We start from the raw sequence: 503,409 nt of genomic DNA, 5'->3' as shown, positions 1-503,409 counted from the left end.
ATCCAACACTGTCATGAAAACCCGTTGCTATCTATTACCTGTGACTTATCAAACTCAAAAAATTTTTGAGGAAATAATCAAGCCAAAATACTTTTTTAATTATAAAAGTGACTACCTATTAATGGTTGGAAATGAACCAGACTTGGTTTCACTGTGATCCAAAAAGTTAGACATTCCTCCCATTTCTCAAGACTTGGTAATACATTATTTTTTAAGCCAATATGCCATATAATCCATATAATTAAAACTTATCATGGCCAACATTAACCTGCTCTCCCCCTCCCCTAACATGTTCTGGGGGTAGAAGTACTTATCTTCAATGATAGTCCAGTAGATTAATCTCCATAATCTCGTTTTTCCCCTTGATATAATATCCTGACCAAATTTTCTAAAATCAGAGCAGTGCTTATGGTTAACTTGAACTTCCCTCCACAGAGATGACCTTTGTCCCCTCCCTATCCATTTCCTGTCACCCACGTTGCAAATAGTCTTCATAACAGAGCCCTAATGGCAACTTCAAAGGGCCCATTTGTTAACTCGATGTTTCACACACAAGAACACTTGCAAAGATTTCTTCATAATGTGAATTTTTTATTTTTCAGTTACAGAAGCATTTCCTACAGTTTGGATGTTACTTTTCCTCACCGATTTTCAACTTGAAGCTTTAATTTGCACTGAATTATCTAACCTGGTTAAAATTTTAATTTCTTCTCTTAAGCTGACAGATTTGGAAGCAAATTACAGTATGTTTTCAACAATACAGGTACTGCCTGTTGACCTGGAATTGTAGTGCTTCTAGGAAAAGTTTCCAGAAAAAGACAGCAATAGAGTGAAGGGTTTTCTTCCCGATTACTATTTTATTTTTTTAAAGGCCTTTTTTAAACTTGTCTAATGTGGCAAAATAGTTACGTGTTCAATTAATTTATATTTTATTCACCCTTTTTCAATTCTGGTTATGTAAACTCAAGTACTTTATCTGTTCTTTTAAGGTATTTTATAAAATGAATGTTAAAATGCAGAGTTGGTATTTTGTTTTTCAAATGAACACAAACGTTTCTTTCAGAGTGTTTCTATGTGGTAATTTTTCTTCTTCATTTTAAGCAAAAGACATCTAATTTAAAAGCTAACTGGACAAAGTGGTACAAAGATCCCATCACAGATGATTTCATTATTAAATACCTAAACCATATCGTTTTAAGATACCTGCATAGATAAGCTGCTCCTCCTGTCTTAGAACTGAAAGTCAAAGTTACATTATGTTTCCAAGTGAGAAGTACCTGATCCGGGAAAGCGTGAAGGTCCTCAGATGACATACCATGTAGTTCATCATTCCTAATCTCCAGGAACATCTGTTCTCTAAATTCTTGATTTTTCTAATCATTTGTTACTGGCCAGTATATAGTGGGGAGAGAACAATGGAGATAAAAACAATGTTAATAATCGCTTTTATTTATCAAGAACCATACCGGAATGTTGTGAGAGTACTTGGTACATCCAAAATCCCATTCATAGTAGTAATAATTATACCCTCAAAGCACATACAATTAGATGGGAGATACATAAGCAAATAATTCCAATACAGTAAATGCTGTACATAAGTAATCACCTTGTACTGGAATTATGTGCTTAGGGTAAGTGCTTAAGAACTTTTATTGGACCCTTACTATATGCAAGGAACGTAGTATTAAAACATTTAATCCTTTCAACAACCATCATGCCTCTTCTAGGACTGTGGAAGGAAAATTGGGTGTGATACTTGCCTTCTGGAAAAGTGGACAAGTGACAAGGCTGAATAGCATTTTGTCAGCCTAAAAGGGGAGCAAGGTTTTTGTTGTTGTTCAGAAAGAACTCCAGAGGTAAAGCTTTTCAACTAGGATCAGCACACATGATAAACACTGTTATCCAGGCAGAGGCGAGAAGTAGCGAGACCTGAGGAACAGAAGAGACTGGGGAGCATCTGCTGGTGCCTGGAGGACGATGCAAGCCACTCCAAGACCCAGGTCCACAGGGTTAGGAGTCACTGGCTGGGGTCAGAGATGACAGGAACCACGAACACACCCAGAGGGAAGGGTGTGCCTAACGGGAATGCCACACCAAATGACAATCAGGCAACAGGCTAAGGGAAATTTAATTTTCATGCCTCTTCTCATGTCCCTCTTTGGTTTGATTTTCGAAGGAAACGTGGGCAGTATTCTTATCTGTTTTTGCTTCTTTTTCATCCCCACTGCCACTGTGCTCTTTTGGGTCTGAATTATGACTCCCCTAGAATTTTAAATAGCCTCTAATTGACCTCCATGGCTCTAGTGCAAGACGAAAATGAAGTTTCTGAAATTCAAATCCAATGTTACTTCTTGATGTAAAACCCTTTCTGGCTTTCCATGATAGGGATTCCTTGTCTGCGTTCCTCTTCATATTTACCTCCCACCCCAGCCGCTCTTCACTCCTCAGCTTGCAATTGCTCAAATGTGCTCCATGCTCCATGGACATGCCAGTCCTTCTGAATAGTCCTTGCCCTTTTTCCAGCTGGCCAACCCTTAGTCTTCAAAATCCAGCTCAAGCATGGCCTCTGTGAAGCATTTCCTAGGGTATCCCACAGGTTGAGCTGAGCGTGCCACATTTTATGTCTCACATGGCACCAATATTATAATACTTACCATCTGGTTTTGCAATGACTTCATTCCATAGGTGGTCCCAACTAGACGGAACTCCTTTAGTAGAAGCAGCGTGTCTAATTCATGTCTGTGTCCCCAGATCCTAATATAGAGCCCAGCACAGTACACAACAAAATGCTTCAAATAACTAAAAATTGTGCCCTTAAGTAGCCAATAGTGGGAACAGTCCTGAGTTCAGGTCTCAGCTCTGCCACTAGCTACCTGTGTGGAATGACATCTCTTTTTGTTGATCCTGCTTACTTCACCTGTGGACTAGAAGATATATAAGTCTACTCACTAATGTGATTGCAGTAGATGCCTTGGCTTTTGTTCACTGTCTGGATGGGCAGCAAAAATGATTTAATAACAAAAAAATCAGATTCACAAAGTAAAAGCTAGGAGATTTAAAAATTTATTTTGGTAAAGCTCAAACCTTTTTATTTAGTAACTTGAGAAGCTAAGAGAATTCTTAATTAAAGAAGTTATGACAAACGTGTCTATTCAAGAGATTACTACTCTCAACTTCCCATGGCAATGTAAAAGTGTAAAGAGTGCAGGCTCCAGAGCCATACTGCCTAGGATCAATTCCTACCTCTGCCACTCCAAGCTCTGTGGCCTAAGGCAAGTGTCCTAACCTCTCTGTGCATTAGCCTCATCTGTGAAATGGGAATAGCAACCACATTTACAGTAAAGGATGGCTAGGGAGAGTCAATGAATGAATACAGATAGACCTTAGTACGTGCCTAGTACCATAGAAAGTTCAATAAAGGGCGGCTCTCATTACCATGTACCCTACCCAGGGGACTTCAGCCACATTTCATCTCCCAGAATCCCCAGAGTAGACAGCAGAGAGAAACATGTCTGATTTGTCCTAATACTTCACATAGCAAGGGTAGACAATAGTGGAAGAAGATTGGTCTGGCTAAACTTGGGAAATTTGAAACTTTAAAGGGTAATGAGCTACACACTCTGCCAACAAATTTCAGTGTTGAGTTTTTAACATAAAACCTTTACTACTGTCATGCGCTTTTCCGATGCTTGGTACTCAAAGCTCAGCGCAATGAGAGTAGAGATTAGAGATGGTGGGCTGGACCGCCAAGGCCAGTCTGGGCTCCTCAGGAGCTGCTTTCTTCCTTATTGACCATCGCCTAGACAAAATATTCAGAAGCTCTCTATTAATAGATGAAAGGATATTTTTTTTTAGTTTAAAATCTAGTTCAGGCACAAAAAGTTTTTATCTTTGGAGTATAGAGAAAAGTAATATAACTCGTGGTGGGTTCCTTTAGTTCCTCATACCAAATGTAACTAGATGTTGAAGAGGACTTTTCCTTTCTTCCTAGAATGAGGCTGAAGTCCCAAAGCTGAAAACAACAGACGCTAACTAAGGGCCTCCGTATTCTAAAAACCCACCTAGCAAACCTCTGCAGGACCCATTAAGAGGGTGGTGGCAGAACTCTCTTCCACAGCCCCAAAGTACATAAGCAGAAGAAGATGAGGGATTTGAGGGTTGATCTGGGAGAAATGAGTGATAGGTGAGAATGTTGTGGACTGAATCCACCTGTTCCAATCCAAGTAATTATATCTCCAGAAGAGAGCCAATGATGGAGATTAGGGAACTGTTGTTTTATTTTATTGGAGGTCTACTTACACAGTGGACCTATTCATCTGCCATCTGTAAGTATTTGAACAGAGTGAAAACTAGACAATTGAGAGGAGTCTGCAGTGAATCACCTGACAAGCAGCCCCACCATTGGGAGGGCAAAGGTACGTCACATTCCCACAGGACAAGCAGACCCTTGTCATGCTTGAACCATCTTGACAGGACCCAAGAAGGCTGCCTGCCAGGCACAATAACCCAGGCAGCAAAGGACTTGAGGTGTTTGCCAGCAGACAAGGTATGGGGACATCCAGCCAGTGGAGAGCTTGTGTGTCAAACAATAAGTCAGTGAGTGACTCCTGAAGAGGTTGCACCTGAACTCCATGACAGAGCCCACCTTTAGGGACTCATCACACAGATGAAATTACAAGTCAAGACGCACTACAATAGCACCTGTGATGTGAAGAGAATTTTGCTCCCTTTCTTTAATTCTTCCTCCCCTGTCCCAATCCTGAAGAAGCAGAAACATCAGAGTGAAGAGGAATGCAGAAAAGAGCACCTCTTGCTGTTTCTCTGTTCCTAGCCCCTGAGGTTGAAGCCTGGCCAGGGCTGGGAGACAGTGGACACGCTAGACTGGATTAGAATGTTGGTGACCAAACAAGAAAAGAGAGACTCAGTAATCAAAAGGAATGATCAGTGAAAAAAAAAATCACATGCTACAATACATTGGGTTCAAAGTATTTAATAAATTGGTTACTAAGAATAAAGGAAAACAAAAATCACTTCATTTCTAATGGACTTCGGTGGTTTTCTGAGCTTAAAAAAAAAATTCGGGGGCTGGCCTGATGGCATAGTGGTTAAGCTCATGCATTCCATGTCGGTGACCCAGGGTTCAGTGGTTCGGATCCTGGGCGTGGACCTATGCACCACTCATCAAACCATGCTGAGGTGGCATCCCACATAGAAGAACTTAGAAGGACCTACCACCAGGATATACAAGTAGGTCCTGGGGCTTTGGGGAGGAAGAAGGAAAAAAAGAGGAAGATTGGCAATAGACGTTAGCTCAGGGCCAATCTTGGTCAAAAAAAAAAAAATCAAAGTGAGATGGCCGTCACCAGAGGGTCCCTCTCTAGGAAGATGCTGTGAGCTGGGCTGATCTATTCTGTTTCTCTGGAAAAACTTCCTGCCTGGCAGGCTCATTTCTGTCCAGCCCTCAAGCTGCCAACTCTGGCTAACCCTCCCAAGTCTCTTCAGCAGAGGCCCTCTCCTCTTTGCCTTCCACGGTGCAGGGTCCAGGCTCATCCCCAACTCTCCCCTCGCTGCACACACTCCTTCTCCCCCAGTAAACTATTCAAACCTCATTTGTTAGCTTGTTTATGAAGTAAAGACGTGGGGCATGAAATAAAACATCTGGCAGCAACTTACCTAGAATATCAGTGACTGTGCTGCAATTACTCTCAAAAGGAACTACACGTTTCCCTGAAGAAATGTTCCAATGTAAGATGCAAAGTATCTTTGCAGAAAATTAAACTTAACCACAAGTACCTAGGCCCTAGGCTATTCAGACATGAATCAAAAACAGCAGTACCAAGACACTTGTTTGTATAAATGTTTAATCAAGAGCGATGCGCAATGTTATTTATCTGGAATTTCTTGCAAAATAAGGGAGAATAGATGGTCAAAGCAAGACTAATGTATCTCTGTCGGGCTTTTTAATCAGTGTTAACGTAATTAAACATTTATATAGCTCTTGGGGTTTGGGAAAGTTTTATACTTTGTTTTCAAAGTTATATTTCTCAAATCTCTTTTGAAATAGGTACATTACACTTGGTATCTTCTCTTTGCACATAAAGAGAATTTATAAGCCAGAGAACAAAAATAACTTCCCTGGGTCACTCAACAATTCACAAGAAGAACTAGAATTATAATTCATCAATTAGTCCCACTCTACACATTAGGTATTAAAAATAGATGTAAAAACAATCAGGCAAGATCTAAGCAACCCTTTTGTGGGCAAGAAAGAGCATTGAAAATGAGCCAGTGACCTTCACCTATGACCATTATTGCAAATTACAGCAGATATGGGCCAGAAAGATAAACATGTTTACTTATTGACCAGTTGCATTTTATTAAGAATAGTTTGGTAACTGGTCAACACTATCCCGCAAAGTAAACAGAATCATGTAGCCGAAGCTGAACTACACACTGCAAATTCTGCAGAGTGATTAGCATCTCAAAAAGGTGCAGGAGTTAATCAGTCTGCATTCCAAAGTGGCTTAGCGCTATGGGTCATTCCAGCTAGCCATTTTCAATGTGTGTAAACACCTATCTTCTTATGAATTTACTGTGTATGTTAAAAAGAGGAAAAGAAAAAATTACATTACAGCGTGGCTTTTCTCAGCTAATTGCTTGATTCAGTGAAAAGCCAGTAAATAGGGAAAGGGAACAAATAAATATTCTCACAGGTTAAATCGAAAAGCATCTGTCTCATTTGTGAAGCTCCGATGTGTAACACAGGAGCACTTTTGGCCGCCACGCTATTAATCTCTGAGAGGCTATAAACTTGTCATATTAAGGACACTGCAAATTCAGCTTGAATATACTTTGCTTTTCACATTAATGGCATGTAAGGACACTTATGCCTCTCATCATCACTTCAGCGCCTTGAGAAGACCAATGTTCTTGCTCTCCTCTCAAAGGACCACCACCACTTCAGCGCGTGACTTGTCAATTCTTTGTGACATTAACTCCTCAAATTAAACTCCCTTGGAGTTCTGGATGGGACCAAGAGCGCTTGCTTCCCCTTAGAGAGCACACACTATCATTCCACCTGGAAAATTCACAAGTATTCAAACTCTCCACTGTTGATTAAAATCTGTTCTGATATCAAGTCAAGCTTCACTTTCCTCAGGAGAATGGTGAGGGATTTGATAAAACATTACAGATAAAATGCTAAATCACAGCATAGACTTAGCAATGCTCCTGCTTTATTGAATTTTGTGTTCTTTAGCTACGTTAAACTCCAGCATCCTCAGATTTTACTTCCTTCTCAAATTTCTTCACCTGGAAAGAAGAGTTAATGTGTGCCACAAGATATTGTGAAAATCCACAGGCAAGTTTAAGGACTTTAAATGGCTTTGGTGATGCCCTCTACATTTTTTAGAGAATGTATTCTTAGATTTCTTACATTTTTTACAAAGATCAGGAACCAGAACTCTCTTTCACTGATTGTTTACAGACTAATGTTTCTCACCTGCCCTGATACACTGCGTCCACATATACTTCCATCCCTCCTAAGTTCTTAGAAGGAGACTCTAGAAAATTGGAAATCTGGAAAGCCCCCAGAAAGAGTTCTGGGCTCTAAGAGTGCTCACGCATAACTTCAGAAGTCATTAGTCCATGATCTCATTCTATTATTAACTTTCTCGTCAATACAGACACAGGAGAAGTGTTATGCACTCACTGAAACCAGATCATTGACTGCCATTTTTGTTTTTGAACCACATAAGCAAGTCATGTCATCTATGTATGCCTATTTCCTCATCTACAACATATCAAGTTTGGACGAACTCTTTTCTATAGATTCTTTTCTATAGATTCTTTCATAGTATGGGGAAGACATCACCAAGACGGGGACATATGAGGCTCCTGAACTTCCCTCCTCCCACAGATGTACTGAATATAGAGCTACACATGGATCAATTCTTCCTGAGATTAATCCAGAAACTCGTCAAGTGACTTTCACACATCGGGCAACTGAGAAAATACCCAATCGAAACAGGTAGGAAAGGCTAAGACGCACACTTGCCATCAACTCCACGCCGGCACAGCACTGTTCAATCTGGAGGGAAGCCCAACTCCCAGCTTCTCCCTGAGGAGTGAAGGGGTTAGTGAAAGGGTACAAACTTTCAGTTATAAGATGAATAAGGTCAGAAGATCTAATGGATGACAAGGTAACTGTGGTTGATAACACTGTATTGTATAATTGAAATTTGCTAACAGAGTAGAACTTAAGTGTTCTCACCAAAAAAAAAAAAAAAAAAACCGATAAATATGTGAGGTATGGATGTGTTAATTAACTCAATTGTGGGAACTCTTTCACAATGTCTATGTATATCAAATAATCGTGTGGTACCCTTTAAATACATTATAATTTTATTTGCCGATTATACCTCAATAAAACATAAAAAATAGATAGGAAAAAGTAAATCTACCTTGGAAAAAATATCATATATAAACAGCTTAACCTTTTGAGAGGACTGTGAAGACAGTCAAACCTTACATTTCTTTGAGGTTAAAGACTTGTATTTCCTTTCCATTAAAGGACAGGCGGAGGGGCCTCGTGGCGTAGCAGTTAAGTCTGTGCGCTCCGCTGCTGGCAGCCGGGTTTGGATCCCGGGTGCGCACCGATGCACCGCTTGTCAGACCATGCTGCGGCGGCGTCCCACATAAAGTGGAGGAAGATGGGCATGGATGTTAGCCCAGGGCCAGTCTACCTGAGGAAAAAGAGGAGGATTGGCACTGGATGTTGTTAGCTCAGGGCTGATCTTCCTCACAAAAAAAAAAAAGCTAGCTTAATGACATGTGAGACGCATATGCCTAAATCTGATTGTTGGTACCCATGAATAAAATTCCAGAAGCAATATGTGGGAAGACTTTTTGACAAGGATATACCTTCAGTTGAACTTCAGCAATGCAGGAATTTGGAAGCCGACACAATTCAAGGCAGAATTCCTGGGAGACTCCCTCACAAGCTTTCAGCTCACTCCACTGCTGTGTCTGGTACGTTATTAGGGGCATTAACTTTAAGCACTTACTGGTTTAGTTCAGAGTAAGATGAGTGACCTTCTGCTTCCAGAGGGCAGTGGGTTTGCTATAAATCCCTAAGTGTTAAATTCTGGGAACCTAGAGATAAGCAGCTGCTGAGGGCTTTGCATTCTCCCCTGTTAGCCTAAGACACCCGCAGCGCACACCACAAAACCTACCGCCTTGAGGAAACCTGTAAAGCCCATGTGCTAAATTTGAACTTATTTGGGGTATTACTGATGAGCGGTTTTCATAGATGGATAGACCTGGAAGGGCCATCAAGAGCTCATCCTGTTCAACTTCCCGATCTCATCGCTTTGTCCTTGTTATCTTAAGAGATATGCATACCACGCGCAATCCGGACTCCAGCTTGCCTGGGTTTCTGACTAAGAGCTGTTTGCTGTTCTTAGTCATTTCATAACATACTTTCCACCGCTACAGGGGAGTTCAAAGCACTCACAATATTTTTCCAGTCATGTAAATTGAAAGCAAAGACATATTCTTGACATACTGCAAGACTATCTAACATTCTGGTTGTGTGCAAATTTTTAATGTGTATTTAGACACGATTAAGTTTCCCTTAGGTTAAAATATATATTCTGGCTGACTATAATTCAAATATTATCAGTGAATGTTGCTCAAACTTTAGCTCAAGCTATGAGTACAACACAGTACTAGTTACAATCCCACGCTTCATTTTTGCGAATGTAACTTCTACTGTTGAAGGTCCCAAAGGGAATTGCTTCACCCAAAAATATCCACTTTAGGGATGCTCTAATGGAACGGAATGTGTGCCTTAGGCCAAAAAATTTTCCACACTAAGGATCTTTATTGACAAACTTTAATATTATTATTAGAGACAAATCATTATAAATTATCTGTATCTCTATTAATTTTTACATCAATTAACTCTTTATGTGTGTATGTGTGTGGGTTGAGGGGGGATGTATAGTCTGAGATTAATTTAATGGAAAGATATCCTGCAATTCTAGCTGTGTTATCATTAATAATTCTTCACATGACAGTGAGAAAGATAATTGGACTATTTATGACCTACTTTCCTTTTCTATAAGGAAAAATGGTAGTACAGCCTCTCATTTAAAAGAACTCGGGAAAAATTAAATAAGCATTATCTTGAAAAGTTCTGAAAAGATTATTCAAAAGCAATTAATAATATATTGAAAGATACATTGCGTTGACCACTGCAAATGAGTGTGCTAGTGTATGGTTAGTGATTCTGTCTTTCAAGTGAGGAAAGGAGGCATTTTTTGAGACGTAGTTGCATCCTCATTTGAGGCACTCCCTGCCCACCCTCAAATTAATCAGCACACAGCAAATCTGCTCTTTAGTCAGTGTTCAAATTGTGGCAGCCTGCTGCGCCTGCCGTCTTGACAAAGCAATTACAGTGCAGGAACAAGACATTATTATCCATCTCTAGAACCAGTGACAGTCCCCGAAAAAGGGAGTAAATCAGAGGAAATTGAAGAAACAGACAAGGAGACAACTGCATAGAGAGGAAGGGAGCAGGGAAATGCAAGAAACAGAGATAAAGCAAAGCTCCAGAGGAGAATAAAGATAGTAAAAGGACAGAGACAATACGGCACCAAAAAGTCACTGCTGGATCACATTTTATTTTCAACAGGCGCATTTGGCAGATTTAGCATATTTGATTAGCATCAACAAATAAAACTTAACAGAACTTGGGAAGTAGGATGTGAGCCTGCAATTTATTTTCCACCATTAGAGATTTGAGATGAGAGTAGTTTCAAGGAAAAAATGTAATATAGGGAAAGGTCATTCGGGAAGATCTGTCGGTCCTTTCCATTTACTTCAGCACACATTTGTTGAGTGTCTACTCAGTGACCCATACGATATAAGATAATAGAAATGAGACACAGTCCTTACCTCAAGGAGTTCGGAGTCTGCAGGTTTGGTGGGAAACGTTCATAACTAGTGGGAAGGGAATGAACCAGAAATCTACTCACAAGTGTGAACAGCCTCTTCAGCAGTGCTGACGCTTAACCCGGAGCGGGTGTTCTCAGGTACCTAACCTCACACGCACTCTCAGAAGAGGTCATTTTAAACCTACTCTTTTTGACAATGTCCCATGCCCTGCAATTGTCTCTTTCTCAGTGCCCATGTCCAAGAATATTCCCAGAAATTTCTGCAGAACCATTGCTGTCTGCCAACTAACTACATAAAAGAAACTGTGAATTATAGTCTAGGGATTAAACACATGGACTTTGGAGTCAGGAACATATAGTCCAAACACTGGGCTGTATCTTACTACCTTCCTGATCTTTGATGAGTTACTCATCCTCTCAAAGTATTATCTGTAAAGTAAAGATAATAATGGTATTTACTTCATAGTATTGTTGAAAGGATTAAATGATCATAGAGTAAATGTTTAAAATGTTAGCTGTTATTTTCTGTTTGGGGGGTTATACTGGTTTTCCAGGGCTGAGATAACAAAATACCACAGACTGGGTGGCTTAAACAACAGAAATTTATTTTCTCCCAGTTCTGGAGGCTGGAAGTCCAAGATCAAGATGGCATCAGGGTTGGTTTCTCCTAAGGCCTGTCTCCTTGGCTTACAAATGGCCATCCTTTTGCTGCCTCTTCACAGGGTCTTCCTTCTGTGCACGGATGACCCTGGGGTCTGTATGTCCAAATTTCCTCTTCTGACAAGGATATCAGTCAGATTGGATCACAGCCCACCTATGCGACCTCATTTAACCATAATTACCTCTTTAAAGGCCCTATCTCCAAATACAGTCATATTCTGAGGTACAGGAACTTATGACTTCAACACATGAATTTTGGGAGGGACAGAATTCAGTCCATAGCAGGGGGTATAACATGCTTACAGTAAAGTAAATTTATACACACATAAACACAGACTCACACTTGTGTGACTACCTTCTAGAAGATGCTGTAGAAATTTTTCCTTCACCCCAAATGCTCCAGAATGTGCCGTCCCAATCAATAGATTCTTCCCTTCCAGAAATAACCGCTATTTTGACTTCTATCTTGACAAATTCTGCCTGTCCTTGAACTTCATATAAATGAAATAATACAATGTGTATTGTATTATACCTATAATATAATATAGGTATATATATATATACCTATATATAGATATATATACCTATACACTCCATCCTTGTGGTTCCATGTAGCAGTTTCTTCTTTTTTATTGCTATGTATGAATACACCATAATTTGTTTGCTCATCACCCAGTGAAGGGCATTTGGGTTATTTTCTGTTTGGGGGTATTATGAATAAAGCTGCTATGAACACTCATACATATCTCTTAGTGAACACAGGCATTCATTTCTCTGGATTGGAATTGGTTATTTAGAGGTGTATTGCTTAATTGACAAACAAAATTTTCTGGGGATCTTTTTCTTATTTATTTTTAGATTAATCCATGTGTAGCTAGAAAACAAACTTTAAATAATTTCAATACTTTCGATTTATTGATATTTGCTTTGATGCCAGTGTATGGACTATTTTTATAAATAGTCCATGTGCCCTTGAAAATAATGTCTATTCTACAATTGCATAGTACAATGTTCTATAAATGTAATTGGTACCAATTAAGTCAATTTGGTTAGTCACGTTTTTTCATATCTTATATTTACCCATTTTTTAATTGTTAAAGTTTCCAGCTAATTATGTCTTTTTCTATTTCCTTTTTTGTTTTATTAACCTTATTTATATATTTTGAAAACTATGGTATTAGATGCATGTAAATTTGGGCTGTTACATATTCCTATTGAATTGATTTTTATCATTATGAAATGTCTCTTGCTATCTCTAGTAATATTTTCTCTTAAAACCTACATTTCTTGTATTATTAAAGCCACACTCACTTTCTTCTAGTTAATGTGTTTATGGTACATTTTTCAATACTTTTACTTTCAACTTTTCTTTCTCCACATATTTAAAGAATATTTCATCTAAATACATATAGTTATCATGTTAGCTAGAATGATCATCTTTGTGTTTTAATTGGAGCGTTTAGTCCAGGTGAATTTCAATCACTCACTCATATACTTGGGTTTCAGTCTACTGTCTTGCTATTTGTTTTCGTATGTTTTTGTTTATGTGGTTCTTGTTTTCCTGCCTTCCTTGGCGTAAGTCAAGCTTTTAAAAGTTATTCCATTTTTTCTTCCATTATCAGCTTTTTAATGATATAATCTTTCATTATATTCTTGGAAGTTAACAAAAATAACTTAGAGATTACAATACATATCTTTTACAACTATTGAATACTTAAGATTCATGTTTTTCTGTTTTAAAACTGAATTTCTCTTTGACTTGCTTTTATAAATTCCAGGTATCTTCTGAACTACAAATATATTTCTCTATTTTCTTGAACATATTAGTTGCATTCATGTTAAAATTCTTTCCTGAAAATATAAATATCTGAATCATCTACATGTCTCTTCCTATTATCTGTTGTTTTTCTTGATATCCAGTCACTTAGTATTTTTTTTTGGCTTACAGTATAATTCTGATTGGAAACCAGACATTGTGGATGAGGAATTGTAGAGCCTCTTGATGATATTCTCTTTCTCCAAAAAGCATTAAAATGTTTTTTAAAGGTATTTCAAGTTCAGGTGGATCACTTACTCTTTTGAAGAATAGTCTGTGATAGGTCTGGTCTATTTGGGCTTTGCTCTTAGTCTTAGGATATGATCTTTCAGGGCCTCAAGTGAATGAATGCCTCAGTATTTACCAGGCACCTCCTAATTAGACAGGATTTGAACATCCGTCTGCATGACCCCCCACATCGCACTGCAATCTCTACTCAGCTCGTCGACTCTAGCTGCTGATAGCTTCTTGGTTTTGTGGAATCTTTCTCTATGTTTGTGCAGTTTAGGAGTCAATAACTTAAGGGGAAATTGTACCTGGATTTTCATCCTCTCTCCTCTGTGGCTCTATTCTCTCTGGATTTTACCCTCTGGCAGCCCCAGTGTCTGTATCCTCAGCCCACTTAAATCAATGCTTTGGTTTGTGCTCTATTCTCCTGCTTAGTTGCTCTCCAGCATTATCAAACACACACACACACACACACACACACACACACACACACCCCTTCCATTTCTCATTTGTTGTATATTGGCCAGTGGGTTGATACAATACCAGCTGCTTCTTCATGAACAGAACAGGTACTTACTTCTGGGCTACTGATTTTAATATAGTAGTGTGATTCCCCCTAGATTTGATTTGAAGTTTAACAGCAGGTTCACTTGATTGCCTTGGTCAAATAGTGTTAATGAGTGTGGATTTCTGGTACTATGACAATCCTCAGAGAAATTCTTGGTGTTTCTGGGAATGTTATAGATGGATATGACCCCAGAGATAGTGAGACATGCATGAAATAGCCTCTTGATAATCACATAGCTAGGATTTTGAGAAAGTGTACAGTGAGAAAAAGGATGAGTAAATGAAGTGGGCAGGGAGTAGGGAGTTGCTAATTATGTGGAAAATGCATGTCAAATAAAGACCATGATATCAATTAAACATTTAAAAATTACCTGTGTATTAAGTGCTATACTAGACACAGCAGTAGAACTGAAAGCTAGTTATTTTGGGGTATTTGACCCCAAGAAGTTAACAGTATTCTTGAGAAAAAAAAGAGTAAGTGGAAAATTGTAAATAAAAATTCAAGTGCTATATAGCAGTTTAGAATGGCAATAGTAAGATTTCTGAAAGAAGTGCAAAGTAGATCTCAGCATGCTGAGCTTAAACCTATCTCCGTTTGAAATAGGCTGAAGTGAGTAACAAAGCAGGATAGTTAGTTCCAATCATCAGCAGGATAAAATTTTTAAATTCCTGCACCTTCTAAAAACTAAATAGCACCAACTTGCACTTTACCACACAGGGCGGCAGGACAGAACACACTAGTCTGCATGCCCTAAATAAAAATGTTATGGTTCAAATGAGAGTTTTCTGTTTTTCTTTCTTCCTGTTGTCAAATTCTAGGGCTAGTCGGATGCTGGTTAGCAATATTTTAGACTGGGCGGGGCACAAGATTTTTGAGGCCGTGAGGGTTTCAGGATATGTTATTTGAAGTAGGATTAAGACTGAAGTCTATCTACACATGGCTGCACCCCAGATCTACTGAATCTCATCCTCAAATTATTTTCACCAAGCTCTAAAAACATTTCTAACATGGAGCCAGGTTTACAAACCACTGTTTTAAACCAGCAATTATATTTTATCACTCCTTAATTCGCACCGTGACATTCAAAAACTGCACACAGAAAACATGCACAGGTTCAACTTCTGTAAGATATTTTACTAATCAAAAAGTGTGGTGAATATATTTCTCCCAAAATAAAATTAAATAGATAACTCTAAAGATGAAGAAGAGTTAGGAAATCTTTCTTGACCATTATGACTCTCATATTTATATGTGATTCTTATAAGAAACAATTTTCATTTTTGATGCTTTAGAAAATAATATGAATTTCCTGTCAGGCAACGTGATTGTTTATGGAACTGAAACATTTCCTCCCAAAAGTAAGTAGAGATGCTGAACACGATAAAATAAAAATAATTTTGAATTCATAACAGAGCTTGCAAGAAAGGAAAGAAAATCTCAAGGTACAAGAAACAAATAGTAAAATGAAAACTAAGATGATAAACATGTGAGTTTATGTTGTCACTTCCCAAGGGGCTGTTGTTCTGAGCCATGGAAGGGCTTGTTTTATAAAGCTCGTGCAAAGAAAGTTGATAGGACTGGGGGCCCAAATAAAGTAAGAGCTAAAACTGAGACTCCTACGTAAAGCTAGGATCTCAAAGGGCTAAAAACTCAGCAAAGGCAGATTATAAAAGTCGGCATATAAACACAGGGAATTGAAAAGGAAGCTTACCTGTCCTGACTTAAACTCTAGATAGAAAACAAGTACCCCTTGAAAATTTGAAGAGCTGAGTTTTGAAAATCCTGCATATTTAGATCTTGAAATGACAATACCTTTAACTTGATAGGATATAATCTGAAAAACAGCACAAAATAAATATGGATAATATTTATTGAAGTAAAGAAAAAATAAAAACCATAAAGGTGAAAAAAGAACAATAAAAAATTTGAATAAAGACCAGTTAGAACATCTAGAAATAGAGACTGAATAACTGGATGATGGATCTGATACATTATAGTGAAATTCCTAAAGCCTATGGAAGAGAGTTTAAAAGCAAATAGAGCAGAAAGATGGATCACATGCAAATGGATAAGTAGAATGATAGAAAATGTTTGACTTCTGCTTCCAGTAATGAAGATATAAGAAGAACAAGAATTAACCTCCTGACATAAATAACCAGAGAACTAAGCCTGCATGTTTGAACAATGTTTGAAAAACAACTGTTTTCAGACATTGGACAGCAGGCAGTTTCCAGACCAGGGGCAGAGAGAGGTGGAAACTAAACAGTATGTGGTGGGCTTACAGAGTTGAGAAGGTGGAGATCAGTGTTGAGGGAAACCAATGCAGGTAAATTTGCGAGCAGAGTTCCAGAAAAAGAGAGCTTTTTGCAGAAAACGTGCTGCCGACATCTGCATTGGCTTCTCCTTGAGTCTTTGATAAGGACTACAGCTCACGTGCATGAGTAAAACTCCACAAACCAGAACAACGAATGACCAGGGAATTGTAAGGAGAAACAATTCCCAGAGTTCATGTGGGTGGGGGGTTATTTGAGTTCCAGCCAGAGTGGAAAGTCCTCAGTGGTCATCAGGTCATTCAGGGGACACCCAGCCACATCATGCCTTAGCAGTAGGGCTGAATTATCTCTAGCATGTAGGCTACTCTAGAAACACCTTAATAAAGCTTAAAAGCAGGACTCAAAGGGATCAAATGGATTTGTAAATAACTTAATTACTTGTTAAAAAAAAGCCCAGCATTCTTTCAAGTTAGACAACAAAATCCAGACCTTCAACAAAGTAATCAGCATAATGTCCAACATCCAGTCAAAATCACTAGATAGGCCAAGAAGCAAGAAAATGTAACTCATAATCAGGAGAAAATTCAGTCAGTGGAAGCAGCTACAGAAATGCCAGAGATGACAGAATAAGCGTAAAAGCATATTACAATAGCTGTCATAACTTTATAGATGATATTATTTATGTATTTGAAGGAAAATATGGATAAAATTAGAGAAATGTTAAACATTAAAAAAATAAAAGAAACAAATGGAACTTCTAAAGATGAGAATGACAATGTCTGAAGTGAAAACTTCACTCGACTGGCTTAACAGCAAATTAAACATAGTATTTTAAGATGCATCAACACCATACGTCTAAATTAAGCATAGAGATAGAGACTGAAAAAGAAGGAGCATCAGTTGACCTGTGGGCTAATTCCAAATATTCTAACATGTGTATAATTGGACACCCAGGGGGGCATAGAAAAAATATGTGGAGCGGGGCCGTCCCGGTGGCATAGTGGTTAAATGCACACACTGTTCTTCAGCAGCACAGGGTTCGCAGGTTCTGATCCCAGGTGTGCGCCGAAGCACTACTTGTCAAGCTGTGCTGTGGCGGCGTCCCATATAAACTAGAAGAAGATGGGCACGGACGTTAGCCCAGGGCCAATCTTCCTCGGCAAAAAGAGGAGGATTGACATTGAATGTTAGCTCAGAGCTGATCTTCCTCACAAAAAAAAGAAAAAAAATATGTGGAGAAATATTGTTTGAAAAATTTGAAATTTGGTAAAAACTATAGAAGTAGATTCAAGAGGCTCAACAAATCCTAAGCAAGATAAATACCTGGAAAACTGTACCAAGTCACACAACTTTCAATTCTGTAAAACAAATATTCAGAGAAAATTCTTACAAGTAGCTTCCCTCCCTGTACACACACAAAAAATTACGTACAGAGAAATGACATTTTTAAAGTGGTAAAAGAAATAAACTCTCAATCTAGCATCTATATACCTCCAAAATAGAAAAAAGAAAACCAAATACAATTTTTTTTTCAGACAAACAAAAGCTGAGATCATTGAATTTAAGCCCAGGATGACTAGAAGAACATAAGCTTCCACAAGAATATCCAGGGAGTAGAAGGAATTCTAGGTTTCCAATTCAAGACCATTTCATTTGATGCCCAAAAGACAAGATGACCTTTTCTGATATCTGGCCTATATTAGTTATAATTTCAAATCAGTAGGGAAAATCTAGACTGTTCAATAAATGTGTCTGGGATAACTTAGAATCTTAAAAATGTAAATTTAAATTGTTATTTCATATAATAAATTTGAGCTGGAGTAGAGACTTAAACATAAAAGATGAAACCATAAATGTGCTAGAATACAACGTGGGAAAATATCTTGTTTGGGGGAAGACTTTTTGAAACAAGACATTAAAGCCAGAAAATATAAGGGATAAAGTATGTGTGTGCATAATGGATGGACAAATGCATAACTCCCCTATTTTTCCTTCCTTCTTACAGAACTGTATGAGGAATAAGGCTCATGAGATGGAGGTCAAAATATCAGTTTTATTACTGATAGAGTTGGCTGGGGAACATGACTTTGTTCCCCAGCCAGTTTGCTCTCCACCATGTGAGAAATTGGTCTGAATAGTCTCTGCCTCTGTGGGGGAAACTTAAGGGCAAAGGGAATGGAAGTTCTCCCCAACAGACAAAATTCACAAATCTGATTACGTAGAATAATATAAACACTCACAGACAGTGAAAGGCGTCTTCAATGCATATAACTAGGGGCATTGCTTCCAAATTCCCACAATCTATGTGCTCTAAATGGTTTCAGATTATAATTCTTGTGCCTCGGGGTAAGAAAGAGGCTGGACTTTTCTGGAGGTTCCATGCTTAACTCCTTGAGGGAGACGGTGGCCTATGCCTTCTCCCCAGTTCTTCTTCCATCTCCTCACTCCACAGCTGTTTTCCTTAGATCACTAGCAGGTGCCTTGATTTGTCCAGTGAGGTAGAGAGGACAGCAGACACACAGATCTTATTTGTTACTGACTCCACCACTCTTTCCATTCAGTATGGGCAAATATCTTAAAAAATCTGAAAAACACGTTCTAAAATACTATCATCTCTGGGTGGTAAGATTAGATTTTATTCTTAATTTTTCCCCAGATCTCTTTATTTCCATCAGCAGAGGTCAAGAAGGACCCTCATATCCTGCTAACTCTGAACCTCATGGAATCATATTAAATCAATGACCTCCCCTTATTGTGGCAGTCCTTCACTAACTCCTGGGTCATTCCCCTTCATTTCTCAAAATGTTAAGTCCTGGATGAATAAAATTCTCTCTCACACTATTACTGTTGTAAACCTTTGTGATTTTAATATATAAGTCAATGATCCTTCCAACACAGTGGCCTCCTAGCACTTTGATTCTCTCTACTCCAATTATCTCATCTTCAACCCTACCTCAGCCACCCACTCCTAGGGTCACATCCTAAACCTCATCATTGCCATAACTGCAGCCCTCCATAATCTCAATTTCATGCAGCAAGTTCTATCACCATTGTAACCCTCTAGTATCCTGACTTCTGGGCCCTCAACCCTACTGGTACCTCCTCTAGTCTATGGATCCCACCACCCATCATTCTCCCTCGTACCCTTGGGGCCAACCATTATAATCCCTTCATTGCACACACTCTCCATTTTCCAACCCCTCTCTTGTCATCATATTTTCTTGGCCATACTAAATCCTGATTAAATTAAATTTAAACCCTGGTTAGATCGAATTCTCTGCCTACTCCACGCTTGCAGCCATGCAGCTGAACATGGCAAAAGAAACACACAAACATGCTGACTGGTCTCACTTTAAAATCATGACCACAAACCTCAAGAGGGTCTTCAACGCTGACTAGGAATCCTACCATCTCTACCCATTATTCTTACTGCCGTCCAGACGATTCTATATCCCTCTCTTTCTCCTCAAACATCCAAACCTCCTACTCTACCCTCACGGAGCCAATGACTTTGCTTCCACGTCACTTGAAGAAATGAGAAAACCGAAGCAATCACTAAAATCTCCCTGAGATTGCCACTACCACGTCAACCTACCAAGGAGCATCTGTCCACGTATGAGCATCCGCCCACCTATGAGCGTCTGCCCATCTCTGAGCTTGTGTCCACCTATGAGCACCTGCACTCTTAGACTCAGCCTCGGCACCTGACAACATAGGAGAGCTCCCTTAGCTCCTATATGAAGTCAATCCCTCTACATGTGGCTAGATTTCACTCTCTTTCCAGGCCTTCCTCTAACAATGGTGGGGTGCAGGGCAAGAGGACAAATGAAAGCCCAGCCCATGCACATTTCAGTGCAGTAAATATATATGTACACACTCATATATATATATGAGTTCATATATAGTAAAATAATATTATACTGATATACATATATCGTACATTATATAGTGTGTGTGTATCTAAAATGGTGGTGAGGAAGACACCAACACAAAGAAGAAAGCAAATATGTAATAATATTTAAAAAGAAAAGATAATTTCTCTAACCAGTGAGCAAAAGAAGAAAACAGAGATTTATCGAACACCTGCTGCGTCCCAATCACCAGGCTATGATCTTACATCATCTCATTGACTACAAAAAGCAACACACATAAGGAAACTGAGACTTTGAGCAATTAGATAACCTGCCCAAGACCACACAGCTAGTAAATAGTCAGACTGAGTTTTGCCCCCAGGAAAGTCTGACTCCAAAGCCCACGCTCTATTCACTATGTTAGGAAAGAGAAACACCATAATTTCCCGATGGCTGATCCTAATGTCATTTCCTAGACATTCCTTTGTATACACAGCTCCATGGCACTGAATCAGGAGCTGAAGTGTGGTTTGGTGAGGACTGGGCCCTCCGTGCCCCTGTCTAAGTGTGGCACGGCTGTCTTTTGCTAAAGAGCTGCCGGGACGGGGCCCAGGGCAGCAATATTTCAGCTGTAGGTGCCCTGATTCCTAGATGTGTGGTTTCTAATCAGGTTATAAAGAGCTTTGGGATTCTTCCGGATGAAATGTATCCTATAAATGTAATTTGTAGTTTCATTTGCCCTATAGTTTGGAGCTGCCTGGTGATTTAATTCTCAGTGCACTGTATTTTTAAAAGTGTGTTTAAAGAGCATCTTTTATCTTGTGGCAAACTTCCTAAACTGCTCTTGCAAAAGTTTCTAAAACAAAGGGGAGGTTCTACAGCAATTTCACAAATAACCATTTTTTATCTCTGAATTTATTTGTCTTGTACTTTATCCTCTCTTGCTAGCCCCATCCTCCAAATTGCTGTGCAGTGAAACAGAGTTTCAGCATACAGGAAGATACTCTGAGGTTAGGCATTTAGAGGAGTGTTTGTCTCATTCAAAATTCCTAACTCTACAATTTAAAAACACTAATGTTCTTTGCAGCAGCAGGAGTGGCAAACATATTTTGAGCATATTTATTTTCTGAAAGCATGGAAAGTTAAATAAATGTGGTCTCTTTTCCTTAAGGAGCCATAACTTAAAATGTAAGGGATAGTAGTATAAAAATTGCATTTCTTATGTTGGAATCAGGAGATCTGGTCTGTATCTACCACTGTCATTGTGTACAGTTCTATAGCACTGAGACTCTATCAAGGAGGTGGTATGAAGTTGGAGTAAGCACAGTGTCCTCATCTGGAAAATAAGAGGGCTGGACATTCCATGACTCCGCAAAGCTTATCAATTGACATCAAGATATGTAGACAGGTAACTTGGTGCACTTGGGTGGATACTATTATACAGTTCACTGACTGAAACATTCATCATTTCTTTTTTTGTGGAGATAGAATTTTAGGGTAGAACAGTGCTCTATAAATCATTTAGATCAACTTCTCATCTAATACTTAAATATTTTCCCCCATATTCCCATCTGGTGGAGATCCAGCTTCAGTTTAACTGGGCTTCCATTGTAGGTCAACCCTTATTGTAAGATTTTTACCTGTTTTGACAGTTTTTCTACAACTGGAAAGTTTCTTAATTACTGTTGTCTCTGTTAGGGGACATGCATAGGAAAGAGACTGTTGAGCCCACAGACTGAGTTGCTTGGATTTAGTTTGTAAGGTTAAATTTCTTTTCCAAAAGTGTGTTGAATTTTTCTTAGAATCTTTAAATTGTGATGAACTGATGAGCCTGACAATCAAAAAGGTATTGTCACCCACTGTTCCAGTGTTCTTTATTACTTTTGGCTCTTTGTACTAAATGTTTTTGAGATTAATTTTCAGTTATCTTTTGGTTAGGTTTCTTTTCTGTCTCCCTTGAAGAAATCCATAGCCCTCTACACATCAAGGCAATTTAAAGGTGGACAAAGAGGACTTCAGAGACTGTAGTCATGGGACACATTTTGAATAAATGAATGATCTCATTTGAAGATATGAAACTGATAGTTTGATTTAGAAATAGGGGCAGCAAGTCATTGAAGTAGAAGATTTCATCTCCTCAAGTTCATTGTCTCCCTAGGAGGCATCTCTGAACCTTTCCACAATTGAAGAACTACCCCAAATTCTTCTCATTTATCTTAATAATAATAAACCCCGTATGATTCATCTGTCCCATTCTTTTGGGATTTCACTGTGCTCTTAGATGTGAATAATATGAAAGTATTTAGCATAAATTAGAGAAAGAAATATTGCTTTATTGAGACGCAGGATAGATTTCTTTGCATTCAATATTTGGTTGCACAGTATCTGACAGAGAGTCATGTAGAGGCACCTGACTTATAAAGAAGATTTAAAAGGCACACATTTGCCTATTTAGCAAAGCAAATAGGAAGCATTTCTATATTTGAATATTGCTCACAAGGAATCAAGGAAGATAATATAGTTATTTTATTGTAATATAATCCAGAACCTTCTGGGGACAGTTCATGGGCATATAGGTGAATCAACAAATTAGTAGATTATCTTTAAGACAGAACTGAACTTCTCTGGGCACGCTATACCTCTCAAAGGCCAAACATCATTTCATTCATATTTAAAATATGCACAGTTTTACTTTTTCACTCATTAATTCAACAAATATTTATTTTAAAATTCCCATTGTGTGCCATTCTGGGTACCATTACTAGATATTGGGAATACGATAATCAGCGAAAGCATACAGTCTACAAACTTTCATGGGAAGACACTACACAGACAGTCATGCTAATGAATATAACAAACTGACGCAAGTTCTGAGAAGGAAAGAAACATAGTGCTAGATTTAAGGATCATCAGGTGTGCGCTCAGCAGCTTTCCAAAGGTGGTCTAATTAGCCAGATTGGGAATCCCAGACTGACACATCCTTTATCCCTTTCCAGACAGAAGTCGCAGGGATTGGATCAAGCACCTTGAATCAAGCACACTACCTAGCCTTCTAACCCTTTCCCTTCACTTCAGAACAACACTGAGCTTCAGAACTACGTGGTAGCAGTAACAGCGTCGGAACTACACTGAGCAGGTATACTGGCATGCCTCAGCCTGCCTCCAGGGTGAGCCAAAGCTGTACCAAAGTGACTACTTCCTCAACTCTGCTAGGAAGCCAGAGGTCCAGTGGGGTGCTGGAGCCCACTCTTGAAGGTTCTCAAGAGTTGATTACGCACATTGCTTCCCATGTTCAGTGGCATCGGGTTAGTAGCTTGACATCGACCATGACGTCAGAGGGAGAATTTACACTCTGAAAGCAATACACACTACAAATCAGGGCTCCTCCTCTCCCTGAGTTGTTTGACATTCCACCGCTGTAGATAGAGGTCCCCAGAATTTTGCTAAGTCTTAGAGTCCTGCCATAAGGAATGTCATATATGTGGTGTAGTAGGATTAATGTGCAAGGTCTGGGGTCAATATTCCTACTTACAAAATAGGGAAGCCTGCCTAGGCTAATCATTCTGGGCAGAATACCAATACAGGTCCTGATAATGAGCTCAGTGCCCTTCTGAGCAGTCCTTTCTCTAGTCTACAGGCCTTGTACTTCCTGGGCACAGATAGAATTGAGGTCACTATCGAAATGAAGACCAGACATCCTGTAACCTATAACAGAAATTGTAGGATTTTAACAGCAGGAGACTCCACATATGACTCAAGGCTGCAGGACAGGTCCTTAGCAAAACAATTTCGTAGGACAGGTCTCCACTCCTTAAATTTCTACTTCTTCTTCTTCTTTTTCTTTTTTTCCCATAGGGCAGGTCTCTACTCCATAAATTTCTACTTTGTTTTTTTTTTGGTGAGAACACTTAAGTTCTACTCTCTTAGCAAACTTCAATTATGCAATACAGTGTTATCAACTATAGTCAGCATTTTATACATTAGATCCTCAGACTTTATTCATCTCATAACTGAAAGTTTGTAGCCTTTTGCTAACATCTCCCTATTTCTCCCACCCCCCACTCCCAGGTCCCACAACCACCATTCTATTCTCTGTTTCTCTGAGTGCGACCTTTTTTTTTAGATTCCACATATAAGTGATACAATGTAGTACTTGTCTTTCTCTGTATGGCTTATTTCACTTAGCATAAAACCCTCCAGGTTCATTCATGTGGCAAGTAGCAGGATTTCCTTATTTTTTAAAAGGCTGAATAATATTCCATTGTGTATGTGTATATATATATATGTATCACATCTTCTTTATCCCTGCATCTGTTGACAAACACTTAGGTTGTTTGCATACTTTTGTAATTGTAAATAATGCTGCAATGAACGAGAAAGTATAGAGATCTCTTTGAGATAGTGATTCTGTTTCCTTTGGATATATACCCAGAAGTGAGATTGCTGGATCATATGGTAGTTCTATTTTTAATTTCTTGAGGAACCTGCACACTGTTTTTCATAGAGGCTGTCCCAGTTTGCATTCCCACCAATCATGCACAAGTGTTCCCTCTTCTCCACATCCTCACTAACACTTGTTACCTCTTATCTTTTTGATAATAGCCATCATAACAGGTTTGAGATGATATCTCATTGTCATTTTGATTTGCATTTCCCTGATGATTAGTGATGTCGAGCACCTTTTCATGTACCTTTTGGCCATTTGTATGTCTCTTTTGGAAAAATATCTATTCAGGTCCTTTGCCCATTTTTAAATTGGGTTATTTGTTTTTATGCTATTGAGTTGTATGAGTTCCTTGTTTATTTTCCATATTAACTCCTTATTGGATATATGGTTTGCAAATACTTTGTCCCATTTAGTAGGCTGGCTTTTCATTTTGTTGATGATTTCCTTTGCTGTGCAGAAGCTTTTTATGTTGATGTTTGCTTTTGTTGCCTTTGCTTTTGGTATCAAACCCAAAAAGTTATTGCTAGGACGAATGACAAGGATCGTACCCTCTATGTTTTCTTTTAGGAGTTTTACAGTTTCAGGTCTTATGTTCAAGTCTTTAATCCTTTTTGGGTAGATTTTTGTGTATGGTGTAAGATAGTGGTCCAGTTTTATTCTTTTGCATGTGGATGTCCAGTTTTCCCAACGCTATTTATTGAAGAGATTATCCCTTTCCCCATTGTATATTCTTGCTGGCTTTGCCAATAATTAATTAACCATATATGCGTGGGTTTATTTCTGGGATGTTCTGTTCCACTGACCTATCTGTCTGTTTTTATGCCAATACCATACTGTTTCCATTACTAGGGCTTTGTAGTATAGTTTGAAATCAAGAATACCTTCAGCTTTATTCTTTCTCAAGATTGCTTTGGCTATAAGGGGTCTCTTGTGGTTTGGTTCAAATTTTAGGAATGTTTTTTCTACTTTTGTAAAAAATGCCATTGGAATTTTGATAGGTATGGCACTGAATCTATAGATCATGTTAGGTAGAATGGACATTTAAACAATATTAATTCTTCCAATCCATGAACACAGAATAACTTTCCATTTATTTTTGTTTTCTTCATTTTACTTTCATCAATGTTTTATAGTTTTCTGTGTATAGATCTTTCACCTCCTTCATTAAATTTATTCCTAAATATTTTATTCTTTTGGATGCTATTGTAAATGGGATTGTTTGCTTAATTTCTCTTTCTGATAGTTCATTGCTGATGCATAGAAACACAACTGATTTTGTGTATTGATTTTGTATCCTGTAATTTTACTGAATTTTTTTATTAGTTCTAACAGGTTTTTTTGGTGGAGTCTTTAGTGTTTCCTATGTATAAATAATATCATGTCATTTGCAAACAGAGACAATTTTACTTCTTCCATTCCAATTTGGATATCTTTTGTTTCTTTTTCTAGCCTAAATGCTCTGCTAGGACTTCCAGTACTATGTTGAATAAACATGGTGAGAGTGGGCATCCTTGTCTTGTTCCTGATCTTAGAGGAAAAGCTTTTAGTTTTTTCCCTTTGATGATGTTAGCTGTGGGCTTGTCATATATGGCCTTTATTATGTTGAAGTGTATTTCATTTCTATCTAATCTGTTGGGAGTTTTTATCATGAAAGGGTGTTGAATTTTGTCAAATGCTTTTTCTGTATCTGTTGAGATGATCATATGATTTTTAACCTTCATTTTGTTTATGTGGAATATTACATTTATTGATTTGCATGTGTTGTACCATCCTTGCATCCCAGGAATAAATCTCTCTTGATCATGATGTATAATCCTTTTAATGTACTGTTGAATTTTGTTTGCTAATATTTGTTGAGAATTTTTTCATCTATGTTCATCAGGGATATTGGCTTATAATTTTCTTTTCTTGTAGTGTCTTTGGCTTTGGTATCATGGTAATGCTGGCCTTAGAATGAGTTTGGAAGTGTTCCCTCTTCTTATATTTTTGGGAAGAGTTTGAGAAGGATTGGTATTAATTCTTGAAATGTTTGGTAGAATTCACCAGTGAAGCTGTCTGGTCCTGGACTTTTGTTTGTTGGGAAGTTTTTGATTATCGATTCAATCTCCTTACTAGTAATCTGTTCAGATTTTCTATTTCTTCATGATTCAGTTTTGGTAGCTTGTGTGTTTCTAGGAATTTATCTATTTCTTCTAGGTCATCTAATTTGTTGGAATATAATTATTCATAGTAGTTTCTTATGATCCTTAGTATTTCTTGTTATCAGTTGTAACGTCTCCTCTTTCACTTCTGGTTTTATTTGTCTTCTCTCTTTTTTTCTTAGTTTGTCGAGCTAAACATTTGTCAACTTTGTTTATCTTCTCAAAAAACAGCTATTGCTTTCATTGATCTTTTCTTTTGTCTTTCTAGTCTCTTTTTCATTTATTTCCACTCTGATCATTGTTGTTTCCTTCCGTCTACTAACTTGGGGCTTAGTTTGTTATTTTTCTAGCTCCTTGAGGTTTAAAGTTAGCTTGTTTATTTGAGATCTTTCTTTTACCTTAATGTAGGCATTTATTACTATAAACTTCCCTCCTGGAAGTGCTATTGCTGCATCCCATAGGTTTGGTATGTTATGTTTCCATTTTCATTTGCCTCAAGATATTTTTTGATTTCCCTTTTGATTTCTTCTTTGACTGGTTGTTCAGGAGTATGTTGTTTCATCTCCATATATCTGTGAATTTTCCAGTTTTCCTCTTGTAATTGATTTCTAGTTTCATAACATTGTGGTAGGGGAAGATGCTTAATATGATTTCAATCTTAAATTTGTTAAGTCTTGTTTTGTGTCTTAACACATGATCCTGAGTTCTCTGATCCTTTCTTTTGCTTGAGCTAGTTTACTGTTGAACCCTTCTACTGGATTTTTCGTTCAGTTATTTTATTCTTCAGTTCTGTGATTTCTGTTTGACACTTTTTTATATTTTTTCCTTATTTAAATTCTCACTTTTTTCACACATTGATCTCCTCACTTCGGTAAGCATTTTTATGACTATTATTTTGAACTCTTTATTGGGTAAATCACTTATTTCTGTTTCATTAAGGTTGGTTTCTGGAGATTTATCTTATTCTTTTGTTTGGAACATATTCCGTTCTTTCTTCATTTTCCTTAACTTGCTGTGTTGGTTTCTGCACGTTGGATAAAACAGGTACTTCCTCTCTATTTTGACAGACTGGCCTCATGTAGATGACCCTTGTCAATCAGCCTGGCCTGAGCTCATGATTGCCTCTCAAGCCTTTGTGATTGTGCAAGCTGCTGTCTTTGTTATTAGCGGCTCCCAGAAGTTGGGGATGTGCCAAGACCCATCAGTTTCCCAAAGGCGTGGGAAATGCCCATATGCCTGTTCAGGCTCCAGAATGACTACTAATTGCTTGCTCTTTCAGCTCCCTGATGCAGGCTAATTAGAAGCTCGACTTTCAGGCAGCAGATGGGAAAGCCAGGATGTTAGATACACAGTCTAGCCCCTATCAGGGAGCAACTGGGAGCCGGGTGTTTTTGCCTATGCACTCTGTGTTGAGCCAGAGGGAATAGTCTCCGAAATTGCTTATGTGCCCAAATAGAACCATCTCTTTATTTTGTGTGGTCCCTGGGGACTCATGAATGCCAATTCCTGTCAGCTCCAAGTCCTAGATGATTTGGGAGCCAGTAACTGTTGGGTGACAGCCCTAACAGTTGGGGTGCTAGCTCCTTCCAGGGAAAAACTAGACACTTGAGTTTATTGTTGGAGCAAGCTGGGAGAAAACAGCAAGGGATATGCCCACCGGCTCTATCAGGCTCCTGGGAGGATCCCAGTCAGCACGTGTGTGATTAGAAGCCTGAACCTCAGGCAGCAGATGGGAAAGCATGTAGTCAAATCACTTCCATGTAGAAACTGAGATGGAGTATTTGCCTGCTCCTGCTGTGTTCTGCGCTGGGTGGATAGCTGCAGGAAGTGTTTGCACATTTGAAACTGCTTTTTCTTGGTACTGTAGGACTTGTAAAGGCTGAGCCCTGTTGTCTATCAGAGCTAGGTGATTTGACAGCCTGTCCCTCGGGGGGCTGCTCAAAAGTTGGAGCCGCTGGATGTGTGAACAAGCTCCTTCTAGAGAGAAGGTGGAGTCTAGGTTTTATTGTTGGAGTGAGTCAGAAGGGGAAAGCAGGGGAAGTGCACACTGGCTCCTTTGGGCTCCCAGGAGGATCACAGTTAGCATCTGGATGTAGTCTGATTACAGCTGGACCCTCAGGCAGCAGCTTGTAAAGTACGCAGTCAAATCCCTTCCAGGAGATGGGCGCTTTTGCCTGCTCCCTCTGCACTGAGCCCTATGCCGATAGGCATGGCCAGTGCTCATGGGCCCATTAACAACTGCTTCTCTGTTTGTTGTGGTCCTGTGGGACTCGTGAATGCAAGCCTCATTGGCTTTCGGAGCTAGGTGATTTAGGGACCCATCTCTTGAGGGGCAGCCTTAAAATTTGGGGCCTTAGGTATATAGAGAAGGCTTTCGATACAAGGAGAAGCTGGCAGTGGGAGATTCCCTCCTGATTTTCTGGGACTGTGGCAAGGATGGGGTTTTTGCTGAGAGTGAGTCTCTACATTTCCTGCCTGTTTTGATGTGGGTTTTTCTCAGTTGCCTGATGAGTAAGAGTTACTTAGCTATTTTCTGGATTTCTCTCTGAGGGAACTGTATGTAGCTGCATATTTGGTGTGTCCATGGGAGAAGGGAGATTCAGGAGCTTCTTATGTCATGGTCTTGGTGATGTCCAGATTTCCACTTCTGATAAAAATGGAGGAAGGGCTCACTCAAGCTCCAATGCACCATCCTATTAGTGAGATTAGGAAGGTGAAAACTATTTTCTAGACTCCCTTGCAACTTAGATTCTTTATCTGAATTAGATTCTACCTGTTAGATGGACTGGTTTAAGATTTGGAAGGCTTAAGAGAGGCAGTGTTAAGAAGCAATGTTTAAATGTCTATTCTCTTTCTTCCTCCAGGTAAAGACACAGCTTCCATGACAGCTTCTTATTTCCAATATTATGAAGCCTGAATCAGAGCCCTGGGGCATTCTTGAACTCATAGCTCTAGTATTGGCCTCCAGTGAAATAATGCTCTTGTGAGTCATTGTTGTGTATATCTGCAAATCATTTCTATAGACGAGACCCAGAACATTCTCTTGAGCCCTTCAAATGATGTTCTAACCACCTAATTTTCTGTATTAAACTTTTTCTTCTGAATATAAGTGGTTTCTGTTTCCCCCACTGATAAAATATTTGGAGCAAGAAGTTAACACTTCAGGATGAACATCTGAGATTCTCTTACCTGGTTTAGATTAAAGGCAGTAACGGTGTCATACCATTGGAAAATGGAATACACAAAAGAGATTGCATGAAATGGCTAAAAAATTTACTTAAATTTTCATCCAGTATCATCTTGAATGAAGGCTAGGCTTTGTTAGAACAATAGGTTTCTAAAATGGGCCTTGAGAGAGACAAAGGGGAATATAGAGACCGTAAACTGAGTGAAGCTAGCATCTATAATCAGTTGACGTTAAGCGTAGAAGATACCGTTGATAATCTGTGGGAGCGCCGTGAGAGCAAAACTGGAAGAGAGTGAATTACCAAGGTGGCCACATAGGTCATTCCTGACTCCCCTTCCCCTCATGGGAACAACGACTAATAACTATTTAGGAACAAGACACCACTCAGAGAATCCTAGAACACGAGGGTGAGGATGAAGCAGCCCCTGCGTCACAGAGACCCAGACAGACTGCAATAGAAGGGCGAGAGAAGCAACTACACGTTGACCGCACTGCCCTCTCTCAGGCCGGGGCAGCACCACGCAGAGAGGTTTCCCCTGAGCTTCTGCTTCTTCCAATGGGAAAAGAGAACCTGGGGGGACAACTAGCCCAACCCCAGCATTTGTGGGTCACTGTGTGGGAGCCCCCACTCTGATCTCGCCCCATGGGAATCGCAGGGACTCTGCAGGGCTCAACCACTGGGCATCTGACTGTGACAGAGATAGGGGAGGGGCTTGCAACAACCAGCATGTGGATCTCGGCAGACTGAGTTCACACCTGCAGTGTCCAGGAGGTACTCCCACCCAGAAGCTTTGCTCATCTACAGAACAAGTCGGTGGCACACACTGACCAGGGAACTCAGCGGAGTACAGATCTGCTTGCTTCAGATCCTCAAAGGAGGAGTTTTGCTGGCTGTTGAGCCTGGTTTGCATATGCCCAGGCAAGCAGCAGAGTCACAGCCCACTCATTGTGGAGAGTATCTTTGGCCACATCTGACTAGAGGGGCTGGTAGGAAGACCTGGACACAGTATAGCCCAGCAATGCTCGTGCCAAGAGACGAGCAGGCAGAGCCGGTTGCCCCCAGAGCAAAGCCAGCACCAGGTGTGGAGAGTTCCCCTACTATGCACAGCCAAGGGGATTATTCACAGCCAAGGCTGAGGGTCTTGCCCAGCCCCTCCCACCTGGAGAGCTTGTTTGCAAAAAATTGAGAGTTGCCTGGAGCAGCCGCTACCCTTCCCACTGAGGCAAGGAAACTGAGACAGAGCCTACCCACTGTGGCTCCCAGTCCCTTTGGACCAGGAGGATTGTTGAGAACCCCTGAAAGGTGTGTAGCCCAGGAGTGCTGGAGCCAAGAGAAGAGAAGGTAGAGCCGATAGTTTGCAGAGCAAAGCCGGTGGCCTGTTCGGCCAGGGAACTTGGAATGTGGGTCGGCTCAAGACAACAAAAAGCTTTACTAGCTTTAGAGCTGCTTCTCCCTCTCTGCCCAGGCAGGGAATCTAATTTATAGCCCTGCTCGTTGCTGAGTAATACAGCCTCCAGCCTTCCCAACCAGAGGAACCTAATCAGAGCACACAGGAAGCTGTGTAGCCCATCCAACAGCCCTTGTCACAGTGGTACTAGAACACGGCGCACAGCCTGTGGTTTTCCCACCTGCAGGGCAAAACTGGTGGCCTCACCTCACCAGGGAATTTAGTGCACACTCTTGCCTGATTTGGGCCCCAAAACAAGGAGCAGTACCAGTCCTAGGCCCTGTCGTACTGCCTTGCTAGGGCAAGGAAGCTAATTAGTAGTCCGATCTACTACTGAATATATTACTCAGTCCCAACCATCTAGTAAGCCTGACCGGAGAACTAAAGCAACCATGAAGCCCATCCTACAGCCTCACTTGGCTAGTGAACCAAGCCAGCAATCCTATCCAACTGTTCTCAGCCAGAGGCAGACCCCCATCCCTGACCTCAGAGCTCGAACAGTTGCCTCACCTCCAAAATAGACCATAATAGCAAGCCCTACCTGTCCAAGAATATTATCAGCAGACACGCCCAGAAACCCAAACTGAGTTGACTGGTGAAGATCTGTCTCTGCCAAAGCAAACCCGTAAACTCTGGAAGAGGAACCTAATTACTCAAATGCACAGATACCAATGTCAGGAATCAAGGATCACAAAAAATTAGGTAAATATGACACCATCAAAGGAAACTAATAAAGCTCTATAACTGGTCTCAAAGAAATGGAGATCAATTAACTGTCAGGTAAAGAATTCAGAATAATCTTCTTAAAGAAGTTTAGTAAGTGTCTGCCTCAGCATCAGCAAGATCCCAAGACCTCTGGAGGGCATCATGCCTGCCCCATGCAGCCCACTACGTACAGCGCTCATGGAGCACTCAGCTGTCTCCCAACTCGAGGTGACTTGGCTGTGTTTTAATAGCAGCTTATGTAGTTTATCAAAGCAGAAGCTTCCTGAATTATTGATGTGCAAATTTTCTTAAATTATTCTAGTTTTAATCAGCACATTGAAAACAAAATGAAAAAAGGAAAATTTTATTATTGTTCCATTCATGTGGTAGCAAGGAAATAACTCAACATCACTCAAATGTTAGTTTAGCCAAATATTTTGGTGGCAATGAAAGGGAGTTTGGGGAAATTAGCCTTTAAAGAATTTAATGATTTGTGCCTGCATATTTTGTATCATTCACTGTTACTTCAGTCTGCTGAGTGTTTACTATGTATTTCTGATCATTAAAATGTCCTCATTGATCCTGGTTGCAGCCCCGGCTCTAGTTCTTCAGATGTTACCACCAGGAAAACTGGGTAGAGGGCATGTGGGGTCTGCATTGCCTCTCACAACTGCCTGTGTGTCTAGTTATTTCAAAATAAAAAGTTTCATTAAAAAAAAGTTTAGTGGGGTCAGGTTAAGTTCACACACTCCGCTTCGGCAGCCTGGGGTTTGCAAGTTCGGATCCCTGTTGCAGACCTACATACTGCTCGTCAAGCCATGCTGTGGCAGCATCCCATATACAAAATGGAGGGAGATAGGCAGAGATGTTAGCTCAGGGCCAATCCTCATCATCAAAAAAAAAAAGAAATGTTTAGTGAACTACAAGAACACACAGACAAACAGGTAAACAAAATTAGGAAGACAATGACATGAACAAAATGAGAAGTTTGACAAAGCAATAGAAACCCTTGGGAGAAAAAAACAGAAATTCTAGAGTTGAAAAATACAATAACAGAACTGAAGAATTCAGTAGAAAGTTTCAAAAGCAGACACAACCATGCAGAAGAAAGAATCAGTGATCTGGAGGATAGGACATTAGAAATTATCCAGTCAGAGGAGGAAACAGAAAAAAAGAATGAACAAGAGTGAAGGAAGCCTACAAGACTTATGGGACATACAAAAAGAAACAATATTAGCGTTATAGGAATTCCAGAAGGAGAAGAGAAAGGAACAGAAAGTTCCTTGAAAATTTTCTGAACCTGGAGAGAGAAATGGACATCCATATCCATGAGGCCAAAGGACTCCAAATAAGTTGAACTTGAATAACGTTACACTAAGACACATTATAATTAATTTGTCAAAAGCCAAAGACAAAGAAAGAATTTCAAAAGCAGCAAGAGAAAAGAGAGAAAGTATGTACAAGGGAACCCACTAAGACTATCAGCAGATCTCTCAAGGAAACACTTCAAGCCAGGAGAGAATAGGATGACATATTCAAAATACTGAAAGAAAAAAACTGTCAACCAAGAATACTATATCTGGTGAAGCTGTCCTTCAGATATAAAGGAGGAATAGAGACTTTCTCGAACAAACAAAAGCAGAGAGAGTTCATTGTCATTAGACCTGCCTTACAAGAAATACTAAAAGGAATTCTTTGAGTGGAAGTAAAAGGATGCTAACTAACATCATAAAAACAGAAAACACCATAAAACTCACTGGTAATGGTAAATATATAGGCAAAGTTAGATTCTGTAATGTGGTAATGGTCAGCATAATTCACCTACAACACTAGTTTAAAAGCTTAAGAAATGAGCATAGTAAAAATAACCATAACTACAACAATCTGTTATTAGTTACACAATATAAAAACATGTAAATTCTAACAGCAATAACCTAAAATGTGAGGTGGAGGAGAAGTAAAAGTGTAAAGTTTAGGAATTCTATTGAAGTTAAGTTGTTATCAGCTTAAAATAGGGTGCTATGATTTTAAGATATTTTATGTAAGCCTCATGGTAACCACAAAGGAAAACTTGTAGCAATTACATAAAAGAACATGATAAGAATTCAAAGAATTCTGATACCAAAAGTCATCAAAATACACACAAAAAATCCAGCAAGATAAGAAACAAGGAACAATGGATCTACAAAACAGCCAGAAATCAATTTACAAAATGGGAATGGTAAGTCCTCACCTATCAATAATTACTTTAAACATAAACGAATTAAATTCTCCAATCAAAAGACAGAATAAAATTCTGGATCCACTTTATCCAGAATGGCTGAATGGATAAAAAATAATATCCAACAATATGCTGCCTACAAGAGATTCACTTTAGCCTTAAAGACACACATGACTGAGAGTGAAGAGATGGAAAAAGTCATTTCAAGCAAATAGTAACCAAAAAAAGAAAAAAAAAGCAAGGGTAGCTATATTTGTATCAGACAAAATAGACTTTAAACTAAAAATGGTAAAAAGAGACAAGGTCATTACACAATGATAAAGGGGCCAATCCATCAAGACATAACAATTGTAAATATTTATGTGCCCAATATTGGAGCTCCTAAATATATAAAGCAAAAACTAACAGAGCTAAAAGGAGAAATCAACAGTAATACAATAATAGTTGGGGATTTTGGTACCCTATTCTCAACAATGGATAGATCATCCAAATAGAGAATCAATAAAGAAACAGTGGATTTGAACACTATAAACCAAATAGACTTAACAGACATATACAGAACATTCTATCCAACAGCAACAGAATACAAATTCTTCTCAAGTGCACATGGAACATTTGCTAGGACAGACCATATGTTAGGCCACAAAACATGTCTTAGCAAATTCAAGAGATTGAAATCATACCAAGTATTCTTCCCTGACCATGGTGACATGAAAATAGAAATGAATAACAAAGGAAAACTGGAAAATTCGTGGACACATGGAAATTAAACAGCACTCTCCGGAACAAGCAATGGATCAAAGAAGAAATTAAAGGGGAAATAAAAGTTTTTTGAGACAAATGAAAATGGAAATATAATATACCAGAACATATGGGATGCAGCAAAAGCAGTTCTAAGAAGGAAGTTCATAGAAACAAATGCTTACATTAAGAAGCAAGAACGATCCCAAATTAACAACCTAACTCTACACCTTAAGGTACTAAAAAAAAAGAACAAACTGAGCCCAAGTTAGATGAAAGGAAATAATAAAGATTAGAGCAGAAATAAATGAACTACAGAACAGAAATCAACAGAAAAGATTAACCAAACTAAGAGCTGGTTCTTTAAAAAGATAAACAAAATTGACAGACCTTTAGCTAGACTATCCAAGGAGAAAAGAGTATACAAAGAATCATAAAAGAAATACAGAAAATCATAAAAGAAATACAGAAACACAAAGAATCATAAAAGCCTACTATGAACAACCATACGCCACCAAACTGGACAACCTAGAAGAAATGGGAAAATTCTTAGCAATATACAAGTTACCAGGACTGAATCAGGAAGAACTAGAAAATCCGAATAATCAATTACTGGTAAGGAGATTGAATCAGTAATCAAAAATCTCTCAGTGAAGAAAAGCCCAGTACCAGATGGCTCCACTGGTGAACTTTACCAAACATTTAAAGAGTTAACATCAATCCTTCTCAAACTCTTCCAAAAAATTGAAGAGTAGGAAACATTCCCAAACTCATTTTATAAAGCCAGCATTATCCTGATATCAAAACCAGATAAGGACACTAGTAGAAAAGAAAACTACAGGCCAATATCCTTGATGAATATAGATGTAAAAATTCTCAATAAAATACTAGCAAACCAGAATCAGCAGCACATTATAAGGACTATTCACCATGATCACGTGGGATTTAGCCTGTGGATGCAAGGTTGGTTCAATGTATGCAAATCAATGAATGCAATACATCACTTAATAGAATGAAAGAAAAGAATCATATGATCATCTCAATAGAAATAGAAAAAGCATTTGACAAAATTAATCACCCATTCATGATAAAAACTCTTAAATTAGCATAGAAGGAACATATCGCCACATAGTAAAGGCCATGTGTGACAAGCCCACAGCTAACATCACACTCAATGGTGACTGATTGAAAGCTTTTCCTCTAAGGTCAGGAATGAGACAAAAGTGTCCACTGTCACCACTCCTATTTACCATAGTACTGGAAGTCCCAGCTAGAGCAATCAGGCAAGAAAAAAAAAAAATAAAAGGTATTAGAATTGGATAGGAAGAAGTAAAATTGTCTCTATTTGCAGATGACATGATTTTATATATAGAAAATCCTAAAGACGCAACCAAAAACCTGTTAGAAGTAGTCAACGAATTCAGTAAATTTGCAGGATACAAAATTAACCTACAAAAATCAGTAACATTTCTATAAACTAACAATGAATTTTCTGAAAAAGAAATTGATTTCATTTATAATAGCATCAAAAACAATAAAATGCCTAGGAATAAATTTAACCAAGGAGGTGTAAGATCTCTACTCTGAAAACTACAAGACACTGATGAAAGAAATCACAAATAAATGGAAAGGTATCCCATATTCATGGATTGGAAGAATTAATATTGTTAAAATGTCAATACTACCAAAATCCGTCTATGGATTCAATGCAATCCCTATCAAAATTCCAATGGCATTTTTTTTACGGAAGTAGAAAAAACACTCCTAAAATTTATATGGAACTACAGAAGACTCCAAATAGCCAAAGAAATCCTGAGAAAAAATAACAAAGCAGGAGGCATTACACTTCTTGATTTCAAGCTATACTATAAAGCTATACTAATCAAAACAGTATGGTACTGGCATAAAAACAGACAAATAGACCAATGGAACAGAATAGAGAGCCCAGAAATAATTCCAAGCATGTATGGTCAACTAATATTTGACAAGGGAGCCAAGAATACTCAACTGAGACAAGACAGTCTCTTCAATAAATGGTGCTGAGATCATGGGATATTCACATGTAAAAGAATGAAACTGGACCCCTGTCTTATACTACTCACAAAAATTAACTCAAAATGGATTAAAGACTTAAATGAAAGACCTGAAACCATGAAACGTCTAGAAGAAAACATAGGAATAAAGCTCCTTGACATGTGTGTTGTAATAATTTTTTGGATATGACACATAAAGCACAAGCAACAAAACAAAAAATAAACAGTAGGACTATATCAAACTAAAAAGCTTCTGTACAGCAAAAGAAACAATCAGCAAAGTGAAAAGACAATCCACCGAATGAGAAAAAATACTTGCAAACCATATATCTGATAAGCAGTTAATATCCAAAATATATAAGGAACTCATACAACTCAATAGCAAAAAAACCAAATAACTCAATTAAAAAATGGGCAAAGGACCTGAGCAGACATTTCTTTAAAGAAGATATATGAGAAGCCAACAGGTACATGAAAAGATGCTCTTCATCGCTAGTCATTAGCGAAATGCAAATTAAAACCACAATGAGATATCACCTCATGCCTGTTAGAATGGCCATCATCAAAAAGACAAGAAGTGACAAATGTTGGCAAGATGTGGAGTAAAATGAACCCTTCTGCACTGTTGGTGGGATTGTAAATTGGTACAGCCACTATGGAAAACAGTATGGAGGATCCTCAAAAATAAAAATAGAACTACCATATCATCCCGCAATCCCACTTCTGGGTATTTATCTGAAGAAAAGGAAAACACTAACGTGAAAAGATATATGCACCCCCGTGTTCACTGCAACATTATTTACAATAGCCAAGACATGGAAACAACCTAAGTGTCCATCAATGGATGAATGGATAAAGAAATCGAAGTCTATATATACAATGGAATATTATTCAGACATGGAAAACAAGGAAATCCTACCATTTGTGACAACATGGATGGACCTTGAAGGTATTATGCTAAGTGAAATAAGTCAGGAAGACAAATACTGTATGATGTCACTTACACGTGGAATCTAAAAATACCCCCCGAAAAATAAAAAGCCAAACTCATAGAAAAAGAGATCAGTCTTGTGGCTACCAGAGGCAGGAGGTGGAGAATGAGGGAATTGGATGAGGTGGTCAAAAGGTACAAACTTCCAATCATAAGACAAATAAGTACCGGGGATGTAATGTACAACATGACTATTGTTAACACTGCTGTATGATATACAGGAAAGTTAAGCGAGTTAATCCTAGGAGTTCTCATCAAAAGGAGAAAATGTTTGTTTCTGTTCTACTTTCTTTTCTTGTATGTATCTGAGATAGTGGATGCTAGCTGAATATACTGTAGTAACCATTTCCTAATATGTATAAATCAAAGCATCATACTATATGCCTTAAAGTTATACAGTGATGTATGTCAATTATTTCTCAAAACTGGAAAAAAAAAAGAGCAAAACCGAGTTGTCTCACCCGTGGACTGCAGTTAGCTCTTGCCTTGAGAGGTGCCCACCTGCGCTGCAGATTTCAGACTCTCCTGCCCCCACAATCATGGAAGCCAATTCCTTAAAATCTCTCTCTGCTACTGCTCCTGGCAGAAAGAGGACTAATGAGAGTAGCAGAATCCATCAGCATGGCTGCTGTAATGGAAATCAAGTCCAGATTGTTAATCAAAATGCTTTGATTCACTGACAGTAACTTAAAATATTTGGGCACAAGACTGTTGCCACACAGGTTTTTGTTAAAAAACAAAGCAAAACAAAAAAAAAGAACTATCAAACTATACGTCTGGCCTGTGTATACCTACCTTGAATGGCTGTCACTATGATGAAGTGTCATTGCCTCTCACCCACTTACCAGACCTGTTTTATCTAGACTGGTTTATCTAGAGACCTTTGAATCAAGAGACAGAATGTCCCTTTGAAATTGTCACAAGTATGTAACATGAAGTTTCTTTATGGCCTTCCACCTAAGGCCCTACATCTCTTTACTAGAGTTGCCATCAACTAGGAGAGGGTGATACGCAGGTGCTGGCTCTGGCATTCGGAATGCCACCAGGAGACAAGTCAGATTGTGGGCTGAGGGTGTGGGGTCGGGAGATAAGTGGAATTTCAGCCTGAGTCCATATCAGAATAGGCCTAGTGTGTTTTAAATACACTCTGAGGTTATTTTCCTTGTTTCTGAATGCATAGTTGGTACATACATAAAATGCAACTAGCAGAATCCCAGTATTGGCTCCCTGACCAATGGAGTGAAGACTATTAAAATAGAAGGGGCTTATTTGAAGCCTCTGAAGTAATCATTATCCACAAAACACAATATTGAATCTTTAGGGAAATTTTAGAAATGAGTACCAACATCAAAGTCTTGAGAAGTTATAGGAGTGGTTTTGTGTGTTAAATTGTGTCCCCCAAAAGATATGGTGATGTCCTAATCCCCAGTACCTCAAAATGTGACCTTATTTGGAAATAAGGTTGTTGCAGATATAATTAGTTAGGTTAAGATGAAGTCATACTGGTGTAGGGTGGGCCCTTAATCCACTATGATTGGTGTCCCTATAAGAAGTGGAGAGAGACGCAGAGAAGAGAATGACATATTAAGACACAGACACTCACAGAGGGAGAATGTCATGTGACAATGTGGGCAGAGACTGGAGTGATGCAGCTGCAAGCTAAGGAATGTCAAGGATTGATGGCCACCACCAGAAGCTAGGAAGAAACAAAGAAGATTCTCCTCTGCTGATTTCAGGGGAAGCATGGCCCTACCAACACCTTGATATTGGACTCCTAGCCTCCAAGATTGTGAGAAGATAAATTTCCCTTGTTTTACCTAATGCAAGTGGTATTCCTTTCACATTTTCACTTAACTTTCCTCTTTCATCAATGAAAAGTGTAGATGGGTCTTGGAGAATAACACTGGAATATCTTAACAGATCAGGTGGTAACTTCAATTGCAGCTGATTTACCAGATATGGCCACTTGATTGGAGAAAATCGTCAAAGCCTCTAGTAACTGGTATGAAGTTATTGAGATGGCAAATGATTTTTTTTTCCTGAGGAAGATTTGCCCTGAGCTAACATCTGTCCCAATCTTCCTCTATTCTGTATGTGGGTCACCGCCACAGCACGACCGCCGACGAGTAGTGTAGGTCTGTGCCAGGAAACTGAACCTGGGCCGCCAAAGCAGAAAGCACTAACTTAACCACTATGCCGTGGGGCCAGCCCCCAAATGATTTTTTTTTAAATAATAATAAACCAAGACTATCAGAATCAATTTTCTTTCACCTGGTAGAGCCAACAGTATTTTTTACAATCTTAATTCATCTCTATGTTAACTTTCTGGTTCTCTATCATAACTAAGTCCATGAGGATTTTGATCATCTCACATTTTCACAAAGCATTACACTGTTCACTACATTAAAGACACCGGGCATATTGGACCTGGTGAGCGTAGTACACATAATATCATGGGAAGAAAAACGCATGCAGGAAATTGGGAGATAAACCCTGAGAAAAGACATGCCAGTTCAGTGAAATTTCTGGATGTCTGGTTTTCAGGCGTGTTATATCCTTCAAAGGAATGACAATTGCTGCACTTTGTTATACCAACCACAGAGAAGAAGTTAAACATTTAGTGGGCCTCTTTGATTTTGGATGCAACATAAATCACATTTGGATGCACTGCTCTGACCATTTACCAAGTAACCTGTACAACTTTAAATATGGCCTAGAGAAGGCTCCCAGTGGTCCCAGGCTGCATTACAAGCGCTCTGTCACTTCACCCTTAACACCAAGCTGATCTAACGATGTTTAAATTTCCTGTGGGCTATTGGACCACTAAATGGAGCCTGCCACAAACCTCCATTTGAGTTTCGGAGTTTTGAGCAATAAAACGCCCTCTTCAGCAACTCGTCTCCATTTGACATAGAGCTCTGGATTGTTGCAGGTCCTAGTAGAGACAGAAGAAGTCAGTCACCATGGGACAAGTGACCGGGAACTTGAACTACCCATCTTACAGTGAGTGTCGTCTATTGCACTAAGCTGTACCTGGACACGCGCAGCAGCAGTCCGTTATCCAATGGAAGTGGTTTATATGGGATTGGGCTTGAGCAGCTGCTCATGGCACAAGAAATTGTCATAAGCAAGTGATTGACACTCACAGCACAGTTAAACCTGATGCACTGATTTCTCTCTCTCAACCCACACTTTGGTTCCATGAGCAAGTTCCCGATGACAGGTTGACTGAAGAATAAATATTGGCAGCCTGCTTTACTGATGCCCACTTGGAAGATTTGGAAGATTTGTCCTTTTATTGCTGTTTCTCCTGGCAGAATCTTCCTGGCATGGGAATTGGTTGTATTTTAAATACAGCAGAATCCCTTCTCAGAGCTCTAATTTGAGCCACAAAGCACATGTATAAACTGACTGGTAATTAATTTCTGCTTTAAAGATAATATTTCGATTTTGTTTGTTTCTATAATAGAATATGGGGTAGCTGAAATCATGGTGCTTGATTTTGACAAATTCACAGACCACTCACAAGGCTGAAGGGGTCAGAGACACGTGGGAGAACACCAAGCTTGGAATAAAAGTCTAAAATCAAAATGTGAAGTGAAAATCATTAGTAGAAAATAGAGAGGGATGCGGAAGTCAGGATAAATGCCAAGATGTTCTAAGCACACAGGTCAGCGTGGCAGGTTTGCAGTTGTCTTGAGGGTGCAATAAAGGGAGCTCCATGACAAGCAATGTAGAGTCTATTAGGGTGAAAAGTATGGAAAGAACTGGCAGGGAGATTTCTCAGAAGAGACCAGGCAGACGAGCATTTGAAATTTGGGGTTAGGTTGGATATTATTGAACAGGTTTTATCTAATAAAGGGAATACACAGAGAAGTATTCCAACCTTCCCCAAAGAACTAAACCTCTTTTAAAGCTTTTCTTTAAAAAACTGTGAATTCTTATCTGGAATTCTAATATTTAAAATAAATAAAAGCAAAGACACTCTGATTGAATGGGAGGGATGGTGGAGGCTGAGAGCTCCCTTGTCTTGGCTTCCCGCTCCCCTCACCTTAAGCTGCCACTGGTTTGAAAACAATCAGTGTTTGCCCAAGTGTTTTTTTTTTTTCCGCTGAGGAAGATACTCTCTGAGCCAACATCTGTTGCCAATCTTCCTCTACTTTGTTTGTAGGTCACCGCCACCGCAAGGCCACGAGTTGTGTAGGTCTGCTCCCCTGGGAATCAAACCCGGGCCACCGAAGTGGAGTGCGCCAAACTTAACTGCTACACCGCCAGGCCCTTTGCCCAAGTTTTTATTGATAGCAAGATCACTGATGCATTTTTAAAAAATAATATTGACTTAAAATGGAAGACAACCCAAGTTTTCCCAAAAAATGTACTTGAGAACCATAAAAATGGCAGTGGTTATAAATTCTTCTCCTATAGTTTTGACAACTTTTGTAGTTATAAGTCTCTTGACTCATTTTTTGCCGTCTCAAAAAAGCCTCAGTGTGATTCTAGAAGCACAGAGTAATATGAATGCTTGAAACAGGGATGAAATGTTTGTTTACCAATTATGTCTGAGTTCCGTGGGGGCTTACTCGTCCTATCCTAGGCCTACCTTGAAGCAAGAATCAACATTTCTGTCAACCCCATAATAGCTACTATGGCTTTGTGAAATGACATTTGCTTCAGGGATTCACCAAAGATTTTGTAGGAGAAAGGAGGAGAGGGTGGTATTTGCATGCCACACAAAAATAGTTACTCTATTTCCCCATCAGACATCTCAGTTCTGCCTCCAAAGTTCTAATTCCTCTACAGTCAATCATATCTCTCCCACCCTTCCAGAACTCAACTTTCCCAGCTCTCTTGGCTTCGGTTTTCTCACCACTCCTACCCTCAGATCCGGCTGTAATTCTTCCTTTTCTTTTTTCCCTAGAGAGCCATTTAGCAGTCATGCTCAGCCTCACCATTTGCTCAGCAAAGAATACAACCTCCCTACACTCCATTCCTCTGAGAAGTCAGTAAATAGCTGATTATTTTTCCATCATAATTTTTTCTATCATGTTTTTAACTTACTTAGCGTCACATAACCAGTGGAGCAAACCTCTATCGACAACCAGTCATATATTTTTTCTGTCTCCTTTGTTAATTATATAGTTGATAGCCGTACCTCTATCTACGGCCTCTCCGTGACATATTATGGAAATCTTTCTAATATTGTATGGATTAGTCAGGAAAGGCTAGATTATGTTGCCGTAACAGAGAAGTCCAAAATCTCAGTGACAGAAAAAAAATCTAAATGTATGTCTTGCTCATTCTATACCTCTGCTGTGGGTCAGCTGGGGTTTCCTGCCTTTTTACCACACTCCAGAACCCAGTCTGATGAAGCAACCGTCATCTCAAACACTGGTGGTGGCACTGGAGAGGGACAGAGAGCTCCAGGGGGTCTGGCCACTATAATTGGAGGCTTAGGCTCAGAAGTGATGTATATCTTCTTCTCATGCCTCATCACTCATCCATAAATGGGCCCAAAGCACATTGTTCTATGTGCCTCGAAGGTGGGAAGCCAGAAATACTTGTAATCATCACTAGTGATCACCACGTTGTGTTAGTAACTTCTCAACCACCTCTAATTTTTCACCCCCACAGATGTGGCAGAGTAGTTCTCGGGTGGTGGCATTATCTGTCCCTTGTCTCCTTATTTTATTTCTTACAGGGATGCATTGCAAAAACAGCTCTTTCTACTCTGCCATCCATATTCCCTCCTCTTTCTCTCCTTAACCTCCAGTTTCCTTTTTCTAAGGATTATCAACAAAATATTTTATCCACGCTCTAGAGCAGCCTGAGGTTGAAATGTGGAATTTTGCCAAATTCATTTTAAAATGTGATTTGAAATCTTTCCTGCATGAGAATTGTCTGAAAATAATCAGCAGATTCTCAGTCTCTTCTAGTTGGTTATTCCAAGGAATGGTGAGAGCTAGCCAGCTATAGACTTGTGGTGGATAGGAACAAAGTTGCCTTTTGTCACTTGTCTCATTTAGTCTGTTTGTGAGGGGAGCAGTAGTAATTCACCACTGGGTTACAGTTGATTAAAAAGATTTCTCCTTTCTTTTTATGTTGGAGGTGACTGGTGGCTTGTATCATAATTTCTTTCTTTTTACCAGAGTGTCCAATACTGATTTGCATATAGTTGGGGTTCCTAATTGTCAATTACACTGTATGATGAAACACTGATTGGTTGCTTCTTGGGAATGCAATATAAGGCAGCAGAAGCCAGGCCTTTTTTTTTTTTTTTTGCAAAGACCTCTTATTAATTTATAATTACTATCAATACTCTAAAGTATATAATGCACTTTCATAAATAGTTTTACACTTAATTCTCACAACAACTTTACAAGTATGTATTATTTTCCCCAGATTCTCAGAAAGATTCAATTGGAGCAACAGATTCTCAGAAAGATTAAATTACTTTCCTAGTTGTAAGTGACAACAGTTGTCAGGGAAACCCACCACAGGACCCCATGTTTTCTGAATACAAATCCAGTCTTTTTTCCACTAGTAACCTACCTGTGATAATTCTTGAAGCCAGGTATATTAGTTAAGGGCACATCAGCTGCATATAGCAGCAGCAGCAGCAGCAACAGGAATGAAGTTCTCTTTTCCTTAGGCCTCCGTCTGGAGGTGGGCAGTCTTGAGCTGCTCTGGTGACTCTATGGAATTATTAAGGACCAGCTCCTATCTCTCTTCCTCATCACCCTAGCCAATGGGTGCCATCCTCGCCATCAGTTTATGTTCCAAGAGGATGGCTGGATTTCCAGGGTTTCCAACCGTCACCTCCTGGTTGAGGGTTACATGGAGAATTGCAGAATACTGATAAAAATGAGTACTTCCCAACTGAGGCTGCTCTTTATAAGCAACGTTCCCTGAAGTCCCCCACAACATTTCCAGCTATGTTTCATTGGTTAGAACTTAGCATATGACCACATCTCACTATAAGGGTGGTGGGGAAATCTGGAGAATATAGTCTTTAATTCTGAGAGGCAAAGAGCTCAAGGTAAAACTCAGTCATTTTTCTCTAAGGAGGACAGGAAGAATGGATATTGTATAAGACAACAGCAGTCTCCACCACAGTTGGGTACCTCACCTCAATATGAATTCTCTCACCATCTCCAGCCTCCAGTTAATAATAATTAATTAAGAGATTCATTATAAAATTGATAGTACTGCATTTTATCAATTCCAAGGTGTACCCCTCCACTCACATCTTTTCACATGATGTGTCTTATATCAATAGAATCAACAAAATTGGTGAGTAAAACTTTGATTATCATTACTTGTTGACTGTCATAACAGCCCTTGCTTCTCTTTGCCTCGGTTAATCACAGATGATCCATAGACGCTGCCTACATGTGGGCTTGCAGGAACCCCGGGACCCGAGCCACTCCTGACAAGCAGGACAGAGCTCCAGGCCCTGCCAGTCTTGGACTCACCTCGCTTATTCACTAACTTATTATTCTTTCATTTGATCAATAATTCAAAACTATTTCTTTTTCTTTCTTTTTTTTTTTTGAGGAAGATCAGCCCTGAGCTAACATCCATGCCAATCTTCCTCTTTTTGCTGAGGAAGACAGGCTCTGAGCTAACATCTGTGCCCATCTTCCTCCTTTTTTTTTTCCCCCAAAGCCCCAGTAGATAGTTGTATGTCAGAGTTGCACATCAAAACTATTTCTTAAGTGCCTAAGGCCAGGTACTGTACTGGGCCCTGAAAATACACCAGCGAGCCATGCCCCTGCTATCGTGGATCTTGCATTCTTGTGGGACAAATGTGACAGAGAAAATAAACTAATTACATTAAAAAAATACCAGAAGTGATAAGTGTGAAGGAAAACAGAGTAGGGTATGAGACAAGGGTGTGTCTGTGGGGAGTGGGGAACATTTTAGAATCTATAGTCAAAGGAGGTCTCTGTGATAGGTGACTTTTGAGTGGCTATTTAATCGAAGCAGAGTGCCCATGTGCACACCCAGAGGAAGGGCACCCCAGGCAGTGTGGGATTTAGGACTAAGCTACTCTCTCAGACCCAATATCTGGCCCAGAGACCCATGGAGTGGGCTTTCATTAACTATGTCACCTTATTCCCAACTCAATTCTATTCATCTGCCTGTTAAATGTCTGCAAGGTTCTCTGTGGCCAGGCTTGGTCCACTTGCCAGGATACCACATTTGCCCTCATTGGATTCCCTTGACATTTCCAAAGCCACCTTTCTAGAACACCAGTGGTCAATTGCCGCCTTTCACTATGCTATGGTGCTACCATGCTCCATCGCCTTATTGGTCTCCCTCATCCCGTGGCTGAGTCGGCCCCCAAAGTGCCCATTAATTTTCTGATTATAAGTCTCTCGATGCTACTTTTCAAACTCTGATCTGATTTTGCCCTAAGGTTGGCCTCTGGGATAAGGCATAGCAGGCATTTCCAGCTTTCTTGTGTCTGTGCTTTCTTAGACAACACCTTGTACTTGCCTTGAAATGCTTAATTCCGTAATAGGCAGGGCTCCTCTGACACAAGGAGCTATACGCGTGTAAAAAAATGGGTTAGTATGATTAAAGAAGTCCCATGGAAATGTTCTTATCATAGTTCAGTGTTTCTTCTGGAATAAAATGAGATTGATCTTTATAGGGTACACTGATATTTGCAGATTTTCCTACTTATGAATGAGGCATTATTTTAAACTCCAAGAAGAAATGGATTAATGTTCTTTTCCATAGTTTGCTCTCCTACAGTTTTTTTTTTTTTAATTTTTTGTTTATTGCAGTAACATTGGTTTATAACATTGTAAAAATTTCAGGTGTACATCATTGTACTTCTATTTCTGCATAGATTACATCATGGTCACCACCAAAATACTAATTACAACCCATCACCACACATATGTACCGAATTATCCCTTTCACCCTCCTCCCTCCCCCCTTCCCCTCTTGTAACCACCAATCCAATCTCTGTCCCTATGTGTTTGTTTATTGTTGTTATTATCTACTACTTAATGAAGGAAATCATACGGTATTTGACCTTCTCTCTCTGACTTATTTCACTTTGCATCATACCCTCAATGTCCATCCATGATGTCACAAATGGCTGGATTTCATCGTTTCTTACGGCTCAGTAGTATTCCATTGTGTATATATACCACAGCTTCTTTATCCATTCGTCCCTTGATGGGCACTTAGGTTGCTTCCAAGTCTTGGCTATTGTGAATAACGATGCAATGAACACATGGGTGCATGTACCTTTACAAATTGGTGTTTTCAAGTTCTTTGGATAAATACCCAGCAGTGGAATAGCTGGATCATATGGTAGTTCTATCCTTGATTTTTTGAGGAATCTCCATACTGTTTTCCATAGTGGTTGCACCAGTTTGCACTCCCACCAGCAGTGTATGAGAGTTCCTTTCTCTCCACATCCTCTCCAACACATGTTGTTTCCTGTCTTGTTAATTATAGCCATTCTGACGGGCGTGAGGTGATATCTCATTGTAGTTTTGATTTGCATTTCCCTGATAGTTAGTGATTTTGAACATCTTTTCATGTGTCTGTTGGCCGTCTGTATAACTTCTTTGAAGAAATGTCTGTTCAGGTCTTTTGCCCATTTTTTAATTGGGTTGGTAGTTTTTTTGTTGGTAAGATGCATGAGTTCTTTATATATTTTGGAGATTAAGCCCTTATCAGATGTATGGTTTGCAAATATCTTCTCCCAATTGTTAGGTTGTCTTTTCGTTTTGTTGATGGTTTCCTTTGCTGTGCAGAAGCTTTTTAGTTTGATGTAGTCCCATTTGTTTATTTTTTCTATTGTTTCTCTTGCCCGGTCAGATGTGGTGTTTGAAAAGATGTTGCTAAGACCGATGTCGAAGAGCGTACTGCCTATGTTTTCTTCTAGAAGTTTCATAGTTTCAGGTCTTACATTCAAGTCTTTAATCCATTTGGAGTTAATTTTTGTGTATGGTGTAAGGTAAGGGTCTACTTTCATTTTTTTGCAGGTGGCTATCCAGTTTTCCCAACACCATTTGTTGAAGAGACTTTCTTTTCCCCATTGTATGTTCTTGGCTCTTTTGTCAAAGATTAGCTGTCCATAGATGTGTGGGTTTATTTCTGGGCTTTCGATTCTATTCCATTGATCTGTGTGTCTGTTTTTGTGCCAGTACCATGCTCTTTTGGTTACTATAGCTTTGTAGTATATTTTGAAATCAGGGAGTGTGATACCTCCAGCTTTGTTCTTTTTTCTCAGGATTCCTTTAGCTATTTGGGGTCTTTTGTTGTTCCATATAAATTTTAGGATTCTTTGTTCTATTTCTGTGAAAAATGTTGTTGGAACTTTGATAGGGATTGCATTGAATCTATAGATGGCTTTAGGAAGTATGGACATCTTAACTATGTTAATTCTTCCAATCCAAGAGCACGGAATATCTTTCCATTTCTTTGTGTCTTCTTCAATTTCTTTCAGAAATGTTTTATAGTTTTCCGTGTACAGATCTTTCACTTCTTTGGTTAAGTTTATTCCTAGGTATTTTATTCTTTTTGTTGCAATTGTAAATGGGATGGTATTCTTAATTTCTCTTTCTTCTACTTCGTTGTTAGTGTACAGAAATGCAACTGATTTTTGTATGTTGATTTTGTATCCTGCAACTTTACCATATTCGTTTATTACTTCTAAAAGTTTTCTGGTGGATTCTTTAGGGTTTTCTACATATAAAATCATGTCATCTACAAATAGTGACAGTTTCACTTCTTCCTTTCCAATTTGGATCCCTTTTATTTCTTTCTCTTGCCTGATTGCTCTGGCTAGGACTTCCAATACTATGTTAAATAGGAGTGGTGACAGTGGGCATCCTTGTCTGGTTCCTGTTCTTAGAGGGATAGCTTTCAGTTTTTCACCATTGAGGATGATATTAGCTGTGGGTTTCTCATATATGGTCTTTATTATGTTGAGGTACTTTCCTTCTATACCCATTTTATTTAGAGTTTTTATCATAAATGGATGCTGTATCTTGTCAAATGCTTTCTCTGCATCTATTGAGATGATCATGTGATTTTTGTTCTTCATTTTATTAATGTGGTGTATTACGTTGATTGATTTGCGAATGTTAAACCATCCCTGCATACCTGGAATAAATCCCACTTGATCATGGTGTATAATCTTTTTAAGGTATTGTTGTATGCGATTTGCTAGTATTTTGTTGAGGATTTTTGCATCGATGTTCATCAGTGATATTGGCCTGTAATTTTCTTTTTTTGTGTTGTCCTTGTCTGGTTTTGGTATCAGGGTAATGTCGGCTTCGTACAATGAGTTAGGGAGCTTCCCCCCTCCTCAATTTTTTGGAAGAGTTTGAGAAGGATAGGTATTAAGTCTTCTTTGAATGTTTGGTAGAATTCACCAGGGAAGCCGTCTGGTCCTGGACTTTTATTTTGGGGGAGGTTTTTGATTACTGTTTCGATCTCCTTACTGGTGATTGGTCTATTCAAATTCTCTACTTCTTCTTGATCCAGTTTTGGAAGGTTGTATGATTCTAAGAATTTATCCATTTCTTCCAGATTGTCGAATTGGTTGGCATATAGCTTTTCATAGTATTCTCTTATAATCTTTTGTATTTCTGAGGTGTCTGTTGTAACCTCTCCTCTTTCATTTCTGATTTTACTTATTTGTGCCTTCTCTCTTTTTTTCTTGGTGAGTCTAGCTAAAGGTTTGTCAATTTTGTTGATCTTTTCAAAGAACCAGCTCTTGGTTTTATTAATTTTTTCTATTGTTTTTTTGGTCTCTATTTCATTAATTTCTGCTCTGATTTTTATTATTTCCCTTCTTCTACTGATTTTGGGCTTTGTTTGTTCTTCTTTTTCCAGTTCCTTTAGGTGCATTGTTAGATTGTTTATTTGAGATTTTTCTTGTTTGTTGAGATAGGCCTGTATCGCTATAAACTTCCCTCTTAGAACCGCTTTTGCTGTATCCCATAAATTCTGGCATGTCGTATTTTCATTTTCATTTGTCTCCAGGTATTTTTTGATTTCTTCTTTGATTTCTTCGTTAACCCAGTCGTTGTTCAGTAGCATTTTGTTTAATCTCCATGTATTTGTGGCTTTTCTGATTTTCTTCCTATAGTTGATTTCTAGTTTCATACCGTTGTGGTCAGAAAAGATGCTTGGTATTGTTTCAATCTTCTTAAATTTATGGAGACTTGTTTTGTGGCCTAATATGTGATCAATCCTGGAGAATGTTCCATGTGCATTTGAAAAGAACGTGTATTCTTCGGTTTTTGGATGGAATGCTCTGTATCTATCTACTAGGTCCATCTGTTGTAGCGTGTCGTTTAAGGCCAATGTTTGCTTATTGATCTTCTGTTTGGATGATCTATCCGTTGGTGTAAGTGGAGTGTTAAAGTCCCCTACTATTATTGTGTTACTGTCTATTTCTGTTTTTATGTCTGTTAATAATTGCTTTATATATTTAGGTGCACCTACATTGGGTGCGTAGATATTTACAAGTGTTATATCCTCTTGTTGGATTGTTCCCTTGATCATTATGTAATGCCCTTCTTTGTCTCTTTTTACAGTTTTTGTTTTAAAGTCTATTTTGTCTGATATGAGTACTGCTACCCCAGCTTTCTTTTCATTGCCATTTGCGTGGAGTATCTTTTTCCATCCCTTCACTTTCAGTTTGTGAGTGTCTTTAGGTCTGAAGTGTGTCTCTTGTATGCAGCATATATATGGGTCTTGTTTTTTTATCCAGTCAGCCACCCTATGTCTTTTAATTGGAGCATTTAGTCCATTGATGTTTAAAGTAGCTATTGATAGGTATGTACTTACTGCCATTTTTTAACTTTTTTTTTTTTTTCCCTCAGTGTTGTAGTAGTCCTTCTCTGTTCCTTACTTCTTCTATACAGAATTGATGGTCACTTTAGTTTGACCTCTGTCTGAAAGCTGTACTCTTTAACTCCCCTCCTCCCTCCTTTTATGTTTTTGATATCATATCTAACCTCTTTTTTGTGCATTTGTATCCATTATGTTCTAATCATGGAAATAGATAATTTTTCCTATTTGTGGTCTTCTCTTTTCCCCTTAAATCAGTCCCTTTAACATTTCTTGTAGCACTGGTTTCTTGGTGACAAACTCCTTTAATTTTTGCTTATCTGGGAAAATTTTGATCTCTCCTTCCATTTTGAATGATAACCTTGCTGGGTAGAGTATTCTTGGCTGTAAGTTTTTTTCTTTTAGCACTTTAAATATATCGTGCCATTCTCTTCTAGCCTGTAAGGTTTCTGCTGAGAAGTCAGCTGATAGCCTTATGGGGTTTCCTTTGTATGTAACTTGACATTCTCTTGCGGCTTTTAGGATTCTCTCTTTATCTTTAATTCTTGACATTTTGATTATGATGTGTCTTGGTGTGGGCCTCTTTGGGTTTATCTTGTTTGGGGCTCTCTGTGCTTCCTGTACCTGGATGTCTGTTTCCTTCCTTAGGTTAGGGAAGTTTTCATCTATTATTTCTTGAAATAGATTCTCTGCCCCCTTGTCTCGCTCTTCTCCTTCCGGGACACCTATAACACGGATGTTAGTGTGCTTGATGTTGTCCCAGAGGTCCCTTAGACCGTCCTTACTCTTTTTAATTCTTTTCTCTTTTACCTGTTCACCTCGGGTAATTTCTTCTAGTCTTTCGTCCAGCTCACAGATCCGTTCTCTTGTCTTCTCTACTCTGCTTTTGAGTCCCTCTAATGAATTTTTCATTTCCAGTATTGTATTCTTCATTTCTGATTGGTTCTTTTTTATATCTTCCATTTCTTTGTTGACATTCTCACTGAGTTCATCTATTCTTCTCCCCAGATCAGTGAGCATCCTTAACACTCTTAGTTTGAACTCTCTGTCGGGTAGGTTGCTCATTTCTGTTTCACTTGGTTCCTTTTCTGGGGTTTTGTCCTGTTCCCTTACTTGGAATATATTCTTTTGCCTCCTCATTTTGCCTCTTTCCCTGTGCTTGTGTCTACGTATTAGGTAGGTCAGCTACGTCTCCTGCTCTTGGATAGGTGACCTTATGTAAGTGATACCTTAGGAGGTTTCCAGTGTGCTTCCCTCAGTTCTCAATGTTCCAGGGGTGACCCCTATGTGGGCTACGTGTGTCCTTCTATTGTGGCCTGTTAGCTCTCCCTATAGGCGCCCAGGGAGGCTGAGTTATGCTCCTGGCCAGCTGTTGTAATGCTCAGCTGTTTGTAGTTGTTGTGGGCCCTTCAGTCTCTTTATCAGGTGTGGGGAGCCCCAGCACAGTTGGCTGTAAGTTTTAATACCACATTTGTGTTGCAGTATTTCTTTTAACTGAGTAGGCCCCCAGCGTGGCAGGTTGTTAAGCTCAGGGCCTTACAATTGCTGTAAGCCTCTAGCCTATTAGGTCTCTTGTCAGCTCTCTGAGGATTGCAGCTGGGTGGGGCTGGCCTCAGGCACAGGAGCACCCAATTGTTTCAGGCTTTGGAAGGTGGGGCAAACCTCCTATGTGGGTCTTTGAGAAGCACAAGTCTTCTGCAGCTGACAAACCCTGCCACCCACAGGTCCACACACACAGTCAACACAGTCCTGCCCCGTGTGAGCGCCCTGACCCCCAAGCGGACCCAGTCTCTCCTCGGCGGGAGCCCCACACACTCCGCCACCACCCCACACTCTCCACCCGCTCCTTGTGCACACCCTGCCCCGCTCAAGTCAGCTCAGTTGCCAGGCTGCAGAGAATCCAGTCACCAATCTATGCAGGCCCACAAGTTGCCTGAGGGCTTGTTGTTGGGTGGGGCCAGTCTCTAGGGTGGGCTGCCTGCCCTGGCTGAGCTGGATTAAATCGGTGCTCTAGCGGGTGGGGCAGACCCTGGGCTAGCAGGCCTCAGGGAGAACTCCAATGGCGTCTGTGTCAGCACGCCCACACCAGGCCACAACAATGGCTGCCGCCAATGTCCCAGTCCCTGGAGAGGTCTCACCCCTCACCGAGATGCACTCAGGGCCTATTAGGTGAGTCTCTTTTCACCACAGCACTGTGCACCTTTCTTGTGATTTTAGGATGCTTTCTGGAACGGGTGAGTTTGTGCGCGGGCCCTTTAAGAGCCAGTTTTAGTTTCTTTGGGAACCGGGTTTTCTGGGGGTGCTCCCCAGTGTTTTAGTAGCAGGCAAAGTCAGATATTATGCCGCTGGTCTCGATTGTGCTGGGTCCACAAAATGCCCCCAGCGGGGGCGCTCCCGGCTCAGGGCCCCGCGTCTCCAGGGAGGCTGCGTACCTGTGAGCTGCTCCCGGCGGCCGTGAAGCTGGCGGCTCGTGAAGGCGGCGTTTTTCCTCTCCGGAAGGGAGCCTCTGCCTCTTCCACCTCAGTTAGGATTGTCCGTTGTTGCAGGAGTTCCTCTCATCCAGTTTTCAGTTCTGTCTCAGGGGTAATTTTTCCACGAGTAGTTGTAAATTGGCTGTGTCCGCGGGAGGAGGTGAGTTCAGAGTCTGTTTACGCCGCCATCTGGACTCCGCCTCTCCCCCTACAGTTGTTTAATGCCATTTTTCTGATGATCATCCAAAAGTTTTGATCCTCATAATCTCTTCTGAAGACTAATGGCAATAGCTTCTGAAATAATCTTATTGTTTCTAGGGTCTAACTTTGCTTATTCATCATATCACACAGACTTGTTTATATTTAGCATATGGTGTGGCATTAGTATGTTAACTTTCACTGGATGACAGACCACCCCAAAACTTAGTGATTTAACATACAACCATTTATTTAGTCGAAAGATTCTTGGGTCAGCCGAGTGACTCCTCCGATCTGAGCCAGGTTGGCTGATCTCTGCTGGTCTGTCACGTATATGAAGTCAGCTGACAGATCAGCTTGTGGCTGAATGGCTTGGGATGACCTCCCTGGCCATCAGCCATGACTGACAGGGACAATTTAGCCTCACGTCTCATCAAGCAGTTTAGCTCAGCTTCCTCACGTGGCAGTTGCAGGCTTCCAAGATCAGCAAGTAGGCAGGTCCCAGGGTGTTTTTGTCATATTTCCTAATGGCTGTAGGCCACAACTCATCAATGGTCAAGCTTGGTTTCAAGGGTAGAGAAACAGACAGCATGTCTCGCTGGGAGGAGCTGCAAAGTCACATTTAAAAGTGGTGTGCGTGAATGTTTATAGCAGCTTTATCATAATTGCCAGAAATTGGAGGGGAAGAAGGTGTCCTTCAATAGCTGAATGGATAAATGAACTGTGGTACATCCATACAGTGGAGTCATATTCAGTGATAAAAAGAAATGAACTATCAAACCATAAAAATACATGGAGGAAACTTAAATGCATATAGCTAAGTGAGAGAAGCCAGTCTGAAAAGGCTACATACTGTGTGATTTTAATATAAGACATTTTGAAAGGCAAAACTATAGAGACAGTAAAAGATCAATGGATACCAGGGGTATGTGAGGAAGGAGGGATGAATGCATGGAACACGGGGGATTTTTAGGGCAGTGAAACCATCCTGTATGATACTGAAATGGTGGACATGGACATGCGTTTATCAAAACCCAGAGAATGCACAACACAAAGTGAACCCTAATGTGAACTACGGCCTCCAGGTGATAATAATGTGTCAATATTGGTTCATCAATTGTAACAAATGTACCACTAATGCGATATGTTAATAATAGGAGAAACCAAGTGCAGGAGTAGGGGGAGAGTATGTGGGAAATCTGTTTTTCTGCACAATTTTTCTGTAAACCTAAAATGCTCTAAAAACCAGTCTATTTATAAAAAGGGGGAGGGGTGTGCGTAAAGGGGTGAGAAGAATTTGTGACTGCTTTTGTAATCTACCACAGCATCTAAGATCATTCGACAGCTTCCAAACCTTGCTTTCCAGATTCATCTCCTAATTCATCTCCCCAGGCCACCTGGTCCAATGACCTAGCAACCAACCATTCCCTAAATACAACTGCATTTCTACAGCCTGGCACATTTTCTGATGTTCTTCCCTTAGCTGGGGAGCTCCAAACCTCCCCTTCTTTGCGTATTAAAGTTATTTTCATTTCTTTACCAGACTTGATTACTCCCTTCATGAATCCTGTCAGCATCCTTTAGTCAAAAAGACTCCTTCTTCCCCTGCTTTCCAACATCGCCCTGCGAGGACCTTATTGATCCCGGTCGACCTTTCATTATGCTCAGTCTTCCCATCTGTTTCTGTCTGTTCTCCATGAGAGCCAGTCCCTTGTCTTATCTTTCTTTGATTCAACCACAACACTAAGCACAGTGTAAGGCACGTAACTGGAATCGAGTGAATGTTGATTGGAAACAGTAATTAAACACAAAAGAGATGTGATAATTCAGTCAGGGAAGCCTTGTTTTCTTGCCTTTTTTCCTAACTAGTTTGAATTTCCTGGTCTTATTTCACTGCTAATGACCCAAATGCTATTTCATTTGTAAAATATAAAGAACAGTTTGGGGAGAAAGTTATTAAATTACACAAATGATAACAATAGCAAATGGTTTCATGTAAAGTATGCGGTAGAAAGTGGAATCAGATCTAAGGTGCATAAGGAATATCACGTTTAACTTATGGACTGTGGTGAAGGAAAATACATATAAATTATTATCTATTACAGCCAGCAGGTTTCTGCTGTAACTGATAATGCTAATATTATAAACATTGCCTTAGACACAGTTTCATAAGAATATATTTGGTAGCCAATCCTGTACCATTTGGGGGTACATCTTTCTTTATCACCACGACAATTGGAAACAGTGGGATTTGAGTTTCTAATTTTCACTGATAAGCAGATTGTTTCTTGCCAAGTTTTGAGCTCCAGTGGCCTAAGGTCTGCTCACTTTTTCAAGATCATTTCTGTGCAATTGAAATAAAATGATCCATTAGTCTTTTAAGCACAGCATCTGTGTTTCGAGGGCAAGTTGAGAACAGAAGTCAAAATCGATTTTGTGGATGAGTCTCAGAGGGGTACTGGCTCTTCCCCTGCAGGAAAGTTCCCATCCGAGCAGAAGGCAGCGATAATTACGACAGAGTGACAGATATGCGTAAGGTTAGTACACGACCTATGGTGGAGTTTTAAACTGGTAACAACTGACATAACTGAGTGCGAATCTAATGCTACAGTAGCTGAGAAAAACCAAAGAGAGCGATACCGTCTCAGTGTCGCACATCTGGAAGGGAAAGAAAGCCAGGACCCTAACTATACACAGGATCTAACGCTGCCTCTATGAGGGACGAGCTGGGCTGTGACAGGGGCTGAGGAGGGAGACTTTCCACTGCCGGGAATCTCTAGCCTCTCCAAAACTAGGTAATGATGTCACATAATCCCCTGGGGTGTGTAATGTATACTTGCCAATACAGATGCTTGTGGGGATGTGCCTGGGGAGTACTGTTTATTTAGAAAATGGCCCTCAGAAATATATATATTTTAAAGTGTGTACATAAGACCAACATAACACCAGAAGAAATAACCCGTAGTAAGTAAGAATCTTAGGTTAACGCACGTAGCCCAGAATGTAGGAAAAAATGGGCAAGATCATGATATGTATAGACCCAACTGGGTATCAATGTCTTACCCTATAAGCAAGACATGCTAAGTTGGAAAAGCTCCACAGATTCATTGACACCCAAAGTTCTGGTTAAAAAGATACCCTCCTGTTGTTTAGTTCTCAGTGATGGAGCCTAGAGCTGATCAGATCCATTCCATTGCCATCAACACCAGCCCAAGAAGTCATTTATACCCCTCCCCCCTCCAAAACACACACACACTCATACACAAACACACACACACACACATACTCCTCCAGCCTCAAGGGGAGGAAAGACAAAGTTCTTCGTGTCTTGAATCACAATAAAAAATATTTACCCCATTTGGTTGTTTTGATTATCAAATGAGCCAATATTTATAAAATGCTTAGCACATAGAATTCTCACAAAAATTGCTGCTGCTGCTGCTGCTGCCTGGCTCCAAGGTGATATTTAATCTTTGTTGTTGTTAGTGGCATGGAGTAGATTCTGACTCCTAGAGACCCTGCGGACAGCAGAGCAGAATCCTGCCCCATCTTTTTGTGCCATCCTCTCCCCTTCCGGCACTGTATCAGACAATGCTCCACTGCCATTCATAGGGTTTTCATGGCCAACTTTTCCGAAGTGGGTGGCCAGGTTCTTCTTCCTAGTCTGTCTGAGTCTGGAAGCTCTGCTGAAACCTGTCCACCATGGGTGACCTTGTTGGGATTTGAAATCCTGGTGGCCTAGCTTTCAGCATCACAGCAACACGCAGTCCTTACAGTATAACAACTGACGGATGGGTGGTGGGGTTCCCTGACCAGGAAACGAACCCAGGCCACGGTGGTGGGAGTGCGGGATCTTAACCACTAGACCACCAGGCCTGGCTAATATATAATTTAGGTATTAACAATTATGCATGATGAGTCAGTTGTGGTACAATGCAAAGAGCTGGTCTTAGAATCACATCAGCCTGGGTTTGAAACCACTTACTGACCACCGAGAAAGTTTGGCTAACTTAACCTCCCTGAATCTCCACTTCTTCTTCTGTAAAATGGGGCAGTAACATTTGCCTCAGGATTGTTGTAAGGAATTAATGTAAAGTAACCAGGAAGTAGGAGGTGATTGATAAATGTCAATGCCTTTCACCATTTCCTCCAAACCTTTCCTGTGAAAACCTCCACTCCAGTGGAGTGGCCACACATAATAAGTGGGTTATAGTCCCATGTACTCCTTCCTACTGTGAGTGATTGATGGAAGCCCATTATCGCTCTCGGAGCAGCAGCTGCTGTTGACTGCCACACAAGTATTCCCCGGAATGTGCTGTGAGCAGATAGGGATGTTTTATTGCCTACAGTCAGCTGACCATTTCTCTGGAGGAGTGAGAAACCCAAATAAAGTGTGTGAACCAATGCTGCCAACTGAATCAGAATATGGCCCTGGATGGATACAAGAGTGATCACATCCTTACCTACCCCATTTCTAGCAACTCCACATGCTTACATAGTACTGAAAAACCCGTTCTTCATAATTGCACATCTAAAAATTGCCCCAGTTTTTATGTTCATCTCTAAAGCCAATTATATCCCTAAATTTGTTTTGTAAGTTTTCTTCCAGGAAATTTCCAGCCACTCTCTGGATTTCAGCTATTGTATGCCTTTTTATCTCCTTCCACAATCTTCTCCCACTCTATTTTCTACCCAGATGTTAGCTATTAGATTTGAGGTGAATACTAAATGTGAGTCCTGGACTAACCGTTCTTCAAAGAGGCCAAGTAATTTTGGAGGCAAGGGCCTGGGTTTTACAGTATGATGTAGTCCTTATTGTCTATCTGTATGGGATGTACATCAGTTAAATCTCAACTCTCTCAAATGTCACATGAAGATAATAATGCTTTCTGGTAAAGAATTATTGACACTTAAGTGAATGCATGAATGGAAAATGCTGCACATGGAGTTGATGATCAACTTTTTAATCTCCTTTTTGTACATACAGACTTGCTCAGTCTATCTTCTTGATCCACCTTCTGCTAAAAACTCTTACTCTGAACCTATTTCCCATTCCAGCTAGCGGTGTCACGACTTCAGAGAAGCAGCTGCTAAGCGGCTATAGAAACGCCTCCAGCTTCTAACTCCAAAGCTTTAGTGCTTGGTGGCAGGGATGGGAATGAGGGCTTCCTGGGAAGGAGAGGTGACACTATGGTCCCACCTTCTGTGAGACCTCAGGTGGCCTGACAGACAAGAACATTTCCTGGGCACGCACTGGGCTCAAAGCACCTGATTAGGCTCCATGAGGGATGACAAAGGAAGGCGGGGATGGGCCTCCCGCCTGGCTGCTCTGTCTGCCAACTGCTTAGAAGCCCGAGAGGGCAGGGGAGTCAGGTTAGCTGGAAAGATGTCACAGCACCATGCATGCTACTCAAGAGGAGCTAATCTTAAGCTGGCAATACTCTATGTGTTAGCACAGAAAATGTTCATTCCTGGAGTAAGGGAATTGGCAGTTAACCAGATCCAGGGCACCCAGGGGCCTTGTAATCACAGAGCTACTGAGCAACTTGAAAACTCCTCTGAGACAGCGAAATGATGTGTGCCAGTCACAAAGGAGTACAGAAGCCTCTGTAAACCGAGAGGAGGTGGGTGCGACCCCTTCACAGAGAGGCCAGAATCTAGGACAGCAGCAACAATAAAGCCACAGCGAAGCCAAGGTCCTCCTGTTGTCTTTATTTACTCAGTCCTTTTTAAATGCTCCGATTTGTCGTTTGTTGATATTGCCCGATCAGGAAAATCTCGTTTCCCCAGAGAAGGGCTGGGGTGGTGGGGCGGGGGAGGTGAGCAGAGGCCGAGGGCGGGCTGGTGGCGTTCTGCCGTGGATCCAGCCCCCTGCCTGGCCAGAGTGCGCTCTGAAGAGCGGGTTGTTCCACCACGAGATAAGGTGGGGTGATTTCCCCTGCTGTCTCAATTATTTCTGAAATGCAAACTTGCAAGCGCTGATTCATGGGCTTGCATTTTGGAAAAAACCCAAGCCCTCCCACGCAGTCACGGGCTGTGTTCTCACGGTTTTTTTCTGTGGGGCTCACTCTCCCCAGGATACTTGGATTCTTGTAGAAGCTAAATTGAAGCAGGAAGATTAATCCGGGTGGGTTCCATGTTAGTCATTTTATACAGACCTTCGAAGGTGGATGGGTGACAGGCATTTCTCATTACTTATAATAACACTTTTATTAAGATGGCTCTTTTCTCCTAAGGATCCTCCGATTTCAGTGTGCCTTAGAAGACTATTGCTATTCATCACAGCTTATTTATTTAAAAATTGGTGTGAGGTGATATGCAAATAAGCAATCTAAAACTTTCCTTTAAAATTACATTTATACATGTTTCCATTATTACATTTTTATATTGCCAACAGTGCATACTTTCCTGTTTCAATTAAATTATATTTTTTAAAAGGCAAGTTTCGGAGTTGTAGCTTAAAACAGTAATTAAAAACAACCAACAGTCAATAATGCTTAGAAGCAAAGAGAAAGAACTCCAGATTTGTGACAAAAATACTAGGTTTAGTTTAGCTGTACCACTTTAGAAAGTATTAACCTTTCCAGCTTCAGTGTCTTTAGGTCTAAAACAAGGATAAAGATGTCAATTCGACTGAATTGTGGTTATAAGAATTGAATGCGATCAAGGACACAAAAGCTACCAGGTGAAAGAGTTTATGATAATTAGTGTTTCCCTGGATAAAGAGCATATAGGGAATAATTTTCACAGAATTGAAGGATAGCTTTGAACAGAGGTTCGTATCTGAGGATTATGGCTAAGGATCCAAAGATGGCCTCTTCAGGAAGCCCATGAATGGCCCGAAAGAATGTGCAAAACTTCTGGTCACCTATGTATGTTGGGACTCGCAAGTGAACAGAAACTGAACCCACACTAGCTTATCCAAAAATGAGCTTAAATAAGTCAAGTACAGGTGGAAGCCTGGGTACCTTGGGAACAGTTGGAACCAGGGCTTAGAATACAGCCAAAGTGCTCACTCCACCTAGGGGTTCTTTTTCTTCCTTAGGTGGGCGTTATTCACTTTCACACAGCCATCCAGAATCTTGGAAACACATTGAGGGGCATGGATTCAGACGATTACATCACCCATACTAGAGAGGAACTGAAACTTGTTTTCTCTCTTCCCAAGAAGTCCCAGAACAGGACACCGATCATCCTGTCTTGATCAGAACCAATCACTGTGGCCAAGAGGCAGGATATTTGAGATGCTAGTGGGGACTGCTTGCATGGCATAGAGCAGGGGAAAAAAGATTTCCCAGGGAAAAAAGATGCTTGAGTGTGGTGCTGGGGAGACAAAATTCACATATACGGACTATTTTGTGGGAATTCTCTGTCAGATTTTCAAATGTTTTCATTCACCATAGAAGAACCACGTATCTGTAGATCTGAGAATGAAAAGGATGTTTCCTCTTGTAGAAATATCTTGTGACAGACATTTCTTAAAGAAATCCAATGTTTCTGTGAATATCTAAAAAGTTTTCATTTCACTTCAGTCCTATAATTAAAAAATTAATGAAAAGTATTATTTATTAATAACCTTTACATAAACAAATTATTAATATTCCAGTTGAAGTGCACAGAAGACTAAGATTTAATGATTCTCAATGGGCATCTTAAGATCTATAAAAATGGCTATCTGTAATTAGATGTCAATTTCAGTCAACAAATATTCGAAGACTTATAATGCATAAGATTTGAGCTAGATGATGTCAAAAGATAGTTGACAACTTGGGAAAAACATCCTTAATATTTGTGATGGTTCATTTTATGTGTCGATTTGCCTAGGCCGTGGTGTCCAGTGGTTTGTCAAACACCAGTCTCACTGTTGCTGTGAAGGTCTTTTTTAGATGCGATTAACATTTAAATCAGTGGACTAAGTAAAGCAGACTAAGGCCAAAGGGCCTTAGTCTGGACCTGAGGACTAAGTAAGGCCTCATCCAATTAGTTGAAAGCCTTAAGAGCAAAGACAGATTCTGCCTCAAGACAGCGGCATAGTAACCCCGCCTAAATTTCCAGCCTGTTCGACAGACTTCAGAATGCAAGTGCCCACAATATGTGAACCAGTTCCTTAAAAGGTCTCTCCCTCTCTGTATATATATCCTATTGGTTTTGTTTCTCTGGAGAATCTTGACTAATACAGTATTCCTAAAATATAAAGAGCATCTAAAATTGAGAAGAAAAAGCCAACAACCCAAGAATAAAATGAGCAGCGGCAGTGCAGCAGCAGAAGCAGCGGGCCCCCCCGAAGCCCCCTCCCCGTGGCGTGGAGCCGGACCAGCTGCTGGCGTGTCCTAGGGCAGCCGATGGCCCTGTCCCGCGCCCGCAGGGTGGCGGTGCTGCCTGCTGGGCCAGCGGCGCAGGGCCGAGAAGGAGGCACCCGCCGTGGAGCAGCCCAGATAGTAAAGATGCACCTGCGGGTCCTGATCATCCTGCCCGAGACGGGGGGCAGCATGGTGGGCGTCTACAACAGCAAGACCTTCACCCGGGGGCAATCAGGCTCGAGACGAGGGGCCGCTGCCTGGGCGAGTTCCGCATCACCCGCAAGCCTGTGACGCCCGGTCTCCTGGCATCTGGGCCGCGTCTTCTCCCGCTTCTTCCTCTTCCAGACCCCTGCGCGCCCAATAGAGTCACAGACCTCAAAAAAAAGTGACTGGCCTGTGACTTCACATAAAAAGAAATACAAAGGATATTTAATGTTGCTCAAAATAAGAGAATTCACATGAAAACTAGATTAAGATATATTTCTTACATATCAGAATGACAAAAAATGAAACTTGGTCGCACTCCTTGGTTGTGGGAAAACAGGACGCACACACGTTGCTGGCAGGACTTAAAAAATAACAACTTTGTAATGAGCACTCGGTAATATCCAGCAAAACCGCATCCACGTTTACCCTTTGACTCAGTAATCCAAGTTCTAGGAATACGTTCCAAACATACACTGGTAAAAAATATGAAGTAAAGTGTGCACAAGACTATTCATTGAAGCTTTATTAGTAATATCAAAAAATTGTGAACAACCGAAATATTGAGCAATAGAGGGTTGACTGAATCCGTCATGGTGCAGTCACAGAGTGGAGCAGTGTGCAGCCAGAAAAGGGGGCGAAAGTGGCCTCTCCATGCTTATATGGAGTGACGGCAAGGGCGTATTATCAGGCGAAAAATGACAAGGGGCAGAATGGTATTGATAGTACACTTTTGTGTAAAGTTGGAGGAAATATGGAAATATGAACGTATATATATGTGTATGTATGTATCTGTCTGTATATATATGTACATACATATTTACTTATATTTTCAAAAAGAAACAATGGAAGGATAACTAAAAAATTCCAATAGTAATGATTAACTGTCAGGAAGGAAGCATACAGGGTAGAGGAGGAGATAAGATTGAAGTATGAACTTGTGTTAGGATTTTGACATTGAAATCACCTAAATATTTTATATAATTGAGAAAAAATATATTAAATAGGAAAAACAATTTTAAATTAAAAACAAAATGAAACAAATGAACTCAGTTGTTGATTATATAACAACACAGAGACAAAAAGTAACTTCAGATTAAAAAAAACTTTGTGGCTATTTTAGTAGTATATTGTTATTTTAAAACTACAATGGGTATATTTAAGATAAAAATAGGTAATTACATTAACGTATTTAAGGAAGGAGATTTTTAGCATGAGAAAACAGCAAAGAGATTCCTATGTGAAGTAAAAGAAATTAAAAACCTGCAAAATCTTAAATTTAAGTTGGAAACTCATTTTTTTCTCTTAAAAAAGTCACATTTATTTCCTGACTTTGTCCACAGAAAAGGCCTAGTAGCAATGAGAACCCGTGTGGTTTGTAAGTATGATTCTCTACTAAAATATTCTAGGACTCTTGGTGAAATAGCTGATTTCAGCCAGACCTGGGGCAGTTCCTCAAAAACTTAAAAATAGATTTCCCATAAGATCCAGCAATTCCACTTCTGGGTACCTACCCAAAAGGATTGAAATCAGAGTCTTGAAGAGATATTTGTACACCCACGTTCATAGCTGCATTATTCAGAATAGCTAAAATGTGGAAGCAACCCAAGTGTCCATTGAAGGATGAATGGATAAGCAAAATGTGGTATATGCATACAATGGAATACTATTCAGCCTTAAGAAGGAAGGATATTCTGCAAAATGCTGCATGGGTGAACCTTGAGAAGATTATGCTAAGTGAAATAAGCCAATCACAAAAAGAAAAAATACTGTATGATTCTTCTTATGTAAGATATTTAGAATAGTCAAAGGCATAAAGACAGAAAGTATAATGGTAGTTGCCAGAGGCTGGAGGGAGGGGAGAATGGGATTTGTTTGTTAACAGGTGTAGAGTTTTAGTTTTACAAGATGAAAAGAGTTGTGAGGCTAGATAGTGGTGACGGTTGCATAACAATGTGAAGGTAATTAATGCCACAGAACTGTACACTTAAAAATGGCTAAAATGGTAAATTTTATGTTATTTATATTTACCACAACTAAAAAAAGAAAGTGAGACTACCACACGTGTGCCTTCTGATGTGATATGAAAGGAACTGCTTATTACAACCTATAAGAGAGGTTTGCCTAAAGAATTGCACCTAAATCTACGCAACCATCCTCATTTACCAGTTGACGGGGAGTACAGGGTGACGAATGAGTTGAATCTGGAATGATACGTAGGATTTTGAAGTTTGACAGGAGGAGGGAGGGGTGAGAAGAAATCATGAGAAGCAGGGTCCAACCTCAGGAACACGGGAAGAACAAGTAGATCCTGAGGGAAATAATAGGTATTGAACTGTCTTCTGGAAGACCTTGAATGTCTGGCTGAGAAGGGTGTAGACACAAACAAATAATAATAATGGCAATCGCTTCTGAATGCTTTCTGAGAGACCAGGCACTGAGTCTCCTGTACTCCTTTACTTCTCACAACGATCTTTTGCGGGAGGCGTTATTTTTGTTGTTTTACAGATGAAGAAGCTGGGAGTTAGGAAAGGTTTGAATAACTTCCCCAAGGACACTCAACACTTACAAACAGAAAACGTTTCAAAGGTTCAATGTGGTTACTGTCTTGACTGTACAATAGCAAATTCACTGAAGAGAGGATTGCTTAGACCTTTCCAGCTAATGCAAATCGTTCTTTGTGATTTGTCCTTGTCTTATTTATTTATCATGTACTACATTTCATCAATTCAAAATGTCATCCGTTGCAAGACTTACAATTATTTCAGGTACTAAGAAAGAAAAATGCTGTCAATTAAACTATCACACAATGTTTTATCATTTAGAACTCTTTATTGTTACCTATGGAAGGAATTCTTATAGTATTAATTAGGCATTTATTTTGATTCATATACGACTCTTACCATACATAAAATCAACAACATTGGGCCGGCCCCATGGCTTAGCGGTTAAGTGCGTGCGCTCCGCTACTGGTGGCCCGGGTTCGGATCCCAGGCGCACACCGAGGCACCGCTTCTCCGGCCATGCTGAGGTTGCGTCCCACATACAGCAACTAGAAGGATGTGCAACTACGACATACAACTATCTACTGGGGCTTTGGGGAGAAAAAAAAAAGGAGGAGGATTGGTAATAGATGTTAGATCAGAGCCGGTCTTCCTCAGCAAAAAGAGGAGGATTAGCATGGATGTCAGCTCAGGGCTGATCTTCCTCACAAAAAAAAAAAAAAAATCAACAATATTACCAAGCTATGTTGGCTAAGAATTCCTAAAATTTCTTACCATTCAGAGTATGATTTTTCCACATTGCTTTTCAATTCAGTCATCAAGTCTATTTTTTTCCACACATTTTCTTTTGTGCCATCAAGAGCCAAAATATAACTAAAGGCTGTTGGTGCTGGGCTCTTAAGTCAGTTTGCAATGATATGGAGGTAGCCTACCTCTGAGTTCCATTAGGAGCCTACTCAACCTGTTTGATCCTTCTTCCTCCTTCAATTGTTTATCTCCTACAGGTTAAAATAATGTTTCTGATTTTCCTCCAATGCACTGAAATTTAATTTTGCAAGTTTCAATGCTGGAGTTTTTCATATTTTCTTATAAAGTGACAATACGTCATGATTGCTGCCAGGCAAAGTTAGGCATCGTTGGGCATAACTTGTATCTTGATTACAGAGTATGTGAGAAATGTGAGAAAGAAAAATGCAGGACTTTGATTGCTGAATATGATAGTTAAAAAAAAATTTGGCTTAAACACGAGCATATGGAGACAGAATCTAACTAGAGTAGCCAGGTAGCGGACTGCCTGGGTTTAAGTCCTCTCTTCACTTAGTACTAACTGTGTGTCCAGTGGCAATCTCTCCCTCTGTCCCTTCCATCTCCCGTCCCCTCTTCCTCCTTTCCCATACATATTTATTGAGTGTCTGTCATGAACTAGACATTGTTATAGGTGCTTGGAAGTCATTAGAAAATAAAATAAGAATCAAACCTTTATGCAGCTTGATTTCAGTCTTAAAGAAAGAGAAGCATTTGATAATTGTAGGGAAAAAGACATTTTAGATGAGTGGACTATCACAAGTAAGTGAACAAGGTTGAGATAAAAATGTACTTTTTCCCTAGTATCAATGTAGACTCTTCCATAATTACTTTTCTGAACTTCAAATTCTTTATTTGCATATTAGATGAATAAATTGTGTGTATGTGTGCATATTTGCATTACAGTTTAAAATCAAAATACAGATGGAGCTATCTTCTACAAAACATCATGTATTCTTCAAAGTGAAGAAGAAAAACTTCTGTCTAAGATGATGATCAGTGAAATGCAAAAAGGGCAACAGCATGGAAAATGGAACATAAATGAGGTTTATGAAATTATCTTAGTTATATTTCTCTAAGGTGTTGTTTGCAGCCCAGATGACCCTCTCATTTAGCACATGACTTCTTGGTTAACTAGTTTGCCTTTGGAGTTACTTTGCTGTCATTCATGTGTGTTATGGATTTTATTTTTCCTCCCTTCAATCCACTGAGAATATATATCATCACAGAATGCACACAGTCATTTTGAATTTGAAATATTTCCCTGGATTCCTCATATGGGAACAAATCTATTATTTTGTACAGGAAATATTTTTTTCCTTTGCTTGATATGACAGGCTAAAGAGCATATCATTTTCTGGAATTTAAATTTAAATGAATCAATGCACTACCTTTGATTTGCCTCTGTTCCTTCTCAGCCACACACAGTAATTTGCATTAATCAAATTAATAATAAAGGGATTAAAATTGCCAGTTTCTAAGGGAGGGACATGTCAGTGGTATTAAATGTTGCATTTGGAATGATTGTCCTTGCATGTTAATTATAAGCTGCCTGGGATGCAGAGGAAGTTCAAGGAAATGTTGCTTGAACCCTGTGTTATCTTAATTTTGGAAAAGATCCTTTAAAGTATGAATTGCATTACAATGGGCTTTCTAATCAGACCATGTGTTAATTTAGATCGACGACCTCCAATCCTTTAAGTCCACTGGCACTGGCAGTGAATTGCGAGGATTCTATAGGCTGTTTACAAAGTTACCTTTCAGGACACGACAGAAGATGTATTTGTTTACAAAATCAAATTTGTGATTGTGTACAATAGAAAGATCATATCATTAGTTGTAACGGTGATCAGATAATTTGTTCATCTTGTGTTTGGTGTATGTGTAAGACTTGCAAATTAGGAGAAAAGTAGAAGGGATGGTAAGAAAGAAATCACCACTAACACGGTTCTTATCTACAATCACCTAATTTCTTTCAGCAGCCTAACTGATGTCAGTTACAGACTCCATAGCACAGATGATCATTTTTCCTTTGCCTAGGCATACCAGTAATAATGAGGCAAAATTAGCAGTTGTTTGGTTGCTGTATTGTCCATTCAATGACTTTCAGTCTAAAGAACCAGACACATAAGCAGAAAAGAGCCTTAGTTTTAAGTTCCCTGTCCCTGGATGGGAACTTGGGCAGGGCTCATGAATTTTTGGTTCACTGAGAGATAATAGACAGTTCTACAGTCCCTTGAAATCACAAACATAGTCTCAATTCAGTAAGTAAGAGTGTCCAGTCCAAGATGATCACAACTCAGTCTTCATTGTGAGGTAAGGCTTTTCTTTTTCCATTTTGCCCTAAGTAAATAAGGTTTGGGCACAGAGTGAGATGTGACTGCTTTTTTCTCCATTGCCACCACATTCTTACTTTGTTTCTGCAGTTTCGACTCTCTAGACTTGAAGCATGGAGAAGGAGGAGGGAAAACGATAGGGAGGTAGAAGTTGCTTATTTGCTGACGACTTCAAGGTCTCTGGCCTTAGAGGATTTTTAATTATTTAATTATTATTATTATTTTTCTCCAACATAGCATACCAAGTCACGTAGTTGCAATAGAGTAAGATATAAAGGAGGCAAGAACTAAACATTGAATTGGAAGAGGTGATGTCACCCCAGACATCACTCCATCAATCTTAGCTGTACCAGGTCACCTATGTCCATATTGCTGCTAAGTGCAGCAGACCAAGACAAAGCAAGATGAACTCACATACAGAGTGCCTACCATATACAGGTACTCTGTTCCTTTTGTCACGTCAAACTTTGACATTGCCATCTACTCTGCTGACAGCAGCACAGAACTGACTTCAGCTAAAGTGAGAATCATTTCATATACATGCAGAAGACCATTTCCAGGAATCACCACAAACAGCTAGTCCAGCATTTGCCCGAGGACTAATCTGTTAGACCAGATACACCAGCAAGTCAGCAGTTCCCAGAGACTTGCTTTCCCAATGTGGGAAAAGATACTGTTTGTAGTTTTCATATTTAAAAAACATACCTATTTCTTGGCTTACTGCCTCCATCTTTGTAATCTACACTCTGTTGAACTGGGTTTTCCTGCCCTGTGGTAATCTCCAGTCTGCACTCAATAGCGGATCCCAGTCATTTTCTCTTTAACATGAGCGTTTTATTCTTTAAAGGACAACAAGCTCTGATGTAATTAGTATTACTGCTATTTTACAGATGAGGTAACTGAGGCTCAGAGGTTTGGCATAATGCTCAAGGCTTCACTGCTAATAAATTACAGATCCCCATTCATTTACACATCCATTCAAAGTCTGCTTGTTTCTAAGGACTATACTTTTCCCATTAAACCAATAAGTACATCTATCTCTCAAGAATGCCCTGTGCCATTTAGGGGACACAAAAAACTACTCATCTCTCCCCTCCCACCATCACCACCATTACTTCATCCAGGATGTGGTAGACAGTCACGATCTGTGCGGCTTGCAGGAAAATTTGGTGATGGTGTGTGCATGTGTAGGTATATTTAACAACTCCTTCCCGATTATTTGTTATTTAAATAGTCCTATCCATATTTTCATCGCCTTACACTGAACCTTCCTGCTGAGCAGTTTTATAAGTCTAGAGAACTTGTGCCTGAAATGTGAACACATAAGGAAAAGGTTAATGAAAGCAGTGAGAAAACTTTTTTGATTTCTTCTAAGATGTTACCTGTGATCTTTTCCATGTTCCGATTTAGTGCCTGGACACCTGAGTGCTTGCTGATTTGTATGATTGTCCTAATGACCAATGACATGAATTACTGAAAACCTAATTAGACCTTTTGAGCTGACAATATTTTTTAAGAGACTCTGACATATGATGAGGAATGTGGTGTCAGCGGAATATCTAGCCTGAATATAATTTCTAATTTTGGGAAAGGTATTAGCATGTAATTATGTGGGCACACAGAGAGAGAAATTATATGAACCTGCCTTGAAAGCTAAATTTTTGAACAATGAGAAAGGACAGATGCAGGCCAGAGCCAGACGGAACACATAATGTGCCCAGTCTGCCAAGAGACTCGTATATGATTTATATACTTAAGAAAGATCTCTAAATATCTACCTGGCATTACTACAAATAATTCTTATATGTTGATGCCAAAGTGTATTTAATACCATACAGAGGGGTTGGAGGCCCTGGGGAGTGAATGTTGGTTCCAGAAAGGTCAGAGAAGAGGGAAGCATTTCAGAAGCACAAAAGTCTAATCATTGGGGTTTTAATAAAATGGCTTGATTTTTTGTGGAAGGAATGTTCTTGATATTATCCTGACCTAATAAATCAACCTGAGGAAGTGTACCAGTTAGCTATTGTTGCATAAAAACAACCGCAAAAATCAGTGGCTTAAACCAACACTCATTTATTATTGTAGCCCATGTGTCTGTGGATCATCTGATTGACAGCTGGTGTAGACTGGACTCCAGATGATCTTGGCTGGGCTTGCTCGTGTGGCTGTGGGTTAGCTAGGAGCTCTGCTGTAGCCTGGGCTTGTCTGAGGCACTTTACCTGGTGCTGATCTGCTCCATGTGTTCTCAACCTCCTCCTGGCATTAAATAGCTTGCCTTGGCTTGTCCTTCCCATGGTGATGACAGAAGTACAAGAGGGCAAGAATAAACATGGTAGGCCACTTGAGGCCCAGACCCAGAACTAGAAAACTGTCACTTCCACACAATTTTATTGGCCAAAGCAAATCATATGGCTGAGCCTAGTGTCAAGGGGTGAGAAAATATGCTCTGACCCTTTCATGGGAAGAAATGCAAAGTCACTGCAAAGGGTATGGAGACAAGGAAGGTAAAGAACTAGGGCAACTAATGCAAGAAATGGACCATAAAGGAAACAGGAACAGCATGCTTTTTGCAAAAGCATTTAATTTTAGGAAGCATCTTCTGAAACATACAAAGAGGGGAATGGAGGGAAATGACCTATAGCCTGGTGTAGCTGTAGTAGCTTCTTCTAGAAAGAAAACATGAGCCGAGGACAAAATCAAAGGTTGTGAGAACTGTTGCTGACATGCTTCATCACACAACGTCATCTTTTAGCAAAAGCTCAGCTAATGCAATTATAGTATATATGCTTTAAAGCTGGAAACTCGAACTGATTTGGAGAAGCAGATCATAGCTGAACAGCTCCCTGTGCTCATCCAAGTTTCCGAAACTTTGCTGCTTCACTCTGGTTTTTCGTTTCTAAATTGGAATGGAGACTATTTTGGTAAAGCTCACTTGACTTTGCTCCCAACCGCATGATTTCCCCATTGGATCAAAAGCTTGGAAAAACCATTTTGAAGGAGAAATTGAGAAGCAGATTTCCCACTCCCTACCCATACACACATACATACCCCACTCCGAGGAGTATGAGTGGGGAATAATGGAGCTGACCCAACACGAACGGCCTCACTGCCAGTTTCTCTTCAGTGCAATGCAAGAGTCACTTGGCAGTGATGCTGAGGGGATCAATGTAAATTTCACTCCATCTATGTTGCGGAAATCCCATAAAAACAACAGGATTAATATTTATAAATCTGCACAACACTCGAATTCAACACTGAATCCACACATTGCCGTTATCATCAGGACAACAACAAATATAGCGAGTTCTGTAGTGATAACTATGAAGTACATATTTAGTATTTTAATGACTTCATTTTATTACATTCAAGAAAACTTAAACTCAAAAGAATGAAAGAATAACAAAGTCACTACAGGCAACTTTTTAATCTTATTTCTCTGAAAACAGATTATCAGTTAGGAATATGGGGGAAGGTCTGTCTGTTGTTTTTGTGGTGTTGCCAGTGTGACCAAAAACCCATCAGCTTTTCAATAGCTTTTGCACTACTGTGTGAAAACTGAAACTCTCAAAATTAATAAAAGTCACAGAAGATTACTCCTGTAAATGAACCTGCAAATGTTTAAAAAAATAATCTTTCCTCTTGAATCAGACTCAACAATAGGTAATGTCTATTTGTCTCTCAATACAAAGACTATACGAAAGATTTTGGTGGGCAATTCTAACCAAGCTGAAAAAAGGAGCTTAGTTGTTATTACCAACAATGTAGAAAGCCCCCAAATTTCCAAGTAAATTGGGTTTTAGTAACTGTTTAGCATCCAAGGAATGACTCTAATGCTTAGACATAAACTTTTTCTTAACAGAAATATTCCATTTCCTTAATAAGCCATTCCAGGGAAAGTGCTGTGAATCAATCTTCAAGCAGTAACTACATCTTGTTTCACTAATAATGTGGTTTTCTTACGGATGAGAATTCAAAGAATTGTATAGGGCTTCCCAAAGTTCAACTATCATTTCTGTGGAAGTGAGCATCTCAGATGGTATATGAATCAAGCCATAAATTTAAATTGCTAATTGAATCTCAATTTATCCTGGCCTACTTGGGAAAATAGAATCAGAAAGAAAATATTTATAGAAAAAGTTGAGATTTTATTTTGATTATTTATCTCACAAATAGCCCAAATTGAGTGGATGTCAGCTTCCAAAGGCACGTTTTATCAAATATTTTACCTTCTGGAGTCCATAGCCCCTGTTTTTTGATAATAAAAGTGTTCTCAAAGAATCTAATAATTTATTTTGAGCCTCTATGATTTTGAGGCTTTCATTTATTTCTTGATAGTATAAAGTTTATACAATTAGGTTTACTCATACAAATTTCATTGCAACTATTGGGTCTAGTATGTGCTATTGTATCTGCCTGTTACACTTACAAATCCTTCCCATCACAGTATCAGGAATATTTTCACCCCGTAGCTGCTTCCTATTTGACAAATGTTTTGTAGTTCTTCAGACAAATTCCTTTTCTGATAAGCAAATTCTATGTCCTCCTCTCTAGGAAAATGGGATAAAATAGCCCACACTGTGTTTATGTGTGCGTGTGTGTGTGTGTGTGTGTGTGTACACACGCACACACCTTTATATGTAGTTGAAAATCTTTTCTCTCATTCAGCTGCTTGGCCATCACAAGGTAAAACCTTTCCAGAGCTAGCTAATAGAAAGGAACAAGACAGACAACTTGAGAATTGTATTTGCTTTTGAAATTGTATGCCTGTGTGTTCATTTTCCAATGAATATTTGTGCATTTGAGAAGCATTTAGAAGGAAAAATGAGAGAAATTGCATTTGGGGGGAAAAAAAGAAATTGAATTAGAATGAGGATGATGAAGGTGAAGACAGTGTGCTGGGAAAAGAATGAGCTCCAGTTTTCTGACTTCATGTTTCCCAAATACAGTGCATCTTAACTATATATATATATATGTATATGTATATGTATATGTATATGTGTGCGTGTGTGTGAGGAAGATTAGCCCCGAGCTAACATCTATTGCCAAGCCTCCTCTTTTTGCTGAGGAAGATTGGCCCTGAGCTAACATGTGTGCCCATATTCCTCTACTTTGTATGTGGGAGGCCACCAAAGCATGGCTTGATAAGTGGTGTGTAGATCCGTGCCCAGGATCTGAACCTGCAAACCCCGGGCCACCGAAGTGGAGCGCACAAACTTAACCACTACACCACTGGGCCAGCCCAACAATATTTTTTATTAAGAAGCTTAGATGAGAAATATACATTCTGTGTTTAACTGAAGTATTTTTTATTGTTACAGTATGATATTTGTAAAGCCAAATCTACCGCATTGATTTTTCTAATAGTAGAGTTAGTTCTATTTGAAACCTTAGACATACAATAAAGACTAATATTTATATAATTTATCATTTTCAAAGCAGTTTTCACATATTTCTTATCATATTACTTTGAGTATGAAAGACATTAGTTACTAAGGGGATCAAGCAGTTTATTCATTGCAAATCTATTTTTGGCATCCTGCCCAAGCACAGACAGATATATATATATATTCTTAAGGCAGGGATGATAAACAATACGGTGAATAGAACTTGGACTTCAGCATCTTGAACACGGGTCCTGGCTCAACCACCTCCCGTGTCTGTGACTGTAGACAGTTATTTCCATTGTCTCCGTCTGTAAAATGGAGACAGCTCCTCTTGTAGCAGGAGGTTGAGCAGATTCACATAAAACAGTGTAAATAAGACATCAATACAGGGCCTGTCTCATGATAGGCACTTAGCATATGATGGCAATATATGTGTTTAAAAATGTGATGTGACATAGATTTATCACATAAATATAAGCGATATATATATATATATCACATAAATACATGTGTTTTAAACACATATAGAATGTCTAATAAAATATCTAATCATCCAAATACAGTTGAATATTATAATATTGGCCCATCATATGATTTGAACACCTTAAAATAATCATTTATAGACGGTATGAGCAGTTCATATGTCAATTAATGTTTCCCAATTTTACATATTATGAAAAGGAGGATTCTTTATTAAAGAAATTTGGGAACTATAGTGGACGGGGGCAAGCATAGCCTTTAGAATCAAATCTGTTTGATACCCAACTTATCTACTTAGAAGCTAAATGCACTTGGGAGTTATGGAACCTCCCTAAACCTTAATTTTCAGCTGTTAAATGGGGGGATTTTTAATGCTATCTACTAAGGATTAAATAAGATAAGGATTAAATAAGATAACGTATGGATAGCTCTAATATATAGTATGGATCAATAAATGTTTCTTTCTTTCTCTGATGTACACAGCTAGCTTTACCTTATTTTGAAGAGAAAACATTTCTTATTTTTTTAATTGAGGTAACATTGGTTTATAGCATTATATCAATTTCGGGTGTACATCATTATATTCCGATTCCTGTGTAGACTACAACATACTCACCATCCAAAGACTAATTACCATCCGTCACCACACACATGTGTCCTTTTACTCCTTTTGGTCCTCCCTCTGGTAACCACCAAGCTAATCTCTATATCCATTTCTAAGAGAGTTCATGCCCAAGTAATTCCAAATGGTAAGCTGAATGGTGTGTTAATGGTAGATGTGAAGAAATAGGAGAATATCCTCTTAATTAAGTTCCTAGGACAGCTGCATGGGACATTTACAGTAAGTATGATCCTATCATTGAGGACAGAGACACACACATTACAGAACCAATGACTGGTGAAATCTAGGACTAGCTAAAGTGGCCCACCTGACATAATAGGAAGGCATGGACGATTTGATTTTGCTGCATTCCCTCTCCAGAGAGATGGCGAGTCACAATGAGGTTTCCACTCCTTAATAAAGACAACTATGTTCTATACATGACATCCTAGCTTAGAAAGAGAAGACAGCTGGAGAGATATGTGAAGACATATTTCAGTTTTATTATCTTTTAGGCATAGACGGGTATGTTAATCCATTTCCACAAACAATTCCTGTAATCACAGATAGGGAATAAACCTTGACCTGCCAAAACCTGTTGCCAAAGAGTTAAATCAAAGAGACGAATCCTTAAAAGTTGAGGATTGTGCATTATCTTCCTTCCCAGCATCGCTGTGCATATGGCTGCTATTACACAAACAAGCTTTCCTTCTTATCCAGGCATTGATTCAATAGTAATAGTGTTGTCCTCTTTTTCCCGACACACTTTCTGCCTTCTGTCCAGAGCTCGGCATTTGCTGTGTTCCACTCTCCAGGTTCTGACCGCTGCTTTTGGACTTAGCTCACCACAGCAAGAGGAAGCCAAGAAATCATAGTAGTATGAGCCTCTCTTTCTATTGTCACATTGCTTCTTTCTGCAAATATATCTTAGGAGTTAGACTTTGAACCTTTGATCTCCCACACCAAAAGAGAAAAAGAAAAAATATCTATATGGAAATAATTTCATTTTAGTGTTCATGGTTTACTGTGGAAAGCAGGTGTTTAAAAATTTTAGAATTTTTTTAACAAAATTCTAAAGAGAAAAGAAAAAAGAGATCACAGTATTTACAGAGATAACAGAATGGCTTAGCCATGCAAAACAAATAACTTTGGTTTTTCCCCTTTCACTTTGGTTTAAATATTGACCAAGATTCAATTTCTTTTCCTGCCAAATAAAACTTCAATAAATCAAAGTTTAGAGGCAAAATAACATATTTACTTTTTCCCCATAATATTTTATACAGCTTCGAGTCTAATAGGATATTTTATGTATTTAATCCATACCAATGCACTACAGGAAGCTTTTATTAAACTGAGTCACTATTGCCCAGCCAGTGAACGGTCGACAAATGTACAATAACATGTGTTTCTAAATAATGCAGAAGTGGCAAAATATTATTCCTAACATCCATCTGACTTTAATCTTCCATTTATTTCTCATTGCCTTCATTTTTTATTCCATCAGTCTAAAAAACAAACACCAGTTTTCCTTTTTCCTCCCAAAGAACACAGTTCTATACCTGGAAATCTGATGTTCATTTTTTTTCCTATAAAGTTATGTAAATCCTGGGACAAAAATGGGTGTGCAGTGTTCTCCCAGAAACCAGGCTTCTGCTTGAAAGAGCAAAGTTTAAAAGTCTAGTCACAAGCAGCTATTGGCCCATATCCAGTCTGCTTCAAAAAGTTTCCATTTATACTACCAGCCTAAAAAGTTCCTCAGGCATAAAACATGTTTATAAAGTTACAAATTTGAATGTAACTAAAGATACATAGACATTTTATTATTACACTTTCATGTACTGCTTGATAAATTATGTACCAGTTAAAAACACTAAATTATCTCAAGGTGCATTCAATATCTGTAGCGTAGTTAACAAAAACACACACGAAAAAAATATATATTCTATATTCTGTGGAAAATAACACAGCTTTGATCATGACCACTGTTAAAAATCTCCAATTCTGACTGATATCTTTTTAAAAAGGATATAGGTATAATTTTAAGGCAGTGGATAACCCAAAGGATTTAACACCAATTTTTAATTACAGTGATTTCCATTATGATGTATGAAAATGGGATCCGTGATTTTTCCAAACTGTCTCTCACACATTGGTTTGTTTTTGTTTCTTTTGACAGAAAATAATTTACTAGCAAGTGTCTCTAAAGGTAAGTGTTACCCAAATTCTGTGTTAAGTTTTTTTCAGAATAGGCAAAATTGTCAGTTTGGGAGTACCATTGTCATGTACGTGTGTCCGTATGCATGCGCGATTTCCTTCGGAGAGTCAGCCCGCGGTGCAAATGCAGAATCAGCTCATCTGGTGCTTATCAATCTGACTCTCTGCCTCCCGCTTCCTTGTGATCAAAATCACAGTTTTTGAATAGGGCAATGTGTGTGTCCCCAATCTTCACAAGCTGCCACCTTTGGGATTTAGGTGCTTGTGAGAAAGTTTGGGGGCATTACCGATAGCAATCAGAATCAGAAATGTACCTGCTCAGATTATCCATATAAACAATTGAAATAAAAACATTACATTATACATCAGATTAACAGCAACTCCCAGAACAAAGCTTACAGTGTATAAAAATAGCTACGTAAAAAATTTACATAAAAGGCAAACCAAAAAGAAATTATCAGTGCAGACATTTACAGAAAAAAAAAAAAATCAAACTAAACACAACATATGACCTATTATCATGGCTGCCAAAACTTGTTGTTATTGTTTGTAATTTCATTTCATTGTTTTACTTGAGATAATTCTCTAGAATCCTGTGACAGCTTGGTAGAATGAACTGCTTAATACTTGAACCATGAATTGCTGTCAATGTCTTTGTATATGTCTTAAATACAATCCACGTTCATGCTTCAATTGGTCTATATAGTTATTTTTTTCTGAAATAATGAAAAAAACATAATTTAGTAAGTTACCACAGCAATCATTTTTCACCATCAACAGATGCTTTGTACTAAAAGTGATGGGAATTACTTTATAGGAGCCTTTCATAAAACTTCATTGTCCCTGAACCCATCTGTAATCCCAGGCATTGCTGAGTCTTCTACAAAGAATTTTTTGGAATTGTTGAGAGTCTTTATTTTTATGAAAATTGCTTAATTCATATGAAGATTATAAGGTTTTTCATGAAAATATTTCATTCCGTTTCTCTTCAGGTTAAAAAATTCACTTATCCCTTCAAATCAAACTATTTTGTGAGCTTTGTCTCAAGCTCAACTTTCCTTTGAGAATTTACTCTGTCCCATTTTGAAGAAAACAGAAGGTAATATCTATGTTTACAAAGGACCGAGGAATGAGCCTTGGAGAAGCAGAAGAAAACAATCAGGTGCTGATGCTGTGTCCTCGGCCTCCAATGGAAGGCAGAAGAGGGGAAGGAATCCAGTTCTCACTTCTTTGACCCAATGTGAGATACCAGTTTTCAGATTTAAAAAATGTCTTATTTCAAATATTCCATTTTTCTTTCCTGTGTGCATCCTTTCAATTACAATTCTTTCTTATGCCCCCCATCTTCTCTATGGAATTAACACAGTGACCCACTCAAACTGTGACTTGCCGTTTATTTATAGTGAACCAAAGTTTTACTGTGGTTTTGGAGAATTTTTACATCAGATGAGTGAGCTACAGTAACAGTTATTCTTAAGGACACACAAAATTATTTGTCCAAATGGCTTCTCTGTTTGGGTGGCTCAAAGGAACATAATCAAAAATGAAAAGCTCAAATTGCAAGTGGCAATACCATGGAAACATACCTCTTTGGGAGATTGTCTTAAAAATCACACTCATTTAGTTATTAGATATAAATCTAATCAAAATACCAATTTATAAAATTAAGCTTCTTTGCACTCAGCAAAATTTTTGGCATTAGACTACAAAATGCTAACAGAATGTTAAAATCTCAAAATTTTAAAAAATTATTCAGAGGATAATGATTATTTTTTGGAGCATGGGGAGACTGTTGAGATTCTATTCCTCTGAGAATACCTTCCAGTTACCAAAGTTTCCTTTTGAGAAACTCTCCTCCTGTTTTTGAAAGCTGAAATTATGAAGCATCTTAATGTCCAGGCTTTCCCTTTCGTCTCCCAGGATGTTTCCTACTTTCCTAGGAAGTATTTCTGGAAAGCTCACATGGCCCACTCACCTCGACAAGTATAACAGTTTCTCTCTTAGGCTTCTGTTTTGTGATTGTTTTCTTCTAACTTTTTGTTTTCCTCCAGATTACCCAGGTCCTTATTTACGTGTTTTGATGCAGTCCTATAAAAGAATGAAATAAACATTATCACGTTGACACACACACATTTAACTTCTCTTTTTTAAGTTTAGGGTTCACATTAATGTATCCTTGAAAAGCATATGTTTTACATTAAATACAGACAAACCACTAGGGCGAACAATTCCATATCTGTGAGCCTTCACTGGTAACAGAACACATTCCAATGAAATTACCTAGGTAGTGGGGTTGCATTATATATATGCTAAGAGAAAAAGAAATCAATTATTTTGAACACAGACTATACATACTTAGTTGCACCACATTTTTGGCTGGGTTGTTTTTCTCTCCACTTTCTGGGAAGTAATTATTATCATTTGATAGCCACAATTTTCATTCTGGGCAAATACTTTGTGTAAAAATCTTCCAGGGGAGTTTCTTTGGGGCCCTTCCCTTTTGGCATTCCCTATGACATATCCAGCCTGAGCCAGAGCCCTGTCTCTTTGCTTATGGATTCTGTTGTATTGAATAAATCAAAAGCAAGATTAGAAAGAGAACCACATTTACGACAGAACATTGGCAGCCCAAGCTAAAGCAGCTGTAACGTGGGGGTTCTCAAGTTGTGGCCCCAGACCAGCCATATCAGCCCCACTGGGAACTTGACGGAAGTGCAAATTCTGAGGCTCCACAACAGAACTGTGGAGACAGAGACTCTTGGATGGGGCCTGCCAGCTATGACCAACAAGACCTCTGCTGGCTCTGCTGCAGCGAACTGTTGGAGAATCACTGCCCCAGCGGCTGCGAGGCTTACACGTGACTGGGTTCTATCCCTCAAGAGCCGAAATCAGGTCTTAAACGCACAATTAAATTCCTTGGTTTTACCACTCAGGAGAAATCATAACTGTATTTCCAAGAGTGTACCATTTCCTCCCTCCCTCCCTCCCTTCCTTCCTTTCTTCCTTCCCTCCCTCCCTCTCTCCCTCCCTCTCCCCCTGTTCATAGCATATCAGGGAAACCACAATGCTATGGTACTCCAAATTATTACTACCACATAATTCCTAATAATAATTCTACTTTTAAGAATTTGTATAATACCAAGTGTGTCTCTTGGTTAAGGAAGCTGGGGTAGAAAACTCCATTTTTCCCTAAAAGTTGTTCTATTGCTTTAAATAGAATTACTTAACTCATTTGCTAAGAATCACAACTTTACGAGAAAAAGGGTTGTAATGGTGTATGATATATGTCCAAGTGAGATAAAGACATACGGCTCATTCAAACTGGGACATCATCATATTTAGCATGCATTTAATTTAATTTGTGATTTAAAAATTCTTAATTTACCTTAAACTACAGCCTTCTAAATCCATTTATAAGGCAGGAGCAACCTCAAACTCTGCCAACCTAGCTAAGTCCTATAATATGTGGTAGCATTTTACAAGACTGACATTAATAATGCAAATGAGGGGGCCGCCCCAGTGGGGCAAGCGGTTAAGTGCGCGTGCTCCGCTGCGGTGGCCCAGGGTTCACCCGTTCGGATCCCAGGCGCGCACTGACACACTGCTTGTCAAGCCATGTTGTGGCGGCGTCCCATATAAAGTGGAGGAAGATGGGCATGGATGTTAGCCCACGGCCAGTCTTCCTCAGCAAAAAGAGGAGGATTGGCAGATGTTAGCTCAGGGCTGGTCTTCCTCACACACACACAACAAAATGCAAATGAGAACATGTTGTAAATGTGAGTTTATGTCTTGAATTATATCACATCCATATTTTCTATATTGTACTAAAATGATACATCATAGTGAACAACAACTTCTTCATCATATATATTTTCCAGACAAATGGAAGAATAATGTAGATGGGCTCTCTTCTATACATATATATGTTATAAATTATATATTTATAATATATATATAAAATATAGACATATATGCATCTACATTATATATATCACATTATATATATGATTTGAGATCAAGTCTTGCCAATAAGTTACTTAACTAATAACTAATAAAGTCTTAGTAACCTCCACAGTAAAACGTGAGAGGTGGTGGATTAGGATGCTCTCTAAGGACTTTTCTTAAAGCTTGAATTTTCTATAAATCTAAGAATCCTTTCAAATATTGTTTTGCTGAAGAATAATATCCATACAAGATAATGCACCTACCACAAGAGTACAATTCTATGAATTTTCAACAACTAAATGCATGAATTGAATCAGTACCCAGCTCAAGAAACAGAACAGTTGTAGACACAGAAGTCCCCCATTATACTTCCTTCCATCACTAGCAAAGGTTAACACAATCCTGAACTCTCACAGAAGAGTTTTACTTGTTCTTGTAATTTATATATAAATGGAATCATACCACATGTATTCATTTCTGTCTGCCTTTTATTTAAACTCAATGTTGTATTTGTGAGCTTCATATATAATATTGCATGTAGTTGTAAGTTGTTTATTCCCGTTGCTGTATAGCTTGTCATTGGGTGAATAAGTCATGATTTATTTATCTGTTTTACTGGTGATGGGCATTCTTGCTCTTTGTTCTTTCTGGGATTTCAATTATACATAAGTTAGATCTTTTGTGTGGGTCTGACATGTCTCATACTCTCTTATACGTCTCATCTATTCTTTTTCCTCTCTGTGCTTCAGTCTGGTTATTTTCTATTCATCTGTGTTCCAGTTTACTTCTCTTGTGTTTTTCTGTGGCCACTCTGCTTTTAAATTCATCCACCAAAGACTTATTTTTTAATATTATATTTTTCAGTTCTAAAATGTCAATTTGATTTAAAAATATTTTTAATGGTTTCAATTTTCTATTCCATTCATCTCCTTTGACCATCTTTTCTTCAATTTTCAGTATATTATTTATAGTTATTTTAATGTCCTTGGCTGTTAACCACAATATCCAAATCATGTATGGATCTGCTTGTCTCCTTTTTCTCTTGATTATTGATTGTATTTTCTTGACTCTTTGCATCTAGTCCTTCTCATTTTGCATGACACCACGTATAAAAGAACTGTAGAGACTCCACACAACGTAATTTTCCATCAGATGAGGTCCTCCTCTTTCCTCTGTTAAGTAGATAGGGTAAGCAGCTGATGACTCCACTTCAATCAGGGTTTGAGCTGGGTCGAGGCTCAGTTGCAGTTTTAGTAAGACTCAGTCTACCTCTGGTTTGCCCCTATTCCTAAAGTCATGGCCCTCTCGGGCTTCAGATGGAGATTGTGGCACGTCTCACATTCTTCAGCACTTAAATACAGAGAGATCTAGCTCTGCCCTTTGGAGACTCTCCACCCAGATCTCCAGCTGTCTGTCCCATGATGCTTCAAGATGTGGCCAATCTCTTCAGCTTCCTTGGTTTGAGTATAAGCTCCTTGAGAATAAGGACCATGTTTTATTTATATTTTACCCACAGCACATAATACACTGACTGAACTGCCCTTTGGAGACTCTCCACCCAGATCTCCAGCTGTCTGTCCCATGATGCTTCAAGATGTGGCCAATCTCTTCAGCTTCCTTGGCTTGAGTATAAGCTCCTTGAGAATAAGGACCATGTTTTATTTATATTTTACCCACAGCACATAATACACTGACTGAACATGGTAGGCATCGAAAAGACATTTCTTCTATTGTATTGAACTGACTTTATTGCAGTTCATATCTATTTCCTTTTACTGTTCCCTATAATACTAGTGTTCACCAATATCAAGTCCATACACACCCAGCTGCTGTTTTACACATAGGTGAAATAGAGAGAATACTACGGTGAAATGACAGAACTTGAGTGATGTCTTACACCAATCTTTTCAGATAAAACTGCACAAAATTATATGCATAAACACGTACCTTGATTATTCTAATAGCTTCTAACTATATATTCTAATATACACTAATAACTATAATTTCTATAAACCAGTAAGATATTGTGGCAATCAAGGAAAGCCACATGATTCTCAAAGCCTCTCCTTTCCTCTCTTTTATTCTCCTTGCCTTCTCTCACCCCTCTGATTTTTCCTCCATTCCTTTTCTCTCTACTTCTACTTTCACTGTCTCTGTCTCATTCTCTTTCTTCTTTCAAACTCACTTCATTAACTACTATTCTTTGCCTCTAAAGTGAAAATTCCAACTTGTGTGGAACCAGTAGAGAGAGTGACAGATAAGAGTCAATGTTCTGTAGGCATATTCTAAAAAAATAAAATTAAAAATCTAGCAATGTAATAAATCAATTTTGCAATTTTGATTTTTTTCAACCTGCTTTGACCTGTATGGGAAGAAGGAAGTTATATTAAGGCTGAAGACGTAATGATTTCACAACTTTGAAAAAAAGCATGGACCATAAGAAGTTCTGCTACTAGTAATGATTTAAAAAAACTTGTGTTTAGTTAATCCTTACATTTATAACAATTATAAAATCTCAGAAAAATACAGAATAAACTATTTGACCTGTTCAAATAGGGAGATGGTGGTTTTAAATGCAATATATCAAAAATTATGTCAAATGTAAGTTGGCTAAATCCTCCAATTAAAAGGTAGAGATTGTCAGACTATACTAAGCAAGCAAGCAAGAAAACTAAGTGCTCTATACCAGCGGTTAAATTTTTTCTGAAAGGTCCACATAGTAAATTTTTTAGGCTTGCAGGCCACATGGTTTTGTTCCAACTCGTCAGCTCTGGCACTGTAGTGTGAAACAGCACAGATAATACGTAAAGAAACGGGCATGGCTGTGCCACCATAAAACTTTATTTACAAAAATAGGCAGCAGCCCGGGAGTCACAGTTTTGTCAGCCTTACTGTATATGAGATGCACTTTAAATATAAAGAGATAGATAACTGAAAATAAAAGGATAGAGAAAGATGTACACATCAACAGTAAGCATATGAAAGCAGTGTGGCTATATTAATATCAGGTGATGTAAAATTCAACACAAGGAATAGGACAGTGATAATGAGAGACATTTCATAATTCTAACAGGTTCAATACATAAGGAAGTCACAAGAACTGTAAGTGTGTGTATCTAATGAAAGCATAAAGCAAAAACCGACAGAACTAAAGGGAGAAATAGACAAATACACATATTTATTTAGGGAATTTAACACCCTTTTCTCGGTAGCTGATAGGATAAATGTACCAAAATTCAGAATGCATGATCATGATGAAGTAACCAGTACCTGTACTCTAGTACTGGAAGTGCATGTTTATAACCGTCTTACATTTTATGTGAAGTGATTGCATAGAATTTGAAAAAAAATCTGTAAGGATAAGAAGATTTCAACAAATTATTATCTACCTTAACCTAACATAGAGCTATAGAATACTGTACCCATCAACCACCAAATAATTTTTCTTTCAAGTGCTCATGTAGCATTCACCATGAAATACTGCATGCCTGTATGTTAGGCCCAAAATAAATCTCAATGCATCTCAAAAGACTAAAAGCTTACGGAGTAGATTGTCTTAAAACAGAATTAAATGATAAATGTTTGGAACTTAATACAGTTCTAACTACATGGCTCCAAAGAAAAAACACTGAGAATTTAACAATATTTTGAACTGAATGAATATGAAAATACAACATACTGAAATTTGTGGAATGCAGCTAACACAGCACTGAGAGTGAAATTCATAGTTTAAATGCTTATGTTATAAAAGAAGAAAGGCTAACATCAATGATCTAAATTTTTAATTTACTTTATAAAGTCAAAGAAAGAAGAGCAAGTTAAAGACTAACTAGAAGAAAAAAAACGGTAATGATTAAAGCAAAAATAACTAAAATTAAAAAAAGTGATAGAAATAAAACAAAAAGTTATTTATTTGAGGAAATAGAACAAAGAATACTAAAATTCATGTGGGGCAACAAAAGACTCCAAATAGCTGAAGCAATCCTAAGAAAAAAGAACAAAGCTGGAGGCATCACAATCCTTGACTTCAAAACATACTACAAAGCAATAGTAATCAAAACAGCATGGTACTAGTACAAAAACAGACACACAGATCAATGGAACAGAATTGAAAGCCCAGAAACAAAACCACACATCTACAGGCAGCTAATCTTTGACAAAGGAGCTAAGAACATACAATGGAAAAAGGAAAGTCTCTTCAATAAAAGGGAAAACTGGACAGCCACATGCGAAAGAATGAAAGTAGACCACCTGCTTCCACCATTCACAAAAATTAACTCAAAATGGATCAAAGACCTGAAGGTGAGACCTGAAACTATAAAACTCCTAGAAGAAAATACAGGCAATACACTATTTGACATTGGTCATAAAGGAATCTTTTCGGCTACCATGTCTACTCTGACAAGGGAAACTAAAGAAAAAATAAACAAGTGGGACTTCATCAGATTAAAGAGCTTCTACAAGGCAAATGAAACCAGGATCAAAATGAATAGACAACCCACCAGCTGGGAGAAAATATTTGCAAATCATATATCTGACAAGGGGTTAATCTCCATAATATATAAAGCACTCCCACAACTGAACAACAAAAAAGCAAACAACCCAATAAAAAATGGGCAAAGGATATGAACAGGTACTTTCCCAAGGAAGATATACAGATGGCCAATAGGCATATGAAAAGGTGTTCAACATCACTAATCATGAGGGAAATGCAAATCAAAACTATACTAAGATATCACCTTACACTGGTTAGAAAGGCTATAATCAACAAGACAAAAAACAACAAATGTTGGAGAGGTTGTGGAGAAATGGGAACACTCATTCACTGCTGGTAGGAATGCAAACTGGTGCAGCCTCTATGGAAAACAGTATGAAGATTCCTCAAAAAATTAAAAATAGAAATGCCCTATGATCCAGCTATCCCACTACTGGGTATCTAACCAACGAACCTGAAATCAACAATCCAAAGAGGCTTATGCACCCCTATGTTCATTGCAGCATTATTCACTATAGCCAAGAAGTGGAAGCAACCCAAGTGTCCCCTGACCGATGATTGGACAAAGAAGATATGGTGTGTATATATATATATATATATATATATATATATATATATATATATATACACACACACACACAATGGAATACTACTCAGCCATAAAAAAAGACAAAATCGTCCCATTTGCAATAACATGGATGGAACAGGAGGGTATTATGTTAAGTGAAATAAGCCAGAAAGAGAAAGACAAACACCATGTGATTTCACTCATATGTGGAATATAAACCAACACATGGACGGAGAGAACTGTATGGTGGTTACCAGGGGCAAGGGGGTTGGGGGGTGGGCACAAGGGGTGAAGGGAGGCATTTACATGGTGACTGACAAACAATAATGTACAACCAAAATTTCACAATGTTATAAACTATTAAGATGTCAATTAAAAAAAAAGTTACTTATTTGAAATCATTAAGAAATTGATAACTCTCTAAAAAGACTGAGTGAGATAAAGGAACAAAATACAAGTTAATGATATTAGAAAACAAAGACGTGTTATTATTACAGAAACCACAGGCGAAAAAGATAAGGGAATCTTAGGAATAACTTTTTCTTTTTGCAAAAATGTCAACAACTTAAATAAAATTGACATTTTCCCTGAAAAACTTACCTAAATTTACTCAAGAAGAAGCAAGTTTATATCTATTAAAGAAATTAAAATTATAATTTTTGTTTTAAAGCAAATTCTCATAAAAAGATCTCCAGGCCAAGGAGGTTTCATCATTGAATTATATCAAACATTTAAGGAAGTAACAAACTCTTTCAGTAAAAGAAGAGGATGGGACTCTTTCCAACTCATTTTATTAAGCCCACATTACCCCAGTACCAAAATTTGACAGAGATATTACAAGAAAAGAAAATTATGGATCAATATTCCTCATGAATGTAGACAAAAAAATTCTTAATCAAATTTTGGTAAATAGTATCCATCAATATACAAAAATTATGATACATCATAATAGAGTGGGATGCATTCCAGGAATGCAAGACTGGTTTAACATTCAATAATCAATCAATGTAAACTACCATTTTATCAGAATAAATACTATAGGGGCTGGCCCCGTGGCTTAGCGGTTAAGTGCGTGCGCTCTGCTACTGGTGGCCCGGGGTTCGGATCCCGGGCGCTCACTGACACGCCGCTTGTCCGGCCATGCTGAGGCGGCGTCCCACATACAGCAACTAGCAGGATGTGCAACTATGACATACAACTATCTACTGGGGCTTTGGGGAGAAAAGTGGAAAAAAAGGAGGAGGATTGGCAATAGATGTTAGCTCAGGGCTGGTCTTCCTCAGCAAAAAGAGGAGGACTGGCATGGATGTTAGCTCAGGGCTGATCTCCCTCACACACAAAAAAATAAATAAATAAAATAAAATAAAAACCTTTAAAAAAAAAAGAATAAATACTATGAGGAAACAATATGACTATTTGTAGAAATAATACAGAGGTAGATGTAATGTAGAGGTGCAAAGAGCATTTGAGAAAATTCAACAATGATTTGTAATAAAAACTCTTAGTAATATTAAAAAATTTCTTCAACCTGTTAAAGGACATGCTGTAGCAAGGAATTTGGCCTTCCCAAAGAGAGGTCTGGCCTTTGTCCTCAGTTCCTGGGAGATAACCTCTAAATTGTTAGAATTCAACCTCTACATAGTTAGAATTCTGAGTGATAGAAGTGGCTTTCTTATCCATGGTGTGCCTCTTGGACCACACCTGATCGTTTATGCTGAGGAGATGTCTCAGGGTAGGGCCATCAATACCCATTTGTCTTAGGGTGGGGGCTGGCCACACCTGAAAGAACAAGCATATGGTGTAGGGTGGGGGCTTTGGGCCATGTGATATCAGCCTGACCTGTGGGGAGGGGAGGGGCTGGAGATTGAGTTCAACCACACAGACAATTAGTCAATCAATCATGCCTACAAATGAAGCCCGAATAAAAACTCTGGACACCAAAGCTCAGGTGAGCTTCTTCGATTGGCAATACTCCATGCTTGTGCCACACATCGATGCCAGTAGAGTAACATGTTCCTGAGGACAAAGGAAATGTCACATTTGGAACCCTCCCAGACTCTGCCCTATACTTCTCTTCCCTTGGCCAATTTTAATGTGTCTTTTACTTGTAATGAACATAACCATGAGTATAATAGGTTTCAGTGAGTTCTGTGAGTATTTCTAGCAAATTATCAAACCTGAGGGTGGTTTTGGGAAACCTCCAAATGAAGTTGGTATCAGAAGTGAGGGTGGTCTTATATGGACTCTTCCCTCTAACTTTGTATTTGGACCCTAACTCCTTGCAGCTGAGGTCAGAAGTCTTGAGCAGACTTGGCATCTGGAAGACTGTAGCCATAACCTTGAAGTTTGGCTAACTCTGGATGAAAAATGTACAGCTAACATCATACATAATGGCGAATATTGAATAATTCCCTCTCTAATATTGGGAATGTGTAAAAATGTCTGTTCTCAACGTTTTTATTCAATATTATATTGGAGGTCTCTATGAGTGCAATAAAGCAAGGAAAAGAAATAAAAGGCACACAGAATGGAAAGGAAGAAGCAAATTTCTCATTTTGCAGATGAAATGATTGTGAATGTAAAATCTTAAGGAATCCACAAAACAACTAATAGAACTAACAAGTGAATTTAGGAAGATGGTTGTACACATTTCAACAACAACAAAAGTTAATTATATTTTCATATACTACTGTAAAAACTGGAAAATAAAAATTACAAGATAATTGCATTTATAACAGCTGCAAAATACATAAAACATAACTTACACATAAATTTATAAGATGTAGTAAATGTCTACATTAAAAGTTATGAAATATTACTAAGAAAAATGGAAAATATTTAAGTAAATGGAGAGCTATATGATATTCATGGATTGGAAGACTAAATATTTTTCAGATGTCAAATCTACCCAAATTTATCTATAAATTCACAGCAACTGTAATCTCACAAAGCTTTAAAAAATTTTTTTGGTAGAAATTAACAAGTTGCTAAAATTTATATGGAAATATAAAGAAATAAGACTGCTAATACAAGCAGAACATCAAAGTTGAAGGACTCATTATTATTATTATTGTCATTATTATTATTATGACAAATGTGCCAAGGCCAAAAGAAAGTCTTTTTAACGAATGGTGCTGGAATGACTTCATAAATATATAAATAACAAAAGCAAAAACCACACAAATAAACCACATTTATCTTTCACCACACACAAAATCTCATACTAAGATTATATATATAATCTTATATATATAAATCTTATATATATCCTTACATCATATCCTTAAATGTTAAAGTTAAAACTAGAAGGTTTCTAGAAAAAGACAGAAAAATATCTTTGCCACTTTGGGATAAGCAAAGATTTTGTAAAGTGGACACAAAAAGCACTAAACATAAAGAAAAAAATTGATGTTGTTCTTCATCAAAATTAAAAACTTCTGCTTATCAAAAGACAGCATTAAGGAAAGAAAAAATCCAGCCACAGACTAGGACAAAATATTTACAATGTATCTATAGTAAAGGGCTTTTATACAGAATATGTAAAGAACTCTTGTAAATCAATCACAAAAAGACAAATAATAAAATCATAGGCAAAAGATTTGAATAGTCATTGCACAGAAGAAGATGACCAATAAGTTCACGGAGCTTAAAATCACTAGATCTCAGAGAAATGCAAGTTAAAACCAAAATTAGATATCATTTCACATCACCCAAAATGGCTTAAACTAAACAGAATGACAACACTAAATTTAGGCAAGGATGCGGAAGAACTGAAACTCTCATACTCTGCTGGTGGCAGCTGCAAATAGGACATCTGCTTTTGAAAACTGTTTGGCAATTTCTCCTGATCAAATTTACCTTATGATGTAGCAATTCCATTTCTAGGTATTTACCCAAGAGAATGAGAACATATGCTCACAAAAATGCTCGTATGAGAATGCAGATTTTAGCCATATTGTTCATAATAGCCCAAACTGGAAACTATCCAAATGTCCATAAACAAGAGAACAGATTAAAATAATGTGATATATTCTAACAATGGAACACTACTCAGCAATTTAAAAAAATGAAATCATTAATACATGTATCTCAGAAACATTACGTTAAATGAAAGAAGCCAGACACAAAAGAGTACATTCTGTATAATTCCACTTATATGAGGTTGAGGATTAGACAAACGTAATCTCTGGTGATAATCAGCACAGTGGTTAACTAAGGTAGCAGGGATGGTGGGGCTGGACAGGAGGGGAGTCCAAGTGAACTTTCTGGAGTGATGGGATGCTCTATATAATGATTGGAGTAATGGTTACAAAGGCGTATGCATTTATCAAAACAGATTTAATTGCACATTTAATGTAAGCAAATTTTACCTTAATATAAAAATGTTATACAGAGAGAAGCTAAAGCATGAAGCTTGTGGCCAGGGATAGAAAGAACCAAGCAAAAGGTGCAATGAGACACTGGATGCCGTTTGCATTTCCCATTCCATTTACTTTCTAGGTGGCTTTATTTGTCCATGCATGGAGAGTAGTCTCTGTGATTTCGTCAAGTTGTATCAAATAGAAGAAGGAAGTATCTACTGAGAGGAAGGGAGTGACTAGATTTCTCTCCAGGGAAGTTGTGGTACTCAGGGCAAACCACAGCATCTTTCAGAATATCTGTACAGGTAAATCAGGCTACAGATCACTGCTCGCGGTGTGGAGTTACAAAAAAGGGCAATATGAAACATGTTTGTAGAATATGTTTGTAGAATAAGAGTTGGGTAACTTCAAATTGATTATTTTTCTTATTTTAAAGTTTACAAAACCAAAGAAAAAAACAATAAGAAATAGTAACTGAAAAGCAAAAATCTCCCTTCTTTTCTTAATCTCACTCTCCAAAATAGTAACAGCTAACACTCTCATAACCTTAATGTGCCTTCATGTGCCAGGGACTGTTCTAAGTGTTGGGTAGATAAATTATTTTAGCCTTAGGATATCTCCATTTTACACTGAGACTAATAAACTCGCTTGCAGTCACACAGTAAGTAGCAAAGCCAGGATTTGACCTCGAGCAGCCTGGCTCCAGCATCCCTGCACCAAGTTACACAGTTATACAAATATGCTAAGTGTTAACCACGGTGAAATGTACTAAATTGAAATAAAAATAGTGTTACTGGTGGGGGAGGGGGTGTTCATTGAGTATATGTATATATAAGATATGCAGATGGTCCCCAACTTAACGACGGTTTGATTTAGGATTTTTCGACTTCATGATGGTACAAAAGCAATAAGCATTCAGTACAAACCGTACATTGAATTTTGAATTTTGATCTTTTTTTGGAATTTTTTTTTGTATAAAGAAAAGTTCTAGTTAGCTACTTGCAAGATGCACTCAGAACAGACTTCTTTCCATTTACCTAAGTTATACCCACTGTGTAAAGCATGTAGGGGCATGTTTCAAGACATTGCTTAAGAGATTTTCCTAACAAGCTACTTGCTAGCTTCTCTCAGCACAGACTTTTCCAGGGCTAGCAATATGCCGTACAATCCTCTCCTGATGCTGGGCACTGGCAGCAAGTGCAGCTCCCAGGCAGCCGTGCAATCACAAGGGTAGACAACCAATACACTTACAACCATTCGGTACCCATCCAACCATTTTGTTTTTCACTTTCAGTCCAGTTTCCAATAAATTACATGAGATATTTAACATTTTATTATAAAATTGGCTTTGTAGCAGATAACTTTGCCCAAGTGTAGGTTAATATAAGTGTTCTGAGCATGTTGAAGGTAGGCTAGACTAAGCTATGATGTTTGGTAGGTTAGGTGTATTAAATGCATTTTCAACTTATGATATTTTCAATTTAAGATGGGTTTATTGGGATGTAACCCCATTTTAAGTTGAGGAAGATCTGTAGATGAATTTTATTATGATTTTCTCCATTTTTGTTACTGAAAGTCCACTCTCCCTAGCAGGAAGAAGCCTTTAAAAATTATTCTGATTACTTCTGGCTTGGTTTTGAGATTGGTGTGGTAAAAATAAACATAATTTAAGGGGCCAGCCCGGTGGCGCAAGTGGTTAAGTGCGTGCGCTCCACTGTGGTGGCCCCGGGGTTCGCTGGTTTGGATCCCGGGCGCACACCAACGCACCGCTTGGCAAGCCATGCTGTGGCGGCGTTCCATATAAAGTGGAGGAAGATGGGCACGGATGTTAGCCCAGGGCCAGTCTTCCTCAGCAAAAAAAAAAAAGAGGAGGATTGGAAGATGTTAGCACAGGGCTGATCTCCTCACTAAATAAATAAATAAATAAATATAATTTTATGGATGCATCTTGTTTAGCTTTGGAAAATTTCAGAGATTTGAAAGAATTACAGAGGTTAGAAATCCACATACTATTGGGAGAGAACAAAAATTTATCTAAGTAATGCTCTTTAGCAAAATATTTTTCAGTCAATTGATTTGAGGGACAAGGTTAGGCATTTATAAAGAATGAGTGCTTGGGTTAAAATACAAATTATTATGGTTATTTGTTTTAAACTTTCTTCATCGTTCAACTTTTTTGAAACTTTAAATATGGGAGAAAATTGAAATCATGGAATCACAATAAATTAATGTTGGAAGAAGCCCTGAAGGTTAGACCCCCTAGTCTAATCTGTGAGGCAGAAAGGAGTTTTGGCATGGGGTCAGTGGGCCTGGGTTCTCATCCTCGTGTGTCAAGTCTGACCTGCAAGTCCTTGGACAAGTCCCTCCTGTTAAGCACGCTTGAACAACAGGATCTACGCCCAGGCTGGTGTGAGGAAAAACGCAATAGTATACGTGAAAGCCCCCAGCAGGTGACAGAACTCACCAAACTGAAGGTGAGTCAGGGAGTTGTGGCCTGAGGCCATACAGCTACTGAACACAGACGGGAAAGCCCCCAGCAGGTGACAGAACTCACCAAACTGAAGGTGAGTCAGGGAGTTGTGGCCTGAGGCCATACAGCTACTGAACACAGATGGGAGTTCAAACCTAGGTCTCAACTCCTCGTTCTGTGTTATTTCCATAAGTGCAGTACCTATTTAGGGTTCAAGTTGCTTTTAAATAACTTTTTAGAAGATTCTTCAACTTTTTTTGTGAGATTTTCCCCAATATTTTAAACTTGTTTCGAGATCTCCTTCAAAGGAGGTAGGGACTAACCTGGTGATGTCTCCTAAATGTGCCTTTACGCTAACACTTCAAAGCTGCTAAGAGACCAGATCTTAAATGTTCTCACCACAAAACGAAATGATAATTATGTGACGTGATGGAGGTGTTAGCTAATGCTATGATGGTAATCATATCGCAACATGTAAATGTATCAAATCAACACGTTGTGCACCTTAAACTTACACAATATTATATGTCAGTTATATCTCAATTAAAAAATAATTTGGGGCCGGCCCCGTGGAGGTGTAGTTAAGTGCTCGTGCTCCGCTGCTGGCGGCCTGGGTTTGGATCCGGGGCACGCACCGATGCACCGCTTGTCAGGCCATGCTGTGGCGGCGTCCCAAATAAAGTGGAGGAAGATGGGCACAGATGTTAGCTCAGGGCCAGTCTTCCTCAGCATAAAGGAGGAGGATTGGCATGGATGTTAGCTCAGGGCTGATCTTCCTCACAAACACACACACAAAAATAATTTAATGGGTGATGCAGGAGGTTGGAAAAGTGAAGGAGGATGCGCGTGGCAGGCATAACCAATACATCACAATCTTGGGGGGTGGTATCATTTGAAAAGATGGATAAAATATAATAGAATTGTATATTTGGAAAACAAAAACAATACCCACTTAAAATAATTCACACACGAAAGAGTTCATAAGACTTTAGGTTTTTCAAAAGCAGGCAGATGTATAACAAATTTGAAAACGCTCTTAGAGGCGGCATGAGGAATCTTTAACACTTCCTAATTAGAGGGGCATCTTCTATGATTTCTAATTTATGGTATGCCTGGGACACACCACAGAAGGGCACCAGGACTACTGCTATTTAAGACTGGGACCCAGGCAATGTGGAATTGCCACTTTCACCTAACTGGTCATTGAAACCTGGGCAGATAATTAAGGTCATGTCCAACAGACTAGTTATTTTTCCCTCTTCCCTGGTCATAGTTCTCAGCAGGGTGAGTCTTCTCTTGGGCCAAACTTAATACAGAAGTAGAGGGAGAGAGAAGGGCTCCAGTCCCTGCATCTCAGGAGGACAGTGGTCAGCAATTTCTGAGTTTGAAGAAGGAAACAAAGAAGAATAAATAGTCTTATTACAACTTTCATTTTTATATCCTTAGAGTTTTTGAGACTTTCCAAAGAAACTCTCTACTAAAATAGAGAATCCTTGTGTCCTCAGTAAATAGAAAATGGCCTTTCCATTTGGGCCAATAGTAAATACGGGGACCATCCATTATGTAAAAGATTAGGAGATCAAAATAAATGTAATAATACTGAATATGTATGAAAACACAGTGCCACCTGAATGCATTCAGCATCATGGTTCAAAGCATATCCTTAGGGTGGGTAATGTGGGGATGGCACACACCCTGGCTCACGGCAGGTGCTCAGGGAACAAGACTTCCCTTCACCTTTGAAAAGATCATTAAAACAAATATTTGAAGTTAAAAAAAAAAGGCATATATACAGATAGCTAGAAGAGATTAAAAAAATTGAAACATTGTGTTTTGATGCAAGCCGTTTCCTCAGGAAATGTTTCAGCTCATATGTCGTAGGAGAAGGGAGGGCCACAGGAGGTTCTGTCGTTTGAATGGCCAAGGACCTCGTGACTGACTGGATGGGGACTCCAGCATTTCCACATTAGCTTATTTCCCCTCTAGTCTACTCTGCTATTTATAGTTTGATAGAATAATAGGGCAGTTTCTTTTCTTCCTTCTTCTGGCTGCCTGCATACTATGAGTAGGGAAAGAGAAAGAAATCAAAACTTGGATTAGCCTGACCTCTAATACAAGAGCAGAGGCCATGTCAGCCCTGCCCTTTAGAGCATACCATCCCATCCCTAGACTATGTGAAATCAGCAGGTAACCAAAGTCACAGATGAAATTGTAATTTCAAAGAAGTCCTGATGAGGTATCAAAATATATTTGAAAGTACGTGGGGTATGGAAGAAGATAGTACTACATGTGTCATCTAGATTGATTTCACTGAGCCTTAGATATTATGAAATAGAGTTAATTGCATTTACCTCATTAAATTGTTGAGGATTTCAGTAAAAGAACAAAAAAAAGAAAAATAAAAAAGAGTAGTAGGTGTTTACGTAGTATTAAATGAGGAAAGTCATTAAAAACGTGCTATAAATGGTCCTCCAGCACTATCTTTTCAGTTTATTCAGTGAGGAGCCAATCTGCCCTCATGGGAATGTACATTTGATTTTAGAGGGAGTACTAATTGTAAATAGAATTCAGGTAAAATCAACTTTCTTGCAAGATCCTGTTCCCATATATCAAGAGATATTAATGAGAAAGGTTTTTGAAAGGCTTAATATTACATTATTTCTTGAGGTTTTAGGGTTATAGGCAAGTCCTCTTTAGTCTTTCCCCCAATTTGTGACTGTCCCTGTTTTTTCTCTGAGACAGTAGTGGAATAATATAGCATTAAAGCAGGCAGAACTGACAGAGGATGTTTGTGACTTTTAGACTTCCATATTGTCTACATATTACACAATAACTTTACGAACATAGTCATGAGATCCACAGTTGCAGAAGATAAATCTCTTGGTAAGTTTCCAAGATTCACACAATGTGTATTTTGAGATTACAAATGTCTGGTTAATGCTTCCTCCCATTTAGTGATAAGAAGTGTGGTGGTCAGGGATCTCTTAAATGCAACCAACCTGGAAATTATGGTTTTAATAAACTTCTGAATAAGTTTGTGGCTACATCATTCTGCCTTTACATTTTTCCTTTATCTTTGACTCTTAATTTTTTGTTTGTCTTTGTACTCTAAGATACACAGGAGAGGATCTGGAACTCAAATAGTAACATTTAACTTCCTGCAGAGCTAAAGACAATGTTTAGATGACAGGATGGAGAGAAATGGAGTAAATAATAAAAAATAATCATTAGATTATCTCTGGTTCTTTAATGTTCTCCAACCTGTTAAACAACTAGACATGGAGTGGGCTTAGTCAATTAATACCTTTTGCCTAGATGTCAGTTAATACTCTACATACATGGGAAATGATCGGAATCATCCATTTTCACTATTGAAAAATCTCCAATTTTAAAAAATCTTTCAGTGAGAAGTTATATGAATCAAAGCAGCAGAGGAATTATGAGTCCTTACTCTGCAACAAATATGCCCTATCACAATGCCAAACATAATTGCTAAGCATTGCTTGCTGCAGTTCTCCATATTTGAAATAAATAGATATAAAAATATGTAGCCCCTATTAACGGAATGGGGAGTGCATGTTAGCTGAGGAGCCACTACGTATGTTAACAAATGTACTCTTAAATTCTACTTGGGCGTAAGAGATTGTTTCTCTCATTTCTCTCCAACGACTTTTTATATTGCCAATGCAAAGAATTTCCCCTAAATGTTGCTCAAACTTTACTGCTTTGCTAGCTATATCACTGAGGCCCTTAAATAAAATGTTTGACTTGTAATTTAATTGTTGCCCAAAGTTGTTTGCAACAATGGGCGACTCACTAAGATTGTTGATGGTATTATTTTGCAGGATGGTAAACACAGGGCTATATTTCTTTAGGTATCTGGAGAAAAGTCTGGACCATATCTTCATTAAAAATCTCTCATATCCATATTAAATGGTGCCAAATTAGCTAAAGATAAAAATGAAACCCTCATATTGATTTGTAAAGTTGAAGGAATTATCGAGAAGGAGAGTATAGTATACCCTCTAGTACACCCAAAAATGCCCTTAGCAATTCATAACTTGAAAGCTCTTATTATGAATCTGCACATACTCTGGACGAAGGGATTAACAATATTTCACATTGCAAAAATCCTGGCTTATCTCAGAGGGCACTAGCAAGAAATAACTAATCAGGAATACAAAGCACTTACTATAAATCTGAAGAGTTCCATAAATTTGTAATAAAAACACTTTGATGTTTGGGATGAGAATTCCAACTTACTGCTTTGATTACCAATAATATTAACTCTAGCACAGTTGGTGCACTTTCAATTAAATAACAGTTATTTAGCCTAATGATCAAGTCAGATGGTAAAAGTTGCACTTAATTTAATGAAGTACTTTAAAGGAAATGCATGAATTCTTAACCTTTAGCCTAAAGACACTATGAACCCAAGTGTCTAGCATTTATTTATCCATGATTTTAATTTTGGGTCACCATATGGTAATAACCTTGAAGTAATAAAAAAACCCACTCACACACATATAAATTCCTTCTATTCAAAGAAGGACAAATGGTGTCTGATGAGATACTGGCATTAGAATAGGCTGATTAAGGACATTGGGGGTGCTCCAAAAAGAATTTAACATTCATTTGATCATAATGCAGAGAACTGCAGGTTATTTTTCAGCTCAAGTCCAGGATACAGGGAAATTTTATTTTCGTTCTTTGAAGAAATGAAATTACTTTGGAGTACATCAGAAATCCTAAGTAACTAAAACGGAAATACCCTCAAACCCAAGCTGTTGGATTTGTGAGTACCTTCTTGCAGGTTCTAAAGGGAGGATAAGATTGTGATCATCAGGAAACTTACATGCGTAGAAGAACTTCTATATGACAGATATCGCCTCTGGGCAAATGTCTGCATGTCTTTTCACTTTCACGGCACAGGCAGTCTCCTGTATTTTCCTTGGAAACCATGGACACAAACCCACACGCAGTGTTTGTATGTCAAATATTCTTTGGGAAAAGGAACACGTTTGTTACCAGTGCGAGTGGGGACTGGTCTGGATTGAGGAGGGAGGTGCAAGATCAGAAGTGACTGTGCCCCAGTGTGAGCACGGACATGTACTTGAACCACAGCACACAACAGGAAATTATCAAAAAAGAGAGAAAGTAAGGCCTTAGTGATTAAGCACCAAGACTCTAAAACATCATTACCTTAAATCATATACAGTTCTGTCCTTTACAAGCTGTGTAACCTTCAGCAAGTCATTTAACCATTCTCTGCCTTAGTTTTTGTAATGTAAAGTATGAATAATAATAGTATCTACTTCATAGATGGATTGTGAGAACAAAACAGAGCTCAGGACATGCTCATATTATGTGACTTTACAGCTTCTGATCTGTTGACTTCCTTTGACTGCAGCTCGATTCAAATATTGCTTCACTGAAATTTCCATCTTTACAGGGTACGATCACGATGGATCCTGAGTGAGTCTGCTTTTTCTTTGGTTTTCTTTTATGTTAACTAAACTGAGCTGCTGAAAGGGGTTATATCAGACATCAGGAAAATATAAAATTAAGTTCAAAGTTGTTATTAGCTATACATATTCCTTTGCAAAAATCAATTTTCTCATTTAACAGACAAAGGGGTTAAAAACCCATGCTTGAAACCAGAGGTATACCACAGAATCACCAATGGAATTTTTTAAAAATGCAAAAGCTGGAACCCCATCTCTGTCCAATTGCGTCTGAATTTAGGGTCTGGGCTAGGGTGATGGGAAGTACTAGGCATGTGTGCATCTTAAGATTCTTCATTGGTTAATTGGATTTTCATTATAAACCACTGTTAGATAATTTGTAAGGTTGATACTACCCGTATTATTTTATGACTCTAATAATTTTTAATCTAAACACCATCTAAATCATTTTAAAGTAGTCTTGGTACTTTGTTTAATCAATTTTTTTAATTCAAGCCAAAATAATGATGATTTTTTTCTCTGAATTAGATCCTTTTATGGAGCAAAGTGACCAAATAGAATAGAGGAGTAGTGACAACAAAATAATTCTACCTCCCCAGCAGTTTCACTGCTGGCCAGACCTGTGACTGCAAAGACACCTGACACTCCATGCAGGCTGTCCTCGCCATTTTCCATTAATCTCCACCAATCTCAGCCAAACAGGTTAGAATGGTTGATCTTTAGGCAGTATATGCTCTTAAAAAATCCACTTTGGCATTGAAAAAAATCAAATAATTTAATTCAGACTATTAACAGAGAAAAATAGGGACACATATGAAATCACACCCCAAGCCATGTCCTCAATGTTGGCAATGTAGTCACTGTGAGTGGAAAGCAAAACATGATCAGCCTGATTTGGCGCATAGATCTTTGCTGTTATAGAGATGACATGCCCAGCTGCAGTGGGCATAATTGACACATTGTATTTCCTCTCAGTGAAAGTCAAGGAACAAGGGAGATCTTTTTCCCACAACTTACTTTGATTTCTTCATGTACAGCCAGTAGACGACACCAGCAACCAGGGCAGCGAGGAGGAGACCAACAACGATTCCCACAATGAGTTTCGCCTGGTCATTCACCTTTTCTCTGTTTTCATCTACAACAAAGAAGAAAATTCCATGCAACTACAGACAATGCCAAGGATTTTTTTTTTTGCAGGGGAAGAGTTGCCTAAGCTAACATTTGTTGCCAATCTTCCTCCTTTTTTCTTCCTTTTATTCCCCCCAAAGCCCCAGTACATGGTTGTGTATGGTTGTTAAGTTCTTCTGGTTCTTCTATGTGAGCTGCCGCCACAGCATGGCTGCTAACAGACAAGTGGTGCAGTTCCACACCCGGGAACTGAACCCAGGCCACTGAAGTGGAGCGTGCCGAACTTTAACCACTAGGCCATCAGGGCTGGCTCTAAGGATTTTTGAAAGAAGTCAATCGAGTTATTATTTCTTATTAAAAATGACTAAGGCTCACTACTATGAGTAACATGCAAACTTGTGATTTTAAAGGATAAAATTTTAGCATTCTTACTATCTTGTCTCATCCACTATTTTAATTCAAGTTAAAATTGTGGCAGCTAAGAAAATTACTTATACAATGACACTTGATAAATCTTGAGCTGATAGTCAAGGAAGAAGAGTTGGCAGCATAGTACCTACCACTTATCTCGTCTGCCTCATCGTGTTCTGGAATACTTACTGAAATGAAAAATGTTAATATGAAATTAAAAACAAAATTTGTTGATATATGAAAGTCACCTTTACCATTACAGTATGATGTAATAATACTCAAAGATAAAATATCTATTCTACAGCTAAGGGTAGAAAAAATTTACATTTAATAGAGCGTGAACTTCCCTATAAAGAACTTAATCTTGTATTAAGGAAAGGAGAGTAGTTAAAACTGCAAAGTATTAAGCTACCACAGAAAATTTCACAAATGACAAGCTATGGTATTAATCTGAAATCCATATTAATTTTCCCACTATCTACCACCTTTTAACAGGACTTTCTTTTTTTAAGAGAAACAAGTTGCCACATGTGAAATCTCCCAAGCAGTCTCTCTCAACTTTTCTCAAACTTTTCCTGCCTCCAGCAAGGAAAATTCATTTTTATTCTTAGGGTCAGGTCTCAAAGTGGTGGGGGTGGAGGTTAAAACTGGGGGTGTCTCAGAAGCGACAAGGCAACATATGTGATGTTTGCAAAAGCCCTCCAAAGGACTCTGTTAGCGCCACGCTCCTGGCCCATTTTAAGAACCGCCACTGTGGTGGACTATCATCTCATATCAAACTACATAAATATTCTTCTCCATGCATGGGCCTGAATCAGAACGTCCAGGGATGTTTGTTAAAATGCAGAGTCCCAGACCCCTCCTCATATACGGTCAACTGGAATCTCAGGAGGTGCTCGCTGAATTGGAAAATGAGTATATTAAATGTTGATCAAGCCACTGTAGCGTCTGGAAAACCACTATTCAACGGGTAAGAATAAAGAGAGACTTGTGTTCAGGAAGAAAGGATCAGTTCTCTTTCTAGTTGGGACAAATCAATACTCACTGAATTGAATTCTGAGAAGTCAATGCTCCTATTTTAGAGTTAAAGTTGTTTGGTTCTTTTCTCTTGTCAATCCATCATGCTTTTTTATTCCAGTCACAATCTGTTAAGGACTATTATCTTTGGACAATTATTTTCTGCTAGCTCTAGCTAATTCCTAGCCAGTGTATCCCTATCCTGCTAACGCCACAGAGAGAATTCCAACTGACAGAAGAATAAAAGTTTAGAGGGTCAGCTAGCATCCTTTCCAGAATTGAGCCTCATTCTAGGCCAGTCCTGATTTAAAGTTGACAGAGCAATAGGAACAATGACAGAATTGAAGATGATGGATAATTTCAAATTAAATGACAATTGCTTTCAGAAGAAGATGCTACTGGTATGTATATATTACCTTGACTTTAGTATTGACAGATTTTTTCATTTTTTCTGAGATAATCTCATTTGTCTGATTTTAGCTATGGCTTGAACATAATATTCAAAGCCATCAATTTTTAAAACTAGATTTCATGGATTCTAATACCAATTTTACTACCAATTTGCAGAATGACTTTAAGCATGTGGCATGTCTGTACAAAAGAAGGGTAGGATAAATACCACAAATAATTGGAATGCAAAATAATAGATTAAAGGGAATTAAAAATTTACCAAAATTAAAACTGTTACAGAAACGTTTTAAGATAATCTTTGAATTGTCTGTACTCTGAACACAAAACATGGATTAAATAAGAGCAACTCAGTTCTTATCATCTGTTGCTCTTGGGAACTATTCCTATATGAGATAAGGACCCATAAAACATGAAATGATTTACCTGTCAAGACAAGGATTGTACAAGAATGGACACCAGGAGGAACAAAAAGAACCTTATGACGATGATACCAAATGCAAAATAAATAAATAAAACTTACCATAATGTAGTACAGGAAGATGGAATTGAAGATTTTAAACTAATGAAGAATAACTTCAAATTTTCTTATTTTTTTTTAATGCCAGAAATGAAATACTCACTAGCAGAGACATTCAAGGAGTTTACTGTTCTCTCCAGCTGGTTTTCTGCTGTGCAAGTTAACGTAACATTCTCTTCAGGGGAAATGATAATTTTACTATAATACCTGCCATTGACATAAGGAGATTCCTCTGTCTGGAAAAGAAGAAGGAATACGGATTTAGAAATGGAAATGGATTAAAAACATGGGGAAGAGTAGTATGAGTGAAATAGGGTTGGTGGGCGCTCTGCAGAGCTATCTGGTGTTCAAGGGTACGTGTAAGGTCACATATCAAGACCATTCAGGTTTATATCCACAGTAGGGAGGAAAAAGAGTAGGGAATCCATAATAGGATTTCTGTTTATGTTTCTCTTGTAAATTCTAATAATTAAATTAAACTCTTCGTTTTCAATTGTTAAAATTTGGGATGACAGTACTTGTCTCAAAATATTTAATTAGCCGTTAATCATTAATTTTCCCTTCATAAACTTACGAATTTAATTCTTATTTGTAAATTATGACATTGTTTTTCATTACAGGGGTTAATTCCTTTATCTTAAACCATTATATCTAAGTGCATATGTATATATGGGAAAATCAAACTATTTTTTCTCAATTTTCCTGAGCTAAACACAGAGGATGGGTTCTTTTTCAGTGACTTTCAGTAAGTTCACTTGGTTTTTGTGAGGTGTCGATGAGGACAATCACTGCATTTAATTCCTCCAAACATAAGAGACAATTCACTTTAATCTCTTTCCCAGGACTTGACTCCAAAGTCCAGTTCGGCTAAAGCGAACACGTATGTGTGCTCTTTTCTCAGTCCTATTATACACACCGAGTCTTCCAGGATTGTTCTCTATTTGCTTTCTCCTGACTGCATTGTGACAGCCTTGAGGACCAGAGCTAGTCTCATGCTTAGGAGTATCGTCCAGTCCCTGGGGCAGGGGCCGGGCAGAGGTATCAGTAGTTGTAAAATAATATATTCACCATGTGATTGAGGAGGGAACAAATAAAAGATTATGGATGGATCAGCACAAAATTAGAACAAGAAAAATAACATATCACCTAGAAGGCCAGAATCAATCCTTCTCGCTGACAATGAAGAATGGCATTATTATATCTATCCTCATAGTAACTTCACCTGCTATTTTTCCACTTCCCACTAGTATTTTTCATATGACTTTCTCACTGACTCTTTGTTTTTGTTACTTTTATCTCTACAAAATATATTTGCTCAGTTCTAGGATGGCCTTTTAAATCTTTGTATCTTTTCATTCATCAAATACTTATTGTGTGCTTATTGTTCTATTTTCTATGCTTACATTATCAATACCTAAAGGTTCTTTTTTTGCTGTAATTAATTGAACTAGAGAGCAAAAAAGAATAGAGGAGAAAAGAAACAGTCATTTTTGATGCTAAAACATAGACCTGTACATTGTCAGCAATTCAGGTGGTTCAGGTCTTTACCCTGAATCAAGAAAACTCCATTTCCTTATAGTTAAGAGGCCCAGAGCCTCTTTGTCCCCCTCGTGCATGCTTTCCTACTTGTGTGTTCCCATCACACCTAACCAAATCAGAAGTCATTTGCTTCAAGTGCACCCACTCCTTTGGGGACCTTCCATACTTGAAGCTTGGCAAATATATATGCATCACCCATAGGAGAAAGAGCTGAAATTCACTTTGCTCTGCAAAGCGACATTTCCTAAGCTGGACCAGCAGCTCAACTTCCTTAGACAGAGAAAGAGTGGAAATTTTAATTTAAAACTAAATTGCGACTCTGCTTTATGCATGCCTTCTCAGATTTCAGCTGGGTCCAAAGTGGGGCAGAAGGCAGCACAGAAGATTCAAATAATCAAATGGCACCTCTGGGTTCCTGAAAAGTCCACTCAGTGGTTACACTGAGACAAGGGACATGAAGACTACTGTAGAGAAAATGGAATTAACGAGTATGTCAGTAGCCCAAGCAGATTGGTAATTTAGTGGGATTACAAATCTGAACCCCTGGTAACAAGCCAGATTCTCATTTTATTTTTTTTTGTTTCTCTGTTATAGAGAAAATTACTGGTAGTATTCATAAGTTCTTAGCCCTTTACTAAAATGTCCTGACAAAGGTACAAATACTAAGGTTCGGTTTATGTCTACTTTTGTTCAGAAGGAAACATCCTAGACACTATATATTAGCTAGCCTTATTCTGGCCCTAGCCCTAGTGTAGGCAAATCAGACCATATGTTTACAAATAGTGACTGTGTACTTCACCACCTCCTAGGGCCCAGTTTTAAGAAGGAATATCCCTTCACGTGCATAAGTAAGCAAGGTAATGGAGGCCACTTATACTCAGATGCTTAAGTTTATGATGCAGAAAAGTGTGTACCTTAATGTTTTAATCACCCAAGTTTCCGGAATTAACAATCATGGACCAACATTCAATTTACATCCAATTTTAAAAACAGTTACTGACCACAACATAATGATTCTTTCATTCTCCATGGCCCTGGGATTTAAAATTTCTCTTGAGCCATGTTCTTGCTTTGGGAAAATTAAGAAGTTAGCAAAAACTTCCTCTGAGAATATACTGCAAATTTCATGTTGCTAGTAAGCCAGCCTACAGTTTAGGTACCTAAATAAAAGCCCATGTTAGACCAAGGGCAGCATATAACAAGAAGACAAATACTTGCTTGGTTTATGACGCTTCCGCTGCCAGTAATTGTCCACTGTATAGCTGGCTTCGGAAAACCTTCCACGTGGCAGATTATGGTTTTAGACAGTCCACTGGGATCAGTTTTCTTTGTCATTTTGATTTGAGGTTTTCCTAAAATATCATTACGATTAAAATAAGATGTTGAATTGAGATCATGAAAGAAACCAGATATCAAATTCTCAAAGGAAAATGGGAATTGCAGCTCAAGTATTTTATTACCTTCTACAACAAGAGTCAATGACTCTCTTTTCTTTAGTCCTTCAACTTCCTGCAGAGCAGTTTCGCAGACATAGTTTCCAGCATCCTGATAACGGAGACTAGAAAATGATGGGCTAGATCGAAGCCTGATGTTATCCTGATTAAATAAAAAGTTAATTACTTCACATGGCACAATTATAACTCTCAATGTATTTATTATATAATAATTAAGCCTAAAATTATTCTTCTGGGTCTAATGAAAATGTAAGCCTCTTTTTCTTAACTCAGATGCTTTAGAAAATAGAGATTTCCTTTTTCCTTTGTAGTTTTAGAGTTAGACATATCAAAGTTTTATTTCAGACTCTTCCATTTACTGAATTTATAATTTGGAACAAGTTCATAAACTTCTGAGACTTGATTCCTTATTTGTGGAAATGGGGTGATAATCTTACCACACTGAATTGTTATGAGGACTTAATTATATAAATAATATAATGTGTCTACATTAAGGAAAGTTCTCAATTGATAGTAACTACTCCTTGTAACAAATGTAGATGAACTAGGATTGACGGACATTGGAGACCTGTGCTACGTAATCAACAATGGGTATAAATGCCTGAAAGTCATTTTATAGAATACAGTTATCAAGACAGGGTATCAATTACACAGTCATGGAAATTATGACAAAAATGCTTTCTTAAGAAACTCTTAATAACAGATTGCTATCCTAAATTCTATGAACAAAGGAAATGCAACATTTAATTTTTAAAATCCCTTGATATACAGAAAATAACACTATTTTACCAGGAATAGAATGCTCCTAAGCAGAAAATTAACGCAGCCCTAAGATCACGTGGTCTTTGTCCACTATAAATTTTTCCACTCCCTATCAACTAACCGATGGCCAGGCAATACTGGTCCGCGCTACTGACATTAGGTATTCAATTAACAACAGTGACTGCAGTTGACATAGACACTGGTTTAGCTATAGTAAACTTAGTTTCTCTAGTCCTGTAGTAAAACACTATGAGTGTTCAAATGATGATTGAGTACTCTAGTTGCCTAAAACTTGTCTAGCCCTTTGACCATCAACCACTACAAATATATCAAGTTAAATATGCAGGCTACGGAGGCACATTTTAATTACCAAGTGAGCAAAAAGTTGCGATGAGGCTGTTGTTAAAAGAGTGAAATAAGAAACTGAGCTTTAAGAGTAAGAGGGCAAATAGCAGAACATCTAGCATTAAAAGTGATCATAAACACACAAATAATTTATATTTTCATCAAGAAGAAATTCTAGTAATAAATTTCTCCACAATTTTTTATAAAGATAATTCTTGTCCACGCCTAAGTTAAATGCTTTGTATGAGCTGTCAACACATCACCGGTTAAGTGTTCTGTTATACGCCATGCACTGGGTGTTTAGAAAGACTAGCCAAGGATGTGAGTGGGGAGTCACAGTTACAACTTTTCCTTTGGTGATAATCTTGTCTCAAATCACCAATCACCAATCCTACTTTCTCACCCTAAAATGATAGCAATGATTGGGTCCCCAGGTAACGGCCCACATTCCAGACAATTACAGAACAGAAACACTCACTCAGGAAATACTGACTAAGCTCCTCGTCTGTTCCAGGTGTTCTGCTATGGCCCAGGGGTGACAAGGGATCACCACCTTCAAGGAGCTAGTAATTCAGTGGAGCCCGCATTCAGAAACTTCAGACCCGTTTCAGCAGAGACGCAGAAAGTTATGCGACTAGAGCATAGCATTTACATGCAGTAAGCCTGAGCTTGAGTCTCTGTCAGTGACAAGCCTTCTCTGGGCTCAACTTCTTTATGAATAATGTGGGGAAATAATAAATGTCCTGCATATTTCACAGGGTTCTTGTGTCATGTGAGAATAATGTGGGTTAAAACATACTGTGAATTGTTAATCCTTGAAGTACACAACTGTATATATGTGTGTCCATGCACATGTGTGTAGGTGTCTAATTACTTAATATACACACATAATTAAATTAATGCTCCAAACTAAGTTTCAGAGCATCAATTATGGATGCCATTCTGTTCTTGAGTACCTCTAAGATCTTATTGTGACATGATTTGTACTATTATATATATAGAGAGTGTGAGTGCAGATGTATAAACATATTACCCATGAGCACATATATTTGGATATAATACAAACTGCAAAAGAAGCTTAATAAGGAATCAGTTCAGACAGTGGGATACTACCAAGGATATTACTTACTTTCATCCAGACCACAGTGGCGTTCCTACTAGCAGATATTGTGCATGACACAGGCAGGGCATCGCCAATCTGCTTGGTCACTTCCCCACTTGGGTTTAAGGACAAATCCAAATCTGTGAAGCAGAAAATCTGCTTAAAACGTAAACTCCAGGAAAGTAAGATAGTCAAAATATTTTGGAGAAGAAAGGCTGACAGAAAAAAAATCTTTTTAACTGCACTTGAAAATGCAGATCTTATTTCCGTGGCTGAAATAACCGAATTGCAGCATAATCAGTCTAGCATTTCAAGCCAGCTTTGAGACCAGTTTGGACGAGTGAGTGGCCAATCTAATTGATTATGCATTTATTTGCGGTTAGCGTGATTTATATTTTGATTGCGTGTAATTATTCCCCCTGGGGTCTGTCACCTTAAGAAAAAAATTCTTAAATCACTTCTGGAAGAAAATAAAGATGATGACTAGGTAAATATTACAAAAAGAGTTGGTAAGGCATAACGTGGGAAAATCAAGTCTATTTGGCAGCAGGTAATAAACTAAAGAACCAAGAGACAGTCTGTGTGTCTCTTCAGAAAGAGTTGACTATAGTATTTACATATTGTTTTAAAATGTTACTCTATGTCTCATGCAGTTGAAATTTTAAATAAGATCTACTGTTGGGGACACCGTCAGCAGATACCATTTTTTAAAAACAGAGTATAAACACATCTAAGGATGGAAAGTAATGTCTATAAAAATCTAGTATCATGGTATGATCTGTGTGAGGAAAATCTAATTCAACTGGACATTTATTGTACAGCTACTGTATTCCAAGCACCGATGAGAGATGCAGAGATGAATAATGAAGTTACAATGGACACTTTTTGAGGTAGAGGTAATACGCACTCAACTGACTACAATACACAGCAGCATGAAATCAGCATCTGGGAGCAAACATGCTATAGATTAGGAGCTCAATAAATATTTGCTGAAAGAGTAAAGCAAGGACCATGGACAGAAGTACAAGCAGAGACTTCTGGGAGTGTGGAGAACAGAGCCAAACTGGGCTTCAAAGCAGTAAGGAAGGTTTTGTGTAGGAGACATATCTGTCTGCAGCCCCTAAGGGTTGAGAAGGGCTTAGAGAAGTGCAGACACAGGGAAGAACTCAGCCACATGAGCAAAGGCAGAGAGTTGAGAGCTTGGCAGAGTTCACAGGAGTGAGTAATCTGGTGTGAATGATGATAACACACAGAAGATAAACCTGTAGAATTAACTGAGGCCAGACTCTAAAGGACTGTCCTTGCCAACCTGGGAGCTTGGACTTGATTCTATGGCAGTGGGGATTTGCTACTGCACCTTGTGCTTCTCCCTGGTTTTACGCGGTATAATCACAATTTGTTGATGGTTTGCAACATCATTTTTCATACTTGTTTCTCCTGCTAGGCTGTACGTGCCGTGAGGGTAGGGACCATAACATGAGTTGTCACTGTGCATTCACAGTGCCTGCCACGTGGTAGGCTCTCAAAAACTATTGTTGACTGAATGAAGGGAAGAAGCATGCTCTCTGAGTTTCTCATTAATATTAAAATATGCATTATCATACAGAAAAGTGGAGTTTCCTCAGAATATTTGGGTGAATAATATTTAGATAAAAATTCTATTCAGGGAAAGTTAGAAGCTTTTATTAGCAGGACAGTTAACTTGCCAGTGATAAGATAAAAGAAGTGATTTTAAAGGATGATGATGGACTTTGGAAGTTCTGGTGAAGAATCTATAGGTGCATGAGTTGGCGGAGGAACAGCAGCCATTTCATCAGCACTATGGATGTGTGGGCTGAAAGCAAGGCATCTGTTCTGCAAATATGTGCAAGGATGGTGAGGTACTTCTCTAGTCATCCTCCCTTTACTCATCTGTGGAAAGGAAATAAATCTTGTTTTTGGAAAACAAACAAGCAATCAAGGATAAATGGGCAAAAATAGAATTTTTATGTTTTCATTTTCATATAATTTAGAGTAAAATCTTGGTTTATGTGCAATACTTTTTTCAGCTTTTAAAGAACAATATAGGCCTCAAAGCCCAGTGTTACAGTCTACCTGTCAAAACCCACATGCATTTAAATCCAGTTAAATGCACTGAAATCCAATTAAACTGTTACATGCTTTTGTTTAAATTTTTCTTTTTCTTTTCACAGAGATCATCAAGGTACCATGTGGCTGCAGCCAAGTCTTTGGCCTTATCAGCTTGCTCTCTATCCCTCCCTGTCTGATCTGCAGTGATACACATAAGAGCCCTCTCCATTTAGAATCCTGAGTAGCTAGCATCTCTCAAACATAAGCACATCTCTAAGCACAGGATTATTGGTTATTGGCCCAAAGATCTCATAAGCAATGATATTAGAGAGTTATTCCACAGGCAATTCTATCTGCTGGTTATCTTCCCTCACTTCACTATTTTTCTTTTTCACGGAAGAAGATGGATAAATGGTCCCATGACTGGCTGGTCCTCAGAGAAAAAGCAGCACTGTTGTTATCCCGAGAGCTCACTGCTTTCTCTCTAACTAGCCCCTGATGGCAGGCACACTCAGATCCGTGCAATATGAACATGGAGCAAACAGAGAAATGGCCTGGCTGTGAACATTTCTTAACAGTCCACTGTTTCTACAGGTTCCCCAGGGCATGCTCCTAACATCAGACACTTAAAAGCAACCATCTTCTTACTCTGTTCCCCAGTGTACCTCCTGGTATCTCCCTCAAAGTTTTAGCTCATATCCTACACGTTTCCAAACATTATGGGTAGAGCGAAAGATTTAGAACCATTTCCTCAGAATAACTTCTAAAGTCTTTCAATTTTGAAACAAAGAAACCCCTCACACTCAATGAGGTTGTAGTGGATTGCGTCTAGAGGAAACTTATTGTAGTGGATCATGTCTAGAGGTACAAAGGACTTATTAGAAAGTTTGGCGTATACCTCCAAGCAAGGTTGAGATTTGTTTCGCCCAAAGCACTCTGAATTCTAGTATCACCAGGGAGCAGTTCAAATTAGTTGCCCGTTTCCATGATGTATCATGTATATCAATAATATAGACTGTCAGGAATTACAAAATAAAGAACTCAAGTAAAGTGTCTATTTTCTATGCATATCTTTTTCTATTACACTGGAGTAAATATAACTTTTGGGGTATATGGAGATCAAAAGCAGGTTAAAAGTGAATAAAAAGGTATGTGTAGGGTAATTTTGAAGAGGTTCTGTTTCCAGAAATTTTCTATCCTTCTCTGTAGAAGCCAATAAATGGCTTTTAGTGGTCTCTACCTCCTCTTCCAAAAGTTGAGTCTACAATGACTTTGTGTTGCTTAGGTTTGAGTGTTAATAGCATTCTGTAATAAAACAAACAAAAAAAAGATACTTAATCTACACTTTTCTGGGCCAAATGCAAACCTTGTGAACTTAAGAATATCTAAATATTTTCTTAAAATATAAAATGAGTTATCTCTTTAAGATTCACGTGAAGATTTTGTTGACACCACAAAATGAAGACACTGAGAAAGAAGATGGAGGTTTACCACTGCCAAAAGTTGCAATTATTAGATTCAGGCAAGATTTCAATATTGCAGTGCAAATCTGAACCCAAGCTGAGCTTGGTCTGACGTTCTTCAGGGAGTCTATTGAAACCAGGTTATTTAAGAAAAATATAGCTGCAATTTATTTGAAAAGATAGCCAAGTTAGACTATCAGAGGCCTTTGAAGTGACGAGGCCTTTGATAATGAAGAATAAGGTGACTCACAGTGAACAGTGACGGCTGTTGAAGCAATCATGCTTCTTTTGTCTATCAGGGAGCATTTGTAGTCTCCTGTCGCATTGCGCCTCACATCTGTCAACGTGTAAGTATTTGAGCTTCTTATTCCTTCGGGCTGTCCCTTTTGATAGAGGCAAAATGTCAGATGATTACACTTGGTAGCTATAATGAGAACAGTTGTATTTCTTGATGAAAATGACGTTTTCTCAGATAAGAAAAAAAGGGAATGAGTTTTTTTGATTGGACAAATAAGAGTACAGTTTGTATTATCTGATACCTGGAAAAATAATTAATATTTTGGTTCCAAAGAAATTGAAGAGCTAATTTACATTGTATCAATGACATCTATTTTATTGAGAGCATGGCTTGTGTTTGAGGTTTAAAGCAGCTTTTTAAAAAATTTCCAATATTTTATTTTTATATTTATGCCTTGCCTAATTTGACAAAAAGATTTGAGGAAGCTTGAAAGAAAACATGCCAGATATACAAATGAAAAGGAGAGAAAGGAAGGAAGGAAGGAAAAGAGAAAAGAAAAAGAAAAGAAAACAATTAATAACAAACTAAATAAAGAAAAAATGTAGATGAACTAGGAGTATATATTAACAAAAAAAGATAATCACCAGGTATTGCTGCTAAAACTATGACACAAATCTGGCTCTGGTCTGTGATAGCCAAGGTGGAAACATAATTAGTTTCAAAATCTCATTTGCACATGAGATACAAACAGTGTGTCAATTTATTAGGAGAAACAAAGTTTTTTGTCAACATTTCAATCTAAAAGAAATACCTTATCCTAGTCTTCTGAGGACTGCAGTGGCTGATATCCTTACACACCACTGAGGACTGCAGTGGGTGACAGTTGTAAGCAGAGCCTTGCAGTAAATGCAGTGTTGAGCTGTCTATGGCTTCTCTCAATGGAAGGTTATACCAAACACAAACTGGGGAAGAGCTCTGGGAGAGCAAACAAGCATTCTTAGACGAGCTCTCTCCTAGTCAGGCTCCATGTCACTATAACATCCAGAGCACACTCTAGAGGAATTTTCCAAATTATCCTCTATACATATCATTTCTTTCAGCTATGATACTGACAAACGTTGAGGAACTGACCATTCAACACTATATACAATGGCAAGATACAGCCCATAGCTTATTCTATCAAACTCAATACAATGTGCAACAGCACCATCCCCACTTCTGGCTCAGAGATGTGTTCGTGAAGGCATTGTGGGTAGATTTAGAATCCACAGACCATTTGCTGTCATCATTCTTCACTTTTTAGTTACCTGCTTCTGAAGAGCAGATTCTTATAGTTTATTGGATAACGAACCTTGAGTTTTTGCAATTATGGTTTCCTGTGATCAGATTTTTTCTCTTTTGTCCCTGAAATCTCTTAACATTGAGAAAAAAGGCAGGAGTGCTGGCAGATGCCGAAATAGCTTTCAAAGGACATCCTACAGGTCCCTTGTCCCCAGGAAGAACATCTTTTCTTACTTAAGCTGCCCAAGTACATACAATTCTTAATGTCAGCCAGCTGCCCAGCAACATGGCAAAATGATAGTAGTCTAGCTCAAGTAATAATGCTTAAGTACTTACTGGTAAGTAAAACAAAAACTCCGCAGGAGGAGGGTTACCATTTCCTCGGCATTCAAGAGTGATGTTGTCCCCTTCTTTGATGGCATTTTTTGGTGGCAGCACCTCTATTGTCACCTGCTCTGTAGGATCTGAGAGAGCCACAGACACAAGTTAACCATTTTCGTCAAGCACCAAATTACTCTGCACATACAATGTAAATGACTAAATTATACACAATTTTCTCAAGAAGCTAGTAACGGTAATTACTTAAATGTATCTTTTTATAGAAGGATTGAAGTTAATAGCTACTTGCTATAGCAAGTACTAATCTTAGTTAGACCAAACTACAAAGAGACCCTGTTACATAAAAATCAATTTCTCCTTAGCAAAATGTCTTTAACTGAGGCAGGAATGACCATAATTATTTTATGGTAAAAGACCAGTAGGAACATTCTCACTGTATGATTTCATTATAAGGACACTTAACTATATTATATGAATCTTACAGTTTGGAAAGATTGGATCAGCGGGCAAAGTAGCTAAAGCTATTAGGTACCCTGCACTCCTATTACATAATAATACCTTTTACTAAATAAAGAGTCATGAACTAAACAACGCCAGCAAGATATTTGGCATGCAGGAGAGCAGGTCTGCTTTCAAAAAGATGAATCCCATAAACTGAGTGAGACGCTTAACACAATCAACAGGACTGTAAGTGTACTGTAATTCCATTCTGTTCATTGGAACCAAGATGCAACTTTCATTCCATTTTGGTCATTTTTATGGAGAAAATAAGGCTAAAGAGTATCCTTTATTAGAGGCTATGGCTCAACAGTAAGATGCTGAAGAAATTAAAGGCTGGATACAGTGGACCTAGCTCAGGTGAGAATCTCACATCTCACTACTCCCTACATATCCCTACATAGTAACCAAAAGAATCTACTCAAATTTTCTTCCACCCATCTCTCCACTTATCTTTCTGTCCAGTCATTTATTCATTTGTTTAGCTAATATTTATTTTGTGCAGGCACTAAGTGCTGGAGTTATAAATTTGGAAACAGCTTATTCCTTGCCTTCAATGAACTTTCAGTCTATTTATGACACTAAACAATTAAGACCATACGAACATATAAACTGCACATGATGTAAGCATAGCGAGCACTCATAGCTTATAGATGCATGAGTCTGGGAAGCTTCCAGTTGGAATTGACCCTAGAGCTGAGTTTTGAAGAATAAATAAGTGTTTGCTAGATGATAAAGGTAAATTGGTGACAGTATATGGATTGCCGTGTAAGTAGTATTCTACAGGAGGAATCTGGAAAATAGGACAGACTATAGAAGTAAGTGATGAAGATGAGACATAGTGCAGGATCACAGGACTCAGGCATATTGAAATCAGGAGTGTGAAGATTAATGTGAGAGATCTGGGAGAGTCACTGAAGAATTTTAATCACGGCAATTAACATGGTCACATTTGTGTTTTAGACAGGTATTTCTGGCAGCAGCGAGGAGGGCAGTTTGGGGTGAACAGACAGGAATAGTTTCTCGAAAATCGTGCAGAAATACAGGCAGTGAGTTATGGTAGCATAATCTTAGGCAGCGTCAGTTGGCAGAGTCAAATAAACACAAAGATTAGAGAGCTAGATTCTATAAAACTTCATTCCAGACTGAATAGGGTGAGGTGGGAGTGGACTAGTGCATCTTTCTCAAGATGAATTGATCCATTTTCTTTTGCTTGAATGTACTCTTCTGTTCTTTCCACCTAGCTCCCTCCTTCTCTTCTCTGAAGTCATCCTAGAGCAGTGGTTCTCCAAGTGTGGTCCTCAAATAAGCAGCATTAGCACCACCAGGGAGTTTGTTATAAACGCAAAGTGTTGGGCCCCTCCCCACATGTACTGGATGAGAAACTTTAGAACAGGGTCCAGTGATCTGTGTTCTAACAAGTCCTCCAGGTGATTCTGATGCACTAAAGTTGGAGCATCGCGGTCCTTGGGCATGTGAGCTTTTAGGACTGTTCACTGGGTTCCTGTGTCACTCACCACTTGCTACCTTGCACTGACAATTTCCTTCTGATGGAGGAGTCTTATTTCCCTATCGGAGTAGTAAATTCCTTGAAGGTCAGGACTATGTCTTAAAGGCTTTTGTGTCTTCTCCATGAAGCCCAGCACTGTATACATTGAGCCCTCTCAAAAGCCGTGCCAAATATGCTGCACACAGCCAGCCACAGTAAAATCATTTCCTTCATATTCATCCAAGGACTTTTTTGCCCACCCAGCTCCTCATGCCTGACACACGTACACTCCTGTTCTTTCTGAAGCCCAATCCTTATTACTCATCTCTGTGTTTTTTCCTGTCTTGTACACCTGCACTTATACCAAGATAGTTCATTTCCAATTGAATATTTTTGAATAGACAGAATTCTGCCTTAACTTACAGAAATAACAGCTTGATTTTAGATAAGCTGTACATGATGAAATTCTCTCAATCCTCACTTTTAAATCAAGTTGAAACGTATTTACAAAGTTTAAGGCAAAACAACCCTTTATTGTTAGGACAAGTTGAATTTCTGTTTTGTTTTTATATAAAGTTCTGCACACTCTATGGAACCCAAACAAAAATGTAGATGAGATAAAATTCTCCTAAGGCTCAACTGGCATTTCTGCTCTTTCTCCAGAATAGACATAGAAGTATTAGGTTATTCTACAACATATGGCAGTATTACAAGAATTTCTGATTCACTTAAAAAATAATAATAAAATTTTCTTGTATTTTTCCCCCAAAATGCAAAAAAGATATCTGTAGCTCTCTGCTTATGTAGTAATAATGATTGTATAGTAATAATGGCAATAGTACTTAACAACGAGCATTTAATGTGCCATATAGTGTGCTATTTTAGATTTGTAATTTCACTTAATCTCCATAATGACACTATGAGTTAAGTATTATATTTTTCCCATTTCAAGATAAGAAAACTAGACCTAGGCTGGTTAAGCTACTCTTCTGGAAACACACAGTAATTGACAGCACTGGGACTGGATAGCCAGCATGTTTGCTCTTAATTATTAGATTTCTTGACACCGGTCTTATAGGAAAGAGCACACAGCATTGGAGACGAGGATTCTAACCCAGTCCCTACAGCTAATTTAGGGCCAGTCTCTGGGTTTCACTTTACTGCTAAGCAAAATAATGGAGTTAGACTAGATGATCATGAAGGTTCCTTTGCAGTCTAATCTTCTAGGTTTCAAATCTATGAAATAAAGTTAACCAAAACATCTGGGAATACAACACCCTATTTAACTTATGCAATTAATCTCATTATTAAAATAAATCTCTTCACTAAAATGGAAATCCTTTATCTGGAAGATCAACCAGTCATAAGCCTCTATTCATCTGTCATTCATTCAGAAAACCATCAGATGGCATTTTGAACTCCTATAAAATTCATGGGTATGTGCCAGGGCTGAGGACTACCAGAAGAGATCAGACTAAATTAGAGATCTTGTCTTTAAGGAACTTAGCATCTAGCAGAATACAGAAGAAGTGCTCATAAATAAATAAAACAAAGTAGAGAGTGAAGGATATCATAAGATGGGTAAGCATTTATTCTTAGGTCTTCCAAGCAGGAAGAGATTATTTGGGTGCCATGAAGTAGAGGCGGGGGGTTGGAATTAAAATCCAAAGAGCATTTGGATTGGGACTTAAATGATCAGTAAGTATTTGAATATTCTTTCTAATACATTAAAATTGCATAATTATATATTGAGTTACTTACAGTAAATATCAAAGACTGCTTGTTCAGAATCAACTGTTTTCTGGCCTGATGGTCCATAGTATGTCACAGAGCAAGTGAATGGAATACGTAAGTCAGCCTTGGTTGCCTTGTACTCCAGGGATGAAGTCATAGTATAGAGCTGAGTTACTGGATCCATTTGGTTTTTAAAAATTATGACCACCGCTGGAGAAAATAAAGAACACAAATAATAGGATTTTTCATCAAAAAAATCACAATTTTTAATTAAATGTCACAACACCTTTGAGAAGTGGTTTGGTCCTTCTAACTGTATTTAACAGGAGGGAAAACTGACAGGTAGTGAGGTAGGGTGTCTTTTCAAAACCGTGAATCAGAGACATAGACAGAAATAGCATCCTGGAATCTTATCTCCCACTCACTACAATTAACTTCTAGAACATGCCATATACAGAAATAATTTTCTCTGCTCTTGATTCTTCTGCACAAGGGCTAAAACGGTATTTTAAAAATCACGTAATGATTTAATGGATACTTAAAGCAACAAAGCACAGAGTCATAGATCAAAAGAGGGCAACACATTTAGATGCAGGATAGTCTAAGCAATGCCTAGACAAGAGAAAGTCAAAACAGGGCGTCTGAATGTATTGCCCACTTCATTTACACCCACCTCCTTCCAAAGGCTGCAGCACTCTCCCATTCCTGTACCACGTGATGTTGCCATCTGGATAGCTGTCTTTTGAAATGCAGTCACCCAACTGCAAAATAACGAGGAAATGTTATTACCTTGGTTCCATCAGTGGTTGTCAATTTGGAAACCCAGAATCCTCAGGGAATTTTAGAGTTATTCCAAAGGTCCCTGACCCATTCATTTTCCAAATACCAACTAAGGACTGAAAAAATGCTGTCTTGTATAAAAACAATGTCTTAAAATTATGGTCGTGCTCGGTTAAAAATATGCAATAGATGCTGTCATTATTAATAAAATCACATTCATTTAAAACCACTACCAAATTCACTTGACATTATTCATTTTTAACATTAACTTAATAACATAACTACACGAACATTGGCTATTACCATGGTTCATAGATCTGCGCATGCAAGAATCATTAACAGTGCTAAAGTGGGGCTGCCTTTCCAGTTTCATACCTCACATATTTCAGACTACATATACTTACCATGATCTATAATCCTCACCACTTTTCTTCAAATGTGTTTTAACTTTAATACTTAGTGTTTATCAAATACTATTATGCAGTAAAATTTAATCTGATTCAAAAAACTCTGGACTTGTTTTTTTCTCCCACAAAGGAAAATTTAGGTATTTTTAGCTAGTGAAAATGAGATTACTAGTCAATTGATGTCCCCAACTACGCAACTCCAGTTTTGCCCCTAGTTCAACACAGCCTCCCTTCAGACCTCTACTAATGTGATCATTCAAATCTGAGCTTCTCCTACCTTTACTTCAACTTTCCTGTAGTTTAATTTGTCAATAGAATGAAGTCCAAATTCCCTACATGACATACAAGGGTTGTCACCAGCCAGCCTCTCTTTGCCTCTCCAGATTTATTTCCTGCTGCCCTCTCTCGGCCACTGTCTTAGCAACCAAAGTTCCAGCAGTGCAACTAACTTGATGTTTCCCGAAACGTCATTCTCTTTCATGTCGTGTTACTTCATGTTGTTGGAAAGCCCTTTCTACCTTTGGCCTGGAGAAAACCTACTCATCCTTCATGACTCCATTAAACATTCAGGTCACTCAAACAGGAAACATTTATGCCTTTTTTACTCGTCTCCCTCTTCTCCCTTCAGAAATGGCCACACCTTCCTCCGTGTCCTCACTCTACCTCGCGCAGACTTTCTGACTGTTGCACCTGCAACACTGTCAACTCCACAAGAGGCAAAGTTTGTCTTATTTGTCCTGGCATCTGAGGCCAGGAGAAGGCACTTAATCCTAGGTTAAGTAAAGGCAATTAATCACAAACAAGTTCTTACCTTTTTTAGCTGCTCAGTTTCGAGAAATGGTGCTTTGCTTACAATTTCAGGTTTAGATGGTTGCTCTAAAGTTAAGTAGAGAAAGGTTTTAAGTACACATCGAAGAATAAAACGACATTTGTAATTTTACTTATACAAAAATAATTCATTTACTCAAAGTAGAAAAACAAGTGACAAAATAAAGAATAATTTCCCATATAATCTGTAACCAAGAAATCTGGTTAGTCCATCCCCTCCAAATATTGCTTTATTATCTTAAATGCTTACAACTCCTTTGAATAAAATAAGATTTACGTTTTCTGGATTCTTTACAAACAGTGAATATGGATTTGATAGTGAAACAGAGGTTAATGTACTAAATAGGCTATATTCTCTCCAATTGATTACCACATCCACTTTCTACTTATCAGTAGCTTCCAACTCCTTAGGTGAAGACCTGAATCCACATGAATCAGAATCACAGGGGTACTTGTTTAAAATGCAGATTTCTGAGCCCTACCTGGCCTACTGAATCAGAATCTCTGGGGGAAAATCCTATAAATCTACATTTGCAACAAGTTCTATAGGCGATTCTTGGGTGCAATGAAGTTTAAGAATCATTGTTCTAAAATCATGAGAAATACAAAGCTAGGTAAGGGATGTAGAAGCCTAAGTTTCCAATGGATCTCAAACTTTATCTTTTAAATTAAGTCACGTTATAAAACTATAAATGTGAGGAAATCTTTCAAATTTGAAACCTGAGATAAAGGACAGAAGTATTTTAAACACAGGAAATTCTGTAAGCATAAATTCTAACAGAGGCCTCAGGAAGAACTGATTAAAAATTGCAGTAACAAGGTGTTACTTAAACTTATTTTAAGTTATTTTATTCTGACCTGCTAGGTTTCTATCATTGATGGATTTTTTTACTTTTTAATTAGCTCTAACAATTAGTCTAAAGAAAATAAATATTGCCTTATTGTCATTGATTTTGATCTCATGGAGCAGAATTATTCTACTCTCATATAAACAGACACATAAAAACAACTAGCTATTCTTTCTTTCTTAGTCTTATTGTTTACCACCTCCAATACTTATGATTTTGATTACCAAACTACAGTAAATTGGCTTTTGTATAATTATTACTCAATTTAGACTTTAGTTATCAGACATGTTACCTACCCAGACAATTACAGAAAACAAGGATGAAGACAAAAAGTCTTTGAAGCAGCAAAATGGATATCAGCAAGTCTATATGTGAAAAAAATGTAGCCTTCAGGTTAATCCCCTTTGCGATTATGTTTTATATTAGAAATTAGAATAATGAATAATAATAGTAAATCTGCCTATGTGTTGAACTCATGCACTTAATTATAGGAGGGTCTATTTACTACTAGTTCTAAATATATAATTCTCCTAATACAATTTTCACAAGAGTGATTGTCTATTTTCTAAATTTGCAGATTGGAAACAAATCATAATAAAGATAGAAAAATAAGAAAAAGAAATATAGAAGAAGACAAAGGTATAACAGAGACAATTACATTAACACAAGAAAGAAGTGACACCTGATTGTTAGGCATGTGACCAAAAAATTACAGAAAACTCAAAATATACAGCCATTTTTGGGAAACATATGGTGGGGGATTAAAGCCTTCCCCATATCAGTAAGCCTTGATGTTATCACTATTTTAATGTAATATCATTAATGTTCATAATTACAACTCTGAGTTACCGATAAAATATTAAATGCTGCTTGGAATTTAGGTTTTAAGGCAAATGTCTAATCCACCTGAGAGAGAGCTGCATCCAAAATACCTAAACAGAATGAAAATTCTTGGGGCTTAAGTAAATCAGCCGAAGTTCTCTGGGAACTAAAATCAGTTATTTAGTGACATCTCTCTGAGAGCTCAAGAGAGGTAAGATACTGTATTAATTTATGTGGTCAATCAAGAGTCAAAACTAACAAGAAAAAAGAACAAATAGTTTTGTGTCTCTTCTTCAGTAGTACCTACGCCTGGAAGATGTGGAGAGATTTGAAAAATCTTCTTCAAAAACTGAAGCTCTTAATACAAAACGTGGGTTGGCGGTTTTGCCAAGTTGTACTACTTTCTATTTCACCAAAATTACATACCAAAACAGCTGGGCACATATTTCATCTTATGCAAAATATATGTCTCTACTTTGCTTTCTAAACCCTGTGATGTGTTATCAATGTACATAAGATGATAAACACTTGGTGTGTTACAATGGTTGGTCCTTCACACATGGCCATGTGTACTTTGCCTTCATAAATATTTTCTAAATCTATTATTTCAGTAAAATGAAACTGTAGCAAACCCAGGGAAACTTGATGAAAAGATGCTTAAAGTTTAGTCCTCTTTACACGGTTATTCACCCTTCTATTTGGAAGAGAGAGTCACAGTGGGTATTGTGGAGGTAATAGTAATACCTACTGCATTTCTTAGAGTTATTTTCTCCTTAAACTTTTTTTTCAAGCCCTAGATATTAACTACATATTTTGTATGTAATTTTCTCTTATATTAGCCTATAACAATCGATGAATGTTAGTTGGAGGACCATAAAAGAGGACACGTACTATTTTAGCAAAATTGCATATTGATTCCAAAGTGTTTAAAGAAGTACTTTACATGAATTATGTCTCAATATGATTCAAGGATTCATAACCAAGTATAGAACTGAAAGGAAAAGTCATGCCACAAATTTATTTGCATTATTAAAATAATTATGTCAAGAGTCTCACAGCCAGGTGAGGATGGAATGATGAATATAAAACTGCTCTGTATCACCCACAGTGTACAGTGTTATTAGCAAAAACCACACACGGGAGAGCTCAATTTGATATGGCAGAAGAGCGAGAAAAGGCAGGTGCACTGGTTACATTGATTCAAGAGTGTTTCTCTCAGTACTTTGCCAGTAATCACCCCTCATAAATCCTGATGTACTTAAGTAAACCATTGTGTGCATGGAATCATAGTTTATTTTTCTCAGGAGAAGGGAAAGATATTTTTTATATTTAAAGAATCAAAATGAAATATATGGTGTAGGTCTCATTTGTTAAATAGGTCATTTTCTGCTTTCTTCATCCCCCCCCCCCAAATTACTTGCACTTTGATTAATGTTCACAGGGAGGGTAGGAGGAGGAATGCTCAATTCTGATAAAACATTGAGAACGTTATCTAAATGGAAGCTCTAAAATAACAGTATGAGGCCAACCAGCACTGCCCATCGCTAAGAGAAGAGCTGGTCCAGATGTACACAGACTGTATGTCATGGGAACAGTCTTCCTTGTAACATTACAGACACCAGAGTACAAGAGGGCTGACAGATTAGCCTGGATTGTGGTCTTCAATTGCTTTTTTAGAGCTGGAGTCCTTCTCCCATTTTTTTCCTGTGAACGAATTATCATTAAAAAAATCTTTGAAATACTGAGTAGGTGGAATTCTAGCTAATCTAGTAGAAGCAGCTCCTCACTATCCTCAGCACTCTTTATTAGCTCCTCAAGAGGATCGTAGGAAAACCACCAGCTAATCAAAGGCACACATTTTACTGAAGAGGAAGGAATCGTAGCCCCGGACAGGGGAAGTGACTCGCTCAAGGTCAGAAATTAGCAGCAGATCTAACGAAGCTAAGTCTCCGGATGGCCAGTTCAGTGATTTTTCCATTATACCACTGACAGCCAACTGGCAATCTGGGCACCCATTCGACCTCTAAGACTTTTGCATAATGATTGGAATGAATCTTTGGGAACATTTATAGGTCTACTCTTGCTTCTGAATGGTTTTATTAACTTCAAATGTGCATTAAATGCAAATACAGTTTGATTTTGACGACATTCAACTAGGAAAAAAAAAGCTGTGTCAGTGGTGACAAAGCACATGATTTATTTGGATCAGGGTTGCTTTACGGGCATGATTTCTTGCATCTGAGGTACAGTTTAAAACTAAACAAACAAATCCACACCAGAGGTAACAAAGTCATCAGTCAGCACCTCCAGTTTGAATACAAACAGTTTGACTTTGCCCATGAGGGTGGCACTCTGCAGCAAGCTGATCTGGATTAGCTCACGTTAACCACACTCAGTTTGGTGGTACACAGTGCATGCTGCTAGGTGATTTGGTAAGAGACAGAGGACTGATGGACAAGCCTAGTAACTCTTAAGTGACTGCAATATACACATCAGAGAATGGAAGCCTCCCTGTCACAGCTGCTGTTTGTTTCACAAAGAGTGACCCAAAGTAAATTCATTATTTTCAAAAAAGCAAAGCCCCTATACGCTCTTGCAAACACTTTCTTTATCATGAGCTGTGTTGTTCATTTTATTGCACATGGAGTGTCCCACGGTTTCTGGTATAAAACGCCATTTTCAAGAGTGTGTAACTTGTCTATTTAAATTCTCCCTGGCCCAGAGCCTGGAATGCAAATTCTGTTTCTGAGAATCACTTTGTTTTCAACAACATTCAAAAGAGAAGGAGTAGGGGGTGCTATCGGCATGCGGGGTGTGAGTTTGTTTTCACAATCATAGAAATCCTCTGTGTTCCAAAACAGCTTACACATTTTATCGAATTAGACCAACTGAATTTTTTTCAGATTGCTGTATGGCATTTTTTTAACGAAAGAATATTCTGAAAACTGTCACAAATGATTCTTCTAAATGGAACAACTTGGATTTTCTCAACTTCCTTATATAGTATCTTGATATTTGGTAATTTTAACACAGTGAAAAAGAAACCTGACAATGACAAATCAATACACATAACCTTTAGAGTGCTGTGAATTAATCTCTGTAGCCACTGTGGTACATTCCTGATATGAGCTTATATTTATGACCTCATGGCCTAATAATCAAAAAATTTTGGTTGCTCTATTTAGAAAAAGTGTCCTCAGCAGTGCACCACCCATCTTTCTAATAACATCAAAGTGAAAGAAAAGAAAATACATGGGACATTGACAAATACAGGATGCAGATTATTTGGGTGTTTAATGGAAAGGGGCATGGTGGGCAAACACTTGGTACTTGGTTTGATTCATAAAATGATTGAGAAAGGTGGATGGTTTCTGGAAAGTGCCTTCTCAGCTGAAAGATAATCAACTGAAACATGTAATATGCTTTTACAAGGTTCTTCTGGAGAGCAAAGGTTTCCTTTGATAGTATAAGCACTCTTTGAATCCGTGTCATGAGCCCATAGGAGCTTTGAAGTTCATATAAATACTTAAGGGAGAGTCCTACTTAGTTGCATAGGCTATTACAAGAGAAACAGGAAAAATCCATGGCTACTTGCTGTAAGCAGAAAGGCCCTCTGGGTTTCTTTCTTCTCCATTTATTTTAATAATTTCTAGATGCTATCAAGTTATCAGAAAGCAGAGGGAAACAGTTGAAAAGTGAGACCTTCTTCCCTAATTAAAAAAGACTGGCATTCTGAAACTTTTGAGACCTATTTTTCTCCCTGTAATTTCTAAAATATTATGATGTAACAGAGGTGGGACTTTTTATTTGAATATTAAAAGATAAATGCTTTAATTAGAACTTCTCAAGTCATTCATTTGCATAGCTATTTGCACAGTAACATTAACTATATATTATCATTAGGCAAAGTAACTTTGCCTTAATGACTACAGGAATTACTCCAAGTTTCTTCTACAAACTTCTCTTCTGCCAACCCTACTACACTTTTTCCCCTTGGCGTATTCCACATACACATTCAGTGCTGGTGAACTTCTTTATTGTAGGGCAATTTTCTAAACCAACTGAATACTTTAAAGAGGTAAATCAACAAGCATTAAAGATCAGGATATATGTGTGTGTGTGTGTGTGTGTGTGTGTGTGTGTGTGTGTGTAGGATACACACACACATATATAGAGAAAGCTTAGAACTCTAAGTCATAAGATAGTTTGGGTTTACCTGTATTTTATTGTTTTTATCTATCAAAATGTCAATTTTACATGGTTCAGCCTAATACATATATATGTATGCATGATATGCATGATTGTGTATGTATCACGTATCTATGTATATATCACAAAACATTTATTTGTACATTTGTACAGTGAAAGTTAAAGATCACATGCCAGTTTTCACTTAGCAGTACTTCATATCACAGGAAATTTTACCCAAGAAAACAACAGAGAACATTCTTTTAGCTTCTCACTGCAATGCTCCTATTTGAATTTCAGGTGTTTTGTTTTCCTCGCTGACAGCATCCATGGGCAGAATGAAGATCACTAGAGGTCCTCTTATATAGATGCCTGCTCTGGAGACACTCCAGAAAGTTCAGTCTTATTTCTAAAGAACATTTTCTTGTCCGAGCCACCAGTCCCACTTAGGAGTTATACTACAGATACTTACTGAACACCTTGACTATCGTAGGTGCCTCAAACACGTTGTCCTCAGTGACTAGCATGCACACAAATCTCTTCTCGTCACTGATCCTTGCATTGCTAATAGACAAAGTGTAGTTTTCTGAGAGGTTCAGTCTGTCTTTGTATTCTGGAACATCGTCGTACTGCACACTTTTCTTTGTAGAGGACCTGAAGGCAATAAATACTGGGGAGCCATCGGGCTTTTCCTAAAAATTAAAATAACAATAGATTTTAAAAACCAGCATATTCATATGTTTCAAGATTCCATCCAGAGTAACAAAATTTCCTTGGCTATACTCTTTCACCAATATTTATAGTTCTGTCTAAGAAGAATAATTTTGAATATGAGCCTCACATAAATCTTTGGTTTGGAAAATGACTTTTCATAAGAGGAGAAGCTGTAAGTTCTTTCACAGGTATCAGTTTAAATACGGGAAAATGAAAGGACAAAGCTCCAGGAATCTGAGCTTTTCTTGCATCTGGAGGACAGAATTAGTGACTGTTTTGAAACTGACAAGGGCTGGCCTTATGTCCAATATAAAAGAAAAAATAGATGGAAACAAACATACAAATGTACAAAATCATATTCAGCTAATCATCACAGCAAGTGCACACTTGGGCTGCAAACACTCGTTTAGAAATCCTGGGCAATTATCTTTTGCATATTCATTACTTTAATTCGCATACTTTAAATGTCCACACCTTTCAATTTCTGCCAAAACTGTCACAGCTGACCTTTACACATAACCTGGTTTAATGAGTCTTCATGGACGAACAGTATTTGCCCTTGTGAAGCAATCATGGCCATTAAGCAACAGAATCAGATTAATTACTAAAATCCAGAGTTTTGCTATCTCAGTTATAAAACTTAGCTCAAAGAGCTTTCATATAGAAGCTTATTATGAAAATAAAATATAATCTGGCATATACAATTACATCAAGAGCACTGAGACATATAATTCAGTTCTTCCTCTGCTCCCACAAAAATTCTCTTACCTAATAACCAATTTAATCTAAAATAGAGGCCAATCCCTCTTCTATTTACCCCACAAGGCCTTTGAGAAAATAAAATATGATAAAACATTTTAAAGTGCATGGCAAATTTCAAGGTGCAATGGGGAGTTACCTTTTAAAAATTATTAATATTTCTTACTGTTATGGACTAAATGTTTGTGTCCCTACCCAATTCATATGTCGAATGAATACCCTAACACCCAGTGTGTTGGTATTTAGAGATGCAACTTTGAGAAGTAATTAGGTTTACATGAGGTCATGAGGATGGTGCCCTCATGATGGGATTAGTGCCCTTATAAGAAGAAGAAGAGACATGAGAGCTCTCTCTCTCTCCATGAGAGCACAGAGAAGAGGTCATGTGAGCAGAAAGCAAAATGGCAGCTGTCCGCAAATCAGGAGCAGGACCCTCACCAAGCATCTGCTGGCATCTTGATCTGGACTTTCCAGACTCCAGAACTGTGAGAAACAAGTATCTGTTGTTTCAGCCCCAGTCTATGGTATTTTGTTATAGCAGCCCAAGCTAAGACAATTAAGAAGCTAATCTTGGAGTCCAAAAGTTTTAGTTGGTTGAATATCTGAATACATCGATAATATTCTCCTTAAATCTTTTAACTTTGTCACAGGTTTATAAAACAAATTCTTGCCCTAAATATTTCCTTCATTAAGAGAAATATGTTAGACCAGTACCTTAAATTTCTGTATTCATTCACCTGTGAAAATAAATAATAGTTACTAAATTTTGAGCACTTAACTAAATGCCATGTACTTTCTTTGGATTTTCCATGCATTAATTGACTCAATACTCATAACAACCCTGTAAGTTAGAGTTATATTATTAGCTCCATTTACAAATTAGACAATGCAGGTAGAGGCTGGTTAAATAACTTATCCAAGTGCCCAGCTAGTGTTGAATTACTTCAAGTAACCCTCACACACTATAGGGAAGATCATTTTAATGATCTCATTTTATAGATGAGAAAATGGGGATTAATTCACTTTTCCAGAATCCCACAGCAATTATATGGTAGAACAGGACGGTCTCACTTCAGAACCCACATTTTAAAAGACTGTGTCTGACTACCCGCTGAGTAAAACCTTAAATGCATTTCCCAAAGTGTGTTCTGCAGAATGTTTGTTCTTAGAGATATTTGAGGGGAAAAGCGTGTGGTTAAATATGTCTAAGAAACGAACCAAACTCAGACAATCCATATCGCATTTTACTATATGAAAGGCTCTGAGAAGTGTGGCAATAAAGAAATTTTTAGAAAATTATTTGACCGTCAAATCCTTTTCCTATTCAAATACCTTTTAACATTTCAAGGAGCTAGCGAAAATCTGCCATTGTGTTCAAAGGAACATATGTTTACTTTAAGCTAAGAAACCACCATGAGTCTCATGTGATCCAGCACTGGGAAACTGTGCCACCCAGGAACCTTTTGTTGATTTTGGTAATTAAATAGTGATATTTCATCAGTTGAAGTTACCTAGCCACTCCTCATCCACCTACCAGGATATCTACCCTCCGTTTCCAGACCCATCTGTACTCAATACCTGAGAAAATATCAATTTGCTATCTGCAAGAAATGGATAAAATCAACAATGTTAACTATAAAAAGGACCTACCGCATCCACACAGTTCTAAGATAAAATACTAGAAACAAGGTTCTAATGCTGATGACTAACTCCCAATGATTATTTGGGTACTCTGCGTACTGGTGTCTCTCAGCTTTGCAATAGCCACACCAAAAAGAACATGAGTATGTGGAGAAGGGCTGCCATGTCCCTCCAAGCTCTGCTCTGTACTCCCTTGAGTTTATTCTGGAAATAATAAGAATAAATTATAAATAAATTAAATAATTTTCCCTTTGCCCCTAACACTTAGGGTTGAATCTTTCAGACTAATACGATCTAACAATTACGTTTATTGGCTTTATTTTAAAAAAGCATTTGTTAGGTGAGACTTAGGAATTATTCTTTTGAAATAGTCAACACATTAATTCTACCTTCCTCCATTTGTACCTACAGTTGAATATTGTCATTATGTTAATTTGAAATTCACATTTACTCACAAAAGGAATTTTATTTCAAAAACTAGAGGCAATTAACCAAGTCGAAGGTAGGTCACACTTACATATTTCCATTTGCCAAACATGAGATTCTGAGGCACCTTGAGTCGGCAAGGCATGACAATGGTCTCTCCATATGCTGAATTTACAGTATCCCATCCAAGGCCTTTAGGAAAAAGGAAAAAGAGAGAGAGAAGATTTTAAGTGTTCTCTTGAAGTAACAAAGTAAATAACTTCAGTTCAAGGTGCATGTCTTAATGAAGGTTATCCGTTATAATTTTATCTTAAATGACATAGAAAAAGTACTAAGCCAGAATATACTTCCTATTTAAACATCAACAGTTCTTATTTAGCTACTAAGCCTTTGAATGTCACACAATTCAGATTTACAGACCCCCGGTTTTACCAGAGAATAGCTAAGTAGTGTATTCCAAAGGAGCAAGTGGAATCTCAGCATGTTCACAGGAAAAAATTTCACTATAGTTCATAGACATGTGGGACAAAGATTAACATGCTTAAAATTCTCAAAACTGTGTTAAACATTTTTGTTTCATTTGAAACATTCATTTGAAAATATTGTCAAATTTATCTTCTGGAAAATTTAAAAAACTACTAAAACCTAAGAACTAATAAATGTAAGACCACAACTCAAGTTTAATTATAAGGGAGAAAATGGGCATGCAAATGGATTAATGTTTAAAATATTAATTTTAATTTTACATAAATTATTAACATGGTAAGAATTTATACCATGAAAATTCTTCATAAAGTGTTGCTTACAAAGTGATTACTCTGCATTTTTTGTAGACAATCTAACAAAAACCATAGTTTGCTACTAATGTACAGAAAATTCCTGGTCTTATTTAATTCTTTATTGAGAAAAAAATGTAAATGATACATAATTAAATTGTCAAAAAACCCCACGATTTTTGCATATGTATTAACATACTATTCAAATCTATATATATTCATGAAGTTTAAAAACTCAGACATTTAACTTGGCAATAGTATTTAGGAAACATCTCAGGGTTTTTTAAATCTTATTTTTATCATTATCTTACAAAGATCTTTAAGATTAAGTACTTTTACAATGAAATATCTATTAACATATGTCATAATTGGATATAGAATGTGAAGGAGTAACTTTATTTTAAAACGTAGGAAAAAATAAACAAATGATATTTTGTCCACCAGGTGGTGCTACAGTGCAAAACTAAAGCAAGCCACAACACATAAATAACACCATCTCTGGACTTTCTGTAGAAACAGCACTGGGTGGAGACCATCTTTCACTGCTACCCATCGATCATGGCGCATACAAAAATTTCATAAAGGGATGAAAAGCCATTAACCTTAGTGAAGAAAAATAAGGTAATAAAATTTCCATTTTAAAATTCTGTCAATTGAGGAGACTACTTCCCCTTAAAGCAATTTTGCCCCAGTGAACAAAAAACATTACACAAAGAACAAAGAACACAAATATCATGTAAATATGCCACACTACCACCAGTTTCTAGCTTTTTAACATTGTTAAAATAAAGAATGCAAAATACAAGCCATGAGAATGTGTTATTCACTTGCCATTCAGACAAGAAGTTTACTAAAATTTTTTATTATACATTCAATTTTATAATAAAAAATTACCTCAATTTGTTTAGTGTTCCCCACACTAACTTTAATTTCTTTTTACTTCAAACCATTGAAAAGCTTAAGACTTTAAAGACTTTAAACTTTGTTAAAATAAAAATTATGAACGTTTTGATATGTGGTTACGGACATACAAACTAATGACAGTTAAGAAATTGCTTTATTTCACAATACAGTACTTGTTTCTGCAATACTTTGGCTCCTAAATGCAGAACGTCTACTGTGTATTTTAAGATCTGTTTATGCCCTACACGGGGCAGGAGTGCTAAGCCATGGAAACCATTTTGTGATTTAATATTTTGCTTTTTCATCAGTATATAACAAGGCACTTGAATATGTAATAACTCTAAGATGATGTGGATCTCTACCTTAAATCATGGCAGGACGTGCACCTCTAATTATCTCCTATCACTATAAAGCACACCTTCTTTTGACAACTCACAGTGCTCCCATGGTTGGTCAAGGAGTGGAAACAGTTTACAGAGCTTAGGCACAAATGGGGTGAATCCTTTGCCAGCTACAGGAAAATATGAAAACTCATTTTCCAAAAAATTTAATGCTTTGTCCTCTCTTAGAGACCATTTTTCTTTTCTCTTCCCTACATAACTTTAATGTGCCCAATTTTATAACAGATTTTAAAGCTGTATGGATTTACAGTACACAGTGTATTACTGTGATGAAAGTGCATTACAACAGGGAAGGGACCATCTCTTTTTAATCTTTGTGTCCCCAGGAACAATGCCTGGCATTGAATGGGCATCTAACAAGACAATTTCTCATTTGAATGTTGTGGAGTCCTTTCCATTTTGGTTATCAAATTAACGTCTTTGAAATCAGGGAGGAGCTGATAACAGTGGAACTTTGAGAATTCTTATTCCTAGCACATACTGTAAAGGCTCTCATATATTGTCTTCATTGTACAGGGGACATGGATTTGTGGATAGATGGCACTCTCTGTTTTGAAGAGAATCAAACACAAAGCAAACATTTTTATAAGACTTCATGGATGAGACTATAGGAGAAAACATTCTTCCCCTTCCCTTTCAAGAGAAATTAAGGATTATTTGTGCTCTGTGATTTGTGAATGATAATATGTAATGCTTTTTTCCTTACTCGTGATGACCACAAAGCAAAGAGCTGTTTTTAAAAGTACTTGAAAGTTCATGGGTTGGGACTTCTAATGACAGCTTGATATCCAAAATTAGCCAGGACAGGACGCTTTAGAGAATAACAACATAAGAGGAAGAAGGCATGTGACAAGGAAGGCAGGAGGGAAAAGGCCAACAGTTACAGACAGAGCACTGGTCCACAGACTGTGGGCAGCAGGAATGATAGTAAGTTGGATGGCACCAAAAGCCACGATAGTGATGATTTTAGGAATAATTTTCAAGTTAGCTGCAATCATCAATTTTCCTCTTCCAGTGAGAGTATACTGACTCCCAGCTTCATCTGATGGAAAGACTCAAAGCTGCACCTGTGAGGGATCTACTGTCTCTCACCCCCTAGGGATGAGGGGCTGCAAAGACGACTGTGATTTGATGATGAATTAGCATCCTGATTTCTAGAGATGTCTCAGTCTTTGAGATGAAGTGCCAGTGAGACGCAAAGTACCTGTCCACACAAATGATTCTGTTTATACTTTTCATAGAAGCAAGAGATTTTATCCTTGAATTGCCAAGTCTGAATGGAATTTAGCTTACTAGAATTCCCCTGAAACTTTCTCCCTGTAATATTAGTTGGTTAAATTATTCATGGTTTTGTAGCCTAGAGATTATTGGACACTATTGTAAATATAGAATGTCTATGATGTCCTTCCTCAGAGATGCTAAATACAAAATATAGAAGGAATGTGTGTGTGCATTTCTGTGTGCTCCATGTTATATCTATGCGTATATGTATATGTTATAGAGACTTTAAACTGCAGTAGAAAGCTTCTATATTAAAGGTGTTCTATAAATATGAGATATTATTATGAATTAATATTACTGCGGTTACCAAAATGTCAACATAAAATATAAAAATGTGTTATATTTGAGGGGCAGTGTGTAACTATTTAAGCATTTTTTATGAAGAGTTATTAACTAAAGATAAAGAGCAACAGAACTAGCAAGGCTACATAGGAGAATTTAGTGAAAATACAACGGGAAAAGCACAGCAAAAGAAAAATCGCTTGACTAAATAATTCCAACATATATAATCTCAGGGTAGTGATCATAAAATATAAGACAGCTATACTTATGCACTTTGTATAGCAAACAATTTAAGGAAGCACTGAAACAGACTCTGGTAAAATTCTGAAGTTAGGTGAACACTTTTCATTTCTAATTGAACTAATAAAAATGTAATAATTGTGGCCATACTGGTGAGATATACTTTTTCCATATAAACATTCTTCAGGACTATCAAGTTCAGAGTAATCATTCTCTTTGCATTGCTGACACATAGCCATTTGAGTTGAGGTAGCTTAAAATTCAGAATCTGCCACCACATTTCAAGCAGAAGAACTGCAAGGAATATAGAGAATAGGATGAGAATCAAACAGAGTCTATCTTTTACCTGCTGTAATTTAGCATGGTTAATTAATTTTTATGGCACTGATACTTTAACGGCATCATCATCCTTAAAAGCATTTTTGACTCTGCAGCTCTGTTAGGTGCCCTAGAAGGGTTAATCACAATTACATTTGGCTCAGAGAACCAAATTCCAGTTCTGCAGAAATTTTAGAGAAATTTATTTGTGCAGATGAACTGTTGGGGAGGAAGTAGGTAGAAATGAGAAAGATATCCTTAGAAACTTTCATAATTATTTGACTAATTTTGACAGATAAACATGCTAGTGTCCCTATGTGTTATATTAATGAATTAGGATATGCACAACTGTAATTAAACATGTCAATATTCTGTAACATAATTTTATAGCAGTGTTTCTCAACCTCATTACTATTGACATTTTGGGTTGAATAAATCTTCATCATGGGGACTGTCCTGTGTAGTGTAGGATGTTTAGCAGTATCCCTGCCTCTGCCCAATAGATGCCAGTAGCACCCTCCTCCCAGTTATGACAAAAAGAAATCTCCAGTCATGACAAATGTTCCCTGGGAGGCAAAACTGCCCCCTAAACTCCCATCTAGTAGAGAACCGCTAGTTTAGACCTTCAACTATTGGCTTCTTTCATTCAATAAGACTATGGTTTAGAATAACGGGATCACTGTTGTAAAATAGCATCTTAGTGTAACTCTGAATAATCACTGAATAGGAATGGAGGGATGGAGGCAGAGAGGGCACATGACAACACTTAGTTATGCTCAAATTTGTTTTCCTCACAGAAACATCTTACATGATATTAAACTATCATAGGGAGATTGACCCCTGACTCTGGGAATTTGAGATCCAATCTCTTTACAGAAATTATAAAAAGTACTCTGTTTTAGCAAATCTCCTCCATGTACCACAAGCACAAATTATACATACTATATATTCTTTCTAAACTATACATATCACATATATTTTATTTAATATGATAAAATATCATAGTTCTATTGAGAGAGGTTGAAGTAGGTGCCTTTAAGTGTCTTCCAAACCTGTGATTTAATGATTCAGTGATACAAAGTTATCTTGTAATTCCTCCCATACTTTATTGCATTAAACAAGAGTTTAAGATTTTTGTCAAGGTTATGTCATATACAACAAGTAAGGTGTGTGTGCGTGTGCGCGCGCGCGCGCGTGTGTGTTTGTGTGAGATACAAGGTCCTGTAATCCCAAGTAATTTGGAATGAATGGCGGATGGGAGAAGACATCTGAGGCAATCTAATGTTATTTTGAGAAATAGAGAAAAGGGTTTCTTTACCCTCTTTTTCTTTTTCAATTTTCCTTCAACAAACTTGTGTACTTGGGGGCCAAGCTGGGTCTTTGCTAAATCTGAAGCAGAGATACATTTGTTCAAAATTCACTTTCTGCACTGCCTTTCACAAGTGTCATATATTGTAACGTAGGTATAATTGTGTAATGCCTATAAATAAGAAAAATAGTGATTCTTCTTTTCTCTTTCTCCCACCAGTTCCTACAATTCTATAAATGCATTGCATTATATCTTTTAGATAAATGGTTAGGCCACTGTGAAATAACAGTTAGAGGGAAGAGGACCATCTTACTAAATTTTGAAGCACTACTAGTACCCAAGAATATGTTTTAAGATATGGGCTCTTTACTTCAAAGTTTAGTGTATTATAACACTCAAAATACTTATCGGTTTAGTAAACTATAGGTCAATATAATAATCCATATTATATCTTAGAAAGGAGATCTACAAAAACAATACAACTTTAAAAATACAGTATCAGTACTTGCATTACTGTGCTGAAAAATATCTTATCAATTTACTATTGCCTGAAAGTTCATTGTACTATAAGCATGGAATGATCTATGAGGCTGGACAACACAGTTCTTCCCAATTAATCTAGGCTTTGCCCCATCTCTGCTTTATTTTTATCATTGTTCCTCAGGCTCATCTGCCCTGGCTGAATTCCTACATAAACTTCAAGGCTTATCTCACAAATCATTTATTCATATATTCAATCACGCATCAAGTATTTATTGAAAACCTACTACAGGCAAAGTGCGAGATGTTCTTTGTTGGAGAAATACACTCCTCAAGGAACATGATGGAATTCATGTGAGCGGCTTAATAGGTAAATCAAGTGCTGTGGGAATGCAGAGAAAGGAATTCCAGCAGCGAGCTTGAGGATATTGGTAAAGACTTCTTGGAGGAAATTTCATTGACCTGAGCACTGAATAAATGTTCCTATAGATGGGAAGATCAGAACTACTTCACCAGCATGTCACAGCCAGGGAATGTGCAGAGGCACTGGGTGTCACTTGGTTTTCTCTTTTAGGCAAATTCCATTTTTTATTATAGCAGTTTTCACAGAGTAGATCTTTGGTCTTCACAAGGAACATCTCCTAAGACTGGCAGTTTTCCCAAATTCTTAAACGCACATAAAATTTCCCTAATAAAATGCAATAAACTGTTAGATCTCTTTACTTTCATCATCAACACTAGAATTTGGATTCCTTTTGGGGCCACTTTTAAATTATAAGCAAATATTTTATTTAGAAATGCTTTAAAAGCAACAGAATTGCTTTAAGTCCTGGATCTTTATTTTTGTTTTCTGAGAGATGCCTCATGAATTTTAAATCAGCTAATGTACAGATTCGATGCTTGTTAGAATTTCTTACCTTGGGATCCATGAATGAAATTTAGGGCATCAATGAATCCTCTAAAGCTATTTTAAAAACCCCAAAACCGTGGTATACTAAAACATTTGTTTTTATAGAAAGAGAATTCAAAGCTTTCATCAGATTGTCAAAGGTAACCTTGAATAAAAAATAAAATGTTTCAGGTATCTATTAAATTTTAAAATGCTAATACCCTTTGATCCAGTAATTCTGGGAATCTATTCTACAAAAGTTTGTATATAAAGATATATACAATTGTATATAAGAATAATACAGCATTATTTTGAACACTAAAAACGTGGAGGAACCTAAATGTTCGCTAATACAGGAGTAATAAAGTGTATATCCACACAATGTTCTGCATGAACCCATTGAAAAGAAGTGCGAGTCAAATATGCTGTTTTTCTTTTTTTCTCTCTATATTTGAGTATTTGTAATTTTTTATCATTCATTCATTCATTGACTACTGAGTATCTACTCTGTCCCAAGCTCTATTCTAGGGTGGGTGATGCATCAAAGATCAAATAAAAAAAACAAAACAAAACAAAAAAATGTTCTCATGGAGTTCAAATTCTAGTCATATACATTTACCCATATATTTAAAAGTTTCATTTCTTTTCCAAAAAGAGAAAAATTATAGGTTTAATTCCTCCAATATGCTGCAAGCTATTTGAAGGAAAGCCTACATTTTGAAGACCGTTGCCGCACCGCGAAGGTAGCAGGAGCCCAATAATAACGGTAACACGGACCCCGCGACACCGTATTCAAACGCACGCTCTAACTCCATGTCCTTACAGCCCATATCCTTCTCTCTGCATTTCACACTCCAGAAAACCATATACTGTTCTTTGAAATTCTAGGGAATCCAGCAAGCTGAGGACGAGGGGCAGTGTGGTGACCAGAAATCAACATCTTGACATTTTTCCCAAAAAAGCTATTTTTGCTTTAAAAAACTTTTTAATGGAATATAACATACATGGAAAACAGCACAGAGATCTAGACTTACATTTGAAATGTCATTAAAAGCGCCAGACTTTAAGGTTTCTCTGGCAACCCCCCTCACATTCTTTTTTCTCTTGATGCGACTGGGATTCCCGTGCATCTGTCCCACAACCGGCCTCTGTTACCAAGGCATCATTCCTCAGTGATGAGAGTCTGACCAGGCTATGGGGTCTATGCCAACATGCCAGAATACTGCATGATCCTTTGTGGGGACAAACTTATATAAAAACACTTCCTGCTCTACGTGGGGGGAGGGGACAGGGAGAACACATTGTACCCCAAATTTTAAACTTTGCATATGGAAAGAACGATATTCTATATTTTATTTTAAAACAGATTTCCATAGTGAAGGAGACTAAACAGGAGAATGCTTAAGCCTATTTTCCTTTATACTATATAGTTTGCTGATTATAAAAATTAAAAACGTGTATGTAATTAATAATTTGTTAGTTGACGTTCGTAAAGGTGACTATTCCTATTATCACACTTCTAATTATTTAGAACTTGACACTGTGTCTTTAAGATGCTCATATAAAGAGAGTCTTCCAATCAGACAGTTAGTCAATACAATGAAAATAACCAGCAAATATTATTTTCCTTCTGCTCCCCTCCCCCAGTTCAGTCCCCTGCATTAGTTCTTACATCGTCTGTATCCAGATCCTGAGGACTTCGTTTGGGAACCAGCTCAACTAAGGAGGGAGGTGAAAGAAAGCAACATCTGAACACTCCCCCAGGTTAAAATAATGCAAAGGAAAGGTGAATACATTTATGCTCCATTGCTTTAACCATTTTCTCAGCATGAAGGTCCAGGCTTAACTATTTAAGAGTATCAGTTCTATTTGAATGGCCAAAAGTTACATTTTCCTCTGCGTTTTGCCATATAAGTTGTATTGAAATTGTGAATACAATTCAATTATTTTAGCAAGAACAATAACTGTTCTGTATTCATGAAAACACTATCAACAGGAAAGCAGACACAACGCTTCACAAAAGACCTTAATTGCATCATCTGAAGTAATGGAAACTTCTGGAGTTGAGACTACAGTCTGTCTTCAGAAAGAGTTCATAGTTATTGTGGCATTATTAAATTTGTTTTCTGCAAATAATTTAATGCCATGACAACAAAAAGACCTCTTGATTTGAGAAAATCAAAGCTGTCCTTCATAACACTCTCAAAGTTCCAAACAACAAATTCCTAATAGCTTTAATATTCCTCAAACGCCTTAGAAAAAATACATCACAAAGACTTTTAGCCAATAAGATCATTGTTCTCAGAGAGAGCTTCTGTTAATAACAGCTTGTGCTAATTGTATTGCTTTAGCATTTAAAGTAATATTCAGCAGCAGTAGACAATTTTATTTTACTGAGGTAGTGAATTACCAAGGATACCAAATGAATTGTTAGGGCTACTGAATGAGCAGAGTAGTAAACTTTTGCTTCTGCATTGGCTGAGTGATCTTGTCTAGTCTGCTCGCTACTGATGTATTCCACATTAAGTATCTAACTAGATACCAAAAAATGTTTGCATAGGTTGAAATAGGTTTTTGCTCTTTTCTTCATATGAATCCCAATTAGCATTGCCTGTGTTTCCTGAAGATATAGATTTGTACAATCAAACATGGTAAGTAATAAAGGTTAAAAAGCTGTTTAATAGGTTGTCCCACATATTCGGTGCAGATTACTTGCTGATTTCCGAGACATAGATTTGTGTAAATTCCATGCTTTTAATTGACAACTCCCCAGAGATGTTGTAATATAAGTTAAAGTCATAGGAAGAAAATGATGGCTTTCTGTGGCATTTTCCTTTTCTTTGAGAACTAAACTCAGCTTGCTATAAAATCTAGTTTTCTAGTTTTGAGGAGGAAGAAGAAACATTTGTCCAGGATAATTTTTTTGAAAGAGATTAAAAACATAGGAAAGATAAAATTTAAAAATAAAACAAAGAGTTTCATACACTTAGAAAATCAGCATAATCTGTCATATGAAACTGAAATCATCTTCCAGAGTTAAGAGATCTTATGTCACCTCAAGGACCAAGTAAGCATGGAGAACCATACCCATTGTAGCTTGTCCACAGTGGGCGCTCAACAAAGCTACCCTGGAATGCATGAATTTAGAGAGGCAATACTGTCATCTATTAATATTAGCAATAACTTTTCATATATGCCATTTTCCTTGACAGTCATTATTCTTAATTGATGAGTGGGAGGAGAAGCGGGAAAGAGAACAAGATAATTTAGGAAGGCAATGAGTAGAGATGAGAAATAGAAGAAGCTACACTGAAAGGCAGTTTGATCATTTCTAAGGGTGTCAGAATGGAGGAATGTTTTAAAGATCTTGTGAAATCTGGACTTGAACTTGCCACCAGCTTTGAAACTTACCCTTACTGCCAAAGATTTTAACTCTGAAAGCTTCATCTTATAGCCCCAGATGACAACTGTGACTTTAAAATGTGCTATATTTATGTTGCAATTTAGGAAATGGTTTAATGCACCACAGAAGAATTTTTGGAAGACTAGCTGTCATGGACAAGGTGGGCAAAAAACCCCCAAACAACTAGATAAGGAAAACAAGTTCTTAGAGCAGGAAAATGGCTCTTCTGTAGACTGCAATCACAGAGGAACACAGGCACGTGGATAAGGCTCACGAACACCCGCCCTGAGAAAGTACCTGCATTCAGTTGGTTTTCCATGCTTGCTACAGTTTGCACCATATCTCACCTGCTCTGCTTCACACCTTCACATCCTTATTCAAGCATCGACGAAATAAATACCTCCTCTTATTTATTATTCAAGGGAAAAATGTGAGGTGTGATGGACATGAAAATGTACCTCATAGACCCCCAACTGCAGGAAATATAACTTTCCAGGGACCCCAACTGCTGCGCTCTAATATCCACCATTAACTTTGTGCTAAGGCCACACTTTCCAGGAGCTGTTCCCACTCATGCCTGAGAGCGGCAGGGAAGGGAAGGCAGGCAAGGTTATGGGAACCAAGGGGCTCCTCTGAGGGCTGACTATGGTTAAGGACTCCCTGATTTCCTGACGAATCCTCCTTAGACTGCATGACAGTCTAGGATGCGTCCACCCAACCTCCTTTCCCTTGGGGTCAGATTGACATTGCAGTCTGACGATTCTCCCAGCCCACCAGCTCCCTGCGCATTTCTTTCTCACAGAGGTGTCCCCCTAATACAATCCTGGCATGTTTAATCCACTTGGCATCTGCTTCTCAGAGGCTCCTGACTAACACATGGGGGAAATTAGGCAAAACTTAACTGTATTGACCCTTTGACCTTAGTAGACTACCAGATTCCAGAAAATTAGGATTCCAATATGGATGTGGTGAAAAAAACTACACTTTGATTTAGTAAAAGGTTAGCTAAATTAAAAATAAATAATACATTAGAGCAATAATAGTAATAATAATGGACATTTTTAAGGTGCTTTATAGTTTGCAATATTCTTCTATAAGCATTGTACATTTTTGCATTTGGGCCTCGCAAAATCCCTGTATGATGAGCAAATAAACTTGTATGGTGAACAAATATTATGATACTTCATTTTACTGATATGACAGTGTTTGCCCTGCAAAGCCAAGAGACTATTCCAATGTCACCAAGGCAGTAGGTGGTGGAACCAGAGCTCAAAATTATTCTCAACTCAAGTCCAATTCTCACCACTATTAGATATACAGAAAATGATTACATGTTCTTATTTCATTTTATATGGTGGCTAATTTAGGAATATTGTTTGAAAAGTATTAAAATGCTTTTCAAATTTAGACTGAAAAGTTAAAAAAAAATAACCCTACAGACTGGAGGGTCTAGAAAGAAAATAAACTAATATATTTGATTACCCCTCTCTCCATGGAACATTATATAGCAATTGAGCATTTATTGCCAGGAAATATACTAAGACCTGTCAATGATGCTCACCTAATTTTCAAAATAACACAGAAAACTGCAAATAACTGAGGAGGTAGGCATCTTTCAGACAAGGATCCCAGAGGTATAACAAGGCCCTTTAATGTAGACAAGGCATTCAGTTAACAGGCAGAGTAGCACTTTATCTATGCATTTCAAACACCCAGCACAGATAATAGACTACCAAGAAAAATTTATTGGATGAATAAAATGGAAAGGCTGGGATTCAAATCAAGTTTTCCTAACATCAAAACCTGTGTCTTTCCTCGCCATCAAAAATACTTTCCACAATTACAACTTTTAAATGAGTTGAAAATTGAAGTTCACACAAAAACCTGTATGTAAATGTTATAGCATTTTTATTCATAATTGCCAAAATTGGAAGCAACTAAGATGTCCTTAAGTAGGTAAATGGATAAACCAACTGTGGTACATCCAAACAATGGAATATATTCAGCAATAAAAAGAAATGAACAATCAAGCCATGAAAAGACACGGAGGAACCTTAAATGCATATTGCTAAGTCAAAGAAGTCAATCTGAAAAGGCTACATACTACATGATTTCAACTATACAACATTATAGAAAAGGTAAAACTATGGAGATAGTAACAAGATCAGTAGTTGCCAGGGGGTTGAGGGGAGGGAGGGAGGGGTGGATAGATGGAGCATGGGGAATTTTTAGGGTAGCGAAATTATTCTGATACTATAGTGGTGGATACAAGTCATTATACACTTGTCAAAATCCATACAATGTACAAAACAAAGAGGGAAACAATGTAAATTATAGACTTTAGTTAATAATAATAATGTATTAATATTGACTCATCAATTGTAACAAATGAACCACACAAATGCAAGATGTTAATAATAGGGAAACTAAGGGATGGGGACTGTTGAAGGAGTATATGTATTTCTCTACTTTCCATTCAATTTTCTTTTAAACTTAAAACAGATAAAAAATACTCTACTAATTAAAAAAAAAAATTGATGCACATAGTTTCTTCAGCCTCCGGAATGCATTCTATATTTAGAAAATCTCATCTAAATTCTCTTGGTTACAGTGGAGGGAAGGACATAAAAATCTTCAAGGGCAAAGCATCACATCTACCAGCAAAGGTGATCTACCAGGCAGCTGAATCCCCAGGCAGATCTCAGCAGCTGCTGACAACACCAAGACCTCTGCTGAACAGAGGGTCCTGGGTGGCCGTGCTGCAGCCCAGCGATTGCTGTTTTATAATTATGTTTCCTACATATTCCCAATCCTATTGAGGTGCTAATACATTTGATTCATCTTTCCATTTAAAAGAGACAATGTCTTTGATAATTTGTTCATGGTTACTGCTCAGGTAGATAATGACACTCAAAATTCCCCTAAACTGAATATTATAATGTTATCTCTTTGGCTCTGCTATTTTTAACAGCTTTTAAAGACAATAGTGTCATTAAGGTTTAAAAAAGTTCACTGTTCCTACACATTGACAGGACACCAGGTTATAGAGACGAGCTGTAAGAATCTCAGCAAGGTTTCAGATTGTATCATGTCTCTGTTTATGAATCTTATTTGGGTTCTGTAACTGAAAGTACTCCTAAAGCTCTCCCCCCAGGAAGTAATTAATTAGAAAACAAACAAACAAAACAAATAGAAAAGACTGACATGCTTAGACTGTGTCACTGTCTGAAATCCAAGGGTAATTTTCAAGTTAGTTCCCTCTTAAGAGTCCTACGGAAATATGCTATAGGTATGTGTTCTTCAGCCATGATTCTATCTCTCTGTGTATATAGAACAGATGATAAAGAACGTCTCTAGAATCAACTTTAAAATGTTTTCTTCTTCATCATTTTTGAATTGCAGGCAGCCTCAATATACACATATGATTATTGGTACATGTTCAATCAGTAAGTATATATTAAATACCTTCTAGGCAATCAGTATGACTTTAGAGACTGTTAGTCAGAAGTCCATTAGTTCTTACCCTTAATTTTAAAAACCGGAAGCTATTCTACAAAGGAAATTTCCAACACAACATCTTACCTAATAGTCACCTGAGGTAAACATACATGGTCAATGAAAATAACTGATACACATGTACTTCAGAAAGACATCATCATGGAAAGGTGCTATTCATTCTAAAACCTTTGTAGCTCTAAGACAATTTATGATGCCGTACATAGGAAAGCTAGTGCAATCTATTGAAAATGGAAAATTGCATGTACCTGAAGAATAGACTATAGTAAACATGGGTTACACATATATCCAATATTGTTGATATAATTGAAAAACTATAAAAGATATATGCAAAACATCAACAGCCATAGGGTGCATCTCATTAGTATCAAATAAGACATTTATTATTGACCCATGCCAAACATTCCTCAATTTTTTCTAAGAATTTTTTCTATAAACTTTTGAAAATCAAATTTTCCTTAATCCAAAAGATTCTATTTCATATTAATTCAAATACACTGGACAGACAGCTATTGATTGGCTATCATTGGTCAGATGCTATATTCCTGCTGGGCATGCAAACATAAATAAGTTACCTATTCCAAGAAGATTAAAACCTAGAAGAGGCAAATGAAACACAACTAGCAGCACAGCAGAGCAGTTAAGACATGGTCTCCGGACTCAGACTGCAAGGCTGTGATTCCAGCCCTGCTACAAATAAGGTAGGTGACATCCAGAGAGTTGCTTCACCTGTATGTGCTCGTGTTTCCCAACTGTGAAGCGGAAGACAGTCATAGCAGCAAGCTCAGCGGGTTACTGTGAATATTAAATACATTAACATGGGTAAGTTGCTTAAAAAGTGCTTTTCATACAATAAATGCTCAATAAACGTTAGCTATTGTGAAAAGATGTTCAACATCACTAAATTAGGGAAATACACATCAAAACCACCAGATATCACCTTACACCTGTTAGGATAGCTATTATTAAAAAAGTCAAAAGATAAGCGTTGATGAGGATGTGGAGAAAAGGGAATGCTTGTGCACTGTTGGTGGGAATGTAAACTGGTGCAGCCACCATGGAAAACAGTACAGAGATTCTCAAAAAATTAAAAATAGAACTGCCATATGGTCCAGCAATCCCGCTTCTGGGTATATTTCCAAAAGAAATAAAATCACTGTATCGAAGAAATATTTTCACTCTCATGGTCATTGTAACACTTATTCACAGTAGCCAATATATGCAAACAACCTAAGTGTCCATCAAGTATGAATGGATAAAGAAAATGTGGTATATATATGCACAATGGAATGTTATTCAATCTTTAAAAGAAGAAAATCCTGCCATTTGTGACAACATGGTTGAACCTAGACATTATGCTGAGTGAAATGAGCCAGACAGAGAAAAACAAATAGTGCATGATCTCACTTATATGTGGAATCTAAAAAAAAAAAAAAAAAATGAACTCATAGAAACAGAGGGTAGAATGGTGGTTGCCAGGGGTTGGGGGGTGGGGGAAAAGCAGAGCTATTGGTCAAAGGGTACAAACTTTCAGTTATAAGATGAGTAAGTTCTGGAGACCTAATGTACAGTATGGTGACTATAATTAATAATAATGTATTGTAGACTTGAAATTTGCTGAGAGTAGATTTCAAGGTGCTCACCCCTACACACACACACAAAGGATACCTATGTGAGGAGATGGATATGTTAATTAGCTTGAATGTGGTAACCATTTCACAATGTATGCGTAGATCAAAACACCACAATGTAGGGCCGGCCCCATGGCTTAGCGGTTAAGCGCTCGGACTCTGCTTCTGGCCGCCCAGGTTCGGATCCTGGGTGCGCACCAATGCATCGCTTCTCCGGCCATGCTGAGGCCGCATCCCACATACAGCAACTAGAAGGATGTGTAACTATGACATACAGCTATCTACTGGGGCTTTGGGGAATAAAAAAAAAGGAGGAGGATTGGCAATAGATGTTAGCTTAGAGCAGGTCTTCCTCAGCAAAAAGAGGAGGATTAGCACAGATGGTAGCTCAGGGCTGATCTTCCTCACAAAAACAAAAACAAAAAACAAAAAACACCACAATGTAGACCTTAAATACATGCAGTTTTTATCTGTCAATAGTACCTCAATAAAGCTCAAAAACCTGTTACCTATTATGTCTCTCTGACTTTTATTTAGTGGAGTAAAAGAGATTATGTGCCAAATGTTGTGGGAGTAGAGGAGAGATTGATGAATAGACTGGAGAAGGCTTTACCCAAAAAGGACATTCATATTGACCTTCACAGATGAAGATTTCTTCAAGTAAAAAGGAGAATGAGGGAGACTGCATGCAGAAGAAAGGCTGTGGGCCAAAGGCACGATTGACCGTGTTCAGCCAGCGTGGCCGAGGGTTAGGGCGTGTGAAAGGCAATGAAGGAAAACACAGCTGGGAAGGGAGCTTTTGGGGTGATACTTAATAGCTTCAAGACTTTAGACTTTCTCCTATAAGGAATTTGGAGGCAATAAAAGTGTTTTTGGTGTATTTTTAAGGATGACAGCGAAGTGCTCAGATTTCTGCTGTTGAAAGTTATCGTTAGCAGTAGCATGGAGGATAGCCAGCCGGAGAAGGGACTAGGGGAAGGTGACCCTGCTGGAAAGTTAAAATGTTTAGAAGGCCATGTAGTCATAGTGAAATAGGGCTGGGGAGTGAAGAAGAGGAAGCAGGGTGAAGAGGAGACGTTTCCAAAGCGGAATCCCATGAGCTTCAGTGAGGTCGCTGCATCGGGCAGCTACCAAGTTCACATTTCCCAACGTCGCTAAGTACGCTGCTCACGTGAAGAACAGCTAAGACTCGTCTCTGTAGCAGCACATCACACACCATGTGTGCAATCACACACTCACTAGGCAAATAGGAGAGCTGCCTCTTTGTGTTAGCTCTTTGGACAAGCTTGAGACTAAACAAGCAGAACAGTCCAAAGCAAATATTAACTCCGGTGGTGTTAGGTGCCTGGATTTCTAAACGCAAATTGTTAACGTAACATGCATTTTGGCTTTAACACATGCGAGCCCTTTTCGGTAAACACTACGAACTACAGGAAGAGAAAAGCCCAAAGCTGGAACTGAAATAGTCCAAAAGAAATATTGCCTTTTAAAAAATGTTTTCTTTTAGGCTTTGTGCTTACCATTAGAGCTTTGATAAAGAAAGCACAAAAATAAAATGTAAAAGAAAAAGACCTACCATATTGTGCTTTTCAGTCACCACTAATTTCCTTTTTAGAGCAGTTTCTGAATTCATCTGGAACTCCAAAAGTGTTTCTGAAAGCACTGAGGAGTGGATCAAGGACCTCAGGCAAAGCTCTGATATAAAGTACAAAGCCATCATGCTATTATTGTGCAAACATTCCAATCCAAGTGACAGTGTGACCAAGGGTTGTTGCCAAAGACTGTTGTTGCTGACTTCAGTTACCAGTGAATTTCAGTTTTGACCCGATACAGAATGCCTCCCTCTCCTATACAGGCAGAGAGTGGAAAATACTGCTCATCTATCTTCCTATTAAAATATCTCTTTCCAAAGTTGCTAGTAGCCAGGAGCTAGCAGCCTCTGGTGTCCTTGTCTTTCTTTCCCTGCTGTACAAAAGGGTAATTGAGCAATCTGTGCTCTGGTCTGCCAGGAAGTCAGTCCGTGCCACTAACCTGCACCTGCCTGGTAACGGCCTTGCTCCTATTCACCAGTCAGTTGTTTTTGTGAGCTCTCCTTAAATGCCCCCACTCTGGGAAATAATTTCCAAAATTATGGCCTCAAGACCCCAGGATCACGGACTGTCATGTCCACCCAGCTCTTCATTCTTAAAATGTCTGCCATTGATGTTACGTAGCAAGACGTTAAGATATCTTTATTAAAAATTCATTATAATATCAGTTCTGTGATTCACAGGTAAAAGAACACTGGCGTAGGAGTCTAGAGACCTGAGTTCTTGCGTCCTCTTTACCTCTCAATCGTCGTGACCTTGCTTTCCTGGGCCTCAGTTTATTCACGTATAATATGATATGAAACAAGGCTTAAATATGCTAGGATTCACATTCCCCAATGTGAGAAAAGCATACAGCTAATTTTCAGCTGGAACTTGAAGCCATATTACTTTTGTGTCTAAACTGGCAAAAGCTTAAAAAAAGAGAATATGTCATATTTCTTATTTTCATTTTATAACTTAATTTGCTGTTGGAGTCTCCATTGAATGTTTTAGTAACTTGACACTGAACAAACTTTGCTTTTGGTTTCTAATTCTGTATCAACTGATGAGTGTTTTTAGATGGAACTTGAGTTTGCTTTAGATTGGTTATGACCATCACTTAAGAATTATTAGAAATTTTTATTACATTGCTTCAGCATGTAATATGCTTTGAGTATTGGCATGTACCATGTTTTATGTCTCTCCAATAGTACTCTCATAATAAGCTCAGGGGTTTAGAAACAGTGCTGCAGCAAATTCTAAACCAAGTATAGAATCATTTTGCTTAAATACGGAACAAAATGAATTAATACTGTTTTATCTTAATTACTTTCATTATGGATAATAAAAAATTAACTGCGTTTCAAAGTTAGAGTAATATTTCATGTATTCACGATTATTCAGATATAATTTTCTAGGTAACTGAAATCTAACCACTTATGTACCATATAGATTTCAAATTTATAATTCTTTTAGATGGAAAACACTTGTACCACGTTACATACTCTCCTGCTTTCCAATCAAATTATATGATAATAATTAACACATATTGTGATTAAAAATGCACTTTCCAAGTCATCTTCTCTTAATCCAAATATTATTCAGAATATAAATGAACTTTTCTGTGATAAGTCAGTTACTTCTATAAGCATACACTACGCTATAGTTCAGTGAGGATTTTGGGAACTACTGAAGTGATTAAACCTATTTGTTGGTATACTAACCAGCCCCACCCCAACAGGATAATGAAATGGCTGTTTTGTTTGAAATGATTTCCCTTTTCTTTCACTATTGTTGTCAGTTGTCACTCTTGCTAATGACGACAGCTCGCATTTGCATAGGACTTCAGAGCCTGCAGAGAGAGACCTTGCCAACACACTGCTCCATCCTGTGATTGCCTCGAAGTCCCTTTCCAATTTGCCACTTAACTGCAAGGCCTTTGAAAACAAGATAAACAAACTGAAAAAGAGAGTCTATGTAAAGAGTAAACAGTCTCTGAGTGAGGCCCCTAGGAGTCTTCTTGAGAATAAGGTTTGGTTCATGGACATCAGCATTTACTTTGGCTGTTCAGAACCTTTGTGTTTCCCAGGGATCCCTGGCTGGGCTCTGAATGGTTGAGGCTGGCACATAAGAAGCCTCTGGCTCTATGAAATATGTCTGTTACTGTGCTTTTATAAGGAAATGTCTAGTGATTTAGAGACATTGTACATCAGAGTGAGAAATAACCTTAGAGATTATTTACTGCAGGTCACTCATCATTTAACTAAGGACGCTGAGGATCAGAGAATTTTTAGTGTTAAAGGCAGAACTGACTTAAGGAAACAACTCTTCTGATTCTTGATCCAACATTCTCTTTATCAACCCCAAACTTTGCATTTGTTCTAAATCACCTTGGTATTTTTAAGACACTGAGTTTTTGGAAGTTTGGCAGAAATGATATGATAAAGATAATATATTTTCAAATGTAGGTACTATGACATGCAGTGAAGCATGTAATCGAATGATTGTCTTTCTTGCTATTAAATTGTAACTATTGTATCAGTATTTTCTCCATAGTTTCTAAAGATAGAGAAGACGCTTTTTTCTTTCTTTCTTTTTTGCTGAGGAAGATTTGCCCTGAGCTAATATCTGCTGCCAATCTTTCTCTTTTTGTATGTGAGTTGCCAGCACAGCATGGCCACTGACAGACGAGTGGTGGAGGTCTGTGCCCAGGAACTGAACCTGGGCTGCTGAAGCGGAGCATTCTAAACGTAACCACTAGGCCACTGGGGCTGGCCCGAGAGGGCACGTTTTAAAAGAGATATTGATTTTTTTTAAATGTCATCTGACAACCCACCACACACACAACCTATATCTTGAAAATACAGAATCCTAAAATAAAAGGAAAGAAGGGAGGGAGGGAAGGAAGGAGGAAATGAAGGGAAGGAAGAAAGGAGGAAGGGAGAGGAAGGAAGAAAGGAAAGAAGGAAGGAAGGAAGGAAGGAAGGAAGGGGGAACTGGGAGAAAATTGAGTCACTCTTTGCATATTAACATTAAAGAAATATGGCAATTGTTGTGTTTCAATAGTTTTCTCCCATCCTAATATAAACTAGAATTAGTTTGTGGTTAAGTGGCGTAGATATTTCAATTTCAGCTTTCTGGTAGCAGGGCAAGCGTGGCTAAATTGATCACTTCTATTCTAAGTGGTGGTGTGACTGAAAAACATTACTATTCCCCTAAATACTTCACTGTCAACTAACCAACACAATTAATACCAAACATGTTGGTGTTCAAGCGAGTGACAGCTTTGACTTCATATTTAATTCTTCTTAGGTATTGAGGGTAGGAAGAAAATGATTACCTATTACAATCTTTAGTTCATTCTCTTGTTTGTCAAACAACGACTGGAATAGAAGGAAAATGGAGCAAGGGCCTTGAGATTACAATTTTTCATTTTAATAGAACATACATAATGAAATAAAAGTGGTCTATACATATCTCACTTTAGAAAAGCCAGATTTTTAGCTCTTTATTACCTAACAACTTTGCACCATGTTTATACTTAACAGAAAAAGTGAAGTACACTTTTTCCCTTGGTTAGGAGAAATTGGCTTGAATACTTGCAGATTTATTCTCATGACATATTCTTGGTGATTCACATATTTAGCCTTGGGAGTAGCATTCTGGAGAAGAAATTCTACTGTCAATTAATGTGGAAACTGTGCTGGTAAACCAAGTATAACATCTAAGAAATAAATGGGGGGATTTTAATTGATATGAGTCCTAAACAACACCTGTAATGCGTGAGAGCAGACCCTGAGTGGACTGCGTGAGAGAAGCCAATCAACCCGCAGCTCACCGACCTTCTACAAAGACGCTCGGAAAACCAAGTGGTTGTTAGGTCAAGTAATTTGAAACAAGAAAAGATAGCAGCTATTATATTAATTTAAAGGGCCAGTATTCATTAGTATAACAATTCTAAAAATCTAGTTTTAAAAAGTCGTTCTCCCTGGGGATTCCTAGTGTTCAGTGGAGCTGGAGTCCTGAAGAATGCAGAAGAGAGAGCTAATCATGTTTGAACCTGCTGTTCTCTGTAGAAACCACATCAGCTTTCCACCAGAGGATCGTGAGGAAATGTGTTTGTTCTGCTTGCCATCCCTGCTAAGGTTTACCCTACTTAATCATTTTGTTTAAACTTGATAGGCCAATTACATCAAACCACCACCTCTCCACCCCGCAGATTTTAATCAATGAACAGAAATTAATTGGTATGGAGAAGGATGGACATGAACTAATTTATAGAATACATTTTTAAGGCAAAAAATATTTCTTTTCTCTAGCAATATAGGATTAAAAGACTGTTCTATGCATGGTTGGAAATCAAAGCCATGTTCAAGTTATGCTAGATTTTTGGTTGGGAATTTGGAAAGAATTAATAAAACATATTTTATCACTGGGCCCATTTACTACACTGACAATATTATAGTATGAAGAAAAACCCACATAATTTCTACATTCTTTGTTAGCTATAATTTACATTCTAGTCTGATCTTGTGTCTTAATTGGTAATTCATTTATCAATTTTGGGCCTCCTCTTACCTAAAGTCATTTACTCAGTATGAAATACGTGCACATTTTAAATTATTTTCTAGGTCTTAGATATTGAAGATATGGGATCTCCACTCTACATGGCTTTGAAAATTCTACTTTGCTTGGATTTTTACAGTGATTTAAACATCATTTCTATTCAGCTGGTACATTTTAACCACTTTCATGAACTCAGAAGTAATGTCGTGACATTATACTATTGAAGTTGATTGCCATTCATTTCCCTAAAGAAAGGTGAGACAAGTTGTGTCCTTCCTTTTGTTGAACATATACATCATTCTGAACACATATCAACACAATTAACAAACTCTGAAAGACATCAGTATGTATATAACATATTGGAGAAACTGTCTCACTCCATTTTAGAGCAGTTTGTGATGGAACTAAAGCTATGGGGAAAAATACTAAAGGCATTGTACCATATGCCATATTGTATTCTTGTTTACAGGAATAATACAATAGGGATTTAGCAAGAGGTCATTTTAATTATTAAACTAAAATGTTTCTATTTGAACTTTTGTATCATTACTAGATCATTCTGCGTCTCTGAAAGTTTTTATACTGGAGAACTTTACTAGATTCCTTCAAAGCCAGCTGCCTCTTGCAAGGTGCGGGGGCTCCAGGCACAACACTTACAGGTATTATAAACAGTGGAATACTCCTAGAATCTTCACTAATGGAACAAAGCTAATATCTTATGTCATATTGACCGGATGACAGCAAGACAGATAAATGGATACTATGCTAATAAATAGATAGATAATTAAAACACACACATGCACACCACACACAAACACACAAACACAGCAGGCTGACAAACAGAACATGCTGGTAACAAGGTTATCTAACTTAAGACAAATTGCATTGTGATTCTTCTTCTCTATTAGTATTGAGACCTAAGTCCTGAATTTCTTAGCACAGTACTCACACATTCAATTTTTAAAAACTTCTGTTATGCTGATGTTTCACATTTTAGTTTGTCTGACTGGAAAGTACTGAATAGTGAGGCAGAACATTGTAGAGAGTGGGGAAAAAACCCAAAGGTTTGGTATTCAACTCTTCTGGTCTGAACCCTAGCACCATGACTTCCCAGCTGTATAATCCTGAATACATTTTTCAACCTCTATGCCTCTCTCTTCCCCAAACTGTAAAATGGGAACAATTGTACCTTTCTTTCAGCATTTAGTGGATAACGAATGTAGGACATCAGTCACTCTGGCACATAGTAGGTGCCAAAGGATAGACCAATCTCTGCTTTCAAACAGTAAGAGCCAAGGAAATTCTGTTTGGCAACATGTGAGTTCAGTGACCACATCCTCCAAATGAAAAATTGGGACATAGTTTGCCAAGTATAAATGCATTTATGGTGACAGCAGGACAGAATATTTGAAAGTGGAAATGTCACTGTGAAACCTTGATGGGTGTTTATCACACCATGAGGAATGTAGACGTCAGGAGAGGGTCCAAGCACATTGATTTTAAAGGAATTTTATTTTAAAACCTTTGGTGTTTTCATTTAAAAAAAAAAAGAGAGACTAACTAGAGCACAACACATATCCATAAAGTCATTTTCTCTAAAAAGATACCTGCATTATACTGCATTATTGTAAATTGTAGTGGTGACCAATTCTGATAAATTATATACAGATTCAAATTTAAAGACAGAGAACTTAAAGGAAGCTCCTTATCATCCTGAATGGCTGAGGAATACTTTTCTTCCTTCTCTATCTCCTCTTTCTATTTAGTCCAGAGAGAAATCGTTTCTTATCTTCAATATATTCCGTGACCTTTTAAAATTTCCCCTTTCCTAGGAAGAAAGGTTCATTGTTGTTTAAAGAAAATAAAGAGAAAACATCCTCATGGTTTTCTGGGTTTAGGTGGCAAGTACACTTTATTTGAATTCTATTCCTTAACGGATACAATAAAACTTTCTTTTCTTCATTGATTCAATTCAAAAATAGAGTAGAAGACTTTTTCATAGCTACTAAGAATAGTTAGAACAAGGTAATGGGATGAAAGAGGAGATGGAAAAAGCCTATTCAGTTCATTTCACATTGAGAGCTAATCTTTACTACACATCTTCATTGCTCCTTCTTGGATCTTCCTTATACTTCTGCCATACAAACACACACACACACACACACACACGCACATTTTTTTTAATTGGACAACCAGAATATCTAACCTCACTGAGCCGGGTGAGAAGTAATCTCTTCAGAATGGACCTCTTGTATTAATAACAAATTACCTCACAACTTTACTTTAAGATAGTCTTATCTACGTCAGTCACTTTGTTCTGTTAATGTGCCTAACACCCAGCATGTCAAAAGACCTTATAGAGAACGGCGAAAGAGAGGGGGCATGCAGAGTGAGGTCTGTGGTTTCTGGTACACCCAGTCCAGCAAAACTGAAGACAATGAGGGAGATATAAAACATATATTTCCTCTTCGGTGACTGAAGAGGACATAAAGCTTTTAAAAAATCTGTTTAGGTGATAGTGTTTTAAGTGTTAATTTTCCTTCTCCTTTCCCTCCATCCTTATCTCATATTTCTCCCTGTCCCTGCACACAAAATAAGAAGTAAAGCTCTTTGTAAATTCTTGAAAGAGAATTGACTTTTTTTTTGAAAGACTATCAATCCACTTTGAATGGCATTAAAACAATAATATAAAATACTGTTATGTAATAAAGATATACCAGCAGCATTACACTTCTATATGAACTAAAATTATTGGCTATGAAATCATTCACCTGATTTGCAAAATTTAGATATATTCCTCTATGTGACAAACATTATTTAATGTTAAGAAACTGTAATGCATTGTTGGGCTTTGTTATTATGTTGTGCAATGTTTCACACATAGAAAACCTTTTGGATCATATCTATCTTTCCATAGTTCCCTTAAGTTTTTCTGACAGAAAAAATATTGGGTATTTTCAAATTCTACATATTTCAAAAAAGAGTTAAAAGTGAAGCTATCAGCATTTCTGCTAAGCATTTTAAGCTTATCATGAATAGACGTATTTAGGCTTTGAGAACAGTCAATTGTTACAAGTTAAGAAAAAGCTAGAGAGAGAAAGCAGAAAGAGTTTAGTTTTCATTTGTAAAAAGTTTACATGCATTGTTTAACTTAAGACATCCCAGGGCCGGCCCCGTGGCTTAGCGGTTAAGTGCGTGCGCTCTGCTACTGGCGGCCTGGGTTCAGATCCCGGACGCGCATCCACGCACCGCTTCTCCGGCCATGCTGAGGCCATGTCCCACATACAGCAACTAGAAGGATGTGCAGCTATGACATACAACTATCTACTGGGGCTTTGGGGGAAAAAAATAAATAAATAAAAAAAGACATCTCATCATTCTATGATTTTCAATGCCCTTAAATTTTCCCCTACTTGTAGGTAGAACCGTCAACCTATTCTCAGTTAATCATTTATTTGCAGCCAAAGGCAGTCAATGGCACTTTGATCTTGTTTGCTAATTTTAGACATGAACTGATTCTGAGCGCTTTCTGTATAAAATGGATTCCACTCTGTATACTCAAATATAACCTCAGGTTCTTCAGACAAAAATAAATTCTTATTCATGTTGCTTTTTTCTTTTTTAAAAGTTTGATGTCTCACTCTTCCATTGCTTGAGTTGAGTCTGTCATCTTTTTTGGAACCAGGACTCTATCTTTCACTGATTCTCTTTCTCTCTATACCTATCTTCATGTTTTTTTCTCCCTCTGTAGAAACAAAACAAATGTCACCCTGTTCATTCTCCTCCTCTTCACACCAAAATGTCCTCCTTGTACTGTAGTTCATATCAAAGAGGAGCCTTCTCACTGAGACTCTGAGAGACCACCAGCCCCTAAGTGGCTTCAAGGGCTTGCAGCACGAAAGAAGAATAATCTAAAGAGCTGAGTCACTTTCTGGTGGATCCAGCTTTCTGACGTGGAATGCGCTGTCAGGTGCAGTGGCAGAGACCTCATAGCGCTCACGAGCTCGTCACCTCAGACACCATTCAGACATGGAAAAAATAGTGTTATTTTGCTGAAGAGATTATAAAATGTTCAAAGCTCCCAGGCAAAAAAAATCCCAATCTGAATGAGTAAAGAGGGAGTTAGGAAAGTTTTTGAAGAATGGAAAAAGAGCATTAATGCACCAAAGAGAATAGAGGCATCTGGGAGTAGCAATAGAAAAAGGAGAATAAGATAAATAGATGGGGACATCCTAAGTGTAAAAAGAAAGCATTGTTGCCCGGCAAATTGGCACTGAACATGTCTTTTTTAAGAGGGACCAAACCTTTTTTCCTTCTTCTGAGGTAAATGAGTTGCTGCTTCGGCAGAAAAAAGAAAAAGAAAGAGGGAAGAAAGGGAAGGAAGGAGGAAGGGAGGGAGGGAGGGAGGGAGGAAGGAAGGAAGGAAACTCCATCATCACACATTTGCTACATTCTAGGATATGTCTGACTAGTGATGTCATGCTTATTCTTCCCTTATAAAATACTACCAAATCATGCTGATTACAAGAAATGTGAAAGTTAATGGCTTCGGAAAGAGCAATGAAACTAATTTTACACAAAGTATACAATAACCTTTTTCTAAAAGGCCCAAAATCCTCACAGAGATATCCGCACTGGCCCTTCTTTCCAGCAAGCAATTGGTAAAGAAAAATTGGTTTCATTCTACAGTAAAGGAAATGAAACAGGGAAGCTCTTAAATGGTTTTGATATATAGGAGGATTTTAAACACATCATCTTTAGTCAGACAAAACAGTCCTGGGATCAAATGTCGGCTTTATCATTTATAAGCTGTGAGCTTGAGAAGTTACTTAAACACCTAAACCTCAATTTCCTCCTGTGTAAACTGGGGATAATGATGGTCTTTATTTCTTAGAGTTGTTGTGAGGCCAAAATGAGTGAATTTAAATTACCATAGTAGAAAGTTTGATACATCAGAATTTTTTATTGCTGCTATAAAAGATTACCACAAGCATAGCGGCTAAAAAATAAGAATTTATTATCTGATAGTTCCTGGAGGTCAGAAGTCTGACATGTGTCTCACTGGGCTCAAATCAAGGTGTTGGCAGGGTTATGATCCTTTTGGGAGGCTCTTTGGGAGAATCCATTTCCTTGCCTTTTCCAGCTTCTGGAAGCTGTGTGCAGTACATTCCTTGTCTTGTACCCCCTTCCTCCATCTTCAAAGTCAGCAACGTTGCATCTTTCTTTTTCTCACTGCAGCAGGAAAGCTTTCCTGCTTTTAAGGACTCATGTAATTAGGTTGGCCCCACCTGGATAATCCAGGATAATCTCCCCAGCTCAAAGTTTTATCACATCTGCAAAGTCCCTTTTGTCATGTAAAGTAACATATTCATGGGTTTTGGGGAATAGAATGTGGACATCTTTCAGGGGGAAGTGGTCATTATTCTGCTTATCACAGCCTGGTACATCAGAATGTGCATCATAAATCTTATTACTTTATTATTGCTATCATCATCATCATTACTATTTTATTGGTATTAGCATGGTCATACACCTATAGACTCCTATAATTTAGGTATTATTTAGTGACCCTGCCCTCCAGCACACATTCACACTGCTCATTTCTCAGGTGAGCAATTAGAGACCAAGAGACGGAAAGTGATTTGCACCAGGCCATCCAGCCAGTTGATGCTGATTTTGTACAGTTCACAGTTCCTGCCTCCACACAGTGCTTCCCCCATATTACAAGGCTGAGAACAGTAATTTAAAAAGTGTACCTAATATTTATACCTAATTTGAAGTTTATTTTATATAGAACCTCAAAAATATCAAACTAAATTGCTTAATTTGCATAATCAAGAACATAAAAAAATCAAAACAATTTTTCTACTTTACATAGAAATGCTTTAAAATGTGTTAGGGAGAATGCTTATAATTGCTAAACTTCACTGAAGTCAGGTTAGAATTTAGATTTGGAAAAAGTGAGTTTTTAGAGCACAAATATTATATTTCTATGCCCATCTTTTCGCTTGCTTGCTTTGTCTTGCATTTTTATTTCCTTTCTCTTTTTTCTTCCCTAGTTCTGAATGAATACGCTTCTTCAGAAGGAAAAATTAACACCTTGAGAACAACTTATTTCATTTCTAATTTGTGACAGCATTATATCACTAACCTATTATTTCATTTTTCTTCTAAAAGTTTCCATGTTGATTCGAATAGGCTACCCACCAAAATTGTTTGAAATATGCTGGGTTACAGTTTGAAAATGTCTACCCATTCACCCTGCTAGAGAGAAATAAGCATAGACAAATGATATCTAACAAATCTAATAAGCCAATAGTTCTATTTTGGTTAGATAAACACCATATATAGACAAACCTATGCAAAACTATGTTTCTATTCTCTAGCACATTTAAGTCAAATTATGATAAGGTGTTTGATGGGTATTATCTCTTATTCCTCCAACAAACTTATGAATATCTCCACTTTTTAGTTGTTCCTCCCAGGCACACTTTTCAAATTTCTGTTCATCAGATGTATGGCAATATTAAACTTACTTGAATAATGAGAAACAGTGATAGAAAGGTTCTATCAATATTTAAATAAATCACCCCTAATCATTACTCCTTTTTGTAAACTCTGCATTATTTTTTTTCATTAGGACCCCATGGGAAGAGGTTACTTTATTAACAGAATAACCGGTATTGTCTGACCAAAAGCCTATTTAGTAATAAATTTAGCTACTTGAAATATGCATAGGTGATGGAATTTCTGGTTTATATGTAACTTATAAACTGATAAGTAAAATTTTCCACAATATCCCAGCCATGTTCAATATATCTTCTCATGGTAGTGTTATATCCCTTAACATACAAATGTCCTAAGTATAAACACAAGTATACATGATGCTCAAAGTGTATATTATTCTGTTACAAGCTGGTTTTTCTTTGGAGAATTCTTCCCTATTATTTTGTATTCAAATTACAGGTTAATGTTAGGTAGAAACTACAGATATTGGAAATTCATCTTTCATTTATGGGAGCTCATACAGGGTCAAAGATAATGGCTATTCAGAAAGCTTAGTGCTAAGAACATCCAAAATTTATTGAGTCCAGTTCAATAAATGATGAAAGAACAACACTTTTACTCCTGTTTTCAAAAGTACTACAGGCTAAGAGGATTGAGTGTCACAAAACAAATCTGAACAGATACAGGCTTCCTCCGCTATCTGAACGCTCACTTTATGCCACTTTGCTTTTACTAAAAACTTAGATTAGCACCTGTTTTGCTAACAGAAAGAAATCCAAAGGAGATTTTTCCTTTTACGCAAAAAGGCAAAGAGGGAAAATAGCGTTCAGCGTTTGTTTTGCAGCGAGCCTATAGAGCCTAAGCAGACAAGCACATTGTTTTATCTCAAGCCTTTCATATCAGCCACATCAGCCACAGCAGACGACCAACCTCGACCTTCCACGTCCAGGTAGGCAGACATAGAAGAAGATGCAGATGGTAGTGACTGCCTGTGCTGATGGATTCAGACGATGAGATGTTAATAGATGACCATCTTTCTCTCCCAGACCCCAGTCTCCTGTACCTCCCACCACCCCAGCCTCTGATGATTCAGCCTAACACACCATCATCACCACCACCACCACTTCTAGCCTTCCAGTGTTCCCATTGTCTTCCTAATACTAGTAAGTGAAACTGCACTGCACATACATTATTTCTACTTTATACAGGCTCTGTATTTATCATATCATTCTTGCTTTTATCATATGTTAGTGTTATTTTAGAGTTTGTGTGTTATTTGGTATGATTTGGTAGGTTATTTTTGGGGTCTGGGAATGCTCAAAAATGTTTCCCATATAAATTAATGGTAATTGCTTCTTTGCTTTACGCCATTTTGGCTTACAAAAGGTTACATAGGAACACTCTACTTTTGGATAGCGGGGAAACCCATATCTTTATTTCCCAGACATCTTTCGTTAAGTGTTTACATAATTTTATCCAGCACAGTCACTTGATATCACTCTTCTAGTACTAAAGCATCAACTGAATGTTTGTGAAAGGGTAGGGGCAGAAGAGGCTCAAACGTTTGGTATTTAGAAAACGTGAGATAATAAAAACTTGACTCTAATGCCTAAACGAGGAAGACACTTGCAACCTAGAAACTCTCAAAAAAGAAAACCTTTAGGAGAGAAGCCACTTGCAGATATATTTTTGAGCCTCACTTCTCCAAACTCTTTAGTTACTTTGCTAGGGAAACAAAATATCTTAAAATGTATGTTGGAATCAGAACTGAGTGATAGGAACTGATAGCAGCAGCGCTAATTCTGCTTCTGAAGTGTTATTGGCAGACGAGTGGAATGTGAAAAATAACACAGGTGAAAATCATTAAGTGGTGACCCAGCTGAGTGCGTTCAAGTGATGTGGGAGAAAAAATACCCAGATACATTTTTTTTACAGTAATAAGTCTTTTCTCTATGCCAACACAGTCTTCAGAGAAGGTAGTTTATATTCAGTCCAATAAAATAGATTGGATTATGCCTAAAGGCAGATAAATGTGTATATTTACACTGACACCTCTTTTATATATTTTTCCCTGGGGATTGAAATGTTCTTGATGAGATTTTCAAGGTAACTAACATATACCCATTTAATTATAAAATTATATTAACAAAACATGTTTTGACATTTTGGGTGGCAATTTTTCTAAAATGTATTGAACACTCCACTGATTTAGCCATTAAATGGATAAATCATAATCTATCCTCTCTGGGGGCCTAATCTATCCTGTTTTTGATGATATGAGGCTCATAACTATTGTGCTGTATTTAAGAGAATGAATCCCCTGAGGTACCATCATGTTGTTTCAGTGTGCTGGACATGCATTCTAGATTGCTGTATTTTTCTAGATTCTAATTCTTCAATCTCATTCATCACTGTCAACCATCATTTCTTTAGTGTGTCTCCTTTAATGCTTTTCCCTTCCTTTCCTTGCTACTTCTAAACTGTCTTCCACTAAAATGAACTAAATCATAGGAGAGAATCACACAACTGAGATTTAAAATCCAGCAGTCTTAATTTTTCACATAAGAAACCAAATCAGTAGGCTCTTAATTTTTTTCATTACCTAAGCACTTTCTCCTCTTTGCTTAAGGATAGATACAGAGCTAGTTCTGCAGGAATACTATTGTCAAAATTGCCAAAAATCTGACTTGTGAATGAATATGGTATACATGGATTTGCTTTTTTTCACCTTAAATGATCAGACTATAATATGCAGTTGGATATGAAAATAAAGTGGTACTTACGACATGAGAGCTTGTTGGAAATAAGCTCGGCACCACTCCCATCCCCAAGACCTACTGAATCAGAATTTGACAATATCCGTACATGATCTTTATGCATCTTAAATTTGAGAAGCACTGATTTATAACATAATGCTCTGCAACAAACAGCTCTCCAATGATGAATTTTAACTACTACCACACGAGAAATCAGTATTTTCTGTTCTTGGATCTCAATTTTTCCCTTGAATTCTCTTCAGTCCATCTTCCTGGAGTGTCTTTGTTATATGACATACACTAAGCAAAAATTTTATCTTCATGATAAAATTTCAGAGTTTAAATAAAATTGTTGCAGATAAATAGATACATTTTTCAAATCTATTTAGAGCCATGAATCACAGGTTTTTAAATACTTAGGGAACATTATAAATCATCAGGTTCAATCTAACCCCCTCATTTTACAGAAAACTGAAATCCGGAGAGGTGAAGTGACTGGTTTACCACATTAATCAACATCAACATGCTTTACTTTTACTTTATCTTAATCACAGGTCCACACATTCATTTATGGCTACTCAATTCTTTCTTTCTCTTTCCTTTTCTTTTCTTTTTTTTTTTCTTTGTTTTCCGTTGAAATTCATGCACTTTTTTCCCATACATCAGTGTCCAAGCTGTTCAATGTGTTTTGTTCTTCCTTAGCTTCTTCTCTGCATATCTTTATTACGACTTGTAGTAGGGTTCCCATTTATTCACGCCTCACTCTTAGTTCCAGCTTTGCTGCTGGCCCTGTGTCTAAACTAAAGCTTTATCCATTTTCTGCTGGAGTTCTTTAGTCTTCATCTCTGCCTGAATTGACCTTTTCATTCAGGTTGACGGTACTCTGTGCAAGCCCCTTCAACTTTGCTGGCTCAATCTAAGAACTTTTCTTAAACTAGCAACTTAATCTTTTCCTACTACATCACTAGCTATCCTGAGCTGTTCTTGCTCTCTATCTGTAAGTCTTGACAGTGTCATCTCTGGGATTAGGATAAAAAACTCATCTCCACCTCCCTCTCTAACTCCACATTTAACTCTTAAGAATAAGTACTAATGTTAGTCATAGCAAAGGTATGATTGTAGGAGAGTATAATTTCTGGTGAAAGAAACACAAAATTAAGAGCTCTCCCCTTCTTGGGATCTGCTATGGCTCTTGGATCTCTTGTCTTCTCTGCATTGTTTTTCTCTTACTCCTCCTGCAGCTAATAGAGAACACGAGGCAGGAACACTTCATTTCCTTTTCACAAGCCTATGACATAAACCAGGAAAAGGGGAACAGGAGTTGACTCCACAAATTAGATTTTAGTCTAGGCTTTATGTTAGATATAACTCCATTAAAGGGAAGTTCAGCCCAGCTGGCCAAGGGCAGAGATTACATAGAGATTTAAGTTTAAACCCTAATTAGTAATAAAAAGTATTAATTTACCCGGAATCTCTCTTGGGCATTACTCTCTTTCAGGATCTGGGAGATGGATGCGACTGGAACGAAAGGAGGCTTTCTTATTGAAAATGTCAGTGGGTCCCAGACAATTTTTTATGGTTAGATTTTTAAAAAATAGTTATTCTACCTTAAAGTTTTTGACTCTTGAATCTTAGCTGGTTTCCCCAAATGGAAGCTTTCCTTTTTATGGGGCTTATAGATAAAACTCTCGCAAAACTAGGCAAAAATCCTCTTCCTTCACTGGTAACCTATTTTGAATCTTAGCTTAGCACAGCAACTAAACAAATAAATAAACGTCTTGTACTCTGCTCACAGAGATAGCACAAGAATAATTCACTGTTAAAAATAACCTAACGTTCAATGCACGTGTTTACTTTCAACATATAATTCATTCATTTTAAAGTTAGACCTTATGCTAACCAATTTGAAAATTAATGTTGAAAGATAAATAGAAGCTATTTCTTGAAGCAAGTTTTCCATCTATATTTTTAGGAATGCCTTTGGATTGGTTAACTGTCAGAAGCTGACCTTCCTAAACACCCCATATCTAGTGAATTAATTTAACTGTATATGCAGCCTGTTCTGTGGTAAATTACACAGTAAACAACCAGTGCAATTATAACAGATGCACGCTCCCTAAGATGCATAAGATGAGAGTTCAAAATGATGTCGAACACATTCTGCCCTTATTAAAAACAAAAGCTAATTCCCCCTAATATGGACTTTGTCATGCAATTTGCTCTCCTTCCCCTCCCCTCCCCCTTAAAGAAGAATTACTGAGATACAGTTAAGCGTAATATAAAGACACAATTGAAGTTTGCTGAATGCCCATTTGGAATGTAGGAAATATATCAGGCTTTATAAACTGGCATAATAGTCTTAGAGAACAACAATTTATGTGAAAATTTAGTTAAAGGCCACAACATCTCAAATAGCTGAGTACAGTAAGCATCCACTATGCATGAAAGCATTTTTAAAAAGTCAAGCTGAGCTTTAGAAGTATCTATCACAATATTAAGATCTTCATTCAATAAATTGGACTGGTGTCTCTCCCAGTAGGACTGTCATTGTAACGACACTGCCCAGCAGGGTGCTGTTTTGTGAAGCATGGGAGGATCAATGCTTTCATCTAAAACTATTAATTTAGAAAGTTTCAAAGTTACTACAAATAGATGAACTCTTCTAATGCTTTAGTTAGAAGTTATTGAAACAACTGTTTAATCAAAAAAGTTTTGTAAGCAAGAACTTTCCAGTAAGAAATCTGACCTTGTTACTTTGGCAGCTGGTAAACCATCAAGAGGAGCAAGTCCTTGCTTGACTCAGATGTTAAGAATTATTCTTTTTGGTAAATTGATATAATTTGTGCTAATCTGTATAGCAGAGTCAAAGCTTAAATTTGCATGCCATTATTTTGATTCATATAAGTTTGCGCTTTTCTTAAATTGTCTTTACAAGCTGGTAATTTATATTTATCATTAGAGTACTCAGTAACAAATCAAATACTAGGTTCAAAAATATGGAATAGCCTTTTTTGAGGTAAAAAATGATCACATCTTGGCAATTTCACATTGTTTAACCTAAAACTAAGGTTGGTAGATATATAATTTCATTAATACATGATTATCACTCAACCCAGATGGTTGGTCTGCACTATATATTTATTGAATGAATGGATAAATGGTGGATAGTTGACATAACTCTTTCATCTATCAGTCTTCTTATGGACCTAATGCTTAAATTGAACTTTCTGAGTTAAACCATATTGATTTAATGTGTCTTTTGCATTCTAGGAAGCATAGAAGCAGATGAGTTTCTTCTGTAGTTTTTGGTTACATGCAGTGGTCTTACCCTCTATTGCTTCTCTTTTTTCTCTCTTTATCTTCCTCGCTGCGCTCGCGCACGCGCGCGCGCGCGCGCGCACACACACACACACACACATAATGTGGTCCTGTCTGGAGTCTCAACAAGAAGATTATCTAATAGGGTTCCTTTCAGAACTGTAATCACACGATTTCTTCCAAACATTTATCAATGGAGTGCTCAAGGCAAAACACAAGGGCATTTTTTGACCAGGAGCAGTCTGTGTGTGAGTGTTGATGACAGCAATTTGGACGCACCATCCACAGCCTTCTTTGTATGCCGCTTTGGAGATGCAAGATTTGGCTTTGCCATAATGTCTACTTTTATTTTTATCTCCATATGTAAAGTAGAGTTTATTTTCATAACTCAATATTTGATAGCTAAAAATTGGACAATGAAGAAAAAGTTATTATATTCTAATTTTTGAGCAAGTATTTATGGGACACTCAGTGAATATCGAGAATGTTTTGAGATTTCTACTATTTTCCAAAGAAATCCTTCCCGACTTTAATTTCGTTTATGGGCTCAGTGAAAAGTTATTTGCTTTCCTAAGGTATGGGCATGTACCGGTTCACTAGCTTCCCGATCATTTCTCTGGCTGAGCAAAGCCTTCATTTTGGTGGCACACATCCATGACAGGTGTTTATTCCACATGTTTCCATTGAAAGTGTATTAACCTGAGCACCTGGGGATAATTATCATCATGTACAAATGCCTTTGGATGTTAATGATTTCTGTTCTCCACTCTCTTTTGATTGTCTTGACCCTGCTATTACAATGTGCTAATATCTTTGGGTGTTCATGGTACCCTGAAAGTCATCCACATTGACTTTGGTTAAGAAAGTTTGAGTTTTGGTAAATATTTTTCATTATTTTATAATGTGCATACTCAATAAATAGATCTTTCTTTTTTTCTCATGAGGATATGTATTAATATTGACTAGTAATATTAATGTGATTCATTGATCTTTGTTTATCTGGAATCACTCAGATTTAACATTTTTTTCTTGAGACGTGGGTGTGGCCATCGTATAAGATGCCATTTGGATTAAGCTTGTGAAGGAAAACACATCACCAATATCCTAATTATAGTTATTCTTGATTTGGTTTCCCAGTTGTTATATAATAAAAGTAATTCATCCAGTAGAACAAAAATGACAATAGTTGCTCTTTAACTTTCATATTCATTCAATTTCAACATTTTCTTACATAGTTGATTTGCTGATATATAACATGAACTTGACCTAGATGGCTATATTTGTCTACTTTCATTCCTCAGGAAATTGCTTCTCACCAAGAGCGCTGTCCTGCTTATTTCCAATACTGTATGTAAAATATTAGAGCTAGAAGGATCATTGTATTGAAACTTTAAATTTTACAAATAAAGAAAAAAAAGATAGAGAAACATTGAGACTTGTTTAGGAACACCAGCTTGTAAAAAAGTACTTGTAACTTAATTGGGTTTTGTAAAACAGAGAGACAGCCTAAGCTCTGGCATTCAGAATATAGCAAACTATAAATCTGATAAAAATTGTTCATTACGTGCAGTTCATGTTACCCCCTTTGACCCCAGAGTAACTTGTGCTCACGTGTGTTCTATGATACACATTCCTTGCTGACCTTCGTGGTATCTTGCTCTCTTGCCACTCTTCTGTCCTCTCTGAGTGAGCCTTCTCTTCCCTGCCTGCCTGGCTGTTTAGGTTACATCAACTGCATCCAGTTGTGGGGCTCTCTCTGTCTCTATATCCAGCCCTGACTGTGCTCCTGTGGTCCAGAACCACATCTCCAATTGCTCACAAGTCCTCTTCACCTGAATGTTTCACAGACATCTTAAACTCAATATAGCCCAACCTGAACCAATTATTTTCCTATTCTCCTCACTCTATCATCCATAGGCTTCTTTTCTTCTTATATTTTCTACTTGGTTACAATTCAACAATCCATACAGGCAACCAAATTGGGCATTTGGGTGTCACTCTAGATTTCTCTATCACCCTCAGTTCCCACATCTCATCGATCACAAAGACCCCTTAACATCTTATATGGATATCTGCCATCTGTCCCCTCCTCACCTTCCCCACTCTACCACAGCTCACTGTAATACTTAACACATAGTAGGTGCTCCATGAATATTTATTGATGAATGAACAGAATAAGATCAAGCAAATGAATGAAGACTAAGACATAGTTTCTACCCTTATTTAACTCATTGTCTAACAAATGGAGTGAGACAAAGAGATATTTACATGGATAAATGTGCATGCCATGTTCCAGGAGAGGTCACATATGAGAGGTACTTTACCTGAGCTGGGGATCAAAGAAGTCTTTCTGAAGAATGAAAACCTAGGTAATGAATAAACACATTTACTCCTTTATAATCTACTTAGTTTTCTACAAATCTCTTTAGATTGAGTAGCAGGAGAAAATTCAATGATGACAAAGGGAAATTCAGTGGTTTCCACAAACACTAGTTTGGCTTTTCTATTCTCCAGGTAGCCATGACTGCTGAGACGTTCTTGGGCACAATCTTTCGTAAAGGATCTCAGGTCTCTGTCTTACAAAATTAATGACTCACACAGAAAGACTTGACCCCAAATTTTAGTCACAAATCATGAAACATGAGGCTTCAATTAACTAGCAGATCACATTGTTCTAAAACTTTTATATGAATTCAAATGAATCCTATGTTTTAATATAAAGTATAGGCTGTACAAACATACTGATAAAGCTATAGGATCAGATTCAGTGTCATCCTTCTTGTGAGGTATGCTCCAATTCTGGGCTGATCTCAGCTATGTGGTGACACTCAAAATGAATGGGCTTTTCTAACAGTCTTTACTAGATTTATTTGTTCTGAAATGGACAAACCATGCACTAATAATAATAGTAATAATAATAATGATTCAACTTTTCCTAATACAAAGTCTGTAAAAAATTCTACTTGAGAATTCAGAAATTTTTTCCTTTATAATGTAAATTAATATTAGTAGGAAATTATCAAGTTTCAAGCAATATTTCTTGGCTCTTTTCTTTATTTGTTTTCCATTAAACTCTCTTTTCAGGATTAATTAGTCTGCAGTTATGAAACCTATCAAATAATAACCCTGTTTACTCTCTAATTACTAGATATGATTCATTAAATAGTGAAGATACCAATAGATTTAATTCTCATTTTGAAGTTAAACATACAAACTACCTCTAATGAATTAGTCAAACAGCTCAAATAACACCTGCGTGATTTTATAAAGAATAGACTAGGAAATACCTAAACAACAGAGGGAAAACATAGCTTTATATTTTTTCTATTGAATTTTTTTTGTACCAAGAAAGCCTACTATCACTAACTTTGTACCGCTCTATGTCTTAATTCCCATTATAAAATATGTAGGGAAATTCAATAAACAAAAATACTCCCCTATTTGGTCCTTTTTGGTAAAAGCAACATCTAAAATCAGTGTTTAGTCTGCACTACTTGCAGAATTAGTCTTTTTGAAAAAGATAAGAAAAACTTACTAATTCAGAATTACGCACCACCTTTTATCATCATTTCACTTATTTTTAAGTCCTGTTAAGACCTAACATTACATTTTTAACTTGGCAACCTATAACCTGTGCTATGAATGTTCTGTCCTTCAGAAAGGAAAGCAAAGCCATCACTTCCATCAGTGAAAAATGGAATTCCAGTTGTTTCCCAGTACGGGAAGATGAATCACATCAAGCAATGCATAATTAAGTCTTCTTGGTTCCCCTTGCAATCAGTGAGTAACATTGAAAAGGTGATTATGGGCTGCAGTTATGTGCTCAGTTTTTGGTTTGGGAAAACAAAATATTTTTATATGTCTTATATAAGTGCCAAATCTGATGGCATTTGCTTTATTAGCCCCATTAAGCAACCTGAGCTCACCAATTTTCTCCTAGCTTTCTGGCTAAAAAATACATTCCACTTTCCACTATCATGGCTGCTGATGGTTCTGGTTCTTGTAAACAGTGTTAGGAAAAAAAAATTCACAACTTCTTCTGTCCTAATGTTGTGCTACTCTCAGCTTCTCTGGGGGTCAGCAGATAGGGCAATGAGATGAGTTATGCGCTGTCACAGCCTGAACAAAATCCCATCAGTCAGACAACAGGATTTCACTCTCTGGTGCCTTCTTCCACTAGAGTGGAAACAAAGGAAAGAATCCCCAAACAAGTAATTCTGTTGAATTACTGTGTAAGACCAGGGGAACAAATGACAGTGCTTGTATCTCTAGTAAGCACTTTCCAACATGAATGAATTGTTTTCAGAAAATACATTTTATGTGAAATTTTATTTCATAAACACAAGAGGTTCAAAGTAACAGCACATAAAACTTTCAAAAAATCTAAAGTCAAGCTTTATTTTATGTATGGAGAAAAGTTCTCAACCTGACAAGATCTTTTTTGCTGCGTATTAGCCCAGCATGCCCTTCAACAATCTCAGAGGACTGCCATGCTGAAGCCATGCTTTGAGGGGACTTGGATCTGAGCTCTATGATTTTCTGTTAAGTCAATGGCTCAGAATTCTGCTCCATTCTCAAACCACCTCTTAGGAACTATTTCAAAGACTTCACAGTACATACATACACATACACACAGACACACTCCAGCAACATGAGCTTTAAAAAACACTGACTGGACCAGAAATTTGAGGCCAATGAATGAATAAACTTTAAGTTATTCTTCCTTCCACTGTGTTTTTTCCAGATATATTTATTTTTGTTAACAGATTATGCCAAAATATGTATATTTGTGTTGTTAGGATGGGTAGTAAGGAATGCAGAGATGCTATGAATAAAGGCTGACCTTCTATTTCAGATTGTACCTGATATGGGGGAGGAGTAGATTAGCCATAACTGAGTGGAATCCCCATAGTATATGATCTGGTTAAAGCTTTGCGATATAGACATTAGGTGGGATTGGATTTTGGGGGACTGATATACACCGTTAAGTTCATAAGGAATGGCTATTTAATCCAAATACAAAGAAACAAATATTGCAAAACAGATGTATGGAAAAACGATTCACGATGCTAATAGTAAACATAAAAAACCTGCAGTGGCTATTTTATATCATATAAAATAGACCCAAACAAAGAGTATTACTAAATATAAAAGAGGCATTTCATAATAATAAAAAAATTAATTAATAAGAAGACATAGTAATCATAAGTGTAAATGAACCTAATAACAGAGCCTTCAAAGTACATGAAGCAAAAATGGATGGAATTAAAGGAAAAAAATAAACAATTCTACAGTCATAATTGGAAATTTCAAAAATCCTCTCAGCAACTGATACAACAACTAGACACAAAAAACATAAAGATGTAGATAATCTAAACAACACTAACAATCACCTTCACCTAACTGATATTTATATAATACTAAAGCAAATGCAAAATACACAATCTTTTCAAGTACACATAGTACATACACCAAGATAGGCATATGTTGAGCCATAAAACAAGTCTCAAATGTAAAAGGATTAAAATCATAAGAAATGTGTTCTCTGACTACTATGGAATTAAATTAGAATCAATAACAATAAAATCTAGAAAACAATATTTGTTACTTAAAGTACTAAGCTTTAGTTACTTATGAAATATATTTATGAAGAAAATAACCTTTCCAAACAATAGATATGATGTATTACTCTAGTATCCTCAAGTGTTCATAGTACTTAAGAGCTGAAAAAGAACTCAGACGTAAGCAAAAGGCAGTGGTCTTACTTCTAAGCATCTTTAAAATATTTAAATATATGTGGTCAATGAGCTAGTTAGTGAAATTTCTTCAGAATCTGTGTTTTCATTTTAAGACCTTAAAAGAAAGGGATATGAATGGAAATAATAATTAGGAAATTGGGTATCTATTTTTGCTACAATTCAAATCTCATAAAACTCATTAATCAATCTTTGGTATTCAGTATTTTTCACTGATTGTACCTATTTGTAAATCTATTTGTTAATATACAATCAATCTTGAAAAGAAATCTCTGTTAAATATGTACAATATGTTGTACAATAAAAGGAGAAGATTTTTGTAAAATGTTGACTCCATAATTTAAAATACAGTTGCTGAACAATTTGCAACCTGATCAACAACAAAAATTTTAATTCAGTTCTTTAAATGTGACTGGCAGTAACCTTTAAAAAAAATTTTTAATAGTTAAAGCACTAAACATTTATTTTATTAGACTTATTTAATCAAACACTAATCTTGTATTCTGTTTTAATTTTTGAAACTTTTATCTTTTTAAATCTAATTAGAGAAGAAAAATTCCACTGATTATGTATTTATTAATTTGATAATTATTTTTAAAATACTTTCTATGTACATGTGAAGCATTACGCCAAGTTAGGGATATAATCATATCCTCTGCTCTAATAATGTTTATATCCTAGTGGGGAGGAAAGAAAGCAAATAAGAATACAAAAATAGCTATTTAATTATAACAGTGCTAAGAAGGTGAAGTAAATAATGACATCAAAACATGTAGTAGATGTCCTCAAGTGACAGAAAATGGAGCTGAGCTTTGAAGAATGAATAAAAGTTAACTAACCAATGGAGAGCGGTTTGGATAGAGGGAGGAATAAGTGAGGCTGTGAATCAGAAGAGAGAAAATGTGTTTGAAGGACCCGAGAAAAAGCCTGTCAGTGGAGCACAGAGAGAAAGGAAGTATGGTCTCCAGGTAAGGCTGACAAGGTTAACTGAGCCTGGGAGACCAAACAGAGGAATTTTTTTCCTAGGTGCAATGGATGGCCATTTGAAGCGTTTTAGACAGGGGATTTAAAATGGAAAGAAATAGGAGATATTCTGGATTTGGAGAGTGAAAGAAGACAAAGCGAACGATGGTTCCCAGGTTTCCAGCTTAAGTAACTAAATGGATGTTGATGCCACTTGCTAAGATGGCAAAGACGGAAAAGGCAGAAAGCTATGGAAGAATTATAGAGTACTTGTTGGGACATATCGAATTTTTGTGGAGGTGATGTGAGACTTGCAGAGGAAGAATTTAGGCATACAGCTCACTATAGAAGTGGACATCAGACAAGTGTTTTGGTTAGGTGTAAATTTGAGGACCATTAGCACACAGATGACAATGGGAGCCATGGTTGTGAATGTGCACATTTAGAGAAAGAAGAGAATTGGTACAGAAACATGCCACCTGAGACTCAAGGAACTCCAAGATTTGAAAGTCAGGTAGATGCGAGTGAGGCAGCAAAGGAAACCCAGTGCTGGGAAAGGAAGGAGTGTTCTGCGGTGTGGTGGAGGACAAGAAAATAGTTTCTGGAGGGAGGAATCATCAATAGCTGGTAACGCACCAGAGAAGTCATGGAAAATGAAGACGCAAAAAATCCCACTGCTTTAGTAATATAGGCCACTGTTGACCTCCGGAGGAATCATCTTTTGTGGAGGGCTGAAGCTTGAAGGAAAATTAGACTCTGAAGAGAAAGGCATGTGTAGAAAATGAAGAAATGGAAACAGCAGTTGTAAGTAGCTCTTTACAAGAAGTTTGGCTGTTAAAGAGGAGGAAGGAGAAAGAAGATGGCAGTTGGTAGAATGGAGGAAAGTAGGGTTATGGAAATATATTTAAGATGGGAGAATTCTGAGCATGGCAATGACAGCAGGGATTCAGTTCAGAGGAAGAGAGTATAGAGCGAGAGAGTGCAAAGTTCCTGAGAAACTGGGAGAAGCTATGACAGGTCTGAGTTATTGAAGTTTTTAGAGTCAGTCCGATAATCAGAGACAACATTTTAAAAGAGTTTTCTCTCAAACTTATTCAAATAATCTGATATTTTGCTGAGCATGAAATTTATAAAACCTTATTTGATGCTGGAAAAAACTTTACTGCCAAATTTTGTGTGCGTGTGTGTGATTAAGTCTCCTGTATTTAAAACTTATGCCCCAGTTAATGAAAAGTTATAGATATGTTTTATCTACTCAGCAAAGACCATTTTAAAGGGAAATGCTAACTTAACCAGCAAATTATTTTCAAGCAAGTATACAACTGAAACAGATGAACAGAACACATATTGCAATTTAGTGTTTTATTTCTGTAGCTACACCTGAGTGATTTCTCCTCAGAGCCACCTGAGTGTTTTTTAAATCTCATTTTAAATTTTGCTACCTTACAAGCCAACCTCACATGAAGGATATTATATAGAGTTATCTGTACCATTTTAAAATGTATTCATTGAGGAAACTATAAACTTAAAACTTTGTGCATTAATAGACTTTGCTTGATGGTTTCAATTCAAAAGCCAGGCTTCAAAATATACCCCTTTTGCCTGCTGACAATGTAACCAAACACTCTCAAGGATAAAAGTAGGTTAGAAAGTGCCTTGCTGGGTTCTTAGCCACAGCAGCGGGCTAGGTAGGTGACTCCGGCTATAGCTATAAGAATGAGGCAGAATCTAAGATTCTAAGATTAGATGACTCCACCAGCCACAGTTCAGCCACACAGCTGTTAGATAATCAGATATTATTTGCTCTAACTGAGCTGCTATGGGAATGATCTTCAACTGGCCAGTTGAATCAATGGACTGGCTGGAACCTATACAGCATTTTATCTGTGACACAAATAAAAAGAACTGGGAAGCCAAAAGAGACTTAAAAACAATAATTCTTACAAATAAATTATACTAATAAGTGAAATATTAGATTTAGAATTATAGTATGTCTACTGTCAATGAGCTCCACATTCTTCATTATCAAGGTAGCAGAGAGCTATACCTTACTCCCAAATATGAAAAGAGAAAGTGATTGACTTTTGAATGTAAAATGATAATAAAGCTTCCTTTCTTCCTTTTTTTTTTTCCAATAAGAAAAGGCTTAAGCCTGAACATTTTTATTTGTCTTTAGAATCAGAGCTACCTAGCAAATGAGATCAATTATGAATGAAGTTATGCATCGTTGCTGTAACTCCTAGGTGTTAACCTCATGTTCTGGGGACAATTTAACAAACTGAATATCCTCTCATAGAACAAGAGAAAATACATTCTCATAACATTTTCCATGTAACCCCTCCATCTAGTCTAGGAGTTGCAGTATGGAACAAGCTGGGGAGAGATAAATTATATCTCTCCGATACGTAAACACACGAAGCTGCTTCATGAACACCACAGAGAGGGGCTGACATGCAGAGTGCATACCAACAGTTCTTTTCAGTGTCTAATTACATCTTTAATTCAAAATTATGAGAGGGCAAGTAACAGAACAGCATCAAAATTCTTGTAACAAAGTCTACATAATCTATTTGATCTTGTTGGAAAAACAGCATATGTTTTGGGTAATTGCTAAAACCTCAAAGGATACTTTCCCAATTACTGAGAGTAAAACCAAATGCTACAATACCTAACCACTACCTGTGGACCTGATAGAACCAGAGGTACATATCCACAGTGATGGAGTTGAGAATTAAGTAGTCATTGACCCTTAAAAGCAAGGTTTCAACCTTGAGTGTAACCTTTTGAATAACTGGGTATAACAGACATTTGAAGACAGCCACCTTAACTTTTTAAAGAAAAACTGTCTTGTTCCCCTTTATTATCAGCAGCCCACATCAGCTAGTGGCTTAATTGACCTAAATACCTTTCCAGGACTTCAGTGGGGGAGGATGGTGTAGGAGATGAAATGTGCTGTGCAATTCTGTGGACGGGAATCTTATACACATATTCCTTAGTCATAATGCGCTTTGGTGAGAAATTGTAAGCATATGACAAAGGAACTTACTAGGGCTATATTGTAGGATTCCTGAGCAGAGGTGAGTGTTCATTTGAGATTTGTGGTTATACACTTTATATGAGATTAGTTATAACAGTTGTGTAATTTTTCTCCAGTAATGCTCACCAGGTTGTATGTAAGTCTAGAGTAGGTGGATAGCTGAATTTATAGAGTTTTGGGGTTTGCTAAGTAAGAAAAATGGAAGATGAAAGGGACAAGAGAATTATAATTTGTAAGGATCTAATTACAATGAAAGATTATGGGATCTAGGTTGGAAAAGGAGGAAGAGCAAGATAGGGGAAGGCTGATGGATCTTGAAAAGAAAGTGTCTTGTCACGTCAAGACTTTTTTGGAGTAAGGTAGAGAAAGTAAGCTAGAAGGATACGTGACTGTGGTCAGAAAATGGGATGTTTGAACCTAAGATTTTGAATGTGCAGCCATTAATGATAATGACACAGTACAAGGGTCTACCTGTGTAGCAGGGTCTATGCTAACTGCTGGAGATACAAGGATAAGCAGGACAAACGTGGTACCTGCCCACATGGATTTTGCTTAGTCCACTTGGACCTCAGTTTCAGACATATGTATGTTACAGTGTAGATTGATATTAATATTTAGCCTACCAGAAAGCCCAGTTTTAAGAATAAAAGTGCCGAGATAAAATTCTACAAAAATTGAGGACGTACTACTTTTGCTTGATTGCTTAGAGAAGAAAATAGATATAAAATCTATCAATCTAATGGTATTTTGCAGTCTTTCCTAACATTCCTATAAATATTAATCGAAACTATCACACTATAACAAAAACTCTGTTACGAATGCTCTTATAACTTGAGATTATGGAGATATCTTAGCAAAATTGACCTTTAACACACAGACCACAGACCCAGGAAACTCAGAGAATACCGAGCTTGATAAAGGTCAAAAAAACTACACCTAGGTATATCATATTCAAACTTCAGAAAATCAATTTTAAAAAAATCTTGAAAGAAGCCACAGAGAAAAAAAGACCTTACTGATACAGGAGCAATCATAAGAATTATCTGGTTTCAAAGAAGTTGTTTATTTATTTTTTATTATTATAGAAGTACGGTGCTTTAAATTTCAGCTGATCAACTCCAGCGCCAATTTTCCAAGTTATTTTACCATAACAGCCTTCTCCCCAGAAGATAACTAGTGTAAAATTAAGTAGCATTTACGTAGAAGTTCTCCACACCACCAAATTTGTCTTGATAAAGATGACTCCTTTTATTTAGACCCATTTTCTATTCGCTGACCTTTTTATAGGATAATAATCAGGATTTTTACAGCCAAGATGGTCTTAGAAAATGACATTGTTCTTTCTCATAAATTTCTTTTTGTATGATTTTTTTTTTCTTTTCTCAACAGTTTGGCCAGATTAGATTTAAATTCTGACTTCCAAAAGAGAGTGATTTTAATTATTGAACAGTAAAGAATCTTATTCCCCACATTATCAAATTTTATCTGTTCCACACATAAAATCTTCTAAGCAATAGTCAAATTAAATGTCTATAAACCAATAAATTGATCTACATGTATAAGAATAAACAGCTCTCATTTCTCTTATTTTGTTTCTTCTCCTTTCCCTGGTCTCATTCTTTTTTGGGAGTTGAGGTTGAGAGGAAGGACAGGAAATTAGTATAAAAGTAAATGTAACATTTCACAGAGCAGCTTGGAGATTTAAAAAACTCTTTATATACTAACAGTAAAATGCTTGGAAAATGGGATGTTCTGACTAAACTTTCTCATGTACTTTAAGGAGGAAAAACATTTTTTTAAATTTCAATCCTTAAAAACCTTTGAAACTGATTTAATCCCCTTCTTAGCATATTAAGTATTATCTATGGAGGAGAATGAACATATTTGATGAGTTAGATTGTGTGACTCAGAATCATCATTATGAATAACAATTCTCATTGTACATTTCTGGAATGGTGTAGGAGTTTGGACTGATTATATATAATCTTCAATAAATGCCATAGAAGGTTCTCTTCTGAATAAATCCTGCTTATCACTTGCTGTTTTTTTCTCACTTCTCTTTCTTTCAAATCAGAGTGTTATACAATTCTGATAAACTGAGAACTATAGTTAATCATATCTATAATAACTTTAACTTTATATGTACAATTTTCAATTATCAAAATATGAATTATTTTAATCATAGTTTAAACTCTAAACACTCACTTCTTCACTTCCACTGACATGGCTGCGTATCCTATTAATTAACTCATTTCTTGACACAAGTACATTCATTATTTACTGTGGCATTGAAGAATGTGAAATAAGGGTTCTTTTGAGTTATAAATTAATTGTGTAAATTCTTTCTTATCCTGGTGAAGATATGAAGAACTTTTAGGATGAGAGAGATTATAAACCTTCTTAATCTGGAGTGCATGGAAGATGCGATGTTTATCCAAAGGAGAGGACAGGAAACTGCATAGTAACCCAGGTTTTTCTTAGAATGATTTTCAGTTTATCTACCATGTACAAAGCACCTTTGAATCTTGACACCTGGTTCCAGCCTTCTAAGACTATAGAGAGCAATTGAAAAATGCGTGACTCAATTTAGGTAAAAATTGTAGGCAGAAATTAAACCTATCATGTGCTGAGTACTTGCCCAGTGTCAACCACATAAAATATTTTATATATATATATATATACACACACACACACACCATACACACAAATACACACACACATATATATATGTATATGGTATTATTAATATTCATGGTATCCCTAGGAGGTAAGAATTATTATTTTTGTATTTATATTATATGAAAACTGAGGCTTAGTGAAGTTAAGTAACCCAGAGAGTTTATGTTCCAATATGAGATGGAGATCACATTGTCAGCTGAAATGGTAAGAAAAAGATGAGAATTGGGTCCTAAATGGTTGATAAGTGGAAGAATATGAAATAAACTTGAGGGATATTAAAAGGAGGCATTCTAGAAAGATATAAGAGCACTTAAAAGCGTGGAGTAGAGTTCTGCTTCTAGAGCTCCTAACAGACCAACTTTCCTTCATGTAAAAAACTAAAATCTACATACTGTGGAATGAATATATATTTAGTATATATTTTGTGCACACACCTTATTTCTCTCTTTGGCCCTCAAGGCAAAATTCTGTAAAACCAGAAAACCTACTCAAATTCACCCATGCCATTCTCTTTTTCTAAGTTCAACTGTCAACTCCTCTCTATTTTCTGCTTGCTTTTGGTTTCTTTCTAGAGCTTTCAAGTTATATAAATAACAGTAAAACCCATAGCCAGCCCTGGTGGTCTAGTGGATAAGATTCAGCACTTTCACTGTCACAGCCCAGGTCTGTTTCCCCGTCAAGGAACCACACCACCCATCCATCGCTTGTCAGACTGAGGCAGCTGAGTGTTGCCGTGATGCCGAAAGCTTTGCCACCAGTATTTCAAATACCAACAGGGTCACCCATGCTGGACAGGTTTCAGCGGAGCTTCCAGACTAAGACAGACTAGGAAGAAAGACCTAGCCACCTATTTCCGAAAATTTGGCCATGAAAATCCTATGAATAACAGCAGAGCATTGTCTGATAGAGAACCGGAACGTGAGAGGATGGCGCAAAAGGACCAGGAAGGTGTACACAGGTTTGCTAGAAGTCGGAATTTACTCGATAGCACTAACAACAAAAGACTCATGGTCTTAGTGGCTTAAGGAACAGAGTTTGGGGCTACCACATCTGGAGAGCAAGGGGAAAATCTAGGAAAATAGAGGTAGGGGGTAGGAGGGGGACATGCTATACATAAACTCTGCCTAGAGACTCTAAGAAACCTAATTAAGGCTTAACGATCTGAACAGAAATTTCAGCTGCTGCCCGCAGCAGCAGGGATGAAGTCTGGAATTAACTGCCTCATAATAATCACTCTTTGGGAGAATATAACAGAATCCAGAGTCTGTACAATGTATTATTCACATGTCCTGTATACAATGCAGAATTCCTACACACATGAAGAAACAGGATAATGTGACTCACACGTGATGAAAAGACAATCAAAGGAAACTGGCCCTTGTGAGATCCAGATGCTCAAATTAGCAGGCAAGAATTTTAAAGCAGCTATTATAACTATGCTCAAAGATATAAACATCTATGCTAAAAATCAATAAACAAATAGGAAATAACATCAAGAAATAAAAAGGAACCAAATAAAATTCTAGTCAGTCATGGGCCACATAATGTTGTAGTCAACGATGAACCGCATATATGATGGTGGTCGCACAAGATTGGGACCATATAGCTCAGGTGTGTAGTAGGCTATACCATCTAGGTTTGTGTAGGTACAGTCTATGATGTTCACACAGTGATGAAATCACCTAATGACACATTTCTCAGAATGTATTCCCATTGTTAAGCGACACATGTCTATATTGAAAAATACGATATCTGAAATAAGAGGTTACAGTGAACATATAGCATTTTTTTAGATAACCATCAATGTTTTCAGGCATGCCAGCTTCACATTTTATGTACAAACACACTGCAAAACTGAACTGAATATCATTTTTATGTGCTCTTGGTCATTGTTTATGGTCCTGTTCAGCTCTGTTAGTAAGGAATTCTTTTCAGAAAAGGGTAGAGAAAGCAAAGTAAATTATTTTGACAACCTTTCACATACACTGCCCACCACAGGCATGGAACCACAGCCTTCTTCCAATGGACATGCCTGTTCATGGGTTGATTCGCCTGCAATGCTGACAGGATGCAAATATCATTCATATTTTTTATTCCTTTATGAAAAATTGATATAAAACAATGGATGCTGGTCAAGTTTATAGATACAGTCTGACTGTGGAAAAAAAAAAAGACTTCACTATATGCTATTACTTGGGAATGGTATGGAGTAGTCAAAACTATGCCATTGGATCTCTTGGCATTACTATCTAACCAACCAACAGTTGAACAATCAAACTTCTTACTAACTTGTCTTTACTAAGTGGCAACTAACAAGGTGGTTTTATTACATATTTTATAGTTATCCTGGTCTGTAGCCATGCCAGAGAAAGAAAGTGGTAAAGCCAAAAGTTTGGTAATAGGTTGTCTCATTATTTCTTGGCTAAACTTCAGGTATGTTTCAGTCTGAATCAGACACTCTCCTTCTCCTAAACCTGCAATTTATTCTCCTACCACACCATATACATAACTCAATGATGAAATTAGCACATTCTGCTGTAATTGTCATTTTATTGCCTGCATCCCACATCATATTCACTTCTTGAGGTTGGACATAAATTACTACTACTTTTTCATGGGGCTACAGGCAACTGCATGGAAAGAATCCTCAAAACTTGATTCCTATTTCCAGACCTTGACAAAACTGAAAGATTGAAAATGAAAGGTGAAAAACGAGGAAAGAAGTTTTACAAGCTATCTGAGGCAGGGGTGGTCAGATGATTACCATTACAAGAGCCACAGTGCTGTTTTGCAAAATGAGGTCCCTCATTCGGATTGTTCAGAAGTGTAAATTCTACTGGATACACTGCAGGCACCAAATAAGTTTTCTCACTTCAGAATCACTTTGAAAATCATTTGAAACTGCAGTTAATAAGAACCAATATAACTCTGTAGAAACCACACCCTAATCACTCCTGATAAATTTAAGGCATCTCCAAACCTCACTGAAGATCCTAAAATATTCTCCTAATCAAAAATGTGTCACAAAAGATTAGGAGTCAAATTAGCTAAGAATGTCATCTAGGAAAGATTATAATATGAGAAGTGGGCAACTAATAAGGAATATTGAAAAAGGAGAGCTATGTAGTAAAAACGTTTCCCGTGTGTCTCTCATAATCTCCACGGGAGAAGCTTTTTAAGGCTAATGTCCAATGTTAGTTACCTACCCAGAAGTATTCCTAGGTTGAGGAAGATCAATTCAGTAAGCTAGTACTAGATGAAACTATCACCCTTTATGTAATTCTGTGTTCACAAAATAACTATTTAATCTATAGGCTGACTTTCTGAAGGAATCTACCCACCAGTGCACCAAACTTTCATTAGAAGAACATTTCTGTTCTCAACAGGAGAGAAGAAAAAGAAAGCAATATTTACTTAGCATGTAATGTATTCCAGAGAGGTTCCTATGCACTTTCATATACAGCTATGTAATTCTCAGCAGAGTCCTGAATAAGTATTACACTCATTCTACAAATAGGAAAATTAAATTCAGAGGGATTAAATTATATCTCCAAAGTTACGCAGCTGTTAAATGGTGAGACTAAGAGTTAAACCTCATTCGTTGTGGTTCCAAAGTCCATGCTGTTTCTATTCCACTGCAAATTGATAAAATGGCATTTTGCTCTATAAATCAGTTTCTGATGAGCTTTCTTAGTGTAAATCACTTCTGCAGAGCCTACTCACACACTCTACATGGGGCTGATAAACTCAAAAGTCTAACTCATTCAAGCTGTTGAGACTAGACGCTGGGTCTCCTGGTGGAAAAATCCAACAGCCATGCTTCTAGCGTCAGAGGCTAGAAGTCACATATCTGCTTGCTCATTTGACCTGGATCTAGACAGAATCAATTCAGGTCATTTGTCACTAATTAATATGTGCTAAAACAATGTCCTAAACATTCAGGGTTTATAACCTTTTCATTCTGCTTGTCTCAGGGATACCAGAGTACTGTCACCTCTTGATTAAGCTGGATGGACAAGTTAACCTTTGAGCTACATCCTGGCACATGAAAAAGAATGGCTGTGATAACTAATGAAGCTGGGAAGAGAAAGATTTTTTTTAATATAAAAAGAACGAAATGGATATAAGAAAAGCACTTAAACACTTCTTCTAGAGGGAGCAGAATCTTCAGAACATATGCAGCCTTAATAAATGAGTAATCATTAAATGAAAATGTGAAGATGGCACGGTTTTAAAGAATGCTTTTGCCTGATCTCTGGCCTCTGATTGCTGAAATGGCTGTGATTTGCACTGAACAGCATAGTCATCCTGGCTTATTCATCCATGCTTTCTTGGAAAACATTCAAGATGACCAGAAAGTCACTTATTTAGGTGTAGAGAGCTCTGAAAATTAGGGGCATCTGGACCTATAAGGGCAGGAGCTCTCCCAAAATGTTAAACAGTCAAGAAAGTGCAATCAAAGAGCAGGAATAAAAAGGCAGCTATTGTCACATTCTGTGAATTAGACATTAAGGACCAGAAATACGTGCTTGAAGAAATTTTAAAAAATTAGATACTAGAAGACTGTGTATAAGGACTGCTTTCAATAAAAGATGAATGCAAAATTAGCATTGTATGGAGTAGATGGCAATTTAAAAACTGGCATCACTTTGTTAGTGAAACCTTCGTAGATCTGAGTTTGGAAGGACAACACTGCCTTCTTCCTGCTGTAATTTTCCTGGTGTTTAAAGTCAGAACCTATTTACCTGTGTCGTAATATGCAGTGGTCTAGATCCCTGGTCAGGTTTAATCTGAGATATAGATATTTTCAGGATTAAAAGCTGCAAAAATTCCATATTTTTTTAGAAGGATTTCATTAACAAATGTATTTTAATGCTTATCTACAATAACACTCGGAGTAGAAACCAAAATGAAAAATTTCCCAAACTTGCCGAAGGATTATCAATCATGTTGTGCTTAGATAAACAAGTTGTCTTCTTAAAGCTAGAATGTGAAAGTAGGTATAAACTGGAGACAGCTGCTCACAGACATTATGCTAAAAGTGGTCACAAGCTCCTCAAATCACAAATAACCAGTTGGTGTAAATGTCTTACTCATAATAACTTCCATTCCTTTGATCCTTACCAACTCTTTCTTTTTCTCTCTTTATTTTTGACTATGCTCTAATCATCATTATACTTTTGGTCATCTGCTGAATCTCTCTTGCCCATAACCAATCTTGGCTAAATCATGTCTTCTGATTCGTCCGAACCTGCTCCTTAGCAGCTCAGAATGTTCTGGAAAAAGTCATGTAACAGTGTTGACTGACACCACCATAAATTTATGTTTACACATCTTCTTGTCATCTCCAGTTCAGAAAAGACATCTTTTCAAACTATCTTTCCAACTCACATCTTTACTTATGCCCTCTCTTGAATCTTCTAGCTCTTTTTCTCCAAGGTTCTTTTTCCTGAGCCCATGAATAACATAAACAAGTATCTTCTATCTTGACAAAACCTTTTTTGCCTCTTCTAACTACTAGGTGTTACTATCTTTCTCATTATCAAAGTTGCTAAGTATATACCATATTATTTCATTTATAAGAAACTCAAGATCAGACAAAATTCATCTATGATGATAGAAGTTGTAACACTGGTTGACTCTGGGCGAGGGGTAGAGGAGATTGACTGGAAAGGGAATGGGCTGGGGTGATGGAGAAGTTCTATATATTGATTACATTGTTGGTTACACTACTGAATGAGTTGTCAAAACTCACCGAACTATAGAATTAAGATCTAAATGCAAACTATATCTCAAAAAATGTATTTGGAAAGTGTAGCATGCCTTCTGATATTTCCTCCACCAAACTACTCTCTTACACTTTCACCTCTTGTTAACTATTTCCATCACAATATTACAATGTAGCTACTTTTCCAAAGACAACCAGAGTCCTCATACTAAAATCCTATTAATCAGCAAATGTAGTCACCATTTCTGGGAAGGATTATTGCCTGATAAGTCTTTGTTTTCTTTCTTTTGATGATAAAATATAGTTTCCTATAAAATAGAAAACACAATACATTATTCCAAGGGCATGCAATGCAATAAAATTTATTACTTGTCCTAGTGTGCTTACAGTTATGAAGGAGAAAATGTGAAGAAAAAACTAGGGCCCTCAATCAAAGACAGTTGTAATCTCTTCGCGGATTGAGATTTGCCTCGCTTGAGTAATCTAAAAGTCACCTATACATGTTTGCTGAATAAAAAATTTCCTTTATAAAATACTATTATTTTTACTAACTGAAATCTCTGTATACAGAAATTTTATGTTTGGAAACCAGGAATATGCACGATATCAACAATGCTAACTTACGAAATGTTTTCAATTATTGTTCCATTATATTGCATTTCATAGAGTCGAATAGTCCTCTAAATAGAAGCTTTCAGTGAAAATTTTGGTGAAAAAAATCAGAATTTACCAATACTTTATAGTACTATGCTTGAACAAGAAAAAAATGTATTTAACTATCTAAGACATGACTGTCCTGTTCTGTGCACTACCTTGCACTGATATGGAGGTTGACAGATTGGCTTTTTGAGAGCAGAAGATATTTCACAGGCACTAAATGAGACAAAATAAACTGCATATTTTGTTAGCTTACTTTAATCTTGCTTGTGGTGAACAACTATCTGTGCATTATAAAAACTTTCCTTATGAAGAATGCAAATTTTATAAATTGCCAGTCATCCAGATAAAGTAATTTGCAGTCCCTGGGAAATTGCTATACCTTCTGTTGACTAAGTGACTTTAAGGAAAATACATCAGTAACAAAACAAAATCTCCCAAATCTCTAAATAGCTTTATTGCATCTCTGAATCCATGGCCTCAATATCCCACAGTTACATATTATAACACATTCACTATGAAAAATGTAGTAGACATCTGTGTTATCTCTAAAAGTCAACAAAGGATATTTTTGGAGTAATTGCAAATTTTAAACTTTTCAAGAGAATTAGTCTAGTCTTGTGATGCAGGTGGTACCCATTGAATAATCCTCTTTTTCTCAAAACCCTCCAAACTCTCAATTCTTGTAAATTGCCAATCAAAAAACTTAACAAGAAAGCTTTATTTTTTTTTATTTATTTATTTTTTTTTTGTGAGGAGATCAGCCCTGAGCTAACATCCGCCAATCCTCCTCTTTTGTTTTTTGCTGAGGAAGACGGCCCTGGGCTAACATCGGTGCCCATCTTCCTCCACTTTATATGGGACGCCTCCACAGCATGGCTTACCAAGCAGTGCGTCGGTGCGCGCCCGGGATCCGAACCAGCGAACCCCGGGCCGCCGCAGCGGAGCGCGCGCACTTAACCGCTTGCGCCACCGGGCCGGCCCCAAGAAAGCTTTATTTTTTATCAAAATGCTTTAAGAAAGTGTGTCAAGTTGTTCACTGTTGGAAAATTGTGTTTTTAAAGTTATGTAACTTAAAGTTTGCTGCACCTTTACCTTCTTAGCATGTAGACTTCCTGGACACAGAAATAGTCAAATTAGGAAGTACGTTTGTGAAGATAAAAATTCCATCAGAGCAGGCAGTAAAATGCATGCAAGAGAGCCAACATTAGAGAGACAACCACCCTAATGGCTGCTGCGTGAGATAATGTTGTGCTGACAAAGTAGAAATAGGACTGAGGGAGGTGAAACATTACTGAAATTCAAATACTGGGATGTTCCTTTTGGGCATATAATTTTTAATCAAAATTATTAAGTGATATTGATTTGTATCCCTTTTCACGATTGAAATATGGTTTTGTGAAAGGTACGCAACAAAATAAGATTAAATTGCATTACATTTGTTACACAGTGTGTCAGCTATGAAGGAGTAGCTTTTTAAAATAATATCCAAGATACAGATTTAAGATGGTCATGCAGACACTATTTTTCTTGTACATATGGATCTTATCTCTCTCAATTTTCAAGTTAAGTTTAGAGAGTGCACAGCTAATATTCTGTGTGTCTTGGAAAAGTGCCTGGATTAGAAGACTGTGAGAAACAGATGGAAAGGTTAGGCCAGAAATATAGCATTTTTAAACTGAACTTCACTATGCAATACAAGCTTTGTAAGTAGAGAATTTATATTAAACTACCTAGACTTTAACCAATGCTTTTGGAATGGCTTTCAATTGTTTGATCATGTTATAAGTTAATACTGAGTTTGAAACGTCCACATAGACTTTCGTCAGCTTTATGTTCCGCCACTTACTTGGCTACGGGCAATGCACACTTGAATAAAGTTTTTTTCTCCCAGTACTTACTCATATTGTTGATTACCAATGTAATTATTTTTTAAACACATTACATTTTACACTGTTAAATATGGGTCCTTTGATAAAGAATATACTTCAACTGTAAAAACACATTGTCATATTTTAGAGAGTATGAAGGCATTTCCTGAAGGTAGAAAGCCAAATAAGTTTTATATTTATACATTTATATTATTTTTTCATAAAATGAAATATATATAATCAGAAATTTGGGGGGGACATAGCAGTATCGCCTTCCCCAGAATAGTTTTTTTCTCTCTCTTTTATTCTCTCTACCAATCTCTCTGCAAATCTATGTTCCACCTGCTCAAAGGGCATGAGAGGCAAGGAAACAAAGTACAAAAATACTACTTATACTGATTTTAATATTTGTCCTGATGATAAGCATTCATTCGATGGCTGTTGAATGGAATGTATTCATTGACTGACCAAACTGTTATTTTAGTTTGGTTACCCACTTCTAATTTTTGTAAACTTTTGATGAACATGAGATTATTTTATACTCATTTGCTTCTAGAAATATTTGACATGAGTATTTGAAATTTGATATAGAATTTCATATTCAAAATATTATTTTTTGACTATATTTTCCCAGGATTATGGAAATTCTCAAGTAACTCTACTTCTTTCTAGAGCAATGAAAACATACCTAGTGTGACTTCTCACGTAATCGATCTGTAATGAGGTTGGCTTTGCCCCGTACCCACATGCGTGGGAGAGCACATAGATAGCATTAACAGACACTGTCATCCAGAGCCTGGAGTAGTGCGTAGCAAATAGTAGGTGTTTCCTTGCTTAATTAATGAATATCTCTGTTTTATCCTAGGTCAAGATAGGAGGTGGATGAGAAAACAATGGACTAGGAGTGAGAAGAAATGGTTCTAGTCCTTTCTTTGTTTGTACTTAGTGTAAACTATTCACTCCCTTTCCAAATTATTGTCTCTAGGCTCCATACTACTTGTCTTGCTAGGAATGTTTTCTCCCTTGCTTACTGCCTCTGATAGCCACCCATTCTTCACGTTTCAGACAACATCCCACTTCTTCACATAATTCTGGTTTAACTTCAGCCATTGATCTCTCCCTTTCTACACTTACAAGTTGCCAACGACACCTCATTTTATTTAATTTAACATCTAATTGTGTAATGGCTTATCCTACTCTTGAATTGCTTGCCATGTTATAAGTCTTTTTTCCCCAATAAGGCCCTAATCCAGCGGTCTCGAACTTGTAACTGAATTTCTCTCATTATATGTGTTTTATTTGACCATCACAAAATTTCAATATTTAGCCAGTTGCAGATATTCATGTGAGATTGCATAACGAAAAAAATATATATACAGTTTTCTCGTTTCTCTTGGAAAAATACAAGAACTGGTCACACTGGGCCTGCATTCTTGTTTGGCAGTGATCAACCAGAGCTGAATAGCTACTGCCCCCTTAGTCTAGGAACATATTTCTATCAATCCCCACCTAGTTTACTTACGTTCTCTGCCTGGAACCTGTGGGATACGTAAGATTTTAACCCCTGTCTGATACTCCATGCTAATATAACACCTCCTGACACACACACACACACACACACACACACACACACACACTTCAACATTACCTGAAGTCTCTAGAAAGACCTGAGGTCTCCGTCTATATATTGCTTAGGCATTTCATATTCAAGATGTTTAAATTTTTAAAAATTATTTAAATTGTCAAGTTATCTTCCTGTTTTCTATGTATAAGGAGAGTGGGATTCAGTGAAAAGTGATGTTAAACCTACTCTTTCTTTAATTCCTATCTTCACTAATGGCATGTTGGGAGATTAGAAATTGAAAAGCCATTTTGACTTCTCCTTTACATCTCTGTTTCCAATGATTCCCCAAGTTCCATCAAATGTACTGGCAGAGAGAACAGTCAGGATGGTCGAGGGGGATTCATTTCTTCTCTCCATTCCCACTGCCTCTGCGCTCAGAGTCTGCAGTTGGTGAAATGGTGCTCCTCTCTGTGTGAGGGTACCTGTCCTTAAAATTAACAAAGTTCTACTAAGAGAGTCCATTTAGCTTTGACTTCAAATTCCAGACACCAGAGTCAATTTATAGTCAACAGTAAATGAGTTGTTTTTAGCGCCCAAACTCACTTTCATGGAGCTTGCAAAATGGCACCTCAAAACATTTACAATGATCTAAGAGGCGATTGGTGAAATGTTTTGGCACCAGCAAGTCTGGCAGGCAGCCCTCAAGACAAGCAGCATTTCAAGCTATATCCCACTTGACTTTCTCTATTAGAAGCCCTGTGTGTGAGAGAAACAGGAAATCTGCGCAGCACTTTTAAAGCAATGTGGTGAATTATAAATTAATGAGGCTTTAGTATGGGAAGGGAATAACATCTGCAGAAGAGCGGATTTCATAAAGACAAAAGGGAAAAAGGTTTCCCTTAATAAAACATAACCTTTCTGCATGCACAATCAATTCTCAATTAGTCATACCAGAGAGAATATCCACCACAGACTGTCAAACGGCCTCACTCTAACGGCTTCCTTCCCCCCACACTGTTCTCTGATTCTGCCTCCTCCCACCCCCCAATATGCTCCTTGAATTAATATTTCCAACAATTTTCTTTAGTCTCTTTCTGCCATCAAAAAAATCCAATTTACTTTTTATTTCTATAGAGCCTCTACTGCATGGTACAGCTTTTCCTCCCACAGTTTCCTGCCCCTTCTCTGCCCAAGCCTAATGCTTAGTCAATCAGAGTGGGTAGGAAGCCAGAGGAGAACAGGAACTAAGAGGAGAAATGATTTTCCTAGGAGGTTCTCCAGTTCCTTCTTTATACCTCTTTAATGAGCAGACAGCAGTGAAGTCATCATTTTGGAAGTTCAAAGAGACTACAGGGAAATTTGCTGCAGTGATTTTAAAATTCAATGCAATAGTCATGGATTGAGTACTTACTATGTGCAAAGTCTTCTACCAGGTACCACAAAAGAGAGAACCCTAAAGGGGCTTACAATCTAATTGGAAGAAAAGTAGAAGACAGTTTTACAAGTAACCATGACATACGTCATGGATCCTGGTATCATCACCAATTTATTGTCCATCTAAAGCAGGCAGGTGGCCATTCAGTAATTTCTTCAGAAGACATTCACTGAACATTCTCTATTTGTCAGATGCTGTGTAAAGCTCTGGGGATATCAAGATGAACAAGATAATCCCTCATCTTCACAGTCTATTAGGGAAGTAATGTGAAGAAACAAACAGTTACAAACATCACGATTAAAATGATCATTTACATATAGAACACATGGCTATATGGGCACCAAAGAGAAAGTTTCTATCTCTGCCCAGAAATGGGCAGCAGTGCCAAAAAAGTCCTCACAGAGAAGGAGAAGCATCTTGAAGGGAGAGGAGAGAAGGGAATTTCACACTGAAGCAGCAGGAAGTGTGAGAGAACCTTCTGCATTCTGGACGAGTTCATAGTTCTGAATGATGAGTGGACTCACAGGATTTGACAAGGATGGGGGGAGATGATAAGAGATAAAACAGGGAAGAAATATAACCTTGGAAAGCTTTTGTTATGTGTTAAGCACCCAGCAGAGTGCCTGGTACACTACAGGTGATAACTTTTGTATGAATAAACGAGTGAATAAGGGGTTTGGCTTTTATCCTAAGGGTGTTGCATATTTACAGAAGGATTTGCATTTGGGAAAAGTCTACAAGAGGTGAGTGGGATGGCTGGATTGGAGGGAATGAGATTGACGGTAGAGACCAGACAGGAAATTCCTGCAATTGTCCATGCAGGAAGACATGAGCCCCAAATAAAGGGACAGTTGAAAAACTGGAGCAGAGCTATTTTAGAAGTGAAATGACATAGCTTTTTGAATAACTGGATGCAAAGAGGTACGAGAGAGCTCAAACATGAAGATGTTTTTCAGGTTTGTGGTTTGGATAATTGAGTAGCTAGGGGTGCCCTTCATCTAGATAGAAAATCCAGGAAGAAAAGCTGGTTGAATACCCACCTTAGTCACCACATGCTCAGCAGAGAGGCCTGAGGTATCTATTTGAGACACATTTTATTTTTATTTAGGTAATTTTAAAATAAGCTTAAACATCTAGTTTACCAATCCAACTTAAACAAGAAATTGAAATAATTGAGTAGGTAGGTGTTCACAGAGCAGTAAGAAGTGATAGCCAATAGCTTATTCAAAGAAAGAGACAAAAACAAACAAAAATTAAAAAAAAAAACCAACTAGGACACTCTTTATTTTTGCCATGCTTAATGACATTTAACATTTCTCTACATGTTGGAGTGGAATCCTGCCTTGGCCCACATATGTCTGGCTTTCTTACAAAAGTCAATGGAACACCCAGTTTCACTGACAGGTAAAGAACATGGTCCTCATTTAAAGAAGCAACATAAAACCACTGCATTCACAGTTCTTTCCAGACACAGTAACCTTGAACTCGTTATTGCTTAATATACATCAAGCATACAGTCGAAATAACATCTTAAGATTGTACAATGCTTTGCAATTCCACCATTCCTCCAAAATTTATCTCTGAGTTGAGTCCCTAGTGGCAGATGTTGGTCTGCACTGGGTTAATTCAAGTATAAAGTTCTCTTTTTCTGAACTGCATGTATAGTAAAGAAGGCTATAATAAATAGCTCTAAGAAACGAGCTTTTTATCTTTATAACGAGCACGTTGTTTAGGAGGTTTTTTAGCACAATACCAGTATCCTTTCATTCATTCAAAATGTATTTATTGATTATCTAAAATTTTCCAGTCTCTGTGCAAGGTTTTGGAGATTAAAAGATGAATAACACATAGCCACTACCATTAAGGAGCTTTCAAAACCATGGAGGGGGAAGATGACTAAACAAATACTTATAGTACAACGTTGTAAGTGCAATGACAGCAATGAGTCTCAATTGACAGCACTGCAGAGGAGGGGCACCTAACAATGCCGTTCTGGGACCGCATGAGGGATTTCTGAGCAGTGTTTCAAGTCAGCCATGTGAGGAGTGGCACAACATTCCTGGTAGAACAGAGGGTATGTGGGAAGACATGGAGACTCTAGAAAGTTTTTCTCAAACTCTAGAAAGTTATTCTGATTCTTCCACACAGCTGAACACGGGAACTTGCAGCACATCTGATATCTCCCTGTTTTTTGTGGACTGCTAGTCACTTGTGCTTTCCCCCAGCAGATGGACAGAGCCTCGTAAGACACACTTTGTACTAATATCATCCCCAGCCTCATCTTACTGGTTTTACTTATCTGTGTCCTGATTTCCTTACTTTCTTAACATTATTTTAAGAAATCTTTAAAAATGTATTTTGTAAGGAACATTAAGTCCTTTGGCATTAGGCAGAGTATAGATAAATAAATAACTCTAATGGAGAGTAGGGGGTGGCTCACGGTAGCAGTAACAGCATTTACAACAAGGCAAATAATCCCAAATGCCTGGAACGGCCCCTGAGAGCATAAGTGTGTAACTGACATTCATGATGATCACCCGTAAGTCATTAAGACAGGTTCAAACTTCGTATGTTCTATATAATAAAGCACATTATTTTTGAATACTCAGATCATTTTTAAATTGTTAATTTTGTAAATATGTGTGTGTAAACATACAAACCTTTAGACAAAGAGAAAATCTGCCTCACTGGAATTGTTACTCCCTGAAGGTCACAATAAGCAGAAGCCTTCGTGTGTTTGACTCAGAAATAGTTTTATTTTAATATAATATCGCTAAAAATCTACCTATGGACCCTGCTGTATTCAGATTAAGAAGAACTGTATCACCATTCTGTACTTGAATGGGTTTGGGCTGAATGCATATCTACGTCTAAAATACAAACAGGAATCCAGGGAAACCCAGGTACTTGCGTGATGAGTCTTATTCAAGCTTGAACAAACAATTACTACACAAGCTATGAATATGCTTTTGCTGAAAATGCATAGAAAAACAGCAGGAAAGGATATTTTGTACCTTATATAACATTGAAATCATTTGTAAGGGCTCAATTTAGAGAAGAATGTACCAGCATCTATTTGCATTTTGTCATTGGCAATTTGTAACTGTTTAAGTCATTCAATTTATACTTTTATGTTTGTCGTCCATGTATACCATTTCTACATTGCCTTTCCTAGATTTTGAACTTATCATCTCTAATAAATATTTTTTACGAAAATCAGAACTTGGGTAAATATTATCATACACATAACCAAGCTTATAAATAAAATTTTAGTTTAAATAGCGTAAAAGACAAGAGTTTGCCTTAACTTCTTCAAGTAATTGAACAAGAGTTTGTTGTTACAAGATAAGTCATTCATTAAACACATTTTAATGAGCATCTACTGTGTGCCAACACCATGCTAGGTGCTGTCTAGCAGTAAGCAATGAGAAAGAGCTATTCAGAACTTCTCTTTCTAATGGGATATCACTGAGAATTACCAGTTGATAAATGAAGGAGCCAGGACTGGAGCACAGGCTAATTGACTCTGGGTCCATTTTCTAAGCCTTTGAGATACTCAGCTTCCCATATTGAAAGATGAAGTTACTGCAGAGGAAAGCAGGAGAGACAACACCCTGATGACATACTTGAGCACCTGGATCCAGCCATGCCTGGTACCCTACCCTTCTACTTCCTAGTACTCTAAGCCAATAAAGTCTCCTTTTTCTTAAAATAGTTTGTCTACTGTTAGTTGCTACTAAATGAGACCTATCTAACAGATAATCTCTTGGATAATCTGGTGCAATTAGTCTCTATGGGTATGAATAAGTTAAGGGAAGTATTATTTGATAATAGTATTAGTTGATAACAAAAGCAAAGTGCTTGTCATAAATCTGCTAGAATTTTCAGAATTACATTTTTTTAAAAATTATGAATATAATGTTATCTCCCTTTTAACAGGTCAGAGTGTGCTCTTGAGCAAATTATTTACTCTCCCAGTTCCTCAGTTTTCTCATGTGCATAATGTGGAAAACAATAGCACATAGGGATGATTTGGCAATAAGATTAAATGAAATAATAAATACATATTTTTATACAAAAATTAAAATGTAGCTGGCAAATTAAAAGTACTCAAGCATAACACAAATATGATTATTATAACTATTAGTTTTCTCAAAGGGGCTTATGGTACCCACACAATTACAGAAACACTCCCCTATGCTTTCAGGCGTATTTTCTCTTAGAAGTTATATGGGACAACAAATGATTGGTTCCAAGTATTTTAAATCCTTCTTAGAACGCTAAGTGGGTCTACGTGAGGTGAGATTGGGAGATCACAATTGGCCTACGGTGTTGGGAAGATGAGGAAGATGGTATGACATCTGCATACCAATTTTGGTAGAATTTCTACCAAAATACCTCTGCTTCCACAGAGCATAGGGGAGCAACGTCGAGGAATAATATGGGGTCTCAGTCCCTCCTAGCGGGAAAGGAAGGAAAGAGAAGAGAGATTCCAAGCATGAGGAGCAGATAAGGAGAGAAAAATCCCATGACGGTGTGATTTAATCGGTGGAGTATCTCAACCATTACCTGGAGTGGCTACTCTATTATACCCGGAGCCCCTTCAAATTGATAAATCGGTGGTAAATACTCATGGAACTATTGTTAATAGTTTTGGGGAAGCAATAAATAGCGCCCAGAATGCAGTAAACATGTAGAACACTTTAGGCTTCAAAGACACAGGGACCTATCACACTTTGTTAATGAGAGATGTGATAGTGTAGCATGACAGACTAGTTTAGGTTCAATTGGCAGAATTTTTAAAATTCATCGTTTGGAAAAAGACAAGAAAATAATCCTTTGATGAAAGTAGTAGGCTGCCATTGAGGTTTACAAACACTGCCACTGTTCTCTTGATTTTCCTCCTGTTTCTCATTACTTTCAACCCATTAAAATTTTTTGACAAATGTAAATCCTATAAGGCTGATCGGTTTGATTAACCTAATAAAGAAAAAAGTCAGTCACTTATCACCCTTCACCTGACATTGACATAAAGTCTTTACGTGGCACAGTTCCTGGGTTTTGTCATTTGAAACAGGGCAAGGGATTGCTGGTAGAATGAATAGGCTTGCAGTGCAACAGATTAATTAAGCAGCTCTCAGGAATGATATTGAAAGGTAACTGATTAATTGAACATTGAAGCCATCTAATCAAATAGCAGACACAATAAATATGTTTCTTCAGAGACAAATTATGCTCTGATTAGCATATTCATTTATACCGTTGAATTAACTCTTTATGTGCTTTTTAAGCTTTGCTTAGCTGGTAATAGCCACCTGCTACAGATTCTCTTTCATGTCATTCTAAAAACGCCTGGTGAACATGCCTGTATTCCTTCAAGATTTGAGCAGTTTATTCATTAAATATGCAAACTTTCTGTTCACAAACAAGGTGAAAAATCCACTGAATATTATTATTATTCCACGTAACCTGCAGTCAGGCAAAGCATACAATAGTATTGAAGATGAATCAACAAGAATCTATTTTTGCTGAACTCAGGGTTTAATAAGAAAAAGAGGCTATACAGTTGGGAAAATATTAATGGCAAAGATCCACCAAGTGATTCATATATGAAAATATGTCTTTTGAGCTGTGAAAACACGATTATTATTTTTTTTTTCATATGAGCCTGTGGAAAAGATGGTCAATTTACAACCAAGAAGTTTCACTAAAACAAAGGGTGCCCTTAAATCAGGGTAACCGGGGGAAGACAAATTCAGAGAGCCTAAAGCAGTTCATTTGTCCTTACACTGGCTTTCCTTTTGCTTGCACTGAAACCCTGCCCCCATTTTTGACAGCCAGGCAGGACCCAGTCACCACAGCTGTGCAGCTCAATGAATAGCAAGTCTGCTCCCTGTGCCTGTGGATGCTTGTCATCAAAGGGGGTCTGTCACCCTCTAGTCCAGAGGCGAGTCCCCTGCCAGCCTAGAGGAACAGAGCTTCACGGGGGAAGGGCAGGAAACCCCAGAGATAAGAAACATGGCCTTGTCAGCAGCTGAGCACGGGCAGCTTGAGTCCTCGTGCAGAGTCCTGATTGGATTCCTGTGTCAATGACTTTCTCACAGAAGTTCAGCCTGCACCTCAGGGAGAGCTCTCCAGGAGAGAGGTCCTGGGAAGGCCTCTGCCGCCACAGATGTCATGTGGAAAACTGGATGGCGCCATGGTTACTCATCTCTCTAAGCTGAAATTGGCCTGAAAGGCGGTATCACGTGTAGAGGCAAGATGTCACAGAGCTCTTGGCTGAAACGGCATTCAGAAGATGACTGGAATTGTTTTTTTTAACAGGGACTAAAGAACTGCAAGGGACATTTTTCTTTTCGCTTAAAGGAATTAGACCAGATCAGTCACTAACTGACCGATAATCTTATACTACATAACATTTTACATACTACTTCTTTCTGTTTATAAAACTTTCCACTTTAGGATTTTATAGAAGGTGGAAATGTAGTAAATATATATACACATGAATATATATGGTAAATATAAATACATGAAAATTGGTTTAAATCGATCAGAAAAAGTAGGTCTCTAAATTCCAACTAAAATGCTTTCAGGATTTTTCTGAAACACTTACAGTTCAGCTTCAGAAGACACTTAAATAACTAACCTCGTCTCTCAAAAAAAGAGTCTCCCATACCATTAGAACTTCATAATCCCAACTGCTTTTTGTTGTTGTTGGTGGTGTCTGTATATCAAAGGTTTACGTTAAACACATCCAGTTGCAGAAATCTAGAGATCTATATGAAACAATATAATCAGAATTATCAAACATCTTCCTCCTCATATTTTTGGTCTACTCTTTAGAACATTATAAAGAGAAAAATAAATACATCCTTTCATTCTATTCATACGTTTATTGGTAACAGTGTTATGAAAGAAGATTGAACTCCATTCCACTGCCAAACACCAGCATTACTTGATAACAAAAGCAAAGCAGTTGTCAAAAACATGCTAGAATTTTCAGAATTATATATTTTTAAAATTATAAACATAAACATCTCTCCCTCTTATAAGACACGTGGTGATTTACCTTTAAAAATATACTCGTTCTCTTTAAAATTCTGAAATCCACTCCTGCACTAAAATTACAAGCTTTTTACATCCTTTCCTCTTAGCTAACCCTTCTAAATTTCAAAGATAAAAATTACCTGTTCATTACTTAACCAACAGTTACTGTATCTGAATATGCAGAAATTATGTGATAGAGTAGTTTGATTTATTTTATGTCTTCACTGTTAATTTCTCTAATTTTTGTTGTTGTTGTTGCTCTTTGGGCTCATTATAAAAACTATTATTGTCTTATAGACTAAGATGAATGAAGGTCACATAAATAATTTATTTCATATATCATACATCAAATAAATTGTTAGTTGTCTCCTGGATATACTTGGAATGTATGAGCCATTAAAAAAAATATATATATATATAATTTCTTTCTAGAGATACTTTGAATATTCTCAAAGGAAAGGTCATTGTTCATATTTATGAAGACAAAACAGGTTGGTGTCATGATTTATTATGATATAAAACTGCATCAGTGATTGCTTACCAGACTGCTTATCTGTAAAGAAGAGGGAAAGACAAAAAAGCAGGAAAATAAAGAGCATGAATACATTTGAGAGGTATATATAAACTAAAACTATATTATTAAGCATTTTGGTTATCATTGTGACAATAAACACTTTGTGCACGGAGGGTCCTGATTTAGATAGTTACGGCATTTTTAATTACTTTTTAATCTTCAGAACAAATTTTAAGATGTATTTTGGGGCCTTTTTGAATTGATTTTACATTAGACTTGGTCAATATTTTTGTTTACTTATAGAAAACAAAATTACAATACCCTTGTAAAAGTAAGCATAACCACCTCTATTTTGGATGCATTATAACAAGCAGCATTTCTTGCTCTCTGATGGACAAATCACATGGTTCTTATAGTCAATTTTTTAAAAGACCCGTTAAGAAACTAGTGGTAGTTTAGTTTTATATGAAAGTTATAAAATTACTTCAGCCCTTACACTCTGCTATCCAATTACCCTAGATTCTCTTTATCATATCAGGAATGCTGTTAAAAGTTCAGTCTATGTTTTTGGTACTGTGATAGCAGTCCTCCAAAATTGGGTATGGATTGAATGAAAGTAGGCATTAAAGAAATGTTTGATTTATCTTTCTAATACTGTGAAAGCAGGAGAGTTTTGAATGTAGTTCAAAGAATGAAAGCTATAACTGGCAGGATTTGAAATTACATATGTCAGCAAGTTTATATGCAGAACTATTTGAAACTTGTCTACGCCTATTTTAAATAGCAAAGACATTTCATTCTACATTTGCCCAGTGTTTAAGATCCAAGCCTCCAGATATGTTTTATTTTAATTTTAAGAGAAATTATTTTAAGTTAGATATATTTTTATGTATTTCCTGGTTTAAAAAGTCTATTATTTTAGAAAAACCCCAGCTACAATTTCAAATAATGAATTATTAAATTCTGTTGTACACCTTTTATTATTATTCAATGTCTTTTAGATAGTCGTGGTTTAATTCCTTGGTTCTCAATATTTTTTCAGCTTTTAGAAAGATCATTTGCACAACATACTTGGCTCAGAAACACTGCACATGCACAGTAGGATTTTCAACAGAAGTGGAGGGAACGGGGAGGAGGCATATCCGATCTGGAGCAAGCTGGGGAGGAAGGAAGGCAGCTTGAAAAAAATACCTCTAAGGATCATGATTTAACCCCAGGAATATATGCTTGTCCTGATGTGAAAATCAGTGATTAGATGGATAATGTTTCGACTTTGTTCTCCAAATAATACATATAATATTTTAATAGTGTACTTCGTATCTTAGAATGAGTGCACTCAAAATAAGAATAAGAAAAAAAATCTTTAAGTTGAAAGAACTATTTTTATTAAACAGTGTGACTTCTACCCCTTTTAATAATGTTTTGATCTGTTAAATGCCTCTTCCAATCTGAGAACTTGGAATGTACTCATTTTCACAAAATCTTTTTTCCCTTCAATTATTTGATATTTTTCTCACTTATTCTAAGGAACACAGCAAAAAAAAATATTTTCATTACTCCTTTTCAGCAGAAGAAATAAGTTTTAAAAATTACTTGGCAAACATCCTGCAATGCTTTAATACAGTTTGAAAATAATAATGTTCGTTCTACTTAAGCCCATGGTGTCTCTAAGAGCTGGGATGGATCTAAAGTGTGTCCTGATAACTCAAACCTAAGAGCCAAAAGAAGGGTATAAAGGCACAAGATGGATGGGTTCTAGTCACATTCTAATTCTATTCAACAATACAAAGTCACCCAATCTCAAACCTAGTATCTACCCACCTCTAATCTTTCACTCTTCCCAATAAAGTCACAAATATATACAGAGAAAAGGAAAATATATTGGTATGTGTTAAACACCCTTAGTTATTTTTTAAAAGCTGATGACAAAGATGCTTCACTTGTAGTAAATAATGAAAATTAAGGCCTAACTATAAAGTTTTGAAGCTTGAAAATAGGTTCTAAATGTCATTCCAAAGGAACAACTGAAATCACCTACATGCAATGGCAACACCCTGGGAACAAATATATTGCCACTCAGGGTGACTGCTTAGATGGATGCAGCATTCATTTAGATATTTAAGTAGAGCTGGATCTGCTTAAATACTAATCTTGTTAACTCACTATTTTATAATCATATCTCAATATTGAGGAGAAATGCTAAGCCCTTCTTTTATGAACCTTACACTATAAGGAGGATTGGAGCCTGGTACAGGCAAAAAAAGTTTTACAGATGCTTAGATGATGCGGGAAAAGATGTTTGAAGGTGAATTTTGAAGGGGATGGAATACTATTTAATTTATTGATCACAGGATTTACAAGAGGCAGCTTGGGAAGGATGCATTGTCAAGGTCAGCTGCACCTTTAAATGCAAGTTCACACATTACTGACGAGGTACAGCTCCATATGCTTCCTCCTGAAAATCTGTGAAGCCTTTTCCTTTCAACTGATTAAAGGAAAGGAAAGTTGACAAGGGAAGTAATGAGCTATACATAATGAATAAGGCGGCAATGTTCTCTGCTAGTCAATCTTCCCTTTTATAAAAATGGGAGCAGAAATCTGATTCAATGCATTGCCATAGACACTAATCTATGAACTTTGGCCATTGTTATCAACTACACTGTTGAGGCTATTTAGTTACTTAGTTAAATAATATGTGTAAACATGGAAGACAGAACCAATTATCTGGTTCTGGGCTAAAAATATGGTAAGCTCACAAGAAAAGTCAGATATTTCAAACTTACATAAGTCCTTTTGGTCTTGTTTGGTCACAAAGTGACATGAGCCTTTGGCAAATGCTCAAATGATATTTGGGCTTCTGTTCATAACCCGGTGATTATGGTTGAGGCATAGAACCAAGTCATAAATTCAGGTCTTATTAGTTTATATTAGCTCAGGCACCAGCAGCTGACAACAAATGTTCTTGAAAGGATTCTCTAACTCATACAAAGACCATAGGTAAAAAGAAAAAATAGAGAAAGTTTCTTTTCAGTGTTTTCTCTCTGTTTTACCTTCAACTTTCTCTCTTGTTTCCATGCCCTCATTCCATTCCTCCAAGCAGATTCACCAAGACCCAAACGGCCAGAACTCCCAGAGAAACTCATACCTCTCCTCTACCACCTGAAAAAAATATCCTGGGGCAGAAGATCTTGATAGCACAAAAAGAAAAGCAATTTGTTTGGTTATCTCATGGAGGTGATTTATGTGGAAGTGTGAATTGACTTAAATTTCCTGCCTGACTTGCTTTTAAAAAAGGGATTATTAACATAAACGAATCTTGATTAGGGACAGGAGGTGGCAGGCCTAGTGCTCCTTGCTAACTTCTTCCCTAGGGCATGTTGGAGATAAGAGGTCAGTAACTTGGCAACAGTTTAAAGACTGTCAAGTGCTATGCCAACTTTTTTTTAATTGAAAGTTTCTTGTTTGCTGGCCCCTGAGCTTAGTAGCACTGCAGGCAGGAACATAAGGAGACACTCTCCAGTCCGTGACCTGGAGAAGTCATAACTTATGGACGTTTTTCCCCGCCCATCCCCCAGCCTCCCACTCCATGACAACCACAAAAAATTGAGTAAAACAACACAAAATCAAACCAATCTGAAAAGATCCTGTGCTACTCCAGAATGGGCAATAGGTAATCAATAAATATTTTGCTTTTTACCTTTAGAATTGCTCAACAAATGGTTTATTTATTTTTCCTATCACAAGTGCTACCTCCTAAAAGGAGTTTTCCTTTCCTGTTTCATGTTCTCTTGACTTTCCTGCCCCCAAGTTGACTTAGCTGCTATTCCTCATGCGTCCACAGCTAACCTAATCCTAAGTGTTGTCTCTAATTTAGAGGTTGTTTTCTCCCGATCCTCTCAAGACATTTATCCTCATCACTTTAATCTTCAGTGATAAGTAGAGTTCCTCGCAAATACAAAGTGGCCTTTACATATTGTTGAGTGAATGATGTATAACTGATATTTTTCCCATAGGAAAGACATACTACTGTGTATCTAAATAATCTCTACAAAGAAAAAGTTTACCCTATGTGTGACCGTAACTTCATATTCTTTGGAATGCAAGATAATAAGTCAAATGCTGCAATCTAACAAAAAAATTGTGTCAATTCTTATTAAGATGGGAGTAAGGAGAAAAGGATTTAAAATAATCATTAGTGAAAGAAAATTATTCAAGTTTTACTAAACCTTTGACTCAGCAAATTGAGGAAAATTGGCTCTGAGGCATTAACATTTGATACTGTTTATCTTTACGAAGGCACTAATGGAAAAGTACATCTTCTAAATTTTGTGATTTTTATCTGTTTTTTTAAAACAATATTTACAAATCAGGCTAAGGGACAGGACTTCAATCAACCACGACAGTGTTTTCTGACAGAATTCATTAAAAAATTTCTCCCATTAATACTAAATATTGCTAGAATGATTTTTAAAAAATTGTTTACAGTGCCAATGACCAATTATTAGGAAATGATTTGTAAATATTTTATTTGATTTATTTTATAATCATAAATCATAAGGGAAAAGAACATAATAGTTTGTTCACTTGGTATTTTGACTTTTAAAGCTAAATGGGGTAACTGCCATCTTTATGATTATCAGAGCTATAGGTTGAGAATTTTTATTCAAAATATTGATTTATGCCCTGAACTAAATAAGGAAGTGAGAAGAGAAATAGCACGCACATTCAGAAATTACTGAATATAATGTAAGAATCTGAAAATAAAACTGCAAAGATGCAGAAATAAAATATTTTCCTCTTTTAGAATATAGAATAGTGTCATAAAATCTTATTTTTGGAAATTCTCAGGAAAATACTTGAATGTTAATGTTAAAAATTTTAAATGTTAAAAAGTAAAATGTAATTTTTGTTCACTTATTTCTTTCCATCTTTTTTTTTAATAAATGAGAAGAACTGATATTATCTATGTAACAATATAGTTTTCCTTTTATTTGTATTACTTCCATTAGCATCTAATCATGGACACTTTAGCTTACATTTCTTATTTTACTTTTTAAACAGAAATTATTGATATGCATTTCTCTTATGATGATGTAGCAGAGCAAGGAAAAGTAAAGAAGAAAACTAACGAAAAGAGAATGGACTATGTTCTACAAATTCTGCTAGGAACTTTCACATACCTAATTTTATTTAAAGACGAACTCAAAATCAAGAAGGAGAATTACTGTCATACACAAAAATAGTACATATGATTTAAGATAAAATAACTAAATTGTAATATTAGAATAGTAATTTATTTATTAACATTTATTAACTTTATTTCTTGATGATATTCACAGACTAGGAACGAACTGTAAATATATCCCTATAACCACACTTTTCCTCCAAATATCAACAATAACAACAACAAAACAACAAAAAAATAGCAAGTTCTGCAGCCACAGGGATTCTGCTCCCTATGAAGCAACTATACCTTTGACCTGACCTTCAACCTGGAAGACTCCTTCAGGAAATATAAAATAGGCCACAGAAGTTAGTCACTCTGTCTTGGGATCAGATTCATTCTGTGCTCTGAACACTGGTGTCCTGATCTTAGTGCACCTGACCTTTCAGATTTTAGATCAACACTTGCTCCAACTTTCCATTTTAGAATACGAGAAGCTCAGAATTCCACACTGAGCCCAGTTCTTCACAGCCCCAATTTCCATTCATTTGCATTATTTATATTATGACTTTCTTCTCAACAGAATCATAAGCTCATTTTAGAAAGAAATCATTTCTTTATCCAGATCATAGTAAGTATAATTTGTTGAGTGCCTACCACGTGGACAATGAATTCCATTTGATTTTCTATATATGCAGAAAAAAACCAAAAACCCAAACATATAAGGTATTTTTGTTTTGTTTTGTTTTGCCATTTTTATTGATCATGAAACTGAGGCATATGTCAATTGCACATGCCACTCAAATGATCTAAGTCACTGATCTGGGATTCCATTCCAGTTTGCATCATCACCATTACAGGACTCTGCACTCAATATACATTTATAATTTAAATAATCAAATAAAACCTCTGAGACCTATTGACTGTGAGTTAATGATTGTAAAATTCTTTGGTTCCTGACTACTGAGAAGTACAAATCCTCTGCCATTTATCCTAATCCCCTCACTCATTAATCCTAGGTACCAGCAACCACAGAGCCATAGTCTCTGCTTTCAACCTCTGGCTACTCCAACTGTCTCATCCTGGCATGAAGAACAAACACTGCACCTAATTTGCACTTGTCATATAACATCCCAATTCCACATACTTTGGTCGGTAGAATAACATTATTTCTATATGTTTTCTATACAGTATCTTTAGCAACATGAATGGTTCATCGTAGGGAGAGCAGTTTGATATTTTTCTCATTAATCTACACTTGCCAGATAGTTAAAGATTGATGTAACATCCAAGTACTGAGAATTTCAAGAAAATAATAAAGCCTATTATATTTAATTAAATGTTTATACAATAAACAAATTCATTGTCACACAATTTTGATATCTATTCCATGATGAATCATTTTCTTTTAACATTTATAGATTAAACTCTTCCTAGTAGATACTAAATAAATGTTACTGAATTATAGATATTTTTCATGTTTTTCTGAGCAGTTTTAAAATTTTGATTAACATTTAAAAAATTATTTGTGTCCATCAAGTATAAGACAGATAAATAAAATGCCATGGAGTCATAATGTTGAATAAACAGATTATGTCAACAACATGGGAGAGTTATGTAAAAAGCAAGCATGTTAAATTAATCCTAAACCAGTATATAGTCTCTGGAAAATTAAGGATTCTCCATCAGGCACAATAGCAGAAGATTATTCATGGGAATATCAAGTTTCATATTATAAGGAGGATCAAGTTCTTTATAAAGAATACAACAGATACTAGTAAATATTTAGAAAACAAATGCTAAGAATGGGCAGCAGAGGGCAAATTCATGCCTGAAAGATGATTTTACATTATGTAAGGAGTTGTTTTACAGATTCATTTATTTACAAATAGGTTTTGAGTTTAGGCTACACCTTTTCTTTCAAAATTTAAATGTGGCCTAAATTAAAGATTGATAAAAAGATATATTTTCCTGCTACGAAATGTGAGAGTTTAGGAATCTCTTCATATGCATAGCTGTAAAAATAGGTTGCCTCTAATTTGGATACAACGGTTTAAGTGTGGTATTTTGTATTCATTTGTAATTTGAAAAGGAGTTCATACTATTGTAACGAATTTTGGGGTAGATCTTTTAGAAGAAAAATTTTTCATGTTAATTTACATCCTTTTTCCTCTTTTGGAGGAAAAAAATGTTAAGTCAGATTCAGGAAGAAGTTATTATCCTGGAAAGATGATATACTAGTAGGACAGCAGTCCCTTTCATATTATAGCTAACTAGAGTTTCCCACCAGCTACGTACCAAAGGCTCATGTAATATAGTTGAATTAATCAGAATGTCCTTATGCATTAAACTGTTCATATTAACTGTTGTGGATGAAGTGTTCTAATGTTTTAACATATGAGAACCAGGCAGCACTCTTTCACAAAGCACCTGGGATTTTTAAAAAATCATTTTGTTTTTATTCCTTTAGAAAAGAAGAAAAAGAATTCTTTCAAGTAATATCAAGAATGCTAAGAAATAATCTTTTAAAAATTTCCTTGCCTCAAGATGTACTCTGGGGAGATTGAGGGGTAGAAAGGATAGGAAAATTAAAACTAATTGTATCTTTTCCAGCAAGTCATATTATTATCATGGAAATAGTAGTCCAGAAATTGGGAAAAGCTTTAAAAAATAGGCTCCCCAAAAGGTATATGAAAAATAATCTTTTTACTAATAGAAAATAAACATACCATATGACATATTTTAGGTTTAAAAATTCTGTTAAGTCTTTAGAGGCTTATAACTATCATAGGCAACAATCAATTGAAAGGAAAATAAAACAAAATCGTTAGTGTTCGTCCTCAAAATTATAGTGGGTGGAAGCATGAAATAAATTAATCAAGCAAATCAGTCTTAAACCAAACTTGAATCCAAATAGTTCTTATATCATATATTATATTACACTAATTATTATGTTTGTGTCCTCCCAAAATTCATATGTTGAAATCCTAACCCCCAATGTGATGGTATTAGGAGGTGGGGCCTTTGGGAGGTGATTATGTCATGAGGGTGGAGCCCTCATGAATGAGATTAGTGTCCTTATAAAAGAGATCCAGAGGGCTCCCTTGTACTTTCCGCAATATGAGGACCCAACAAGAAGATGACCATCTGTGAACCAGGAAGCAGGCTCTCATGAGACACCTAATCTGTTGGCACCTTGATCTTGGATTTCCCAGCTTCTATAATTATGAGTAAACAAATTCTCTTGCTTATAAGCTACCCAGTCTGTGGTATTCTGTTATAGCAGCCTGAACAGACCAAGACACCAATATTTTGCCAGAGGTCAGCACATAACTTTATCTTTCCCACCATAGTAAGCAACACAAGGATAAGGAGTTTTGTCTGTTTTGTTCCCTTTCTGTGCCCTCAGTGTATAGGACACACAGTAACACAAAAAATATAGTTATTGAAAGAATGGTACTTTCCTTTCTGACTTCCCCTTTCCGTCTCTTGACTGGAGTGGATATTTATTGCTTGAGGCAGCCCAGCAGTCATTCAGTCTTCTGGGAACAGGGTCTTGATTGTCATCGCATCGCCACTCCTCCCCATTCCTCAGCCTGTGCAATTCAGGGAGGTTGACGTTGTTTCCATTCCCAACTCTGACAGGCTCCAAAGATGAGCACACAGTTAATTTTTCCAATAGAAAGAGTCCATTCAATTGAGCCATATGATTGGCTCAGATGGGCATGTGACCCACACCAGGCCAAGGAGACTCAGCTGAAGAACTTTTACTGAACTACCAGGAAAGAGACGCTTTTTAGACTGAAGTTGCTGAGTGGATGGACTGTAATCCTGGCCAATGAAGTTGTCCAAATGAAGTCAAAACAAAAGAAAACCAAGCCAAGTGATGGTAGGATGTATATTTTGGCATCATCTAAGCTCTGGATTCTAGGCCTGAAGCCAGTTCTATCCCATTATTTTGAAGTTATGTGACCCAATAAATTTCATTTTCATAAATCTAGTGTGAGATAGAGTCCTGTTACTTGCTACTGAGCCATAGCAAATGCATCTTCTAATACCACTGTATTAATTACTTAAAGACTTTATTTGTAGAAGAAATGAATAGCACCATGCTGATATTGAGTCATATAACAACCATGGGAGGAAAAAAATGATAGTCATACTGTACTCTCAGAAAGTCCAGCAGTGTTTGTGTCCTCCTTTTGATTTACTCGGATTAAATTTCAGAAGGAGAAAGAGCAGTGTTTATTTCTCTGTTAACAGCCCTAGATGGTCTGTTTTTCCTTGTGTGACTTGCCACTGGTTGTTTCAGCACTGTGGACTACAGAACTAAAGTAAGTTATTATTAAACATTACTTTTTCTGCAAATAGTAAACAACAATGGGCATGGTTTAGAAACAGAGAAAGAACAACCCATATTTTAGAAAGAGTTACAATTTATTAAATAATATATAAGCCTAAAATGGCTTCAGGAATCATCAACATATATGCTCTCATTTTACAGTTGAAGCAAGATAAGGGACTTTCTCAGTGTCCTATCACTAACTAGTAGCAGAGGCAAAGATTATAATATAGCAAACCATACTAGGATTTTACTTATTTTTATAATTTCTTTCCAGAGACTTGTTTTTAAATCACATACATACGAGTTTAAAATATTCATTTAAGCTTAGAATTCTATTCACATTCAGGAAACTGGTTCAGCTTCTGCATACACGTTATTATCACTGGAAGGAATGGCAAGGAATTTCATAATGTGATCTACTAAATAAGGGCTCATTAAACAATGATTTCATTAACACCCTCAAAATTCCAATATAAACTTAGACAAGAGTTAAGATATAAACTGCTTCATGTCTAGAGAATTAGCTATCTTTTAGGTCAGTGGAATATAATTTGTCTAATGCTACTTTAGTGTCCTGACAAATTTAATTTATCCCTACTTACCAGTAAGAACAGGTCTATGAATTACTTTGGTAATTGCCCAGAGGATAAAAAGGCCAATGTAGAATACATTTACATATATTAAGGTATGAAATTTTTAGTGAAGGAAATTCAAAACCTGAGACAAAATATTCAACATATTATATTGTTGAAATACTGACAAACCATTTTAAATTAAAATCTAATTTAAAAGAAACAGATCTTAGCAAAGCTAACTTTTAAGTGGAAGCACATTTCAGTCTAACTTACCATGGTCCATAGAAAACTAAAACAGTTAAGCTGAAATCTTATGTATTTGAAAGTTTTCCCAAAATTATACTTTGTTTTTCCTAATGTTATCTCATTTTCAATATCAATCATAAAAACAATTTATAGTAAAATAAAATAACCATATTATGTGACAAATAAAAAGTGCTTTGGGGTTCCTGGATGAAAGGCTTTATGTTAATACAACACGTTATTAATTCTATAAATACCAAATAGTTTAAAAGAGAAAGTCATTTCATGGGGAGAATAGATTTTTAAGTTGATATGAATCATAAGGAATTCTTAGTATCAAGGGCACTTTAGTCTTATAGCTAAGACCAGTCAGTCTTATAATTAAGACCCTCCCAGATATCCCCGTTGGCGGGACAATGAAGTAGGTGACATCGGGGGAGGGAAATATGAGTACAAAGAGATGCCTCCATTGCTCTTAACTAATCACTCAGTCTTCTTCCTGGCAACAGACCCAGGAGCAATTTTTGCAGTGGGATAAAGACTAATTGGTAGATTCACTCTGACCAGCTCATCATATGTCCACACGAAATGTAAATACACTGTCCATTATCCAGTTTTCAGGACGTCAGAATGTCTGAGAGTGTGCATCCATTTTTATACTGTGATGGAGTAATGTCAGGCTCTGTTTAGAAGCCTAAGCCTTCTTCTCAGCACCATCCAAAGGAGGTAAAGGAGGAATTTGGTGGCTTAGACATAACTCTTATTCATGGATTCTATGCAATGTAATATCCAGAGTCTTGTAGGGAAAAACTCCTTGGCTGGAATACCAGGATGTCTCACTCAACCAGGGGAAGCTCTGATTCGAAAAACGCAAACTGAACATCTATTTATCGACTGAGCCTGTTTGTCCCTTACTGACTTTGGCATCGAGGACCTGGCATCATCTGGGTTATCCTGTGACAAGCATCTGGCAATAGCAGAAGAATTAAGCTCAGAACAGTTCTTAGAGATGTATCTCACATTGTAGCCTGATTATTACAGCTATAAGCAAGAGCTGTCATTGTCTCTGGAAAAAGGAAACAGTGATATTTAAAGTGATAATATTTGTGACCATGTTTCCTTTCCTATGCAGTCATTTCCCAAAGCTCAAAGAGTTCTGAACAAAGTTCTCCAGCTTCATCTGTATATAAAAATATACACACACATATATATATGAAAATATTTTTAATGCTGATATTAGCGGGGCAAATTGGTTATGAAACTGGTTAACGTATGCTCCTAAGTTTCAGAACATATGATTAGAACAAGAGTGTGTATAATGTACACACTGGCTTGTGCCAGTCATTGGTTTTGCTCAGACTCTGCAGGATGATTTTCCTTCTAGGATGCATTTTTCCATGCGTACATTGGAGTCAAAGGGTTGGTATATGGCAGATTATCTAAAAGTGAGGATAGTAGCCGTATGTACCCTAGCATATGACAGAAAGATTTTTTTAAAGGTAGCTATTGGGAAATAAGGTATGAAATAAATGTAAAAGTGTGTGTCTTGCAAGTCAATGATATCAAAATATCACTGTAATAAGGCGCTTGTTATATGTGAAGCACTGTGCTAAGTTTGACATTTTATATTTCACTAAATTCTCATTAAAAACCATATGAGATAGACACCATACCTCCTTTTTACAGATAAGGAAACTGAGGCTCTCAAAGGTTAAAACCTCCGCTAAACCAATTTTAGAAAAGAGGGAATCAGGATTTCAACCCAGATCTCCCTGGATCTGAGGTTCTTGTCTTTTTCACCACAAAGTGCTGCCTCAAACATCAGTAGCTTTCTAAGGGCAGTGTAACAGAAAGCGATTCTTGCAGGATTGTATTTAGCACACGAGATGTAAACATAAAAATTTATGTTTAATTACATCTCACACATTATTTTCAAATGTTTTGAGAAAAAAAGAGATTTATTTCAGTTTGTTTTATTTCAATTTTTCTACAGAAAAAAATTAGGATCTGATATGCATGAATTCTTAAAGCCTTTATTTTATTTTAAACAAACCTTAAAACAACAAATTTGTAAGTTGTATATTTTGCCATTGTCAATAACTCTATTTGAAAGAGCATTTCCATGGAGACCTCCTTATAAGTAGGAGTTTATCCTTTCCTGACTATTCACTGAGAATAGATTATTTATACATCTAATTCTGGCATAAATGTATATGGAGGAGATTTACAGGCTTAGCCAATCCTTCCATTTGACAGACCTGTTCATTTTTACACTTCAAGTTCTGCTGCAAGAAATTCTCATTCATGTTGGAAACACACCCCTATTAAAAAGCATTTGTTCAATAAGATTTCATTATAATCCAAGAAATGTGCAGAATTGAAAAGTAAATTACTACCTTATTTTTAAATGATTTGGTCGTCAGTTTGGAAAGAACAGCTTTTGAAATATGACAGTTAATGACAATGCTTCACTTCTACTTGCTGTCAGAATTCATAACCAAAACACGGTGGAAACTTATTTCAAAAACAATAAACACACACCCATGAGAGCGTAGACACTTTCCCCTGCATAACTGTGCATGTGTGATAGACTGACTGCTTTAAGGCCCTATTCTTTACCCCTTCCTGTACCCCTTCCTCCACATTTGCCATGTGACTTTGCAGTTCCTCTCGCTAAGGAGGCACAATCTCTTTCCCCATTTCTTAAATTTGGGCTGACATTGTACCTTGCTTTGGCCACTGTAGTGAGAGCAAGTGTGACGGAAGCAGAGGCTTGAGAAAAGCACTTACATCACCATGAGAACAGGCCGGGCCATCCTCCTTCATGATGAGAGGCAAGCATAGACCAGAGCCGAGTTGCCCAGTTATGCACCTGAGGCATAACTAGTGTCAGCTGACTCCCCTAAGCACTCTGCAACCCCTCCCACCTCTGCCACATACACAGGAGTAAACCCAGCCAAACTCAGCCCAGACCAGCTGAATCCCACAGACTCACGAGCTAAACAAATGTTTACTGTTGTTTGCTGCTAAGTTTTGGTGGTTGATTATAATGCCACATTACTGTGGCAATATCTAAATTATATACTATGTCTTTTCTCCTTTTGTTTCTTTCAAAGGGTATAAGTGGGAATCTGCAATTAAAGATTAAGTTCATCTTAATAAAGTACATTTTCTATTTCTTAATTAGGAACTAGCCCATGAGCACATTTCCACATTTAGGTTTGCATTAAATTACCATTTGTTGAGCATCTACTGTGTTTTTGTCATTGTGCTAGGAACTTCCCAATATAAACATATAGTTCAAAAGATAATATCTGGAACCATTTGAGCAACAAAATAAAGTGGTAATAGACTATAATCCAAAGCACAAAATAGATATCCATGAGCCCATACTGATATAAATGACTAAATAAATAAGTAAATAAATGGGGGAGAATAGGTAAAGCTGCCATGCAGAATAATTCCAGATAATTTAGGTAGATACTCCACCCTCAAGGAGGTGGAGCATAGATACCCACTCCTAAGTGTGGGCTGTGCATAGCGACTTCCTTCCAAAGGGTACAGTATGGAAAGAGGAAAAAAGAGTAACTTCACCGTGGAGAAACCTGACAAACACTGACTCAGCCAGGTGATCAAGGTTAACATCAACCATGTTAACAATAAGCCATGTTGATAGTATGTACCTTTGATATGATGCGAAGGGAATGGCATTTTGGTTTTCCTCCCCCAAATCTATAACTCCAATGCAATATTATCATTAAAAAAACCCAGGCAAATCCAAATAAAGGAATATTCTACTAAATACCTGACCAGTACTCCTCAAAACTGTCAAGATCATTAAAAAAAAGTGGGGGGAAAGTCTGAGCAACTGTCACAGTGAAGAGGAGCTTAAAGAGAAATGATGACTGAATGTAATGTGCTATCCCAATGTTCCAGAAAAATGACATTAGGTAAAAACTAAGAAAATGTGTATAAAGTATGAACTTTAGCTAATAATTATGTAATTATTGGCTCATTAATTGCAACAATGTACCGTACTGATGCAAGATGTTAATAATAAGAGAAATTGGTTATGGAGTCTATGAGAACTCTGTATTATTTTCACAACTTTTCTATAAATCCAAAAATATTCTAAAATTAAATTTTATTTAAAAATGTAGTGTCCATGAAAATATGTGTCAATCAAGTATGCATTAAAAAAAATTATCATTCACTGCTCTATGGCTCTTTCCTTCATCTGGTCTACAGATTGAAGGTTTTGATTGGTTATACACACCTTTTTTGTTTAAGCATTGTTGATCTGTTTGCCTTATCTTTCATTACCTACTTAGGTTCTCTTGGTCTTTCAGGCAGCGTTCTAAAAAAAAATCTGAAAATTTGTAATTTCCCAAACAGTGCTATAGAGAAATAAATTCTAACTGATTGCCAACTTATTGTAGATCATTAATAAATGAATAGTATCTCATTCTGAAAGATAAAATAAATTTTGTAGGTTAAAATAATTAATTTTAATTCAAGAATAGATTTAAATGTCAATTGCACACTATTCTAACATAATTTTGAAAATAAAATGCAAATTGCATAATCAATTAGTTCTCACTATCATTTTCTAAAATTGTCAAATTTTATTTCTTGTCACATTCTTTCTGGAGAAGATTAATGGTGGGATCAGAGATACCAGCTGTTTAAATATTCTTTTTATTTACAATGCTAGCTTAATAAATAACCAATCTGCTTAGCAACTATAACCTTTTTTCAGCTGAAAAGCTTTCATGGAGATCCCCTACATATGGAACATTATTATTTTTTAATACTAGGCCGTTATCCTTAATAATTTAATATTATGAGACAAACGTTCAGTGCAGTGACAAAAATAACCACTAGCTCGTATGCTCTGTGGCTTTAAGAAAATGAAGGCCATCCAATGGGCTTTGATAAACAGGTCTAAGAGATGAAGGAAGCAGGTGTAGAAGACATTTAATAAAACATGCTTCTCATTTTTATTCCTTTTCTGTTTGGTTTCTTGGGAATCTCTGTTTGACAGTGAACTGAAATACAGTGAACTGTATTTGCTTCAGGCAGATGCTTTGATTTCTCTTCATCTACTGATGTGGCAACCAAAAGAAGGATGGTAGAAGGTATGGTTGAAACCTAACATTAAGTTTTAAAAATAAACATAGACTTTTGCAGATAGAGCTATAGTGTTAAACAATTTAAAATGTTGGTTTAATGCTTATTATCTGAAGTTGGGCAATGTATGGAAGCACAGATTACAGATTCTAACCACCAGTTATAATGGAATCATATTACATTTGATTTGTCTTGCTGCAAATAAGAATATCAACATGAACGCACTGATAGTGTTTGTGTCCAGTGTGAAGGTTATATTGAGAATAAATGGAGAAATGTAAGTTAGTAAGTCATAAAGATTAAAGATTCCTTTCTTCCTTTCTTAAGGGCCTGTTTATGCCAGTTCCAATCTGGGGACCAACACCAGCATATTGTCGCATCACCTTGTTTTCTTGCATGTCCTCACAACCACACTTTCTAGTTTTAATAAATTTTTTTGGTTAACAATTTCAGACATCAGTAGTATTAATCTACCTTTGCTTTGCATAATGGTCCATACCTCAACTTCCACGTGTCCATAGGAGAGACAAATAGCGGAATTATTAAGAGATATATAAATGCAGTGTTTCATGAAATACCTTTTAAAAGTACCACTTCTTGAAATACTTATTAGAAGTCTGGACTGTAATGTCTACTCCTTGCACTTTGTTCAACATCTAATTCCCCTATTAATGAGATTAGCAGAAAATTAAATAACGGTGTTTGCATATACATTCCTAGCATTTATCTATAATGCACGTATTATATGTGGTACATTAAAAATATGTATAGAGGACTCAGTCTCTTCCAGTGCCAAAAAATGTGAACATCACAATATTTTCGCAAGACGAACTTTTAGAAAAGCATTTTGTTTTCAAATAAGAAAAGAAAGTGGTTCAAGGATATAAGATGAAAATGTAAGTTCAGAGATAGAGAACTCTTGATGTGCATGGTTTTCTTTTTAGACTTTATTGTTTCCGGGTTTATTAAACCTTGAGAGGAACATTCTGTCAAAGGGGGCTTTCAACTCTGGAAAATCTTTTGGTCAAGAAACCTAAGCTTCTAATTCTAAGTTTGTCTGATAATATTTACTCAGTCAGGGGGAATTTACAAGGGATGTGAGTGGTGTGATCCCAGGAGCACATAGCAACTTCAGGCCTTTCCAGGCATTCAAATATTTAGTTTAGATGCTTTGGGATTTCAAATGAAGGATTTAAAAATATTTTTCCTTCTTTTTCAAAATTCTTGTGTGAGGGGAGTGGATAAAATATATATTATCTCAACATAGCATTTGATTTCCCTACTATTTTATTTGAACGAACATTATAGGTTGTCTCTAATCCTGAAATGCTTTGTCTGGAAACTTCCTTTGTATGTCCTTTGTAGACATTTCCCAATGGAAACAACTTTGTGCACATGCTAGTTAGGTTTTCAGGAGAGCCCACAGAAGCAAGGTAAGAGTTGATGAAGAGCTGGAGAAGAGAAGCCAAGGAAGAGAGGTAAAAAGCACAGGTGGGTTAGGTCATGTGGAGCAAAGTGACGTTCAGGATATATCTAAGAATCTGATAAACTCTACGGACTCTCCTCCTCCAAACCCTCAAAGCTACCCAAACTTTGCCTTCATTTTCATGGAGTAAAGAACACTGTGAAGCTCATTTAAGGAACCTCAGAAGCTCAGGGAAGGCGTCAGACAAGGCAGGCAAACAGACGAAGAAGGGTGGCTACCGAGGGGAGTAGAGTTTTCCAGTCTCCAGGTTCCCTTTCTTTCCTCCACCACTTCAGGGCAATCTTCAGCCTACAGTGACAAAGCAGTGGGGACAGAGGGTGGAGTGGCAGCACTGAAGTTTTAAGGCAATCTAAATTCCAATTTGCCTTTCTCCCTCACCTCCTTTTTTCCCCTCTGCCTCCCAGCTGTTCCTGGCCCCTTCTCCTCTATCTCTTTACTCTTTACTATAGATGAAAGAAAGACAGTAGCAGCAAGGGCAGCTGAAGCTTGTCAGGAAGAGGTGCACCGCCAATGGGAGTCCTTTGCTAAGAGTGGTAAGGATTTCCTTTGCCGGCCATTCTGCTCTCCTTGCCACCCTGGCTTCCCTCTCTGCACATATTCTAGTCCCCCTGTGTCTCCTTTCCCTCCACTTCCCCACTGTGCGAGGAATCACTAAGAACTGGAGAAGGTTCTCTGGAAAGTATGGGCAGTATTAATGATAAGAAACAGATTTCCTTTTTTCCTCTTCCTTCACCACTCCTTAAGGATCTCTTCTAGAACAGGACCATCCCACCTCTTATTGAGGAAGGTAGCAGAACTTCCAGGTCTCCCTATAAGGAATGACTGGTCAAATGTGAGAGAAATATCCCCATCATTGTATATAAGTACAAGACTATATTTTGCTGAATTGTGCTTTTATTTAATCAATTATAGAAACATTTTAAAAATAAGTTTAAAAAAGTCTTTCTAATGATTCTTTTTTTTGTTGTTAATCCTAGCCATATTTATAATGTCCAGGAAAAAATACATTTATAAGCTAATATTCATATCGCATTGAAGTGAGTGGTACTTCTATACTGGGCAGACCTCCTTCAACATAGCCAAGGCCAACTATGCCCCTGAGGAAAAAGTCCTTTTCGAAAACATACACTGACATACACTCTTGAACTTCGCCGGCTGTTATATTCTTTCCTCCATTTTCTGTTAATCCTAAAAGTAACCAAAAAGATATAAACCATCATCGCTGTCCCAGGAGAGATGTCTAGGGATTAGATCTACATCTTACTGAATTCTGGGTAAGCTAAAGAATTTTATGGTATTTTGCCCAATGAGATCCAAAGTCTAATTCAGAGAATCCTGATTGCTTAAGCAGTTACAATCCAATCTGTATAACTGGAAAGCATTGAAGCTTTTTCTTCACGTCAGAATATTGAGGGGTTTTCTTTTTAAAAAACACTTCTAAGTATTTTTGATTTCTGAGATAATATTGAAAGAACTTAGGTGTCAAGAACCTTTAAAAATAGAACAGATATGGAAATATGATTCTTTTGATTTGCTGCTAACCATAAAGATCATTTAACTTAACCTTCTAATGCTACCAATTGTGAAACCAAGGCCCAGAGAGCTTAAATGACTTGCCCGAGGTCACTCAGCAAGTTAAAGTCGCTAAATATAGATTGAAAAATACCCTGACTCTCACTCAAATTAAGTTTCCAGTTCAGAACCAGTTTAAAATGAGGAACATAGACAAGACGGGTCCTACAAAAACTGCAAAATCGAACTCGGTTTTGCTATGACCTTAAGGCACGCATTCTCTTCAAATGGAGGAATAGGTCTCCTATGAAAAGAAAGAGCATAAGTGAAATCTTCCAAGGATCTCAGTTTTGAAAGAGAGACTCCTCATTTTCTAAGAGATGAACAAATCACCAACCACACAGCAACTAGGGCAAGACTATTCCCCGCATTCTGAAAGGATATTTGCCATTCCAATAATCACATGATGGGTACTACAACTCTACAGAATCACCCCCCTTACAGTAAAAGTATCAAAACTTAAGGCAAGCAAAAAGGCCTAGTAGCTGTAGTATTAATCTTTTTACCACGTATATATTAGCGGCTATTTAATTTATGCCTACTTATTATAAGGCACTGCATGGTACATTTAAAACATAAGCTTACAGCTAATCAGAAGCTAATTAAAAACTTTACACTATAATTTTCTGTGCTTGCTTTCATCTGTATTTTTACAGGAGTAATTATATGATTTTTACAGTGTAATCTATTTAATTTTTATGATAAATTATACTTTAAATCAGTGCTGGAGAACAAAAATCAGTTCTCTAGAATCACAGGCGTTCAGCAGAGGCACTAAGAGCACAAGATTCCTCTAATGGGGGCTTCTCCTCTGGCAGATTGGGACGATCCACTCGGGAAGAGGAGGGAATTCTGGCTTCCTGGCCCTGCTCAAGCCTAGCTGGATACCATACAACAAAAAAAGAAAAAAATAAATAAAAGCAAATAGAACCAATGTGTTGTGAAACATATAGCACAGCCTGAACTCAAGTAAGAAAATAACTTTTTCAGAGATCAACACTGAAAGAATTGTAGAAGTATTTAACATTCATGAAGCACAGAACAAGACTGGAAAGGTTCTGAATTTTCACACTGATTCCTCTGTTGTTAAGGTAACTTGAGGCATCTTGGAGCCTCATTCTCCCTATCTCGAGACGAGAGTCAAAATAGCTGAGCATGCTGCCCCCCACAGGCTGGAGGCACTCTAGTGAAATTACGAGTAAAGACCGTGTAACACACCCTAGAGTTCAAGTCCTGGTTCTACCCCTTACTCCATGGTACTTAACACAATGGCAGACACATGGCGGGTGCTTGGTTTTGATGTGTTCATTCTAAGTGAATGAGGCCAGTCTCCCAGGTTGGAAGCTAAGTTACTCTTTCCTCTTGTTCTCCTACCACAGTCATTCCACGAACAAAGCATTTGTTTCTTTGAAATGTCTATGGTGTTCTGAACATGGTTTCATTGTCTGAGGCCGTCTTAGTCTGGCTGTGACTTCACATCAAGATTCCTGTCAAGTCATCCTCACTTCTCTTGCTAGTCTTGTCCTTTTCCAAAGAAATCTGCCTTTTCCTGTCACCTTTAGACATACCCAAACCTTACCAATGCCTTCAAATACTAACCTTAACAAATCCCAAATTATGATGCCTGTCTTTTAAGATATTCTCTAAACCAGCCTCCCAACCACTCAATATTATGTTCCCACAACTTTAAAATCAAGCGAAGTTAATTCTTCAGTATAGTACCATAAAAATTCTCATTTCCATACCAATATGCTTTTGCTCTGAAATGCCCTCTCTTCTTCAATGTAGTAAAAAGAACATGATTTTTGGATTCAAAAAATTCTAAGTGTCAATCTGAATTCTGATACTTGTAATTTAGGATAGCCTGGCTCCTTGTAAAATGGGAATAACTACCCAACCGGCTTTTTGTGAGGATTAAATGAGATAATAATAGCTAATAATATATATAATTTATTGAGAGCATACTGTGGATCAGGCCCCCTTCTATACCTTTGGCATGTATTTATCATTTGATGCTCACAATAACCCTATGAAGTAGGTAAGATACTGTTTCTCATACACGAGGGAATTGTGGCATGGAAAGCTAAAGCAATTTCCTAGGAAATAATATGTGGCTTCTCAGCTGGCACTCTTAACTACTAAAAAACATGTTATCTAGACTAGTGTACCTGGTATATGCACCAAAAATGGTAGTAAATGAATAAGTAATTCAAAATTTTAATTAAAATACATTTCTTTTAAAAAAATACTAGTTGTATTTTCCCCAAACTATTCAAATAAGGGTAGCTTATTTGACTCAAGATAAAATAGTTGCCATGAATCAAAGTTACTGACTATATAATTAGATCCTTACAAGCTCTATTTTCCCTCTGTGAAAAGTCCATGAACTCTTAACTACAGGCTCAAGGTTTATTAAAGCGGTGATTGCTTTGGACTTTAAATACTAAGGGATTTTTTTTCTTTATGTTATAGAATTAGAACAGCATTAATATATAGAATAAAATCACACATGTGTATATAATTTTCTAGTTAAATGTGTGAAAATACTGTTACCAACTAAAGTAATTTGACTAATACTGAACTAACACAAATCTTAGTCATTAGAGACAAACATAGTCCTGGCAGAGAATTAGATAGAAGCATAGTGTACAGAATTTAAGAAGACCTGATTATACGCTGTTTCTTTTCTGAAAGAACAGATCCAAAAAAAAATGTGCAGTAAAATATGATTAAATATTACTTGCAGTTTAAAAAATTATTTAATACTGAAATCCTAGGATAACTGATTCAGGCTAATGTCTTTATTAAATCAGTGCCCCAGCTCATCCTCCACTGAAGGACTCTGTACACAACGAGACTCCATTGATGATGCAGACAGTCAGTGGTCACCATATTTATTTTTTCATAGGCCCTGAAAAAAGTGCATCACATATTTTTATTGAATAGAGGGTGGGAGGACTTAGCAAAGAACCAAAGATATTACAGTAAAGAACTGAGGATATTATACAGTAATACAATGTTTGTAATAAATTATTGCAATAAAGTTGTTACTCTAGAGACTTCTTGATTCACCACCTATAATATAGGAATGAAGATCTCGTACAAAATTTCTATTTCTTCCAGCTTTTTCAAAAAGGCACTAGTGGCCAGTTGTTGCTTTCATTGCTAACACTAGGAACTCACATTAGAAGATTACAGTAAACTATATCACTTACCTATATACTGTGTTGTAAAATGAGATGGCTACTATATTTTCAAACAGAACTAGTACATAACTGTTAGTTATGAGTCTAATAATTTCTGAAAAGTGTGTTCAGTTGTTGAACTATGTCATTCCCTCGAGTAATGCCTACTCTTGCTCTCTCTGGCCATTAGTGCTTTCTCCCTCTTTCTATCTCACTGACTCTTTCGGAAGTGGCTAGAGAAAAAGACAAGTTCATCTGGCATAATTTCATAATTATCAGTGACTAAAACACCAGTTGTTTGAAAAGCTGTTCTATCTTATTATTGTTCAATATTCTGCTCCATAATACACCAAAGAAATCCAATATTGTACCATAATCATAACATCCAGCATGTAGCCCACATTAAATGATTGCTACATTCCCCATAAGGGGCATAAAAGCACTATTTTCTATTTATCCCTTGTGGTCTGGAAGAGCATATATTTTGCCCAAGGCTATAAAATATCTCAGAGGCAAAGCAAAAATTCAGAAGCATTAATTCATTAATCAGTCTCCACAAAGTGCATTGATTCAAGCAAAAAGAGGAAAGTCAACAAATTTTCTGCTTAAGTGCATTACTAGTACCACTAGAAATAATGTAGAAATTACTAGTTGTTTTAAAGTATTGTCACCTCAGAGGGCCAAAATTGTTCAAACCTGAGGTCCCAGAGTGGAGTCAAATGTTTTTAACCTCATCAAGGTTTTGACTCAAGAATGAACAAAAATCTCCCAGGAATTTTTTTCAACTAGAGCACTTCTTTGGAGCTCCACTTTAAATGCCATGGATTGGGCAAGGTTGTGGAACCTAGGATTTCTACGGGTGACAACTCTTAATCCACTTTTCAGAGTGGCGCTTTTCTATCAGAAACCACCTCCTTCTGGATCCTTCATTAGGGTAGAGGAGGCTGAGGAAAAGAATAGATACTATTAAAAAGTGATCTATTTGTTTTTCTATTTTAAAAATAGTGAGGAAGTAATTCGTCAAGTTACCAATTTTATTGGCATCTTATGATAAAAATTTATTATAAATAGAACATGCAGTCATTGAGATCTGGTATTTTCAATGTTACGTTCAACACAAAGACTTAATTTTTTATGGACCTCAAAAGAAGCATAGCACAGATACTATTCTTTTTTTGTCTATCAATTTTGTAATTTGTCTCCTCATTTTTATAGGTTCCTCTCATACATTTAATTCACTCAGCTAGAAAGTTGGTGATAATTAACTGTGCAACCAGAACCATTTACTCATTCTCCACAAAGCTATTTCATCCCCTCAAAATAAAGCTAACACTCTTACCTCAGAAGATTACTGCTAATGTTGAGGGAGATAATATACATAAAACACCTAACATCTAAAAATATGTTTTAAATAGAGTCTGAGGAACATAAACAAATGTTTACTAAATCATTTGCTCACAGGTTGCCAATCCTGAAAAAATTGTTTCAGATTAAAGTTACGACTAATCTATCATTGACTTCCTAACTTAAAATACAACCAAATTGTGTCTAAAACCCCTGAATCTTTTCCCCATACTTCCACAGAGGTGATAAATCTCCCTCCTTTTACCTTCCTCTCTTCAGCACACACACCTTCCACACCTCCATCAGAATATATTGGGCCCTCATCTATGTTCCCATAGCAATATCTCCATGCTAGTCCTCATTCCCAGTGCATTATGGTTAGTTGTGAATATGTGTGTCATTTCGGCTGCACTGTGAGTGCATCGAGAGAAAGAACATGGTACCTGCTGGAACATGCTAGGCTTTTTCTAAATGATTGCTGAACTGAATGGCCCAGGAGTGGCGTTAGGAAATAGATGTTCTATGAGCGAAGAAAGATAGTATTAGAACAAAAATTATTATTTGATGCGACACATAATTTCCAAAATTCAAATACATAATTCCAAATACTCTCATCCAGCAAATCAATTCACCGAGCTCCCTGAGAGTTCAGTCTGGAGTTAGTTCATTTGGGCTGATGTTTAGATGCAATATTTCTTCAGAGCAAACATTCTTCAAGCCAAATCTGGGTGCTTTTACAGAGGATACCAGTGTGTAGACTCTGTCCTTGAATTTCTCTAAGTTAGAATGGTCTTCTCGGTATTTTGCAATACAGAACTCTGAGAATATAATAAAGAACTTTACATTACGTATCTTGGCACTGAACACTTTTGGAACACTTTTTTTATTTAGAAAAATCATAAGTTTTGTCCCAGGTGCTGCAAGTGTTCTATACCTGGCAAACTGGAAAGGAGAAAGCTGCTCCTTCTGGAGTGAAAAGAAAAGGCCACTTCTCATTTTCCACATGTGGGTCCTGAGTATCTTTACTCCTTGTAATTATTTCTAGGCTGTGTGCTATTTGTGGAATGAAGGAACTTCAGGGACTCTTAGTGAGCACAATCCTGAATCGACTCCTATCCAGTTCTTCCCAAAGTACAATACAGATGTCCAGTATTTGTGAGAGGCAGCCACAGAGATGCGTACATGGTCCCTTCCTCGTGGCTCTTTAAGCTCTCTCTGTTATATTGGCTTTCATCTTCACAAGTAAAGGCCTCTTTGAGAAACCAAGAAGAACAATGAAAATTCTCCTCAGAAAAATGCAAGTGAGCAGATACCACAAAATTTTTCAAAGACTTAACAGACACTGCTGCCTGTTCCACATCAAGAACCCCTGTACTTATATTAAGTCAGATCACCAAAAACAACGTGCATGCATCACATCACATCAAATCAGTTTAGGTATCCATAAGCATGACTTAAATTGAGGTACATGTCGATGAACTGTCCTAAACATTTTTTGAGAGCCGATATAAAAAATAGTCACTTAAAGAATATATATATAGATACATATACACACTTTATATATATAAATACATACATAACTATAGCTAAAATCTTTTGTTCGTTGTGTTCCTCAAAGTCTTCTAAATAAAAGTAAGAAGGATTTTTTACTTTTTCCTTAAAAGTAGAACTAAATATACTCTCTTTACATGAATCTTTTTTCATTTATTTTTAAAAGCGGAATCTACACAATCATCTTATTTCTTTCCACTGGATTTAAGAAATTAGAAGAAAAACTAGTGTGAATTTCATGAATGCCTTCTATGTGTAGGGCACTGGATAAGGTGCAACACCTACTTAATTTTAGTTGATTACTATAATAGTGCAAAAAAGCAGGTTTTGTCAACCCTACTTGAGCAATGAGAAAACTGCGATGCAGAGAGGTTAAGCAGTTTCCCCAAAGTTACCTGCTTGGCATGTGGCAGAGCATTACAACACTCTCTGTGACATCAACATCAAGAGTCCTTCAAGTACACAGTGTTGCCCAATGAGACACTTAGTGAACAAAGACAATCACTACCTCATGCGTATCCCTGGTGCTATGGACTGAATTCTGTGCCCTGCCCCCCAAATCCATATGTTGAAGCCCTAACCCCCAGTGTGACTGCATTTGGAGATAGGGCTTATTAGGAGGCAATTAAGGTTAAATGAAGTCATTAGGGTGGGGCCCTGATCTGATAGTCTTAGTGTCCTTATAAGAAGTGACATCATAACCATAGAGTTCTCTCTCTCTCTCACCCCCTCCCCTCTGCCACCAAAATGTGAGGACACAGTGAGAAGGTGGCCATCTGCAAGCCAGAAAGAGAGCTCTTACCAGGAACCGAACTGGCTGACACCTTGATCATGAACTTCCCAGCCTCCAGACCTGTGAGAAAATCAATTTCTGTTGCTTATGCCTCCAGTCTATAGTATTTTGTTATGGCAGCCCGAGCTGACTAATGCACCTGGTATAATAATATCTACTTTCCTTTCAAATCACTTTCGATCTCTCTTTTACCTTATATTCAAAATGTCCCCAATGTATGCTTTAATTTTGTAAGCAACTTAAATTCATTGTTATAAGAGATGGAAAAATAATTAGAAAAAAAGAGAAGAAATGAAGGTAAGAAAGAGAAAAGGGGAGGAAGAGAGGAAGGAGAACATCCAACAGTGGCTCTTTCTAAGACATTAGATAAGTCAACCATCTGTGATAAAATTGGAGCACTTACATTTTAGGGAATTTTTAAAAGTATTTAATATTTGCTAATCTTTCTGAATTTAAAATATGAAGTAATATTTGTGATTCTTCAAAAATTTCAAAAAAGCTTTTGTATTTGTGCTTATACATATAAAAAGGCTTTATCTCTCTCTCTGCCCACTCATCTTCCATATACAAGTCCAGATGGTTAGAGCAGTGAACCCATCACTGTGCCAGGCACACAGTAGACACGCAACAAGTGTTCACGTGGGGGATGACACTGAATTCTACCTTCACTATGACCTTCTTCACAATGTAAACTATGAAACTATACTTACTTGCATGTCTTTATTATTTATTTGTTCTCTAGAGAAATTTAATTTTTCATAACCACCTGTTTATTTTGACCACAACATACTGTTAAGTCTTATATTAGTAGCAGCTACTTCAACTGCAAAATTAGAACTCCTTTGGGACCAATTATAATTTCTAGTACTCTACATTTTTTTTAAATTCCTTATAGGAAATTTTACTACCCCCTACTTTAAGGCCTAACAAAATTTGGCACTTTATATTCATTTTCCTTCTTTACCTCTGAACTCTCCCTGTCAAAATGACCCTTGAAACATTGCAGAGTTAGTGCGTTCTCTGTGACATAGTTTGGGGCATCACTGTTACCAATTCTCAAGGTGAATGTAAAATAGCTCTCTCTTGATTCATTATCTCACTTTTCCATTAGTGCTCTAGAAACATTAGCCTTTCCTGGACCCCTGTTTTTTATTTTCATTTTTATTAGTTATGTTTTACATAGTCCAAAGTTAACTTTTTGACACTATTTTCTCAAATATAGCAATGAAAAGAAGTGGCACCCATCTGAATGTAACTCAGAAATCAAGTTGTCTATTGAACTTAAACACTTTCCAGACTTTTCCCTAAATTCAGTTTCTTTGGCCTCACTGTAGCCTTTAAGGAAGTAAATAATAATTCAAACTGTAATACCACATTTTTTTTTACATTTTTGAGAAAAACGAGGGGAAATTTAGTATTTTGTATACCTATACAAAATATATGATACCTATCATATAGGTATATACATACCTATATGATAATTTTTATCTTACAGCATCCTCCTTTTAGTGAACCATAAAAATTGCAGGTCCTGTACATGTACTGGAATTTGGGGGAAAAGGGAAATGATCTTAAAAGAAAGCAGAATGTGCCAACTGTTCAAGGAAACACAGAAATGGAAATTAATAAGGAAGGTTTATTTGTAAGAAGGGAAGAAGATGGCAGGTGGGTGATAATATATAAGAAATACAAGGAAAAGTTTTAGAGTTTGGTGCAAAAAAAATAAAACTCAGAAAAAATTCCATTTGTGACAAGTTGCATTTTTTTTCTTGAGTGAATATTTAGGAGACTCAAGAAACTAAAGATGCAATTGAATACCAAAAAGATTAAGCACTAACTTTTGTCCTAAACATATTTTTTACAACGTGGTGCCCCACATTTGTATTTTGGTCATGGCAGCCTTCTGAAGCTAAAATCCTCTAAATTCTGAGGCAGATGAGCCTTAATGCATCAAATTAACTTAGTAGCAGATCTAAAGCAAACCAAACAAACAAACAAAAGACCCACATATCAGGAAAAAAAAATTCAATTCCTCAACCATCACAATCCTTGGTTTTAGAAAAGTTTGCTCTATGAGGTGAATTTGAAGTGTCATTAATTTTTTTTAATCTCACGGTTGTGCAGACTGATTTAAAGAAGCACACTTGCTTGACTGCAGATTCAAGAGAAATGGTGTCATACTCAACCTCTCAGCTGTTTCTTAATGGAGAATTAACTTCAAAGCTTTTTGAGCGTTTAAATTCTTACTCTAAAGCTAGCCAGCACACGCAGTGTCCCACATGAGAAACAGAAATCTAATTTTTAAATGGACGGTGGGTGAAGATTGTATTTTAATATTATTAAAACCAAGAGTCACCTCTTCAACCCCTTTATTCTCTGTTTTACCTTTAAAAAAGTCGAGCAACAGACATTTTCAAAACACACCAGATTTGCGTTAAAGCTTATACTCAATGAATTTAAAGACCCCTGTAAGAAAGACTGAGCAGAACCATACATCACAGGAGGAAATGAGAACGAAATACATTTCTTCACTCAGGGTGAGCTGGCACCACTGCACCACATAATCAGACCCCTCGAATTAATCAGCAAAAGGACAATTATTTTCCTGGCACTTTTAAACATTAGATCACCTCTTCTCCTCAAGTTATAGAGGAAAAAAACCCTCATTCCTGGAAAGAAAAAGAGGGGGGGGTGAGGTAGTGAGGTAATAATGCCTCCATTCCCAGAGATACTAAGATGGTTCATCATCAATCATCCAAAGCATATTGACGACGAGGGAGCACATTCTGTTCCGAATGTCCTAGGAGAACACACAACGAAAGGGCATGACTGCTCCACACGAATCAAAGTCACTGCTACTGCTGCAAAAAAACCCCTTCTAAATATAAATGGAAAAAAGAAGAAGTAATGTTTATAGAAAATACAATAAGTGATTTACATATTTTTTAACTTTCATAAGCATCATGAGGAGAGTATAATTATCTCCCAATTTCCTGATTAAAAAAAAAAAAAAAACCTGAGAGTAAACAATTTGTTCAAGGTAACAGAGTCAGCAAGTGGTCAGGCTGGGATTTGAGCTCAGGTCTGAATCGTTAACAAGTCTATTATCTTCTCACTATCGTTCATTCATTCCACTCAACAACTATTTACTAAATATCTATTGCTCATGGATGTTACGTATTTGGGCCAAAATGGTGAAAAAATGGAATTGTCACTGTCCTCAAGGAACTTAAGAATCAGTTGGAGAACAGCAGATCTGGAATAAGCAAATAGAACACAGTGAATGTAGTGTAAAAATTCTAGAGGATTTAATAAGGTCAGCAGGGAGTAGAGTGGGAGGGAGGAAGATAACAGGAGAGCTTCTGGGAACTCAATAGACCTGAAGGGTGGGAGTTAGCCAGGTGACAAAGGAGCCTTAGAGACACAGGAAATGGTGTGTGTAAAGGCCTTGGGTGGGGTGGGGCAGGGGGACTTGCGGGGAAATAAAGGAAGTTCAGTAAAGCTGAAGCTTGGGTAGAGAGGAGATGAATGACACTAGGAATCAGACAAAGAGCAGATTGTGAGGGGCTTTTCTTGTAGCTCATATGGAGGATTTTCAATCTTCTATGAAAGGTTATGAGATGCTATGGAAATAACTTAAGCAAGCGGTAACATGATCAGATTTGAATTTTCTAAAAATCTCTCCAGCTATAATATGAGAACAAATTGTAGAGTCTGTAAGAGAAATGTGGGGAAATGAGTTAGGAAGCTATTGCAGCAGCTCAAGGAAGAAATGATGGTGGCTTGAACTAAGCGTATAGCTATGTATAGAAATGGAGAAAATGTGCTGGGATGTGCAGATATCTAGGAAGTAGAATCAACAGAATTTGTTGATTGATTGTTTGTGAGATATGAGGATGGAGATGTGTCAAGGATAACTCAGGTTACTGGTCTAAAAATTGTTGGATAGTGGTGCCACTTATCAAGATTAGGAACACAGAAGGAAGAGTAATATGGGGCAATTTGATAATAATAGCATCATTACTATTATCAATAATAATGATGATAACCAATTGTTGACCTCTTAACTGTGTGGCAGAAACTGTGCTAAAAGCTTTATGTATACTATCTCATGACAGATATGTATGTATCTATGAAAATTAGAAACACCACATATCTGGTGGTGTTACCAGATATTTTAAATCATATGATAATTATAAAACATAATCTCCATACATAGTATCTATCAAAATTATGTATGATATGATATGAAGAATATCAGTAGGAAAATATACCAAAAAATATATATATATATACACTTACTTTAGGCCCAAAAATATCTGAATTGTTCTGACTATATTTTAACTATACCACCTACAGAATGACAGTAAAACCTACAGGATGAATGTTTTCTGTGAAGTCTACTGATGTTCATTTATGGTTACTTCAAAGAAAAGCCATTGGTAAAAGTATAATGAAGACATATCTTTTCACATAAATTTGTAGGAATGACTGAAAAAAGAGAGGGCACAAAGACAAAAATCATGGTAGAAAAAATACAACATATAATTCTATCAGTAATAACTAAAAGGTTATACATTCAAATAAAACTAATTTATATACAGCTACTTTGATTCAACATACTCATTCATATGGCTTCCAGAAGAGAACCAATAGTTTCCAGGGCTGGCATTCCTGTGGCTGTGGGGCTGATCAGCAGGTTGTTTTCTTAAGGGCATATCAGTCAACTGTTGTCAGTGGACAGAAACTTTCATTTCCTATGCAAAAGCTGGTCCCGGAGGGCCTATTATTTGGTGATCCCTGCTTATCTCTGCTTACTTTACACAATTTCTGCCTTTTTAAAATTTACTTCTAAAACATAGACCTAGAGACATCTGTAAGATTTATTTGTTCCAGGAAAACCATATGTTTCATAGTTCTTCTTTCTAAAGAACTTTATCTCAACTAATTAATCCTTAAAACCTCTCTGAGACCAAAGTGATGAAGGCAAGTAATTCATGTTTAGTGAGAAAGAGCCAATTTAGGCACTTTGCCCAGAGTCTCTCAGTAAATAAGGATGGAAAAATGGGCATCCGTCAACTATTTCGCCATGCTCTCTAAAGAGGCCTTTGCAACCTTTTCAGACTACTAGGTTGACAGGGCATGCAAAACAGTGCTTTCCGGAGAAGCCAAAACTACAGAAGCAGCCATGGATATTGTTAGTGCTCTATCTAAAATATCTCTTGGGTCGTCTCTACTCTCGCTGCAATGGATCAGATCAGGTCTGCCTCTTGCTCTTACATTCTCCAAAGCTTCCTAAATGCTCCCCCTCCTTCCAAATGCTCTCTCTGCAAACATATCTTAAATACTAGCATCAGCCTTCCCTTTTTCAAACACAATTTAGGTCTTGTCATTTCCCTAGTCAAAAAAGCCTTAGATGTGTTCTCAAATCCCTTAACCTGGAATTCAAATCCTTCTTCAATTTGATCACAACTTACTTTTTGAACTTTATCTCCCATTACACTCTGACTCTCAGCCCATTTATTACAAATAAACATACACACGCCCTGTATTCTAGTTTCCCTGAACATGCTCTGAGCTTTCTCAAATCTGAGTCTTTCTTTGTTCAAGCTGTTTTCCAGAGCGCCCTTAAACTTCACAGCAGCCTTCCCGTCCTTCACAGGTCAACTACATAAGGAAGCTACCCAATTCATCCCCATTCAAACAAATCTATATTTCTCTTCCAATCTTATAGTACTTTGAATATGCATCTCTTCAAACACTTTCACTGTTATCTTGAACTGAGTTTTTGTCCATCACTGGATTTTGCCACTCAATAGCAGAACTGTGTCTAATTTGTTTACATTTATCCCCCCATCAGCATTGGCCATGATGTTTTGCATATAGTAGGCACTGCATTTGCTAAATTGAACTGAATAATGTTTGATAAATAACATCATAGCGTGTGTTCACTTTAGGCCTAAGTAAAGATAATTATGTACTATGCCATTTTCTTCCATTCAGTGAATGCAAAATTTCAAAAATATTACACATTCTATTTTCCCATTACTTTTCTTTTCTGTTTCTTCAATAACAAGAGATTGTAATTAAAAGAAAGCCTACAAAGATCAAACACATGTTGCAATAAGGAGGAGCTGCAGACACATTACCCATTCAGTATTAAGCCTGCTCTGTGTCAACGATAGAGATTCTTGACATTGTTATATCTATAAGTCCAAACAGCTTTTGAGTTAAATGCCAATCCTCTCATTTTACAAGTGACCATTGGAGGTCAGAGATGGGATAGGTGACTTACACTGTAGCCAGCTATTAAGTGCCAGAGCAGGAACTAGAAGTAAGGTACGTTTGACTATAGAGTCAAGACATGTTCTAGGCTATAGCATGAATCCCCAGGTGTGCAAGATTGAAATGATGTGCAAATGTGTATTGAGGAAGTGGAGAAACTATTTTGTATCCTGATTTATACAGAAATTTAACACCAGAAAGAACTACCATACAAATATAGCTTTTCTATAACTGTCTAACCTATAATACTTAACCTAAAATATATGGTGTTACCAGATATATTTTAAATCATATGATAATTATAAAATATAATCTTCAGTGACATATTAAACATCAGTTACTGTGCAAGCATTTAATTCACTAATTAATTTAATCCTCACAAGAACATTAAGGTAAATACTATCATTATACACATTTTACAGATGAAAAAACAGAAACTCAAAGATGTTATGTTATTAACCTATCCAAGGTCACAATGCTACTCATGGTAGAACTTTGATTTAGAACCAGGCGTGCAGAAATGGCAAGATATATTTTCTAACTATATGCACAAATTCATATAATCCAGGCAAAACTTAAGCATCTGAAAATACTAAATTTAAATAAACCTTTTTATTATTGTTTATCATATGATGAGGAGCACATATACATGAGATTTATAATCATTTATTTTTAAATGTTTCCTTGGAGAAATTCTAGCTATATCTCCATTAATATATCCATCAGTTCTTATTGAATATTTAATATAAAATATTAAACATACTGGATGAACATTAATATTTATTTCATATTTTATTCACATTTTCTCCTAGTATTTTCCAAAATTAGGGGGCTGCAGAAAATTTCTCTTAAACTAAACAAAACCATAATTTGTTTTCTGCTGGTGTTGACTTCTGGCGCTGTAGCTAAGCCATTTTTCTTCTGAAGAACGTAGCACTTAAAATTGTAAATCATCTTATGTGTAAAAGAAACAATATGGCACTTAAAAAATATATGATTCCGAATTAAAATTCAGGCATTTCCCAAACACAAAGTACAATACGAGATCAATAACTTGCATGAAAACAAGTGTGTATGGATCACTAATTTTACTAGTTTTAGGTACAAAATCACTCTACCTTGTTGTACCTCTAACAGTGTTACTGTGAGAGGGATATATTTGTTTACATTTTGAGTACCACATTGCAAATTTAATTATATTTATACAATTTAAACATTATCTACTGTATCAGTTCACAGCGAGAATAAAGCACATTTGTGTCTAATGCTTTTTGACGTCCAGGTTCATTTCTTTTACCATAGTCCTAAGAGTGTGAAGGCGGAACGTTGAAGGAAACTGATGTCCGAAATATTTGACACATGGATCTCCTTCTCCCCTTATGGGTACTGTTCTGAGATATTAAAAATTTAAGAATTATTTTATAAAATCATAGATCTGAGAAGGACTCGAAATTTATCCCCGTTTCTCCAGGTTTCACTCATATCATCCTCTAGTGGTGCTATTAGCCCTGGCATTCAACGTCTCCAGGGGAAAGATTCCATTTCCTCCTTCAGCAACCTATTTCAGTTCATAAAATGCCCTTACCACTCTGAGACGTTTTTCCCTTTGTTCCTGTTTACAATATAAATTTTTATATGTGATTAAATCATTTTTATACTTTCATCTTTAGGGTAAATATATTCTACTCCTTCATTTTAGGTTATATTTCTCTCAAGTTATGAGACCCCAAACAGAGGGCTGTAGAGATTTCTATATGTTCTGCTCTTTAGCATGGAAGCGGTTTAGGCCAGCAGGTACTCAGAGTCACCCGAGGACTTCTGTTGCTTTAAAGACAGCATTGGTAGAAGACCCTGTTCAGCTCTGAGCAGATGATCAACCTGCATCTCTAAACTTCGAACACTGCACACCAATTGCCCTTTGGCCCTTTGCTGATTTTGGTGAATGACGTCCTCATAGACAATATCCTGTAAAATGGGACTAGCCCATGTTATAAGGGTTATTGTGAGAATTAAATGAATTAAAATGTGTAGAGCTTAGACCAGTGTCTGGCACATAGTAAATAGTCAATAAATGTTAGCTATTGCTCCTGATGCCACTGATGCTATTTTTATTACTTCTATTGCTGTTGCTGCTGCTGCTACTACTACTGCTACTATTTTTACTACTACTTCTACTAGTACTGCTACTACTATTACTACTGCAACTGCTACTGCTACTATTACTACTACTGCTGCTATCGCTGCTATTGCTACTACTGCTCTTTTACTACTACTATTATTGCTACTACTATTACTTCTTTGATACTTGTTCTACTGCTGTTATACCCAACAGATACACTTTCTTCCACCAAGTGGGGCATCTAGAGTGAACTGGAATGCCTTGGGAGGTTGGGGATCACCTGTTCCCAACTCCCAGTTCCTCTTATTTGTACAGTTAAGCTGGGTTGTCCCTGCTCACATGGCCTCTAACACAATTATTATCCACGGTTGACAAAGACACTGAGGCAAATTTACACAGACCGGGACCTCTAGATTTTCTGGCTCTTCATCCTTCCTAAGATCTTTTTTGATAGTCTGTCATTTTGTAAGATCTGCAATATTCTTCCATTAACATGAATAATTGAAAGTTTGCCTAATAGAAATATCTTTCAATATTATATGATGTTTACCAACTCCATTAATGGGTTAGGAGAAGTACTGTATGCAAGTATGTAGAAAATTCTAAGGATAAACCAAATATTAAATTTCTCAAAAAAGTCTATGATAGGAAATCCTACTTTTTCCCTGTAAGTGGATGTCAAAGGAAATTTTGAAAACAATTAACTTTTTCATAGCAATTTGTATTTTCAAAGTGCCCTACAACCATTTTTAATATTTATTCCTCAAACAAATCCCCACAGGGGAGGACGGCATCATCAAACATTTTCTCACAGATGCAGAATCTAAAGTGTGGATATGAAGCAATTTAAGGATGGTTCAAAATGCGATTAGATTTCATACGCTCTGAGTTGCTAGCGTGCTGTTAAGTCAATTGAAGCCTGCCTGCCTCAGAAAGGTAAACAGAATAAATGAGTTAGCATTTAGATTTACAAATAAACCAACAGTGGATCATAAACCAAGTTAGTAAAGCCTATTTCCATGGAGGTACAAGCAATAATGGGGTACACAAACACATACACACCACATAAACACACACACAAGAGAAATGGACATTAACTCTTCTGCCCTGATTTGCATGGAACCACCACTAATTCTCTGATGGATTTTATGGTAAACATCACAGCAGAAACTACCTTCTTTCCTCCAACTTAAGACAACTTGCCTTTGTAATTTCTAACGCAGCCTGTCCAACCTGCCTTTCCCATTGTGCTAATTCTGGGTGACCCAGATTGGTGATCTTGGAGACTCAAACTGCAAATGGTACAGCTGTTCAGATGTCCCTGTTATAATATCAAAGGTGACTATGAGGATGAATAAAGACAGTTGTTTAAAGTTACAAGTGCCAAATTCAAACTGATGTAGGTGTTATTATTTTAAACATATAGATCAGTCGGGCCTAAATTCATGGTAATCATATAACCCCTGTTGGTAAAGCTTGGTACAATAATCCATTTATTGTTAGCACAGGAAATTCCTAACATATGCCAAAGTATCTAGAACTGGCACATTTCTTGACAGAAATTTCCATTGAGTAGAAATGAAATCACTAGATTATCTAAGAGTAAGTCGTTTTACTTGCTTTCTGTATAAGCCACATAGTTGAAGCATATGAGGGGGAAATTTGGTAAAGTTCCAGAAGTATTATTTTTATCATCCTCTTTGGTGTTTATCATTGTTCAATATCCAAGAATAATATAGTCATTGCTGTTTCTCCTCTCTGTTTTTCTCTCTCAAGCAGTGGTTCTTAATCATGGCTACCCATTAGAATCAACTCCAAAATCTTAAAAAAATGCTGATGCCCAGGCCCCAGGCCCCAGAATTTTTATTTAATTGTTTGTGGTGAGACTCAATTATTAGTATTTTTTAAAACTCCCAAGATGATCCTAAATTGCAGTCAGGGTTGAATACCTGACCTAGAGGCATTTACTTTGCTTCAGTGCATCTAAGTCACCTGGTCATACCTAATAAGAAGAAAGTCAGTGGTCATTGAAAGGATTATAGTATAGGAGTGGCAACTTTACATAATTTCTTCTACCTGCTATGGAGAATACCCTCTGAAAGAGTCAGAATGATTTTTAAAAGAATTTTTAGACACACTATAACTTCTGTGAAAGCAGGGACTATACCTGTCTTAGTTACCATTGTATTTCCAGGTGTAGTTCCTTATTAATAACATAATAAACACAATAAAAATTTACTGGGCAAATGAATGAACAAACAACCATACTGATAGCAATTATGAATTTATTGGGAAGGAAAACATATTTCTTATGACAAAGTTATCTGAGTACTATCTTCTCCCTAAAAATTCTGTCCTGCTCCTCCCCTGTGTTGCTCCTGCGGCATAGTCCCCAACGAAGCTTCCCAGGTAGTTGTATGTAGAAGTCAGCAAGGTTCATAAGTCTCGGTGGTGTTCCATCAAGTACAAGATAGAAATTCCAGAGAGACAGCTCATATCTCAATTTGTCATTTAGTATCTAGTTATAGTCATCTCTATTCAACACAAAAGGGGATCACCAATGACCAAGATGTGGGTCTTCCTTGTGAAATCAGTAGACAATTTCTATGAAACTATCAACGCTTGCAGCACTTCCTTATTACACTCTGACCAAGGCTCAACTTCCACGTTTGAGGGAAACGTCTCATATCCGCTGTACAATTCTGAGAGTTCAGCGGTTGTTCCTTTTTCTGTAATAATAGTTTGTTCTCTTCTTTACTAAGAGTTTCTAATAACAGCTCTCATTAATGAGTGCCTACTTTGTGTATAAAATGCTTTAACATACATTCTTAAAATTTAATGATCCCATGACTTTATTAAAAAGGTATTACCTTCCCCATTTTACAGATGGGAATCAAAGGATCAAAGGTTGAACTAATTTTGTCAAGGGTGCATGCTAGCTGGTGATTGAGCAGGAGTTTAATCCCTGGTCTATCTGACCCCAGTCTCTGAACAATGGACTAGTTACTATTCTCTTCTCTTCCCTCACCCAACAAATCCCACCACCAGCTTCACAACCACCACCACCCCATCTTCAGAAAACCTTGCACTTGAATATTTCTTCAATTCTGTCTAGGAAGAGTTCTTTCTCTCTATCATATGATCCAGCAATCCCACCTCTGGGTATAGATCTAAAGGAAATGAAAACAGAATATCGAAAAGATATCTGCACTCTTACATTTATTGCAGCATCATTCACAACAGCCAAGATACGGAAACAACCTGAGGGTCTGTCAACAGATGAATGGATAAAGATGTGGTATATATATGTAATATTGTTCAGCCATGATAAAGAAGGAAATCTTGACATTTGCAACAACATGGGTGGACCTTGAGGGCATCATATTGACTGAAATGAGCCAGACTGAGAAAGACCAATACTGTATGATAGCACTTATGTGGGGAATCTAAAACAGACAAACTTAGAAAAACAGAGAGTAGAGTGGTGGTTTCGAGGAGCTGGGGGATGGGGGAAATGGGAAGATGTTGCCCAAAGAGTACAAACTTCCAGTTATATAATTAACAAGTTTGGGGATCTGATGTACAGCATGGTGATTATAGCTAATAATATTGTATCATACACTTGAATGTTGCTAAGAGAGTAGATCTCAAATGTTCTCACCATAAAAAAAGGAATGGTTGGTAATTATGTGACAAGATAGAGGTGATAACTAAATCATTTTGCAATTTATAAATGTATCAAATCAACACATTGTACACCTTAAATTTATACAATGTTATGTGTCAATTATATCTCAATAAAGCTGGGGGGCAAAAAAGGAAAAACAAAAGCACACATTATGCTTGATCAGTCTATTACTAAAAGTTTTCCTTTAACACTAGTAACAAATAAAATGAAAATTTCTTATTTAGAAATTCTTTTAAAATATTTTGTACATGTATAAATGATAACACTTTATGTTTGTTATTTATAAATTAAATGACATTTAGTGCAGATGGCAAAAATTAGTATTCAAAACCTAATAATAAAATATCTCTTTGCCAATTTCAATGGCAAATTAGAAGCTTTCAAATGTCTAGAAACATTCTATAAGAAAAATACTTCATCATCTTATGATCCAAAAGAGAGATATTTACTTTTTTCATTCTTCCTTGTTTAAATTCACTTAAATTAACTTTATCAGCCTTCATAGGACAATATAGTTACTCCTTTCAGCTATTATGCTTTTAACTTATTTGAAATTAAGTTATTTGAAACAATTTATTTAAATTAATTGGAAACAAGAGTAGTGACAATGTATAAAAATCTGTATAGAAGAATAAATGTATTAACAAGTCAGTTACAGAAAGAGGGTGATGGTAGTGGAGGATGGGGTCAGGAGATTTAGGACACTGTTTCCTACTTTTTAAGAATGGTTTTTATATAAAGGGGTGCAGGCTGTCTGCTACGTAAGTTAATTTTAGCCAGTGGATAGAAAATTACCCTGGATTCTCAGGCCAATGGCAAATCTGCTGAAAGACAGCCAAAGTTTTCCAAACAGAGTGACCCTTGTTCCTTTGTGTGAACTGACTGGCTCGTTTGGATTTTCCAGGGAGGGCGAGTTTTCACGGTTTGGGTGGTTAGAAAAGCCTAACCTGCAAGATTGGACCGAAAGCATAAAATTATCGAGATAATAGCATTAAATCATTATGAAATAGAGAAATTAACATTAGTGGCAATAACTGGGTATAGTTTCTTGCTCATCTCGTTCACTGTTTTTCTTTATATTGAAATTTGATAAGGAAATTTAAAGAGTTGCAGACAATAAATCTACTTAGGTCTAATATGTGTATACATGTGCAATAATATATATTTATCATGACTATACGTTTCTTGTTAGCTACTCTGAATTATTTTAACTAGTTATCTGGCATATGGATAATAAGTAAATTACTATTCTGACATAATGTTACATTTTTATTTATCTTTTCAGATTTATTTATTTTTTGCTGAGTAAGATTCACTCTGAGCTAACATCTGCTGTCAATCTTCCTCTTCTTTTTGTATGTGAGCTGTCGCCATAGCATGGCCACTGACAGATGAGTGGTGTAGGTACGCACCCAGGAACTGGGCCCAGGCCACTGAAGTGGAGCACACCAAACTTAACCACTGGGCCACCAGAACTGGCCCTCTTTTCAGATTTATAAAGTTTAAAGGGAAGATGAGTATTGTAAACATAGCAACAATGACTACCTTAAGCCTCAGAAAGATAACAGACATGCAATTTCCTTTAAAGTTAAAATGTCTAGAACAAAAATATTTACTGAAATGTGTTAGATACTATGATGGATACAGAAATAAGGCTACCAGTGTCCAAACTTTATTTGAATAATTTCTGTTAAGTCTGAGGTGCATTTATTTTTGAAATGGAAAAGATTATCAAACTCAAGTAGCATTTTTTTAAAAATGATAAAAAGTTTATCACTATCTGTGTTTTAAGTGAATTTTAAATACACCTTATAAGAAATTTGCGTTTGGGGCTGTGTTTCTAATGTACTTCGGGTAAACTGCCCAAAGTCACTTTAAGATTCACAAGGAAAAGGGCTGAGAATTCAACAAACTAAAGAAAGTGTAAAAGTAGTTAAAAAAGAAAAAAGGCTCACGAGGGCCTGAAGGCCCTTTTCCTGCTCTTGGCAGAAGGAACAAAGTGAAAGGCAATCTCCAGTGCTAAGAAAAATGCAGACATGAATTAATAGTGATTAAAATTGGTAAATATTACCAGCTTCTTTATAAATATCTCTCCTCAACATGCTATATTTAATAGTTTAGGGTACAAAAGATATGACCAAAGCAAAAGCCATAAAAGAGGCTTTCATACAAGGGAAATAATTTATAGAACAAACACAAGTGTAGTCATTCCAGCTGGCATGCTGCTATCCATCTTAATTATTGCAGTAAATGAACCGCTGGCTATCACTTTTAAAAGACTATGGAAAACTGGAGGGTTACCAAAAGATCAGAAAGAAATGCTTTATGTTAAAATAAAATGATGATTAAATTGGAAATCTGGCCATAATGCTGATGATACATTTTTATGGGGATAAACAGAGTAGCTTTCTCTTTGAAAATTATATCTGACCTTGTAAATTTCTTGGTAATTTGATAAGCAGCTATACAATTTGTGCACTATCCGCACACCAGACTGCATCTATACAAAGCATTTTTACTACTGGAAATAAGTGCAAAGGGGGTCCTGCAGTGGATGTGGGTCAGCAGAGGGTCGGCTTAATGGACACAGGGTGGATAGACATTGCCTTCCTCTGGAACAACTGTTCTTAAAGTGTGGTCCCAGGGTTAGCAGCATCAACAACATATGGGGACTTGCTAGAAATGCAAATTCTGGACCCCACATCAGAAGTACTGACTTGGAAACTCTAGGGGACCCAAAAATCTATGTTTTAGCGAGCTCTCCTGGTCATTCCGATGCATGTCCGAGTTTGAGAACCACCATTCCCCTGAAACGAAAGCTCCCTGGGACCACATTGTTTCTGCTGCTCTCTCCCGAGCGCCCAACCTAACACAGTAGTAACCCGTAGTAGGCATTCAATAAATACTCGTTGAATAAATTAATTAAAAAGAAACCTTTTTCTAAAAGGAAGTAGATTTAAAAAGATATCCTTAACCATCATTTTAGGTATTTTTAGTGCTTGCAAATAATTTCATTTATAGAAGTTAAACTTTTTTAAAAGCTTCATTAAAATGGAGCTTCATTAAAAACTTCGTTAAATTCGAATTCTTATGCAAATTTAGAGTCAGTAGTATTTGAAAAACACAATGTTCTTTAAAAAGATATTATGGCGCGGGCTGGCCGCTTGGCATAGCAGGTAAGTTGGTGCATTCTGTTTTGGCGGCCTGGGGTTCACCGGTTTGGATCCTGGGCGGGGACCTACTCACCACTCATCAAGCCATGCTGAGGCGGCGTCCCACATAGAAGAGGTCCAAACCTACACCTATGATACACAACTATGTACTGGGGCTTTGGGGAGGGAAAAAAAAAGAGGAAGATTGGCAACAGATGTTAGTGCAGGGCCAATCTCCCTCAAAAAAAAAAAAGTGGCTTTTGGTTGGAAAAAAAAGATATTATGGCAAACATAACATAAACGATTTTGAATTTGTGGATGGATAGTTAGTTTCTTATTTTTTTTGTTGTTTGTGGGAGGATTACTTGAGGAGGAATTGGTTTTGAAAACTCGACTCTAGTACTTATCATTCTCTATAAATGGCAGAAGTATTTTTTTAATTTAGTCATCCATTTAAACTTTTAGCTACCACTTTTTGCTACTCAACATAACATAATATATTCATGTAATTTTGTATCACAAAACAACTGTAGCGTCTTGTATAGGATCAATTCATATACATATGCATACAACCTGCAACAGATATGCTGTATTTTTTCAAATCATTATTTGCAGAGAATGAACAAAAATCAAAAGTTGAAAAAATAGTCAGATTTGTATCTGTAAACTCTAAACTTATATTGCCAGTTAAATAAGGGGACAAATGCCAAGAGGAAAATTTATGAACCTCAAGGGACAGAGTAATGGCCATCATCATTTCCACAAAGTACAATTTTAGGAGACAGGCTTTTACTGTATTTTTTTTTTTTGAATTATAAACTTTAATAGAAAATAGGAAATTGGGCAAAGTAATACATTTGAACTCTAGCATACAATTTGATTTAGCCTCACAAAAAAAATGTTACTTTAAAAAATTAGTTCAATTCATCTGCAATAGGAAACCTGTCACCATGAGCTAAAAATTGGCTGAAAGCCAATAAACAGAAAGTTAACAAACACTTTAATGCCACCTAATGACAAACACATCCTTTTTATAAAAAGTACTATTTCACATGCTAACATATAACAAAAGAACTGTAAAACTGCTAAGAAATAAATCCAGAGGCCATACTCTTTGGAAAGGAATGATAACCCCTAAGAGGTTATCAAAGGATAATCTCTTTTCCGGGACACTATCTGTGGGCTTAACCACGCCAGTAATTGTGGACACCACGAGCATCAAGGACAGGGGAAGAGAACCAGGGAAAGAGAGGACCAGGCAGTGGGGACGTTATGGTTTCATCATTTTTTAACTCCTAGGTAGTAGATATTGCTGAAGAATGTCCAAAACTTTATTAAATCCACTACAGTTCTACTTAACTCAACTGATACTAATGCCATTATCAATCTTTTGGTTTTGTCTTTGAGGAATAAGCCCAACAAGTTCCTAAGCACTCTTCTCCCATTTATGGGCTCCTCCTCTTCCTCCAACTTTTATACCTTGCTCAATCAATCCCCATTTGCTTCCAAGTTTAGTTCAGCCCCTTTGGCTTGCTCCTTCTATTCTGTTGGCCCACACACATATTTAGATCTCTTCTATTCCAAGCAATCTCAAAGGATCAAACCTCTCATCTCCTTAACATCCTATTTCTTTCCTTATGATCATCACCAAACTCCATTCTCTGTCTGCATTGTACTCCAATGATTTGTGCAGCTGCTGCGTCCTCTTACACTTTTTGAATGCAGAAACTGTATCTTACTCATCTTTATCCAGCACAATAGCTATATGCAATGGCTTGCTCATAATGGATGTCCAATAAATTTTAGGTTAATTAAATCAAATAAAAAGTGCAGTAGTAAGCAAGTATTACTATGCTCACCCAGTCCCTTGTGTTACTACATCCCCAGTTTTCATGAAACTGCACAGAAATCTGTCAACTTCCCCTCCTCCAATCATGGTTGATTGCTACTAAGTCAGTACCTGATCCAAGCTGAGCCAAACAGAATCCTTTCCGTGCAAATTTGGAAGTGGAACTAGGCAAACCACACTGGCTAGTTTACTGAATGGAGAACTAAATCCAGGAGCTACAGACTACCATATGGCATTAGAATCAAAATATGGTAGTCTGCAGGCAGAGAAAAGAAGGCACATGAAGAAAAAGAACAACTGAGAAACGGAGACAGAACTGACAGTGTTCATGCCCTTGATTCTAATTAGTTCCCAAGTCCTCAGTCCTAGCTGTATCATCTCCCTTGGTTATAGAGATTTCTTGTACCTTCATTATATTTCCCCCGTTTTTGCTTAAGCTAGATCTCGTAGACTCCTGTCACTGCAATAAAATATCCTAAATAACACAGGTGCCAGAATCATGGGTCATATTTAGTTAATTGCTTTTAACTTATTAAGACAAAGGCACATATTCAGGGGAAATAATCTAAAATATAAAGCTGATATGAAAAGTCACTTGAAATCAGATAGAAGAAATATATCACATGAGTATACACAGAATAAGAAAGTAAGAAAAGCCATCTGCCTGTGGGGAGTGGGAACCCATTTATTTCTTTGGATTTCTATATTTCCATCTATTATCCAAGGACAACAAGTCCTAGACATCTATCATACTTATAGGATTAGAGTGACCATATATAGAACATCACCCTGAAAAAGTTCCATTGAATATTGTTCAACTTAAAACATAAAAGCATACTCGATTCCGTTGAGGTCACTAAATATATTTTTTAATGGAGAGGTATAAAAAGGATCCAAAGTAACTGTTAAAATTTTTTTTTTTTTTGGTGAGGAAGATCAGCCCTGAGCTAACATCCATGCCAATCCTCTTTTTTTTTTTTTTGGTGAGGAAGACCGGCCCTGATCTAACATCTATTGCTGATCCTCCTCCTTTTTTTTTTTCCTTTTTCTCCCCAAAATCCCAGTAGATAGTTGCATATCGTAGTTGCACATCCTTCTAGTTGCTGTATGTGGGACGCCGCCTCAGCATGGCCGGACAAGCTGTGCGTTGGTGCGCGCCTGGGATCTGAACCCAGGCCGCCAGTAGCAGAGCGCGCGCACTTAACCACTAAGCCATGGGGCCAGCCCCCATGTTAAAAATTTTTAATCGCACAAATCCTTCATCAATAAGTTGGCAGGAAAGTCATCTAATTGAAATTTAAATCACACATGCTGATTGTTAACTTGTGATAAGCTTTAGGCATAATTTTGTGGCATGAGGTACATGCTTTATTTACTATGCTTCTAGTTATAACACTATGAAAACCTCTCTCTGACCCATGGTCATTATTACCTACCCTGCATTCGTTTCACTGAGTATAAAACTATTTCTACTTTCCACACTAATGGAAAGGATAACTACATGGAGCAAAACCTTCTAAGGCCAGTATGATGGATTCAGGAAAAGTGAAGGCAATCTCTGTAAGCCACTGAATTATTAAATAATTTTCCAAAATATAGTCATTGGCTTGCCACACTTTCTGTATGGCTGCAGTTAATCTTAAAATGGAAAAAAAAAAAAAATCACTTCCCAGACTAAATAACTTTGCTCATGACAATAAATGCATGAGTTCCAGAAGAAGGCCATAGAGCTGTATAGTTCTAAGTCCACACAATGTAACTCAGAAATAAGGAAAATAATTTTCAGGAGTATTTTGTGGAATGTTTCATGTCTTGTATTTTATTAAAAACAGTGATAATATTAAAAATGCTCTGGGACAAAGGTCTGTTTTACAAAGTCAGCCCAGGCTGAAGGAGTCAAAGGACATCCCTGAGGTCTTAGTAAATGGAAATGGTAGCAAAGAAGCAGAGAAATGTCTCCACGGGCCTCTTGAAGATGGAAAAGCCTAGACTACAGGGAGTGAGGGTTCCTGAGTCCCGGCTTCCTGAGCATGGCTGTGTGTGTCTGTAACAGGAAACTAGAAGTGTCTCAAGATGTCTGTGCTTCCCTCCCCCTCCCGTGTCTCGTTTAGTTACTGACATCTCAGACATACGGAGTGAGTCATGGGTTAGGGACACACACGGAGAAGTAAAAGTGGAACTAACCACAATCAACCTGCAGCTCCAAACTATTCTGTACTTTCTTAGTGGCCTCAATTATCTAAGAATTAATTTTAATTCTTTCAGTTTTAGGTGTTTTACATGCTGTTACCATAATTAGTGAAAGTGCTACAGTACTCTGGCTACTGATGTGGCATTCTTGAGGAAATGGACCAGAAGTGTACTGTGAAACACACAAAGCCTTTTTGTTTGCTCCTGTAGCTGTTGCATTACTGCGGCAATTTGAGGGATTCACAGTGCCTTTCATATACTATTCATCCCAGCTCATAAAGGGAAAACGCTTTTCCATAAGTCAGCCTGGCTTCAATACTTCACAAGCGAGGTCAGTTATAATACTCTAGAATTGTTGACTACCCACAGGCAGGTGTTCGCTATATTTTTAAATAAATAAAAAAACCCTTTTACTCCATCTTAATCTTAGTATTTTATTCTTGCAGTTGTTTCTTTTAAAACATGTTTACATATGTTTTAAAGTCTAATCTCTTTTGAATTAGGTTGCGACTAGCTGTGAACTAAATGTCAGATACAAAGGAGGGCCTAGAAATCAGAACGATTTGGATTTCTAAATGCCAGAATACACTCTAAAAGACATCATTCCCTGCACTGCCAGGATCCAAAAGAATCATTTTATGAGTGATCTTTCTGAAAAATGCCAGAGAGAATAGTTACAGGGAGATTGTGGCCAAGTGGTGTCTCTTTGAATCGGGGAAGTTATAAATATGTTTTGTACAAACCTATACTCAAAAAAGAACCAACCTTTTTTTTTTTTTTTGTGAGGAAGATCAGCCCTGAGCTAACATCCATGTCAATCCTTCTCTTTTTGCTGAGGAAGACCGGTTCTGAGCTAACATCTATTGCCAATCCTCCTCCTTTTTTTTCTCCCCAAAGCCCCAGTAGATAGTTGTATGTCATAGCTGCACATCCTTCTAGTGGCTGTATGTGGGACACGGCCTCAGCATGGCCGGACAAGCGGTGCTTTGGTGCGTGCCCGGGATCCGAACCCGGGCCTCCAGTAGCAGAGCGAGCACTTAACCTCTAAGCTACGGGGCTGGCCCCCAAAAGAATCAATCTTGATGTTGCAAAGATTTCTAGGAGGGTGAAAACTCTGTCTAAAACTGTAATGGGATAATTTAGCCCTGCTAACTTCCTCCAGTGAACTCCCAATGAAGAGATTTATATTCTTCCACTTCTCTAAACAGTCCTTAAATTAGAATAACAAACATCTTTTACTTATAGATATGTATCTTTTGAAATTTTCTACAATTGATAAAAATAATTTGGTAATACAGTTCTTCTATATTCTGTGTAGTAAGGTTATATCCTTGAAAATCCCTGAGGCCTCTAGCTTCCATTTACGAGGTGCTAAATATTCAACATATCAGCCAAACTATAACAATGATACAATTATTATTGACTACTTCCCCAAATTGAAAATTACCCATATTTAGGTGAGCTTAAAGTTAAAATTTGGATTATATAAATTCCAAATCATGCAGAAATCTTACACGCAGATTCATAGAAATGAACAGATTTCTTTTATTTTGTTCTTCTATTGTTATATTCTTATTTATAATGCAGAAAAATAGTCTAGAAGATACCAGAAATCAAATAATCCCAAATCTGAATAATATGTTTCATTTGTATAATATATTTATATAATGTATTTTATTTGTAAATATGACTAGAGTAACATTTCCTAAACATTGGTTCTCCAAGTGTCTCAAGTCAGAAACCAGATTATAAAAAATGTTAAGCAAATTTTTTTACATCAGTAATTAGCAAAGCTTATTTGTATCATGAATTCTAAGAGTGAGTATATGTATGCCCCATTTCACAAGTGAATTTGATCATGGCCTAATTATTGGGATCCCAAGAATTTGGGAAACATTTCTCCAAGGCTACTATGCCACAAGCTTCTAAAATAATCCATTCCATTAAACGTGGTTCAACAACCTTTGGTGTCGGAAAATTATTACTGATACAGAATTTAAATTCCTCTTATTGTATGTTTTCTTCTCATACTCGCTTGCCTGTGATCACAGGTGTGAATTTGTTAACTATACGTTTGAGCAATCTTGAGCAGTCATCACATTGGCTTACAATTTTATGTTTGTAAATCACTTCAAAACACCTATCAACAAGCAAACTCTGCAATCTCATTTTAAACATGATTTAAAGTTCAGTGTGGACTAGTATTTTTTTAAAATGCCAGTAAAAATGAAGGATCATCTTAATTCGGATATGTTTGTAGGTTTACTGTAATAAATCAGAAAACTTTCATGTACCTAAGGAAGAGAAAGAGAAGCAAGAAATATATAAAAATGAGTATAATTGTTATTCTAAAATTTCATAATTGTGGAAAACACTATATCTAATTTAATGTCCTAATTTCTCAATTCAAAATAAGTAAATTACTACTCGAGAAGTGTCTCTTCTACAGTTTTGGTAGTAGCATCATTGTTACAGTAATCTTCGCACTAGTAGTTTATTTAAAAATAATACACACACATTATAAATATTCAAATCATATGAAAAAGTATGCAGTTAAAAAAAAAAAAAAAAAGCTTCCCTCCTCTCTCATACCCCATGTCTTCCTTTTAAAAGATAGCCATGATTAAAGGTTCTTGTATTTTTTTTTCCGGAAAAAATTCTATATATATACAAGCAAGTTAAGTAATTGCATCTGTTTAAATACATATCCACTTTTATGCACACGAGCATAGCATACACATTGTTCGCTACCTTTTTTTTCTTACTACTGATCTTTATATTTTTAATAAATAAGGATAAAGAAAACTGTCGTGGGATAATTTTCGACTTCACGTGGAAATTTTTTCCTCTTTTCTGTTATATTTGAATATGTGTCATATTTGAACTTTTTCTTGGAAGGTACGGTATATTAAAACATTCGGTTTAGGATGTTGACAATAATGGCAGTGTTAATAATAATAGCTAACATTTCTGAAGCCTGTGCTACTGCCATTCGCTTTGCTAATCACTTTCCAAGGATTATCTCACTTAGCTGTTTCAACAAACTTCTGATGTAATTACTGTTCTTCTTTTCATTTTACAGATAACAAAATTGACCTAGAGACATTACATAAGGAACAAGTTGCTTAAGTGGGCAACTTTTCCTCTTTTCTTTCACAAAATCCTTAATATTTAGTCTCTAAATCTTGACTGTAAAGCTTCAGGGCTTTGAGCTCTCGAGAGCTAAAGATCCACAGGGTGTGGGTAGAACTATTTGGAATCTAATTATTAAGTTCTAAAGACAACCCATTTTACATTTTAAAAGAAAAAGAAAGAAAGTCTGGTTTCTTAACCTAAAATAAGTTTTCCTAGAAGGATGTTTCTATAATCAAATATTAAGCTAAGGTTCAGGAACAACATCCCAACAATCAAAAATCATTGACAATTTGAACCAGGAGGAATCTTAAGTTACAGTTTCTTCCTATCACTTTACAGATAAGAAAAATGAAGCATTTATCACCAAATTTATTATCATTTCATACTGATCTCCAAGTTGAAAGACACATCAGAAAATCTCCACCTGAGGTACGGAGTACATATAAAACACACCAGACAGACAAGTGGCTATAACGTTTTGTAACACTATCCGGGATAGTGGTGTCCGAGTCTTCCCCAACATTAGCAAATTCAAAGTCAAGGACTGGCTTTTTCTTTCAGCAGTTGAATCCTGTTTCATTATTATTGTTGTGGGACAGCTGTCTGTGGAGACAGGGAATCGCGGATCAGTGTTCTTATCATGGCTATTAATTCACCCTTTACCCCTTCCTTCTCCAGACCTTAGCCCTTCCTCACAGGACCTCTATTCTATAATGTTTAATCAATTTTATTGTCTTTCTCTGAACCAAATCCAACTTCTCTATATCTTTATTTAAAATATAGAAACTGAAATGAAATATAACACTGTACTCCCATGAAGTTTGTTCAATGTTGAGTAGGGGAGAAGTTGTATCCCTCCTTGTCAATCACAGTTTCATACTGTTCATGCTTGCCTATATTGTGTTTTTTATTTCTATGGCTCAGTTATTTTATCTATGGTCCACCGTGACTGGACATGTCAATCTGTGAAATGTTACATGGCTAGCTCTTAGTTGGCATACTGATGAGGACAAAAGAAGAACAAATAATACGAAAAAAGACAACGCAAGATCATTCTTATTTGGCAGTGGAATAAAATGATACAACACTCACAATCACGTGGAAGGAAGCCCCCCTCAGTTTCAGCCTAATATCGTCATTGAACAAGCAAAGGAAGAACAGAAATACGAAGTGATGAACCAAAATCCCAGGGCTGCTGACAAAGGCAGAACTGAAACCTGGGGCTCACGTTCCCTCTCCAGGCTTCCACATCACTCTGCCATTGAGCACTAGCAGTCAGGCCTCACCAAGGAGGAAAGTTCCTCGTCACTGTTATTAACCCAACAATGATTCTGGTTATTGTTATTGATTCGACAATGATAAACAAACACTCACAATTCAATGTTTTCTATTTTAATCACTAAGTAATGAAGTGGGGGGAGTGTATGCCCTGTTTGTATGGGGCCCGTTTTCTTAACTTATTTTTCATTTTATTTTATTATGTGTGAAGCAATTATATTTAACAACATAGTTATGTGGTTAACAAGTACACACTGGTTCTGGTGTGAGAATCAATGCCATTTTTTAAAAGTTAGTAGTACATTCTGTATGCTGCAAACATCTAAAGAGAAAAAGCTAATAGATTGTGGAATATTTCCAGAAGGCAAAGTAAATAACCAACAAACAAGTAAAGTAAAAGATGATCTTATGTTTGAAGTGTTTCTGGGCTTTGTTTGATGGTTTCTTGGTTTTTTTGTGGGTGGAGAGGACTGTTTACTTTATTTTTATTTCCGCCTGCCATTCCTGTAGCAAACTCAGCCTGTTTTGCTGTGTCATACTGCTGTGGAAAACATCACTACTCTTCAGTTATTCCATTTCTCCTATGGAGAAATCTCTAAATTTCTATTTAGAAAATGACCTGGGGTAAAAAGAGGGGATATAACTCAAAACCTGTGAATTAGAAATATTATAAACACTTAATATGATATTAACCAGAGTTAGACTGAAACTACTGAAAAAATAATGTTTATTGGGTAATTTGCTCATACTACTTATGATGTTTGTTTTCACGATGAAGAATTAAGTTCAGAAGGATAGCATTCCAAACGTTGGAGACGGTACTTGGAATACAAAAAAGGAATATAATGATGCTAGTTATTTGGTAGTTCCTGATTTAGGGCTTTGTGTCCAAATAGGCATGCTTCTCATAGATGTGCTTAACTTGATAAGAAAAAATATAATATACCTTTCCACCCAATTTTAATTTTTTAAAGAAAAAACATCACAACTCACTAAGAAAGCAACTGAATATGTATATTGACTTTAATATGGTGATGGGCCAAGTCTAAGCTGTCAGGAAGCAGGGTCTAACGTCTAGGGGTAGGGGCCACGGGGAACAACGTGCCTAGCCAATGAAAATGGATTTAATTAGGCTCTATTTATGAACAAATGAAGGGAGGACCCATAACTAGAACCAAATCTGCAGTTTATGCTGGCCTTGCATATTCCTATTTAGTTGGCCCATGCATGAACCATTGTGTGGTTGATGCCAAACAGATGTAGACGCACCTGTTCTGACCAAAGATATTTCACTGGTTGATTTTTGTCTTCCTAATTCTGCTTTTCTAGTATCCATTTCTTCCCCCTTCAGACTTGTTCACCTATCAGATTTCCTTTTTCAGAATTTGAGTAATCCCACTCATCACACTGTTGTACTCTTGTCTCTTATTTTAACTTCCTCTTTAAACTTGGGAGGTCAACTCTCTTCCAGCCCCAGCCCCGCTCTTCCGGGGGAGGGAAGCAGAAGCTCAATGCTCCAGTCTTATCTCGGGCCCACTGACCCCTGGGTTTAGAGCAGGTCATTCAGTAGTATATCAACAGCATACGTTCCATCCATCTGTGGGGGGGTTGTTTTAAAAACACTGTCTTGCTAGATTCTCGTTGATTCAGGTATGAAACTGAACCCGTAACGACAGGCCTCCAGCACTCACCACAGATCTGAGTATACACAGATATGCTCAGTTGGAAACCAACAGGTACCTTGTATATTTATGTAATTTTACTATTAAATGATATTTCCTAGCATTGCTTAACTTCAGTTTATCCATAGAATTAAGCAACCGAATACCATTCAGATTCCTAAACTCTAATAAAGAACCATGAATACACATTCTGCTATTGTAGAAGTTGACAGGCACTGCTAAATTTGGTCAATAATTCTCTGGATTTCAAGAAAGCTTTGCATCAAAATTTCTCTCAAGAAGTTTCTTTCTAGCCATTATTCTTCCCCTTTTAAGATAAGAAATTGATTGTTAGTTATCGAGAGGAGAGATTCAAATTTGGAATTACTAGAATGTACTATCAACTAGGTAGCTCAGTGAAGCAAAAAAAGCAAAATTGTTCTATAGTACCATGCTACTGGTCCACATAAATAACCCGTGGCAATATCTTTTTTTCAAACAGCAATTTCCCTTTCACGCTAGCTTCCAGGTCTTGTCCTTCTTTGCTCTCTGTAGAGAGGTCCCTTCATTCCCTTCTGTACCTCCCTCAGCAGTGCAAGCTGCCCCCTTAAGCATCACTTGCCCTCTACAGTTTTTACAGAAGACTCACATTTCCTGTGATCACATCCTTTTACATAAAACTTAACTTTTCTACCTATTTGCATAGCATAAAATAAGGCTTGTTAATGATGAAAATTATTTCACCACATTAACCCTGGATTCTGTTTCCATGGAAAATTGAGAGCTCTGTTATTTACACGTTGTCTTACATGTTTGTAGGAAGATTATTTTGTTGGGTCACAACATTGTTAATACGAAACCTATATTAGATGCCAAGAATCCAAGAATCCACAGGAATGGGTAACATTTTTTCAAGTAGTAGAAGAGATTTTTAAAAAAATTGTTATGTAGGCTATATTATTAATCCAGACTTGACAGATCACTGATATGGCCCAACCAGATTTATGTATTTAAAGGAAGAGAAAGTCCCATTTACCTGGCTTTTATTTGATAATACCTTTACCCTGACTACCTTTTGATACTTATGCTATAGTACATTCAAAGTCCTATTGAAAAGGCTGAAAGTGAGATTAAATTTTGTAATTCAAAAAATACATTGTTGTTAAACTTAAAATTGGTTTTACAAATATATTGGCCATTCTTTTGTAAAGTACTACTGTGCATGTAGCATAGCAAGTTTTCAATAAATGGGAGCTGTCAGTGACAACGTGCTGGATTTATATTGGTTTATCTGGACAAGTACTCTTATAACATATTAGAAAAATTTTAGAACTCCTGGGCAGGAATTCAGGAGACAATTTGACTATCCTAGGTTGTAAAAGTTAAAATTCAGAATAACTGGGAAGGATACAAAGTAAAGCAAGGAAATAAATCAAGGCTTATAAAAAAGGCTTTAAGTAAAAATGTATAGGAATTAAGATTATTTTGCCCAGAGAAGAGTCATCAGACAGACTTAAAACTATTAAGTTTTCAGCTATCAAATACCATCAAATAATTAGATACTGTGATAAATCCAATTCTGTACTGATTTTTTTTTATCCGTAATGGCCTGTTTCTTAAAATATGTTAGTTTCAAGAGCACAAGGTTATTTTTCAGTAAAAATAAAATCGTTCCATTTCTTTCATTAATTTTTCTTAGGTTTCTGCCTGCATTTTCAAAATTCTTCAATAGAAAATCCTTTTGCAAAAGTAACACCAGGTTTTCTCCAAACTATCTCTAATATTTTATTGTTAACAGCATTCAAGGCATGGCCCACAATACACATGTATTTTTTGTGGTACAAATATATTAAATATTGCCTGCATGATATCAATTTTCTCATGAAATCTTTTCTATACTATTTTTGCCACATTCAGGAAAATGCTCTGATCCACAGGTTTAATCTAAAAATTAAAAACAGAAGAAATAAAAATATTACCAGTCATTTACTGCCTTTTGAGAATGAATTCCTACAATTAGCCTAGAAAAACCTACAGTTTTAAAAATAATTTAAATAAATTTCTATATTTCTCTGGATGATCTTACATTTAACATTCAGTGTCTATGGAAGCTTTGTAAGAATACAGTTATCAAAGTTTTTATTTTATGTTAACCTGGACTGGCACCTGGAAGAAAAATTATACTAACTTTATTCCATTCTTTTAATACTTCATTTGCATAGCTTGGGTAGAATATGGCAAACACTGTTTTGTTTTGTTTAAAAAACATAATTCAGGAGATTTATCATTCTCTAATTAAATTTCTAAAAGCAAATGAAAAACTGTCTCAATATAGATTTTTTAATTCATATGTGAATATATGTTGCAATTTTAAATAGGTTTCATTAGTAATTAAGATTTCTAATTGTGACTAATCCATTTATTCAATCATTATATTTGTACTGGGGATATATTATATACCAGTAGACACTGAGTGCAAAAGAGATTAGGAAGACACAGCCCCTGCTATGTCTTCTAAGGGAAGAGTGACAAGAATAAACAGGCAACAGGCGAGAAGTGAACTGAGCTCTGGAACCACAGAGGACAGACACTGGAGGGAGATCAGGGAAGAATTTCTGGAGGAGATGGCATCTAAACTGTGTTCTGAAGGATGAGGATACCAGTTATTCAGGCAAAGGGAGGGTGTTGGGAGACGGTGGAAAGGAGAGAGTTCTAGAATAAGACAGTGACATGAATAACAATCCAGGCAACAAGAAGGGCATGGTACACTTCTAAGTATGGCTGGAGCATGGAATTCCAAGAAAGACTGTGTTGAGAAATATAAGTGCCATCTTAAATGCTGTGCTAAGAAGTTTGTATTTTATCTTTACTCTAACAGGGAGCCATTGGAGTATTTTAAGCAGAGCGGTTACAAGATTCTCTTCATATCTGATATCATTTGGAAGGTAGAGGGGAAGAGATTGGAGGAAGGCTAGACCGGTTTGGGAAATCTGTTAGACTGTGTTTATTTTTTTCACTTCCTTAAAATGCTATGTCACCATGCTCTATTTTACTCTGAATCTAGAGTCCCCATAAATCTGTCTTTTAAACACACATACTTTCAGACTCCTGAGTTACCTATGACCAACTTACACACATGACCTGAAACAACAATATGCTCTCAGACATTGTGAGCTCCAGTCTGTAAGGTGTCTCGTTTTAGCTTTAAATTTACCTTTAAATTTAGATATTAACCTCAGGATTGCAATGCAATGATGTTTCATTATCAGATGAGAACTGTATTACAGTGAACATGATACTAATAATTCATGGATAATGTCATGACTTTGTGAATAACTTGTTTTTTAAAGTAACTGGATTCAAGGTTTTGTGCAATAAATGACATCACTCCCACTCATATTCCATTTCTAGAGGAGAAGAATAAGGTGGCATAGGGAGCAGCTACAGCTGGCAATGTTATAATTTTGAGCAACCTGGGACCTCTCTTCTTTATGTAGTCATAGGAGTAAATTGGGTTTATAATCATAGTTTGGAGAGGGCGGAAAGATTAACTCAGATTAAATACTTGAACAACACTAACAATTTATGGAGAGTTTATCATTTGACAATCACACTATTGAATGAGCTTTACGTGTATTAATTTATTTAACCTTCACACCCGAAGAGATAGGTACTGTTATCCTTATTGCACGGATTTGCCCAGTGTCATCTGGCTGGGAGGGTGGAGAGTGGAGACGCAGGTTTCAAAACCAGACAATTTGGCTCCAGGAGCCACATTCTCAAACTCTAATCTATAACGGAAAGTAAACACAATAAAATGAGCACTTACTTTAGAGAATGCTTAAAATTGTAATGAACAAGCCATCAGCCTCAATCCCCAGGCTGCCCTCTTAGCACGGCCACAAGAGCAAATATCTAATTTCAATATGAACTGTTTAAAAGCCGTCTCTGTGTTGGAGATTCTTAAATATGGCCAGAGAACTGGGCCATTTCTTTAACGGATAGCATTTTAGTAATAAATTAGGAGGTCTAATGCATGGGATTACACAATTTTCTGTGGAACTCAATAAAATCATTGTCATTTAAAATAAAAAATAAGTGGCGATCATCATTTAAAATTTTTTTTCTTAATTGGACCTCAAGTAAAAGTTATTGATTACCATCAATTCAAACCCATACAAAGTTTTCTTAATTCATGTATAATTTTGAATCTTAGAATTTTTAAGCTGCAAAGATCTTAAAAATCACATGGTAGAGTGCTTCATGACAAAAGTGAATCTCATGAAAGGTAAATAAATTAGGGTTAGGGTCACACAGGTGAAGGATATCAACTCAGATTGAAAATATAATTGCAATATCTAAATTAAGGGAATATTTAGGAAAACGAAAAAAAGGAAAAGATGTCCGTATAGACTATTTCCATATAGAAATCTATAATCATTTGGTTAAAAATCTGGCGGAGTAATTAAGAAAAATACTAGCTACTTTTCTTCTCCTATTCAAATATATAACAGTTTTCATTTAATAGGTACCATAAAAATAATATCACAAATATTCATTGGGGCCAGCCCAGTGGCATATCGGTTAATTAAGTTCGAGAGCTCCACTTCAGCGACCTGGGGTTCGCAGGTTCAGATCCCAAGCACGGATCTACACACGGCTTGTCAAGCCATGCTGTGGCGGTGTCCCATATAAAGTAGAGGAAGATGGACACAGATGTTAGCCCAGGGCCAATCTTCCTTAGCAAAAAAAGAGGAGGATTGGCAACAGATGTTAGCTCAGGGCTAATCTTCCTCACACACACACACACACACACACACACACACACACACACACAATTCATTATTTTACCATTGGAAATAAACTTTGTTCTCCTTTGATGCCTTGCTATATTAGAGTGAAGTATGCTTCTCAAGAGTATATCTACCTTAATTTCTTCTGGCAGTTTATTATCCAAAGGGTACTTTTGAATCCCATTAATAAGAGGAGGATATTGTTTAATTTCCAAAATAGTATTAATTTTAAAATTGTAGATTTAAATAATTTCACTATTAAATTAGAGAAAAATCATAATAAATAGAAGCCTCCTACAGCACTCATAAAAGGAAAGTAGTGGAGCTCCCTCTATTGAATTATAGTCGAGAAATGTGCCTTGTATTTAAAAGCCTAATTTTATCATCAAAATGACTACATTTTAATAATTATACATTTTTTCTCTTTCTAAGGTCTAGTATCTTTCAAATTATAGAAGCACATATACAATATCAATTTCTAAGAACAATGTTGTACATTACATATGTCCTTATAATTTTAGAACATGTCTTATTTTATTCTCAATGGTTTTTGTTTGCGGAAGTTACATTTTAACGCTGTAATTTTCAATTTGTGTTTTCCTTGAGTTGATAAAACTGAAAAGTTACTTGACAGACATTGGGACTATGAAACATCCTAATAAGAATATGAATTCCAATTTTGTTATGCACCCCAAAAATGCACCTAAATGGAATGGAAATATATCTTCCAATCAGTAAAAGAGGGTATTTCACATATTTTTCTGATATGAATAAACCCACATTATAATATTATGATTACTGAAAAATATGATTCATAATAATTATTAGTGGTTGAGGATCCACTGTGTGCCAGGCACTGAGAAATGCACTATACACTCATTACCTTTTCAAATAGTCATATTAAATGAACTTGGTAGTACAGTTATGCTCATTTTACAAATGAGAAAATAGAGACAATAGCTAGAAATCAAACTAATGCTCTGATCCATAACCCAAGCTCTTGAGCTCTTGTGCAATGGAATCTGTGCTATATACTGACAGTATGTGAAATCTGGGAGCAATGACAGTCTATAAAAATTAAGCAGAGAATTATTATTTTTTTAATATCATGGAGGTATAGCCATATTGTCTACAAAAAGTCACTACTCAGACAATTCAGATACTTTCTAATCAAATATTTCAGATCAATTCTAAAAAATGATAACCTCTAAATCATACCCTGAAACTCTACTCTTTTTACTGTTTTATCATTTATGTTAGGAAAGAGACATATTTCTTATCATCAAAGAGAAAAACAGCTGAGCAGATGCAGAGTTTGTTTTAATAAACAGATACTTATTTGACATTCTAGTATGATAAGAAAAGCAATTTTATCTCATACTAAACAGTCATTTCTAAAAGAAAATTTCTATTTGAGGACTAGATTACCATCCTTTGGGGTTGGGTTGTCAGGGGATTAATCCAACAGGGTAAATCCAAATATGTATTACATTTTACTCTTAGATCTGATGGCAACAGCAGTATTCATATTTAGAACCATGCCCATCTTTGCAAAAATCTAAAACCTATGTCTTATAACCAACATAAACATTTCTCTTGGAATGTCATACCTATCATCAGGTAGAGAAAATGCTTACAGAATAAAGTATAAATGCCACAAGTTTGAACATTAAAACTAAATGTTAGGCAGAAACTGCTTTATTCAAGAAATTACAGTATGCGCATACCAATATAACTCCATTATGAATATTTGTTGCCTTGTTTAAAAAGTATATCTTCAGCATATACTTCTTGAAAACTCTTCACATACATATTGTTATGGTTTTTCTACATAAAAGTGGCTATAAAAATACATTTTACTCCTACTTTCCATAATAGGCCCAAAAATTACAGGGTGAAACATATTTAATGGTACTAATGTTTTTTATAAATTTACAGAAGATGGTACTTTTTATCAGCTCATAATCTATTTTGATGACCCTGTTAAAACAAACTTTGGAAGAATTGTTCAAAATATGGTTTACTTAAGAGTAACTGACGTCTCTTTAGTAAGGCCTATTACACAGGGTTTACAAAATGGCATTACTTAGACCATGCACACAATGTATATTGTGCCTACAATGAACTAACACAAATATTTGGAAACCATTTGTGTAATGAAAAACAATATTAACGACTCTTAAGGCTCACATGTAGCAACCTCTTAATCCACTGCTTCAGTTAATCTGATCCCACAGGGTATGAATCTTCCCAAATGGAAGAAAATATAGCTTACAATTACAGTTTATATTCCAAAAGTTAGCCGTCTTATGTGGAAAGAGCAATGATAATAATTCATGATAAATGTACTATTTCCCCCATTTTTGGCTTCATCTCATGTATAATAAAGTTAGGCACCAATCCATCTATACCTTTTGCCTTACATGTGAGGGTGTGTGCCTATTACTCCTATAATTCTCACTTTTCCCATAGGCTTTAAATAAATAAGAACCAATCTATTATCCTGATTTAAAAAAAAAAAGTTCAATTAATAGTACAGAGTTATAGAGGAAATACGAGGAAGGAGCATCCTCATATACTTTTGTTGAGATTTTTTAAAGGTAGATACTCTTTTATTTTTGAGATATAATTGACATATAACATTGTATTAGTTTTAGGTATACAACATCATGATTTGATACATGTATATATTGTGAAATGATCACCACAATAAGTTTAGTTAACATCCGTTACCTCACGTAGTTACAAAAATTTTTTCTCTTGTGATGAGAACTTTTAAGATCTACTCTCTTAGCAACTTTCAAACACATAATACAGTGTATACTCTTTGAACAGTAATTTTAGAATTTCTTTCTAAATGAAAAATACACATATTCTCTAACTCAGCAATTTCACTTCCAGGACATTTTCCTGCCAATGTAATTGCACATATGGGCAAGAATATGTATTAGGATGTTCACTGCTGTGTTGTTTGTAATAGAAAAGATTGAAAACAATCTACATTTCCAAGAACTGGTGAAATGGTTAAATTAATTACGGCGCATACGATAAAATCCAATACACCATGTTAAAAACTGTAGAGCTATATGTGCTGATATGAGATAATCTCTTAATCTCCAAAATATACTGCTAAGTGAAAAAGGAAAGGTACAAAATCATGTGCATAGCATGTTCCCACTTGATTGTTTTAAAGGGGGGAAGTGTATATACAAATATTTGCTAGTGTGTGAGTATTTGAATAAGATCAAAGAGATCCTCTTCTAACCCCACAACTGGTAAGTAAATTAGGAAAATTACAGGAAAGTATTTGAAGAAATTCAAGGAATTCCTGGCCACTTCCAGGAGTGAGAAGCCATGTTCCTTCCCACCTTATTGTCTTCACTGACGCCATTCTCTCCATGCATATCTTGTACTTGATTATTCCTCAGCACATACCTCAGATATCACTTCCTGGAGGAATCTTTCTAAGTTTTTCCTAAACTCCAGACCAAATCTGGCCACTCTGATGTAAAATGCTCTTTATTTGTCCTTGTAGTACTTAGTAGAACTTCTAGCAAACAATTATATAATTAGTTGATTGATGTCTGTTTCCCAGACAGAACATAATTTCTTGGCATGACAGGGCCTTAACTGTCTAGTAGCTAGTCTATTGCAGTGTCCCCAGCAACAAGCACAGTGCTTTGCACATATTGAGCACTCAATAATATTTACTGAATGCTGTTATATATGTTGAATGGTTAATTCACATGAGTTTTAATCTTGGATTGGCCAACAGTGTGACCCTAGGCAAGTAGGTAAGTAATTTTAAGGTTCTTTATAGCTTCCAAGCCTTGACTCTATGAGTCTAGGCGTAAATGAAACTAAGAACATTGTCATCTCTAAAAACTGTGGCTAATTTGCTATTGAATTTTAGGTACTCTCTTAACCTGTGACTTCATCTATCTCAGCTGTCAAATAAGAGACCTGAACAAGATGAATGTCTAAGGCACCTTCTCATTTTTCCAACAACCCCTCTTCTATCACATTTTAGCTTCTGACCATGAATTGCATGCCTTTAACCCTTCAAAATCAATCTCTCTCTTTCTCTGCACCCCGCCCCCGACACACACATTGAACTTTCCATAATTTTATTCCAGTGAAGGTAAGGTTTGAGCAGAAGGAAACAGTATTTTTATTGGACACTGCTTGAGCCTCTATAATCTGTCATATTTCTTGCCAAAAGATCTAGAAGAAGATGGTGGTAAATTGTGAACAAGGTGCTAAGAATCTGCAGTAAAGGTCCTTGCTGCTGCCACATCCCCCACTATTATTGTGCGAGGTAGGCTGATCACAAAATGGGTCCTATTTCTCTCTCCTGGTCTTTATCCACACCTTTTGCAAAGTGTTTTTAGCTTCTCCATTCAATAGGTGGAGATGATTTCCCCAGCTTTGAATTGGAACTGGGCTTGGGACTTGTCTTCACCAACAGAATGTGGCATAAGTGATAGTTTGCCAGAAGCCTTGTATGCTTCTGCTTTCTCTCAGAACCCTGCTTCCACCAAAAGCACAAGCCTAGGGAAGCCTATTAGAAAATGAAAGACCATGGAGAAGAGCCAATTTTCCCTGAACAACAACCAGCCAACTCCCAGAAGCGAAGATCCCTGGGCTGACCCACAGCAACTACAGCAGAATGAAGACAGCAACTACAGCAGAATGAAGACATCTAGCTAAAATCAGAGAAACACCCAACTGTCCAAACTAAATTGCCAGCCTGCAAAATAATGAACTACATGAAATGGTTACTATTTTAAACCACTATGTTTTGGAGTACTGTATTATGCAGCATAGTTAACAGATACACTGTGGTTCAAAAATATAGTAAAAGTAGCTAGACTGCTTTTTATGTTTTTTGCTTAATTTGGAGCTAGGTAGATTCCATATCCGGAAACCTCCCAACCATTAGGGAAAATCCTTGGGAAGACACTGATAAGGGTTTTAGTCACAGTGGCCAATGTCCTCTCCCTTCCTTCTGCCCTATTAATGAAGACAAAACTATGGCATCCTTTACCTTATGTGCTTCAATGATACGCTCTCACCTTTCCTTATCTCCATCCACTTTTGGGGTTTTCTGAGTACCTGAGACACTCAGAGATAACTAACCAAATAGCACGTGGGTGCTTAATTAGGAATGGTCAGTCTTGATATGAACTGTCCTAGACATGTTGTTGGCTGCCCCAAGTCAGGTCACCATTCCTAACTGATAAAACTGTAGCTTCATGTACAAAAAGACTTGAGGGCTTCCTTCAGTTTTATAGACATCCCTGGTAATTTTTTTTCTACATCCAAATTGATAGTGGAGCTACTGAGAAACCTTAGAGAAGAACAGGATGGGACTTGTGCAATTGGCTGAGAAAGGATTTCAGGATCACATTGAAATAGGCCTTCCCTAGATAACTCCATATTCAGTATGGTTCCCAGGTGAATTTCAAACACCATTATTCTCTTGGCATCTAAGGTCAATTGGGTTTCCATTCCAAACCATGAGATCCTTAATGTTCCATACCCACTACAACATTCTGGGGTTCCAGGCTATAACCTTGTCTCCCTCTTATACTTTACATTAAAGGAGTATATAACCCCTTGTTGATATTTCACTGTAGCTGATACTTAAATAAAAAAGGTTAGAAATATGCACTTCGTCAGGATGAGGAATGCATGTCTTACAGTTAAGTACTCTAAGACAGACATATAGAGGGGCAAGTCATTAATAACTATGATGAACATATAATTTGTCATCCAAACTGCACTTTTGAGAGTGAAATAAGGTATCATTAATAATTGAATGAGAGCATCAGGCATAAACCAGGACTATCTTGGATATACCAGGATGTATGTATGGGTCATGGAGTGATAGAGGAGAGAGCTTTAAGGGGGGGAACAAAAAGGGGAAATAGGCCAGAGAAGCTGGACATCTGTCTAATTTCTGACTAATCTATTAGTTTCATTATCTTGCAATACTTTGAATTCTTAGAAGATCAGACATAGGCATGTTCATTGAAGTACCTCAACTCAAAGTCAAATTAAGTAATCCTTTCATTAGAAACTGTTTCGGATTGAGCACAGCTCTGATTTCCCCTTGAATGGAATGGATAATTGACAACTGACTGGATAAATAGGAGAGGAAGCCCTAAAAGCTAATTTCATTCTTGGAACTGCACTACAATAATGGGCTATGATAATAGGTTACCATAAAACAATTACTGAATACCACAGCACATTTGGAACTAGTCCCAGCTGAAATATATATGATCTTCCATCCAATAATAAGGGGAGGGGGGAATATAAATTTTATTATTTAAACAGAGAAATTAGCTGGATGAAAATATCACTAACTCCAAATATATGATAATACTTTGTACACTATAGGGATACTTATAATAACCATAGGATTTAACCTTATCAAATAGCCTATAATATCCTCTTCTTAAATATAAAAGATATATTTTAATCTTGACTTTGCTCTCCATTGGGAAGGGAAAATTCTGCCCTAATAAAAAAAAAAAGGAATAAGAAATATAGATGGACATTTTTCTGGTCTTTTTCATTTCTTGTTGAAAATAAAAAGGAGCTGATATCCAAAAGTAATAATAAAATAAATATTAATTCATCACCCACCACTCCCAAGAAAACCTTCTTTAGCATTCCAGTGAGTTAGCTCATTTCTTAATAAGCCACATACATTCATGTGTAAGAAATGAGATGGGTCTTTGTGAAAACCTAACAATGAAGAATAAAATTAACACTTGGAGAGGAGTTAAAGTTTCTATGTATACACAGAGGCACAGAGACTTTTTCATCACAGCTGCACCTCAATTGCTCTCCTACATATTTTGGATATATAATGCATGTGTCTACTTGAGTTAATAGCTTCAGAGAGCTAGAACTCTTTGATGATGTTTTATGTGAAATAAATGGCCACAACAGAAAGAGGTGTGTTTGGGAATATAAGACAAGGTGATCATAAAGCATTTAAAATACTATATGACAAAATGCTGCCACCTTACACCAAGTAAAACAACTTAGATAATGCTCAGTTTTACAAAGGTCTATGTTTAGTGGCTTGAAAAGCTGAGAAAGAAAAAGAAAAAGGAGAGAAAAAAAGAAAAGAAACATTTTTGCCTGCTTTTAATAAAATGGTCAGTGATAATTAAGTAGAATAACTTAAAGAGTGTTATTTTATGAATAACATAATAAAAAGTCTTAATTAATATAGCATGTTTTACTTGAAAAATTCAAAATGCTGAGCAAGAGAATTACTAATCTTGCCAAAATCAGAACCATGCATTACATAGGGAGAAAATGTTACAGATGGGAAATAAAAAGGAGCACAAAAGTAACTTTCCCAAATAACTTTTAGTTACTTGACATAGCTAAAAACTGAACACATGAGTACTGACTCCAGTATAAAGAATTTTCTAGTAACACTGAAGACTATTAAAGTAAATATTTATTGATTTTCTTCCTTTTAATAGGTCAACAGTAGCAAGCATTCTCTTCCAAATTTCTATTTAAAAAGAAAAGTTGGTTTGAATTTTCTAAAAAGTTTGGAATTTGGTTATTAAAATATTTTGGATTTCTATAGATTTGAAAACAACAGGAAAGCATTAGTATTTCCTATTTCCTACTGTATTTCACTTACAACCACGGTGCAAATCAATTTCTTTGTTTAGGAACATCTTTAGGGTGGACATATGAGTCTTTGTCACATGAACATATTGGCATAAACCATAATTTACAATTTATCCTAGGAACTATATATGCACTTTAAATAGAGGCAGGCTTCCAGGAAGGATGGGTTACACTAATGGAGTTTTTTGATACCTAAAAACCCTTCCTACTACTGGAGTCTCTTTTTCCAGTGGGAAACTAATTCCTCTGCACCACATATTTTTTGAATAGCTCTATTCAGACCTGGAGGAGTAAGCACAAGATATTATAATGAGTTTATAAAATAAGAAAAAAAGACAGAAAATTAGCAATTGAGGTCCACTGACATTTCTCTAGTAATAAAATTTATATGAATAGTGTCCATCCAGACTATCTGAAAGCATTAGAAAAATACAATTGTAAAATGACTCTGCTTTGCCCACATCAGCTTTTTACCTTAGGTTGTTAGAAACAGAGCTTTGAGCTAAGGAGATCTCAGAGGGTAGATCCTTAGTCCTGTTTTACTCATACATGAGAAAGCTGAAGCCCAAAATGGTGAAATGACTTGCTCAAGAGCCTGAGCCAAGCCTACAAAAGCAGCTTACTGAAAACAGAACCCCATTAAATTGTAAATTGCTATTGGATTGAATAAATCATCAAGGAAAAAGCAATACTTACTTGCTACTAAGCAGTTTGCAGTTTTTAAATTAATAAATTTTAATAGTCCCAGATCAGGTGGTCTGAAAGGACATTATTTGAGTTGATGCTTTTCCCAAGGCCTGTTGAGGTAAACTGATACATTCTGAACATAAAATCCCACTGAAAAAAAGCTTTAAGTGTGCTTATGTCTTGGAATGAACATTATATCAGTGAGCAATTAAGAAAAATTCCAGAGAGGGGGGCACACAGTTGATCCAAGTCAAGAAACAGTTAACTGCAGGGCCCTACCTCCTTGTAAATAATCAAGGAAAGCCTTTTTTAAAGCAATACAAAATGTCACCACAGGCTGACGCTCTTCCTACAAGAATAATGAGATGCTTGCTCCCTGGGCTGCTGAGCACACACTTCATTGCCTTTCTCTCTCAATTCGGTTTTCGCGGTTCATATATATTCTCTCGTCCCTTCAAAACAGGTAACATGCCACGCCTAAAGTATACCAATGACTATGGAGCGACTACAGACCAAAAGACCTGCAGGAGCAGTTTCACGAACTCGAATTTTTGTCCTCTATGTCTGGGCACACTATTAAAACTGCTCCGGAAATGAAGGGCGGCAGGCGGGGAAGTCAGTCAGTCCCTTTGACTAAGCCGCCCTTGGCACCGCATCCCCACCGGGCTCGTCTACGCAGAGGGCTCCGAAGGAGGCGCACTTGCGGTCCCGGACTGGCGCTCTGAGTCTGGACATGGCGCTTTTAGTGCCATAATCTGGTCTTTTAAAACACATTGACACTGCACCGAGAATTTTGCTCGTATGCCAGCCCGGTAAATTCAAGGAAACCACTGATCGGAAGGTTTGAGGCTTCTGACCCCGGGATCAGCCGTGGTTCCGAATGCTCCCCGCTCGCCGAAAGCGTGCAGCTCCGTGCCGGCTGGAAACGCGAGCTGGCGGCGCAGCGAAGGAGGTCTGAAAGCGTAACCTCTCCCTTTTTAGCAGTTAAATATGCGGAAAAACCTGTCCTCCGAGGTGGCCCAACTGAAAATAAATTCCAGGGCGACCGCACGGCACAGGAAACCGGGCGCGTGCGTGTGGTCCCGGGGAGGGGGGTAGGTGAGATGACTCTCCGTGGCGAGAGGGTTAAACTGAAAACCGACTGTGGGCGTGTGGATCTTTGCATTCAACGAACTACCTCACCCCCGTCCTCCCTCCTCTCCCGGCCCGCTCCACAGTGAGTGCCCTTCCTTCCCACAGCAGACACTGGGGTCGTGAAAAAGTCAAACCCACACTGTGCCAAACCCAAGGGGGTCTCCCCTTCTCACCTCCCGGGTGTTCTCACTCCACCCCACCTGCTTTAAACCCGGCTCCACTCTCGTTTCACAGTCCCCGCCCCAGAGCCGGAGATTTGTCCCAGACGCCTCTTTCTCTAGCCACAGAACAGCAGGTGAGCTCATTACTTCACCCAGAAACGTAACTTTAACGAAGAGACGGGGCCCCGGCACCCGCCTCCCCCGCACCACCCCCCACCCACACGGCAGCGGCAGTTCACAAACACAGGTGAGCATCAGGCTCGAGCCCCCAGCCCCACTTGGCCCCTTTTCCTGGGAGACATCCAGAGGCTTCCAAACCTCTTCTTTGGCCTCAGCTTGCCAACAACTTAAGGGATGTGCAGAAATTAAAAGATGCGAAAAGAAAGTGAGTTTTTCTTTGATAAAAACTAAAGAAAAGGGTAAGAGAACAAACAGCCAAATAACAGGAAGTAGGAGTTTTACTTGTAAATGTCTACGAACGGCTAGAGATCAAAACTTCAAAGGGCGAACACAATTCCAAAAAATCCTCAAGTCTAGCGAGAAAATGAACCTGCTGCTCTAAGTGACGGCGAGCACGCAGAACGCCCTGTTAGGACCAACTCGTGTCAGCCGCCCGGCGGGTCTCAGGATGACAGCGCCTGGGGACAGGGGACGTCCCCAGGGGCAGGAAAGGGATTCCCGGCGAGATATTTTAGTTGCCGGGGCTTTTGCATCGGTTTCTTCTGAGACCCAGTACAGAACCGAGAACTGAGATGAAATCATAGGTCCTGAAATACTCCCACAAACCCCTCACTAAGGTCTCACAAACCTGGCCGCTAACCCCAGTGCAGACTGCGTTCCTCGCTGCCATCACCCCTGCACTCACTACCCACCCAGACAATGGGGGAGGGGGCGTTCAACCGCGATTTAAGCTTTAGTAGGTTTTTATGGGAGTGATTCAAGTCCTCCCTTTCTCTGCTACCCCTCCCATCCCTTCTTCTCCTCATTCCAAAGGGAAGTTACCAGGGGCTTCAGCACGAAAAAGTGCAGGCAGTTACTGCCTCCGAGAGCTAAGCGAAAAGAAAGCTGCCCGGAGCGCAGTGACGTGGACTGTGATTACCCAGAGACCGGAGCGACTGGCTGAGGGCGAGAGCTCGCCGCCCAGGCGGGAGGCGCAGGGGGAAAGGGACACAGCCGGACGAACCTTGCCCGCGGGACCTGGAGCCCCGACCCCGGCCGCACCCAAAGTTCGTGGAGATCTACCCAGGGCCCCCAGGCTGCCCAAACTTGAGCCAACCGGCTGAGCCCAGATGTGCGGCAGAGGTGACTGAACCCGGGGCCAGCTCTGTGCGCGCACCGCCGCCCTCTGACCGCCCCCGCGCGCCTGGGCGCACTGCCCCGGGGAGCAAGGCCCGGGCCGGGGACCTGGGAAACTGCCCCGGCCCAGGTCGGCCTGGGCTGCCCCAGGCCCCTACTCACCTGGCCTGAGGACAGCGGCGGCGATCAAGAGGCAGAAGACCAGACGGCAGGAGGGGGCAGCCTGCGATGCCATATTCCTCCTCGTCGGGGGCCACCGGCAGAGTCCGCGCCGCAGGAGGGGGCGTCGTCCCCGGCCCCGCGCTGCCCGCGCGCTCGCGGGTCGGGACGCAGGGACAGCGGCTGCTCCCGGACACACCGCCCCCTGGGCTGTGGCGCTGCCCCTTGGGTCTCCGCCGCACGCAACTTTCCACCACGCAGCGCCCCAACTCCTCCTTTCTCCCCTCCAACACCGCCCCTGGCCCCTTCGGCTGCTCCTGCCGGGACCGGCGACTCTCTCTTCGCGGGAGACACTGGAGTAATTCGGGAAGGTGTACGTGGTTCTTTTTGGCAGGTCTGTTATTCTCCTTTTCTTGGAATAATAATATGAATGGTAGTGGCAGTGTGCAGAAAAAGCCCGGTGCTAGGAAGGAATCGCCGGGGGTGGCAACAGGGGTCCAGGCGGTCTCCTCAGGTGGCAGCGGTGGCAGCGACAGCAGCGGCGGCAGCGACAGCAGCGGCGGCGGCAGCGGTCTCCGGGCTGCTCTGAGTGGAGGGACTGGAGGCGTGTGTAAGCGGCCTCTCTCCTCCTCCCCCCGCCTCCTGCTCCCTCCTCTCTCCTCCCCGCTTCCCAGGACGCGGGCCGAGCAGGTGGTTGGAGCGCGGATCCGCAGCCTAGAGGCGCTGCAGGACCGGGTCGGAGCCGGAGCCGGGCTCGGGAACTCCGCGCGGGGGCGCGCGCCGCGGTCCGGGCGCCCTCCACGGGGCGGGGCTTCCGCGGGGCTCCGCCCCGGGGCCACCCCGCCAACAGGGAGCAGACGCAGGGGTGGTGCGCGCCGGGGCCCCCCTGGACCGCCACTTCCTTGCGGCGTTTCTGTCGCCCTCGTGGTGCGGCTCTCGCTTCCCGCTGCCCGCCCAGCCTCGCCCCGGTTCAAAAGGCCAAACTGCCCTTTTCTTGCCCCCAGACGCCCGTGCCACTAACTGAGTCCTCGGGGACTTTTCGGCCGTGACGTTGCAGCTTCCTTCTCCTATATAGAGAGCGGCGGGGCCGGGCGGTGGGGGTCGGGGAGCTCACCCGGGACCAGCACATGGGTCCAAGGGCGGGGGAGAAGGAGGAAAGAAGGGGTAGAGGAGGTGGCACAGCTGGAAACTCGCCTTCTGGGAGTTAGCAGGAACAGCTACTGGTTGGCGGGGGCAGCCCACGTCCCACCACCCCCTCTCCCACACACCCTATTGGAAGGCAGATCACTTGAGCCGACTGCCCAGCACCAAGTAGAAAAATATTTACTCTCTCCCGGGGGAAATTAAATCCGGAATTTCTAGACCGTGCTTCGTCACACGGATTTTCCCAGTGTCTACAAAAGCCAGAGCATGTGTCTCTTGTTTTGAGTTAAGCGGCGATTTTAAGTGACAAATAGAAAATCCTCAAGTTACTCAGATTAAAAGCCAAGCTCCTCCTTATCGGTTCCAGAAAGCCAGGCACCCCAGCAGATGGACAGGCTTCTCGGGCAATTTCTAAAGATTGAAGCACCTCCCAGGCGGAACATCGGGAAGCTGTGTCGCTTTCGGATCAGGCAGAGAGCGTGAAGGAATATTTTCCTCCAGAACACCGGGGTGGAGCTGTCGGAGCCCTAAGTGGCTGTAAATCAGGGATGTGAGATCACAACTCTCATCCCCGAAGCATAATAAAACCTTGGTCCCCAAACCACTTCGCCGGGGCATTAAATAGCCTTTCGTGCATCACCGGGTCACCCTGTGTGAGGCTGGTCTCCAGCGGAGAATGCCAACTAGTAAGAGTCACATACTGCGCTTTTATCAGAAGGCTTCGAGTCAGTCACCAGCTAGATGAGGGGTAAGGGGAGGTGGCGACAGGAGAAGCTTCATAAAACACACACACACACACGCACGCACGCACGCACACACACACACTGATCTTTGAATTCTTTGTCTTTTCATGCTCCAAACTATTTAAGCTCCGTTTTCAGCTGTGATTTTTGTCAAAAGCCTGCCGTCTTGTCTCCCGGTTCTCCTTACATTAACAGTATTCTAGAGGAGAGCTCTTATACTATATTTTTCCTCTCAAAATAAGTAGTTTCTCCCACTTGGTGTTAACATTAACATTTCATTTGCATCTTTTGAACCACCAGGAAGGTAATGCTAGGAGGCAAATGCCTTTTAATTCATTATTCCATGAGCTAAGTTGGACTGAATTGCTAGCATTCCTATGGGATCCTGTAGAATTCCTTTAGAGAATTGTTTTTCTCTTAACAGTGGTTCTAAGCAGCCTCTAATAGAACAAATCATCCTGACTATATTAGGATTTCTGTACTCTGTCTGTCTGACCCCCTTTATTTTGGGGTGGGAGTTAATACAGCATGATTGTTAAAAAGTAGACCTGCAAAAGGCAGACTGTCTGATTTAGGGTCTGACATTTACTAACTGCATGATCTTAATCAACTCGCTTAAATTCTCTAAGACTTGTAGAAAGTAATAACAATAGTGCCAGCCTCTTGAGACTGCTGTGAGGATTAAGTGAGATTACACCAATAACTGGCCAGGTGTAGTAGAAGGAGCTTGGGTTTTGAGGAGTAGTCAGAGTCTTGTTAGAATCCCTGCTCTGTACTTACTCAGCAAGTGACCTTGAGCAAAAGTCAGTCTCTCCTAAACTGTGATGACATATTAGAGTACCACTTCCAAAGATGTGCAGCTGAATTGGATCAAAATACATCCTATAAATTAAGAATATTATGCACACACATACGTACGAAATTCTGGAAGCCACAGACTGCATGTATATGTATTGCGGGTGATCAGAATTGGCCACCTCAACACATGTCTCTTTACCTTGATTATTTTCTCTGAAAGAAACTTTGACCTCCCCCCACCCCAATAACTGCCTAAAAGAATTTAAGATAGAAGGTCTGTCCCAAAGATAGGCCATCACCATAGATAACTCTGGGTATGGATAGACTGGGAGGGTCCTTGCTAAACTCATTCTTATCAAAGCTCTGAAAACCAAGTAAAAGTAGAAGTTACCCTTTGTAAGAGACATTTACATTCATCAGGGAAATCTCCATTTGTAAAGGTATCTCCCTCTCTGAACTGGGAAGAAGCAGGGATGACCTTATCTCTAGAAACTCTTATCAATGCAGAAGGCAAGGACTTAAATCTGCATACTCTTGTTTACTGTGCTTTTCTAGTAATCTCCTATAGCTGACTCCCTCCACCTCCAACATCCTCCTTTCTCTTTACCTGAATATGCTATTTAAAGACGAGAACCTCCACCATTTGTCAGGTTACCCAGTTTTTCCAGGTCTCCCCCATCTATACATGTTATAAAGCTTTGCTTGATTTTCTCCTGCTATTCGGTCTCACGTTGATTTAATTTGTAGCACAGCCAGAGAGGACTCAGAGTGGGTAGAGGATAGTATAATATATGTATAGTGTATGATACACATGTGTGTATAATCATACATATAAACTAGGACACACACTAGGATTGTGTCCTCATTAGGAAAATGCCTTGATAAGCCACTTGGAGCAGTAACTCTAAAGGCTATTAGTCATATATTGCTAAGGCCACAAAAGTGATGGCATACTGCTCTGTACTAAACAACATAGTAAAAATTAAAATAGGAATTACAAAATAATAAAAATGGGAATTTGGCAGGGGAGTGAAGGGGGGGATGCCGAGAGAAAGGAAAGGACAAGGGCCAAGCCATACAATTATGAGTTTGGAAATGGTCAAAGGCCTTTAAATATATTTTAATTAATTAATTAGTAACAATTATTAAACATTTACTATATGTTAGGTTATTCTAAGCAATTTGTATGAATTAATGGAATAATTCCCCTTGCAAAAAAATCCTATGAGGTAGATGCTATTATCATCTTCGTTTTACTCATGAAGAAACTGAAGCCGAGAGATATGTAGTAACTTTCCCAAGGTGACACAATGATTCATAGTGATGGTAAAGCCATGATTCTACCCCAAGGACTTCGATTCTAGAGCTTCATTCCTAACCACTTTGCTCATCATTATCTACTTTGCTTATCAGAGATATCTAACAATAAATTTATGCCTTTAATTTTAGTTGAGGGGGGGCCTGATTTAAACACATATTCCTTCATCTTCCCAAAACTTTAATAAAGTCTCCTACCCTCAAACACATTTTCCTTGAGGAAATTAACTAATAAGACAGTGCATCCTCTCTGTATGAGCCAGGAACAGTGCATATGAGATGTCAAGACCACTTCCAGACTGAAAAAATTTAGCATAGGCAAGAGCGCAGAGTCAGAAATAAACTTGAGAATATAAGCTGCACAAAATAATGTAGTGGAGAGATTTTTGTCCTTCAAAATCTAGGGACTGGAGAGTTGGAACCACCTTATCTAGTTCTTAAGATGAAGAGTTTTCCAGCTGCATCTGGATCACAATTGCTTTTGTTACAACTGAGAATACGTAGTATTTCAATGATATTTACCAGACAGTTTAGTCATGCATCAGAGCATCATAATGGGTACTTCTTACTGCAAGAGGCAAAAAATGAATAACGTTCAGGCAGAGCAAAACATATTTCATGGTACTTGGAACATGAGAAGAGTTTTGCATCTTCAGTATAAAAGAATTCAGCATCAGTCAGGACGGAATGCTCAGAGCAGTGACACAGCTCAGTAGGCAACTTTTTTACTTGGAATCTGTTGAGATCAGAACTCAGGACCCCCCTGGCCCCCTCCTACTGGTCAGGCCAGGACCCTTTGCCCTGTACTGAAACAGTAACCCATCAGTATGTGACAACACAGTCAGATCAGGCATGTGAGCATTTGAAGAGCTGAGGTGATTTTTTTCTTGATTGATGTAAACAGTTTCCCACTGGAGATGAAGTTTCATCAAAAGTGGTTTTGGAGGCTGGTTGATATTTGTTCCTGACTATCTTATATTATATGTATGTGTGCCTTCCTAGTTTTTGAACAAAGCTTGTATGCAATTCAAGAACACGCAGCAAATCTGATTCATTTTCTTCCCTCCACCTCCCCATTGGTGATTACACATTTCTAGCCAATGCTTTGCAAATACATTAGGCATTCTCTATATATTTATGTATGAATCATAGTGATGAGAAAGAGTTGTTCTTTATAGAACATAAACCTTGAAGCAAACTTAGAAAGGAGAATGATATAAGGAAATGAAAGGGCTTTCGGCTGAGTCTTCAGTGATGGGACTAGTATGATTCTGGTACCACTTCCACCATGTGAGCTTTTTCCCTAAACCACCAAGCAATTCTCAGACACGGGCTGGGTCCTACAATTCAACTCTAATCTGACACTATCTATCTGGAAAGAGCGTCAGCCAGATGGGAGAGATGCACAGGCAATGTATGTGGGAAGGAGAGCAGAGCTTCCATGATCTATGAGCACGCCACTTTCCCCAAATCTCCAGCTGCTCACCACCCTGGAAGCCTGCTGAACCTCGCCCTTTGGGTTTTTATGGAGTTGTCATTACATAGGCATGACTGATTTAACCCTTGGCCATTGGTGATGGAACCCAATCTCCAGCCCTTCTCTCCTCCCAGGAGGTCCAGGGGTGGGGCTAAAAGTTCCAACCCTCTAATCACGTGATTAGGTCTCCAGGCAACTAGCCCCCCTTCCTTAGATTACCTGGGGGCTTTCCAAAAGTCACCTCATTAGCATAGCAAAAGACTCCTTTGTTGCTCTCTTCACCTAGGAAATTCCAAGGGATTTATGAGCTCTGTGCCAGGAACAGGGTCAAAGACCAAATATATCTTTCTTATTACAGATCACAGTATCACAACTAGGCAGACCAAGGTTTAGGAAAGGCAAAGAGAGTGAGCCAAGTCCTAGTCACCATAGTGAAAACTTGAAAATATAAAGTGAGGAAACTTAATCTATAAGAGGAAGAGAGTAATAAAAGCTATTTGCCATCAGTGCAAATAAAATAAAAAGGGCCATGCTGTGAATAGAAGCCTGTCTGTAAAGGTTCTAAGTGACCAGGCAGGAGACCGGCAAAAGCTGGGCTATTGCACTGATGAGAAAGATTGAAATAGAGGGCTAAGTGGGATTTATATTAAGTCTAGGAATATATAACTATTTTAAAGAGGCACAGAGATGACATAGGCATAAGATGAGACTCTGTTTCCTTTCTGGAGTCCGAGATTTTTTAAGTCAATAATTCCTAAAAGCACTCTAGATATAGACTGCAGGACAGATGGTTATCTGTCCCAAAATATTCTTTTGAATTTTATTGTTTAATTTCAATTGTTAATAATAATATCAGTCATTGTATTAATAAAATTTTGCAACTCATATCCTCAATAATGCCAGCTAATCAAGATATATCACTGGCGCTCAGGAGCGCAAGAACTTTCAAAGCCTATGGTAAACATAATGTTCTTATTTCGGACTGTAGTTTGCTCAATGTCTGGGTACAGAAAGAAGTGCATAGCTATTGCAGTCGAAGTAGAAATCTGCTTAGTCACTTTGCTTACTGTCAGATATGAGGAATAGAGAAAGAATCTACCTAAGCTATTTGACTATGAAACTTACACTATGACTATAAAATGAATGTCAAAAACTCTTAGTGGACTAAAAACTCATAATTCATTAGTGATTTCAGTAGGTGCACAAAATTTACTCAAAAAGTATAGCAGTCTGGGTTCACTCTGCCAACTTGCGAGTTTCTCTTCAGAGGTATCTATATGTTTCCAATTTTCAACTGAAGTAAACAGTTCTTTCAGTTCTAAGTAGAAAGTCACTCAGAGTGGGGTTATTCAAATGTTTGACACCTGAAAAGAAATTTCAACTTGATTAATTTTCAAAAAATTTTTCAGAGTTATCTCTACTTGCTTTGTCATGTATCTACTTGCCATTATGATCTATGATAATTTCATTTAGGAATTTGAGGTGGACATATAACGACTATAGAAATATGAAAACAATGTATATTTGATCTTCTAAAACAAACAAATCACCGTAGATTTAATGGACATCTGGAAAGGCAAATTAATTAAATACTAGGCCCAGGTTATCCATACTAGTTCCCCTTAAAATAAGCAAGATCGTTGAGTTTACAGGAAAGTATTAGGAAACAATTCTTGGATAAATGCATAATCCCTGAAGAGTGATATAAATTAGCCAAAAAAAAAAAAAAGAATAAATAACACTGAATGAATGCTCACTGATTGTGTAATACAAGAAACAACCTTAGAATTTTAATGATTTTCAGGGCCTTACAAGTAATTTAGATGAAGAGCTTTCAATCCTTATTTAAATACAAATCTTTTTCTTCTAATAAAGGCTTACTTTAAAGTCCAATTTCCTATTCCCCCTGTTACATCCAGTCAACCCATAGTGGTCTATTCAAACTATAGTGGTCTCCTCACTATTCCTAAATATACCTGCCAAATTCCCACGTCAGGGCCTTTGCACTTGCTGTTTCTAATCTTTTCCCCAGTTATTAGAGTAGTTTACTCCATCACCTCTTTCAAGGTATTTGCTCAAACGTTAACTTCTCATTGAAGCTTTCCATGAACAAGTATTTAAAATTTCAACCCCCAGCCCCAATACTCCTTATCTCCCTTTCCCACTTCATTTTTTCTCCATAGACTCTATCCCCATATAATATAATATATATTTAACCTGCATATGTTGAATATTGTCTGCCTCTCTTTACTGGAACAAATGCTCAATGAGGGCAGAAATTTGTGTCTGTTTTATTCTCTGCTGTATACCTAGAAAAGACAGACACACAGTAGGCACATAATACTATTTGCTTAATGATTTAATCAATTCATGAATACATGAATAAATAAAAACTTATTGTGCAAGGTAATCAATAATCTGATACAAGTGGGGCTACTTTGGCTCAAGTTTGATAAGTAGCTTGAAGTTTCACTTTCTCCTTTAGACACTTTAAGGCTTTTTAGCACAGTTAGAAAACCCACCACCAGTCTAGCCACAGCATGTGACAGATGAGGTAGTAGAGGTCCCAGGAGCCAGAAAACTTAACCAAAATTCGCATGGCTGTGGTTACCACTCTTGCTTAAATGCAAATGGAGCACTTTCAGGTAGAGTAAATACACAAGATACCCTGTAAGTTTTAAATCAAATTCTCAAGATAATAAAAAATTTAGATGCACATCAGACAGCATTAACCAATTTCAAATACAATGCATTTATCCAAACTCTTTTCAGAACAAACATTCTGAATAACGTTCTGTATAACATTTCACTAAGGCACGATTATGGATGCAGTATCAATACTGCGAAGTCTACAGAGGTGGTTCAGTATTCAGGATTTTAAGCCTCAATGTTCTTTATACTTTGTTCTTTACAGGGGAGATTTGGAAAAATTATAATTCAAGGCAATGTATTCCACAAACATAGATGATTCATAACCTATTCAGCTAACAGTTCTATAGGACAAATATTTAATTTAATTTAACGTCCAGCATTTTAACATCACACGGAGGTGTTTAATGTGTTTACTTTTCTTTGTAAGGGCAAGAAATTCACTTAATAATTGTATCTCAAGATGAAAAGCTTGTGAGAAAATACAATACGTATTAAAACAGCTATATAAGCCAATGCATAAAAAGATTTATAAACACATATATGCTTTCGTCGAAATCACCAGAATCTGTGATGCATTCTAGCTGTCAAGGAGGTGGAGTAAATGATTTTTGGCTATTGCTTTCAATTTTGAAATTCTGTTAAAACTAGTTAATTGATACATCTCTTAAGGAAAATGATTTGCCTTTTTATAGAGAATGACATCCAAGTTAGAGAGTGAAGCATTCTGTCTAAGAGTGGGTAACATATCAGGTTAGAAGAGAATGCCTAAAGGGCATAACCCTCAATCCTTTTTCCTAGACTCAAGGACACTTCAAAAGTGTGCAAGGTCCAGGGTTATTCCTTAGACTTTTTCAGGGCTGAGACAAATCTTGAGTTCAGGATCAAACGAACACTAAATTCAACCTTTAAAAGTAAAGATGTGTCAAAGAGCAGCTTAAGAAGTGTGTCTAGAGGGGGAATGTATTCATTGGCCTGCCTGAGAAGATGGGCCTTAGTTACTCAGGTCTTTTCCCCACACCAGCAGCTGAGTCATCTTCTATTCTCACTTCCTACAGTCTTCAACTTCTGGGATCTTCCCAGAAAAACTCTCGAATTACTCTGTCTTGAGGTGATGCTTCACTGTGTGCTTGACTTCCAAGATGAAATTTGGGATGAAAGAACTTTTTTCTAATGCTGATTTGTCCTTCCAGTTCTAAAATGATCAGCATCTCCGTCTCTTTTCTTCTCCACCCAACTTCATACCTTGTCTTTTGCGTATTCTGTGAAGCTCAGCATTTTAGGTTAAATAATAAGCCAGGATAATTTACGAATGAACGAATGAATGTAGTGTGGTCTGTGTGCCAATGAGAAAGAGATGTCCAAAGACAGATGAATCATAGGTCAGAGAAACAAAATAAAATAAATCAGCGTATCTCAGAATACAAGCCAAGACGGAAATTTAGCTTTCGGTATTTCCCCATCCCCTTTCCTCTGCCTTTTTTTAAGTTAGGGAGACTTTATTTTTATAATCTCAGTCAGCCTGCAGGAATTCGTCATCAGGTTGGGAAGTTTTTACTAAGGTTTTTGTAATCGCCAAGATACTCTCAACCGAAAATGACAAAAACCCAGCTTAACCAAAAAAAAAAAAAAAAAGAGCAAGAGAGGGTGTTTTACTGGGATTTGAGCAAAGTTGTCAAGGCTTTTTGTCCTTTTTTCCATATCTTAGCCCTACGTGCGTTTGCTTGTCTTTCACTATTTTCTCAATTTCCTCTGCTGCAGCCCAACTTTCTCCATATTGAAAAGATGATTACCTTCAGATCTAAACCTATGTCCACAGATATTGAAATCCTAAAGGAAGAAATACTCTCTCACTCATGGAAAAAATTTCATTGGTTCTTCTCATCTGTTGAGTAATTTACCATGCATAAGAAGATCCATGACCATGGTTGGCCAGGCCTTGGTCATGTGTCCACCCCTGCAGCCAGAGGCCAGGTGGGCATCACACTGGACAGAACCTCAGAATCACAGGGATGGGGGCCACTCCCCAGTGAGCAGACAAAAACAGCAGACATCCATATAATTGGATAATATATCCAATTATATAAAGGAAATATAAATTTCCTTTATATAATTTTTTCATTGATTCTTAGGACCAATATGCTTTCTATCCAGATTGTGTACAAGAGCTTTTGATTATCAGGGGGGAAAATAGAAATATTCTGCAACATGGGAAACCTACTTTTATTTTCATCCTTTCTTTTAAAGGGCTAGATTATTGCCCCAGAAGGAAATCAGACATTATTTGCAGGGGCTAGCTAATATTTTTTCTCCTCACAGTCCTATGCACTATCTGATTATGTGAGGAATAAGAGAAGCATGGGTGTTGTTTTATACTTAGAAAGATGTGAAATAAAGTGACAAAATTAAATATTCTGAAGTCTTCATAAATACATTTGTTTCCCCTGGACACAAGGTCAATAGGAGAGAGTCAGACAGTCTGACAGAACCAGTGGGTGTTTCCCCAGGACCTCTTTTGAAGGTGAGCACTGAGTAACTGTTCTCAACTTTATTGTCCATGTATTTGCTAAGGCTCATTTTCCATCACTTTATCACCTTCATCAGCCTGCTATTGTCCTTGCCATAAAGAAAGAGGAAAGTAGATAAATAGCTAGAAATTCACATCAGCCAATCTTTTTGATTCCCCTCACCCTGATTTCAGTCTTTTAAGTGTGTTTTCAGTTTTAGCAGTCATTAAGACAAGTGCCTGCTGAAAGTTTCAGATAAAATAAGTCAATGTTTAGGTGTCCTTTTTTCAAGCAAATTGCAACCCCTTAGGAATGGTGATTTTAAGCAAATAGCTGCCCCAGCAGCTAAATCACACTTTCTACTTGACCTAATCTCAATTAGCTCAATCTACCTACCTTCTTTGAGTGTAACTAACCTAATCTCCATTCCAGCCTTCATTCATTACTCCTTATTTCTCCAAGAATTACCCCAGATCTCTTCCACTTCTCCTCTCACACGTTGCCCCAGCGTCTCCTCTTCCATGGGGCAGTTGTATGCCGGAGGCTCTCCAGAGCTGCTTGTGCACATCACTTCTGACGCCGCCTTCAATGATGTCACATGGACAGCTTGAAATTCGCCATTGTGTGATTGTTTACACTCTATGGAAATTGGAAATTGGCAAACACTACAAATCAGGGCTGTTTTTGAGAGCTGGTTATTAAATGTTTGCCAACACACTACTGCCCATGGAACTGACTTCATCTTCGCTAACTGCTCTAATAGTGGTTAAGAGCCTGAGTTTGGTGTCAGATAAACTGGAGCTCCTCTGTGCAGTATTTATGTGACACTCTGCCAGTTATTGCACCTCTCTAAGTTAGTTTTCTTAAGTGAAATAATACACGGGAAGCCCCTGGTACAGGAAGCTGCTGAATAACATCGGCTGTTTCTCCAAGAGCCCTTGACCCTTCACGTCGATACCCTTCAAAGCTTTGATTAGCTGTTTCTGGTTCTAGGTTGATGTCATTTGTATTTTCTCTTTCTTTCACCATAAAACTCCCATCTTAAAAAGGGTCATCAGAGTATCTTGCTTAATGTGTTTGGTAAACAGTGAATCTACAATAAACACTTCTGTAGGGCATATTCATAGAGTAGGCAGTCAGACAGTCAGGAATGGGTGTCCAGTGATGCCTGAAAAGCATTTAACAGCAAATAAAGGCAGCAATGACTAGTGAAGAGAGTACTAGATTAGGAGTAAGGACCCCTAAATTTCAATCTCAGAAAAGAGCATACAAAAACTGCAAGAATGTGGGATAAGATACAGCTAGTTTTGAATCCCAGTTCTGTCTCTATGCCGCCTTCATCAAGTTACTGATCCTAGCTTCCTCATCTGTTAAATGGACTTAAGAGTAGCTTTGTACTTACCCTCAAAAGTTAGAAGGGTCAAATGTATTAAAGAATGCTAAGTGTGTTGACAGTAGTCTCTAAATAAAAGGTGACTATTATCATTCTCTACTAGTTGATTGTGTGATTTAATCTTCCTAAGCTTCCTAGACTTTAACTATACCTATAAAAGTAAGAGGGCTGATTTGGTGCTCTTTTTATTTTGAATGAAATTCTTTATGCCTAAAGCCCTTTATTCTAGGAACAGATAGAAGACTTAATGCCAATATTCTTCAGTGAACTAAATCTCTCTTTTCCAGTCTCACCACTAACCCAGGCCCCCATCATCTGTACAGCGAGTTTCCAACCAGTGGCCCTACTACCTGGCTCTACTCTCCATTCTCCAGACTTCTGCTTTGTCATTTAAGACAGACAGACAGACAAACAAACTTGATTATGTCACTCTCTTTCTTTAAAATTTCTGCTGGAGTCATTTTACCTACAAGATGAAAGCTAAACTTCCTGGCAAGATCTCTAAAGTCCTTGACATTCTTGCCTCTAGTTTCATATTTGCCCTTCTTAGTTTCACATCACAACACTCTCTCATGAACCCGATGCCTCGGTCACCTTGAGCTCACTGTTTCCTAAACACACCGTGGCAGACTTTCTCAACTTGTTCCATTCCACATACAGTGCCCTCAGCCTGAAATGCACCTACTATCCCATCCCTTTGTTTTCCTGGGATACTCCTACTCATTTTTCAAGGCCCACCTCACATGTCAGTTTACATTTGAAGCCTTTCCTGAGTCCCCCAGGCACTGTTAGTCATGCTGCCAGTCTTTCTACTGCGCTGGCACTGACATCCTCGAATTGTATTTATCTGTTTACAGGCCTGGCTCCTCCACTGAAACGGCAACTCCTTAGTAGTGACGTGCCACAAGTCTGGAGCCAGACTGTCTGGTTTACAAACCCCTGCACCAAAGCATACTAGATGTATGAGCTTGCGGAAGCTACTCAACTTTTTTAACCCACAGTCTTCTCACCTATAAAGTGGAACGTTCCATTATGAGTCCTTATAATAATTAAGAGAGAACGTGCATGTAAAGTTCCTACTCCTATGCCTGCTGTCAACACAAAATAACCAATACCCATTCTACAGATAAGAGAAATAAGGTGACTTTACTTGAATCAGAGTGAGGATTATAACCCAGGAAGGCCTTAGAAAGCGTTCCAGAGAAGCATGTTTCCAGTACAGTCTTAAATCTTTTTTAGAACAAAGAACATACATTAAACACACGCAGGATACATGTTCATCAAAATTTCAAAAGGTATTCGGTTGCAAATTAGCAGGTCAACATGAGGGTGACATCAGGAAAGGAACCAATCCAGACGTTACCAATAGGGCATTACTGATGGGGTGTTACCTGTAGGGTGTAGGCAGGGAAGTACACATTCTTAAGAGAGCGCATTCTTTACTTTAGTGGTTAAGCAGATGGACAATGTATGTTTGATAGGCCATAAATCAGGCTTTTTAGTTCAAGCTGAACCAGTTTTGAACCCAAATAGTTACCCCATATACCCCAATATGTGAGAATCTCTTGTCACTGGCATGTATTAAGGGCTCAATGAAAGTTATAAAAGATGATGTTGATGATGACGATAGAGGAGGTAGGAGAACAGGAGGAGAGAAGGTGATAAAAAAGAAACCTCACTGTCTCAGTCCGTGGACCACTTGCCTGTGTGGGTGAAAGGAATGGCTGGGCTACTTTACAGCACAGCTAAAATGACAGATACCAGCTCTTCTCTCACATTTGAATCCACGATGTTGAATTAACTCTTGCAATGCCAGAAACTGAGGTGCTGATGCAGAGAGGGAGTAGAGGAGGAAAAGGAGGGGAGGGGAGAAAGAAGGGAAGTACTGTGTGTGGGGAGTGCAGAATACAGGTCGAATTACCCTACTTCACAGCTTTGTCTAAGCATTTTGATTGTTTTTATTATCAGGAACTGAAACAGGCTTAAAAAAGAGAGTGAAGAGGTGCAGATTCCCAGTCTGGAGGGCAGCCCCACCAGTAGGCACCAAGTCAAGGTCTGAGGGCAGGCAAAGCAAACTCCTTTGATGTGCTCTGAGAGCCTGAGGGCAAAGCAACAACCCAGCGAGGGGTTGGAATGCAAGGGGCTTGGAATGAAAACGCGTGCGCCTGCAGCAAGAGAGCCTGCACCAAGGGAGGGAGGGACACAGCTCACTTAATAACGAAACTCTTGGACTAGAAGGACTGGAACATTGAGAGTAGAAGTCCCAGGTAGCGGAATAGTGTACTCTGAAGGTATTTAAGCTGATAAAACACCCACACAGGACACAAAAACTGAGACAAATTCTTTCCGTTAATCCAAATGACCAACCGGGAATTAGACTAGGGGTGCGGTGGGAATGGGACACGAGAAAATAAACTGGGGAAGGAGAATAACCGAGGAGGTGGAGAAGCAGTCCTGCTGAATTTATTTCAAAGAAGAAAAAAAAAACTGCTGTCCTATTTTCATTCAATAATGGATGCTCCCCATACCAAAGTCGAGGCTGATTCCCTTTGCGCTTGGAGAGAAAACAAAAAATAAAAACAGGAAAAAGAGGGACGGATGCTCGTCTTTTTATCCTCCTCCCTCCCTCCAACCGAGTCCTTCCTTCTGCCCCAGAGCCCGCGTGCGAAGGTTTCCCTCCTTTGCTGTCCGAGGCTTGTGTCCTTCCTGCCCCTGGCAGATTGCCGTCGTCTCCATCCCCTAGACCCGAGCTGGGTTTGGTCCCGAGATGGCACAGGCCAGTCCTCTCTCCCTCTCTTTTTCTCTCCCAGCGGGTCCCTCCGTTCCTTCTCCAGCTGTCACCGCCCCCACCGCCCCCCGCCTGCGTCCGGAAACCCTCAGCCGGGAGGAGTGCCCCCTGACTCTCCAGGAAAGTCGGTGCTGTCCCAAAGGGATCCTGTGCCCTTGCTCCTCAAGAAACCACTTCCTCTCTGAGCGGAGGGTGATTTCCACGGCCAAGGACCGTCCTGTCTACATGCCCCAGGACAGACCCCGCGCGCGTCCTTGGCTCCCGGCTCGGGGGCAGCTGGGGCTGGGACCCAGGAGAGCCCGGCTGGCGGCGCCCTGACCACGGGCGGCCAGGCTGGGCACCACCCGCCCCCGGGATCGCGGGCCTCCTGCCTTGCGCAGAAGCGGTCGTGGTCAAGGTGTGGTCCCTTCACGTGGTCCTGGAACTCTATTTCTCCAGGTGAAGGCCGCAGTCTGCCTGCCTCGTTGATTCATCATTTCTGGAGAGCGAATGGACTGACATACATAGAGGAATGTCACAGAAGTGTTAAGATAAGCAAGTACGTGCCATGTCTTGTCATTATCACTGGCAAGGAGTCCAAGCTTTTCCCAAATTTTTGTCTGGGCGCCCTCCTAGTAGCCATCCCACCCCCCACAAACTTTCATTATAAATGGCGCTATATTCCAGATAATGTTGTCTAGAAATGATGATTGCACTTAAATCAATGCCTGAACCTACCAAGAATAAATACAACTATGTTTACTGGAAAGAATTCCTCAGCCACCAAGAATGTATAACTTCTGGAAGGTGACTCTTTGAGTTCCTCCCCTGGAAACTGGAGACAGGACTGTGAAATGACAGCACAGCTGAGCTGGTTGCCCAAAGTGAAAGGCCTGCTCCTGTCTTAGGGGTTCCAGGGGATTGTTTTATGTTTTAGGTGAGAATGCTGATCTTGGAGTAATTGATACCTAGAAAGTTATTGAATTGAGGTAGGAAACAAAATCATAAGAAATCCTTGGGCAATATCTGAAAGGGAGCATTTAATTTTCTGTCACTCAAGGAAAAGGAACAGTTCAGCTTTCAAAATGTATCTGTATTATATAGTCAGTCAATAAAATATAATCCCCAATCAAGCAATTAGAGGAGCACGTGGGGTTGCAGCTGGGATTTTTAGCTTCGTTAAAGCAAATAAAATACTGTAGAAGGAATGAAATCAAACTTGTTGAAACTTGGATTTGCAGAAATATAAGGTAGCTTGGAGAGGATGAACTCAGGTGGAAAATGACCTTTTTTATTATGTTCAAGAAGGCATTAGAATGTCAGGAGAAATGCTAGAAAGGAGATTTATTACCATACGCACAGTTGACAAGTTCCATTTTGTTGAGTAGCTTGGATGGGGGAAGGAAACCAGCATTTCAGGAGGTGGTTAAAAAAGGTCTGCCAAGGGTTCAGTAATCCAAGGAGACCTGAATGAAGAAGGAATGTGTTCCTTCAGTCTGCTGAGAGCCTCCCAGGAGCCTCAAAAGACCATATTCCACCACAGATTTGCTTATTCCTTGTCAGAATATTTGTACTAGATGGATTACATGAGATATGAGATGGGCTGGATACAACATGTGTACGTGTGTGTGTATTCTTCTCACTCTCAATGGAAAATTTCTCCTCCTTACTCTCTCCCTCTCTATGTGTGTATGTGTGCATGTGCGAGTATATGTGTGTGTATCGATGTACAAATATTCAGAGATTAGGAGGGCATTTTCAAAAATATAAATCATTTTTGTAGTAAGTTGAAGTTACACATATGTATTGTTCTACTTTTTTGTGTGTGTGTGAGGAAGATCGGCCCTGAACTAACATCTGCCAATCCTCCTCTTTTTTTTTTCTGAGGAAGACTGGCCCTGGGCTAACATCCATGCCCATCTTCCTCTACTTTATGTGGGACGCCGCCACAGCTTGGCTTAACAAGTGGTGTGTTGGTGCGCGCCCGGGATCTGAACCGGGGAACCTGGGGCCACCACAGCAGAGTGGGCGCACTCAACCCTTGTGCCACCGGCCTGGCCCCTGTTATTTTACATTTTGAAGGCCACATTCATTTGAGACACACACACTTCTTGTGTGGTCTAGAGAGCTAATGTCAGGATTCTCGTTTTAGAGATGAGGAAATGAGGATGAGAGAAGGGAAGTGATGTTCTCAATGTCCTTTTCACTTTGCCACAAAAGCTTTCACGGTATTTGTGATTCATAAGCATGGACTTTAAACCCACATGGGACCTCAAAACATCCCCTTTTCTTGACCATTTTCCCGTCTCCTTTTTAGTTTGACTATCAAAATTTCAACAATTCTCCATTATGCTCACTTCCTGTTCTTCCCTGCTTTGTTTTTCTCCTTTGCTCTTCTAGTTAACACACCTTAAATTTTACATATTCATCTTGTTTTTTGTTTGTGCTTTTCTGCTCCAGAGAATACGCTCGGTGAAGACAGGGAATTATTTTGGGGGGTGGAGGTGGGACTACTTTTTTTTGCTGTTTCCCCAGTGCCAAGAAAAGTGCCTAGCAAATAGGCACTCAATAAATATTTGTTAATGAATGCTTGCATGCATGAATGAATGCTTAGAAATAGTCCCTTTGGGTCTAATTAACATCTGTCTCCGACTGCTTTTTGTAAGGGAAAGGTGCTATGTAATTATTACAAGAAAAATAATCAAAGTAAGCTCACTGCAGGTTCTTGGAGACTCAATGTGGAGATGATATTCCTTCCTTGTTTCCCTCAGTTCTTTCTGACTAGCAAAAAAATGTGGTGTTGGAAACTCATTTCGGATCCCCAAATGATGTCTCTGCTATGGCAGGGAAGAGTTTTGTATGTCTTGTGTCTTTGCTGCCTCCTACTCCCCTTCACCTTTCTCTTGTGTGTACGCAAGCTCAGGAAATGCCCCCTGCCTACACCCAGCCAGGAATGTGATTTTCCTGGCCTAGTGCCTTTTACTTAGGATCTTTCCAGACTTTTTCCTCCCTCATTAAATTTACCTACCCCCTCTTCCCATTCCCTCTAGTATCTGCTTTCCATACTGTTTTATGCTTCCTAGGTAATATATTTTTATTTTCTTAGAATGAAATGGTCTCAGGTGTGGAAGGTCACCTAGGACATCTTCTGTCCCAGTGAAGCAAATCTTCCTACAGCATTGACAAGTGAGAAGCAGTATGGGTGAGAACTCAGTCTCTGGACAGAAGACAGATGTGCTTCCTGCCTTTTACCAATTTTGTGACTTTGGGCAAATTACTTAACCTCTCTGGGCTTCGGGCCCTTCATTTAAGAATGATGACAGGGCCAGCCCCGTGGCTTAGCCATTAAGTGTGCGCGCTCCGCTACTGGCGGCTCAGGTTCGGATCCCGGGCACGCGCTGACTCACTGCTTCTCCGGCCATGCTGAGGCTGTGTCCCACATACAGCAACTAGAAGGATGTGCAACTATGACATACAACTATCTACTGGGGCTTTGGAGAATTAAAAAAAGGAGGAGGATTGGCAATAGATGTTAGCTCAGAGCCGGTCTTCCTCGGCAAAAAGAGGAGGATTAGCATGGATGTTAGCTCAGGGCTGATCTTCCTCACAAAAAAATAAATGAATAAATAAAACAGTTAAAAAAAAAAAAAGAATGATGACAAAAGAGATCTCATCTCTTAGGGCCACTGTGAGTATTAAATAAGAAAAGCAGAGAGAGTGGAATAATTCCTTGCCAATAGTAACCACTAATAAATATTAGCTATTACTAGTACGTCCTTGATAAATGTCTTCCAGACTCTATTTCAGTACCATCAGTGTTGGGGAAGATGACTACTTTTTTGAGTCAATCAGTTTTTTTTGAAGACACATTGTTCACCTGCTGTAAAGATGCTTTATAATTAGCCTAAACCTGCTTCCTTATAGCTTCTATCCACTGGTCCCCAGTGTTTAGTTGGAGAAACATAGAGTATATATGTGCTATTATGGACTGAACATTTGTGTCCTCCCCCAAATTCTCATGTTGAAGCTCTAACCCTCAGTGTGATGGTATTCAGAGATGGAGCTTTTGGGGAGATAATTAAATTTAGATGAGATCGTGAGAGTGGTCCCTCATGATGGGATTAGTACCCTAAAAAGAAGAGGAAGAGACAAGAGAGCTCTCTCTCCATGAGCAGGCACTGAGGAAAGACCATGTGAACACACAGGAAAATGGCAGCCAGTGCAAACCAGGAAGAGAGCCTTCACCAAGAACCAAATCTGCTGGCACCTTGGGCTTAGACTTCCCGGCCTGTGGAACTGTCAGAAATAAACATCTGTTGTTGACGCCACTCAGTCTATGGTATTTTGTTATAGTAGCCCAAGCCGATTTGTGCCCTCTCATTCATAAGGAAACATTTAAAATTTCTGAACACAATTATTATAGCCCATCTACATCTTCTCCATTTCAGGCTAAGATTTTCCAATTCCTTCAACTATTGCTCATCTGTAGTGGTTTCCCACCCCATCACCGACTGACTGCTTTCCTCATGATGACGTCTAATTGACCTACGTTCCTCTTCAAAAGCTGCATATGAATAAGATGCAATAGCCTACTCATTGTTTAACTAATACAAATTACAGGGGAGATATTATCTCCCAGGATCTGGACATTCTATTCTTAATGTCCAGGTGAGATCTCATTAGATTTTTTGGCAACCATGTCACATGGTTGGAGGCATGTCTAGCTTGTCAGCCACAAGTTAAAAACGAAGTAAGAACTTCAGGTCTTTTTCACATGAAGCACTAATAATCTAGTCTGCCCTGTTCTGTAAATGAGTAACTAAGAGCGTGTCTAACGGCAGGGTTTAACATTTATTCTTGTTAAGTCACACTAAAGGAACTTCTGGAGACAATGCCTTCAACCTGTTGTTCTCAACCTTTTTCCCCTCTCAATACACATTAACGAAGGTATTCGCATGAAATACAAATGCCCTTGGGCACACCCATGATTATTTGAAATTTCCATCTGCCAGTTTTAACTCCACCCTTTACTCTTCTGAGCAAAAAAGCATATCAGAATTTGAGTGAGTAAACCAAAGAACTAAATGTGAAAAGCAATAGCCTAAAGCTTTTGAAAGATTACATAGGTTAATATCTGCACGATATTAGGGAAGAAAAGAATTTCTTACACAATGTCAAAAAGCAAGCAGGCAGGCACAAATAATAAAGGAAGAAGCTGAGACATTCGATTTCATTAAAACAAAAAACATTACCAATCGCCATCAACAGAATGAAAGATATTTGCAACACATATATTCCACCAAGGACTAGTATGTTTCTCCAAATTATAAAGAATTCTTCAAATTATTACAGAGAAAAGCAATTAATAAAGATATGGGCAAAAGACTTAAATATGTATTTCACAGAAGAAGAAACCCAATGGAACAAAAATTATATGAAAAAAATTAACAATAGTAATCAGGGAAATGTAACTTAAACTCAATGAGCTAGCACTTGATACCCACTAAGGTTATAAAAGTTAAAATGACTGACAAATATCAAACGTGAGGGAGGAGTTACAGTAATGGGGACTCTCATACTCTACTAGTGGGGGCGCCTACTGATACAACCAGTTTGGAAAAGCTTTTGGCATAACCTAGTCAAATTAAACATGTTCGTATGCTATATATTACACAGGATAGATGCCAAGACGCTGTAAAACAAAATCCCAGTGGTATTTGCCTCTCATATAACAGTTTCAAGTGAATGGTCCAGATTTGGGGATGGCCTCTTCCACGGTCATTTGAAGATTCTTCTGTCTCATTAGTCGGCCCTTTCTTTGGCCATTGTCCATGTTTGCGCGGTCTATAAACCAGATTGCAGGCACATCAGTGTTGCAGAGTGTGGGAAGGGGAATGAGAGCATAGAGGAGCACACATCCAATTTTTAAAAGACTAGACCAGGAAGTGTCCTACTTCTTTTCCACTCTGACACCGTTGGCAAGAACTTAGTCACATGGCCACAACGGCTGTAAGAAGGCTGGGAAATGTCTTCGATAGTCCTCTATTTTTATAAAATGAGAAGAGAGTGGATAGTTATGAACAACTTCCACCATACTCTATGACACAGCAATTCTACTCTATACCCTAGAGACTAGTTTCTAAATGTGCACCAAGTGACATTGTAGGAGAATATTTATAGCAGCATTGTTTTAGTAACAAGAAACCTGGAAATAATTCAATTATCCATCAACAATGGACAGAATACATGAATTGAGGTGTGCAATGGAATACTGTATGTCACAAAAACAAACTAACGCTACACATCAACATAGACTAATGTCACAGCAATGCTGAAAAAGTAAGCAAGTCACAGAATATATGCAGGATAATTTCTTTTATATAATAAGTTAAAAAAAGGGCAAAAGTTAAAAAATACAATGTTTAGAGATACCTACATGGGTGGCAAACTGAATTAAAAAAAGAGAACAAGGGGCCGACCTGGTGAGGTAGTGGTTAAGTTCACATGCTCCGCTTTGGTGGCCCAGGGTTCGCAGATTTGGATCACATGAGCGGACCTATGCACCGCTTATCAAGCCATGCTGTGGCAGCATCCCACGTATAAAGTAGAGGAAGATGGGCATGGATATTGGCCCAGGGCCAATCTTCCTCAGCAAAAAGAGGAGGATTGGCGACGGATGTTAGATCAGGGCTAGTCTTCCTCACCAAAAAAAAAAAAAAAGAGAGAGAGAGAGAACAAAATCTCAAAAGTCAAGATAATGAGTCTTTTGTGCAGAAGTAAGGGGAAGAGATTGGGAAAAAGCACTCAATAGTACTGACATGGCTCTATTTCTTAATTGGGTGATGATTACATGAGTTTCCTCTTTCCTGTGTATATGTTAAACAACAAAACCTGTCCTGAAAAAAGCAAATTTAGAAAGTAATTTTTAAAATTTTGTGTTTTAAGTATATAAGTAACAAATTATTTGTGACAGGTAGTTTGCAACACATGTGTCAAGACAACATAATCATTGTTGTACCCAGAGGATGGAATCGTAGAGGGAATTTCAGCCATTCTGGGACAGACTTCAGGGAAGACACTTTGAAGATGTTGGGGAATGAGTGCCACTTGATCGTATAACACAGGCTTCATCCTTTTCTGTCCTCTGGGTAGTCAACTCATTCTGTGCCCACCTGTATGGAAGTCATGCAACAGGGCACGAACTCCGTGCAAAGCATTTAACCCCAATTCTGATTTTAACAAGTAACAAGCCCATTTCAGTGTTCTCACCAATTCCCTCAGTGCAGCACAGTGATGAGAATATGGGTCTAGAATCAGGGTGCTTGGGTTAAAATCCTGGTTCTGCCCTGTAACCACAGACCATCTTCTTCACATCACTAAGTCTCCATTTCTTTGTGTATAAAATGGGAATTTTAATAGTATCTATTTTGTAGGGTTATTGTAGTGGTTAAAAATATAATATATAATTATTTCACACATGCCTATTATATAGTACGTGCCTAAAAATGTTAAGTTAAAAAATACAATGATAGAAACATTTTTTTCAGTTAGCAATTGGTTAATACCAAGAAATGTACAAATGTAACACACTGTCTGGCCAAATACAGAGTCTTTTTAAATTTGTTACATATGTGCAAAAACTAGTTCCAACATGCAATAGCCCTCGCATGTAGTGGGCACTCAATAAATCTTAGCTTCCTTTTATTTTAAGATATTTGGAAGCTTTGTCCTGATTCTTTCACTATGTTATTATTCATGAATTTACTAATTAGAGTCACAGTTGTAATTAGGAGGGAGAATATGCTACAACAGAAAGTCAATCTCTCCAGAGTGTCGTAAATTTTTGTTCTGTAATTTTTGCTTGTGTGTGGAGGTCAGACTCCCAAGGGGTCAAAGATGTAAAATAAAGTAATGTAAAATTAAATGGGATAACTACTTGTAAACTTCTAGTACTGTAATGATGTATAACAGAAAGTTCAAACACTTGAATATTCTTTTCCTCATTTGGAGTTGCTTTAGATGCTGTATAAAACACTAAAATAAATCCTTAATACATCTGTGTCTTTGGAATTTGAGTCTAATTTTTGGAAATAGCTAAAAGCCACACAGAGCCAAGTGTGGTGAATAATATAAGTGAACAAGTTGTGTAATACCATTTTTGGTCAAAAATGTGTTATGATAAAATTAATGAGTCTTTTACTCACAGGCTTGTAAACTGGCTCTGAAGGCAATTCCAAAAAGGAGTTCCACACGTGGTTTAGGTGATGACAATATATTTGGGATAATATATATATATATATTTTTTACAGTTTTCTTTCTTTTTGGTGAGGGAGATCAGCCCTGAGCTAACATCCATGCTAATCCTCTTTTTGTTGAGGAAGACCGGCTCTGAGCTAGCATCTATTGCCAGTCCTCCTCCTTTTTTTCTTCCCCAAAGCCCCAGTAGATAGTTGTATGTCATAGTTGCACATCCTTCTAGTTGCTATATGTGGGATGTGGCCTCAGCATGGCCGGAGAAGCGGTGCGTTGGTGCGCGCCCGGGATCTGAACCCGGGCCACCAGTATTGGAGCGCGTGCACTTAACTGCTAAGCCACGGGCCGGCCCCAATTTGGGATAATTTTAAAGACTATTTTTCATCTCGTCAAGCCATGGTGACTTCACCCATACACGGTACAGCCATATCAGTTATTAAAATATTGAAATAATTCTGTACCTATTCTTTTTTTTTTTTTTTTTTTTTTTTTTTGTGAGGAGATCAGCCCTGAGCTAACATCCGCCAATCCTCCTCTTTTTTTTGCTGAGGAAGACGGCCCTGGGCTAACATCTGTGCCTATCTTCCTCCACTTTATATGGGACGCCGCCACAGCATGGCTTACCAAGCAGTGCGTCGGTGCGCGCCCGGGATCTGAACCAGCGAACCCCGGGCCGCCGCAGCGGAGCGCGCGCACGTAACCGCTTGCGCCACCGGGCCGGCCCCTGTACCTATTCTTAATAGCCCATGACCTAAATTCCCCTGAAGATGGTTCCCCCACTTCCCAGCTGCCCCTGCTCCTGCACTAGGTTAACTCATGGTACAGCAAGGGGTCTCGAACTCTGCTTTAGCACTACAGCCAGTGTCAACTCTGGTTGATGCAAGTGCCATTCAGTTTGCTAATTATTTTGAATATTACTCCTGTCTGTCATACTGTCTGACCAGTAATTTCATGGTTCTGGCAATGCTCATTTGGATGTTAAGCTTGGGTGGTTCATATAACATCAACAACATCTTTCTGAGATGACTAGAACAGAAAATTAGTAGTTCTTCTTTGGAATAACTGATCACCCTTAAAATTCTTTCCTTAATAAGGTGCTACATGCAGCAGACTAAGACTTCAGATATATCTACCATCAACAAATAAATGCTTTCTTGCTATTTGCAGTACAGACAGGAAAGAATCCTAAATATTTCCAGAGTTAATTCCAACACCCTTATAGATGTTAAAACGTAATTAATTCTGCCAATGATAATTCTATGGGACTCCTATGTATGATAAAAATAAGTAGAATAAATTCCTAGATGCTCATAAGGCAGATAGTACAGATCAATTATATCTGGAGACGTGGTAGGAAAAAAATCTTTGAAAATCCACTTAGGTACTTATGGTCTGTTTGCTTTCACAATTTTCAGTTGTTCTCCATTGTACTCACCTCATTGATATTTTTATTGTTCACAGAATGGTGATTGTTTCATTTTTGTCATAAATAACCCCATCTCATGGGCAATTTTCTATTAGGGTTTCATTTGTCATTAATTGCAATTGTCAGCTGTTGACATCACGTGATCACACATTCAGGCTGTAGCAGCAGTTTCCCTGAACTAATCCCAAAGAGAAGCTGCTTTATGAGGTGAGTATTGTGTTATAAATGTTATAAATAAAATATCTTATAAAGATGTTTATGACTTTTTTCTTTATATATTCTTTTATATACATTTGAAAGTACTTCTGCTTTCCTCATCCTGTCCGTTGCATTTTGCAAGAAAAGGAAAAAAAGAAAGAGCAAGGGAAAATAGAACCAAAGACCCTGAAGATTGCCAGGGTCTCCAGCACCTAGCACAGTGCCTGGCACACAAAGGCATGCAATCAATGGTTGGTGAATGGAGAACTATCTAGGCTGGAAATCATGTGCCTTAAGTACCTCCATCAGTTACAATTTTGGAACTCTTGGCTGCAGGCCCTGTGGTAGCCAAGAGTGGAGTTTGGGGGCTGTGCGCACCGACGCACTGCTTGTTAAGCCATGCTGTGGCGGCATCCCGTATAAAGTAGAGGAAGATGGGCACGGATGTTAGCTCAGGGCCTATCTTCCTCAAGAAAAAAGGGGAGGATTGGCATCAGATGTTAGCTCAGGGCTAGTCCTCCTCACAAAAAAAAAAAAAAAGAGTGGAGTTTGGAGCAGTCAAGGCCCCTGACCCTCCCCCACTTAATTTTTAACTTCAGAGAATTGTATAGTAGATGATATTCAGGTTTCTGGGCTCTGTTGTCAAAAGCTTTCTCATTTTGAGTAAAAGAGCCACTTTACAGGCTATGGAGTGAAACAGTGTGACAGAGATGTCAAAGTCCAGACTGATACACTCTCCTATAGCACTGTGTTTGAAATAGCTAGAATAGGCTAGTTAAACAAAGGGAAGGAAATGGAAACAGAAAGATGGTTTTATGTCTCTTGCCCGAAGGGCTAATGCCTTGGGTTCTTTGTTACAAGGTGATAGGGCCTGGGTACAGCAGCATGTTGAAGTACAGTACTATGAAGAATCATATAATTTCATTGATCTCTTCTCTGAGGATACAAATTTAGTGATTAATAGTTGGTTACGTTTTTTTACTTGGGAAAAATCAAACTGGAGTGATGTATTAGTTATCTATTGCTGTATAACAAATTACCCTAATACTTAGTAAAAGTAAACATTTGTTATCTCTGTTTTCGTAAGTCAATAATGTGAGAGTAGCTCAGTTCAGCAATTCTGGCTCAGAGTCTCTCGTGAGGGTAAGTGAAAGTGTTGGCTGGGCTTCAATCACGTGAAGGCTTGACTGGGTCTAGAGGATCCGCTTCCAAGATGGTGCACTCACATGGCTATCAAGTTGGTGCTTGTTGTTGGCAGGAGGCCTCAGTTCCTCCCTCTGTGAGCCTCTCTCCTCAGTGGTGCTCGAATGTTCTCATGACATGCCTGCTGGCTTTCCTCACCATGAGCAATCTGAGGGAGCACAAGATGGTAGCAGCGATGTCTTTATAACTTAGCCTCAGAAGTCACAAACTGTTACTTCTTCAACATTCTGTTGTTAAGCAGATCAGCCTTACTCATCATGGAAGGGAACTACATAAGGATGTGAATACCAGAAAGAGATAACAATTGGGGATCATCTTGGAGGCTACCACAAATGCTCAAAAATTAAATATAAACACTGGGTACTGGAGGGCCGGAAAGTGGTTGTATCCTGTCTTCAGTTCTCCATCTTCCTAAAGGCTTTTATTAATTTTGTGTCTACTAAGATTATCTCATTTAATTCTCACCACAAAACCATAAGTGAGATACATTATTGATCTCATTTTCAGGTGAGAAAATGGAGGCCTAGAGTGATTAAATGACTTATACTAGGTTACACAACTAGTAAGTGACTGGGTTAGGATTTAAATTCATTGCCACTCACCGGTTCCATTTAATACAATGCAATAAAAAAAATAAATAGATGGGGGTACTGCAGCTATTTAACTAATAAATATAAATAGAAGATGAGGTAGAGTCGGGGGATTATGATCATGTATGAGATACTATTCAGGACAGATCTTGCCTGAATTTCTATTAAAACTGGATAAACTCTCTTAATCACTAAGCTGGAGCAGTTACCAAGATCCAAGCAGTAGCTTTGCGTGCTACAAACATGATTTTATCTGATTCTTAGGGTCTTAGACACCAAGTTCCTCACTCAAGTTATTTAAGTTTAGGAACAATTGATTTATAAATAAAAATTTATAAATTTATAAGTAAAATTTTTTATTAAAAAATAGTTTACTATATGTCTATAGTGTGTCTATATCTATAATATAGATATAGATATGTATACATCTATAGTACACTATATCCATAGTAACTATATATTTTGTATATATGTATATATACAAATAAATGTATGGTATATATAGATGTGTATTTATGTGTGTATCTATGGTATACTATATGTAACATATAGTATATATGCTACATATAATATCTATTTATATGTATATATAGATATATAGATATATACTAGATACTATAGGTATATATAAATATATAGATATGATACTATATTTTATCAAATTTTTTTGGTCTCGGTTAATATTTTGTATATAATCTCTGTTCTTATATATTGATTTTCTAGTTTGTTGCAAAATCACCATGCTTTCAAATTCTTGGAAATGTACTGCCTAAAATATCCTCTAGCCTTCTTATAATGGTGCCTATACCCCAGATTTAGTAATATGATTTCTCTGTGTGATCATTGCTACTGTGAGGATAATAATTATCACAATCAGGTTTAGTACAAAGAGAAAAGGAACATGTTCATCAAAAGTTGTTTTTTTTTGTTTTCAGTCGGATATACTGGAACAGTAGATTGCAGAGACAAAATTCACAGTTTACTGTTTTGTTTTTTTTTTAAAGATTTTATTTATTTTTTCCCCCCAAAGCCCCAGTAGATAGTTGTATGTCATAGCTGCATATCCTTCTAGTTGCTGTATGTGGGACGCGGCCTCAGCATGGCCGGAGAAGCGGTGTGTCGGTGTGCGCCCTGCGCCCGGATCTGAACCCAGACCGCCAGCAGCAAAGCGCGCGCACTTAACTGCTAAGCCACGGGGCCTGCCCGAGTTTACTGTTTTTAAACACTGATGAATTGGTCATATTTTGTACTTGTATATTGACAATCCCTATAACGTTATTTGAAAGACAATCATCATGTTCACCTAAGTTAATCAGGAAATACGTCAAAAATTAGATATATGTTCATATTAATCTACCAAAGAAGTATAATAGACCATTTGTTTTCTCTAATGTAATTTCTTCACTCAGCTCTCAACCATCTACTTTAACAAAAAGAGGGCTGTGTCTTGGATATTTGAGAATAATGACAATGGTAATCCTAAAATGTATTGAGTTCCTATTAATGTAATAAAAAATGATGATTTAAATTAATGCTTCTTAAACTATGATATTTCACAGCATTTTATTTAAAAAATGTGTTTTCTCTACTGTTTGAGTCTAGTTTACTGAACTTTTAATGTTCACTACAATAAAAAGGAGCTTTGGCATACGTAATATTTGGAAAAAAATAATGACAACGGTTAAAATGTATTGAGTGTGCTTTGTGCTCAGCACAGTGCTACTTAATGTGTGTAATCTCATTTCATCTGCTCATAGTGATTCTATGAGGTAGATCTAATTTTCTCCGTTTTATTGAAGAAGCTGAGACTCTGAAGGGTTAAGGAATTTGAGATCACAGTTAATGAGTGGTATAGTAGGCCAGCCTAATTCAGAACTGCAATATATGGTTTCATCAATTATATTATCCTTGCACTCTTCAAATCCTGAATAAATGGGTAATCAGTAAGAGAGAGGTAATTAAGGGCCTTGTATAATGAGAAAATGGTTCATCTCTAGATAATCTACAAATGGGAGTTGATTTTATGTTTTAAAAAAAGCAAAAAAGAAAGAAAGAAAAATAAAACAAACAACTAAATATACAAATAAAGATCAGTCAAACATAGTTAATGGTGGTTGTTGGAGGAGGTCATGGAGAGGATGTGACCACTGGTTGACCCAAGAGCTGGACCCCCGGCAATCAGCAGCTCCTGCCCCCTCCCCTGTCCTTGAAATGTACGTTCTGCCCACTTTTCCACAGTGGGAGCTGTTTTCAAGGACACAGCCTTGAGAGAGCAAGGTGTTGTTGAGACCATCTGAACATTATATGTGACTTAACCCAGGAAAGGCACCCATATAAAATTTTAAGAACAGGGTGCAGAGATCTACTTGACCTGTGGCACCCAAGACCAGCCTGGTAAGTAAGTTCTCGTGCTTATTAAACTGCCATCTACCAATCTGGAGTGGCTGCCTCTTTCTTCGGTCTCCCCTTGATCTCCATGTATGGAGGCCAATTTGCAAGCCAACAGTGGAATATTCAGAACTTAATTTTTATTGGAATTAAAATTCTGCTTGAATTCTTTCCTAACTTTTTAAGCTATGATTATAGAAGCCTGATATTATAACATGGGAGTAAACATGACGACTGTGTTTTTGAGATATTGCTTGTAATTACCGGTAGAGATAGGGATAGTAGAAAAAACATCTGCAAGATTTATTGCTGTTTCTTCATGCAGGAAGAAACCAAGTACAGATTACTTAGAGTTTGCCTAAAAGATCTATGAATTAATGTTATTGTAGATTGTTTATTTTTCCTGTGTTCCTTATACTAATGTGACAAAAAAATATTTAAAAGGAGTAGGGAAAGAAGAGGAGAAAGATAAATTCAAAACCACAAGACATATCTTATAAAATTAATTTCTCTCCCACCAACTCTGCTGTCTTATTTATTTAAGTGCTGCTACTTGGTTTCCCATAACTTCAGATACCTACTAGGTGAAGATATACAGGCTGTAGATTATTCAAATATTTGTTTTACAGGAATGTGCTTTATACTATTACAAATTCACTTACACCTATTCCCAGTGTGTTTGAGATTAAACCATGAAAATATATAAAAATAGTATCAGCCCATTATTAATGTTTCAGGACTTCTTCCCATTTTAGACAGTAATCATGTGACAGATTATGTGAATTCCCAATTTGCGGTTAGAAAGTCTTTTCAACTGTGTTTACACTGCCGATATTTCGTGTATCATCTTCCTTCACTTTAGTCTGCAGTTGTATCTTACTCTAAGCTCCTGAAACATGATTATTTGTAACATTCATTTGTGTCACATCCTGCTTTTTGTCTAAGTTCCCTGAACAGATTTCCATCTTTCAAAACACAAGAAGTTAATTGATGTAGGAGAATGTATACTTAAAAAGAATACCTCCCACTGAGCCTAGCAATTAATATTTGTTGAATGAAGTAATATAAATACAAAAGTTATTCAGCTGATATAAAGTCTCTTCAGAACTTGTGTTGATGTTATGCACTTTAGTAGAAGAGAATAGGTACATACATTAATTTATTAAAGATTTTTTTGTGTGTGTGTGAGGAAGATCAGCCCTGAGCTAACATCCATGCCAATCCTCCTCTTTTTGCTGAGGAAGACCAGCCGTGAGCTAACATCTATTGTCAATCCTCCTCCTTTTTTTTTTTTTTCCCCTTTTTCTCCCGAAAGCCCCAGTAGATAGCTGTATGTCATAGTTGCACATCCTTCTAGTTGCTGTATGTGGGACACGGCCTCAGCATGGCCAGACAAGCGGTGCCTCGGTGGGCGCCCGGGATCCAAACCCCGGGCGGCCAGTAGCGGAGCACGTGCACTTAACCGTCAAGCCACGGGGCCGGCCCCTATTAAAGATATTTTTAACCAGAAAAATTACAGGTTGAAAAAACCCCCCCACTTCTTTGGCACTTCTGCTTCTTTCAAAGCAAACAAAAAGAGGTACATGGTAAAAATAATTTCATAAAAAATGATTATTAAAAGAAGAGAAGACAGTACAGAGTTTCAGCATTAGTAATTTTTGTTCAGTGTCCCATAAAGCACAAACATAGATTCTTTTAATAAAAAAGTAAAAGTGGAAAAATGCAAATGTCAAAAAAAGTTATTTATGTCAACTTTGAGATTTGATAGCTAGATGGCTTCCTGTACATTATTAAATTAAGTCACTAGTTCATTTTCAAAAATCCATTTTCTAGGTGGTTCAACAGATGTTTACTAGTCAGTTTTAAATGGAAAGGCATATTAAAATAATTCAAATTATTAACATGCAACACAATTTTCCCAAAGATGGAAAAGATGCAATGAAGTGGCAATCTCTGTGTATTTCTTTGCAAATAGGATTTTAAAAGTGTATGAGCCAGTCAACGAATTTGGGAGGGAAGTCTTGCTATTTGCCAGACACTTTTCTAAGTGCTTTTTTAATGTATTCCCTCATTTAACCTACTAGATAATGCTGTGGGGTAGACATTGTTATCATCCTCATTTTAGAGCTAATGAGAATGAGGTTTCTAGAAAGATATTTTCATCCATCATCTTGTAGCGTGTGAGGATATAGTAAGCTCTTCTAGGTGCTGTTTCCTGCCAACTCCTCTATGCTCGTGTTTCCTTACACTATTGCTCAGCTTGCAATATACTTAAGCTACTGGTTCTTTGTAAACTCTTTTTCATTTCTCAGAACTCACTGATCTCACCTAGTGCCTAGTTCTCCTTCATGAGGGCTCACAGACAGAGCACTTACTGCGCCACACTGAAGTTATCTGCTGAACTTATCTGTGGCAGCTGTCACTTGGCTGTTAACCTGCTGAGGGCAGGGACTGCATCTTACTCACTTTTAGTCTTCGCTGGGGTTTCATAAAAAATGGAATGTGGTATGGGCTATACTTTATAGAAAGATACAATTTCAGGGCATAAAGAGTATATGAAAGGGGAAGTGGGACAGGGAAGGGGGAAAAGAAAATACAAGGCCATTGTTCTGAGCTGGTCACAGTTTCACAAGACAACGCAGCTGGCTGCTCAGCCATGTGGGGTGTCTTCTGGGGCCGCCACATGGAAACACTAAACCTTGGAAGAGTCACATTGGAGGAGGAAGGATTGAGAGTTCGTCTGCGTCCTCCTTCCTGTCTGTTGTCTTTCACTGGTTAAAGTTAGACCCATGGGATGTTACCACTCTCTGCACTTCTATATTCTTCACTGGCAACATAGGGAAGTACTTCATCTGATCCTCAAAGTGGTGGGAGCAGCCATCATTTAACATTTTGATTTTTTGTTCATTATGGATGTTTTTTGCATTAATTATATTCTTTAAAATATTGCATTAAAATATACTTTGTATTGATTACTGAGTTTTTTGCAACCACTTAATTTTTGTACATTAAGTGAGTACCTTGCTTAACTCATCCCGGTCCCAAACCTTCGATACAAGTCCATATTCCCGCACGTCTGGGTTACCCAACATGACACTAGTTTAAAGTGGACAATTTGCCTATCACTAGATGCAGGACTCCAAAGATCACCAGGCTCCAGACAAAGTCAGAATCACCCTAAGGCACTTTCATCCATTCATTCATTCAACAAATACCTGTTAAGGTTTTGTGCGCCAGTAAAGGTGCTAGCAGACAGCTGTGAAAATGACAGACTGAAACTATCATATCTAAAAATTCAATTTCTCTTATGATACCCTGCAATTATTGTTTCTGGAAATTTGTATTGGTACATAACTAGTCTATTTGCCTTACGTAATTAAAATTTATGAAATACCTAGCATTCTTAAGGGGAACCAATGCATCATGCTCAACTGTTTGCTTTCACAACAAAATTATCATTTTATGGGAAAATATTGACAGCAAAGTTTAATAGCATGCCCTACTTCTAAAGCAAGTACTCAACCATTTTTCAATTTTTAAAAAAGTTTTGGTTGACAGGAACCTTTTATCCATGTATATAAACTATTGCAGGATCTTATGTACTGCTCTTTTAAATTTATCCTTTATCCTTGATGTACGATTTTTATTAAAATTTATATTTCTTTTAGTTTGGATATTTGTTTTAATCTTCACTTCTTTTTACTGCACATGTTAAATGATAGAGAACAAGAATAATGTATCTATATATTGTTTACTATATTTCAAAGAGAGATAATGATACAACAGGATAGAGTTCAGAGAAGGGTAATGATAACGATGTTCCCTGTAGCTGAACTTCCCAGGTTGAGACACCATGTCAAAACTCACTGATATACTAAGTATGTACTAATATACTAATATATTACACTACGTATACTAGTGTATACTGCTATAATTCTAAGGAAAAAAATTAATTTGAAGCAGAAGTTGATTTATTACTGCAACACGTAATTACTTTAAACTCCAATTGTTTTGGAGTTGATATCGAGGACTTGCTATCCTAGATAATTAGCAGATGCAGACTTGAATGAGTGACTAAGAACATATGGTAAGAAGAAACTCAGAAAGATAAGCTAGATATCGTTGCAAATTTTAAATGAGGTGGGGGAAAAAACTGAAAAAAATCACTGGGGTTTTACAGCAAAGAAGGCATCAAGAGGATATTGTGGTGAGATAAATAGGAATACCTGCAACAGCAAGCTGCTTCCCCTTATGCTAATTGAAGCCTCTGGCTCGTATGTTTTTGAAGACCAGTAAATAAACCTGCAAGATTGTGGTTGTTGATGATGCAGCAAGACACAGAAGGCAACTTTTTCCTACATGTTCTATTTTCAAAGCAATAAAGCAAAAGTTGAGGCATTAGAAGGAAAGATAGTAAAAGGATCCATCTCAAACTGGTCTACAACTTTGGTCTTATGAAGGAGAAATATATCAGGGCGTTACAATAAGAGGTTGAGTATAAATCCCCAGAACATGACAAACAAAATTGGAAAATGGATAATGACCATGGCAAAAAAAGTAGCAGTAATAGTGTTTGCTCTGTTACAGACAGCATGACTTAAGGAAATCTGGAATAAAAATGTGCAAGAGATGCTGCTGATAACCAGTATTTCCTGGGCATATTGCATATTTCCTAATTTTCTTTTGATGAGTCACTTTGTGTTATAAACTATTATTTATTCTAACAGGACAATGCATGGCAATTACTCGTATATTTTCTCATGTTATTAAGATTCTTTGTACATTGTTGATAATCAACCCTGATTAATCAGAATAAATTAGCAAAGTTAAATCTGCTCACATATGTCACCCCCTGTCTTCATATTCATATTTAAGGAATCAGGGCACAAAATAACCCTTTAAATAACTTCCAATCAATTGCTCTTTTAAAAACAGGACTCTAGTCAAATTAGCAGCGAGGTAAAGCTTCATTAATTTTTCTACAGAAAAATATCCAGTTTTTATAGACTATTTTACGTATTTATTAAAAACAGTACCATTTAGGGGCCGGCCCGGTGGTGTAGAGGTTAAGTGCACGCGCTCCGCTGCTGGTGGCCCCGGTTCGGATCCCGGGCGCACACCGATGCACTGCTTGTCAAGCCATGCTGTGGCGGCGTCCCATATAAAGTGGAGAAAGATTGGCATGGATGTTAGCCCAGGGCCAGTCTTCCTCAGCAAAACGAGGGGGATTGGCATGGATGTTAGCTCAGGGCTGATCTTCCTCACAAAAAAAAAAAGTACCATTTAGTAAAACTTCCATGTTTCTTGAGGATTTCTCATTTTTCAATGCATTTATGTTTAGTGTATTATAGGACAAGGACACACTTGATACTCATAATGTAGTAAGTAGCAATGAATATAAGTATATATTACTTCATTAGTCGGAGATTTGTATTAACTGCAAACATTGTTAAGGGAAACACTCAAAATGTGTATTATTGTGAATGGAAATTGCATGATTGTCATATTTTTTAGTGATTTAAACTGTTTAGGAAATAATATTAATTATGTTTATTTCTATAGTCTCCTTCATTTTAAAAGCAATTTAGGTGGAACACTTTTTCTTTAATTGCTATGATTTATTTCCAAGTTCCCCATACCATCATTACAAGAAAACACTTTGAAGTTAGCATATTGGACCACTGATGAGTTGTGTCCCTGTGTACACACTATAGTACATCTCACCCACAAGATTAGTGATAGCTTATAAATGAAATTTCATCCTTGCTTCTCAGCAGCTGTGTGGTAATGCTAAGGAGTCTGAAACATTCTTTTAGACAGAAGAAACATTTCATAATTATTTTCATTTAAAATCCAAGTATCTTACCGTGGCTTCAAAGGACTCCTTTTTAAAAGATGAGTTTTGAAAATCATTAACACTAAACCAGTAAGCAATTTATAGAAAATAAAATAATGGTCATCCCAGGGAAATAATTTCAGAAGCAGTTTTGTGGTTATTCAGGAATAACAATGTGACAAGTACTATCTTGGATACTTGGAATCATTTTGTAATTTCTAAACTCAAAAACTGGAAAAATCAAGCATAACAGAAAAACTAGTGTTGGAGACATAAGAGATCACTGCCTTCTGCTTGGATAGGGCTTGTAAAGGAAAGCCCTGCTCACCTGGCTCGGTGAAGCAATAGATAATGGAGTTTGGCTTGATCTGTGGCGCTAAAGGATCTACTGCCTTTGAACAGCAGAATATTGACCTACTTGTTACAGGAAAAACAAACAAACAAAAGGCATGTCACATGACCTATTTCATGTGTATGGATTTCTACAGTCTTGAGCAGACCAGCAAATGACTTTTGAAACAGAGACTTTTAAAAATTGCTATAACAGCCATCCCTATTTTGTTGAAGATTGGGGGTTTTTTTCAGGCTATAGGGGCAGAATTTCCGTCTTCTCATCGTGAGATTTACATGGTTCTCACAGCTCATTCAGATAAGAAGAAAAAGACCCATTCTTTCTGCCACACACAATATCCTTATCTGTCTCCCAAAATGATCTGTCTAATGCAATGGGCTCGTCTTCTCACTGCTGGACCAGTCACTGTGAAGAGGTAACCAGCTTGGGGCCAGGGAGACCGCCACTTAATTAATCCCTGCACGGGTGAGGTAGAGAAAAAGTAGTTCCCCAAAGGGAGGGACAAAGGGAAAACGAAAAATTAAAAGATGTGTCTTCCAAGGATGACCAAAATCTCCTCTGAAAGCAACTAAAATTTGAAGATTGAGTTGTGGGAATCGAATTATTTTCCTTCTTCATGCAGACAGCCTGATTTCTTTTTCAAATATTATCCCCTACCCACCATTGCTCTGTTGAACTATTGTGCAGCTTTTCATCCAGAAGAGAAGAAATATTGTCGTCTGCCTTACATTCTTAACCCTAAGGGGACTAGAGGCTGCATCATTCAGTGGAGTGAAAACGACTCAGAGCAAGAGGTTTGATAGGCAGTCCTGGCTGCTCAGCAACCTGTGGACGGCACCTCTCCTCCAGTTAATTTCTTCTCCACTATCTGCAGCCTGGTGAAAGTTGTATTTGACGCCAGGAACTTGTGGACAGACTGTATGGGCTGATGCAGGATACAGTGTTAGAGTCTTTGGAGGAACAGAAATATATAAATTATCCATACACAGGGAATAGTCTGAGTGATGTGCCTAAGTTTCACTTCTGAGCTTTTATCAAAGATTTGCAAAAGAGCTTCTCTCAGAAACATACTCATCATTACCTTTTCCCATCTTAACTTTCTTAAATTGGACTTAAGTTTTCGACAGTCTACTGAAACTGTGTCGTGGTTCTCTTCTTGCCAAATCTAAGAACATTTACTCTGTTTTCTTTGTCTTGACCTTTTTGAGGTCTCTTTAGACTATTATTACTTATGGAAACTCTGTCTCCTTAACCTTCAGTATCACTGATGTTTTCCTGCTTTATTTCTGCAACCTTGTTTGAACCAATTCTTACAGTCCTTTTGCGGCTCTTTGTCTTTCCTCATCCTCTAGCTAGGGGCATTAACTAAGACCCAGTTCTTTGACTTCTCTTCTCTTCTTTCTCTCTGTCCATTTCAGAGACAGCTGCTGTCTGTCTTTTTTCCTCCCCCCCACCCCCCGTTCTTTCCTTCCTTTCTCTATGTCTGTTGGAGGAGGTCATCAAGAGGACATGACAGCCAGTTGAACTTCAAGCTGGACCAGGGCAATCAGATCCTCACCCCCTCCTCTGTCCTTGGAATGTGCATTCTTCCCCTGTTTCTACAGTGGGAGCTGTTCCAAGGACACAGCTTTGAGACAGTAAGGTGCTGTTGAGACCATCTGGATGGTATACTTGACAAAGTTCAGGTGAGGCCCCTATATAAACTTTAAGATTCCGGCCACTGGGAGTAGAGACCTACTCATCTTGCGGCACCCAAGACAAGCCTCATAAGTAAGTTCCCTTGCTTATTAAACCTGCCACCTACCAAGCTGGAGTGGCTGCCTCTTTCTTCAGTCTCTCCTTGCCCTCCATGTATGGAGCACAGTTTCAGATTTCACCCGGAAGCTCCTGAGGTTGCAAACCAAATCTCTCTCCCCTCCCTCTTGTCTTTCTCTTCTTTCCTTTTTCCTCTAGCTCCTGGCTCAACCTCCCTGTGATTCTAGTGAGTTTTCTTTTGTTTTTAGTGGGACAGTGATATTTCTTTAAACTAATGCCCTTGAATTGACAGGCTCACACATGTTTAAGTATTTCCAATCCATATCATTAGCCCTAAATTTTTATCCTATTGGCCAGTTCCAGTTGAATGTTATGGCATTACATCAGTATAGACATGCTTAACACTAACATCATCGTCACCATCCCTCTCTTCATTTTTGTCATTGGTACCTGCCTCCAATCAGATTCTCAGCTCTTAAGAAGTCTTCTATACTACTCCAATATACAGATTTTCCTTGACTTAAGATGGGGTTATGTTCTGATAAACCCATCATAAGTTGAAAATATCGTATGTCAAAAACACGTTTAGTCCACCTAACCTACTGAACATCATAGCTTACCCTAGCCTACCTTCAGCATGCTCAGAACACTCACATTAACCCACAGTTGGGCAAAATCATCTAACACAAAGCCGATTTTATAATAAAGTGTTGAATATCTTGTGTAATTGATTGAATTCTGTACTGAAAGTGAAAAAACAGAATGAATGGATGGGTACAGAATGGTTGTAAGTGTATCGTTGTTCACCCCCATGTTCACCCTCGTGATTGCATGGTTGACTGGGAGCTGAACCCACTGCCCATGCCCAGCATCACGAGAGAGGAACAGACAGCACATAGTTAGCCCAGGAAAAGAGCAAAATTCAAAATTTGAAGTACGGTTTCTACTGAACGCATATCCCTTTTGCACCATCATAAAGTTGAAAAATCATAAGTTGAACCATCGTAAGTCCCAGATGTTCTGTACATTATTTTGCAAAACAAGCAAGCAAGCCAACAAACAAACCCACTGGGCTAATCCTGTGAAAGGTCTCTCATTCATCACTGCTCTCACCTTTGTCTGATAGTTGTCACCTCACCGCAGTACCAACTGCTACACTTTCCTAACTCTTCTTCCTGCCGTTAGTTTCTCTTTATTCCACCCACCTTACTTACGTTATAGTACCTCTTTGCATGGTTAACTTGTATAACACCTAAATGTGAAAACTGGCCATCCAAAACACTGAATTAATCACGTTATGTTTAATTGTTATATATTCCAATAATTTCTCTTTGAATCCACTCCTCTCGAGTGGGTCATTCAAGATAGTCCACAATCTGATCTTAGGTTGTAGTTTGCTTCTATAGCCTGATCCCATCTTTGCTTGTATCAAATTCTATTCTGGCTTTAAAGTCCAGTAAGGATATTACCTTTTAATGATATTCTCATCAGTAATTCTAGCCTGTATGGTCTCTTGTTTCTCTTAAATCCTATATTTTGTGCCACACATTTAATATTTCTCTCTCTCTCATCTCTATCTCTATGTTTCTATCCAGCATATATTTTATAGTATTAATTTTATGTTTACTATATACTAAATAAGTATATTATCTCATTTAATCCTAAAATATCCCTATTATTATTCTTATTCTAAAGAATAGAAAACTAAGGCTTAGAATGTTTAAAAGTGTGGTTTTCCACTATACTATACTGAAGTATTTTTCCTTGTATTATTATATCAGTTCTTAATAAAATCCTTGATCAACTAGGTGTACCAAAAACATGAATACAATGAATAAATGGATGAAAGTTTTAATGTTTTAAGTCTAAGGCTGCCAAATAGATGATAGGCAACTTAAAGCAACTTAAAGTTTCATGACTTAAACTAATGTGAATGTCCCTTATGACATGATAATTGTAAACACTATAATGGCTAGTGCTTATTAAAACTTCACTCTCAGCTATACTGTACATATATTTTCTTATTTAATCATCAGAAAAACCTAATTAGATAGTAGTTTTTTGGGCCGGCCCCGTGGCATAGCGGTTAAGTGCACATGCTCCGCTGCTGGCGGCCGGGGTTCGGATCCCAGTTGCGCACCGACACACCACTTGTCTGGCCATGCTGTGGCGGCGTCCCACGTACAGCAACTAGAAGGATGTGCAGCTATGACATAACAACTATCTACTGGGGCTTTGGGGGAAAAAAATAAATAAATAAAAATTATATAAAAAAAAAAGATAGTAGTTTTTGCAGCTACACATTGGAAGAAACAGAGGTGCAGAAAGGTTAAGTAAGTTGTCCACAGGCACACAGTAAGTGCCAGAACCAAGAACTATATGAGCTACATTCACTTCTTATTCTTGTGTACTTCAATATGCAGCCTTTCAATCAATACGTGGTCACGAAATACATGTACCCGCCTGAGCTCTCCCAGGGGCTTCAAAGAACTGAGAGTGAAAACAAGCTTGGGCACACCTTTCTCAGGTAGAATGAGGCTGCTTACTCCAGTGCTGTGACAGTGCCATCTTGCATCTGGTGGTGTACTCCAGACAGTGCTCGAGGGTCTCATTTTCCAAGTCCGTTTGTCTGAATGGCCCTTTAGACCTTTCTAAGTTTTCCTCTGGGAAGAAGCTAAAGACATTACTGGTCTGCAGTGCTCTGAGTCCAGGGTGAGTTGGAAATCACAGGAAAGTATAGGCATCCAGAATCAGATTGAGAACTTTTTGGGAAAATAGGATGAATGGATGAAATGAGGGACTATTTTTGTATCTATAGCATACTTGCTACAATCAAATTGAAAACATAACCTGTATTTGTGAAATTTTTATTTTGTTGTAAGTTATTACCATTTATTAATCTGTTGAAAAGAGTATAACCTTCCATTGGCTTTTGTTTTAAGATATGGGCTATAGATTAGGATGTTGAGGAGAAATATAAAATATTATAAATTACTTAGAATATATAGAGCTTCATATAAGTACTTAAGAATATTACAACGCCTCTGGTATGCAACTTGCTACCCTATTGTTGATTCAGGGACATTGTAGATAATGAATGAGGCCAAATTTTTGACGAAAAATAGGGATTTTCTAAACATGAAAAAAAATCACTTGAGAGAATGATGATTGAGTGAAAGATAAACGATGTTATCCTTAGAAAAATGATTTACTGAAATTTTTGGCAAATCGAACGTCAGCAGGTAATTTGTTTTGTTTTCAACATATTTTTTCTCTACCTTAAGTACAATGAGAAATATATATATATTTTTTGCTATCACATAATTACTGATATTTAATATTAAAACCACAACCATTATATTATCATTTTCTGTTTCTATTTCTAGTTCAATGAGTAATGAAAGTAAATAATACTATGCTCAGTTAAATGTTAAAATTCAAAAGAAGTATAAAACATGCAGAATACTAGCACATCCAATATTTATGAGCAAAAGTGTTTGGCTGGTCTACATGACATTTGCATTTTTCAATGATCACAGAATATCAAGCCAAAAGAAACAAACAAAAACTGTTTAATGGATTTCAATCAAATCTAATAAATATTGGCAGGCAGGGTTGGAGAGTTGTGAAGGCTACTGGAGGGCAGGGTAGGTGGAGAAATGCGCACACAACTATAAATTTCCTTTAAAATAGTATGGCTTAGTATCACTTTATTTCAACTTTAACTCTACAGTCAATGTTTTATCCTTTCATTGCATAAGTCTATGTTGTCTAAAGTATGCCAGAGCCTGTTTTCAGATAACTGGTGCCAGTAAAAGCTGTACTAAAGAGACACACAGTGAAAATCTACATGAGGACAGATTTGTAAATGGATGAAATATTTTGGTGTATGTTGTGCTCAGTTTCAACACAAAAGTTTTTCAAGAGTCTTCTGTCGCATAAAAGATGACATAATTTATTAAGACTTATTGTATGTCAGGAACATACAAAATGCTTTAAGTTTTCATGTTTGCAAGTCCAGATCACAGTGCTGAAAGGAAATGTAAGAGATATGTCTACCCAGTTAGGGCACCAGGGCAAAGAGATGTTGGTTGAGTCCAACACAATTAACTACCCCTCCTTAGCAAGAGCTAAAGTTATGCTTTATCCCAGGATTATATAATGGCAACAAAAAGATTGGTCAATAAATACATTGTAATCAATTGTATAAAACTGGAGGTTAATATAAACAAAAATATATGAAGCAGGTTATAAATACAGATTTGTAAAAAATAAGGTGTATCTAGAGATGTCTGGTTATTATTGCAAATATTTAATGATGAAATAGCTTCCTATTATGCTCCAGGACCTTTCTCAGTATGACTTTTCATAGACAGAGAAACTGAAGGTTAAGGGAGAAAAGAACTTCGCCAAAGATTGCGCCACTGGATTGCCTGGGTCAGACTTTGATCCCAGGCCTGTTTCAGGTTGAAGGCAAACCCTGTGCTCAGTTTATTACACTGCACTGCTTTTCCATACCAAATCACGTCCACCCGCTTGGTGAACCTAGTCGTGTTTCTGTCCAGCTCTGCTGCCTCTTGTATATTCTTTGGTCCTTTTGTTTCTTCAATCCATGTTGTTCCTGCTGTATCCCATGTTGTTTATTCTGATTTGATCCAAGCTGATATGTTCACTGTAATGAATTTATTTTCTCTATTTGCAAATGCTTAGAATTCAGTCCCTAAAATATTAGACTTTTGGCCCTAGCAATAGAGGCTGTGGTGCTATCGCTGTTGCTCTCTCTTTTTCTTGTGTTTTTACTTAAATCACAGCAAATGAAGAGAGGCAATAGATATTCTATGTCTCATCTTGAAAGACCCACCATGGCTCATCAAGGGGTTTTCCTAACAAAAGTGCCTACCATCATCTTTTCACCTAATTAGGATTTTTTTTTTTCCTTTCTACTATGCTGTGAAAGGGGTATGTTGACTGAGTTGCCAATTTCTCTTGTCTTCAAGCTGAAGCAAGTTTTTATCCTGCCCTGCTAAGAATGAGGATTCCCAAAGCCTTCAGCAGGTGTTTGAGTAGTTTCTGTGAAAAAGACTGATTAGAAATGAAAGAGCTAGAAGCTAAGGAACTTAAGATATTTTTGAGAAATACAGTAAGTTGCTCAACCTCTCACGTGTCCCTAATTCTATGACAAGGTTAAGAAAAGAGTTTATGACTCAACGATCACGCAGATCTATAAAAGGGGGAAAGTGGTTTAAAGGATTAGTGACAATGAATGAGTGGAGGAACACTGTTTGTTACACTGACTTGAGTCACGGATTCTTTTCTAGATCTTCCGGTTTACATTCATTTTGAGGGTTTTGTAAACTACAGAAGACATTATAATGGAGTCCATATTATCGTGTAGGGGAGGAAGACCTATCCTCTACCCACTCTGGGTCCTTCCAGCTGGGCTACGAATTAAATTGACATGAGACAGAATAACAGGAGAAAATAAAACAAAGCTTTATAACACGTATACATGGGAGAGACCCAGGAAAAGCTGGGTAACTGGCCAAAATGGCCGAGCTGCCAGGTTAAATAGCATCTTCAGCTAAAGACAAAGGAGGATGTTCGGGGTGGTGGTTTGGGATTTCAAAGGGGAGGAAAGCAATTCACATGGAGGTGGAAAAGCAAACGTTTGAGAATGTGGCCCAAGAAACAGAATTTCGATAAGATAGGCTTGTTGGTACCTTTCTTATCACACCTATTTTACATTACACTATAGTTATCTCCTGGTATTAGCTCCTTCCTGGAACAGGCCTTCTATCTTAAATTCTTTTAGGCAGTTAAGGGGAAGGCCAAAGTTTCTTTCAGAATCTTTTGAGCCTTTATTGTCTTCATCTCACTATAATCTGCATACCAGAGTGGCACATCTTGGGGTGGCCTGCCCTGAACCCCATCAATAGCTTTTGGCTTGCTCATGAGAAAAGGAGTGAGCAGGGATTGGGGCTGGGGATAAAGTCACCTCCCTCCAGCACACGGCTGTGTGGAAAGTGGAAACCCAATGAAATTGGAACACTGAAGTGAGGAAGGTGGTGTTGGTGAGTAGAGTTGGGAGTCAGGTGATGAGTTACCAGTATACACTGAAAATTGTGTCTCTCCAACACAGGGTCTATGGATAAATCTAAAGGCTTATATCCAACTAAAAGCCTAACATTATTTCTTAATAATCGTCATCCTGTTTTTTGTTTGGTTCAATTTTAGAAATAGATGTTTCAGTCAAGGCTGAAAATGACCACTGTTTCTACACTCTTAGTCTTGTCCTCCATATTGTCGCCCCTGAGTCTGACCAAAGGACAGAAGAAGGTTAAAATAGAGAAATGGTTGCTGTAGTTTTGCAAGTAACATTCTGAGTCCAAGGAATTATGAGAAATCCTTTCAGTTTTATTTTAGAAAGAACTGTGGATAAATTAATTTTGATTGCTCTGTGCTTAAACTGTGCCTCCCAACCCCCATTTCTTGATCAAGACTTCCAGGAAGTTGAAAAAAGATAAATAAAACAAAATATAATGAAAATAATTGGCAAAGTTAGAGAGACAACACCTCAAATGGAATTCAGATGAAGTCACACATAAATGTATTAGGTTAAAATCCTTTTATAAGTAACTTAGTCTTTAAAAAATTGAATCAAATCAATGGGAAGCCTGGGCTCAGCCGTCAGGTCCAATTCAATAACGAAGGTAGAGTGGAGAATACTGTTTCTCATGGAATTATTTCTGTAAGATAAATGATTGATTGAAATCATCAAATGATGACTAGGCATATTATCTCTCTAGGTTTTACAGTTTTATGACATACTCATTTGCATTCTCTAACTTCCAGGACTTTCTTATAGCTTATACAGTAACCTCATTGATTTTAAAATTTTAAAGCTGAAAAGGACATGAGAAATTTTTTTTTTCAGATGAATTTTTCAATCTCAACACTGAGTGATTGGACCATATCTATGTTATTATAAATAAAACTCCTCAGACATGTTTTCCTCAGGATGGACTCAAATTTAGCATACTTTATATTAATGAAAATTCTTTCTCCACCCCAAATTAGAAAGCTATTTTATCCTGAATATTCTTACAGAATGCAATGCTAATATCTTTCTCAACAAATTTTAACATTGAATCTTGATATATTATCTTCCACAATGACTATATACATATAATCCATTATTGACTACTGACACACTAAGAATAAATAAATACAGGAATGGTTTATAATACAAAAAGTATATAAAACTATGTTAACAGGAATATAAAAGCAGGGTAAGAGTTTTTCACAAGTTTATTAATATATAGTCAGCAACTATCTATTGATTAATCTATCTCAAATGTGATCTTGACACGAGTTAATTATAACATTTAAGTTTAAACTCTACACTTAGTCTGTAACATCTTAAAATAAATTTGAATTTCTTTGTTTGCCAAAAGGCAAAAAGCTTTCCTATCATATTGCAAAGCTTGTTTTAATAGATTCAAGAAGCAAATGCACTGTCAAAAGCTCTTGCATACCTTCAAATCTCCATCTATTGGTTTGTGGCTGTGGTCTCTTTTAAGTATCATTTAGTGAATTTTATTGGCAGGTGTGGTAGGTTGAACAATGGCTTCCCTACAATGGCCACATCCTAATCTCTGAAACCTGTGAATACATTTTTTTACAAGGCAAAGAATTGAGATAGCAGATGGAATTAAGGTGGCTCGTCAGTTAACCTTGAGATGAGAAGGCTTTCTGGATTATCCACTGGGCCCAATGTAATCACAAGCATCCTTGTAAGTAAATGAGGGAGCAGGAAATCAAAGGACCAGCTTCCAGAAGCTACAAAAGGCAAGAAAATGGAAGCTCCTCTAGAGTCTCCAGAAAGGAATGCGGCCCTGCCAAAACCTTGATTTTAGCCCAGTTATGCTCATTTTGGACTCCAGAACTGTAAGATAATAAATTTGTATTGTTTTGATTCACTAGATTTATGGTAATTTGTTATAACAGCAATAGGAAACTGATATGCTTTGTTGTGTAGCCTCAAAATTTTCTCATGCTGATTTTAAGTAAGTTCGAATAAAAGATATTTGAAGTTTATAATCCTTAACTTAACCTGTCCTAATAAGATTTTATTCTGGAACTAATATGACTTTTCCATATTTCCCAGCAAGAAACAAAAAATCTTAGTAGTGATGGTGGTGGTTGTGGTCTGAAGACTTCCTTCAGATCTTGATCAGATTTCATTTGAGCAGGCTTGTCAAAGCTACAAATCCCTTTCTCCAAATACACTGGGCCTGGGGACATTTGAAAATGAACCTTGGCCCTAGAATCTTCTAGTTAAAGTTTGGAATCCTTTATCCACTCTGGTAACTTTGCCGTCTGTCTTGCTGACTTGTCTTAGGATTCTGCTTCTCTGCTGAGCCCCCTCTGATGGAAACCTCAGTGGTTCTTTGTGTTTTACTGTAGGCATCATCATACCCTCCTTAGTTCTATAATCTGCCCCTTCAGTGCCAGTCTCACCCAAACTCAGGCTCAGGGTCCAGATGAGCTATTGCTCGTCATTAGGAATTTAGATAGATTCAACGTCTGTTCCTCTGAAAGAAAGAAACGAGGTTAATCTGCAAGCCCTGCCTGAGACTTACCTAGGTAGAGTTTAGGATGTTTCTCTGGCGGAGAATATGACAGGCTTCTAAATTTTTAAAACAGATTTGCCAGTTGCCTGAATATTTGGAATCTAAAGCACAGGATTTCTTTTTCGTAAACACCACGTAATATCACTTCTTCAGGCGATGTCAGGAAGTCTAATCAAGAGTCGACTGTGAGTGAGCACTTGCCATCAGCTCTGTTGAGATGTAATAATGGAGGCTAAGAATATATTAACTATTCATTTCTCCGGGTTTTCCAAACCAAGTCTCCACATCAAGTTAGGTCAGCCAGAATAACATACCCAAGTGATAATAACTTAGTTCCTTTCAGAAATATTTTCATGGATATATGATTTAATGTTATACTCTAAACTTTTATAGAGGGTCAATATAAGAAATGGCCATTTGAACACTTCTTTATTGCTTGAGAAATGGTAGCTGAAGACATTGTCCGTTATGTAACCTAGAATCTCTCTTGTATGACTCCACATGATAAAGACCTCCTTAAATTTTGTGTTGAGGAAAACAAAATATGTCTTACCAGGCAAAATTTTATGCTTCTTTTTATTAGCAAGTGAAAGCCATGTAAGACAATGAGTTTCATTTACAATAATAGTATGCAAATAAACAAACAAAATTTCATAGAGTCACTCAAAATAAAGCTCCTTCTGTCATAACTTAACAAAAAGTCTCCCAGAATAACTTCTCAAAGTTGTAAACATTGATTTTGAACGCAACACTTTTTCCTATCCCATCCTTCAGGGAAATGGGACTTTGACAAAAACAAAGTGGCAAGTGAGGCCTCTCAGAATGATGTTCATGAATCCCCCTGTACATAAACTTGATAGGAAGCAGTGCAGCTTCTCTGTTGAGTGGTTAAGACTCTGGTTTAGTTAAGTTCCAGATCATCCCACTTATTAGCTGAGGCCTTGGGCTATTTATTTAAGCTCTCAGTTCTAATTTCCCATTTGTAAAGTGGAAATAATATAATATCCACCTTTAAGGATATAATATAATGGAGATTAAAGGAGGTGATTTTTATAAAGTACCTAGCACAGTGCCTGACATAAGGTACAAGACTTAGTAGCTATGGATATTGTGTGGGATGTGGTAGGTGATGATGAGGAGGATGATGACGATGACGATGACATTAGTCAAGGTAGACCTAGATGAGGACAACTCTCTCTTCCTTCACAATCTTTTTGGCTCATATCATGGTGCTTTATCATTAGCTCTCTGCTGAAGAAACACTTGCCCTTAGAGACTGAATGGGCCCAGGTAGGAAGAATGAAGGGTTTCTCAGGAATGATTCTGCACTATGTTTGCAGGGAGGAGTGTAAGAAGTGTTAAAAATTTTCTTCTTCCAATTGGAGGAATAAGATTTAGATTGAATGGGCTTTTTCTTTTTGAGCCTCTTGCCAACTCTGCAAAGACAAATATGGTTAGGTTAATCTTGGGGAAAGGAAGAGCCGAGCTCTGTTTTGTTTTGGGGGGAAGAAATATAAAAGGGGCTCTTTGAAGTTCATGCTTGGTCTAGCTCACATCATAAGGTTGGGTGACCCTGTAGGGATTTGTGCAGAATCCTCAGCTGGAATAAAAGAGTGTGTATTCCCTGGAGCAGTGGTTCACAAACATTTTGGTCTTAGGACCCTTATACTTAAAAATTACTGAAGACGACAGAGTCTTGTTTATGTGAATTATAGTTATTGATATTTACTGTACTAGAAGTTAATATTGAAAAATTTAAATATTTAATCACTCATTTAAAAATAGTAATAATTAACCCATTACATGTTAATATAAAATCTAGTTTTATGAAGATAACAATATTTTCCAAAGCATTTTTCCAGAGCAGCATTACAATAGTCCCCCCTTACCCGCAGAGAATCCGTTCCAAGCCCTGCAGAGGGTGCCTGAAACCACGAGAAGTACTGAACCCTGTATATAGTTTTTTCCTAAACATACAGACCTGTGATAAAGTTTAATTTATAAATTAGGCACAGTAAGAGGTTAACAACAATAACTAATAATAAAATAGAACAATTATAACAATATACTGTAATAAAAGTTGTTGTTGATCTTAACAACTTCAGTATATGATTTTTTTTCTGTCCGTATTAAGTTGAGAACTTTCGTTTTTTTCACTTAAAGGAAGTGCTTCACGGCTTCTCTTTGGCAGATCTGAATTGCCGTCATGGCTACCCTTGCTCTTGGGGGCCATCAGTAAGGGTTACCTGAACACAAGCACTGTGATACCGCAACAGTTGGTCTGATAACTGAGATGGCTACTAAGTGACTGATGGGTGGGTGGCATGTACAGTGTGGATCCGCTGGACAAGGGGATGGTTCATGGCCCGGATGGGACAGAGCGGGATGGATTGAGATTTTGTCAGCTATTCATAACAGCAGGCAATTCAAAGCTTATGAATTGTTGATTTCTAGAATTTTCCATTTAATATTTTTAGGCAACGGTTGATCACAGGTAACTGAAACCATGGAAAATGAAACCACAGATAAGGCGTGACTACTGTATTTTATTATTTTTTCAAATTTACTTAATATTTGATTTAATAAAGGCTGAATTCACGTATCTGCTTCTGCATTCAGTCAGTTATAATGTGACATTTTGGTTGCAATAAACAAAGTAAATCCAATGTCACAAAGATATGTAGTTGGAAAAGGAAGGAATATTTTAATAGCTTTTTGGAACAATTTGGATGTTCTTTTTCACACTACTCCACTCTACAAGTGTTCATTTCTTAAAGATTAGTTGCAATGTGAAAATCGAAACTATTTTAATGAACTTTTTGACTCCATTAAAATCATTAGACAATCTTTTCACATTCTACCGTGCTCGATTTTGCATTTGTCATTTGGAAAATGTTGGTCCACTGAATTGTGCAGATTTCTAAATGTTGAAACGTTTTATTATACATGATTAAATAGTAACATTTGTTAATCTTATTAGAAAAGTCTTTCCATATTGAGAAGGCATGAAGCTCACAGAGACGGATACAAATTTCTCAAAATTCTGTTTTTTGCTTGAAAGCTCAAATTTTCTCCTTGCCAACAAATACTGTCAGTTGTTTTCTTGAAGTGTCAGACTCATTATGTTCATTTTTGAGAAAATATCTGCCAAATGCCCACATCTGAATAACCGTAGTTTTTCTGTTCATGGTTCTTTCAAGTCAACTTAGTGCTCCATGAGAAAAGTGGCTAGTTCAGGTTACAACTCCAACAATTGCATGAGAGCTTTTCCTGGAGACAACCATCATACGCCAATCTACAGCAAAAGCGATTTATATTTAAAAAGTCATGCACTCAAGGGTTGGGATGAAATAAAATTAATAATCTTTACTGCGTCATTAAGGGCATTCGTAAGTGAAAGTGACACTTTTACCCCAAGTGTGTAGCGTAAAGAACGTATTGACTACTAATTCTGTTTGGTCCTATTGCTTTGTTTTGTGCTTAGACATCAGCAGTTTCGCCCACTCTTGCTTTTGCAGCATCAGAGCCAATGTTCAGATAGTGAAACAGGCAAACAATCTCTTAGTGTTATTGTGAACTGCTATGTCTTATTTCTGGAAACCTAAGTGAACCGATGAGCTGTTACGTGGAGTTGAGACTCTGAGACTGGAAAGAAGATTCAAAGAACATGAGTGGCGATTGTCTATTTCACCTAAATCCTCCAACTGTTACTTCTTATCAGATAGATCAACCCTTCTAGTTCCTCATTTTACGTACCAAAACCAGGAGAACCATGAAGACTCTGATGTCACTTTTTAAAATTATATTTTAGTGTTAATTTAATTAGTTTGGGTCTGTATAACTCAGTGTATCCATTTAAAGAAGTGTGTGTGTGTGTATACTTATATACCAATTGTATAATTTTATAGTTATCTATAGTCATATGGGCTATTATAGGATAAACTGTGTTCCTTCTAAATTCGTATGTTAGTGTCTTAACCCCAGTACCTAGAATGTGACTGTGTTTGGAGATATGGTCTTTAAGAGATAATTAAGTTAAGATGAGGTTGTTAGATTGGGTCCTAATCCAACATGATTGGTGTTTTTATAAGAATAGGAGATTAGGACACAGACACATGCAGAGGGAGGACCATATGAAGACAGAGGGAGAAGACAGCCATCTAGAAGCCGAGGAGAGAGGCCTCAGCAGAAACCAACCTTCCAGCATCTTGATTTCAGACTTTTGTCCTCCAGAACTGTGAGAAAATAAATTTTTGTTTAAGCCACCCAGTCTGTGATACCTTGTTATGGCAGCCAGAGAAAACTAATACATGGACTATTAAAACAAATTTCAAACATCAATTCGGAAGCACAGAGGGAGATCAAGATTAAATTATATTTGATCATTTGGGAAAAAAAAAGCAGGATGGGATACCGACTGTGGCTGTTTTAGTATTCATAGCCAAAGCTTTCACCGCCAGTCCTTCTGGGGCTGTGAGATTCAGCTTTAGTCCTCATGCTGCTTCTCTCAACTTTCAGTTCCCAAGCACACACTTTTCAAGTGAATAGGCTGTATTTTCAAATATTATTTTTCTTAAAGACAAAACCTCAGCAGTACCAATAGAATACTACTGCCCAAATAGATTATAGATTTGACAGTGTTCAGCTGTCAAATGTGGAATGTTCTAAAGCCTTGTTATTCAAAGTGCATCTGCAGACCAGCAGCATCAATATCATCTGAGTTTGTTAGAAATGCAGGGTCTTGGACCCCACCCTAAACCTACTAAATTATCATTCACATTTTTAAAATATTCCCATGTGATTCTTATGCACAGTAAGATTTGAGACACAATGCACTGGAGGAATGTGTCTAGAAACATATCATTTTCTTTTATTGGATTCAAATATTCTATAGAAAGGAATTTCCTGAAAGAGTGTACAATATGTGGGAGTTTTCTAGGCAGCATACAATACGCTTGTTTTTGAAATCATTTTTACAATATTTTAGTCACCAGGGTGACAGTATATTTTGCTTGACATATGACTTCTCTCTTCTAGGAAAATCCAGAACATGAGGTGGTCCTGGAGGAAGCAATGATATTTCTCTTTCAGTGTCAATACTTCATGGGGAAAAGCGTTTATTACTACAGTTGCCAAAAAAAAAAAAAAAAAAAAAGAGAATCTCTTATGTGCATTTTCAACAATTGAAATTTTTTTCTGATTCCTGCTGTCCTTATTTTTTTAAGTATTCAGTGAAGATATGCCCAAATCCACTACACATACAATGTACATATTTCCTCATTAGATCATTACTAAGTTGTACGCCTAAACTAAATTGCTTCACAAATTAGTTTGTTGAGTTTAGGCTGGAGTCCAGCTAGTCATCACAAAGTGGTAAACAGCTGGGTGTCTTAGACGTTTCTCCTGTATCTTTTGTAGAGCCGAATTGGATGTATTTTCCCAGGAAGTAAACTGTGGGACTTTGGGAGTCTGCTCAAAGTCTCTCCTGTCAGCAGTAGTGTTCAATCTGGACACCTACTCAGTGAAAGCACTTTTCTCATGGTAACACCACAAACAACCTGTCAAAGTGAAAAAAAAAAAGGTTTTTTTATCTTCATAAAGTGTTGTGACTGAAACTCCATTCTAAAGAAGTTGCCAGCAGTATCATTTTATTTGTAGATCCTAAAATAATATACATTGGCATAAATGCTGTAACTGATGTTTAGGCCTGTCATATATTAAATATTTTAATGGCAATACTAATTTTTATCTATAATTTCCACATGGGGGAGTTACATCATTTATTTGCACTCTTAAGTTGTTTGCACAACTGTGAGGATGAATTTAAACTTAGACATACAGTGGTGTTCTGTGATGGAGGGATTCACTGCTAACCCGCATAGCGTGACCTCCACAAATTAAAGTAACAGTCCTCCGCACCCCGTATGCTGACATTTGGCAAGCCAGCTGGTCTAGCTTGTTCTTGGAAACCCATGTCATCTTTTGTGTCCTCCCAGATGTTCCTAGTGATAATTGCCAAAACTTGCCCAAATAAAAATAGGAGAATTAGAGAGGCATTTGAGATCTTTCCTAGAAAATTTAGTAGAAGAGTACTTTTATACCTTCAACACAGTCATTTCTAAGAATGATGCAGTCATTAACCACTTGAAGAATTACAGCATGGTATCAGTTAATGATCACTAGCATTTTTCATATTTAACAATAGTTTATTCTGGGTGAACGGGCTGACCTTGGAATATATAATGTAGTGGTACAGGGTTCCAATGGTTTTTCAACAGTTGCATTTTCAACAGCTGTACTTCTAAAAGATAAATGCAAACACATGGCAATATGTTACAACTCAGTATCCATTTTCTTTTTGCAAAATAGAATGACCTTAGGAAAATGCCATTAATTATGTGAGAGTTACCAAACTCCTCCTCAGGATTTTCTACAGAAAAATCCTAAGTCATTAATAGTACATTTTATGACTTCACTAAAAATTTGTGTCAATGTGCTAGTTAAAAATTTGTACAAAGACTATGTAAATATACTCATTTTCTCTTCTTTTTAAAAAATAAGTTGTATTGAGTTATTAGTATTGTATTTGTGTACAACAAAATTTACCCTTTAAGTGTTCACAACTATATACAGTTGATATTAGATGATATTTCAAAGTAAATGAAAATAAAAACAACATATTAAAAAGCATAAACTATAAAATTAAAAAATTACCTAGTTGTATATAATTATAGTATATAGTTATAACAGTTACACAATTATATTTGATGAGTTGTGACAAGTGTATATAGTTGTGTAACTTCCACCACAGTTGTCATGGGCTGAATGGTGCCCACCCCCATTCATATGTTGAAACCCTGACCCCCAGTACCTCAGAATGCGACTATATTTGAAGGGTCTTTAAAGAGGTAGTTAAGGTTAAATGAGGTCTTAAGGGTGGGCCTTAATCCAGTATGACTAGTGTTCTTATAAGACGACAAAATTTGGACATACAAAGAGACACCAATGATATCCTGGCACAGAGGAAAGACCATATGGAGAGGCAGCTAGAGAGTGGCCATCCTGAGCTCAAGATGGAGGCCTCCGAGGATGCCAACCCTGCCGGCATCTTGATTTTGGACTTCCCGCCTCCAGACCTGTGAGGAAATAAACTGCGGTTAAAGTCACCCAGGCTGTGGTATTTTGTTATGGCAGCCCTAGCAGATGAATACAACAGTCATGATAAGAAGATGTTTCCGTTACTCCCGCAAACGTCTCTCCTGCTCCTTTGCGTTCACTCCTCTCCCTCCACTCTCAGCTCCTAGTCATCACTGATCTGATAACTCTTGCTATAGCTTCACCTCTTCCAGACCAGAATGCCATGTAGATGCAATCATACAGTATGCAGCCTTCAGAGTTTGGCTTATTGCACTTAGAAGAAAGCTTTAGATATTCATGCCTGTTATTGCGTGCATCGATAGTTTGTTACTTGTTTATTAGCAAGTAATATTCCATTTTTCACATGCACCACAGTTTGCTTATCCATTCAGCAGCTGGATTGTTTCCTCTTTTGGCTCTTGTAACTACAGCTAGAAACATTCTCATACAGGTCTGTTTGTGGACATCTGTTTCTATTTCTCTTGGTAAATACCCAGGAGTGGGATTGCTGGGTCACGTGGTAAGTGTATTTACAGTTTCATAAGAAACTGTTAAACTCTTCCAAAATGATTGCGCCATTTTGCCTTCTGCCAACAATATATGAGAGTTCCAGTTGCTCCCTGTCTTCACCAGCACTTCACGTTTTCAGTCTTTTAAATTTATCCATTCTGGTAGGTGGATAGTGTTACCTCACTAGAGTTTTAATATTCATTTTCCAAGTGACCAGAGGTTTTGGACATCTTTATATGAACTTATTACCATACACATATATGGTCTTTGCTACAGTGTTTAAATGTTTTGCCCATTGTTCACTGTTATTTTTCTTCTAATAAAACTTCTTTATGTATTCTAGATACAAATCCTTTATTAGATATGAGTTTTGAATATATTTTCTCCCAGTCTGTGTTTTGTCTTAAAAATTCTCTTTTTTTTCCAGTTTCGTTCAGATATAAGTGACATATAACACTGTGTAATTTTAAGGTGTACAAGTGATAATTTGATATACGGATATATTGTGAAATAATAACCACAATAAGATTAGTTAATACAGTCATCACTTCACATAGTTACGTTTTTTTTTCTCTTGTGATGAGAACTTTAAGATCTACTTTCTTAGCAACTTTCAAGTGTATAATTCAGTATTGTTAACTATGGTCACCATGCTGTACATTACACCTCCAGAACTTATTCATCTTATTATTCATCTTATAACTAGAAGTTTCTATCCTTTGACCACCTTCACCCATTCCCTCCCCCCCAACTCGGCAACTAACAATCTACTCTCTATTTCTATTAGTTCAGTTTTTTTTAGATTCCACGTCGAAGTGAAATAATATAGTATTTGTCTTGCTGTGTTTGACTTACTTCACTTAGAGAAAGGCCCTCCAGGTTCATCCATGTTGTTGCAAATGGCAGGGATTTCTTCTTTTTTATAGCTGAATAACAGTCCATTGTATGTATATATGTATATACCACATTTTCTTTATCCATTCATCTGTCTGTGGTGACAGGTTGTTTTCATGTCTTGGCTATTGTAAATAATGCTGCAATGAATGTGGGAGTGCAGACATCAGTTAAAGATAGTGATTTCATTTCAATCAGGTACATACCCAGAAGTGGAATTGCTGGATCATATGGTAGTTCTATTCTTAATTTTTTGAGGAAACTCCATACTGTTTTCCATAATAGCTGTACCAATTTACATTCCCGTCAACAGTGTACAAGCCCTCCCTTTTCTCTATATCCTCACTAGCAATTGTTATCTCCTGACTTTTTGATATAACCATTCCAATAAGTATGAGATAATATCTCACTGTGGTTTGATTTGCATTTCCCTGATGACTAGTGATATTGAGCACATTTTCATGTAACTGTCGGAAGTTTGTATATCTGCTTTAGAAAATGTCTATTCCGGTCTTCTGCCCATTTTTAAATAAGATTGTTTATTTTTTGGCTATTGAGTGTGTGAGTTCTTTATGTATTTCAGATATTAACCCCTTATCAGCTATACGGCTTGCAAATATTTTCTCCTATTCTGTAGGTTGCCTTTTCATTTTGTTGGTGGTTTCCCTTGCTATGCAGAAGATTTTAGTCTGATATAGTCACATTTGTTTATTTTTTGCTTTTGTTGCCTTTGCTTTTGGTGTCACATCCAAAAAACTCATTTCCAAGACTCATTTCCAAGTCAAGGAGCTTACTGCCTATGTTTTCTTCCAGGAATTTTACAGTTTCAGGTCTTAAATTTAAGTCTTGACCATTTTCAGTAGATTTTTACGTATAGTGTAGGATGGGGGTCCAATTTCATTCTCTTATGTGGCTGTCCAGTTTTCCCAACACCATTTATTGAAGAGACTATCCCTTCCCCATTGTATATTTTTATCTCCATTGTTGTAAATTAATTCACCATGTATGCATGGATTTATTTCTCTATTCTGTTCCATTGATCTATGTGTCCTTTTTTATGTCAATACCTTATTGTTTTGGCTACTTTAGCTTTGTAATATAGTTTGAAATCAGGAAATGTGATGCTCCCAGCTCTGTTCTTCTTCACATTGCTTTGGCTATTTGGAGTCTTTTGTGATTCCATACGAATTTTAGGATTTTTTTTTTCTTCTATTTCTATAAAAACGCCATTGGAGTTTTCATAGAGATTGCACTGAATCTGTAGCTCGCTTTGGATAGTATGGACATTTTAAGACTATTAATTCTTCCAACCCATGAAGATGGAATGTCTTTCCATTTATTTTTGGCGTCTTCAATTTCTTTCATCAATATCTTATAGTTTTCAGTGTACAAGTCTTTTACCTCTTTGGTTAAATTTAATCTTTTTTGAGGAAGATTGGCCCTGAGCTAACATCTGTTGCCAATCTTCCAACTTTTTTCCTTTTTTCTCCCCAATAGATAGTTGTATGTCGTGGTTGTACATCCTTCTAGTTGCTCTATGTGGGATACCGCCTCAGCATGGCTTGATGAGTGGTGCGTAGGTCTGCTCAGGAGATCCAAACCAGTGAACCCTGGGCCGGCAAAGTGGAGCACGCTAACTTAACCACTACACCACTGGGCCAGCCCAGGTTAAATTTATTCTTAAGTATTTTATTCTTTTTGATACTATTGTACATGAGATTGTTTTCTTAATTTCTCTTTCTGATAGTTTGTTGTTAGTGTATAGAAACACAGCTGCTTTTCATATGTTGATTTTGTATCCTGCAACTTCACTGAATTCATTTACTAGTTTTAACAATTTTTTGATGAAGTCTTTAGAGCTTTTTATATGTAATATGTCAACTGCAAATAAAGAAAATTTTACTGCTTCTTTTCTGATTTGGATGCCCTTTATTTCTTTTTCTTGCTAATTGCTCTGCCCAGGACTTCCAGGATTATGTTCAATAAAGGTGGTGAGAGTGAGCATCCTTGTCATGTTCCTGATCTTAAAAGAAAAGCTTTCAGCTTTTCATCATTGAGTATGATGTTAGCTGTGGGCTTGTCATATATGGGCCCTATTATGTTGGGATACATTCCCTCTAAAGTCAGTTTGTTGAGAGTTTTTATCATGACTGGGTGTTGAATTTTTTCAAATGCTTTTTCTGCATCTATTGAGATGAACATATGATTTTAATCCTTCATATTGATTTTGTGGATGTTGAACCATCCTTGCATCTGAGAATAAATAAAAGGATCATGATATATGATCCTTTTATTGTTAGATTATGTTTGCTAATATTTTATTGAGGATTTTTGCATCTATGTTCATCAGAGATATTGTCCTGTAATTTTCTTTTCTTGTAGTGTCCTTGTCTGATTTTGGTATTGGGTAATGGTAATGCTGGCCTCATAAAATGAGTTTGGAAGTGTGCTCTCCTCTTTTACTTTTTTTGGAAGAGTTTGAGAAGGATTGGTGCTAATTCTTCTTGAGATGTTTAGTAGAATTCACCAGTGAAACCATCTGGTGCTGGAATTTTCTTTGTTGGGAATTTTTGATCACTGATTAAATCTCTTTACTAGTAATTGGTCCATTCAGATTTTCTATTTCTTCATGATTCAGTCTTGGTAGGTTGTATGTTTCTAGGAATTTATCCATTTCTTTGAGGTTGTCTTGTTTGTTCATGCATAATTGTTCATAGTAGTCTCTTATGATCCTCTGTATTTCTGTGGTATCAGGTGTAATGTCTCCTCTTTTATTTCTGATTTTATTTATTTCAGTCTTCTCTCTGTTTTTTTCTTGGTGAGTAAACTAAAAGTTTGTCTATTTTGTTTATCTTTTCATAAGACCAGCTCTTAGTTTCATTGGTATTTTCTATTGTCTTTTTAGTCTCTTTTTCATTTATTTCCACTATGTTCTTTGATATTTCCTTCCTTCTACTAACTTTGGGCTTAGTTTGTTCTTCTTTTTCTAGTTCCTTGAAGCATAAAGTTAGGTAGTTTAAGATATTTCTTTTTCTTATTGTAGACATATATTGTTATTATCCTCCCTCTTGGAACTGCTTTTGCTGCATCCGTAATTTTTGGTATGTTGTATTTCCATTTTCCTTTGTCTCAAGGTTATTTTTGATTTTCTTCTTTGAACCATGTTTGTTCACTAGCATGTTATTTAATCTCCACTTTTTGTAAATTTTTCTTTTTTTAATTGATTTCTAGTTTCATACTGTTGTGGTTAGAAAAGATGCTTGATATGATTTCAATCTTCTTGAATTTATTAAGACTTGTTTTGTGGCTTAACATATGATCTCTTCTGGAGAATATTCCATATGCGCTTAGAAGAAAGTGTGCTCTGCTTTTTGATGGAATGTTCTGTAAATGTCTGTTAAGCCCATCTGGTCTTACATGTAGTTTAAGTCTAATGTTTCCTTATTGATTTTCTGTCTGGATGATCTATTAATTATTGAAAACGGGGTATTTAAGTCCCCATAATTATTATGTTGCTGTTTATTCTCCCTTCAGATCTGTTAATATTTGCTTTATATATTTAGGTGCTCCTATGTGGGTATATAAATATTTACAAATACTATATCCTCTTGGTCGATCAACCCCTTTATTGTTATATAATAATCTTCTTTGTCTCTTAGTACAGTTTTTGGCTTAAAGTCTGCTTTGTCTGATACAAGTATAGCTTCCCCTGCTTTCTTTTGGTTTCAGTTTGCTGGAATATATTTTTCATCCCATCACTTTCAGTCTGTGTGTGTCCTTAAAGCTCAAGTGAGTCTCTTGTAGGCAGCACATAGTGGGGTCTTGTTTTATTATCCATGCAGCCACTTTATGTCTTTTGGTTGGAGAGTTTAGTTCATTTACATTTAAAGAAAATGAAAAAACTGGGAGGTGAGCTTTTTTGCCTGGCTGTCTACATTGGGCCCACTATAGCTGTAAAGGGGGAAGCTCCTACACTCATTAATAACTGCTTCTTTTCTTCTCAGTCCTGTGGGATTCATGAATGCAAACCGCTTTGACTATCAGAACCAGCTGATCCAGGGGCCCTTCCCTTAGGTGGCAATCACAAAAGCTGGAGTGCTAGACATATGTATAAGCTCCTTCTAGGGAGATGCTGGTGACTTGGAGCAGGCTAGAGGGAGAGGGAAGGGAAGGTATTCAGAGGCTTCACTGGTCTCTGGGTTGGATCACAGTCTGTCCTTAGATTAGAAGCCTGATGCTCAGGCAGCAGGTTTTTTTTTTTTTTTTCTAACATTACACTTTTTTTGGGGGGGAGTGGGAAGATTGGCCCTGCACTAACATCTGTTGCCAATCTTGCCCTTTTTCTTTTTTCTCCCCAAATCCCCGGTACATAGTTGTGTATCATAGTTGTAGAGTTGTAGCTCTTCTATGTGGGATGCTGGCTCAGTATGGCTTGATGAGCAGTGAGTAGGTCCACACCTGGGATCTGAACCTCAAACTCCACGCAAACTTAACTGCTGCACCACCGGGCCAGCCCCGGCAGCAGCTTTTAAAGTATGCAATAGACATCTTTTCAGGGAAAGACTGGGAGATGGGTCTTTCTGTCTGCTTCCTCTATGCTAAGCCTGGGGAACCCTGGGGAGAGAGCCATTTTGAGTCCTCGTAAGCCCCTTAAGAACTGTTTCTTTGTTTGCTGTATAGTCTTGTTGATGCAAGCACCATCTTGTAGATGTGCTTTCAGAGCTGGTTGTTTGGAGAGCTCATCCCTCAGGTAGGAGTCTTACAAGTCAGGGCACTAGATGTAGGATCTAAACTCTTTGCTCCTCAGAGAGAAGCTGGGAGTTGGAAGTTTCCTCCTCATTGTATGTGCTGCTCCAGGGATGGGGTTTATGGCAAGAGTATGTCTCAGCCTTTCCTACTCATTTCGATGTGGGTGATATGGGTAGTTTCTCGTTCACTCAGTGTTTAGAAGTCACTAGCTAGTTTCTAGATTTCTTTTAGACCGAATTGCTACATGTGTGGCTGTAGATTCAGTGTATCTATGGGAGGAGGTGTGTTCAGGAGACTCCTATGTTGCCATTTTGGACTCGGACAAATGGCAACAAGAGCTCATTGCTGGTGGAATCTAAAAACTTGAATCTTTGTTGGCACAAATGTGTGCTTTTTAATTTGTTGCTTTCTTTCAAAGTGAAGAATATTTACTCAAAAATTTCCATTCACAGTCAACAGTTGTTGAGGAGTATGTGCTAGTGGTTATGGTGGAAGTGTTCATAGTATATTTCTTTGGTAATTTCAATGACTGAGTGAAGTTCCATTTTGTATAGTATGTTTTGATTGCTTGTATTCGTGAGGAGAAAAAAAACATGCATGTAAATAACCAGAGATATATCTAACTGTGAATAATGAAAGATGTGTCATCTAGGAGTATACTATGTATAAATAGAAGTACTTTTTATTTTATTATTCAAAAGAAGATCAGTTCATAAATTAGCCTCTTTAATTTCCCTTTTACTTTTTTTCTTTTTGCTTCTAATATGCATAACTTATTAAAGGTGAAGAGTGAATGATTTGGAGGCCAATGATTAATAATGTTTGGCTTACCTGGATTTTAATAATTTCCAGCTGAGCTCTTCCATTTATTAATGTGGGTAATTGATATCTGCATTTATTGTTATTTTTATGAAAAATAACTTTTTAACCCTACAAGTTTCTGTGTTAGCTGGCATGATAGGTACAAAAAATGACTCGGACTCAGATTTTGCTTACAAGAAGCCTGTTTTCTGGGAGTGACTACAAGACATATACATTTAAAAATTTCAAAAAAAGAAGAAATGTTATAACTGACAAGGAGTTATATAGGTTCAGAGAAAGGAAAGATTACTGGAGAGATGGGAGAAAGTTTTTTGGAGGTGGTAACATTTGAACTCCGTTTGAAGGCTGGGCAGGATTTGGACATGTGAAAATGGGCAAGGCAGGATGGGGAGGGAGATGTTTAAGAAGAAAGTGCTTTGTTAGCAAGGCAAGCTATAGGGCAATCTTAAGAACTCAAGTTGGAAAACTTTGAATATTAGGCTAAATTTTTGGAATTAATATAATAGGCCATGGAGACTTTGGAGCAAAGAACTAAAATAACCAGGTCTGAGTTTCAGGATGATTAACCTTGGCAGCAGTATATAAGAAGGACAGTAGAGAGGAGAGATTGGAAGTGATGGGACCAGTCGGAAGCTGTTTAAATGTCTCAAGAAAGAGGTGATCAAAGTTTGAAGATTGTAAGGAGGGTGAAATGAAATAATCAACTATAAAAATATTTTAGAGAGAGAATTTGGAGGATGTGGCAATTAGCATTTGCTTAGTAGAAACTGTATCAGTATTTTTTTGGGTGTTGTGATTAATGTATAATGAGTCAGATGGGTCAGGGAACTTATGATATGTGAAATCACACACACATACATAAATATAACACAAAACAGGCTGTGATATGTCACTTGAGAAAGGTACATAGAATTATAAAGATATTAGGTTGAAATGGGAGAAAATATATAAACTAAGAAAAAGAATAAAACCCGAGTTGTTGAAAAACAAGAAGAAAGCAAGAGGAGAGCAGAAATCTTGGAAGACAGAAAACAGACCTGATAGGGAAAACAATTGAGGAAACATAATGATCTAAAGCGTCAGAGGCATGAACAGTCATTTCCAAGGTTGCTCAAGAGGAAAATCTACTGCTTTCAGCTTTACCACGTATGGGGAGTCCTGTTGGGGAAACAGACTTACACAACTGTAAATTAAACCTGTGCTACCCACCTACGTTAGTTAATAGTCCTTAATGCAGCAATATGAACAAATGCTTAAGAAATAGTCACAGCGTGAACGAGAATGTTCAAGATAAACAGCTATTCCTGTGCAAGGTGGGAGAGAACGCATTATGAGAGATTTGGGAACATGTTTCACTAGTAAAACTAGAAAAGACTGCTATGAAAAAGGAACAGGAAATAACAAAAAGATCTTTTAAATTAATCTGATTACCAAAACTAAAAATAAAATTAAAGAACAGATAGAATAATAGACTGATTAGGGCTAATGATCAAACTGGTGACATGGAAGTTGAAATCAAGGAAATCTCCCATACCATAGTGAAAATGTCAAAGAGATGGAAAATATGAGAGAAAAGTAAAGTGCTACTGAAGATGACCTTCTAGGGCCAATTTTCTCCTCATTAGAATTCCAGAATCAAGGAACAATGACAATGTAGGGGAAGATATAATTTTTATAAATAGAATATTTCCCTTTCCTCATAAAATTTACTATTCATGAAAATATTTATTGAGAATATATTCTAGAAAAATGAGAAATGAATGCAAGATTGACTCTGACGTTAGAATCAGGAAACTCTGAAAGCTCGTTATGACTTGGAAAAAGGAATGAAAACCAAAACCGCAGAATTAACCTAACGACAATGGAAAATAATTGGAAATGGCAGAGGGTTGTGGAGGAAGAGATGTGTAAGGCAAGGAGGAAGGAGTAAAGGACTGGGAGCATGGTGGAAAGTCAGGAGGAGGGGCTAGGGTTATAAGGCAGGACCATTGTCAACATCTTTCACTACTTCTTTCACAGTTTTACTGAAGTTTTCTTAATTGGCCAATCCTTTGTTGTAACTCAAAAATCTCACAGTAAACCTTGAAAATAAAACATATAAAAGTTGTCTATACAATAAATTATAATCCTTGCCATCCTCAGGTAGCCACTGCTAACTCTTTTGGGTGCTTTTCTTTCTTTATAAGTTGCTTTTATTGATGGCACATTTTTCCATATTATTGAAAACTGCTTGCAAACATAACGCTTAACGTCTTTACAATATTCCATTCTATATACATTTCGTAATTGAGAGAGTTGACTCCTAATTTCTTAAGCAACTCTTGGCCAGATCAAAAGGTGATAAACCGTCATTATCAGTAAAAACTCTGTGGAAAAATTAGAAGTTGTTTAAATATTGAGATAATAAAATCAGAGTGTGAGAGTTTGGGGAAAAATTGGGAGTCTCTAAGTGAGAGCATTTATGAATCAGGACTTTTATGTGTTAACCCTGCAAAACTTGTATAAAATGTTCCTGGGTTTGTTCAAAATCTTCAACTGCTGTAGGCAAGGTTGGGCTACCTCAGTCTCACTATTTCTCTGATCCAAGGTCACATGCCAGTAATCTTTTGTTTCTGATTTCTGTATCCTCTGCTTTTGGCAATAAAGTAATTTGGTGGATAATGATTTAGTTAATTCTTTCCTAAGCAACCTCAAATCCCCACTCTCTAATTACCTGAAAAGACATGTAATTTATTTAACAGTTATTTGGTTGTTTCCACTTGTTTGATAATATAAATAAAGTGACTGTGAATATCTATGTGTACAAATCCTTTTTAAACTATTAGTTTATTTCACGAGCAGAGATTCAGAGAAGGGAAATTTCTGTCAAAAGTTATACATTGCCTGATCATTTTCTTTAAAAATATATGTAACAATGGTGTTTTAGGGTTAATTTGATTTGAAACCCACCGACATTGATTATTCACATTTTCAAAATCTTTGCTAAATTGATAGGAGAAAATGTTATATTACTGCCTTAATTTAATTTTTTTATTATAAATTTGGGTGAATTTTTTCACATATTACTCATTGGATTTCTTTTTTAAATGAATTGCCCCTTCGTATTAATTTTCTATTAATAAGTTTGTGTCCTGAGGGGGAAAAATATCTGGACACAAATTGAAACTCTGAGTAAGAGGGGATATGGATTGTAATTTTTATAGATATTTTCAGATTGCTGTCTGTGAGGTTATACCAGCTAACTTTTCCACAGTTCCCGATATCTACTGAGTAATACAACTTTTTGATCTTTGCTTATCTGACAAAACAAGATGAATATTTTGTTTTACTTGTCATTTATTATACTATGAATGAGATTTTAAAATCTTTTTATATATTTAAGATCCATTTCATTTCTTTTTCTGTGAGAAAATTTCTTTTTTATATATTTCAATAGTTCGTTCTTTCTCTCTTTGATTTTTTGTATGCCATGTTTTGGCAAGCAGATGTTTTGTTTACTTGTGTAGTTTATTGTGTCATTTTTTTCTTGAATGGCTTCTGATTTTATTCTCACACCTTACGTCTTTTGGAAGTGAATAATAAAAAACAATTCTCCCAATATTCCTTGTATACTTACATTTTTTCTTTTAAGGTTTAAACTTTGATCATCTGAGTATATTTTATGTGTAAGACATGATAGAAAATAAGTTTTTCAGATGTCTACCCAGTTGTTCAAATATTGCTTAATGACAAAGTCCTCTATTGTCTACTTATGTAAAATGCCAGCTTTATTTAACATATACTAAATTGAGTCTTGTTCTGAATTATATTCTTTTCCATTGTTCTGTCTAGTCAAGCATCAATACTACACTATTATACAAGTATAGCTTCATAATATTTTTAACATTTTATAGAATTTACTGATTTATGATGTATCCTTTTTCATATGTTCAGTTCTCATACAGACTAGAACCTATTTTCAGGTCTCATTTTCTAAACAATCTGTCTATTCTTGTGCAACTTTTATATTGATTTAATTTTAGTGGTTTCAAATTAGTTGTAAAATTTTCTCAGGTTAATTTTCCACTGTTACTATTGTTAAACATTTTTTTCTTAGTTATTTCTACCTCTTTATAATACCAAAATGAGCTCAAATATTAGCTTTCTAACTGAAAAAAATTCATTAGAATGTTGGTAGTAATTTTGCTAATACAAGGAATTTGAGAAAAATTGGTTATCTCTTTATACTTAGTACTATCTTATAGGAGAAACATGTCTAGCTCTGAAGCTACACTTTCCCAAACCAATCTGAATATATGAGGGAGAGCTACAAGCCCTCAGTACTGAGGAGACCCACGGAAATGCGGCTGTGGGCGCCTGCCTGTCAACCACCCTCGAGGCTCTGTCTGGGTCACTGACTTTGGTTTCCTGTGAGACCCAAACTAATTCTTCTATCTTCTTCAGGAACATATTCAAGGATCAATATTTTTTGTCTATGTGATGTGTAAAAGTAAGGGTGTGTTTTTAAGTTGTTTTTTTTTTTTTTTTTGCCTGAAGAATTACAATTTGGTCCCTGATCTGTTGTCAGTGATTATTTCTGGCCTAGTGAAGAAAAGTATAGCCAAGCAGTTAGAAATAGGAGAAATCTCAGAGCTTACTCTATCATAATTCTCTTTTAATTAGTCCTGACAGGTCTCAAAGGGAAATACTAAGAAGAAGCATGTAACAGTACCTTTTCTTGTACCACCTCACATCTTCATGGGAAAAATCAACAACTGTTTGTTTAGCTCGTAATTTTCTGGCTTAGCTATACTGGCTGCATTTAGCTAGGTGGTTCTTCTGTCGATCTCAGTTGGATTCGCTCATGTACCTGAAGTCAGCTGCCAGTCAACTAGCTCTCCTTCTGCAGGTTGGCTGGTTGATGGCTGAGGCAGCAGTGGGCCACATGTTCCATAACATCCTGCAGACGTTAGCCTAGGCTTCTTTCCATGGTGCCAGTGGCAGAAGTCCCTAGAACTGCAAGAGAAGAAACTGCAAGGCTTCTTGAGGTCTTGGTTCGTAACTGTCACAGTGCCACTTCCAGCATATTCTATTGATCCAAGCCAATCACATGGCCAGCCCTGATTAAAGAAGTGAGGAAATGGACTCCACCTCTTGATGCGAGGAGCTACAAGTATTATGGCTAATTTTGAAAACTGGCACAAGCATCCAAGAACTGCATTTGACAACAGAGGACTAACCTAGAGGCAAGGAAATTGAGCACAGGTCCTAGATACTTAAAGGGTCTTTGCTGTGTATTCTCTAGTAATGACAGATTTCACTCCCTAGGTGTGTAATTTCACCTCATGGTACTGTTTGAGGAAAGCATTCTGCAGATCTGTAGTGGGCCCCAAGATTCCGTATTTCTAACAACCTTCAAGCAGATAGTGATGCTGTTGGTCTGCAGAGCACACTCGCAGCAGTAAGCCACCAGAGCAGTGCCACTCAACATATGGTTGATGTCCTGGCAGCATTAGTGTCAATTGTAGGAAATGCAAATCCTTGACCCACCCCAGACCTAACGAATCATAATTTCTGGGGAAGGCCCTGACATCAGTGTTTTGACAAGCTTTCCTGGGGATCCTGAGGTACACTCAAGTTTGATAGCACTGCTCTAGAAGGTATTGGGTAGGAAATGAAGGAGTGCAGCTGAGGAGGAAGAGAATCATAAGAAATTTACATCACTGGACTTATATAGTACATGCAAGATTTGTTCCACCAAACATGAAGCCAGGCCTTTTGAAGAACACATATAAACTGCAAAGAATATTGCCAAACACCAAGAGGTGGATGTAAATGTAATGCTTTCCCTGGAAAAAAAAAGATGAGTGATGGTGGTTGGCAATACCTGTAGAAGAATTACCCATGTTTTCTTTATATTTTGGCAGCAGTCTAGAACTGACCATTCCTGTGTTATGTTTTTATTAATGTTCTCATAGTAAACACTGAAGGAAAGCCTGTCTCGTGTAGGACTGTGAGTCTAATCAATCAAAGTTCAGGCATGTTTTACTACTGTCAGCTATGATTTGTTCTTTTCATTTTCTTGCCACAGAATTCTGATAAATTCATTCAAAATGGTCCAGAGCAGGTAAATATACAGCAGTACTATCATAGCTTAAATTTTTTTCCAATATGCCAGTCCTTAGTGCAATGCTTGGTACACAGAAGGTATTCATAGCAGACTTGAGGAATTACACAGAATTTATACAATTCTATGGTATATACAATTGAAATTTAATCCAAAAGGCAAACTATTTGTTGAAGAGTTTGAATACTTAATTGAAACAAAGTTATCCCTTTGTGGTGCAGGTATGAAGCCCCATGGGAAAAAATAAGGAAATGTTTCAATTCTCAGATTTTTTCTTATACTTTGATATTTGCCCATGGACACTATTTTAGCTGATTAAGACAAGACTTGGCTTCAAACTATTTAAAAGGTGTGTGTGTGTGTTTTAAGCCACTGGGCCACATCAAATATACAGGCTCTATTTGTACTTATCTGTAATTATCTTCAGAGTTCACAAAAAGAATAGTCTTTGATTCATCTCATGTTGTTTTCATCCTACTCATTGACACAGTCAAAGATTTGATATTCTGATCTTTTTTTTTAAACTATTGAAGGGTCTACCCATACTTATATCAACAATGAAGAACACTGGGCGTAGCATTTTTACTGGCTGTGTGACCTTAGGCAAATCACTTTCCCGCACTAAGCTTCTTGGTATTGCCTCTTACTTGATGAAGATACCTAGGAGATATTCCTGACTAGTCCAAATACCAAAAAATAATTGTCCTTCTTCTAAGTAATTGGTTTGTTTTGATCCCATGGCCTTGATGAGTACTGTAACTGATTTGGGGAGCTGGCTAGGTAGACAGATATATAAAAGCTAGATGTGTTACAAACCTAACATCTCTAACTCTTACTTTCTTCATCTTTAAATGTAGAAGTTTTGTGTAAATATAAGGTCATTTCCAATAAAAATAAATGAACAAGGTGTTTTTTTCCCCAAATTTTGTAATTTGATGAAAGTTTAAGAAGTCAAGCATGCAGAATTTTGTCTCTATCTCTATGCTGGCTACTATTTGGTTATTTCAAAGTATCCAGGGATTAATTTTCTAGTTATTATATTTTGCGTTGTGTAGACATTTCCTCAATTACTTTCCAATTTCTATCATATTCTTGGAAACTGAAAGGCTAAGTGTGTATAATGTCATTAACAATGGTTTTTGGAAGTGCTCTGCCAGTGTTGATACTGATTCACAATCATATCATTGTCATTCAGTCTCAACTCTGCTGGATGCTTTTTGGATTCCATTTTGAAATGGCTGAGGGACTAAATAAAGTACGCTATGAATTCATGATATCTTATTAATGTATTTAACAAGTTAACTTATTTCTAAAATAGTTTCATCATTTTACAGCTCTTTTTATTTGTTTCTTGTAAATTTTTTATGGGTTCTTTGGAAAGAGTTAAGAAGAAACACTAATAAATTTCCTCCCCATAAGCAATATATATCATCCACTTCCTCTAGAACGTCTCTAATCTTAATGACTTCTATTACGTTAATTTCCAGTCTCTACAAACAGAAAAATTCTACAAATTTTCACATTAGTACATGGCTGAATATAAGAAAATATCTTCAAAAATAGTAAAGAAAAGATTCCATTCCATAAAAATTACCAAAATGAATTGTCTAGGGCATCTTAATCCTAGAAACTATTTCCACAAAACAGATCTGTGCCAGAAGTTGGAATCTTTTTTTTTCTGTCGCTAGTAGGAACATATTTCACAAAATTCTCTTAAGCATCTCACGAGGTTTTCCCTTATCCTTAGATTGTAATTAGTCTTTGGATGGTGAACATGATGTAATCTATGCAGAAATAGCAGCATAATGATGTACACCTGAAATTTATACAATGTTATAAACCAATGTTACTGCAATAATAAAAAAAAAAAAAGAAAGCAAGCAAATTAGCAGGTGTAAATCATTACGCCTTCATATTGGTAACCTATTTCTTAGGATGCTTAAGAGTTCAACATGGCATAAACTTGAGGAAATTCAAATTTATTCCATCATGTGACTATACCTGGTTCCATGCATGGTCTTCTCTTGATTCTTTTCTAAAGAACTCATATAGTGGGATTCCCACTTCACAATATCTTAATAGATATAAGCTGTCAATAAGGTTCAGCTTCTGCTAGACAATGTTTGATTTTTTAAAAAACACTAAAATATAAATTCTGTTTTCCATTCAACTGTCAGGAAGAAGAATGTTTATCCTACACGTTCATTCCTTAACTTGTCTCAGAAATGCTTCAACACGGCATCAGTGCTCAATTCATGTTTTCTACAGAATTGGATGCACAGAAACCTATGATTTGATGCAGTTAGTGAGAATCATCAGATTTTTCCTATTTTAGCTCTGAGTGGAGGTAGGGCAAAGCTGGGCATTCACTAAGATCAATGTGTGTTCAGAAAGAAGATGTATTCTTTAAAACATGGAGCATATTGTCAGAGAGACCCTTTTATTTAGTTTCCTCTGTGTCCTCTGTGCTGATAGCACTGCGTTAGCAGTTGCAGAGTAGGCGGGGGCATGGGAGGTCCGACATGGTACAGCACATCACAGCATGTATGTTCCACATGGGAGTTTTCTTAGAACATTAAGCTACAGTCCTGGAATTCTTTTTCTCTGAAAGTTTTTTTTTTAATTAGCTTTAAAGTATTAGCAATTTTTCAGCTTCCTCTAATCACATGTTATCGATTAAGGTTCTACTTATTTTAGAAATTTGTTGTTTTATTTTAGATTAAAATTTGAAAATTTTGAGTATGTGGCTGTTTCTGAATTACAGATTCAAACTTCTCATCCTTCTACTTTATAAGCACGATGACCTAAGGTCCTCTTTCAATTGAACTCCATTGCAGTTCTTTTCACTTCGCTTGTTGGTCTTTGAAATCATGGCTAATTTGAGAGGGATGAAGAACTCTTTAAGCCCTGAAGTAGTGACAACACTACCTCTATCCAATTTTCATCTTTTGCAGAGCTAGTCAGACTCTGGAATATTGGGGTAGGAACCATCTAACCATGTTCACATAAGTACAGCAACTTTAGACGTGGATATAGGGGATAATAGATTGGTGGTTTAAATATGAAGATAAGCCTACTTAGAATAAAGCAGGTCACTTCCTGGAATGACGTTCTCGTCAGAAACTGATGTCATCCTTAAAAGGGTGATTGAAGAGAGTTTAATGAAGGCACCATTTACACTTGTGGATAGGATTAAGGGAAACTAACAAGCCCCATGTTTCAGGTACCAGAAGCATAAATTTCTTAAGTGAGTTATTTGATCTAATGATAAGAAGGAGTCACCCCATCTCCATCTTTTAGTTATAGGTCATATTAATTTTGACTATGGTTATGGCAGCACGCTATACTGGCTATTGGTTAAACACTTATACTGCATCCTAAAGGAGTATAAATCTCAGAAACTTCCTGGAATGGTATCTCAAATGTATATCAAATGACCTTTCAGATGGCCATTTCACTATTTTTTTCAAGCTAGTTGTTTCTTAGTGATAAGGCACATTGTAATATGGGTATGAGCCCATTTTTACATTTTTTTCCACATAAAATAAGTTGCTTTGCCAGAGGTGATGTTGTGTGGGATGCCATGGTAAAGGAGAAGGCATTGTATAGGTCCACAGATGGTGGAGATGACAAAATCATTGAAGGCAGTGAAAGCATATCTCTAATGTATCTATTCCTCTGATAAAAAATAATTGTTCTGACAATAACAGAAATTATTATTCTATCAATAATCAATGTTTCTGGTTGGTCCCCCAGTGAATGGTACCATATTAGGGGTTCAGAGTTAGCTTCGGCAGTTGTGGTAAAGGGAAAAAGAAAGAAAGAGTTCCCAGGACTTAATGAGAGCTCTAGCATAGGAGAAGAATAGCCCAGGAAATGTCAAAGAAAAATAGCCACTCACATATTGCAGAGCATCAGTGAAAGAGCTGAAAAATAAATACCTTGGTTATCTTTTTTCCCACCTTTACATCTTCTTCTGACCATATACAACCAGAACCCAGAGAGCAAACCTATTTGATGCAGTCCATAAAGTCAGTGTCCAGAGTACAGTGTATGGAGTTGGGTAGAGAAGGGTGGAGATTGGATCTAAAGAGGTAAATGGAGAACTTCCCAAACTGTCAAGCAGTCCATTGAGTAAGCAGAGTCAAATCTGGATATAGCCACAATGCTGAAAGACTTTTAAAGACTCTCAAACTCAATAAACCACATTGAATTATTATGAAATATATCTTGATGTCAAAGCTTGACTTCAAATCCTTTCCCTCTTATTTGTTGGTTGAGTAATGCTGGACAAGTTCTTAAGAAACCTGATTCCCAATCTTAAGGTATTTTCAAAATGGGTGCTGAACATGCTCTAAATCAGCATTGTTACAGCCATAGCCAGGATTCACAGGTCCAGGAATCAGAGTGGAAATGGGAGAGGTGCCACTTATTCCTAGTGATCCATCATCAAAATTTTTGCCTCCTGTCCCCATGACCTTATGCTCTGCTGGCCTAGAGGTGTTAGTGCCAAAGAGAGGTGTGCTTCTACCGGGAAACACAGCAATGAGCCCATTGAACTGGAGGTTGAGACTGCCACCTTGTCACTTCGCGCTCCTTATGCCTCTGAATCAATAGACAAAGCAAGGATTTGCTGGCTGGGACAGTTGACCCTGATTACCAAAGGCAAATTGCACTGCTACTCCATGTAAGGAAGGATGAGTATGTCTGGAATACAGGAGCTCCCTTAAAACTTTTCTTAGTATTACAATGCCTTATGATTAAAGTTATTGGAAAATTATAGCAACCCAATTCAGGCAAGTCTACTAATGGCCCAGACCCTTCAGAAATGAAGGTTTTGGTTACCCCACTAGGTAATGAAACACAGCCAGCTGAGGTGCTTGCTAAGGGCAAAGAGACTATGAAATAGGTAGTAGAAGAAAGTAGTTATAAATAACACTTATGACCACATGGCCAGTTGTAGAAATGAGGACTGTAATTGTTACGAATATTTCTTCCTTATTTTGTTATGAATATATTTGTGTGTGGGTTATTAAGCAAATATATTTGTTTTTTCCCCCTCTGTTATCCTCTTACATAACATAAAATGTATTAACTTTATCGTATTTAAGTATTGTTAATTTTACATCATAGTATTTAAGTAATAGGATGTCAAGGAGAAGAGTGAATATCACCCAAGGGCTTTGCATCCCCTTTGAGGAAAGGGGTAGTGCTTTCTCAGTTATACACAAGATAGTTGTATCATGTGAAGAGGAAGTATGACTTTGCTATTTTCTTTGTTTGGAGATTAAGTATGGTTTAAGGAGATTGGGTGCCAAGTTGACAAAGGGTGACTGTAATGGTTAAATTTTACTGTCAACTTGGCTAGGCTATGGTACCCAGTTATTTGGTCAAGCACTAGTCTAGATGTTGTTAAGATATTTTGTATAATCAGTTGACTTTAAGGAAAGCAGATTCCCTTGATAATGTGAGTGGGCCTCGTCTAATCAGTTAAAGGCCTTGGACAAAAACCAAAGTTTCCCAGAAAAGAAGGAATTCTGCCTTAAGACTGTAACATCAAAATCTTGCCTGAGTCTCCAGTCTGCTGGCATGTGCTATAGATTCAAACTAAAGACTACAACACCACTCTTGCCTGAATTTCTAGCCTGTCACCCTATTCTACCAATTTTGGATTTGCCAATCCCCACAATCACACAAGCCAATTTCTTAAAATAAATCTATCTGTCTATCTATCTATCTATCTATCATCTGCCTTATTATCTTATTTGTTCTGTTTCTCTGGAGAACCCTGACTGATACAGGTGCTAAAAGTACTTCCTTTCTGTAGATGGTATTCACATTAAATGAAATAACTTATGTAAGTGTGATGCGAGTTGAGTGCTTTACTTGCAAGAAACAAGTAATTTTACTCAAATTGGCTTACACAATAAATGTAAATTCATGGCTGTGAGGTAGGTTATTTTTTCCAGAGTTGGCCGCATTGATATACGCTCTACATCAAATGCTCTTTTCGTAATGTGATGTTGACACACTTCCACAGAAAGATGCAGTTTATGTTGCCTTTCCCTGAAAGAGGGTACCATCTATAAGAGACCCAGTCAATAGAATGAAGCAGAGGCAATCCTGCCTGAATTTTGAAGTTAGATCGTAAAAGGCAACATAGATTTTCCCTCTCTGTTTCTGTGTGTGTGTCTGTCTCTGTCTCTCTCTCTCCTCTACATGCTTTCCTTTCCTTTGGAACCTAGCTACTATGGTAAGAGGAAGCCCATTCCACAAGGGAAGCCATGTGCAGATGTTTGAGCCCCAGCTAGTTCCCCAACTGACAGCCAGCATCAGTTTCCAAATGTGTGAGTGAATGAGCTTCAAATGACTCCAGCCCATAGCCTTCAGGCCTCCAACTATTTCAGTTGGTTATGCAGAAGAGGTAAGCCATCCCACAGTGTCCTGTCTGAATTCCTGACCTATAGAAACATAAGAAATAATAAATATTTATTGTCATTTTAAGCCAATAAATTTTAGGGTAATTTTTCATGCAGAAATACACAATGAATACAACTTGCTTTATTGAAAAAAGAAATCTAATGGTGGTATAAGTTTTAGATATGATTTTTTTCATGGATTGGTTATAAGTCTCTGTGTTTTCTTTTTTTTCTAAGTACTAGTTTCCTTTGTGTGTTGGTTTTATCCACTATGGAAGAAAAATACCTACGTTTGTTGCACTGCCTCACATCTGTATAATATATGGTCCAGAGCAAAGAGATCACTTTTGTTCAAGCACTCCCAGAAGGAATCCTGAAATTCAACATGATTGAGCTATCTTAAGTCACATGGTCACTTCTAAAATAATCTGGGGTCTAGGCATATTGAATGTAAGCATTGGCTTATCGTGGTATATTTTTCTCACTCTCAGAGTCACAGAAATTCTCAAACCTATATCAGAGTTTCTCAGGAAAAGGAGAATAGATACTCTGGACTCAACCACAGATTTCTACTATAAATATATGGCATAATTTGATATGTGGAGTTCTTTATACGTGACAGTTATGATTATTACTTAGTTTATCCTTAGGGTCAAATATTTTCTCATGTATTACCTTGGTATTCATCAGTCACTTAATCTTTTCATTACTATCTCATTCAAGAAGATACAAACAATGCCATTATGCGCCAATCTTTTCCTCTTTAATTTCAAGGCTATTTCTATAAAGCTTAGTAAATGTGCCTATCTCTATCCAAGTTAGCTGCAGCATTCACAGGCTATGTTTAAAATTAAGCCATTCTATGCATTCTTTCTCGAAATTTTCTTCAGAAAACTTGGCAATGTTAGGTGACAGCATATGTTTAATGTTGTTAAAAGCAGAGTTATTTTTGCAAAGCACTAGAATAGTGTTTTAAATCTACAAAAGGTACACCCCACAGAGATCCTAGAATAGCATTTAATAAGTACAGAAGGAAGAGAAGTTGGAGTGCATAACATGAGTAATGTAAGATATAAAAAGTTAGTGTTAGTGGTTAGAATATTTCCCCATTTCTGTTCTGAAGAATGTCAGTGTTGTGGGGGAAAAAAAAGATTTCAGAAGTTAAATATGTTTGGAAAATGTAATGGATTATCTTGTTTTTTTGGAAATTCAGAATGCAGATCAATACATTAAAGGACCTAAAACTTCTCTAGTAAAGGGATTGTTTCATTTTGCTAACCCAGCTTTTCCCAAACAGGTTTGGAAAACAAAGATGGATCACTCATTTTTAAGAGATATTCATCATTAAAAATGGAAAGAACAGTGTGATGTGTACTAGGGAGTCAAATGATGAAATATGGTTTATTACTAACAAAACGAGCCACGAAGCAAGAATTTGGTCATTTGAAGCTTTAAAGTAGTGAAAGAGGAGAACAATGTAAACCTGCTAATGTTATCTTAAAGTGGCAATTTCTAGTTTCAGCCAAGAAGGAGTAAACCCTTTCCACCCTATTTCTATCGCTGATAACAATTAAAATCCCTGGACAGAAATTATAAGGCAACTATCTCATGACTCTGAAAAGTGAATAATAGCAGGCAGATTCAGGAGAGAAATCAAAACCCCAAAATGACCAATGTGGCGGTAAGTTTCCTGTTCTATTTTTTTTCTTTCCCTTATCTCCTGGCTTAGATCTAGGCAGTCTAAATCATGGAATTTCACAGTGTGCATGGACAGAAAAAGCTCCAGGAAAAACTTGTTTTTCAGGCTAGAAAACTAGGAAGTGTGGGCACGTGCGCAAATCCCCGCATTTTTTCTTTCTCTCTTTACTCCCCTGACCCTGACCTGAGACAAGCCCTGTTCGTGAACTGCACTCCTGTGTTGGCAGTACTAGTGGGAGCAGCAGCTGCATAGGTACCTAAAACAGTGCGAGAGAATCCTCCTCTCTAACCAGAAACACTTGGAAAAGAGAAGCATGTGATCTGAAGTATGTGGAGGGGATCACAATTATTTTCACTCTCTTTTCATTTGCTACCTTGTCCAAAGGAAGATCCGGCTGTGGGAAGTGTGGACAACATCAGGAGGCTAAAACCCTGGCTATCTAGCTAGGACACAAGGAAAAGAGCCCTTGGAAACCAGAAAGTGTGAGGAAAACTATGGAGAAGAGGGAATTGTGTATGTTAAATCTGCGTATAAAGTCCTAGGCTAGTCCCTGAGCTGCACTATGGAACTGAAACAAAACACAATAGGAAAGATTTGAGAACTCAGCTATGGGGGCCAGCCTGGTGGCGTAGTAGTTAAGTTCGTGCACTCCACTTTGACGACCCGGGGTTTGTGGGTTTGGATCCTGGGCGTGGACTGAAACACCGGTTGTCAAGCCATGCTGTGGCGGCATCCCATATAAAGTAGAAAAAAGATGGGCACAGATGTTAGCCCAGGGCCAATTTTCCTCAGCAAAAAGAGGAGGATTGGCAATGGATGTTAGCTCAGGGCCAGTTTCTTCACCAAAAAAAAAAAAAAAAGAACTCAGCTATGATGTAGACCACTGTCCAGTTCCCAGACTTGTCCTTGGGTAGTACACATATACAAAATGCACCAAAGTAACTCACAAAGGCTTTGAAAACTAAACTGATATTGGAACCACAGTTGACAGAAGACAATTTGGAACACATGGTCTGAACCTAAGTGGGTTGATTGCCTGCTAAAACAAACAAGCAAAAAAAAAAAAATCAATATTCTCTGGAAGTTTTTAATAGCACTCACAGTCTCATATTATTTAAAATGTCCAGGATACATTCCAAAATTACTTGACATACAAAGAAACAGGAAAATCTTAATTTGCTCAAAGGAAAAGACAATCAACAAATATCAACCCTGAGATGACCCCAATGTTGGAATTAGACAATATTATAAAGCAGCTACCATAACTTTACTCCATGAAGTAAGGGCAAACACTCTTGAAATGAACGAAAAGAGATAGAAGCTACAAATAAAATAATAATACGAAAATTTTAGAATGAAAAAAATTGCCATAACAGAAAAAAAGTTCACTGGATGTGCTCAGTGTAGATGAGAGAAGAATTGCAAATTTTAGTATAGATTAGTACAAATTATTTAAATTGTACAACAGAGGGAAAATATACAAATGAAGTGAGCATTGGAAACTTGTGGGACAATACCAAAAGGTTTAACGTTCACATCATTAGAGATTGAGGAGAGGGGAAAGAGACTGATGGAAAAAACTTTTTTGAAGAAATACTGGTTTAAAACATCCCAAATTTAGTGAAGGATCTGAATTTACAGAGTCAAAAATCTCATTGAAACTCAAACAGATAAACTCATAGAAAACATCACCTATATACATCATAATCAAACTGATGAAAGCCAATGATAATGAAAAATATTAGAAGCTATGGATGCCAGAAGAGCGTGGAACAATATTTTTTAATGTGATGAATGAAAACAATATCATGAACAACATCAGCAAAAACATCCTTCAAGCGTGAAGGTGAAATAGACACATTCTCAGATGAAGGGAAACTACGGGAATTCATTGCCAGTAGACCTGTTCTAAAAGAAATGTTAAAGAATAGCCTTTGGCTAATAAAAAAATGATAATAGAGGAAATCATGGAACTATAAGAGTGAAGGAGGAACAATAGAAATAATAAATATATAGGAAAATAAATATATGGGCTACTTCTATCCTCTTAATTTTCTTAAACTATATATGATTCCTGAAAGCAAAAATATAATATTGTAAGGTGGAGTTTAAAATGCATATAGATCTGATTCGTATGTATTAGTTTTCTTTTGCTGCCATAAAAAAATTACAAGTTTAGGAGCTTAAACAATACAAATTTATCTCACATATCAGTATATCAGAAGTCTGACATGAGTCTCACTGGGCTAAAACCATAGTGTTTGCTGTGTTCTTTTCTGGAAGCTGTAGAGGAGAATCCATTCCTTGCTCACTAAGGGTATTGTCAGAATTCATTTTCTTGCAATTGTGAGGCTAAATACCTATTTCCTCTCTTGCTATCATCTTAGGGCTGTTCCTAGCTTCTAGAGGATGCCTACATTCCTTGGATCACGGCCTCTTTCCTCCATCTTCAAAGCCGGCAACAATGATTCATGTCCCTCTCACACTTTGAATCTCCCCTCTTTCTTCTCCTATCACATCTCTCTGATCTATCTCTACAGCCAGGATAGATTCTCCACTTTTAAGGATTCATGTGATTAGACTGAGCCCCTCCAGACAATCCAGAATAAGGTTAAGGTCCTTACCCTTAATCACATCTATAAAGTCCCTTTTGCCATGTAAGGTAACATATTTACAGGAATTAATTCCAGGAATTAGGGCATGGGTATCTTGGGTGGGGGTGGGGGCATTATTCTGCCTACCACAGCATATGAAACTACAACAAAGGGGAGGAAGATTAAAGGGAACTGTATGGTTATAAGGTTTTTACCTTTTACTTGAAATGGTAAAATATTAATTCTCACTAGACCGTAATAAGTTATGTATGTATATTGTAATTTCTAGAGCAATCACTAAAATATAAATATGTATATATATGAAATACAGTAAAAAAGCTGATAGAAAAATTAAAATGGAATATGTATCAGATATTTATTGCTTCATAACAAATTACCCCAAAACTTAGTGACTGAAGACAACACACGTTTATTATCTTGTAGTTTCCTTGGGGCATACCATAGGCACGGCTGTGTCTCTCACAAGGCTGCACAAACGGTGTCCACTGAGGCTGGATTCTCTTGTGAGGGCTCACCTGGGGAAGAATCTGATTCTTAGTTCATACAGTTGCTGGCAGCATTCAGTCGCTCATGGGCTGTTAGTCTGAGGGTCTCAGTTACTCGCTGACTGTTAACCAGAGGCTGCCCTCAGTTCCTTGTCACATGGACCTCCATACCATGGCAGCTTGCCTCATCAATACAGGCAAGCCAAGCAGGCAATAGTGAGATAATGCCAGCAAGGTGGAAGTCAGAGTCTTTTAAAACATAATCATGAATTGATATCCTATCAATTTTGCTATATTTTATTCATTAGAAGCAAGTCATTAGGTCTAACTCGTATTCAAGAAGAGAGGTGTGCACAAAGGCATTTTATTTTCTCTTGCAGTTTAGCAAATAACAAAAAATGTAGTGGCTTAAAGAAATCTGAATTTATTAGCTCACAGGTTTTTAGGTCAGAATTCTGGCATTGTGTTCTGTGCTGAGGGTCTCAGAAGGCCTAAATCAAGGTGTAGTCTGGATTAGGCTCTTATCTGTAGGCTGTGTGAGAGAATCCACGTTCAAGCTCATTCAGGTTGTTGATCAAATTTACTTCCTTGCGATTATTGTTCTGAGGTTTCCATTTCCTTGCTGGTTGTCAAGCCATAATATCTCCCTTGTGTTTCAAATCTCTGATTTCCTCTTCTGCTACCAGCTGGAGAAAATTCTGCTTTTAAAGGGGCACATGTGATTAGATTAAGTGCAACCAGATAATTTCCCTATTTTAAGAGCAACTGTGCCATATATCATAACATAATTATGAGAGCAATATCTCATCATATTCACAGGTTCTGCGTATTAGAGTATGGAATCTTGTGGGCCAATTAGGAATCAATACCAGGAGTCAGTGAGCACTGGGAGCCAAGTAAGGAGTTGCCCACCACTGAACATCAAGCCTTTTCAAATAATACCAAAGAAGGCAGGAGAAGTGAAACAGAGAGCTTAAGAGCAAGAGAATAAACAAAAAATAAATAATAAAGTGAGAGAAATAAATCCAATCATATCAATAATTACATTAAATAAATTGTTCTGAACACATCAACTCAAAGACCTAGATTGCCATATTGGATAAAAATCAAAACAACAAACAAACAAAAAGATAGCCCTCAACTTGTTTTATGCTGTCTACAGGAAACCAAGTTGATAAACAATGATATGGATAGGATAAATGTAAAAGGATTGAAAAATATATAGCATATAAACACTAACCAAAAGAGAACTGGTTTGGTTATAGTGATGTTAGACAAAGTAGACTTTAGAACAAGGAATTACTAGGGATAAAGAAGAACATTGCATAACTAAAAACTGGTCGGTACACCAAGGAGATATAATAATCCCAAATGTGTATTCGCTTAACAACAGAGCTTCAAAATACGTGAAGCACAATCTGATAGAATTGAAGGAGAAAAAGACAAAAATCCACAAATATATTTGGAAAATTCAACATTCCTCTCTAATGACTAGAACAAGTTGATAATAAATCAGAAATGATATGGAAGACCTGAACAATGCTATCAACTAATGTGATCTAATTGATATTTATGGAACACCCCATCCCACAACAATAACAACAATACACATACTTCTCAAGTGCATTTGAAACATTCCCCAAGATAGACAATTTCTGGGTTACAAAAATGTTTTAACAAATTTAAAAGAATTTAAAATAATCCATAGGTCACAGAAGAAGTACCAAGGAAAGTTAGGGAATATTTGGAACTAAATTAAAATAAAACTAGAACATATAAAAATTTGGGAGATGCAGCTAAGGAAGACTTTAGAGGGAAGTTTATAGCATTACAGGCTTATATTAGAAAAGAAGAAAGTATTCCGATCAATAATATAACGTTTGACCCTGAGAAACTAGAAAAAGGTAAACAAACTAAACTCAAAACAAGTAGAAGAAAGAAAATAATAAAGACAAGAAGAAAAAAACAGAAAAACCATAGAGAAAAATTAATGAACCCAAAGCTGGTTTTTTGAAGAGAACAATAAAATTGGTAAATCTCTATCAAGACTGACCAAGAAAAAAAAGAAGGTGACAAATTACAAACATCAAGAAGAAACAGGGACTATCACTACAGACTCACAGACTTTAAAAAGATAATAGAGCAGCACTATGAACAGCCCTGTAATAACAAATTCTATAACTTAGACATATTGGGCTCATTTCTTGAAAGACATAAATTACCAAAACTCACTTAGGAAGAAAGAGATAGCCAGAATAGTCCAGTATCTACTAAGGAAGTTGATTTCACAGTTAAAAGCTTTCGTCTCCCTACCCCCCCAATATTGAGTTCACTGGCAAATTATGTCAATATTTAAGGAAGGGATGACACCAATTCTACACAATTGCTTTCAGAAAATAGAAGAGGAAACAATTCCCAAATCATTTTCTAAGGCCAGAATTACCCTAATGCCAAGACCAATAAAAATAACAGTAGAAGAAAAGAAAACTACAGCCCAACGTCTTCCATGGACATTTACACAACTCAAGAAAGTATTAGAATCAAATCCAGTAATATAAAAAATTAGAATGTTTGACAACCAAATGGGGTTTATCCCAACAATGCAAGGATAGTAAAATGTGATTAAATCAATCAATGTAATGTATCACATTAACAGAAAAAAAAGGAAATTTTCATTATCATATCAATAGATTAAAAAATGCATTTGAAAATATTCAACATTCATACTCAGCAAATCAGGAATAGAAGGAAACTTCTTTAATGTGATAAAAGGCATCTATACAAAACTTATATTTACCATTCTACTGAACAGTGAAAGACTGAATGACTTCCTCCTATGTTCAAAAAAAAAACCAAGGATGACTGCTCTCATCACTGTTCCTCAATGTCCTACCAGAAGTCCTGGGTTGTGCAATAAAGAAAGAATAAGAAGGAAAGGGCTTACGGATAGTAAATGAACACATAAAACAGTATCTATTCACAAATGACATGATTGTCTGCATAGAAAATCCCAAGGAATCAGCCAAAAAATTTACTAGATATAATTAGTAAGTTTATCAGTGTTGCAGTATATTAGGTTATGATTTTAAAAATCATTTATATTTCTACATACCAGCAAAGAATACTTGCAAAATAAAATTTAAAAACCAGTTTCATTTACATTAGCTCCATTATACACGAGTATAAGTCTAGCAAAAATATGTGCAACATCTGTATGCTGAAAACTATAAAAAACTGGTTAAAAAAATCAAAATCAGGGCCGGCCCCATGGCTTAGCGGTTAAGTGCGCTCCCTCCAGTACCAGCGGCCTGGGTTCGGATCCTGGGCGCCCACCGACGCACCGCTTCTCCGGCCATGCTGAGACCGCGTCCCACATACAGCAACTAGAAGGATGTGCAACTATGACATACAGCTATCTACTGGTGCTTTGGGGGGAAAAAAAAGGAGGAGGATTGGCAATAGATGTTAGCTCAGAGCCGGTCTTCCTCAGCAAAAAGAGGAGGATTAGCATGGATGTTAGCTCAGGCTGATCTTCCTCACCCACACACACAAAAAATCAAAATCAAATAGAGAGATAGACAACGTTTATGGATTGAAAAACTCAATATTGTTTGGACATAATTTTTTACAAATTGACCGGCAGGATGTTTTATAGATATTGAAAAGCTGATTGACATTTATTTGGACAAACAAAGGAACTAGAAGTGCCAAAATAATTTTGAAAAATAGCAAAGTTTGGGGATTTATATTATCTGATTTTAGGACTTACCCTAACATTACAAGACTCAGTGTGGTATCAGCAAAAGCATAGACACGTGGATCAATGGAACATAATAGAGTCCAAAAATAGACCCATACAAATAAAGTCCACTGACTTTTTGACAAAGATGCAAAAGCAGATCAAAAAAAGAAAGCATTGGGTTTTCAAAAAATGGTGCCAGTGCAATTGGAAATCCATATACAAAAAAATGAATCTCAACATACATCTCATGCCTTATACAAAAAATGTACTTAAAATGAATTGTATACCTAAATGTATAAAACTTTTAGAAAAAAAGTAGAAAATTTGGGGGATTTTAGATTAGGCAAAGTGTCTTTGGATATCCCAAAGGCAAAATACATCCAAGAAAAAAAAATGATAAACTGGTCTTTATCAAAATTTAAAACTTTTGCTCTGCAAAAGACATTGTTAAGAAATTGAGAAGACTGGAGAATATATTTGCAAATCATATAGCCAATAAAGAACTTGTACCTAGAATATGTAAAGAGCATTTAAAACTCAACAAGAAAACAAACTCACTAGAAATGGGTGAAAGATCTTAAGAGATACTTCACCAAAGAAAAGATAAATGAGCTCATGAAAGATACTTAAGAACGTTAGTCATTAGGGAAAGGCAAATTAAGACCACAGTGAGATACTGCTACACAGCTATCATAATGGCTAAAATATAAAACCTGAGACTATCAAGTGTTGAAGAAGATGTGGTGAAACTCAGACTCTCTTACATTGCTGGTGTGAATGAAAAATTGTAAGGACACTTTGGAAACAGATTGGCTTTTCTTGAAAAGTTAAACCTACACTTACCATATGACATAGCAATCTCACTCCTGGGTATATACTGGAGAAATGAAAACATATATACATATAAAAACCAGTGCATGAATGTTTATAGCATCAATATCCACAATTTACAGAGTCTGGGAACAATTGAAATAGTCTTCGATGGTCAATGAATAAACAAATTTTGGTACCTCTATACAATGGAATACTACACACCAATTAAAAAGGCACAAACTATTGAATCTCAAATACATTATGATAAGTGAAATAAACCAGACACCAAGGTTACATACTATATTATTGCATTTTTATGATATTCTGGAAAAGACCATACTATAGGAAAAGAGAATAGATCAGTTTTTGCCAAGGATTAGGCAGGGAAGAAAGGAACATCATGAGTGCATTTTTGGGAGTGAGGGAACTGTTTTGTATCGTGATTGTTGCCACAAAACTTGATGTATTTTTAAAAACTCACTAAAGTGTACACCAAAAAAAGTGAATTTTGCTGTCTGTAAATTAGGAAATTAAAACAAAAATAGTTTTAAAAGAACCTCACCTATGATTAAGTTATAAACAAACTTTGACACAGATTGTGTATGTGCCTGTAGGAAAAAAAGTAGCAGCAATTTAATTTTGAAGATCAAAACTCCTTTTGAGAATATCTTGAAAACTATGGATCCTTTCCCCTGACTGTATCCTGTTAGACATTTTAGGACATACGCATCCACAAACACATGGGAAGTTCTAACTTTGGGAGGTTCCCTGATGTCCTAAGCTTGATTTTTGTTGAGTTTGGTGGTCCATGGACCACAGATTAGAACTCTTGCCCATAAAACACATCCTTCAGGCTTCTTTTCATACTCAGGAATGTTGACTCTGCAGTATTCCAGGCTTCCCTTGTTCTCCAACAAAGTTTTCCCCCTAGCTTATCCTTTAAAAATTAAAAACTTTTTTTTTTTTTAAATAGCCAAAGGTAATATCCGGTGCTGGATCTTTTACTACTTTAATAAAGGAAAGATGGTGAAACGTCATGGCACGTGGAGCTTTATCTTATAAAGGAGTTTTCCTACTTAGGGCAAATTGAAGTAAATAGAAAGATAAACTTTAAAGATTCCATATATTTGATTTGAATGAGTCCTGTTTACATTTCCCTGGACTAGGATATAAAAGTTTTGACTACATACACACACAGACACACACATCTATCTTCAAACAAATTCAAATAGGAGAAAGTCTGCTTTCATGTGTTATGTGAAAGGTTTGTTTTTTTTTTAATATAGCTGGCATAATTTTCATACGAAAGAGATGTACGCCAGGGATTTGCATATCAAGGTACCATTGGAGGTAGTTTCATATTCACAGAGAATCGTAGGAAGATTTGAAGTTTTATTTTTGGAATTGAAATCTTACCTGTTTCCCTGTAGTTATATCTGCAAGACTTCCTTGATAAGGGAAATGTAGAGAGTTAACAAATCCATCATCTAGTTGCATCTAGAATTCCATGTATTTTATTTCATCACTAGGAACCATTGTTCTAGTTTGTATAATTTTTTTTTAATTTTTTGTTTATTGCAGTAACATTGGTTTATAACATTGTAAATAATTTTTTTAACTGATTCTCAAACAAACAAAACAAAACACACAAAACAAAAATGATATGTATTCTATACACAGACAAATATATACATACATAAATTGTTTATGCACATACGTGTATTTCTATATGGGGATTTAGTAACTATAGAAACATGTTAGCCTGGCATGGATCAGCAGCTGTATATAGTGTGTGATCTTTTAATATTTTCAAAGTGGCTGCAGTTCTGGGGGAGTGAACATGTTTTATAATATTGGGCAGCTTCTGTGCATTCAGTTGACAGGAAAGACAAAAAATTATCCCAAGTTTCCAGAGGAAAGGTAAGATGGATGGAGGTAGCTGATCAGGGCATATTTTGGTGACTCACAATGTATAAGGCAATATAAACTATGAGATCATATTTGTGACCAAAAAATGAAGTGAAATGTCTTGTCATCCATCTAAGAGAGAGAAAAAGGTACCAAAGGAATGTTGTGGCTTAATGATGAAATTTCCTGCTGGTCATGGTTCTCTTCTAAAATATTAAATAAGAATTTTATATAAACTAGTATATACCTGTATATACATAGCATATTTTTAAAATGGGAATAAAAATTTTGCATATTTTAATTTCCCTACATATTTTTTTTCCAATTTAGATTCAACCTGCTGATTTTCCTTTTGAAAGACTTGGTTGCTTTATTTCCTAACTTTTGCAAATATTTATTAAATGTCTACTATGTGCAACTAAACTATGGTTGTTGTATTCAAGAATTTCATAATTGAAAAGGGAAGATATTTGTCTTTCTTCTAAAATACTTCTTCCCCTCAAAATTATGTTTTCCTTAATTTCTTAAACTGAAGTTACCAAATCCTAGTCTGTTTATAGAGAGACAATTATTTTCTCAAGCATTTAGAGGACAGTAGTTTCCATACTTCCTCTATGTCTGTTGTGAAGCAGAGATTGTATCCATGGTGTTATCATTTTAGGAGTATAACATTGGCAGACATTTGGGTCCAATCAAGTCGGCAGAAGAACTGCTTAAAGATATTACTGCCTTATCATGTTAAATGATTCTGCATAATTGTGGACTGCTAGGGAACGAGAGGGTCAGTCAAATCTACATGGAGCTGTGTGAAATAACATGGTTAGTAGCAAAGGAGCTAGAAAGACACTAGTTCTAAGTAAAGACACAATATTGCTCTACTTTTATTGATTCGTTCATTTGTTCATTCACGCAATAAAACTTATGAGTATCTACTTAATATGTTTCTATCTAGACCAGTGTTTCTTAATCCTGGCTACACGTTAAATTTACCTGGGCACCTTTAAAAAAAAATACAAACGCCTGGGTTCCACACCACATCTAGTCTAGCAGAATCTCAGGATGGAGGTGGTGGTAAGTCTTGGGAATCTATAATCTTATGAAGTTCTCTAGACGATTCTAATAGGCAGCTGGGATTGAGAGCAACTGGTGTAGGCCTTTGGGATATGCAAAATTAATGAGACTTTTTGAATATTTAATAATGGAAAAGACTCATAAGTATCTGCTTCATTTATATTTCTTTATATAAATTCTTTTATTCTGTTTTAGAAGCCACACTTTCCTGGGTAACACTTCTTAAAGCATGTTGTCAGGTGAAACTGTTGTTGCACGTACACTGAATTCTGAGCAGGGGATATTGGTACTTTTAGTTACATACACTCATTTTATCCTGTCTTTACCCTGGTTAGAGCGTCAGAGTAATTTGTTATTTCCTGAAAGAGTTAAATGCAAAAAGCACTGGGTGAGACTTGTTTTCCATTTGAGTAAAATGGTGTTCTTACTTGTATTGAAGCTTTCTTACAAGCATATTAGACTGAATGAAATCATAAATATTAAGCTTACTAAACTTTTTGAAGGTTATATGCTTATACACATTCAAAAGCTTTTTTGGTTTTGATAATATTACCCTTATCTTTGTCAATTAACCATTTATCTTGTTTGGTTAAAATGTTCTAGAAATTGAAACAATGTGTTTTCTCTTTTTACTCTGAAAATGTCTGCTGTGTGATTGAAAACACCATTGAGTCACAGAGGAAGATCTTACGATCGGATAGAATTTCTTAATCAAATTGACTTATGCTCACTGATTTCTGAAGCATCAATTCTGAGAATGTGACAGCTCTCCATAATTTCTTCCTGAGGAAGCTCATCTATTCGCTTGCCCGATTTGACTGCATTTGACTGCTCCTTCCAAAATAAAAAATGAAAAATGCTTTTGAATCTGTCAATAAAGAATGGGCTGAATTTTGGTTTGAAATCCAAGCCAATGTATAGTTCATGTTATTAATTACTGGAGATTTGAAAAATTCCTTTTGTCATTCTTGACAGTGTATTTTCATGAACTTCTTTACCCGTATTAATTTGTTGACTTCAGAACAGTATATTTTGTTCATTACTATTGTAAATGGTATTAGTCATAATTATTCTATTTATATTTTTAGCCTATTCTGATTTTGATTTTTTAGAACCTCATTATTATTTTAAAATGAAACAGATAATCAATTTCATAGATTTATGGAAAACGTCTTAGTGCTTGCAACAACATATGATAATTCAACTTCTCGGTTTGAAACACTCATGTCTCAGCCATCTATCACAACTCATATGTATCTCATTTTCATACACGTGCAGGTAAGGATTTTATATTCTTTTTGTTTCATGGTAGTGCTCAGAGTGCAGAATCCCATGATATAAAACAAAAATTCTATAAATACAGACTGTGCTCTTATCTCCAATCACCTTGCAAATATGTGCCAACTCTTGCAAAAGAAAATGCACTAAAGTGTATGTACAATTCAAAACAATCTCTTCACTTCTCTTTAATTCCATATCCAATACTTGAAAAAGTATTAATTTTATGTAGAGGGAAGATTTCACTGAACCATTAATCAAGACTCTGGATTGTGAGCAATAGAAATGCAACTCAAAGTAGCTTAAGCAAAAGAGCATCTCTCTGGTTGCTTTGGTCAAAAACTCCTGAGGAGACTCTGGTTGAGATCACATACCAAACCCTGAACTAATTTAACAAGGAAGATGGAATATTCTTATTGGCAAGATATGCTTACAAGTCTACCATATTTTAGGGGTGGGTAGGTGGATGAAGATCAACTTTTTTTTCAAAGTATGTTAAATGGATTTCTCTAGGATAGAATCTGAGAGACATCCCTCTACTGAAACGGGAAAAAATGAGGTTAGACAGGAAGAAAATTATTGTAACAGAGCTGTACAATAATAAAAAGAAACAATGATGCTTCTAACACTAAAATACTAACTTTATGAATTAAACTTACCATTTAACTTTTATCCTAAGACCTATTATAGATTGTTAGAAATCACTAATGTCTTGGGCCAGCCCTGGTGGCCTAGTGGTTAAGTTCAGCATGTTCTGCTTCGGTGGCCCAGGTTCAGTTCCCAGGTGTGGACCTATACCACTCGTCTGTCCGTGGCCATGCTGTGGTGGCAGCTCACACACACACACAAAAAAAAAAGGTAGAGGAAGATTGGCAGTGGATATTAGCTCAGAGCTAATCTTCCTCAGCCACAAAGAAAAAAGAAAAAAAAAAAAAGACATTGCTAATGTCTTATTCTACTTATAGAAGAAGGTTATAGAGAGAATTCAATAATTCTAAAGAATATGTGCATAGACTTGATATTTCAAGTAGACCAGATCCAAATAATGATACTACTTTTATAAAAATTCATGGATAGAGAACAAAAGATAAGAATATTTGATAAAATGTAAAGCAAAAGCATTATAGATAATGATGTTTTATTCTATTCTTCTTTTCTATATAACCCTCAATTTATCTAGTATTCTCATTATTTCTCACTCCTTTTTTTTTCCCTAACAGTGTTCTTTGTGCTATTACATTTGGAAAGAATCATTCAGTAGGGAATGCAAACTAGGCTTTTAAAAGTAGAGGTCAATAATATGTAGGTTGTAAATTATTCTTTTAGGTTGCCTCTGATTTTTCTAGTTAATTATTGCAAGCTTTTCTGTTAATGCTATGAACTTTTGACTTGGGCTTATGTTTTAAAAGATTTAATAGTAAAGGGTGCACGTAAAGAATGATCTAAATAAATTTACTTTGATGAAGAAAGAACTTAGGAAAATGGAGGAAATATAAGCTGGATAGATCACTTACAGAAACACAGCTAACCATAGTAATTCTCTGAAGGACTCTCTAAATCTGGACTTATATGATGACAGAAGAATTTTCTGAAAATTGTGGAACCTACTCTTTAGTGAAAACTGTACAAACCTACTATGCCTAACAGTCATGCATCACTTAACAATGGGGATATGTTCTGAGAAATACATCGTTAGGTGATTCGGTCATTGTGTGAACATCATAAAGTGTACTTACATAAACCTAGATGGTATAGCCTACTGCACACCTAGGCTCTATGGGATAGCCTGTTGCTCCTAGGCTACAAATCTGTACAGCATATTACTGTACTGAATACTGTAGGCGATTGTAGCCCAATGGTATTCGTGTATCTAAACATAGAAAAGATACAGTAAAAATATAGTGTAAAGGATAAAAAATGGTACACCTGTATAGGGCACTTACCACACAATGGAGTTTGCAGGACTGCAAGTTGCTCTGGGTCAGTCAGTGAGTGAGTGGTGAGTGAATGTGAAGGCCTAGGACATTACTGTGCACTACTGTGGACTTTATAAACACTGCACACTTGGGCTATACTCAACTGATAAAAAAATGTTTTTCTTTCTTCAATAATAAATTAACCTTAGCTTACTATAACTACTTTATAAACTTTTTCATTTTTTTTAACTTTTTGGCTTTTTTTGTAATAACACTCAGCTTAAAACACAACATATTGTGCAGTTGTACAAAAATATTTTCTTTATATCCTTATTCTATGAAATTTTTTCTATTTTTAAAATTTTTTATTTTTTTACTTTTTAAACTTTTTTGTTAAAAACTAAAACCCAAACACACAGGTTAACCTAGGCCTATGCAGGGTCAGGATCATCAATATCACCATCTTCCACCTCCATATCTTGACCTACTGGAAGGTCCTCAGGGGCAAAAACACACAAGGAGCTGTCATCTCCTATATTAACAATGCCTTCTTCTGGAATACCTCCTGAAGGACTGCCTGAGGCTCTTCTTGAGGAGGTGTCACTCTTTTCAGAAATATGTCCATGGTGGTTTGCTTGATTTGTTTCCTTTTCTCGTCATAGATTTGCTTGTATGCAGATAATGTACCCTGAAAATTCCTCTCAAGAAAAACCTTTTGTTTTTGGAGTGAATGTTTTCAAACTTTTTAAGGAGCTTGTTGAGGTCTGCAAAAGCTTCTGATAAACTCTTCGCTGTGAATTTTCTTGGGGGTTCTTCTTTTTCTTCTGCTGCAGTTTCGTTTTTTTTTGTCTCTTCTTCATCCATGTGTTCCTGTTCCAGATCCAACAACTCCTCAATAGTTAACTTCTCAGGAACCACCTCTAGAAGCAATGTCATCCTCATCCACACTAAGATTAAAGTTTTGTGTCGTGTCAACCGCAGCCTTGTTGATTTTTGTAACATCCTCACCCTTGGCAAATCCTTTGAAGTTGCAGAGGAACCTCTTGAGTGTCTTCTTCTAGATGCCATTCACACATTCCTTGGTGACATCACCCCAAGCCCAAGCAAGGTTCTTGATGCAGTCATAGATGTTGTAATACTTCCAGAATTACATCAGTGTCTTCTCAGTGTCTTCCTCAGTTGCAGCAATAGCCTGGGCAAAGGTGATCCTTAAAAGCTGCTATAACCCCTTTATCCATTGGTTGGATCAAAGTGGTGGTGTTTGGAGGGAAAAACACTATTTTGATATTGGGATGAGGATCACCAATAAAAGCAGGTTGTTCAAGAGCATTGTCAACAATAAGCAAAATCTTGAAAGGTATGTTATTCTCCAACAGTACTTCTCCATTTCGGGGGCATCTTAGAAGAGGAGCTGGGTCATCCATGACTTCTTACTGCTCCTGTAGTACACTGGCAGTGTGTGCTTATTGAAATGCTTGCAGGCCCTGGGGTTCTCACTGTGCCAGATCACAAAGGTTTCAATTTGTAGCCTGCAACATTGCCCCCAAGCAAGACTGTTATCTTGTCATTAAAAGCCTTACAACTTGGCCTCCTTATGGATGAAAGTCCTTTTAGTCACCTGTTTCCAGAATAGGGAGGTTTCATCTATATGGAATATTTGCCGTTTCAAATCATTGTCCTCCACAATCAGCTTATTTAGTGTTTCCAAGAATTCTTCAACTGCCTTTACATCAGCACTTGCAGACTCACCACTCACTTTCACATTATGTAATGAGTAATGATTCTTGAACTGTTTAAACTATCCCGAGCTTGCAGTAAATTCAACCACAGTTGAGTCCAGCCTTTTCTTTCAACATCACAAACTTCTTGCTTTGGCTGTGATCATCATGGTGTTGAGAGGGATATGCTTCTGTCCAGGTCATTAGAACTTTCTCCATTTCTGATATAGGCCCTTCTTGAATTTTTGTTATTCTCACTGCCTTCAATAAAGCAGATCATTTAACAGCTTCCATCACTTTGTTCTTGTTCTTCAAGATTGTAGCTATGGTGGGATGCCTGACTGATGAGAAATAACCATCACTGATTTTCCACCTTCTTAGACCTTAATCATTTTAAATTTTGTTTCCAGGTCAGTCACTCTATGTGGCCTCTTACTGGCAACATTAGCAGGGGATTTTGTACACTTAGGGGCCGTAATGAACAAAACAACACAAGATTAAATCAAGCACAAGAGAAAATGATGCAATCAAGAGACACGGTAAACACGAGATGTATGAGGCTGCTGCCAGTATAAATGGCATACTGTTTTACAGTAAGCTTTTTTTAGAAGTAGAAAGAGTACACTTTAAAATAATAATAAAAAGCATAGTATAGTAAATACATACACCAGTATAGTTGGTTATTATCATTATCAAGTATTAGGTACTGTAAATAATTGTATGTGCTATACTTTTATACGACTGGCAGTAGGTTTGTTTACACTAGCATCATCACAAACACATGAGTAATGCATTGTACTATGACATTACAATGGCTAAAATGTCACTAGGGGATAGGAATTTTTCAGCTTCCCTATAATCTTATAATGAACCGTCATATATGAGGTCTGTCATTGACCGAATCGTTGTCAGGTGGCACGTGACCATATAACAAATGGCATAAAATATAATATTCAATGTATTTTTAAGAATACCTGGTGGATTCTGGTATCAGTCTCTAATTCTTTCCCTCAAAGGAAGTAGTATTATTTCTTTACTCGTTTGGTTCGTAGAACAGTTAACCGTGTTGATCTTGTCTAGATTCTCTTTAGGCCTGTTCTTTTCTCCTGACGTCTTATCTATGGTGACATGTCTTCTTCCGCCTTTAGGACCCTTATTACTGAAACCAATATTTTTTAGTCTTTAATTGTTAACTTCAGCAATAGCTGTGGGACATTATAGTTCTGTCACTCAAATCTGAGTGCTCTGTATCTAAGTGCTTTGGGATGCCTTCATTCTTTTTCTAGGATCAAAAAGTTTCTGCTAGCATCTTGTTTGTGTTCACGCGTATGTGCTGTGAAGAGAGATGATTAAAAGTCCCTTTGGTAGCAATGAGTCTGAGGTGAAAGCAGTTTCTCCAGTCACACAGCACCTTGACACTCCCTGTGTAACACCATTAAGCATTGCCCAGGCAATGGTGGCTTGGAACACTACTATTTAATTATTTAATATTCCAAATCTGTGTGTACTGGTAATACTTTATGCCTTATTAATATTCCTGCCCCGACATTGCTCCCCACCCCTAGGCCCTTTTTGAGCCATTCTTTGCTAATTATGTGGAGGAGGAGAGTTGGAGAAGAGAACACAAGCACTAGAATAAAGATCTGGATTTCTAGTGGGTCCTCCAATAGACTACACCAGGTGCCATGAATCCCTCGAAATAATATACAAAGCTTGCTAATTATGTATATTAAGAATCAATTCACAATTCTTAAATGGGCCTTTGACCCATAAAAGATTAGATGCTCCTTAAAAATAAGTCTTTATTTCTAAAGCTTAATGCTTTGAATTAGTCACAGTGTATTGCTTAATTAGAAGGTGCCTTGAACTAAGCACACTAAGAACTGAACTCATTCTTTGGTTTAATGCTTTATGTATTAATAATAGCTATGATTTTCCTCCTTTCTAGCCAAGAACTTCTCAGTATATATTGTGTGAATGACACAGTTTCTCTTTTGTGTCTTAAAAAAAGAATTTCATTACCTTAGAGAAGTACCTTGTCACATTCCTATCCTCATATTAACAATTTTTATTGATAATCTTATTTTTGACCTCATAGACTTGAATGTAGATTATTTCATGACTTTTAGTTATTTTTGACTGTGTTATGATACTCTAGAGCTTTCACTATTGTGTGATCCTGTCTTGAACTAAACCAAATCTTATCTCATTTTTTAGAAAAAAATTAGGTTGTTCTTTTTACGAACACGGGAATCACCACATGGTGCTAAAGGGAAATCATATTCAATTCCCATACGAACATTTTCTTCCTCTTAAAAAAAATTACTTACATAGCATTCAGTTAAGTGGTTCACTGCTCCCATTTATTATTCATCATGTTCCCAGTTGTTAAGGGGTATGATATGCTTGGGTTTCTCCTTGGGGAAATGGCCCCATAGAAAAATGAAACCAAGGGTTCAGAATAAATGAACTCAATAGCCAAATTGGAATTACAGTGTAGTCTTCTCCTTAGATCTTAAATGACTCCAAATTCTCTATCTTCTCTATTCTTGTAGACATTATCCTCTCATTTTAAAGATCATCTGAAATTCAGCTTCATTAAAAAGTGAAAAATAACTGCTCCCCAACCAACAAAATGGAAAACCAACTTCTTTTGCCTAAGTTTGTGAGATGATGATTCTATTACATTTACCGGGAATTCAAGAGTGGTTATTCAGGTTATATTCATAGACATAAAGGAATTTTCAATTTTGGGCTGAATTTAAATCAGTTCAAATAATTGTTTAGTGACCATATTTAACCAATCGGTGGTGTCTACTGTATAAAATAATCAATGTAGTCCTATGTGTATAACTGTATAAGATAAAAACTAAAGTTTAAAACACAATGTAATTTTTCCCCTATGCTCTTAGCCACAAGCCATTTGGATTGACAATTCCTGGATTGAAAGCATGAACATGAATGGAACTATCATTGTAGTGGTGTGACCTCAGGTAAATCACATTACCTCACCGTTTCTTTGTCCACAATTTCGGGATCACAACCTGCCCTGTATGAAAATCAAAAGAAAGAACAAATGATGGAGTTCCTTTGTAAAATGACACACTTTACAAATTTTACAAATTTACAAATTGTTCTCAGCAGATGTTTCCCACACTTCCCAGAATGTTAGCAATGGTGAAACCAGTATTAGTGAAGCAGCTGGAAAGGACACGGTATTTGTGCATTTTCCGGTTTACGAAAATTCCATTCTCACTTGTTTTCTAGGGGTGCTGTCCTCGCAACCATAGGCTTGTGATAATTTTCAAGGCTATGTTATTTCGTCTTCATATGTCAGCATCAATATTGCTTTCTTCTGACTGTGATTTCAGGTGAGCAAAATAATTGAGCAACAAAATTCTGTACTGGTAATAATAACAACAAACAGAAAGATGCCCTCTGATTTTCCCGGCATGTGTTTGTTCAGTCTAATTGCTTTGACATATTTTATACACACGTGCACAAACGCACATGTGTGCATAACATAAATATTTATATATTTCTAAATTTGAGACTAGTACAAACGGGAAAAAAAATGTTTCTTATAGATGTTTTGGAAGTGGCTGTGATTCAGCCAGATTGGAAGTCCTGCTTCAGTGGTGGGACAGCTGGCGGGATGAAATCCTTCAGACTTTTTTTTTGGAAGAGGAAGTCCATCTCCTAGTCAAGAAGGCTGGAGAGTAGAGCCCGTAGAATTCCTCTCTCCTCCTTCTCTCTCTGGATCTGGCTCCACAGCCAGGATTGTTCTTGGGAACTGTTTCGTCCTTATAAATGCACAATGTCCAGGGTGAGGGAAACCATTCTTTTGTCTTCCTTCATATCAGAAAGAGCATGAGTCTAACACTGCTTTTTCACAATGTACTCTTTCTATTCATTTTCATTGCTTTCTCATGGAATGGGAAATTCAAGCTGTTATGTTCAATCTGATTCTCTTAATTATAAGTAGTGAATTTTTCTATGAGCAGATTAAGTGTTTTAAATAAATGTTACCCTCTTGGCTTTATTATGGACTTCATGTTCGCTCTTCAAATATCAAACATTACAATTTTTGTGGGAATTAAAGCTTAAAATGTGATAGCAGATTTTTTAATTCAGCGAACTTCACGTAAGTAGTTTTTCATTTTCTAAAAAATAAGAAATAGGTTATTGACTCAACCCATTGAAATGTAAATGAAAGGTATAATTTTAAATTTTCATACAAATTATAAGGTATGATATGTGAGTTATATTGGTTTATAGGTAGTGAAATAACCTTTTAATAACATAATCTAGAATATTGGGCATGCTCTGCATTTTTCCCCCCTGGTGAATAAAGTCAACTCACAGCTATATATGTATTATGTGTATATATATGTACCCTACTTATAAATCTGGCATTCCAAAGAATGGATAATAGTTATAGTTTATAGTTAATATAATTAAAATAAAATAAATGAAAGGCCTTTAAACTTTTTTCAATGAGCAAAGAAAAAATACTCTAAAATTTTATATGCATATATGCATATATATATATATACATATATTAGTGTTTAGTTCACAATGCCTTGCATTTCCATGTATTTTTAAATTTCCTTTTAAAGTTGTAATAACATTCAACTTTCATTTTCAGGCTGTTGTCACTGTTTTCTTCTTCTGTTCTTCAAATTTCCATAAAGAATATGGCAGATTCTACGATTCAGAGAATTTTTTCTGGTCTGGAAAAATGCGAGACTGTTGGAGTATAAAGTAAGCACCCATTGATGCTTATACTATTCTGTAACCAGAAAGAGCAAAACCTCTAGAACTAAGTACTGGGACTGACAAGAACACACCCTGATCCAAATCAGCACACATACCTGAAATAGTACATAAGTTGATTTTTATTTTCGGTCAACGTGCAGCATACCAAGGCCTCATCATTAGCGAGAGCGAATCATGAAAGAGGATCCTTCCTTTATCCCCAAATGATAAATGTGGTTACACAAGAATGTTAATGTGAGGGACTTTTCTTTTTCTTTTCAGGTGGTGATAATTGGGGAAGAAAAAAGAAATGTAAGTCTATTTAGTAATAGGAACCACATTCCAAGGCAAAGTAATTGCATATAATTATCCCTTTCTTTTCAGTTTCCAAATTTGATTTTATGTAAATCAGATGATTGTGAAACAAAGACTCTTACGATAAAAGTTAAAGAATCTTCTTTAATTTTCCTCCTAGAATAACATACCAGGGATATATATGCTTTAACTCTGAATTTTAATCTCCTCTTTGTGGCTGACTACAGTTACTTGGGCAACTTGTTTTAACATTTTTATATCTCAGTTGACCCTTCTAAGTGAAAGACATCATTAGAATTTCCAAATAGACATTTAATAAGAAGTAATTTAGTATGGATTTGAAGTGTTCTTATTACTAACTTCTAGTATAAGACTAGGTTTCAGAAATACCTCCATGTCTGTGTCAAAACTTCACTTCTCAGCTTCTCACAACGGACTTGCTCTCAAGCGTTCTGTTTGATTATAAGTCTGATTATAAGCAAATATGTACCAGTTGCATCAGGCCTCTGAGTATTGGTTCAGAAAATATGGTTGCCATACACACAGAGCTAGAGATGCCCTTCAAATGCTGAAGAAAGGTCTGGGATCCTGGCATGTAGGCTGATCTTTTCTATAACCTAGGCCAGTATCACTTTTCTCTCTGGATCAGTCTAGGTCCAACCAGGCAGAGATTTCAAAGCTTGTTCTTATTCACATTTATACACAAAAATATTTGCTTATTCATGTATAAATTATATGTAAGTATAAACATATTTTTAATAACTTTATTGAAGTATATTTCATATGCCACACATTTTATCCTTTTACAGTCTACAATGAAGTGGTTTTTAGTATATTTGTGAAGTAGTGCAATCATCACTATCTAATTCCAGAATATTTTTTCTCCCCCCTAAAGAAGCCCTATAGCCACTTGCAGTCACTCTCCATTCTTACTTCTATCTAGGCCCTGGAAACCTCTATCTACTTTCTATCTCTAAGGATATGCGTATTCTGGGCATTTCATATATATAGAAACATGCAATATGTACCCTTTAGTGTCTCACTTTTTTCACTTAGCATAATGTTTTTAATATTCCTCTATGTTGTAGCACGTATCAGCATTTTATTCCTTTATGTGGCTGAATAATATCCTGTTGTATGGATATACTGGTTTTGTTTATCAGTTCATCAGTTGATGGATATTTGAATTGTTTTCGCTTTTTGACTATTATGAATAATGCTGTAATAAACATTTGTGTATGTGTTTTTATGTGGACATGTTTTCAGTTCTCTTGGGTATATATCTAGGGGTGGAAATGCTAGGTTATACAGTAATTCTATGTTTAAATTTTTGAAGAACTGCCAATTTGTTTTCCAAAGTGGCTGCAACATTTTACATTCTCACTAGCAATGTCTGAGGAATTGAGTATATTTAATAATATATTTAAACATTCAGTTAAAAAATTAAGGGGAACCCACCCATGTAAATGATAAACATATTTTGATTTTGGATCTAAATGATACTTACAATTGTTAGTATATTAAGTTTCTAGGAAAGCATTACAACTTAGAAAAGTTGTTACAATTAGTCTACTAGAAAACAAAACTTTTCCCCTACATGTTCAGATTATAGCAAGGACTTAAATATACAAATTCAAATATAATGATATGAAATTTCCAGAATATAAATCTTTGCTGGATTAAATTGATGCAAATAATCCTATTCAATAGGTATTTGTTGAATAGGAAATGAGAGACCTTTTGGGAACTTTTCTCAGAATGAATGATTCGAGGAGAGAGTCTAGAGATGATATATTTCTGAAGTCATTAGAAAATAAATTTACTATGGATATACTTGCAAAAGTTCACTGAGATTTATGTCCAAGGATAGTCATTGTTGCTTTGTGTGTAATATCAAAATCAACAACAGTAATAAAAAACGAACAAAGTTTTTCCAATAGGGTACAGATTGAAGAAGTTATATATTTACACTATTTCATATAAAACAGTCCTGGAAAAGAATGAGTTAGGTCACTATATAAACGGATGGAATAACCTCTAAAATAGATTTTAATAAAAGTAGAGAAGATGCTTAATATAAAATCTTTATATAAAAATTTGTAATTGAATATGTACATATATTTAGATGTAGATTCTCCGTGGCCAGAATCATTAGAAACTGTAAAGAACAATTGCCCCTGAGGACAAGGATGGGGGAGTGTGAGGAGAAAGAGATTTTCATTTTTCATTTTGTAACTTTGGATACAGTTTGAACTTTCTAATCTTTATACATGTTATTCCTTTTATTTGTTTCCTCCAATAAATATCATCAGGGTTATCTGGGTAGTTAGATTTATATTCTCTATAGTAAAAAGTGTTGTAGTACTAAAAAGACACAAAAATCATGGCATAAAGGCTGACATAAAGCTGACACAGCAAGGCGGTTACATATGCAAAGGTAATGTAGCCGCTCCCTGCTGGATAGGTCTCATCATGGTGCTGTCTAATTAAAAGAACAGAACTAAAAGCTGGTTATGGTAAAGTTCAGGGGTCACTGGGAGTTGACGTTCCTTTTTGGAGTCAGCTTGAATCTTCAGAACCTCACCTGCATCCTGCCTGGCTTGTGTTTCAGTAGCCTGTGGCTGATATCCAGGGGGGTAATTTAGAAATTGTGCATCATAATTGCAGTTGAGCAAAGCCAGGCGCCTGCTAAAACAAGGTTTTTATGTTCTCTGAGGGTTTTCAAATAGACGTGAGAGAGGAAAATGGCACTCTGATGGAGGATTCTGTGCCAGAGAGTCCTGGTCCCCTGCTGTCCCATAGTTAATCTGACTCTGAAGCATTTGTCATTCAGTACTTGTGTTGGCCTATTTGATTCTGTGGCCGACACCCTCAATCCGGAGTTGAGCCAATCAACTGTCCTGGCTGAGTTTGGGTGCTCTGGCGACTCTGCTTAAACTCTGACTAAATCAGAAGTCCTAGGGTATCCCAGAAGGGGAACATAGAACTAAGCAAACATTGTGCTTTTATGAATATGAATGAGGAGAAATTGGAACCAAATTTCTCTGCAGTGTTACACCTCACCCAGGAAACACCTATTTCCTAATTTTTGCTGTCTTGTAACGTCACTAATATTAATGCATTATAGCGATGGTGCTCCACTGGGGTAATTTTGCAAATCCTACCCCTGGGACGATTGGCTATGTCTGGAGAGTTTTGATTGTAGTGATTGGGGGTGAGGTGGGGTCGGGGGGGAGGGGGTCTGTGCTGCTGGCGTCCAGTAGGTAGAGGCCCCTGATTCTGCTAAAATCCTACCATGCACGGAGATCCTCACCACAATAAAGAATTACAGTAGTCCCCCCTTATCAGCAGGGAAAGGTGCCAAGACCCCCAGTGGATGCCTAAAACCATGGATAGTACCCAACCCTATATATACTACGTTTTTCCTGTACATACAGACCTATGATAAAGTTTAATTTATAAATTAGGCATAGTGAGAGATTAACAAGAATAACTAATAATAATATAGAACAATTAGAACAAGACACTGTAATAAAAGTTACCAGAGATCTTAGCGACCGCAGTATATTTTTTCTTTCCTTATAAAGTTTAAAACTTTCACCTTTTCACTTAAAGGAAGCACTTTACGGCTTCTCTTTGGCATATCCGAATTGCCACCACCACTACTCTTACACTTTGGGGCTACTATTAAGTAAAATAAGGATGACTTGAACACAAACACTGCGATACCACGACAGTTGATCTGATCATCGAGATGGCTACTAAGTGGCTAACAGGAGAGTGGTGTCTCCAGTGTATGTACCGTGGAGAAAGGGATGATTCATGTCCCAGGCGGGATGGAGTGGGATGGCGCAAGATTTCGTCATGCTACTCAGAATGGCATGAAATTTAAAGTTTATGAATTGTTTATTTCTGGAATTTTCCACTTAATATTTTTAGACTGCAGTTGGCCACAGGTAACTGAAGCAGTGAAAAGCGAAACCGTGGATAAAGAAGGACAACGGTATCCTGTTGGAAATGTTAATAGTGCTGCAGCTGAGAAACCCTGAATTAGAGGAGCGTATTCAAAGAATCTTCTGAAGATCTTTAGAGGTAGGAAATCTCGGCCGAATTTAGGTGCCACCTTTTTTTTTAGTGGCGGGTGCTCTCTAAATTGAAGTCTCACCAGCCACACCTCTGTTCACTCAGAGAAAACTTCTTTTTACTGGGCTAGTATGGCTACAAACTCAGAGGGGATCTTCTGGGCTCTGCGTGGTGCTCAGTTAGGACTTCAAAGGGAATGTAACTCTAAATCCACCTTGCGAAAGAGCAGCAGGATAGGACGGGAACTCTCTCTCTCTCCCTAATACTTTAGAATCCACTGTGCTTTTCGGTATTCCTTTACCGAAAGTCAGTCTCTATATTTCAATCTCTCTTGTCTTCTGTTTTTTTGAAGGTTTGTAAACATTTTTTCTTTATTGTGGATTCTCTCTTTTCGTCTACCTCTTTGCCTTTCCCGTCATCTGACGTTTCCTCCTCCTTTTTCTGTCTCTCTTGTCTTCCATTTCCATCCTGTCTCCCTCCAACTTCCTCATGTATCATCGCTCCCTTCTTTGATGTTTTCTTCCCTCTTCTGCATTCATCTCTCTCCATGTGTATCTTTCCTCCACTTTCTTTCTTTCTCCTTCCCTTTCTCATTCTTTCTGTCTCTGTCCTTCCTTTTCTTCACTTTTTCTTTCACATACTAATAGAGCTAAGGTATAAACTAAGGAGTTGTGTTTATTGAATACAAATTTAAGTTCTTATTTTATATTCCTCTTAGTAAAAGAAAAACATAATTAATTTGCATTTCTTTAAATTGTAAGATCTTTAAAATCAATCATAAGCATCACGATGCCTCACTGCCTCCAGCATGAAACAGGGCACCTTGCATGGGGTGCACATGTGGACATATTACCATATAAATGTCCCTTGAATTGAATTACATGTGGTTCTTGATTTCCAGCTCCTTCTCAACTTTTACCTCTTAATCTAAACACCCCCCCACACACACACATGCACAAACACACACACACACACACACACACCCCGAGATGCTGAAGGGATATATTAATGATGGTGCTGTTAGGCTCTGTGCAGACTTGATGAAATCACTATAGGTGAGGAATCCTTTTACTGCCTCAAGCTCTAACAGAGAGGAAAGCTGGCCATCTCTCTTATGCATTGGGCCACCAGTGGCTGCAGATTTCTTAAGTTTCTGCTGTGATCTCAGATCCTGGGTGAATTTACAGGCTTAAGTCTCCCAACCCTCAATGTCCTCAAATAGACTCTGAGTGGTTACAAGTCCCCAAATCCTTAGAATGGATTTAAAGTTTTGAAGTATATTTCACCTTCTCCATAAGGGCAAGGGCAAACAATGATTTGAAAGGTGACTTTCTGGCAGGTGTGTGCCTCCCTGAGTGTGAATACTCTGAAGTGGGCAAATTGTCTAGATTGTACTGTGCAGTGCTCTGGGGCTATACACGTGCTCACGCCTTGGGAGCTATTGTTGACTCCTTATTGGTTGAAATGCATTATGTTTGTATGAGCTTATGCCTTGACCATCAGTTTAAAAATCACATCACCTGGTACTCTTTAATTTTCATGTCATGCGAACCTCATTGCCCTAGGAAGCAGATGATTTTTGAGATGGTTGTTGAAGCTGCAGAGATGTCATGTGGAAAATACCCATGAAGGTGTGTGCTTAATTCAGCCCCAGTTTCAGCAGCACTAAAATATGCTGTCGATCTCAGGCCGCTGGTGGTTAAACTTACTAGGGTTAGAAGATCTAAAAATAAACGGGGGAAAATGCCACGTAGGGATGACCTTTTGAAAGAAACGTTCCATGTCTGAGACCTAAAGTTGCCGACAGAGCACATGAGCCATAGGGGTCTGACAAGAAAGCATTAAAAGGCACCTCCTGCTGGAGGAGGAATGGCTTTCATTTCTTTTTTCTTTGCTAATTGATGACTTTCACTATTGTTTTAAAAGAAATCTTCTTATGGCCAGAGAATTTGAAGGTCTGCTATTCATGTAAAGACAGAATCTGACAGAAGATCTATTCGGAACACAGGCACATCGTGAAGGTAACAATTTCTTTCTTTTAAATCTATATCTTGCCCAGAAAATTTACGTTATGAAAATATGCAGTCTACTTTTGACTATGATCTCTTCTAAAGCTTTACTTCAGACATTTTCCAGTGTGCACTAAATGTTCCACATCATAAAGCTTCTCTTCTCTCCACCCTCCCTCCAGCCCCTGCTTTGGAACACTAACGGCAGTTCGTGTTCCACTTTAGATAATGAGCAGGATGAGCTGCGGGTTTCAAGAGGATTTGTGCTATCAGTTGACAAAAACAGTGAAAGGGAGCCTGGACTCATTCCCTGTTTCCTTTTAACCATTTGCTGGGACGGGAACCACGTAGCCATTAACATATCTCAGAGCGATATGAACAGAAGTGCCTGCTCGGTGTATTTTAGATATATTAAATAATAATATTTCAAAGGGAGTGATTTGTTTGCCTTTACAGGGACTTAAAAAAAAAGTAACTTGAGTATTAGTCTGGTTCACCAGTTCAGAATATTGGATCCTGTTACCAAAGTGGAGACAATACGGGCCATTTGTGTGACAGGCACTAACACTGCACATGGACCTCTGGGAGCAGGCCAGACAGATAGAGCCAGCAGCCCTGTTCCCTGGGCAGATTTTCTGGCCATCACCGCTGTGAACTGAGCAAGAGTATCACTTAAAGGTCTCTGACTACAACCTCACTCAGTGTTGAAAAGGGAAGGAGAGAATGCCCTTACCTGACCCTTCATGGGATGCTCAAGGTAGGTATCCCACTGTCTCCCAGGGACTTATTTCTCTACCAACCTGCCAGTTACTTTTTTTAATCATTGTCACATTTAACATTATTACTCGGAATTTTGCACTAATTGTTTTATTTTAATCATTTTTTGAAAATTAAAAATACAGAAAAATACAAAGAAGAAAATAACTATCATTCATATTCCCACCATCCAGTAATAACTTGGCATGTTCAAAGAAAAATTGCTATGTTTTTTTGTAAAAATAATTTATGCTCACTGTAGAGAATTTAAGCACTACAGAAAAGTACAAAACATTAAGAAAAAAAGCAAACTCCACTATTTAGGAATAATCTTCATTCCTCTAGGGAACACTTATTCCAGACATTATCCAAATAAATAATAGAAAAATAATTTTACAAATGTTGGATTGTACTATAGATGTCTTCAAAAATAAAAGAACATTAATTTTACTTTTACTTGAAGTCAATGGAGAAAAAGAGACTGAAATGAAATTAAGGGAACTATTGAACCTCAAATAAGTTTCTCTTTAACCAAAGATTTTCTTAAAAAATTTCTTTGAGAAAAAAATTATAAAAATAATTAAGACTTTGGAGTCACCGTGTTTTTTTAAAACAAAATGTCTACAGTTTTAAACAATCTAAGCCCTGCTGTGAAGAATTTAGCACTTTCAACACATCTCAGCTTTCCTACGCTTATATCCTGGTTCTTGTTGCTTATGAAATTGACTTGGAATTTTCTAGAAATTTAAAATTCACGTTTAGTGTCATAACCATATTTCCCTTGGTTGTTTGGTCATTTTATGTCTAAATGGGTCAGCTTCATGCACACAAAGGTATTGTTTATTTTTTTCGCTGCTCTATCTCCATCACCTAGGGTAGCACCTGAAACATAGTAGGCGCTCAGTACTTATTCAACTGAATTTCATTTATCTCAACAGTATTTACTGAGTTGAACGAATACATGGCTATACTTTTAGAGAATGAATTCCGTGTTCATTTCTATGTCTTTTAATATAGTGTCTCTATTTCTTGGGTGTGTATATTTATTTAAATCTAAATTGTCTGGATTTTGTTATTTTTTTTCCCAGTAAGGGCTATGGGTAATGTATTCCTGGAATTTTTTTCATGTTTAATAATGTCTTCTTGGCATTTATAACTGAATAGTATCTCGTGTGGGTATAACGGGTCACAGTTTCTGCCCTCCGGACTTCGCAGACATCAGTCCATTTTGCTTTCTTTAAATGTCAACGTGAAGTTTGAGGCCAGCCTGATTTCTTTCTTCTTTTGTAGGTGATGTTCTTTTTTCTGCCTTGATATGTGTTTAAAAGCATTCTTTATCTTGCATGTTGTCTATTTTTTGTCAATTAGAGCCTTTAACATATGAATCATACTTATTTTAAACTCCCTGATAATTACAACTTGGTGTCATACCTGAATCTGGTTGTGTTGATTCTTTTGGCTCTTGGGAGATGTTGTTTTGTCTTGCTTTTTCAGAAGCTTAGTAATCATTTGTTGATAGCAGCCATCTTGTGTAGGACAGTGGAGATTGAGCTAAATAGTTTCTATCCCTGGAAATGGATACACCTTTCTTCCTATGCAGGCTAGAGTGGGTGTTTGACTTACTCTGCTCTGGGGTTGGGTGGATTGGGGTTTGTTGCTGCCTTGGTTATCCTCAGTATACCATAGACATCCAATACCCATAGTGGAACCCTGTGGTTAGGATGAGGGCCGATATGTCAGAGGGTTTCTCTCAGCGCTTGCTCTACCTCAGCTTTAGGGTGTTCCTCCTCGAAGCACCTCGGGGAGGGTCATCTCCATGTTCTGGTGCAGGATTACATTGTTATTAGGCTGGTGGTGGTGGTTGTGGAAAGTTGCATTCTTTGTTATTCTGATTAAGCCTCCATCTTCAGCAGGCACTGTGTCCCTGGGTAGCAGGCTATGACCTTCTTAGTGCCCATGTCCCTACTCCAGCTGTAGTTCTGAGTATAGGATGCGTTTCTGCTCCTCCCTCAGAAGTAAAGATTATTTTCCCTCTTTTTGTTCCCTTAGCAGCAGTGGGTTTTTACCTAGTGCACTAAAAACGACGGATTTTGTTGCTCTTCCCCTGCAAATTAAATCCTGTTCCATAGAGGTAATGGTAAAAGAGTCCCTGCAGAGATTTGTGTCCCCCACAATGTGGCTGCTGTCCTCCCCATCCCCCCCTACATACACACTACGAAGGACATCTTCTCAGGACTCTCAACAAGTGGGGCCCATAGAGCAAAAATCAGCAAGAGAATACAAACTCTCCTTGTATCTTCAGCCTGATGGGCTCTCACATTCTCTCAGCAGCCCACATTCTCTCCTCCAAGTTGTTAACTACTCTCCCTGAAGTCTTACTGGTTTGGGGGCTATGCCTGCTTCAGACAAGCAAATGCTCACATGTGGTCTATTCCTGCAGGCTCCTGTCTCTTTGCAACTGTGCATCATCCTTCCCTACCCCTCCCAGCGGAAACCAGAAGCCTATCTTGAAATCTAAAAGATTATTATTTTGTAATTGTTGACATTCAACTGCTCAATACAATAATATGTATAATCACAGAATGGTGAGGCCATCCTATGTTGAATTTTCCTCTGTGTTCTTTTAATCTATAGTCTTTCCTCTTTTTTTCCCAAGGAAATTTTCTTGAACTACATCAATGAATAAAGTCTGTTATTTATTTATTCATTTTATGAATGGATTCCTTACTACAGGAAAAGAAATTATCATTATAAGGGAACATCTTTGTCCTTTTTTTTTTTTTTAATCGTTTGCCTCTCTCTAATTTGTTGAAACTCATTTTCTTTTGGTTTGGTGATAACAGTATTTCGTCTATCTCAGTTCTGCAAATTCTGAAAGTCTCTATTGTGTCGCTTGCTTTGTTCTAACCTAACTTTTTTGTCAGTTAAGATATGGTTTTAGTCTCAATTGTTTTCTTTGGGTCTTAAGTCACCTCTTTGTATCTTACTCTTTTATGATCCATCTTGGAGTTCCTATTTTACTGAATTAATGGTTTTCTTAAGTTTTTTTATGTCATGGAAGAATTACGAGGAATTCCCCTCTTTTCCATCAGGTTTACTTTGTTCTAGTTTGTATTCTTTGTACATATCTTTCCTTCTTTTTTAAATGTAATGTACTTTTATGGTATGTTGTCGTGCTCTGTCCAGAAGCCAGAGACCTCATATACCTGCCTGTCCAGTGAGTGTAAATGACTTGTGTATTCTACAGGACATTAAAGCTTTCCTAAACTGAACTCATCATCTTCCTCCACTCCACAACGACCAGTGTATACATTCTTTCTCTACAGCCCATCTTGGTTAAGAGCACTACCATTTATCTACTTTCCCAATAGAGAAACCTGGGAGTCATTCATGAATGTTCCCTTTTCTTTATCCCCAAGAGGCTTTTGCTGTTATTTAGGCAAGAGATCTTGGGGTCTGATCTTAGGCAGAGGTAGTCTGGACATACAAGAAAACACAAGTTTGGGAAGGATTCATGACTTATCTATTGCATGACCTTGGTCAGATAATTTAAATGCACTAAGCTTTATTTTCCTTATTTTAAAATGGGGATAATATTAGCCCATATCTCATTTTATGGTGAAATTTAAATTAGGTGATAACTCTTGGGTTTTCATAGTGCCCTTTTTGTAGAGACCAAAGCCTAGTAAGGTACCTCATACAGGATAGTTAATATTATTATACATCTCAAGTGGATTAATATACCAAAAGTCACATAGCTAATAAGTGGCAGATATGGAATTTGCAACGAGGCCACCTGAGATCCAACGTTACACTTTCTTTTTCTTATGGTGCCACACACTCTTCCGTGGGTAGACTGGAGGGAACAGCAGAGTAGAGGACAGACGAGTACCAATCCAGCAATGGGTCAAGGTACGTCTGGATTGGATGCACAGAACTTTCTTCTTTGTCACACGGCAAAGGAGGATTTTATCACCTGAACTTGTAAAGTTTTTCTGGTCAAGATATCTGAGTTTTTATTTGCATTTTGACTTTTCCTGCTTCTGTGCTATCCACTGTAAGAAAGCTTGCTCATCCCTTTCACCTTCACCTATACTGATAAATCAGGGAAGCCAAGGCTGTGGTCACAAATTTTATTTGTCCCACCTGGATTAGTGGGCAGACAATCATATGCACAGTGATTTCATGCCCAGGAAGCCTCAAAAATCATAGATCAATTGGCAGACAGACTGTGAAACATGCAATGTTTATGATGATCTATGTTGTACAATCTATGAGATAGCTTGCATATATAATGCTCATCAGTGTGGAGTCATCTGGGGAAGCATCTGCTGAATTTTGTTTGCCAGCTTGAGTAAAAGATATTGCCAAAAGTTGGCAAAGGCATTTATGTTCTTATTGTATGAAGCAAATTTATACTTTCTACTGTGACTCCTGGAGTGAAAGTGAAGAAGCATCTCCCCGTAGAAGTAACCACAGGGCCACACCCACCATTCCACCCTCCACCGAAGATGTGCCATATGCCGCGAAATCCTCAAGGGGTTTGATAGCAGAGAGCTTTATACTAATGGAGTCATTTTCTTTAATGGAAAAACACAACTGGGAAATATTCTTCTTAAGCAATAAGAGCATCAAAGTGTGCATATTACATGTACACCTAAGGACATGAGTCTACAGCTGTGGTACTTGCAGTGATTTTTAGGGGACCACACAAATCTGTCAGTAAAAAGAGAAAGAGCTTCTGAGATAAAGACTGTGCTAGCTTTTTCCCTGCTCAGCTTTCACATAAATTACATATATACATAATAAATTATTCATTATGAAAGTGTATCTCTGGAAATGTATTTTTAAAGACTCTTATCAAAGCGTAAACTCTTAGGCTCAGATGGAAATATAGCTCATTATAAATTGCTAAATTATGGCTTCTATTTTATCCATATGATTTGAAGAAAATTTCACAACTCCATATGGTTTCCAGCACAACATAGAAAATATTCTTTTCTGTCTGGCTGTCTTTACCTTGAAAGTCTGTCACATAGTTTAATCAACTTGGAGCAAGGCGGAATCTGAGATTAGGAATCACTTTGTGTGTGTGTGTGTGTATGTGTGTGTGTCAATATTTTCCCTGCTTAGGAAGCACCAGGCACTAGTGAAATACTCTTTAAACCATGTTATCACTCAATATGAGTCGTGACCAAGCTATTTTCCATGGGGACAGTAACTTTTGCTCATTTACTTCCAGCAGTGAGTGCCAACAACATATCAAGCCATTGACCTATTTCTGGCCTCATGATAGGTGTCCTGATCAGATCAATTCAAATTGATCCTCTATACTCATCTTAGCACAAGTGTTCTTCCTCTTTACTTTATAGCGTATTTCAAATCTCACTGAGATGATCTCCTTTAAGAACCATTCCTGGGTTCCTTCCCAGGCCAGGGAGTACACTTTTGAGGTTCTCAGAGCTTTCAGTAATACCTCATTCTTTTTTATATCAAAATTTAGAGGAAACTTGTCTTTGCTTTGCCCTTATTTCTTTAACAGAGAAAACAAGCTTTCTCATTCTCTTTCCTGTAGTCACTGATGCCTGTAACCATATTTTCATGATGAAATCCACAGTCAAGATTTTTATTTCCTCTAATAGTATGACTCAATTCGGGAACTTCTTAGTTTTTTTCAGGCAAATGTTTCTTTCTGATTTATCATGTGTTATAAATTTCTTGTCATGAGTCAATTGCTCATGGCATAATCTTAGTCTGAATTGTTCCACCAGTGTTGTGATTGTCTTGATTTCTCCTATTAATGGTATCTAAACATAATACAAGGTGACGTCCTGTCATAATTAGTTCAACCTCTCTTGGAGTAAGTTTAGGCTTTATGGAATCTGACTTCATTTCTGAGGGTTTTATGGAAAGATAGGCTATTTGGCACAATACTACATTATCATCAAGTTCTCTTCTTGTTGCCATATAATCTTATTTGAATCAATCAATACTTGATTAAGTATGTTTGGAAGTTAGGAATTTTAAAATTGGTATATATATGTAGAAGATTGGCATGTGGATTATATGGAGTGAAAGATTTAGAGACACATTTTGAGTAAGAGGCTAATTAAATGACTGGAAAATACTAGATATTCCATCTTTAGTCTATCAAAACACAAATTCTTTTAAGCGACTTGGAGATCTAAAAAATTTATTGTCAATGTGACAAGGTCAGCGGATGCCCAAAAAATGATTTAATATTTTAAAGAGTTGTAACCTTATGGTCAATTTTTTGAAAAATGTTAAACTGTAGGCCATTTGGTAGCAATTAATAAATTACATCTTAAAGCTTATTCAATTATAACTGAGTAGTTAGTCTGAAAGCAGAAAATTGCCAGTAATATAAAGGTTTAACTTCTTTCTTTCCTGCTCCTAGATCATTATTTGCATGCGTTCTTATTATGCTAATGTACTTGGAAGTGCCATGGATAAGGTGCTTAAAAAATAGCCACTGAATTTTCTATATATATATATGCCATAAAATAAAAGAAATCCAAAATTAATACCCACTAGGAAACAAAGCTGTCTAGTTTGTAGCGTGTTAATTCAGATTGGTTTGATCTAGGAAGTCATTAAAAGATGAAGCTTTCTTTTCATTTCCACTACATTAAATTCTGGTTCAGATGGATTACAATTCATTTTCCTTGTTGTTTTATGTAGCTATTATTTCACTCTGAATGAAAATGAATTTATAAGCAATTGTAGAAGAGGTTGAGACTTTGAAGATTAGAAGACTTATTACATAGCCTTCAATACATATAAAAAGTCATGATGATCTTCCATTATAGAAAGAATAGCACTTAAAATGTGTACCACATGGTTATATTGCCAATGAGTATACCAACTAAATACAAAAAATCAGATGACATCATCAAAGAATCAGTGTAATTAGGATTGTGGAGGATTCTGAAACCTGTGGAGAAGCTTTGGGGTTCCTGATGTTCCCCATATCCTTCTTCCACATTAAGTTTTTCTTCACCCAGCACTCTTCACATCACTCTTCCCTCCAAGCCAAAATTAGCAGTGAAGAGATAATTGTCTTCTCCACTCTCCAAGCAAAACTGAGCAGTTAAGCTATAAGTGCCAGGTCTAAAACTGAATTTTTTTTTTTTCTTAGTGACCACCCCTGAACCATCTGAAGAAAAGGCAAGGAATAAATATGGACTCTGGGAAATCTTGTTAAGTATCCATTCGTTCTGTGTGAGTCATTGTATAATGAACTGTGATAGGCAAAAAATAAATAAATAAATAAATAAATAAATAAATAAATAAATGATAGTTCCTTCTTTTGAGGAGCTTACAATCTATTAATTTTACACAGTGAGCCTATTTGTATGAGAAACTTTCTTATACACAGCAATATATAGGCATCAAACCAGAAAATGGTAAGTCTAAATGAGTAATCCTGTCAAAATATTCCATAGGAATTCATAAGAGCCATGGGTTCAAGTGATGACAGAAGACATCACAGAGGTGTAATTGCTGATTGGCCCAATGATGTGTCATTTGCTGGTTTTCCTAGGGCAGGGATTGATAAACTCTAGTCCATGGACCAAATTTGGCCCACTCCCTTATTTTGGTAAATACAGTTTTGTGGGAACAACTACACATTCATTCATTTATGTTTGAGTATGGCTGCTTTCGTGCTACAACAGCAGAGTTGAGTCCCAGGATCAGAGACGCCCTGGTCTGCAAAGTTGATAGTATTTACCATCTAGCCCTTCTCAGAAAAAATTGATCCCTTTCCTAGGGGTTTACAATATTAAAATAGAAAATCTGGTTGGTCAGAGGGAGTAAGTTTAGGTTAAAGATATGTTCATCTTTAGACATCATGACTTTGACGTAATTGTGGGATATCCAAACGTATAGTAGATAGTTGATGGGGCTCTAGAACTTATACAAATGTTCTAGGCTAAGACTACTGTTTTGATCACATTCCAGTAGAAGGGCTGTAGATCACATTCTGTGATATAAGAGATATATTCTGATGGATATTTTGTAATGATAAAAAAGAAAAAAAAAAAAACCTGGAAGTCTAAGGACTTTTGAAATATTCTTTAAAGTACATTTCAGAATACTGAAAACAGCTCAGATTATAGAAGGTTAAGGAATGAGAGTTGAGAAAATAAAGCATGTTCAGGAAGTTTGGTTCTAAATGGAGAGAAAGAAATATGAATGTAACTTGAGAGGCATGAGAGTTACGTGAAGATTTATTTCAAGATAACGGATCCAGACAAGTGAATACTTCAAGGCAGACAGAAGAAGTCACTGAAGTAAAAATGTGAAATATTTTGGTAAGAGGAAAGGATAACCAAGTGTGAGTACGTGTCTATATGGAAGATCCCAAAGGACTTGGTAGTGGGTAGTATTTCGGAACACAGATGGAGGAATGTATTAGACAGAACTCTTTTGGTTACAAGTGACTGAAACCCAATTTGAACTAGCCATGAGCAAAAGAAGGGGAACTTGACTGACTCATGTAACCAAATTGTTTGTTCTCTCTCTTCTTTCTCTCGCTCTAAACTCATATCTTTGCTTCTGTCTACGTGTCAGTTTTAGTCTTTGAAACTAATTCCATAACAAATGCAACAAGCCATGAACTGCCAGATGCACTTGGGCCCAGATTCTTTCAAAGTCTCATCCTAAGAGAAAAGGTTCTATTTAGGAAAATTACAAGACAATTCTGTTTGGGTCAACCTGATTCACATGTGTGTACCCCAGAATAAACACCTAGACATTATCCCCTAACTAGTGGGGATATGGTACCTTCTTAGTCCCGGCTTCAGTCGTGTGTCCACCGCCTCCAACTAATCACTGTTGCTGGGACAAGGAGGTAAATCATTGGCTCAACGTGGCTCAAGAGCCCTCCTGTAGGCCTATCATTGTGTGTAAGATAATGGTGGAGCTCCAAATTAAAATCCTTCTTAGAACAGAAAGAAGGAAAGATCGTGGATAATACAGTCTGGTCTGCTGAAGAAATTGTTATGAACTGGCAACCACTGTGATCTGTGACTCTTGTAATCAAGGCTGCTGGTCACTAGTATGGACCTGTTTGACTGAACTGATGGATTGCAGCTGGTGTTCATACTAATTGGTCTTGGCATTGGTCATAATTGGTTGAAACAGTATTAAATACTTTAAATATAACCTCTCTTTATGAGAGGATAGTCTTAGAAATAAATTATGTCGTCTTATACCCTAAGATAGGAAGGAAGGAAAAAAGAATGACTATTGAGACAGAGCTTTAAGTCGTAGACAAAATAAAATGAGAAGCCTCACTAGATTGGACTAGAAGAGTAAATGGACTGACAAGTCAATTTTATTTTAAAGATAAATTGCAACACTGTGAATGAATCCAAGGGTAAACTTGGCAGTCACTGTTTTAAGCACTTTACACACTGTAGTTCATTTAAAACTCACCAGAACCTTTGAGGTAGGTATTATTATTTTGTAGAAGGAGCAACTGAAGTTTGGAAAGCTCTTGGGCTGGGTTGCTACTAACTAGTGGTGCCAGAGTAAACCGAGGTCTTACTCCTGTGTTCTTCTGCCTCTCCTAAAGTTAATAGCTTACAAAACCATGGTACTTTTGTCAAAACTAAGTTAGCCTTGTTACATTATTATTAATTAAACTATGGACTTTATTTGGATTTTACCATTTTTCCACTAATATCCTTTTTCTCTTCCAAGATCCAATGTAGGATACACGTTGCATTTTGTTCTCTCCTGCTTTTGCTCTCTTTCTCCTCTCTCTCCCTCTTCTCTCTCTCTCCCTTTCATTTGTGTTGCTCCAACTTTTCCATTTTCTGATCATATCTTTCTTTTCCTTTTCCACTTTTCCTTTCCTCCCCCCATTGTTTTGTTTTATCTGATTATTTCCTGCCAAATTGATATAGTTAAAAAAAGAATATTTTGAAGGGTATTGAACTAGCTTGGGAAGTTTCACAGTTGCCTGGCAACGAGTTGTTTAACATGGAGTTGTTGCTATTTTATTGTAATAAATTGAGAAAAACTGGGTATCACATCTGTATCAATTCAACTCCCTTTAGAACCATGACCTGAAGGAATATATTTGTTCTTGCAGTCACTAGTTGAAATCCAATTCCCTATAAAATAAAATGTGAAAAAAAAAAATCGAATTTAGAAACCAGCTTCTAGAATGTCACAGTATTTTCCACTGGAGATTGCCATAGCACCCTATACCCTTGAAGATAGTAATGCCTCTGGTTACATAGATTGGTTGTTGGACCAGAAAGTGTTGTTTGGATAGTTTGCTCTAAGGATGAATCAGAATGCTGCCATGCCAAGACACAGTCTTGGGCCCGCCCGTGGCTTAGCGGTTAAGTGGCGCGCTCCGCTACTGGCAGCCCAGGTTCGGATCCTGGGCGCGCACCAACGCGCCGCTTCTCCAGCCATGCTGAGGCCGTGTCCCACATACAGCAACTAGAAGGATGTGCAACTATGGCATACAACTATCTATTGGGGCTTTGGGGAAAAAAAAAAAAAAGGAGGAAGATTGGCAATAGATGTTAGCTCAGAGCCGGTCTTCCTCAGCAAAAAGAGGAGGATTAGCATGGATGTTAGCTCAGGGCTGATCTTCCTCACACACACACAAAAAAAAGACACAGTCTTAAGGTCAAAGCAACAGGCATGAAACCCAAATTCTGAGAGTACAGTGAGGGCAGGAAAGCCAGCTCATGCATCAGTAGACAGACAAAAGTCATTGCATGTGATCAGCCTGAAGACAAAAAACACTTTTTACTGGCAATTGTTTTCAATTTTTCAAGGTAGAGGAAGGTGTCTTAAATTGAAAGTGATTGTAGAGAGATGGTGAGGTGAGGACAAAATCGTGAAGAAGGAGATAACTTCTAGAACCAAATCTCAGTTAAAGATACAAATGAATCCTAGAGTAGCAAGGACTATTGGATGGGGTAAAGGAAAACTATATTGGACATTACAGAGACTTAAGAGTCTTTTAATTTTATTTTGTTATAATTTATGCAAAAACAAGAGGAAGAAAAGAGATCCTGTAAACTTTACAAAGTAACTATCACCAAATGAGGAAGAATTTAAGACAATGTTATTTTCCCTTAAAGACAGTTAACTTGAAAATTCACAAGAATCACAGTTAACTTATTTAAGGTGACATACATAAGTGATGAAGCAGCTCCCAGGGAGCCCCGAGGGACGTGCTGCACTGTAATTAGATTGGCACCCTTCACAAAGTCGCTTTCTTGCTTGCTCGCACTTGGAATCTTTTAGTTCACTTAGCTAAAAAACCCGACACACATTAAAAACCTTCCCATCCCATGAGCCCTGCAATTTAATATGCATGAAAATTACCCCTGTCTTTTGCTTGTTTTGTTTTATTTTTTTCCAAGACACTGATGTTCCTTTGTTTAAACTGACGGCACTCACAAACTGCTCTACCGCCAATTCTTACACGTGTATTAATTTTGGTAATGGGTTTCTGCAACAATGTGGCTGCTGTTGTTCCTGGAAGGTGGTACTCATGTGCCACTTCACTTGCTGTGAACTATTCCAAGCAATATTCGCGCACAGCAGATAGAAAACTTTTTAATACGCAAAGTAAGGGGTGGGCAACAACAGTGAGACACAACGACAAAGCTCTCAGGTAGGCTGAATAGAATCAAAGGATGAGCAAAATTCTGAAGAAAAAATGAAAAGTAATTCATCTGGCTGTACCTTTAATTACTCTCTTTTTATGCAAAGAGAGAATATAGAATATCACAAGACTTCTAGGAAGTGAGAAGACAGTTTCCATCTGAAATAGATGCTGTTTAATGGAAATTGTCAGTGATACCACTTGGGAATGAGAATGTGTCGTATCTGCCGGCAGCATCAGATGGAAAAAGGTTTTATCACGTGAAAAAGAGCTGCATATGTCCAGTCAGGCCTGCAGCATGTATTCTCGTTAACCCTGTTCATTGTGTTGGTAATCTTTAACATTCATTAGGCCAATCTCCAGGGGAAAATGACATGCTTAAGGCTAGGGATCAAGACACAGGTAGCAGGAATTGATCCTAGAGCTCACTTGAGCTGTCTTTTTTATTTTTATTTTTTATTTTTTTTAATTTTTTGTTTATTGAAGTAACATTGGTTTATAACATTGTAAAAATTTCAGGTGTACATCATTGTACTTCTATTTCTGCATAGATTACATCATGTTCACCATCAAAATACTAATTACAACCCATCACCACACACATGTAACCGAATTATCCCTTTCACTCTCCTCCCTCCCCCCTGCCCCTCTGGTAACCACCAATCCAATCTCTGTCCCTATGTGTTTGTTTATTGTTGTTATTATCTACTACTTAATGAAGGAAATCATGCGGTATTTGACCTTCTCCCTCTGACTTATTTCACTTTGCATTATACCCTCAATGTCCATCCATAATGTCACAAATGGCTGGATTTCATGGTTTCTTATGGCTGAGTAGTATTCCATTGTGTATATATACCACAGCTTCTTTATCCATTCGTCCCTTGATGGGCACTTAGGTTGCTTCCAAGTCTCGGCTATTGTGAATAACGCTGCAATGAACACAGGGGTGCATGTACCTTTACAAATTGGTGTTTTCAAGTTCTTTGGATAAATACCCAGCAGTGGGATGGCTGGATCATATGGTAGTTCTATCCTTGATTTTTTGAGGAATCTCCATACTGTTTTCCATAGTGGCTGCACCAGTTTGCACTCCCACCAGCAGTGTATGAGAGTTCCCTTCTCTCCACATCCTCTCCAACACATGTTGTTTCCTGTCTTGTTAATTATAGCCATTCTGACGGGCGTGAGGTGATATCTCATTGTAGTTTTGATTTGCATTTCCCTGATAGTTAATGATTTTGAACATCTTTTCATGTGTCTGTTGGCCATCTGTATATCTTCTTTGGAGAAATGTCTGTTCAGGTCCTTTGCCCATTTTTTAATCGGGTTGGTAGTTTTTTTGTTGGTAAGATGCATGAGTTCTTTATATATTTTGGAGATTAAGCCCTTATCAGAAGTATGGTTTGCAAATATCTTCTCCCAATTGTTAGGTTGTCTTTTCGTTTTGTTGATGGTTTCCTTTGCTGTGCAGAAGATTTTTAGTTTGATGTAGTCCCATTTGTTTATTTTTTCTATTGTTTCTCTTGCCCGGTCAGACGTGGTGTTTGAAAAGATGTTGCTAAGACTGATATCGAAGAGCGTACTGCCTATGTTTTCTTCTAGAAGTTTCACAGTTTCAGGTCTTACATTCAAGTCTTTAACCCATTTGGAGTTAATTTTTGTGTATGGTGTAAGATAAGGGTCTACTTTCATTTTTTTGCATATGGCTATCCAGTTTTCCCAACACCATTTGTTGAAGAGACTTTCTTTTCCCCATTGTATGTTCTTGGCTCCTTTGTCAAAGATTAGCTGTCCATAGATGTGTGGGTTTATTTCTGGGCTTTCGATTCTATTCCATTGATCTGTGTGTCTGTTTTTGTGCCAGTACCATGCTGTTTTGGTTACTACAGCTTTGTAGTATATTTGGAAATCAGGGAATGTGATACCTCCAGCTTTGTTCTTTTTTCTCAGGATTCCTTTAGCTATTCGGGGTCTTTTGTTGTTCCATATAAATTTTAGGATTCTTTGTTCTATTTCTGTGAAAAATGTTGTTGGAACTTTGATAGGGATTGCATTGAATCTATAGATGGCTTTAGGAAGTATGGACATCTTAACTATGTTAATTCTTCCAATCCAAGAGCACGGAATATCTTTCCATTTCTTTGTGTCTTCTTCAATTTCTTTCAGAAATGTTTTATAGTTTTCGGTGTACAGACTTGAGCTGTCTTAAAGAAACCTTTGTAGTAGAAGTTATAAAAACATCAATAGCAACATATCAGTAACCAGTTGTGTTATCAGAAATATATTTGCTCTTTGTCCCCAATTCCTGAAACAAGGATTGTAAAACCCTTGTCTTGCCCTGAGTGATAAGAATGTCTTTTGTTATTCGTAAGGAGCCCCTTTGGATCACACCCGAGTTTATATTAATGAGGAGACAGGGTGGGGCCTCTAGATAGGCTCAGGGTGGGCTGGTCAGCAGAAAGGTGAGTGATTGCAGGGTTGGAAGTGTCAGCCCCACCCACGACCTCTGGGAACTGGAAGGGGCAGCTGGAGGTGGAACTCCCTAAAAGCCCTTGAACAACAAAATTTGATGAGCTTCTACGTTGGTGGGCACATCGAGGGGCTGGAAGGCGGTGCACCTGGAGAGAGCGTGGGAGCGCCACACACCACTTCTCCCACGCTTTTCCCTATGCGTCTCTTCCATTGGCTGTCCCTGAGTTGTGCCCTTTACAATAAACTGATAAACGTAAGTACAGTGCGTCCCTGAGTTCAGTGAGCCATTCTAGCAAATCTCAGACCTTAGGAGAGGGTCATAGGAACCCCCGATTTATAGCTGTTTGGTCAGAAGTACAGGTGACAACCTGGACTTGCGATTGGCATCTGAAGTGGGGGCAGTCTCGTGGGACTGAGCCCTTAATCTATGGGATCTGCATTAACTCCTTGTGGTTGGTGTCGGGATTGAAGTGTAGGACACCCGGTTTGTATCCATAGAATCAGAGGATTGAGGATTGGTTGTTGGTGTTGGAAAACACTTCAGACCAGTTTTTTTTGGAATATCAACCAATGCCAGAACATGGGACTCTAGGACCTTGCTCCTCAGAGCAGCAGTGTCAGTCTCATATGGGAGCTCGATGGAAATGCGGAATCGCAGGCTCTACTCCGGGTTTCCTACATCAAATTCAGCCTTCCACAGAGGTCCTCAGGTGAGGTATCTGCACAATGAAACTGGAATCACTGTGGGAGTAACTTTACAAAATCCATCTTAGGATTTATTACCCAATTTAAGAGCCCGAATTTATCCCTAGAATGAAGTCTAAGCAGGTATGTCTCTTGGAGATTCCAAAGGAAAACGGAATTCGCTTGTGAGACTTGCAGATTTTGGTCTGTATCTTCATTACTCAGAAAAGCATGAGCTGTTACCATCTGAGGCTGCTCGCTCAGTATTCTAACCCAGTACTTACTGTCATATGCAGAGGCAGGGTGTACACTGCCCTGTCCTCTTGCGTTTTTATACAGGAGAAATGATGGGAAAACAAGGAGCTGTGGCTGGAAGTGCAGAGGGAGAAAGTAATGGGCTTAAGAGTAGAGCACGTACATCTGAACACATATAGTTTAATAACAGCTGGCAGAGCCATTGTCCCCCTTCATGACAGCCATGAGCACTGCCACTACCACAGCACCTGATGAGTGCGAATGGGTGGGTGGGAGGGAGGAGGTGCTCTTACAGAGTGAAGAACCTGGGTGATTTTTTGTTTAATCTCTGTCTTCTTTGCAGACCAGAATGGTAAGCGTATTTCTTCGCCATCCATATTGAACATCTTTAGATTTGCAAGAAACAGATTTCTTACAGTGCTTAGTAGTTTTTGAAGAAAAATTCTCTCCTACCTCCTCAAAGAACTTCTGTTTCTGTAGATTTAATTTTTTACTTCATTTCCAAAGTCTCTTGTATCACTTCTTTCCCAACAATGAGAGACTCTTTACATATGTACTTGGAAAGCTGTAGCAAAACCTGGCTCTCACCTTCAGGTATCAGCACTAGGGGAGGGGGTGGGAGAATATTCTGTGGCAGGAAGGAAGACAAGATGAAATTAGAAAAGAAATGAGGTGAAGAGACAAGTAATGAAAAGGGGCAGGGATATTTAGCTATAACTAGCTGAGGGAAAAAAAGGCTACAAAAATTGGTACGTGTTCCCAATATTAACTATTTCATATCTGAGCATATGAAGATTTGCATGCCTAATTTTGCTTCCTTTCTTGAGAATCCACAGCACACAGAGTGATCCTAAATTGTAGCAGGGGTAAAAGAATACTCTAGTTTTCCTCTGGTTATCCTTCCTCACCACCTTCTTCTCAAAGAATAAGCTGATCCTCACCACACAGGCATTTCTTGGGAGGGATTTACCACACACTTTCCTTCTAACTGGGCTCAAGCCTGTAATTTGGACCTGTTTCATTCCACCATTAAAGAATGCATGAAAATAGGGCCGAGATGAGAATTTGACTAGTCAGCAAACCATGATAAGCTCAATTCTTCACATTTATGAAATGAAACCAGTTTCTGCATCCCATCTCACTTGGTAGAGTGTCATAAATTTGGATTATATGTCAATTATCCAAATTCACTTCTCTGTACTTTCTCCTTTGAATATGAATGTGATTTTAATTTAAAGCTTTCTTATGCACAAAACTTCCTGTTTTATGTTTTAACCACCATCCTGGACTATTTCACACTCGCCAAACATCTTCTCTTTCCAAGGTCATCTGTTTCACAGCATCACTGGAAATGAAGTGGGACGTATGGTTCTGTTTAATCAAATTTTATGCTCTGTTGCCTCCATCTTATGGCCTCTGTGCTAATTGATCAAGTTTTCAATTAAAGTCTTCCATCTTTGTTTTAATTCTTTGTTAAGGTTTTCATTCCGTGAGATGGTTTCATGAGATCTGAGTGGCTCAAACCCCTGCCATCCTCTCCCATATCTGCCCAACGGCGTTTGCACAGAGACCCGGTTCTCTGTTCCTCTCTGACTTCATCCCATTTCTCACAGTTAAATTTCTTCTTGGACTGGCTTTGTCTACTACACCCAGAATCTTTAAAATTTTGATTTATTTGTTCAAGAAGGGATTAGCGTACTTCGTGTGTTATCAGGGATTTAAAAAATCCCTCTTTGTACACTTGTCAGCTGTCTTGTTCCATAGCAATTAAGAAAATTGGAAGTATAGTCTCCTAAACAGCAGTTAAAAAATAACTGTAGTTAATAAACGGCAGCCATATGACATTCCCCGTTACGTTGGGTGCTTCACTGAGAGGTCTGTCTAACCAGCTGTAACATTACTCAATTGCCAAACCCCTTTCTACAGATCAGTTAAGGTGCTAACACATCAAATACACGTTAACACTGCATCTCTCGGGTTACACTGATTACCCATTTCTATACTTGATAAAGGAGAGTTTCATCCCCAAAGCTGGAGTAAATCAAATCTGCCTTGAAATTCACAAAAGGTGGTATATTAAAATATAATAGTTATTAAAATCAATATATTTTAAACAACCCAGGAAAATATGCCGACAGGATCAATGTAAATAAGCTTTGGTTAGGAGGCCTTTGCTCATGGCAAAATAATTCTTAAATTCAAAATGTGGAATTTTAACTTTAAGTTTGTCATTTTCAACACTGCGGGAGAAATTCAGACAACATCGTTGCATAGCAGCCCGTGCAACGCATGACAGGCTGTATTAAGGGTTTACTCTTTACAAGTTTTACAATATGAAATTCTCACTTTATGATAATCTTCATATAATGCGGGAAAGCTCATAAAGTATATTTCTTTTGCCTGCTTAAGATGCAAAGAGCAGGCACGCTTCCTCACCTTGGTTACCTGCATCTTAACGCGGGACTCGGGCTCCGATTGGGCCGGTGGATCTCGGCGCCGCTGTGAACGCAGGCTCTTCACCCTGAAAGCTGTGGTTTGAGGAGCACGTAATATTTTGCTTCTACAAATATGTTTTCAAGATTCAGGAGCTAGTGATAGTTTTAACAAGATTTGTTTATACTTTTACAGCTTCCTTTATTTCCATTCACTGCTTGATATAGATTTAGCTTGCAGTATGGATCAAAATGCCACAGAACAGTGTTTAAAGATGGGTGTGTCTAGGGCACATTGGATATCAGGCCCCTTGAAAACTGGAAAACTAAGAACTCTGATTTGTGAAATAATTTTTCTCCACATTTGAGTTTGCTAAATCAACAAAACCCCAATCCTAAGCCAGTGTGCATTTAAGGATATATTCTGGAAAGGAGCATAGAAACGTAGTTAGGGAGGAAGTTGCGTAACCTACTCTAAAATGTCCCTATGTTTTAGGTAGATAATATATAAAATTAAAAAACCTTAACTGAGCATTTTGCCAAGAGTGTAATTGTCTATTTTACATGGATACCCTTGAGTCTCCAGATATAAAAGTCCTCAGCTGTCCCAGTGGTTGCTCGTCTTAACAAAAATCACTTTGTTTTAAAAATTTATGATATGTTGTGGCTGATCAAATTGAACCATACCATATCATAAATTCAAAACCAATTTTGTCTAAGAATGTAAACTATCAGCTAAAAAGGCACTTTCCCTTACATTCTGTTGTTTTTAAGGCAGGGGCTTCCCACCTTGAGGACATAGAAGAATCACTTGGGGAGACCACACCCCTGCAGATTCAGATCCAGAGGATCTGCATCCAGGTGATCACTCCCCCCCATGTCATTCTGATGCAGCTCATTCTCATGAAGACTGTCAGATCACACTGCGAGGTACATGATTTTAACAGGTCTACACTCCAGCTTCTTATATAGACCATGAACTTTATCTGTGTGCTGGAAGGTCTCAGAACCTCAAACGCTTTGGTTGATTTTTGTGGATTACATGGCCAAAAACTATGGAATATTCTCTCTCTTTTTCATCATAGTTCAACTTAGTATTTGTTAGTAACAAACTAGAAAGGCAGCCTACCCTGCATGTTCTTATTTGAAAAATTTCTTAAGATGGCCATCTTCTTTAATTTTCACTTTAGTAACCCTGTTTCAAGGGGCTAAATGATCTGTTTTCTGGGTTTAGGTGATTTCTTTTCAGATAAAAAATGTTATGCCTTGGAGTGGATGTACTGACTTTTTCATTGTTTAATCTCATTAAAGGATCAAATAACCCCGATAAGACTGACTTAGTGTTAGTTGTAACTTTGTTTTTAACTCCACTAAGGCAGGCTCTTTTCCTTAAAAGCTTGAGTTTGAAATAAAATGACAAAGTTGAAGATCAGTTGTGTTAAATCTGCGTTGGTGACATGGTCCCCTTACTTGCTATTTTCATTGTCAGTCGCTGAGGTAGCATTTATTTCCTTCAACATCTGTGAGCGACGCTGAAAGCCCAATTTTTGGAAGCCCAAGCTGATTAACTGGAGAGTAGAAATGAGAGTGGTGGTTGATAGGCGATCCTGACATGTTCACAGACAGTGCTGAGTTGCATTTAGTAATAGAGAGCTGGGGAATTCCAGATTCTTATTCCCAATAAAATTCTTGTCTCTGAATGTGCAATACATTGATGTTATTATCCCAGGTTTCTCCACTGCTATAAGCAGGTCAACCTTATTGAAGAATATATTAGAGTAGGTCCAAATTGCTCTGTGCATTCAAGTACATGGTCATTCACAGTCCTTATCTGTTAGCTGAAGAGTGCACGTGGGAGTTTCCCTACAGCACTTTTTCGGGTGGGACTACCCTTTGAAGAAATAATCTTGCTGGTTAATTATGTTCATCTAAGGAGATTTTAGATCTGTGATGGCAGGACGCTTCAACGGAGAGGTTGATGATAAACCCATTATGTACCCCTTTTCTTCCAATCCAAGGGCAGCCAAACTGGCTTCTCTAATTTTAGCTCCAGGCATAGCAACACGAATCTCCACATCCCAGACTGGAGTTTATCTTCCCAGGGGAAACTGGGCAAGGCATGAATTTGAAAAGGAATACGAAATTTATCTTCTTAAGTGCTTCTCCAGAGAAAGTATGCCCAAACCTTCATTTCCTTCTGAGCTGTTGCAACTGTTTGTCTTTCTGCGAGAAAGGAAACTGTATACACTGTTGGGGGCGAGCCAGATTAGGGGAGAAAGGGAATATAAATATCAGAGAGATCAGCAGATCCTCAGAATGGAGCTTTCTGCCTTTTTAAAGATGGTGGTTTATTTCCTCCAATAGTTTCCTCCTTGAAGTGATTTGGGAGAAAGGTGTTGGTAAATAACATTAATCATAAGGGGTTTTCCATTCAGCAGCTTGAGAGAAAGCAGAGATTAAAAGCTATGCTACCCCACATTGGCATAAGCAAGATCAAACCATCGTATAATGTAGTGAAATTGACAGTGGACCCAGAGTTGGAGAGGCCAAGGCTGGCCCTGTGGGAACAGCATCCTGGGGCACGTCAAGTTATTTCTGCAAACCTCTCTTTCTTATCTATAGGAATGGACTAGCATGATCATTCAGTGTTCTTAGCCTTAAAATTCTAAGATTTTAAATCGGGCCTGATTATGTTTCTTCTACTTCTGGAGTTGGTAAATGTCTCTCCAGAAGAGATGCTTGCTTGCGTATTTCCTTTGAGGACTGAGGGGCCAGCCCTGAAGCAGGGTACAGGTGTAAGCTTCAGGTGGTTTGAGCAGCCAGCAGATCTTGTGCAAATTTAATGGATGAGTGCTTGTGTGTATTTTCTGGAGATCACAGGGTTTTGGTGTTTTTTTTTTGAAATTAGATTCTCAAAAGAATTTATGACCCCAAACAATTGCCCTAAGGAGGGGAAGTGTAGGAGAGACTGTACCTGTGCAGGTCCTGAGAGAAACTTGCAGATCAGGCTGGAGGGAGCTGGAGGAGGCTCACACCTCCTACCTCCTTTCTGAGATATACCAGTATTTAAAATAAGAACTTAGAGGAGATATTATCATTTGATTGGAATTTTCAAAACATTGTGCCAGAAAGTAAAAAAGTGTTCAAAACAAAAATAAAATAAATTCCACGATGATGAGGTGTGTCAAAGGGACACAGAAGCCAGCTGAAGGAGCAAGAGAAGATATAATTACTAAATGCAATGTAGTATCCTGAACGAGAGAAAGGACACTAGGGGAAACTCAGATAATCTGAGTGAAGTATGGGCTTTAGCTAAAAAAATATATTGTAGAGTGTTTGTACACGTGTGTGAACGTATCCTGGCAATTGTAACGAAATTTATTGGGAATGTGATATTGTGCAATCATTAAAAGCAGACTCTAGAGCTTGATTTCCAGGGTTCATATCCAGGCTCTGCCAATAATCATAAGCTGTGTATCTTTCAGTAGTTATTTAGCATCTCTGATCTTCATTTTCCTTAACTCTAAAATCAATACACACAGAGCTCTTAGGACAGTATCTGGCCCACAGATACATAATTATTATTAATTGGAAAAGTGAAATAGTGTAGAAATATGAGCTTACATATTTGCCTATACAGATATACTGTGTTTAATGATAATGGTTACAACTAATATTTGTATAATGTCTCACAGTTTATAAAGCGTGTGCTTGAATTTATTAGAGACTCGCATCACTACGAGCTATTTTGATGTATTATGATCCCCGCTTTACAGGTGAAACCAGTTCAAAGAAGTTATAGGAGATCATAGATAAATGCCAGAGCTGGGATATGACATATTCTGATTTCAAAGCCCATGTTCTTTCAACAATATAAGGCTGCCTCTTAGGCAATTTCCACTTGCAAACTCTCCAGAATTTTTAAATTAAAAAAAGAAAAAGAAGTCCTGAAGATATTGCTCCAAAGTTTTGTTCTCAACATTTTATTATATTATTCCTCACAGCACCCTTAAGGAGAGAAAAGAATAAATACTGATTTCTATATTTTGCAGATGAAAAGATAAGGCTCTAAGATTTTTCTTCTTCTCACATCAGGAATTTGTTAGAATCTGGGAAAAAATCCACCTTAAACCAGACTCACTTTTATTATTTGCTCCAATATGCAATGATCTGTGCTAGATGTTGATGGCATTACGATGAGAACTGCATTAAGATTATTGCCCTCAAGGGTTTGGCTGTGTATTGTCTATGCCTCCTTTTCATCTAATCCTAAATTAGGCAATATATCCCTTATATAGGCATTTCATGCTTGAAGTTTAACATAGCATGATTATAATTTTTACAACCAAATGTTAGACAAAAGATAACTATGAAGTTTTTAAGTTTAACAAAAAACAAACAAATGCAATTTATACAGTGAACAAATTAGCTTTATAAAAAATAAGATTAACTTGCATAAATTTGGATTTTTCTGAAATTATATACATGCACTTGCATGCATGTATAAATTCAATAAAAATATACATGTGTATAAAATATGTATGTATGGCATTGTCAGACCATTTATGAGGGTACTGTGTAGAAACATCATCCTACAGGCGTGTGAATATGAATGTTTTGCAAGGAGGAGTAAGGGGAAGACAGAAGCCAAAGCTGACAGTAAGTCACAAGTTTATTAGTTATTTATTATTATGTGACAAATTATCCCCAAACTTAATGATTTAGAACAATAAACATCTCACAGTTTCTGTGAATAAGAAATCTCAGTGACTTTGGCTCAAGGATTTTCAGGAGGTTACAGTAAAGGTATCAGCTGGGGCTGTGGTCTCATCTGAAGGCTCAACCCATGGAGGATCTGGTTCCAGGCTCACTCACATGGTTGTTGGCAAAATTCAGTTTCTCACCAGTTGTTGAATGAGATCCCTAGATCCTCACTGGCAGCTGGCTGGAGGCCTCCTTTAGTTCCTTGACACATGGGTCTCTCCATCGGGCAGCTGACAACATGGCAGTTGACTTCCCTCAGAGCATGAGAGCAAGTGAGTGCCCAAAGAAATTATTCTTTTTGTAACTCATTCCTGGAGTACATTCCATCACTTCTGCCATATCATTTTGTAGAGGTTAATCACTAGAACCAGCATACATTCCAGGGAAAGGAATTACACAGGGTGTGCACACCATGAGGTGCGGATCTTGGGGAGTCATCTTAAGGTCTAGCATACAAGCATAGTTTTTATGAGAAAATACTGAGAAACACTGAAGGAAAATTTTCTGTTTTGGCCCAGGGACAGATGAGGTTAGGGGGTATGGCCCAGCTGATGGGTTTTATCTCAGATGTCTTGGTGGGATATAGGGTACTGCCTCTCGTCTGCAGTTGCGGTATATGGCATTGACAGCTATGTCAGAGACTGGATAACTATTTACCAAACTCATTTTCTCTCCTTCCTGGGCACACAGCTAGAACATATTTGCAAACATTCTTTGCAAGTAGGTCTGGGCATGTGACCGAGTTCTAGACAAAGTAATTCAAATAGAAGTTATATGAACCACATTCAGGTGGATGCAAAAAATTCCCACACACGACCCTCTGTGTTCTTTTCCACTTCAGGCTGGACAGGATAGAGATAAACTCAAGGGTGACTTTGTAAGGCCCATGTTGAACATGGCAGAACTCAAGATGAAAGGAACCTTGGTACCTGAATATATGACTAGAGGGAGCCATCCACTGATCAAGAACATTCATTTTGAACATTCTGTGAGAAAGAAATAAACTTCTGGTGAATTAAGCTACCGAGCACATGCAGTTCATTGATTACAGAAGCTAGCATTGAGGTAACTACAAGAGCCAGGTATCTGAAGTAGCAGTCCTGAACCAAACAATTCAGCTCCAGCAATGCAGCCGAATCAGAATGTCAGACCATAGCTTAATTATTCTTTAATCCAAATGCCTAGCACAGTTCTTGGCACAAGGAGCGTTCTTTGGAATTTTGGTTAAAGGATAGATGCTGACGGAAGTTAGTCAGATAATAAGTGGAGGTGACATATGTAAGGTTTAAGAGCTAGCAGAAATAATTTGAGCCTAGAGCAGCATCCTAAATAAAATGTCAGACGGTTGAATTTTTTTGTTGATTCATTTTGCTGTTGTTAATGCATTGCTTTCAAGCTTTGGTGTGGAATTCTGGAACTAACTAAACAGGTAAGAAAATGGAAAGCCCACATTAGGAGTGTTAGAGTCAAATAATAGATTTAAGAGCAAAGAGTTTAGAGGCTCTAACAGCAATAAATTCTGTTTACTAAATACTTACCTTTTCAGCCAGCTTTTATTTTTATTTTTTTTGTGAGGAGACCAGCCCTGTGCTAACATCTGCCAATCCTCCTTTTTCTGCTGAGGAAGACTGGCCCTGGGCTAACATCCGTACCCATCTTCCTCCACTTTATATGGGACGCCGCCACAACATGGCTTGCCAAGCAGTGCGTTGGTGTGCACCCGGGATCTGAACCGGCGAACCCTGGGCTGCTGCAGCGGAGCGTGTGCACTTAACTGCTTGCACCACTGGGCTGGCCCCAGCCAGCTTTTATTTTTGACCCAGATATATCACAGCCCCTTCTCCCCAAAGCCTATTAAAGACTTTTGATTCCTTTAGATTGCATAATATTTTGTAAATTGGTTCTGTGTGTTTATTCTCACCTATTTTTATTTAACAGCCACGTATTAAGGACTTACTATGTACCAGGCATTGTGCCACATGCTGAAAATACTTAGATGGAAAACATATGAGCTGTGTCTTTGAGGAGTTCAGCCTAGGGAATTTTACCATTGGAACATGCTTTAGTGGGCAATATCTAAAGTGTGAGCATTAATAGCATAATACTTGCAAAGAAAATATAAGTAGAATACCACAAATTGATGTTAATATCCACCTAATTTTCCTCTTCATTATTGCGTCCCCAGCTCTCAAACTTTGTACCTTCACATGCACCGGATACTTTTTCTTTTTGCATTATTTTCTGGCATATTTTCTTTTACGTTGTTCCATTTGGTTGTTGTTAAAAAAGAAAGAAAATAATACATGCCACATGCAGCAACCCTTTCTATATTATTTGGATAAAATGTTACAACTTGGCAATCAGCAGGATTTTGCTTCCCTTTCTGTGTCAAATGATAAATCTCGAGGGGCAAAACATCTGGCCAGCAGCTTGGGGCAAAGCAGGCTGCAGGATCTCTGTAGCTGGGAAATGGAGGAGAGGGAAGTGAGGCACTTGAGAAACGAAGGCCTCTCTCTGAACTTACACGTATCCTTTGGGTTTGTGGAACAGTCAGAGTCCTGCCGAGGACCAAGGTTTAATGGAGCGAAGGAAGGCTGACCCAGTTTGAGGATTGCTTTTCTATATTTATGCCACTTTTTCATTTTTTTCTCGATGCTGCTGCGTTCTTTCCCACTCTCTTGCTCGCCCTCAGCTAACAGCTAGTGCCCTGAGCGCTGATGTGGGCCTGGCCCTGGTCTTAGTGCCTTGCTTAGCATTACCTCATGTAGTACTCGTAACAACCTCCTGGGAAAGGGACTACTGTTACCTTCATTTATTTCAAAGGAGAAACTAAGTTGAATACAGGTCTAACCCTTGCACATCTAGTAACTGTGCAGCAGTGGCTGTAGGGCCTGCCTCTTGCTAACTTTATCTTCTGAATATTGCTCCACATTTTACCTAAAATTCTTTACTCTCTCTTTATTAAAACTGAGAATTAGAACTGCCCCAAATATCCATACTTACCAAATCACCAGCTTATTTTGATAACTTTATTTTTTTCTCTCTTCAAAAGTAATCATATTTAATTAGAAAATAGAAGTAAGCAGAAGAAGGAAACAGAAATCACCCATAACCCCTCCATCCAAGAGCAAACACCGTTACCGCCTTTGGTATATATCACGTGCATATGAACACACATGCCGACATCCAGTGGGCCTCTCTTACATGGTAAGTCTTACAGATACAGAATGCTGCTAGATTCTTTCAAGTTTCAAGTCACAAGCACCCACTCAGGCTACTTTAATTGATGATGTTTTCTTGGATGAGTAGTGTGGAATACTCCTAGTGGATAGAGCTCTCATGCCAGATTAGCTTCAGGTAGGGTAAATTTATCCTGGATTTGCTCAAATAGCCTTGGTTCAAGCCTGTTGATCCAGCATAAGTATTAGCAACATCCTTTTTCACTGCTGAAATTTTCCCGGTTTGGATGATAAATCATGTGATTATCTTGTTCATGGGCCACTGGCCGGCCAGTGGAGGACTGCCGGGTTAAGTTAGTCAATATAGATCCAAGAGATAGAAAAATAAGTGGCGCTGCCATATTAACATTCTCCTAATTAGACTGATAACAAGGAGACAAATACTTAATTAAAAAATTCTACCTGAATAACATCATTAGTCAAATAGAATTAACCATTATTTGGAGAGAACACAGGAGCAGGCTATGAAAACTCACTTGCTTTCAAGTGTACTAGGATCTTTTGCAAAAGGATGCTGGAATGAAAATGTACCCAAAGAATTTTTAAAAGCTGATATTCTACAGATTACATGTTAGGCTACAATACATTAAAAATAGAAACCAATAATAAGAATGAAATTAGAATGTGCCAAATGCACAAAAACTTAAAGTATTCTTTAAAAGTGCCTAGGTCAGGGAAGGAATCCAGAATGTAACAAGAAAATGCAATGAAAACATAAATACAATATATAAAAAAAGTATGGAATGCTGCCAAAATAGCACTTAGGAGAAAATTTATCACTCAAAATCCCTCTGTTTGTGTGGAAGAAAAGGGAAAAACAATGAACTAAGACTTCATCTAAAGTGTTAAGGAAAAGAATAAAGCAAAATGCCAAAAGAAAATAGAAAAAAAGGAAATGATAAAAAGTAGAAATACGTGGGAACAATAATAGAAAAGGGATCCAATTCACAATAAAGCAAACATTACGTACTTAAGAATGAATTCAAGAGCTGAAAATGATGCATAAACCTTCCAAGGCTTATGGAGAGAATACTGAAATCAATGGGGAGGGAAACTGTATTTCTGAATGTGAAGACAACAATATTCTAAATATGTCAGATGTTCCCAACTTGCATTACAGCTTTGACGTCGTCTCGGTGAAAGCATCAACATGATTGTCTTTATAAACTGACAAAAAAAATCTCTAAGAATGCGTCTGAGAGCATAACCAGGTGAGAATATCAGAGTTTTCTGAAAGAGAGAATTGAGAGTTATTAACTCCCAGGTATTAAAGTTCAGAGTAAAATGATAAAAATAAAAGCAAGGTTTCCTTTTTGTGGAAATAAACTTCCGATATATTAAAAATTTAAATGTAAAGATTTATGTTACAGAAAGAAAGAAAACATGACAATTGCCTAGAACTTTGGTGTGGTCGCTTTGTAAGCAGAGAATTGATAGAAAATATCAAAATGGAAAAGAGCCAGAGATGATGCTATAGTGTTTAGTTTCTGTACAAAGAAAATATCACAACTAAATTAAAAGAACAAATGCAGAAACAGTTTCAGAAAAAGTGAAAACATTTTAAATCAATATTGTATAAAGTGTTCATTTAGAACTTTAAGAAAATTTTCAACAACATACCAAATAATTAGAGGATATTATATAATAGTTACTTAGTTGAACAGATATTTATTGAACTTCTAGGTTCTGAGGATACTTACAAAAATATCATCATTGCCCTCAAGGAGTTTGTAGCTGCTAACCACATAAACATATGGGAAAAAAATGCAAATTAGAGGACTATGAAACCATCTTACACCTACTTAACTGGTATGATTAAAGCTAAATATAAATCTTTAGTATAGATGATTTTTTTAAACTTCCATTCACGTGGCAGGTATTCTTAAAATCCACGTACATTTTTGTACTTTTAAAATTTCACCATTATTCACATTAACTGTTGAAATATTCAGAAATTTATATTAGCAAAAAGAAAACATCATTTCTAGCATCCAGAAATAACTATAGCTAATATTTTAATGTACATTTTCCTCAACTTTTTTCTATGCATATTTATTTACCAAAATAGAATCATATAATGATATTGTTTGTAATCTCTTAGTCAAGTACATAGCATAAGTATTTTCCATATTAATAGTATTCTTCCAATTATAATTTTCATTAATTTCATCAAATTCTATTGTAAAGATATGCCATAATGCATTTCACTAATCTTCTTTTGTTAACTTTCTGTTTCTAGTTTTTCACTATTATGTAACTCATTCATTCAGTAAATACTCATTACATTAATTGATGTCTTAGGTTCTGCGGACAGAGTGACAGACACAGTACACGTGGTTCCTTTCCCCATGGGGTCATATTTTGGATTGCTGTTTGGTCATGCCATCCTCTTTGGGCTCAACTTGAGGCATGCAACACAGGCACCACACCCTATTGCTGCAGTATTCTACCTTCTCAAGGGGATGCCACAACCCTCTCCCACACCATACTGTTAGACCACAAGGCTCATGCTTCCCGGGGGCTCCCTGCTGCTCTCCTCCCTGTAGACTAAAAGAAAAGAAATATCTGACCCCATATTAGAAACACTTGTCCTTTTATTGCTGCCTAGGGCTGAATTCTGTAAATTTGGATTGCTTCCTATATTCAGGAGACTAAGACCAAATTCATCATGCTTAACTTCTTTTTATCCTTGGTTATCACCTAAAATGTGAATTCTTGCAAACACCAAACTGATTCCTACACGTATTTCTCAAATGCTCAGTGATGCCTTTCTCTTAATTCAACTTTCTACCTCTCTGCATCCTCCCAAACTTTCTCACGGTGCTGTATGAAATTCTCCCTGCATTTCAAACAAGCTTACCTATATCCACAAACACTTTTCCTTATTAGCTCTTTATTTTCTCTGAGGAAATCACTACCAGCCTCTCATAGTCTGCTCACTGTCTCTAATACCCAACTACCTTAAGGTTGGCTGAGAAACTGGTGTTGGTAGGGTCCTTACTATGCATTATTTTACGTTTTCTTTCATGTCTCCTGCCCTAGGCAGTGGTCCTAATTTGTTTAATTTGTATTTCTGTGTTTGTAAATGTTCTTCCAAGTGTGGTTTTTTTGTGTATCAATTTTAAATATATTAAAAGATATTGAAGAATGACATCAGTAAGATGGCAGAATGAGAAGTCCCAGCCATTGCCCCTCCACGTAAACACACATAAGACAATGATATTTGAGCCAAAATACCTTTCTGAGAACTCCGGAGACCAGTTAAGAAGTTACAATACCCCAGACAAGCACAAAAACAAGAAAAAAACACATTGAAACACGTAAGAAGAGCAATTTCCCTTTACGCATGTCAGCCCCTCCCCAAGTCGGCACAGTTCAGGGCCAAGAGAGATCTACTGGGCAGAGTTCTCCCTTGGAAGAAAGAGTGAAGCATGCATTCGATATCCCTTGCCTTTTGGCATGCCACCCAAGAAATCTACCTCTGTATGACCTCACACAGATTGCTGAGGCAACCAGCGTCCTTAGAATGCCCGGGGCCGGGCGGGGGGGGGGGGGGGGGTAGCTAACTAAGAAAAGGAAAAGGGGTGGGCTGGCGGCTCTCAGTAGCCTGCATGGCTCTGCGGCATTGAGAGAAAAAAGAAAAGAGGAACTTGCACTCAGCTTCCTGGCATTCTAGCCCTAGGGAAAACCCTAGGGAAAAGCGGTGGGTGGCTCTCGGCAGCCAGCATGATGGTGCAGGATTGAGAGAAGGGGCTCAATCCAGAGACTTCTCCATCAGGGAGGAGAGAAAGAAGGGAACTTGCATCCAACCTGCCAGCACTCCGGTGCACTCCCCCACAGAAAAGGGGTGGGGGGATCTCAGCAGACTGCATGGCTTTGCGGGATGGATAGGGGTGCACAGTCCTGAGACTTCTCCTTCAGGAAGAAGGAAGAAAAATGGAGCTTGCCCCCAGTTTCCTGGCGTTTCAGTGAGCTCTCCTAAGGAAAGGGAGTGGTTAGCTTTCAGTAAGCAGCATGCTCCTGTGGGGTTGAGAGAAGATGCCCAATCTTGAGACGTCTCTTCCAGGAGGGAGAGAAGTGGAGCTTGCTCCCAAAATCATGGCATTTCAGTGTATTGCCCTGGGAAAAAGGTGCAGGTGGATGTGAGCAGCCAGCACAGCTCTGTGAGACAGAGAAAGGCACACAACCCTGAATCCTCTCCCCAAAGAGAAGGGAAAGGGATAGAATTTACACCTGACAGTTGCCAGCAATATTCTGGCATTTTAGGAATGGGAGAAAATATTTGCAAATCATATATCTGATAAGGGGTTAATATTCAAAATATACAGAGAACTCATACAACTCAATAGCACAAGAACAAGCAATCTGATTAAAAAATGGGCAGAGGAACTGAATAGACGTTTTTCCAAAGAAGATATATACATAGCCAACAGATATATGAAAAGATGCTCGACACCACTACACATCAGGGAAATGCATATCAAACCACAATGAGATATCACCTTGCATGCGTTAGAATGGCTATGATTAAAAGTCAAGAGATGACAAGTGTTGGCGAGGATGAGGAGAAAAGGCAACCTTTGTGCACTGTTGGTGTGAATGTAAATTGGTGCAGCCACTATAGAAAACAATATGGATGTTCCTCAAAAAATTAAGAATAGAACTGTCATATGATCTAGCAATTCTACTTCTGCATATACATCTGGAGGAAACAAAATTGCTATCGCTAAAAAATACCTGCACCCTCATGCTCATTGCAGCATTATTTTCAATAGGCAAGACATGGAAATGATATGTGTCCATCGAAGAATGAAAGGATAAGGAAATACAGTATATATACACAATGGACTATTACTTAGCCATATAAGAAGGAAATTCTGCCATTTTCGACAACATTAAAGGACCTTGAGGGCATTATGCTAAGTGAAATAAAACAGAGAAAGACAAATACTGTATAATCTCAATTATATGTGGAATCTAAAAAACCAAACTCAGAGACAGAGAACAGATTAGTGGTTGCCAGCGGCAGGGGGTGGGAAGTGGGTGAAATATGTGTAGGTAGTCAAAAGATACAAACTTCCAGTTATAAGATAAACAAGTTCTGGGGATGTAAGTACAGCATTTTGACTAAAGTGAACAATATTGTATCACATACTTGAAAGTTGCTACGAGTAACTCTTAAAAATTCTCATTATAAGAAAAAGAAAGAAAGTGGCCAAAAGGCAAATTTCCTTGCAGAGTATCTTTGAGAGAGGATTGTAGGCTACACCATCTTATTTACAACTATTCTAGCATTTGTAAAAATGCTTTAGCAAAATATTTGAACTATTTTTTGCGAAACTTCCTTACAGCAGTGCTTCAGGTCAATTTCTGGTAGAATTGGCATTCCTGCTTGTAAGGAAGCCCCTTTTTGTCCACATTGAGGCTGGAGATGGGAAGTTGGGTACTGGCTAATTTGATTATCTTCCTGTTGATCAGCTTTGGCAAAACACACTTTAATAGTAAGAAATGCAGATTTGTATGTTAACTTGCATATGACCTCGTATTCTCTGCATGTTTATATGCAGGAATCTCAGAGGCCTGGGGTAGGAATGTGTGCCTGCCTGTGCACACCCAAATGACAGACATTCTTTAAATGTCTGTGGATTCTGTCCCTTCCCCCTCTGTCTCCTAGTCGTAAGCCACCCAATGTCCTAGTTGCTAGACTTACCCTCCTTCAACCCTTCAGCCAAAACAGCACGCTAGTATAACAATGCTTCTTATAATTGAATACGCACACAAGCCATTTGGGATCTTGCAGATTTGGGTACAGCAGGTCTGGGGTGGGACCTGACATCCTGCCTCTCTGACAAACTCCCAGATGATACCTCTTGCTCCTGGTCTACAGATCACACTTTGAGCAGCAAAGGTCTACAGCAGGAGTCAGGAGACCTTCTGTAAAGGACCAGATAGTGAAATTTTAGGATTTAAGGGCCATAGGATCTCTGCCCAGCTACTCAGTTCTTCGGTTTTCGCGTGAAAGTAGTCATACGACAGGACAACATGTAAATTAATGGGTGTGGCTTAGTTCCAATGAAACTTTATGTACTCTGAAATGTGAATTTCATAGAATTTTCACATTAGGAAATTTTATTCTTTTTTTGATTATTTTTTCTTCGTCCTTTAAAAGTGTAAAAACCATTCTTACTCAAGGGCTACACAAAAACAGGCAGCAGGCTGGATTTGGCAGTGTGTCATAGTCTGTCAACCCTGCTCTAAAGCAGTCTCTGGGTGCACAGACCCAAGTGTGGTTCCTTGCTCAGGCACTTACTCTTTCTCAACCCAGTCACCTGACTTCTAAGAAATAACCCACCTACCAAACAGGTAGAAGACAATTAACAAAATGGCAATACTAAGTCTTTCCCTATTGATAATTACTTTAAACATAAATTGATTAAACTCCCCAATCAGAAGACACAGAGTGGCTGAATTGATAATAAAACAAGACCCAACTACATGCTGTGCAGAAGAGATCCATATTAGATTCAAGGACACACAGGCTGAAAGTGAAGGGATAGAAACAGACATGCCATGCAAATGATAAAAAAAGAGAGCAGAGGTAGCTATACTTATATCAGATAAAATAATTTAAAAACTGTCACAAAGGACAAAGAAGGACATTATATAATGATAAAAGGATCAATTCATCAGGAATATATGGCAATTATATATACATCAGAGCACCAAAATATATGAAGCAAATATTACAGAACTGAAAGAAGAAATAGACAGCAATTCAGTAATTGTAGGAGACTTCAGTACCCCACTTTCAACAACAGATAGAACATCCAGATAGACACTGATACAGAAACAGAGGACTTGAACAACACAATAGATCAAATGGAACTAACAAACATACACAGCAAATTCCACCCAACAGCAGCAAAATATACATTCTTCTCAAGCACGTGCAAAACATTCTCCAGGATAGATCACATCTTAGGCCACGAAACAATTCTTAGCAAATTTAAGAAGACTTAAATTATACATGTGTTTTCCAACCACAATGATATAAAACTAGAAATCAATAACAAAGAAAAATTGAAAAATTTACAAATATATGGAAATTAAAAAATACAGTCCTGAACAACCAATAGGTCAAAAAAGAAATCAAAAGGAAAATCAGAAAAGATCTTGAGACAAATAAAAATGAAACAACATACCAAACTTATAGGATGCAGAAAAAGCAGAAAACTTTTAGTGGAAAAAGAGGAAAAACTTATAGTGGAAACACCTACATTAAAAAGAAAAAAAGATCTCAAACAAGTTAACTTTACACCTCAAGAAACCAAAAAGAGAAGGTTAAACCAATCCCAACATTAGTAGAAGGAAGGAAATAATTAAAAACTAGAGCATAAATAAACACAATGGAGACTACAAAAAACAATGGAAAATGCACTTTTATTCAACATTGTACTGGAAGTCCTAGCCGGAGCAATTAGGCATGAAAAAGAAAATCATCCAAATTGGAAAGGAAAAAATATGATCTCTGCTTGCAGATTACACAATTTTATATAAAGAATATCATAGAGACTCCACATACACAAGAAAGTTGTTACAACAAATAAATTCAGTAATGTTGCAGGATGCAAAATCAACATAAAAAATTGGTTGTGTTTCTATACGCTAATAACAAACCATCTGAAAAGGAAATTAAGAAACTATTTCAGTTATAATAGCATGAAAAGAGGAAAACACTGTAGAATAAACTTAACAAAGGAGGTGAAAGATTTCACTGAGAACTACAAAACATTTCCAAAATAAAGAAAACATATAAATGGAAAGATAACTGTATTCAGGAATTGAAAGACTTGATTGTTAAAATGTCCATACTACCCAAAGCAATCTATTCCTTTGAAAATCCCAAAGACAATTTTTATAGTAATAGAAAAAACAGTCCTAAAATTCAGATGGATCCACAAAAGACCCAGAATAGGCAAAGAGATCATGAGGAAGAAGAACAAAGCTGGAGGCATCACACTTCCTGATTTCAAATATATTACAAAACTTTGGTAAGTAAACAATATGATATTGGCATAAAGACAGACATATAGACCAACTGAACAGAATAGACAACCTAGAAATAAACCCATGAATGTATGGTCGCCTGATCTTTGGCAAGGGTGCCGAGAAGACACAACGGGAAAAGAAAAGTTCTTCAACAAATTGTTTTGGGAAAACTGAATATTCACAGGAAAAAAACGATACACAAAAATCAACTCAAAATAGATTGAAGACTTAAACATAAGACTTAAACTTAAAACTCTTGGAAGTAAACATAGGGAAAAGCTTCTTGACATTAGTCTTGACAATGACTTTTTGAATATAACAACAAAAGCATAGGCAAGAATAGCAAAAGTAGCCAAGTGGCACTACATCAAACCATAAACCCTCTGCAAAGAAAAGAAACAATCAGCAGAAAGAAAAGGCAACTACAGAATGGGAGAAAATATTTGCAAATCATCTATCTAATAAGGGGTTAACTTCCAAAATATATAATAAATTTGTACAAGTCAATAGCAAAAAAACCCAAATAACTCAATTAAAAAATGGGCAAAAGACTGGAAAAGGTGTTTCTCCAAAACAGATATACAAATGACCAGCAAGTATATGAAAAGATGCTTGATGTCATTAGTTATCGGGAAAATGCAAATCAAGACTGCAATGGAACATCAAGACTACTTTACGAAATATCATCTCACACTTGTTAGGATGCCTACAAAAAAAGATAAGTATTGGTGAGGGTATGGAGAAATTGGAACCCTTGTACATTGTTGTTGGAAATGTAAAATCGTGCAGCAGCTGTGGAGAACAGTATGGAGGTTCCTTGAAAAATAAAAATAGAGCTACCATATGATCCAGCACTCCCACTTCTGGGTATATATGCAAAAGAACTGAAATCAGATCTTGAAGAGATAGCTACACTATCTTGTTCATTACAGTGTTATTCACAATAGCCAAGATATAGAAATAACCCAAGTGTCCATTGGCAGATGAATGGATAAAGGATATATGATATATACATAGAATAGAATATTGTTCAGCTTTACAAAAGAAGGATCCTACCATTTGTGACAACATGGATGAACCTGGGGGGCATTATATACTAAGTGAAATACAACATTCACCGAGGGACAAATACTGAATGATTCTGCTTATATGAGGATCTAAAATAGTCAAACTCATAGAAGCAGAGAATACAATAGTGGTTGCCAGGAGCTGGGGGTAGAGTGTGGGGAAAATGCTGAGTTGTTCAATGGGTATAAAGTTTGAGTTTGATTGATGAATAAATTCTAGAGATCTTTGTATGATATAGTGCCTGTGGTTAACATTGTTACTGTGCACTTCAAAATTTAAGAGGGTAGATCTCATGTTAAGTGTTCTTATCACAAAACCAAAAACAAAAAGAACAAGGGTGGTAGAGGAAGCTATGCATGTGTTCGGGCAGAGAGTATATGGGAAATCTCTGAACCTTCCTCTCAATTTTGCTATGAACGTAAAACTGTCCTAAAAAATAGTCTTCAAAACAAAACAGGCCAAAACAAAGGGACGCAAGGAAACTTTGGAAGTGTTGGGTAAGTCTATTTCCTTGATTGTGGTAATGGTATAGTGGGTGCTTGTATATGTCTGAACTCCTCAAATCGTATGCATTAAATATGTGCAGTTCTTCGTATATCAATTATACTTCAATAAAGCTGTTTTTTTTTTTAAGTTCAATTAGAAAAGTATGTTGCTGACAAAGTTATGGAAAATATTCAGTTGTACAAAAAATCAAAGAAATGCATAATAAAACATTTAAATCTATCAAATTAGAAAATACATTTCTTAGAATTAAATTCCAAATGTTTACAGTAAGATAGCATTATCATGCACAGTTGATGGGAACATAAATTGGAACCACAGTTCTGGAAAAGTTTGACAATGTGCATAAAGCCACTTTCAGATTTCTGGCTCTTTGATCCATCAATCTAATTTCTCAGAATAAACATTAAGAAGATAGTGATGTGGTAAAAAAAATTGTATACAAGTATGCTCAATTTAAATGTTCAACAAATGTTAACTGTTAAAATGAATTGTAGTATATACATGAAATAAAATATTATACTGCATTAAAAAGGGTATTATGTTAGACATTTCATTCTGTTTCCTATTTTACTTTCACTCGGTATTATGTCCATAAGAGCCCTCAGTGTGGCTATGTGAGCACCTAATCTGTTCCATCTTACTGTGGCATCATGCTCCATAAGGGTACATTTTCCATATTTACACCTATTCTCTCTCCCAATAGTAGATGCCAGAGAGCCTCCAATTTCCTGCTAAATTGAATAATCCTGCAATGAAAATCTTTTTATAAATTGCCCCTTAAGAAATTTTATAAGATTTTCTTTAGAATATAAAGACTAGGGATTAAAAGGCTAAGTGATAAGGTATGCCTATACTTAATATGGATAAATACTGCCCGATTGCCACATTACACTCTCTCCTATTAAGATCCCTATACCTGTACTTCCTTTCCATTTTCTGCATTATTCAGAGTTCTATTTTTGCAAGTCTAAAAGACTTAAAATGTTACCTCATTGTTCTTTTAAATTGCATTTCAATGACTAATGATGAGTCTGAACATCTTTTCCTATGCTGTCAGCCTTTGGTTTCCTCTTTTTGAATTGCATCGTCATATCCTTTGCCCGTTTTTTGGAGTGATTCTGTGATTTTTGTTGATTTAGATTAATTTGCAGTCTATTTTAGATATTAACCTTTTGTATCTTTAGGATTTAAGAATATCTTCTCTCGTTTGTTTATCTTGTAATCAAGTTTTCATCATGTCTTTTATCTCACAGAATTCCTTATTTTTGATGTAATCAGTATTAGTTTTTTTCCTTTATAGTTTGTGTTTTTGAACTTTTATTTAAAAAGATCTTTCTAACCCCTAACTCTGCATTTTAAACTAACTTTATTGCTCCATCTTTCAGGGTAGACTATTAATCCATCTGGATTTCATCTTTTTATGTGGTGTTAGGTAGAGATCATTTACTCCTCTGTACAGCGAGCTAGTCTTTTAACGCCGTCAGTGGCAGGCAGCCTGTGAAATGGCCTCTAATGACCCTTGCTCCATGGTATTCACACCTTTGTGTAATCTTCAATTAAGAGTAGGTTGTACCTAATGACTTGCTTCTAATCAACAGAATATGGCAAATGTAATGGGATGTCCTTTCCAAGGTTGGGTTACAAAAATACTGTGACTTCTGTCTTGTTTGCTCTCTCTTACTTTTTCCTTCTTTCACTCTGGGGAAACAAGCCGCCATATTGTGAGCTGCCCCACGGAGAGGGCTATGTGACAAGGGACTGAACTATCTAGCCAACAGCCAGTGAGGACTTCAGGATTGTCAACAGCCCATAAGTGAGCTTGGAAGTAGATCTGTGGCCCACCAACAGCCAAGTGAGCAGGCTTGGAAGCAGATTCACCCCCAGTGGAGTCTTAAGATGACTGTAGCCCTAGCCAGCACCTCATTTGTAGGCTAATGAGAGACCCTGACTGAAGGACTCAGTTAAACTGGACTCCTGACAATTAGAAGCTGGGAGATAATGAATGTTTATTGTTTTAAGCCACTAATGTTAGGGCAATTTGTTAATGTTAGGGCAATTTATGCTATAGTAGACTCTAATAAACCATTAGCTAAATCTAATCTGTCCTTTATTAAGTTGTATATAACCTTATCATTGATTAATTCCACTCTTTTTTTATTGCTAACTTTGCCATATGCTCATATATGATAGAGTGTATTCCTCTGCTTTACTCCCTTTTTTAAAAAAAGAATTTAAAAATAATTTAAATTGAAGAAAAATGAAATCACAGCATATCCAAATTTGTGGACTGCAGCTGATTTCTGCTGAAAGGGAAGTCTATATTTTTAAGTGCTTGTTTTAGAAAACAAGAAAGATCTAAAATCAATGATCAATGATTTCACCTTACAAAGGCAGAAAAGGAAGAGAAAATTAAACCCAAATCATGTAGAAGGAAATAAATAATAAAAACAACTGGAAAAATTAGTAAACAGAAAATAGATGTCCAATACAGAAAATCAATAAAAGAAATTCTGGTTCTCTGAAAATGTCAATAAAATTGATAAAACCCTGAACTGATGTCAGCAAATGTTTCCTGTAAAGGGCCAAATGTCAAATATCTTAGGATTTACTGATAAAGTCTCTGTGACTGATACTCATCTCTGCTGACTTGTCATAAAAGCAAGCATAGATGATTTGTCAGGAAATGTGCTCAGATGTGCTCCAATAAACTTTTGTTGACATTGAAGTTTGAAGTTGGTATAATTTTGTGGTATCATAGAGCATCATTCAACATTTTTTCCCAAATATTTGAAAGTATAAAAGCCGTGCTTAGCTTGTGGGTTATACAAGCACAGTAGTGAGACAGATCTGTTTCCTGACTGCAGTTTGCCACTCTTTGCCTAAAAAGAATGGTCACACAAAAGAGAAGTCATATTGTCAGAATCAGGAATTGAAGAGGAAATGCTAACAGAGGCCTTAAAAACTTTAAAAGAATAATAACTATATGCTACTAAAAACTTTATAGCATAAACTTGACATCTTAGTTGAACATAAAAAATTCCTTGGAAGATAAAAATTACAAAACTGACAGCAGAAGAAATAAAAATTCTGAGTATCTCTAATGTACTAAAGTTATCTTATTCATAATTAAAAACTTTCCTGTAAATGAATCTCAGACCCAGAGGGTTTCACTGGTGAATTCTAAAAAACATTTCAGAAAGAAATAATAACAATCCTACATAAGTTATTTCAGAAAATAGAAGAGTGAGTACATTCCAACTCATTTTATGAGAACTGTATTATGCTGATATCAAAACCAGACAAAGGTATTTTAAGAAAAGAAAATTATAAATTAATGTACATCATGAACATAGATACAAAAATCTTTAACAAAATAATTGCAAATCAAAACTAGCAATATATAAAAAAGATAATACACAAAAAACGCATTTGACAAAATCAATATCTTTTCAAGATATAAACTTTTGGCAATCTGGGAATTGAAAGGAGTTTTTTCAACCTGATAAAGGACATCGATGGAAATTCTGTAGCTAATATTATACTTAATGATGAAGTCTGAATTTCCGCCCTAAGATTGGAAACTAGGCAAATATGTCAGCCTATTTATTGGAGGGCCTGGAAATTTCAGTAAGTCAAAAATAAATAAAAGGCATATAGATTGAAAAAGAAGAAATGAAACACTAAAGTGCAAGCCAATTTTAACAGGCTGATTTTAAGATTTATATGGAAATGCAAATGTCCTGGAATAGACAAAACAATTTATAAAGAAGAACAAAGTTAGCCGATTCATAAAAGGGTTCTGGTTGCCAATTACAATGTGTGTGTGGGGTTTTCACCACCACCAAGCAATTCTATGAGACACCAGCAGGTTGTCCTACAATTCAACTCGATTCTGACACCATCTACTGGAAGATAGGGTCAGATCCCACACGTTAAGGGTTCAGTCCTACAAGAGCCTCCTCCCATTTCAGACATCTATCACAAGTCCAGGTTGTCATTGGGCTTCTCACCGATGGACTATAGATTGGAGGTTTCAATGATCCTCTCCTCGGGTTCAGTTAATTTGTTAGAGTGGCTCACAGAACACAGAAATACATTTTACTTACTGGATTGCCAGTTTATTATGAAAGGATATAACTCAGGAACAGCCAGAGGGAAGAGATGCATAGGGCAAGGTATGGGGAAAGAGTGAAGAGCTTCCATGCCTTCTCCAAGCATGTCACTCTCCCCCTATCTCCATGTGTTCACCAACCCAGAAGTTCTCTGAACCACATCCTTTTGGGTTTTTATGGAGGCTTCATTACATAGGCATGGTTGATTAAATCAGTGACCATTGGTGATTGAACTCCATCTCCAGCCCTCTGCCCTCTCAGGAGGTGGGAGGGGGTGGGACTAAATGTTCCACCCCTCTAATCAAGTGGTTGGCTCCCCTGGCAACCAGCACCCCCATCTTTAGAGGATTTCCAAAGTCACCTCATTACCTGAAACTCAGTTGTTGTTGTGCTACCAAACCAAAATGAGTTTGCTCCCTAGTGAGTTAAAATCAGACTCTCCACCAAAAGTAATTGTCACTCAAAGTAAAATACACTTGCAGCAAATAGGAGACCACACGGAATCATTTCCAAAGTTGTGGCTGTCCCCAAACAAAGAGAAGCAGGTCCTTTTATTTCGGGTGGGGAATGAGTATTGGAAAGGGAAGTGTTGTCAGCACACGTAGGGGTGGGTCTTCGCTGGCGCAGGCACAGGCTGAAAACATGCTCTCACATACCTCACATCTTATGCTAATATGGCCCAGCTCCTCCTACGGTGGAGATTTTAGTGTCAAGATGAGGAAACGGGTGTTTTCTGGTCATCTCTAGGTCATCTGTGCAGGCACTGCCCTTGCAGTGGGGCTCATCTAGTTCAGGCCGGTTGAAGCTGGTATCTCTTCCCAACATAGCCTTGAAAAACACCCTTGAGGGAGTGGCTAGCACCTTTAAACTTCCTTGAGCTGCTTAGGGAGTGCACCAGTGACAGTTGAATGGACTTGTTATGAATAACAAGACATCCATTTCACCTTTATGGCTCTGAAATGATTTCAGGAACTGAGGACAAAAGACCAAATATTATAACAAAAGATTCTTCCCGTTGCTCTTATGGCTCAGGAAATTCCAAGGGTTTTAGGAGCTTTGTGCCAGAAATGGGGAGGAAGACCAAATACATATTTCTTATTATAAATCGCAGTATTACAACTCATAATACTTGATTTTAAGACTTGTGTTAATGCTACAATAATCTAAATAAGTGTGGTATTGGTGAAAGGATAAATACAGATGAACTGAACAGAACGGAGAGTTCAAAGACAGATCCACACATATATAATAAATTGATTTTTGAGAAAAGTGCTAAGGCAATTCAATGAGGAAGGGGAATACTTTTAAAAAAGTAGTTCTGGAACATTTCGATATCCATATGGAAACTTACCCCTTACCTCATCCCATTCACAAAAATTAACTTGAATAAGAGCGTAGGCCTAAATCTAAGAGTTAAAACTATGAAACTTCCTAGGACAAAAGAGAGCAAGTAAATATTTCCTATATAGGACACAAAAAGCACAAACCATAAAGCACCTAACGATAAACTGGACTTTTATAAAACTAAAAAAAATTTGGTCTTCAGAGGACATTATTATAAAAGTGAAAAGATGAGCCACAAAAGGAGAGAAAATATTCCTGATACATTTCTCTGGCAAAGAACTTGTGCATATTATTTGTAAAGAAGTCTCAAAACTTGATATTAAGAAAGCAACCTAATAAAAAGGAGGGAGAGGGCCAGCCCAGTGGCACAGTGGTTAAGTGTGCACGCTCTGCTTCCGAGGCCCAGGGGTTCACAGGTACAGATCCCAGGCGCACACCGACACACCACTTGTCAAGTCATGCTATGACGGTATCCCATATAAAGTGGAGGAAGATGGGCACAGATGTTAGCCCAGGGCCAGTCTTCCTTGGCAAAAAAGAGGACGATTGGCATTGGATGTTAGCTCAGGGCTGATCTTCCTCACACACACACACAAAAAAAGTAGGGGGCCGGCCCCATGGCTTAGGGGTTAAGTGCGTGCCCTCTGCTACTGGCAGCCCGGGTTGGGATCCTGGGCACGCACTGACGCACCGCTTCTCCGGCCATGGTGAGGCCGCATCCCACATACAGCAACTAGAAGGATGTGCAACTATGGCATACAATTGTTTACTGGGGCTTTGGGGAAAAAAAAAAAAGCAGGGAAAATATTTAAGTGAGCATTTCACAGAAGAAGATACATAAATGGCCAAAAAGCACAAGAAAAGATGCTCAGCATCATCAGTCATTAGGACAACACATATTAAAATCACAATGAAATACCAGTATATAAAATTCCTAACAATAGTAAGGTGGTGAGGACATGGGAAATGGGAAATGGCACAAGCACTTTGGAAAATGATTTGATAGTTTCCTTATAAAGTTAAATAGATACATGTTGTACCATCCTGCAATTCCACAAGGAAAGCTTAAGACCACACAAAGATGTGTACATCAATGTTCACAACAGCTTTATTCAAAATAGCCCTCAAATGGAAAACTGTCAAATGTCCATCAACAGGTAAATGGATAATCAAAATGATAGTCTGTCCAAGCAATGGAATACTACTCGGCAATAAAAACGTACTGGGCTCCTGATACACACAGCAACGTATATGAATTCCAAAAATATCATATTCAGTAAAGAACCTAGGCAGATAAAAGTGCACACTATATAATTCCATTTACATGAAATTCTATAAAATGCAAACTGATTTACAGTTACAGAAAGCCGATCATTGTTTTTCTGGAGTCCTGGGCTGGAGGAAGGAATTGACCGAAAATGAACATGAGAAAATTCTTTTAGGGAAAGGAAATGTGCTGTATCTTGATTGTGGTAATGATTTTATAAGTATATATAACTTTCAAAATTCATTGAATTGTACTCTTTAAACGAGTTCATGTTATTGTATAAAAATTATACAGCAATAAGGTTAATTGAAAAAATGTTTGGGAAAAAATCTAAATGTCTAGTAATAGGGGAATATAAATATATTGCGGTATATTCAACTACATGTTTGATCATTATTTGGCTATTAAAGTTGTTTCTAGGAAAAATTTATTCTGTTATAAAATTAAATAAAAAATATGTGGAATGATTCAACAAAATGTATAAAAGTTACTAATCTCATCTTATAGAAAAGATCTGGAAGAATATAATAACAATAAATGTAAATAATCTGATGGCCCATTAGAAAAATGGTTAAATATTGGTTAATCATTTTAATGGAATACTCAGAGCAGTGCAATTTCAAGTGAGTCAACAGGTAGCACTTAAACATATATGCTATTTCCACACATATTATTTTCTATGTTTGTTACAATTCTGAGAAATTGATGTGTTTTTACTTTTTACAGGTGAAGCATGAAAAACTAGATTTAGTAACTTTTCTCTGAATTGCTGCTTTTATGTATTTCCAGTTGGAGAGTCAATTGCTACTACCTTTTTGTAAGCTTATTTTTAAAGAAATATTTATTCAAATAAAATAATGTACCTACTCTTTTATCCAGTAATGTCACTTTTCATAGATTTATATAAATATGAATGTTTTGAGACTAAATATGCATGGATATTTATCGCAGCATTGCTATAATGGCAAAATAATTGGAATCAACCTGAATGTTCAAAAGGGGGTATTGACATAGTGCAAACGTGTATTCAACTACCCTAAAATAAATGTGATGCACTCATCCTGTGGAAGAGTATACTGTTATTAAGATATGAGTTAGTTTTACACATGTGTGTATGTATATGTGTGTGTGTGCATATATATAACATAGACTGTACGTAGTCCATCCTCATTGTTCTTGGACTGTGTATTTGTAAACTCTTCTACTTGCTAAAATTTATTTATAACACCTAAATCAATACTCACAGCACTTTCACAGTCATGTGCAGAGTGGCGAAAAATTTGAATTGCCCAATGCATGTGTTTCTAGCTGAGACTGAATAAGAGGTTAGTTCTGCCTTCTTGTTTAAGCTCTCATATTATAAACAAGTGTCCTGTTTGTGGTGTATTTATTGCCACGTTTTTCGCTGCTTTTTGGGCTGTTTGTTGGTGATTTTGCTGTTTAAAATGGCCCCCAAGTATAGTGCATAAGGCTGTGTAGTGTTTCCAGGCGCAAGAAGGTTGAGATGTACCTTGTGGAGAAAGTGCGGGCCCCCCAAGTATAGTGCATAAGGCTGTGTAGTGTTTCCAGGCGCAAGAAGGTTGAGATGTACCTTGTGGAGAAAGTGCGTGTGTTAGATAGGCTTCTTTCAGGCGTGGGTTATACTGCTGTTGTCTGTGAGTTCAGTGCTGATGAATCACCAGTATTTGTTACACAAGGTGTCTTTAAACAGAAATACACATAAGACAAGGTCATATGTTGATTGGTCGATGAAAATTTTGTGGCAAGAGAACTTCAGGAACCTAACCGTGAATTTGGCCTAGGACAATGACTCAGTATTCACCAGTGCGGTATTCAGGGTGACTTTATAGAATGAAACTGCCATGAATAATGAGACTCTATTGTAATATATACACATATATGTATATATCTGAAAGCTTGACTAAAATTTATTTGCGAGAAAAGCAAATACAATCAATCCTTTCCTTTATTTCCAGTAGAAATAAAACACAATTTTACCAATGTCGTTTATATATTTGCACATATTTGTGTAGCTATGAAGAAAAGCATGGACAGATATGCATGAAGATATTAATGTCATTTTCCTCTGGGCAGTAAGAATGGTATAGGTGAGGAAAGATTGTTAATTTATTTTTTGTTGTGAGGAAGATTAGCCCTGAGCTAACATCCATTACCAGTCCTCCTCTTTTTGCTTGAGGAAGAGTGGCTCTGAAGTAACATCTGTGCCCATCTTCCTCTATTTTGTATATGGGATGCTACCTCAGCTCGGCTTGATGAGCGGTGCGTATGTCCACACCCGGGATTCAAACCTGCGAACCCCGGGCCACCGAAGCAGAGCACGTGAACTTAACCCCTATGCCAACTCAAGATTGTTAATTTTTAAAAAATATATACCTATGTGTAAATTTTCTTATCACATATTACTTTTACTATAAAATAAAGGAAATGAAAAAACATTGTTTGCCCAAGGTCAGAGAACTAGTAACAAAAAGCAATATGACTATTTTCTTTCAGTCATTAATTTATGATTCCTAATCCAGAGTTCTTTTTGCTACATCATGTTGTCATTAACATTAATACATGTGTGGATTGTACTGGTATCTAAATAAAATTAACAACAAATAATGTTATGCTCTGATGTTCTATAGATGATCTGTAGATGTGCCTATAAAAGGGAATTTTGTGAGTTGTTAGTAGAGTATTTAGTTGTTCATTACTTTATCCCCTTTCAAGTTAGATATAAAATAATAGTAACAGTATATCAGGGAGGATCTGAGGGCGGTAATGTGACATCATTATGCGGAATTTGAAAAATATCCTGTCCCTTCGTATAATACCCTGGACTACTCAGTATAATAATCTATAATCACTAATTCTTATTGAGTACTTGTTGAGTACTTATTAAGTCAGTTACTTGACATACATAATTCCATGATACTTCAGATGGTAATTTAAGCTTCATTTCCCCCTGAATTTTCTTCTTTATCTGTTAATGGAGAAGGCCTGCTCCTGTTCAGTGCCTCAGAGGAGATATGAAGACGGGCAGAAGGTGGAAATAGTCTGCACACCTTTCTGATTTTACATTCCATAAATCAGAGCCTTGAGAGAGATTTAGATATGTTTCAGACTAAGGCGATTTGTGGCGGGTCATGTCAGATACTGTTAATTCTCCCCAATATCTCTTTTCTCTTTCTTTTACAGTAACAGTTCCACTTTTAGTTCTATTTTGCCCAGAAAAATAACGTCATTTCCTAGCCTTCTTTGAAAACCCACTGAGGACATGGGAATAAATTTTGTCTAAGGTAATCTAAGTAGCGTGTCATAGACCAGATTTGGGCACTTTCTTTCCAAGTGGGTCTGTGCATCCACTTTGCCTCTATTTACTTCTTTGCCTTTTCTGTTTTCCTGACACTCAAAATGTCATCATGATGGCTAAAGCCAGTGCAACCATGAGTTGATCTCAGTTACGGTGGCCATGTGTGGCGGAACCACATGGTAGAAAGATTTGGTGTCGCAGATACACGCTATCACTCCTGGACAGCCCACTACTTACTTTTGCATGAGGGAGATTGTACTTATATTTCATTTAGCCACTGTCATTTTGGGTTTCTGTTACTCATAGTTTAACCTCTTCCTAATTAATACTTGAGTTTATAGGGAGGGGAATTGCGGAAAAAACAGGGAGAGCAGGCACTTCTCCCGCAGACCACAGAGATACTCTCTACAACTAGCACGTCAGGAAGGAGCAGAAGGAACCTGCATTCTTTCTAAGCCAGCAAAGAACGACTGCGTGGGATCTCTATGAGGGTGGAACCTGGGCAGCCTCACAATAGGTGCCGTGTTTGCAAGGAACAGAGAAACGCTATGAACTCTGGATGTCTTATATATGATGTAATTCTGGGAACAGTTGGTCAAATATTTTTAAAAATTCAAAGCGTAGTGTGTGTTGGGTAATTATTTCTTTTCTCGTTAGCAGAATAACATCCACCTAGTGCCACCAACCTGCTAGGTATGCTGCATAAATTATTTCATCTAATATCTATAGGGACCTAGAAGATAGAAATTATTATTTATAAAGAATAATATTGATAAAGATAACTGAGAGAATTTAAGTAATTTGCTTAACATCACATAGCTAGAAAAATCATAAGCAAGCTAGCTTTCAAGCACAGGTCCATCTCTTTTCACACATGAATAAAAAACAAAATTAATTCTAACATGTTAGAAATCATTAAAGGAAAGTTCTAATGAAATTCTAAATAATTGAATCCTGAATACCTGCTTGTAAAATGATCTATCATTTTATATTATATGTGTGTAATATACATAAATATGAATGAATCAAATACTTAAAGAAATTCTAAAGAAGAAAAAGTATTTTAATATTTTACATGCATTTTAGCAATTTGAGGCAAGACCTTGTTTAGTAGATCTGATAGTCTAATACCTTTAGGTGAGATAACATACGTGGTATTCAGACACATATCCGAGAGGAATATGCTCCAAAACGTGACAGTATGTAGAAAGAATAAATACTTTATATCTTGATGTTTTCTAAATTAAAAAAAAAAAAAACTTGACTGGATCCTCCATTTTTTTAGTGTTAGCAGGAAATAAAATCTCAGTTATGCCTGGCGGCTACTGATACTTTTCCAGGATCATTTAAAAGTTCTGAGAGATTTACCTAGTCCAGAAAATTTGGGAAAAGGTTTCTAGTTTTCCATATATCTTGACGGCCACTGTAATCCTCACTGACCGTACCAGTGTGGCGCATTCTAGGGAAGCGACTCTACACTCACTTGGTCAAGCTCAGGCACAGTTATTTTCTACTCCCAGCTCACAAAGCTGTTCTTAGTGTAGATACCCCAGTGCATGACCTGAGTGCCAAATATGCACCTCCTAGAGCTCATTACGTAGCAGAAATCCTATCTCCTAATTATGACCAGGGTCGATTGCTTCTGCCGGTAGGGTAACTCCTTCCTGTGACTATTGATCTACCAGAATAGGGGCCCCAAACTGGTAGCAGCCATGGTTTTTTAGCTGGACTCCCACTGTATCCTCAGGTGGAAGCATTATTCCTCTGGAAAACAGGACTCTGGTTTTAGAGAGCCCACATTTTAGAGGACGGGAAGCACCAATTCCAAATGGGCTGTTGGGATTGAAGATGAGTAAGATGAACAGGGACTCCCCTAATTCCCCATCTTGGTTCATGGGCATATGCATTCTATTGAATGTGGATACTGTGCCATACAGTGGCCATTGGGTTCTGCATCCTGAAGGACATTTCCCTATCATTGCAGGGTATCTCCAAGCTGATGTCTCACCTACAACCCTAAGGGTCCATTTTATCATTCTCTCTGGCCAGCCACTTATGAATGGTTTTTTGTATGTAGTCCCTCAAGATGCCGTTTCCCCTAATCCCCCTATTCCCAGTATTCCCATCTTGCTCCTTCAGATCCCTGACCAACCAGTCAAGTAGTGAGGCACTGCCCATGAATCTTACAAAAAGTAACTGATCAAGTATACAGTTTGAAGCTCTGTGCATTGAGGGGATTTCCTCCATTTGTCTTTTAGGATTACCCCTTACTGAAGCTACAGTACAGCAGCAACTCACTTTTCAGCTTGGGCTTATATGTCAAGCAGACTCATTCTATGAACAAAGCTTGAGTTTTTTTCTTCCTCTGATAGGTGATCATAGGGAATCCTCTATGAGGCCATAGGTATGAGCTAAGGGAGAGACACAGACGTAAAAATGGTAGGTGACATGGGGGTCTGGACCACTTATTTGTGTAGCTAACTTGTACCCTCTAGACCTGCTCATGTGTAACCGGGAGCACTCAATTTGTCATGGACTCCAGTGTGAGAGTGTCATCGACTAAAAACATGCCCATTCTGATTTAACATTCCGAAATTAGAAAGCAATTACAAGTCTGTGTAGATCAGACTTGGGTCAGGCCTCTATTTATTATATAACCTCTATACACCCTTACTCTAATAGGTGGGTCATGATGGAGGTTTGGATCTTTGAGTACCCAACAATCTTCCATAGGATGGTTCTACAGGAAATTGGGTATTCTTCTTTATCCAGTTATATTTAATGAGCAAAGAACAGGAGGACCCTTTGGGGAAGGGCCAAGGAGTGTATTCAGCTTGTCCTCACCTGGTCCCTTTATGATTACAAGATAACTACTGTGGTTCCAGGCCTTAGATACAGATATGACAACGTCAGCATGTATGTCTTCATTTATATTAATAAAGGAACTGTCCTCAGAAGTCCCCAGCAGGCTTGCCTTCATGTTTCATTGGCCAAAATTGTGTCAAATGTCCTTACTTAAAAAAGTCATTGAAAGGGGTATGGGGTTTGCATGATGGCTTAGTCCAATCAACATTTATCCCTGGAGTTGGGGACAGGACTACTTTCCCTGGAATTTTAAGAGATGAAAAGAGAGAAAAAAAAAGAAACAAAGCATTTCATCAACTCGTCTAACTTTGTTCAAGTCTTCTCAAATATTATCCTTAAAACAAAACCACACATCACCAGCAGGTTATGTCAACATATGACCTGGGAGAAAACCACAAAACTTTTCTACCCTCTTATGCACCAGTACATGCTAGAATGCAGGCTAGTGGGTATTTTTGTGAAAAGAAAGAAAACATTTCAAAAATAAACCTGACCATTTTTTTTTTAATTTTATTTATTTATTTTTTCCCCCAAAGCCCCAGCGGATAGTTGTAGGTCATAGCTGCACATCCTTCTAGTTGCTGTATGTGGGACGCGGCCTCAGCGTGGCCGGAGAAGCGGTGCGTCGGTGCGCACCCGGGATCCGAACCCGGGCCGCCAGCAGTGGAGTGCGCGCACTTAACTGCTAAGCCACGGGGCTGGCCCTAAACCTGACCATTTTTAATGTTTGTTAATATGAAAACAAAATGATAATCTTTTATATGTATACTGGAAAGTTCATTGCAGTAAGCTTTGCTTAGGCTGTTTCCACCAAGTGAAGCAATTCAATTAAGAAAGTTAATTTATCTGAGTGGATCTGTTAGTATCATTGGACAGCAAAACAACAACACAAAGTGGTTGTGAATTGCTCAGCACGTACTATCATTAACTCCCTCTCCACATACACACATGCACAGACTCTATTGTAGGAAAGTAACTTCTCTATAGGATACTTACCTGACCTGAATGTGAGTTACTTTCACATGGACTTAGAAGATAAGGTAGAAGGACGCAACGATAAAACGGCTCAATATCCTTAATGCTGACTAGATGGCTGTGGAGCTGTCAGGCATCCTGAAGACGGCGTTGCTTTCAGCCTCCTTAAGGTGCAGAGGACTCTAGAGTTGTTATTATTAAGCTTAAGTCAGGTACTAAGTGCATGAATTTGTCAGACAAAAGACTGCCATTGGAGATTAAGGAATATTATATTTTAGAAATAATACGTTCTGCCTTTGTGAATAGCACAGAGTCTGATGACTGGGTCTTTGTAAACATTTTATAAAGACATAAATAAACCATTTTTGACTTGAAATTGCAACCATTTTGAAAAACCTGAAAGCTGTTTGAGAAAGGAAATGCCAAATTTATTGCAAGTCAGTACAAAAGGAAACACTTGTCTGTTGAATATGTTTCACAGAACTATATAGTTAGTAGTCTCCTAAGGTATAAAAGAATAGCCCAATGTTTTTGTATATTTTATTTTGATGGCTATCTTATCTGTGGAGCTAATAGAAAATCAAGTACGGCTTTGTGAAACAGAAAGGTTTTCAAACATTCTTCTACTGGATGACTGAAAATAAATAAATAAAAACAAAGTGATTTGGGAACTGTGGATAGTGGTTAGCTATTTTCCTTCTTGCTACAGGGTTTAAAAAACAACCTATGAATCCACATTTTTATAGATTTCATTTGCATTACACAAAAGTGATATATTATTATTAGACAAGCAAGTAAATTGTTACATGTCACACGTGGGGCAAGATTTTGCTTTTTCTCTTGTACAGATACATATCTTGAATAAAACCTGGCAACAAATTAGATGCTGGCCCCCAAGTATCTGCATTACTGCAGGCTACATCAAGAAAATGAAATCCTCCTAGGTTTGTGCCGTGGATCTTTATTCAGATGATTCTTTCTAGACTGATGCTTTGCTGAAGTGAGACTGGGATTGCTGTTCAAGCTTTATTCTTCTTGTTTTCTTTCATGAACTTTGGAACATGTGGCCTCTATGGCTTGAGAGGGAAGGATACTTTTCTCTGACTCTGTATCGTAACAGATTTTCTATGGAGATTTTTTCCTGATCAAAGAAGTTTAAACTGATTCTTCTTCGGGGCTAGTGTTCAACTCAGTTTCTATCATACTCTGTTTTTTTTCCCCCTGTGAGAAGAAAAGGAAGGACGGTGAGAAAAGGATCGTAAGCAGATTGGTTATCTTGAAAGATAAATGACCATCTCTGTGATTTGGGGGTAGGCTAATAGACCAATTAGCATCTACTGCCATGGGTCTTCTGAGTTAGAAGAACAGGAAAACGTGATGTGCGGTTACCTTACGCATCATTACTGTGGTACATTAGTAATAAAATCAGAATGAGATGGAGGGTCTCAATGGCGTTAAACCCCAAGACAAGAGGGAGAAAGAGTAAAGAACCAAAAGGTTAATTAAGGGAAAGCTGGCCTTCTTCTCAGCCTCTGGTCAACTCTCCTCACTCTCCCACCTCTGCCCTCCCCACTGCTACTCTACACTCTGCTGAAGTAAAGCCATCCATCATTTCTTGCATGTCTGCTTCCCAAATCTAGTCATAGATGACCGAGATATCCTCTTTTTGTGAGCGGCAGCACTGTTAGTCTAGAAGAGCAGATGGGCAGCTTGGTTTGAATGAAATGTCAAGCTGACTGTGGAGCTTGCCCCCACCACCTCTGCGAATGACTAGTCTTAGACACAGCTGCTACAGCTATTCATCTGAAGCTAGACCAGGATCTCTTCTCGATCTCAATTTTTGCAGTCAAATTTCAAGCACAGAAAGACAATGATAGAAAAGTTACTTTGACTTAAAGTTTACTTGGCATGAAGCTCTAAATTGATTCTCTATCTGCTTTATAGCTGCCTGTAAATACCTTCCCAGTAAAGTTCTTACAAGTCCTTAAACTCTACATCCAGCAACCATCATTCTTCACCACTAATTAACCCTGCTCTCCGATTTCTACATTTGTGCCAACTACACTATTATACTCCCCATTTCCTAAGTGAACTCTTGTGATATTATTTCTTCTTTCACTCCTTAAATGCATATTTTCCGAAAGCTTGGACCATAATCCTTTACAAGAACTCTTAGATTTATACCTTCCTCCCTATTCTCACTGTTAGTGCTGAGATGTAAGCTTCCAACTTGCAGGTACCAAACCCTTTTACCTGATCTTTGTCTCTTTTTGCTTTATCACATTTGTTCATAGAATAGGTGCAACATCTAATGTTTGATGAACTCAAACGCTGTGGGTTTCATTGTCTGGTTTTATAAGAGATTATATGGAGACAATGGGTGACTTAAGTAACACTATGTGCCCCGGTTTTCTTGTCTGTTACCTGAGGTTAATGATCTACCGCAGATAGTTACCATAAGGATTTTAAGGAGACTTATTTAAACTACTCATCACAAGACAAGCATTACACGTATTTGTTATTTTTGTTGTTGTGTGTTATCTGAAAAAAAAATTCCACTTTTGTGCTTATTAATTAAAAGTCCAGTAGTTTTCTGCCAACTATTGGATACAAATTCCTCGATGTGGTTGTACTGACCTTCTGTTATATCATCCTTCCTTGCCTAATTATTCTTTTTTTTTTTTCTCTTGAGGAAGATTAGCCCTGAGCTAACATCTATGCCAATCTTCCTCTATTTTGTATGTGGGTCGCCACCACAGCATGGCTGATGAGTGGTATAGGTCCACGCCCGGGATCCGAACCCACGAACCTGGGCCACTGAAATGGAGTGCACTGAACTTAACCGCTATCCCACAGGGCCAGCCCCTGCCTAATTATTCTTAATCTTTCCCCTCGGCTATGGGTAAACAAGCTGTAGTCTCTACTCTTCCCTAGAAACCCAGTATCCAATCGCAACTTTGTGAATGTTATCCTTTGTTTAGAAATTCAAACCCCTTCTTTCATAACTGGGCTTTGTCTCAACTACTTCACACAATATTCTTGGATGAATCCACGCCACAGTGATTTTTTATCACCCCACAACTTTTTTTTTGTAAACTAAGCATTCAACTTGTGCTCTGATCCCTTCTGCTGATTTAGGTATTTGTGATAGTATTGCTCTCTATAGTTTTTCCTTTTATGCAGGTCTTCTCAAATAGGTTATCAGTTCCCTAAGAGCAGGAACCATGCCTTCTGCCTTCTTTTGTAATTCCACAGTGCGTGGAATAGTGAAGTAGACAGTAAGAGACTAGTAAACACTTGTCTAATTTAGTTGACTAATGGTTTGGAAGTTTTCTATCTAGATTCCTTTGTATATACGAATATTCTTGGAAAAAGTCCAAGACAAAGGGAAAAAAATTTCAATTCACTTTGTCTTTAGCTCTTTAGAGCTTAAAATAGCTAATTAAAAATAAAATTCCCCACTTAAGAAATTGGTAAACTAGAGTACAGTTTTTGTTAAGACAAGAAGGTTTTAGAAGATTTTTTTTTTTTTGAGGAAGACTAGCCCTGAATTAACATCTAATGCCAATCCTTCTCTTTTTGCTGAGGAAGACTGGCCCTGGGCTAACATCGTTGCCCATCTTCCTCTACTTTACATGGGATTCTGCCTCACAGCATGGCTTGACAAGAGGTGCATCGGTGCGCGCCTGGGATCCGAACCCATGAACCCCGGGCTGCCAAAGCTGAGTGGGCGCACTTAAACACTGCACCATCGGGCAGGCCCCCAGAAGATATTTTTTAATCTGATGAGAGGACAATTTTCCTTCTTTCCCCTACAGTCCTCAACTTCTTGTTTGATCTACTCTTTTCTTCTTTAGCCAAACCTACAAAATTCTACACAATGAGGTCCCTTCCCAACTTCCAAGCCCATGCCACCCACTCTCCCTCTGATTTCCTGCAGCCAAGCTACACCACCCCCTTTCTGTTCCTCCAACACAACAGGCTCCTTGCAGCTGCTTGGGTCCATTGCATTTGCAGTTCTGTTTGCCTAGAATGCTCTTCATCTGACTCTTCTATCCACTGCTTCCTTACGTCCTTCCAGCTAAACTCAAGGTACCTCCTCAGGGATCACTTCTGTGACCACCTGTTCAAGGGAAGGTCTTGTCCTCTTCACATCACCCTCTGTCATATGACCCTGCTTATTTCCTTTATGGCACTGACTGCAGCCTGAAATCATCATGTCTACTTTTCTCCTTCTTGTTTGTTGCTGTCTTCCTTCACTGGAATGTATGCTCCACAATGACCGGGACCTCAGTCTCCATGTTTATTGTTGTATTTATAATACTTATAAGAGCACCTGACATACAGTGGGCGCTCACATAATAAATGAATGAATAATAAGCTTATAATAATAAATTTAAGCTGCAAAATATATGTATTATCTATTAAAGTATAAAATAAATATTCTTAAAAGGGATGTAGTGAGGTGGGGATATGAAATGCTGATCACTTACATGTTCTCCACAGAGAGAAAACGGGTCTGGAGTGAAGTTAGTCTCATATAATAACCCAATTACTTTGATACAGCAGGGTTTCATTTCTGCCCAGCTGTGAAAGGACTAATGGATCTTGGGTACACCTGTTTTTCTTCCATGCGTTTCCTGTCTATTGTATAGCAGATGAAACGAAGAGAATTATTTTAATAGCTGCTAATGTTTTCAAGCAAAAGTAAAACATGCCTTGCCCTCAGAGCTTGCCAGGGTTTCTGACTCACTCAGCCAGTTAGTGTAGAGCGGAAATAAAATTTACCTCTGCAATTTCTGCAGACTCTCATAGACGTGGAAACAAAACAATGTTTCAGTTTAGAGTTTAAGAGTTTATGCGATGATATTTAATATATAAATTATGGACTCACTAATCTTGGGAAACATGTATACTTCCTTTGCCCACTGTATATCATTATCCTTCTATTTACTGTTAATTATCACTATCCATGTTTATCTCCTGCTGTCAGCTCTCCAGTTCTCCCAGTATACAGATCTCAATCTCCAACAATAGTCTGATACTTATTCTTTTCTCCATGTCTTGACTGATGTTGTTTCCCTGGCCTAGATTACCAGTTTTATTTCAAGGTCTGGTCCAAGTGTTACATCTTCTATGAATTGTTCTCTTCTAATCTTAGTTGTTGTATTTTTCACTTGTGTCCTTATTCATTTGATGTCTAAAAGTTTTCTACTTAAATAAAAATCTCTATATGTTCTCTCTCTAATAAGAATTTAAGATTTTGTAGGGAAGATACAATCCATATATTTCTTTTTCAATCTCTATAGCTCCTAGCACTGTCTGAGCTCATCATGTGTGGGTGCTCAATAAATATTTGCTGAATTGATTTGGATTGTAAGAGGCCATGGAGAGAATAGAAAATAGAAATCTACAGTGTAGAGTAAAGCTCAACTAGGTCTGTGTTTCTAATCTTCTTGCACACTAAATCTTTGAAGAGAGCTTCAATGAAGTTATGAAACTAACTTGTCTTTCTTCTTGTAAAATCAGAAGTGTCAATAAGAAAGAAAAAAGGCAACAGCCTGAGATAGAAGAGAAAATTTTAGATATTAGATCAGTGAAATTAATTTCAGTAATTTGAATCTCTTTGCTAATTTTGCTCTCCATGGAGACATATACATACACAGTCCAGGAGACACCATAGAAGCTAAAGAGATATTTGGCAACAGCTCATGAAAGAAATATGGTCATATGGATTTAAGCAAAGAGCCAACGATGTCTCTTAGTCAGCAGTGTATATTTGAGAAACCCACTCTCCTGTGCTTCCCTCTGTCCTTGTTGTGTATTCTCAAAGAAGCCTGTGTTGATCCAGAGGATGAGAGGAAAAATTAGTCAACTACTGGTTCCTTTCAGTCTCATATGTGGAGAAACTTAGTCTCTCCTAACAATCAGGCAAGCTTTCTAAATCTCGATGATGAAAACTGTGCAACTAGTTGTTTCCCTGTCTTTCTCTTGGTGCACAGGAAGTTTTCATACCACCAGAGAACTTTTCCTGAGCTTAGGTTTTCTGGCATAATATTTTTATTTCTCCACATCTCATTTACCGAATTCAGTTTTTCACCTGACTTTTTTTAAAACATATTTTTAATTTCACGATTTCTCTAATTTTCAATTTCATAAAACTTTTTTGGAAGTAGGTGAGGCAAATAGTATTATTTTTCAAAGATCTTGACCTACCATTATAAGCGTATACCCAACTCAAGGTAATCAAAAATATGATGGAGGAGGTTTTTTCAGCAACATACTTTCCCCCCTTCCCTGCTCTGGACCGTGCAGTAAATGTTGCTATTCTCTGAGAATAAGTAATTGCAGGGGAGTATCATTGCTGCTCTGGCCTCCAGGAGAGGTAGGAAGTAACATCCTATTTCCCTGCAGCACCGTGAGGGCAAACCTCACCAAGTTAGTGGTGATTCCAACTGAAGGAGAAAAACAAATATATTAATACAATGCCAGTAAGAGAAATATATTTTTATTTCAGAGATGAGATAAAGGATATGTGTTTGTATGAACTGCCTGAATCGAGAGGCTTAACTGGGCAGGAGAGCAGCACACTTCTTTTAGGTCTCTTGACATGCAACCCTGGAAGAGCGGGGTTCGGAGACGAGAAGATACAGGAAGACTGATGAAATCCTCACAACTCATAAGCACCACCCATTGTGTCCTGTTGAATCAATCAAGAGAAACACAAACTTCATCTCTGTGAGTAGAATCATCTAACATTTTGTTTGCCCCATTCAGAATCCCTTCTTTCTGATCTAAGTCCAGTCAAATATGGATGAGTCTATTTCGGAAGAGAAAATACCATATTGAGTCTCTGGAGAGTTAGAAAACTCTATACTGGAATAAACATTTCGATAAGTATTATTATGCTGATAGAGCAGTACATTATACAATATAATGGAATATAAATGGTTTCAGGCCAGTAAATTTTCTTGATAACCCAAATTATCCTTATTCATTGCAGCTTTATGTTTTAATCATTTGCAATGGAAGTCATTCATTCTAAAGTGTATTATATAATGATTTTGTCGGGGGAAGAGGGAGAATCTCCCTCTGCCCTTTCCCTTAAGGTTCTTCTGGCTGGCCAAATAATCAACAAGACAGGTTAGCAGGAGAAAATAATACCAAGTTTAATAACATGTATACATGGGAGAAAGCAGGGACACTGCGTTTCTCAACACAATAGCAGAAATTCTCGTCTTAAATATCATTTTCAGCCAATGACAAAGGAGGATTTTGGGGGTGGGGGAGTCAATTACAGGAGATTACCACTAAAGCACAGTAAACAAGAGTAAGGTTTATTATACAGCCCCAAGGCCTCATCTTCCACATTGATAAGTTACTAGAAATGAGCTCACCCCCCCTCTCTTCTCCAAACAGAGAGGGAGATACCTTTACAAATGGAGATTTCCCTTATAAATGTAAATGATTGTCTGGCAACTCCTCGCAGGGCCATCCAAAGAATGTGGCCAGAGAGACAGGACTCCCGATAAGATGGGCTTGTTGGTGCCTTTTCTATTGTAACCTCTATCCTAAATTATCTTTTATAGCAGTCATGATAATAACCCCTTCCTAAAACAGATTTTTTTTGGTTTTAAATTTTTTAGGTAGTTTGGGAGGGGAAACTCAAATATTTTTCCTGAGCTCTCTGAGTCCTTATTGTCTTCAGCTCGAAATAATCCGCATACCAGAGTGGTGCTTCCTGGGGCAGCTTGCCCTGAGCACCATCAATTTATATAATGATTTACCTTTCTAAACAGAGCATAACGATCATTATATACTCATTTTATTAATGACCAAGAGTCATCAGAATGAAGAATAATTATTATTTGGTGCTATAATATAGAAGTATTATTTACAGTCTAAGTGAGCAGAACCATCTCAGTGACTCATTAGCTTAGTACAATGGGCACTCCATCTTCTCATGGCATGATGTGGGAGAACACCACACAACAAGTGAGAAGTTGAAAGGTTAAATGAATAAAGCCTGGAGTAAATATTGAGGTGCAGACAGCTTATAGATATACTTGCCTCATGAGACCAAAACTCAATATTACTCTGTTGTTTCAAAGTGCCTCTGAGGTAGCTTCACATTTCTCCTTAAAATTAAAGTGAATGGTTTGAAATGGGCATAACCGACAGGAGAACAACATTGCTCAAAGGAAGATGGCGCTAGCTTTTCCATTGTTTTCCATTTTTGATTCTGTCCAAATGCTGTATTCAGTGAAAATATTCTGCCCTTCTCAGAGATGCAGTCATCTCTCAGTTACTCCTGGAAGGCCCCTGTATCACTCATCAGGATCACTAACGTTGTTTTGGTTAAGTGTCTGTTGTGGGGATACTTCCTGTTGTTATTCAGCCCTGGTGAAGTTTGGGTGATAAACAGATAGTATCATCGTAGGTAACCAAAGCATCCTTTGAAGGAAAGGACATTGTTGTGCTGTCTATGTCCCTTAATCTGATTGTGGACTAACTCCCCTTCTCCCAATAGACATGAAAATTTTAAATAGTGATATACAGTGAGACTTGTTATGATGCTGTCCCAACAGATTTACTGCAGGATTCAAGCTATTATTTTAATTTTTCTGAAAGTTTTTCTGACCCAGTATATTTACCTAGCTGTTAATAACGTAGAATTCACATCTCACCACACTCATTCATAAAGGAAGGAGCACTGTCTCCTTTCCAGACTGCTCTGCTCTTTTCTTCTTTGTACCTCTGATCTGATTTACAAGGTCAAGACACTTCTGCAGAGCAAAGGTGCTCTCTCTTTGTACTTAATAGGAGATAATCTTAGGGAAACAAACAGAAGTAACAATTTGATCAGAGACAACTGTAACCTGACAAATAATAGCTCTTAGCTCTTCATCGCACTCCAACTTAGTCTTTGCTAAGTATATGGAATTTTGTACATTTCTCGTTTCCCCAAAAGGCTTACCTTCCTAATAGCATTGAAAAGTGGCTGTGCAGAGGAATGTTGTGTGGCACTAACTAGTAATAGCTTTTTCTCTGAACCCCAAGCCCTCTTAACTGAGAGACAGATAAAACCCCATCATCTAGTTCATTTTGTCTAATTCTTTCTTCCCGTTGCCTCTAGGAAAAAAAATTAGAAAATAGTTGGCAGCACATTAAGGACACAAGGCAGAGAAAAATGTAGGTTCCTGAAATGTTCAAGAGAGATGGAAATCACCTACTTTTGGGAACTGCCTAACAGAATTTAGCTGGTGCATTAGTTATCCAAATTACCTCTCGCTTTTATTGCACAGACAATATACAGCTGAATTGTTAAATGATGTGCACTTTTTTTATCCAAGAGCAAGATTGGACACTTAATCAGGTCAACAATTATTCACGCATTAGCACAGTCTTCTTCTTAAAGTGTAACGGTGACTCACTGGGTATATAGTCATTATTACTGATTAGCAGGAAATTATTTTTGCGCATCAGTGGTTCACGAGAAAACAGCTAAATTTATTATGCTGAGTTATTTAACAGTTGGGCCATGAGAGAACTCTGGTGTTACTGTTGTGATTAAGTCTTTCTATACATACCAGTAGATAACTATGGAAAAACTATACTGCAGAGTTACTGTTACAGTTGAATTTTGTTACTAACAGGTCCAAATTTCTGAAGTTTGATGCTCACCTTGGACATTCATAATGCCCTTCCACAATAAAGTTCTCTTATAAGTAAATTTATTTCATCAAAAAGGAAATGGGGAACAAAAAAGTAAACAATATAAAAAAAGAGTAGAAGATAAAATATAAACAGAGAATAAGGGTAAAAAAAGGAGAGAAAAAAGTGACCAAGATGGAAAAAATGGAATGAGAGACATACAATTTCACTTAGTTTGAATTGTTAATTGAATAATATTTGATGAAATATCTAGAATTCTCTTTGGTTTATGCAATTGATCTTTAATATTGAAAATGAGAGAATTGCAATTTCATTTCAATGATTTCTACAGAGAAAATATTCCAAGAAGAAAATTTGCAAAACCTTACTGGTGTTTGTCCTTTTGGGAGTGAGAAGATGCATTTCACAGATGATGTATTAACTTGATCTTGATCTTGATTGTGATCTTGCTCATCTCTACCACCTCCTATTCCACTAACTCAAAATAGGATTATTTTGAAAAAGAATCAAAATATTATATATTTTTATCTGTATATATATCAGCATATATTGCTAAAAGGAAAAGACTCCCTTTTAAACATAGCCACAATATTATCGTATCTAAAAAACATTAGAAATAATCCATTAATATTATCAAATATCAAGTCTGTGTTCAAATTTTCTCGATTATATAATAGCTTGTTTACAATTGTTTTGTTTAAATCAGTATCCAGATAAGGTCAAACATTGCATTTATTTTGATATGCCTCCTTAGCATCTTTTAACCTATAGGTACCCCTCCTAGTGCAGTCAGCAGCCACATGACGACATTTCAGTCAACGACAGACCACGTATAGGAGGACAGTCCCGTAAGATTAGTACCATATCGCCTGGGTGTGTAGCAGGCTGTACCATTGAGGTTTGTGTAGGTACACTCTATGATGCTCACACAACAATGACATTGCCTAGCGATGCATTTCTCGGAACGTATCCCTGTCGTTAAGTGATGTGCGGCCGTAATTTTTGTTCCTGCAATTTATTTGTCGAAAACCAGATTATTTGTATGTCTTGATTTGATTCAGGCTCCTAGCTTTTGGCAAAAACACTTTCCACGTGGTGTGGTAGTTTCCATCAGGAGGCACATAATATCTGGTTGGTTGTCTCTCTGAGGTTACAGTCGAGAATTTGTTGACTTGAGTATTTGTTTTACGTGAGAAAGACCTGTTAAATGCTTGCTTGCTTCCCTTTATTAACCACTTTCTAAATAATGAATTAGTTATCTACCATCATCCAAAGTGACTAATGTATTTTTAAATGTCATTTTGAACTTGTGGATTTTAACATATTTGTCATCAATCCATATTGCAGTTTTAATTTTTATTGCTACACAAATTGTCCATTTTTGTCATGAAGAGGCTTTTTAAGTTTGCTGTTCCTCCGTTCTTTGGATATGACCCCAGAGTCTTTGATGGGTTCCTTGCTATCAGGTATGACCTGACGACCAGGATCATCTTCAACATCTCCTTTTCCAAATCTGGAGTTAGCCATTGCTTCAATGATTGCTTTTAGTGGGAAATGGTATTTTGAGAATAAAAAAAAATAAAAGCTAGGGTTTATTTTTTTGTTGGTTTGTTTTAACCAATGGTTGCATATTGTTTCTAGGACTTTTTCTCTTTTCAGTAGACAAGCTTATGAATATCATTTTTTTAAGAGAAAGCAAACCATGAGTTTATAATGACTTTTCCAATTCTAATTTATCGTTATAGAGTTCTAATTAACTCCATTATTTCATAATTACATATTTGCTTTTTCATATATTTAACATTTATAAATAGTTGCTTTAACCAATAGTATATAGTTTGTTTTTTTCTCCGGTTCTTTTTGTCTTCAACATAAACTCCAACCAGGAAGAGCAGGCAAATCACTTTTTTTAGTCATTTGAAATTATTTTCTGTGTTAGGTAAGACAGCAGCTAAATATATGGTAAGTTTGATTTTGCTTCTGAATTTTGAGGATAGAGTTTTTTTCATTTTAATATAATTATTTCTTATAATTATAAAATATTTGTTGGTTCAAAACACATCTACAAAGCAAGTATACTCAGAGAAGTCTAACCTTTATCCTTGCTCCCCCAACCATGTTCCTCTCTCCTTCAAAGAAAAACATTTACTGACTTTATGGTTTATCCTCTTGTTCTCTTTTGAAACCAAACAAATACATATTCATATGACCTGTTAGATAAATGTTAGCATGACTTTCTTTTTTCACTTAATATTAAATCCTGGAAGTTACTCCACAGCTGTCTATGGAGCTATCTTATTTTCCTTTGAACAGTTACATTATATTCCATTGTGTGGATTTTAAGTTTATTCAACCAGCTCCCTACTGATGAACATGTGTTTACTTCCAATCTTTAGCTATTACAAATTGTGCTTTAATGAATAATCTTGTGCATAATTTCACCCATATTCTCACCATCGTATTTTTGGGATAGATTCTTAGAAGTGAGATTTCTGGGTCAAAGAATGAATGCATATGTAATTTTGATATATATTGGCAAATTCTTTCCCACCATTTTGCATTCTCACCTATAATGTGTGAAAGTGCTTGTTTCCCCACAGTTTCACCAACAAAGTATATTATCAACCTTTCGGAATTTTACTATACTGATAAGCAAAATAATGGTGTCTCAACATAGTTTAATTTGCATTTATCTTATTAAGATGTTAATTTTTCATGTTTAATTGGTTTTGTGTTTATTATTCTGTGAGCTATATGATATGTCTCAAGGCTATTTTTATGTACAGTTGTTGGCTTTTTGTTTTCTCTCTTTTTTAAAAAACATTTTTAATGTATTAGGAATTATGACAGGTTGCAAAAAACTCACTCCTTCACTCCTTCCTGTGTCCATTCCCTTCACAATGTTCTTTTTCAGCCCTGCCGTTAAAAATTTGGAGTCCATTTCGTGCTCATTTTGTACCAAAGTTAGGCTTGGGTCTTGTTTTGGCCAACAGAACATAGCAGAAATGACCTTGTACCTCTTCCAAACTTAGGCCTCTAGAGACTTGCATGCTTCTCTCAGTTTCTTGGAACCCTGCCTAGCTGCCATGTGAGCCAGTCGGGGTTACCCTGCCGGAGGATGAGAGTCCACGTGGAGCAGAGATGAGCCATCACTGCTAAAGTCAACTTAGACCTGGCAACATATGAGTCAGCCGGCAGAAACCAGAAGAACCAAAGACCCAGTAGAAAATTCTGACCTTAGGGTCATGAGCGAAATAAACTATTTTTGTCTTAAACTTCTAAATTTTGGGATGTTTTGTCACGTAGCACAAGCTCACGCAAGGATAGCACCTCTTTTTCCATGATGTATTGCAAACACTTTCCTCAGTTTGTACATTGTCTTTATAAATGGCTAAACAATCTGGGTGTTTTTCTTTGCATTTCTACCTTATTTTAACTTTCTTTTTTTACTTTTATTTATCCTTTCCAGTTGTTTTTCCCACAGGCAAATACGGTTTTAAACAGTAGCAGCACAGGGAATCTATGATTTTATATTCTTCCTTTTTAATTTAACTATATATCATAAACCTTTTCCTATGTTTCTATATTGTGCTTATAATTACAAATTTTAATTACAAATGCTTTTATGCCCTTAAGTGTACCATAATTTATAAAACCTTTCTTTTCTTGTTGGACATTTATTTTCTGTTTGTTGCTATTATAGATAATGCTATAATGAGCAGCATTTTGCTTTATTGAATTGTTTCCTTATGATAAATTGCCATAAATGGAATTACTGAGTCAAAACATATAAAAATCTTTATAATTTTGGCTATATTTTGACATATAGTTTTTCAAATAATGTAATGTAATGCCACCAACAGTAAGTATTGTACTCTTTCTAGTTACAGATTTTTATTTTTTACGGATCGTGTGTCCTTTTTCTCAAAGTATTCTTGGAAATGGTTTAAAAATCAAAAAGTAATAATGTAAGGTGTAAAACCGCAGTCTCTTGTCCATCCCTCCCCACAACACTTCCTCACTCCCCCCACGGAGGCCACCTTCGAGCCTTTTAGCCATTTTCTCTGGTGTTCAGCTAGGTTCCAAAATAACTTATTTTTAATATCTTCTTCAGTTTCAGATGTTGTGTCTTGACTTCCCACTGTGGAAATGGAAGATGTAGTTCTCTTAAACCCTCTCATACACGTTTCCTCTTCCCATCAAACAAACCCAGTTTTTAATATTTAAGTTGAATCTTTATTCAGATTTTTAATTATCATGGCTATGTATATATACTGTTTAATTCAGAGCCAAGTTGAGCATTATTATCAAATTTCCTTTCTTGTACAACTCTTTTGTTTGTATTTTGTGGAGTTAATTGCCCTTTATTATTGTTGTTATTTAGTTTTCTTATAATCTCTGCCTAAATATTCCCGTAATCCTCAACACTTCTAAGTCCCATTTCCCACTAAATCAAAGTTGTCAAATAATCTATTCTATTTTTTGGAATAGCAATTTTGGAAAGTTCTTCCCAGAACTTTAATTCTTTCCCCGCCTGCTTCAGTCTGCCTGGCTGTTCTCTTGGCCCGATGCACATCTGTCATCCTCACACTTCTTGTTCTCCGGGAAATTCTGTTCACCTCTCTCCTACGCGCTCTAGATCCACTATTTCACAGATTACATTTAAAAAAAAGGACATTTGTTGTTTGTTTGGTATGCCCAGCATCTGAAGCCTTGCTGTGATTGGGAAATCTTCTCTCAGTGGACATTGCAGGAAAGTCAAGAGTGATTTACTGCACAGCAGCTGAAACTGCTGGATTCTCATTTTCCCTGAGACCCTTTCATTCAGGACACAAACTGCAAAACGTTTGACTTGAACTTGGCTCATGACGCATCAAGGAAGGACAGGGAGGCTCTCTCTGGTGGTAGGAAATAACACTGTTTGTCAGGTGGGGTTCTTGGTGTACGCAGGGGCAGCTCCAGGCCCCCAGCCAATACTTGCAGGGGCCTCTTGTAGTTAACTGCCCTCTCCATCTCATGATGTTCTCACGGCCTGCTTAAAACTGCTACGAAGCCAACCTTCACCATCTGGACCCCGGCCAGAAACCCTAGCTCTGCAATAACGTGATTGGCCGGAATCAGTGTTTTTCTCACCTCGCTTCCCGCCGAGTGTCTGGAGCCGTGTGCATCTACACTGTAATCTCTGAGGTGTCCACAGGCAAGATCCCCAGTGGTTTTGTGCCCAAAATAAAAAGGCCTCAGTGACCTGTTTTTTTATTTTTTATTTTTTTTGCATCCAAAATCTTTTTAAGAACAAGGCAGGATCTGGAGTTAGTTTTTGTAACCACAGTGAGCCCCTCCGCCTCTGGCGCGCTCAGACTTCCAGCCCTGGGAGCGCAGCGGGGTGTAGCGCGCCTGTGCGGTTCCCGGGCCTGGCCGAAATGCCTCTACACCTCTCGGCCCTTGTGAAGACCGGAGAGCAGGACGGTGCCACAGCGCCGGGGGGAGTCCAGGGCCAGCTGGTCAAAGGTGAGCATCTAGCTCCGGTCCCTGAGGATGCGGTTCTGGCGCGGCTGCTCACGCGCAGCGCGCACACCGGTCGTTTGGGCACCTTCTGGTCACACACGTCGTCCGTTCTAGTCCCTACAAGCGCAGCTGTTTTGTCTTCCGGGCCAGGAGGCTTCATCTTCCGGATCATCAGCCAACGGGGATAGAAGATGCCATTTGGTAGGACTCGTGAACTTCTTCAGGACAGCTTGGTTGAAGGTGCAGCTGGCTCCCCTGGCGAGACACCTGCACTGCCTGACCAGCGGCCTTCAGTAGATGTCCTGCTCTTAGGCTCTTGCGCCAAACCTTTGGGTCCTTGTCGTGGAGGACTCCCATGATGGTCCCATCCCCCCTCCCCACCCCCACCACAGCTCAAGAGATGTAAAATGTCACATCTCTTCAGTGACAGTGCTGTGGCATGCCTTGTTTTTCTAGCCCTTCCAATGATTCTATAAATTATCCGCATCTTCCAGACAAACTTCATCTAGGTCATCATCCAGGGTCCTCTTTTGTTGTTTGGAACTAGGAACTGTGATTGATATAGAGCTGGAAGATATGTCGCGCCTTCCTAACGTATGTACTCCCTTGTTTTGATGGAGAACATTCTCCAGCAGTTTCAGGGAAATATATGGAGGGAGAAATTTTTTGAGAGTATGTGTACTGGAATTATTTTTTTCTGTTTTCACAGTTGATAGACAGCTTGAACTTAAATTTTTAAGTAGCAAATAATGCCTCAGCATTTAAAAAGCATTTTTTCATTTGTTTCCCCTTTCAGCATTGCTGTGGAGAAGGCTTATGGTACTGTATGCACAGTCCTTAGTGTGTTAGTTTTCTCTCTCTGGAAAATTTTAGGATCCTCCTTTATTCCTTAGGAGATGAAATTTTGCAGTGACGGACTTTGGTCTGAGTTGTTTTTCTTTATTTCCATTTATTTCTGTTGGATACTTTATGCTCTCTTCAATGTGGAGATCCATGTCTATCAGTTAAATTAGGGGAATTTTCCTTGTTTTATTTCTTTGATAATTTTTTCCCTCCCATTTTCTCTGCTTGCTTTCTCTGAAACTCCTATAATATAAATGCTGGCCTTCCCGAATCAATCTTTTTTCTTTTCTTCCTATGTTTTCTGTCCTATTTTTCTTTGCTTTGTTTTATTTTCTGGGAGATAGCCTCAACTTTATTTTCTAATCTTTCTCTTATTTTTAGTTTGTGCTATAATATCTTAGTTTTCTAAGAACTTTTTTTTGTTATCTGAAATGGTCTTTTTTTTTTTATTTTTTTGGTAGCATTCTGATTTGGGGCCATAGTTATAATATTTCTTTTATTTCTTTAAGGACAATAAAATATTCTTTAAAAATTTATTTTGCATCTTAAATTGCTTTGGTTTCTTTCTTTTTCTGCATGTTTTCATTTTCATGTTTTATATTAGAGACTTTCCACAACTGGCTGGTGGCGCTTGGCCTCATGTTTATATTAGGAGTGGGGCACTAAGATTTCATCGGAGCTCTGCTTTCTTGGTAGGGGCTGGTTTACTGATGGATTTTCTCCATGGGGGAACTCAGGCCCTTGTTGTGCGAGGATCTCCTATTGTCAGTATGGGTGGGATTTTTTTCTTTTGATCTGGTTTTTCCTTCCATTTCCTGGTTGGGGCATTTATACTTGGATGCTGGTAGTCTAGGCACCAGGAGGGGGCAGGGGATGGTGCACTCAGTGTTCAGTAAGTGAGTTACCTCTTAAATCCCATTTTTGGTACCTTACTTACCTCTTACCCTCACCTGTGCCTTGTATCCTTAGATGAGATCCTCTACTGTTCGACTCTTCCAGAGAATAACCTTTTATCTTAAGCACAGGTAGGAGAGAGAGAATTATTTGGCTGGTTGGGATATAGCAGCTCTTTTTAAAGACTCAGCCACTTACCTTGCTTTCTGTTCCGCCTTCATCTTCATCAAAGAAACGGATCCCTCCAATTCCTCAGGCCCCTGTGGTGTGAAACTGCTAGATTCTTGTTGTTTCCCCCCTCTTCTCCTCTCACACACACATCTTCTCCATTCAGGTCTCCTAAATCAGTAATAACTGCCTACTTGGCTTCCAGTTTCCAAAACTTATCTCTATTCTACATTGCTCTAGTTTTCTTTGATTTTGTAAGTCTATCCTTTTTAATTTAAACACACCATTTTTTCATGTGTTTTAGATGGAGCAGAAATAAACCCGTGTGTTAAATTCACAACGCTTAACCAGAACATTCTAAGTACAGTTCTTTAATAAGTAAAAATCAGGTGCTAAGGAATCCTGCCATGGACAGATTGGGTACTAAAGCCTATAGTGGGAATGGAAACTCTGAATTCTGTTAACTTTCCCTGGGCTTTTTTATATATCTACTCTTCATAGATTGGAGTTTATTAGGATTGGTTTATTCTAGAATTGTATATCTTTTCTGCAAAAAGCAGAAAGATATACAATTCTAGAATAAACCAATCCTAATACTACTGTACTTGGTGTTAGAAATGTGATGTTATTATTTTATCTTATATGCCTCACCTCTAACTCTCTTTCTGTGGGTAAGATCAATATTATCAAAAGATTATAAGTCTTGTCACTGATATTCCAAGTTCTAGTTCTGTGTGCTATGACTTAGCTGAGTCCATTAATCGACTCTGTGCTCCTGAGGTTACTCTTAGACAATATCTGTGTTCAGAAAGACCTCTTTTTCTTCGCCCTCTGAATTTTATTTTCTTTCTAATATAATTTTATTTTAAGATAATAAACATTTGCTAAGTAATATTTATGTAACTGTTATGTATTATTAATTATACACATAAGGCATTCCAGCCTCCTATTTTCCTTTCTAACCAAAAACAAATTATAAGTGTTTAGTAAATGTTAAACATCGTGGATAGAGGGAAAAGAAGAGTGTAGAAAGAGAAGAATGAAGATTTATCAGGCATAGAGATGCACAGAAAGAAAAACAGAAGAAAAATAACTGTGGGTCAAATTATCATCTGATGTAAAATAACTGGATATTTATTTTCATTTAACTACATCATGTAGCACGTAAAACTTGACTCTTTTTTTCTTCTTTCAGAATAAGCTGCTGGAGAATTATTGCTAAATAATATAAAGCATGTTGTTACAACGTCACCACTGAAATCCAGAACTTCATACCTGACAGAGTGCTTTCTTAAGAAGTTAAGGGACCAGATGGGACTAAATGGGACCAGAAGCCAGAGTATATTGCGTATTCTGTCTCTAATGCTCGTGGAACACAACTAAAGCATTTACCTACATGGAGAAATACCAAATGGATTACTTAAAATGGAGAATTCCTTTCTGTAGAAGTCTGTATAATTTTATGCTAACATCCTGCTGCCTGTGAGGCTCTCTGGAGGGAAAAGAATTGGCAAAATTACCTATAAAATCTCTTTAATATATTTGTCATTTAAATTTTTTTCAATGACTTGCTTTGTTGTGAAAAACATTAAGTAAAATGCCTACCTATTTTACAATAGCTTTAAAACTAAAAACAAGTTATGCAAAGTAGAAGAAAAAATGAGTGTATTATTTTTTCCCCTTAGGCAGATATACAAGGTATGCTTTTAAGTAAATAAAAGGTTACCGAATGCCTTCTGGCTCTGTTGCTAGCCCAGTATTACCAGGAACATTGTTATCTACTTAGAGAGTATCTGTTTGTTCTTGAGTGAGTTGACAGTAAAACCTTAAAGCATGTCATTTTTGTTTTCAGACTGGAAACTTCTTCTATGGCTTCACCTTCCACCCTGTTTTGTTTTTGGACTAGCAAATCTATTTTCCTTCATGCATTTTTGTTTGTCTAAGTCAGGAATGAAAACCCTAGGTCCTTGAGGACAGTAGGTTCATACGTCAATCAGGCTCGGGAAATTTTAACTTTCTCCTTCTTTCCTTATACTGCTCTAGGCTTCATATTCTAATCCTAGTGGCACATTGCCCCTGGTCGCTGAATCGTTTGCTTCATATTGATTCGGCTTCAGGTACTATGTTTTCATTCGATACATGTAAAATTTTCCAAAACAGGTACTTAAAAATGTTTACGTTTTTTACAGTTTAATATTCCGTTTTAAGACAAAGAATATAGTATTGTCCTCCGTTTTCATTTATCCAGTGCTTCCTGTCTTTACTCTTTATCCTCACCAAGTTATATCAATGCTTTTCTTCCCTTCCGTGCTGTCTGCTCCAGTACGAACAGGGATTCTCTCTGAGCTCGATATTCTCTCTCAGGCATGTAACATCCTATCTTTCACACAGTAGGCACGCAATAATTAGTTCATTATAAAACACACTGATCCTGCCCTTCAGTAAAGGACACATACTACTTGCTCCTTTCCGTGTTCGGTAATATTGATTTCATATTTTAATTGCTGGAATTGAAGATGAAAAATGATCACTGAGTTGCCTTTTCAACCAGAGTGGTATGTGTTCAGTGAATAACAATAACAGTGACGCCTTATTTCACTGATTTTAAAAATACTTCACACCTCCCCCCCACCACATTTTAACATCTCTGATTTGGGAAAGCATCTACGTTGATGGCCTGCCATGATTTAATTGAAAATTCTTCTTCCTCTCTCCCTCCCTCCCTCCCATCCTTTCTTCCTTCCTCCCTTCATTCCTCCCTTCCTTCTTTCTTTCTTCCCTTCCTTCCTTTCTTTCCTTCCTTCCTTTCTTTCTTTTTTCCTTTCTTCCTTTCCTTCCTCCCTTCTTTCCTCCCTCCCTCCCTCCCTCCTTCCCTCCCTTCCTTTCTTTCTTTCCTTCCTTCCTTTCTTCCTTTCTTTCCTTCCTTCTTCCCTCCCTCCCTCCCTCCCTCCTTCTTTCCTTCCCTCCCTCCGTCCCTTCCTTCCTTCCTTCCTTCCCTTCTTCCTTTTCTTCATGGATCATAATATAGTGATGATATATCTTAGAATCAATGCAGACCTTTATTTGATGAAATAGCATAGCTACAGTTAGTTGAAGTCCTATTGCATGTTAATGTGCATGAGGTCTTATTATTTTTCTGTTTTACAGGAGGAAACTTAGGCCCAAAAGTTAAGCAACTCACTCAAAGTTATATATCTAGTAAATGGTGACTTTTGAACTGATACTATTCTAGTCCAAAGATTGTGCTCTTTGCATAAACTAAAAGCACATCTATTCTGCACATGTGAAGTATACCTGGACAGAGCTCTGAAGTTGTAGAAATAGAATCATGTATGCTAGAGTTGGAAGGAAATTCAGAGGCATCTATTTTGTAGATAAGGACGTGCATTTTGTAGATAAGAAAAGAACTCCAGATAAGTTAAGTGATTTGCTCTAGGTAATAAATCTAGAAATTTGCATACACAGGACTAGGACAAAAATCATGCATACTTGAAGTAACAAATTCAAATATTACAGAAGTGTATGAGAAAAAACCAAAATCTTACCCCACCCCATCCTGGACAGATTCTGCCTTTCAGAGATATAGTGTATATCCTCCAGTTTTCAAATAGGACTCAAAATAGGGTCCATGATGCAAGATCTGTAAAGCTCATCCTTAAAATTATTTTGGAAGTCAAAAGGAAAATATTGCTGCACGTACAGCTCTTCTAATATGTCTTCTGCTACTTTATTAAGAAAGGAAGAATTGACATAGAGAATATATAGACTTTCACAGTATCTGTTACGTACTAGGAACTCATCATGCCTTAACTCGTTTAATCCTCAACACAAAGTTTTGAGATGGGAACTAGCTATTTTATGAATGAGGTAACAAGAGTTTAGAGAGGTCAAGCAACTTACAAAAGGTGTAAGGATGGGACAATTGAGGACTCAGACTCTTTGGTAATGAAGATTTGGGTTACTAAACCCTGGCTTATTGAGGTTTTGGCTGATGGTAGAGATAATAACCAATGGGTAATGGAAGAAGGGAGACTAAGGTATTAAAGTGCTGTGACCAATTTCAGAAAGGAGGACTGTAGAAGTTTTGAGTAATTTTACTTGACTGTTAATTTTTTCATTTTCTTCATCTCTTGGCTTCTTTTTTTTTTGTTATATACATACTGTTGCTGGTTAAATTTACAATTTAGTCTTTAGGTAACAGAATATTCAGTGGGACTCTTACTGAATTTGAGGAGCAGTTAATATAATCACTGATGGATACAATGACTTTTCAGATTGTTTCTCATTTGGGGGAAAAAATAAAATCTCTTTTAAGAAGGATAACTATACATTGTTATATAGTGATATAAAGTTGTTTTGTTGTTGTATTGGAGTCAAAACGTGTGTAGCAGGGAGCATGTGGAGGTCAAGAGTCAAAGGAATGGACTGTGTTTCTTATCTGTTTGTTGCCTATCAGCTCCAAATTCACTCATTTTGCCTGCTCCGTGAAAATGGATCTGGGCCCTTTGCCAGGTGGCACAATGTTAGGCTTTGTCTGTACCAAGGGATGGAGAGATAATGTAGGAGGAATGGACTCTGTTTTCTGGTTTTGGAGTGCTTGATCAGCAGGCTCCCGTAGCATGGGCAGCTTCCTCACTGCTTGGCCTCTGCAGCCCCTGCAGTGTGCATTCGCTGTGCTGGTCCCAGCTCCTGCAGTGCATGGCAGCCAGGGGCACCTAGTGGCCAGCATCTTCCCCTTGGTTGGTTTTGCAGTGAGAGGCACCTCTCTGTGAACAGTTTTTACAGGCCCATTAGGGTACAGAGTTCTAGCAAGTTCTGCCAGCAAGGCACGACAGCAAATCCTCTGACATTCAGCGGCTCATGGCTGTCCCCTCTCCTACAAGGTCTGTATCTCAGCCCTGGGGTAAGGGGAAGGCATTTGTAGGGTGTTCTCTCTCAGTCCTAAGGGGAGTGATTACTCTTTATATCTGCTATTCCTATATTTTTTAGTTTTCTTTACATTTTACTAGCCAATACCTCCTTATTCCAATTCCTCATTATAGTTAAAAATTCATTAAACTCACCTTTTTCAAATTACTGTGTGCTTTTCTTTCCTGTTTAAACTCAAGACTGTCTGACCTTAATTTCCTTGCTTTTAGACCACTACCCTGTACTGCCACTGCTCGTTACCATTAACAGGGACAATTTAAAGCTGATAATAATATGACTTTGAATATTTTTTAAAGATAAATAATTAATACTTAGGGTAGTAGAATCATAGAAGGGTGGGAAAGAATGTTAGAAATCATTCAGTCCAGTATTTTTTTATTCAAATATGGAAACTGAGGCCAAAACAACTTCAAGGATGCTGAGATCCATATTTTGACCATTTTTGTATCACCATTTCCTGTCATAGAGTCAATATTTAGTAAATGTGAATTGAATTAAAATGAGTGAATTTACTTAGAAAATATTTATTGAGTATTGTGCTTGTAGGTACAGGTGGAATGACGATTTAGACAGACTTAGTTCTTCCCCTCAAGAGGTTTTCAGGCAAGCAGCAAATTTGAAATCAGAATTACAACTTTGGTTAAACCTAAGTCCTCATTATTTTGGTTATTATCCGCAACCTGAAATGTGGGTTGCAATCGAAAGCTAGTATTCATTGTGCAGTTTTTATACTTGTGTCTAAAGCTTCATAGGGAAGAGGATCATGTGGATATGTTTAAACTGAAGTTAATTTAACTCTGATACAGCTGTTAGAACCTGCTATCGTCTAGAACAAGTTTTGTATAGTTACCTCTAAAAGCTCAATTTCCAGAGCACACATTTATGGTTTTACTTTTTTACTTATGGGGGTATTATCTTTATGCAAGAATCCCAAACTCTTTTAGATTTTAATTTGGCAGAAACCTTCTCCTGTGCTTCCTAGAATAATGGGTGACAGGAAATAAGGCCACTATGTACTGGGGTCAGCTTGTGAAATACCTTGAATACTTAGCTTATGAGTTTTAATAATAAGCCTTGGCCGACTTGGCTTATGAATTCTGATAACTTGCAGAAATTTAATAAATGTCTATCTTTAGCACATCTTCATGGATATGTTTCTTTGATAATGTAGTTTTTGATAATCCATACCATTTATTTTGTTAATGTTAATTTACCACTTTTCCCCCCTTGGAAGAGAGATTACTATGCATTTTAAAACATTAAGCTCTATTTCAGACAAATTTCAGTTGAAATTTAATCAAACATATATTTTTTAAAATTCTGGGCATAGACCGAGGGATATTATGATTTTGCTGTCTTCATAAGTGGTTGTGCTGTCCTATATTTCATGCAAATATCTTGCCTTTAATTGTTGAGAGGAACTGTGTATCAGAACATTTCACAGAACTTGGAATAAATCCTACCTTTAAAAAAATAGAATTTCTAACAACTAATATATTTTAGACAAAGGATTTGTCTGATAAAAAGTTTTTTTCTTAGGTAACATTCATCAGCAGATAGATAAACTGAAGGAGATAGTAATTAAGTGGTTCTTTTAATTCCATTTCATAATTTTAAAATAAATTGAAAAGCTAAGAAAAGTGAAAGCTGTTGGGCTCTGAGAACGAACAAACAAATGCACAATACCTTTATCAAATAGTAATCTTGATGTTCTCTTGTTTCAAGTAATAGCTTATCATGAAATTATAATTTTAACCATTCATTTTGTGTCTAATATCATCATCTTATTTATGTTAATGCTTAAATTGGTGACATAAATATAATATCTTGGACATCATGAATATTTTTGGAAGTATCACCTTTTCTGCTTTCCCCTCCTCTGCCTTATATTTCTTTGTGCATTTCTCGATGATTCTGAGTTCTTAAACTCATTCCTCTGGACACACGCTTATCCCTTGCCTGTTCAGAGCTTCTGCTGGCTTCTGAAAGGTCATAGCAGACACAAATTCTACATGAATGTAAGAGAGGAAGGATTTGGTCCTTTGCTTCCACTCATCCCTCCAGAGGTCATTTCTTTTGTGATGGTACTTTAAAAATGCTTGCTGATTAAAAAAAAATTATTTAAAAAGTACTATGAGTAAAGTATTAAAAAATAAAACTCTCCTATAACCTATGAACAAGGGAAACCACACATACCATCTTTAGGTATTTTCTTCTACTTTTTTCGATGTATTGTGGAGAAATACTTAAGACTGTACTTTATAAAAATTAACAGCATACAGTTTTTATTTTATATTATATTTTGGGAATTTCCCTCTCAGTGAGTAATCTTCAAAAAACTGCTTTTAGTAGTTTCATGACATTTCATCGTATGGTATAGCACCTTTTAGTTGCTCATGTAAATGGATTTTCAAGCAATCACACAGTTTATGAAGGTGTGCTGTCCTGTAATGAACCATGGGGACATCTGAACATGTTGCATGTGCTCTGGGGAATGAGGCAGACAGATCTCCTGCCTATTACATTCTTTACCAGCGAGAACTTGCCCCTCTCGTATGATTGGCCTGGAGGGATCACAAAGACAGAGACAAACCTGCCTCAAAGGATTGTTTCATTCAGTGAAGAATGGAAAAAACAGCGGAAGCTCGTCTTCCTCTCTAGCATGATAATTACTAAATATGGAATCCATAAAGGGAACAATGAAAATCTAAGGCGATTATATAAATAATTTATGGAATATCCATCATTCACCTATAAAAGTAAATCAATACTATATTTTGATCTTAAAGCACTAAGAATGATGCAATCTTCGTCTAAATCCTTTTTTTTCAATTAACCCTCCCCCCAGTTTTTACAATGGGGTGATAGCCAGTGTGACCCTTAAGTTGCCAGTGTGTCTGCCTTCTGTAAATGGCCACTCAAGATAACAATTAAGTGTGACTTCCCTCAAAAATATTTGTTTCCAAAAAATCTAAACTTTTTCTTAGAGTAACATGTTCGCAATGGCAAATCTAATGCTAATTGGAGAGGGATTTTTCTATGATGGAGAGTTTTATTTTTTTCCCTAGTAGTAATAGTAGGCTGAATTCTCTAACCAGGTTTATTGCTTTCAGGAGCATAATGATGTTGGTGAACAGGCACCGACATGGTACAAATCAATGGAGTTGGTGAGTATTTTGAAGTCCTCTGTTTTACATAATTTAATATCTCATAATAAAAAGGTCTGTGACTAATATTTAGATTTGAAAAGCTTTTTTTGTATGAGAAAGATTATGATCATTTCTGGCCTTAGAGTGCACAAATAGATAAGCTACCTTGAAAGCAAGAATTAAACGGAATGTTCACCTATCTGTTCAGATGATAGAACAATTTAATGGTTTTCATGAAACATATTTGAAATATTTTGCTTGAGACAATGCTCTATATTTAGGTAATGGTGATATTACATCCTTAATAAATATATGAGCTATTTGACTGCTGGTGAGCATCTTTTATTGAAGTTTTCCTGGATGTCTAAATTTAGCAATGGGTGTTTTTTTCTGGGCTTGCAATCAGACCTTGACTGTAATTTCAGTTTAAATCTTTTGCATAATTATTGTGAAGTTGATGTAATGGAGGAAAACAAAAAGTACATGTGTGTGTGGGAGAGAGAGACACATAAAGAAAGAAAGAGGAAAAGCAGGGCAATATTTTAAAATAGAGTTTGATGGTTTACTAGGAAAAAAAAAACCTTCCCTGGGCCAGCCCCGTGACATAGTGGTTAAGTTCGTGCGTTCTGCTTTGGTGTCCTGGGGTTTGAAGGTTCAGATCCCGGGCGTGGACCTACTCGCCACTTATCAAAGCATGCTGTGGCAGACATCCCGCATATAACGTAGAGGAAGATGGGCACGGATATTAGCCCAGGGCCAATCTTCCTCAGCAAAAAGAGGAGGATTGGCAATAGATGTTAGCTCAGGGCTAATCTTCCTCACCAAAAAAAAAAAAAAAAAACCCACCAAAGCTTGTCCATAAATGTTACAAACAATGATAACAACAACTCATGCAGAGTTTTAAAAATTATTATACACTTATTCTCTATCATTCTTGCAGTGTGCAATAAATTTAATAGGATGTATATATTTGTTTTTTATTATAAGATTCACTTTGGGATCAATCATTTCCCTGCAGCAGTGACTCTCTTTTTAAGGTATGTAGTCAGAGAAATACATTTTTTAAAATTTGCTTTTTATCTGAGACTATTTGCAATATTCAGTTAAAAGAGAAAAATAAGCAAAAGAAATAAATTTTTTTTAGTTTGACTGCTGTGTGAACTGTAAACTTTAGAGCTTGAATGAATTTAGAGCTCGCCTAGTTCAATATTCTTCCTCTCACAGATGAAGATTCTCATGTCCAGAGAGGTGACCTGACTTTCATCAGAGCTCCGTGGAGGCGTGGTTGGGAGTGAGAGCCGACGCCTTTGCAGCCTTGGGCAGTTTCTTGACTAATAGTCTGTGAAGATGAATTTGTTCTCATTCTTATTATTTTAAGCCCTTGTGTATTTGTAGATCTCATGTAAGCGAGTACTTTATCATAACAATTTTATTTATTATCTATTTCTAATAATATGCATGGCCAACATTTATAAATATTTTCATTTTCTGTATTAGGTAAAATTCTCTTTAAAATCATAATTTAAAAACAGAATATTTGCAAAACAATGTCTTTTAAATATCAAAATGAAGAAACGGGAAGATTTCGTTGTCATGTAAGAGCAGGCACCATTTCTCTGTGATTACAACAAATAAGAAACTAGGCATGCTTATCAGGTCCTCTTCTAAACACCACTCGAAATTTCTTAAATGACTTTGGGTAAGTCCCTTAAGCTATTAGCACTTTCCAAAAAGGTGATAATAGCTGTCCTCTCACTGTTAACCTTTAACCAATATGTTGTGCCCATATTGATTCCTCTTTTATTGAAATGTTAAGTTCCTTGATGTGTCTGTGTTCATGACTGGGTTGAATATTTTTTGATATCCTCCCATTAGGGCTGTAGAAAGAAGACTGAAAAACAGATGAAAATTAATTCTCAGATTGAAATTTTGGTTATTGGTGTGAATTTTTCCTAAGAATCATTTGATCAAATGCAGCTAGCTGATGGCAGAAGTTACCCTAGAATGGACTTCAAAGTTGGTCCCCTGACCTGAAGCATCGTTACCTGGAAACTTGTTACAAAGAAAATTCTTGGGCCCTATCCCAGGCATACTTGATCAGACACTTGGGTTGAGGCCCAGCTATCTGTGTTTTAACAAGCTCTACCTATAATTTTGGTGCATGCTAAAGTTTGAGAACCACTGGTCTAAACTAAAAACAAAAAATTAAGATAAACTCATGGACGTCAAATCATTTCAGACTTGGCAATAGAATTAATGCTGTGTTGGATATATATTTTTTGATCTTCACTCGAGGGACAAGAAACTTTGTGTTAAGCCCACATGGACTGCTTATCCTAACTTTAGTGTATCACTGAAAATGTTGAAAGAAGTCAGGAAAATCTTGAAGTTTTGATAGCCAAGTATTGAGATATTGAAAAAAGCGGAAGGACATCATTAAGGAAAATATGATTGCTGCTGAGATGTTGGTATCAGAAATCTAGTAATTTCTTCTCTATACAAATAAAAGCTGAGAAAGACGACAGGGCAGTCTCAAAGATTTAGCACACGTTAAAGATAATGATCATCTGAGAGTGCTACTTATGTTCAGCATTTGTTTTTATACATAAAAGTTTGATTTGGTATTAAAATAATGACAGTCTTGAGGTTTAGTTTTGTTCTTTGAGATTAGGGAAATCAAAAAGCTAGAAGGATTTGCTTCATTACAAAGATATTAAAGATTTATATACTTATACTGGAAGCAATTTTGTTGTAGTAGAAATAACTTTTTTCAGTGAAGAGGAATTATAAAGTACACCTAGTTTAGTGCTGGACAGAATAATTTTTACAGGTGTAGTAGTTTGAACTATGTCGCTAGTACTAGCATGGAAGAAGAATGATATTGGCAAATGTGTCCAAGGCTTGATTTGGACATTGCTGGCCGTATACAAGTGGTTCTCAAATAGTTGTTTTAGAGAGGTCAGGGGCAAAGTGGTGCGTTTGTCAGAATTACCTGGATGTCTTATGTTAAACTATTCATGTACCTCAACATCTCACATCCCCCAGAATCTGTTTCCCGTTGCCTCCATAAAGAACAACTGCCTTAGGTCGTGTTAAATCTAAGACGAATTGGTCTGTAAGAATAAGTCTTTGTTACTTTCATAATTTGCATTGTTACTTATCTGTAATATTCATCTATCTATCCAAAGTAGACACAAAATATTACATACCGGCTAAACTTTAATAGTATGTGTTTCTGCGAAAATGGAGGAAGATGGGGACACGCAATAGTTTCATACTGATTTTTTCTGTTATGTCTTTTGTAAGCTATGATGATTTTTCTATCTATAATGGATTTTTTTTTCTCCAAATACTTCTACCTTTCTTTTCTTCTAAAACAAGCCATAAAGGGTATTAAAAATGAGACTGAGGGTTGGAGAGGTTGGAAGGTCTTTGCCAATCGATCCCTGTAAGGAAGATGCCTCTAAATATGAAGTCACCTATTGATTGTTTAAAACCCTACTATTGCCCCTAATCCCTTTGATTCATTATCATTAATGGAATGATGTAAGTTTGTTAACATCCAGTTTTTCGAGGATGCTGGTTTTGTGAAAAGAAATGAAAGTGACCACTTCAGACTTCTGAATTCGGAAAGTGAAATTCTGCTGTCAGTGCCCTTCAGGCTTGATTAACCCCTACCTGGCTGTCAGCTCTGTCGGCAGTTCTACCCAATCTTCTCTGCTTCAGCCCAAATTAGTGCTCTGGCCAGGGCCCTTGGTCAACCTCAGTTCTTGCCTGGCCCCCTTTTCTTCTCCTGACATTCTCTTAGATCCGTAGTCCCTGTTGCCCTCGTATCAGTGTCATCAGCCGCTTTGTCAGGTCAAGTAGATCAAGACATTCTTTTAAAGCCCCATCTGTTCCTGAAAACATGCTAAAGGCAGAGATAATGTTGAGACAAGGCAGTGTCACTGTAGATGTTACAGATGCATACCCTGAACTTGAGGAACCCAGTATACTTTCAGAAATAAGATATATACCACACAGTGGCAGAACACAGGTCTCTCAGAAGAAATCAAGTCATCTGTAACGTGGTGTTCTCTTAGTATCCTTCTTAACATTTGTTAGTTTCTCATTATACCTTGCTATGATTACTTGATTAATGTCTCAGAGGTATATTTTACAAGGGCATGGTCTGTGGCTGTGTGGTTTGCTATGTGTGGACTCTGATCTTAGTGCCTAACACACAAGGGCTTAAGAAATATGAGCTGGAGGAGTTCTGAACAAGGAAACATCTCTGAGAAACGGGGGAGCAAAGAAAACTTCATCATGTGGTATAAGGTGAATTTGAATAGAGCTTAGAACTATTGGTAATATACTTAACAATGGGGTAGTATATAGATAGAGAGGTGGTTGCCCAGTAATCCCAGTGAGGGAAGCAGCATGGACACAGGGAACAAGGTCAACATATGAGGGATGTTCTGATCTAGCTGAAGCAGAGAGTTCCTGTGTGGAACAGTAGAAGATGAGATTAAACATGTGAAGTAGACAGATGATGGAAGACTTGGCTCAATGGTGTGTTGGAACTGGTTTGAATTGGTTCACAATAGCCTATTATGCACATCTCTTCCCACCTTTGGGAAATCAGCCATGATAGAGTATTTACTCTGTAGAATTGGCAAATGGTGCAAGTTAGGGCTCTCCCCGCCCCAATAAACACACACACAGAACCAGTTGTTAAACATTTATGAGGAAATCATTGCACTGGATGTTAGGCTTCAGAGGTGGTATTTGTTTCTAGGTTCAAGTAAGAGACAGCAGGATGAAACAGAAATATTTGTAAGAGTAAAAGCCACCACTTAGCATCATTATAGTGTAGAGCTATTGCAATAAATAGAAGCTAAAAGTACTGAAACTAGTAATTTCAGTTAGAAAATAGCATGCAAAATTAATGGTTTGGGAAGATTTGCTTGTTCTGCCACTCTTTCACACTAATCTATTGCTTTCATTCTTTTTCCTTAAGCTTCTTCAGGTCAGTGAAACTCCTCCCATTCTCAGAAAATCATCCTGTTGTAGGATAACCTCAATCCTGTAGAAAAGTATGACAATGAAATTTTTAAATTTTATTTGCTTTTACATCTATATTTCTCCTTATGAAAAAAGGAAATGAAATGGGCCAGCCCAGTGGCGTAGTGTTTGAGTTCCCACACTCTGCTTCGGCGGCCCGGGGTTCATGGGTTCAGATCCTGGGCGTGTACCGACGCACTGCTTATCAAGCCATGCTGTGGCGGCGTCCCGTATGTAAAGTAGAGGAAGATGGGCACGGGTGTTAGTCCAGGTCCAATCTTCCTCAGCAAAAAGAGCAGGATTGGCAACAGATATTAGCTCAGGGCTAATCTTCCTCACCAAAAAAAAAAAGAAGAAATGAAATGATTTCTTGTATAAATAACACATTATAAAAAATTGGATGTTTAGAGGTGTAAAAGAGAAACCGATAACTCATAGTTAGCCATTGTTAAGCATTTTGGATTATTCTTCTAGGGATATTCCAACTTCCTTTCCTTCTTTCATTTTTCTTTGTAGTATTTCCCACTTTGTTTAGTCTTTCTCCTCTTCTAGAATGTATCAAGACAATATAAATTCACCTATTTTTTCTCCTAATTTGAAGTTTTATTTTTTTCCTTAGTTTTTAAATCCATTTATGGATTAAATGAAATTTGATATAAATTATAAGATTGGCTTTAACATTTCTTTTTTTAATTCTTTCTCAGTTGTCCCAACCACCATTCAATGACTATTGCCTTGAAATGCCACTATTATCATCTCCTGAATTTCCCTAGGTACTTGTCTCTGTTTCATGTTTTATATTAATTTCTTTTAATGATTCAGTCATTTGCTTGTTCTGCCACTCTTTCACACTACATTCATCCAATGATTACTGGATATTATTATGTACGGGCACTGTACTAGGTGAATGGTATTGGAACAACTAGCTCCATCCCCAATTAACTCAGGGTTCTTTTTAAAACTATACCTAGTTCAGCCTCACTTGGCCTAACCTAGTCCAGTGTAGCTAGTCTAGTGAATCAGATTATTTTTAAGTTCTTGTCTTGTGAGCCTAAGATTGAGGTAGTGCAGTAGTGGAGGTGAAGGTGACAATGACAACCAAGAGGGAACAGCAAGGGGCACACGGGTCGAACCCAAGAAGGGAAAAGTGAGTTTTGATATGGGGCAAAGTCATATAAAACAAATGGTTTGTCTCTGACTTGAACGCCTTAAATAGCCCTAAAAAGAAAAATCTATATTCAAACTCTGTGTTAGACATAGAATTACCCTAAGTGACATATTTTTAAAAAATTGACTCTTTGGAAATTCACATTCATTCACTTACTTGGAGAAAACAATGAGGGCACATATATATATATACATATATCTATTACAAATTTTAGTGTAATAAAAATTAAGAAATTAATAAAAAAGAATTTCCTGTGTTTGTGGAGCTTACCAACTTGTACTTAAGAAGTCAGAAATAGCATATGCAGCACTATGGGTGTAGGAACAGAAGCATGTAAATGGAAGTCTCGTCAAAGCCCACAGAGGAAGTGGGCAGAATGCCCAGAAGAGGTGATACTGGAATTGAGTCTTCAAGTTTGAATGTGAGTTCTTCAGAAAGGGGAGTGGAGAATGTCATGCAAGGTCAAATATTTCTCTAAGTAGAGATATGGAGAGTGAATTTCAGGAAAGAAAAGAACTTGAGCAAAAGTTCAGAAATATAAAAAAAATCACTTGTACTTAAAGAAGGGCCAGTTTCCTAATGCATCTAAATAGTCCCGTTGTGTAAGTGGGGGCAGAGGAGGCTAAAAACTGTCGGCTTGGGTGCTTTCTTAGAAGACTTTCTTGGCTACATACACAATATTTATTGCAACCTGTTTTCCTTACAAATAGAACCCCAATTTTTTCACAGCAATGATGTGCCCAAGAAAAATGTACATTTCCAAGACTTCTGGGGGTGGGCATGATACATGATTTTTTATGTGTTTTATTTATTTCAACAAGTATTTATTAGTATCTAAGCCAGGCACTGTTCTAGGTACTGGAGATACAGTACCAGAAAAAATAAAACAGATACAATCTTTAATCTAGATGAGTTTACTTCTACTGGGGAAAGGGAGGACATTGAACACCTCCAAAAAAAAAATGTGTAAAATGTTTAGTATGTTACATAAATACTATGGGGAAAAAGCCAAGTAGGAAAAGTTTTTGTCTTTAAATAGGATGGTCATGGAGAGCCTCATTATTGGAGCAAAAATTTCGAGGTGAGGGAGTGCTCTCTGTTGATTTCTGGGGAGAGAGAATTCAAGGGAGAAGGAACAGGAAGTACTAATACCCCGAGTAAGGAATGTGCCTACTGTGTTCAAGGAAAATCAAGAATAGCAGCCAAAGATAGTCAGAGAGGAATTTGGAGGGTAGTTGCTCTAGAATGTTCTAGGCATTTCACTCTATGTGAGATTGGAAGTCATTAGAAATTTTGAGCAGAGAAATGACAAGTTCTGACTTGGCTTTCAACAAGATCTCTTTGGCTGTTGTGTTGATGGTAGACTATAAGGGACAAGGTTGATGGCAGAGAGGCAAGTTATGAGGTTATTAGTCATCCAGGTGAGACATGTTAGTGGCTCAGATCAGGGTGGTAGAAGGGAAGGTGAAGAGAAGTGGTCAGAGTCTGGGTATGTTGTAATTTGAACATAGGGGATTTGCTGAGAGATTGCATATGGCATGTGAGATAGCATAGGAATTGAAGAAAACTACTCGAGTTTGTCCTAAACCAATGATAGGATGTTATGACTATTAATTGGGAAACCCAGATGAGAAATATTTGGGAGAAACAAAGTTGTTTTTGTTGTTGTTCTGCTTTTGTTATTTCTTTTTCTAAGGTGCAGAAATTAGGGATTTGCTTTGGGATTTGTAAAATTTGAGAGGCCTACTAACATTCACATAGAGCTGTCAAAGTGACATTTTGATCAGGCAGGGGAGAAATCTTGACTGGACATATTAATTTGGATGCTGTCAGCATAAAGACATTTAAAGCATTGATTCTGCAAAAGATCATCAAAGGACTGGAAGTTGTTAGACAGGAGAAGAGAAGAGATACAAACTGAGTCCTGGGGCTTCCATGTCAAGAGTTCAAGTTGGGGAGGGGGATTAGCAAAAGAGATTTAGAAGGAGAAGCCAGTGAGGTAGGAAGAAAACAAAGGGTCTGGGGTGTTCTGGATGTCAAGTTTCAAAGCGGGTGGAGAGATTAACTATTTCAGACGTGTGCTATAGTACAAGCTAGAAGACAACTGAAAATGACCATTGAATTTGGCAGTGTGGAGATCACTGGTGAGCTTGCAAGACATGTTTTAGTGTGCTGGTCCAAATTAAAATCCGGTTTAATTACGGTCAAGAGAAAATGGGAAGAGAAGTATTGAAAATAGTTCTGACACATAAGTCATTCCTTCAAGGAGTTGTGCTATAAAAGGGGCATGTAGGTTTGAGATTTTTTTAAAGCTAAGATGAAGAAATGACAGCATGTTTATTTGCTGACTGGATATGATGAGACAGGGAGCGATAGTCTCTGGTGGGTGAGATGGAAGGAGATCTTGTACACAAGAGAAAGCTTTGGAAAAATATCCAGTCTTGAAGCTGGTAGGTGAGAAGATGTAGTGATGGAAACTTATCAAAATTTTCTGTTGCTGGCTTCCAGTTCCTCGGTGAGATATGAAGCAAGGTCGTGAGCTGGAAGTGAAGATGTGCTGTGGAGGTACAGAGGCTCCAGTAGAGGAGAGCGTGTGAACCCGTCCTGCTGGCAGTGGGGACACGGAGGGACCAGGAGAGCCTGCTGGGTAGCCTGAGGCTCCCTTCCACTCCTTCCTGCATGGGTGTGTGGGTGCAGTGATGAAGGCACCACAGCAGTCTTGCAATCATGGCTCAAGATCTGTGAGGGCGGAAGTTTCACGTGAATAAATGGAAAGAATCTTTAACCTGTTCAGGCACGTTGGAGCCATTCTACCTATCCTTCACTTACGTCTGGCCTTCATGGTACCTGAGAAAAACAGATGTCCATTTGGTTAATCCTTGGTAGTCAGGTCTCTGTGCATGTGCTCCTGAACTCTATCCTAACATGTACCGTGGGCTTGGACTTACTTGTTAGATGAAACGGGTCACTGAAGTTTTTGAAGAAGGATATGGCATGATTGGTCCTGAGATTTTTGAAGATTAGTTGAGGTTCTCCCACCTTTCTCCCCTAAATGGCAAAAGTAGATTGAAGCCAGTTGACTAGGGTATTTAGCTGTTAACTAAAATTTCATGGGGTGGAAGCCCACCAATCTAGTAAGGATTTAATAAAGGTATTTGATTTGCGTTCAACTGCTGTAAGATAGAGTCTTGCAATCTTTTTCAGGAATTAAGTAAATTACACTTGCTTAGGGCTTTGGAGGCTCCTTGTCTGTACTAACCTAAATTCCTAGTCCAGGACTGACAGTATTGATGTTAAGGGGAGAATTAAGTTCATCCAGATTAGAGATGGTATCTGTTTTGTTTTTTCTAGTACTGTATCGCCAGTACCTAGAACAGTGCCTGGCTTAGATACTAATAAATACTTGTTCAAATAAATAAAACACATAAAAAATTGTGTATCATGTCCACCCCCAGAAGTCTTGGAAATGTACATTTTTCTTGGGCACATCATTGCTGTGAAAAAATTAGGGTTCTATTTATAAGGAAAACAGGTTGCAATAAATATTGTATATATAGCCAACAGAGTCTTCTAAGAAAGCGCCCAAGCTGATATTTTTTAGCCCCCTCTCTCCCCACTTACCCAACAGGACTATTTATTTATTTATTTATTTATTTTCCCCAAAGCCCCAGTAGATAGTTGTATGTCATAGTTGCACATCCTTCTAGTTGCTGTATGTGGGACGCAGCCTCAGCATGGCCGGAGAAGCAGTGTGTCGGGGCGCGCCCGGGATCTGAACCTGGGCCGCCAGCAGCGGACCGCACACTCAACTGCCAAGCCACGGGACAGGCCTCCAACAGGACTATTTAGATGCATTAGGGAACCGGCCCTTCTTCAAGTGCAACACGTGTTTTTTTTTTTTTATTGTGAGGAAGATCAGCCCTGAGCTAACATCCATCACCAATCCTCCTCTTTTTTGTTGAGGAAGATTGGCCCTGGGCTAACATCTGTGCCCATCTTTCTCTACTTTATATGGGACGCTGCCACAGCATGGCTTGACAAGCAGCGTGTCAGTACCCGCCCGGATCCGAACCTGCGAACCCCCGGGCTGCTGCAGCAGTACAGGCGCACTTAACCCCTACACCACCAGGCCGGCCCCAACTTGTGATTTTTTTTAAAATCTAGAGGTTGATTACTTAGTTTGTGGACTATACTGGTTTCATTAGTATCATTTTCTTTCACTTCCCTTTGTCTGACTTATAAAAGTTTTTCTATTTCCTACGACTTTTTCTTCAGAAAGTTCTTCAAAAGTTTGATGAAGAAGACAGTGGAAATTAATGACTAAAATGAAGTATTTTGTTGATGTCGTATCCCAAGTGCCCAAGTAATGTATATATGGAAACGTGCATAAGTATTATTATTTTTCTTTTTTGTGAGGAAGATCAGCCCTGAGCTAACATCCATGCCAATCCTCCTCTTTTTGCTGAGGAAGACTGGCTCTGAGCTAACATCTATTGACAATCCTCCTCCTTTTTTTTTTCGCCCCAAAGCCCCAGTAGATAGTTGTATGTCATAGTTGCACATCCTTCTAGTTGCTGTATGTGGGCCGCGGCCTCAGCATGGCTGGAGAAGCAGTGGTCTGTGTGCGCCCAGGATCTGAACCCGGACGGCCAGTAGCGGAGCGCACACACTTAACCACTAAGCCACGGGGCTGGCCCCGTGCATAAGTATTGTTTTTGGCCTTTTTTTCCATCTCCTAGGTTTTGCATTGTTGTTTCTATTTTAGAAGGTATATTGTGTCATAGGCATTTTATGAAGGAAATCCACTTAAATGGTAATACTAACCTTCTTAGTGTGATAAGATAGATGATTTTATTCTATTACCTTTGCTTTTCAGTAATTTCATTATTTTTTTTAATCCAATGAGAGTAGTATTAATTTTATTAACAAAAAATATGTTTAAATTTTTAAAATAAGTCTTGGAAAGAAATAATTAGTAAATACCTCTTTAATCTTCTTCTAAACCCACCTGGGTGATAAGCATAAATTTCAAGCAATATTAGATTTTTTTAAACAGCATCAAAATACCAGTTTAGTTATATCACTGAATTAACCACTGTTTTGATGCTCAGTAGCATCAACATTTATAGACTCACACCTAAGTGACCCTGAAAGTGATTTTTTCTTTTATGACAGAACTTTAAGTTCATAACCTCAACTACAGAGGAAATGAAATTTCCTAAACCAGACAGATGCTTGCCATAAAAATATTTCCTAACCAATTGTCAGGTGGAATGACGTGGAGGAAAACACCCAAAACACCAAAGACTAGGTGGTAAAGATCATTTGCACGTGAATAGATCAGAATTTCCATCAAGCTCAGAAACCTGAGTGTTTCCACAATGCAAGTAGTTCCTAAACATGATCTTTATTTTCATTAAACAGCCCATTGCTGACATTTTTACACCAGAGACAACTACTACTTTGCTAAAGAGGTAAATGTCTCTGAAAATTTTTGAATTTTTCTTTGTTTCCGTTTACTTTTTATAAAATAATTTGAAAAAATGTATTATATTCTTGGATTTTTATTTATTGTTTAAGAGAAAACATGTGTCAGCAGCAGTTAAAATTGTAGTGTGTCCTTAGTAAGGTACATTTATTATTAGTAAATTAATATCATGAATTAGTAATTTATATTAGAATTTGTAGTGAGGTCCTTGCTGCTATTTCTATGAGTATCTGGACTTCTCTACAGATTTTGTAGTTTGAATATAATATTGATTATCTATCTATCCATCTAGATAGCTAGATACATATCTGTATATATGTATATATATTTCTTTGTAATAAATTATTAAAATATTTATGTACTATAACAAAATATTTATGTAATATAATTAAAATATTACCCAGTTTTTTTAAGAGATAGTGGGTCTTGAGAATTGTTTTAAGGCAAATTTGCTTTGTAAGAAGCATGGAAGAAATTTATAATGAAATGGAAATTTGGAATAGATGACTATTTTGTTTTAATTAACAAGTGGTATACAATCTTCCACGAATTGATTTCTGGGTCTGCAAGATGGCACTTGACAAGAAAGAGGGCTGGAGAGTGAACTGAATAATATCACTTGAGCTTGTTGTCTATTTTTACAGGATTGTAAGTTTCTGAGGGACAGTTAAACTGAGCATAAATTCATGCTTTTTCATAGTTCTCTGGGTTTACAAATTGGCTATCTGACAGCTTCTTGCTCTCATGAAATACATATTTTCTTTCCCAAATAGATAGACAGAGAGCTTTTTTTATTGATATAATTGATTGTTATTGCTAGAGAACAAATTTTAAAGCATTGCCTACATAATGTTCTAACAATTGGTAAATTTATAAAGAAGTGCAATTTACACAAATAAGTTAATTTATAAACACAATATTTTTTTTTCTAGAGAGGTAAAATACTCTTAAAAACATTTTGTATTTTCTTTTTGTAAAATCGTTTGATAAAATGTATTATATTCCTGGATTTTTTTGGGGGGGAGGATATTTATTGTTCAAAAGAAAACCTGTATCAAAAGATGCACCAATTAAAAATCTTCAAGTTTTGTAAAAAAAATAAATAAAAGAAGCCAAATGACTAGAATTAATTTGGTAAATTAAGACTTTAGTCTAGTAACTGGGTCACATACTCCAGAGACTGCTTTGGCTGGTTTTTCTAGTAGTGTTGATCAGTCAGTCCAGACGCAGAATCTGAAGATTCAGGATTGACACGATCCCGTGGCGACAATATGATTTGTTTCCCATGCTCCTGAGCTTGAGTGAGAGGAGTGGGAGAGGAGATGGAAAGGGGAGAACCAAAAAGGAGAGGAGTACTATGTAGGAGAAAAGGAAAAAGATAAAGCTGGAATATTACGGAAGAAGCAATAACAGGGGTACACGTAGGTATCATTTAATATTTAGAATTTAGTAAAATATTAATTTGAAAATATTTAACATTCAGAGATGATGATTCATTTACCTAAATTTGTAATCATGGTCAAAATACGCTTTATTCCATATTTACCAATGCAGGGAAATGTGTTTTACCACAGGAATTACAAATGGCAGCCATCTGAGAGGTCACAATTTGGGACTAATAACCTGGTTAAAAAGATACTGCGGTCGATGAATAATTATAGACTACATACAGAGTAGTGACAGGGAAATCAGTTATTAGAATTAAGTACTAAAGAGATTCTGTTGGTGCAAAACCATATAGCATTTTGATTAAGAAGGTGGACTCTGGAATCAGACTGCTTCCATTGCAAATCTGAGCCTCACTGACAAGCTGTGTAATATTGCACAACTCACTGTACCTCCCTTATGCATCTGAGAAATGAAGGTGATAATAACAAGACCCAAACTCAGGACTTTGAGGAGGATTAAATGTATATTGTGTGTGATTGTATCTATGTGTGTAGTTGTATCTGAATATGTGATTGTATGATTGTGTTATTGTGCATTGTGTAGGTGCATGTATATGTGTATGGGAAGGTGTGCATGTGGTTGTGTGAACATGCATGTTTATATAGCATACGTGATTGCATAGATGTATGTGACTGTGTGCGTATATATATGTGCACGCATATGTGGGTTGAATGTGCAAGTGTGTGGAATGTGCCTGGAGTACTTGACACATAATAGGTCCTCCATGGAAGTAAATTATAGCTCTAGATGGTAATTGCATTGAAAGAGAAAGAAGAAAAGGAGGGAGCAGAGGGGACAGGTTGGGAACATTTTAACTATGGAACAAGTTGAGTGAAATGAGCACCCTTTTGTTTGTGTTCAGAAGGCTGAGGATTAGTTAGGAAGATTAAAGGTGAGGGATTAATTTAACAGCTACTAAAAAGAAGACAAAGGGGCACAGGGAACACCTCAGAAGGAGGTGAATGCTAGTCTCAGATACACACAGTTCATAAATCCTTGAATGGGAAAATCATGTAGAGCTCGCTAAAAAATCTCCTCGATTCCATTCTAGGTCCTTTACACTGATTTTTCTCATGTAATTTTTAAAGGGTAGAGGTTTTCTTCATTCTGCTAATGTTTCTATGGGTCCATATGCTCATGTTCCAAAAACATTTGGGTTATATGGACCTGGGGGAAGTTTTGGAATTTTTCAGCAGTGCTTTAGAGTTCTATTTTTTTATTTTTTCCTTCTGATCTCTCATTAAAATTTATCTTATTTTAGGAGCAGATTATGTGAGTTTATTACTAGCTTGTGAGCTTTAGAGTTAACCTTGGACAGTATTTATTAAATGTCTGCACAAGAAGAATTTGTGTCACTAGGAGGAGGGTAAATATACAAGTTAAATATACAAGGGTGATGCATGGTTGGTAACTGTCTTTACTTCTTCTGTTTGCTGTTACCTTTGCATATTAAATATTATCTAGATTCTAGATGCATAAGCATGTTGTGTCAACATGTAAAAATGCACCCCATTATGCTTTTATGACACAAATTTCTCCTGTCCTGTTCTAATGCAAATTACAGGATAAATCCTCTCTTCCATAGAAAACCTATAAAGGGGTTCAAATGAATTCAATAGGTCTATTTACAAAGACAACCAATGAAGAAGAAGTTATAACAGTGATAAAACTCTGAAAGTTACCTGAGCCCCATATCATTTTCTGGAAATCTGGCAAATGGGAAGCGTTAATATTTTCATGTTACAGCTAGAGAACAGAAATGAACTCGAGGCAGAGTGACTTGCTCAAGGGTGTACAGTGAATCAGTGGGAGAATTGGTGAATTGGGATGGCAAGTTCAATGACCATCTGAGTTAAAAAGACATTTTACTTGAGAAGGTTGATGAGAGAAAAGGGTTCATTTGGGTATACTTAATGTAGCTTGTACTAATTTTTACTTTTTTATTCCTTTATAATTTTGCCATACTTGAAAAAAAATAGAGATTTCAGAACCATATAGTTATTTTTAAACAGATATTTTCCATTTTTGATCTCCATATACCCAGGAAAGTATATTTTTTAGCATTTGTCAGAGATGCCAAAATGAAAGTCAAATTCTAATTCATTAATTTCCAAGGCACAAGTGTGTGTCCTCTGAAATACTTAGGAAGATATATTTGCCTCTTCTATTTTAGTCAGAGGAGTCATCTTCTAACCTCTTTACAATTGAGGCTTCTCTAAAGAAGTGTTCCTTATGTTGCTTTACTTAATCTGTCCAGAAAGTTGAAAGTTCAGGCTGATATGCATAAAATGAATCAAGGGTAATTCAATACACAAATCACTTATTACCATTGTCTGTCATGGTAATTTCCTTAGAATCTCACTATTCATGTCAGAGAGTATCATTTGAGCATTGAATATCAGACTCTAGAGGTATAAAGAGCATGAGAGGCAGAGCTTCCTCTGAGTGGGCTTATGATTCATTTAAAGAATGAGAAGATATATTTGAAAATATAGCTCACATAATGAGCTAGGATGTGCTAAGCACTGCATAAGTGGTAGAGCCAATGAAGGTCATTGGAATTTAGTAGTGAAAGGTTGAAATGAATTGAAGTAATTGGAAGGAAGTTTCATTAAAAAGGTAGAAATAAGCTGATCTTCAAAGGAAAAGTATGACCTAGAGCAGAACTGACAGATTTCAGTTTGAGTGAGAATTTCAAATAATAGGTAATGGCTTCCCAGACCTATGTTAAAGATTACGAGACCATCTCAAACAGTGTATCAAAATATTACCTTTGTTGACAGGAAAATTGGATTGCAGACTGTATCTCTTATTTGAGGCAAAAATATGCCTTCTTATGACTTTTCTCTTAAAAATTAAGCCTTGGGACTTGCCTAGGGAGAGGCATGAGTGGGCATAAGAGATCCATATCTAGCAGTTCCTTGGAGAACCTCAAGATACTTCACAACAAGTTGAGGTAGGATAGAGAAATCCAGAGAAAGCAAGAGTAGAAAAAGAACATGTTCTACTTTCAACTGGGCAGAGAGAGCAAGAATAGGACAGGAGTGCACTCCCTATATAGGTAGGTGAATTCCAGAGAGAGAGCAAGAGTCAACATGCTTGGCCAGGCTTGAGCAGTGCCCTTTATCTCAATCTCACTAAGTTATCCCTCTATTATGGGAAGGAGTAAACACGGGGGATGGAGAAAATGACCAATTTTTTTCCTATTATTCTCAAGATGGTATGTGTATGAAGACGGGAGTTTTCCAGCACTTCTCATGCTATTTTATCAGCCTAGGTCAGAATGCCGAGAGAAGAGTGAGTTCCATCATGTCTGCTACGGGTGTGGGGTGAAGGGTTGGTGGCTTGTCTGCTGCATATTTTCCATCCCTAAAGATGACTATGAGGGCATTCTAATCAAGGATAATGGTGAGAGAGAAATGCTTGTAGGCAAGGATGGGAGATTCAATCCAGATAAAATACTAACTATTTTGCCTTGATTGTGAGGTCACTACTAGGGATGCTGGAGGATATTTAGATATTAGTTTTTACAATCTTTTTCCCCTTCACAAAGGGCTCACAATTTCTCTTATTCTTTGTTCTCATCTCTTCCTCTTATATCATGGAGAGCAATTGGACGCTTCTAGTTTTGTCAGGAGGAAGTGTCTGTTTCTATCACAATCTTTTCCTTTGGCTGACCAAGCTTGTTCTGGATGTTGCATAGCAGTTTCTGTTTGTGAGGTGGTCAAGTTTCTAGAAGCTTTTAAATGTAGATTTAAGTTTGGGCAGAGGGGTAAATAAGTCATGAAATATCACACCAAAATGATTTTAATAATTCTCCTTATCTTTTTACATTTCCCGTGTATTTTTTTTGTATTGTAATTGTGTATTAGACCATAAGCATTTGAGGGCACCTCGTAGAATTTCTCGCTCATGATAGGCTCTTAGGTATATATTGAGATATTTTCTTGGGGCAGGAAATCTAGGTCAGTTTATCCATGATTGTACCTAAGAGGATGTGTATTTGCAATCCTAAACAGTCTTGGATGATGAACAATGAGAGGTTAGTGATTGTTATCCTGATATGTTTTTGCAAGTTGATGCTATTACATTATGAAGACCTGGGTTCAAATTCTGACTGCAATACTGAAAAATCTGGAGACCTTAAGCAAATCATCAAACCTCTCTAAGCCTCAATCTCCTCACCTGTGCATCAGGGCTAGCACTATCTGCCTTGCCTACTTTACAGAATTCTGTGAGGATAAAATGTAACAATGAAAAATTAGAAAGTGCTTTACAAATTTACAGAACTTTTTATAACATCTCTGAGACAATTAAAGTGGGCTATAAGGTCATTCATTACCTAATCCCTAATTAAGAAACTCCCTTTCCTGGAGGAACTTTATTAAACTCCATTCTATATTCATCTCAAAACCATCCAAACATCACACAGCCAGTGAGCCCTCTAGCAACACTGGCTGATGATAATTTGGATATGCAATTGTCTGTGATCTTGGCAAACATAAAATATTAAAGAAAAATGCAAGCTATGGGGGCCAGTCATCCTTAACTGAATATTAATATATGCATAAGTATTATAAAATACTTACCTTTACTTTTTTTAACTACAGAAAAATGTTTGACTTTTATGAACGTTAATCTTAGTGAGAAGTCTTGACTGGTTTTATATCATTATTTGATAGCCTTGGAGGATATAATTGCATAAGAAGTTAGATGTTAGTGTGGAAATGGAAAATATAGCTCATTTGTGTTTTTCATAGGATACTTGCCACTATCTGTGTTGGTGATATTAAGTGTCAGTATCAATTCCGGACTGCTTTCAACCATGAGCTGTATATTCTTTTAACAACTAGCCTTTATTCACACCTCTATTTTTAGTAGATATTGTTTAATCTTGAAGCATAAAAAACCATAACACAGTCATCATTCTTAAGTACAGCTTGAAAAGACATTCTTATGAAAATACTCACTCTCCCTCAGAGTATACTTTGGACACTGAAACATTGACTTGGGAACAGATTGATAATTGGCATTGTGTTGCCCTCACAAAGAATTATTTTGGAACTAAATAAAATAATGTTGATGATGTTGTATAAACACAGCAGGCTCTTAAAGTTTCAGTTTTATTTTGTATTAAAATATTTGTCAGTAACTTGACTGATATCTTTTTTAAGGTGGTAATAGTTGATCAGTCTAATAATCTGTCAAGTGTATCTATTTCAAACACTTAACCCACACACACACACACACACACACACACACATATATGCTTGGCATTTGTCATTGTAAAATGCTCTGGTGTAAAAGCTAAAAATAAAAAAACAAACTACGAAGACACAAATACTCTGCCCCATTTAATGTTACACTTTATGAGCTTGGGAAATGGACCTGGTTCTCAGACCTTCTTCTTTATCAGAAAATATAAAGAACAAGGATCTATTTTCCCCTCAACTCTGTTTCCTGTTAATTCTAACTCCTTACTTTGCAGGTCCATTTGTGACCCAATCAATATTGTAAATGGCAGCAGCTAATACTTGACTTTCCTTACTCCCTGAAGACCAGTGCATAGATGACCTTAATATCTTCCTTGCTTTCTGGAGATTAGAGGAGCAAATGTACCACACAGATGAATATGTGACAGGGGACTTTATTTGGTACAGCCTGTGGTTTTGCAGAAGCCACACAACTGGTAAGAGCTGCTGGAGTCATCACTACAGAGAACCAGCTCTTTGCTGTGTCCTGAAGGCAAAATGTTGACACTGAAGTGATGCAGCAGTGGCAAAAAGAGTAAGAGACTGGGTAAAATCTTTGCAATCTGCAGAGGTCACCATAACCCTGAACACAACTCTGCCTTCCATGTTACTGTACCGTTACATGTGTTCTTAAAAGTAGTAAATGTTCTCAAGTTGAAGCAACTGGTTGTTAGAATTGTTACTTCTATTTTGGGCAAGCCCATAAAGAGCAAAAGTGAATTCATATTTTTTGTAAGAAAGAAATTAGTCAAAGATGAGGACCTAATTTTTGTAGCTGGGTAACAGACAGGAGGAGCCAAGATCAGAATCATCTAGTCTGTAAAATCATTATGAAGTTTCTCCTCGACCCAGGTGGTACACAAATATTACTATAAAAATAAAATAACTTTCTCATAATATTTTTTCTAGGCAGAATTTGAACTCGTCCTGAGAATGTATTTACAGAGCAATTGGTACAGAAAAAATAGTGATAATATTCAAATAATCAAATATTAACATTGCAAAGATTAGATTTATTAGTGATAGTCTTTCCTCATTTAAATATTGTTTCATATTAGCAGCATTCTTTACAAGGCCAGGTTAGTTCTCAGGAAACTGTAATTTATTTTCTATTTTCTTTGACTAATGTTTGATTTTCCCTTGGAAATACTTTCCCACAACTCGATTTTTATCATTCATTGATGATGTTTAATCTACTTTGTACAAACTCACAGAATACTTGTTGCAGTTTTATTATTGTCATTGTTAATATTACTACTAGAGCTTATAAAAAGATCTGAAATCTACAAGAAACCTTACATATTAAATCTGCTAAAAATGGATTAACTTTTAGTGTCAATTCACTTAATAAGTTAATTTCAGAGATATATCACATTTTAATTCTGGCTAACAAGTTTCTGAGACTGCTCAAGATAGGTTTTATTTCAAAAGTCACATAATTAAGTTAATCTACACAGGTTCACATTAGTCTACAATTTACTAAAAGGTCATTGGACTCTTAGGAATACAAACTAAGATACAGTATCACCAGCAGAGGAGTATCTGAGCCTGGTTAGCCTGAAACACAATGGGAATGTTATTTACTCACTGTGATGTTAAAAGACCATGATGTCATTACAGGGCTCTGTAGAAAGAAACCAGACAAGGAAAAAAAAAAAAGAGCTGATTCATGCTGAAAAAAGAAAATCCTAAATAATAAGACAATGCCTCCATAGCAGTGACCAGGAAATTACTTTCTGAGTAAGACACTCCAGGGCAAAAGTCTTTCTTTAACAAATATTGTTGAAGGCAGTGAAATCTGTTTGCCATCATTTCTTTCCTCCTAGGTGATTAAATGCAGAAGAAAAACAGTCATTTGATAGCCACAGAAGCTATTTACTGAAAGTATATTCAATCACCATAAACATTATTTTTACAGCAAGACTAGCAAAAGATACTATGGGGGATCCCATAAAACATTTTCAAAAAGAAAAAATGATAGTACCATATATTTTTATGAGGGTTTCAGAGTGATCTGTATGCGGCTGTTTCTTCCAAGTACTGCCTGACATTGCAAGCTCTGGTTCTGGAGCCAGATGGCATAAAATTCAGTTCCCAAATGGGAGAGATTTCAGAGACTAAAGAATAGGTTCAGGGCTTGTTTTTTTTTTTTTTTTTTGGTGACTAAAGTTGATTCCTGATTATTCTCTCCATATTTCTCATCTATAACATAAGATAATATATTGTTATGTAAATGCTAAATAATTGTAAAGCATTTCATTGCCTATACATTTTAAAGACAGAAACAAACAAACAGAAAAATCTCCATGATGTGTTCCCAAAATTGAAATTTTCTTTTTTTCCTGTCTCCTTTTGAAAACTTGATGTAAGTAGTTCTGTAAGAAAAGACTATGGCATTCAGCTCTCTGGGGTTTACAAGTAGAAGCTGCAAGGTTTAGTTTGAAAGAGCAAGGACAGACCCAAGCTCTCAAGGTATAGACTGGCCTTATCCAGGAGAAGTGTGGGGCGCTACAAAAGGAAAGTTACCAATGTCTGTGATGGGACAAAACAGCTAATGTAAGCCCTGGTGTGGGTGACTGAGGGGTTCACTTATGTGAAGCTGGGATCCTTTATCTAGGCTGACTTAAATGACTGCACAGTCCCCTGGGTCAACACTCCTTGCATTGTCCTTTGGCTGTGATATATGTGCCTTGTCCTCTTTGTTTTAACCCCCTCTTCCTGGTACCCTTCATCTCTGCTGTCCTTTCCCAGTCCAAGGGCAAGAGTCACCTTTTTAAACCTTCAAACTTTCCCTGAAGAATACAGACTCCCGTAGCACAAAGATAGAAAGAGAGCCAAGATTACTCTTTTTCAGTCCTGTCACATCATCTCCTTGAGGCAATAAGTATAAAATTGTCTAAGTCAGTTTTACTCAGCATGGGCTTCACAAAAGAATCCTCTGTGGGAACTTTTGAAAAATACCAGTGTGTGAGCCCCACCCCTAGAGGTCCATTGCAGAAAAGAGTATTTTTTAAAAGCACTCTAGAGTAGCCAGGTTTGAGAACGTCTGGTTAGGTATTTGAATGGGAGAAGAGCAAAGATGAGAAAGGAATTGAAGAAGGAATGGTGAGGACTATTAATTAATATTTTAAAATTATTTTGTGTATTATAATCTGAAGCTATGAACTACATTAATATAGTTGTGTCAAAGATCAAGCATACCTTCAAAAGGACATTTGTCACTACTCAAAGTATTCCAAAGGCTATGTTACAGCCTTGGAAGATATTTTGAGCACGAGCAATGTGGCTGGAATACATGTGATGTCTACAAATATAACTCTATTGAAGGGGAACTACTGAGCTGGAATCCACAATTCTGGCATGTTAAAAAGAACAATATTATAATCTTAGTAATTTCAGTTCTTGTATAGATAGTAGACATTGTCCAAAAAACTCACTGTAGCATTTATGATAAAAATCTAAAATAAAATCAATGAAAAAATCTGTATTTTTTAAAAAAGGGAAAAATGATAATTTTGCTTACCCTCCCTCATAGACTCATTCCACTGTGATTTGTCATGGAAGACTGGTCCCCGGAAATTTACCTGAAATGCCCCAAATTTCACACATTTTCTGACATATAGATTTGCCTGACTCAGATGATATTTTCCAAGCTTTCTATATTGGCCCAAGGTTTTTTTTCTATAATGTCTTTCCTTAGAGTTTTTCTTCCTTTTCCACAGTTTCAATTTCCCTGTTACTTGGATGACATTCAAATCTGTCAGGGCCTTTTTATCCTCTTAAATGGTTTTTCATTTTCAACTGAGTGTTGAATCGTTCCAAAGGAAATATATTCATGATATCATATCAGGGCAGTCATCTCTGATTCCTTTTCATATGGGAAGCTTAAAAAATCATATATTGGATTTTAATGGCCCCTATTCCTTATTTTTGATGTAGTCGTCAGTGAAAACAATGTGAGAGGCAGATCACAATCCAGAAAAAAAGTAATAACCAGGATATGTTATCCTTAAGTGCATCAAAGGAGACCTGGGATATTCCTCAATTATACTTCCAACTATTGATGATAGAATTGTAGTGCAAATATTCTTTCAATCCTTAAAACTGAGTATATTTGTAGTACAAATAAGCACAATTAAGCAATAAAATCCATGCATTTAAAAAGAGAATTAACTAACCATTTTTTAAGTAAATATTACAAATATCCTATATAATTTTAATAATATGTTTTTCTCTTGAGAATACGCTGAGCTACTGGAAAATAACGGATAATGGACATAGTACTTTATTCTCTGAATTTAATATATAGAGAATTAAATTTAAGGAAGAGATTAAATGTGATCTCTAGGGTACTAAACTGAGAAAAGTTTTTCCCAAAATATTTTAATTATTTTTCATATAGAATATCACACCCTTCTTTCTCTGCCCCCAAAGCCTAGCTAATGCTATATGGGGAAAAATATTTAGAGTAGTTTCTAGGATTTTATTTATACCTAAATGCATGTAATTAAAACAATTTAATATGAACTATAAAATTATACTGAAGTGTGCGTATGTGTGTAATTACATCCCTAGTTGTTAATATACCAAATAGCTTTTAAATAATAATAATAATAATAAAGATAAAACTAACTCCTTAGGAACTTAAGACCTCGATATTGCAGAGTTCTTAAATGTAAGCTATATTTTTTGAAGGGCAAGCCACTGTACAAAAGCATACTTGTATAAATGAAAAGTTAAGATGGGTTTATTTTTATAAATAAATGGACTTTCATGTTTTATTTGTCTTGAAAACACCACAACATATTTCCAGCACTGTTATGACCAGAGGCTGTTTTGAAGTTATGCTGTGAGCATAGCCAGTGTACAAAGTTAGGCTGGTATGCCTGCTATTTTGTTCTTCATATGAAGACATTTTTCAAATGATTGAACCATTTTTGATTTGATAAGCACTAACCTGCACAATGAGGGTGTAGCCTTCACTGCCTACCCTGAAATGTTTTTTTAAGAGCTAGGGACACAACATAGCTAATTGTGAAATTTCCTATACGCATTTGGTTTTGTTTTCATCACAGAGTGTACATTCTGAGGAACTGGCGATAATCTGAAATGATTTCAACAATTTGGACCAATTTGCCTTCTCCATTCTCTCACATGGATATGTGTTCATCTTTGTGGTCCCTGAGTGTTCTCTTTACTTTTGATTTTGCTGAAATATTTCTCTGATCATATGGTTAGAGTCTTTAACTTATGTCTCAATTGTGCTACCAGTAGAAACTCATGTGATATCTGTAGGCGTTTGCAGAGCTAAATGGAAATGTCCCAAAGATTGTTTTAGCCAGAGGAAGTATGAAATATTTTCACTTCCTTAAAGAAATAATAACAATGATAATATAGAGAAATGTTTGGAGCCAGGGACTGTAGAAACTGATCCATATGAAACTTGTAGAAGATTGACCATAGTTGGCCCACCGGAAAGCCCTTGTCCAGCTGTAGGTCCAGAAGTATGCTTCCTTTGACTGGCTGTAGCTGGACCCCTGTGAATGGATGAGCAATCTCTCTGAAAGATTCAAAGAAAGTCAAGGATGGAGTCTGAGGCAAACCCCAGAAAGGCATACTCAGGGAAACTGGAATAAAAAAACCACATAAATTAAGGAAAAGCTTGACATCAGTGTCAAAAGCATACAAACCACGTATAAGAACCAAGGTTACTGGTAAGTAGTCAGGAATGATTTCAGCAGCAAGAAAGCCTCAGTTGTGTGTTCAATTTGTGCAAGAAAAGGCACTTATACTAACAACATATGTTTTCGAAGTTTTGCCATAAATGATCTGGGAGGTGATCCAATATAATTCTTTACATGCAGATGTGCAGATAAGGAAAAGTAAAACCATAGTGGTTAGGTAATTTTTTTTACTGTCTGAAGGAGTCATTGCTTAAACTTCCTGTTTCTACAAACTGTCTTAGACCATTTCAGAAAGGCTTTCCCCGAACCATACTAAATATTTTCTGTGTAGATTTGAAAGAAATAGTATTCCCTATTTTCTTTTGAAATACTATATTAACAAATACGAAGTGTTTGATAATGGAGTAGCCATTAAATAAGCTAACTTACATTGAATTCTCATTTTGCTAAGGGAAGAATTTTACAAGGGTTTTTGTTCCCTCTTTTTTTACTTCTTTTTTTGAGATTTCTCCGAGAACGAACATTTTAGTAGTGCTCTCAACATGATACACTCCTGAAAAAGACAGACACTATGACTGTTGACCTGCTGAAATGCAGTGAAATAAAGCTTTCAAAAGGTTTTAATCTTTGCTTTTGTTTCTTATCATCAGAATTCAGTCGTTCTGAAAATGATGTCTGTATTAGTTTCCTAGGGCTGCTATAACTAAGTACCGCAAACTGGGTGGCTTAACCAACAGAAATTGAATCTCATAGTTCTGGAGGCTAGAAGTCTGAAATCAAGAAGCAGGCAGAGTTAGTTCCTTTGGAGGGCTGTCAGGGGGAATTTGTTCCATGCCTCTCTCCTAAATTCTGGTGGCCTCAGGGGTTCCTTGGCTTGTAGATGACATTCTCTCCCTGTCTTCACATCATCTTCCCTCTATGCATGTCTGTCTCTGTGCCCAAAGTTCCCCTTTTTCTTAGGATACAGTCATATTGGACTAGGGCCCACTCTAATGACCTCATCTTAACTTGATCATCTACAAAGATCCTATTTCCAAATAAGGTCACATTCAGAAGTACTAGGGGCTAGGACTGTAATATATTTTTTGAGAGGACACAGTTCAACCCATAACAGTATTCTAAACAAGATTAATGAAAACTTAACAGCATTTTATATTCTGATGCTTGTAAAACATTTCATTTGATCACTTCCGTCAGCATTTAAACGTCCTCAAGACCAGAGTCATAACAAAAACACATTCCCTCATTTTAATATACCACCTCAAGCTACCATTCTTATTTGTATCCTCTTATAATTGAACTTCTTAAAAGAAACTATTCTGTTTGTGATCTTTATTTCCACACCCCACATTCACCCCACTATAATGTTTTCACATTATACCTCACTGATGAAATAGCTCCTCATCAGGTTAACAGTGATCTCCATTTTGCTAAATCCATTGGAAACTTTTTTTCTGTCCTCAATTTGTCTTTTCAGGATCATTGCTGGAAAATGCAATCTCCAATGGGCCCTGAGCATCCCTGTATGTCCTTACTGGCTAGGCCAAGAATGCAAATTCCTGACTATTCTTTACTTGGGCTGTTTCTCTGGGTTGTGTTTTCAGCAAGCAACCTTGAGGAATGAAGTAAAGTTTTCTTCCAGATAGAGAGCATGCTTGCATCCACTTTACTATAAAAGTGGTTAATCTCAGCATTCCTCTCCTGTAATGCGACCCACTGCATGTGCAGGCATCTGTTATGGGCATTTAGCATCACTGTACGGGACTTAAAGGACATGAGGAGTGAGCAAGAGCATCCTGCTGCCCCTATGACTACTATTTTTGCTGGGAATAATGAAGTCCTTTGTCTCTAACCCAGGAGTCCTATGTCTTCTGCTAGCATTTATAAAACAGCAACAGACGAGCTTATTAGCTTGCACATGGAGAAAACTCCCAGACACTTCACAGTTCTTGGTAATCACTTGACATTATTTGACATTCTCCAAGTGTTACCTCTCTGGCCATGCCTGTCAGATTTCCTTTGCAAGCAGTTCCTTTTCTACCGGGTCGTCAAATTCTGGAGTTTCTTTGAGCTCAGAAATAGGTCTTTAGTCTCTCACCAGGAAATTTCCACTCATCCACAGTGCTGGTTACCGTGGTGATGGCCAGATTTATTTCTCCAGGCCAGAGCTCTCCTGTGGTATATCAGTAAGTCCAAGTGCTGACTTGACATATCACTTGGATATTTCAAAGATATCACAAGTTCATTATGTACGTGACCAGATTCACAGTCTTTCTCTTCAAGCCTGGTCCTCTTTCAGTATTCCCTCTAGCAGTAAATGACATCATCATTTATCCACTTGCTCAGGCTATTCCCTTCTGTATCCCTCACTCTTCTTATCTAATCTGTCACCATGACCAGTTGCCTTTATCATCTCCATATCCATGGAATTTGTTTTTCTCCTCATTGTTACCTTTACTCTGTTCTTAGCTACCTTTATCTCTTAAGAGGATCTCCTAACATGTCCCTCTACATTCCTTCTGCTCCTCCTCCAATCTCTTCTCCAACGGAAGCCAGAGTGAATGATTACTTTAAAATTCACATTGAATCATGTCATCCCTCTGCTTAAAGCCTGCTTAAAACTTGCATTGCCCTTAAGGTAAATATCATCGGTTTACTCCCACTCATTCCTTTGATCACAGCCCATGAAAGCCTTCCCGGCCAGATCTGGGTCCTTTGTTACCTGCTCAGATGTAAACCTGTTCTCTTTCTTCAGAGCACTTTTGCCGATGGTCACTGTGTGCCCTTAGTATGGTTATTTAATTACTATCCATGTCTCTTCTCAGACAGGATGCTCCATGAGAGTGAGGACCCATGTTTGAGTTAGCTCACGTTGTTTCTCTAGACAGTAGTACAGTGTTTGTCCCAAAATTGGCGCTCAAATATTTGAGACTGAACAAAAGAGAACGACCACTTTGGAGAAGCGACCATGCATTTTTCCTTATCTTAAAATGATTTTTGTACTTTAGCTGGCAATTCGTACAGAAGCCATGGATGTTTTAAAATTATAAATCAGGTCGTGTTAGCCTTTACTTGAAACCCTCCGGGACTTCCCATCACTGTTAGAATAAATCCAAAATTCCTTACTTTGGCTACCAAGTCCTAGGTGATTCACCCCAGGCTAGCCCAGGACCTTTCTTGTAGAACTCTCTCTCTCACCCAGTGCAATAAAGCTACACTGGGTATGACTTCCTCATTCCCACCCAGAAGCCTGTGTGTCCTCTGTTCCACTTAATCTTTGCTTCATCGACTCCTTTTGTCACTTAGCTCTCAGCCTAAATACAACCCAAGTTTCCCTGTCCATCAGATCTTAACCAATGATTCAATCATTCTCTCCTCAGTACTTTTCATGATTTGGTATTTTTCCTATTTGTTTGTCTATTTATTTATAGTCCATGTTCTGTCACTCCTACACACACACACACACACACACACGCACATGCGTGCACACAAGCCTCACTCCTCTAGAAAATTCCTTACATGTAGACTTTCTTGTTCACTGTTGCATCCCCAGAACTTATAAGAGTGCCAAATACATTGTAGTCACTCAATACATAATTTTTGAATAAATGAACACATTCTTAAATTTAAGGGTCAGGTAATTTCCAGCGATGTTTGTTGGTTTAGGAAATTAAAACTACCTCATATTACCAAATGTGAGAGTGATTATGATTTCTAACATGGCTCAGAACAATTTTTTATAATTTGTAGTTTGTTCCCAAATCAGTAGGGAATCAGCTTAGGGAATCAGTAGGCCTATGCTTTTTCTGTTTTATTTGTCACTGATTTACCTTGAGAATAAGTAGTCTGTTCCTTTTAGCAAAGTAAAATTGAGCAAAGATTTGAACTAATGTGACGGAATGTTCTGATATTTAATTTGAGGTCAGTGCAAACACAGAGGAGCCAAAGGTCCTCTAACAATCCACTGATCTTGAAACGTGCCTTCCTTCTGTACTCTCCCGGTATTTGGATATGAAAGCAACAGGGTGTACAACTACAAACACTGTAACATTGTCAAAAGTAGAACTTAATTATTTCAACCTCTTTACCTTTAAGGTGTGGATTAATAATTTTTTTCCATTTTTTTCTTTTAGTTTTCTAAAGGTACTAACTTAACAGAGCAAGATAGTTCATCTGCCTCTCTTTTGAATTGCATTGACATCACAACTGTGAATTAAAGCTTGAAATCTATAGGACTCCTAAACAGGAAGTGGAGACATATTTAGAAAGAAGTTGGAAAAAAAATTAGCATTTACTTGATATTTTAACAAACACTAGAGGAAGAAAATATCACTCAAATGCAGCTCAGCACACTTCCTTTACTTGTTTCCATTAGTAAAACAAAGTCTAAATTCCCCTACACTGTTGACAAGCTTTTTGAGATATGTTTTGGTCTTTCAGGGTTAGCCTTAGGCAAAATTGTGAAATATTTAGAATTATTCTTGTGGATGGTGTATTAGTGCTTCGCTTTATTTCGACATTGCCAATCCATTGTATCCAAAGGTCCAACATTTTAGCTCCTCATTTTTATCTTTCCTTGGCAGTGTGCCATACTTTGTAACTTTCTCTTCCTTTTCCCTTCTTCCCCCCATCAATGGCTCTGTTTAATCTGACCACCAAATTCAAACTAGTTAGGAAGTGTTAATTTGTTAATGTATTGCCCTTTCAGGAATTGTATTTCTCTTTAAACCAGGGGCTATCTCTTCACTCAAAAATATGACTTTAATGATCTTTCTGTTTAAGGCTTCACAGGTTATTTTTTGTAACCAAGTAAGAACAGAGCAATTCAGTTTGAATTAACAGACATATTGGGAATGATGAATTCAAAAATCACACAGTCTTGTGGAAGGGAAGACTATGATTTGGCAAATGTATTAAATACAAGCTCTAGCAAAAGCGCCTGAGACATATCCTGATGACACCTAATCAAGTTTGTCACTTCAGACATGTGAAGAGTAATCAAAGACATGATGTCAAGCTGGTAAGGAAAATAAAATCCAAGTCCGTTTTTGGAATACGGCCAGTACCAATTGCAGGATGCAATCGTAAAGGCCGGTTGTGAACAGCTCTCATGGGTGGTTGTCATAGCTCAGTTTCATATTGCACAATTAGGTGCCTTTTCAGGAGCCAGAATCCGCATTGTGCTTATTCTAATGTAGCTAGGATCTGGTATGTTGGAAAAGGAGGGCCCTTTGGAGAATCTAGTCCACTAAAGTGTAGAAGCAGAAGTCCCTTGCTTAAAACTCCAGATCCAAGAGTCTTTAATGAGAGTTAAATATTCATTATTCCCTGCCCCTCCTTTCTAATTTTCTCCTACAACTCAAGCATAAGTGGGCATGAAATGATTCCACAGCAAAATCTCCATGAGTCAAGAATCAGCCTGGGTAAATTGAGCAAGAAAATCCTTATTCAGTGTGGAGCATTCTGTTTGTCAATCGTCAGTGCTTTATAAATAGCAGCTGTTATCTAAAGATATTATTATTGTTAATAGTAATGTGGTCTTCTGCAGCTGTGGGTAGGACAGTGAAGTACTGTTTTGGTTTTTAGAGACAGTCAGCAACTGTATTTTTGTTAAATAAAGAATGGTCTTCTAGTCAACACACAGTCTAGAAGATACTGTTTTCAGCTAAAGCCATGGAACTCAGTAAGACAGGGACTTACAGTAGGTAATAGCAGAACCACTTTGCATTGGAGAAGAGCATAAAGGATAAAGGTGAGTGGTCTGGTTTGAAACAATATGGATTAGGGGTAAATAGGCAGTGTTTAACATATACTGGCTAACAAATATGTACTAAGCACTTAATACATATGGATATAGATATAATTATATATAGATATATAGATATATGAATGCATTTATTGGATATATTGCTCTATCTTTATATGTCTTCCTCTAATCTTTATAATGCCCCTCCATGATGATTATTTTTCCCATTTTCTATATAAGAAAATTGGGGCTTAAGTAACTTCAATGATTCCTAAAGTTTTATATAGCTTTATGTTATTTTAAAGTTTTTGAATCCAAAGCTTGAGTCATCAACTATTTTAGGAAAGAAATCAGAAGATAATGCAAAATAGAACAGTGGGAAAGAAAGTGAGGGTGGGTGCCAAGGCATGGTGTAGCAGCATTGGTACCAGACATTCCTGGGTTGATGACACTATCAGGGATACCTTGGTCAAGATAATTAATTGTTGTGAGCTTTTGTTTCTTCCTCTTTGATAGGGGGCTAGTGATACTTGGTAACAGAGTGTCGTGACTGTTTTGTGAGATAGAGTATGTAAATTGCTTAGTAAAGAGTAGTAGGCTGGTCTGGCCTGTAAGAAGTTTGGAAGTGCCCACCCTTTGTCCACACACTTTGTCCTAACAACAAATGAAAAGCTGAACAAACCGAAAAATCAACGATTCTTCTTAGACCTGTAACAGAAGTGAGGTCACAGGACAAACTACCAGCCTCAAAATTAGAGAGACTGCAAGTGAGCATAGAAAATCAGAACTTACTGGAGCAGAAACCTACAAGTAGAAACATCACTGGGAACCAGTGCCTGGATAGGAAAACCTGAACTGTAATTGACCAGTTGCTGGAGACTCAGTGTGGACAAGTCTGAGAGTTAAAAAGTCCAGGGGACCTAGTCATAGAGTGGGCCCCCAAATTTTTGTGAGTTTTACCACCAGAGCTCTACCAGGTCTTGGTCCTCACAGTGAATATCAGAGAAAAATCCCCTTGTGCTGCTGGCAGGGGAAGGGAAAAGAAACCATTTTGAAATATGCCAGAGCATTCTGTTCTTCTTAACAAGGTCTGCCTTCAGGAGAAACTATTTAACCAAAGCCTAACTTGCTGGGGTTTTATCAGGGCCTAACTGACCTGGGGAAGGGAAATACAACTCCAGCCCACTTAGTTATTCCCTCCCACCTAAGGAGGTGAAAAAAAAACTAAGAGGCACTTGTGAAGTTCACAGTCCAGAGGCATAGACTCACTACAAGACTGAGACCTAATCGTAGGACTATGGAATGTTTCTCCTCCCCCACAGCTCACCACCACTTTAGTAAAGGCCTATTGACAGCAGTTCCTTTTATCCAGTACCTTATGTCCAGCTATAAAGAAAATATTACATGGCATACTAAAAAGCAGAAAACACAGTTTGAAGAGACAAAGCAAGAAACAGAACCATCCTCTAATCTGGCAGAGATGTTGGAATTATCAGACCAGGAATTTAAAACAACTATGATTAATATGCTAATGGCTCTAATGGATAAAGCAGATAGAATGCAAAGGGGCAATATAAGCAGAGAGATGAAAGTTCCATGAAAGAACCAAAAAGCAATGCTAGAGATCTAAAACACTGTAACAGAAATGAAGAATGCTTTTGACGGGCTTGTTATTAGTAGACCAGAACAGCTGAGGAAAGAATCTCTGAGCTTGAAGATATCTCATTAGAAACCTCCAAAATTGGAAAGCAACCAGAAAAAAGACTGAAAAAAAAAAAAAAAACTAGAACAGAATATCCAAGAACTGTGGGACAACTACAAAAGGTGTAATATATGTGTAGTGAGAATACTAGAAGGAGAAGAGAGGAAGGAACAGAAGAAATATTTGAAACAATAATGACTGAAAATTTCCCCCAAATTACTGTCAGATACCAAACCACAAATCCAAGAAGCTCAGAGAACACCAAACAGGATAAATGCCAAAAAAAACCCTACACCTAGGCATATCATATTCAAACTACAGAAAATCAAAGATAGAGAGTAGTAGGCATTCAATAATTAAAAGACCTCAAAAATAGTATGTCGCTTCAGTCTACCTATTGATACAACTGCTGCTTGGTAAACTGCATGTAGATAAAACCATCATGAGTCTAATTATAAGAAATGGATTATTTTTCCGTGTTTATAATACTACAAAGAAAAAAGGGCTTCTCATTATCAGAGAAAGATACAGAAACTAGACATTTCCAGTTACCCTTGTGTTTCCCAGCACTGTTTATAAATTATTGCCTGAATGGGTCATATCCTTGGCTGCCTTGCCAGATAATATGGACCCCATGCAAACAATAGTATGAGCATATAGATTACTCTTTATAGGGATCTAAGGGAGAAATCATTCAAAATTGAATTAAAAAATATAATCTTTGTGTTTCAGTAGTTTAAAATCAAATTGTGTGCAAAATGTGGGAGACTATTTTCTATATGATGAGATATTAGCAAATAGCACATACTATTTCAAATAACTCTGTCACTTCAACCTCTACCTCCTTTGGACTATATTTTCTATATTGTATTAGAAAATATCTATGGCCTTTTTAGTGAATTATTTAAGTCATGAAAGGACAGAAGAATCTCAGTTTACAGTGTTCATACTTCCTGTCACATGACCTCTCTTCTTCTTCATCAGAACATTTACCACAAAGAATTCTAAAAATGTTCTTAACAAAAACTCTTGGTTTTTTATTCTTATTTTTTCAAGATGTAGATTCTGAAAAAAAAAATTTATTTATCAAAGATATTAACAAAGGAAAATATCACAATACAGCGTAATAGGAGAGAAATTTGGACTCAAATGATCATTGTGCTGGATTCACTTTCATAGCTTCAAACTATGCCCTGGGTCAGGGGCTGATTTCTCTCATGTCCTGCATGGCGTCAAAGAATGTGCTAATAGCTAATAGATAATATTACCACTGGACTGGAGTCATTATGTGTGGGTAGAGTTCTCAAGGCCTATTTCCTTTATTTGTGCTTCCTTTTAAGGTCATCACTAGCAATTTGGCTTTTCAAATTCAACCTTGCTCTGATGTTCTGGGACCACGTGAGGTCTAAGTTCTGTATTTCCTCCTTTAAGAAAGGATATTTAGGAAATGAATACAGATTTTGGAATTTGGATTCTTTCCATTTTAGTACACCACATTTTATAAGCAGATGATTATTCCTGGATTTAGGAAAAAAGAGATGCCAGATGGTGAAAGTAAAAAGCAATGTTCAAACTGAAATTACTACAATAATAGAGAGAGAAATAAAGGAAGAAATCTCATGGATTATCTGTTTTATCTATTTCAGCGTTCTCCAGAGTGAACATTCTTCCTTAAGGAAATGTGTTTTAACTTCAGACTCTTTAGAGGCCATCAAGAACAAAAGATTAGTAAAAATACAATAATATATACCTTGACAGGATGCTTTCTGAATTGAGTTTTAGAGTTTCTAATTTCTATCTCTTTTATGAAGAAGTCTGGGTTGTAAATTGACTAAAAATAGTTGGTTGGTCTTGATTGAGGGCTTTACTCATCAACAGTTGGGTGGGTAAATGGTGTAAGTTCCTCTGAGTGGTACGAGTAGGTTATGACAGTGGTCAAAACTTCATTCCACAAATATTTATAAGCATATTTTATGATCAGAGCATTGTCTTCAGAGACTTACTTTCAGAAGTGAGGGCAGGGAACTGTGGGGGCAGGGTTGTGTTGGTAGTGAGAGAACAAATTTACTGAACTGCCTTAGACATAGATTTTTAAAAGACAAAAATCTTTCAGCATCAGAGAGGGTCGTGCATCAACCCAAAAATATGTACTTTTATATATTTAGTCAAAATTCTGGATTCTCCACTCGAAACGTGATCTTTGAAAATGTTTGGTGATCCAGCCTATGCACATCCATATCATGTCACCAAGAAGCTGTGTCAGAGGTAAAGGTGGGCTCAGAATATCTGGATGATATTAGTCCGTGCTTTCTCTTAGAGCATGAAATAAAAAAGAAATGGCAATGCTGAGTAATAGTTGATTCCTTACATTTGGAGAGCATTTTGTGTGTATGTGTGTGATTATTTCTGTTTCTGATTTTTAAGTGTGTTTTACTTAAAATCTTAGGATGAACTTTTAATCAATTCTGTGGTAGATTACCTGTAATGATTTCTGTAATAATTCTCCTTACCTCTCTATGCATGCCCCTTTGTAATGTGACTTAATCGCTTCTCCAATCTAAAGGTGGAGTCTTTTCCTCCCACCTCTGGAATCTGGGCTAATCTATGATTTGCTTTGACCAATTGAATACAGAGAAGTGACATGTGTAATGTCTGAGCCTGGGTCTCAACAGACCTTGCAATTTTCACCCTTGTCCTCTTGGAATGCTTCTACCATCATGTGATGTCTTGCTTGCCGTAGGATGAAAGGTCACGTGGAGCAGAGATGAGACATCACAGCTGAGACATTTGAGACCAACCAGCTGACAGCCAGTGGCAACCATCAGAAATGTGATGGAGGCCATCTTATGTCTTCCAGCCCAGCTGAGCCACCAGATGACTTCATTCATTTGGGTGACCCTAGACGAGACCAGCAGCAGAACTGCCCAGATGAGCACTTAGTGCAAACTGCAGGATTATGAGCAAATATAATGATCTTTTTAAGCCACATTTTTGTGGTGGTTTATTATGCAGCAATATATGATTGAAATACATTGCTAGTATTTAATTTATTGAATCGCGTTCATGTGGTTCCTTAAGCAATCTTACCTTGATTTTTACTTACAATTCTATTGTGCTAATGCATTAATAGCAACGTGCATTGAGTGCTTTCTGCACATGGTGCGTGATTACATGCCTCTCACTTTCTTGGCTTTACAACAGGAAATAACCAGAAGAGTTTTTCTCCGTATACATTGATATAGTAATACAGTGCTATACATTATGGGTACTTTCTTAATAATCTATAGAATAATTTATGTTTTACTCTGCACACATATGGGGACGTATTTGCCAAAGACTTAAATTAGAAAGTCATGAAGAGAGGAGAAAGAATATCAGAGGGGGAATTCTGAAGGATGGGTTTCGACATGGACCCAGAGAAAGAATGCTTGATGTACTATTGCAATTGTGAATGATAGACAGTGTCAAGGAAAATAAGCACTTGTGCTCAGGAAGGCTAAGAAGACTCAACTTTAAGTTTCCGTTAATAAGCTTTCAGCACTATTGTGCATTATATAAATTTTTTTGTGTTCATTGATGTTTGAACCATTGTTTCTACAGTAAAGTGTTGCCAAAATCCCAAACAAATGCTCTGCTTTTAACTTGGAAAAATTTTTCTTTTCTTTAAATATCTGTCTCTCAATGTTTATCATAATCATTGAAGGAATATTATGTATTTTAAGTTCTTTTCTCTTTATTTCCTGACTTCTTCCCTCCCACCTTCCTTTTTACCTTTCCTTCTGTTATTTCAGTTTATTTGCTCTTTGTTCTGAAAAGTATTTGAACAGAGGTAGGATATTGCAATTAATCTTATTGTTAGTAAATAAATGTCTCTTTAGAAAGCAACTTAGCATGTTAAGTTAATTAAGTTAGAACAAGAGATGAGGGCCAGAAACAACACTTATTACTGTTATCAAAATCTAAAACACATCCAAAGTAGTTATTCATAGGTTATGGGCCTGAATTAAAGAGAGATTATTTATAAAGGAAAAAATATAAATGGAGCTGCATTAATTCACCCAGGCTTCCTATGATGCCAGCTCTTAGCCCTCTTTTCTTTTCTCTTGATTCAAGCAGAAGTTATGAACACTTAAATCAGAGAATTGATTCCAAAGTGGGAATTAAGTGTTGCTCTTAATTGTATCAGACATTAATACATTGCATTGCAAATAATTGCTATTTTTCCAAATGACTCTTATTGGAACACTTCAATTTGATACTTTGGCTCCTCTCTAGAAGCAATGTGTTGTTAGGCCTTGTTGCTAAGCAACACTACAGAGAAAAGCTGAATTCTGAGATTTTAGTGGCAGATTCAAAAAATATTCTCAATCTGTAATTTAATATTAAATGACATGTAAGTCTATATGATCTCTTTGAATTATATAAAGCATAACTTATTTCAGACAATCTAGAAAATTTCCTGATCAAGATGTGATTTCTTTCGAGTTATGAAAGACTTTAAAGCACATAGCATATGTCATCTTTTAAAAATTTAGTGAACAATTGCATTACAAACAAATCTAATGTTTTATAGTTGTGCAACCCTTAGCTACATCCAGTTGGCATTTTCAGGAAAAGGTGTACTCTTGCCAAACATTTATGAAATGAAGTTTTTGGGAGACAATTCTCCATGAGTCTCTTGTGTTTCCGCATGTCTTGCAAGCAGAGGCCCTGAAGCATTTTATGCCGGCTATCTTTCCAAGAATGCTTGTATAACAAACAATTTTGGAAGGTAGAGATTGCGTCTTCTTTGGGTTCTCCAATGAAGATTAATAATAAGGCACAGAGTTTTTAAAGTGTACTTAAACTCTTGCAGATCAAAGTATGGGCCATAGACAGGCCACATTGGCATCACCTGGGAAAGTGACATGCAGAATCTTAGACCCACCCCAGAACTACTGCATTGAAATCTGAATTTTAACAAGATCCCTAGGTGAGTCTTAGGCACTTTAAAATTTGAAACTTTGATTTAATAATGTCTCTGATGTTGTGAATGAATTTCCTTTTATTTAATTGCTGCATACTTCTTTCTGTTAAAAGCAATGCATGGTTTGTGATGCTGTAACAGGAAGAAATAAAGAGAAAATATGTTCTTACTCAAGGAATTAATGTTACCTATCTATATTAAAATTACATAACATTGGGTGAATGTCACCGCTTAGCCTCAAGCTCACACAGAAGTAGACATGAAATGGTCAAAAAGCAAATCTTTAACCTCCTACACTGCAGAATGGGTTAAGAAGGAGAGGGCTAAATGCTGGTCATGGTAACTCCTGATATCCATTGTCCTAACGAAAGGGAGAACTTGTTATTATTTCCAAGCAAAAAGTGATGAGTTTAGACACCCCACTCTTGCCAGCTTGATGAGAACATGGGGGCAGTGGCCACAGAACTGTGTGTGCTCAATTGCAAGGATAGAGGAAGGCTTCAGCCTGTGCCCACAGAAAGAGGCCATTCTCAAAGTCATACATAACAGGTGGCAGGCATTTATCAGGGAGCCTTTGAGGACAGCAGACTTTATGCCACTGACAGAATCAAGGATCTAAATAGTAATTATGAATTTTCTGTGGATTGGTAACGAGAGTCATGATACAACCTTGAAATCATTCCAGGAAGAATTACAAGGGGCACTTACAAGAGAAACGACAGAACGTGGATGACTAAGAAGAGAAAGTCAGGCTGGATTAGACATGGGGATTTCTCCAAATCTTCTAGTGGGTTTTCACTAATTCTCAGCCAGGAGGAATTGGAAATTAATGATAATAATAACAAATACTTTATGACTTAGAATTTGGTTATAATTATGAAAATTGCATCCATAATGAAGGTTCAGTTGTCTTTGTAAAGTCTGTAGATAAATTTTCTTTCCAGGTATTGCCAGACACAGCCATCAGACTCTGCAGATCATGCTGACAACCGTAGTACCCAGAATGGTCAGTATCAGAAATGTAATGCCCTGTTTACGAAACTTGAATGGATTACGAAATATTAATGGATATGGGAGGTGCATGTTGCAGTGAATTTAGAAACAGGTCTGGTACAAAGTGATTCCATTTAAGTTCCTGCCAATTGATTTATCAACTTCAAAGAATTTCCATACATTCTCAGCTAAGTTTTAGGAAGAAGTCAGCAAGCTTTGTCTATTTTTCACTTTTTCTTCTCTTTCTCCTTCCAGACTCTTGTTAGTAATGTGTTTTCTATACTTTTTAAAAAACATGCACAATGTATGTACTATTCTTTCGCCCTTATTCATCTTTCAGTTGAAGTTCTACAGTGATGTATAATCAGTGCTCATCCCCAGACCTTATGCTGAAGCCTCTCCTTTGAGTCCCATCCAAGAATGTCATACACCTATGTGTTTATGAAGGATTCCTTTATGTCTTTGCACATTTTCGAACAGATTGATACCGCTTTACAAATATTCTTATAACTCGAATATTATCCTTTACTTGTTTTTGATGTAATACATTCATCTATGACATTTGAAAACTGGAAAGAACTGGAACATTTTTCTATGTTAATTTTTTCAAGCTTCCACATGTGACTTAATTGTTCTAATTTTTTTCAGATAATTTTCCTGTGTTTTCCACGCATGTTTTCTTTTTATCTGCAAATAACCTACATAGCATTTACACATTCTGTTTTATTTTACTGTTTTTAATTACATGGGCTCGCACTTACGTAAATATTTCAAATAAGGATGGAGGTATTGTGGATTCTTGTTCCATTTTTTTATCTTAACAGAAATTTTTGAGAAATAATATTTTATTTTAGATGGTTTTCATTTGTTATATTTCACCTATCACATATAATGATAAAGTCTGATGAATTTATTAAATTTGGGGCATTATTGGAAAAATGAAGTGTTTGTGTCCTTTGATGTATATATATGATTAATTATATTAATAGATTAATAAACAAGAAAACACTCAAATTTCTGGAATAAATCCTCTTTGGCCATGACATTTCAGAATAGTGTATATTTTGATCAGTTCAATTCATCCCTGCTCATAGGTACAAGGTGTTCAAGGTACTACCTTGTCTGATCAACTCTGCCTGGTCCCTGAACCCCAATATTTGGTACTGAATTAGAACCTTGAGGTTGATTGTTAATATTGAACTATTTTGTACTCTGCAGAGGTGAGAGTCAAGTCATCTTTACTGAGGGAGATTATATGTAGGCTTCTTTCCTGCCATTGGGGCTACTTTCATCATTAGTTTACTGAGCAGGTGCTGGTGTGGCTAAGGAAAAGAGCTGGCTTATTCACCTTGCTGATTTGGTTATTAAGAGCTTCACTCACTATGGTGGCCTCTCAATGATCACTCACCTGGGACACAAGGCCACCTTATTCATGAGTGGTGGAGGATGATATTCCAGAAGGCTTGGGATATGGAAGGAGCAAGACTGAAAGATGGGTGAGAAGGAAACTTGGAGAAGATATCAATGGCCAAACCTTTCAGAATAGCCAAGGATGTGAAAATATTAAAAAATACCTCTTCTTCTTAAATTAATGTGTTTTAAAAGCATAGCAAATTAACATTCAACCTCCCACCCCTTAGTGTATGGATGTGTGTATAATTTATACATAGCCACACAATTTGTTCCAAATATTTCTTTGTCCATATTCTATAGGATTTTTATATAAAACTCTCATCAATCTTCATTTTTATATAATCTGTGGTTCTCATTTTAATTACTTCTTTTTTCCCCAGAGTTATCTAGAAGTGTTAATAAATTTCTGAGTGAAAAGTTGATTTTTTGACTAAATATTACTTGTAAATTTCTAATATTAATGCATTATGTTCAAAGAATATGGCATAATTTTTTTCTGCTATGTGGAATTTACTGAGATTTTGGCTGTTCCACAGGACTCTGAAAAGTGTATGTATGTGCAAATATATTTGTTAATTTTGTCACCCACATTGTCTATAGCATTAGCCTTTTGTATCCACTTTGTTTCATTGAACTCTGGATTTTCAGAGATGTGATTAAAATCTCACATTGTGTGTCAATTTATAACTTGTTTACCCATCTTGCATATATTATTGCAAGTTACATTGTTTGATGGTTATTGGGTCATGACAATTTTTAAAAAAAATTTGCTTTACTTTCTATCCTATTTAAGGTTTTCTGTCTTAATTCCACTTCATCTGATATTAACAGTATTGCACCAATTTCTGTTGGCTGGAATTGATTTGCTCAATCTTTTGTGCCTCCTTTTTATTTTAAACCTGTGTCATTTTTTTCCCCTGCAAATAGTATACTGATGAAATTTTTAAAAAATGAGCATAACAAAACACACTAATCTGAGAGTTTCTCAATAGAAAAATATATTTCATTTACATTTTTGTTATTATGAACATATTTGGACGTTTGTTGTGTTTTAGTGACTTTCTATTTTACTTTTTTTATTATTTCTCCAATTTTCCTTCTCTTTAACTGAACAAATTTTCTTTGTTCCATTTTTCACATTGAGTTTTGAAAATTTTTAATATTTCTGGTGATTGTCCTTAAAATATTATACATTTATTTGTAATGAACAGCTATTTTTCAGAAGGATTTCAATTAGATTTCAATGTTACTGAGCATCTACCGTGAACCGCTCACTGTGTTCAGTGCTTTTATGTAGCTCTGTGTTTCCACAGACTACCAGCTTGCCAGTAACTGGTAAAGGAGTTATGACAATATGACAAAAACCTTGAAGGTAAATACAGATATCTGCATTAGATCTTTGCAGTAATATTTTTTATTTTGGAGATGAGGAAATTTGTGCTCAGTGGCTACTATGTGCCAGTCTCTGATCAAAGCTTTCGGAAAACATTAGTATACAAAAGAGAAGAAAGTCTTTGCCCTCATGGGGCCTACCTCCTAGTGGGGAAGACGCACAACAAACAAACATCTTGAATGGTAAATTGTTTAGTAATATGGTTTACCAGAAGGTGATAAATGCTGCAGAGGAGAGAAATAGGGCAGGATTGAGAGTGACAGGGCTGCTGGTGATGCTGGTGGAGTGGAGGCGGCAGCTGTAAATTTTCTCAACACTTTATTTTGAAGGGTTTTAAAACTTCAAAAATAGTTGTATGGAAAGTACATATATCCTTTACCCAGACCTGCAGTCACTAATTGTCAAATCTTTCTCTCTGTCTAGTGCTCTCTCTCTCTATTTTCTCTCTCATTCTCTCTCGCTCTCCACACACACACACACACACACACACACACACACACACACACTTTAAACCATTTTAGAGTGAGTTTCAGACACTGTGACACTGTATCCCTGAGTATTCAGCTACTGTGATTACTGATAACCAAATGCTGGCCCAAGGAGCACTCCAGGCTGGCTACTTGAGCATTCCCCAGGATGCAAACTCAAAATGTAAGTGGTTAGGACCTGCGGCTGGTGGTTCTGAAGTCATTGGGGCCCACCCAGCAATTTATACTTGATTGGATCTCCTCCAAGTGATTCAGATGCATAAGTATGTTGAGGAACCAGTGGCTCAGTTAGGATCAAGGAGCTTGTAGGAAAGTGAAAAAAGCAGCAGACACAGGCCACCTGAGACCACAGTTCCTTGAAACTGAGGAAAAGCTTGCCAAGGGGAGAAAATCCTTTTCCTATTTCCTGCTACAGCGAAAACTGATACTGAAATATATGGCCGGCCGAGGTTCCAAACTTTTTCAAAAACAAATTAAGATTCTTCTGATAAAGAGGCCTTTAATTTCTTTGGTGTAACCTTTAGGTATGACTCACTTGAAAAATGGTAAATATTCAATTAGCATTTGTTAATTGAATGCTTAAATTATAGAAAGAGTTAATCTTTTATGCTTTTGTTTCTCTACTGAAGATATTGTATTGGAGAGATTTTTATTTTACTTCTGTATAATTTCCAAGTAAAATAAAGTACCAAGATATTTAACATTCCTTAAGTTAAGGAGTACATAATCAAAAGCTAATACGTAATAACAAAAGCTAATACATCATTGTTTCCCCAAAATAGAAAAAAGGTTATGTGGTGACAGAGACTGTCCTTGACTTTTAACTCTAGCCAGTATCCTCTGAGTCCTCTTTCTGACTAGGCCCCAACCCTGGGCTCTGTCCCTGGGTTTTATTCCAGTTTTAGCAAGAATCCTGCCTAGTCAGTTTAGGGAAAATCCTCCATCCTTGCTGTATGATCGCCCTGGTCTGCCTTTAGCAAGACTCCTATTAGGTCAGTTTAACAAAAAATTACCCATCTTTTAGTAATTTTCCATCCACCCATCCCCCACCCTATGCCTTGGTTATAGTGGAAGTTATACAAAAAAACCGAAAGTGACTTCGTGAGTTGTTTATAATTCAAAATGCCTGTCTATGCTTTCTATCACTGTGTTTTCAATTATATGAAAACTTAATTTTAAAATTGTCTTCCTTGTAAATAATTGATTCATTTGAAGCTTCTTGTGAAAATGGTGTTCTTTTCCGTCAAATGTGACAATCTTTAAATTCAATTTCTATTTCTATGCCTATGGATATTTGCCTTTCCGTGTTGTGGCAGATTTCAAAACCACAGAGTCTAAACCCTTTGAAAGAGTCAAATAGCTCGCTGATTGGCTTTATTGCAATGTTCACGTGTATACTTTTATTTTGTTATTATTTACTGATGGAGTTTACCCCCTGTGCAGCATTTTTTGTCTCAGCACCCAGGCGGGGGAGATAATATTTGTGCAGAGGCATCAGGGATGGGCTGTGGGAATGCCCGGGCAAGTTAGTCTCTTCGTATCTCCTCTGCTCAGGGGCATGCTCCATTGTCCCATTGGACTTCACTTGCAACACACAAGTTCAAAGTTAAAATTATGAAGAATTTCAAGACAGCAAGAGCAGAACATTAAGCCAAATGTAGGACCCTTGAATGACCATACAGGTTATGTGTTCTGTTGCTGGCTCTGTCTCCATGTATGGAATTTGTCATCTCCATTTTATCCTAGATACCAGTGTTTTGAAATCTTTGAACCTTAATCTGAAGCCTCTGAGAATGCCTAGATCTCAGAGCTGAAGTTGAAAGATTAGACTATAGTACTTAAATTTCTCTCTATAAAGCACTTAAGTACTCTTTTGCACTGTCTTGCAGGGCATTCTTTTACCCTTCTTTCACTGGTTAGCTTGGGTGTGGTTTGCAGACAAGGAATACACAAGCGTCATTGATCATGTGAAAGCCGTGCTTGTTGATTTATAGATGGTGACACTTTCAGGGACTCATAGTTAGTGGCTGCTTGTGACAATTGTTCATTTCTGAGAATTTAGTGACTGAATCTTTTTGAAGTTAATCTTAGAATTTCTACTAAGTGGTAACATTAAACAAGTCATCTATTTTAAACTTAAGACAGTGCCTACAATTGTTTGTAAGAGTTATGTACTTCTAAATCACAGGGACATGCTTTTGACAGAATCGACTTCCACCTTATGACCCTACCCTTTAGAGACAGATGTGTATGTATCAATCTCCAGAAGAACTGATGAATAGGGTTCAGTAGGTATTGCATCTCATGACAATTAGATTTTAAATTGTAGTTACATAAATGAATAAAATACATTAATACGTCATTTATAATTTAATAACAGCTGGAAGTCTGCTGTGTAAGGTATGAAATCTTGGGAAGGACTGGCCACAGACATTGTGACATAACACTTTTTAGTTAAATTTATCAGAATTGATTAGCTACTATTGTTCAAGTCCATGAGAAAATAAATGAGACATGACCTCTGTTTTAAAGGAGCTCAAAACTCAGGAAAAAAACACCACGATTAAAAATGATCAGAAATTTATTGTAAAGAAGTGAGCATTTGCCGAAACCCAGTAAAATTTCACAACCAATATCTTGTAACCTAATTTTTCTCTGACTTACTATTATACATGCTAACGTACTCTAAGCTGACTACTGCATTTAGTAGGTGCTCCATGAATGCTAACTGTGATTATGCATAAGGATGTTTACATGGATTATCTTATTAAGTGTCATGAGAATTCAGTGAGATGCACATCTTTGTCTTCTCCATTTGATAGATTCAGAGACTATATATCTGAGAGATTTAAAAAACACCCTCAGGTAATTCAGCAAGTAATTGAGTAATTGTATAATGGAGCAATGAATTCAAAACCAGTTCTGTTTGACTCCAAATATCTATCCACTGTGCTAGGTTGTTCTTAAGGTGTTTTCTTTGGCATGTCACACTCTGAAGGTTTAGTCTAGAGCAGACTTTCTCAGCTGTGCACAACAGATATTATTCTAGGGAAGTGTCCTAGAGAAAAAAGGTGAAGGCAACAAATGAGAGAATGGGAGGGATTTGTGGTCAAATGTTTGGCTGCATTCTCCCCTTTGGAAATTCATAAGACATATTTACATGTTTAATGATCTAAGGTGCCCTGCAACATGAAAAGCAAATCAGTTGTGCTTGCTCAGTTAACACATATACCAAAAAATTGCAAAGAAACACAGAATAATATCATGGTCCTTGTATAGGGATGACATATAATTTTGAAGCATCTTATATTACTGTATGCCTTACTTATTCCAATAAATATTAGTAATATTTATAAATATTAAATATATTATATATTTATATATATATATACATAAATATATATAAATGTGATAAATTTTGTTCAACTGCTACAGTATTTCTCATGTTTATTGGATTGTATATTCTTTCTTTCCCTAATACAAATTAATGTATCATGGAAATATTATTTCATGAGACAAGTTTTTGGGAAAAGTGATGTGGAGATGTAACTATTTAGAAGCATTAACCACATTATGGACTACAGAGAGAACATCCAAATCAGTGTCTCATAGTTACGGGTCAGTTTGTTTTATTGTTATTATGCCTGTGGAGAGAAATGTCTTATAATTTATAAATAAGTAAATGAAAAGTTATATTTTTCAGTTTTCAGATTATTTTTATAGAAGGTGCCTTTTGTTAACCGATCTACGACACTGTCATTGGAGTAGTGGTGCGGAGGAGTAGAACAACAGTAAAATGTATAGTAGTTGTGCTGTGCATAGGAGATTCAACCAGAGGGAAAAAGAGGAGTTCAAATTGATTTGAAAAAAAAAGGAAAAGAAAGAGCCAGCCCTGATGGCCTAGTGGTTAAAGTTTGTTGCTCTCACCACTTTGATGGCCCAGGTTCGTTTCCCCGGTGTGGAACCACACCACCTGTCTCTCAGTTGCCATGCTGTGGCAGTGGCTCACATAGAAGAACTAGAGGGACTTACAACTAGGATAAACAACCATTTACTGGGGCTTTGGGGAGGGAAATAAAAAAAAAGAGGAAGATTGGCAACAGATGTTAGCTCAGGGTGAATCTTTCCAAGAAAGAAAAAAAAAAAGGAGGGAAGGAAGAATGGAAGAAAGGAAGAAACAAATAAATAAATAAATCCTGGACTAGGTTTAAATCTTCAAGGTCTGCAATCTAAGAAAAGTAACAATCATGATTAGAAGAGAGAGGGGGAGGAAACCCAAAAAGTAAAAGAAAAAGCTAGGTCCTGATATTGAAAAAAATATGCAAAATGATAATAGAATATTGTTTTAATCCACATTTTATGTTGTCCCATATTTTTAAAAACAATGATTTTTCTGAATGTGAGGAAAATAAGTCATTAATGTTTGGAATGTGGGCTGTATTCCTTCACCATGCTTGGGCTACTAACTATTTATCTTATTAATCAACTTAAGCTAGTCATTTCTTTGGGGAGATCAGGACACCAGAACAGTATAGTTCTCAAACCCACTTGGAAATGGATGCATAAAGGTGGCCTGTGGTTTCATTCGGACCTGGCAGTTACCTTTTTTAGAAGAGGAATCAACCCAACTGAATCTTAGCAAAGTAGGTCTTCGTAGGTCTTTCTTCATATCCTTGTATTTGTCCTCTCAGCTGAGAATATAAAAAGTGAAGTTTCAAGGGCGTGTGTAGGGAATGTTCTGAGAAACCCCAGGATTTAGTAAATTATAAATTTTAAAAGAGAGCACTTCTTCTTTAGCAAGTAGCTCATGTATTTGCTTGTGGAGCATCATGCTGGGCGCCAGGAGGGGTATGAGGGGGCAGCCGGGTTGAACAATTTCTATTGCTTTGGTACCCTGCAGCAATCTTTTGAATGGGGCAGGTATTTTCAAAATAACACTTGTCTAAAAGAATCCATAGTCTTTGTCAGGGTATCAGCAGCTTGAAGTCTTCCTGACTTGGATTTTATTACTTGAAAAAAATCCAAATGAAACTTCTGTTGAGAGAATATAGCCACAACAGGGGTCCTGATGTGGGACTCTTATAACAGAAATGAAGGTAGGCTGCCTTCTAGATCTCACTAATTTCCCAACATCTGTTTCTTATTCAGTTCCCTAGATCAGGGATTATTTTCTGTAATGCTAAATGTATATTAACTTTGTAAAATAAGCATGAAAAAGAATATTCCCATGTGTATTTTATTTGGAGGTAAAAACAAATATGGCAAATGGAGTAGAAACATTAATTTAAACAACATTTTTGTTATTGTAGGTGAAAGAATTTCAATTATTAAATTGGAACATAGATGTGCATATATATTCATTCAGAAAGTTATTAGCTCTAAATAAATATCTTCTTTAATCTTGAATAATAAGTAAGTATACATTTGAATTACTTAGAATTTTCCTCTATTCCATCACCACAATCTATGAGAGACACATACTTAGATAAGAGTGCATAGATGTTTCTACTATTCTAAGAACGCTTTGAGCAATACTTCTTAAGTACGGTTCAGGCATCTCAGCAACAGGACGAATCACCCAGTGTACTTTCGTTTTCAGTACTCTTAAAATACAAATACCCGAGTCCCTCTCAAGATTTATAAAATCAGATTCTAAATGGGGGTGGTGCTCTGGGAACTGTGTTTTACAGATTTTCTGCTAGCTTGATGTGATAAGCTTTGACTATTTCTACCTTAACATTGAAGCAGAAATAATTTTTGTACACTAATTCTGAAGGTTTTTTTTTTTTCATGAAAGGTGTATGTATTAATCTGCTCTGCCTGCCATAACAAAATACCACAGACTGCGTGGCTTAAATGACAGAAACTTATTTTTTCACAGTTCTGGAGGCTGGAAAGTCCGCACTCAAGTTTCCAGCAGAGTTTGGTTTCTGGTGAAGTCTCTCTTTCTGGCTTGCAAATGGCAGCCTTCTCATTGTGTCCTCACACGGCCTTTCCTCAGTGTGTGTGCCAGGAGGGAGAGGGTTAGCCCTCTGGTGTGTCTTCTTATAAGGAAACTAATCCTGTCAGATCAGAGTCCCACTCTTAGGATCTCATTTGACTTTAATTACTTCCTTAGCAGCTCCATCTCCAAATGTAGACACACTGGGGGCTGGGGCTTCAACATATGAATTTTGAGGAGACTCAACATTTGGTCCATAACAATGTACAATATATTTTGTCAACTATTTAATTCCTTACATACAACTGCAAAAATGTAACAGTAAAAAGCATCAATTCTGTCCATAAAGGTAGGAAAACTTAAAAGCTACTCTAATTTTGAAAATCCTTCCTTTCTTGGAGAGAAAATTTATAAACAGTTCTGTTCAACTTTTGCATCTTAGAACAGAAATTGAATCCATAATCGTTCAAATTTATATTCTGTGATGGTTCTAAACACAAAGGACAAGCAATGAAAAAGCATCTGGAATAATTTCAGATTTTAGCCAAATTAAAGGGATGTATACCAGCACCCAAAACTTAATCCTGGGCCTGGGTTCAACAGGCCGTCATGGAGAGTAATGGTGCAGGGTGATGTCTTGTAAAGGAAAATTGATGTTTGAGAAGCTGGAGAGAAAAACAAGATAAACATAGGAAACTCAGAAATCGGGGTTTCAGGGAAAGGAACGAGCATTCACAGCCTGATTGTGTAGATGAGCATTGAAGAAACAGACTTGGGTACTGGACAGGTGCAGGTTTGATTTTTGTCTCTAAATGGCTGAGGATACTTAACCTAGCTGATATTTAAGCCCCGTTGCAAAATAGAATGGTATATTATATTTTTACTAATGGATAAAAAATTATCACAACTTAGTGGCTGAGAACAACATCTATTTATCATCTTACAGTTTCTGTAAGTCAGGAGTCTGGGCACAGCTTAGCTCTGCTCAGGGCCACACGAGTCTGCAATCAAGGTGCTGGCTGGGCTGCACTCTCATCTGGAGGCCTGACTAGAGATAGACATGCCTCCAAGCTCACTGAGGTTCTTAGAAGAATTGATGTCCTGAGGTTGCATGACTGAGGGCCCTGGCTTTTTGCTGACTTTTGGCTGTTGACTGTCCTCAGGTCCGGCAGTCCTGGAGGCTGCCTACGAGTTCTTTCCACACAAGCTTCCTCAACACGGCTGCCTACTTCACCAGGTAAGCAAGGAGAGATTCTAGCTCTACTCTGCTAAGACAGAATCTTATATAACATAACATAATCACAGGAGTAACATCTAAGGTAACCCAATCAAGGGAGTGGCATCCCACCACTTCTGCTATATTTTATTGGTGAGAAGCAAGTCACAGATTTCAACTGCATTCAAGTGGAAGGGATTTACAAGACTATGACTCATTAGGGGTCACCTTTGGGTATGTTTGCCACAGATGGTAATACTTACCTATGTAGCTTTTTGGGATTAAAAGAAATTATACACATAGAGTTCATGGTCCATATTATGTACTACTTACATAGGAGACATTACTACATTCCACTGACATGTGTAGTGAGAAAAAGCTCTTCTAGGACAGTAACTGATCTCTTGACCTCGTCTCATCTCGTGGATTCAACCCAGAGCAGCCAGGGAGTATATTGTGCCCATCTTGATAGGTGTCACACTTGTTTCTTATGAAGTTTATGTTAAGATCTCCGTCTAAATTGACTCAGAAAAAAACTAAGAGGGAAAAATGACAAACTCTTTCCCCTTTCTGCTCGTGCCTGCCCCTCTCAACATATACCTTAATATATCTATATATTTCTCTCCAACATTCATGGGCATTATGCCATTCTCTGGATGTTCCGGGACCCTCTTTGGCCCTTCCCTCATGTCCATTCTCCTTACAAAAGCAGTCCAGTACTATAAATCAAACCAACAACAAACTTTGTTCCATCAGTACACCACCTCCCACCCCTGGGCCTTGCACTCACATAGCTATTGAGAAGCTTAAAGTAATTCAACATATTTCTTAATAAGTTACTTCTCCTAGGAGATGTTAGTAGATATAATGCTTGCACACAGAGGAAGGCAAACAAGGAGAGATTGAGGGAGCTTGGAAGCATATCTTTTCCCAGTCAAGCCTCCAGGTGAGAATGGAGCCCAGTCAACACTTGATTGCAGCCTTGTGAGAGTCTGAGCAGAGGACTCAGCTAAGCCGTGCCTGGATTTCTGAGCTACAGAAACAGTGTTCCTTATGATAATGTTTTAGGATCGTATCTGATCTGTGGCGCAGAACTTTCAACACAGGGAGAACTTACCATAACTCTCAAACAAAAGAAAACTCCTTCATCCTGTTTTTATTGTTCAGTGGAGAGCTTATGTTTCAACAAGCAAACCAATTATATGACTTTAAATAAACTATTCAGCATCTAAGTTGGCATTTCTTACAAATGCACATTGCTGGGAAAGGAACTCAAAATAATCACTCTTAGAAGAGTAATCAATGTTTTATTACTCTCTACAGCTTACAAGGCATTTTTAAATATATTCTCTGGATCCTAATATCATCTATGAAAGATGTTTGATTAGTCGTTCTTTAAGAGAGTTCTGTGAATTTCTCTAAGATTGTCAGATGGCAAGTATAAAAATACAAATAAAAATATGTTCCTAAATGTAATGTATGTTTTCCAGAGAAAAGAGGTTAAATACTTTATAGTTTAAATTAAACTACGAATGGTTGTGAGAGTAAACTCTCTGTGACTGTTTAGGTAGTGTTGGTAAGAAGGGATAGACAGTGTTTGTTTTACCGAAGGGGTTTTTGTATTGGAAAGTTTAAGGAAAATTGAGTTAGAATAAAATTTCCAATGCCCTGTAAATTAAAAATATCCAGGAAATAGAGGTTTAATTGGGCATATAGTGTTTTATTTTAGCGCTTTGGGGACTGTGAAACACAGGTCGGTGTACTAAGCAGGTTTGGCATGTTCAGACACCAACTAGTAGCCTCTGGTCCCTTCCAGAAGATAACCCTTCAAGCATGAAGTCTCTCTCACCAGATTGTGTTTCTGTGAATGACAGGCCATCTTCAGGACCAGAGGGGAAATGGCTTAGTTGAATTTTTTTTCATTGCTTGAATCAGCTTCACTGAACTGAATTGATTAACTGCAAAAATGGAAGGATCAGTTTGATGAAGATTAAGGCATTTTCCCACCTTTAGCGTACACTGGATTACAGGGATGAAATGGGATGCAGTCAGCAGTACGGATCGTCGGATAGTGTATGGTACTGTGTGGACAGCTAAGAGTCACACTGCTTCCTCTCTTGCCCATCCCCATCTCTAAGCTGGAACTCTTAATGTGAATGAAACATGACAATTCAAGTTAAATGAAACAGAAGATGGGTAATAGACAAACTTCAAACCAAGCCCAGGACTGGCTATATAATTTGCAGAGCACAGTATAAAATGAAAGTGAAAATATAAAGCCCCCTTTTCCAAAAATTTTTAACAATTTCATGGTGGCAACAACAGAGCACTGAAATAATTGCAGAGCACGGGGCTCTCTGTGACTGCACACATGTCACACTGTGAAGCTGGCCCTGCGAAGATCACCCCCTTCACCCCTGCATGTCCCCAGCTTCAGCAGCAGAGTTGTCCCTAGGGTAGAATAAGTATGTGCCTTCATTGCACATTAGAAGGACGATGGGCTTCGGGGGGCTTGGCGGCTGAGATGTTGATGTTGCCTGCGCGCTGATACCTGAAACACCTGAGGCTCTTATGTAGGCTCTGTCTCTCTGGCCTTTACCCCAACTCCACACACACTCTTCCGTGCTTCTTTCTTCTTTCTTCTTTTACCATTTGGCACTGTTGTAGTCCAAATACACATGGATTAAAATGCTGGTAGGCAGGACGAGTTTTTTCCCTTTCCTATACTGTGTCCCATGTATGGCCCTGGACCTTCAAGGGAAATCCTTCTTTTCACTTGTTTCCTGGAAGAGGCTACATAATCCTGTCTTTGTGGAAATGCCACGAGGTGCAGTCCTGGAAGCCCCAGCTTTGGAGTCAGGCTTGTACGGTTCTCATGATAGGTTCTGCCACCCTGTTATTTGATCTTGGGCGAATCCTCCATCTTCCCTGAGTCCGTCTCCTAAGGTAAAGGGCAATAAAAATAACTACTTCACGGGGCTGCTCTGCCCATTAAATGAATGAGATAATATTTATAAAGACAAATGCCTGGCATATTATAAATACTAAAAGAATATGATTTATTCCTCTCTGTATTATTATAATTTCTTTTTATTTTTTATTTATTTTTTAACTTTTTGTTTATTGCAGTAACATTGGTTTATAACATTGTATAAATTTCAGGTGTACATCATTATACTTCTATTTCTGCATAGATTACATCATGTTCACCACCCAAATACTAATTACAACCCATCACCACACACATGTGCCGAATTGTCCCTTTTGCCCTCCTCCCTCCCCCCTTCCCTTCTGCTGACTGTTGGGTTTTCTGTTCCTCGCTGGAACAAAAGAGGTTAAAATAATTTTAAGGAATGAAGATCAGCCCTGAGCTAACATCCGTGCTAATCCTCCTCTTTTTGCTGAGGAAGACCAGGTCTGAGCTAACATCCATTACCAATCCCCCCCTTTTTTTTTTTTCCCCAAAGCCCCCCAGTAGATAGTTGTACGTCATAGTTGCACATCCTTCTAGTTGCTGTATGTGGGACACGGCCTCAGCATGGCCGGATAAGCGGTGCATCGGTGCGCGCCTGGGATCCGAACCCGGGCCGCCAGCAGCGGAGCCAGAGCACTTAACCGCCAAGCCACGGGGCCGGCCCTATTATAATTTCTAATCATACTTTGCAGAAAATATTAATTAGTTTTATTTTGAGATAAAGAGTATAAAATTCAGAAGCATGGAACTGGAGAGAACTTCAAAGATTTTCTGGCTTAGTGGCTCTTAAATTTGTTGGGATCATAGATCCTTTTGAATTCTGATGAAAGGCAAGGGACCCCCTTTCTCTCCAGCAGTGACACATGCATTCAGCGTTCTCTATCAGGGGCTTCTTTCACTACCTGGAGCTCGTCATTGGAACCTATGGACACAGGGAAAAGAGAGAGTATCAAACCCTTTGTTAGTTTTCTACTCACAAAACAGTGCTGGGGTTGGCCTCTCAACATCCAGCTCCTGTTACTGAGAGCAACCCCCTTTCATAGCCTGTTCTGTCTCCTGAATATGGGTCTATTTTTTTTCTTTGCCACAGAAATGCTGAGCACAACCTAGAAATTAATGAGAATATCAGATAATGATGCAATGTTTTATTTCAAAGACAATAACTGTGCTGACTTTCCTTTTGAATGCTTCTGTTCTTCCAAGAGACCCCTCAGTGCTGTGACCGTCTTCCTTTTAGGTGACTATGTCTCATGTGCTGCTGTTCCCAACACTGATGATTTTATACTCAGGCAACGAAACAGAACAGGAGCTCGGGTTGGAAAGCAGCAGAGCTACTGGGCTTTTAATATGACCTATGGGTTGTCACATAGATCCCTACTTTTGTTTTTCCTTTTTTAGTTAATTAATTCTGTTTACTTTCATTTATTTATTGCTTCTTTTCCTTCTCTCACATTAGGCTTTGGGCCTAGATTGCAAATCATTTAAAAAAGTTACCTGAGTATCTAATTTCTGCCTGATCACTAACATTTTGCATTTGACTGTCCAGCATTTATTCCAGATTCTTCCCTCCTCTTTGGCTACTTCCACCTTCTGTTATTACACAAGACATTTGAGGCAGCAGCAGAAGCCTGTGAATACTTTCCACAAAGAGACCCTGAAAATAAAGCTAAGAGAGAATGGAAGGCAGAGTCCCATCATGTCCCTTAGGCTCAGAGCCTGGTGTTCCTTTTGTTCTCTGTCTGGTTTCCATTTGACCCTCATGGTTTCATTCTCCTTCCTAAGCACACATTCCAGAGTTTATGTTCACGGCTGAGAGATACATGTAGAGAGTATGCAAAGAGTGACTTCCAGCGAGTAACCCCACAGAGGGCTGTCAAATTTCTCTTTATGGATATCTTGGCTCTGAGTCATTTTTATATTTCTCCTAGCTCTAGATCAAGCTGATGCTGAAAAGTAGGCTGTCTTGATTGTTTCCACATTTCTTGCAATGATATTGCAAGGGAAAATCCAGAGGGAATTGAAACATCATCTGTCATGTTTAGCCACGATGAAGTTATATGATAGCTGAAGTGCAAGAGCAAGGAAAGTATCTGCCAACCTGGAAGTTTTTAATCCCCATTTCTGAACGCTTACAGAGATGCCACACTAATCCCACGGTGCCCGGGCCCTGTCTGCTGCTGACGGGCCATCTGCCTTGTTCATATTGGGTGTGATTAGATGTGACCCTCTGAGACCTTTTGAAGCTGAGCCTTACTTGGGTCCTGAGTCATTAACTTTCACCCAGACTCATCACTTTTTGCCTTCTGCCCACGCAGGTTTTGTTTAATCTGGAAGTAATTGACACGTGGTAGGTGAGAAGCACCACACTGCCAGAAAGAAACTTCAAATTAAGTGCACGTTTCTTCAGGGTCGTAGAACTTCGACAGAGTTGTCCAGCTTTTCATTACTTAGCATATGCGTATAATTTATCTATGTTTATTTTTAAAGGTTGTGTGTGAGCTCACTCAAATTTTTAATTGCCTCTCCTCTTAGTGATAAAAGAGGAGAAATGTTTCCCATATGAGAAGGGTCGTTAGTAGGAAGGGGCACTAATGGAAGCCTTGTCAGAGCTGACCTCAAGAGAAAGCAGAACAGGATCCTAGCTATGTTTTAGGAGTGTGGAGCTGCCAGTGGGAATCACTGTGCTGAAAATAAGTCCCAACAGCTTGTCATTTCACCATTACAGATTTACTCCTCTGGTGTGAAAAGTTTTTAGTTTTTAAAAGTGCAGCTATTAAATTGCAAGTTATCTTAGAAAATATTAGGCAATATCTGTGAACCCCCCATTGAAAGCCAATTAGGCACCTAATCCTTTGAGAACAGGGCATGGAATGGGTGTCAGAAAGATGAGGGAGGGAGGGCCGAAGCTGTTCTGAAAGTTGAAGGCGCAGAAAAACAAAAATCATCTGTTTCCTGATTTGTTGGAATTAGACTCTACTCTTCACTGTGGTACTTCAGTCAGAGAGGGTGATGAGATGCACAGGACTTGTGCAGTCTTTGGTTTTAAATTATTGTTAAATGTTTGAAGAATGTCTGGTGCTGCTATCATTGGGTCCTAAATAAATTCACTAAATTAACAAAGTACTCTTTGAGCTCTCTGCAGTGTATACAGCCCTCTCACAATCACAATTTTATTTAATTTTCATATAAGCCTGTATACATGTAGAACACCTGTAGTTTCATCATCACCTACAGAGGAATCATAGATCTTGCCCATAGCAAGTATACATGAGTGGACAGTAGTTTATAAATGTGTACTTTGCAGAAGAAAACTTAGGTTCAGGAACTAAGCTACAAAAAGATAAAGTGATTTATCCGTGGTTACATCAGAGATGTCCATGTGAAATGTGCATTTTTGTCCTTATTAGTTTTTTACATTGCTTAAAATGTATGAATCATTTCTGATAACTTCATCACTATGACTGTATTTGAGCATGCAATTTAAAAAAAGTTCGAATAATGTTTGAAGTGATTTGCTGGGATGGTTTTTCTATTATAAGTCAATAAGGGAGAAGGAAGCATGACAATGTTATTGTTCAAATAGGGAAATAACACATATGGGATTTCTTTTTGGCAGAGTTTCTTCATGGTTCTGTCATAATGTTGCTTCCAAGAATATATCCATGGTCAGAAGCATAATCTTAATCTTACTTAAGCCTTAGGAGTATAGGGTACATCTATTTTTCTAAATTTGGTTTTGTTAGAACACAAGTAGAGAACGATATATTCAGGATTCCAACATTTTCGGAATCAAAAATGTCATTATGTGACCTGGCCTACACTATTTTTTTATAATATGGAAATTATTGCAAAGATAGAAAACATATCACATTTAGCTTTATATTTAATGTATCTCATTTACAGAAAGAAATAAAATTACATGGAAGTGGGATTGTTCAAGAACATTTGGGACAAATGATATTGCTGATTGGAGTAAAGTTTTTGAATTGTGACAGAATGAAGAAAGTTAATTTGGAAAAAATAATGATGACAATTTAATATTACTATCTTTCTTCTACATTGTTTTCTTAGAAAAATCAAAGCATTTTAGAATATAATTTTACAGCCCAGGATCCAAACTCTCATCAAAAGCACTCAGTGAAATTTAATCATTCCTTTCATATTTGCATGGTTACATAGTCTCTTAGTTTCACTAATGTTATTTATCTGATGATGCTAAATTACTTAGCACCCATTCCTCACAGGATTTGGGTTATTCCGTGCTAATAACCCTTGAATGACCAGAACACAAAATTCTTCTCAGAAGTTTACTTTAAAATTCTACATGACAGACTAAATTGTTGTTTTTCTGTGTCCTTTCACAGACATGTGAAGAACTCTGATATTTGTGAACAGTGGCAAAACAGGCTGTAGACAAGGGCAACAATAACCAGTTAGTAAGCCTTAACTTTTCATGAACTTGTGCAAGATAGGTTCACCTGCTCTTTTGACTAGATTGAGGACTTAGGAGAACATAAGAGTAAAAAGTCTTGTGTAAATCTCTTATTTTAAGGATAGCTTAAAATGGGAAAAGCATCCTCCCGATTTTCAGTAAAAAGCATTCACTTCAGTTCTTAGAGGAGAGTTGGGAGACTAACAGTGTCAGCCGCTACACTGGCCATTCCAGGTGGGGCAGTGTCTGGGAAATATCTCAGGTAAAATGCGATGGCCTAACCGTAAACTGGTTAGAGATCTTTCATGACTACTAGGCTGTGTTTTTGTGGTGTTGTTTTAAAGACAGAGTGGTGGAGATGTTATATTGGTGTTGGGAGGTCAGTGGATTTAAGAGTCTATGACACTTAAAACTTAGAAGACTAGGGTTGGAGGCTAGGCTTTGTATCTCACAAATATAACCTAGAACAGTTCATTCAATCTGAGCTTCATTTTCATCTTTTCTAAGATTTATACTTGTGCTATTCAGGGCAGCTCAAGTACGAGGTATGCTGCAATCCAGGCACCTCAGGCCTGGGAATGTGTTTCAGTTATTTATTGCTGCATAACAAGTCATTCCCCAATTTATTGTCTTACGACAATACAATTTATTTCTCTTGATTGTGTGAGCTGACTAAATTTTCTACTGGTCTGACCTAGATCCTTCGCGTTGCATCTAGCCCTGGGATTGACCAGGGGCAGGGCTCAGCTGGGCTCTAGACCGGGACGACTCGGTTTTCCTCCACAGGGCCTTTCCGTGGAGCTGGCTTGGGCTTTCTCACTGCTTAGTGGTCTCAAGCAGCGTTCCCAAAGGAGGATTTCAAGAATGTGAAAACAGAAGCTACAAAACGCTTAAAGGCTAATGTTCGAAGTTCTACAGTGATTCTTCTGCCACAATTTATAGGACAAAACAAGTCCAGCCCACATTCAAGGGGACAAGAAAAATCAGACCCACCACTTGATGAGAGGCAAGGTGAAGTCTCATTGCAGAAGGTATGCAATATGGAAGGTATTAGTATGACCATGTTTGAAAATAGTTTACAAAGAAGGAGAGTGCTAAAGATGAGACAGGCAGGGGATGATGCTGAGGGACACAGATGGAGATAGTACCCTCCCCTGCGAAGGAAACCCAGTGGTGCAAGTCACAAGAAACAAAGTCCATGCCTAAGTGGTGTTTAATGAATCTTGGATAAGAGCATGAACTCCTGAAGCAAAACAACTTTGGGATTAAAATCTGGCCCACTATTTCCTGACTATTTGATTAAGCTCATCTGTGCCTCAATTTTCTCGTCTATAAAATGAAGTGAATTACATTTTCTATTTCACAGAGTTGTTATTTTGAAGATTAAATAATTACTATATGTAAACAGCTTAGAATAATGCCTGACAAATAGTAAAAACTTCAAGAAATGTTTATTATTATTATTGCAATATATCTAAACGCAGTTGGGGGGTGCTGGTGTGAAGTTAGCAAAGAATTTTAGTCACAGCTACAATTGGGAATTCAGGAGAGATCTGTTAGTTTCAAGAAATCAATCTTTATTCTTCAGGGATCTAATTGGGGAGTACATGAAAGAGTCACATAGTGAAAAGGAACCACCTTTTGGAAGATCTGACAGGAGGAAGGTGATCTGTCAATGTCTGGCATAAGGCGGGACCCTGATTCCGGGGCAGAGCTGAGTGAACAGGGAGAGGTAACAGAGGGGAATGCACTCATGTGCACACATTTATGAACGGGGCCAACTCCTGGCTGCGGCTCTGCAGGGACAGGGATATGTTTGGTTTTCCTCAGAGAAATGTATAAATGAGTCTGGGGACACCAGGAAACCCAGATATCTTGGCTGAATCACTGAGTCTAAGACACATGACTTAATTCCAAGCTCCAGTAAAATATAATTTTACTTCCTACCACCGTTGATTGGTTTAGAAACTGAACTCGGTCTTGGTCTTTAAGTGGGGACCGTGAGCGGATTCAGCCCTGGAAGCTAGGAAGAGGAAGACAAATGCAGGGGCTGTGACACAAGGCTGATGACCTATCTCATTGGATCGTTATGATGATCAAATTCAACAGTGTGTATAAAAGAGGTTTGCAAATTACTATCATCAAGCATATCTCCTGGGGCAAAGAATTTTTCTTTTTAAAATAAATGTGCTTGCCAAATTTTCTAGCTAAACGCCCGGGGATAGAGTCCACGATGTGGTGTGTGAAGGCTGAGGTCCGTGTCAGGCGGTGTAAGGCAGGCAGAACAGCTTAAGCTGCAGCAGTGTCTGAGGACAGAGTTCAGGACGTAAGCAATCGCGAAGGAAAAGGTGGTGAACGCATTGGGACTAGCAGATCGGAACCCTGGCTGTGTGGGCGGATACCTCACTGTGTGTGTGGTGGAAATATGACAGCAAATCCCACGATGAGGTTTATAATCCCTCTGCCCTGGTTTTAAGCAGTCTTTCTGATGTGGATGGATGAAGGCTCACAGGTGTGTGCTGAACCCCAGAATAAATTCTGCAGGTGCCGGTGATTGCCGTAAAGGTCCAAGTCCCTTTAGAGAGTCCTCACCATCTGAACAAATGAAATGATTTTCAATGCTTCTGCTTGCTACAGGGAAATTTATAAAAAGATGGCATAATTTCATTCTCCTTTGGACAGCTTTTTAAAAGAGACCTGGGCCAAGAAAATTGTTCTCCAAAAGCATGCTGAATTTTTATAATGGAAACAAATTTATGCTTTAATATGAGTAACATTAATTCTATTTAAAATTTATGATATGAGAGAGTTGAAGTTTTTAACTACCCTGTTTATGCTATAACATTGGGGCTCTTTGTGTAGCCAGTATCTGGTAAAGATGTCATCACTGTATTATTTTATTTTATTTTATTTATTTATTTTTTCTGAGGAAGATTGGCCCTGCACTAACATCTGTTGCAAATCTTCCTCCTTTTTTCCTTTTTTCTCCCCAAAGCCCCAGTAGATAGCTGTATGTCATAGTTGTACATCCTTCTAGTTGCTCTATGTGGGACACTGCCTCAGCATGGCTTGATGAGTGGTGAGTAGGTCCACGCCCAGGATCTGAACCAGCTAACCCGGGGCCACTAAAGCGGAACACATGAACTTAACCGCTGTGCCACTGGGTCAGCCCCCTGTATTATTTTAAAATAGAAAGGTTTTTAAATTTACATTTTGTTCATTGTATCTATTGTTTTATATTGAGAATTAGTCAAGAATGTGGTGCCAAATTACTAACTTATTCCTTAAGAAAATATGAACTTATTTAAAATAAGTGAATTTTACATAAAGGTGAGACCACTAAACAGTTGAGACTGTATCCAAAAGGTTAATTTTCCTCCTAATTTGCTGATCTCTGCTTCTCGTTACTTCAAGTACCAGGAGAATGATTCCTCAAACCTGATCTCTCCTAGCTAAACTCAAATAATGTTCTGGATTTGAGTTGAAGTGGAAAGTTAATCAGTTACAGGATTCTTTTCCCTAAAAGTACCATTAATTCAGATAAAATTAGTTCCAAGTTTGGAATTATGCTGTATGTTCAGATTCAGCTTTATAATTGCAGCATTTACAGTATAGTTATTTCAAAAGTAAATTTTTTTCCGTAATTTTCCAAGTTCATGTGATGTCTCCAAGGGAGTCAGATGTTTAACTCCTGATGACATTGGGAGGCAGAAAAGTGAAATGGAAAGCCCACAGTCGGGTGGGCAAGAAGCAGCAGTTGGTTAATGAGGTGGCGAGAATGTAAAGGGTGGGGATTCAGAGGGATTTGACAGGAATCACTGAACTTGAATGAGATGATGAAAAGGCATCTTGACAGAAAAAAAAGTTCATGAACCATTCCTCTGAGTTATATGACAGAATAAGCCTGGGAGACCTTCATTTTTTTAGAAAAAATCCTGGTACATTTTCACTGAATTAAAAATATATTCATCCCAGAATATTACTGGCCTAAAACAAAGGTAATTTTTCCCATGCCCCACTGTTAAATTAGACTGTTTGAATTATGATAAAATTATTTTTCAGATTTGATAACCTCCTATGAAAAATAATAAGCTACTTAAATGCTAAATTTCAAATCGGAGCAGCCTTAACAAGATCTGTCTCCTGTAAACCACAGCGTGGTCCATAGAAAAACAAATTAATGAAGGTTAAGCCCTGTACCTTACCGTTTTAGAAGTACATAATTCAAGTGCTTTATCAATTTTTAACAAAATATTTAAAAAACAATAACAAAACCCTTTTCTGCCTTTATGGTATACAATAAAGATAAAATGTAATCTATGGTACGTCTCTGTACCAGGTCAGAATAAGATCATGTTAAAATGAATGGCTTCTCTTTTCAGGCCTTGTTTATCTTATTTAGTAAAATAAACTCATCTTCCTTATTTTTACAGATCAGGAAACCGAGGCATGGAAAGGTTAAATAATTGCTCAAGTTCATGCAGCCCCAAAGTAGCAGAGCAAGAACAGGAATCCTGGCAGTTTGGCTTCAGTCTATGCTCTTAACCCATGACATTCTCATGTAGCTGCTCATAGAAAATATGCCTTAAAAGAGGATATAACCAGAGACTGTCATTGGTTAGGTAGGAATGCAGCGTGCTGGAGGGAATCCCAACTACTCTATGCCTATTTTCATTTCTCCCTGTAGTTTCTATGGTCACTTTAAACTCAGAATTTCCAAACTTGGACTTATTATCTTCCCACCCAAATGTGTTCTTTCTACGTATTGGATGAGAACTCACCAGCCATTGAGCACCTTTGGTGAAACCTAGGAGCCATTCCAGAATTCCACCCATGCTCAATGTCTACATCTAATTAGTCATCAAATCGTACTCTTCTATAAATATTCTCAAAGCTGGCCTCTCCTCTCTATGCCATTGCCACACTTATTGCCACTTTTCAGGTCTTTGTCATCTTATGATGACATAATTTGTCACCTACATAGTCTCTTTGTTTTTAAATTACCTCCTTTCTAGCCATCCTTCACTCTACTGCTAATGTAATCTTCAAAAATTGTTTATTTGATCACATTTGTCTTCCAGTTAAGGCACTTTGCTCTCTCCCTATTGCCTTGGTATGAAATCTAAGACCCTTTTTGATCTGATCCCTTTCTCATCTCCTGCGACTCTCCTTATTATACTATACTAAATATATTATTATGTATCAAATACCCAGCATTATGCGGTTTTTAGCCTCCTGTCTTTGCACATGCTATTCCCTCTGCTTGGGATGTCCTACTCACCACTTGTCCTCCTGGCGAACTCATATAAATGTCCAATAAATGTCCATCTGATGTGTCCAGCACGCCTACTGTAGCCCAGAAGAATTAGTTATGCGTTGATGCCACATCTGTGCCTTGTGTAGCCTTCTGTTGTTGCATTTACCACAATGTATTGTAATTACTTTTTACATTCTGCATTCAACTCTCAGCTCCTTAAGGGAACAGCAATTAACAAGAGGTCAATAAATGTTAGTGCAATAAGTTTGTTATGAATTTCTACTCTAGCTCATTACACTGTGAAAGATTTTATTCTGTCAGAAGATGGAGAAATTTGAGAAATAGTACATCCTAACACTCAGCAATAGCTATAGAGGAAAGATGGTAAGATAAAGCAATTTAGAAAATAAGGGAAGAATGCAATGTTTCATTTAAGGGGAGGGGGAATCAGTCTTTATTGGAACTGAATCCATTTTGTCTTCTAAATTGGCAAGATGTTACTTTCAATATATTAATATCTAATTCACCTCTGTTCTACCCGGGGCCATCTTGACTTGACATTCTACTATGGAGTGTCATTTGGTTGTATGTGCTCCACTCTGGTGTGGCCCCAATAGTTATGCCTAGCAGTGCCAACATTAAGTCAGTCAGGTCTCTTTTGTCCCAAGAATTTCAGTGCTGGCATTGATTGTCCTTCAAGTTTGATCTGATCTCCGCTGCATGGTGCTATTTATCACCTGGAAAAATTCCTATCATGTGGCAGAAGGAATTAATTTTGTATGTGCACCATGTAAAAGAGTAAGACTAAAGATATATAGACCTTCTCTAAGAGATTTTTATGTTTTCCTTAAAAACGATTTTTTTTTATTGGTCTGTCCCTATTGTGTTTTCATAAGCAAATCCTGATAGCTGGGAACAGCAAAGAAATGGTTTTAACTTTGTTGTGCACAACAATGTGATTACAAATATATAGACAAATTATGGATGACCCCACAGTTTGTAATATGAATGCTTAACTATATTTCATAGACTTCAAAACTGGATTTGGTATGATGTTTAAGAGTTTTGTATTGTGAATCATAATGTATTTATCAGAATTCAGGAATGCCATATCTAAACTATTGGTTGCTCTCCCTTTGAATTTAAGAAAACTTGACTCAAGTCGCGTTAAATTTAAGCAGTGAGTTGTTTTTTTAATCCTGTGATCCCGATTAACAGATGCTTCAAGAAAATTTTAGAAAAAGAAAAGTGGGGAAAAAAATTTCTCCAAATGGGAGGAATTACTTTCTTGATAATTCTGCTCTATATGACTTTCTTTGCTTCTGAGATATTAACATTTATTCTGATTGCTTACACACATTTACTGACATTTTCTTTTTTATTTTCTCTTACATTTATCTATTATTGCATAAAAAATCATGCCAACACTTAGTGGCTTAAAATAACAATCACTTATTTTTCTCATAAATCTTCAAATTGTGCAGGGCACAGTGGGCTAAATGGTGTCTGATCTACAGTTTCTGGGGTGACTGGAACTCCTACTTACAGGCTAGAACAAATGGGACTGGGCAGGCCGCTGTCTCTCCTTTTATGGTCTCAGAATTTTTGCAATATGTTTTCCTATATATTTTCTCCACCATGGTGGTTTCAAGGTAGTCAGATTTCTTACACTGCAGCTCAGGGCTTCATGAATGAGTGTTCCTAGAAAGCGCAATCTTTTACGACTGGGCCTCGGAAATCTTGCAATGAAGTAACATCCTCTACTATATTTCATTGGTTCATACATGGAAAGCCCTAGTGCATTAAAGGAGTGGTCTGCACAAGGGTATAACAGACGACTTGGAAACAATCTTTGAGCCCGGTTACCATATCTCTATAGCCCTCTCCCTGCTTCTCTCCAGTCTCTTCCTCCTCTTCCTCTTCCTTTTTGTCCCCTTCCTCTTCCTCCTTCCCTCTTTTTTCTGCTTTGATTATTTATATTCAGTAGAATTTTGAAAAATATGTATGGTGATATAATCACCACTATTCAAGACATTGACATAATCAAGACATTGAATAGTTTCATCACCCAAAGCGTTCATATGTGTCTCTTTGTAGTCAACCTCATCTCCCCACTCCAAGCACCTGACAACCAGGAGTCTGTTTTCTGTCCCTATAGTTATGCCTTCCCCAGAATGTCACAGAAAAGGTATTATACTATGTTTAGCTATTTGAGACTGGCTTATTTCATTTAGCATAAGGTTTTTGAGATTCATCCATGTTGCTGCATGTTTCAGTACTTTGTTCTTTTTTATTGCTGAGTAGTATTCAATCATATGGATATAATTTTTTCATTCATCCACCAGTTGAAGAACATTTGGATATTTTCCAGATCTTGATGGTTATGAAAAAGTTACTGAAGGAGTGCTTCTGTAACAAATATCTAGAAATATGGAAGTGGCTTTGGAACTGGGTGATAGGTAGAGACTGGAAGAGTTTTGAGATGCATGCTAGAAAAAACCTAGCTTGCTTTGAGGGAATGTTGGTAGAAACATGAGTGTTAACGGCAATTCTGGTGATAGCTCAGAAAGGAAAGTGGAGAGCTATAGAAAAAGCCTCAATTGTCTTAGAGAACATATGTATCATCAGAAACAGAATGTTCATAGAAATATGGGTAGAAATATTAAAAGGCTATTCTGGTGAGGTCTCAGAGAGAAATGAGGAACATGTTATTGGAAACCAGAGGAAAGGCCATCCTTGTTAAAGCGGCAAAGAATTTGGCTAAATTTTATTCCAATGTTTTGTTGAGGGAGAATTTACATGCAATGAAATTGGATATTTAGCTGAGGAGATGTCTAAGCAAAGTGTTGAAGAGGTGGCTTGGTTTCTCTTTACCACTTATAGTAAAATGTAAGAGGAAGGAGATACATTGAAAGAATTGTTAAATAAAAAGAAACCAGAACTTGAAGATTTGGGAAATTCTCAGCCTATCCACATTACAAAAAATGAGATAGCATGTTCTGAAGAGAAGACTAAGAGTGTGGCTGAACAACCATTAGATAAGGAGATCACGAGTGTGACTCACGGATTTAATCAGCAATCTCAGCTGAAGACAGGAATAGATATGGGATTATATCAGCAGAGACGTTGCCACTTTGAACTAAAGGGAATAGAGAAAAGGAAATGAAATAAAGGAAGGCTGTTAGCTGTCGAACTTCTTCAATTCTTTAGGACATGTCAATGCAGCTATTCAGCTGCAAACATACTTTGTGCTTCAAGAAAAGGGAAGAATAAACCCAAAGGTGATTCAGAGATCGTCAGGGCTGCCACTCTCACCACAGGCACAGGATGCAAGGTTGCTTCCTCCTTGGTTTCAGATGGTGGGGCCCCCACCTCTGTTTCAGCTAGCCAAACATTCACCACAGAGAGCACCAGGGGTGGGGGTGGGAGGGCTGCCACAGAGAGCCATAAGGGCAGAGCAGGGAACCAAAGAGGATTATTCTCAAGCCTTTGGACCTAATGGAATTTGCCTTGCCAGGTTTGGACTTGCTTAGAACCCACTACCCATTTCTTTTGATTTCTTTCTTTTGAAATTCAAATGTCTAGCCTATACCTGTCCCACAATTGTGTTCTGGAAGCACATAACTTGCCTGGTTTTACAAGTTTACCACTAGAGAGAAGTTTTGCTTCAGGATGAATTGTACCTCTCTTCTCATGCATATCTGATGCTATCTGAGCTTTAGTCTTTAGAGTTGAAGCTGGAATGGGTTAAGACTTTGGGGCTGTTGGGATGGAATGAATGTATTTTGCATGCAAGAAGGACATGAATTTTGGGGCACCAGGGGTGGAATATCATAAGTGAATATTCATGTTTCCTTAAAATTCATACGTTAAAGCCCTAGCACTCTGTGTGGCTGTATTTGGAGATAGAGCCTTTAAGCAATGATTAAGGTTACATGAGGCCATAATGGTGGGACCCCGATGCAATAGGATTAGTGTCCTTATAAGAAGAGACTAGAGAGCTCTCTCTCCACCCCCCCACTCCTGCCAATGAATATGCACTGAAAGAAAGGCCATATGAGGACACAGCAAGCTATCTGAAAGTCGGCAAGTGGATTCTCACCAGAAACCAAATTGACAGGAACCTTGATCTTAGACTTCTAGCCTCCATAGACTTGTTGGCTTAAACAACATTTATTTCTCACAGTTCTGGAGGATAAGACGTCCAAGATCAAGATGCTGGCAGATTCAGTGTCTGGTGAGAGCTTGCTTCCTGGTTCACAGATTGCCATCTTCTTGCTGTTTTCCCATGGTAGAAGAGGTGAGAGGGCTCTGTGGAGTCTGCTTTATAAGGGCACTAATCCTATGCATGAGGGCTCTACCCTCATGACCCAGTCACCTTCCAAAGGCCTCATCTCCGAATACTATCACATTGGGGAATAAGATTTCAACATGTGAATTTTGGAAAACACAAACTTTCAGTCCATAACAGATCTCATTTTGGTATCTTACCTGAGAAAATTTTGGCTAACCTAAGGTCACAAATATTTTCTCCTACGTTTTTTTGGAGAAGTTCGTTAATTTTGAGTTTTACATTTAGATCAATGATCCATTTCAAGTTAATTTTTGTGTATGTTAAAAGATAGGATATAAAGGTTAATTTATCTTGCATATGGATGTGCAGTGTTTCTTGCATTATTGCTGAAATCACTATCTTCCTCCATCAAATTGCCTTTGCATCTTTACTGGAAATGAATTGTTCTCATACAGCCTCTATTTCTGTTTCACTGATCTTTATATCTGTCCATTTGTTAATATTACACTTATTTATTATTTTAGCTTTATAGTATGTTTTAAATTAGGAGATGTGAGTCCTTCAAGTTTGTTCTAAGTTTTCCAAAGTGTTTTTCTGGGCTAGGTCCTTTACTTTTCTTTATAAATTTTAGATTCAGCTTGTTTATTAAACAAAACAAAACAAGCCTGCTGAAATTTCTGTTGAGATTATATTGATTCTCTAGATCCATTTGGGGACAAAAGGCATATTAACAATACTGAGTTTTCATATCCACAAATGTGGTATATGTCTTCATTTATTTAGGTTCTTTGATTTCTCTCATCAATGCTTTTCAGCATATAAATATTCCAAGTAACTTGATAGAAGATTTATTTCTGAACATTTTATATTTTTTTGTATTTGTTATTTTAAATGGTAATAAATGATTTTAATTTTGAGTTTTTCATTGTTAGTTTAAAAATACAGTTGATTTTTGTCAAGAGTCCTTCTATCTCGTAACCTAGGGAAATTCCCCTTTTGGTTCTAGCAGCTGTTTTTTTTCTTTAGAGACTTTGGAATATTCTATGTAGACAAATATGCATCTTTTAAAGACAAGTTTATGTCGTCCTTTTCAATCTCTATGCTCTTTATTTCCTTTTCTTGTCTAGTTGTACTGTCTAGGATTTCCAATACAGTGATAAATAGGAGTGATGACAATGAACAGCCTTGCTTTGTTCCAAGTAAAGCAAGGGAAAAACATTAGTCTTCTTTTCTATTCCTAGTTTGCTGAGAGTTTCAATCATGAATGGATGTTAAATTTTGCCAAGTACTTTTTCTGTATCTTTTAAGAGGATCCTATAAACTTTTCCCTCTAGTCTATTGATATGGTGAATATTTAGTTTGTTATTTTAATGTTGACTCAAACTTGCATTGCTGACATAAATCTAATTTGGGCTTGATATATTATTCTTTTTATCTATTGCTGAATTTAATTTGGCAGTATTTTGTTAAGGATTTTGTGTCTATGCTCATGAAGGACATTGGTCTGTGATTTTCTTTCCTTATAATGTCTTTGTCTGGCTTCAGCATAAGGGTAATATTTGTCTCATAAAGAATTGTGGAGTGTTTTCCTCTTCTTCTATTTTCTGGAAGGGTTTGTGTAGATGTGGTAACTATTTCTTCCTTAAATGTTTGGTAGAATTCATCAGTCAAGTCATTTGGGCCTGGAGTTTTAATTCTGGGAAGACTTTTGTTTACAAATTTAATTTATTTGTTTGATATAGGACTATCAATGTTTCTTATTACTTCTCAAGTGAATCTTTATCAGTTTTCATCTTTCAAGGTGTTATTTTCATTTCATCAAAGTTTTCAATTTTAATAACATAAAATTTCTTATGTAATCCTTTCTAAAATATTTATAAGATCTCTAAAATCTAGTGTTATGTCCCTGATATTTCATTCCTGATATTGGTAATTTGTGTCCTCTCTCTCTTTTCTCTTTGTAGAACAATCTGTGCAGTGGTTTATCAATTTTATCTCTCTTTCAAGAGAACCAGATTTTATATGCATTGATTTTATGTATTTCTAAACTGTTTTCAATTTTATTGATTTCTGATAATATCTTTGTTGTTTCCTTCCATAAGTTTGCCTTGTGTTTAATTTTTCTTCTTTTTCTAGTGTCCTGTAATAGAAGCTTGTATTATTAATTTTAGAGCTTTCTTCTTTCTTAGTATAAGCATTTAATGCTACAAAGTTTCCTCTAAACTCTGCTTTAGGTTTTTCATACAAATTTTGACATGTATTATTTTTATTTTTATTCAGTTTATATATTCTCAAAATTTTCTTGTGATTTCCTCTTTGACTCATGAGTTAATTTGAAGTTTGTTTTTTTTTTTTGCTTCCAAATATTTGAGAATTTTCTTTTATTGGCTCCTAGTTTTACTGTGATAGGGCTAGAGAACCTACTTTGTATGATTTCAATTTTTTATAGTGGTTGAGGATTTTTGTGTGTGTGGCCCTGAAAATGTTCTATTTTGGTAAATGGCCATGTGCACTTGCAAAGAATGTGCATTTTTCTGTTGTTAGGTGGAGTGTTATATAGATGTCAATTAGATCAGGTTGGTAGATGGTATTATTAAACCTTTCATATCCTTATAAATTTTTGGTCTATGTATGATATACTGACAGGGAAGTGTTTTTGTCTAATCGTGCATTTGTCTATATCTCCTGTAAGTTCTATAAGTTTTTGCTTTATGTATTTTGAAGATTGTTATTAGGTGCGTGCACAATAAGGACTGTTAAGTTTTCTTGATGAACTGATCCCTTTCTTTTTCTGCACTTTCCTTTTATATCCCTAGCAATATTCCTTGTTATGAAGCTTATTTTATGTTATTAATAGCAACTCTTATTTTTTAAAGTTTTTGCTTTGTTATCTTTTTAATCTATTTATGTTGTTACATTTAAAGTGGTTTCTTATAGACAACATATAGATGGGTCTTTTTAAAAAATCTAATCTGATAAACTCTGTTTTTTATTTTGAGCATTTAGACCAATTAATGAAATTACTTATATAGTTGTATTTAAATATACTGTCTTGTTATTCATTTTCTATTCATCCTATCTATTCTTTGTTATTTTTTTCTCCATTCTTTTCTAGTGAGTGTTTTTGATCATTCCATTTTATCCCCACTGTTGATTTATTTATTGTAACTTGTAAATTTTTTGGTCAAATTGTTTATAGTGTCATTTAGGTCTTCTTAATCCTTACCAATTTTCAGTTTCTTTGTTCTATCAATTAGTGGGGGAGAGCTATTGCTGTCTCTACTGATGAGTATTGATTTCTCTTTTTCTTATTTCAGTTCTGTTTTAATTCATGCATTTTGAAGCTCTCTTACTTGATTGATTCATTCATTCATATGTAGGATTTTTATGTCTTATTAGTGAATTTATTATTAAGTAATGTTTCTCCTTATCCTTGGTCTGAAGTCAATTTTGACATTAATAAAGCCAGTCTACTTTTTTTTTTATTGATTACACAATATGTTTTTTAATATTTTACTTTTTTCACCACCTTACTTTTCACCTCTTTATATTTTCATATTTAAAGTGAATTGCTTGTATGCAGCATTTAGTTAGTTTTTGCTTTTTCACTCAATATGATAATCTCTACCATTTTTTTGGTTGATCACATTCAATGTAATAATATACATAATTGGATTTAAATCTATTATCTTGCTATTTGCTTTCTATTTATCTCATTTTTTTCTTTGTACAATTTCTCCCTGATTTTGGATTAACTGTGTATGTTTATGATTCATTTTCTCATTGGTATACTTCTTTATTACTTTTTAACAGTTATCCTAGGATGAACAATACAATCAGCCCTACGTATCTGTGAGTTCTGCATCCACAAATTCAACCAACCCCAGATTGAAAAGCCTATGATGGTTTTGTCTATACTGGACATGTACAGACATTTTTTGCTTGTCATTA

The 503,409-nt window shown here is 37.4% G+C and overlaps 2 protein-coding genes, 2 long non-coding RNA genes and 1 pseudogene across 5 annotated transcripts; 2 read left to right on the top strand and 3 right to left on the bottom strand.

Moving 5' to 3' along the window:
• Positions 1–78,570: 78,570 nt before the first annotated feature.
• Positions 78,571–259,292, bottom strand: ALCAM (activated leukocyte cell adhesion molecule). The gene is made up of 15 exons (XM_058555726.1): positions 259,152–259,292; positions 127,202–127,302; positions 124,043–124,262; positions 117,696–117,760; positions 116,371–116,458; positions 115,725–115,907; positions 111,974–112,101; positions 110,369–110,501; positions 106,613–106,725; positions 104,383–104,518; positions 104,137–104,274; positions 101,487–101,615; positions 99,588–99,626; positions 98,917–99,034; positions 78,571–78,683 (listed from the first exon to the last, which is right to left on the bottom strand). Exons 1-15 carry the CDS (start codon positions 259,222–259,224, stop codon positions 78,596–78,598), a joined length of 1,752 nt encoding a protein of 583 aa, XP_058411709.1. The 5' UTR covers positions 259,225–259,292; the 3' UTR covers positions 78,571–78,595.
• Positions 259,218–309,947, top strand: LOC131414684 (uncharacterized). 2 transcript variants are annotated; one of them, XM_058555727.1, is made up of 4 exons: positions 259,218–259,542; positions 274,402–274,501; positions 308,673–308,813; positions 309,614–309,947. In XM_058555727.1, the coding sequence occupies exons 1-4, from the start codon at positions 259,218–259,220 to the stop codon at positions 309,651–309,653; spliced, it is 606 nt and encodes a 201-aa protein (XP_058411710.1). In that variant the 3' UTR covers positions 309,654–309,947. The 2 variants fall into 2 exon arrangements, with proteins under 2 accessions (XP_058411710.1, XP_058411711.1); XM_058555728.1 differs by lacking the exons at positions 308,673–308,813; positions 309,614–309,947 and adding an exon at positions 277,049–282,002.
• A 34-nt stretch (positions 309,948–309,981) lies between these two features.
• LOC131414686 (uncharacterized) lies at positions 309,982–400,440 on the bottom strand. Its single transcript, XR_009222217.1, has 3 exons — positions 400,286–400,440; positions 310,806–310,877; positions 309,982–310,134 (listed from the first exon to the last, which is right to left on the bottom strand). It is a non-coding gene; the product is annotated as an uncharacterized LOC131414686 (long non-coding RNA).
• On the top strand, positions 350,786–368,443 carry LOC131414685 (uncharacterized). The gene is made up of 9 exons (XR_009222216.1): positions 350,786–351,123; positions 351,371–351,451; positions 351,726–351,829; positions 353,107–353,222; positions 353,499–353,528; positions 357,471–357,623; positions 359,541–359,635; positions 359,806–360,380; positions 367,539–368,443. It is a non-coding gene; the product is annotated as an uncharacterized LOC131414685 (long non-coding RNA).
• A 23,481-nt stretch (positions 400,441–423,921) lies between the features above and the next one.
• Positions 423,922–426,534, bottom strand: LOC131415061 (large ribosomal subunit protein eL18-like; annotated as a pseudogene).
• Between the last annotated feature and the right edge of the window lie 76,875 nt (positions 426,535–503,409).

The sequence above is a fragment of the Diceros bicornis genome, chromosome 15 (genome assembly GCF_020826845.1).
Source record: "Diceros bicornis minor isolate mBicDic1 chromosome 15, mDicBic1.mat.cur, whole genome shotgun sequence".
In the NCBI taxonomy this organism is placed as follows: Eukaryota; Metazoa; Chordata; class Mammalia; order Perissodactyla; family Rhinocerotidae; genus Diceros; species Diceros bicornis.
Note: the sequence above shows the minus strand (reverse complement) of the source record. Positions and strands in the feature narration are given on the sequence as shown.

Bases quoted from the DNA above. Each gene is read 5' to 3' on its own strand.
- ALCAM (XM_058555726.1), bottom strand. From the start codon at position 259,224: ATGGCATCGCAGGCTGCCCCCTCCTGCCGTCTGGTCTTCTGCCTCTTG. The intron at 99,627-101,486 runs GTGAGTATTTCA...TTTTCATTTCAG, and splicing joins CTCCTTGAATGTCTCTGCTA to TAAGTATTCCAGAACACGAT. The intron at 78,684-98,916 runs GTAAGTTGTGGG...ATTCTTTTATAG, and splicing joins CTGTACATGAAGAAATCAAA to GACTGCATCAAAACACGTAA.
- LOC131414684 (XM_058555727.1), top strand. From the start codon at position 259,218: ATGCCATATTCCTCCTCGTCGGGGGCCACCGGCAGAGTCCGCGCCGCA. The intron at 259,543-274,401 runs GTCTGTTATTCT...CTATTTCTCCAG, and splicing joins TACGTGGTTCTTTTTGGCAG to GTGAAGGCCGCAGTCTGCCT. The intron at 308,814-309,613 runs GTGAGAAAATAA...TCTCTCTTCTAG, and splicing joins GACTTTTGTCCTCCAGAACT to GAAAATCCAGAACATGAGGT.